This window comes from Centrocercus urophasianus, unplaced genomic scaffold (genome assembly GCF_019232065.1).
Source record: "Centrocercus urophasianus isolate 14NV4802_14NV808 unplaced genomic scaffold, USGS_Curo_1.0 seq_23, whole genome shotgun sequence".
NCBI classification, from domain to species: Eukaryota; Metazoa; Chordata; class Aves; order Galliformes; family Phasianidae; genus Centrocercus; species Centrocercus urophasianus.
In genome coordinates this window covers 15783947-16356578 of record NW_024884789.1, presented here as the reverse complement: position 1 = coordinate 16356578, position 572632 = coordinate 15783947, and the positions used below count along the sequence as shown (strand labels likewise).

The window sequence follows — 572632 nt, the reverse complement described above, 5'->3', positions numbered from 1 at the left end:
GCATTTAGGAAAGGTTCATAAATCCTACATACAGCAAGGCCTGCAGGAGGTGTAGCCTTTTTCACTAGAGCACGCGACAGAACCAGAAAGAAATTAAAAACAGCCTTACAGGCACATGGCTCTACACATTTTTTTATTTTTATTTTTATTTATTTTTATTTTTATTTTTTGCAAATCCAAGAACAGAGCATTACTTTATTCTCCTGCATAATTTTCCTTTATGAGCATTTTCTTATTGCAGTTTGCACCATAAGTCCAGCTCTTTGTTGCCATCTGCTGTTTCTTTGCTCGCATTTCACCATTTCGATTAGTGAGGCCAGAGACCTCAAGGAGTCTTGAAGAACTGTTAGGAACAGGCAGAAATGCGGCCTTCACTGACCACATGCCAACAAATACGGCAATAAAAAAAAATTCTGAGCAGTTTTCTTAATGAAATGCTGCCCACCTGTTCACACAGAGAATTTGTGGTGCCCTCACCCTCCCAAAACAACCCCAACCACCGTTTAAGTAACCTTGGAGGAAGTCACTCATTGAAGCTTTTAAGCTTATTGCACTCTCATATTCACAGAACCACGTGCCCTGTAGATCTTTACCAGCAGTATTCCTTCACATTTAGCATGTTTAATTTTTAAAGAGATGAGAGGTATCAAAAACATCCCTGCCATATGTTCAATACTTCCCAAGCAATAGCCTGCTTTGTCAGTGCTTCTAAGAAGGTCCAGCATTAAAATCACAGTAAGCATTCAGCTGTGATCCATCAAACAATTCTAGGCTAAAGGTGATGATGCCCAGAGAGGTGGTGGGTGCCCAGTCTTTGGAGACATTCAAAGTCAGGCTAGGCTGGGCTCTGAGCAACCCATGTAGCTGCAGATGTCCCTGCTCATTGCAGGACTGCAGGATGTCCCTGCTCATTGGACTAAGTGAGCTTTAAGGGTCCCTCCCAACTCAAACAATTCTATGAGTCCATGAAACAGGACAAAAGAGCTTCTTACTTAGAGTTTCTACGGTCCTGTAGACAACTATGCTGGGGTTATTTACCTCCCTCCTCCAAAATCTTTTCCACTGCCTGCACCTTCGATCTCACATCTCCCTGGAGGCAGAAACAACAGATGTTTTTATTCTCTTACACAAACTTTATTCTCCCTACTCTGTGCAATCCGAAGAGCACCACACAGGAGCTCTCATGGCAGAGCCACAAGACAAGCCCTTCTGCTAGTTTTCAGCTGACTTCAAACAAGGATCCAGCACTCATTGAAAGCAGCCATGGAAAGTTTCACTTGCAGCAAAACTTTGTTAAACTTTAAACTGGATTTTATTTTCAAGTATGTCCCTCTGAAGCAATTAAAATAAAAAAGAATCTCACTAATAACCTCCCATGCTGCACTGCAAGCCTGGGTGCTTTAAAACTGCAAAAGCCTGAGACGTTGAAGCTGGAAATCCAGCCAGTCTCCAGCTTTTTCATGAGCTTCTGCCAATGCTTTCATCTAATTTCAACAACCCTCATTTTGAGACAGTGAAGATGCAAGTTATTGCTTAAGATGTATTCATCACTGTAACTACATTCAGGTTTCAGTCTTTGAGAAAGAGAACGAAGAAAGAAAACGATTACAAAGCTAACAGAACTTGAATGACTGTTATCCCCCATTGAAGCAGTATTGCCAGGTTAGCTTCACAATGGACAAACCCAATATCAATTCTAGAACTTGAATTCCCTTCAAGATCTTCAAACCAACGTGGAAACAAACGCAGAAAGCTCTCTGTAGCTTACAATGGAGATGTATGATGAAAGACTTCTTGGTGCTCCCTACTTTAGCGCCCTTCGGTAAGGAGCAGGGAGCATCTAGCATGCTGCCACTCCAGAGCAAAGAGCAGCGATTTCACAGAGCCATGTGAGCTGCAGGAAGAACATCTGTGACAGTGCTTTGGAATGCTGACAACACACCTCTGACCTTCAGAGCTGCTGTGGGGTGAGTGGGAATCTATGAGAGTGAAGCAAGCTCCTGTGAAAGCTTGTCCTTCAGTCCTTCAAAAAGAAGCAAAATCCTCTGATATTAGAATTTAAGTGTAGAAGCCACAGTAATACTGAGCTTTCTTGTGTTTTCACGATTCCTTTTCATTCTTTGCTATCTAAGCCATTTACAAACATTACTTAATTCTCGGGAAGTCCTCATCTTTGCTTGACAACTGGGGAAACTCTACCACTAAACAGGACTGGTATTCATCTAGACGCAGTTCCTGAGATTCATGGTAAAGCTGAGAACAAAGTCCAAGTGTTTTGGCTCTCAGACTTCTGTACCAGAGCCCATTTTCTGCACTTTTCACCTTCACTCCTCTTGAAAAGCAGTAGTTCCAAATAAAGAGGTAAATCTCAAACAGTACAATTACCTTTCATTGTTATATTTCTCTGCTAGAATTTGCAGATAGGGAATGTTCCCATTCACTCCACCATGGATGTGAGACAGAAACCTTTGGACTCCACTACAAACAACTGTATTTTTTCTGGCAGACATCTTATGTGAATGACAGAGGAAAAACTCATACGTGTCAATGCCTTATCCTAAAAGCCTCAGTGCACAAACCAGCCATTACTATACTGGCACCAGATCAACAAGGTGAAAGCAAGGCAGGATGGAGCAACGTGCAGTTCTGCCTCAATGAAGAAGCATGACTTAAAGAAATGAAGGGAAATTCTTCACACGTCACAGCGATGCGCTCTGCAACACAGCACTGCTGAGTTTTCCAAATGGCCACGTATGCACTAGAAAGTTACCTACTGCTATTAGCATCCTGCAGAATATAGAGGCATCCTGAAAAGACAAACAATTTCACTGCCAAGTGAACAGTGATCTTTTTAATGCAATGCTGCCCTGTGCAAAATTCACCAACTTCGGAGAGAAGCCTCATGCTGCACTATCCTGAGCACCATCTGCAGGTCTGGCACTGCACCATTAAATTCCACAGACTGCTTGAAAATACTGTACGTGATTTATTCATAATATCTACTTCTACCATTCAGTAGAGCTTGTCTCAATAGCTTACCAATTAGTGCAGAGCACACAGTGGTAGTAAACCACCTTACAATTTCTATCTGCGTCACTGAATGTGTTTGCCTCTGCTCAGCCTGCTCACTCTTTACTGTCTGTACTCTTGGGACCCCTATGTTTTATTGCACTGCAACGTTGCACACTTTGTAATTTTTGGCAGTCATAGTAAACAGTTGTTTGTTGTAGGATTTCACTACAGGCTGCTGCAGATGTTTCAGTGGAAAGGTATAAATACTGAAAAAGCTGGTTTGATAAAGCAGAATAAATAAATTTGAATTAAAAGGGGCAGTTCTACTGTTCTAATTCTACTGTTCTAATTCTAGGAAGCACGTTATAAATTCAAAAAACTTTTTCACAGAAGCTCTGTCAAAGGATGTAACACTGCTTTTATAGGAACACTGGAAACCAGCAAGAATTAAAGCGACTTGGCAGGCAAGGAAGCATAGCTTCTTAGCCCAAATAATGTAGCAAGGTAGGCAAACATGAAGCTTCCTATTCCTGGAATTTACTTTTAAACTTTTTACTTCAAAAAGTGAGAGCTCACAAAAATGCTTGCATCGCACATAGGAACACCCTCATATCAGCTATGTCCTTAAACATGCACATACTTAGCTCTTTTTTTGTTAATTTCATACAAAATGCAGGCATTACAGGAATGACTTGGGCTTCATTTACAGTGTTTTAAAAGAACATGTAACTGCCATCAAGCTATACCAGGATACTCCTACCTAAGTTAGGAAGGAGCTTCTGAGATAATATGTGTCATTCTGAAGCAAGCATCAAATTCTTTTTGGATCACAGTCTAGGGACTGAAAGGAAGAGAGTTATTTCATCAGGGAGCAGAAAAGAACAACTGACCAAAGCTCTTGGATGAGATCCTGGTGAGAACTAAAATAAGCAGATTTCAAACTCAGGCAGGAGCTGTAGCGAATATCAACAAGAACTTGTGATTAGCAAGAGCAAAGGCTGTAAGTGATCTGTGGACTAAAATGAGCATAGATGTAGTCTTAGAAGAAAACAATGCAATTATCTTAGATATTTCTATAGCACTTGATGTTTTGGAAGTGAAGTTAAACACTGAGACCTACTTTATCTTCTCTATATGAATCAAAAACCTTGAAGAGAGGAAGCTGGAGGGAAGATAATGGCTGAGTTCACAGTGGGTGGGAATTAACTTCCCAAGATACTAAGACAAAGAAAAATGGTTACCTAACCTAAATCCATCACAAATCTTAGAGAACATGGTGAGCACCACGAAGTGGACTGAGAAATGTGCAGTAAATCACTGCAAAACATGGCGTTTTCCTGCATTCTGCCTTGCTGAGACTATCTTGCTTGAAATATTCCCCAGCATTGCATTTTCCACTGACAGATACTTTATCTACTGAAACTTTAAAAGCACTTTCCCCTAGTTAGAATTTTAGTTCCTCTCCCCCTTTTATATATGTACATCCTCAAAGACATCAGGAGGATCGCCAGTGCCTTACATGAGCTGGCTACATAAATCTATTTTATTATCTAAGGCCATGTTGTTCTGCAGTGGCCATTTCATAGGTCTATTTCCCATCTCCTCCTCATCATGTTATACAATCTCACTTGAAAAATGTTTGTATTTTTCATCCCAAGAGAATTCACCTCAGTAAACTTCAAGGAAGAAGCTAGAGATCTGGAGAACACCTTTTCTACCATAAGAGACATAAGAGTGCCATGCACTCTAGAAAAATCAATTGTATTCAGCCATTATTTTCTAAAATTTAGAAGAGAATTTGCACTCAGTTTTACAAATTCCTCATCCTGTTCTTATTTTCTTATCTGTTGGAATTTTGCATAAGACAAACTGAGCTAAAATTCAACCATATCTCTGAGTTTCTTTCGGATTTTATTTGTGATTTTTCACTAAGGAAAACCTCTCATTAACTCAGTGATAGAATTCAACTGCACTTCCCTTTTTTAGCCTCCATTAAATCATCAGCTCGATAATCAGGAAATGTTATTAGACTCAAATCCCCATAAGGTGTCTGTCTTTACTTTCTAACCACCAAAGTCTATACAGAGGATGGTTCCTATAGCTGTTTTTGCCTTTTAACATTTATCCAACACTCCTGAGCCATCACAGTCACACAACATGAAGTTCTACCTGAAAATACATCATAAATTTTGGGTCTTGTTCTTCAGTTCGTGATCTCAGCTTCAGAACAGAAATCATTTCAAACAGTGTCTTGGCATGAACTCAGTAACACTGTATAGGGGTTTGGTAGAGAGTGTTTCAATGAGGCTACCCCTTAATGCTGTAATTCATGAGCTGGCCTTAATCCTGCCATGGTACAGTTTACATGAGATTTATATGTGAGTTTATATGATTTAATGGAGGTGAATATTTACAGCATCACAAAGTTTAGATTAAAAGGCTTATAAACATTGATTAACCTAGGTTATAAGAGTGAATAACAAACACGGGCTTCTCATTTCTACCACATTCACAGAGATAGATCATCATAGTGAGAAAAAAATATAGCTCTGACTTTACCAAATAACTGATAGTAGACTCCACCATGTTGTCCCAAAACAGGAGAGCTGGCAGGCTAAATATTCAGGCTATCCTCAAACATTTCATCAAACCTTTTCCAGCTCCTGAACCTACTCAGCCGTGTCTTAGCTGATGTACTCAGGAGATTGTTCCTTTTCAATAAAACACTAGTTCTTTCCAGCCTCAAATCTCCTGAATACCAACAAAAGTACATCTCAGATGTATCTCAAGCAGCAATACTTGAAGAAATGTTTACGTGAATAATTAGGCTTTCAGTTAGACATCATTAAAATGGCTTATTACTGTACTGATGCTGCATCAGAACTGAAATGTTGGACTGTATGTGTGAGTAACAGGCTAGGCTGCAATGAATCTCAAAGCATATAAGAGGATGCAAAAAAGATTGATAAAAGTATCATCTCCAAAACAGCATAACACACCCTCAGCTGCTGCTTCTGCAGCACTTCTGCAGTGCTTTAGAAAACACTCTGGAACTGTTAACATTTGTGCAGTTTTTAAGGTCAATGATGCTGACAATATTATGTGTCAGATGCTTTACTGCCTCAAAGAAAGTACAAATAAAACTCACCTGCTAGTTCACAAAACATACAGAATCATAGCTAGAAAAAAATCAACCAGGAAAGGAAACTTTTTTTTCCATGAGTGTTTTTATCTACCATCAGACATATTACAAGGTCAAAAGGTGGCTTTTTCATTGATCCTTAATCCTTTTGACAATGAGAGCCAGAACCACTTCTATTTCTATGGAATCATTCATGTGCATCATTTGTGTTCTTATCATAGTCACAGCATTATTACTGGTAATTCTCTGGAATCACAGAATCAGAGAATTGCAGGAAGGGAACTCAAGAGGTCATTGAATCCAACCCCCCAGCTAAAGCAGCTCCCTACAGCAGGTCGCATGGGTTGGTGTCCAGCTGGGTCTTGAATATCTCCATACAAGGAGATTCCAGCACCTCTCTGGGCAGCCTGTTCCAGTGCTCTGTCATCCTTACCAAAAAGTTGTTCTTCTGCACGTTTGTATGGAACTTCCTATGTTCAAGATTTAGGCCATTGCTCCTTGTTCTATCACTGTGCACCACTGAGAAGAGCCTGGCCTCATCCATTTGCCTCTCACCTCCCTTTAGATATTAAAATTAATCAGATCCTCCATTATGCACCACTGAGGACAACTCTCTGGGCTCTGACAGTCAGCCAGCTCTCAATTCACCTCAACATCCACTCATCAATCCCACACTTTCTAAGTTTCACAAAAAGGATATTGAGGAACATCCAGGGGAACACTTCAATGACCCAGAGAGGGCTTGGGGCAGATAATAACATGATGACATATCAGGCATCTATATACAGTATCACCATTGTCCAAAACCTTACAGGAGTGCTATTTGATAATTTGATAGCTACCACAGCCCTGTCTTGTACCATCATTTGCAGAAGTGGGATGGAATTGCACTCTTTCTGAAGACAGCTTATTACAAATTCTCATCCATGTTGTTCAGATTCCATTTGGAAAGCAAATATTAACACACTGATGCAGTAGGAAGTGGACTTCATGAACTCATTTCACACATAGGCCACCAATGTATGGTTTATTTTATCTCTGGATGAAAACTCACTATCCCATCCAATGCATCTACCAACCCTTACAAAAACAAACAAACAAACAAACAAAAAAACCCTCAGTAAATTCCAAAAATAAACACAAAATAGATGACAACATACCAAACATGTTACATCCATCCATGCCCTTCCCCCTTCATCCTAACAGTAACTGTCTGATATGAGGACATGAGGACACAGCTAGGGTCATCCAACTGCAGTGCCAGTTTTGTTTTGCTTGGTAGACTTAGCAATGCTGCAGTATGACCTGATTTAATGAGGCTACAGCAGTACAACTTTTCCCCCCAAAATCAGCACTAGAATGGCTGAAGTACCGATTTGGTGTAATCTCATCTCTAACAGAACTGTATGTGTGCTAATAGGGAAAAAAAATATTTAAAAATGCAGAATGTTAGTCCTAGTACATCAGTTCTAGTGAAGTCATTTAGAAAGCACTGATTGGGCAAAAGCATGATTTCACCTGCAAGTGGAACACAGTGGATATTTACAGAACTTGCTTGTAAGAAGTTCAATCCTTCAGCTGATCAGAATGCCAAGTCTGCCTTGATGCTGATGAGATGAGCCAGGACCTTGGCAGATATCACTGAAGTTCATTCAGATGTAAGATGCTAGAAATACAGAATTTGCCATTAGTTGACATTTTCTGCAGTAACTTTCAAGCAGAAAGTGACAGCTATTCTGCAAGCACAAATCTGAGTCAATCTCATGTGTTCTGTAATGCCAGTGTTTTACAAGATGATCTGAAGTCCCTTTTTGATTCAGTTCAGGCATGAATTAAGCCTTGAAATTCATTTATACGTGATAACTGCTAGAAACTAATTGTGGCCTTTCACCTTGAAATTTTTTTGTGCTGTTGTTTTTCCCAGTCATATCCCTATATCTGGACCTGTCTCACTGCAGTGAAAAACTGCAGATCACGCTGCTTTTGCTTTGGAAGCTCCAGTATTTCCTCTCTGAATGAATATATCCTAGTCAGTTTTGTTCTATCTTGAGCTGCTATTCAATTCTTAAGCATCAAGCAGTGTAGATGGTGCAAGCTCAATGGCTTCAGGGTCCATACATCTGTTACTCCTGTGACTGCTGCTGAAGCATAGAGTCCGGGTTGGCAGATGGAAGATTTGCCTTTGAGGAGAAATAGGTCATGTATCAGAAAGTAAAAACAGAGAAACAGATGCAGTCTTTCTTCCCCAACAGACCGGTATTTACTCAACAATATTCTTAATAACTGAAGGAGCAGCTACTTGAGAGCAGTTCTCCATACATGATGGAAGATAGCATTGTCTAGCAAACACAAGAGTGCAAGAGGTCTGATGACACAGGTCTCAGCCAAGGTACAAGCCAAGGACGCAGTGGTGAGGAGCAATAAGCAATAAGGGGGTTCAGTGTAAATGTTTTGCTTGGGACATACTAAAGTTTTGACTGTTAAGAGAGTAATTTTCTTTGGGAAAGCTCAATTTCTACATGTGCTTTATTACTCCTCTGCTTTATTCCAGCTTGTATTTTTACCACAGATAGTCCATTTACATGCAGTTACTGGGATTCCACTGGCTTTTTTCACCCAAGCACTGTCCTCACAGTGACTGTGCTGTTTGTTCTCATCCCCAGTCAGTTCCTACACTACTCTGAAGGAAGAATTCTAACCTCACACGTCAGTCAACTCCAGCTAACACAAAGTGAATAAGAGAGAAAAGGCAGTAATAGAAGCACAAAGATACAACATGCAATAACATGCAGGAGCTAGCACAGGGCACCTCTGATACGAGGCTGAACCTAATCTTTAAGGTGAGCAGCAATGGCACATTTATGTTCTTATGGCTAGTGAAGAGGCAACAGCAAGCTGTAGTTAGAAGAAATCAAAGGCACTTAACAGTTAAAATGACATGTAAAGTTTGGGAAATTATAACTGAGTGTGCTACAGTAAAGGAGGGTGGCGAAGGTGAGAAGGAACAAGTCATACATCTCATGATAGAAGGTTGCAAGTTTTTTGAAGAACTACTGAGAAGCCTCAGTGGAGGACGTGGTATAGCTAAAATAGCTTGAGTTTTCAGAGTAAGGGAAGGCAACAGTTCAAGATGCTTCATCAAAACTGACTCAAACCACCTTGTTTTAAAGAAGTAGAAATGCATGCAGTGAGTGCTTTTCTATCCTTTGCACTGAACTCATCCTCCCCACCCACTTAAACGAGCCTAAAACAACTGATGAACTGCTCAGGGATGCAACATAGTTGTAGATAGCACAATTGCAGCAACAACAAAGAATTGGGTAAGGTTCATAGTAGCTCCTTTAAAGACAGCAAAAGAACATACTGGCCTATTTAGTGGAAAAAAGGTGGCTAAAGTGCCGAGGGGGAAGGTAAATAATTGCTCAAAGCAACACTGAGAGTTTGCCTTAAAACAGCAGCAGCTGACCTTCTCCAAAAAGCTGCAGTTCCGCAGCAACTGTGCTATATGCAGAAGTAAAGATTAAGTGCCTAGTGCATACAAAGGTTATGCTGGTAAAACAGGAATGTCTCCACTGGGAGTCTGACTGCTGGAAGGTGGGATGAGAGCGGAACTGCGATTACCTTAAGCAGAAAGGAATCTCAGTACGGACATAAAATAGTAATTACAGGATTAACATTTAACATATTTTCTATGAAGAAGCTTCAGTCTGTCCTACGGTGCTTGCAAAGGACAGGTAAGTTCTTTTTTCTCCTTCCTTCCACGTATATTTCCATGGCAAGTTTCAAAACACACAATACTGTACACTCTGCTGAACTCCTCAGATGCAAATGACAACTTCCACAGAATTCCCCTATCATTCCTTTGGAGAATCTTCATGGCTACAGCCATTTATCAGCAGGCTGCATTTATGTTCTTACGAAATCCAGCCAAATGCTGCTGACAACCAATTCCCCCTCTCTCTTCTGCTGCTCTCAAAAAGCCTTTTGGAGTTCTGGTTCATAGGACCGCTCGTGTGTGTCTCAGAGTGTTGTAGTCAGGCAATCAAGCTTTTCTCTTGACGTAGAAGATGACCTCTGCTAGGTCTATAATTTATTCACGTGACTTTTACTAACAAGTCCTACAGCACAAAGTTACATCCAGCTCTTCTCACGCTGCTGCTCCCAACTCCTGCATTTATTAACCAGAAAGCCTTCTAAATGTTATCTAGTAGCACAGATTAAGCAGTTTTGTTCTGCGGATCATGTTCCTTAGCTTGCTCTTTCATTTCCTCTCATTCAACATTATCACATTATGTTCCCTCTTCTTATGTGCTTTTCCTCTACACAAAGCTCTTTAAACAGCTGCAAAGGGGGAGGGACCACAATGCTTATGAAAACTCCACTTTGCAGAATGCTTCTGCCAGGTCCTACTGTCTGCCTCTTTCCAGGGATTTAATACCTCCAAGATTCAGGATTGCTTTTACATCTCTTGCTTGTGCAACCCTGACAACAGAGCCTACTGCCAGCTGTCTTAATTGAAGAGCAGTAACCACCTCTTCCTGTTATTGCCATGAGGAATACGTGCACTCTCTTTCTCTTTGTAGTGGGCTCCTTCTATTTCAACGGTAAGTGATCTTTTCTTTCACATACAGTTTGCAGAGCAGTGATAGCTTTTGTGGCTGGGAGGTAGGACAGTGATATAAGCTCTCAAGCCGTTTCTACCACTTCAGTAGCTTGCAGACTTCAAGAAGATGCATGAAATATATTGTTTAGTGTTGTTTCTGGCACATTAGATAGCAGCAAATCCACTGTTGTGGATATGTAGACAGTAAGTTGGAGATAAAATGACAGAGTAATAGGAGATTGCAGTGATAACCACTAAAGAATGCTCCTTTCAATTTTTCCACGATCATCTGTGACAGGAAAAGCAAGTAGTGACAGAGAAAAAATAAAAATGGAACTAGGACATAAGCCATGAGACAGATCTTCTCTACAATTATTCACCCAAGTTCATGTATTTTGCTAAGTTCTCACTTCCTAATTGTTTGATTTGTATGTAACTAGTGATTAAATCAAGTTGTAATATATAAATACATGTTAAAAAATATAAACGCCTATTAAGACCAGGTTTTTTTTAGCCCATCAGCATTTCTTGCATTTGTTTAAGCCAACACGCACAGCTCAGAAGCAGCACAGAACATTTACCATGGGAGCATCTTCCACAGGGCGACTCCACTGAAGGGTCTGGAGCGAAACCGAAACTGAATCAGGACAAAATCACATCTTTCTCATATTTACCAATTCGACCCATGTTTTTCCTTCTTCAGTTACTGAAAGGCAGCTTTTGTAAACATCTGCTATGGAACCAGAGCGAGGGCCTACCTTAGATTACATATTTTTAAACTCATTAGCATTTCCTTTTTATTCCCATTAATTGCAGTGGGAAAATTAAAATAGTCTTTACAATAAAATGAATTCACTGCTATTTCCATTGGAACAATAAGCATTCCAAATTAGTGCACATTACTGTAAGACACTATATTAACCTTTTTACTCGAGTCCACTGAAAAGTAACAACATCATTAAGTGATTTCGGAGAAGATAAATGTTATCTTGTTGCTGCATCCCACTTGCTATTTCCTAATTACAGATGGGAATTTGGTATGTCACCACTGTTGGTATAAATCATATGTGATAGAGGAAAGAACAAAAATGACAGTCTGTTGTACAAGGTATTATTTCTAAGGTATTATTTCTATCTTTCTAAGCAAATATTATTTCAACAGCTATTAAAATGTCTGGTCAGGGATATGGGGAAACATGGCTTATGTTAAATGTTACCATTTAGACAGTGATAACTGTGCACATGCCTGTATCTATCAATATTGCTCCATGTTCTGTTCTATTCACACCTAACTTATTTGTAATGCCACTATGAAAATAAGCAATGGAGCACAGCCTGAAGAGATATTTCATGTTTTATATAAATTAGACCATGTGAATGGTAAAAATTACACTGGGTAATGAATCAAATCTGTTTTTGTTTCTTCTATTGGGAAACTGGAAGCATCCTGGAGCAATTTTTTTAATGGTCATAACTCCCACACAGAATACAAACTTACTGCAGAATCTGCACTGCAAGCTATAGGCAATGGGCTCTCCTTGACACGGACCAGCTGTGCAGCATGTTCAGTGAGGCTACCATTTCTTTAGCTCAGGATCCACTCTGGTACTTTTTCCCAATTACTGTTTCCAGTACACAGATACAGTCTACCCCCAGATGAAGGCTGCTTCATCAGTCTTGCTAAGGTCATCTGTCCAAAAGCATCATTTGCTCCCTGTAACATTTCTGTTGATGACTGCTACTTTGGGAAGAAAAAAAAAAAAGAATTAATGAGCAGAAAAAAGTGCACTTGCATTTTTTTCAACTCTGAGGAAAAAAAACGTAAGTATTCCAGTGCAGTCATGAACATCATGAAATGCACAAAGGACAAACTTGAATGACCAGTAATTTTGTTTTCATTAGGTGACATCTGGTTACAACAATATTGGTAATGGAAAATAGATGATAAAAATGATTCTAGAACCATTCGTTTTTATACTTTATTTACAGGAGATTGGACCTAGCAGCCTTTAAAGCAGTGCATTGCTGACACCTAGTGGTATTGGATATAAGCACCGAATTGAAATATGAAAGTAGCCCTTCTGATATTTATTCTTGATGATTAAGTTATGGAAAGGCTGGGATGAGGTGGCAGTTTTGAATAGAATAATCCCTCGCTGTGGGAGCCCCTTCCCTAAGAACAGAGAGGAGAATCTCCAAGGGATTCATTATTTAACAAACCATTTTTATAATATGTCGTGGCAATTATTCATCTGCACGGTTTATTGACAGTGAAAACAATTCGAACAAGAATTCACTCTTTGCTAGCAGCACTCAGTGAGCACTGTATGAAACAAACCAAACGACAATCTACTTATATTTGAACTGCAGCAGTCTGCTTATATCAGTTACACACGCAGCAGCACGATTTTTGTTGAAAAGAGACCACAAACATCAAAAATAACTAAGATTCTCTCTGTAGCTACCACAAGGCTTTTCAGCTAGCCTTCTAAACACAAAATGATCCGTTCCTGGGGTGCAGTCCCACTTTCTACATAGTATCAAATTTAGCTCCATCTTAATTGCAAAACACAAGGAAAAAAAAAAACAAAAACCAACAGAATCTGAAGCTTAGCGAGGATCAGCATAGCTCTAGCTTGATAAGCCTTTGATTAGGGAGGCTTACACTGAGAATGAACATAATATTAAAATATTACATGGTACAAGGGCTTTTATAATGACTTGGAAACAAGTGCAAAGCAAGTGTGAATCAGAAAACAAACCAACACAACACTGGTATTCTCCAAGATGGCCTGGGATGTACTTGAGAAGCCTGCTCTGAAGGACGTCGTTATGGTTAAGCACATGTGGCACAAATGTTTGTGCCATAGCACATACTGGTTTCAACAGAATTAAAACGAGCCTGGTGATTATCTCTTCCTGTCCCCAGAGCACGAGTGAAAAAGCAGCTCATAGAAAAATAAAAGATCTGTTTAACAAAGCTCTCTTCCACGTCCCTCTGCTTGCTTACTGGATCATAAACAAGAAGTTCTTGTAGTATTTATTAATCTGAGTGGAATTCAGAAGTATCAAATCTCAAGAGGGATTTGTGTCTCTCCAGTAGCCTGGAGCCCAGTTCTCGTGGAAACTATACATTAAATTGCACATGGACCTTGGCTGCTTACATACACCTTTCTGGTCTTTCTACATCTGCCTTTCTCTGGATCTCATGGATATGCTACAGCATAAAAAGCACAGTAAATTTAAAACACTTGTATGTGGTGCTTTACTGAGTGGAACCACTCTGGAGAACAATTAAGCAAATATGCTGCAGTGACACTATTCTCATTTCTGCACTTTTGGGGTAGCTCGGTACCCTTTCCTACTGAAGAATCAATCCATTCACTGGGCTAGAATCTGTTCTCAAAAATGCCTATGTCCATCCCTGCCAAGTGTATCACACAACATAGAATTACTCTACATACACAGAACTGCTCCCCTGCAAGGGGTCAGTACAGTCAGCAGCACATCACCAGGACCATAGGCATCACTATTATTATGTGGCCAACAGAGGTTTGAAAAGTGTCATCAAAAAGCATGAGTAAGAACATGGAACAGATGCGTTTACCTCTGGAGTTGTGCCATAGGTCCTTCTGCTCCATGCAGAATGTTCAGGCTGGTTTGACAGCAGCTTGCTGGTCCTGTATTTTGCAGTTACCGAACTCCAGCCTCGACTGTCTAAGATTGAAATATCTCTGCTAGTCCAAATCAAATCAGGGTTTTTTTTCCCCACATGAAGTAAGGCTTAGATTAGCACTTCTAATTTCCATACAAAATCATTGTGAAACAGAAACATTGCAGCCTACCAAAGAGCATGCTATCACTGTGACTTCTGCAGCTCACCTTGATCGCTCTTTCAATTTCTAAGTGTGACTGCAATCATTTTTCTGCCTCTTATGACAATGAAGAGCGAAGTCACACCCAGACTCCCTTCACTGAGATCTTTGAAACTCTCTTTCTCTGCTGATAAGAGCGTGGATTTGCTTCTGCTCTGCAACTGAGTTCCCAAAAGTACTTGTCAATCTGAGCTTTACCTCATTCTGTGCAAAGAAACCCACAGCACCCTGAGTTACCTGCTTTAATCTGTGCTCTGTGACAGACAGCCCACTTCAGCAGGATGTTGGTGCAAGCACCATTCCTTCTGTTCATGCAAGCCTACAACAATCTTTAAGAAACCAAAGGCCCTCATTACTTCATGAAAATGATGTGATGCACAGGAATTCTGTGATTGCCACAGCTTGGCCCTTGGTGTCCCTTCTGTAACCCCATATCTGATGTCTTACAGGAAGCACTGCAGCAGATGCTGAGGAAAAGCTAATGAACCACCTACTGAGTCCTGACAGGTACAACAAGTTAATTCGCCCAGCTGTCAACTCATCCCAGTTGGTATCTATAGAACTGCAGGTTTCCCTGGCACAGCTCATCAGTGTGGTAAGCTCAAATTAAGCTGTTCCTTTTTAACTCATTACTGTCTGCACAGCATATAAGTAAAAGTCAGACTGTTGTTACCTGTCCCTATTATTTTATAATTTACATAATATTTGGTAGGCAGGGCCCATACATGCAATTTACTGGTTTTACTTCAGAATGCATCTACAACAGCAAGATCAGTCTATGCCTAAGCAATAAGGACAGAGCCAGATCTTCATCCAGTAAAATCCCACTGTTCAAAAATCAAAATCATTCTATTACCTCAGTGCAGCTGACAGAAGTTACACTAGGTCAGGATCTATTCTGTACTGTCTATGTAATACTAAGCCGTTTTTTTTGCAAAATGCAAAATGTGGTTTACTGGTATGAAAACAAGCCAGGAAGACAGCTTAAGATCCCACAGTATATCAGCAAAGCACAGTGAAATGTTACCAAAAGAAAGACATGCTAGTTCTGTCTGGAATAGCTTAAATCAATCACTAAATATCAATCATAAACCATTAAATCAATTCTCATGTAAGCAACTCCCCATCTTCAATAAAATTGACTGCAGAGGGTCTGAAAGACATTTTTACTCCAAGTTAACATGTGTTTAACAGTCCTTCCAAGGACTGTTGATGCCAAGTCAGGTTTAGCCATTAACAGCAGCGTGAATAAAATCTAGCACGTAAGTGGGAATGATTTCATGAACTGGGGCAGAAAGAGCTCTGCTGCTCTTTCCTGGGTGAAAAAGATGCAGACAGCTGGTTCTTTGCATGGGCAGGGATCAAGAATGATGCAGTTCAGTCCCTGTCTCCCTTTGCCTTCTCTCTTCAGGCAGAAGGCAAAAATAAATGGTCTTATGGGCTCTAAGAATACCAAGCATCTTCAGCAGCAAAGAAGTATTTTCTTTTTCTGTAGAAATCTTCCCAATTCTCTGATCTCCTATCTTGTTCATTCAGTAGAACCCCAGATGCACAGATCTGCAGCAGAGAAACTTCTGCCAGTTCCATGAAGCAGAGCCTGCCAGCCAAGAGCTTTCACGACAAACCTTACATAAACTTCAAACAAATTATTGGGCTCCTGGTGGCCAAAGTGTGCCTTCTGTTTCAAATCAAATCCTCAGGGGGAAAAAAATAAATAATTAAATCAGCTTGTGGGGAGAAATTGTTCCTAAGTAGCAACATTCACACCAGTCACAACTGTTTTTGTCAAAAGCCACTTGGAGCCATATACATGGAGAATTACTGACAGTACACTGCTGCAATAATATTGAACAACTTTTCTCTCTGTCTTCCCCTGCAGAACGAACGAGAGCAGATCATGACTACAAATGTCTGGTTAAACCAGGTAATAAAACCCACAGAAGCATGCTCTTGCAATCCACAAACACAACTGCTTTCACTCCATCATAGTGATTGTTTTGTTGTCTGGTCTGGATACCGCCATCACAACTGTACAATTCCTCTCTTAGGAGTGGATTGATTATCGTTTGGCTTGGAAGCCTTCTGACTACGAAGGAATAAATATGCTGAGAATACCTGCAAAACATATCTGGCTGCCAGACATTGTGCTTTACAATAAGTAAGTAGAACATCCATAGTTTATGCAGACAGCAAACAAAATCATAATCGTGTATCAAGAAAAAAAGCATCAGAACCAATGAAATAGGTCTTATCAAATTCCAAAGCTAAATTTGGTAACTTATAGCTAGAATCCAGTATATCTGACAGAGGTGTTTGCCTACAAGACTTCAGCAAAACAAAGTCTTAGAGATTCCAGCAGACCTGGGCCATGTCTGCAGCATGGGTTGTTACAACACCAGAACATCCATGAGGAGGCTTACAGCCGAGACACAAGTCTTTATCAGATTAGATTACATGGCAAGCATGAGCTATAGATACAAGCACAGCTGCACACTGACCACATTTCCAAAAAGGCATTTCTATCCCATACTTTAGGCACTCGGCTACATTTTTGCCTCCTACTTCTTTTTCTGTCCTTTCAACACAGACTCCAGGTCATAAGCCTGTTACAAAGTCACAGGCATCAGAATTCTGCCAGTTAACATTCATTTTCAAAACCAGATTATGTTCTGTTTTCATAAAGCATTCAAAAATCGATTCCAAAATCGATTATAAGAACATATCATGAATCTGTCAACATTTGACCCTGTTGCTTCACAGCACTAAGAAAAAGAAAAGCTTGGTAGAATAGTCCAATACTGCTTTTCCACAACAAATAACTGCCAATTTTTATGTCTGTTTGGTTTAAGTCTGCAGCAGATCCCTGAAGTAAATGATATCAAGTCTTTAAGAAAAACAAACAAGAAGCAAAACCACACAATAACTGAAATGTATAATGCAATGTCATGATACTATTGAAAACCAATGAATTCAAGAATACATAATGGTTTACTAACATGTACAGATGGGAAATGTAGGAAGTTTATATATATCTGAATTAAGTCCCTGGAATCCTACTGCTAGAGATGAGCTTAGAGAAATATTTAAATACCAAAAACTACTGCGTTAGTCACAAAATAATTCAGCCAGTGGATTAGGATGTATTCTGCCTGCTCAAATCTTGTTCTGCTGAATTGTGACACTGCCCTCTGGCTTCTTTCTTCCGTATTCCCCAGATGGTAATGCTTAATGGATTGTAGGGGCAAGGAACACTTTTTGAAAGCTTCCTAAATGCACAGAAACAAGCGAAAGCCTCCCCACATCAAAACTTTTACAGCAGTACAAAGATTCAAATTAAACCTTAGATAAAGGATCATCTCCTTCCTACAACTTTCTCCTGCAGAAGCAATGTTTCATAGGCATCAGACACAGAGCCAAGGGCAGCCAGCAAAAGTTCACACATACTGTCAGCCCAGAAGTCTACCCACTGTGTCATATGCCTGAACTATAAATCTAAGTCAGGGAGACAGAGTATGCCAGAAAGATATCGTTTATTTACTAAAAACAAACAAACAACACCAAAACAGACAAACAACAACCCACAGAATGGCAGAAAACTAACGACTCCTAGCACTGTTGCCATTTGCTTCTGCTTCTGGTTGTTCCACTGCCTACTGAACCAGCCACCATGGTGTCACCAGCAACAGGAAGCCTTTGCACAGCCAAACGTAACGGATCTGGAGAGCAGCAACACAGGTGCCAAGCCTTGGATGCTTGTAGCAATTCCTTGCTTAGAAAGGTCAGCCTTAGCACCAAAACAGCTATTTTAATGACACTGCTTTATTAACTTCTAAGGAGCAGATGTCCCACTGCAGTAAAGGGCCCTAGTTAATCACAGCCAGTTGATATTCACTGGTTTATGCTTTGATTTTTCTCTTTCATTTTTTACACTCAACACGTTGTCTCTACATTACATACATTTATTTACATACTATCTCTAGGTTACACACATTTCTTTACAACTGCATTTGTTTATCAAAAAGAGATGGGATGTATCTCGTCTAGACTCATTTTTGCAGTCTAACAGTGCTAACCCAGTGTCAATAAAAGCAACTGCATTTCCTCAAATGTCAAGAAGAGTCACTGACAGCTGCTCCTCCTTGCTGCAGTAATTTCCTTTGGTATTAAGATTGGCCGAGTGTGAAAGGTGTTGCACAGCACATCTGGAATAATACACTGAACGTGCTCAGGAACATCAGATTTCAAGAATATTCCTCAGCAACTGACCACTTTGAGTGACTGCCTGGGGACACTTGGTGGGTTAAAAACCCCCACGTTGCTTGCCCAGAAATAGTGGACAGGAAACCACTCTGAATGCTGAGTGACAACGATCCTCTCCCTGAACTAAAAGGCCCATCATAACACAGGAGACTCTCCTGGGGAAGTGCAGCATTCGGAGGAGATACAAAGCCAAGATCATTTGTGGGCATTAAGAACTCCGTGGCTTGTCTGTCCTGGTTTTGTAACACGCAAACATTAACTGGAATGATGTGATAAATTATAAACCACATAATTACATTTTCTCTGCCTGCACTCTCCCTGCATTTCCAGCTAACTGCTCATCCCTATTTCCTTGTCTAAGTCATTTGGGAGTGTTGCTGTGTGCTCCTGGCTGTGGCTGTGTTCCTAATCAAAGGTACCTCCATTTTCATGCTGAATGATCCCATTTTTACGCGGCTTTCAAAGATGCTACAAGCCTTAATCACTTTAAGAAATATTTCAACATGCTTCGAGTTCTTTGGATAAAATGTGCACTTTTTTTTATTTAATAATCATTTTATAAAAATTGTTTACTGTAACTACTGGACAAAATATCAGTTCTCTGTCTGGGAGAAATGCATACATTAATCTCCCTGCCAAATTATATAGCTGCCTACAACGTAGAATTCAATATTGAAACCTTACTAAGCTTTAACTCCAGCAGCTGAGGCCCACAAGGCAAAAACTGACAAAGTTTTTCTGTCTTTAACTTTTCCTCTTAATGTTTGCTGGTCTTCTCTCCTGTTTCTGTCCTGTTTCTTTCATCAGTGCGGATGGTACATATGAAGTTTCGCTATACACAAATGCAATTGTACAGAATAATGGGAGCATTCGCTGGTTGCCTCCAGCAATTTACAAGAGTGCCTGCAAGATTGAGGTTAAGCATTTCCCATTTGATCAACAAAACTGCACCTTAAAGTTCCGGTCTTGGACGTATGATCATACAGAAATTGATATGGTACTTAAAACTTCCATGGCAAGCATGGATGACTTTACACCAAGTGGAGAATGGGACATTGTAGCACTCCCAGGAAGAAGAACTGTAAATCCTTTGGATCCCAATTATGTTGATGTGACGTATGACTTCATTATTAAAAGGAAACCTCTTTTTTATACCATCAATCTTATAATTCCTTGTGTGCTAATTACATCCTTAGCCATCCTGGTGTTCTACTTGCCTTCAGACTGCGGCGAAAAAATGACCTTATGCATATCCGTGTTGCTTGCTTTGACCGTGTTCTTACTGCTGATCTCCAAAATTGTTCCTCCAACATCTCTAGATGTTCCACTGATCGGGAAGTACCTCATGTTTACAATGGTACTGGTGACCTTCTCCATAGTTACCAGTGTCTGCGTACTCAATGTCCACCACAGATCTCCAAGCACTCACACCATGCCTCCGTGGGTAAAGCTGGTTTTCCTTGAAAGACTCCCAGCCTACCTGTTCATGAAGCGGCCAGAAAATAATTCACCACGGCAAAAGCCGTGCAACTGCAAAAAGACGAGAGCAGAGAATCTCTGCATGGACACAGCTGACTTCTACAAGAACTCGACTTACTTTGTGAACACAGCCTCTGCCAAAAAGTACGACGTGAAAATCACTGACACTCTTGACAATGTCAGCAGCCATCGAGATTTTAGGTTAAGAACAGGCACAAAATTTTCTCCCGAAGTCCAAGAAGCAATTGATGGAGTCAGCTTTATAGCAGAGCACATGAAAAGTGATGACAATGACCAGAGTGTAAGTAAACCTCCAAACTTCTTTCCTCGTCCTCCTCTGTAGCATGCTTTCCTTCAGGAAGGAGATTTGCATTCTCTAGCTACCTTGAAGGTTTTCAAGATATTCTAGCTAAGGGTTAAAAAAAACTTAATGAATTTGGTAAATTACTACAACCACACAAAAAGAGAACGCTGATCAGTAAGTCAGGAAACACCCTTGAAAAAGCTGTCTTGTCACCTTCAGGTAGTGTTTGGCAGAGAAAACAGTAATGCTGACTGCCAGGTCAGAGAGAACTCTATTTGAAAATATTTTTCCCCATCATATTTAGACAGCCTGCAACACATCAGCTCACATTAACCAGTGTACCTACAGCTCAACCTTTGAGAACACCTGAAGATTTCTGTCTCTAATTCAGCAAGACAAGCTGCTATTAAGCTGCTCTGCTACAGCAAACATGATGGGTAGAATCAAAATCCTAATGCCAGCAGAACCGATACTTCTTCCATTTGAGTTAAATCACACTTGTTATTGGCTATGAGAAGGACAGCATTCAGGGCACACGTAAGCAGTGCTGCTGCTGTCCTGTTCACATGCCCTACCTGAGCTACGAGGCAGCACATGACAGCTGGTGCAAACACACCACAGATAATGCTCAGAAATACTCAGGTGGTGCAGAGTTTTGTTTAGATCACAGTTAAGGAAAATTGCCAAGCATCCCCTCTGTCATCCTGCTCAGTCCCAGATCCCAGTAGGACTGTAAGTTCTTCATTCCTGCCAAGCAGACTAAATGAAGCCTGGCTTCTGATACTGCAGAAGTCCCTTAGGAACATGCTGCTGAGTAGTTCATGTTTTCTATTAACTGAAATTACTGTCAATATAAATGAAGATCAGATGCTAACATTCAACACGACCTACACGCATTGAGACTGACTGAAAAGAAGCACACTTCACAGAACAGGCAAAAAGTTTTCTAATAGCTCAGAAATCCTTGCAAGAATATGTTGCATTTTAAAAGATCCATCTGAGACTAAGAGCAACTTTCAAGGGTATTTCATGCATTAAAAATGAATAGAATGCTTTTCACACAGGGTCCTCTGATACCACATTTTACTGTTTTATGGATTCATAACCTTAATTTCTGCTATCTTCACGATCACGGTCTGATAACTGTTAGTGTGCATTTACTACAGCCTCATTTCAGAAGTGCAAAATTGCCCTTAGCAGCAGAGGGAATTAGAAGTGTGTGCTGAAGGAAAAATGTGTCATGTTCTAATCTAGGAGACGAGATAATGACAAGCATGGTGAAGTCACTGGGGTGACAATGTCCCACGTTTAGTGAGGATCAATGACAGAGGAAAAATAATCATTCTTGAGATGCAAACAAAGATTGATATATTCATCCTTTGCAATGAAAGCCAGAAAGTCACTTCAGTTTGAGAACAGAATCCAAGACTAGCCTTATTTTATCTGTTCCACACACAACACATGTAAAGCCGAGGGGATTTTAATAAAAGCAACAGTATTAATATTCATTAAGTCTCTTGATAAGAAGACTGCCGGTAAGAAAAGTCAGAGGCTAACCTTGTTTAACAGCAATAATTACTCTTTCTCTTTGTCCAAAGAGATTAATAGCATCTGCAAATTAAAATTAAAGAAAAGAATCCTTAATTGGATTACACCGTAGGTCCTTCCGGAACACCAGGCAGCCATACCCTGCACCTCACACATCAAAGACAGCTCAGAAATATTTACAGTCTTTTTTCTCCACTGCTGGGAATGGCAGCAGGAGAAAAATTCCTTCCCAAGTCTAAAGTCATTTTGTTCCCTGGACCTTGAGGTTTGCTTCCTTTTATTTTCATAAACAAAGACTGCATCAGCAAGAGGAAGAGCAGAATAACATGACAAATTGCTAATATCTTTAACTGGCTTTTTTTTCCAGGTCATTGAAGACTGGAAGTATGTTGCCATGGTAGTGGACAGGCTGTTTCTCTGGATATTTGTCCTTGTTTGTGTTCTGGGGACTGTTGGATTATTTCTGCAGCCGCTCTTTCAAAACCACATCGCTGCCACGAACCCTTAGCTCTTATCTAAAACTGCCAATGCCTACATAGATGCTGGGTCTCATCGTGCTCTCAGTTTCCCTCTGCTAAATCCAGAGAGATGTCAGACGAGTTGCTCTCCCAGTGGATTTACAGAAGGGATGTGGAAAGCAGCAACATTATTTTCATAGGAAAAAATACATAAGAAAAAAAAAAAGAATCATTTTTCCCAATGAGTTCAGTATTTCTGGTGATCTCATGATCTCTGGCTCTTTTTTCAACTCTCTGAAGCCTGAATATTAGAGAAAGACATTTCCTGTATAATATGCCAGCTTGGCTCACAAGGATTATTTATTAAAAGGGTGTTTTATATACATTGCCTCAGGAAAGCCATTTTCTTTCCTTAGAACACTGCAGTTTCCATACTACAAAGAAGGCTTTTATTTCCTCAAATGCATCAGAATGATTTGTGTCTGATTTATACAGAGCTTGGTGGGTGGAATCATTGTTTAGCTGTGTTGACTGTGATATTTAAGACGGAACTGAGAAACAGAGCCATACTTCTGGTTTCTCATTGTGCTGTCCCTGCTAGTAGGTTAATCAACAGAGGCCAAATTAATATGTAATATTAACATTTATACGCTCTGTTTGGTGACAAAATGTGAATAAAATGCAAAAATTCTCCTTTATACATAGTCCTGAGATGTTCCTACAACTTTTAACAGCTTTAAGTGGCATTCACACACACCTTCATGAATCTAAGGCTAACAGAAGAAGAAAGCATCTCTGGGGACAAACCAGCTGTGAAAGGTGGCTAAGACACCTGAGAACAAACCTGCATGTTTTGCTGAGGAGATGTTAAAGCAGGTTTAAATACCATCCTAAACACACACGTGTGCTATAAAAGCACATAGCACAGGTAGTGTGTTGGCAAAGGATGGCTGAGCATCCCACCAAACACCATGATAGCCTACCTCTTCACTTCCACAAAGACAAGCACAGTCCTGATATTCTTCAAGCTAAACCAACCTCAGCTTCTCCTAGAGGTGTTATCAGGACACACACCAATGTTACAAGCACTGACAGCTACAAATGAATGGTGAACAAATGTAAAGTTCACTACTTGAGCAGTGGATCTGGCTCACCTGTCCTGGGGGAGGATTAGCAGACACTTAAAGCTGTCTTCTTCAGCAGGCTGCTTCTGGAGACACCTCTGGCCTGATTTGCTTTCAGTAGAACTTAGTGATGTCCCTATCTAGATCACTGCAGATAATGACACAGATATGCACATGTCACAGAAACCTTCCCAACTTTCAAAGAAATTCCAGGACCTTTGCTGACTTATGTGTTACCTCCCCACCTCTCCCTAGGGGTGGCAATGCTCTTGTCCTCTCCGAGACATTAACTGCTCTGGACATACCCCATGTGGCCTGGATGAAGGTGTGGAATTCAAAGGGGTTAAACCTGCTTCTCTCACCTCGAATGTCTAATCTTAAACCTAAATAGCACAGCTGTTTTGCTGCAGCAACAGAAACAGTGGCTGTGAGCTGAGAGGCAACCCAAGGGAATGGAGGAGCACTTTGCCTATCCCAGGAGACTCCTCTGTGTTACCTTATCTGCCAGCAGCTGCCATGGCATAGAATATCATAAGCACATGTGCACACAATGTCCCAGCTGCTAGGTAGTTCTTTCTGCTTACAGAGAAGCCAGAGGGAAGCCAGAGCAGCTGCCGGTGCTGCGCAGACAGTGTAAAGGTGGAGCTCCTTTAAATCCCACAACAACCCTCCACGTCCAACAGGGATGTGGAGCTCTTGCAGTGGGTCCAGAGGAGGGCCACTAAAATGATCAGAGGGCTGGAGCACCTCTCCTATGATGAAAGGTTGAAGGAACTGGGCTTGTTAAGCATGGAGAAGGCTCCAGGGAGACCTCATTGAGGCCTTCCAGTACTTGAAGGGGCATATAAACAGGAGGGGAAACAGCTGTTTATGAGGTAGATAGTGATAGGACAAGGGGGAATGGTTTTAAACTGAGACAGGGGAAGTTTAGGTTGGATATTAGGAGGAAGTTTTTCACACAGAGGGTGGTGAGGCAGTGGAACAGGTTGCCCAAGGAGGCTGTGGATGCCCCATCCCTGCAGGCATTCAAGGCCAGGCTGGATGTGGCTCTGGGCAGCTTGGGCTGCTGGTTGGCGACCTGCACACAGCAGGGGGTTGGAACTGAATGAATATTGTGATCTTTTTCAACCCAGGCCATTCCATGATTCTATGAACCCTGAACAGCAAACCTGAGCAAGGCAGCACAGACTTCAGTGCTGTCACAAACCACTGCACGTTCCCGAGGAGAGAGGGGCAACCAGAGACACAGTGAGTCAGCCTCAAACCCTGCAGTCCACCCAGCAAACTGCTGCTGGACATGCCTGAAGCACAGGCCCTTTTCTGTGCTCCTCTCCCCACAACAGCACTTCTCTCTCTGTTGCACCCTCAGCCATCAGCCTCCTACCAGTCATTACCCCCCTCCCCAGTCCCATCTTCTCCACTTCTCCAATTGATGCTGCCTGAATGGAATTGAATTGAGGCCCCCAGAACTTCTGCTTCACAGTCAGTCTTACTCTTCACAAGCAGCCACAACTGACAACATTTGGCTCCTTCAGACTAATTATCTCTTGCAAAGACAAAAGTTTCAGAAATGATTTGGCATCTCAGCAGGCAGCCACCACAGAGTTCAAGCAAATGGAAGCCTCTGACCTGACAAACACAGAAGGGGCTCTCAAAAGGCACACCCTTGTCCCCAGGAGCATCCCTTAGGAGTTAGGTCTCCTCATTCAGGATATGGTGAGCTCTGGTGCTTTCCATGTACCAGAGCCACCTGACACCTTTTTAATCATGAGTAAGGCAATATACTTTTCCCTAGTTGTGCTTCGGGAAAATGATTGTATTGCTGTAAATTTTTCAGAACTAGTTTGATCCACAGCAAACTTCAGAATGGAAAATTTCACCCAAGTCATAAAAGTTTTGAAGAACTTTGTCCTCATAGAATTGCAGTTTGGAACTCAGAAATGCTGTATTTACCTCTCAGCAGCTCCACGTATGTAAAAATAAAGCCATCCCAGCTTAACTTGTCAGACAATCACAGGGTTTTCCATTTTGTTTTCTTGACAAAATTTCAAAAATAGAAATTTTCCAGAGAAATGGAAGCACTAAAAATGTCAGAGTACAGATCAACACAACTACAAGGTTCGAGTTCATCAAACAAATCAAGGTTTTTACAGCAACGTTTTCCATTAAAAAAAAAAAAAAAGAACATGATCATTCCATTAAACTCTTTAAGTGAAAGCATACAACCAACCTTTGCTTTCCTTCTAGTGAGGAAAAGGCTCTGGTGATACCATCTCCATTCCCTACCATTACCAAATCCTTGAATACAACATCCTGCGTGCCCTCAGGGTGTGCAGCACTGCCAGCACCACCACACGTGTGCCATCTGCCTCCAGGTGAGTGTATCTGAGATTGTCTCTGCACTCCCACAGCGAAAGCAAATGAAGACCAGCACAGACAGCTTTTAATAGCAGAAGCACCACTACTGCAGAGTAGAGTGGGGGAACAATCTTCTCATCACATGAGTTGGTCATGATTTGATCTTAACAGATCTTAACAGAGAAACACACAAAGTAGGGGCACGACATGACATGGGGTTTTTAAAAAGCAAAGGCAACGTGGTTTGCTGTTGCAGATATTCTTAGGTGGATGAACTTCCCCTTGCCTGTACGAATCCTTCTTCTGAGTAGTTCTGCAATGCAGTCATGGTGACGTGTTCTTATTGTATCACTCTCCCTAGACATAGAAAATAATCCTCCTACAAACCTGAGCTGGTTTCACCAGGAGCACCACCATGTGATGTTAGAGACAAAATATCTGTGCATTCAAACACAGCTGGACATTTCAGCAATTTGGCAAATAAACAAAATACCTGTATTTCTGGATACAATGGCTCTTCACTGCCTCTAGAGATCAGCCGTTTCCAAACTCTTCTGGTTTAGACACTGAATTTTGGGGAACATGGGCTGTGATCTGGCCTTTGATGCTTTAGCTCATTTCCAGCTGGGGCTAAAAAGAAACAAACACGAATCCCAGTTAAAATGCTGCTCATTCATGGAAAGCACGAAGGCAAAATGAGAAGGAAGGACAAGGAAACGTATCCATAAAGGGTTAAGCTACAAGACCAAACGCCTGTGTTCTCTTGAAAAAAAGAAAAAGAAATAAAATCAAATGGACAGTAAAGCCTATTTCCTCAAAGCTAATAGAATTACAGAAATTATCCTAAGAGCATGTGTCTGGGGACGCAGTGAATGATGCTCTGAGAGATAGAGCAAACAAGATAAACAAGCTCTGTGCCAGCAGCAGCTGAATCCTGCCTGCTGCTCATTCTCCCAGCACAACCTCTTAACACAGCACCACACGGGGTTGTCGTTTATTCTTCCCTAGCAGCAGGGAGAGCAGCACCTGGTGGGTACAGTCCCATGTCCCACACAGCTTCCCTCTCACCACCACCAAAAAGAAGGGTGCAGTCCCACTGTGCTCTCTCCCTTCTTCCTCCCTCCGCACCAGCTGCTGGATGTGTGCAGCAGAGCCCTGCGCCACCTGGCTGTTCCAGGGGAGGCAAAAAGCAATACACAATTTAACACAGAAGTTGACGGGCACCCGGGGAATGAGCCACACTGCAAACCTCAATTTTGACTGAAAGGGAAACAAATCAAATGCTGGGGCTCTGAAAGGTTGATAGAGGATAACCCTTACCCAAAGGCCTTTGGTTGCTTTTTTGTTGGTTTCTTTGGGGGAATTGTTTCTTTTTTAATTTCAGAGTATTTCATGAGAGTAAGAAAAGATTAAAACTCTTATTTCTGCAGTGAGAACCCACAAGTCTTAAGAAGCTCTCTAAGGACAATGCATAAAGAGTAACCTTAGCAGAACTTCAAATAGAACGCCCCATTGTCCTTCATCTTCTTTCCCCAAAAGGTTTCAACAATAGGTACTTTTGGGATCAGGCTGGGATCTTACACCTTTCCTCAATTCCACCTTCCCAACTCATGAAAAAAAGAACTGTCCAAAGACAGTTACTCTGATACACTTTGGCCACGCTAGGCCTCCAACTCAAACCTCTGCTCTTATTGATCTCATCACTCTGCACTTAGATCCTGGCAAGTTATGTATGTCAAACTGAATCACAGAATCATGGAATGGCCTGGGTTGAAAAAGATCACAATATTCATCCAGCTCCAACCCCCTGCTGTGTGCAGGTCGCCAACCAGCAGCCCAGGCTGCCCAGAGCCACATCCAGCCTGGCCTTGAATGCCTGCAGGGATGGGGCATCCACAGCCTCCTTGGGCAACCTGTGCCAGTGCCTCACCACCCTCTGTGTGAAAAACTTCCTCCTAATATCCAACCTAAACTTCCCCTGTCTCAGTTTAAAACCATTCCCCCTTGTCCTATCACTATCTACCTCATAAACAGCTGTTTCCCCTCCTGTTTATATGCCCCTTCAAGTACTGGAAGGCCCCAATGAGGTCTCCCTGGAGCCTTCTCCATGCTTAACAAGCCCAGTTCCCTCAACCTTTCATCACAGCAGAGGTGCTCCAGGCCAGTATGTGCTGAATTACTCCTTGGAACAGCACCATCCCTTTCTCACAGTGAAGAAGCAGGCTACAGTTAGGCACCCAGCACTTGTGTTTGCACGGATGAGACGGAGCCAAGAAAAAACTTTCAACATTCACAGCATAATTGGAAATTTGGGTCTCATGATCTCAGATCACTGCTAAATCAGGCATCCCTAATACCAATATTCATTAGCACAATTCAATTGGAAGATTTTCATTAACTAGACTTCTCCTAGTAACATGGCACGAGCTTCTTACAAAGAAGGATTTTGCACAGCAGCTGATTGAAAAAATCTTCAGCGCTGCCGAATCACCTCGTTCATCCACACACCATTTCAAGGGCTTTAACCCACGCTGGGACGCCGCTCATTGCCCACAGTATTTGTCTGCACTTGATTCTGCCTGGGGAGCAGGGTCGGGGGCAGCCCAGCCCAGCTGCCAGCAGCGCACTGCGCAGCGCCGTGCCGAGGTGCTGCTGCTCGCAGGCATTGCACGCATCACAGGAGCGGAGCGGTGCTCCTCCAACCCTGGCAGCTCAGCTCATCTCCGGCAGCCTCTGTCGCCAGGCTGTCATTCACAGCACCATGCAGAGCACACACGCTCTCCTCTTAACTGCTGTTGTTTGCATCCTCTTTCAAGGTGAGTGATCCTTAATTTGTTTATCTGTAGTGTGTAGAGGAGGAACTGAGGAGGTGAGCAGGAGGTGGCTTGGGTGCCAATTTATTTTAAGAAGTGTGGAAGCTTACGCCAAACTAAGGGATGAAATGTGCAGAATCCTACCTAAACAGTTTGTTACACTGTTGGGCTTTTTTGTTTTGTTTTGCTTCTAACTCTTCCTTGTGAGGTAATTAAGTCATCCTGATTCAATATGCCAAACGAGACACACAAAGCCATGTTAATGTCGAGAAGAGAAAGCACCTTACGTGTAAAGGCTTGGTTTTATATATTGTGGAGCAATTAAGGACTAGAAGAGAGACAATATTAAAAAGTCCTAAATGAGTGCTGCGAACAGTGCCTTATCTCTGCAAATCAAGTGTTTAAATTTAAAAAAAAAAAAAAAAAACATTAATACGTTCATTCTGGAGATAAAGTGGGCAATAGATTTAATCCAACCGCTGGTGGCACACCAAAAGGCTGGCAATTTGGGACTGGCCATCATAAAAGAGTTGCTATAACTTAGCTTTAACATGACTTATCTAAGAGATTGAATATTTATTCCAGGAAGCCTTGATTTGGGAGATGAAATACCAAAACACCACCACCAGGGCAATGCTGGCAGTTCAGAAGTATCAAAGAAGTATGTTCATTTTTCAATTAGCAACTTGGCTTGAGTGATTTCGCTAATCTGAGAAGTGAAATCACCTTCCAAGTGTTATCTGAATACAGCTCCACGTGAGGGGAACTTCCTTGTCTCAGGAAGATAAGGGCTCTTACAAAGACCAGAAAGCAACACCTGCTGTTAAACACCTCAGCTCCATCACCTGCGGATACCTCTGCTTCATTTACAAAAGATACTAGCCAGGAGAGTGAAAAAATAATAAGTGTCCTCGCAAATATCTGTTGATTTATGGTCCAGAGGGTTCATTCAGCAGGTGTTAGCTCTGTGCCTTTGACAAGCATGCCGTAACACCCAGAAAGCAGCACAAAACAGGTCCTTCTGTTTGGAGCACGGCAGCCGCGCTGCCGGCAGGAGACTTTCAGGAAGAGCCTCCTAAAAGGAAAGCGGTGCCGCGCTGACGGCCGGGCTGTGCTCGGTGCACACAGCTGCTGGGCAGCTTCGCGCACGGCCTCCCCACCAGCAGCGCGTTGCTGTGCCGTACATCAGCACGGCTCGGGGTATCGCAGGGCAGATGCAGCACATCTTTGCGCCTCGCCCCGCAGGCTGCGGCGGCTCCGAGCCCGAGCACCGGCTGTACGCGGCTCTCTTCAAGAACTACAACCAGTTCGTCCGCCCGGTAAAGAACATCTCGGACCCCGTCATCATCCAGTTCGAGGTGTCCATGTCCCAGCTGGTCAAAGTGGTGAGTGTTCGGCCCCACCCGGCGCCCGCGGGAGGGCCGGCCCCGCACCCGACACGCCTTTGTTTTACAGGACGAAGTCAACCAGATCATGGAGACCAACCTGTGGCTGAAGCACGTGAGTAGCGTTCCCCGAACCCGGCGGGACGAACCCGGCACGAGGCGGCCGCCCAACGTTGCGGGGTTCACGCGCGGAGCCTCCAGGCCGTTCCCCTCAGCTCTGCTTTGCTGCCCGGCGCTCTGCTGCCCCCCAGCGGCACGCGGCAGCACCTCGGCACGCGGCGCGCTCTTTCCCGCCTCGGGCCCTGTGAGAGCGCCGCTAGGGCGAGCGTGCCTCAACCAATGCAACTGCCACTGGCCCCTCGCACCAACGCGGCGTGTAAATACGGGGCCAACGTCGGGGTGCAGCTGTTCAACTGAGGGCGATCAGCTGCAGCAGTAACCCTCCTGCGCTCAGCGTCGTCCCCGAGCGCCGCGTTTCGCTCTAGAATGTTGCCATGGTGGATAGGAAGGCACACAGGGGAGGCTCCGCATGGGGGGCTCTCGTCACACAACGCTCCAACACGACAGTGCTGCCTTGGCTTAAAAGGAACTTCATAGGTTAAAAAGGCGATTACTTACTGTGATGGTCAGCATAACCAACTTAATAGGCAGCTTCATCTTAATCATCAATTTGGCTAAGCTGGGTTTTAATGAGCACTAATGAACAGTCGCTTGACTGAATAATGCCACCTGGGTCTGTCCTTCAGTGCTTTCACACAGCAACACAGCCACCCCTCAATCCATTTCCACTGCGTGGCAGTGCTTTTTGAGGCCTAAGTTATTACTCCCATCCTTTCTCACCTTGTTTCACTGGTACAGGGACTGAGTCACCTCCCGACCCACACAGACACCTGACTTGGATTTGCAATTAAGAAACATCTGATCGTGGCCGTATCCAAAACAAAACAACCCTAAAAGCCACCCCACAGCACTTGTTTTGACTCTAGCCCACAGGATTTTGATCTCTTTGCAAACTTAATGCACTGACTCGTTTTTTCTGTAATTAGATCTGGAATGATTACAAGCTTCGGTGGAATCCAGTGGATTATGGAGGTGCTGAGTTCATCCGAGTGCCCTCTGGCCAGATCTGGAAGCCAGATATTGTATTATATAACAAGTAAGACTCCCACATACCTGTTTTCTTAGTTCAGTCATAACAGTTCTAAACTCAAAGAAGGAAGATCTGTGTGAGATGGAAGCAAGAATTCTTTGCTGTGGTGGTGATGAGATGCTGGAGGTTTCCCAGAGAAAGTGTGTGTGCCCCATCCTTGGAAGTGCTCCAGGCCAGGCTGAATGGGGCTGTGAGCAACCTGACCCAGTGAAAGCTATCTGAGACCCATGGCAAGGGCTTGGAATTAGATGGTCTTTAAGGTCCATTCTAACCCCAACCATTCTGTGGTTCTACAGGAGCAACTGCTGCTGATTTTTTAAAAACTAATAAATACCAACAAATTCAGTGAACTTGCTGAAAAAGCTTACTTTCCAATGTCCCATCTCTCTGCTACTTACACGCCATCTACATCAGCATTGCTGGCTGAGCCAGGTCCTAACCTGAAGGTGCAAGCACTGCGGGGGGGGGCAGGCCAAAGTGAGGTTTACTTTTTCCCTTCACAAGACCCCAGTTTTAATACTGTTTTTTACACTGCTGACAAGGGAAATGACAGTAAGTTCCCTTGTACTGCAGTTTTCTTATCTGAGTCAGACTGAAACATACAAACAAGCTAATTCTAACTTTCTATCTGCTAAACTCATAATTTGACACCTTTCCTATAGCAGCATACAAAAGCTAAACTTTAATAGCTAAAAAGCTAAAGCTAACAGCTAAAACATGACTGTGAAGAGCCAAACCATAATTAAATGGATTCCTCTGCTCTCAGTCTGATGTGTTTCACTACACAGATCCAAAGCCTAAATCTGTGGAGAGGAGAGACACTGCTGCTTTTCTAACTGCAGCCATAAGAAAGAAAATTACATTTTCAGTTTTACTTTTTGTATAAACAAATGTAATTGTCACATAGATCTTACTATGCTGGATGGGACCAGGAGAGCGATACAAAACTTTAAAAAAACATCAGTGAATTCACAATTCAGGCAAAGATGCACCTCAACACTACTTACTGCCTTCATGGTCCGCAGAAGAGGTGGAAACATCAGTGCTGCAGATATCCCTTGATACTGGCCCTTGGGTTCTGACATGCTTGGTCTCACATTTGCTGTTTTGTGTACTGACTGCACTATGTTATTACTGTAAGAGAGAATCTCTTTTTTTTTTTTTTCAAATCCTCAAAATTTATGAAGCTGTTCAACTGTGATAATTTATGACAAACACTGACAGTCCTGCATACTGACATGGAGCTGAATCGCATGTGGAACTGCTGGCTTCCACAAACCGTATTAAAGATTGAATGTGTATGAACTGACAATGTGAAACTACCTGGATCAGTTGCATCCTGATGTTATTTTCATTTGCTTTGCAGTGCAGTTGGAGATTTCCAGGTCGATGACAAGACAAAGGCCCTACTGAAGTACACGGGTGATGTGACCTGGATACCCCCAGCTATATTTAAAAGCTCATGTAAAATAGATGTAACCTACTTCCCATTCGACTATCAGAACTGCACCATGAAGTTTGGTTCCTGGTCTTATGATAAAGCCAAAATTGACTTGGTTTTAATCGGCTCTACGATGAACCTGAAAGATTACTGGGAGAGTGGAGAATGGGCCATTATTAAAGCTCCTGGGTATAAACATGACATTAAATATAACTGCTGTGAAGAGATCTACACAGACATCACATACTCTCTTTACATTAGACGCTTACCTTTATTCTACACCATCAACATGATTATTCCATGTCTGCTGATTTCTTTTCTGACTGTCTTAGTTTTCTATTTGCCCTCAGACTGCGGTGAAAAGGTGACACTCTGTATATCAGTCCTTCTGTCTTTAACGGTGTTTCTTCTTGTAATCACTGAAACCATACCTTCGACCTCCCTGGTGATCCCCCTTATTGGGGAGTACCTCCTTTTCACTATGATATTTGTAACGCTGTCTATTGTCATTACAGTATTCGTTCTAAACGTGCACTACAGAACACCCAAGACACACACCATGCCTGTGTGGGTGAGAACTATCTTCTTGAACTTACTTCCCAGGATCATGTTTATGACAAGGCCCACCAGCGATGAGGAGAATAATCAGAAGCCAAAGCCCCTTTACACTTCTGAGTTTTCAAACTTAAATTGCTTCAACAGCTCTGAAATCAAATGCTGCAAAGATGGCTTTGTATGTCAAGACGTGGCATGCAGCTGTTGCCAGTATCAACGGATGAAGTTTTCTGATTTCAGTGGCAATCTCACAAGGAGTTCCAGCTCTGAATCTGTAGATCCTCTGTTTTCATTTTCCGTTCTGTCACCAGAAATGAGAGATGCTATTGAAAGTGTTAAATACATTGCAGAAAATATGAAAATGCAGAATGAAGCAAAAGAGGTAAGAATATATTTTACTATTACTCGAACTGCATTTATGATCAATTTGCTTTGAAGAAAAAACAAAAAAACAAATGACAACACAGAGCACTGTTTGGTGTAAGTAAATTACATAAGCTGTGTTCCAAACACATGCAACTTTGAATGTAGATAATTTTGGGGAGCAGCTCTCTTGCACAACGTTCTCCTTCTTGACAACACGTCTTGCATGAGAATGTAATAAAATTTCAGCATTACCTACAAAATGTATACCAAACACACAGGTAACTGTGCACCAGTTCATCTGCAACATACTGTTTAAAGACCAGTAGTGTATTTCAGTAAGCTTTTCTGGCTAATTGTGATCACCTGAAAACACAAAGCTTTTTACTGTCAGTGTTGGCATACAGAAGTAGTATCCCATGAAGTCTGATGAATTGGTGAACAACTTTTTGTATCTGAAGCAGCTTCTGGTTTAGCACAAATAGCATACTCAAACAAAGCTGCTTCGAGATGATTTCATCAGTATAAACACAGGAAAGCTCAAAAAAATTCTTTGCACAGTATGTTAAAGATTCCTAATTGCTAATGCTTTAAAATCTAATAAACATGCCTACTTAATATTTGATTTATTTTTCAGATTCAGGATGACTGGAAATATGTTGCCATGGTAATTGATCGTATTTTTCTATGGGTTTTCATCCTGGTATGTATTCTGGGAACAGCAGGATTGTTTTTACAACCTTTGATGACTGGAGATGACATGTAAAAGCTTAAAACATCATGCTCTGAAATCAAATAAAACTTGTGCCAACCAAACTCTGCACTCTTACCCCAGCACCTGATAGCTCTTCTGTGTGTTTCAATAGTAGAATAAGGATCTCTCTTGGCTCAACTTTGCTTGACCTAGAAGGCTTCATTAAAAAATGTGATAACATGATAAAAATATATATTTTAAAACTTTCTCCAAGTAATATGTGCTGTGCTTGCCAGCTCCTTTTCACAATAGCTGGAAAAGATGTGGGTTGTATGTTAAACTTCATAGGAACTATTTAAGAAGCTGCTGATAAACTGCAAATTATACAGATGTTCAGAGAATCAAGACAGGTTGAGTACTGCAGGCTACCAGAGTTGAATGGAAGACACTTGGCACCAGACATGATGGGACCTTTGGAAATATTAATTCAACGTGTGCCCTGATGAGGACAGAATGGCTGAGGAAGCATACGTACCAAGTGCTACAGAACACTGCCACCCAGTGCACAAGCCCATTCAGTGTGGGAAGAAAGGTCTGTGGGCAGGTTTGTTACGAAAGGAATAGTAGGTGAGTAACAGATGATGGTTTTATTACAAGGGAAGGCAAGTGGATACAAAATACTCCTGTAAAGTATGCTAAAATTATGTCTTAGGTATGCCTTTTGTTTTAAATAATAACAAGATGATTTGAGAGCTTGGATAAACAGTACAACAAAAATACTCTAATGAGATGTTTTGTAAATATATAAATTGTTCTCTCTGTACCAAACTGGAAACTTTTTAGAGACAGCGCTGTCAAATGAGGTAACATTTATAAAAATAAAGAGAATCAAGCTGTTGAAAATTGGGATTTTCTTTCATTTATTTTGACCAAGAGACAAAACTACAGTAGTTACATCTCAGCACATTCAGAAAGGAGTTACATAAGTAAAGGCCCATGCTTCTGAGTCTATTGAAAATAATTTCGTTTCACACACACCTGAGGATGAGCTGAAAACCCCGAGGGTTCCAGCATATCTTTTTCATCCACAGACATCGTGATCTGATTAAAGAAACGACTGAAGGAACTTCATGCATTTACAGAAATTGTTAGTTACTAGTATAAAGGCTGGAACTCCGTTGGCCACACTGCCAATTACCCTATGATATAATTAAGAGTCTTCAGACATTATTGAACAAGGTGCAGGAGGGGAGCTAAAAAGATACATGGCTAATATCCTTGCTTTGTTTTCCTTTCCTTTGTTACCTTTGTAAGGGTAAACTGTAGTAAGTAATTCAAAGCTAAGGAGGACTACAAAAAGAAACTTTGCTCTTGGAAAGGAAACAAGATGCCCAAAGCTTTTCTGCAATTTTCACACACAGTTTCTGATGCATTAATATTAGCGATACTGAAAAAGTTGCTGTACTAATGGATTAAATCAGACTGCAAATTCACTTTTAAAATAAATTATGATGGGAAAGCAGAAAATACTGATATCTAATGCTAGATGGAATTGTGGAACTGAAGAGGAAGAGCAGTTTCTTTTTCAACCAGAATTATTTATAACTTGGTAAAAAATAACAGCAGGTTTTTACAGATTAGTTGGCATCACTTCCCTGTGCAGGGGACTTGAAAGGCTGCACATGAGCCCTGCTGGAATCAGCTGTGTTGTGAAGGAACAAAGAAACTGACAAAACCTAACGTGTAGGAAAAACATTCTCTTCTAGAGTCTCTGCCAGAAATAAAACTTTTAAGAATAGCAGCACTGGAATCAATTTGAAAATTAACACCCATTATTTAATTAATATAGTTTAGAGTAAATAATTTTATTATCATTAATTGTTAATTTTAAATATACATATATGAGATACAGCTGACACAGAGATGTCAATACTCACGTATCCTGTAAGCATTTTAAGGCTCAGTATATCACAGGGTCACATTAGTATGGTAGAATTAACAAGATTTTAAGTTCAGCAGCAAATGCCACTGAAAATTTATGGAGGCATAACGCAGTCAGAATGCTCTGTTTATTGGTCTGCTGAAAAGAAAGGAAGTTCAAGTGATGTTTCTATTATAATTTTTCATTTACATGTGTAGATACAAGTTCTCATTTGCATAATATAATAAGATGAAATACAACTCTATTGTGCAAGCATCTGCAAAAATTTAACAATAAATATAATATTTCCCATAGTAACTTAATAATGGGACTACAGTGATCTTCATTAAGAAATCTCAATCCTTCTCCTTCTCAGTAGGTGTCAGTATGTGCTGCTCCTAACACACACATGCAGATATTTGCAAAGGTCTTTGATTTTGACCTGATGTCCAAGTATCTTAATGGACTGGCACTAAGCAAATTGACTTCTGTGAGTCCCATGTGCCATGCTTTAACATCACAATTGTTAAGTTTAGGACTGTATTTTTTTTTCCTATCAGAAACGTGCCTACAAAGAACATGCATGGAAACTTAATACTACCAAACCTTTTTAGAATGATGTTAGCAGGAGATCCAAAAATATCTTATGTATTTGTACTGCCTATATGCACAGGTACTATTATACTTGCCCATTTATGAATAACAGGAATAAATAACACAAGTGATCCAATTATTGAAACCAGAAGAAAGGCCCATAAGAACATTCGATCAAGCACCTGAGCAATAAATTTCCAGTCTTCAACAACCTAAAAAACAAAGAACATAAGAGCTGTCCAGTATGTGCAAGAGCGGGTGAAAATACAGCATCAGACTCTGCAATAATTAATCACTTCATATTTTCCTCCCCCTCCTAGGCAGGTCAACTTGATTACCCCCTCCTTTTCAATATATACACATATTAATAAATCACACTGTGACCCACAGCAGGAAAACACTTCTCTCTATGTAGACCAGTAAAATATGCAGCTCAAATGCTAAATTTTAGTGGACCAGTTGACCCCAATGAGCATAGAACATCCTCAGTTGTATAGAGAGAAAATCAGTATGCAATTTAATAACATACTGGAGGATTTAGGATTCATGCCACAGCCTCACCACAGAGTAGGACTCCCAGGCAGAAGCTAGATGCTAAAGTTGCAAACAATTAGCATCAGACAGCAGCTCTACATTACACACAACATCTGAGAACTGTGACAACTAGTGCATGGAATTACACACCAGGTAGAACACTCACAGTGCTTTCAAGACCGTTTCCCTTTTTGATAGGATTATTTATGTCTACAGACAGTTTTGCAAGTAATGCAAGTACAGCTGATATAATCATGCAAGCAAATTAAAACTGCCAAAAAAGCAACTTTCGTTTCAATTGGAGCTACCTGCATTTCCCAGGCCTGCTGCATCCTGCAAGGCAAGGCTACAACACCAGCTGTGTAAATTTTTTTTCAACAACCAAGGCTAAAATCTTTCTGCAGTCAAAGCCTGCATTCCCCAGAGGCCAAATAACAAAATGTAAGTGAATCCCCAGTCTGCTGTATGTGCAATTCTGGCGTTTAGATTTGCACTGACTAAAAAACAAAATACCTATCATCTCTCTTGCCACATACAATCAAATAAAGTAATTTATTAAAGAGAATCGACTCACAATTTACTCAAAACTATACCTTTAAGCAAACTATTCTATTAGTGCTGTATATACATGGACATACTCTGCACTGTATATACAAGAATCCTATTTTGACAGTACAGTAGGTATTCAAAATCCAGTCAGGATCCCTTGTGATAATATCAGAGCACAGTCCTGAGAAGCTGCATTAGAAGAATTAATTTGCTCCAAGGCTAACATAGGAGTGCATACCTCTCAGCAACTTTTACAAGTGGTGCTAGTTTAAAGTAAGGAAGGAAAACTAATTTGTAACGATCTTACCTGCACAGCATAAACACCCACACTGAGGATAGCTCACTGTGAAAATGCACAGACTGAAAAATATCCTTTAAATTGTATCAAAAGTTGTCAAAGGGAAATGATAATAGGGCTAGAAGAGATCACTCAAGAGCTCATCCAGTCAAAGTCTGATCTCAGCACAAAATAATTAATCTGTGGTGACAGCCTGTATTTAACCTAATATAAACTATGGAATTTAAAATTGTCTATATTTGGAAATGAAAGATGCAAGAAAAAGGCTTAGCAGGAATTATTCTGGAATTGTAAATCAAATATATTTTTCAGGCAGCCTGCGGGTACAACACTAAAATGAAAAATACCTACTTCTTTCATTATGAAAACAGCATGCAGCAGCACTGCAGGTAGCAGTTACTGTACATGCTCTTGTAACAGCCGTGTGTCCCTGAGCATATTTGATTAACAACAACATGGGCTTCTATAGGAAAGCATAAATACGTCAGGAGTTCATGTATGGCATTATACCAACCTGGGAGCTCAGTGCTGGAGCATACCTGTACTTCTTTCCAGCAGAAACAAGTGTATGACTTCCAGTGAAGTATAAAAACTAGAAAACCTAGCACATACTGAATGTGCCCACACAGTGAACGTGCCCACAGTGAATGTGCCCACACAGTGAACCATTCCTCTTTCTTGTTGTGCTTCGTTTCAACAAGTTGCCTTGTTTTTTTTTTTTTAATTTCCACTTTTAACAAAATGAGTTTAATACGACTAGAACACCCACCTCACGAACTTCATTCTCCTTCATAACATGCCTTGTGATATACCGGATAGAGTCTAGAGCAGCTTCCAAGGTGTTTCTGGATGACTCTGATCCACTCGTATTTCCTTTTTCCTCCTTCTGAGCAAAGTATCTATCTACATGACTTCTCATGCAAAGCAGCTTGGGAAGTTTGTGAAGAAATATCTTGCGAACCCAAGGTGCCATGGCGTTGTGTGTAGACGAAGAGCGGTGATGAATATTGATAGCAAAGACAGTTATCACGATGGACAGTGTCACAAATATCATAGTAAACACCAAGTATTCTCCTATAAGTGGGATAACTTTAGAAGACGATGGAATAATCTCTTCAATGACAAGAAGGAAAACAGTCAGAGATACCAGGACTGAAGTGCAAAGGGAAATTTTTTCACCTTCATTTGAAGGAAGATAGAAGACGAGGACAGTTAGAAAAGAAAGTCCAATGCAAGGAATGATGAGAAACAACGTGTAAAAAAGAGGTAAACGTCTAATTATAAACGAATATGTAACAAAGGGATACCAGCAGCATCCATCAGTTCTATTTCCTTTGCTCCCTGTTGCAGTCACTATTTCCCATTCTCCATTATCAAAAAAGTCTCTTTTGTCAACATCATAATCTTCTAAAATTATATCAACTTGGGAGCCATCGTAAGTCCAGGAACCAAATTTCATAGAGCAGTTTTGGAGGTCAAAGGGAAAGAAGGTTACATCAATAGTACAAGAACTTTTGTAATTTGCTGGTGGAGTCCAAGCAATGGTGCCATCATATTTTACCACAGTTTTAGTAGACGTCCCCTCAAAACGTCCATCTGCACTGAAAGAAAAAGAGATATGTGGAGGAAGAGATGTTTTGTTATTGTTGTTTCAGCTGTTTGCTCCTTCTTTCTCCCCTTTCACTGCCACAGTTTTGTATCGTGCTGTGTTCACAGTTTACTTCTTGTGGTTGGTTGATTTCCTGGGGGGTTTGTTGGTTTATAGGTTTGGTTTTTTTGGGGGGGTGGTTTTTGTTGTTTGTTCTGGTTTTGTTTTTTAACCTGAATCTCACACAGTTAATTACCTTCACAAAAGTGAAGAACATTGTCAAGCCATTAAAAGATCTGTACAATTTACAGCAGCCCTGATGATTCAAGCAAGGGACTGTGGAAATCCTGACCTTTGGCAGCCTGACCAAACCCTGATGTTTCTATTGGTAATACAGCACAAATACTTCTAAATCTGGAGAAATCACAATAATTGGGGGAAAAAAACAACCACTCCACTTGTGCTCCACTTCCAAGCTTGAAATTATAATCAGTCTCTCTTGACTCACCAAGCCAGAAAATGTTAGAAGTGTTGCATGTGCACCTGAATTGATTAGAAAGGTTCATTCAAAACTTATTTCCTCTGGGGTTCATCAATTCTTGAAGGAACAAACTTACTGCTAATTCTTAATGTACTAAACGTACATCCACATACTACGTACAAGAAGCCTCCTACAAGCAGGTTGGAGAGTCACGTTAGCAAGAGGAAAAGGTGTTCTATATAAAAAGATTAAAATCTTACTTGTCATATAACACAATGTCTGGGATCCAAATAGAATCCGATGGGACACGAATAGATGTTATTCCAGCATACTCTTCAGGGTTCCATCTTAATTTTACATCTATCCATTCCTGTAGATGCAAGAGGTGTAGAAATCATAATAAAGGTGGAGTTTATTTAAGCAGGACGTGATCAGATAAACATAGACGTACAGGCAACTTAAAATTAGCAAACAAATGCATCACACTTCTGTAAGTTTTCTGAACTTCATATACAACACTGAATTTGCTGAACAGACAACTAAGGACATTGTCCAGCATTTGTTTTTTATGATAAGAGCCATTTGACACTATTTTGATACAGACCTCACAGTATTAAAATCTTTTTTCAGAGCATGTTTACACAAGTAAAAGTATTAGAGATAGTATTTTATATTTGAACTAAAAGCTCTAGAGGGGCAAATGCTCAGAAACCTGCATTTTTCATCAGAGAGAATTGTAAATACATTCAGGTCAGTTCTTATTTCATTTCTTCTTCAATTCTTCATTTCTTATTTCATTTGAGCTGACTTAACTGCAGTAAGTTCTGCTTGCTAAGTAGTAATACAGTTTTCTTGAAAATAAACGCCTGAACTTACAGTCATTGGAGAGAAGAGAATGGAAAGAACCAGAAAAAAAAAAATAGCCAAAATAAAAATAATTCAGTAAGGCAGCAAATACAATTAGAGCCTGCAACCACTTCTCTAAGTTAAATTAAGAATGATTTGTGAGAAGCATTTCACAGGCTAATAGTGGCCACTAAGTTTAGCATGGGATTTAGATTATTATCAAGCCTGTAGCTGCCTCTTGCCCATAAACAAATGCTGTGATGAGCAAAATCAGCTTTTTATAGCAAGTACATACAGGTCTGAAATTGAAAACTTCAGTGGTAGTTATTCACTGAACACCTGACAAGAGAAATATCTTAAAACAAATACATAACAATATACACAAACCCTTCATACTCCTCTTAACACAGCTCTCGAAAGAAAACCTGTTGTACAGAGGCAGTGATTTTCATCATGGTGATAACACACACCTTGGTCTACTCAGCAGCCATTCAATGCAGCCTCAAAATTATTTTTATATGGCACATTTTAAAAACATATTTCATTTTTTTAAACTGAATTTTGTAACAATTCATCCTTTCAATGTAAACAAACTACGTGAAGTAAGAAAGAACTACAGCGTCTGAGTGAACAGATATTTAGGAAAGTTGCATCCAATTTTCAATTTGCAGTTCTGAAACCTCAGAGTTCACTGCTCTTTTACACACACCTGTTTCAGCCAGACATTTGTGGTCATCAGCTGATTCTTCTCATCCTATAAAAATGAAATGTATTTTATTAAAACAAAAAAATTGCATTGCACATAGTAACTAAGTGCTACAGTTGATGCAAGTTTGCGATGTAAAAAACAGAAAGCACCCCTAAACCATTCCAGTCTTTGCTAATACACTTTTAGGAGAACTTTTAAACCACAACAGTTATGTCCTTATATTATTCAACTGCTTAAAAAGCAGTATTTTCCCCCTCCTGTGATTCTTTCCTCTCTTCCTTTTTTTCATGTGACTGTATTTCATGCACTCTTACTGTTCTGCTATGGAAACATGACGGAACAAGAAACCTGTGGAGGAAAAACTCCAAGTGGAAAAACCAACTGATTCGATTTGAGAAGAATTTGAAGAGAATAAGTTTTGGGAGAAAAAGTAAAATAAAAGAAACAAGCTTATTTACTGTACGTACCACATCTACCAGCTGAGAGATTGCAAGACCAAACTTGATTTTTATCGTATCATTCAAGTGTTCCACTGGACGAACCCATCTTTGATAGTCTTCAAATAAACGTTTAAACAAACGATCTTCACTCTTGGCAATAAAAGAAGGTTCAGATACACCTGCACAATAACAGCAACTTATTAACAGTGATTTAAACGAGTACATCTGTGTGCATACGCTCAGGTAGTAATAAGTTTCTCATCCCCCTCCATCTAGAAGCATGGCCACGGCTGTGTCAGAATGTTACAAAACGACCTGGCTGTATTGGCCCCTCAGTACTGCCAGCATGTTTACTGCTCAAGAAATGAAGATACTTTTACTACTACTAATAACAGAGGCAAAATGCACTCATGTCATTTGACTCATAGCACTTACCAGGCACTATGCAACCATGGAAATCTCTAAAACTCAAAACTTACCTATGAGGAGTTGAAGTTCTATTGTTCTAAACCAAAGTGGCACTTTTAAAAACCAGCACATAGGCCTTCAGTACACTGCAGAGCTTCTGCTCCTGTTTGAAATGTAGCTGTCTCCACCTTGCTTCTTCTAACATTTGTGCCCATGCCACACTAAGCTCTGCAGTACTTGTAAAGTACTTTTCCCCACATCTTTATTATTTTCTAGACATGTGCTAATGTGTCTATCACTAAATCCTCTGTTTTTCTATAGACAGGAAGGCACCTTTATTTTTAAGTAATAGCATGCAGTCAGTCACTTCATTTTCAGAGTGCTCAGGGATCCATTTCAGTGCCTGGAGACTGACTGATGACCTACACAGACAAAGACTTTGTACAGTTAACAAAGAACAGCAAATTAAAATGTCTCCTCCCACCTCCCTGGAGAATGGAATGTTTGGAAGAGCTTTGGAAAACAACAAACGATGACCCAGGAGATCACACAGACCAGCAGAACACAAGAAGGAGCTTGCTGCTCACTGATGGGATTTCAACTCACTGAAACTACTGCAAAAGAAAGACTTCATAATTATTATAGTCAGGCTAAGGGACAAAGTAACCCAAAGATGTTCACAAACATCTCTTTTTAATGCACTATAACAAAAAGCTATGGCACGACCTTTCTAGAAGTGATGTGCTCACTAACAGTATCCATCTAAAAAAAGATGCATCGAAAATAGGAAAGCACCACAGAATGGCATAAACAGATTAAAACCAGAGGCAGACATGCACGCGAGGAGAGATTTAAAAGATTAATATTATTTTGCTTGGCAAGGAGGTGAATTTAGTGCACGCCACAGAAGACATGAAGTAGTGAACGGTGCTTGCAGGAAAATGACTGTTTAACCTTTCTTGTGAAAGAAGACAAAGGAAACAAAAGGATCAATTAAAAGCAACATCAGAGATCTCTATTTAAAGTTTATTGCCTAAGATTGCGGGGCTGTGGTCAGCGCAGGTAGCACGATGTTTGCCTGTCACTCATTTCAACACCACCTGGGTCAACAATTTGAAGGGCTTGCATTTGTGGCAGACTTGGCTGGGCTGAAGACACCAACTGAAATGCACCAAAGCTCCCTGCCTGCGGCTGCACCCAGCCCAGACAAGCACAGCATCGCAGCTTTTGGTTTCCTCCCACCCATCGCAGCGCTCTGCTGTGCTTTGAGGGCCTGACCACGAGGGAATTTCTCCACCTCGGTCAGCACTGCTGGTCAGAACAGTGCAGCAGAACCACTGTTAGGAATTCTTACTGATATTTAAGCTCAATGCAACCTCGTTAGCCAAGGGCTTTTTCCCGTTCCTAACTGCACACGGATTTGCCAAGCCCTGCTGATTACAGACATCTGAGAGAACACTTCCCGAAGACACAACTCAATTTCTCTGTTTCTATATCCCTATTTCCTCAATGATGAATAGTTTTGTGTACATTCCAGCCTAATGTTTCATAAACACATGATTTTTGTATGAGCATTAATTGCATTTTCCTGTTAAAGTTCCAACGCTACCGAATTTTGTGAACAATTTGTGAGCATTAATTGACCTTGAAGCAATGCAGAGGCAGAGTTGCACTGTCACAGTCTCTGTGCTCCTGTAAGACGACCTCCTGTGCACCAACACAGCACCCTCCAGGTACACACCACTTGCAGATGCAGCTTCTCTTACGCTGAGCTAAAAGGGGATGTGTGCCCTTACCACTTTGCCACGCTTCAGAGCAAGGTTTTCAAACACCTCATGCTCAGACCTACACCATACTCACTGATTTAATGAGATTACCATATTTACTAACAGCATAATTCAACTAATTATCGCTATTTTCCTCTCTCTCATGGAAATATCCACACGTTTTCATGCTTCTTGCTCTCTTTTCTGCTTACTAAATAAGCTGTAAGAGGAGGTTATATCCAGAAGGAGGTTGGAGGCAGTAACAAGGTCTGAAGAGTGGGCAAAAATAAAACAAGCCCCTCATCTTTCTGCATGTTATTTAATAGGACACACAGCTCATCCACTGCATGGACTGCATGCATTCAATTACTCTTCTTTGTGTATTTGCATGCTTTAAAAATTACCGAGTGTGCAACCGTTGTTTATCAGTGTTAGCACTAATTAAAACAATCTGAAGATGGTGGTGGTTAGCAGAAAAAAAGGTACAGAAGAGAGCAAAAGAGGTGAAATACAGCTGGCAGCAAGGCAGCACGCACTTGGAGGAGGCTACACCACTGGAAAAGAGCAAGAAGAAGTTAAACCTACGGAAAGGATTAGCAAAGTGGAGAACAAGCCTCACACTGAAGTGGGTTTTCAGCTCCTCAAGGGCCACTCTAAGCATGCCTGCACCTGTGTGGCTTCAGCCAGGTGGAGCTCAATAACTTCTGCAGCCTGAACCGCAGGTAGCTGCGCTCTACAGTGATAAATCCTGGAGGCAACACTTACTTCAGTTTGCACCCAAAGCTCTCTCCACTCAGTCTTCCTCCGTGTGATTTTGTGTACAGGACAAAATTAAAAAATCAGATCAGGAAATGGCCAAAATTTGAATTCTGCAATCACAGACAATCATTTCTATGCCAAGAGCGCTCATTTTTTGTATCATTACCTTAAGAACATGGATGCAGTGGGAGCATACTTTTGACAGGGCTACAATGGGTTAAAAATTAAGTAGGAAATGCAATTAGTAACAGAAACAACTGGATCACTACTTGATGCTTTTCGAGAAGAGATCCATGGCGCAGGGGGCTTCTTAGAAGTCTAATATTATAATTCAGAATCTCTAGCAGAGGTTTCTTATTTAATATCACTACAATGAGAAAGAACACTATAAAGGATAATCATCATGGCCATATATCCGTATTTTATAATTAAAACTTGCTTCTTTAATGGTATTCTAGTGCAGTGTACAGCCTGCTATCCATAAATCTGCCTGCTACAAACTGCAGCACACCCAACAGCTTGCCTGCATACCAGGGAGTGGCATTAACACAGCACACCTGCTTGGGTACACTTGCACTTTTATTACGACAATACTCTTATTTTCAGTGTCTTTCACATAATTTATAATGAAGGAAGCACTTTGAAGGCTATACGTGCAGTGGAAACACTTTGTATCATATTCTACAACCGTCCCATGGTCATTTCAATGGAAATATATTTAAATTTTCCATCTTTCCTATAAACTCTGAATTTTCTACACCGAGCATTGGTAATTGTCTTCTGAATTCCCCGAGCAGATCTGGTCACATCAGACTACGCTGGGAGCTGGTGACAATTTTAAGAGCAAGCCACAGTATTATTGCACAGACAGGAAAAAGTAAAGGAAGAGTACTTTCAATATTAACTGTACAGATCTTAAAAATATAAATAAAAACATATAAAGAACGCTCAACACGGAGAGAGAACCCCCTGCCACTGCTTCATTAATCGGAAGATACATGTAACACAACGACAAATCCCTCTATTCCTTAAAGTGATCACAAGTTGCTGCACGGTCTTCAGTTTCGTCAGAGGATATCTAGATACCTCCAAGGTTAAGAGTACAACCAAGACAGACCTGTGTTGCAAGAACTTGTACATATTTCCATTTATTTCAGGCTGCTCAAGTCATTTGAAGCATTGCTATTTGCTCTCCCCCAGCACAGCAGTATCGTGCCAGCCAGCAGCAGAGCAGAGTGACGTATTGCAGACATGAAACTGTCAGAGATTTCCAACTGCAACGCTGCTTAGCCTTAACCAGTATGAACAACGGCTCGACATCTGCGTGTAGAAAGCAGGGAAAACAGTTCTTACGCTCACTTGAATTTAAAAGATCAAAGTTTTCAGCTTGATAATTGGAAAGTATAACTAGACAGTCCCCTAAGAGCTTAGCATCAAGGGATAATTACTGCTCATACTAATGAGTGCATGTACAAATTTTATAACGACAGCAGCATGCTATACTGTCACGCAGCCTGCAGTTCATCAGGAAATAGATACAATCACCTTCGGGCTGCCTGTTCGGAGCCCTGTTTTTGCTCCAAACATCCGCACTGTGGGTTGTACGATAAAAGCACGGGGGTGGCAGGCAGCCCTCTGCGCTCTGCAAGGAGTGCGAGGATGAGCAAGTGCACAGAACCTCCACAGGCAAACTGTTTGCTTGTACAGACCTAATCTAGAGGGTGTGCATTGCAGAAGCATTCTAAGAATCACCAAAGAAAACAGAAAGAGGAAAAGAGAGGCGGAAATAAATAAATGCCAAGATCCCCTTTGCGAGGGGAAGGCGCGTGGCTTTCTGCTGTCAGGAAGAAGCTCAGGTCGCAGCAGAGATCTTCACAGTCTTCTGCTGCGATGGAAAATGCTGCGTTTCCAAATTCTGTGTTACAGAATAACCTTTTCAGTCACATTTAGCAGTAACAGATTGCAATTGTGCATGCTGAATTAAAAGCAAGAGGGCGATGCAATCCAGTTCCCTTACACCCTACGTAGGGCTATTTCCTAAACTTTGAGCTTTCAGAAAAGCCAACTTTATCTTCCGTTAATTTCCCTCCCGCTCGTATACTGCGACTCCCAGATTATCATTCTTTCTGGCAGAAGCCTTAGCAACGCGCCCATAAAGCACTTAGAAATATTTCTCGATCAATAATTCCTTGAATGAACATCGATTTTGCTCCTCCAAGCTTCGTTTCCCGCCCTCGCGCGCTGCCTCGCACCCCTCAGCCCGTGCCGCGCCCGCAGCGGGCCGTCAGGCGGCCGCTCCTCAACTCCGAGAGACAACGCGCCGCCCCGCGCCCCTCCGCACCGCGGAGTGACCGCAGCGCTCCCCCCTCAGCCCAGAGCCGGGCTGCGGCCCCGGGGCCGAGCGGTACCCCCGCCGAGCGCCTTACCCGCCTGAGAGGCGCGGACGGCGGGGCCGGCTCCGGGCTTCCCGAGGACGGGAGCGAAGAGGCAGGCGAGGAGAAGAAGCAGGGGGCGGCAGCAGCGCAGCTCGGCTCTCGGCTCGGCCATGGCCCCGCCGCCTCCGAGCCCCGCGGCGGGCACGGGGCGCCGCTGCCGGCGGGAGGCGCTGACCACGCCCCGCGCGGAGCGGCCGAGGGGCGCGAGGGGCGGGAGCCGCCGTGGCTGCCCGCCCTCACTCCCTCACTCACCGCCTCCCTCAGGGCAGCGGCCCGGGCCGGTGCTCCGCAGCCCCGCTGGGGTTCGGGGGTGTCGGCTGTGCTCTCGGCTGTGCGGGAGGAGCGCTGCTGCTGAGGGGGAGCTCCGAGCCGGCGCTGTCTGACCGCTCTTCCACACGGAGTTACAGTTTCTGAGTCAGAATGGTTTGGAACTTTTAGTCTCAAAACAAATTAATTGATGCAAGCTGAAAAAAGACCTAAGATAATTCCACCTGCCGCGGGTAGCTAATGCATATAATAAAAGCCCCTTCCAGGACCTATTCTCAATACCTGGTAACCAGAAAGCTGTGTGAAGGGATAACTTTAAATGCACCAACTGTGAAATATCAGTGATTAGTGATATTTTTTCCTCAATGGCCGTAATGTTAATACACAGAGTGTGCACAGCATCGGCAGCACTGGAAGCAGCTGGCACGAAGCGAGCCGTGCTCACATGGAACACACCGTGAAGATTTGTACATTTAGAGAGGAAAGCTGTGGGAGATGGGCTGAGCAGCTCTGCACAGCACTGCACAACGAGGGACCTCCTCCACTCTGAAAAAATGACCAGCATTTGTAGGTCCTGGAATGAGCCTTACTGAAAGCGGCAACGTATAACCACAACAGAATTCTCTCCTTCAAGTATTCATGCTGTACAAAAATGACGAGGCTATTATGTTCAACGACCAACACGGGTACTTCAGCATCAGACCCACTCTGAGTTGCTGAACTCTTGTATTTCTTATTGTCTGCCTGTCCTGCATCTGTGCTTGGGCTGCGTGTGTCACTGGGCTGTGTGACAGACATACTGCAGTCAGGGTGGAAGGAGGGCTGCTTACACAGGAGTTCCTCCCAGCACACAGCATCGATCGCAATGCTCTGCAGTAAGCATTCCTCATATTGAGAATCTGGCTGCATGCTGCATGCCCTCCACCATCAAAACATCCAGCGTGTGGCTCTTATTGTGAAGTGCTCGGTGCACAGGCAATGGTCAGCACAAGATGGAGAATAAACGAAAGCCCAAAGCGTGGCATGGAAATCAAACAAGCAACCTTCCCAACAACCAAACCCACCAATGTTGTATTCTTTCCTGTTGCAGTGGAGTTTGGATGTTTTCCGTGTGCTCCAAAAATTACTGGGCATTGCTTCAACTGGAATTACAAATCTATTGTGATGAGCGCTCCCTTACTGCACTGCACCTGCTGCTCCTGACCTGAGGTTACCACATAAAGTCTGTATTTCTATTATCAGCATATGAGCATGGTGGTAAACGCATTTCAGAGCCACGTTCAGTTAACAGAGCTAAACATAGCTGCCACTCCAAAGTGCAGGACGTAGCTAACTGGATTTATTACATAACCGTGAATTTGTTTGCAGCTGTGTCCCAGCCTGACCAAACAGATGCTGGAAGATATAAAAGGATTGAATTGTCTGCACTGCATGCCCAAACTTTGTCTAAATATTTTATGTAGATCATCTGGCAATTTTGCTGTATTATTACTGGTATAGAAAAGACTACTAAACAATAAACCTTTTTTTTTTTCTTCTCGTTTGGGCTTGGAGCAAAATGTTAATACTGACAGTAGCATGCTAAGCTTAATATTTATTGCTAAGTGAGACTGAAACAGTTACAAGAGAACTGCCTGGGCCTCTCTCAGCAGGAGCTGACAGCTGAAGGTCTCCACTGAAGTATGTGAATCCCCAGCAAATTGGCTGATGGCAGCTTTCACTGGGCACTGCGGAGAGCTTGAACTGGAAAACCAAACGCCAAACTAATCACAGATAAAACCAGCAAACTGCTCTGTTCTCTTTGTAAAAAATCTTTTGAAAAACGTCTGAGAAGCTGAATTTTCTCCTGCTGAAAGCAGAGAGCTATAGAGCCACTGAAGGGTACTCAGTTCTCACAGATGAAATATTCTAGCAGTTTTTCTTATTGTAATAGAAATGACTACAGTTAAAACCTGAAAACAAGGACAACTTTTACTGCACAAAAGCTGTCTAGGAAGCCTTCCTTGAAGAACACAGAAGACATTTAAAAAGTCCCTCAGTATTCTGAAGGTACATTTCTCTTTTGTGTGACGTACCTGAGCGTGTTAACACCATGGACTTGGATGTCTTGTATGCACTTGGATGTGTTATCAGTGCATCACATACAGCTCTGTGCCTTCCAAAACCGTGACATTAACATACATGCAATCCTTATGAGTGAATATACTCCTACAACACAGTAGAGAACTATTATCCCCAGTTTTAAGAATCTGAACTGAAAGAATAAATAAGTGGTTTGAGAACAAAAAAGCAGCAGCAGCCAAATTTAACACATCCTTTATCACCTTGTGTGCTTTTTTAAGTATGTAAAACAAAATAACGGGATGAGCAGGGACTTGCATCTGAAGTAACCTTCTGTGTTTCAGAGCACAGTGTGGTAAATCACACAGGTAACAATCCTACAAGGTATCTGCTCTTCATTTGAAAAGAATTGTCATTAGAATTTATTTATTTTTTCTTTGTTTAACTTTCATTATCTCTGAAGCTACCTAGAATAACAAAACACACGACCATTTATTAGGACAACCTATTTGTGAGTACCTGTCCTGGCAAGTTCTATTGTGCATCCCAGTGAGACGTAAACTCTCCAGTCTTTAAGTTTACTAACATCATGTTGGGCAAACCATTGCAAGTAAATACTTTTACCTAATCTGAAAGATCTGTCACCTTCCTTGGGACCACATGAAGCTCTGGTGTCAAAATAACACCTAATCCATGGCAGTAACTAAATATCTGAAATACTAACGCAATACCTGGTAAACTCCATGCTAGCACCAAGCACACCCAAATAATACATAAATTAAAAAAAAAAAAAAAAGAGGAAAATCATTCTGATCAGCAAAGATAACTCAAATGCCTCACCAGAATTAATTCTCTGGTCTTATGAGTTATGTGTAGCTACACAGCTTAGCACAACACCTCCACACATAACGTTGTAGAGATCAGAAAATGTAAAACATCCCAGCTTTTAATTATTGCAGAATCTGAGAAGTTCCCCTTTCACCAGGGAATGAAGCAGTCAGGCAAAGAAATAGCATTGGTAATTCTTGAAACAAAGATCCATATGTGCTTTTTACCTCTCTTCCTTAGAAACAGCAACATTTAAGAAACAATATCTTCATAAATCTATAAACTACCTGGCAATACTTCTACTACTACACCAAGACTCCTTGTGTGAAGTGCACACATTGATGAACCCTGACTTAAATGCTGTAATGCATTTCTAGAAGACAGAAAGCACTGCTGGAGTCTGCTGTAATTTAAGTGATCTTTGACCAGTTGGAAAGAACCTCTGTGTCAGCACTGCTGCTTTTCAGGCATATTCCAAGCATTATGAAACAGCCATCATCATGGATATCAGTGATTCAGAAATCTGCAAGAGATGCTGGTATTCTCTAATATCTTAAATGAATTATAAGAGGACTGCATGCTAAATTCTCTACATAGAAATGGAGCTTGAGGTATTTATAGTCCTTTGTCATGGAGATTAAATCTTACTCCCTGCATGTTGGTGCAACTATTCAGGACTTTTTACACTATCATTCCTAGGTTATGACCTAAAAGAAAAGGTCTAGTATTGCACAAGGTGCAAAAAAACCCTCAGTCTAACCTTACTAGCTACAAAACTTAAATACTGACAAAGTATTAATTACAGAAGACTAAAGCAATTGAAACAATTGCTCTGCACTGAGACTTAGAGAATTCATAAGCAGGTCCTGTGGCTGCATACATAGAACCACATCACCCTTACCTCGCTACGCAAACAGCTGTGGCCAACGTGAATGCAGTACATCCACAGACAGCTGAATCCAGACTCCTTCCTCTGTTCTCAACACTGAATCTTAGAGCAATGAGATAAAAAAAAAAAAAAAAAAAAAAGGGTTTTGTTGAGACTGATAATGAAATTTTACCAGCCAAAAATGTCTGGGGTTGGTTAAAAATAAGATACACAGTATGGATTCACTCTGGTCTCTTAAAGTCTTATTAAATCTCTTATTAAATCCTGCAAACATCCAATATCTTTCACAGTGAAAAGCTTCTACACATTCCCACAAAATCCAGTCAGTAGCGAGGCTGAATCATCATCCCCACAGTTTGAATTTCAGCAGATAGGGCTTCTCAATTAAGAATGTTAATCAAGAGGGCTTCTCATCCTGCTTTTTTTATTTAATACAACTGAAAGAGCATAAAAGAATTATGAGTTACTTGTTTACATTTCCTCTGCAAACTTCGTGTTGCTTTTTTTGGAACTAGATCTTCATTTTTTTGCATTCAGCATAGGGACAAACCAAACAGAAATTATTCTGATTTCTAATTCATGTACATGCACTATGATTTCTCAAGTGGTTCACTACTTTGTTCTCTACTGTTGTTTGACAGACAAGGGAACTGAATTCTTTGGGGAAGTGTAAGCAACACTCAGCTACAGAACATAAAACACGCCTAGAGCCTTTCAGGATAAAATGTAGAATAATCAATGTAGCTTTAGAACTGCACACTATTCTCTTTAACTGTTTGCACTCAGACAAGATAGGGCATCATTTCAATGTGGCCTTTGTGAAGTGTCTTCCTAATTTGTGTGTATATAGCTAGCATTGTATGATTGATTTCTTCGAAAGCAGGCACTCATTCAAGGTTATGCTAAATGGAACACATTTGCTACAGGGCATGATCAACACACTACTGCTTGCATGACCAAGATACAGCCTGCTACAGAAGGAAGCTGGCCAAAATTGAAGCTTGGCATGCCAATATGTTCTATTTTGGTATTTGTGAAATGACCACGAATGCTATTCCACATTTGAAGCCCCTTCACTACCTGAAAAGGCACCCTCCTGCCTTGCAGTTCACACACAGAGCTACCAGCTGGCACACACCATGTCACGTTTCAAAGCAATCAGTTCCCTCAAGACAGCACATACACAGGCATTACCAAGGAAATAAAGACACTCATCACCATTCTTCTTAAATTTTATTCCATAATAAAAAATAGAAGATGAAAGAAAGGGTGTTCAAGAATTAAAGCAATTATTGGTCAATATAAGGAACAGAAAACTAATTATCTTGATGATGATTAAGGACCTGGTTCAGCAAAAGTAATTCCGTGTTCTCCCCTGGCGTATTTGTAGGCTTCCACAAAACAGAAAACCAGATTACCTTTAACTGAAGCAGGTCCTATGCTATTTTCAGAACACTTGACTTCAAATTTTATTTATCCTTCTCCTTTTGCTCTTTTTCCTTCTTTTCACGTTCAGCTTTTGCTTCTTCCTCCTCATGTTGTTTTATCAACTGCTCCACCTCCTTTTGCTTCAGAACCCTTATTACTGTTTTCCCATTCTCTCTCGTCAGCGTTGCAATTTCAACTGAAACACAGGGAACAGACAGAGGCATTACGTACCGTCCTTCTGAAAGAACATCATCAGAAAGGTCAAGTAGTTACAATTGACAATGAAGCAGAGGATTCTTGTCCTGCCTCCATCTAAAAGCTGCCTGAATGGCAAGCCAGGTGGCAGCAGTCCTCTTCTGCAGCAGCCCTGTTGTGCAGCAGCCTGCACCAGCTCATCCACAGCTCTCCAGTGCTTCTTCCACCAGGCACAGAACCACTTCTGCTGCTGCACTGAGGCCTAGCCAAACTGTGGTTGGGCACCTGGAGCCGGCCAAAGAAGATCATCCTCACCCAAGTCAACTGCACGTCACTTAGCAAAGTCAATGAGGATCATCAAAATTATTTTCTTACGTGAGCTATAAAATCCAACAAACCACAGCTAACCACAGTATAAAAAATTCTCAACATACTCTCTATTAATTAATTAATTAATTATAAGTCATCCAGCATTAGAGAACTGCTTACCTTTCTCTGCAGAAAGTTTGCTGACATCCATGGTCTTATTTAGAACCTTAATGGCTAATGCAAGTGCGGTCTTTAAGGTCATTTCTCCTTCTTTGTAGTCTTGCTTCAGCATTGACACAGCTGCCTATGAATTCCACAGAAATTTAAATGGTATCACTGGGCAATCAAACTAAGTTTTTTGCCAGATAATATCAGAACATGAGGAACAGTGTTTCTACAGTTATCCATTTCTGCTCTGCACTCATAATCAAGCACTCGGCTTAATTATTACAGTGTCATTTACATCTTTGAGAGAGAAAAGTAAAAAGAACTTACAGCGCTGTTATTGCCAATGCACGTAGCTTTCCATCCTCCATAATTGCCGCTGGGATCACTTTGATACAGCTGAAATCCATAATGCTTATCCCAACCAATATACAGCAATGAAACACCAAAAGGACGTTTTCCTGTTGGAAGGAAGGCCGTTAGGAACAAGATTGGCCATGAGTGACAATTACTTTCTTTGATTTCCTTTGTCAAATCCGTTCCTGTGAAGTAGGATTTAACAGACCGTTCTGCACTTCTGTTACTTGAGATAAGCATTACAGCATTTCTAAGTGCTGGGGGATGGGAGGCAGGGACAACTAGCAGAAATTGCTTTCATTTAACCCCAGCAGCAGCTTATCTCCGTCTCCAAAAATTGGAATTTATCATTCCAGGACTTCAAATCAAACCTCAGCATTTAAACTACGCAGTGGTTATTATTCAAGCATTTAACTCCTAAGAGTCAATCAAACACAAGTACATTAAAAGGTCATTCTTTCACAGTGCCCATATGCAAAATACCAGAATCACCCATTCATTTACTGAGGAACGCTCCTCACAACATCATTTTCTAATATGGTATTTGATCCACAAAAATACTATTTTTTCCAGTGTTACAGTACTGATACCCTGCTTCTTTCTGAAGGCATTCACCAAACCCAAGAGCACTCAAAGCATTATAGGCAACGGGCCTGAGCCTCAGCTATCAATCCCTCAGTGACTATTTCAGCAGCAAACCAAGAGTTCATAATTTTGATTGACTATTCCCTTAAATTTAGCTACTGCTGTTTCTCGGTGTAACTTGTTACAGAAGAATACCTTTAAACCCTTCAGAGACTTGGATGCTTCAAATTACCTTAGAGAATCTTTCTTTAGACACTTAAAAGCACTACGGTTCATCACACTTCCTTACCTCCAAACTGCGTGTAAGCCTGCTTGATGTCACACAGTGCAGTTACCAACTGCTCGCAAGGAATGGGCTCTTGATACTGTAACAAATACCTATAGCATGAAAGACAAGGGGTCTCAAAATCCTTTTTGACAGTATCCTGCTACCACATTGAACTGAAGAACAAGTTTCTAAATTAAAATAAAACAGATCAGAGAGACTTAAAAAAAAACTACTTGTACTAAGTGCATGTTCATAGTGATTTAACACACAGACTGAACCCAACCTTGGAATTAAGCAAAGCCCCCATAACAACAGGCCAACCTACCTCTGTGCAATCAGCCTCAGCTCATTTGTTAGAACGTTGGCATCTGAAGTTATTCCTGCAACACTGCAAGCCATATCCCTGCAAAATGAACATATGAATTGGATTCCTATCAGTCCCCAAGGAATAGTCACGTCTTCGTACAACACTTCAAACAGAATGCCTGCTGCTGGGCTTCTATGATCAAAACTACACTGCTGCCAGGCAGAACAGATTGATCCTGCATCTAGAGTACATCCTAAGTCTGACATAACCATATTGCAAGAGCAGAGGCAGACAGCGGGAAATGAGCAGGTCAGTGCATCACTGGCATGGTTCTGAGGACCACCAAAATGATTAACAGTGCTGACACCTTCACAAGAAGCACTGGCTACACAGCAGGACCCACACAGAGGCCACCCACCAGCCACATGAGAACCCGTATGGACCCTCAGTGCAATCTGCTGACTCACACTGCATTCGTATGAACGTAACTTAGTGATGCCAGCCATTAGAAAAGTAACTGCTTTAGCTGAAAATCATCTTTGTTTTAATTGTTTCATTAGCTCCTAATTCAGTAGATCTTTGCTAAATCTCATACTGCTACAGAACTTTCAGTACAGACAATAATTCACATTGTTTTATCTTAACAATTTCTCAGAGCAGCTGGCCTAGGCAGCCACTCCAGTGCACATTTTACATCACTGCCTTGAAAATCCACCACTTCCTACAGTTCCAGCTGCCTTCAGGATAACACAGAATGGGAGACTGACAGATGAAAACCTACTCGTGTTTCACAATGCATCTTACAGCAAGGCTTAAATGCTACCTTCCCTACAGGCAAGACAGTCTAACACTGAATCTCTGGAAAAGCTAAAAAGGTCGAAGCAGTGAGATAAGCATCTCTGCTACAACTGTGGCAAAGAAAGCTGAAACAGGTTTTATCCAGTTTGTTTCAGTCTCTTTGAAACACACAAGGAAAAAAAAAAAAGGCTTAAAAGGGAATGCTGAGCCAGCAGTGTGCTCCTGCAGCTCAGAAAGCAACTGGTATCCTGGGCTCCATCAGAAGATGGGTGGCCAGCGGGGACAGGGAGGTGACTGACCCCTCTACTCCGCTCTCGTGAGGCCCCATCTGCAGCACTGCATCCAGGTCTGGAGCCCCCAGTACAACAAAGACAGCTGTTGGAGAGGATCCAGAGGAAAGCCACAAAGACGATCAGGGGACTGGAGCACCTCCCCTATGAGGACTGGCTGAGGAGCTGGGCTTGTTCAGCCTGGAGGAGTGACCTCATTGCAGCCTTCAGTACCTAAAGGGAGCCTACAAACAGGAGGGGAGTCAACTCTTTGAAAGGGTTGATAACTGCAGGACAAGGGGAAACGGTTTTAAGTTGAGGGAGGGAAGATTTAGGTTGGATGTCAGAGGGAAGTTCTTTAAGGAGAAAAGGGTGAGGTGCTGGAACAGCTGCCTAGAGATGCTGTAGATGCAGATTTCTAATGCAGACCAGGATGCTGTTGGCCCTCTTGGCCACCTGGGCACACTGTGGGCTCACATTCAGCTAAGCATCAACCAACACCCCCAGATCTCTTTCCTCACAGTCATCCAGCCACTCATCCCCAAGCCTGCAGTGCTGCATGGGGTTGCTGTGACTGAAGTGCAGGACCCGGCAGTTGGCCTTGTTGAACCTCATCCCATTCACCTCAGCCCAGCGATCCAGCTGATCTAGATCCCTCTGCAGGGCCTCCCTACCCTCAGGCAGATCAACACCACCTCCCAGCTTGATGTCATCTGCAAACTTACTGAGGGTGCACTCAATCCCCTCATCTAGGCCATCAATAAAGATATTAAACAAGATGGGCCCCAGTACCGACCGCTGGGAGACACCGCTTGTAACGGTCACCAGCTGGACTTCACTCCATTCACCACTACCTGCTGGGCACGGCCCTCCAGCCAGTTCCTTCTCCAAAGAAGTGTATACCTGTTGTAGACCTGTCCAGGCAGCAGGCAGCCAGTTTCCCCAGAAGAATACTGTGAGAGACCGTGTCAAAGGCTTCGCTGAAGTCTAGGTAGACTACATCAACAGCCCTTCCCTCATCTACCAGGCTGGTCACCCAGTTGTAGAAGGAGATGAGGTTGGTCAAGCACGACCTGCCTTTCACAAACCCATGCTGGCTGGGCCTGATCCTCTGCCTGGACGCCACGCACATGCTGTGTGATCTCACCCAGCATGATGTGCTCCATAACTTTCCCAGGTATCGAAGTCAGGCTGACAGGCCTGTAGTTCCCCAGATCCTCTTTACAGCCCTTCTTGTAGAAGGGAATCACATTGACAAGCCTCCAGTATTGACCCTTGAGGTCCCTTCTCCAACCCGGCCATTTTGTGATTCTGTGATACTGTGCTCAGATTTGTGCATTCTGTATTTCCCTCCTCTTGTTATTTAACCAATTTAATAGTGATGCAATAACCTTACCTTGTATGGGTAAGTAACAACATGTTATTGCACCTAGGAAATTCTCTTCAGAAATAAAAACATGATGCTTCTTCAGAAGAATCATTGAAGCAAATAATATCAACACAGTCACACACATCCAGAATGCTGCATCACATCAATACAAACCCTCCAAACAAAATAAATCCAGGTCCAACGCTAAAATGCTTGAATAACAACAGTACTTCGTCACGGGTAACGTCAGCAGACATCCAACCAGCATTTCAACTTACTCGTTCAGTCTGTAGATTTTTTCTGAGAAGAAAACTTCATCGAGCAGCTTATGAATGTTGCGCCTCTCCGCAGCCAGCAGAACGCCGTCGTTGGCCAGGATGCCCAAGCAAGTACCTGCATGTCCAATTGCCTCCATGGCGTACTCAACCTGGTACAGACGGCCTAGGAAACGAGTTAAATTGCAGTAAGGCAGCACTGAATGAGAACACATACAAGGAAAGGTGAATTTGCAAGAATTACACACATGCCTGTTTCGCAGTTTAGGACTAGTTCCTCAGGCTGGGGCCAGCAAATGAGTTTTTTCAAACAGAGGATGGAATCAGAAGTGCACAAATTTGAGAAGGTAATCTTGGGCATAGTTAGCATGGGGGAAAAATAATCTGCAGAGTAGATCTACTTCAGAAGAGACAAAATGGGTTAAAAAAAAAAAACTGAGTCATTTATACCGGACATTTTGTCTCTTAAGAAAAAAATTACTTGCAAGTACTAGTGTAACAAGATCACAGCAGCAGCATCAGTAACAAAATAGTAAAAAACTGCATCCACACTCAGAGAAAAGGCAAAGAGTGATGAGTTATTAAGGTGCTTAAAAAAAAAAAAATAGCAGTGGAATTTGGTGTAAATATACAGATGTGAATATGGTCACACCGACACTTGAGTACAAGAACTGGAAAGCCTCCATCCAGGGACTCTGTTGTACACAGAGCTACTGTGACAGGTGAATGTGGTTTGTGCAACTCACACAGAAACACAGAATGGCCCGGGTTGGAAGGGACCTCAAGGACCACGAATCTCCAACCCCCTGCCACATGCAGGGCCACCAACCTCCCCATTTCATACCAGACCAGGCTGCCCAGGGCTCCATCCAACCTGGCCTTGAACACTTCCGGGGATGGACGGGGCATCACAGCCTCTCTGGGCAGCTGTTCCAGCACCTCACCACTCTCACAGTAAATAATAAAATAAACAAGAACTCATACAAGGACGGACACACAGTGCTCCCAACCAACCGGCCCTGTGCTGAACAGCGTTACGTTTGAGAAACGGAATGGAAGGTGTTCAATTAGAAACGTAGGGTCAAAAAGTACCTTCTGGAGAAAATATGGTGGTTCTGGAGTCATATCTTCGAGACTGCAAGAAAGAACAGCTCGTTAAGTATCGTCACCCTCCGCCGGAGCACAGCACCCCAAGAGGAGCAGAGCTCAGAACGGCCCCGTCCAGGTGGGCACTGCCGGTACCGCCCCGCCCGCAGCCCCGCATCGCGCCCACTCACCATGGTGCCGGAGAGGCGGGGCAGCGGGCCTGCAAAACATCACAGCGCGTTAAGGCGAAGCGGGCCATTCCCACACGGCCCCCAGCCCAGAGGAACCCGCCCGACCCCCGCCTGCAGCCTGGGGCGCTCCGGGCCCGGAGTGCGGAGTCATCCTCACAGCGACAGAGGGGGAACGAAAGCCTCGTCGCCCGCCCCGCTCCCTCTGCTCTCACTCCCTCCTCCCCTCGCTCACTCACAGGGTGCCGAGGAACGCGCGATGTGCCGAAGGGTCGCTGAGGTGCAGCCGGCGGGAAGCACTGACCGTTACAGCCTGTCCCACACCTGCACCACAGCGTCGGAAATGGCCGCCGCGCCTGCGCGGTGCGTCACCCGGCCGGAGCGGTGCGCGTCCTTACCACGTGACCGTATCACGTGACCGTAGCCGTGACCGCCTCGGCCCCTTGCGCGCCGCTCGGTGGAAGGACCGGGCCGTGCAGCGCTCCGCCAGCTTTATGGAAAGGGACCTGGGGGTGTTGGGTGATGCTCGACTGAACGTGAGCTAACAGTGCGCCCAGGTGGCCAACAGGGCCAACGGCATCCTGGCCTGCATTAGAAACAGCGTGGCCAGCAGGAGCAGGGAGTCATCATCTCCGTGTACTCAACACTGGTGAGGCCACACCTCGAGTATTATGTTCAGTTTTGGGCCCCTCAGTACAGGAAAGACATTGAGGCCCTGGAGCGTGTCCAGAGAAGGGCAACGAAACTGGTGAGGGGTCTGGAGCACAAACCTTATGAGGAGTGGCTGAGGGAGCTGGGATTGTTCAGTCTGGAGGAGGCTCAGGGGAGACCTCATGGCACTCTGCAACTTCCTGAAGGGAGGTTGTGGTGAGGAGGGGTTTGGCCTCTTCTCCCAGGCAACAAACAAGACCTGAGGAAATGGCCGCAAGTTGTACCAGAGGAGGTTTAGGTTGGACATAAGGAAGAACTTTTTCTGTCAGAGAGTGGTCAGGCACTGGAATGGCTGCCCAGGGAGGTGGTGGAGTCATCGTCCCTGGCAGTGTTCAAGAGGCATCTGAATGAGGAGCTGTGAGATACAGTTTAGTGATTGCGGTAGCAGTGATAATGAGAAGACAGTTGGACTAGATGATCTTGCAGGTCATTTCCAACCTTGCAATTCTATGATTCTATTGCAGCCCCACCTCACGGGGCTGCCTCACATACGCCGCGGCCGTCTCAAACCACGTCTTCTCCACCGCCTCCTGGCCCAGCGCATACATGTCCATCAGGTGCCTCCACCCCGTCCTGGCGGTGACCATGAGATACTCCATGTTCTCTGGGTGCAGCAGAGCTGTGTGCGCCGCCATGACGAGCGACTGCGCGAAGCGGCCGCTCACCAGCAGGAACAGCGCTGCCCGCTCTGCGCCCGTCAGCGGCAGCACGCTCTCGAAGCCTGCCAGGACGTGTCCACCCACACCAAGAGGCTCCGCACTCTCCACCATCATGTACATGATGGCGATGGCCGCCTCGAACACGTAGCAGCCGTAGCTCATGTCGCTGAAGTCCAGCACGCCTGACACGCAGTACTGCGGGGCCGCCCCGCGAGGGGAGCCAGGAACCACCAGGATGTTGTGGTCATTGAGGTCCCCGTGGTTGACACCTAAAAGCACAACGAGAAACGCTATTTAATAACTGCATTCTGTTGGCATTGACTGCAATGGTATTTAATAACTGCATTGTATTGGTATTGACTGCCATGGTATGTATTTAATAACTGTAAGCCAGCTGCGTTGGTGCGCCTGTTTCCTGGAACAAACTGCAGCATGATTGAGAATAAAACACTCACAAGCTCGAAAACTGCTTATCTTGGGTGTGACTTTCTCTTTGAACTGCTGGATGACCCACTGCACAACGTCTCGGTGCTCCTTCTGGCCCAAGGCATCCACATACTGATCCAGAAGAGGGACGTTCGCCAGGTTCCAGATGAACTGATCTCGATGCAGACTTCCTACTGATGGATGATGGAATTCCTGCAGAAAGAGAACAAAATAGGCCATAAATTAAAATTCATACTTCATCCCAACAAGCAGAAGTAGAATCTGAAGGATTATTTCATCATAAAATGGCCTGGGTTGAAAAGGACCACGATGCTCATCTGCTTCCAACCCCCTGCTGTGTGCAGGGTCACCAACCAGCAGACCAGGCTGCCCAGAGCCACATCCAGCCTGGTCTCGAATGCCTCCAGCGATGGGGCACCCACAACCTCCTTGGGCAACCTATTCCAGTGAACAGTAAGATAGGCAAGCCTATCAATATCTCCATAAAACCTGAATGTTTTTTCTCCATTCTTCCAGTATAGATTATCCTAAACCCTTTGTTGCTGAATCACTTAAAATCAATGGTGACTTCCTGCAGAGTGACAGGGATGCTGCTGCACAGAGGCCTTGCCAAGGCTGCAGTCACACAGCTGGATTCTGCAGCTGGTGCTACAGAAGCTGTTGGAGCAGAAGAGACAAAAACTGCCACAGATGCACTCTGTGCATTTAAAGAGTTGAGCCTGAGAATCATCTGACATGTGCAATGTCATTAAGACAGGAGTGCTTGGCAGAGCTGCTAGATGGAGCTTTGTTCTTGTAAAAATGTGTACAGGCTCTCAAACATCCATCCAGTACACAGAGACCCCAGCAAACAGCCCCATGTGTGCTTCTCACTTCCCGTGAGCAGTTGGCTCCTCTTAAAGAGAAACTCAGGTTTAGAATTAAGGCTATTAGTTAAAGGTAGCTAAATGATAGTTAAAACTGGAACTCATGTAGAAGTAAGGAACAACACCAAGCCCAAAGCAAAAATCACAACAGAGGATCCCTAATGCTGTACAGAAGACCATGTTGGTAGGTAGACTGCCATTTGGTGAGCAACCACTGCAATTTTCCCTGCACAAATTAACACAGAACTACAAAGAGATACCAGATGTGGGAAAGGCAGTAAAGCAGAGATCTCAGCAATTGCTTGAGCCTTTGTCGCTGTCAAGTCATCGATAGCTGCTTATTTCCACTAGAAGATGTGAGACACATTCAAGCAAAAAAAGACAGCAGAAAAAGGAAGTGGTGCAATGATATTTTGTGCACAAAAGAACACACGGCACATGGCCTTGCTGCCCAGCTGACAAAGCAAATTGACTGGACAGAAAAGACAGGCTGTACATTCCCATCTGCCATCAGAAAATGTAATGCCTTAGCTTTAGTTTTGGTGTCAATGACATTGAGAAGTTTTGATGGTAAGAACTGTAGTATTCTCTCCCTTAGATGACAAATCTTGGTACGTGATAATCCATATATTAATGGCTTAAGAGCCTTTTCCATCAAAATTTGCTTTCTTGTCTACTAAATCCTCCTCGCAGGAGAAGTCACAGGCATCTTTTGAGACTAGCTGGCCCATATACATTATTTTAATCACATTATCAGAGCACAGCCAGACTATTAAAAGGCAATAGTAAGTTATCTTTCCCAATGGAAAAACACCGTTGTAATTTCAGAATGTGGTGAGTGAAGCTAGCAATTCACACTTCATAACTGTCTGAAGGCAGTAGCCAGAACACAAAAAGAAAAGGTTAATGAAAGGCCATAAATAATGCAGGAATTCTTTTATGTATCTAACTTAATTACTGGATGATTTATCAGTTTTATTACCCCGTATAATTACAGAGTACAGAAATAATCTCCTATGCATTAAGATTATTTGACTGAAAGCAGGGGAACTCAGAGAAGTGTCACACATCTCTCTCCATTAACACAGCTGGCATTACAGAAAAGGAAATGACTGCTCCTGCTGCAGCAATGGTCACTGTCCTAATGGCCAGGAGGAACAGAGCAAGTCAAAGTGAGTTCAGAAGAGAAGAAGGGCCAGCAGTACCCAACAAAAGCATTTAATGCTTCGGAACCACGCTGTGCGTGCTCTGATTCAGGCAGCTAGGGTTCACTCTCCTTATTTACCAGGCTTCAAATGCCAAACAGGTGAGTTCTGTGTGAGCAAGAATAAATGCAGTCTCCCTTACTGTGGTACAAAAAAGCACTGCAAAAGGATCACTGAGACTCTGCTATAAGCAGTGAGCGGTCAGGTTCGTCAGGTTACTTGGGGCAAGGTTTTAACCAGTTTTACAGCATGCAGGGTGGCATCCAAAAGTTGAATTAAGCTCTGAAATCACCAACTTCTGTTTTAAAATCAGGAAAGCTGACAGAGAACAGTAAGAAACAGAGAGGAGAAATGAAATGTGAATGAAATCTGCGAAGTCGGAACAAGAACTCACTCACCTCTGTGAGAGCTTTATCCAAACTGGCAGCTAGCTTACCAATATCATACAGAAGCTGAGTTGGTGCAGCAATTTTAGCCACAGGTGTGCCCGGCAGATAAGTCAGCAGTCTGACCATGTACTTTTTGTTTCCAGATCCGCTACCTGACAAGCAGAGATAGTCAGTCACTTCAGCATACTCTACTGAGTGTTACTTAATGCAAGAGGCAAACGGTTTCTTCACTCTCGGATGCGACTGATAAAACTGATCTCACTCAAAGACTTGATTTACCAGAATGTGCAACAGTGATGTGCAAACCTTGCCACAGCTGCAGGCTGTGCTGGATGCCTGGTCCTCGTGCTTGGAATTAACCCTGCACACAGCAGCTTTCACTCAGTGCCTCCAGCCCCTCGCCTGCAGAGCTCTGTAGGTGCCCTCAGGAATCCCAGCTTGTGTATGGAAGCAGTGAAAACGAAAGCAATGTGTTACAAGTTTTCTTCCAGGCACTGTTTAAGCAGTTTATTCAGGCATCAGATCATAGATGGGCTGGAACTGTATTTTACACCATTCTGTGCACGGACAGGCAAATCATTTATATTGTGATTTAGTCAGTATGGTTTGTTATTTTTAAGTGCACAGATACGTCTGTTTTTTCAAATTATATGGAAACTGTTTTCAGAGTTAAGTGTTCCTTGGCTGCAGAAGTTTGGACTTTTTGTGAAGTTTGGACTTTCACAGGCAGTCACCTGACACCTGACCATATCCATCTCTGAGAGCTATACTGCAACCTGAGCTTCTACTTTTGATAGCCAAATTTACTTTAATTTTGGAGACTCCTTCTGTGCAATTTTGTCACGACTACAACCCGTACTACATCTAAACTGTCAACTTAAAACAACTTTGGATGAATAGACCCAGAGAACCTATCAGGGCAATTCAAGTGAAAAAGCAGCTGCAGGATAACCCACCCTTCCCTGTGCTTGTAGTTCTTACTAAAACAACCATCTTCCCACTAGCAATTCCAGCAGTGAGCCATCCTGCACCCACCTCAAACCACACCTGCAGGAGCTTGCTGCAGTGCTGCTGCTCTTACTCTGCTCAAGGTCCAGCATCTCTGCTGGCTTTCCTACACTACACAGGGCATTGGATGGAGCTCAGCTCTGGCATTCTGAGCACAGTATCTGTGCACCCCAAAGTTACTTCATCCGAGAAATCCTAGCTCAGAAGCTGAAAGGGAGGTGTGCAGCGGATTGGGATCTACAGGAAGTGCCAGAGCTGCAGGGCCTGGGAAATCACCAGCCTTCTGCATCTTGCCTGAGCTCGCTCACAGGTGCCCAGCGTTACTCCACGTTTGTGCCAGCACAAGAGGGCGGGATCCAGAAGCGAGGCAGACCTGCGCCGTGACGAGGCGCTCGCTCACCGCCAGGCGCGGTCGTGGAGCCGCTCACCTGCCCGCAGGGCCATGATGCTGCCGTCCTTCGTGAGCCGCGGCGTGGCCGCGGGGAAGCCGCGGGCGCTGAGGAACACCATGGCCTGGGTCTGCGCCTCGATGAGGGCGGGCTGCCGGCTGTCTTCCGAGTTGGTGATCTTGAGGACGTACTCCTCGGCCCCTTCGGCCTCGCCTCCGCTCGAGACTCTCACGTGGAAGTTCTGATCGTCATAGCTGGGCAGGGGCCTGACCCACGCCGCCTTTAATCCGAACACCTCGGCCACCAGCTCGGCCACCTCGTCCTCGCCGAAGGCTGGCTTGGCGGCTTCCCGCTGGCGGCGGTCTCCGGAAGCCATCGCGTCTGTGAAGAAAGAGACGAGAAGAGGCGAGCCGTGCCGTGCCGCCGGCGGCAATCGGTAACGGTCGCAGCAAACCAACCACCGAGCCAGCCCCGTTCTCCCCCAGCGCTCGGAGCCGCGCGGACCTTTGCCCTGCCCGGCGGAGCGCCCGCTGCCCGGCCCGGCCTCCCCCGCGAGCGGCCCCAGTGAGCAGGAGCCGCCGGACCTGCGCCGTCCGGCCGCGAGCGGCCAGCGCAGCGCAGCCGCCCCGAGGGGGGAACGGTGGTGGCCGGAGCTCGGCGGCAGCCCCGGGGAAGGGAACAGCGCGGCTTCCCGCCGGCAACAAAGCGCCTGGCGGCAAGCGCTCCCCTACCGGCCCACAGCGGGGCTGCGTGCAGTACGAGCGCGGAACAACGCGGGCCCCTCTGCCTCGGTCGTTTACCACAACCGAAGCCGTGCTCGGCCCGCAGCGAGCCGGGCTCGGGGCTGCCGCCACGGGCCGAACCCCGAACCCTCGGAGCGAAGGGCGGGCGGATCTGCGAGCAAGCAGCAGGGCTGAGCTGATGGAAAGAGCTCTGCGGTTACCGACACCGCCTCCAGCTCCTGGCATTCCGTCGGTCTGAAACAGAACAGCATTCTGGCCGTGCCTTAAAACGTGCCCCGGGCTACAGCCAGCACGGAACGGGACACAGCTGCGGCGTTACAGACCCACAACCCCTGCAGCATCGCCTTTGTCTCCCGGCCGCACCGCCACCGCTCGGGAGGTGGGCGCTTTCTGTGCCCGCCCCGCACGGCGCTGCGTCGGTCGGCTGAGGCAGGGAAGGTGCTATTGGTGCCTCTCCGATCGTTACGGTAACGAAGGCTTAAATAACTGAGCGGACGTGGACGCAAGTCTAGTGCCGGGTCTAAAAGGCACGTGTAGAAGATAGGCAGCTGTCAGACAAAACCCCCATCAATTTTTGCAGATCCTACCACTACCTGCCATCAAACATAACCCACACCTGATCTACATTCTAAATGAGAGCAGACATTTTCCTGAAGGAAAAATACACATATTATTGCAAGGCAAAATGACTGATAGAATATCCAGAGCTCAGCTAATTCAGAAAGTTTCCTTCTAAACCAATAAAGCACACTTTGGAAACCATCCGAGAGATGCTCCTACTGAGCAAATCCACTGAATGCACCCTTTTCCTTGCTCCCCCCCAACTTCATACATTCTTACCAGTGCCATGTTAGTATCAGTCCATGCCTCCTATTCACAACATATGGTGACATACAAGAACTGTGATACAATTTTCTTTATTAAAAATAATTTACAGTATCAGTAACATTTTATGCACAATTGTCATCAGCTGAACTTCTGGTAAGATATCTATACAATACACACTGAACTTAAAACTTCAACTCTTTTGTTGGCTTTGAACAGCAGACATTGATTTGCAGTTGCTTAAATACGATTAATATACAGAATTTCATGTCCTTAAACTTAGGTGTAAAATGTATAAACATCAACACTATCCCAAAGCTTGGTCATTTGGGAGGGCACAAAGAGTAAATGCTTAGAAAAACTGGAATATTCTTCTCCAAATCAAACTGGAGAGAGAATTCTAGGTTAAATACGTCTAACACAGTCACTTCTTCAAACAGGAGCATTTCCTCCTATGCTTTAAGATACTAGAAAGTCTAATTGAACAACGCTTTTTTTGTGTGATCACAGCAATCCTCTGCCTGCATTGTATCCTGCCACTGCCAGAAGCAGGCTTCCCTGCTGCCCATCCCAAGCTCACAGATCCTAGCAGTGAGCTCAAAGTTCAACGTCCTGCCTTCATTGCCAAGCTACTGACCCGACCTGACGGCACTCCCTGCTGCACAAGGGGAGGGGGGCAGGCACACGACCATGGATCATGGCAGCTCACTACTGGGCGAGAAGCACAAGATGGGTACATTAACAGTTCCCCCCAGCACCTACCACCTGCAGGCATACGTGTCCTAAGGGTGGGAGTCAGTCTGCACAAGTCACAAAGATGCTACGGGCATCGGTGTGGTTGGGACAGGACCCACAGCAGCCACAACAGCAGGAACCTCCAGGTTGACAGCATCTGCACTCAGAGCTGTCTTTCACTGACATTAAGGCATAGGAGTGCAGCAGATTTTAAGTAGTCACTACAGTAATGAAACCATCACACTTCTGAAGAGATGAGTATTGGTGGCAATAACTCTAAGACACAGCCCTTGAAATTGCACTTCACAATACTGGTTTACCTTGACATGGCTTGGATCACTGTCTCCTGAGGCAAGGAGCGTCACTGCACCGGGAGGGCAGGAGGCTGAGCCCCACTCAAGCACTAGCAGTTGCACAAGTATTCTAGATAGCCCTGCAGCTGTACTTCATTGATCTCCTGCACAAAGCACCACTGTGCATCAGCTCTAAAATCAGATCTGTTCCTTAGTAATGAACGTGCATTTTCTTCAGTTATGAATATACCTTTGAGCTGGAAAAGAAGTATTAGATGCTGTTAGACAAGTAGCGAGATCTCAATTCTTGATAAAATTACCAGAATGTACCACAGAACAGAAACCCATCCAGCATTCAGTTGAATACAGTATTAGAAAATGCATTGATGTATTACCCATATCAGTGGTATGAGTCACTGGAATAGTTTTTCTCATCTCAGCTAAAAGAAAAACACAGCAAGATTATTGGAACAGGTTATATAGAATTCCAAACCGTACAGAATTTTGTCTAGCAAAAAAAAGGTATCAGAACTATGCCAATGGAACTGAAGTTTGCAGCTGAACTGTCTCAAAATTATGTTGTATTGATCTAACTGTGTCAGGGTTTATTTTCCAGATTTTTAGGCATGTCATAAACATACTATTTAAGGATGCCAAGAGTGCACATGTTGGTTTGCACGTCAGCTGGCTTAGCTTCTAGTTATAGACTGAAAACATGCAGTAAAACTAATGGAGTCTTCTGGCAAGTCAGGACATTTAAGACAATGTTTATCAAGATCCAAAAATCTAAAAGCAAAATCTTGCCAATTCATAGCAGGTTTCTGCAGCTTTGTCCTCCAAAAGCAATCCATCACTCTACAAACAGAAGTGCTATCATGAAGCTGCTCAAGATACAGGAGCACAGAAATACCTGAAGCTATCAGAAAAGACAAACTGGCACAGATCAGAAGCTCTCAGTGACCAAGCTAAGTGGTAAAACAAAAGCATTTCTGCAGAAACTGTGCATCTTCCATTAATGTTAAATACAAAACAGTTTTTATAAGCAATAATAATTTGATTTAGTGGAGCTGCAGTCGCCAAGAGCCAAATCTGTTCAGTATTCTGTGATCTTCAGCAGGGGAATCTGATGCCTGTTTGGAAGGGCTGCAAACAAAAAAAACCATTCCAAAGCATTAAAAGGCAGCATGGCTACCTCAGCAATTTAACATGTGACAAGTGTAACTGATTAGACATAGGCTGCATATAAAGCAGAGTAATTAAGGAGTCGTAATACAAATTCTTAAAGGTTAAAATACTGAGGGAAATTCTCTGGCAAGTGATATCAGACAATACAGTAAAAAGCAATGCTACAAAGGACAAGCTTGAGGAAGAGATGACAAAGCTCTCAACTGAAGGACACTGCAGAATGCTGGGGGGCTGCACTTCAACACCAGCCACGTACTGTGGGCATTCTCTTACAAGCAGAGATATACTTCTATAGCCAACAGCACTTCATGGGTTGATCACTTTTCCATCTGGATCCAGAAGGGATATAATTCCATACAATAAATGGGACACAGGGGGCCTTATGTGCCCATCATTTTAAAAGCAAGACATTCGAAACTGAAGATCTATTTTGAGCTCTGGATGCCAAAAAAGCAAACCATCCGTCTGTTTGCCCTTTAACCTTCCATACCATCTGCTACGCTTAAACCAACAGCAGTACACAGATTTACAGGTGCAAAAACTAAGTGGAAACAACTGCAGAAAACCTTCTTACATAATAATCTTCAGCACAATCGGTTTGAGATTTCACACGGTTTATTTACAAAATGGTCTGAGAAAACATCCCCTCCATACTTACAGCTCTCTCTGCCATAACACACGTCGATTTTAGCAATGTTTAATAGCACCATTAGAATATTATTTAAAATCAGGAAGGATCTTGCTGCAGTTACAATGATTCACAATCTTTTACATCCATGGACGAAGTAACTTAGAGCACACTAGGGCTGCCTGCAGTTCCACAGTACAGATTCCTGGGTTCACACAAGGCATTTTCAGAGTTACCAGTTAGTGCGAGGTACCCACAGTCAGTAGCTACTATAAGAATCTTCGAGCCACAAAGTTTAGACTTCCACCATTTTTGTATAAAGTTACCTCCACGTCGTTGTCAAACAAGGCAAACACGCTGAACACTTTCCCAGTGCTTGTCTTCAAAACAAAAGCAAAGAGACACCCATTAGGAGCTTCCCTTTCACTTCCCTTTACTTACTTTCAGTTAGCACATTAGAAGCAAGTTCTGCCTAACACAAACTCATTCAATCTGATTATCTGCCACTGCACAACACAGACACTGCTAGGAGCAGAATGAAGACTTCACCCAACAACACGGTTTTGATCCGGTTGAAACTGTGCTACACACCTACTGTTAGCAAGAAAAACCTACTTCCCTACGAGGGCACAAAGTACTACCATACAGATACCTGACACAGGATACAAAACTGAAGCCTCCCTCAACTAATTGTGCCTTTGTCTTCAGAAGGACACAAATGAGACTCAATTCTGCTCTAACACAGCGCCCATAATTGCACTTCAGTACAAACTTCAGGCCAAACTATCAGTTTACTTTCAAAGAAGATGAAGTATTTTTTCCTGCTTCCAATCATCAGGACCGAAAGCACAAGTTAACCATAAGTGTGATCAATAAGAAATTCAAAGATACTGCAGATATACCTTAATATCCAAAGTCATTTTGGGCGACAGCTCTGGAGGGAATAATATAGAGAACTGCTCTCTGCCAGTGAGACCCAAAGTATTTGGATTTTCTCCAGGAAGAAACTGAAGTGGAGCTATGCCAATTCCAATCAATTGACTTTTATGGACTTTTTCATAGCTTTCAGCTAGGACAGCTTTAACACCCTGCAAAGATACAAGCAATTCTGTATTTCAGTACAAAGTTAAATGCAAAAGTGAGCTTCAAATATTTTTATGTAGAAAGTCCTGCAGTTCAGGCATATAAGCACTTTGTATGAAGCCTGCAAATAGGGAACATTCTAGCTGTAAAACTAGACAACAGCAAATAAACCTCAACAGACCCAGACAGTATGAAACAGTTTCAGAATGCACAGTGACTGTGCTGTAGCTGACAGGGAGCAAGCCCCAGCTGGAATACAGCTGCTTCCTTTATTCCAGAGCTGTACAGAAATAACTGGCTAACTCAGAACATATCCTAAGTATTACTGGAAATTAGTTTATTATTAAAAAAACTCTAAAAACCTCTAAATACTCTGCAGAATCCAATCAGAGTCCAGCTAAGTTACCTAAGATGTCTAAGTTACCTCAAGAAGTCTGGAGGCCTAAATGATCTCACATGGTCATCAAATTCAGAGCTACCCTTCTGACCAGTCATTCTCTTCCATGAAGTCTTTAGCATAAATTACTGTTAAGTAAAATGCAGGATTGCATTCAACCTTGAATACAGGCTCTAAATGTTTATGCTCCAAATTAAACATTATAAAGATATTTTTAGATAATAAAAGACCCCACAACACCAAAAACCACAGATATCAAAAACCAAACTAGCAGTACCAGTAGAAAAGGCCCTTTTGCTGCCCAGTCTCTTGAGCTGCCCAGTCCGTACTTCTTTCCTGCTAAAATAATTACAGGAATGCCTTCTTTCTGGTACAATTCCGCTGCTTCAAACACATCTAGCTGTGGAACAACAAAATTAAACAGCCTGAGTGAGTGAGATCTTAATCCGTATCACAATTTTGAAGCAGCTTCTTATGTTCTTACCGTTTGTCCTGATGGAAAGTGAATTGTTTTAGGAGCTGGTTTTCCTATGAACTTGTTCAGAAGCTTGATATTAGCAAATGTGCCCCTTGTCATCACAGCATCATTACCCCGCCGAGCCCCATACGAGTTGAATTCACGAGGTGTGAGTCTGAAATAAGAACATTTAAGAAGGAAACCACTTTTTCATTTGCTTTAAAACAGTGCTTTCATTTGCTTTCCAACAGTACTGTGATTACTCTAAGTACTGCAGCATCACTCAAAACCACTAGGTTATCAGCACAGGATGTAAAGAACTATTTATCAAATACAATCATTATAAATCATGAACACGTAAATAATTGCTAGATTATTCATAAGCAAAGCTCCAATTTTAAATGCATCATCTATTACTTCATTATGAAGCATTATGAACAGTACGGTGCTTACAGAAGAATCATGCAGCAATCATTCCAGCTCAGGAGTTGCCACAGTAAAGCAGTGTGTTTACTAATCCCCTAGCAGCATGTGTACCAATAAACACTGCCAACAAAAGTCACAGCCTTACTCAAATCAAATGACGAACTTAGGAGTAAAGGTTTATTAATTTTTCCCTTTCCTGTAACACTACTCATTCAAATGGAATGCAAGTTAGGATCAGTCTGTACTGCAGGCTATTGCTTTGTCACACTCCATTGACACTGATTATAATACTCCTTTACAACACGCCCAGCAGTGGTAAGGCCAAACCTCAAGCACTATGTTCAGATTTGGGCCCATCATTACAAGAAGAGCATTGAAGCCCTACAGCATGTCCAGAAGAGAATAACAGAGCTGGGAGGAGTCTGTGAGGAGCAGCTGAGGGCGCTGGGACGGGTCAGCCTGGAGAAGAGGAGGCTCAGGACAGAGCTTACCCTTTGTTAGTCAGGTACTTAGCAGCAGCACTGCTCCTTGCAATGCTTCCAGCAGGAGATATGTGATCTGTGGTTACAGAATCTCCCAAATAGAGCAAGACATGGGCATTTTCAATCGGCTGCGGGGAAACCGGGTCTTTGGCCTGGGGAGGAAGGAAAACAAAACGTTTTTTTTTTTTCCCACTAAGAGCCTTAGAAACAAAAATATTTCTGCAAATGTTAAGACACATGGATACACAGACTCAACTTATTCCAGATATACAAACAGTATTTAGAGGACTGAGAAATACTATTGATGATAAAATCTATTACTTATATGGTGAGGTGTGACTGGAATAGCTGCTCCTTTTCTAGTACATAGTGGTAGACCCAGCATACTCACAAGTTTATCAAAGAAGGAAGGACATCTGATATAAGTGGATTTCAAGTCCCAGGGAAATAAAGGTGACTCAGGCGCTTCCAGTGAATTCCATCGTTTGTTTCCTTTCTATACAGAAGTAACCAAAACCAGAGATATTGATTTATGGCCTACTTACATTCTGAAAATGAAGACTTACTGGTGACCTTCTTTTGAGCTTGTTGTATGTTACAAGTTATCTTTCTGGATAGCATTAATACATGGTATGCATATCAGTCAAATTCTGATTTAATGTAATGGAAACAAGAGGCAATCCAATTATATTCAAGTGGAAAACATTATAAAGCAACAATGCAGTGCACCATTTAGAATAAAAGACCATTCTCACCTCCATTTTTTCTTTCAATTCCTTAAACATAGATGATATCACACACTCTTCCTCCACCATGTGTAGTTCTTTCCGCGTGGGCCAAATATCCCTTAAGTAGATACTTCTGCCACCAAAGCCAGTGCCTGAGCAAGGTTTTAAGCAGAATGCTAATGAAGTCTTTAAGACTATTACTGTACATACATTCATATATGCAGACACACACACAGCTTTTCAGAGAACTGTATCTGAAGAGGATTTTTTTTTTTTTTTTTTAACTACAACAAAGCTTGCTGTGCTTTCTCTTTAAATGCAATGTTATGTACACTGAAATGCACAGGAAGAAACCCCTTCTAGGCATGCATTAGAAGCAGAAATGTGAGAGGTAAAGAACACTCACCCAAAGGCTCAGTCTCGAAGTCTATTCTAACAGTGCCTGCAATAGCATACGCAACTACCAGTGGGGGAGAAGCAAGGTAGTTGGCACGGACACAGTCGCACAGACGTCCTTCAAAGTTCTTTGTTCCAGACAGCACTCCACAGGCAATGATTTCACCCTGCAAGGCAGGACCATGTTATCCTCCAGCACCTCATGGTACCACAACAGCTTACGTGAGTTTTTGTTGACTGAGATGCACTTCTTGCATTCCACTTCAAATACGTAATCTAAACCTTCAACACAAAGGCGTTTTGTTCTCTGGTGCTGTCCTTCCTTCTCCCATGAAGAGCTTCTAAACTTTTAGCAGATGTGCTCCCTAGCCACTTCAGTGAACTCCTGCCTTAGTTCTTATATCCTTCTACTGTTTCATAGGAGAAAAATGCTGCAGCTGTTTACACACTGCTGATACAAAGCAGTCCAGGACATAAGTCTTGAAAATCCCTGCACATTACATCCTTTCTAAGATTAGGTTCCATGTATTCATGTTAGCGTTGATATCCATATGCCACACAGACTGTACTTGTTACACCTATTTCACACAGCTACTGTTGTCTCCCTCTGAAAAGCAGATGCCTAACATCACACCACAGTCCAAACCAGGAACAAAAAGCTTTTTTTACACAGAATACTGCATCTCTTGATCAGTTAGCAGGGCAAGATGTTCCTATACCCCATAAGCCTTAGAGCTCTACCTGCTTTATTGCACTCCTGATGGCTTCTGGAAGGGGAGCAGTGTTTCCAACACACGTTGAACATCCATAACCAACAACCTCAAACCTACATTGGAAAAAAAATAAAGTAGCACATTAAAAGATGAAGAGCAATTTGTCAGGTTTGTTTTTTTTTAAAGCAGTAATCACTAAGAGTTTTTCTTTTCCTCATTTGGTAATTCGACTTTCTAGGAATTGCATTCCAGACACTGCATCTGATGAATACAGGCAAGTTACAAGGTGATATTCCTGTAACCACCAACTTAAACCAAGTCAAATATTTCTGTTCAGCAAGTACTGGTAACACAAAGGCAGCAACATTCTTCACAGAGTAATCCTGTAACACTGCACAGCTGTATGGACAGTGTAATTGTTACAGCTACTGAGCAACCAAAAGCATGCCCAACAACAACACGGGCTGAACACTAACAGACCACCCTTAAGAATTCATATCCAGCTTCCATTTCTGAAATACAGGACTAAGTGCATTCTGTGAAAGCCACTTACACACACAGCTTGTTACTGAAAGCCAGAGTTCAGCTAAGGTAAAGATGAAAGATCATGAAGTTGTAAGGTAGGAATAAAATGGAGTGAAGCTTAACTTCAACCAAACACAAAATTAAAAAAGGATAAACTAGCAAACTTGTGAATTAGCCATCCCAAAAAGCAGAGCAAGTGTATTTACCAACCTGTACAAAACCCACATATACTATTTTCTAGAGATCCAAACAGGAATCAAAACTTACCCAAGCTTACTGAGGTATGGTAATACTCCACTGGAACTGAGGTAATGTGTAACCATTCCACTGCCTGGTGACAGACTAGTTCTTATGTAGGGCTTCACCTCTAGGCCAGCTTCAACTGCCTTTTTGGCCAGGAGTCCTACAAAAAAAGACAATTCATATTTTTATGTCCCTTAAAAGAACATTTACATTATGCTAGCTTATTCAGCTGGGACCTTCAGTTTATTAAGTTGAAGCAACGACTTGTGAATAAAGTTACTTAATTCATAGCAATATAATTCAGATTTCTGTTCTCACTCCTATTAAATATTTTGTTACATTTTCTGTAACAAATTTCACCACATTCTAGCTGGCAGTCAGCACTGCACTGTCTGCTCCTCTACTGACACAGGCCACACAGCTTCAGAGGAAAGCTTGCCTGAGCCACAGAAGGAAAACAGTAAGGTCTGAGCAGATTTGGGGAAAACCAGCCACAGCTTATGATGGGAGGGCACCAACTCCTCAGCTAGTGATAAAGGCAAAGGGCAATTTTTCAGCAATCTGGATTTTCTCTCCACACTGCTGCTACCCATAGCGTTCAAGCCATTAGCATCCAGATGAAGGCAAAGCTAAAGCCAAAGCCTACCTCCTGCCACAGCTGTGTCCATACGTGCATCCACTTGAAGACAGCCCTAAAACTTATCTGTAAAAATGCTACCAAATAATTTTGGAATTACTGTTATTAATGCTGCTTTATGACACAAACTTTGAGATTGTATTACTGGAGAGAAACTTGCAGTGCATAACCTCCAAAACACAAAGGTTTAAAACTACAAGTCTACTGTGTGACAACCTGAGGTCATTACAGAGAATCTACAACAGTGAAGGCAAATAATGGCAAAACAAGGCACAGTTAGCTTCTATCAGACACAACATACCTGCAGCAAGCATGACAGATGGATTGCAGTTATTTGTACAGCTGATTACTGCAGCAATGACAACACAGCCATGAGAGAGCTCGTATTGGTTTCCTTCATACTGAACAGGTACAACGTCATTCTGTTTTTCAGCTGCAATCTGAAACCCTTTAACACCAGCCTAGGTAACAAAAACACGCATTAGCAAATATTCACAGGCTCAAAGAATCACAGGATGGCTTGTGTTGGAAGGGACCTTAAGAATCATCAAGCTCCAACCCCCTGCCCACAGGCAGGGCTGCCAATCTCCATCCAAACATTGCACTACACACAGTATGACAGTGCAGGCAGATGAAGCAAATCTTACTTTAGAGGAATATTCAGCTGTCCCACAGGAAGCCTTCAAGAGAATTTTTAAAAAGCCCTCAGTTCTCCTCACTTATCACATACACAGTGTTCTTCCTTCTTCATAATTACGTTAACTGCAACAATGAATGTTGCCAATGAAAAATGCCAGTCAAAGCGTGGTTGGTATCACACACACTTCCTGCTACAAATGAAAGATTAAGCCCTTAAGAGTAGACATCTGATTTCATAGATTTTTTCTGAATTGGAGCCATTCCCAAGGCTTTATTTGGAAGAGGACTGCAACTAAAAGCAGAATGAACTCTCCAGCCCCTCAGCACTGTCGACCATCATCAGCTATGATCTGTCCCCACCACAACAGACCATTCTGTATCATACATCTCACCACAAGCCAGAAAGGCTAAAGCCAAGACAGAATTTTGAAATTAAGTGGAAACATTTCTGATCTAAAGCTATTGCTAGACTTCAATTTTAATGAGGAACACTAAAAAAAACCACACTAATTCTTACATCAGCTGTACTCTTAGATGCCTATGCATCTTACTTACAAAAAAAATGAGCTTAAGAGTGCTCTCTGAAGTGAAGTTGAGCTACAAGCAAAAATCCTTTATTAGTTACGGTAGATGAAAGTAGTTAAAAACCTCTAACAGTGGGTACTTCAAATCCTGGAAGTATTTCTGCATCTCTTAATACAAGATGATTTTTCTTCTTGTAATGTTTGTGAAAATAAGTGTTTAAAAAAACTAAGAAAAAATTTAAAAATATACTCTGAACTTCCACTAGTTAATTCTGATGTTTTCCCTCCCTGGCAACCTAAATTGGCCAAGTAAGGACTTTCCAGTGTCACATTTATGACAAGGTACACCTAGGATTTACCAGCTACTACCTTAGGGACTCTTGTCAAGCAATAGAAGACTTCAGGTTATCTGTTCACATAGTAATAACTAGAGCTCAGCAGGTGTGCAGGGAATAAATAACATTTATGTGGATTTTAAGGAGTACCTTTTGAAGAGTACAGCAGTTGTACAAACCTTTTCATTTAAGCAGGTTTGGAAGTCACTTTTCATGTTACTGACAGCCACTCTATCTTGGGATCTCTTGGGGCCACTGACATGAGGAATTATAGAACTTAAACTAATTTGCACTACCTAAAAAAAAGACAAGTAAAAGAGAAAAGCAGGCATTGTCAGTCCCAGTTTCACACTGTATTGAATGTAGAGATGCTCAGAATGTTTTGTTTAAAATGCCAGTGTTTTGAGACATTAAAACCAGCCTCCAGTTCCAAGCTGTTACACTGCACCAGGCTGCTGGTCACAGGAAAGCCCAGGTTAGGAGGCACCTCTGAGATGGAACCCAGCCTTCCATTGTAAAAGCAGCCCATTCAGCCAAACCCTCAAAAGGTTCTTATTATTACTCCTAACTTTTCCATCACCCCTAAGACTTGCATATGTACTTGGGAGTGACATGAATTCAAGATCTATTAGTTGAAATGAACATTATTCTACCTCTCCTCTTCCCCCCCTGCCTGTCCATGCTTTAAAGCATGCTCTGCTTAGAACTGTGAGTAAATGCTACTTAAAGTACCAAAAATCACAGCAGGAGACAAAACTTAAATCCACAGCTGTTACTTGTTAGGAAATCAAACAGAGCAGTAAGTCATTTCAAGCATACCTGGGAATATTCAGGTTCTCTGGAAGAATTCTCATCATTTCTAAATAGCTTCACAGCTTTAAGATATGCTTCCATAACCTCAAGCTTGGCCTCATCGAAACCTTAGTAAATTTAAACATGATAGAGTTACATAAAAACCCCACCAACTCTCAGAAATTAACACTTCTAATTGAAAACTGTTCTTGAACATTGAAAGTATTTCTTCTCCAAGGCATACCACTACATATTACGTTCCCAAAGGAACTATTCAGGAATGATACAGAAATTAAAATACTGGGGAAAGTGTCTGGTTTTTTTTTTTTTTTTTGTTTAACTTTCCCTCTTTGTATTAAGGAACAAAATAAGCTACTTAAACATCAGAAATTGTAGCTAATTAAACTTACAGATTTGCCCCTTAGGTTTATGAAGATCCTCCAAATTAAGACTTACTTGTTTAAGAGAGACCACGTGTTTAGCTGATAAAATCCAGCAATGCTGGCTACTGTTAAGAAATCTGATTTGTTTGCTCTGTGCTGACCAACCCATGCATGTTTGTCATTAAAAATTCTTAACTCAAACATATCAGATTTCAGCTTCAGAAAGGCTTAATAATTCAGGTACGCTTTCTCCTTATCTATTCGTTACTGTGATCTTCTCTATTAGTTCTATCTTGAAAAGAAATGGATATTCTTCTGCCTTAGTTGAAGCTGTCAGTGGAAGTCTTGAAATGGAAGAAATCACAGTGAAAATCAGAAACATGCTGTGTTTTGATTCACTGTTTCATGATCTTGATTTGGTTTTGTAGGGACATTTGATTTTGCACTGAAACTATTACAGTGAATGACCTTGTAGGATTTCATCTTTACCTGCATGCTTTAAGTGCTTCAACGTCACATTATCAACAGGGAAAAAGCTCAGAATAGCACCGTATTCAGGACACATATTTGCTATTGTGGTTCGATCTGCCACAGACAGTTGGGAAACTCCACTCCCAAAGAACTCCACAAATTTTCCAGCGACTTCAGCTTGCCTAAGATGCTGTTTAAAAGAACACAACAACTCTTGGTATGCAAAGAAACAGTGGAAGCAATGCCTCTTGCAAACAGCAAAAATACCCACAACCTATGAGATACTGAGTACTAAATTCAAGGCTGGATGTTGACATTGTAAGACAGACTTCTATTGGCAGTGGTGTTTTTCAGATGCCCAAGGCAAAAACAGATGGATGCTTCTCAGAACATCACACTAGAAAGAACGTTTTCAAAGCAATCGAAGCTCTTAAATGCTTAGACACTGGCTGTCAACCAACCAGAAAAGGAAGTTTTGTGCCATGCTGGCAAAGCCCTGGCTTCAGAAGGTACATTTTTTAGTTATACCAGTTCATAACTACAGATGGGCCTTTTGTCTTGCAACACTTCAGGAAAAAAGGGTACCCAGAAAAAGTTTAAGCTAGAAGAGAAGCCTACATGCTATCAAAAGAATAGAAAAAAATAGAAAACAAGGATTCTGTGTGTTCTTTCCCCTACAAATAGGCTTTGTCTTTTTAAGAGAGCTTATAAGCAATCCACTACGTAAGACAAACACTCCAGAGGACTATGAAGCAAAAACTCTTAGACATTGTGGGAATCTTTCTGCATCACTACAACTAAAGGCATGCTGTAAATCCTGCCAGGATTTCACTTCTCAAAACCCACGGGTAGCTCTGCCTCAGCAGGCACTGAACTTACCTTTGTAATGCCCAGAACAATGTCTATGGATGTAGCAAGTGGGCTGGCTGTGCCCATCAGCTCACACCCAACCACCTCAGGCAGAGTGAGAGTAACCGGCATCCCCAGCATCACAGCTTCTGTTTCGATTCCCCCAACACCTGCAGTGAGAATATTACCTTGTTTTTCATCAGTCTAAGTAAACAGACACTAAATATTTCCAAGTTCTAAAGTCTAATAAAACCCTTCCTGTAAGTCTAGAGGCCACAGCAAGAAATACAGGTGTTTTCTATTACATATTTGCACGTGAAAAAACAAGCAAGACTACTGCTGAAGTTGTTTGACTTCACATTTAACTAGAAAGATATTCTAAGTTTTATTTTCCGCGATGAAGAAAACCTTAATCCAAATTTTACAGTACATGCACAAAAAGCAATTAGGATATCAAAAGGTTTTTGGTTCTCTTTTTTGCTATTTTCTTTAAATTGCATCAAACAGTTTTTTTATGGAAAGAAATTTCAGTAGAGACAAAAAAAAAAACACATTCTGCAGATTTACAACTGAGCCTGAAACTCTAGGAAGAAGAAAATATTTCTCAATAATGCTTCAGTAAGGCTTTCAAACTGCTGACAAGTTACTGTTAGCATACTTACCCCAGCCCAAGATACCCAAGCCATTTACCATGGTTGTATGAGAATCTGTGCCAACCACGCTATCTGGATATAGGAAATCTTTCACGTCAAATACAACTCTTGACAGATACTCCAAATTAACCTGGTGTGCCATTCCAGTCTCTGGTGGTATGATGGAAGTGTTCTTGAAAACTTTTGAACTCCACTGTTTTCGTTTTTCCAAAATGAGGAAAAGAGAGAGATTTTTCTCAGGGACTTATTCCATTCTTCTCGGAACACAATTAGAACAACAAAGCTGATATGCAATGCAATAGTATTTGCTACTTATGTGCCTCGTGCTCATTATTCCAACAGTTACAAGAGTTCCTTGGATCCTATGCATTCTGAAATGGTTAACAAACCCACACACTCCATTCTGAATCCATAGCTCCTAGCTCCCAAATGCAGGGCTGTACAAGGCTCTTAATTTCTAGCTCACGCAGCTGATTTTCAAGCACAGCCAAGACTAATATTTAGACAACAGAATTAGCATTAACATTTACCACAGATTTCAGTTTAGGTTTTACACACCTGTGTGGGACTAAGGAAGCAATTTATACAAGTGCCTTACTACATGCAAGCTCAGGATGCCACACAGCTACAAAAGAAACTGCCATGGAGGCTCGTAACAAAACCCAGCTCAGTGGTTTCCCTCTTCATACATACAAGCTGACCTGCAGCTTTTCTGAAAGCCTCCTAGTCTACTTACATGAAAAGATTTTTAGATCATTTGATCAGATTCCTAAGCCACATTAAATTAGGGGATGAGGATCAAACACCAATGCTGCAGATCCCCGGCTAGAAGGAAGCTGACACTCACCACAAGATTTACATTCAAAACAACTCTGCTGGCACTGCTGCCTAGTTTGAGAGCAGCAATCCTTCAATATCAGCTTCCATTTAATATTTCTAGTTTCATAAGTTTGCAACACAAGCATGGACAAATAAACTTGTTATCTGAAAAGCCTATTGTGATCTACAGCACAGAGTTCATGAAATATCAGTCGACTGCAGTTTAGTAAGTGCTTACTTTGACCAGTACCTTCACACTGACAACACCAAACCAATCACTATCCACTTTTCCAAATCATTTAAATCTTCTCTCCCCTTTACACGACACCCAGATTTACAATTTCTGCTGTCTAGCAATTTTAAATTAAAATCCATAAACCTGTTACAAGCCCATTTTATACTCACACTGAACTCAGATTCACAGCCTGACAAGCTACATTATGTAATGTTGAACACCAGGAAGCAAACAAAGCAAGATGTCCCACCCACCAAAACATGCAATATACAAAATGCACAGGTGCACAGACATACCTTAAAAAACTGAAGCCTCTCTCTATTTCTGCCAAATTCCATCTCTTGATTTTTCAATACTGTCTCAGGCCTAGAAAGACAGCAAGTTGACAAGTACTATCATAAACCATTTCAAAAGTACAGAAGAACAAGTTGGTTTTGCTTGTTTGATGAAAGACAGTACAGCCTAATAACATGAATTTTGATATCCTAAGTGATATTCATTAAGATGCTGACATTCATTACAAAGGAGTAATCCACAATTTAAGAGTAACCTCTGCTTTGAGAAAAAGAACCAGGAAGGGAATACAACAGGGGAGTTGGAACTAGATGACCTTCAAGATCCCTTCCAACCCAAACCTAACTTGATGATTCTGTGATTCTATGAATATACCTGCCTTGCAGCAGGAAGAAAGAGAACCCTCAGTATTACAGAGGTGTATTTCATTGCACACCATGACCTGTGAGGTGTCACAAGGTTTGCAGTGCAGTGTTCTACAGAGCCCCGAAGGACAGCCATCATTAAACTGCAGCTTAACAAATGACACTGCTGGTTTCCTGCCAGGATAGCCAAAAACATCACTAATTCTGCATTCCCACACCTGTACTGACCAGAAATATTTGCATATCTGTAAAATTACAAACACAACCAGCATTTAAATTTTACCCCAGTCAGGCACAAAGAGATACTTGAAGAGCCTGAGAGAAAAGAAATGGCAGCTGAAAGAAGATCACAAGTAATTGTCACAGATTGAATGGACACAATGAACTGTTAAAATTGAAGATCTGGAAAAGAAACAGATGAGGATCCCCTGTGCCATTACACACAAGCAGAATGTACAGTGCATTTCAGCTGCGTGATTGAGTTCAACTCTTTGAAAGAGCAGATAACAGCAGGACAAGGGGAAATGGTTTTAAGTTGAGGAAGGGAAGATTTAGGTGGCTGTCAGTTCTTTACTACGAGAGTGGTGAGGTGCTGGAACAGCTGTCCAGAGAGGCTGTGATGCCCCATCCACCCTGGAGGTGTTCAAGGCCGGGTTGGATGGAGCTCTGGGCAGCCTGGGCTGGTATTAAACGTGGAGGTTGGTGGCCCTGCGTGTGGCAGGGGGTTGGAGATTCGTGACCCTTGAGGTCCCTTCCAACCCTGGCCATTCTGTGATTCTGATTCTGTGACAGATGGAATGTGAGACAGAAGTGATGTTTAGGCAAGTCCATAAGGGCTGGAAATTCCTCCAAGGATCCCACAAGTGAGGGAAAAAAAAAAAAAAAAGATTACTTTTAGCCATAAAAATCAATGTTTCATTGAGGCTTATCTGGTAATTAAGGGAAGTCTCACAATGCAATTAAAAGCAGCATTCGCACTGTTTACAGCACAATCTCTATAGACTGTCACAAGCAGAGTTTAACAACACAGAACAATGCAAATAATCAAAGGAGCAAGTTTTCATACTCAGGCACTGGCTGAAGGTGAAAAGGGCAGAGGATAGGTGTGTTCTCTATCTGTGCAGAGAACTGCCCCGAGGCACGGCTCAGCTCCCCAGCACTGCAGGGCCCCTTGCAGCTGCTCTGGCCCCGGCATGGCAGTTTCCTCGGCTGGCCCTTCAGCGGAGAAAGCTTTGCTGCTGTCGGCTTCTGCGCCTCACCGCCCCCAGGGTTCGGGGCGTTCTGTATTGCACTGCAGCAGTGAACAGAAGAAGAACATCAGTTTTGTTTGCCCTCCCCACCCCACAAACCATTTGGAGAAATAATTTAAAGAGGAGGAAATAGATGTCGTTTTATTCTAACCCTAACGCAAAGTGAACTCTCGCTGAATAAGCTCCCTTAAACGTAGCAAAGTAATAACCAGAAGTGAACTGCCCTGGATTGCCTGAAGCTCTGACACCATTTGACACCATTTACTCCTCCCATGTGGTCACAACAGGTCAGCAGCACTCACAAACCACACTGCAGAGGCTAAACTCAGGGTTTTAACATTCGAAGGGCTGGGCAGAGCCTCATCCAAGCAGTGGGATATGCTGCATTTTTCTTACTCCAGAGCAGTTCTACACATTCATTAATGTCAGAATGATTTACAAGACAAAGACTTCTCAAGGAAAGAAATGAAGCTGTCCTATTCAAGCTGGCTTTTGATATGAATTGTCAAAGATTCAGATACATTTGATGCTCACATCACTCAGTCAGAAAGCAGAAATTTGGTTTTATTTTTAAAATAAAGTCCATCTAATATGCTACCCATATTTGTGCAAGTTCTCCCATGAGAGCTAAGTAAGTAGTTGTGGTGAAAGGTGAATGATTTAACAAATACTCAAATGATTAAAACAAATCATTGATTTTAAGTAAATCCCCTGCTCTCTGCTGCTTTAGCACAAGAAGATACTTAGTTATCTAATGGTAGAATAGCACAGGGCCACAGAGGATACCTTGTCTTAGGCTCATGGAATTAAGACCAGCAGGAGATGGCAATTGTATAAAAGCAGCACAAACCACCCTGGGGAGAAGGGTTTCTTATCATAGGTCAGCAGCTGCTGAGATCCTGCAAGCTTTCCAGAAGCCAAAGGACAGTGAGACACTTTATCGTTACAAAGCAGCACACTGGGAGACCTCTTGCCAGCACTTGGTGCTGCTGATAATTTCAGGTTAGCCCCATTGCAATCGACTCAGCTGTCCCTGAATGGGCAGAACTGCTACAGCACACATGCCAACACCACTTCATACCTTCTTGCTCTTCCCTCTGAGCTACTTAACCCAGCTGAAATCCTGCATGTACCTGGACATCCTACAGAAGGATGCCTCGCACACCCATACCCAGCTGCTACAGGCTTTTTCCCTGAATTTTTAGGAATTCAGGAGGAGCTCAAGCAATTAACACAGTTCTGCATGACTCTGGGAAGGCTCTGTGATGAATGGGGATAGGGGTGGGGGGGGAACTACATTATGGGAAATGCTCAGCAAATGTGGAATAAAATTCACGTTCTATTCTGCAACGTTATCTTTCTAGTGCAAGGCAGCCCCAGGCTGTTCTCATCACATTACTGCCTGTCAGGAGAAGAAAACCAGGCTGTCAGTCTTCCAGATGTAATACTTAGCCAGACTCCTACAAGCATGCTGTCTCCACGGCCTTTTTTTCATCTGCAGTAAAAACCAAGGCCTATATAAAGTCACAGTCATAACTTAGCAGCTGAAATTACAACCTTTCAGTGCATCCAGTAGTACTGCCAAGCCATTTCTCCAGAGCTGTGAGAAGGCACTTGCATTCAATACTAATCAAGAAAATAACTTTTAACAGTAGGAACAGCGCAAAGCAAGAATTACAGCCACTCCACCTCATTCTCTTGAGACATACTATTTTTTGGAAGCCACGACAGATCCTGCAGTTTATTTCTGCAATTTCTTGCCCAGAATTTGGGTTACCAAGTCAGCTCCAAGCATAACACCTCACAATCATTCTCTCTCCTTCTGCAGTATTACTTTCTCCACTTTTACCAGCTCTCTTTCAGGTGCTATCAGGTCTACTTTCAAGGACAAAGATTTGAGAAGTGATTTACCAGGGTAAACAGTCAGTTTAGTACAGGGTAAAGGGCATGGTTCATGAAAAGAGAAGAAAAGAGATCTGTTACCATTTGCTGAAATCAATCTGCAGAGAATGGTCAACAGTGAGATCAGTCGGGCAGGCAGGATTGACTTTCACAGGATCTCCTCCAGCATTTCTTACTGCTTCCCTCATGGCAGCGAAATCCACCATTGCTGGAATTCCACTAACAGAAAGAAAGCAAAGTAGCACAATAACGTGGGATGCACATGTATTACACTCACAAACCTCTTCGAAAGCCCAAATCTACTTGAGTTCTATTTCAGAAGTTAAAACCCTACTGTTTTATTCTCCAAATTTTGGAAGTGAATGAACTGGCACTAATTCACAACAAGCAACAGCACGTTTTAAGGTAACAGACCTACAAAATACAGCAACGCCTTCAAGAAGACAATTATTTGCTCTTTTGCCTTGCCATGTTTCTGAAGCACAATGTTCTTCACTTTAAAACACCACTTTTAGATACTTATTACCTTATAAATACCTATATGAACACTGCTCACGCTATACTTTAATACCTTGGTATATATTACTACTCTTCTTACAAAGCCACTCATTTCTGAAGCTCACAGCATATTACAGAATCAATACTCTTGTTACTATTACACTGATAAGTATACTTGAAGCACACAACTGAAGAGAGAACACAGCATTATTTAAATCATTTTTATTTTGCCTGATATCCCATTACTTTATTACCATCACATTCTTTCTAAAACTCTCTTGTTCATAAATACATCATTAATTAGTCTCCAGGACATCTTAAATTTAACATTCCCAAGTTGCTGAAGGACAGTCCTTACCTTACAGCTATGCTATACTCAAACCACATCAAGCTATTATCTTCAGAGACTTTAATGTATGCATCATTCATTGTTTCAACTGGATTACACACACTGGTGGAGCATGCAACATTTAATCTCCAGTTGTGTGAAGCACAAACTGTGTTTCAATGAACTGTCAGCCATCTGGCTACAATCTAAACGCCTCCACTTCCATTTGTGTTTTGGCATTAATCCTGTGAAACACCCACTGTAGGCCAACAGCTTCAGCTTCACCAACCTGCAGTAAAACCAAGGCACCCTAAGGAACAATTCCTCTTCTCGTGCCACACGTAATCGTGACGTCTCTGCTGAACAGCAGAAGCACTGCATGCATTTCTACTGACAAAGAGAGAAACTTCAGTACCCAGCAGCTAGGTGCTGTTTATTGCCAAGCTGAAGTACACATGCCACTCGCTGAGCTCTCACAGGTTATTTGACATTTCTTCCACACACTCACGTGTGCAAACGCTCTACTTACGTAAAATCTTGAAGAACAACTCTGGCAGGACAGAAGGGCACTTCGACATCGTTCTGCTTTGTTTTCCAGTCTAAAATGTTCATAGCATCTGTTTCTTTCACCAGGAAGCCATCGCAGTTACGGATGCTGGATTCAAACAACACTCGTATGGAATAAGGCAGAGTATCTAGGGCAAAACAAAACAACTGGCTTAATTAGTGCAACACCCCCAACTCATCATGTCTTTATGAATTACTATTTCACATTTCTAAGGAGGTCCACTTCACTACAAATCAGAAGGGAGAGAGCTGTGGGAAACAAGCTGCCTAGCTGCTGTGGGGTTTGATCCTCACTATAGAAGGTGGAACAGTACAGCAGATGAGTTGCATTGAATTTGAACTGAAGATGCCAGGGTTTGCACTGTGTGACTGCACTGTGTTACGCCAGCAGCAGACAGGAAGGTATGCTGTGCTGGCAGGAGATGCACACGAGGCATACAGAGTTGGGGTTACCAATCAAACAGAATGGGAGAAAGGCAACACTTAGTGGAGTATACTAAGAACTTTTTGTTTGTTCATTTCACCATCTCACTACTTGAGATATCAAGCCAAGACAACCAGTGCCTGATATTTTCTTCAAAAAAAAACAAAAAACAAAAAAAAAAAAAAACACACCACTGTGATTTCAGGACCAGAAACTCTCCTGATACGTGCCATAAAATTCAACATTTCATAAAATACAAAGAACAACATTTCACTAAACATAACTTCCAGGGCTTTGTCTCTGATCTGGGCTAAGGTACTGAGAAGAAACAGCTTCCTGGCATGGTAGAACTGAAGGAACTGGAAATGAGAAGGAAAAAAACTGGGAGAAAAGGAGAAGCATCACTGCAAACAAACAAAGAATTCACATTTCCCTCCATGCATCATTCTTTGCATCATAATTCAAGCAGACAAATAATTTAATAACAGTGAAGTATGAACAAATTAGTTACAAGAAGGGAGTTAAACAACTCAGTACAAAAAACAGTACATTCATCCACAAGCTGCTAATAAAGATTCACTGTTGTCATCATGAACCTTGCTAAAGTATTTACTGTTGTCTAACCAGACAAGTCATTCAAAATAATACAGAATCATCATCAAAACCATATTTGAATCAACTGTAATAGCACCATTTTACTTTTCAGTCAAATTACCAGAACAGAACTGCTTGACTTACTCCTTACAAGCACAGTTAGCAAGGGGTGCTGCTCTGTACAGGTAGCAGTCATCAGCAGTGCAGGATGGATGACTTTGCTCTACCAGGGGCTACCAAACTGGCAGAGTATCCACAGCACTGTGCGTGGTTTTGGGCCTCCCAGAACATGGGACATCTCAACAAATCAAAGCACACCCAGTGAAGGGCCTCGGAGATGGTTACAGGCTGCAGAACGTGTCACAGAGCTGTGAGAGCTGCACCTGCTCAATCTGAGGAGAGAAAGCTAAGTGCACTAATTGTAGTCTTTCACAGTTGATTGGGAACTGCAGAGAAGGTGAAGCCTGCCTTCTAAGAAGTGCATGCTGAAAGCACAGAAACAGCCACAAGGTGCAGGAATAGAGACCACAGTCAGACACAAAGAAGATGATGTGATGGGGAGGATGGGTAAGTACAGGATTATGAGACACAGTGGAATCCCCATCCTTGGAGACTGAAGTGAGAAAGGCTGTTCAAGTCAGCCCCAGTCCCAGCAGTAATGCAGGCCCAGCTACCATTTTACCCACAACAGATTACTATCATCAACACTAGGAAAAAAAAAAAATAAAAAAAAAAAATCAGATTTCCCCCCCCAACAAATCACAAATAAATGATTAACAGTTGCATTAGAAATCTGATTAACTTAAACAGGCACTTATTGTCAGACCATGGTCAGAAGCCCCAGGGCAGAGCGCAAACAGGGCAAGAACCAAAATTAATGCTCTAGCAACAAATTCAATTAACAATTCCAGATAATGGATTTCTTATTACAATCATCCACACTGCACCTAAATTCAATATCTTTCTAATATTCAGTTAGTACAAGGCTTCCAACTTCTGCCCATCAATTTCTATTGGAAGAGAAAGACCACCCTAACTAACCTATTCTGCTTGGATTCATTCTGTGAACATTTTCAAATTCCACTGCTGCTCCAATCTTTATTTGGACATCTTAGATAGAAAGCAGTATCTTCTGTTTGAATTTTCACTACAGGCCCTTCAGAAAAACGAAAGAAACCTACAGAATGGGCTGGTTTTGCTGCTACCACTCCACTGTTTCTTCTCAGACAAAGCAACAAACTGAAACATTTTGCCCCTTCCCATTCGGAAGATGAACTCCAGTATTACATTAGAAATTTGCAAGAGCACACAGCTGTTGCACAAAACTTGGAACAGCCACTGTTGCACTAGCAAGAGCTCCTCCCTCTTTGCTTCAAAAACAAGGACATAATTATTGCTGCCAAACATGGGCTTGAAGTGAAATACTCTCTGTAATTTTTAGTTAGGAAATGTTCTTGAATATTCTTGAAATCTAATGTTTCTGAGCACGTTCAGTGCATTTTTCACCAAAGAGCACAACTGAAAGAAGATCCCAAGTACCTCTAATATGTACCTCAAGCATCTTAAAAGCTTAACACGAAAGCTAAGAGAATAACAAAAATATATTCTGATCACCTTCAAGAGCAAAACCCATTCCAGCTGACTGTGACCCATAGCTCTCTCTCCTTCTGCATTTCTGTCCCATCCCACATCACTGCACAAATACTTTTTATCTTTTAGTAGCCATCCGGACACAGAACCCAGTAAAAAAAAAAATATATATATCTTTTGGGCAGCTATTAGTGATATATTGCCTGCTAATGACATGCTGAGATTAAGGATTTGTTTGTACACCACCAAAACTCACCATTCCACAGCAACCACAAGAGCTATCAATCAACTTCATAAAACAATAATAGGGGAGAAGATTATAAGCTTTCAAATACATGCATTAAGAACTCACATACACAGTGCACCTCCTAACACTTCACAGCAGTAAGTGGTGCACATGTACTGCAGGTACTGCCCTCATTACAAACATAGAAGTTATCATTACCATACTTGGTGCCTCCAAGCTTTGAGACATTGTAGAACCTCTTTCGTGGATGGTTTCTTAGTTCTTCAATTATGGGCTGGTAAGGGCTTCCTGAAAAAGAAAACACAACAGAGTTATGGATATCATACAATCTTTTGAGTTGGAAGAGATCATTGAAAACCACCAGGTCCAACCCCCCTGTAATGGACAGGGACACCCACAGCTCCATGAGGAGCTCAGAGCCCCCCCAGCCTGCCTCTGAATGTCTCCAGGAATGGAACATCCATCACATAACAGGGCAACCAGAGAGCCAGAGCCTCAGTAACCGTAGTGCCAAAAACTTCTTCCTTACATCCAATCTAAAAGGCCCCTCTTTCAGTTTGAAACCATTTCCCTTTATGCTACCACAACAGACCTTGCTAAAGAGCCTGTCCCCTTCTTTCTTCCAGCCTCTTTAGATACTGACAGACCACTCTCAGGTCACCTCAGAGCTCCCGGGCTGCACAGCCCCAGCTCTCAGCCTGGAGGCCTTCCATCACTCAGGTCATTTTTGTGGCCCTCCTCTGGATGCACTCCTACAGGTCCGTGTCTCTCCCATGCTGATGACCCCATATCTGGATGCAGCACACCAGGTGAGGTCTCATAGCACAGAGCAGAGGGGCACATCCTCCCCTCACCCTGCTGGCCACACAGCTTTGGATGCACCCAGGATATGTTTGGCTTTCTGGGCTGCAAGGGCACACTGCCAGCATACCTGTGTTCTACCCTTACATCCCCCAGCTTGTACTGGCACCCAAGTGCACACCCTGCTCTTGGCTTTGCTGAACCTCATGAGGTTCTCCCAGCCACAGCTCAGCCTGCCCAGGTCTCTCTGGATGGCATCCCGGCCCTTGGGCGTGTCAACCACAGAAGGCCAGGTCAATGATAGAAGACTCTTAACACCAAGTTTTCATTTCTGATTTTACCAAAAATAAAACTCCTCTGGGGTTTTACATCAATTACATATGGAGATGTTTTAAATGGATTAAGAGACTTGATGAGATAGCTGTGTGATTAAGACAAACGTTAATATTACCAGGTATGCACAGGTCATGCAAATCACCAGTGTAGCCAGAAGCCTTAACACACGTTTGACCTTTATTGTCTTCGTTGACCATCTACAAACGGACTTAATGACTCAGATAAGGACAGACACGTTACAAAGCATAAATCACGATGTGCCAGGCTGACAACAAACAAGAGACGAGAACAGACCAACATATTCAGCAAAAATACCTCTTCAGGAAGACCGCCAGCTCACAAAACAAACGTTTTAATTCAATCGCTAGCAAACTAAACGGGCAGCGCCAACGACAGCTCATCAAACCTGAAGAATTTCATCGAAGCTTTACGGAATTCAAACCCGGATCACAAAGAGCCGGGAGAAAATGGACCCGGCTGCGCCATGGCGGGGCCGCATACGGCGAGAGCGGCACAGCGCAGCGCTCCGCAGCACCGCCTTTGTCTGCCGCCCGGCCGCCCCGCACCGCACCGCGGCCACAACAACAGCGGACAAAGGCTGCGCCGCGGGCAGCCAAACAACGCAGCACCCGAGAACGGGGAGAGACGCGACGGCGGCGGGCAAGGATAAATAACGGAGGGCGAGCGGGAGCCGGCACCGAGCAGCGGCGAACGAAGCGGTTCCTGCGGGCGGTACCGAGGGTCCCGCAGCGGCGCGGCACACAGCCGCCCCCCCCCCCCCTCCCAGCCAAGCGCCGCGCGCTCCTCCTCCCCTCAGCGGGGGCCGCGCTCCAGCCGGGCCGGGACCGCCGCACCGCCGGCCGGATGAAGGGCCGAAGCGAGGCGCGGGGGTCCCGCCGGGAGAGCGACACGGCCCTTTGGAGCGCGGGCGGCGGCCGGCCCGCTCGCACCGACCTGGCCTGATAGCGTCCATCGCCGGCGACCATATTAGCTCTGCGGGGAGGGGAGCGGGATGCCGGGGGGGGGGAGCGGGGCCCGGGCGGGGCGGCTCGGCTCTCGCGAGATTACGCCGCCCCCGCCCAGCTCCCACCTGCCTCCTCGCCGCTCGCGAGATTCGCCGTCGTGCGGCTGCGCGAAGAACGCGCGGTGTCGCGAGATCTCGAGCGATGGGCGGAAGTGGGCGAGTGAAGGCGCAGAGGCGGTCCGCTCTAGCCAGAGCTGCGAGTTTAACGACGTCGGCCGCGGGGCGGGGCTGCGCCGGGAGGCGGGCGGTGCAGTTCGGCGGCACGTGGAGGAGCCGCTGTGAATTAAGGCTCGTTTCTCTGGGATATTAATTATCTCAGACCGCTGTTTATTCAGCGATAGCGATTTCAGTTGTCTCTGTGAATGTTGCTCTAAAATGATGGCGCTCCGGAAATGAAGTTTGTTTTAACCCTTTGCAAGAGCTGCCTTTCGCAGCGCTAAAAGCCCTCCCGCAGCCCCTCCGTGACATCCGGCAGGCTCCCAGTAAATCAGATGGTAATGCTGCTTACAGATAGCTGCAGATGGGGTCTAAAGTTCAGGCCGACTATAAGGAGAGGCTCAAGTACTTCAAAACTTAATTCTGGGGCTCAGATTATTTTATAGACCAAATGGTCTATAAAATCACGCCTCACCGTGATCAGTTCATAGCACCAAGGGTGTTCAGCAGAGTCAACATGCTCACTTTGAAACAGACCATATAATGAGGAGATGGCAAACTTCTACTATTGCAAAATCACTCTGTTTTCAGGTTGCAAACGAGCACTTTTCCTAGTTGCTCAGCAGGGTCTACGCATTCACAAAGTCTGTTCTCAGAGATAACGGGAAGAAGAAGGGCTTTGTGCGCTGATTAACTGAGTCCTGAGTGTGAGGTCTTCACTTCAGGAAGTACAAGCAACTGGGGAACTTCAAGCTACACTGTCCAGTGCTCATGGCAGTCTGTGAAATATCAGGCTTAACAGCCGTAGAGATGACATCTGTTTTGATTCAGGCTATACTTGTTACTGACAAGCTTGTTTTAAATGGATGGCATCTGTTGCCTTCTTTACTGAACGCTGCAGGAAGATGTGGGGAGAAGCACAGTTCAGCTTTCCTACCTCAGGATTTCTGCAAGCCTGAACTGCTGGCATTGCTTTCCCCCCTAAACCTCAGGAACAAGTATTTTCCTTCTCATGAAGGGAGGGCTTACCTGCCATCTGCTCACACTTGTGTTGGAGAGCCACGCTGTGTGCCCTCCTCACTCACTGCTGGAGTTCTCTTAATTTGGCAAGTACCACTCTGCGTTTCTCACATCTGGAGGGAAAAAGCCAGGAGGGCTGGGTGCCACTGCTGGGCACATCCAGGCTGCAGTGCCACAGCTCCATGCCTCTGGGGAGGCAGCAGCAGGAAACATGTTGTACATCCACAACAGAGGAGCTTGGTCTATTTAGTGAAGAAGTGGGCAAGAATGATTGCGCAGTTGCGCAATTCTGCACCAGGCACTGTTATTCCCTAGTGCACCTGGGCATTACGGGCAGAATTAAAGATCTTTTTAGCTGCTGATTGCATCTAGTATGAAGGCAGCTTATGCCCACCTGACAGTTTTTAGTCATCCACCAAAACCTTCACAGGTTGGCAGGATGAGCCACTTCATGCATTTTGTTTCCTGATGAGTTGGGGCCTGGCACGCAGCAAGTTCTGTTTTTTGCTCAGTCTTAGTATTTGATTAACTGCACTGTAACCCAAAGGACAGAGAAGGATGCTTAAGGTGTGCTGAAGACTTTTTTCTTTTCTTTTTTTTTTGCACCAAATAAGGTTTTTAGCAAGATAAAATCCAACTCATGATCCTAATGAGACCAGTATCAGTCTGAGACAAGAACACCATATCACTGTTTTAGCAAATGCTCCTCAAGTTGGGACTAGGTAAGAATCCCCCAGACTTGAGAATTTAGGAGAACCCAAGAGGCATGTAGAGGTGGGAGTCCGATGGGGGATTCCAGTCTTCCCATCTAGATGCTGAAAAGCTCTACCAGGAGAGACCGTCAGTCTACACCCTAAAACTGGAGTGGTACCTGAGCCAACCAGTTTGCCTGTCTGGTCCCCCACCACTGCAGCCAGTGCAAACAACAAGGACTGTGCTTCCTTCTCAGGTGAGGCAGGAATGCGGGCTGTGTCCTCTTTGATGCCTGTTTGGCAGCTAGAATTAAATCTTCCCTCCACAGCTATTGTAGCCTCCGGGAGGCTGGTTTGAATGGCTCCTGCAGATGGCATCTGCCTCCTGGAGATGGAGCAAAATCCACGCTAGACTGCAGCAAGTCTCATTGGATGAAGTGTGTGAGAGAGCGATCAAAGATGCTTAGACAAACTCTGAGCGCTGCTTCTGCGCCTGCTGCTCAACTCCCCTGGTTGTGCAGTCCTCACCACCTCACCTCCACAAAGCAGCACTTGACCTGCTGCCCTGCAGGTAGGTGAGGCATCAGCTTGCTGCAAGCCCAGCGTCAAGGGGACAGGAGAGCAAGAAGAGCCCAACATGTCCAACGCTCACGGCATCATTTGGTGCAACTTTATGTTGTATCCTGATAACCCCACGCCCTGCTTTCTGCTTTCCAGTTCTGTGCTGAAGGCAGCTGCTGGGGAGTGCAGGGAGGATGTGGATGAAAGCTGCTCGGCCTGAACTGAGCACCCAGTTAAGAGGCAGATGGGGAGAAAAAGGAAGGGCAAGGCTCTGAACTGAGCAGAACAGGATGGTGCAGCTTCCAGAGGAGGGACGACGACAGCAGGAAGTGGCGATGGCTGGAAGCGTTTTTAAAACCAGTTGGGGAACAGCTGTGCTGATTTTAATCCAACTGGACTGAAGTGCCTCCAGAAGAGCCATAAAGCCCTTTGATACCTACCGCCCATGCAATAAAATGTTAATCTCAGCTGAAAGTCTTTGTTCTCTTAGTGGTATTTTTCTATTTAGAGGTAATACACTGCTGCCTCCAGTCAGAGGCCCCACTGTACCATGGATGTGTGACTGAAGCTGCTCCTGCTGCAATAGCTTTAGCATGTGAGAGACAATGCACAGCAGGAGAACCCAGAGTCCTAGTGACCACTGGGAGCAGAGGCACAGCCCTTCTGTTGCAGCAGCACTGCCTTATGTGCCAGAGAACCTGCAGCACAGCTAGGTGTTTTGAGGAGGAGAACAGTGTGGCTGTGGGGAGTTTTACGTATGTGTGGTAGAAAGTCTAAGAGAGCTGCCATGGCAAGTTCAAAAGGAGCAGGCTGAAGTCCCAAGAGCAGGTGTGAGAAAGATTCTCAGTAGCATCTGATATATCAATACAGGAGAGGCCATGAACGGCTTCGGGGCCATTTCTAAGCCATCCTAGGGAAGGCAGTAGTTTGTTTCCCACTGGGATGTCACATATTCCCCTGATATTCATATGTCATGTGGTTGACAGTTTAAACCTAATCACTGTAGGCTGCCAGCTATGCTTCCAGCCCTGACCTGTAAGTATGAATGGTACGTGTGCCTCACACCTTGCTCTCAACAGATCTTAGTGACCACTGGTTTTTGCTGTACACAGAATAGGCCTGTCCTGCAAAGCATGGGCTGAATGCTCAGGGCTCACAAGGACTCGAGCTATGCCCACATTAGCACTCAAGAAATTTGTGACAAGTTTGACAGAAGTGAACCAAGTTTCAATTTTTGCACCAGTTCCATCCTTCATTCATCTCTTTCCCCTCTCCAGAAGTTCTGGCTCAAAATGTATTCTTTCTATTCCTTTGCACGTTGTCTGTGTCCCCAGGTTTCTTCAAAATCAGAGGAAGTGGCACAATAGAAGTGTTTAGGCTTCCTTCCCTCAGATCTCTTCTTCATTTCCAGGAATTAGGAGAATCTCCAGGCCACCAAAAGCTCTTACCATAAGCAGACATCTTCCGTATCATCAGATATGGAAGCTCGTGGCATTATCTAGAATAGGAAGAGTAACTTCCTATTAGTTTAGCTGGACTAGTTTAGCACTGTTGAGTGCTGAAATTACTGGGCTGCTTTCTGTTAGAGGTTGCTTTTTCAGTCAGAACCCTATGCTAAATCTACTACGTTGTCCTGGCTACTATTCTATCACTGACAATAGAGTTTGAAGCCTATTTGGTGTTCTTTGGCAAAAAGAACTGTATTTCTGCCAAACATTCTGTTTTCCATCTAATACTGCTCACTGAGATATCTGATTTTGGAGAGGGCTCTAAGCTGCCACTCACAGTGTCTACAAGTGAAGGTAGGGATGCCACCAACTACTTCCATTATTTCGCATGTACTGTTCTTGCTTTCTCAATCTTAGCAGCAATTTGCCACCTCAGACTTTTGTACACACTACTTAGAGGTTTTAAATAACTCTTTATCCCTGTAGCTGTTGTATAGTTCTGCCTTCTGCTGCATTAATAAGCCCCGTTATGCTGTTATCTTGGTTGCTATCAGAACCAAAAAGCTAAAGTGAACTCTAGGCATAGCTTGCTTCCATTATTATCTTTATTGGCATTTTTATGCAACCATTTGTCTTCAATATCTGCAGCTGTATCCTGAAGGATTTTGTAAAGGTACGTACAATATTTTCCTCTCATGAGAGCTTGGTTTTAATTCAGCGCCTTCCCCCCTCCTCCTGCCTATTTAAAAGAAAAAAAAAAAGTTTCCACTCCAGTGCTGTCTTAAAAGCATAAAAAGCATCTCACAGATGGGCTGACTACTCAAAAAAGGCAAGAATCTTAAAATCCAGCAGATCCCAGTCTAAACTCCACTCCTACCCTGCTGCATTATAAATTAATGTGTCTTGATGTCATATTTTTCCCACCACTGCTTTCAGCAAACTCCATCCTTTTCATTTCCTCTGTAGCTCTACTTACAGCTGGCAAACTAATCACTGCCTGAGCACTGCACCTCAAAATATTTGTTTATGCTGAATGAGTCTAGCTGGATTTTCTGTTTCACATCATCTGCTGTTCATGTTAATCTGTATCAGTGTTTGGTTCACGGTACTGAGCTCAAAGAACAATTATGTTATTGAGGGGAAGGAAGTGAGGCTGTAGGAAAAAAACTTAGTATGAGCTAGCTGTGAAAATGGGTGTTTAGCATACTTTCAGCATGATCAGAAGCAGAGATTTGTTGCAGTGATACAGGTAAGACAATTTTGAGGTCATTGTGTGGACCTAAATTAACATGCAATTCAGTTTCTTCTCCCTACAGGGTCTGCAGGGGTACAGACCTCTGTTCCCACAGCATATTTATCACTGCAAACATCTGGCTGAGATTTAGACTGCTGTTGAACACAGGTAATTTCAGCTTCACTCCGTTGTTTTCAGTCAATCCTCCAGCAGCCTTCCTTGCTTTAATCTAGATTGTAAACAAGTGCTTTCTGATGGCATTTCAGAGGAAACTAATCTTGCACTCAGACTGAATTATGAACAGATTCATCTATGCCCCATTCTCTGTGCATGGAGCAGCAAATCCTTAATGACCCGTTCTTACACACAGACTCACTTGCAAAGGCTCAGCCTACAGAGAGAGAAGCGTTCCAGGACTTTTTTTCCTCTGAAAGCAAAACTGCTGCTGGCAAAAGGTGCCACAGATTTATACATATTTTTCAGAGGCCTCCAGACTTTTAACATGCAAAATAGATGCAGGAAAACAAAAGCTTTGATTAACAACTGCAAAACATGCCAGAAGACTGATAATGACACCCCAGCAATCACCACAGACCCCAATTGGATTGTGCTAAGCAAATTCCCTATCCAATTGTGCTGCCTGAGTGGAGTGACATGCAGTCAATAATACACCATGTGGACAGCAAGATACCAGTATTGGCTTTGGAGTGAGATGTCCTCACTGCCTCTTGAGCTCTGGGATCAATAATGAGAGAGGGGGGAAAGAAAAGTGCAGCAGGAAGGCCAGCTGCTCAAAGAACCCTGCTAGGTTGATGTATGTACCAGTGGATTTCTACATGAAAACAGCAACATTGAAATGGCCCTTTGAGAATGATGTATCAATACTAGCACTGTTAAATATACAGCTTACATACATCACATATGAAGCAATTTTTGCTTTGTCCATTCATTTCTGCAAATGATGCTGCCCTTTCTCTTCCTGTTAAAGGTGCTGATGCATCTGCTGTTGCAAACCACAAACGTGTCCTTACTGTTTTCCCACAGACATCACTGTTATCTCATTCACGCATTATTAAAGCTTATCCCTCTTACAAGGGGATGGTCTGATGTAAGCCTCGCTGGCACTGCGACATTCAGGCAAGCTCTCACTTCGTAAGAGGGACTGGTCCGAAGAAAGTGCTGAGCATATGGACTACAAACATGCACTGTCCTACTCCCAGGTGTGGAATGGTATAAGTTTCCTGCCTGTCACTGACTGAGAGCATCCTCCATATCACAGAAATGAATGACACAACTCTCCTTTCAGCCCTCTCCCAGGACACCCCTATACATAGACCTGCACACGTGTACTTGCCCAACCAAGTGGAGTGTCCATTGAAGCTAAGACACGGATGCAAAGAGGAATAAAATCAGCTGCAGCAATTCCTGGCACGGGGGACCAGAGCTGATGGGCTTTCTTCCAGGGACATCTGGTCATTAACCCTCACACTATACGGGCTTTTAGGTCCTTTCATTCAGGACAATGGGCTGCACTGTAAGAAGCGCTAACTTCAGGCAGCAGAGGCTTAATCACACCTTTTGGGACTTTAAAAGCTGGTAGCTATTGATTGAGGCAAGGGTGGTGAAACGAGGTCGCAGCTGCCTTCATCTTTCATATGGGGTCCATGGAGACCACACCGAGTAGCATGCAGAGCTCCCTATTGATTCAAGTGGCTTGGCAATTAAAAAGCCCCATTTTCATCCTTTCAGTAATGTCCCCTCACCAGATGAAGCCCAGTGGGCTCAATCAGCTCTCACGGCTGCCCAAACTGGGTTGGATGCACTCAGCTGTAACACCAGATGAATGCTGAGCATAACTTCATTTCACACCAAACGCCCTGAGATCCATCCTGCATACGGCACAGATGGGGCAGTATTTCCATGCCTCTTCCTTCAGGCTCAGATTAAACAGAAAACCCAGAGAATGGTGTGGCTCTGGAGAAAGACCTTGCTGTAAGGTGAGCCAAGAGAGGAGGCACATAAGCAAGACAGTGTGAACAATTTATTTTCTGATCTAATCCTCCTCCTGTGCTTCCATCTTGCCATTGAAACATGAGAGGTGATATCCTGCACATCATCTGAACCCTGTGGGTCTCTTCTCATGACATCCTGTGCCTAGGAGTGCCTCCCTGGGGCAACACCATACACTGAAGCTGGAGGGAACCTCAAACTGCCTTTGTACAGCACCTGCACTGTGCAGTCCAGGGCAACAGGAGGGCTCGGTCCTCCTGTGAGTAACAATGGCAAAGGTGCAATCTCAGCCCACAGCCAGCTGTGGAGCCTTAAGCTCCCACTAACCTCCCAGCAAGGAAATGGATGTGTCTTTTCATCACTCACTCTGTTGCACAAACAAAAGGCCATTCATTTCATTTGCATGGCTACAGTTCTATAAAACAGTATTCAAGAAGGCACAGGTTATCATGCACACAGATGATCAGGCAGCTAAATGATGAACTCAGACTACAGAGATATCCAGAAACAATAGTGGACCTCACCACCTTTTATGAGAACACAACATCTCCATGCAGGCTGAACACCTTCTGACAATTCTTGCAACATAAACAATTCAAAGACAGTCCTTACCATATTGATAAAAGACAAATGCTGCCCTTTATGTCCCTTAATATTGGTCGTAGACCACTATTTCTGTTTCTGTAGTGAGAAATGCAGTTGGCACTTTACAGATGAATCTTAAAAGAAATTCCTCATATCCACACCAGTGGTTTCCTGTGACAGCCTTGCACCGTAATTTCCCAGTGCAGAAATGTGTGCATGGCCAACACATGCTGAGCAGCCTCTAAGCATGTCGCTATATTGCTTTCAGGTGAGCAGTCCTGGACATCTTGATTGCAGGACTGAGGCATTAACTAGGGGAAATTATGGGCTATGTAAGACATCCTTAAATGTAAGGAGATTCCTGCATCTATTTTCAAAGGATAAAAGCATGTCCCATGCAAGCATTTTAGTAACTCATGGCCGCAGTCTCTGACCACCCACTTTCATGTCATTTCATGCACTGTGCTGCCTCATTCCTACATTCACCTGTGAAGACACGTTGTGATGCTTGCCAAGCAGGGACAGAGCAGAAACAAGAACTGCTTCCTTGCCCAAGGAAGTGGTTTTGGTCTGCTGATCTGCATGGGCTGCATGCGTAGCATTCCTAACCTGTGCTGCACATTTGTGTGATACTTATGTCATCTCACATGTCATTACTGTGGATATCTCTCCAAAGCCACCTGCTTCCTTCCATCTTCTGCAGAGACTCGGTGGGCTCCACTGGGAACATAAGGCACAACTCCAGAGTAAAGTGTGTATTTTGAAAAGCCCCTTTGTGTATATATGGGTAACAGTAGAATAACCTCCTTGCAAGGCACGGTGCAGATTTGCAGGAATCTGCTGCCCAGATCTCAGTACCTCTGAAAGAGTGTACCTTTCCCACTGCTGGGGGAACATCAGGGAGATTCACGCCATTCTCAGACAGCAATCATCAGGATGTTTGTACTTTCTATCATTTCTTTGAGGCTGATCTCATCTATCTATGTCCAGTTTATGTGAGCAGTTCTCTTTACAAGCTGTACTTCAGTGGGCTGCCATCAGATTCTTCTGCTCCATCCAAAGCAGAGCGCCTGCTCTCAGCTGTCCCCAGGGGCCACTGCCTGCTTCTGCCTCCCACCCCCAGCTGCAGTGCTGCTGTCTGAGCTCTGTAACTGTGTCACAGCTCAATCAGCTCTAAAACCTTACGTAACTCCAGTCTGCTTATGGAGACACAGCTTGGAAATTATTAACCTGGTATCTTCTTCTTCGAGATATAGCCTCATTCTTCTCACCCAGCAATTTTTCACCTATTTGCTTTGTGTTAGTAGATGATAGGATCTGGTGAATGGCCACCCTAATTATTGCAGCATCCAAATGATAGGCTTCAGGAAAAGTGATGATTACTTACTCAAAAATTTCATAAAATTAACAAATTCTGAATATGCTCAAGATTAATTTAACAGGCACTACACATACTACATGCATTTAGCATATGCATTCATTTAAACTTGGTAGAGAGGAACATCACTCTTTCACAAGACATCAGGGTCAGCAGCAGAGGAAACCACTGTTCGTCCAAACAAGAACACACATCAAGCAGTTCAGGGACCTGCAGCAGTTTGTTCAAATGTGTGCAACACCAAAACATACCAAGAAGCTCGTCCCAGGCTTTTCACTGTAACAGAGAATTCAAATTCCTCCTTAAATTCTGCTTCTCAGCCAAAATCAAAAAGAAAAAAAAATGGAAAAAAATAATAAACTCCTTCTCTCCTACCCCCTACCTTGGAACAGATTTAGGGCTTTATTTTGAGGTCCTTCTGTGCTTCCACCTATTACACCTTTGATTTTTTTCTGCTTCTATCTACTAATGAAGGTAGCAGAAAGGATAACGTGACTGGGGAAAGAGCTGTTTGAGTTTTGTACAGAAAACCTTGTGTGCTGCAGTGTCATCTCCACGGTCAACCCAAAAAGCTTTGGGAAGGTAGCGGAGCAATCCATTGCACAGCAGTGTTCACGCTGTGTCAGTGTGCATCTCTCCCCGTTCTGTCTCAGCCCCATTCCCCAGGGTTGCAGTGAGGTCTGTGCAGTCATGCCATGTCTGTCTCTCAGTCAGACAGCAATGAATGACTGCAATGAGTGTGGCCACTTTCTAGCGAGCTGAAAGAAAGGCAAGAGGCACCGTGTTCATCTTGAGAACAAGGTCCTCTGGTGTGATGGCCGCTTCGCACACACATACAGGTACACACTACATCCCTCTCGCCTCCTTTTTCCTTTCTTGAAAATGGATTATTGCATTCATTCCCAAATCCCAAAGTATCCTCCTAGATATTTTTCCAGCAGGACAAAATGCCAGCAGTAAATCAGTGGATTTATTCACTTTGCTGTAATTTCAGCAGTGGCAAAGAAGAGACCTCAGTCCTTGCAAATGACTTTTTTGCAGCACTGACCATTCCTACAGCTTCCCTGTGGCTTCACGACCTGCTCCAACAAAGCACTGACCATCACATTTCTGTTCAGACTGTACTAACAGAGCCCATTTCAGATTTTTTAATATTCTTCACGTCCATCACAAAATATTCCTATCGGTTCATTAAGGGAATGAGGAAATAAATCACACTTGAGAGAATATGATGCCAGTCAGATCCAGATGATTCCAATTTACTTCACTAAAATATTTTTGATTAAAACACATTACTGGTGACGTGTCTGAAAAGGAACTTGGACTTCAGCCTCTGTAATAACTGCAATATGTTCTCAGTCTCGAGCCCTGCCACAGACTGCATAAGCTCACTGTTAAAAACTGCTGTGAGAGTTATTAGGTGCTTGTTTCAGACACACAGACTTCTCACTGCAGTCATTACTGATGTCCTGGCACACCCTATGTGGGATCATCTGCAAATTAATATCGTTATTCAGTTGTTCCAGACTCACTATGCACCGTAGTTGCACAGTGTCAATTTTACATAAATTTCCAACATATGGAACATTTTAAAAATCTCCCAGCTGCAGCAAGAGAAATGGAAAGAAATAACTTCAGCCACTAGCAACCTCCTAATAGCACCAGAATCTCAGCATTGACATGGACAATAAATCAGTGCTCAGGTCTCTCTAACACTGATAACATTGCTTTCCATCACGATTGCTTTAAATCTTTCTTCAGAGATGCTAAGCTGAGCTCTCATGCTGTAGGTGTGTGTTGCAGGCTGTCACCAGGCAGGGTAGAAGCTAAACACAAAAGGAGATTAAAATGTTTTATTTTACTCACATTAAGTAGAATCTGCAAGTCCTTGCCCACTAAAACTACCATAGATTTTAGTGGTGCTGTTTGTCTCAGCCCATCTTCGGGTGCCAAAAATTCTCAGTGCATTTAGAGGGGTGATTTCAGTGGAAGGTCCCTTTCTCTTTTTGATGGGTGCTGCCATTCCCTGTGTAAGTGAGACACTCAAAGGTGAGGGCTGGGATTCAAGCATGTGGGGGTGTTTCCAAGACATGAGGCAGAGCAGCTGTATGTCTGCCAGCCTGCTGAAGGGCTGTGCAGCTCACTGGGGTCTCAGAGAAGAGCCTTAGGCAATGGATACGAGGGGAGACTCTTTTCTCTGATCCACTACAGCTATTCCTACCTGCAGTTTCCAGGCAATCACTTGATTTCCAGTTGTCCCCTTATCTCCCAGCAGAGGCAGCTACTTAGACATGAAAGCTTTAGCCCTTTGAAAACGGAGTGAACTCATCAGACCTATGGTGAAATCTTGTGAAGAACGACATGGAGATACATATCTACAGAGCTTTTAAGGATCTGTTGCTCAGTCAGACACCTGGAATCTCACCTCCTTCCTGCCTGAGCTACCGAGCTGCCTCTCCCAGTGAGGAGCAGCTGGTTTGGGCAGGAGACAGCAGTGTCTGGTAGAAGACTGTCGTATTCCCTGCCACAGAAACCATCTCAAGCCTCCCCACCTTCCTTTCCTTTGTCACAGTGTGTGACCATACAACACATTCTGACAGGAAATTATACGCGAGCCTGTAAACCCAAGTAGCTGCCAGATTCCTTTTTGTTTTGAGTAGATGGCAAGACAACAGAGTGCCTGCCATAGATCATGTTGGTGGACTGTCACTACAGGCCCTCAAATGGAAACAGCATGGGAGTTACAGGACGAGTTCCCAGCTTCAGAACTCTCAAAACTTTGATTTATCAGAGCGCAGCAAAAGTCAAGTGAGAGTGAACTGAAATTTCAAGAATCCAGGTGGTATTTTCTGCCTCAAAGCCAAACTGGCTTCGTGCTGTGGGAGGTAATGTGGGGACTGCTGAAATGAAGGAATGACCAATAAGTGGTATGGCGTCTGTTTCCACCTATTCCTTCATTATTACCAACAGCATTTTTTCTCCAAACTCCTCAGCCAGTCATCTGTAATATCAAAGAGAAAACTATACATTGTTCCACTTCTGACAGGGTGATATTCAGACAGCCCATATTTTAACAGGGCTCTGGATTCTGTAGCCCCATGGCATTTGGACTTCCTGTCAGCAGAAATAGATCTCTTTGCACTAAGAATGAACTACAGCAGCACTAGCTCTCCAGGGCATGCAGCATGCAGGGGGACAGCTCTGTTTCTGTGCAATAGTAGTTGGTGGTACAGATATGTGTGAACTGAATAATTCAAAGTAATGCCACATTTCTGGCTCGGGACTTTTTATTATTATTGAGTTTCCCACAGTAGATTTTTTTTTTTTGAATTGAGCTTGACTGCCTGATCTGTTTACTGGTTAGGATATTTATTTTTCCTGTAGAAAAGAAAAACAATACAAATTTTATGAGAGTGGCATAAGAACAAAGTATGGAAAATCAAAGGAGGATCCTAAAATGAACTCTTCTTGCCTAGGGCAGAAAATATGGCTGCTGTATTCCTAGTGTTCCACACGTGTAGAGAAGTTTTGTTGCTGTGAAATGTTACGCATACTGCAAGTAGGTGCAGGTATCTGTATAACCCCTGCTTTGTCTTACTGGAGCAGGCAGTTATCATCAGTCCTGCAGCGCGTAGCATGGCCCCAAGCCTGCAGACATGTTGGCTGGAAGTCAGCTGCCTAATCACAGCCACCTATGTTGTAATGCCCTCAGGTTTCGTCCCTGATCTGCCGCTGCCTCTCCAAAAAGGCACAGATCTCAAGCACAGCCTGTTTTATATGCTAGTATTGTGCCGAGGTCATGAATACTCAGGATATCTAAAATCACTGTAGACACCTACATTTAAGAAACCGAATATTCACTTGTGCTGTAACCTTAAACTAATGGAACTGCTGAGGCAGCTGCAAGACACGGCCTTTATGTCTTCTAGGGAGGAAGCCTTCCCACCTTCTCAGTTATCTGCACCCTGCTGGCTTTGTGTGGGGAAATATAACTCTATTTAACCATAAAGGAAGAGTTTCCAAATGCATTCATTTGTACGGTCATGACATTCACAGCAACAAAGACCGACGGCCATTTGGCTGGTGCCATTGGTCACTAGCAGACCTCAGAAGCCCAGATACTTGGGCAGAGAGAGTTGCAAGACAGCAGCCATGCAGTGAGCGGTCACCACAAAATGCTTGTAACAACCGAGCGCTTCCAGGCTGAGTGACAAAGTGCTATCTAGAACACAGAAGCGCAAGGGAAAGGAAATTCCTGCATCTCTGGAGAAGCACAGGGTGCTGACATGCATAGCTGTGAGCCTAGCTCTGTCCCTGGCCCCACTGTTTGCTCTGTCTCAGGCCTCTCAAAGAGTCTCTTTAAATTGGATCTAGAAAACAAGATCCATAAATGCACTGGAGCACTTCTCAGGCATCCAAATGCTATTAAGCAGTCAACAAACCCTGTGTGTAACCTTTAGGTGCTCCACTGTCCTGGTGTCTGCCTATAAAAACCCCTCACTCCCAAGCGCACAGAATGGCTACCGGCAGCTTTGAGGATCCTACTCTGCCAAATAACTGTGTAAGGTTCATACAGTGTGACATTAGGTTTCTGTAGATGCTGGCTACAGCAGCCCTACTCTGCTCCCACCACCTCATCTGGGGAGAGGTGCATTCATGGTTTTTTTAATGCAAAAAGTGAATAAAACTGTCTCTGTTGGTCTCCCTGGCATCGCTCTACTTCCATGGTCCCTGAGGGGCCCAATCTTAGCAAAGAAAAGAAGGGCAGGAGATGACTGCAAGGCCTCTGGCCAGTAAAATCATTCTAAGTCTTCTGTGCCTAGATTTGAAGACCTTTTAAATCCAGGAAGACTCACAAAATGCAATTTGGCCTTTGCAGTATTTCAAGAATGAGCCATAAAACTAACACCCTGGACCAGTTCTAGTCCCCATCACATGAATTTTCTCATGTGCCAGTAACTCTAATGTAAGGTAATCAAGTGAAGAGGGTTCCATACTGAAATTACTAAAGAAAGGAACTTCTTTCATGCCAGACTGTAAACAAAGCTTGGGGGAACAGTTTAAATCCTGGAAGGAGAAAATTCTCAGTTATGCTGAGTAGCTCATATCTCAAGAGTCTGTTTTCAATCATAACCTCTACAATCCAGATTCACAGCTCATGCTTTACTACTTGAACAGCAGTTGCCAACTGGATGGAAACCTAACTTGGTATTTTCCAGTTGATGGGAAAGTTTTCTGAAGGATATTTGCTGGAGCAGCATGACAGCTTTGCACAATTCTTCCTAGAAATGAAACATAAACATCACTGCCTCCATTAAGTGCACTCACTTGCTCTAGACAACCAATGAAGTTGATACCAATACCTTCCTAAATCCTCACAGACCATATGGCAGGGCAGAAAAGCTAACTGTCAAGAGCAGCAATTTTCTGGAATGTCTAGTATGAAATGGGGAGGCTGGTGGCCCTGCATGTGGCAGGGGGGTTGGAGATTCATGATCCTTGAGGTCCCTTCAAACCCTGGCTGTTCTGTGATTCTGTGATTCTGTGAATGGCAAAACAGTTGTGTTACCCACCAGCTTTGAGTCTGCTACTTGCCCCCTGTGCTTGAATTGGTCCCCACACCCACCAACCACCTTCTGACTCTCCCCAGAGTCAGGAGTTGGAAGTAAAACATCCAGCAGTGTTGGTGGGCTCCTGCTGCTGCTGCAAGGGTAAGGCATGAGCCAGCATGTTTTACAAGACAAAGCTCCTTTCTTCTGAGCCTTGATGTGGCAATAAACAGTTTTGTTCACATCACTGAGAAGGTTTGAGCTAGTTCTGCCTGGCACTTTTTATGGAGTCTCTTTGGCACAGCTGATTGCACAAACAGGTCCGGATACTCCTGACATTGATATTTTGGGAGGAGAGGGAGGGGATAATAATGTGACTCTTCAAAGATAGAAATTAAAGATATATCACTGCCATTCCCCTTAGGATTGCATTCTCATCAGTGGGTAGCAGCGCCTAATTCCAAAACAAAGTGAATCTAATTTCATTTTGTGCTTCAGTGCAAGCTGTCATGCAGTGCTTTTAATTGGCACCAAATGAGACAAGATCTTGGAAATAGGGTTTGACTGAACATTGAAGTGTGGAAGGAAGAGATCCTCCTTTTCAGCTGCAATATCATATACTGCATGCTCATCCTAGATAAAGGCGTGACCTGCTGGAGAGCAGAGGAGAGAGAAAACGTCCTCTGTTTCTCTCCTTGTTGTGCTGCTATAGCTCACAATGTGATACACAGAACAGGTAGCTGTTTTCTCCACAGCAACTGATGAATCCTATGAGGGGATTCCTCTGCAAAGTGAGTCATGAAGAGGCAAAGTCAGTTGTTTGCCATAAATGTCCCAAGACAATTGAGATTTGGATCTAGCAGTTCAGCAGATGGGACATACACTGTGCTACCTCTGAGCTATTTCACAGTTTGCTATGGTTGAATGACGTGAAGCAGAGAAATGATTTTTGCAAAGTTGAAAATTGGTCAGATAAGCTTGGAGAGTGCACTGCAATAAGTAGTGTGCCTACTGTCTAGTTGTAGATATTCAAACACTGAAGAACAGGAGAGTTCCTGGTCCATCTGAGTAACGTCTTCCTTGTCACGGGTGAGAAGACAGGAGAAAAGCAGCTTTCCCCAGCTTCATTTTTTTTTTACGACCAACATGAGTAAAGTCTACCAGATTCTCCTGGCTCTCTGATCAGGTCTGATGCGTTTGGGTGTGGTGACAGTAAGCAATAGTTTTGATCGCAGCATTATTTGTCCTGTAAATACAGCTGTGCTTTGTACTTGCTTAGCGAGAATTTCTACAAGGAAAGCAAACCTCTGCCAGTTCAAAGTAAAAACAGTTTCTCTCCTTGATCATCCTTCAGAGATGCAACTAGAAAGAGCAAAGAGCTCTCCTGGTCTTGTCTCATTCTGCCAAATCACAGCCCCAGTGATCACAGGACTTGTTCCTGGATGCCCCTTGCACAGTGACAGGTCAGAAGAAGGAAAGAAGCAGGCGTCTGGGTTTGAGAAAGCAACCTGCAGCTTGCAAAAGGCTGGCCAACAGCACTGAAATTCCACACTGACTTCCACAGAGGTGAAGAAGTGCTTCAATCCTAATCAAAGCACTGCTGAGTTTGCTATTAAAAACACCCCAAAGCAGCTGTGAGTTATGCCCAATAAGTTTAATAATTGGTAAAACCATTGCAAATGACAACTACAGAATACAAAGCAGACACAAAAAAATGACCGCATAAAAGTGAGAAAGGAGTAACATCTGTGATGAAAAATAAAGTAAAATACACTTAACAGGATACAGATTCAGATATAACACACACGGTCACATACAACACCGCATCAGTAACAGCACACACAAATACTCATTCTATTGGGGCTTTCCAGCTCTCCACTTCATCCCAGGTGACAAGTAAATGGATGTTTTTACTCTCTTACATAAATTCTTGTGCACACAACATCATCAGCACCAAAGGTCTGGAAAAGAAAAAGAAATCAATCAGAACAAATGGAACCAGTAAACACTTAACATCATTTTTAAAGTTACTTTTACTACAGTAGATCTACAGCAGAAATACAATTTCCTATGTCTTTTGACAGATGAAACTGAAGAAAGGAATCATTTTGGACAAGAAGTGCACTGCAGGTGACCTCTTTTCCCAGGCACCATGAATTCTGTCAGAATGATAAATGACTCAGAAATTCCCTCCTTCTATAGTTTCTTGGCATGCATTTATAAATAAACATGAGAAAAGAAAAAGAATTTGGAATGTACTGCTGTTATAGTTAGAAACAATTGCAACACTTTGAACTGGAAATGCTGGGGGTGCAGTCAGACTGGATGGCATGTTAGAAAGGTATTCTTTGATATCTGCAGGTGTAAATCAGAGTAGTTCAAATGAAGCCACTGAAGCAACAATGGTGAGTGTATAAGAACAACCAGTGAGCATAATGCTGCTGCAAGATGTTGGCACACCATGCTTGGCTACTGGAACCTTCTCTCCCAAGATGTAACGTGGGCTGCGTCAATCACAGCCTCCTTCCAGGATACACTGATCTAACCAGTGAATTAGTTAGCTAGGTAGGGGTCTGAGCAGGGGCTAATTTACTCTCTACAGTGACCAGCAGCAGAACCCAAGGGAACGGCATAAAGCTGCAACAGGGGAAGGTCAGGTTGGGGATCAGGAACAGGACAGTCAGGCACTGAGCAGGCTGCCCAGGGCAGCAGTCATGGCACCCAGCTTGCCAGAATTCAGGAAGTGTCCGTTTAATGCTGTCAGACACATGGACTGATTTTTGAGTGGTCCTGTGAGGAGCCAGGAGTTGGACCCAGTGATCCTTATGGGTCCCTTCCAACTTGGGACATTTGCTGATTCTATGATCATCCTGTTTCTCATGGCAGATTCAGTGCCTCAGCATACTTGGATTTTCCACTTACTAGAGTTGGTACTGTGCCATGCAGTATGAACAGAAACAGAGTTTTAGATATGCATCTGAAAGCCTGTGTTGTTTTTTTTTCATTCTGCAGTACTGCACTTAGAAGACAATTCTACAGCAGTCATATTGCAGTACGGATTATTAGGACATTTAGGCACGACAGAGATTGTGGCAGCTGCCTCAGAAAGCCACCTAAACACAAGATCATTTTGTGTAACTTTATGTCTTTAGGCTAAAATCAAAGCAACCAATTAAACATAAAGGAAATAAGCGTCCAAGAATGAGGAAATACTGCCTGCAAAAGAGCTACAAGCACACTGCATGCTCAGCTACACTGACATCGCCAGCTCCAAGCTCACTGCTAACAAGCTGCGAGATGGGATGCTTGGCTGTAAGAACTGCCAATGTCTCACTGAAAAATATAATTAAGACCTACCCCAGAGTGTTATGAAAATTCAGCTGGACATTATTTGTTTTTATGCTCCCTATGCTCGCTTTGGCCAATATTTCTTCACAAGGATTTGGCTTGGAAACTGCCTCTGGCACATATTTTATTCACTTTACTGAGGAAAAAAGCCTTGTAGTATTTTGGATGGAGAGAAATAACAAAGATGCAGGCTTTGTTTCCATGCGTAAAAAGAGCTGATCATATTAATTTTCATATACATTTTTAACTTCTACATGAAAATGTCTGAAAACGAACACTAAAGGATGCAGCAGTGCCCTCATGCCCACAGCAGCAGCTGCAAACACCCTCACTTTGGCTTCCTCTGGCATCTCCAAAATTATACACAAATGTGCAATTACTTTAGCAGGAGCTTTCCTGGAGACAGGCGGTCAGAATCAAGACCATGCAGAGCTTGAGATTTTGTGTAGACTAGAAAGTCACTGGCAGTCATTGCCTTCCTGTGCTACAATCAAGCACTGCTAAGCATAGTGAAGTTTGGGTCCTCACTGCTCTTATTTCCATGCTGGAGTGCACAAAGAAATGGTTGTGATTGTCATTGTTATGCACGTGGTTTAAATGTAAAAGGAGTTTCACTCTCTTAATGTAACTTGCAAGCATTGTTGATAAAACTCCATGTTGCTAAGCCATGCAAAGAGGAACACATTCAAACTTGCTGCATTCCTTTTCTTGTGGTTAATCACAGAAAAGTCTAATGAACAGCTGGGCCCAAGTGCAGGGGAAGATCTGAAACAAAAGGCTGTTATTCTTACATCCTTCACACTTACATCCTTCTATCAGGGGTAAGCTTAGTATTTATGCATCCAACTCTAGAGTGGAATGAAGCACTAGCTCCTGTCAGAACAAGCAGACTTTACGGACTTCCATGACTGAAAAGATCAGAACTTCATATGATAAGCAGAGAGGGTAATCCTGGCTAATTGGTGGTGAAATTTCATCAGATCAGCTCAAAGGAGTGCAGCACTACCAAGCAAAATTCCAAACTAATGAGAAGATGCAGGATTTTCAAACACCGCACTCCCATCAGATTGCAAAGAACCCACTAATCTTACAAAATGCTACAAGGCTTCTATCTAAATCTAAAACAGGATTTTAAATGTGCAATTTACAGAGGATTGTAAATTACAGAAGAGTTTTCTTCACTTAGCTTGTCATAATTTGTGGCTAAAAGAGTCCAAAAGGGCACTGCAAAGAAAGTGCTGCACAAGGGGATAATCCAACAGATTCATCTGTTCCAGTTCACTCGAGATTTCGTGAGTGCTGACATCATTAGAGACCAACTGAAAATTACAGGGCAGTATATATTATTGTACGAGTCAATCTGCTTTGTAAAGGCCTTCTTTTCAAACATTTCTTGTGGATTCTTTGTGATACATGGAGCAGACAGTACCACCAGGAAAACTGTCACTGAAGCAATCGCCTGGGAAAGATCACTTCTGCCTGGGTGTGTGCAAAAATCTCTTTCTCTGCTCATGACTGACCAATCTGCAGAGCCACCTCTTACAAACAGAGAGGGAATACATCAGCAAATAAATGGAGAAGATGCTACATGAATGAACAGCACTTTCCATTCCCAGAAAAGGCCTTGCACGTGCAGACTTCCGTGTGTACACTCACAGAGGCAACACTCCCTAACAAGATGAAGGTATCTATAAATCTCTAGATGATGACACTTCATCCACGACGACAAACTAACGTTATGCAGCATAAAAATATAAATCTTCACAAGAAAGCCATATCGTATATTTCCTTTCTCCTCTTGAGTGCCATAGTCTTTCAAGGAGATTGATTTTTTGGGAACAGTCACAGAAGATGCAGCCCTCATTTTCAAACTCGGACGCTACTAACAAGCTTACCCAACATACAACTTCACTTTCTGCAGGACAAGACTATGCAAAATCAGGTCATTCATCAAGGTATCTGTATTTGAGAACTGCTGTATTACACAGCTGCCTCGGAGTAGTGCAGCAAATGAATGGCAGAGATAAGAACATAGTCTTTTAACCCAGTTCCCAGCAACCACTGAAGCTGCAGCTGATATTATATGAGCTATTCACAGGGTCAGATGCATCCACCATATTGAAGGCTTTGGCTTCTTTCTCTGCTTCATGTTTGGGACATGCCTCAGATCAAGCTGTACTGGTGAGCAAGGGCTGCAGGTCTACAAGTTCCCCTTTTAAATCTCCTTGGGGTAAATACTAAAATGAAGCACTAAGTAAATGCAACACACATGTGTGCACGATCACAGCTCTCAGAACTTTCATCAAGGCTGCTTTTAGCGAGGTCAGCAGCAAAAACCCCCAGTGACCTCCATGAGGCGTCCCTCCTTTTGATAACTGATTGTGTTTAAGATAATTCTTCCAGAACTTTAAAAAACAGTTTAAACTACTTAGGGAGTTGAACACTGTTTGATACAAGGCTTAGGCACATCACAAATCTCACCATTCAGCTGAAAAATATATTTCCCAATCTGCACTTCTCACCTGCTATGTTTAACTTTAGAATCCAGCAACATCATTTAATAGTGTTCACTCACTCATCTAAACTCCATAGTTCACCACTTTTAATCAACCATGTCATGATTTTTCTGGGAAGGAAAAGGAGAACACAAACCATGCTTGAACTCCCCCTAATGTGCTGATCTTTGACCCTTGCTATAATTGATTCTGAGAACCCCTGTGTGATACATGAACTGTGTCAAATGTGGTCTAAGGCTGTTTTTAAAGATCCTCTTCAGTAACCATCCACTTAAAATGTTTGTGTTATAGGTTAAATTAAAATCTGCAGAGGCATGAGCAGCTATGAAAGCACTGAGGCAGATAGAGTAAAAATAGAAATGTTTCTCATTTGAGCAGCTAGCATTCAGAAGCAGCATCCTTTAAGCTTGTAAGAGCAGACCTTTTGTTCTGACTTACACAAGTGATTGATAGCTCATTAGTGTCCTTGATTAAAACACACAGCAAGAGCAAAAATATTAATGACTATAAAGGAAAAACGAGGGAAAAAGATGTTAGAATAGCCTAAATCCCAGTTCTTACTTTTCAGACAGGCAAATGAAATACATACTTTTGTGTTAGATTCCAGTCTTGATTGCCCAAGTGCTAATTCAAGTTGCTTCTGAGCTGAGTGGTAAACAAGGATACCTCTGCTTTATAGACCTGACGTCCAATAATATGACACAGTCACAACAAGCAAATCTGGACTTTGATCTTTATCACCCTCCTTTGCCTGAATATTCCTTTTTTAACCTGGATTATTTGCTACTTCTAAAAATGCAGCACTGCCATCCTGGCGTGTGCATCAGATGAGATTATCATTAACATCACTGATGAAAGCAGTTGGAATCTTCTTGTATATTTGCAGCACCTTTTTTATAAAGCAGGGCTTGGTCATAAATCCCTCACTCTGCTAAAAGGACTCTTCCAGTGGGACTTTAGCTCTACGCCTCCCATAATACAAGCCAAGTATTATTTATGCTACTAATAAGAGTCATCTCATTCCCCATTCTGCAAGCAGTTCAGGAGAAGTGAAGATGAACATAACTGGCGCCTGAAATTAAAGGAAACTTTTGCTAACTGAATAGTTTGTTCCCAGCATCATGCATCAGAGGGCATCATGTGCCATGAAAGACCACCGTACTGCTTCAGGGGAATATCTTTGAAGAACACAAGAAAAATCTTCTGACAAAATCCAGAAAAGACTGGTAATTACATAGTAATAAGGTTTCTGTTTTAGATCTATGATAGTCATAACAATTCAACAATGATTTGTTTGGTTTTTTTTAATGTGTGATAATAAATGCATTTTACTGAACATGCTGCGTTGAAAAGAAAAGCACATCCACTTGGAAAATGTCATAATCTAATGATCCCCCTAAGCCATGTAGCACATTAGATTAAAAATCATGCAGCAAAGCACCAAGATTTATGCAGCTACTATTAGCAGAGTGAAACCCATTCCTCACTCCTTACCTATTGCCTCAAGCCTATTTTCCATTAATGTCTGAGAAGTCTAACACAGTTTAGATTCCTTACTGCAACTTTTTGCACACAGAAGATGAGTTTTATTGATTTCTTCTGCAAATGCATTAATAGCTAGGAAGGAGAATGATGACTTGTTGAAAGAATTCTTTAGCTGGAGACGCAGGAGCAGAGGGTGTGAAAAGTATCAGCTTTACAGAGTTCTTAAACTGCTACATCACAGGGTCTCCCCAAAAAGGATGAGAAAATATTTCTTAGGTAAGTAAGAAGGTTTGAGAAGTGTGAAGATGGGAACTGTTAAATATTTGAATTGATGCAGGGAGCAAAACTACATGAGAGTGAATTTTGGGCCCTAAGGATCCCTAAAATAGCTGGGATGATCAAGGGAGAAGGGGGGGGGGGGAAGACAGTGACATCCCATTGTGATATCAGTTTGGAAGAAGCAAGACACACGAGTCTATAGACTCATACACAAGGAGGATTTTTAAGCATGAGATAAAATAATCTAAGTTAAAGCCTGGAGAGATGATGAATGCAAACACAGTTGAGAAGCAAAAGCTCGAAAGGGATCCCCAAATTTCCCACTAAGAGCTCCTATTCCTACTTTGCTCCCCATCAGAGTCAAGAGGTGCACCTCATGCAAACCCTTTGAGTAGTTTAGCCTTTAAAGAGAATGATCTAGATGGAACATTCCAGGCTTCTAAAATTAGGGGCTACAGGAAAGAGAACTCGAGCTTCCTTTACTCCCTTCTGCCTTCCTTCAAACACAAAGCCTCCCACATGGATTCACCTTGGCGAACTTAACTTCTCCAAACAAAGCAGAGACCTCACACTCACTACAATTACTCTTTGGAACACCTCAGTACTGAGCTTCAGGGTGTCAGAACATTTTGAACATCCTGACTCATATGCTTAAAAGATTTGGATGCTAAGGGACTTGAAATTTTATGTCTTGAGAACCAAGCATTGGCCTAATATTTAACAAAGCAAAATAGGCCATTATGCTTTAGAAAGGAGGCAGAAGACTGGAACTGCATACCATATTAAATAGTGAAAAACAGGGGGGATGATCTCAACCACTTGGAAGCAAATACTATGTTTTCACAATGGCCACAGTAAAATCCTACCAAAACATAATCCCAGTTTGCAGGCAAGGAGAAAGGGATCAGTCCAGGGAATCAAAAGCCAGGAAAATTACCTGGGATCACGATCAGCAGAACATGAGTTTCCAAAAGCTAATTAAGAAAGTCTTCAGGTAAGAGCAGGGAGATGAAGTTGTTACTGCATCAGGTGCTGGTATGACTGATAGCAGAACAGCATGTGTGATTCTGGCATCCACAGGTTAGAAAGGAAATAAATTAGAAGGGCTTATAGAAGCACTGAAAGAATGATTCAAAAATAACTTGTTTGATGTTGAAGGGCTCGAGGGATTTGCCTAGCAAAAGGAAGGTTCTTCTAGGAGGTGGCTTCATCAGTATTTGCAAAAATAACTGTTAGGAATGTTGTTTAGATTCTTCAATGTACATAATACACAATGGCAGAAAGTTGAATATAGACATACGCAGATTAGAAAGAATGCGTACATTTCAGTGGCAATGAAGAGAACCAGTAAAAATCACTTCTCAGAAGTTGTTAGTGGTCCTATAACTGAAAATACTAATAGGGAGGAGATTTTTTCTAATGCACATCCTAATCTGAAAAAGAATTAATTCAGAAAAGCTCAACAGACTGATTATGCAGGAGGAAAAAAAAAAAGCTAGATGGCTTTGGAATCTTTGTATTGCTCTGCTTTCTCAACCAGCCTCACCCTTCTACCCCAGCTGGGTACGTTCATGTTGCTGACTCCTGGAGGGAAATGTGTTCTGATTGCCTTTCCTGCTTTGCTTTGAACTGCTTTTTTTGCTTGAACTTTTCTTAACAGCTGCCCCACAGTTTATTGTTAAAGTAATAAACTACAAAAATGTATTAGAAAGCTGGAAAAATTGAAGTTGAGAATTCATTTTATTCGGTACGTTCTATATAAAGACGAAGCAGAAATCAAAGTACTTTGCCTCCTTAACTTTGGGATGATATAAAGGATGTCAGTGATTAATTCAAAATAAATGATCCAGAATTACAGTATTCTTTCAGCAAAAACCAGTTCCACTTCGTTACCAGCAGCATACTCTTTCTCATAAGGGGTGGATAAACAGTTCCAAGAAGTCGGGGCTAACAGTAATACTTTAAAAGCTTTCTATTTATACTTGGCTAGGTTTGGGTCCTGTTTTTGTTTCATATGCACTATTAAAAACAGAGCTCCAACTGCTTTAGAGAAGCGTTTGGGAGGCTGTTTGTTTTTTAAATTGCAGGAGTTTAATTAGTCTGATAGTCTGAAATAAAAACTCCCTGTTTGATGTTTTTTTACTTGTTGCTCCAGCAGCATCTCTTCCATGCCCAAACCAATGAGGCACAACAGCTCAGCCAACTGATTTATCCAGAATTCACTTGAAAGAACATGCAAAATAAAAGATTCTGAACTTGAGCTGAACTGTGTTACATATAACTCTGAAAAATGGTGTCTATATTCAGTTCTGGATGTCATTTAATTAATGCATGTGGATGGATTCCTAGGGAAATATACATTAGAGCGAACTCAACTCTAAAAGAAGTACAATATAAATAAAGAAATTGCTCATGATTCATGGCATGAATGGAGAGGCAGTTGCAGAGGTGCTACTGCAAATGCTTGAAGTAACCCTGCTGCCATATGGAAGGTCAGAAAGGAGTGGGGGGATGTTGGCTGACAGCAAATGTGCAAATGTGCATATCTGCAGCAAACTCACGGGGCAGCTCTGAACTGGATTGAGAGATGGTCAAGGAGTAGGGGGTTGTGGCAGAGATTGGGAAGGAATTGTGGTTCTTCATAAACGGAATGAGATTAGAGCATACCAACAACATGCCACATGTCTCCTATACACCATGTGCCTGTGTATGAGAAGCAGCACATTAAACACATGCTTATAAAAAGAAGGTTCTCCAGAAATGAGGTCAAATGCTTTGATCTCTCTCTCACCAGAGAAAATCTGCAATAAATCAAACAAATTCTTTGGTGTTACTGTGGATGTAGAGAGCAGGAGTGGCCCACTTATGATTATTCTACCAGTGAAAACATGGTGAAAGATACAGCAATAAAATGCAAGTGAGAACCTGCATAAATTTGCATTTTTTCTTAAAGAAAAAAAAATACGAAAAAGAAAGGAAAAGATTTGATGTGTGAATTGTACTGCAGAGAATTATGAAAATGGCAGTTTTTCCAGATAGATTTAAGAAAAGGAGTAAGCCATGCTACATAGCAACAAAAAGCTGTTAACACGGTGCACGCAATGGTTGGGTTAGAGGTTCTTACCAAAATCAGCTCATCATTAGCTAATTCTCGAGTCCAGTATGTTTTAGGACCATCTCCCTCAATAAGAGTTTGTTTGCAATAGATCTTGTTTTCATTCTCCCAAGTGGCCAAACTCTGCAGGCAAGAAAACCATTAGGAATAGCATTAATTATATTCTCCAGCAGCATGAAGCAGAGAGGCAACAATGAGCAGTAGTGAGAATAACTGCTGTAAAGGAGTAGAACACAGATAAAGGCAAAGGGAAACGGACCAGCGGAAAGTGATGAAATCAACATTAAGTTGTAAGGTTTTATTGTAATAAGTGTATAATAGCAAAGTAGTTGTAGATGTGTCTTTTCAGTGTAAATCAGCACTTGTTTCCAAACTCAAAAGCCGTTCTCCTGAATCGCTTGATGTTGAAAACCATTGTTTAGAAACATGATAATACAGAGCCCACATTGCCAAATACCTTGGCACACTGGTTTGATGTGACATATTACTTGTCCCTACGAAGTCCCCTTAGAGTAAAAACATCAAGAGGACTGTGTATCATTTTGTGGTGATAAATAATGCAGCCTTTGCCATTATAACCTTCCGTGCTGTGTGGCACCGAGCCAAGTTAACTGTATGTTAAGCAGATATTGCACTAACGACCCAGGATAAATCACAGCTACAGCTCCATTACAGGAACTTGGTTAGAATTCCAGTGTTTGTGGTATTTCTTTTTTAAGGCTCTAGGTCTGCTGATTGAAAATACCCTCGGGCGTTTTTCAAAGCATCTGAATAATGATTATGAAACCACAGAAAAACAAGTTAAGAAAATATAGGGTTTTGTTTAGCTTTCACAAATAGGCAAGCCCTGACTTTCTGTTGCTTTTCATTCTAGCACTGAACTATTATTCTGTGGGGCAATGGAACAGCTGTGCAGAAGGATGCCCTTAATGAATGTGTGAGTAATTGCTTTACAACTAGCACATGGGAGACGTTCATTAGTCCATGATTATATACAAACATGTGTGCACATATGTATGCATAAAATGGAGTTAACACTTCCCAGACGCTCTGAGGGGGAAAACATTAAAAAAACCCTTTCCTTTGATCTAAAATTAGCTGTTCACCTTATATATTTATTCCAAACCAGTAGGTTTTTAAGCCAACAAGCCTCCTCAAGTGGCAGTTATAGAAGCTATGCCATTCAGTGAACTGCACTGGACTCCTCTTTGTTTTATGAACAATGGATCAAGTTAGTTGGCAGAACAAAACCCTCCAGCCCATGAAGTGTATCACAGCCTATCACCAGTTAGCAATTTTTCCAGGTATTGCAAATTATATTCCTAAGTATCATTTTAGTATTTGTCAATTTCTGCTCCACGGCCACATCTTGGCCATATAAATCCAACAGTACAACTAATTCCTGAGTCTGGACTATAAATAATTTCACAACACATGGAAAAAATTTACTACTTCACAAAACACATTTCTTTCAGACTTTTCTAACCTGCAAAGCTTACAGCCATAATTATTGTTTTTCCATCTGCAGCAATAAATCCTCCTCTAGAAAGCAGGTCACATTTATTGTGTATGAATTATACATGAAAAAACTGCTTTTGCTGAGCAAGACAAATTAACAGCCAGCAACATTTCCTGAACAAACTGTTAAATATATGATAACTCACCCTGGAGATGAAGGGGGTTGATTTAAGAATTCACCATCTTCCAATATCTGCCTCTTTTCGTCAAAACTTTAAATTCACAACAATTGCACTGAAGATATTAAGTTTACTCTGATTTTTTAATTGTTCAAACAGTCTCAGAAGCTGGCCCAAGAATCAGCAGAGATGATAGCTTAGCTAATAGGCTGTTGCACCACCACAGGCTATCATAAAAACCATATTCTTTATTTGGGACATTTCTGCTCTTTACTCACATACCTTTCTGAGGCAATCTTATAAATGTCAGTGAGTCAAGTACTTGGGTAAAGGATTACATACTCATCATTGTTAACTTTTTTTGAAAGACAGCACTCATCAGAGCCCAGTTCTCCAGTACCCTCGATCCCACGTACCCACATCAGCAAGAAGCCAGGATCAGATCCTGCTGACTTAACAATATGACATCCCCTCCACAGCCATTGAAGAGGCTTACAAAGGGTAGAGGAGCAGGGGCTTACACAGAGAATCAAACCCCAAACACTCCCTCTGATGCACTTCTGTATAAGGAGACGCTGTAACTGTGGCTGGTGTGACTGTCTGGAAGTGTGTCCTACATTGCTACCCAACCAGCAATCTGAAAACATGAATTTGCAAAGGAATTACAGATAAATTTCAGCCCCAAATAACCAATGTGAACCGTCTGTGAAGTTGTCCAACTGATTTTTGGAAAATGGTTATGCCACGTTTGTGCACTAAATCCTGACTCTTGAGGTGTCTCTCACTCCAGTGCTCCCCATGTCCACACTGAGGAGGGGGACCAGGAAGAGCCTTCACTATGGGTGAGGTCTTTAAGAGAGGTGGAGGTAAAGAGAGCTGCACAAAGCCCTGGCAGGCAGGAAGCTGGCAAGCAGATACTCAGCTATGCCCTCAACACCTGTCATGCTCCGTTACCTTCAGATTTCAGCTTTGCTCTGTCCTGCATGCCAGAGAATGTTAGGTGAGGTGAGCTGCAATCACCAAGACGCCCCCTCAGCGTTTCTAGGAGGAAGAAGGTGGAGGACAGCAGATACATTAATCCTATCTAAGAGGAGTTTGGTACGGAAGCTGGGCAGACACAGTGGCTCTCGCGGCAGGGGCAGCAGGTCTGCACCTCTCAGCGTTCACACACACACGCACACACACACACACACACAGAGACACCGTACACACAGCTCTCTTCTTACCCTGCATTTTCGGCCATCCACCGTCTCCTCCTCGAAGCTCTCCCCGATTTTGAAGTTGATCTCCGTGGTGCGGACAGTGGTGGAAGTTTTGATGTAGAACTGGTCCCCGTCCTGGCGGATCTCCACGTGGGGTTTGGAGGCGGCCGCCACCGCCACCTTCCTGAGCATGGCGTTGACACCTGGGCGAAGCGGGGAGGAAGCAGAGCTTGAGTTCCCCAGCTCGCCCAGCACCGGTCTGGCTCGGGGCGGGGGGCCGAAAGGCAGCGCCGCAGCCCCGCGCGGAGAAGCCGCGGCTCCGGGCAGAGCGGTGCGGCAGATCCCCGGGCAGGGCCGCCGGCTCTCGCAGGTGAGACCGCCCCGCGATCCCCGGGCAGGGCTCGCAGCCTTCCCCGCGCCGCAGCCCCGAGCCTTCCCGGGCGGCACCGGGCACCGCACTGCTCCGGCCACCCGGTTCCCTTCCATCGCTTCGTCGCCCCAGCCCGCCCGCCAGCCCCGAGCTCACCCAGCGCTTTAAGGAGCTCGTCGAAATTCTCGCTGCTCCTCATCTTCCAGGTGCCGGCGAAGTTGGGCATGGCGGGGCGGGCGGCGAGGACGCGGCACTGCTGCTCGCTCTGCGGCTCGGGCACCGTGTGAGCGAGGCGGACCGCGGCTGCAGAGGGGAGCGCGGGTCACACCCACCGGCCCCCAGCCGGCCCCCAGCCCTTCCCCCGGGAGCGGCGCACGCCGCCAGGCTGCCGTCCCCCCTCCCAGCCTTCCGTCTGTCCGTCCTCGCAGCCCCCCATCCATCCATCCATCCATCCATCCATCCATCCATCCATCCATCCATCCATCCATCCATCCCTCTCTGCCCCGCAGACCTCCTGGGGCCGCCCGATTGCCACTGGACCAGCCGCTGGGCGCCAAGGACTCGATGACAGAGCACAGAGGCAGCCGAGGGAAAACGGAGAGCAACGCAAATGGGAGAGGAATCTGGGGGCTCAGGGTGCATCGCTCACAGCCTCGCTGGGCCGAGGCGCGGAAGCACGCCATCACACCCTGTGCCGAGCTGTCCAGGCACACCCGTGTCAGCTCTGGAACCCAGGGTGAGCGCGTCCCCAGAACCGCTAACGCGGACGGTTCCACCAAAGGGCTGCTGAGGGGGCACGGCCCTGCGCGGGGCAGGCGGCTGGAGCCGTGCCCGCACCGATCCGAGCCAGAGCAGGGCGAGGGACAGCGGCACGTGCAAAGCCCATATGCTTCTGTAGTCACAGGCACGCTCCTGCATCGCTCGGCTGCAGGTAGAGGATAGAGCCGAGGGGCTGCCAGGCGTTCCACCTGCATCCCGAGGAGCAGGGCCCGTCCTGGTCATAGCGGTTCATGGAGAAGCACACCAAGCCTCGTCCCGCTGTTGTAAATAAACATCAGCATCTGCAGCTGTGAGCACCCATCTGCACCTCGCTGCGTTTTCACGCTCGGTTCCACTGCTTGGAACCCCCCAGTTTCAGGCCAGAGGTGCTGGACTCATGTTCCTCACTGTAGCTGATTTAATCCATATGATCAAGAGGAACAGGATTTGATGAGTTGAGACACATGGACTAGTTCTGCTGCTATTGTGCATAAGGAAATACTCCAAGATTTGGAGGGCTGTGATGTCCCGCTCAGAGCAGAGGCAGATGTATTTTAATGATAGGAAGCCCTTTGCTGAGCTGGCCCCATGCTACTTGCGCAGCCATTCGTCACTTGTTTCACTCGCTCTGTGAAACGACGAGCTGGTTCCTTGAGGTATGTCTAAAACGTGTTCACCCCTGGAAAATGTGCAGATCCGGGACTTACTGCAGCCATCTGGCAGGAAGGGTTCTGCAGTTTCTATAGAGTGAAATTTGCTCTCATTTTCCACCCCAGGAAAAGCTTTTCTCCAGTACGGCGGAACTGTAGGGCAGAACCAAATATTTCTCTGTTGGCAGTTATTCTTTTTCTACTGAATTTTTTCCTCTGTCTTTTTAGGACACCCTGGAGACCTGGCACAGCTCTGTATCTGACATATTCTGATGGAAAATGTATTTTATTCCAAGAAATGAAAATTCCGATGGGAAATATCTGTTTTCAATATCAGTTTCCTCTAGAAAAAAAAAAAAAAAGAAAAAAAACCCAAACCAAATCCAGTCACAAAACATTTCTTGTTTTGTAGTAAATGAGATTCTCTATCTGAAATAATTTGTTTAAAGATTTCCAGTCACCTTAAAATTAAAACAAAATTAAACGCACCCACCCCAAAAAAAGAAATGCAAAAAGCAAAAACCAAAAACACACAAGACTCACAATTGCCAGTAATAGTAATACCAAAAATACCAGGAAAAAAAATATCAGAAAGTAGTCAGAGAAATGATATGTCCATGGCAGGTGGGCTCAAATCTTACGAACAAAAAGCTGCAGGCCCAATGAGCCGCCACCAAATCTGTGTATTGCCACAAAGCAGTGCTGAAGCCCCCTGCAGAGTGCCTCAGTTTCAGCTTGCCAGTTACACCACTGAAAGCATACTGCCATAATCCAGGCTTGCTTCCAGAACCCCACAAATAAGTACACATGGACCTCAGTGGAAGCAACACAGCACCCGCAGGGCAGAGATATAATAATAATAAGCAAGTGCAGCAAAACTGAGTGGGAACCATCTATGTCTACCTAAGAAAATAAATTGGCCCAGAAGATTTGTAGGGGAGCATTTTGGTCTTTAAAGGACCACTTAATTTCCACTACTGCTCTCCGTTTGCTGCACTGCTGGTCTGAACAAGGAGGATTCCAGGAGACGTTGGCTGTGAAGGTGTTTCTAAGAGGTAGGACCAGTTGTCGAGGTGTTGGGCTGTGGCCACTGACCTGCCTCATGCTGGCCAGGAGACAACCTTCAGAATACCCTTCATTTAGAAAGTGTAGCAAGCTAGAAGGAGCAAGAGCCTGCAGGGGCAAAGGCTGTCTTCTGCAAGGTCAGCACATTGAGCTCAAATACATCTAAGTCAAACTACATTTCTGTTTAGTTTATAATCTTGTCTAAAGACTGTGAGTTACCAACTCATCTATACAGTACATTCTTGGGTGTCTACCTGGTGTTGTCTGACAATATGCACATGTTCACACCTTATTACACATAGAGCAGCTTTCCTTCTAATGCTACAGACTGGGCTCAGCAGCTCTTTAGAATTAGGCCCCAAAATTCAAGCACGCACAGAATTGTGCCTCTGAGACTCAGGATCACTGCTGCAAGCACAGGCTGGAGGCAGGACCATGTATTTCCAGAGCAAATGTTTTCATTGTCACCAAAAGTTCTTCATATATATGAAGTAATTGAATTAATCACCTACATTCTTCCATGTTATCCTTCCTGCATGCACCTTCTCTTTCTTTTCATATAGTTTGTTTTCCCATTCTATTTCACAAATATTCCCTCATTTTTCTGCATTTACCAGTTCATTTAAAAAGTCAGCAGGAGTTGAACTGCAATCTCATAAAGAGCCTCACTTCACTCCAACAGAAGTTTAAGAGCAGAACAACTCTTACATTCCAGGTCCTTAAGACACTGAACTGTCAGTGAGTAAAACACATAGGATTTTTTTTCTTTTCAGTTTTCCACTGTATGAAAATATTGGGATTGTAATCCCACTGCATTGTGGTATACGAGTCCTCTCGTAGTCTGATATGGCAACAGAAAGAGATAATTTAAATTGCAATAAATTTCAAATGGCTTATGTACCAGTTACACCAACTAATTACACATATAATAAGAATATTCAGGTCAGTCAGATCATATCAGTTAGATCAATGCTGTTAGGTTATTATTATTTTCAAAGGAGAAGAAAGAGACAAGGAAAAAATATGAAAAGAAGCATAAAGGAAGTCAAGAGAAAGGAAAAAAATAGAGGGATTGGTGCAAGAGCCACAGCAAGTATAGTTAGAATAAGAAAAGAGGAGACAGAATAGGAATTCTGATTAGCTTACTTCACACCCTGGATCACACAAATGAAGAGCAGAGAACGTCACCATGTCAGAAATAACTCAAATCTGTACCATCATGAAGTGAGGGTAGCTCCACTAAGATCTGAAAGCTATTCTGATTTACACAGCTGGGAATACTGTCTGTGGACTTCAGCCCTCATCATGGATTCTTACCCTACAGGAGCAGATACGTATCAGGTCATCCTGAAGAAACCAAACTAAATGGTAGTTACACTTTTCTTTCAAGCCCCTTCTTTATGTAATTTCCTCACTATGGAAAACAGTTTGATTTCCAAAACACCCCTGTCAGCAGTTTTTTCCCCTTGGCGTTTATTTTATTCACCTGAATCCCCCAAGGCTGATCTTCCCCTGCAGATGGACCTAATTAATCTCTCCAACAGTGTCACTAAGACAAAAGAAAGTAATATATGTACAGATGGGACCAGGGCACTTCATCATCCATCCAAATAAGTGACCAGTAATGTGACCAAAACTATCCCCTTGAGGTTATTGACTGACCACTGTGAAGCCATACAAGGCTCAGGGTAAACAATAAATTTTATTTACTAAGGTGGTACCCCAAAAAAAGAATGGCTTAAAGAAGAGCATAATAAATTATTTCTGACATGAATAAATTATACAACTGGAAGGCAAATTGCCATCGTAAATTTATCTGCCAAATTAATTTACCATGGACCTCCAGCATGACAAAGGGTGAAATGTAATACGAATGTATTCAGTGGTGTCTTGTATTTTCTACTGCACTCTCATTAACAGTTGAAAGAATACCCACTAATTCCAAGCTGAAATGCTCATGAGATTTCAGACTGCTTCAAATGATGTTTTGGGGATGCTCCTGTCCAGACAAGAACATCCACTGCAAAAAAGATTATGAAAATCTCTTTAAGCAGTAAAGTCGTTATCACCTGCTCACAGGCAACCTAAGGAAGACTAGGCTAGTGGAGCAGAGGGTCAGAGGCTGCTGTGAATGGCAGCTTTTTGCACAGGCTGATGTACAGGAGTGCTCTGAAGCCCAAATCTGTCTCCTGGGCTCACCAGGTGGGGTCATACTGGTCTGATTACTCTCTAAGAAAGAAAATCAAGCCTTCTTCAAATCAAGTAAGGTTCTGCATGTGTGCACCACAGTCAGGAACAAGGTTGCTGTTCCCTTTTTAAATAAAAACTCATATGGTGTTTCAAATAGAAGCCACTGAATGTGCGCTTGAGTCAGGAAATAGGTAGAGATACTGACAAAGTCACTCTGAAAATCCAGCCTCCCTGTTGAGCTGTGTTGAGGTTCTTTCCATATGTGGCCACAGAAATAACTGAGCAAGGATAGGGAAGTGAGAGCAGTGCTCTGCACGTTACGTAGCCTTGATGTATTTCAGCTTGTGACACTGTTGAAGTTTGGTGGTAGACTGCAAATATCCCCATCATCACTAATGCTGAGAAGTTGTTTTCTCATAAAGAAGTCATCATGGCATTAGAAATCGGTGATGTTCACAGGGGCTTTCAGAAGCCCTGTAGTTCTCTTTTGCTTAACAAAAGGTATTAGTAAAGCTGTAGCTGTCAATATAAAAGCAATCAAACTGCGTCAATTCCTCTCTGAAGAAGACTCAGGTCTATTAAGACTTAGGCAGATGGACCAAACTGATGCATGGATTACGTTAGATATTGGAGTCTCTTAAAGGATCTTTGTCTCTGGGGATAGAGGACCATGTTATTCTTTATCTGACTGTCCAGAAGAAGAATGAGTGAATTCAAAGGAGCATATTTCCATTTAGGTCTGGACTGAACTCCCAACAGGGTCATGTCCTGAAGCTATAGAGGCCCTAACATTTGCACAATCCCAGATTTTACTCTGGTGCTCTGACCTTTGGGTGTATGTTAAATTCAAAAGCTTTTTACTACATCTGGCAGACAAAAATAAAGAAAAAAGAAATTAGCATTCCACGTAAATTAGAACCAGGAAACAGGAATCTCATCTGTTAATTCAATTTAGAATTCCAAATGTGTTATCAAAAGTTTTCCATCAGCCTACCTCAAAACAGTCATAAGTCTAAGGGTTTGGAGTAATCCTTACCAGCACAAGGAGCTGTTCCAGCAAAGATACATCAGTTTATGTCAGAAGACATGGCCCAGTAAGATGTAAGCTATAGGTGTTGTAACTTGTATCCATCTTCCCCTCATCTTTGTTTTGCACTGCTAAACTTTGCTTAGAAAACAACCTTGAGTACTACTGCTCCTTCCATTGTTAACCCTCTGACCTTCTAAACTAAGATCATTTGCTCTTTCTAATTCAGGAGGTTTCTGGGGCTTATTAACTAAACAGGCCAAGTGACTGTTCCCATCTGAAACCAGCATCACTGACAAGGAGGTCATTGTTTCCCAGGCTTCCTCTCTAGCAGTAGATCTGTGGATTTCAGACTGAAAAGGAATAATGCAGACATTCTTTGTCTACACATTATCTGGGGAGCATCAAGATAACTCGAGCCACTTCCTCATCATTAAAGACTTGAAGGGTCATCTCCAGGGACCCAGGTGGTTACAGCCAGTTTTAAAACCTGGATGCTGATATTTGTAGGAAACTGTACGAGGTACCTAAATTAAAGAAGCTGTCTTCACAATTAATAATCTTTTAAGCTTGTAGTGATTGCAGTGGAAGAGAAGAGTGCTTAGCACACAGCTGAATAGCAGTGTTTTATTTACAAGTCTCACTATGCACTTAAAAGACCAGCTGAATGCAATCACATTTGCACATATTCTTTAGGTAAGACATAGCAAGTCTGACGTTCTGAGTGGTTGTGGCCACATTTGCACATGATGAACAAAGTTCTTAAAAGGTGCTGTATTCAGACTTGAAAAATCTTGGCTTCTAACATGTAAACCTACAGTGGTGCTTGTGAAGAAATACCTGTTTTTGAAAATTCTTTCCATTTTCTTTAGGGAAGACACAGCAAGTCTGACGTTCTGCGTGGTTGTGAGGGTTGAGAGATCTTTTCACTGGAAAACCAGAAATTCTAGCTGAGATAAAGACCTTGCTGCAAGGGGTTTCAGACTTTTAGGAACAGCAGGCATATTTGTGCTAAAAGATTACATGAATGTCAAAATAAGTCACTTTCAATAGAATGTGCCTCATGTTTCTTGAGAATCCCTTCCTCAAAAGAGTCCACTCACAATCTAAGAAATCTCCATCCTGCATGTCTCAAAATATCTTTGTACCCCTCTTACTTTTAAGATAATGGGATTATATTTACTGGAGTATGAAAGAGACTGTAGTTTCCATGAGCACCACCTAGTGCAGAGCGTGGCTCGTGCAACATGCAGCCTCTTCCATCTGCATCACAGATGCATTCAATCTTCAGCAGTTTCCTATGGGCAACATCCATCAATAATGTTAAATGGAAAAAACATGGGAGGAGGACAGATATTTTGTCCTTCATTTGTAATCTCGAGGTACGAACCCCCAAAGTAGGAGTTATTGTAATTGCAGAGGTAGCACAACTAAATTCAGAGGGATGCTTTCATAAAAGCTGACACCCAACCAATACAGAGATTATTAACGATATTAAAGGGGCACAGCGTTAAAGGGAATTGCTGAACTTTGAACTCAGCTGTGCTGATGTAACCTCTCTTTTTCTGGGCAGAGAGGACAGAAAAAGAGGACACAAAGAAGTTGCAAGAATGCAAATTTAAGCTCCTAAGTCATTTAGTTTCTTTCAAATGTTTCAGCTTTTATTTTAGTATAATGCTGCCTCTCCTTGCAAAATAGACCAACATCTTTGCAGTTCATAAATCTAAACAACAAGCCTTAGCCACAGATCTCAGAACAAAAAGTTGAAATCTTCCCTTTTGCCATTAATTGTTGTGTCAGTGAACAAAGAGCATTCTCCTCATCTGAACTCAGTATCTGCCACCAGTGTCAGATAGCTACGGCTTTCCAACTCATGCAAAGTGATACTTTCTTAATATAAAAAAGGCATTATTCTATCACATAGACTGTGACCAGGCATATGAAGTTTATAAAATGAGAACTGGCATTTTATGAACACTTCAAAAATACCAAACTAAGTCTACATCAGAATATGTTCAATAATTCAGTGTAAACAGACTATGCCATAAAACAAAACACTTTTTTTTTCCAACTAGGTATTGTTTTTTAATATTGCATTCAAAAGGCACTCCAAGGATTAAGGGCCCCATTACGCCAGGTGCTATAGATCTAATTGCCTACTTTTCTTCACTCATAAATAATTGTGAATGATATTTTCTTGGCACAAATAAATCAATGCAAATATCTGGGCTACAAACCTAAGCAGAATTTCTAAAGAGAAATGTAGCCTACATGCCAGGAACATAACTCACCACAGCTGGAAACGAGCAAATAGAAGTATATTAATTCTGATTTTCCTTAATGAGCCATGACAGAAAGTCACTAAGCTGAACCTAACTTTCTTTAATGAGAGGAGTTCTGCCCATAGTACCACCGATTTTGAATGGACACCTCTCCTGTGTTTTTCTGGTTTCTGAAATTATGCGGTCTAAATTCATTGTGGCATGAGTAATGGTAACAAAAACAGGCTTGGACTGAGCAAAATACAGAGAGACTTCCTTCCGGAAGAAAGAAGTGCTCCAGAAGCAAGATAGCTAGGGAGGCTGGCTATGATCTAAAATAAGAGGAAATAGATAGTAAAGATCAGGGCAGCAGACCATGTTCAGGAGCTTGTTGTGCTTCAAAAGTCTGAACTCACTGTCTGTTAAGAAAAAAATAAGCGTGGCTGAGAAATCCAGCAACTCAGTGGCCAGATTACTGACGCTGAAGGTTTGACTGGAACCAATGATCTTTCAGCAGGAAAGGTTCTGGAGAAAAATATATCAAAGCACTTGACTCACCAAGGACTTCTGTGGACTGTGAGAGAGGTGTGGCAAAATATGGCACAGCACTATGGCAACTGATCTGTGAGATGACAAGTAACACTGGTGCCAGATGTACGAGCCGCATCTGCACATGAAAAACCAAGAGGAAAAAGCATTGATCAGTGGAAGGAACTAAGAACAGGACCAGATTCAGCATTTTGATTCAGCCACAGGAAATGGCAATCTCTTGGTGAGGGGCTCATGGCCGGATTGTGACGGCAGCAACAAATATTTTTACTACTGTTATTTGTGTGAGAGATTTGCTGATGATTTCAAGATATCATAGTTCCAGAAACAGCATTTGCCTTTGGGAAATAGACTAAGCACAGCTTAACAAGGAAACATTTACACTGAGCTATTATGGATGTAAAAAAACAAGATTAACCATGCTTTTTAAGGTAAACTGTGTATAAGCTCCTGACTTGCTGCTGTTGAAACAGACCTTCACTCTGCTGATTTATTTATTGCTTAAGAAAGACATTGCCTGCAGCTGTGATTAGACAGAATATACTTTCACGGTAATCTCTAATGCACTTCCCATGTTTTTAGTCTAATGACTGTGACAGACTGGTTTGCTGCTGGCTACAGATTTCAAATGTTGTTTTGTCTGACAGTTCCAAAGGGCTTAGTTGTACTAAACACACATGCAGCATGTAGCGTGACACTGACTTTATCCCACAGCTCTAATTGCTTGTGGTTGGTAGAAAGCCCATAAATATAGGCAATGTACTACTGGCATAAGCCATCATCTCACACAGTGAAAATGATTCAAATAGTCCTTTCAGCTAGCACACATTCAAATGGAGTCCCCAAGCTTGGAAAAGGCTAGGCAAAGAAAGAAGTGCAGTACGTAACCAGTTATCCTGTATCAAGGGAACAGCTCTGTACAGTCAGCTCTGAAGTGTCACTCCTTCCTGTGGACCCTGTGACATTAGTTATATCTGACAAGAAGAGTAGGTAGGCACCATGCTAAATATGACACAGTCTCAAAATATCAAGAAAAAAGAGATAGGAGCAGAAAGGAGAAGTGACACACTGAAAATACAAATAGACAACAGAATATGTATGTGGAACTCATTGAAGCAGGCATGTTTCCTGAAGCAGCAATCCAGAGTGCATACAGAACCTGGAACTTCATCCTCAGGACAGACCTTGGCTCTTACCAATAACCTCCATTAGTAAGCTGGGGGGGAAAGAAAAAAAAAGAATCCACACCATGCTCTCACCATTGTAAAGATGTACCAAAAGTGAAAGGTAAATAACAGTAGGTAAGGCAGCTGGAACTCATACAGCCCTAATAAAATGCATTGACACTCCTGAGCATTGTATCCAGAAGGCCATTTACTGCTGTTCATCAAATGCCCAATAGCAGCAGGCCAACACTGATTGCAGTACATTAAAATTGTTTGTTTACCAGCCTTGTGCACAAGTAGCAACAAAAGAGAGGTCGTTCACTTGTGATATCACTGCTCGTTTTGGAGCAGCTCTGCTCAATTGACTGTTCATTGTCTGTACGTAGCACGTGGTGTGGTAAGAGATGAGACTGTGAGGACAGCACTGTGTGCATGTGCAGAAAGATGATGGGAATGGTAGAACTTAATTTACAAGCTCTCAGGCACACAAGCCAACTATTGGAGTTGTAAGTTCTTGGCTTTTCTCCCAGGCTAAGTGGTTCACTCACAGGATAAAAGTTGATCTTGGAATTTTATCAGAAGAATATAAAGAAAATTCACTTCCCCTAATCTTAAACATAGAAAGAATGGTAGGAATTTATGCTTTAAAAATGAAATAAGCTGAATAATATGTTTACATGAGACCAATATATAATTTAAAGGAAGAGACAAATCATATCTGTCTGATTTTCTAACAAATTCCTGGAAGTGTGAAGACTTGCAGTAAATACATTCCTTTAACATACTTTTCAACTTCTTTATTCTGTGGGTTGTAGCATCCAGTATATTGACATTTTCTTCAAATTCTTTTTGGAACCAGCTCTGCTCTGCTGGCTGCAGTTTGGAGATGAAAGGGAAAACTTGTAGGTTTTAACCAGGACTGTACACTGCCCCTATGATCATCCATAAGCACGCAGTAACAGTGTCACAGCATTTAACTTAAACATTCCAATCTTATTTCCTTACTAAAGCTACAATGTAAAGAAGATAATTTTCAGAAGTAAGAAGTCACAGACCTGCAGGAAGAATCCATGCAGCACTTATTTCTGTATTCATCTTATTCCTTGAAATTGGTATGGTCTTTTGCCAGCTCCATCTCACCAGGAGGGAATATTTACAGCGATGGCATGACAGACAGCTCAGATGTTCAAGTGAGATGCCAGACTTGGAACTTTGTCATAGAGAAAAACAAGCAACCATCAGAAATGAAATTGTAAGAATCCTTGGGATATCCCCAGCTGGGCAGGAAAGCACACTGAGAGCAAGTCTGTGGGTCAGGAATAGAAAATAAAGGGGACTAATGCACCTGCCCAGTTCCAGAGGAACACCAGAGGTGTAGAGCACTGCAAGGGCAACATGGCAGAAATAGATTTCCACTGCAAATGCTAGTATGTTCTGCTGCTTTAGGAAATCTTTATTTGTTTTTAATCACTTCAGACAGTTCTAGAGATCTCCCATGAGAACAGATGCTGCTGTACTGATGGCTAAGGACTTACCCGTCAAAATGCACATTCCTTTCAATATACACTCTGTACACAGCACCTCCTCACCATTTTCCCCACAAGAAACAGAACTGTGCAGTCCTACACAACTAGAATAATCATACTTTATCTACAAGACTGATTCCACTGTTAAGCAAGCTTTAATAAAAGACAGAGTTTTACCTGGAGCATTATGAAAATTGTGCAATTTGACATATTAAAACTATGTGAAAGCTTTCTAAATTAGCTCGTGATGCAGTATTGTAGTTGTCACCGGCTATGAGTTATTTGATTATGCAAATTACCCACAGTTTATTACCCCAGTTATATTAAGGGAGGAGCTGAGGGATGTTACAGCAGTCAGGGTGTCCATGCGCTGGCATCTGCTTACTTGTAATGCATGTTAACACGTCAATGCATCTGTTCTTGTTATTCTTTCAGAAAGACACTGATTTTGAAGTCAAGCCAACATTTCATCTGGAGATTATTTATTATCCAGTAATAATTTGGGAAAGATTCTCCTACCCTTTCTCAGAATGGATTGTAGGCAAACTTTCAAGTCTGCCCACTGAAACCAACTAGAATACTCCAGCAGTAACACAGTGCTGTGTGTGACAAAAGAGAAGCCAACTTTGGCACTCGATTGTTGCTACTGTGATTATTGCAGAACCTGTTACACGAGTGACAGATGACAAAAGGGCCAGAGCTCTTAGCTATTAGCTTCCTATAGTGTGTTAGCTATAAAGGTCTTTGGAGTTAAGTATGAGTTAATTGTCTTCCCATGATGAAGATGTGAAACAGAAGAGTCTGGGCAAATGAGTCAGAAGAATGGTTATAAGCAAAAGCAAATCATCAAGGCAGAAAAATGAATATTGTAGTAGCTTAATTAGACTCCACAAGCTTTAGAGACAGGTGTATAATTATGATCCTGATGATGATTGCTCCCCTCTGTCACTGCAGGTCCCATAGAGCAAGGTGCAGCCATGTAATGGGTAGCAGAGAGCTCTGCTCCTGTGCATTTTTCCTCTCTGTCTTCCCCCCCATCTCTTCTCTCCAGCTGAACACACTCAAGTGTTGGTTCCCTGGGGCTCAGTGCTTGCACATTCTGTTCAGCTCGTCTCCTCTTATCTCAGACAAGTGACCTGCACCAGCTAGACCTCACCACAGAGAAGCAGGTAAAAGGAAGACAGCAGTAGCAGTCTCAGGAAGTTCAGATCTGCTTTACTAATCAAAGCAGTCAAACGAGGCTTACAGCAATTTGCTGGAAAGTCAGCCACCAAAACACTTGGAAGGACCTGAGACTGTTTTCCCAAGAGATTTAATTCCTCCAAGGGCAGAGCCTCTCTTCAGTGCCTCACACCTCCTGCTTGGAAACATCAGAACGCTGGGCAGCTGTCACATCAGATTTTGTCACTGTGCCCTAATGCAGGAAGACTGGAAAGTGACCCAATTCATGCTTAAAAAAAAAAAGGAAGCAACAATAAAAAGAATTTGTGCAGACACCAGTATGTAGATGGCAAAGCAGATTGTCTTCACCCAGCAAGTTGAGATCTTCTTAAAGGAGATCAGTTGTGAAATCCTTACAGACTCACTGTACAACAAATGGATTCTGTCCTGCTTTTGGAGGAAATCTAGCTCTCAAATTCAATATATTGCTTGCTAAACGCAATCAAAAAGCCTTCCACGTCAGTCTTAGGCAATATGTTCCACTGAAACCCGTAATTACAATCTGCTTCTCTTTAAATTAGCACCTTACCAGCAATGCCACAACATTTCCATTAACACCTGCAACAAGCCCAGGAACATCCCTTCTCCAGAACAGCAGCTGGTCTCGCTGTGATTTGCTCAGGGGAGACTTGTATGCACACACAGCATAACTGCCCAAGGCAGACGCTGTCACTTCCACAGTTAGGCTGAACATGACTACGTTCCAGCTTTCCAGGACTAAAGGTTTCAAAGCCAGTCTGCAGTTCACATGAAATGGCCTTTCCAGCTTTTGTGCACTACCCCCCATTTTATGCACGTTACTCCCTTCCCTGGAAGCCGAAACCTGGCACAGAAGGCAGCGTGCAGAAACAGCAGGTGATTGATGTTTGATTTTTTTGAAATATCTCAGCTGTATTTATGGTGGCTCTAGCACTTCAAATAATGATCTTTCAATCACTGCCAGTAACCAAAACGTGATCTAGGATTAGTAAATGAGAGCTAATGACTGCACTTGGCTAAATTTGTATCGCAAGGGCCTAAAAGATCACCTTCTTCATTCCTGACTGCAGAAGTTGGGGTCAGTTGGCAAACATTTTCCTGGCTGAGGTGTTGTTACAGAAATGCTGTACATCCCTCCATTAAGAAACACTGAGAGCTGTAGCTAGCTGGGTCACAAACCAAACACAGCTCAGCACAGCAGCACAGACTCGCAACTTTCAAATAAATGCAGAAGGTACAAACTCCTGAGAGGAGCAAAGCCCACCTGCCTAACACTTGCCAAACGTGCTGCAATGGCCACATCTAGGGATTCCTCACCCTTAGCACCTCTAAGCCTACTCCTGAGCTAGCAGGTTCAATGGGGCTAACAACATAAAGGGATACATCACGTGGGACCTACGCAGCGATCAATTCATATATAACATCTATGATTTCTCCATGCCATGCTTCTGCTTCTCTCACTAGCACATCACTAAACGCAGGCAGTCATCACACTGGAATTCTGGATTTTTTTTTCATTATATGAAGCACCTATGGGTGGTACAATGCCAGGTGTGAACAAAGCAGTCATGATGGGAGCTCACAACAGAGGAAAGCACAGAGCACACCATGAGGTATTTACAGATGGAGTGCATAGAGCACTTGAACTTGTGCTCAGGACCTGGTAAAATCTGTAAGCCAAGAAAACCTACTCTCACTGCACAGAAATAGTATGATGTAGCACCACTGCAAAATGGGCTTCCACAGCATACAGACAACAAAAAGATTTAGTGAATGTACATTATCTCATTGAAGCACCCGTCCAGCGGTAGCTGAATGTAATGTTTGATGGTGTGCCATGCTTAGTCCTCCTCCCATTGACTTCCACAGGAGCCAGGGCATGCAGAGCACTGGCATTTATCCTCCAGTGTAGCTCCTCTGAGTAAGATTAATACCATCAGTTTGACTCACAAGGGTCTGGGAGCCAGGCAAACAAACTGAGGAAGAATAAGGCATTCTCTCAAGGAGGTTGGGACACGAAAGAGGTTGCCCAGCAGAGTCATCAAAGCAAACAGCATGAATGGAACAGTGTTGATGAAGACAGAAGTGGCATTGAAGGCTGCAGTAACAAAGAGAGGCAGTGACATGAAGATAAGTGGTAAAGTAATTGGCTGGTTGAGCCAAGTGAGGGTCCGTGTGGCCTGCCTGCCAGTAAACCATGCCAATGGATACCAGGCATCGGAGATCCAAGTGTCCATTATGTAAATACATTCTAGACAGTGACACAAAAATATAGGAATGAACACTAAGTCCAACTTCTGGAAATATTCTGAACGTATCTAAGCTAATTACTTCAAACCTGCTTTCCATCAGCTGCCAATAGATGAAGGGGACTGATTTGAGTTTTCTTACTAATTATTCTCAACAGTCAGAGTTGCATTCTCCACATCTGACGCTGTAAAAGTTTTTTTTCATATTAAAAAGATTGTTAGAGTTACAGAGATGCTACAGTGCCAGGTTAGTTTTCAGCTCCTCTCTCCAATAAAAAGTAGGTTTCAAACCCATTCAAGCAGCTAACTGGACTGTTACCTTATAAAGAGAATCCATGAGGAGTATAAAATCAGTAACATTTTACAAGCAAATACCCTAAGATTGGAACCATCATGTCTTTATCTGTAATGAACTGTGAAAAACTTGGTCAGGCAGAGAACAAATTCATGGAATTGAGGATGTTCCACAGCAGGTGAGGAAAACTCCTCTTCTCCTCCCTGTCCCTCAGCTCAATCCCGATAAACGAACACCAGATGTTTCTTTTATCATACTTGATTTTTACATACTCATTCAACATTTCAGGCTCATGTGGATCTCAAAGAAACTCTCTCTGACCCACCTCTCCCCCCAACAAAAAACAACAGCAAAAAACAACAGAGAAGCTACAAGAGAGAACAAAATCAATAATAAAATATAGTAATTCTGATTAAGCACAGCGAATACTTGAAGGAAGAACTGAAGTTTCCCAACAAGGAGGAAGAGAAGACAAAGTGAGAGCAATGGCTGGAGTCAGTTATCATAAACACTATGACCTGGAGATTGAAAGGCCTGTAATTACATCTAAACATTCTGGCTGCTCTTCAGGCAATGGTGGGGATAAGGTTGCTTCTGAGGAGGAAGTCTAGTTTTTAGGATTTATTGGCTTAATTAGCTGTTTTACTTTCCTCTTTTCTTCCCAGAAGAAGCTGTTTAGTCACTCCAATCTCTCTGCTCACCTCATTCATTTTAAAGGAAAGTGCTTTCCAGGCCAAACTGTCCTCTTGCCATTACCCTACAAAGATAATTTGGGGTAGAACAGCAGAGTGCTGGTCAGAGAGATTTGTACCTGCAAGTGCTAAGCATTATTTTCATTCCTGTTTGGCTCAGTTCTGGCAGATTTGATTTTCTTTTCCTCTATTGGCTGTCTAAAGAACTCACTGCTTATTGAATGAGTGTATGGAAAGGCTTTCTTCCTTGCTAGAGAAGCAATTCAGTATTTAAGTGCAAGCCTAAAACAGTGTCAGCGTGTAGGTACACAACTGGACTCATTTCAAAACTGGAACTATAGATTGCAATTAAGATCTTACTGCCTGTGACTCTTGCTTTTCTCTCTAGTGTTGTAACAGTAACATGCTACAGTGCTGATGGGTGGATTATACATGCTCATACACAGCAATTAGACAGGTCAACACAGTGGGAAATGTGTTACAACAACAGTGTGATGACACAAGGACCAGCACAATAGAAAGGTGCTATAAAGGAAGGGAAGAAAATTGCTCACCTGTATCAGAAGATTCCAGGTTCACAGGGAAAAACTCCACCAAGGAGGGATCTCCAGGAAGAGATCCTTCCCCAGTGGCAGTCAGCCCTTCAATGGGGTCTAAGAGAGGTGCAGCCAGGCTCCACTCCTGCTCACACAGCTGCATTGCCTTCACCTGTGCTCCCAGGGCTGACCGGGTCCTTCCCACAGGTCTCCATCAGTGGGGCAGGCCAGGACTCAGCAGTTCCCATATAACTGTCTTTCAAGGAAAAAGTGTATGTTCTGTGTGTAACTGTCTTTGTGGAACTTGATGAAGGGGACAAGTACTTGAAATGCATGAGCAAACTGCAAATATAGTTCCAATTCACTCCCAGGAAAACAATCTCTCAGCAGCTTCCTAGGGCCACGTTGGGCAATGTAAGTAGAGGAATCTTGCCACAACTGTCCCTAACACAGTAATAGTCAGCTGATTAACGTGTCTCTGTAAATGCCAACCCTTTGCCACCACAAGGAGCGGAGATTATCTTGATGCTGCTGCCCCACAACGGGCAGACGGTGTAAACCCGCATGCTGACTCCGAGCTCTGCGTGAGGCAGCTCTTTGTTTCCGCAGTGCCTGCAGGCACTACAGTTTCTACACAGAACCCTATTGTGGAAAACCAAACCTGAAATCCATGGATCAGCCCCGAAAGGGACCTGTCATCCATTCCAACCCTATGATGGCAGTGGTGTTACAGTCATTTCCAAGGTGACCACGTTGTTCCATCCTCAAGTCATCTCTTATGCTTTCCCACTATCTGCCACATTTAACTTCAAATACCGCTATCACTTTTCTCATCCCCGCTACTCAATGGATTATTTACTATGGACGAGGCAGAGGAGCTGATGTGGCTGACAACAGTTGAGTGTTGTAGTGCTCATCTAAGTGCAGAGCAGAAACTCACAGTTAATTAACTGTATTACCTTTATGCTGTAGGGAGGTTTGGTTGACCTTGAGATCTTGATAAATTTGGCTTTTGAGAAAGGCTGGGCAAGTGTTGAATGGTGAATCCTGGTGTGAGTTATGAGCTGAGGACATATGTCAGAGCTGCTATGCGGTGAGCCAGCGGCCCGCGGCGAGGCGGGCTTGGGGCTGACGGAAACAGCCGGGATGGCACTGAAGGGCGCTACAGTTATGTCCACGCCGTCCAAAAAATGCTTTAGGACAGCTGCAAGGCCAGCGGGCGGTTTCTCGCGTAACGTTGGATGTCTCGGTGTGACCAGCTGAGGAACCTGCGAAGCGCACAGCACAACGCAACGGCTGAGCACAGACCCGCCCGCTCAGCCTCTCGGCTCCCACAGCTGCCCCGTGAGGGAGGCGCGCGCTCACCGTCAGGGCGCGAGGAGCCGCGCTCAGCGGCACCACACGGCGGCGCTCTATGGTCGAGGCGTGGAAGAAGGCCGCGGGATGGGGCGCTCTTGCCGCGCTCTCTGTGGTACGTGACCTCATCAGTGTGCGACGGCGGCGACAGCCGTGGCGACCGGAAGCTGTGTGTGTGTGGGCACGGCACGGTACTGTAACGGCGCGCCGTGACGGGGGTGAATGCGGCAGCGATCCGGGAGGGCCGCGCGGGGTGAGGCGGGCGGGGTGTGACAGGAGGCCCCCTCGGGCCTTTATCCGTGCGTGTCGCGCCTAATGGATGTTCTCCTTCCAGAGCGTTCCTGCTGAGGTCGCTTCCTCGCAGACATGACCACACAGGTAAATCGAAACATGGCGTTGCTCAAACTGATCGCTACTCGGATGGATTTTTAGGCTGTTTATGCGTAATACCAATTGTTTTTTCTTTCTAGTATGGTATTCTCTTCAAGCAAGAACAAGGTGAGAAGGCACTAACTTGTACTTCTTAATTCTGGCTTCCTCGGGTGACGTAGAACAGATTTGTCACTGAGATCATTAGGGGTGTCCATGTTATGTGTACATCAGAGCAGATTTTCAGCAGCAGACAAAATAGCTGTTGTGTTCAGAGCAATGAGAGCTGGGTGTTGCTGCTGCACAGCAGGCAGCTCTTCCTGACCAGCAACAGGGCAACTTGTTTTGCTGATTGGACTCTCATGCATTCTGAAGCTGTCTTGGGAAAGGTGCACAGGCACTGGCTGCAGTGGTGTGTTCCTGCAGCAGCAGGTGCAGTAGACTTAGGATCAGAGCCACCATGATTTCTGCCTGATAAAACTTCCTTCCGTAGAATTTTCTACTAGGATACAGATATTGGGACATGCAGTCTTAAAATGGTAAAACAACACACACAGGAAGAGTAATTTCCTGTTTTCATCTCCTTGCTGGCGGGGGAAGGATCTGTTTTGTTTTTAACAAAGTACTTCAAGATGCAATAGAGCTTCCAATCTGCTGGGAGTAACTGCTGTAAAAATTAACATGTTTAAAGTTGTTGGATGATTCTTGTGTCTTCATCAGATAGCTTGCAGGAGATGGACAGTATAACCTTAGCTCTTTTAGTACACCTAAGGGCTATTAAACAACTTACATGGTAATTAATGCTAATTAGGAGACAGCCCATGAAGTAGCAATATCACATAACTGAGAGAGAGAGACAGGGAACAAGATGACAAGGAGAGTAAGCAGTATGAGTAACAATGGCAGGGTTAGGGTATAAGGAAATAAAATAATCAAAAAACAAAACAGAAAAATGAGACGGGACCTCCTGGAGCTCCCAGTCAGAGCTAAAGTCTTGTTGTAAACTAGATAACAACAGAATTATTGCAATTGTATCATTGATTAAGATACAGATATCTATTTGAGAATGGTAATAAAGAAGGGGTCTGCATTGAGATGATGCTCCTCTTGCATTAGGCTTGTTTATTTGGAGCTTTCTGTGTGTAGAATATTGCTTCTGCATGTGCTTAGCAATTCTCCCTTTTGTAGGCACAGTCTGTATTTGTGTTTGCCTCAGGCATGTAACTGTGTCACATCAAGATGTTCATTGGCCTATCTGCTCTGCAGGAAGTAAAAACTGGTTGCTGTCTTACATCAAAAGAAAATACTTTAACTTCTAGTTTCAATACTTTCATTCTCTTTTAGCTCATGATGATGCCATCTGGTCAGTTGCCTGGGGAAAGAATAAAAAAGATGGTTCTGAAACTGTGATCTCTGGTTCTTTGGATGATCTCGTGAAGGTCTGGAAGTGGTAAGTGAAGTGCTTTGTATTGGATGCTATGAGCAGTTTTAACTCTGGGAAGTAGTTGGTATGGAGTTACAGCGGTCTTAAATTTGCAGAGGCTGCAAGGATGTTAGAAATTACATCAGGGAAGGGGTAGCATAGTATACAGCTCTTCTCTTGAGCAGACCTTATCTTTTTCTTTTATAGTGGTAGCATTCTGGGATGCTTTACATTTTTAAGAACACAAACTCTTTTGAAAACACACATCACATTTTCTATGTCTTTTATCACATAGTGGTAGGACTTGTTGCACTTTGAAGCCAAAGAATTAGAAATGCAACTTTTTGAGGTAATGCATGGGGAAGGAATGTGTCTACTGTGAAATGAATAATGGGAGCAAAATAAAAAAAGGAAATGTCATCTCCCTTTCTTATAAAAAGAATAAATCCTTAATCCTAATAAAGTAGCACTGATGTGTACTACGGCAAAGAATTTTTTCTCTCCCTAAGTCATAAGAAGACAGGTATGTGCTTCACTTTAATTACTTGAGTTGCTGTGTTGTGATATTATAAAAGTGTTTGTTGTTGTTTCATGTTACGGTGGCAGATGAAGTCTGTAATGTAAGTACTCATATATTGCTGTGGAATGGTGATTTCTGTGGGAATACTTAGAAATGCAAAATGAAGTACTTACTTTGCATAAGTATGGTAAATAATTTGTTGGTTCTTTCCTTTGAGTACCATAGACAATTTGTGCATTTCTGTCTTTGCTTTTCACTTAGATTGCCCCCCGGCTGACCGAAATGGAGAACTGTGGGTCGTCTTGTTTGATTGTTCTGTCTGAGGTTTGAGACTGATAAAGTACCCCTCAGCTATTCTTAACTTTTTTTTCCCCTGTGACAAAAGGAATGATGAAAAATTGGATCTACAATGGACGTTGGAGGGTCACCAGCTAGGTGTGGTGTCTGTGGATATCAGCCACACGGGTTCCATTGCAGCATCCAGCTCCCTAGACGCCCACATTCGCCTTTGGGATTTAGAAACTGGCAAACAGATCAAGTCAATAGATGCTGGCCCTGGTAAGATACCACTGTTATGCTGTGTTCTGTGTACTAACACCAGGTGGTAAATACTGGACAATGTATAACTAGAGTACATGAGATGACTGGAATTTTTTCCTAATCTTTCTTGCAAAATCTTAAATTCTTAATGATTTTTACCAACTCATCACAAAGTAGTATTGGACAGTTTCACATTTACACACTGTTAATGCTTACACTTGATACATTTTTTGGTAGATACTGTAACAATTGGACTCATCAATATGATGGGAAAAGCTGGTTTACCAGAGGGGTAATGACAAAAGGATTGGCACAATAGAAAGGTGCTATAAAGGAAGGGAAGAAAATTGCTCACCTCTATCAGAAGATTCCAGGTTCACAAGGGAAAGCTCCACCAAGGAGGATCTCCAGGAAGAGATCCTTCCCCAGTGGCAGTCAGCCCTTCAGTAGGGTCTAAGAGAGGTGCAGCCAGGCTCCACTCCTGCTCACACAGCTGCATTGCCTTCACCTGTGCTCCCAGGGCTGATGGGTCCTTCCCACAGGTCTCCACCAGTGGGGCAGGCCGGGACTCAGCAGTTCCCATAGATACATAAAGCAAAATGGAATCCACCTTGCTCTTACACATATATAAGGGTATGTAAAAAAAAAACACGCAATTCAGACTGGTTATAAAGTCTGAACTTGCTGTTGACATCTAGTTGTGCATTGCATTTGAGCTGTATATGTGGTGCTTATTTCTGCAGTACATCCAGGCCTAAAGGAGCAAGTCAGTTTACAGTAAAGCTGAAGCCTGTTGATCGATGTTGCATTCTCCAAGTTGAAACGCAGATTATTTTATTATTGTCTTATTTCAAATATGTCATTGATCCACCAGCAAATCTTTTATTTAAGAACAATTTTTGAGTGCTTCGGGTAATTAATAAATTATTAATAAATTAATAAGCAGGCCTGTAGAAGTGCCTGAATTACATTGTGCCAGGTAAACACGTCACCTAACTCTCAGAAGGTTTTTTAATTCACTCACAAGGCATGTTGATCCCTCTTACATTCTTTTATCTGCATCTTTCTCCTGTGTCGTCAGTGCTTTGCTAACTGCTAGCATTTCTTTCTTTTACTGGCTTAGTATCTTCTGTCATGAGGAGAAAAGAATTCAGACTTCACTCAGTCTTAATTCTAAACCTGTCGTTACAGGAGGAGCTTCTAAAACCAAGATCTTGGAAGAAAATAGCATTTTTTACTAAACTGAAATAAACGTTTTGTGCTGCACTGCGTTAATTATGTAGAAGGAAGTTAACATTAATGAGCTGGTCCACTGTTACTCAGTGGAGTTTGGAGTATTAATAGTACAAACGTACACATCCAGAACTGACATCATTGGATAAGGACCAGCAGAAGTACTCAGATAACTGAATGTTTTGCTGTTGTTTTTTTTTTTAATACAGTTGATGCTTGGTCCCTGGCTTTTTCACCTGATTCCCAGTTCCTTGCAACAGGAAGTCATGTGGGAAAAGTAAATATTTTTGGTGTTGAAACTGGAAAAAAAGAATATTCTCTGGACACTAGAGGAAAGTTCATCCTTAGCATTGCATATGTAAGAAACACAGTTAATTTCTTACGTGAAATATGTTGTAATATGTTGTCAATCAGATTTTGTTCTTCCTTCAGCTAATTTCTATGTAATGTTGTCAGCCATACTTTGTGACAAGGTGCCAAGAGCACTGGGGAGGTACATAGCAGGAATTCTTACAGCTGTTAAATGCACCCTTCTTGTCTTGTCTTACAGAGCCCAGATGGAAAATACTTAGCCAGTGGAGCAATAGATGGCATTATCAATATTTTTGATATTGCAACTGGAAAACTTTTGCACACGCTAGAAGGTAATGAGTTGTGTATTTGCATTATCTAAGTTATTGTTTCACTCAAGAAAATTGAGGGATTTAACAAGACATTATCAGATAGAACAGCCATGGCATAAATGATGTTTCTTTTCCGTTAGATCTTATTTATGTAATGTATTCTAACACGTAATATAAACTCAGGCTTGTAGTATAAATGCCTACCTTAAAATGTAAATATCAGTAATGCTTAACTCAGTTTTTAGACTGCAGTTGCTTCTTGTGTTGTGCAGTTATGTACTGCACAAATGAGGCAAATTGTGCTACTGTGCATGTGGTTTTTTTCTTCTCTTTAAGGTGTCAGAGAAAACAACTGAACATGTTGTAAAAGATGCACATTTTTAAGATAAATGTGCTTTTAATGTTCATGCAGTTGTGTCCAGTGTATAATAGAGCCCAGCAACTTCAAACATGACGAACTCATGTTTGAAGGTATGATGCTCGTCCTATTAGAAAGCAGTGTGAGATCAGAAAATTGTATGTTTTCCTACATTGCTTCTAATTAAGATCCACAGCTGTGAGAACAGGAGGGTGCTTTTGTGTTGGTGTAGACATGCCTCAGCATTCAAAGCTCTGAACTACTGCCAGTTTCCACTGTATGTTATATGAAGAAGCAAAAGCAGAGAGGTTGCTTTCTTTTAAAAGTGCTGTTCTGGCCTAAGTCGTTACTGTTGCTGTCATTAGTAGCTGAAGAGCTACATTGTAAGCCATGAATGCTTCAATTTCAGGTCATGCGATGCCTATTCGTTCACTGACATTTTCTCCAGACTCTCAGTTACTTGTAACGGCTTCAGATGACGGCTACATCAAAATCTACGATGTGTGAGTTGGCATTTTGCAACACATGATAACAGTAAAGTAACTACTTTAGAAGGCCAATGCTGTAATAAATATACCGAACTCTCCACTCTTGGTAATCCTGTCCAGCTCTTGGAGATCACTTTATCTAATAAATAACCTTAGCTTAAGTACTAAAATACAAATCCTCCAGTTTTTACAAAGCACTTAGGTGAATGGCAGCCTTAGCTTGCAAACAAATGACTTTTTTCATATTTGGCCCTGCAAGGAACAGGTTGCTTTGTGTATCTGTCCTGTGTATTATCTTAAACATCTGTACCCAAGAAATGATATTGTATATGACCTTTTTCTCTTGCACTATGCCAACCACCTCAGTGGTCTTTGCTCCCCTACACTTGCATTACTGTGCCTCCTTCATAGAAGTTTTTCAGGTCCAACTGTTTCTTCCACCTATGCATCTTTTTAGTGGCCTCTTTTTAACTCTTGAAATGGAAAAAAAAAAAAATTATTTCAACACCATTCTACTTGGATGAAAAAATGTCCAGAAGTCACCCTCTGTAATCTTTCTGTTGAACTGTTAGGAGTACAGTAACACCACAGTATGAGCTGACTGCTTTTTCCCTGGAGGGAAAGAAGGCAAATATTGATGTTATAATTCTGTTTTCTAAATTTGTTCTTTCTACAGACAGCATGCCAACTTGGCTGGCACACTGAGCGGTCATGGATCCTGGGTATTAAATGTAGCATTTTGTCCTGATGATACCCACTTTGTTTCCAGGTACTAACGAATTTAAAATCCTTTATGCTTATTTAAAAAAAAAAAGAATTATAAAGAGAGATGGATCATGAAGTAGCTGTGTTTGAACATTCCAATAACAGGCTGAGGAGACAATCTGCAACATAGTAGCAATTGAACACGGTAAGCCATCCCAGTGCAGCATAGTTCCCTCAAAGTGAAAAACATCTGAACCTCTAAATGAGCAATTTGATTCTAGAGATCTGAAAAGCTGTATTAAAAAAAAAAAAAGTACAATCCAATGCAGTATTGCATGTTGATGTAGTAGAGTAACAACTCTTCAGACAGCTCAGACAAGGTGACCCAGGTTTACATAACATGCATTTCTTTATCTTTGTATCAAGGATCTTGGAAGAATTTTCTGGCTAAAATGGGAACCCTCAATTTTATCTTGCATATACAGGACCAGAGAATGTATTTTATAGGTCACTGGAACCTGCTGGAAGACACATGTCTTTGTTACTGAACTGCAGTTAATCTATTAATTTAGGTGTTGATCAATATTACCTTTTCAGTTCATCTGATAAAAGTGTGAAAGTTTGGGATGCTGGAACAAGAACCTGCGTTCATACTTTCTTTGACCACCAAGACCAGGTATGTTAGCAACTGAAAACTGTTCTGTCTACTCTTGCTTTAAGTCTCCATCTTAACAGGAGAACTTAAGGTGTGCAGTTATCTGCACTCGTGTTTAAAATTAGAACTATAGCTTTGGGATTTGTCTTCATCTTGCTATAATGAAATCCTCAAATTGTTAGTAATTTTTAGATACTTAATATCAAACTAATATTTCAAGGATATAGATAGATGTCTTCCACAACTCTTTTTCAGAGGATCAGATGAGGACAATCCCAGATGTCTGAAGGAATTCTTATCAAGCCCTATTGTTTTATCTTTGTCTGTGGTCTTACAACTTCAGACAGCACACAGATGTGTAAGGGGGAATTATTATAAAAGCTTGATAAGCATCCTTGATACTTGAGACTTCATCCTTAAGTGCCTGTACTGTTATTGTAGACTCCTCAAGAGAGCAATCTAAGAGCACATAAATCAAGCCTAGCACTTTCAAACAGGGGCAGGTACACACTGGTAGTTTGTAGAGGATGCATCATCTGTGGTCAGGAGGAAAGTAAAGCCTTTTCAGACAACTAGAGGGCACACTGCTATTAAAAGCAAGAGGTATAACTGAACCAGCTCCAGTGTGGCCTTCCTAAACGATCCCCTTTTGCTTCTTCTAGTCCGTATAACTTGCTGCAAAGACAAATACATTTTTGCCTTACCGTCTTCCCTGATAATCTTCCTTATGTCCTGTTTGCAGGTTTGGGGTGTGAAATATAATGGAAGTGGGTCCAAAATTGTGTCTGTTGGAGACGACCAAGAAATCCATATTTATGACTGTCCTGTTTAAGTGTCTTAAGTGCTTTGGCATTTCTTAGAAATACTGCAGTCCTTGTATTATTACCTTTTTAATATTAAAAAAGCATTTTAGTAATGCTCAAGAAATGAAATATCATTTGTAAATTCAATACTGTTTAGCATGGGAGAAAGCTTTACTTTTTTAAAAATAAAAGCTACCACTGCAATTAATTTGTGATTTTTGGAGAAACATTTTTAGAAGGATACAGTCATGTAGAATAACTGCTCAGTTAATCTACCACTGGTATTTGTTCCCTGCCTTCACAGAAATAGATGACAGCTAGAAATTGTTGTTCAAGCTGGTCAAACTTATTTTAGGAGAAGGGAAAGTGACAGACATTAGGATATGCTTTACTCATCTTCACATTGCTCCTGAAAGCGAGAGAGGGTCATTTAAGTTGAACAGCTGTTCCAATAATTGTATGGTGACAGGTGCCTGATCATGGTTTAATCTCAGTAAGGGGCAGTACACCTCTTTTCAACTCTGACTTCAGTGATTCTGCTGCAGGAAAAACAGCTCAGAGGGATAAGTCATCATTTTACTATGCTATTTCATGGTATTAGAAATGGGAGGAGCATAGCCAAGGCAGGGAGTTTTGTAATAACATTCATCTTAATCAAAGCTAAAGTACCTACTGCCCAAAGGAAACAACACCTTCTAGAAAAGGCTGAGGTATGATCTCTCAAAAACCTAAGTTCTGGTTTTATTTGGAAGCATGATGGTGTATGTCATTCTGAAGCACATACAGGCCACTATACAGATTAAGGTTGGAGATCTGCAAGTTGTTACACTTACATAAAGCTGAGCATTGAAAGAATACTAGCCTATTGTAGAGTAGAGGGAAAAGATTATTATGGAGAAAGAACACTTGATATACAAGAGGAATACAGCTAACAGGGTTGCAACATGCAAAGGTAACCATACAAAGGAGAGCAGGGACTTGAATTTATTTAGAGATTCTAGATTGGTTGAAGAAGTACAAGAAAAAAAACCAAAAGGTGAAGTTCTATTTATTAGAAGTAACTTCTGCTATGTTTTATTCTATGAAATTAATTTTTCAGTATGAAAATATTTACATAAGACACTACTCAACTTCTACCAGTATTGTGAGAGTCTTATATAAATAGCATCAGTGAAATAAATTGAGAACCTTCAAAGCACAAGGAAACATACCAACTCAGTTGGTTCTCAGCTGTGTGACATTTGCTTTATATATAAAGACAAGAACACAATATAAATTAGTTACAAAAAAAAAAAAAAGTGATACTGACAGCGCAGCAACTCAATTTGCTGAACACAAAGACCACAAGCAGTGGCTATTACAGCCATGCAGTTTTCATTGTGAAAATTTACATTTTAGGCAATATCAACTCCACCTCAATTTAAGATGTCTGACACTGTACACCTGTTCTTGGGCCATCCTCATCTTCTTCATATACTTCTCCTCCACTGTTACGGTAGGTTTGCTCGCTTGGGTCAAAATCTTCAAGATCTACTTGATCCATCTCATCTGTAATCATGACATCTTCTCTTGGAGGAAGTAGAGCCTCCAGCATATTCAGTTTCTCCCTTGGAAGCCAGTGCTGCTCTGGAAACTGGACCTAGGATTTATTTAAAAAGAAGTTATTTCTGATGGTAATAATTCATTTGCTGCAGTAAATAAGCAGTTGCTTACCAGAAACTGTATAATTAAGCTGCCTCTGTCCATTGGAGATTTGTAGATAGGCATCCCTTCATTGTAGATACACTTCAGGTCACCGTGTTTTATCACTTCACCTACACAAAAGTTGGGAGTTGTTTAATGTGACAAATTCAACTATCAAAAGCAACGTTTAGTTTTCTAGAGACTAGGGAAAATTGTGGATTGAAGAGTACTAAAACCAACACTGAAATAAGCTCCTTAAGAGGATTTCATCTACTGTAAAAAATAAAGTCAACTAATTCAGTCTGGTGGCTGTGCTAAGAGAAGCAGATGATCTAATACAGTTTATAAACTTAAATCCCATAATTGAAGTAGAGATTTCGTAAGAAGCATCTGACATCTTTAGCTGTAATTCCACATGCAATATTTAGTTGTCACTCTTCAATCCTGAATTAAATTACTTCAAGCATAATTACAGTTTGTTGTAGCAGCTGATTAAGAACAGACAGCATAATCAAACGAGCATTTTGTATGTCATCAGAATTCTGAAGACCTACCTGGTCTAGATGATATGACAAGGACTCTGTTATCAAGAGTTTCAATAGTCTTTTTGAAACCACATAAAGCCTCTGAGAGTTGAATTCTCATTTTTGTAACTAAGTCATGGCCTCGTCTCTGAAAAACACCATGATCCTTTTGATCAAGCACAATTATGACATCACCAGGCTCCAGATCAGGCTCCTGATCACCTTCTCCATGGAACACTATCTTTTGACCATCTTTCATACCTACAGGAAAAGAAAGCACTTTATTCTCTGCAGACCTATCGGGCTGGGAATAGAGAATACAAAACAAATACTCAGTTCTCACCTTTGTCAACATGAACTTCTATGATCTTTTTCTCTCTTACAACCTTACATCCATTGCAGTTGTCACACCTGTCCTTTGGATTTATTCTTTCACCTTGGCCTTTGCATTCTGGACACACAGTTTGGATTTGTTGTACCATGCCAGGCCCTATCTGCTGAACAAGAACTTGCATTCCTCTTCCTTTACACACAGGGCACTTCTCTATTGCACCTCTCTTTCCACCATAACCTACGGCAAGAAGTAGTTAAAGATATTTCAAAGACCAGAATTAGTCTAAAGTAGTCAAGCTAAAACTCACTGACTTCAGGAGAACCTTTAGAGTAACTCAGAGTCCTTCTGTAACATATTTCCAGTGTAATTATATATAGTTTCTATAACAAACACACCTCACAAATTAAACATTTCTACATAAAGTAGTCAAGGTACCTATGCACTAATCTTTCCCCTCTATCCCCCAATACATTTTTGTTTTCTATTATCAACATACAGCATTCCAGAGCTGAATATTCCATAAACACCCTGGAAAGAACTCTCTTACAAAATATTTAATTAAGTACTACAACACAAGACCGCATTAAGTTTAACCTCAAGACCAGACGTCATGATACTTAAGAGCTGTAAAATGAGTTGCATAATTGAAGCTAGCCTTCTACCCACAATGATTCAAGGAAAAAAACCCAGCTAGCTATTAAAGCTTCTAATTAAGGTATTTAAAAACTCCCTGAAAGTTATAATCAAGTCCACCATTAGATCAATAGCTTAACACCACTGTGTTTAGGAAGACAGCCTTGCTCTTGACTAAGCACTGGCATAAAGCAGTGCAAAGAAGCAAGTACACTGATAAACATTCAAGAAAAAGAGAAGATCCACTTTGTTGTTAATCTTCCACTACATTCTTTGAAAGAATCATGAAATAAAAGGTGTTTGAAACCACTACTTATTTTACCTTCGCATTTCCCACAAATAACATTTTTTTGCAGTGCCAGTTTCCTTGTAGCACCATTATATAAGTCTTCAAGAGATACACCTAGCTGGTGCACAACATTCTTGCCTTAGAGAAAGAGAAAAAAAAAACAGATTAATTCTGGTTCAGCAACTCAGAAGACTAATGCTTATTTAAAGACTCTACACTTGTTCGTACATGCAGTCTCACTAAAGAAACAGAGTTAATTCCAGACTTGGAACAGAGCTCAGCCCCTTAAAAGCAGGTGCTATCAGCTTCCACTGAGCAGCACCCACTTAAGTCAGAACATAAAGTTTAGCTGTAGTTAAGCAAAGCATCATTAACACCACTCTATCCCTACTCTTGCCCCGATTTCATAAGCTTAACTGAAAGGAAAAAGATGCAAGGACACTACCAGCTTCAGATCTACTCAATTTAGAAATGCCTATTAGGCCTACCTACGTATTTCCATGCCACTTCATAGCATAGTTTCAAAATCTTTATAGCAAGTTACTACTCGCTCTTCCAGCAGACACTGGAAATGAAAAGAAGCGATTGTGCTTTGGCAGCATTATATGCTCAGCATCACAATTTCTCTCAAATCTTTTCCATTTAGATTTAGAACAACTTCAGCTTAAGTTGATGGTGTCCTTTGAAGCAAGTTGCCCAAAGCACATGAGCAAGTGAGGCACAGATTTGGAAAGAAGATAACTTAAAACCCATCTGCTAGCTGTCTCAACCACCATTTCCCCACCCCTCGACATTACCCTCACCCATTTTAACAAAAAAAAAAAAAAGCACAACTCATCAGAAAGATTGCTAATAGCTACATCATGTTATCTACTTAATTTCGCTACTAGAGTAACTAATATTATAGTTTACTTCATCTATTGTTTTAGCTAGTAAAACCCATACTATGTGCACTTAGCAGAACAGCAGTACTACAGCACGGGTGTTTTATGCTTAAGTGCATGGTTAGAGTTTCTAGAACTTGTTTAGAACTGTGTACCTCTTCTCTCTCTATTCATTCGGCCTCCACCACCAAAGAACATGTCAAAGATGTCCATGGGTGAAGAGAAGCTGCCGCCACTCAGGCCTCCTTCTTTAATAGCCTGCTCCCCACCCTGGTCATAGAGGTCCCTTTTCTTTGGGTCCGACAGAACTTCATATGCCTGGGATATGAGTTTAAACTAAAAAGAAAAAAGAAGCTCTGAACAACTATGACCAAGAGGAAAAATAAGCCTCTCATATACAACTGAATCTTCAGACTAAGCTGCTGTCACACTTACAATATTTATTCTTTTCCAAGAGGAAACTCCCTAAACAAGTCAGTCACAGACCCTACTAATACACTTTATTCTATGAAGAACAGCTCCTGTCTCCCTCCCACCCACCAAACGTTACAAGTGAACTTAATTCAGAGTCACATCCAGCTTACAAGCATATGCTAACTGCCCCTTTGGTGATCATTGGTTGCCATCATTATATACTCCTAACACATTTGTTACAAAAGGGGCACCACATTATCCCTGTCCCGAGTGGCTCCCCGATGGTCAGTGGCCAGTGCTAGTCATTCTAGAGCTAAATGGAGATCCTTCATAGGCACTGCACTCCTACAGCCAACTAGAATTAAGCAGGTACTTTTAACTTTGATTGACAAGACACTGGTGTTCTACTCATTACACATGGAAAGACTTAAAATAAAAACCAAAACATCATCCTCATAAAAAAGGGATTATTTTTGAGTAATTCCAAGGTTCCTATCACTAAAATAGTAGACAAATTAAGTCCAACTACTTTTGAACACAATTTGCTATTACTGAAATGACGAGCTCCAGAGTCAGCATCATTTACTTATGGACAGGTCAACTGGCGGGCCAAAATTAAAAGCAGATGTTAGCTGAGCCCACATTACTACTTCACTAGTTTTAGTACTCTGAGTTAGTGTACTAGATGCACAGAAACTGAAGCTTCCTTTCCAGCAGCGAGGTATCATCAAACCAATTCACAGACAGATGAAGCAGTCACCCAAGTTTGATTGGCTTTCCACAGTCTTCCAGCTGCGATGCTCGTTCCCACACAAGAAATTAAGTTCAGCGGGTCTCTATCAGTGCCTGGGGCAGCTCTGCCGGAGGGTGCTCGCGGTGTAAGCCACAGGACGGCGACCCCATCCGCCAGGATGTGCTGATCTCACGGCAAGCTGCCCGGCAGCATGGCACCGCGAGGGCACCAGGGGCTCTCCTGGCTCTGCCGGCTTTAAAGCATCGCTCCTAGAACGGGACTCAGGCCGACGAGCGCAAGCAGAAGAGTAAGACCCGCGATCAACGATTCACCCTCTGCAGCAGGACGGCTCCCAGCGCAGCCCTGCGCTCAGCACTGCCACGGCCGCGTTCTAACAAAGGCCGCCCCGGGAGCCGCCCAGCCGAGCGCGGAGCCCAGGCGGGCCGCCCTGCCAACACGGAGACCGCCGCCACCCCCCGCGGCCCGGCCCGCTGCCTACCCGCTCGCCCTCGCTGGGGTTCTTGTCGGGGTGGTACTTCAGCGCCAGCTTGCGGTAGGCGCGCTTGATCTCCTCGGAGGAGGCGGTGGGCTTCACCTGCAGGATATCGTAGTACTCCGTCTCCTTCACCATGGTGCTCCGCGGGGACGCGCCACGCTTGCAAAGCCTGGAACACCTACGGCGCGTCTAAAGGCCGCAGCCGCTCACCGCCGCCCGCACCTCAACACCGCACAGCACTCAGCAACCTCAATGATGGCCGGCGCTCCGCCTCTTCCGCGGCTTTTATAGCGGCGCCGGCCGAATCTTCTGGAATGACGCCGCGCTACGTCACGGCGCTGGAACGGTCTGGAACCCGTGCGCGTGACGTCACTGCGGGGAGCGGAGCGCCGGGCGGCGCCTCAGGGGGCGGGAAGGTGGCATGGGGCGGGAAGGTGGCATGGGGCGGGCCGGGCCGAGCCGAGCTGCGTGTGGGCGGGACCTTGGGGGGCGGGGCTGAAAAACTCAAGGTGATTAATTTAAGTTGTTGTGAGGTGGTGCTTCGGTTCCGTGAGGGGACGCTGTGGTGGGTGTGGGTGCTGTGGATGTAGCAGGGCTGTGAGCAGCCCGTTTGTTGCTAAAAGCAGTAGTTAGTGAGCGCTGTCCCAGAAGTGTGGCACGGATGAGCTGCCTTTATCTTTGCTTTCAAATGTTTGTATTCTCTCTGTTTCCGTTTGGTTTTTTTAACCTCGTTATTTATTGAGGGAATTAGCAGAGTTGGTGTTTTGAGGCAGAGTGCGTTACCTGTGCTGCTTTCATGGAATCATGGAATGGTCTGGGTTGAAAAGGATCACAATGATCATGTAGTTTCAACCCCCTGCTATGTGCAGGGTTGCCAACCACCAGAGCAGGCTGCCTAGAGCCACATCCAGCCTGGCCTTGAATGCTTATCTTGTTAATAGAGGACAGTGCTCTGTCTCTGAAGTAAAGTACACACATCCTCTTTTCCAGTACTGTGCAATGGAATGGACTGGGAATCCTTATCTCCATACTCTGTAAGAAAAGTAGTACAGCCTCTGAGCATGCAGGCACATTTCTCAGCAATTGGAGCAGCTGTTCCTTTCTCTACTCGGCTAGCCTGGTGTGGACCTCCTGGTGCAGTTGTCTCCTCAAATCTGTAGCTCCAAACTAGCAGTTGCTTCCCTGTTTTTCAGTTGAATATCTGGTCTCACTTACTCTTTCCCTTCCTTTTCTTCCCACTGCATGTAATACTACCAATTGCATTGTCAGTTTTTACTTACAAATTACTAGTTTGAATGCAGGTGTGCACAGCAATGAAAAAAAAGCACAGAAGCTCCCTTCTTTCCAAAAAAGCAGGACTGGGAGCTGGAAAGAGCAGGGGTAATGTGATGGCAGCTCCTGCTGCCTTCTTTGTTTAACCCTCAGAGGACTCTACCTTTGTTTTTTGAAATGGATCTTCACGCTGCTAGCACAAAACTAGTCAAAACAACACCTCCCATCTGGCCTTTGCAGTGTTCATTATCATTATAGGCCTCAACAAGTATGCATTTTATTTTTCAATCTCTACTGTATTAAATACTCATACAATCCCTTTGTTTTCTAGCCATGCTGTGTGTCATAAATCATGTCTTCTGTGTTGTGGAACTGTTACTGGAAAGAGCGTCCTGTCTCCTGGTGACACAGGTAAGAATACAGACTGTTAACTGAAACTCAGTTTCTTTGAGCACTGCTGATTTTTGTAAACAGGTTCCCAGAAGGACCTGTAAGAACTCAGGAGCCTGAGGCCTTGAATTTCTGTTTTCAGGTGCACTGAAGTTTGCTGCTGTACTCTCTCACAAAAGTGGAATCTGAATCATAACAAACTTTCTGTCCTGTAGAGCTGGATTTTTTTTCCCCAGGTGAAGCAGGTATCAGGATTTCTACAAATGCATCAGGGAAATAACCTTTAAATAACACTTCTAACCAATCATTCTTAGTTAAAATATACTTTAGAAAGACTATATAAAAAATAGCAGTCTAATGTAGTGGACCTTACATGGTGCTAGAGTTCTTTGCGCAGATATAGTTGTTGAAAAGGATATTCTGTGCAGAAGCCAGAAAGAAGAAAAATGCTTTTCCTCTTGGTGAAAGGTAAAAGGTTGAAATGATGGTGTTTGCTTTATGTTGTTAGGGTGTTACAGTGAATGACTAGCATCTTTAGAGGATTTTTCAGAGCTGAGTTTTAATTAAGTGTACTGTAACCTGCAGAAATTAATTTTATGTAACTGTAATACAGCAGAGTAAGGGCTGTTACCTTAGTACTGCTTTGATTGGCTAAAGGCAGCTTATCTTGAGGTGGTTTATGCCTATAGGAAATGTGACTCAGATACAACTGCACGAGTGAACACCTGTAAGGCAATATCAGATGGCAGGTGACCTGTGGTCCAATCTGCACTTATTCTCAGAAGGAGGCAATATAATTGTTTCTAGATATGCTTGTCCTCAGACCAAAACTTGTTTTGACCTTACAGGATGCTCTCTCCAGGTGCTCAGAATAGCTCTCTCTTCTTTGTGTGTATTGATGCCTACTTTTTTTTTCCTCTCACACTTATCTTCTTTAATCACTACAAGCTGTAGTTGAAAACAAATCTCAGATTTGTTATAGATGCTGTGACTCTAGAGGCTTTGCACAAATTGATCTGTTTCTTTTTTCTAACTGTGAAACAATTCCTTAGAATGCAGAGTGCATTGTTCAGAAAAGCAAAATGCAATTCTTATTGCTGTGGCGTGGCCAATTAGAGAAAATAATTTTACAGGTTTGGCTATTGGAAAATTTAGTAGTTTAAATATGAATACATGGCAGCTAGTTGCATTTATGAGTAGCTACAATTTGTACATATCTTTGGTATGTTTTGGGGCTCAGTTTAAGACTCAGTGGAAGAATAGGGAAAGTCATGTTTAGAAAGACGTTTAGGTTTAGAATTCTGAGACCTGCTAGCATTTAAAGGTAATTGCTGATTAAAGTGTTTTAGCTAAAAATTTTGAGGCCTTTTTAAATTTATGATACATGTATATGTGCATTTATTTATTTTTAATATGAAAATATTTTGTGTAAAGTCTGTGTCTAATGACAGTAAATGCAGTTATCAGCCATCAGCAAAGAACATCCAGAATTAGTGTACTCCTCCATTCATCTTAAGTTTGTGGTGAGGCAAGCACTCTTGCCTTTAAGGGAGAAAAATGAGAGTGCACAGCTCTGGACAAGTTCATGTTGCCGTAGCAGCACTGTGAATTAACCCTGAAATGTCCTGTTCCAGACATGAATGGGGTGCCATGCCCTGCACCCGCTCTGAGGCTGATCTCTGCACTGTGGCTGAGTTACTGGCTGCAGTAACAACACTGCTTTGTTCTGGTGTCTGCAGTATTTCTGTTTGGCATCTTGTGACAGTGTAGGGTTGCAGTGACAGTGCATATATCAGTCCCTGATTCCTGGCAGATTCCAGCCATGATTGTAGAGTAAAGGACATAAACAGTAGGTGAGCCTTATTCACCTCTTAATTTCCTTCATAGCTTTGTAAGCCTGCCTGCGTTCAGAAAGCTCACCTATAGCCTGGAAAAAGAGGCCCGTTCCACTGCAGCAGTTCAGGCTGTGAATTTGATGCAATCTTGTGCAAGTTGCAAGCCAGCAGTAAAGAAAAAGGTGACTGTGCTAACAGCATCATATAAATTGCAGCATGTAAAAATCATTGGAAGGTGAGGTCGTTCCTTACTGAACTCTTACAAGTTAGCATCATTTACTAGGATTTACAATTTGAAGCTTTAAGAGTACTTAGAAATGTACCAGGACTGCAAAGACAACTTCTGTAGAACTTTTTCTTGCAGCACAGCATTCATGGTTTTGTAGTTAAAATGACAGGATTGTTTGTAGCTGACAACTGCAGGAAACTTAGTTTGACAGTCATGAGAGCTTTCTGTTAAACAGTATGTAACACACATTAATATCAAATTGTGTTGTGTACAATTAAGCATTTGTGCATGATGCAAGATACTTTGTAATAAAATACTATTCTTTCTATAAAGCTTCTACAAAGTTTGCTGGTCTTACATTTTCCTGATCAATGTGGCTTTGTACCACTAAGCAACACTCTGGAGCGTGTTTTGTGGCTCGGAGAGCAAGTGGCATGGCACAGCTCGCATCCCTCTCTCCTCCTTTCAGAAGTGTAATCATTAACACAGCCTTCCAGGAGCAGCCCCTGGCTGAAGTTATCCCCTATATCTGTGGGTGTAGAGTAGGGAAGTACCAGTGGGCTCAGCCTGAAGCCATCGCAGGGAAGCTGCTCCCGGTGGGAGGGTTGAACTATTCCCTAGGTCTTATTTATTTACTGGCAGAGAAGTAGCCAAAGTAGCCAGACTGGGCTTACTGCATCCTGGGAGGAAACTGGAGCTGTGTAGAAACGCCTACAGTATTCAACAGGTCTGCGTTGGTGTTGGCAATGAAGTGCTGGTAGTTGTAATGCTGGGGGAGGTGCTTGGCTGTTGCTGTGCTGGGTTTCATAGGTATAACTGACTTCAGGGAATTACCTAATGTAATTAATCCGTGTTTTCCTCAAAAAAAAAACAAAACAATTTTGTTGAGTGCTCTTTTCTGGAAATCATGGTAATAAAAATAAGAATTGCTTCAACTTGTGTAAACTAATTTGTTAGAAGTCGTGTCAAAAGAGAAGATTTGCATTTTAAAGCATTGTAGACTCATTAAAATTCTTCTCATGGATAATTAAAGAGAACTGGCTTAAAAGGAAAGTTTAACAGTAAGCGGCTCACAGCACTGCGACATTTCAAGCATGTTAAAATCAGAAAGAAACAGCTTTTGTGGCTGTAGTCTCCTCCTCTTGCATTACGTGTTGTTTTTTCCAACAAATAACCAGTTACCATCAGTTTCTTCTATTGTCCATGTTGCTTATTTATGCCCGACCCGCACAGTTCTTCAGCATATTTGTGACCAGCCTCAGAGGGTGTGTCAACATGCCTAACACTGGGGAGACTCTTAAGAAAAACCTACAAGATGAAAATGGGTAAAGTAGCTCAATTATTTATGTTAACAAACTGATTTTTGGATATTTTGGAACCTCACTTTCTCTTCTATTACCCGGTGGATCCATGAGGGCCTTGCATGCCTCACAAGGGCTCAGTCTAATGCAAAATTAGAATTATCCTTGAATGAGATGAAATGGTAATGAAAATTCTAAATGGTTTTATTCTATGCTGACTCCTGGTTTGGCATTAGTCCTAATTCAGTATGAACTGTGTTGCTTATGTCCTACCTGCATATATTAAATTGTATGGTGTTCATTTTCTAGCACAGAGGCTCTTAGCCCCAGAAGTAGGCTCAGCAGAAGTTTGTGCATAGCAATTCTTACAAAAAGTGTATTTAATTCCTGTGGCTCTGCTACTCGGAGCTCAACAAAAGTGTGGAATACTAGTTAAAAATACTGGCCAGCTACTAGAGTACTGTGCTCCAGCAAATTAAATTATTAATGTGAGATTGCAGGCCTTCTCAAGTAACAGAAGATAGCAAAGTTCTGGAAGTCAAGCAAAGAACAGTCGTGCTGCTGAGCCATTCCCTCACGGGTCTCCAAAGGATAGAGCAGTATTGAAAACTGCAAGTTCAGAACTGTCTGCTCTGCACATGCTACCATTCATTTTGTGTGCTCTGAATTGACTGAAAAAACATCCTTGTTGCAGCTATGACTGTAAGTCTTCCCTGCAGAAATGGAAGGGATAAACTTTAGGTGATAATTTGCCTTTGTTATTGATCTTCCTATCAGTGGCAACAGAACTTAAACAGAAAACCCATCTCTTAGATCAGGAAGTGGGGAACTTAGTTTTAGAAGAGTTTATTTCGAAGTTGATAATACTTTCTTACATGAAACAAACCGTCTCAGCTGCTCTTTTCTTTTTGTCCATGGCAGCAGAGTTTTTGAAAATACTTATTTCAATTATAGAAGAATGAATGATGCAGGATATGTTTTAATTTCTGCTTATTTTGTCAGTATTGCTGAGTAGTAATTATTGATTCCTACAAACATATCAGGCACACATTTGGTTGTTAAGTCTAACTTCACTTTGATTCAGATAAGAGCTTGCACGTTACATCACTTGGAAGATTTGCTTGATGTAATTGGATTTCTTGCTTCTGGAGTGCTGAAGTATTTAATGCTAAAGTTGACAATTTTTAATGCACCTCAAACTTGTAAGACAGTTTGCTTTGTGATCAGTAGAGGTGAATGTACACATTGACGTGTGAAAGTTAGAATTGTCAGTAAATCGGTGGTAATGCCTCTGTTCTGGTCCATGCGTGGTCCTACCTGTGAGGTGCTTACTGCAAAGATGGTGTTCTGGCTTTTTGTTGTTAAAACAAACAAACAGTACAGAAAGAATGTTAAAACATACAGAGGTTTACAAAATACGAAGTTGAAGTTTCTTGAATATTCTTTAAATTTGATAAAAAAATGTGCTTGGTGTGTGGTTTGTTCCTGAAATTCTAAGGAGAGAAAATTAGAGGCTAGAGCTCTGACTGCTTTCCATCCATTCAAATTCCCTGCCTTAAATACATTGTTTCTTGAAGAAGTCAGTGCATAGTTATTGTTTTCTAAGTAGCGTTGTCCACCTGGTGTGGTTTGAAGTTGGGTGAAGTTTCTTTCTTGGCGCTGGAAGCAGGATTTCAGGTGAGGAGAACCAGGCAAACAATATCTATTCCAGCGAGACGGGCAGAGCTAGAAAGAGCTTTTGTAAGGCTGAAATTCAGTGCGTCCTCAAAAAGGAGTGAGAGAGGAGGTAATGAGTTCAGCGTGACCTAACTGCTGGAATCCCTTTCACCCACATACTTCTCAGCTGTCTGTAAAACAAAAGATCAAAACATACAAGTTGTGGGGTTTTGTTTGGTTTGGGCTTTTTTGCAAATAGAGATCTGCTTAAGGTGTGTGCCAGCTGTGGCTTACGGCAAAAGGCCTTTCTGCTGTTATCTTTCTCTTTAGTGCTTTGTTCTTCATTAAACTTTTGTGTTGCTTTTAAATATCCCTTTGTGTGAAAAGAAGCTGTATTAATAAGTTGAGAGACAGTTATCTGGTGCAATCTGAGAAGACTGATTGTCAAATCAGCCGAATGTTTTTGCAAGAGTAGGCGTGTTTGCACTCATTTGTGGCCCCCTTCTTAAGTCTCATAAGGACACTGAAACTAATTGGAACCCAAATCTAACCAGTTCTTTAAGGACAAAGGGAAGTTTAAAATAGAGCAATAGGGAAAGTATTACAATATTGCCCCAATTAAAAAAAAGGATTAATTGGTAAATAAAACCAGTTATAATAGACAGTGATGCCCCTGTAAAGGACCACAAGGACCTCGTAGATACTTAAGGTAGGAAAAATTTTACATGTAATACAAAGTAGGATTTGAGGAACTATAATGTTACGTGCTGCTACTCTCCTTCTTTTCCTTATGCAGCAAGAACACAAGGAAATATTTCTTAAATGTCTGGGGTAATAATTAATAGCATCTCAGTCAGGAGATACAGAATTTCCCACTTAGCTATTTATGTTGCTTACAGGTTTCTATTTATCTGATGAGCTATCAAAGCTTTGGCACTTTGTAATGTTGATTTAAATTAGAGTGATTTCACCATCTTTGTCTCAATCTCTGACAGATGTGTGAGTCTTAATTTATTTTCTTGCACTCCCTCCTACCTCCTCTCCCCAGAGTTCTGTTTTAAAATGTTGGACTCAGCACTTGCAAGACACGAGAGAAACTGGGAAAGGATTACTCATAAAACTGGATCTGGGTGATGTTTAGTGGCTGAAGTTTCTGAGCAAAGTGCCAGGATCATTCAGGTTTTCAGAAGTACCCGTAGGTAATGTGACTGCCTGCTTTTTTGCTGAGTAAAGAATTGTCAGGTGATTACTTAATGATTTCATCTTGAATTAAAATGGCCCAGTAATGCCTGACTCCCAGTAGAAAGTGCTTTGGAATAAGCAACTGCAGACCCAAACACACTGCCAGAAGCAGCCCTGGCATAGGCTAAAGCTGGTGGATTGCATACAGACAGGTTGTCCTGGAAATCGGGTAACAAAAGCTGGGGGAGAATAAATTCTCACTGACTTGGAAAGGCAGAAAGGTTCTGCCATGGCAAAAAGTGCATGTTTTCCAATTCAGCCTCACTGTGTATTTCAACTAAGGTTTATTTTCAGTTGGGAAAGACTAAGGCAACAAAAGTACTGATTGAGGCCATACATGGGATCTTCTTTTATAGAATGGTTCCTCCAAATTAAGTCCCATGTTATGTCAGGAAATACTGTTCAGAAAACATTCTTGCTAATGGACTTGTGCAAAAGTATGTTTTGATCTGTTCTAGCTGGTCAACACTGTGTAACATGAACTCATTTTGGTCTAACAGGCATGCCAAAGTGACCTATCAGCTCCTGTGTGTGCCCTGCAGAGATTTTTGTGTATTAGTTTTGGGATCATGCTTCTGTTTGTTTGCCTAAGCAAACAAAAGAGAAAATAATCTTTTAGATAGAATTTGGGAATGTGCTGTGCCTACACTAATAACCTTGCACGATGTATGTAGGGTGCCAGCCTTAACAAAGTCCAGATTTCAAAAGCACCTTGGTTGTGATAGGGCATCTTAGCACCTGTATGGGAACTGCTGAGTCCCAGCCTGCCCCACTGATGGAGACCTGTGGGAAGGACCCGTCAGCCCTGGGAGCACAGGTGAAGGCAATACAGCTGTGTGAGCAGGAGTGGAGCCTGGCTGCACCTCTCTTAGACCCCATTGAAGGGCTGACTGGCACTGGGGAAGGATCTCTTCCTGGAGATCCTCCTTGGTGGAGATTTTCCCTGTGAACCTGGAATCTTCTGATAGAGGTGAGCAATTTTCTTCCCTTCCTTTATAGCACCTTTCTATTGTGCCAATCCTTTTGTCATTACCCCTCTGGTAAACCAGCTTTTCCCATCATATTGATGTGTCCAATTGTTACAGCACCAAACACAGCTCTGCAGCACGTTTTCTCCTTGCAGCAATATACTTAACAAGCTTGTGATTCAAGTAGTCCCACAGTGTTGTTTCAGTTTTACTCCAAGAATGCCACGTAACAATCTTTATAGAGTCTCTAATTAATTTTTTAAAAAGGTTAGCACCGTAAAAGAGCTGAAGTATTAAATTATATTAAGAACTGTATTCTTTCAGTCTGGAGTGATGGTCCTGTATAATGTTTGAGCAATAAACTGTTGATAAAAGAGAATTTTGCACTCTGAGAGCAAAAAGTCTCTCCAACTGCTTAGTTGGCTGAGGCAGGTGACAACTGCTTTGCACACAGTGTTACAAGCTTGGGTGCTTCTGAAGATGTCTGATGCATAGAGCTCCTCAGATGACATTTGCATGTTAAAATGCTGCCAGGGTGAGTCTAGAAGTTCAAACTCGCTGGTTGATTTTTTCACATTACACTGCTAATGTTTAGGGAGCAATTTATAAACCAAACCAGTATCTTAGACCTTATCTGGGTGGGAATAAAACTAAGGGATTTTCCTTTGGGAGAAATGGTTACTTATGATTATTTCAAGTTCTGAGTAGTCTCACAGGAGGTTATTCTGTTAAACTATCAATCATATCCATTTTCTCCTGAGGGCTTTTTTGCCATTATAGGCAAAAGTAACATTCAGTTGTCTTTTAACTAAGGCTTCATTTGTCTTACTTTACTAAAAAAGTAAGGATTGAAAAGCTTTAGTATTCAAAAAATAGTTAAATTTGCACTAGGTTTCTGCTTGCAAAATGCCATTTTTCTTTCAAATGGGAACATTTTTGAGGGTTGAGTGCTTCAAGTTGACACACATACTTTTAAGTGCTTTTGGATGCTTTTATTTATTTTTACCATCAAATATACCTTCCAGGACTGTTGCTCTTTACATTTCTTTAAGCTACCATTCTCCCACACAGCAAACATTCACCTTTTCAAATACAGTCTAATCCCCCTCTATATTTAAATTACTTTGTTTCTCATCAACATCTGCCTCCACCCAGCCAGTGACTATTTCCAGAGCCTAAGTCTCTGTTTATTGAACAAGCTCTTTCATGTTCTGCCCCATTATGCCATTAACAAGAGGAGAAACATCCTCACAGGCAGGCTAGTGATGATGCCTTATTTTCCAACAGCTGTTTTTGCAACCTGTGCCTCTGCTCTGAGACAGCAATCTGCAGCAGGGAAGAGCTGAGCAGGGGCTGCCACTTCTGATGAGTGAAGAACTGCAAAAACAGCTGTGTTCTTCTGTAGGGGCCTGGCTTGGGTGAGGCTTTCTTAAAGTGTGATTTCGTTGTGAATAACAACTAGCAATAAATTCTGGGATTGTGCCACGTATCCATATTCTATAAAATGGAGTTGTTAATGCAAGATACAAAATAATGTGTGACAGTGCTTGGTCCCACTGCTTGCTATTTGACTGCTGTGTTTAAAAACTACTTTGGAAGTTGCTTGTTACTTTTTTGACAGCTGGGAAGGGCATTGTTTGGATTTTCTTTTTCTGCGTGAACTTACCTTGTTACAGAGGAGAAGAACTTGAGCTTCACTAAGGATTCTTCCATTATTCTGAGGGAATTCTGTTGTTCTCAGCCTCTGAAGGCTGCTGATTCCCACTCGTTGTTCTATTAAATGAAGTCAAATCAAAGTCTGCAAGCTGAAGCCTTCACTGAAGGACAAGTTCTTTCCATATATTCAGACTGCTTATATTCGTTATCAGCTATGGCTATTAACTCTTAAATATAGATGTTGAGAACATGTACATTTCACTGGGTCATATTATTTTAATGCATTAGATTATTCATCAATAACAGTATGGTTTTGTAATATTCTGTAGTTCATTACTTTATGCACTTATTCACTTTTACACATTCCTTTGTTATTTAGATTTTTTGCTTCTGTACTTTGGAGTATGTTATTTTACAAACTTTGAGTTGATATTATCTGTTTAAATTTGTATTTAAATTTAAACCAGGGAATGTTAGTTTAATCCATGCAATAATCAGTTGCTTTGCATTTTTTGAGAAATATGTTATTATTATTATGAACTAAATCTGATTCTTTTCCAAGTTTTAAAAAGAGAACAAGAAAAGACCACCAAACCCTGATCTCATGCCTTCACAGATATCAACAGTGGTAACTGATAAGAAATGTGATATAAATATGCTGGTAGCGTGGTCAGGGTTAGGATTGATCGTCCATTCTTTATACTCACACAGCTGATGGCTTCTGAGAGTCACATTTGTTGTCTTCATCTTGTGTGTTCCATGATGTGGAATCTAGCATCCTCTCAGTAAAATACAACTGTCATCCTTACTGACTGAAGGCTTTTCCCTGTCTAACGTGATTGTAGAGCATGTGAAAGAGAAACAAAATGTAAATGTTCTTTGTTCATCTGAGCTGTATATTGATTTTCCTGTTTGTATTTCTTACTATTTTCCTGATGATTTTTTCCCCCCTTGGCTATACTGTATGTGGATTGCAGTGGATCCTGTTAGTACTCCTGGAGCTACATTTTTAACAGTTCTCTCTTCTTTCAGAAGAACGGCTGATGGACAGCCTGTCTGCAGAGATTTGCTGGCTGATTTTGAAGACCAGGAACAAACAGGTAAGATATGAAAGGGGATCTTTGGAAACGGAATTCTTTTGTAAAATGTTTAGTTGGAATCTATGCTAGTGAACAGTCTGAAAGTTTTTCAGGGCTGGGATAAGAGGATACAGCCAGAGAATCAGGGCTGTATCCTGATTCAGGTGAATCAGGGCTAGTGGAAAAAGTGTCACAGAATCACAGAACTACCAAGGTTGGAAAAGACCTACAAGATCATCCAGTCCAACCATCCACCTGTCACCAATAGTGCTCACTAAACCATGTCCCTCAACACAAAATCCAAACGTTCCTTTGAACACCTCCAAGGTCAGTGACAGGGAGCTTTCTGTAAGTTTGCATGAACTCAGTTAGCTTCTCACAGTTTTTGTCTGTATTTGTGACAGTTATCAGACAAAAATAGAAAGCTTGATCTTCATCAAATTTGCACTCATTATGGTCTTAGCTTTGGTATGACAGCCTGCTTACCAACTCTTAGCTAGGAAGGATTTGGCATCTAGTGTAATAACTGGAGGCTGCAGAGGAATATCTATCCTCTGATCCGTCCTGCGCTGTGTTGTAACATATACATCCTCCTTTAACTTTAAACCAGGTGCAGTATCAAGTAAAAAGAGTTCTGTTTCTATGTGGCCTAAGGGACATAGCCAGCTTCTTTGGAAAGTTTGCAGCCTTGAAGGACTTGCTATGGACAAGTGGAGTAGCGGCTGCAACTGGATCCTGAAGAAATGATATTTATGTGGCAGGTCATATGCAGGTCTACATGTGTATTCATACACACTTGTGTTCATATGTGTGAACAGTCTTTGAAAAATAAATTCTGTGATTCATGATTGTTTTCTTTTGTTGAATTTTTAAAAAATTTTATTGTAGTTGGAGTGTTTGGGGTTTTTTTGTTGTTCTCTTTTTTAACAATTGAACAGTAGGCATCTGCACTTTGAAATTTGTATAGGTAAAGGTGGCAACTACCTTTTATTTTCAGATGTTTCAGTGTGTTTTATTGAGTTATTTGACACATATTGGATGTGTAGATTATTACTGAGGCTGTAATTCTACAGAGTACTTATTTGCATGCTCGTGAATATTCTGACCTATTTTTCTAATAGTATTTATCTGGGACGATGGTTACTGCCACCAGTATCATCTGAGAGAAGCTAGTCTAGCTTTTTACTCAAAGGTAGGCTCCTTGCCTTGTTCAGCTGAGTTTTGAAAATGTCTAAAGATGGAGATTCTGCATTCTCTCACTTCCTGATCTTGATCTTAGCCACCTCTATTGTGAAATTAATTTTCTTCCTCTAGTAAGGAATGCAACTTTTCCTTGTTGCATCTTGTGTCTGTTGTCTCTTGTCCTTCTGCTGTGTGCCTCTGAGAAGAGTATCTCTTCTATAACCCCCTGCCATCTGTGTTAGACCCAACTCCTTCAGAGGCTTCTCTTATGGATTGTGCTCAAGCACTCTGAGTACCTGAATCCTTCCACCGGGCTTCCGTCAGTTTGTTACAATCTCTTGCTCTGGGACTTCCAAAGCTATATGCTGCTCCACTTAGCTTACGAGTACTGAGTAGGGGGACATAATCACTTTCTGAGATCTGCTGCCTGTGATCTTGCTAATGCAGTCAGAAATTAGCCTTTCAAGAGTGTAATACTGACTCTCATACAGCTTGATTGCCACCAGGAACCACAGGGATTTTTCTGCTGAGCCAGATAGTGTTTATTCTGTGTGCTGACCTGCCATTTATCACTGTTGAGCTTTGAGGCTTGCATCAGCCCATTGCTCCAGTTTGCTTGAGTCCATCAGAAAGGCAGCCTCACCCTTTGGCATGTTGACCAATTCCCCATATTTGGTGTCATTTTTGAAGCTGGTGAGGGTGCATTCCATTGTCCAAGACAGCAATGCAGTCATTAAAACAGTATTGTTTCCAGGACTAACCCCTGAAGAATGTCACTTCTAATTGACTGCTGGCTAGACTTGGAAATGCTGACCACTGTTCTCTGAGACTAATCATCTTGCCAGTTTTTCATTCACCTGATACTCCAACCGAACGGGGTTTGGAGGGTCCAAGCCCTTGAAGTCTGACTGCTATGGGAGGCCTGGTTAAAGACCTTGTTAAAGCAAATGACATGCCACTTCTCTCTTCCTCCCATCTACACAGCCATTGTGAAAGTCAGTTAGGTTGGACAGACTCAAATTGGCTTTGGCATATCCATTCTGGCTGGTCTCAGTCACTGTTTTATGCCCTACAATGATTTCTAGGAGGGTTTGTTCTACAGTTTTCCCCGAGGCGAGCCAGATTGCCCTGTATTTACTTGAATGCTCTTTCTCTCTGGTTTGGAGGTGATTGTGACATTTGCCTTTTTTCTGTCACTAGGAATCTCAACCAGATTGCTATATTTTTTTCAAAGGTGATGGAGAATAGGCTTGGGATGACGTGGGACCAGATCTCTGATTGTGAAGAAATGCATCTGGGGCCACAGACATTTTTGTATATGTCCAGTTTGCATATGAGGTTCCTACTTTGATCTTTCTCTGCTACTGTAGGTAGAACTTTTCACCTGCCACTAGTCACAGAGACCTGGGAAGCCTTTCAGTAAAGACAAAGGCGAAGAAGGTGCTGAATACATCATCCCTTTCTGAGTCCTGTGTCAGTAAGCTGCTCATTATATCCTTGGGTCTTCCTTTGTTTTCTGATGTGCACTTTGAAGCCCTTTTCTCATCCCTCACTTAACTGATTTTGAACTTTCTATCTCTCTATGCCTGGGCAGTGTCTCAGTAGTGATACTTCTCCTGATTACACCCTCCACACAGCTCCATTTTGGTGCTTTGTAATCAGTTTTAAGAGCATTATTGTTGTTATGAAGCTTATTTTATAACCAGCTGTTTTTTCTGCTGCACTGCTCCTCCATGTCAGTTTGCAGAAGCATTTTTTCAAGGGTATTTTATATCTCGGATCCACTGTGGTAGCATCTGCAGTGCAATACATTTTCTTGTGACTGAAAAATACTCCCTTTTCATCCACTGGAAAAGGTGAAAGCATCTGTGAATTAGAACATTAATATGGCTTGTTGGTTTTTCTAAGTTGAAAATAGTCCAGCTATTTTATTCAATGTAAAAAAAAAAAAAAAAAAAATTAGAGAGTTTAAAGCTACAAGTTTATCATGAAAAATTGATAATATAGCAGAATCCTATCTTCCTACCCTAACTGTGGGTTAGGCAAGCAGCAGGAAAAGGTGTTGGTTTGCTTTTGGAAAAAAAGTCACTCTGTATGTATTCTGTCTCATAGGAAGCTCTGTACCTCTTAGTTCAATCTGTTCGTTGACATGAGAAAAGTTTGGTGCAGATGCCAAGTTTTCTGACCCCAACTTGTTTGTAAACACTCATCTCCAGTTTTCACTGAGAAGAAGTTTAGCTTTCAGGGCTGAAAGCATGCTGAAGGAAAAAAAAACCATAAAAAAACAAGAAAGGTAAGAGGAGGAATGGATGACGTGTTTGTATTGTCAGCAGAATGTAATGGCATCACAGCTGTGGAATCTGGGATGATGACTGTCTATTAAAAAAAATGCCTCCAGCAGAGAGCTGAATGCCTACACCAGTCATTAGAGCAGAGTGATATTTTGCAGGAAGTGGCGTGTAATCAAAACAATGTTGTGTGAGTTAAAAACGGAATGAGTTTCAAGCAGAAATTAAATCATAGTTTCTACTTTTCAGGGCATATTTATGGCCTATCAATTTGAGCTGAGGTCAGATTACTAAGGGTGGTAGGTTAGGTTGTGGTTGGACTTAATCTTTAAGGTCTTTTCCAACCGAGTAGTTCTATGATTCCGTGATTCTATGCTGCAGGGACCAGAGAGGATGGAACTTAGAAGAATGGAATATCCCAAATTGGAAGGGACTGTAAGGATCATTGATCCTGGCTCTGTGCAGCACCACTCAAAAGTCAGACCGTATTTCTGAGAAGGGGCTCAGGGATTCAAGATTGAGTACCTGATTAAAATCTGTGTTGCTTTTTAATTTTATTTTATCTAATAAAACGTGTTGGTTTTTTTTTTTTAAAGCAAATACTTTCTTACCATCTCAAAGTGTGTTGCTGAGGAAATAAACCAAGGTTGAATATTAGTGAACAAAGAATGATTTGAGGGTACAAAGTGTAGTGCAGGTAGAAGGAGTTACTGGAAGGAATAGGACATAAATAGTCTGCTCTGATTGCTTGCTTCTGTTGTGGGTTTTTTTTCATTATGCTCTCTAAATCTACAGGTGTATCATGTATCAGTGCTCATAGTTTATTTAAAAGATCCTTATTCTGATCTCCTCTTATGTTTCAGATGGTGAGTTCATTTCCATCTTGGACATTGCAGTTTAGCTTTCAGCTGCTAGTGTGGCAGGACACCTATTTTGCTTTTCCCAAAGTATATAATCAGTTCATTCAGTGTTTAGCCAGGCATTCCTTCCCAGGCTCTTTCTGAAAAGGCTGAGCCCTTCACTTAATGTCCCTTTGCATACTGACAACAGAGCATGTTGTTCATTTTCTGCTGTTTTTACAAAATCTGTGGGAGAGAATTCTTAAGACTTTTTTTTTTTCTTTTTATTGAGACTTAACAACTATCTTTAGATTAAAGTTTTACTCATAAATTCATGTGAGTACAGATACTGAATGAATGTAAAAATGGATTTTCCATAGCAGTATATAGTCTGTTATTAAGGTGACTTGCTGAGTCTGTGACACTAATTCTGTTTTTAGTCTGGATATGAATACATTGCCTACCAAATGCCTGCAGAGAAAACACTGTCATTAAACAACTTCTGTAATGTTATTTGAGGAACAATACTGATGTTTTCAGTTCACTTGGAGAGACACTGACAAGTGGTTTTTTAATAATTTTATTTAAATAATATGCAGACTAGAATGTTGTAATTTAGCTCTTTGTGGTGTGATTCTTGTTTTCAACAGAGCACTCGCCCACCTTGCACACCCACACCTGTGATCCCTCCCATCTTAGTTGATTTAGAAGCCAGAAAGAACATCAGAGTTTTTCATCCAGACTTTGTGACAGTGTGGGAAAATAAGCATTTATATTAGCAATAGCTTCCTTCCCTGACAGATTTGTTTCATCCTCTTCACACCAGGTCTGGGGTTATGTGCAGAAATACCTGTTTTCCCTCTCCACTTATAAAATGCTCAGTGGGTGCCACTGTTTACACTGTGGAAGTCTCTCTGTCCATTACTTAGCGTCTTCCATTACTGTTTGTTTTCTGAAATACCTGGATTTATGGAGCCTTTTATCCACTGACCTTAATACACATGACAGTATTGGGTAAAGCTCCACACCTCTCTTTTAAAATTGTTATATGCAATTCATACATGAGAAAATGAAGGCAAATTGAGATTAAGCCTTAAGATTTGTGTTTATGGCTGTCACTATTCATTTACTGACAATCAGAACAAACACAAGGCTATGTGTCAGGATCTGAATGCAACATAATATGAATCAGGAACAGTAATCTCAGATTGATACGGCCACAGCTTTGATAACTGCTTTCACTTTCTGCATCAGAGCTTGTATCCTCTTGTCTGGGGAGGGATTAGAAAAGTAAATCAACTGTTTTTTTTTCAAAATGATGTCCACATGCTGGGATATAGCATGAGGGCACTGAAATTTTTGGAGTAGTTTCACAGAATTGTGACAGCAAGGTAGGCTGGCTGTGCTATTTGCCTCCTTAGTAGGAACCTTGTTCAGAAACACTGTTTGGAGCACTGGAACAGGCTGCACGGGGGGTTGTGGAGTCTCCTTCTCTGGAGATGTTCAAGTCTTGCCTGGACACCTACCTGTGTGACCTGGTGTAAGGAACTGCTTTGGCAGGGGGGTTGGTCTCGGTGATCTCTAGAGGTCCCTTCCAACCCCTACAATTCTGTGATTCCATGATTCTATGAACTGAACCTTGTTCAGTTGATTGAGAATCTGATTTTCTATAGTCAAGTTACAAGGCTTTTTGCTGCAAAGAAATTTTCTAAGTGAATATTTATGAGCTTACAGTAGCTTCATATGCCTCTGATTATCTGTGCAGGTAGGCTTAACTTGAGGGAGGCTGCAGGTGTGTCCTAAGCAGATCCAGATATGATGGACATATATAATGTATATGCAATATCTGTTTTATATATAATATATATTTTACATATATATAATGTGTATAACAAGTGATGCACAGGCAGTTGCTCACCACCCCCTGACCGATGCCCAGCTGGCCCCCAAGCAGTGGAAGAAAGTGAGATGAACTCCCACCCCCTTCAAAACTCCTTCCTCATGATGTGACATGGTACAGAACATCCCTGTGGCCAGTTTGAGTCAGCTGTCCTAATTCTGTTCCCTCCCAGCTCCTTGGGCCCTTAGCTGTGGATAGGCATGGCTCTGTGCAGCACCACTTAGCAGCAGCTATCAACACCGCTGTGTTATCAGCATTGTGTTTCTTCTAGAACCAAAACATAGCATCATATCAGACTCTGGGGAAAACAATTCTGTGTCAACTGAAGCTAAGGCAATCAGAAATTTGAAGCAGTCGTATTTTGTTATGTTTATTTCTTACAAAGCTGAGCTATTTTGTCTGATTTTCTTTTTTATTCCACTTCTTTGTAGAATGTTTTTAATGTTCACGTTGAAAAATATTTCTTATTTGGAAAGTGAATCTAAGGGGAAGAATGTTCTTGCACTGTTTCTTTCTGAAGAATGGGAACTAGCAGCTATTTTTCAGGGGAATTGTGTGGGTTTTGTGGGCTTTTTGTTTGGTTTGTTTGGTTTTCTTTTTAAGAACTCACCTGAATTTCGGCAATTAACTAGCTCCTAAATTCTCTTAGAATTGTCTTTGTATTAAGTCTGCTTCCTGCTGGGTTTGCAGCAGCAAAGATGCAAGCCAAAATCTTTGAGGCAGTCATTAGCTGTGAATGCCAGATACTGCTACAGTCCTTGGAGCATCCATGAAAGCCAAGTGACATGAGGTGACTCCCTGCTTGAGTCCTGTCCTGCCAAGGAAGCAGGAGAAGGATTAAAAAAGAGCAAATGACTGGAAAGATAATTAGAATGAGGGAGTCGAGAGAAGGAGGCAAAATATGAAATAGGGCAAGATGGTGGTAAGTGGAGGTGAAGATCTACGTGTGGGTTGCTCCAAAAGTAACATTCCCATGGAAATAAATAGGAAGTTACAACAGAAACAAAGAGCACAATAACACTATTTGTGGGAGCAAATTCTCAGCTACAAAGCACTCCTTTTCAGCACAGTCACTTCCATTAGCTGTGCATTTTCACCAGTGATGAACAAGAGCCTGCATGCCGTGCTTGTAAAAGTCTGCGTGGGGGGGGGGCCGCTGTTGCTGCAGTGCTTTTCAGTAATATACCCTCACAATGCTTTCCTTTCCAGAGTCTTTGTGGACTTCCTTTGCTGATGGCAGAGTCAGACTGAGGATAGATAACTCATGTCCGCAGACTCCCATAACAGTTCATCAGATGTTCAAGGAGAGCCTCGAAAAATACGGATCTCTTAATGCTTTGGCCAGCAGAAAGAATGGAAAGTGGGAGAAGATAACTTTTTCAGAGTACTACTGCTTTTCAAGGAAAGCAGCCAAGAGCTTCTTGAAAGTAGGTACAGAGAGCAAAACCAATTCCCTTTTCTCTTTGTCTCCTTAAAAAACAAATTGCAGAGGTTTCTTTTTTCTTTTTTGTCCTCTATTAACTGAAGATTGGCAGACACGTTCTTTATTGAAATAATAAAGGTACAAATGGTTTTGGTCTAAGGATGATAACACTGCTGCCGTTGCAAGTGTGAAGCTGCTGTTTCACTCAAGTGTAGGTACAATGCTCAGCATAGGGCTTTAAGGTTAAGAGAAAGATAGGTGGAAGAAAAAAACCACTTTGTCAAGATGAAGAGCAATTCAAAACCACTCTGAGCAGAGGCTAAGGCTAGCTCTCGTGGTGCTTCTGTCCACATTGGAAAGGTCTGTTTTTCAGGCCTGTCTCAGCAGCAGAACTTGAGCAGGCAGGAGGGATGGTGAAAAGTTTAGATGATGTTTGTTACTGACAGCTTCCAGTTCTGCCACGGATATTGGCATAGAGCTGGGGGTGGACGTGCCTTGTCAATGCTGGAGTAATACAACTTTCCATCATTTGTATGTGTTGTCATTTTTTGTGCTATATATTTCTCTCCAACATGCCTGTATTGTATAACCTTATGCATATTATCTTTAAGCTTGGTCTTGAGAGATTCCACAGCGTAGCAATCCTTGGATTTAATTCTCCAGAGTGGTTCATCTCAGCCGTTGGAGCCGTGTTTGCTGGGTATGGTTGTTTACTTTGCTTTTGTGTAGGAATGTCAAGGTTTCTGTTTTGCTAGGTTAGAAATTTGGGAAATTAGCACTTGGTGCCACATCCTGGACGCTGTGCTGCAGCTGCTGAGCGTGTTCAGCAACCTGCTGGAGTCTCATAGCTCTCAATGTTATTGGGATTAGTCTAGACACTCATAAACGAAACCTGTGACATCTGCACAGTCTTTTGTCACTAGAATGTGGGAAACAGATAAGACTCCCCATTTTGTGATATGTCTGCAATGCAAATATTGCAATGTAAATTCAAGTGAGCAGAGCAACAGATGAAATACTCGCTTTTTTAATTCCTTCTGTCCTGACATATTTTAATGCAACTTAGATTTTACCTCTCAGTTTGTTCCTGTGACAGTGAAATTCAAACTGATAATTGCATGCAGCTTGAACAGAAAGAGGACATGTGTTTTTTAACCACTTTCTGAGCTAACCCCACTGCAGCCTTAATCAGGCAAAAATACTGAATCCTAGCCTACAGCATCCTCTACTGAATTAAATTCAGAGATTTATTTTGCATATATTGTTCATGTATATGTGAAAACTTGAAACAAGCATGATAGCTGTGATAATGTGTACTTCCACATCTTTATACCCCTCTTAGCTTTCATCTGATATCTTATTATTTGCTTTCTGCATATTATATACATCTGTGTGTGTGTGCATATCAATATAAATGTTTCAATATATGCATAAATATATATATATACAAATTTTGGACCCAGAGGAATTGTCACAGGAATATACACAACCAATTCTCCAGAGGCCTGCCACTACATTGCTTATGACAGCAAAACCAACATCATGGTTGTGGAAAATCGGAAACAACTGGACAAGATAATGCAGGTATGAGGAGGCAAAGCAGTTACTTATAAACTGTATTTTCCACCCTTCTTGATGCTGTATTGTTCCCAAATCCCATATTTGGTACCTGTATCATGGAACCTTTCTTGGCAGAATAAGTTCAGAAGTCTGGCATCTGGCATGGGTAACCACAGCAGCAATGGTCAGCTTTCAGCTTGACCTTGCCCATGCCTTGATATGTACAAGAGAGCGTGCTGAAGAGCCATTTTGGTGTAATTAATAGTTAAATCTTCTGGCTGAGAACAGTCTTTCTAGAGCAGACTGTGTATCTTAGCATCTTTTTTTTAAATGAGATGGTTATGAATTAGGGGGAAATACTTGGCAGAGGAGGGAAGTGGGAGGTTTCTTCTGTCAGCCCAATTACTGTTTTGGCAGTACTTCAGTGGGGAAAAACACAAGATATGAATAACAAATTATAATAATTATTTTAAAAAAATCTAACAGATCTGGAATCGTTTGCCACACTTGAAAGCTGTTGTGCTATACAAGGATTCAGTTTTGGAGAGACACCCAAATTTGTATACGGTATGTGAGCGCTGGGACAGTTATTATTCTTAAGGCATTAATTAGTTGAGGAATTTTAATTATCTTTGATCTGTGGAATGTCTGCCATTCAGAATGCATTGCTGTCTTCCAGCAAATGTATTCAGAAGCTTCATGAGTGTATTTAGCTGTTTAGCTTACATGTAACTTCATGTTTGATGCTTGACGTTTAAAGTGAGAGCTACCTTGCTTAGTTATCTTTTGTGTTAATGTTGGTTTGTTTGTTGTTGTTTGTTTTTCAGTTTTGAGTAACAGAACACCTGTAAGTTTCTCAGGTGAGAAAGTGAGCTCTTACCATTTAAAAAATGTGGTCTGCCAGCTCTAATCAAATCTGAATTGTGGGTAGTTGCACTGGATGCAAGAACATGATAATGCCTGTACTTTTACAGATGATATTTACATCTCATTTGCACCAAACTTCTGGTGTCAGGCAACATGTGAAGAGAATGGACTACAGGCTACATAAAGAAGGGTACATTTTCTTAGCATATGCAGAATCTTCAGTTCACATGGCAAGAATAAAGCAGTAAAGGGGACAAACTCAGGATCAGAAAATTGAGTAGAAGTTTAGCCTTTAACCTAAGCAGAAAATACCTTTATAAAAAAATATTTTTAGTGTATTTTGAAAATGTAATTGAAAACAATTATGTAAGAATACAAAAACCTCCTTTATAAGTGCACTACAGATTATCAGAATCCAGTCTGAAAAATGTCTAGCAGCATCAAACTGCTTACATTATCTCATAGCATGTTGTTTATAATCCACAATGTTACAGAACTGCACATACTGATATGGAATACTTCTACATTTAGTACAAGAAAAACGGAAGAAGATATTGCTGCTTATATTGCCTAGTGAAAGGAGTAAGGGCTGGCAGATAATTCTGGAACAGCACTTGCTGAAACCTCCACGCTTGAGATTTTTGAAGAGAGAATTAACGCATGGTTTATTCTGTTACTGAAAGATACATTTGAAATCAACCCTGTGCAGGTGTGTTGGACATATATTCTCCACAGAAAGGGGTAGCTGTGAAGAAGTCTGACAGTTGCCGTAGTTTATATTGTGCAAAGGAGAAACTGGAGATCCAATTTCCAAAGGCAGAAATGATTATTTATCATTGTTGATCTAAGGTACCTAAGCCACATGACGTGATAAAAGGGACTGCTGTTTGACAGCTGAGATGTAATGAGCAATTGCTGCAGTAAGGACAGAGGTGTAGTTCTCTTATTAGCATGTGTTTCCAGAAGGCAGACATGGTCAGTAGCGTTTGTGGCTGCTTGTACCTTTTGTAGTCTGAAACAGGAGCACTCACTGTTGCAGGTACTGTTCCATAAACAAAGCCTAGGCAACAGATATACAGTGATTAACACATCCTGGTATGACAAGACAGTAAGGTCAGGAAAGTAGGAGCAACTGTTAAGTCACGTAGAAACAGTTACACCCTTGACAACACCAAACTTTCCAGAAGCTAGTTAAATAAACAGAGTATTCTGTGGGAAGAGATAATGTGTGATGAGTCCTTCCCTTACTGTGGAGCTGTGCTTTGTACTTACTCTCTTCCCGGATAGCTGATTTGGTAGAAGAAAGTATAAAACTTGGGACTGGTGGTTAGCAGCATCGTAGGACAGCACTGACACCCCAGAAGAGGAAGTCTAGGTGCCACAGAAGGAAGTTACTGCAACCTTACTAGCACACTGCCAATGGCAAGGAGAGGTTTGAGAGAAAGAATGAACTTCCCTTCAGGCAAAGGGGGAGATCTTGCTCTCTGCTGTCCTTCACGTCACCCCCTGTACAACTTCATGATCCTAGATATGACCTCTAAGAAACTGTGAAGAATGGAGATGCTGCTCTGTCTTGCTCTTGGATAACATAGTTCTGTAGCACTGTTTGAATCACCTGATCTCGATGGGAAACTGACCTTTTGTAACTGGCTTCCTTAATTTTTAATATACGCTAGTTTTCAGTTAGCACGGAGATCAACAGTATAACTAGCAGGATATTAGGTACACGTGGTAGATGTGTCCTAGAACAACCAATGAAACAACTAATGAAGTGTACAGGATAAAGCTCATCATGCTTCTCAGACCACTTTGTGCTGCACAAAAGTCCAACATCATGAAAGGTTTAGTTCATTCCAGACTGAAGCAATTTTGAATGGAAGCTGTGATCAGCATCATATGTTCTGTTTGCTGTTAAACAGCAGGGAATTGGGGTAAGCATTCATACATCTAGATGATGCTTTTGCCCAGAAGCTTTCATTCTTTTACTACATTTACGTAATGGACAGGGAATTATGAGTGGAATGTTGCAAGTGTGCTTCTAAAAACGTAGACCCAGATTCCTTTGGATAAGTCATTATCATTCTAGGTGTGAGACAGTAACAATTGTATTCTCTATGACTTCTACCTAGTATGCATCTTGGATGAGGGAATAGTAATACAATTTCTTTTGGAGATGATGAAAAGACTCATAGCAGCATAATTTCAGATAGTCTGTGTGCAGATTGCACATAAAGTTATACAGTATTCTTATTGAGTTCTTAACACAGGCAGCTTCTGGGGAAACTTGCCTTGGAATTGTGTTCAGAGGAAGACATTGAACTTTTCTGTTTGTTTGTTTTTTAGACAGATTCAGTAACTTCATGTTTTTGACTTGCAAGGAGTCTTATGATATCCTGTATTTTCTGTTGCATGTTCTAGATGGAAGAGTTTCTGAAGCTGGGAGATGACATATCTGATGCTACTTTAGATGACATTATTAACTCCCAAAAGCCGAATCAATGCTGTGTGCTAATATATACATCAGGAACAACTGGGAAGCCAAAAGGAGCTATGCTGAGTCATGACAATGTATGTACTTCAGACTTTTCCTTGAGCACAAGAAATAGCAAAATAAGAGGATACATGTTCTTGTGTTTTGAAAAGACTGCTACATAGCAGACTTTCAGAGGTCTAGTTTTGCAACACAGATATGTGTATTACAAAGCAACACTGAAAATGCAGTCAGCTGGTTTTGATGATGTATAAGCATGGTGAAAAATGAAACTCCATTCTAAGTAACACTTCACAAGTTTGAGTGTAGTTTATTATGAATAACATTTTGTTACTCACTGTCACATCTCTTAAAAGAATGCAGAAGCAATTACAGGTACGAGCAATTCACTCCCATGTATGTAATCAGCACAGAAATATCTTGAAGGAGAACATGGTGGACTTGAGAGACAAAAAGTCCGACCTGGCGTTGCAAATTCTACGCTCTTCTGTCTCAAAAGAGTCTGGTGTCATTTCCATGTTAGCTGCCAAACTATTCCTGGCTGATGATCACAAACAGGCTATTTTTATGTTGACCAACAGTGGAAAACATGCCTTGCCTCTATCTGCTGCTGCCTTCTTTAGTCAAAAGAAGTGAGCCACTGTCCATCTGTAAAAACCAGTGCTGAGTCGGTCACAGGCACTCATGTGGATCTGCTATGAGCGTGCCTGTGTGCTGTGAGGCTTTGGAGGATAAAGAGGATGAGCAATCCGTACAGACACGTTTCAAGGACATTCCTCTCTGCCTACTTTAAGTCTCTGATAGCTGCTTGACCAATGCTGCCGCCTAAATTTGGAGTGGCCTGTCCTGACAGCATGCTGCTCACTAAAAGCTTTTCTTGAGAATCTCTATTTTTGTTTGTTTGTTTGTTTGTTTTTTAGGCAAAACATACTCTCAAGGTAACCTTCACATTTGTTTTGAAGAAAAGAATATACTGTGATAGCGAGTATTGCACGTGATTTGTATTTTTTTCCCTTTCAAGTTGAAATAATTTCCTTTCGAGCATCCTAACCTAGCTAGTTTAGATTAATTAGACTCCTGTAAGGAAGCTGTTTCCTTCTTTCTGTCATGGACATATGTTCTTTTCCTCACATCCACACATCTGTGTGGGTCTTGAATGCAGTACATTCTGATAACAAATATTGCATCCTTCAACTGCATCTTAGATAAAATAAGAATCAGAAAGAAGAGGGGGGAAAGACCATACAGTTTCACTAAGAAGTCAAGCAGAAAATCTTCAGCATTATTCACACATGTGCTTCTGCTTGTATGTAAGGGGGAGGCCCTCTATGAACCATTGCAGTGAACCTTCTGGAGGAGCAGGATACTGCTGCTACCATCCTCGTTTGTGCTTAGCCGTGCTATGACAAGTATGAGACAATTAGCTTGTTGCAGTTACTTCACTATCCTGCGAGCTCATTGATCACTGAGTAAAGATTGTTATTTATCAGGTGGGCATTTAGATGCATGCCAGTGAGAAGTGCCAGTGTGATAGGAAGTGTGCACAGGAGGGAAAGCTGCAGAAAGCTGATCACTTTTTCTCCTTATCCATCTAGGCTGTGGCTGCCTTCCTAACTGCAGTACTGGGGTGTGGGGAGTTGGTAGTGTTCATAAGCCAGTCAAGCACATTTACTTTGTTATGTGCAAACCTTTGTTGCTATTAGATGAGTTCATGTTGCTTTTTGAGTGGCACCAGAGGAATAACAACCTGGTGTGTTGTCAAAGATTGCAATGTCTTCAACAAGTTCTGTGAGCAGATTCTTCATAGTTTTATTAGCGTATCATGAAGATCCTTAGTTTGTGTTAAAAGGAAAAAATAATGTGTTGTATTTTTTCTTCAAATAGATAACGTGGACATCAGCACATTGCAGCAGAGCAGGAGATATGCAACCTGCAGAGGTCCAACAGGAGTCCATAGTCAGTTATCTTCCACTCAGCCACATAGCTGCACAAATATACGACCTGTGGACTGGAATCAAATGGGGAGAGCAAGTTTATTTTGCTGAGCCAGATGCTCTGAAGGTATCTGCCTTGCACTGCACCTGATTAAGATTGCACTTATCAATCTAGGAAAACATCTGAAGGAGGAAATGTGATCTTAGAAGAGGCACAGAAGATAAAGATCGAGAGTCTTGAGAGTCCAGAATTTTAGGAATTACAGAAAAATAAAATCCATTAGACTCATGATCCAGTGCTCTAAACTCCATTTACTTCTGTGGTGAAATTGCATAGAAGGAGTCTCTTTCTGCAGTTAGGAGTGTGTCTGGAACTGGTCCTTTGCCTGTCCCCACAGGAAACTCATAACTGATACAACAGAGCTTGAGAAGAAGTCAGTTCCAGTATTTTCCCTGATTAAACAGCTAACTTAATTTATGCTCACAATATTCTGAATGTGTGCATAAAATTTGTAGTCTAGATCAATAAGCTTCTATTTTAGGCAGACAAATGTGGCTCTACTGTGAAAGAAGTGTAAGCAATTTTCTGGGGGAAATGTAGAGAGAATGCAGGCTGCATTACCAAACCTCTGCAGCGATGTGGGCCTTCTGCAATGTTTTGAAATGATTTGATGATTTTGACAGGGCAGTTTAATCAACACACTAAAAGAAGTGCAACCAACATCTCACATGGGAGTTCCCAGAGTATGGGAGAAAATCATGGAGAAATTAAAGGATGCTTTTGCTCAGTCAGGATTTGTGAAGAAGAAAATGCTGTCATGGGCTATGTCAGTGAGCTTAGAGAGAAACCTGAACTGCTCAAGCAGGTATGTATTGTCATGAGAGAGGTCTCCAGCATCCTGGAGTACAAGAAAGTAGCTTGTCTGTCATAAGCTCTTAAGCATCAATGATACTCTTTACATATAAATAAGTAATATTTGACTTAGCAAGAGAGCAAATACAATGTAAGAGGGAAGGTGTAGCTGTCAATTACAGGAGGCTAATCATAAAACCAACCTCCATCTTCCCTGAGAATGCATTGCCTAACTTTCTGCCTTCTGGGAATTGGACTGGTTGGTTTTCAGCTGGGAGAAGTCCTGGCTGCTTACTGGTTTAGGTAAAGGGCAAGAATTTGAGTGAACTGTGTGAAAAAGGGGAAAATCTTAATTCACAATTCTTTCCTGTTCTGAAGTTCTTAAGATGGGACACAGTGAAGTATGAAATGACTTACAGAACATGTGATTCTCAAATATGCGGTGCATCGATGGCAATTTGCTTGTCTGATCTTTTAGCTTCTTGAAAGAGTCTTGCAGATTTCTGATTTTACTGGTATTGGTTCTCAGAGATTATTTTAACTGATGAAGAATCAGGAGGACAAAAGTATTGTCTTATGCAATATGGTTTTGTAGATGCATTCTGAATTAGCAGTATTCAGAAGCTGTAAGAGTTGGTGCTCACTTGCAATGAAAGACACTGAATAAGTGAAGAATGAATTATTACTGATGTGAGTCTGTCAGCTTCCACACATTAATGACAAATACATATCTAAAAAAGCCCTGTTTCTGATTTTGTCTTGCTAACTATATGACTTCATCCAACTTACTGTCTCCTCCTGTTTCTTGTTTTCTACTCAGCAGTGACTTGAAACAGTTTTGGACAAGGCTAGCAGACTACTTGGTGCTTGCTAAAATACGCAGTGCACTGGGTTTTTCTAGCTGTCAGAAGCACTTCTGTGGTGCTGCTCCTCTCAATACAGAAACGCTGTATTTTTTCTTGGGTCTGAACATCACCCTGTATGAAGCCTATGGCATGAGTGAGACCACAGGCCCACACTGCCTCTCAGGGCCATATAACTACAGGCAGCACAGGTAACTTTTCAGTTATTATATTTCATTATATTTATGAGAAGTGTACAACTGAGTTCAGCAAAGATGTTACCACTTTGAGGTCAGAAACTGAACGCATTGCCTCCATAGCATGCCAAGTCAGGAGCACTGAAAATGATCTACAGCATTTTCTGCAGCACAGTTACTAAGTGGGATGTGTAGTGTAACTCTGACCTATGGTAGGATAACTTTCAAAACAAAAACTTTAAGATACAGAGAGGAAAAGAGCAGGAAGGATGAGCAAGATACACAGCTATTGTGTTAGCCCCAGTAAGTTATTTCATTCCTTTCAAACAGTTACAGCAGGGTGTTACTATTGCTTACATTTTGATAGGACCAGGGAGTTGGCATTGTAGATGTCCTATCAATATTAAGTATTTCAGTGCTCCTTGTGTGTTTTCTTGCTTTTCCCCAAAAGCTGTGGTAAACCAGTACCTGGCTGCAGAGTGAAATTGGTGAATGAAGATACAGAAGGCAATGGAGAAATCTGTTTCTGGGGAAGGACTGTTTTCATGGGTTATTTAAACATGGAAGACAAAACAAAAGAAGCCTTTGATGAGGATGGGTGGCTGCATTCTGGAGATTTAGGAAAACTAGACAAGGATGGCTTTCTCTATGTCACTGGAAGAATTAAAGGTATTGAGGAAAATCTTGCATCACATTTATAGTAACTATCCAGCACTGTTCAGTTATATATTAGATGTGGCTTGTCTCATTTAGTGACTGTCTTTTAATCACAGCTGCATTAATCTAACAGAAAGGAAAATAAGCTTTCTGATGAGGAGACCATAGTGTTCCCCATTCAGGAAAGGTTTCCTTCTAGTTTTTAACAGGTGCAGATACCTCAGTTCCTACAGTGAGGCTGTCCATCTCCCAGACCTTGTTATTATTAATCACAAATAATATAAAATCATAATGCAGGTTTAGTGTGTCTTCTTTGATTCTAATGATCCTCTAAGCTGTCCAGTCTCCTGGATCTTGCTCAGTTGTCTTAATTGCACACTAGAATGTTTAGTTGTTAACAGCAGGCAACTCTATTATGTAACAGTTATTGCTGTAGGTCAGAGCTAGATTCCTCTGCTTTTTGTGATACATTTACAGAGAATAGTATTGAAATTTGAGAGCACAGGACAATAAACTTAGGTGCTCTTACAGTGCATAGCTTGAAGTCTCACATGAATAAAACTGCTCATTGGTTACTGAAGTACTTTCTCAAAATACGTGCTCATAGAGTCTGATTTGTCAGATGTGTAAACTTGAGATCTAAAAACTGAGTGACTATCATCATAGAATGTATGATGAATCATTAAGGGGATGACATGAGTGAATTAATTTGTCAGAGAGTAACATGGTGTTCTATTAGGCACCAGGACTTAAGTAGGTACTATTAATGGGCTGCACCAGATACAGTTACTTTGATTCTTAGTTTGCTTTCTTATCCGATTCAATTTTGCTTAGTTTAGTGGTTAGCACCTTCTAGTCTCCTTCTGCCCTAACATTTGTGTTGCACTCACATCTTCCTTCACTGCTGAACTAACAACTGTTGCTCTACTTTCAGGTTAGGAAGACTGAGATAAAAGAACCACCTGTGCAGTTCACTTTTAGTTTTAATGTCTAACTAAGGTAAATGCAATAGAAGATAGTAAAGGAGCTTCTCCTCTAGTAACTGGAACAGGACTTCCTCCTTTAATTCCTTTGGTCTTACAAGTTTTATGATTTGTTATATTGAGCATGAAACCATAGAAACTGCTTTTTGCTACCTGAGATCCAGAGAAGCTGCGAAGCACAAAGATACTGCTAGAGAAGCCCAGATAGGGAGTATCTGTAGGCATGTGCAAGAAGTTGTTACAGTGATTACAGTTCTGTTGTCAGCTGCGACAAAGCTGACATTTCAGACTGAAAAATAAAGTTTCCTGGAGCTTGTGAGAAGATTTAGGACAAAAAATTGGAGTAAGACAAAAGGAGAGGAAAATAAAGATCTCTGTAGTTTACACAATAACTTTGCTGTATTTCTGTGGTGTGACAGAAGTCTTTTACTCTAGAAACACTATGCATGCTTCCTCTGATGCATGCACTATGTTAACTAGGGAGAGAAATAACATTCATAACTGTGAAATGAATGGCTACTCCATACCAGAATGCTGAGTGTAGACTGGAAGTTATTTCTCGTAGTTGCTCTTTATGGAGCAGTAGAGGTGTTAAGGATTAAATGTGTGAGTGCTGAAAGGGTGCCATATTTCCTTGATTACATCTACATTCTTTTACACTGACAAGGGAACCAAGAGGACTAAACAGAACCAACCCATTCCTTAATGTATGCAGTAAGATGGATTATTCCACACAGGACTGGTCTGCCATTGCTCTGCATTAATTCTTGAAGCATGTTACTGAACTGCTGCCAAGACCGTTATTTGAGGGCAGTGAGAAGCCACCAGTGCAATGAAAACAGAACTGCAATTTGCTTAGATAATTCTCAATTTCACAATGGTTTCAATAATTACACATATTATACTTCAGAATTAATGCATTCAAAAAGAGCTGAATATTCCCTTATCAGTAAAGTTAGTGCCTCTATTGTTTACAGACCTTAAAAATATTAAGTTGTCAGTTGTCATTAAATGCAAGTCATGTCAAAAGTAGGGCAGGAATGACTGCTTCCATCCTGAACTGTCTCTAAAATCTCACCTATCCCTCATCATGCTCCTCTTTCTGCATTGCTTCTGTGCAGCTTTCCTACACTATTAACTTGTTTTTGTCTGACCCCTCTTGGTGGCTCAGAGAATTAGCTTTGATCACGATGTTAACCATGAACTGCTTTTGGTGAGTTAATGGTGAATTAGAGAGCGAATCCTATGTTAGTCTGGAAGAAATGATTGTTCAAAAAAAAAAAAAAAGTCCACATTATACAACATGTTGCACGTGTACATTGGATATTGCACTGCATATATATACATATATATATATATGCCTGTTGTTAACCTGTTACTGGATTACACGGAAAACATTATGCTGTTTAAAACTCACACTGTGTGTATGTGGGGGTAAATGTGTTATATAGAGGGAAAAATGAACATTTAAGCAGATCCTTGGAAAGAATCAATATCTACAACAGTTATTTTGAAGACAGTCAGACTAACAACTTGAAATAGGCTTGCTTCTCTTTGGAAAGTATTGTCTTCTGCATATAAAAGTAAGAAAGGTAGAGCCATCCTGGAATTAGCCTGCTCTTTGAAATTAGATTTCAAGTAATAGCCTTTCTTTTTCTTTTGGTCTAGATTTGATTATTACAGCTGGAGGTGAAAATGTGCCTCCCATTCCAATTGAAGATGCTGTTAAGAAAGAACTCCCAATTGTTAGTAACGCCATGGTGATTGGAGATAAAAAGAAATTTTTGTCCATGTTGCTGACCCTAAAGGTATACCAGTCTTCATACTGATTTCAGTGAAACTACACACCTGTACCCTAACAAAATAAGAAGGATTCCGAACTGTTAGAAGGAAGGCCAAGAATTAAATGGGAAGGCTTTATTTCAACAAAGCAATGTATGGCAACTACAGGTCAAACTGTGACGGTCTGATCTTGTTATAGTTAGGTGATTGGCTAAACGTTTTATATTTAAAAGTTCTAACTTCAAACAATGCTTCTGATTCAAGTTATTTACATTATATCACGGTAATTCAATGTCCCCCTACAACAATGGACTAATTTGGAAAAGTTGGTAGAAATTTAAGGTTGCTGGACGGACTTTAATTGATGTGGTTTGGGTCTGTTCACATGACCTGCATATAAGCCAGAAATTTTTGCGTTTGGTAGCTGTATAGGAAAAAAGCTGAGTACTGATATCTCTAGAGATTCCTGCTTTTTCAGGCTTATGGAATGTTTGGGTGTTAATGCTGGGCTGCTTTTATTCTTACCAGACAGGGAGAACCTTATCAAGTAATCATTTGATAATGCCTTGTAGGAGTAAGAATTTGATGATTATCTTCATCTGATATTTTAGTGCATCCTGGACCCAGATACATCGGATCCCACTGACATCCTCACTGAACAAGCCAGAGATTTCTGCCAAAAGATTGGCAGTAAAGCCACTACAGTATCAGAGATTGTAGCGACAAGGGATCAGGCGATCTACCAGGCCATTCAGGAGGGAATCAACAAAGTCAACATGAATGCCACTAATAGGGTTCATTGCATTCAAAAATGGATAGTGCTGCCAAGAGACTTCTCTATTTCTGGGGGAGAACTAGGTAAGACTTGCTGCTTTTTTTTTTTGAAGCAGTCTTGCAGTATCTAAGAGGGGGCTATAAGAAAGAAGGGGCTTTAGCAAGGGCTATTGTGACAGTTCAATGGAAATAGTTTCAATCTAAAGGAGGGGAGAGTTAGGTTGGGTGTAAGGAAGTTTTTTACAGTAAGGGTGGTGAGGCTCAGGCATAAGATGCCCACAAAGCTGGTGGATACTCTGTCCATTACCCAAGGTCAGGCTGTGGGGCTCTGAGCACCTGTTAGAGCTGTGAGTGTCCCTGTTCACTGCAGGGAAGTCAGATGAGATGGCCTTTAAGGGTCCCTTCTGACTCAAATGATTCTGTGATTTATACTAAAGGTGTACACACAGTAGAGGGGCTTCTGATTCCTAAGTATCCAAATACAGTCCTATTTGTCAAATTCTGTATGTGAACATTGGATTGAAGGAAGAAAAATTAAGCAGCATCTACAGAATACAAAATCTGGAGTTTTTGCTTTGCACACATGTAGAAATAGGTGGTCATTTAAGTGAGTACAGCACTGTAGCTAAGTTTGAGATTGCTTTGGGTAATTATGCAATTCTAATTATTTTTTATGCATTAAAGTCTCAATAACTTCCAGTAATAATTCTGAAAAGTGATCATTAATAGCAATAAAAAAATGAGGACTAAATGAAAGATTGACAGCAGAGCCCAAAGCCATGTTATCTGCCTCTGTGAGTAAATTGGGAATTTACCCAAATTGGGAACAAAGTTTCAAAACCACTAGTCTTTTAATAGGAAAAAAATAAAAACAGTAGTAGTTAATAATCACCTGCTTATTTAGCTGCTTTTGAAGTGCTAACGATTACACAAAGGCAGCCATGTGCCACAACTGCTGCTCACTTTTGGCAGAAGTCTAAACTAATGAAGTAGGTGTTCTTCCAAACAAAGGCTCTGTAGCAAAAAATCCAAAACCAAAGCTTAAACCAAAAAATCCAAAACCAAAGCTTCAGGGTAGGAATTCTTGTTTCTATTTCCGCTTTTGTGATGAACTCCTTCTCTCAAGGTCCCACCATGAAGTTAAAACGGCTCACTGTGCTTAAGAAATACAAAAATGAAGTGGACTCCTTCTATGAAGAGTAAGAAGCCTTTCATCGGAGCATTAAGAAAGATTTGTAAGCTACAGGAAGTATTTCCTAATCCAAATCATTAAGGAAAACTAATGCTTGTTTTTATTTTGCAGTCATGCACTAGAAAGCTGCTATGTTAATTTAGTTATTCCCAATGCTCACCTGATAGTTTGTCCTGTTCTGTACAGTGTGCCCATTCTATAATATGTATTTTACATTATGCCCTAAATGAGCAAGATTAATGATACCCTCATAGGTTGTGTGAAGTGAGTATATGTTCTCTAGACTGAAACAGAAAAAGCAGTGATCTGCCCTTATAATTTTTCTGTTCTGCAGGAGGTTGCCTGGAGCTTATGTGGTAAATGAATAGTTAGTTTAGTAAAATTGTTCCACCACTCTGGATATAAAGCTGATCAGTTTTTAAAATAACAATAATAAAAAATCCAAGGCCTGTTTTCTTTCATCCTAGGGAAAAGTGTATTTCTGTTCACTAGCTCAGCATTTTGTAACCTTCTTCCGCTTCTGTACAAGCTAGACTTTTCTAAAAGCAGCAGGTCAGCATTTCTTAAATCCATGTTGAAATAAGCATTATTATTTCTCCTAAAACCAAACACTCAAAGTTGGGAAAACAAAAAGATACAAAGTAGGTAATATGGAAGCTCTCACCTCAAAGCACAATTAACACGTTTTAAGTAAGAGTACTGCAACTCTACTTGCATGTTTCAATACTGATGTTGTTCTAATGCTGACAAATGGGAGCATTTCTTCTTTCCCTTAGAAAATATAAATTGCTATATGAAGGGTTAAAAGGGCTGCTGACAGTTCAGTCAGTGGTGGCAGAGAGTTGTAATGGATAACAGCTAGGGAGTCTGCAGCCATCTTTCTTGATTTAAAACCAACTAACCATGCAGAGCAGAATATTGTTTCAATGGAAGTTTCACGATCAGTCTTAAACATCCTATAAACTTCAGAGTTTGTTGTAAGTGTCAGCAATCAGTTTAATGCATCAGACAAAGTAGGAGCCTGGGATTATCAAGACAACAAGCAGCAGGACTTCAAAAAGTTTATTTTTTCCCCATTTTGTGCGTAATGGTACTGCAAAAGGTCTTAAGATTAATCTAGAAGAAACAAGGAAGCAGCAGCTTGTAAAACACAAGGAAATGATACCCTATTCACCAAAAGCAGAGAGCACAAGAAATAAAGCTTACTGTCCCCCCTCCAACACGTTGTTAGGCTGTACAAAAAAGCTGGGTTGCTTACTTCATAGAGTTCTGCTAGAAGACATTATTCAAAATAGCTTTGATTCTGAAATAACCAGCCTGAACAGCCTCACTAGGAAGTAACCAAGAGGTGTAATACCCATAAATACAATTGAGCTTTAAGACATCTGGCTCTGGCAGTAGGTATAAACTTGTGTTAGCCACAAGTTTTACAAACGTGCATTTTCTTGAAGGATATACTAAAAGGAGCTGCATACCCTTAAGAAATTCAGGTCAGAATGGCTCATGATTACCTGTATGTGATGAAGAAGGGAGGGGGAAAAAAAAGAGGTGCTTTGGTGCTTATTAAGCTTAGGAAGCAGGAGAAGAAAAGGTCTCTGATCCCTGAATAGGGATGAAATGTATTTCTGGAACGTAGGCACCCAGAGCCAGATCTTCAATCTGTCTTCATTCCATTAGGACTAGTCTTTTACATTCAGAGTTTATAGAATAGAATCACTAGTCAGGGCAGTGAGACACACTGAGCAGGCTTCATAAAAACAAAGTATAACACAAAAAGCAATCCAGCAGAAGCCATGAAATATTTTGTATAAACTGGTGAAGTTAATAACTTCCCTTCATAATACAGAGCAGGAGTGAGTTTTTCTAATTTACTCTCGTTACAACTCTCTTGTAAATTAAGCTGTGTTTCAGAAAGGAAAACTTGTAAGAACTATTTTGATACAGATTTGAAAAATATCTTTGTTAATATCAGTTCTCACATCTGGCTGGTTTGATGTCTTTTTCTGTTTACATAAACAGATTAAATCTCTAAGATCTTGCATTTCTTTTTTGCATGCCCTTTGAAGGCAAAGCTGTATTTCATCAATCAACAGACACCTAGAAGTGTTTTGCTTTTAACACAAAATTGCTGTTGGAAATTAGTTTATACCCGTTTCTTTTTATAACGTTTGTCTTGTGCTCTTGTTAGGCCAAAAGCCTGTCCTTTAAATTTCAGTAAGACCAGTAACATAGCTCTAAGCATTAAGGTGCTGCAGCAATTCACTAGTTCTGGTTATGTTATATTCACATAATTTTTCTTTGTGAAAAATAAAAGCCATCTAGTTGAAACAGCAAATGGTACAGTTACAGTGGCAAAAAAATACTTCTCTTACATAAAAATGCTTACCAGGTAGAAATAAATAAAACAGAGCACTTAAAGTCCACTGAAAGCAGGCACAAGCATCATCTGTAGCCATGGGGACTAAATTTATTAATGAAGAGGCCTTCCCTATAAAGTTTGCTTTATAGAGATGAGCAAAATATACGCACAGAGATACCAGGTTACATACTGTATGTTTGTGATGCATCTTTTCAGAGTTAATACGGATCAAACGAGAAGTTTATTCTGCGTCCCGTACTCTGCTGCAGATCTCCTCTGTGAACTCTGAACACTTGGCATTACCTCCCAAGTCTTTTGTCAAAGCCTGAAGGAAGAACAAATGCTATCACTGTAATGTTTAATGGAGCCAGTTATACCACTGCACAGTCCTATCATCTATGTTTTGTACTGGTATTGGGTATAGGTGAGAAGGAATACATCGAGTCTGAGTTTCTCTGCATTCTACATCGCCTTCATCAACAGCAACAATGCAAACTGAGGCAGGTAGGGAAAAATGAGTAGGAGCATTGAGCGTTGTTATCTGAGCATTCAGATCTCAGTGAGATTTATCTTTTAACAACCCACAGAAGTGAATTTGGACAAAGCTATCCAAAGTCCCTATGGCCATATCATAATGTACTTAAGAGATATGGACTTAAGTCTTCCCTAATAAGTCTGTCTTGTGGAAGTAAAATTCATACATGATGGCTCAGTACAACGTCAACTAATTAAGAGAATGTCATTCAGTAATGCCTTGGGTATGAGGAAAAGCACACACACAGCTCTTGAAATGCTGCATGTTAACGGGTGTCCAAGTTTTTGCTTGGTTGAGTTAAGGGATTGAAAAACAGGTAGTTAAACTTTCTTTACTAAGGACAACTCCTTTCTGGCAGCATGGAGACAGTAAAATGAAAATAAATTGAAGTAGTCAATGTTGTTTGCCCAAACTAGACAGATTAAAAAGTTTTGAAAGGTAATTTAAAAATTGTTAGTGTTCCCCTTTTATCACATCCATGCAGATCTTAATTGAATGGTTTGGGGCAGGGATGAAGGAAAGAAAGGGCAAGCATGAAAGGCAATAAAGGTTACAATTTTAGGAACTTGTCATTTTGCTTTATGCTTTGCATTATGCTTTTTTCAATTCAAAAAGATTCTCTCCCTTGTGAGCATGTAATCACAACACAGTAAGCAACTAGTAAACAAGTAGCCATGTCACACAACTTGTGCTGTTATCTTCTGTACAATTACTAACCTGCAGATGGAAGATTTCATTTCCAGAGCAGTAAATGGGAACTGTACAGAAGCATCTCTCTATTCATTTGTAATTTTAGTGGTTTGTTTGTTTGTTTTTTAAACTGGCTCCTACACGCAGCAAGATAGCTGTAAGCAGACCACTTATGAAATAATGACAGTTTTTTGTTTAAGCATGCTTGTTCTTTTTCATTGCAAAGCAGCTTTGTATGCCTGTGCCCCAGATAATCACAGCAGCTGAACGCTGATTTTCCTTAAGGGCAATCTTTGGAATCTTTCCAATTGTATTTTGGAAAGGTGCACCCAACTACTTTAACTTCCAGCAGCAGCATTACATGCAGAAATTCAGATCAGGTTTCAGAGCACAACTCCTTCCCCTGCACCAATACTATCTGAGTCTTGAATTTGCAGGCAGGTACACCTGCACAAAGAAGTAATCACTGGATATCATTTTGCCTCTAACTTATTTTGTAATTAAAAAGGAGCTGAGGTAAATAGGAGGAAAGAGTAAAAGAAGTGACTTCAAAAACAGGAACAGAAGTATTAAGAGTCAGAATTGAGATGAGTGATTAAGCCTACATAAGGCAAATGACTGTCCTTTGCTCTAAGGTCTAGATTTAACTGTTAGTGCACCATAAACTTCACAAGGGAAATACCACTATTTACTCAGATCTCTAATCCCTTTCGTGGAAAACAGATTAGCAGTTCTAGCTTTTAGAGCTGCAAAAACTGAGGCAGGAGGAGAGCTACAGAGCATCCCTGTTGCTGAAGAGGGCAAACTTAATACCACCAGAGGTAACATAACAACAATCACAGAACAGCAGCAGTACTGCTCATGTGATTCAGGCCGGCAAAGCAGGGCATCTTTTGTCTTAGCGTTAATGTTCTGAGTTAATTTTTGTTACAACAGGGTATCATTTGAATACATTCATACATCAGTTTTATGTATTTGCATGCTCTTATATTACCTTTCCATCTTTAATTGTATTAAAGCAAGCTGTCTCAATTTTTGTGGCATGCTTGTGTAATCCCATATGACGCAGCATCATTACAGCACTCAGGAGAAGAGCAGTTGGATTTGCCAAGTCTTTTCCTGCAATATCAGGTGCTGTTCCATGAACCTAGAAAGAAAAGTGAATCTGTCTGTTACAAAGTTAATATGGCGATTAACAGAGGACATTTGAAACATAATCCTCACACACAAGCATGCTGAAATGGAACTTACTTCACAGGGATATGTTTAATGGAAAGAAAGATAAGAGAGAAAGAAGATAGGAGAGAGTGGAACAATTCAGTCCAAAGGCATTAGAAAAGGGGAACTAGTTCAGCTAGTGCTTCTTAACTTCTATTTCATTAAGTGTTCAAGAAAGAGGGTGAAAGTGCCAATAAAAGCACGTGCTAAAACTTACATGTAACACATGCTTTATTCTTTTAGTAAAACTTCAGAATCTTAGCAGTAAAACATAGCTTTACAGAGAACTACTTTTTAATATACCTACATTGTGCATCTTGGACAAGCTTTTAGATTCTCGAGTGGAGACAAAAGTAGTTATTACTACTACTTGATCAGTTTGAATCTTGAGTAAGAAGACTTACCGATTCAAAAATTGCAACTCCGTTAGCACCAATGTTTCCACTTGGTGTTACTCCAAGACCACCAATCAATCCAGCACACAAGTCACTGGAAAAAAAAAATCCTTATGTTTTTCCATGTAGTTGCTTCTCAGAGCTGTATTAAATTATCTTTGTTTCTCATTTTACTGCAACAGTAACCTACTCTAACTACCAACAAGAATAACACTGAGAAAGAACAGATGCTGTTAGCCTCTTACACTGCTGGAACATCTGAGAATCTGCAGAACTACTAGCAAGAGCCATTTCAATAGAGAGAAATGACAAGGAGATTCCATACAGTATAGTAATTAAGAAACAGGCACAAGAGAAGTACAGAATACCTTTAGAAGTGTCAGGAACTAGCCAAAGTTCAGACTGTATTTATATACACACATATATATATAAAATATATATATTTATATTTATATATTTTTATATATATTAATATATATATGGAGTACCCTATATATATTTAAGTCTCATTTCCCTTGAAAAGGCCACACAACCCTTTTCGTATATAAAATCCTTCTAAAAATCATGGAAAAAATTTGCTCAGGTGAAAGAACTTCTGGTTAAGGTTAGTGTATGTAACTTAAAGGACATTCCAAGTGGCACAACACTGGCTTTACTCCTCTCTTTAGTGAACAGCCCATAAGTCATAATTCTGACATCAGTAGATGATCAGACATCAGGAATTTGCATTTGATTTCCTCAAAAGTAAACATGGAGAAAGATAAATGAACTGTGCCCAGTTTTCATACTGTCCTCTCAAAGCTGAAAGAACTGATAAAGCTCTCACATCTACATTTTTTAGCCTACCATTTCATTGTCTACAAGTCAGCTAACAGAGGACTAAAAAGCAGAAAGGAGGAGTTTGTGCGACAATCTTTTACATTAAATTGATCAGCTGTGGTTGTAATTGTTTGGGAAAGAAAATGGATACTCTTAAACTTTTCACTTAAGATGCTCAGTGCTTTGGAGTAGAAATTCCTTCTGCATCTACTGAGGCTGAGAGACCTCCCTGGCGTTATGCTCACGTTGAACAAAACACAGTGAGTGAGGTTCCCCAGTGACAAGACTGCCCTTCTTCAAAAGATGACTCAAATTTATTGGAGCTTCCTTGAAGTATTGAAAGCCTGCTGAAGGACTCTGCCTTTAGGCCTTCGGGTTGACTGTAGCATTTTTTCCAAATAGGAGATTTAATCCCAAGGTGAAAAAATGTAATACAAAACCCAAACAATGGTAGGACATTGAGATGTTATACATTTCAGTCTTCAGAATCATTTCACTATATGGCTAGTTCACTCTAAACGTGGTGGTTCCACAGTCATCTTACTCTATTTCAGTGCTGACAAGTGGCAAGTATTTTCCCCATTGTCAATCCAAGCAATCTGTATTACAATTGGAGCCATTAACTTCTTCACACTTCTGGAATAATTTATCCTCCACCCAGCCCTATTGGAATAACACTCATAGCCTCCATCAGCAAAAACTCCCTTTTACTACGAGGAATGTTCTCATCATAATTTCTCTCCCAACAACATATGGATAACTAGTATGATAATACGTTGTTTCTTATCATTCTGAGAGTCTGATTTGTGTTTTAAGCTCTGGAGGGAGAAAATGATCGTTCATCTGGCTAGCATGTAACCTGAATAACTGTCAGGAAACTAACAGTGTTGTACATGCTGGGCTAGTTAAAATTGAGATCTCCATACCTGAGGATGTCACCATACAAGTTAGGCATAACAAGCACATCAAATTGTGAAGGATCCTGAACCATCTAGAAAGAAGTATATTTTCATTAAGTTTAAGACTGTAAACTGAAAAAACCACCACAATTAAAACAAATAGATACTCACATTCAGACACACAGTATCCAGATACATTTCATTAAATTTAATATCTTTACAGTTTTCTGCTGCTTCCCTGCACTTTCTCAAGAAAAGCCCATCAGACATTCTCCTGCAATTAAGTGGAAGAATACTGCAGTTATTGTAAAGCAAGATATTCAGATAAAGAGAACTGCATGCAACAGGATTAAATAGCAAAAAAAATAGTAGACTACAAAAACCTAATTACAACCATTAATCCTTTATGTAAGTATTTTAATAGAAAGTTATGTCTTTTAAATTTACCTCTAAGATGCTCCAGGAATTAATGCATGATGGTTAAACTGCTGCTCCCTACTGACTCCCTCGTTTACTGAAGTAAATTTACTGAGTTTATGCAGGGATGATGCAAACTATCACACACAGTGTGAATTAGTTGCCAGTGAAGTGCTTTGGCAGCTGTAAAAGACATCAGCTATTTTTCCTGGGTTAAGATTATTTTTAAACTAAGAGTTTTTGGAAGAAAGTCACAGCACTAGCACAGAGTTAGTAAGAGAAGCGTTAGCACGCAGTGACTGCAGCCCTGCCAAGACAAGGTCAGCGTTGTCCATGTTACTCCCATTAGCATTCACACATCAGACATCTGAAGAAAATTTAAAAGCAATTTATAATCAGAAGTATAGTACCACTTGTTCTTCAAAAGAAATGTCAACATACATAATGTTTGCCTTGTGCACAGCAGTAACATGGCTTCTGTGATTATTTCTAGCATACTCAAAAGCAAATTCTGCAATGCGCTTGCTAGCTTCCTCTGTGATTAGCTTGATGCTTTGCACAACTCCTTCAACAATCTGAAAGACAACAGTAGCATTACTAGTAGAAGTGGAAGTCTACTTGTGCAAATCAACAGTTTTGAACAATGTTCTGAACAACAGAATCACAGAACTCTGAGTGAGGCAGTCTCCACAGCACACACTATAATATAGGACCTTTCCTGTGGGGAATGAACTTAAAATGCAACCAACAAAAAATCCCACTGCTCTGCCCCTCAATACCAAGCAACTGAGATGAGCTAACTTGTTGTTAACAAGACCCAGAAACTGCCAGAAACACTCCCAGCAACTTACCACGTGCTCAATTCCACTGTATTCACCCTCTGTGTTCTCTCGTATTGTGACAATATTTACGTCTGTGTAAGGGGTTTTGTAGCCCTCAATAGAGACACAGGGACGTACGTTTGCATAGAGGTCAAAGGTTTTACGCAGCAGCAGATTCATCGATGGATGTCCTGCAGCAATTGGGGTTTTTAAAGGACCTGAAGGGAAAAAAAAGAGATGATAAAACCCACGTCATAAATATCACAGTTGAAGCACCAGGTGGCGCTGTGAGAGAGGAACTGCAAATTCTTATGTAACCCCGACGGTAAATGCCACGGGAATTCTCCGTGCCCCCAGGAATACCACACAGTGATATTCATCAGCTGCTCCAGGGCCAAATCGTGGCCTTAATTTTACACGGAATGGGAGTTCATCAAAAACTGTTTTCAGTACAAACAACGTATGAGGATACCGTTCATTGGGAACTGAGCCATCACACACTTGTGTATCAACTGCCTTGGAAAAGCATACTGTATCAAATCCAAAGCTGATATTTAGTAGCATATTTCCTAAACATCAGTGACAGTTACAGCTTTGACACAAAGATTGCAGAAGATGACTTAATAGGCCGTCCTCCATAATTTGCCATCTTTTTGTGATACTGAGGAAGGACTTTGGATTCAAATCAAAGTCCCTGTAAAAAACGATATTTAATGTCAATATATTAACCCCCAATGTACCTTTTAATCCCATTTTGTTTTTATCCATGGATTCTTTGGCATCTGGAGGTATCATCCACTTTCCTCCTGGTCCTTGGATAGCTGTAACATTCCTTTCTTCCCACTGAATAGGAACCTAAACACATTTGCTCTGTGTTAACTTTAGTCTCATGACTTTTGCTCTCAGTTGTAACTCCTCTTTCACAAGAGATCAGGCTTGAGCCTTCTTAAACATCTTTTCTCTGATGAGTGACAGTAGTATGAGATGCTTGAAGTTGAACATATAGGTGACTTTTAAAATGTAAATAATTGAAAACAAAATGGTATGAGCAATATTATACCAGCACAAAGTTAAGCAGCACAAGACACTTCCCTAGCCATGACCTACAGACAGCATTAGGACTGTGTTTACACACTGCTTTCTTGCACCTGCTACAGCCGTCACATTCCTCCTGACAAGGGACACAAGACATTTAAAAACTGAACTCATTGAGAACTGATCTTCCAAACGGCAGTGCACAGCAGATCCACCTGTTATCTGAATGGAAATCTACACATGTCCTGCAGTGCTTTCTGGATTTGCATTCACCACCCCTTGTCCATCAGGAAGAGCCACAATGAAAAGATTTAAGGCTGTTCATAAGCAAATGGAATGAGTCCAAGTGCAACGTAGTAGCAAAACACCCTATAAAACAAATCAGAGTAAGTACTGCAAACATACACTTCTGTGCAAAGGTTTTACCTCACTGCACCTCCTGCCTGTCTCCCCAGGGTCAGACAGAGCTATTACAAGCTCTTTGATTACATGGGAACTGCACCTTTTACAAATCTAAGTTGGACAGTTGTAAGATAAAATGAATATGCTTTGATACTGTTACTGAGGGGGAACAATTTGACAACAATTCTTCCTGAAGAACTACATTTTCTTCCAAGCAAACTGGACACATTCTTGTGAACTTCCTTGGATATGCTGAAACACAGTCCTCTTTGGACAGGTGTAGTTTTCACATCACAGAGATGAACGTGGTACAACAGAATAATTGCATATAATTGCAATCATTGCGTGGTACAACAGAATAAAGGTTTCTAACAATAAGGGAGTCCCCTTCACAGTGCTTGATCAGCACTGAGAAGTCACTGTGGATGAAAGAATATTTTCCTTTTGGTCACTCAGGATAGCTGTGTCAACAAGATGGCTCAGATGATACACTGAGTTGACATTTCCAGCACTTAAATGCAACATCTGCTCTCAACTCATTACTCCTCTCCAGCTAACAGTTTCAGACACTGCTGTGATATTGCAATCCTGTCTTTTAATATTGGAAGCTTCTGACTTTGTATTGCCAGAAAGTTTCAGCAGCTTAAAAATGACTCATAACTAGTTAACATTTGTTGTTGCACTTAAAGCTACAATGCTCACAGCAAGACAAATGTGACTCACTTTGGCAGCATCAAAGATCTTCATGACAGCAGCAGAAATCTCAGGTCCTATGCCATCTCCTGGGATTAAAGTCACTGTTTGTACCTAAGTAAGGAAGCATCAGTAATAAAAGAAATGAAAGCTGTGTTCCACGTAGGAAACATTCTCATGTGTTGCAGGAACCAAGTAACTACTAGGAAAGAAAGTCTGAGTTACCAAAAATCACTATGAAGAGCAGCAGCAGTGGACAGAAGCAAGAGTGACTAGCTTGCTTTCAAAGGGAAGTGCAAACATTTTGAGACAACTGTCTAAAAATCTGCTTGCTATTTTTGTTTCAAAGCACATGTTTAACCTGAACAGCAGGTTCCTGCTCAGTGCTCCTTGAAATAAGCGATCTCAGAATGTTTTCTTCGTGAAAAATAGAGAGGAGACAATACTACCTACTTACAGCTCTGTTTCCATACATTTCCTATATTAGCTGCATGTTGTGTAATACTGACCCACACTAAAAAAGATTTAATTTGTGAAAAGCTTAAAAAAACAACAACAACAACAACAACAACAAAAAAACAAGTCTATCTTAACTTCTCAAAAGGTTCTCAAAGAAATCTCAGGCCAATTTTTCATAAAGTCTGATTCTTTTCTCTCTGTAACATTCTCAATCTTGTTTCTTTTATCATCCCCACATGAACTTAAACTGCACAGCCCAGGGTCACTGGACAGCAGGGGAAGGAAGCTGCCTGTTGTACAAAAACAGGCATACAGCACTATTTGCCAAACCCCAAGCGATGAGATGTGTGCCCAGCCTTCTCCCATGGGAATGCTCAGGATTTCAGTGCATCTTAACTCTTCTGTTTCCACTAATCAGAGTCAAAGAATTTTACTGTGCAAAGCTAAGGAAGCAGAGCTTCAGACAGAGATCACAGCTACAAAGCAAGCAGGCAGCCGATGGAATGCAGGATTGGTTCCTGCTCCACAGCACAGCAGGACTACACCTGCAGCAGAGAAGGTGTTCCACCTGATGCAGTAAAATGAGGTACAAGCAGATCAGGAGGAGCCTCGCCTACATCTTCTCGTGCTGTGTAAGACACAACCTTCACTTCAGTTTCTCTCCGCTAGTAGTTTTACATAACTTAGAATTAAAAACCACAACTCTTCCTTAAGTCCTGCCTAAGGGTGCATGCAGCAGTGCATGCTTCCACCACTGCAGTTTTCAAGGCCACCTTCACTGAAGAAAGGCCTGCAGGGACCTCAGGCACAAACAGTGCTAAAGCACCTACACCAGTGCTTGAAATACATTAAAGAGGGCCGTGAAAAGGCAGAACCATAGCTGTGAGATACTCTAAAAGCAGCAAGATTTAAAGTAAATATGCTAAAGTAAATATTGCTTAGCAGAATGCCTGCAAAAGAAAGAGGATGAGAAGCTTCTCAACAATCTCATTTGTCCATATTTGCCTATTTCAGAATGGGCAGAAGTTTCAGAAGCTTATGTCCGTGTTTTGTGACAAGTTGTCATTCCACGTCTGGTTTCCTTGTAAGCCTTTTTATTAGCAAAGTCATTAACCAGTGTAAATCCAGCTTGGCGTTAAAAGCATGAATGTTCACTTATTCAGGCCTTATCTTTTTCTTGAGAAACTTCTTAAAGGAAAAAAATATGACTAGCATACTCACAGCATTACTAAAACTTCTGGTCACCTGTTTTTGGTTTTTGAAAGCACCTAGCAGTCGAGAAACCTGCAGGAACATAAACCAAAAAGATGTTATCTTATTACACCAACGGATCTTCAAACAGTTCAACGCTGCAGCATTCACACTTTTAAAATGGTACCCCTTCAAATTTCCTGGTTTAAAACCAGGATTAATACAAATTAAAATGAAACAGAGTAACTATGGCTTTGCCAAGCGGCTGGGGAGCTGCTGTGTGCACCTCCGGGGTATTCTTAGCACAAGGTGAGCAGAGGACAGCTGCTCCCTGGCCGGACTGCACGGCAGCCCCAGCAGCAACTCTGGCTGAGGAGAAAAGCAAGGTGAGATGTTTGTTCCCCTACCAGCTCCCCGGGCGGCACATCTGCACCTTCCAGGTCACGTTTCCAAAGCTGAGTCCCACCAGTGGAAGTTCTTCCATTGGAACCGGGGTGCACTTTGTTCTCGCCTTTATTTGTGTCTGTACGTTGGGGCCGCAGCCCTCCGTGCACTCGGCAGGTTTTAAAAACCCAAGAGTGTACGAAAGGCAGAAGTCAGCACTGCAATGAGGAGCCCAGCCCGCACACAGCGCCGCACAGAATGACCTCCCCTGCGTTCGGGGCGTCCCGCCATGCCGGGGAGCCCTCCGCACCGCGGCTGCGATCTCCGCCTTTCAGCAGCGCACACCGTAAGCGGAGCTGTGGGCACCGACGGCTCCGGGCAGGAAGGACAGCTCGCCGCGTCCGCCCCGAGGAACGCCGCGATGGCAGAGCCGCGCACGGCTCCTCACCTCGCAAGGTCATCGGGCCGGAACCGCGGGCAGGGACCGCCAGCCGAGCGCGCTGCTGCGGCCCCGTGGGTGGCCGAGGCCTCCCCGAGCCGCTCGGGATCGGCGCGTCGCGAAGGCCCCGCGGCAGGCCCGGACCATCGGGTCTTCCCCTCGGAAGCTCCGCAACGACAGACAGACGGCGAATCCCGCGGCGAGAGGCATCGCCACGACGGGAGAGCCGCGGCCACCGCCGCGCCCCGCTCCGAGGCGGCCCCGAGCTCCGCACGCCGCACCGCGGCGCCAAGGTCACGCGCCCGGCGCGGCGCCAGAACCCTGTGAAGGAACGGCACCGCGCCGCACCGCGCCGCGCCGCGCCGCACCTACCGCGGGCATCCATGCGGCCGCGGCCATGGCGTGCCCGGCGCTTCTTCGACCCCGCAACGTCCGCAGTCACCGACGGAGCGGAACCGGCGCCGAGCGGCCGCGCGCTACCGCCCCGCCCCCGGGAGGCGGCCGCTGCCGCGCCTCGCGCTGCGCTGACGGCTCCGCCCCGCGCTGTGCTGCGGGGTCCGCGCTCCCGAGCTCCGTGCCCGCACTGTGGGGCGGGCTGCGTCAGCGCAGCGTTCCCGGCAGCGAGCAACGCCACGCCGCCGGTGTGTGTGTGACAGCCGCTGTCCGCGTGACTGACAGCCGCTGCCGCGCGGTGCCGTACGGCTGCGTGCAACCTCCCGGCACGGCTGCGCATGTGCCTTTTCCTCCGCGGGCTGAGCCGAGCCTTCAGGCGCGCATGCGCTGTGCTTTGCGCTGTGGGCGCGCGTTTCGCGCCGAGTCCCGTTAGTTGGTGAGGCGTTGAGCGGGGATGCGGCGTTCGGCTGGCGCTACTCGGGGCGGGCGGAGCGCGGTGTGAGCTCAGCCTGTAGCGCTCTGCCCGACACGTAATTGGGTGCGAAGTGATGAAAACCGGTGCCGATAACGTTACGGTTAGAGTCTGGCTGTGTACACAGAAAAGTATCGATCTATTGCCGTTACTTATGCCAGGAGTAAATATTGCTTAACGCTCTGCAGTTGAATTAAAACAAGAAATGCAAACGGGGCAGGTGAAGAAGCGCGAGCCGGAAAGCTGGGCTCAGCCAACAGCGGGGCGGCGTGCCGGAGTTCGCTCGTGCTGTGCGCGCGTCTCTTCGGCGCTCTTTTGCTCGCTCTGCGCGTGTGCGCAGTAGCGCTGCTGTGCCGGGCGCTGCAGGGGGCGCCAGGCAGCGCTGTGAGGCGGCGGCGCTGCGCGGGGCGCGCTGAGGCGCGGAGCGGAGCGGCTGCGAAGCCGTTCGTTACCATACAGCCCCGCGGGCTGGGAGTCGTGAGAGCTCTGTGTGGAGAAGCATCTGAAATACGGAGAGAATGGCATCGCTGCCTTCGGATGCCACCTGCCTGTGACTGCAGCGCCCGCCTCCTAGGTGCGCTCGAGTGAAAGGTTTTCCGGTCCCGCTTCCTTCCCGCAGCACGAAGCATTTCAATGCAGGCTTCGCGATTCTGCCGGCGCGTTCGCAGGGAATCCGTGCTCTAAATGCCCGCCTCACAGAGCAGCCCGGCTGCTTCCTATGGGATGCATCTGCATAAAGGAAGAATTCTTCGAAGATGGGTAATAAGCAGACAATATTCACTGACGAGCAGCTGGATGCCTACCAGGTAAGACAGCTCGGTGCCTTGTGTTAGAAGGGTGGGAGTCACATCCGCCGCGTCTGGGCTGGGAAACAGCCTAACATTCGTGACCGGCTTGGGAAGGGCGCTTGTCTACTGTAATCGTTTTACTGAGCGGTTCCTAAAGAAGGGAAAGTGTGTCCGTAACCTTTTTATAACCCGTGCTAACTTCCCTGTCGGTAGGGGCGAAAAATGTGTCTAAATGTGTCTAAATCTATGCCTGATGTGTCTAAATCTATGCCTAAGTTCAGTTCAGGCAGTAAATCATAGAAATGTGCTGGCTGTAAATCCCAAATAGGTATCCTTGTGCTTTTATCATCTCCTGAGTGGTAATTTCTTCTTCTTACCAGAAGACGTACTCATTTAGTGCCTGGGGGTACTTTATTTGTGGCAGTCACACCAGCTGCGTTTTTCACGCTCCGGGTGATGAATGATTTCGTCTTATCCGCATTTTATCATAACCCAGACCTTAGTGAGGTGGTTTGAGGGATGCTGTCTGCACTGTGTACACCTAGAACGAGTTTCTGAAAACATAGGTTGGGCAGCAGATGAAATAGAAGTCTGCTGGAGAAGGAGGCAGGTGAACGGCTGCTACAAGGTGCAGGCAGGGCTGTTTGCATTGCTGTGTTCTGTGAAGTGATGAATACAGGCAGAATGAACAGTTTGAGAAGTCAGCGTTTAATTTCTCCTGATAATCAAGGGACAGATTCAGGGCACACAAAAGTAGAACTCTTTATGTTTACCTTCATGAACTTTGACTTCTATCCCTGAATTAGAAACTGTGATTTTAAATACTAATTTTTCTTTATTTTTGCAGTTAGTGCTACCATGGGCTTTTTACAGATGTAGAGATTTACCCAGATGAAGTCAGTCTGGGGGCATGTACTGACCGTGCTATGAAATAAGCGTACATTAAGTTCTTATTAAATTCCTAATCCTGTTGGTAGCAGGGTTTCATATGTGTGCTGTTCTTGCTATCATTGTATGAAACATGAAAATGGAGCTGCTTTAATTTCCACTCCGTCGCATATCTCACCCTCACCAGCAGTCCATCACTGTAATATGTTAGTCCAATGCACTGGTCTGAGGCTTGGTTGTCAAAGATCCTCAAAGGCTACTTTTTACATCCTTGCTAGAAAGGCAAAAGGGGAATCACAGACCTGTGAAACACTACTGTCTGTCTTTCTTCTATCTTCAAAAGTGAACACAGAACAGAGCCCAACTGCAGCAAAACAAAACAAAATCTAAATGTAATTAATGTTATCTTCTTGACATAAACTGGCAAATGCAAGAGCCGAAATGTCATCCCTAATTCATTACTCTTCATCCAGAAATTGCCTTCTTCTAATGGCTTGTGCAGCCCCTGCCTTTCCTAATGCTGGGTAATTGATCTCAGAGCCTCGCAGTGGTTAGGCTGGTGCATTTCTTTGTTACAGGAGGACTTACAGCTCAGTAGGAGGAGTAAAACATGCTTTGCAACAATCCATTGTGCTTGTTGGTACCCCAGTGCACAGCCAAGTATATACAGATAAATGAACTTTTGCCATTACCATCTTTTGAACATGAGTTATTCTGGCTTTGTAGCACCTGAATGTTATTTTAGTAGAAAGGTCTTTTTTTTTTTACCTTGCAGGTTGTTTTAAGAGCTTGTTTCATAGGAACTGCTTCTGACAGGTGAAAGGAGGATGGAAAAATGAGAAGTTAATTTGCTCAATGTATGGCAAATTCACACGTAAGCAGATTTATATCAGGAGTTAAAGGTTAAGCAGCAGCAAAATCACCTGCATGAGGAGCTCGCATACGCTGATTTCAGGCCAGCAGCGTGTTATTGATGAAATAAAAGATCCTCATTTCATCTAAGATTTTCAAAAATGCCCATTTATGAACATCTTAGCATAACAGTAACCATACTGAAAGATCAGTTTTTAACACAACATTTAAATGAAATAATTGCCAATCTGTTCACCCACAAGATGACCTCAGAGTTTTCAAATAGATGGCTGCATCAATTAGTCTCCAGTAAGGCTGCTGGTGGGAGGGCCAGCTGGAGCTGTTTGTGGAGAAGGTGCTTGATATGACTCCGTGGCATTAAACTTCTTATCATTCTTTTATTATTATTATTTTTTAATACTCAGAATAGATAGAAGCCAATTAACTGAAGAGTGGCATGTTGCAGATCCCCTAACACCTTGTGTATCATCTGGAAACTCAGTAAACTGGTGTTGTTCTGGCTGACAGCTCTTTACATTTACATGAGCCTAGTGAAACATCAGAGTAATCTAAGGAGTCGGGCTTTTGCAAGCATTGGTTTTCTCTTAGAGATTCACCTCATCACCAAGTTAGACACTGGTTTCTGCTTCCTGTGCCCTTACAGTACTTGCTTGTTTTGGTGGTTTTGTTTTTAACATAAAATGCAAAATCTCCCCAAGGTCTGGGTAGAGAAAAGGTAAGTGTTAGCAAGGAAGGTGTATTTCATTGCAATCAAACAGCACTTCAAAATGAAACTTGTAAAAATTGTATATAGGACAACTTCTGGGTGCCAAGTTCCATAATGAGAAAAGCAGTGAACTGAGAATTTAACTGTGAGTGGTGCTGTGTGAGGATACTTGAAGCAGTGGGAAATAAGGGCATTAAATAAAGCAATATCAGGGCCATGTATTGGCCTCAGTGCACTGCATTATACTGAACAGGAAATGCCTCCAGGCTGTGCTTGGGTTTCGGCCTGACTGCTCTTGGAGCAATCTCACTGCTTTCACTGTGGTTGTTTCAGTAAGTGCTCTGAATTTGATATGATTTCAGTTCTAATTGTTCCCTTAATAGGCATAACTTGGGGAATATAGGACACAAATATTTTATTTCAGATCATTCTCTTTATTCTAAGTCAATCATTTTTGCATTTGTTAATTGCTAGATTGTTTCCTGTCCGCTTTTCTATGCAGCACCAAAACAGGATGGTGTTTGTTCCAGTTGTCTTCGAGGCAGTAGTGCAGTAAGCAGCAATCATGTGAAATAATCACTGTGCTGTCTTTTCCACAGGAATTTGCCTATTGCAGAGCTAGCCTTCTCCTTCTATTAAAACACGTCAGAGTGGAATTAAACTATACTTCATGAGGAATTCACAAAACCAGATGAAATCGGGTACAGAAGTGTCCTATATAAGTTGAAATTAAGCCACGAAGATATCTGCTGGTTTAAAAAGCTGTGCTTGGCTCAGACAGGATCTGTGATGAAAATGTGCTCCTTAGGAGGCAAGAGTGCCAAAAGCACACTCATCACAGGTCCTCCAGGATCAGAAGTGCAAAAAGCACTTCTCCCTTTGATAAAGTGCTGCCGTTAATGTGCAAACTTCCAGCAGCACAGCAATGAAGGAAGGCTTTTTTGAAATCATCCTGCAGCCCCATTCCGGTTTCAGGTTACTGTTTGCTGCATCTATGGATTGAGCAAAATTGCATTTGCTGACAGTCTGTTTCTTTGTTAGTACTGCTTATGCCCGGCTGCTTTCACTCCAGTGCCCCACTGCTTCTCACAGCTGCAGGTTTGGCCTGCTGAAACTCAGTGGGGGCTGCAGGGGTTTTCTGCTTGTGTTTTTCTGCACAGTGATGAAAATACATATAAACGTGTTGCTGATTCAGTCTCACACAACAGTTCTATGCTGGCCTTACTTGTATGGCAATTAGAATCCAAAACCAGAACGTCTGCACAGAATGGAGATAATAATGCATCTACTGCACGAAAACTCATTTCATTTTATCTGGCACCTTTTAACTTTTGATTTGTGATTATTTAACACAATGATGTTTTCATGGTGTTTCATTTGAAGTATTCTTAGACACACGGACTCCTTTTGCCACAGTGCTAAAGATCACTTGGGATTTTCCAGATGAAATACTGCTGTACGATGTTAATATTTGAAATACAGCATTGAGTCCTCTCATTTCTGAAAAGCTGCTCGGTGAGACAGCTAAAAGGGATTCATCTATCTTGGCCTGAGGATGCTATCCAAGTGCCTGTTCATCAGTGGTTTGCTTTATCTGTGGCCTGTTGGCATTTGTTTGAGGCTGTCAGATTGGGACTGGCTTTTGCATTGCAAGGACTGCTTGGCTGCACTTATTTGCTTATAAAGCTTTGTGATGTAGCTGTTGCAGGAGCAGAATAAGCCTGCTCTCCTGAAATTATGCATATAATTATACATGTATAGTTGTGAAGAAGATATATACATTTAATAGGTGCAAGAAGTGCCTCTGCATACTTGAGTATTGCTGTTTTCTCATTCGATTCTGTTCTTCAATTTTTCTTCCGTTCCTTGCTGATAAATGTTACCTTCTCTGTATGAAATCAGTTTTATTTGATTGGCAGTAGATGCCACAGAATAAATCATAATGTGTTCTGATCTTGGAAGCGTGCCTCACCTTATGCTCTGCATGTATATCATGTGAGATTAAAGTTGGTTAGTTAACCAGTGCTCTCAGTATCATTATCTCTACTCCTATTTTTTGCTCAAATCCTGTCGCCCTAAATATGAAGCACAACCAATCTAGGAGTTTGTGATGAGCTCCTGAAGGCTAATGGGGCCGCTGTTTCTGTGTTACCATCTGTCCTGAACTTGCATTCACCTGACACAGCAGGTCAAAGGATAAAACACTTATCAGTTCTGGTTCTGCAAAACCTTCCTGTTGCTGTGTTGGTTTTAAACGGAAATTTTAAGAGCAGGGATGGTTAATTCTGCTTCACAGCAATGCAGTGACTGGCAGAAGGTCGCAGTACCAGCCCCATTCCCTGGGGGTGCCCAAGGCCAGGCTGGATGGGGCTCTGGGCTGCCTGACCTGCTGGGTGGCAAGCAGCTCATGGCAGGGGTTGGAACTGGGTGGGCTGTAAGGTTCCTTCCAACCGAGGCCGTGCTATGACTCAGTGATTCTGTACAACCCAAGTGCACCAGCTGTCTGAGTCTCTTCTCTGCAGAATATTTTAAGTACCAGTTAAGCCACCTAAATGCCAAGTATGAGAATAGAGTCCCATTATACAAGCTAATGATCTCATTAAAATCAATAGGAAATCTTCTGTTTGCTTTATGATATTCACTGTCTTTATTAGCCATAAGGACGTTAAGCGGATAATTGCTGATTTGTTGAAGTAGTATCTTATCTCCAAACAGCCATTAGTAATCCTTCATATTGCACTTGCAATTAGCTCACTTCTAAGGGCACAAGGACAGAGCAAGTGGGACAGCAGATCTTAGAAGAGAAGCAGGTTTTTCTCCCAGGCCCTGGAGGAGGTAACGTTTCAAGGCGAGACTGTTCTATTCTGAACTGTTCTGTTCTGAGTAACCTGAAAGCCGTGAGGGCCTGCTGTAGTGTTTCAGGACATTGCATAGAATTAGAAAAAAAAAGCCTGTATTTTCGGGATAAATTCTTGCCAGAAATCTAGAATTGCTACAAATTATGAAAACTGTGTTCCCATTTCTTTAAGTAGTTTGCCTGTGCTGAAGTAGAACAGGCAGGTTGCTTTTCAAGTCCATGATTAACTAAAATACAGCCTATGTGACAACAGATGTGTTCAGTGACATTTGTTATTTCAACGTGTCAGTTTACTACTTATTGTCTATCATTGTGTATTTTTCTGTATGAATGAAGTAGGCAGAAGAAAATTGGATGAATCACCTCCGTGCTTCTCTGGCCGAAGGTTTTTAATTAAATCGGAATTAAATTGCTGTTGTTCCAGCAACTACAAAATGGAATTATGCTTAGACCTGTGTTCCATGGTGGCTCCAATCCAAAGTGGGGCTGTGCTTACAACAGAAAGGGCACTCCTGTACCTCTTTCCTGCCACCAATGGATACTTGCTTTAACTCTGTCCCTTATGTCGGTGCTAGTATAAGTTAAACTGTGTTGGAAGGTGCAAAAAGGAGACAGTTTAGCAAAAAAAGATTATGATGTTTTGAAAGTTTCTCAGTGGTGTTTTCACAAGATTCTGGAAGATGAAGGGTAACTTGTCTTTTTCATCTTTACCTCTATTTGCATATCAATTCCCTGTCAGCTTTCTAGTTAAATAACAGCGCCTGCTGTTTCGTCAAGCCTGTATAATTACGGGATGGTTGCTGCACAGAGCATCACAATCATCTGTGAGATTGTACCTGCCTTTCACCAGTAAATGATGCATCCTTAAGTGGCAGTTTGATTGTAAGTAGTGAACACGTTGGAATTAATGAAGACTTTCCCAGCTGGCTCCTATTTCACTTTGTGCAGTTCCAGACAATGTGACATCTTTGTTAGCAGCTTTCAAGGTGCCTTCCTGTGCTGCCTTGTAACACTATTCTGCTGTGCAACACACGGAGGGGAAAGCTCTTCTCCTGCTGCTTTATACGGAGGAGAACAAGCAAACTGAGTAATTGATACCAGGCAGGACTGATACCTTACCTGGACACCTGAGACAAGCTGGTTGATTGCTTCAGATAGCTGTGATCATTGGCTTTTCCCTTCCTTTGAAGCAGCAAGCATTTATAGCCAGATTAATTCTCACCTTAGGAATGAAATGAAATTTTCTCTCATTGCCTGAAGTGCAGAACGGGAGTGAGGCTATGATAGTTATATGTACTCTTCAGTAGGGCCAGTCAGGCCCGCTGCTCTTATCTTGTCACAAACTGCCTCTTATTACATATTTTAAATGTTTACATTAAAGGAGAAAGGTGGAATTCTTGAGCACGTGTCTGCCACATCCCCTGGGCCATTGCATGCCTTTGTCATTGGAGCGTTTGCTCCCACGCTCTTTCCCCAGCAGCTGGTAGCTCCATGACACAGAGCTTTATCTATCACATTATCCAAACCAATGGCCTGAACAGGAAGCTGAACTGGTCACCCAATATTTCATTGCCACCAGTGTTCCTAGTTTTGGAGGCAGGGCAGAATTTGCCCCTAGCATCTAGTAGATAATATAGTGAAATTAGGGACTATTTCCTTCCATTAATGGCATGTGTCTGACTGTTGTGCTTTTGCAACACCTGGTAATATAACCTGTTTTGTGACGTGTAGAAATACACAAAGTGCAAAAAATTTCAGTGCTCAAATCGCCGTTCACTTGTGAAGTGCCAGTTCTCCTAGCAAAACTCTGACGTTGGTAAGGAGTGATTTAAGTATGTGAATTGCAGAGTCCAAGTTACAAGATAGTTTTCTTAATCTGTTCATTATTTACTGTGTTCTAGATCTGTCTGTAGAATATTTTTCACCTATATTTTACTTATTTTAATTTTTCTTCTGATCATTTCACATTGGTGGAATGTTTCAGCAGACTGAATTGTAGAATCATAGAATGGCCTGGGTTGAAAAAGACCTCAAAGGTCCTCTTGTTGTCCAACTAATTGCAAACAAACTGCATGTTTTTTTCTCCAGGAGTTCCACTCTAGGTATATAATTTTTCCTGACAGCCCCATCCTTAGAATATTTTCCTTATTTTATAGCATCTGCTGCTTTCTGAGTCAAAGCTAGGTGGTAAACAAATGGCATCTTTAATGTTTTTTTTCTGCCAGGTCTGAGTTTCCTTCAAAAAATATTAAAAAGTAATGATTTGCACTTTCAGTATTCCTATCATACAGTAACACCTGTTGTGTTTTACAGGACTGCACGTTCTTCACTAGGAAAGAAATCCTTCGGTAAGTGAGTTCTATTAAATTTTTCTTCATAATCCATGTGGAAAAAACTAAACCTTTCTTTCTGACTAGTGAGGAAGCTGGTTATTTTGAATAAGTGAATGAGTGTAGCATTGGACTTGGGATACATGCATAATATGTAAATGTATGTAAGGAAAAAGATGTTAATGTCTGTACCATAGGTTTTTCTAGGGATAGGCAGAGAAGCTGTGACTGTATGAGAGGAATGTACTGCTCTTCTGCTCAGGTGTGAAGTGAGGGCTTGTTCTTCAGTCAGTGTGGGCTTTGGTATGGGCTCCAGCACGAGGAAAACTGGTGGAACATAAGCACTGAGATGTGTCCTCTGCTTTGTTTCTGTAGGAACTCTCTCTTTAGTCAGCTGCTAAGGCTGGGATTGCAGTTAAGCAGTTGTGGGTCTCAGTGCTTGAAGTACACAGCATTGCTTTGTTTCACTTGTGATGGACTGCGTCAAACCAAAATCATTCCTGTCTGTCTGTGCTGACTTCTTGCCTTGGAGCCTGCCGTAGATTCTTGATCTTCTAACCTTCAGACTAAGGATGTGTGCAAGTACATCATAGGCTTTTTCCTGTCAATCCACTCGCATTTTTGTTTTCCCTGAGGATTTTTGCCCTAATAAGGAGGGAGGATGAATCTGTGGCTTCAGACCTAGGAGCTCACAGTGTTCCAGGACTCAGATTTGAATCGTTTCTGAGATGTAAGAGGTATCAGGGAAACAGCTTTTGTTTTCATAAACACTGGGAACTTCTCTCAAGTCAAAAATGGTTGTGGTCTATGTGAGAAATGTTCTCTGCCTTCGCTCTGTTGGCATAAGCCTCTGTAAGACATTCAGTAATTCTGTCAAGGCAAAAAGTAATGGTATGATATTAGATGGGATGATTTATTTTTTCATGGGGGGGAAAAAAACAGGTGATATTTGAATTAGTTTCTGGCATATTTTGTTCTCATTGCTCACAAAGAAGCACTTGCTCCTGGTCCATGGACAGCATCTGTGCAGTAGGAACATAGCAATGCCAGGGCTGAGTTTGGTCTGTGTCCTTTCATCTAATTGTTATGGTTCAGAATTAAGTGCAGTGTTGTTTCAAGTCAGGTTATAATGTGACTGAACTAGTCAGAGCTTTGTGGTGGGCCTACATACGAGTTCAACGCAGGCTGGCCCCACCAGAGAGACTGGTCTCAAAGCAAGTCAAGGCTTCACAGGCGTGGGTAACTGTACCAGGGAGGTGACTTCTTTAACCAAGCTTTCCTTAGCTGCAAACCTCCAGGAACAGCACACAATTGCTAGCTATAAAGAGGTGTCACGCTGTGTTTTTGTACCCTACAAAAGGCCTGCAGCTCAAATAACCACGAGTGGCCGTTGTGTGTTCTGTCAGGGCTGTAACGTTAGTTCTGCTGAAAGAACGCTGACTTTGACAGCAGCAGAATTTGTCATCATAGTTGTCTGAAACAGCAGCTGTGTGTCAGGGATATTCCTGTAGTGTCATTAGTTGGATACTGAATAAAAGATGTCCACGTGTAGCCACCGAGTCTCAGATACACACGTTATACAGCCAGGAAAAAAACCCAACCAAACAGAAATGGTTTAGTCTTGCTTTCTGTGCACTTTCTAAGCACTGAAAGAAACCAGAAAATGCTCTTCTTCTGTTTCACGTGAGCAGCTCATTATACAGCTTGTGAAAGAAATTAACCAGGACTGAATAAAGGAAAATTGCTTTGCATTTTTCTAATTCCCTTTGAAGTCTAAACTGAAAAAAAACCAACAACCAACACAATGCAATAAGCAGTTATTAATACTTCTATTCATACCTTGTTCCAGTGAGGGAAATAATTACAAACTAAGGATGTTAGCTTGTCAGTTTAGCTTGGATTTGTCACTTGTGTTTGGCCTGTCAGGGCATTTGGACCCTTCCAAGGGAAGCAATTAGCAAAGTGGGACACTGTGCCATCTTTCGTTCAGGGATTGTTCTCTTTGTTCTTGTTTGGGAGAGAAATATTGAAATGGATACCCTGAAAGTGGAATTGATTTCTGCTGCAAGGAGGTAGATACGTTTTAGGTGTTTGTACAGCTAACACACATCTAGAGAAGAAAAATCTGCACGGATGGAGATCTGAAGTGTGTGTAGCACAGGCCTGACTTAAAGAATATGATTTAAAATACGGCTAATTTTCTAGCAAGAATGCAGTGTTGTCAGGGTGAGAATGGATGCAGAACTGTAAAATGATTATGATAGAGGGGAAGTAAGGAATCAAGCATCTCCCCAGCAGATGTAATTAGGAAACTGCTGAATCTGAACAGGCAGACTTTGTCACATCTGGAAAACTGCGTTTCCAAACTGTAAATTTGAGCCATTGTGAGCAGCTGAGAAAATACATAGAGTGTACTTTGAAGGAGACGCTGGATTTCAGGAGAAGTTGTTCCAAAATTAGGAAAAAAGGACAAGTCACTGTATGATGGCTAACAGGAGTTCATGGCATTGGCCAAAGCTGGCTTTGAACTGGGAAGTCAGAAAGAAATATTACTCTATTTGGTTCTGCTTTTTTTTTTTTTTTTTTTCTGGGTTGCAGTGGATAAAAAAATATTTGTTACCATTGCACAGCTCTGACAAGCAGGTAAAAGCTGGCAGAAATGAAGAGAGATTTCCTTATGGAAATGGCATAAGTGTTTTACATACATTCTGGAATTTGGTGCATGGTAACTTGTTGGCCTTTGATCTCAAGGCACTGAATGTCTCAGGACATTGTAGAAATAGCAGGTATAAATGAACTGAATTTGCAGATGTTGTGGTGTTCTGGACTGCATGTCCTTCAGAACTGTGTGATTTGAAACAGCATTCACAGATAAATAATTTGTGATTTGTGTTTTTTAAATCCTTGCCTTGCAAGTGTGTCAGAGTAGAGGACGTCGCTGATTCATAGGACTTGCAGATGAGGGAAGCAGCACAAAGCTGTGGAAAAGATTCTCCTGCTACTTAAGAACAAGATTTTTTTTATCTCAAAAAGCCTGTCTGGGTGAGGTAGGGACTAAGGAATTGAAAACTCTTTTTTACTTTCTTACTCTGTTACTCGTCTGTATGCAACCAAGCACCCTGACAAACTGCCCCTTTAATTTGTCTGTTATACCCAGACTTCATATTTTGGTGCCCTTTAAGTACGAGGAGAATACTCCCTTTGTTTAGGTTGCAAGCTCTGCCTGGTAAGGATAACTGAAGCTATTTCTTCCTACAGAATGCTAAAACTGATCTTAGTTGTAGGTTTTGCATCCTGTTGCAGTGCAAACACTGCTCTGCATACTTTGTGAGGCTCACAGTATCTGAGAAATGTCACTGTCACCTGATAGACCTGGTCATTTAAATAGACCAGCTAAAACACAGTCAAGTGTTGACTGTGGCAAGTGGTGTTTGAGTTAAAATAACACTGACAGGCTGTAATGAGCACTGGTTCTCTAAAAAGCAAAGAAATGTCAATAAATAGCCTTGTGTTGCTGTTTTTCTCTGCTCTCTAATGTCCAGAGTATATGAATGATACAAATTATAATGCCCTCTCCTAATTTGTTGTGAAATACACATGCAGCTTCTTCCAATAAGAACATATAACTCTCTTTGACTTGAGTACCATGAAAGCCTAATAGATTGTATGAGTGAAGCTGTAAGGGAAACATCTATTCCCTGGGAAGAGAACAAGGCATGCACTTAGAGTCCATTATGTGATTTTTGTTAGGCCAAAGGAAACCTCCTTCTTATGGACTGTGTATGGGAGATAAGGGAGCCTTTGGCTGCATGATTGTGCAGTATTGTGCAAAGAAAAAATGGGAAAAAATCTGCTTAAGAGAAACTGTGCAACCTCAGAATATTATCTGTGAAAAACAGATATTCTTGGGGTAAGAGATTAGGTTAATGGATGGTGGATAATAGATGCTCTGTTTCCAAAGTACTATATACCAGAGTGGATATTAATGTTTGATGTAGAGTGCTTAGAAGAATTAAGTCATGGGAGTAATTCTGAAAAAGCATGAAGCTGTGGGAGGAGGAACAGTCACTTGGAATCGTTACGTTTCCTCTTCTGCCTTATCCTCATAGTGTGATGTATCTGCTTATTGAGAAGCTCTATACGTGATCAGTTTATGATAGGGCAGATATAACTGCAGCTGACTGTATTATTGTGCTAAGTATGAGCTGTGGCTTGCTGTCTAAGGGGTGGAGTAGAATCGAGAGGTGTTTCAGCATGGGCTAAATTCTCTGGGTGGGAATAAAAGGGTTTATAACCCCTCAATAATTGGCACTTATTGATTTGTCATATGCTGCAATTTAGAAAGCAAGTAAGTACTGCTGTGCCTTTCATTATGCACTGCAGGATGCTTTCAGATGTGGCATGAAGGAAATGCAGATCCAAGGTTATTTAGTCTGAACTGAATTTCTAGTGCAGCTGCTGAGTTCAGTGAGTTGATCCAGCAAGGAGTAATCTTGCCAAAGAAAAGCTAATAGTTTTTTTGGCTGAAATGAGCCTCCCTGGCTGGCTGGCTCACCACCTATTCCTGTGAGTATTAGTGATGACCCAAAAGAAGGGGCACAGTTGTTTAGATGGGGGTGAAGGAATAAGTACTGCAGCTCCAATTTAGATGAATTTAATCTCATGTAAAACAGCATGACACTGCAATTAGGTGAAATAGGCTAAGTGGTTTTATCCTTCCCTCCCTGGGGAAAAATAGCCTCTGAGAAAACCCAAACAACAATAAATCTCTTTCTTTTTTTTTTTTTTTTTGGTTGGGTTGGTTTAATGAGCTGAAACTGCTTTCTGATAGGTGAGTGCTAGAGCAAGAAAATGCAGCTGAAAATGAGGAAAGAAGAGGAGAGCTGGACTCTGCATTTCTGTGCAAGAGAGATGTTAGATTGACTTAGGATAGGACTTTGGTGCTATGATCAACTTATGAGCATGTAAATGCAGGTTGCTGTCGGGGGGCTCTGGACATGTTCTCCTGATTGAAAAACCAGGTGTGGAAAGCAAAGCAGTATGTTTATAAACTATCAGCAAACAGAACAGCTCATGAATATAAGCTGAGAAAGAAATAAGCACCGCGGAACAGCAGTCTAGGAGGTGAAGAAAACCCAGTATGGGCTGCAGAAGTAGCAAACATGGCTGGTGGAAAAGCCATACGCTGTTATTGGTGTTTCAGGTGACTGTTTATCACCAGAAAATCTAAATACACTCCCTGGGAAGTGCTTCCCACAACCCATTGGATAGCACTTGTGACCCCAGGACAAAAGGATGCTAAAACTGGTGGGTAATGTAGAGATATTTGTATCATTACTGAGAGTGTATTATCTAAGATACTTGGGGGACAGCTGACAAATGTTTAGAACCTTACTAACTTTTTTGATAGGTACATGCTAGGGCTTTGAAAACATGCTTCTCTGTTGCTCAGAATGTGGAAATTAGGCCAGAACTTCAGGGCACAACTTCAACATACAGACAGACTCCAGAACAGCGGCTCAGCTCTGGGATGCCTAGAACGTAATGCGTGCTCAGAAGCAGCCACTGTGAATTTGCTGAAAGCAGATCTCCTTCATGAGTGGCTACTCTTGTGGATAAGAGAGAAGAAACAAATGCAACATATCTTTATTGTGGTGAAGGCTGATTGTATATTCCTGCACGTGTCAGTTCTTCCCTGCCTCTGTTGTGTAAGTGCACTAACTTCTTGGCTAAGGCACGTGTGAATGTATTTTTTCAAAAATCCTCAACAACATTGAGCAGAAGTGAACCAGGCACTGAAGATCAACCTTACAAAATCATATATATATGCAAAATTAGCAACAAGCTGAACTGATATTTAAGCAGTGAAGTGCTATCAGTAGATAGGAGAAAAAGTAGCAAATGTGGAATGCAGTGTAACTGCCAGTTGTACTTGTGGCAGGGGGATTAGTTGGTATAAGTAAATTTTAAAAATAAATATCCCCCTCATATTTAAAATAAATAAGGAGAAGGGAGAAATTCCATTCCAGCCAGCATTGTTGGGACCTCAGTAGTTGGCACTATTGTTCAAAAAAGACTTGTTGTACTGGAAAGGATCCACTGGAGGGGGGGAGGGAAAGAGGCTTAGGAAAAAAATCCAAAACAAGCAAACAAAAAAGCCCACCACACTATATTCATAGCAGCAATTCATCTGTTTGCTTAACATGCTTGTCTTGTGGTTGTACATGGAACAGGTAGTTAAGTTGTCTCCTACAAGGCAGTGTTTCTCTTCCTCGGTTTTGTGGACCAGATTTTCTAGCAGCCAACCTATAACTCCAGTATTAATGCTTGCCTGCTAGCCAGCCCATGTGGTTCTGTTTCTCCCTCTAGACTAATACGATTTGGCAAATACCAAAGCATTCAGACCCTGATTTCTTGGGCGTCTGTTCTAGCCCAAAAGCACAAATTCTGTCAACTAGAGTTGTTTTATAGTTTGAGGCTGACTTATCCTAGCTAGACAGCTGCTGGAGGAATACGGCACTAAATCACCAAGTTGGGCACCAGCTGCCCAGTTTTACAGAAGAGCATTTGTAATTCTGTTGCATTGTTCTCTCTGCCTGTTCCTTGGCATGTCTTTGAAGAGAAAAAGGTGAGGTTCAGAGAAGCCAGTCTGCCCATCCAGATATGCTGGATTTTAAATCTGAAACCTGCCTGACAGTTAAGTTGGGAAGATAAGCAGAGCTCTCCTCCAAATGTCTGCAAAACCCTCCTTATAAGGGAGTGGGATAAGGGATACAAAAAAGGGCTTGAGATGCATCTCCCCTTTGGAGCAGGCTGCTGTGCAGATGGAGGGAGAGGCTGGAACACAGCTTATGCAATCCTAACACATCCTGTCTTTCAAAAAGTTTGGGCTCTACATAAAGAAGGGGTTTGCTGAGAGGATGAAGTTTGGGGGAGCTTTACACCATTGGGAATCTTCTAAATGTGTTTAAGAGACTACATGCAGAAGAACGTACATCCTGAAGCTGCTGTTGATCTTGTTAATTATGTTTCTATAACAACAATTATGTTGTTAAGCTTGTTTAGCCCCCTGAATGAAACACATCTAGGCCATTCTTTATGACCTACACCTTTTGTGTCATAAAGTTTTCCTTTATAATACTTCAGTCACGTTGCACCTGGTTTGCTAGGCACAGGTGAGAATAACTGTCCTGTATGGAGCCTGTAGCACTGTGTTCAGTTCTGGGCTCTCCAGTACAGGAGGGGAGTGGAACAGACTGGGGACAGCTGGGCAAAGTGCCTCCTGCACAATGAAGGGACTGGAGAGCCTCTCTTATGAGGGAAGTCAGAGCAGGGATCATTTCAGCTAGCCAAGAGGAGGCTTGGGGGAATCTTGTCCATGTGTGCTAATACTTGAGGAGAGGATGGGAAGAAAGTAGAACCAGACTTTCCCCTGTGATGCTCGGTGGTGACAGGACGAGAAGCACTGAGCTTTATATAGTTGTGTGAATGCTTTTACTCTTACATGTATTGAAAGACAAAGTCTTCCTAATGACTGCATCTTTTAGAATAAATTTATTGGTATAAGCTATGCCCAAAGACATTTCTCATGCAGAATTTTTTATTTTACTGCAGGTGTTTTTGGAGGATATTTATTTAGTATTGGCTTGAGTGAATTTGTACTGCTTCATTTTGCATTGCAGAGATGAAAGAGCACCTGACATTAACTAAAAGCTGGCAGAAGGGGAGAAAATACAGTGGGAAAGGTCTCAAGGGTTGAGATAAGGACAGGGACATGGCTCACCAATAATCGTCATGGGCAAAACAGAGTGAGCATAAAGAGATTCATGTAATTCATTGGCAACTACTACTGAGATAATAAGAGGCCATGAGATAATAAAAGCAAACTGAAAACACCTTCACCCCCTCCCATCTTCCCCTACCTCCCACTGAGCAGTGAAGGGGAACAGGGGCAGCAGCCAGTTTATAACACTTCTCTGCTGCTCCTTCCCTCTCATTTTCCTCCCTGCTCCATCGGTCCTTCCCACGGGATGCTGCCTTTCCCCAACAGATTCTGTGTGGCCCACAGGCCACAGCTCTTCAAGCCCTGCTCTCTAACATGGCTCTGTACCATGGATCCCGATCTTCAGGAACAGTGTGGTCCAGCATGGATCCCCACAGGCAGCAGCTCCTCCAGACCTGGTGCTCCATCGTGGGCTCCTCTCCATGGCCTGCAGCTGCAGCCCAGGACCTGCTCTTGTGCAGAGGCTTTCTGTGGTCAGTTCTCCTTCAGAGCTCGTCCACTGCTGCATGTGGAGATCAGCTCTGTGTGGTGTCCATAGGCTTCAAGGCAACAGCCTGCTAGTGTGTGTATCCTGGCAATTTGCATCACCAGGGCACTATAGCATCAATTGTAAATAAGTTCCCATCTCTGTCTTTTCTTCAGCACGATGCATTCTTCCCTGCAGTCTGTGCAATGCTGTCTTAAATGCAGTTGGTTTTGCTCACAGCAGCTGTTTTCAGAGGGGCTGAGTGCAGGGCCATGGAGAGGCTCATCAGTGCTGCTCTGGTCTCTGAAACACTGAGTTCCCTGCATATTACCAGGAGTTGTTCTACAACTCTTCTGTGTAACCCTTCTATCTGAACAAGAGGCAGTAGCTTTGATTTTGGTGGAAATTCTTTTATTCCATTCTCTCCAGTTGATTTCTGGGCCAGGTCAACCCACAACTCCTCTGATCTGCTTGGACAGTCTGCTGGCACTCTTGGCTCTGTTTCGTTGTGCTAGTGAAGCTGCACTGCTATTTATTTTCTGTGAATATGCAAAAGCAATCTAGAAGTTAGTCTTTGGGTGGTATTATTAAAGTTGAGTATGCATTGAATACATTCATGTTGTTTTAGCATTAAATAGAATAGATACATTCCTGAATGAAATTCTTTCTTCTTCATAACATAAATCAAGTGGCCAGTACTGTGGAGGCAGCTCTACACTTGGTGAGATGTTACATTAAATACATTAGGAAGGCCGCTTTAAAGCCTCTGCTTACTTCCTCCTAATCAGTGAGCCATTACAAGCTTTTGTCTGTTGTTTTCAGCACAGAGTTCTCATTACACAAGTAGCTTCCCTGTACCTTAACACACCCAGTGGTGACCTTGGGGACAATTAGACTTTCTCTCCAAGATCAGTAGCAAATTAATTTGATATAAATGCACAGGCAGCATTAGTGTTGCAACTGTGTGAGCTCCCTCATGGAGCTGTGAAACTTCTCTGTTCTCATCAATTCCTTGAAACTTAGTTTCCTAAGAGTTAGTGCTTATGCTAGAGAGGTGGGTCAGTGGGAAGACCTGAAATGCCTGCAAGAGCAGATCAGTAGTTTGGGTTTGGGCTGAATTCATTTGTTAGCAGTTTGTTAGGGAATCATGGCTTTAACTCCAGAGTTTAGTACATTAAGTTTAAACATACACCAATATCTGAAGGAACAGGGCATCATCTGCCTGTTAAAACATTTTACAATGTTAGCAATCTCTTCTTATTCTCATCTGTGGAAAGGAAAACACTAGTAAATGCTACCAGGTTTTCCTCTGCATTCTCAGTGCAGAGTTACCTGTCTTGACAACAAAGGGAGCACATCCAGAAATGGGAAAGTAGTGGTGCAGGCATCCACAAGAATTCCTAGAAGCAGGTAGTGCAGAATTTGTAGTCATCGAAGGGCAGGGAGGCTGGTTGCAGACTCTGGGCTTATGAATATACACAATGGTTTGTTTATGGTAAATGGCAGCCTTTCCAACCTGTTTGTATTTAAATAGCACTGTAAAACCTTACCTCCTCTGATAAGATGTAACTGTTTCTGTGACTAGGGCAGAGAGCCAAAGCCACTTTGTTTTTATCAGATATGCTTCCTGTTCAGGGACACGCTGAGTGAAAGAACACAAAGCCTTTCCCTGCCAGGTCACTATTACTTATGAATTCAGATTGTCATCTGAAGTGCTGTCTGCTTCTCTAAGAACAGAAGAAATGTTAGAGCTGTTGGCACAGGGGTTTAATGGCAAACCATTTCCAGTTAGAAATTGATGTTACTGAGGGATCAGTATCAGTGTCAGAACGATAGTGCACACAGTGCTTATCAGTGCAGCTCCTGGGAGATGGCTCTTGGGGCTGGTTCCCATATTGGTCATGCTACTTGCTCTGTCCAAGTGTGAGAGCAATATCACCAATGGATTGCATGAAAGCTAAACTAACACTACATTTCACTACGTGATGTATGTCTTTTCTCAGAACTCCAAAGGAGGCTGTGGGATTCCTGTTGTTTTTCTATCAGTTACCCACATTGAGTTATGCTGGATACTGCATCAAAGCTTTTCAAAAAGATGGAAATTTGGCAGGTTTTTGGCAGGTACAATGCATTTTAGCATTGTACGCTTAAAAAGAAACAATTAGCTGGATTTGTGTCTGATTGCTGAGACTGAATGTTAGGAAATGGTTCTTCATGAAGAGAGTGTGTGGACATTGGAGCATGCTCCTTAGGGAAGTAGTCACTGCATCAAGCCTGATGGGGTTCAGGGAGTGTTCAGATGATGCTCTCAGAAAGATGGTTGGATTTTGGGTGGTTCTGTGTGAAGCCGGGAGTCAGTGATCCTTGTGGATCCCTTCCATCTCACATTACTCTATGATTCCATGGTTCTGTACCATGTGAATTGAATTGTTTATTTAAGTTGGCTTTTTTTTCTACTTGCTTACAGGTTGCATGGCCGGTACCATGAAATGGCACCAAACGTTGTGCCCATGGACTATACAAAGGATCCTGATGTTAAACTACCTATGCAGCTTATAATAAACATGCCTGAGCTAAAGGTAAGGCTTCTAATTGCTTACAAACTGCAGCTTGTTAGCTCTGTAAATTGACTGTCAGAGGTTTTGCGATTAAATTTGGTGCCTTGAAACAGTGTGGCAACCAAGGTCTTTCCTTTGCTGTTACTGTTCTAGGGCATAGCCAGGCACAGAAATGGGAAAATATTTAGGTGGATGTTTCTCTTGCATAGATAGTTGGAACAGAATGTAAAGGAAATGAGGAGGAAATGAAACTATGTTTTATACTCTTTCCACTTTGTATATAGTGTCCTTTAGAAGCCGGTGGGTTTGACTGGCTTGTTTTGCTAATGATTCCCTTACTGGCATTGCTTAGTTTAAGAATATAATGAGTATGTACTTCTTTGTTGTTTAAATACTTACAGAAATGGAACCTATGATGTGATACAGGCTTTTCCTAGAATTTATAAAATGTTTCTTTCATCAACTGGTTGAGAGCTGTGCAGCTGTTGAACTCCCAAAGCTATGTAGCTCCTAAGGCTGAACAGTCCAGCTCTGGGTTGGTTTCTTACCAGCTGTTTGCATCGTCTGTGTCCTTGACACACTCAGTGTCCTTGACTGCCAGGGGTATCAGTGTAATTCTGTCCTCTGCAGCTTACAGAGCTGACCTTCCTAGCTCATCTTAATGAAATGAATGACATTTAATAAATCATGTAGGTGCTGGAGTTTAAACAAAAATTATGCTCTGTCCATTATGTTGCTCTGTGTGAAGTAGAAACGGGATAGTTAGTAGCGTAATTCTAGGTTTGTTTATTAATGAGATGCTAATAGCAGCTACAGCATTCCATAAACCATTCGTTTCCAACGTTGTGTGTGCAAATGTGTTGAAATATCTATTAAAGACCCTAAGTTATGTGCCTGTGTAGTTAATGAAGAAGAAAGTGCATCCGGAAAAGTAATTATGGACTTTGAAAATAGATGGTATAAAGATCTTGCTGAAATGTTCTTTTCAGTTCATCAATGCGTAAAATATCTTATTGAACATTAACTGTTCAGATATCATATAAATATTTCAAAAATTTTATGTAACACAAATTTTTGCTTGCTTTTTTTTCTTATACAAATAAAGAAATTAGGCAAATCTGGAAAAGTCTGCAGTACTTTGCAAAGGTGCCCTGTATTTTACCTACCTCAAACTGAATCCCAAGTGGAGATTGCAACACCAGTTTCTAAGCTGATTATCCAGAATTAGATTGTTTAAAACGTAATTAGACATCTACATCAGGAGCCTGAGGGAAGTTCTAGCACAAGCAGACTTAATTGGGCCCACAGGCTCTATGATGATGCATATTGTTAAATAGGTAATGGAACTAAAAGTTGGGAATTACAAGGCTTTCTCTAAGCCTTCTTTTTCCTCATAGGATTCAGCTGAATAATAATAGCAGGTGAACAAAAAGAGAGCAATTATGTACTGCTTTTCAAAAGGACAAGGAGGTATTTCATGAAGCTGTCAGGTAGATGGCTGACACAGCACGTGAAAATATCGAGGAACTCATTACCACGAGACATTCTGGAGACAGCATGAATGTCATAAAAAATGATTTGAGTGCTTTTATAGAGCAGAATTCCACAGTTGCTGATAAGTTTTATGATTTGTATGTGATCTCTAACTCTGGAAGTCTCCCAGATATCCGTTGTACTCGCCTTTCTGAAAATGCTTTCCCTTATCTGCTATGGTTCCCAGTTAGAATTAGGCTGGTGATCTGGATGAACTGATAATTATGATAGTTGCTGTGTTCTACTTTTTTTTTCTTCCCCTTAGAGGCAATCCATAGACCAGATGAATTTATTTTTAAGGTCCCTATGAGATTTGTCTGAGATTATTTAATTAAAAGGACTCACTCGTAGCAATAAGCAAGAGCCAATTAGATGATGCTTACCAGCTAGGACAAAATGAAGATAATTTTTGTTGAAATAGGATTATTTACTGAAATGCTGACATGTTGAATGGGCAGACATATATGAAAGTGTAAATTAGTATACAGTATCACAAATAACTAATGGTCTTACCTGTGTGAATGTAAAGTAATTGGATTTTTCCAATTTATCCTGGCAGGATAAAATAGCCTGTGCTTCACAGCACTGTGGGAGTACCTTGATTGTATTAAGCCAGCTAGCCAGCTATTTTTGCTTATAGTTGAATATTGCATTTATATCTTTGTAATTAAAATCCATCTTCCTTAAGGGGTTTTGATTCACTCATCCACTGTTGCAAGTAGTTTTATCTCTCTTTAGCAGGTCACGTCTTATTCACTGCTTTAGTGTCTTAGGTGTTTGTACTGGTGCTTCTGGTGTGGAAGATCACTGTTTCTGAAGTTTTATTTCATTACTGAGCCTGAATCTCTAGGACATTGGTAATGCAATATGAACTGCTCTGCCTCGGTTATGTAGCTCTTATGAAGCCCTTAACTGCCAGATGGCCAGTATTTGCTTTGTGAGAAATCCAGACAGGTTGATTTCAGCCTTCAGTTCAGAAAAGACAGTGGATAGTGATGATCACACACGTGGTTTTTTTTGCTTTAATGATGCAGGATCAGACACTTAGGAAACCATTGATTCCATGAAAACATTAACTGCTATTTTTGCAGGACAGCAGAATGTTTAAACTGAGGTAGAAAATGTAAGTTTCATTTTGAACCATAATTCAATTTTCAGATACAAGAGCGTATCTTGCTGCCATAGCAAACATAGGTGGTAAAGGGAACAGATTAAAGAAGTGTATTTAAAGTGGATCAAAATTGATCTTCTTGCACCCCTTCAAGTCTGTGAAGCTTTCTGATCCAGCTTTAGAATACATCATGAGGGAAATTGAACTTGATTTTATGCCAGCAACAGGACAAAATTTGCTGTCAAATTTAATAATTCTCTCACAGATCTCAAGAGATGTGGAAGACTTCAGAAATATTGCTGATTAACCACTCATTTCAGGAACAGAGTTTGTAAGAGTTCATAGCGAGCTTGTTTCCAGTAAAATAACAGTCAGATGAAGATAATAGATCTTCCCTCCCCTGTCCCACCATGTCTTTCAAAATATTATCGGTACAGGATTTTAAAATGCCAGCAAGGTTATCAGCCATAAACCTGCACCAGCTGTGGTCACTATGGATTTTAGTACTTCCTATACAGATGAGGAGAAAGAAGTCTTTCATGCAGAGTTCATTTTCCAAGCAATGTGGTTATTTACTGTAGTTAATAAGGAAAAAAAAAAAGGTCCTTAACCTTTCCAAATTTTCCAGACTGCTAAACAAATTGTTAGTGTTGGTTCTTGAGTAAGTTCTCATCAAGACAAAGACTAAAATGATGTTTGAATCCCAAAATAGAAACAAACAAACTAAATGTCTATTGAATTTTAATAAAATTAGTGATAATTTGAATGCACCTGGCTTTTTTCATATGCACATTACACTTCTAGTTACTGGCAATGTTCAGCTCAATACCACTGCAGATTCTGACAAATGGATAGAATCAATAATGCACTTTTCTAAATTAGATTCTGCTAGTATAAAGAAGCATCTTTACTTCACGCATTAATGTTTTGAGCCAGGGTGAATTTAAATATGATACCTATGTTTCAAAGAAGAACTTACTTAAATTGGTAATGAATTTTTCACTAATTCATGGTTCTTAAGTTGAAAGTCAGGGCAAGCAATAAATAAGTAAAGAAGGGGCAGATACTTTAAGTTGATTAGGTCTACCATTACACTGAAGTTAGCAGATCTAGTTTACTCCAACTGTTTTGTTGTAGTTTCTGTTCTCTAATTTTGACCATTGTGGTTACACGGGCAAATATATCTACTAAATTAATGAGTATATAAGCATAGCTGAGATTACAGTAATTAATACTGCAAATATGTGGCAACAGTACAAGCTGCTCAGTGTGAAGCCATGTAACAAGGGAAGATTGTTTCAAAACAAAGCTGATTTCGCTTGCCTTATCTCTGTCATTTTTTCATAGCTGGATGTAGGAATGTAGGCTGATCATAGAGGTCACGTATGATCTGTAGAAGTGCACGTGTGGCCACCGTCACTGTGGTGTATACGTCCCTAACAGAATCTTCAAGCTGGTATCTGGTGATGCAGCAGTCTTTGTGTCAAGAGTAGAGTAGGTTATAAAAGGGCTTTCTGGAGGGGAACGATTTTTGCTACGCTCACTTTACAGTCTGCTGCTTTCCACTTTTGTCTCGTGCTCTGACTTCATTGATCCTCACAGGCCTTGTCATTCACTGCAGTGGTGAGTGAGGTAGTTCATAAATCCACACACGACTGAAACAGAATGAGCAGCAGGCACAGGAATCAGTCAGGAGGAAGAAAGGACACACAGGGAACAGTGAATTGGTCACCTTTCAGAATCAAAGTTTGCACCTTATTTTTTATGGGTTTGAGCATGAATGCATGCATGATGCTTCAAAATAAAATAAAACCATTTCCTGTGATTTTAAGCAGTGCTTTACAGACTGCTTTGTGTGCGTGGGCATCTCTGCTAGTGTCACTTGCATGAAAATCCCAAATGAAGGCCAGTTTATGCGGATGTAAAACTGAGAAGCATTTTGTAGTGACTGCTCAGCCTCTCTGGCTTAGTTATCTTAACCTAAGGAGAATTGTTTCAGATTTATTTGCAACATCTTACTTCTAAAACATAGTTTGTACTAAAAGGATACTGTGCTTGAAATTAATTGGTCAAGCTGCAAGATGATTGAGAAATGGGTGAGGCAAGAGGACACACAGTGTCATGTACATGGTATGTTTTTTTCACACCTCTGGTGGAAGTGAGAGCAAGGTGTGAGTAACAGATGACATGGTAAGATTTGACTACAACCCCTGGCACGAGGACAGCGATAGTATTCATAGTCATGGAATGGCCTGGGTTGAAAAGGACCACAGTGACCATCCAGTTCCAACCCTGTGCTATGTGCATGGTCACCAACCACCAGACCAGGCTGCCAGAGCCACATCCAGCCTGGCTTTTTTTTTGTTAGAAAACTATTCACCATGATTTATCATATTGTGTTCTAAGTCCTTACGCCAGAATAGATGTGATGGTGCGTTAAGAATATGTAGAAATACAGCTGTCTAACTAGAAAAGGCAACGGTTAAGAAGATAGATAGCTTTTACAAGAATTATCTCAAGTGGCTTCAACATCAGCAGTCTGCAAAACAGCTGAGTTTTAGCTGTAATAGTTCTTCATCGTTTCTGCCTCATTTTTATTGTAAGAGGATGGAAAAAGCTTCTTAACAAGACAAATGTAGGTTTTCTGTTGTAAAAGGGTTCTTTCTCAAACAATTAGTACTTGAAGGAAAACGATCTATGAAGGAACAGTATCATTTTCCCCATTGCTCCCTCCCCCCATGTCTTTTCCTTTAAATATGATGGAACCTTAATCTGTGCTCTTTGGAGCAGAGGTAATGAAATTACAGAAAGGATGTGAAAAGTATCTGTGAAGGTAAACTAATACTTTCCATTGTGTAAACTACAGATATACTGCCTGAAGACACACAATATGAGAAAGTTAAAGGAAAGGAATCAATGTGAGGAAAGATTTTATTTTTCATTTAGATTTTAGAGATGCATTTGGCAAAGAGTTACTTAAGAAATATACCCAGGTCCTTTTAATTCATTGCTGGTATTTTCAAGGCCTCTAACATGTCAAGTAGTTAATTCATCTTATGCAACCACAGTGTACTTAGTGAGATCATGGCTGGCACTTGGAACGAGGAAGTCCTGGGTCTGATATTCACTGCTGATAGGGATATTTGCATCTGTGTGGTCCTTGTTTGTTATTCAGGGCTGCCTCTAAGCTGTCAGTTTATAGCTGTTGCCATGACGCCTAGTTCTGATGGGGTCAGTTCTGCAGGGAGTGATGTAGCATTATAGAAATCAGAGCAATAGCATTTCTAACTTTTTGTTGTTGTTGTACTGAGCATTCTCTAATATTTACACGTTTAACAGATACATTCTTATGTATGTGCTTCGAGGAAGAGAGTGGGACGAATTGAATCCTGCTTTGTCTTGGTGATAAGCTGACCACTGAAAAACAATTGAAACAACAAAATCAACCATTTTTTCTGGAGCAACTCTCCATATCCGTGTTCACAGATTCAAGGACAGGGGTATTTCCAAGCTCTCAAGTCAGATACTCTTTTCAGTACCCACTGATGCATTTTATTTTTCACTGGCCTATTTTTCTCATCTGAGCAGTGAGTTCAGCCTCATGTATGAAGCTCAGAGCACAGTGAGGTTGTTAATCTTTACCCTTTGAAGACTGTAGGAATGTTTCTTATTGTGAAGTTGTTCACTCTGTAAGCCATGCAGCAGAATTTGAATGTATTATTGACTGACTTAATGGTCTGTCATTTGGGACCATGACTCTGTGGTTTCTACTTTAGCTATCTTTTAAAACAACTTTAATCTTCGCCATTATCTCAGCCAGCAAGGTTGGAGTTATCTTGACATTTAGGAGTGCTGAAATCTCTGGTCTTCATGATTGTTCTGAGAAATTACAATTCTGAATTTGATTTCTGAGAACTCACCTACCCACAAAAGATTGACAGACACAATTGTGCTGTTGGATGGCTGTTTGCCTTTTGGCAGACTCCCATTGCTACCATGGAAGGGAGTCCTGGAGTGCAAACTGGAGGCTCAGGGGCATCTCATTAGGTAGTTAATGTATGTTGAGACCTACACTGCCATTAAGTTGCAATCTCCTAATGGATCAGGTATGCTCTGAGGATGTGAATAATCCTTTTAGCTTTCTTATGCAAGAATCTCAAAGTTGCAGCCGGTAAGGCTCTTAAATTTCCAGGGTGGTTTGACTTGCCAAATGTACTTAGATGCAAGACAGGCTTTTTCAAACCAGGCCTTATACCCCAATGCCTCTCCACTTCTCTGTAATTGCATCTTGGAACAGGCTGCAAGGAGTCATCCAGTAGTGAGTCCACACATGAGCAATCACCTGAAGAAGAAAGGAATGCTGCTTTCCAGGAACTAGATGTTCTTTGAAATGTTATTTATGTGCACAGCCACAGCTCACTATCGTTTCTTACGCTGATCTTTTAACGAGAATCCTTAAAATTAAAATGGGCGGAAAATGGCGTGTTGCATGTAACGTGTAACTGACACATGAAGAAGGACACAGGGGAAAACTTCCATGGCCGTTACTGCAGCTAAGAAGTCTGTGATATGACCTCTCAGTATGAACAGGCAGATTTACAGTGTTCTCAAGGAATGGTGATTTTCCTGGAACTTAGCTAGAATTCTTCATTAGAATGTGTATCACAGAATCTAGACATTTGGGTTCTACCACGCTGTGTCCTCAAACACAATAGGCTTGTGCTATTGATTATGTAAATGTAAAACATCAAAATACCTTACAAGAACTGGGCTATGTACTACTAACACACAGCTGTCTCTGAAGTTAAATTCAACAACTTTTAATGATGTGCAGCAGCTTAAAAGAAGAGCTAAAGATAACAGTGTCCAATTGAAATCACAAAGGAAATTTGGAAACACAATGATCAGTGTTTTGATTGGCATCTTTGACTTCAGACAGGATCTGTAGCACAGCCTTGGCCAGATGCCCCTTGCAGTTCAGATCACGTTCATGGGTTCTATTCCCACTCAGTTGAATTGATTTGTAGCTATTTTATAGAAATAACTGCAAATTCATCTTAGTTTTTATACAGCTGTGGGAAATACGTTGTTTTGTTACTATGGAAAGATGTTGTTTTGTTGCTGTAAAACCTTTTTTTTTTTTTTTTTTTTTTTTTTTTTATACTTCAGAGCAGTAAAGCAACTTCTCTGTGCTTGCTGGCTCTTGTGTTTATGGTTTCAGGATACTGGCTTTTGAGAGTGGCATTGTTACCAACTGCATTGGTAAGGTGCTGGAATAGGATCTTAGAATCATCTCTGAAGAGATGAAATTTAGTTTAAAATTCTAGAATTCAGATTCATTTCAACCAGAGGTGGGATATTTTTTATAGCAGTGAAAATGAAAGACCTTTCTACAGGATGCTACTAGGGATGTGATTCTACATCCTTAATAAACAGGCTTGTTTGTTTGATGGTTCATTGGTGGTTCTGCATTAAGCAGATGGGTAGCTATGCTTACTTCTTACAATGCTTTCATCAACAGTAATCATTCCTCCAGCCTTGGGTCGGGTGCTGGCAGAGGTATAAAGTCTCCATTTGTTTTATTGACTTTCTCCTTAGTTTCTTTGGCTATCATCCAGTCTGTATCTACTAGCTTCATAATGCAGGACCAGTAATTCGCTTGACTTTATTAGTATGACAGCTTGTCAGGAAGCAATTTTATGCAAATGGTGTTCACACTCCTAGTACCTTTATTTCTAACATTTATAAAGCAGGTCTACTCTCAAGAGAATTGAGGTCAACACCAGTATAGAGAAAATGAGTAACAATGGAGCTGAGAAAATCTAGGCAAGAAGCAGTACTGTGCAGCAGCATGCTTTACTGACACTTTGTGCCCTAACATGCAAATGTAAGCTTTTGGATGCATTTTGGAGGAAAAAAGTTATCTGCAAGAAGAGATCTTCAAACAACTAACTACTATTTGTTTGGCAAGGAGTATGCACATTTCCTGATATTCCAAATAGGTGTTACTGGTTTTTTTATTTGTTTTAAGTAATACAAGGTTTGTATTTACAGGAGAATCCCTTTAAGGAAAGAATTGTGGAATCTTTCTCGGAAGATGGAGAGGGGAGCCTCAGCTTCAATGATTTTGTGGACATGTTCTCTGTGCTCAGTGAAATGGCTCCCAGAGAGCTCAAAGCTATCTATGCCTTTAAGATCTATGGTAATGTACTGAGATAGTTTTGTATGTCTTTGCTGAAAATAAATGTGAGAGTTGCCAGTGATGTTTTCTTTGCTTCTTTCACTCTTCAGATTTTAACACAGATAACTTCATTTGTAAAGCAGACCTGGAACAAACCCTCAATAAGCTGACCCGAGAAGAGCTAACAGCAGAAGAAATCACTCTGGTTTGTGAGAAAGTGATAGAAGAAGCTGACATGGATGGTGATGGCAAATTAGGATTTGCAGATTTTGAAAACATGATTTCCAAAGCACCGGACTTTCTCAGGTATGGAGACAAGGATTGTCACTTTGCCTATTTTCAGGTATTCTTTCTGGCTGTTGGCTGTGTAGCGTAGTGTAAGAAATATCAGGCATAAGAGAACTGAGTTTTGCTGAGGAGCCTGGAGGATGTCTTCTTACCCTAACTCAATTTAATTCTCCAGAGCCTATTCCAGTTCTGTCCTAAGACTAAGAGCTCAATGACTCAGTTATCTCCTCCTTTTTTTATGTCTGTATCTGTGTGACTTTTTCAGGAATATATTTTCATCTTCTGGAAGCTCAAACACATACAGTTTTCAAACAGGGGTCCCTGTTGCATAGGAACCCATCCAGTGTGCCAGGATTTTTATGTATTGATTTTTAAACAAAATTACAGATGTCATGGCTGCTTCTGGAGAGGATTGCCAAAGCTCACAGTCAAATGGACTTATTTCCATAGGAAATAAGACTGAATGTTAGCATTGAGTTGAAGTAGATTAAAATTTGGATTGATAATCTTAATGCTAATGGTGATTAAGAACTTTGACGTGTCCTGAAAAATACAGGAGAGTTTTTTTTCTACAATAAATTACATTTCTAAGGAAAAACATTGTAAGGCAATGATTCTGCTGTAAAGCATGAGGTCCCTGTGGATCCCAGGAAACATCAGCATCTGAGGATGATATTCTGGAAAGTCAATATGAATGTCTTCTATACATTAGAAATATATCAGGCACTCCTTGACTAATCAAACTTACCAACAGGCACTCTGTTGGAACAAGATATATATCATCATTATGGTGAGATTGGACTGAGTATATGTAATATTTTGTTAGCACGTATTTATAGCAAAAACCCCAAACATTTTCTGCAGATTGGTCTTCTGTATAGAAGCTGCTGGGATCAGGTAGAATTTCATTTATTCAATGAAAAGGCTGTGCTGCACCTGTAGAGCTGGTAGATAGCACAGATCAAATGTGAAGAATAGAAGGCAGATGTGAAGAGTCAGCAGAAGCTGTAGTTTCAGAGGTTTCCTGTGCCATGACTGATTTTACTGCTGTGTTGTAGAAGCAGTTTGCAAGCTATGATGTGAAAAGATATGAAAACCTTTTTTCATCTTGGTGAAACTGTCCCTTTTGAAAGTCTTTACCAGATGAATGGGAGAACTGCCAACCTATCCATGTCCAGAGACAGCTGTGATTTCATCTGTTTTTGCATATCTCCTTTTTTTGTGCCCAGCTGAATACATTCCAAACTTTAATTTCAAGGAAATGGGAGTACTTATTGATTAATACTTTCAGTTGCTCATCAGCTCTGAAAATTAGACACTTTGCATTAAAGCAATGGTCGCTTTTAAGAACTGGTTGCTAATGAGCTATGGGAGATGTTGGATAACTATAGTACTCAGAGACTTTGTTTTGAAGCTGTAGGCAATCAGCATTTCTGAATACTGTATCCTAGAATACCACATTGGTGCCTACTATGTGATTCTGCAGAAAATGTTAAGTAATCCTGCAGATCTCAGATTGTTTCTGTTGGCAGCAAAGAAATTCTTTATTGTCTATTCTTTACCTTTTTTCCATACAAAGAGCCACTTCTTCACATTGTAAGAGTATGAAGCTTAGGATGCAAGGTAGAAACTTGTGGCTTTGCCACTGCTTCAACATGTGTTCTCTGCAAAACCATTTGTCATACAACTTTACATCATCTTACATCTTCTTTATTTTGCTAAATGAGTCCCGTGCTTGCCTGACTTTTGGCAAACATGGGAAACTTTTATAATATGTTCTATTCAAATGTAAAATCCCATTACTGAGGAAGAATATCTTCTTTGCCTTATTGATAGGAATCTTCGAAGGTTTTCCTTTGCATACTCCATTTTTGGAGCACTTATTTCACAGAGCTCAATATACCAATTTATTTTTTCTAAGCTGCAGTACACTTATATGTACTTAATACATGCAGCAGGCATTAATTTTGACACCATGATCCAGGCTTGTACTTGATATGAGCTCAAGTTCACCCATTGTAGGTTGACTGATTTTTTTTCCTCATGTCACTGCTTCCTTTGTCTATGATGCTGTTTAGGTTTAATCCCTTACAGACAACCTTTGCAAGGTTTGTGCTGTTGTCAGGCAAATGAAAATGCTCTTGTTTATTGCTTGATTTGTGCTGCTGATGTTGATGACTTTTTGTAGAAGCTAGAAGAAGACACTGCTCATTGTTGACCAAGGTAGATATATATGCATTTTTGACTGTTATTCTGGAAGCTTGAGTAAGTTATAAATGAATGACAGTTGCTAGTTCAGAGAATTTGATTTCAGTAGGTTTCAAAATTGTTATCATTTAGAAGCTGCTTGTAGTGCAATGGAAGCATTTGGACTCTGAGCTGGCATTAGCGAAGTGTTCTGTTCTACAAGACTGGTTACATTTTCCCCAGGAAATTGGTTTATAAATCATCATGGAAGTTTAAGCTTATTCGAAGGCCTGAGGGTGAAACGTACTATAACAATCTGAAATGGAGCTTGAGAAGAATATGGCATTAGTAACACCTGGGAGCTGACAAACCTGAGCAGTGAGACAACATATGAAACAAAAAGATGTCATTGTAAATATGCTATTCTGAACTATGTGGGCCTTTACTCCTGTAACAGCTGATATCCTGATTCGTGTCCTATCCAAAGCTGAAGGGGTAGCAACTATGTCTTAGATTCTGTGCATTCTGTAAGACCTTTTCTAAAGTGCAGATGATCTAGTTCCTAAAGACTAAAATCAGAGCTAGTGACAAATTGGCAGGAGATTATTAGTGAGAAAACAGTAGCAAGAAATCACTTTTATCAGTGTTTTCTTATTCGTAAAATCCATAATTTTCAAAGTTCAGAATGATACCCAGAAATACAAAAATAGTTTTGGACTTAGCAAGGGAAGCATCACCTTTATCTGCCTAGTTTGATCTGCTTAGGAACCCAAATGCTGTGCAACAGCCTAAGTGCAATTGGGAAGCATTTTGCTTTGCTGTATATCCAATAAATAAGTCAATTGACACTTAATTTAATCCAGTGCTCTGCTTGGCTCTCTAATCAAATAATTTCAGAAGATGGAGGTTTCTCTTCACGTGTGTCAATCTTCCTGAGAGCCTGAGAGAAGGCTTGCTGTGCTGGCAAGTAGTTAACAGAAATGCCCTGTTTAACTGTGGATTTTAACTGTCCTGGAGGAGACAATGTGCAATGTAAATGATAAGTCTATATTCTGCAGTTGGCATATGAATCAGAAAATAAGCAGTCGTTCTTGTTTTATTCTTTATTCTATTACAGAAAGATCTGAGGTTTCCAGCCCTAGTTTCTAGCTTTAGCTCATTCTAAAAACTGAGCACATTTGCAGATCTGAGATCTGCACCACAAATTTTTGTCTACGTCTTTCCTGCACTAAATCTGATCTTCTCTGAGGATGTTATCAGTATGTCCTTGTACGTATATCTTGTTGTAGAATAAACTCTTTTATATAAAAGAAATATTATCAGTACCTCTGAATTTCCGTAGTTACTCTCTTACACACAGAGAGAGGGTTATTCTAGACAGCATTCATTCTGACAGGCTAATTGAACTTTACGTGATTCAAGGGAGCATTCTGACTTACCTAAGTTTGCCATCTCAGTCTGCAACCAGAATTCAAGTCCTTTTAATTACAGAATCTAATTCACAGAATACTTTGCAAATAAGGACAGCACGTTTGAGAAATGCTTGCAGCTCAACTGCAGTAAAACATAGACACAGTCTGTAAAATGACGTCGTGAAGAGCTGAATTACTGCTGTTTGGTGAAATTGTGGAGATGATACTGCTGGTATGGTAATGCTGAAAGACCAAAAAGTTCCCTTAGTTTTGTTTTTCGAGTGGTATCACCATCCTGTATCCTCATCACTACTGCAGATTTAGCAGCTGCTTGGTTCAACCTTCTGCTTACTGAATGTGAAGTCAACACTTTGCCCTGTCAGATTCTGATTTCCTGTGTTAGATACTAAGTGGCCTTTGTTAATGCTGTGATAGGTTGCACCAGAGGCTTGATCAGTAGCAGTTTTCTGGAAGTTTCCTCAAGTAAATATTGTACTATTGTATGTCAGAAGAAAAGTGAGAATGTTCCCATCACAACAAAATGGTAGTAATTTGGGGGACAAATATGAAGTCTCTTCACTGTTAAAGTCGAGTAGCTGAGATGGCAGGCCTGCGGATTGACTTTTGGGTCATTGTCAAGAGCTCAACCTCTGTATGAATATCAGCATTCCTTGCTTTTGGAGTAGCTTCCATAGGTAATTTCTTACATTAAGTAAAGAACTGTCCACAAAAATATTTTTGCAGATCAAATGGTAGAGCTGCATTTCAAAAGGAACGGTGTAGTTTTATTATCAGCCCATTAATATCTTTATCAACAACTTAGGACTGAAAATTAAAAAATATCTCCCTGTCCAAATGATGGTAAGACTTTGGATAAAGCAAGGGCTGGAAACTATTAGATCTGCTTTCAAAATGAGAAATCCTTTAAATGCTGTCACTCCTCATCTTATCATAATTCTAATACCAATTCATTTTTTATGCTTGATCTTCCTAATTGTTAGATATCCTGTAAAAAGGATGATGGTGCTTTTGGGAGTAAAATTTAGTCAGTTTAGGAATGCATTTTATCTTGAAATACTTCAGTGTCAATGGAAATGCACTTCAGGTTTTTTTGCTTTCTCAAATATCCTTACTAGGAGAGAGAACAAGAGGGCAGAGATCCCGAATCTTTACAGAACACCTTTCTGTATGTGTTCTAAGGAGAATGTTGCACTTAGTGATAAATATTTATATATCTCTCAATATTTTTGCTTCCTTTGCAGTACTTTCCACATAAGAATCTGAAGAACTGTGTGTGAGCCAGTGTTGTCAGAATGATTTCAGTCCAGCCTATCTGAATCTCAGGCGCTTTGGGGGCTTCTGTCCTCTCCTTGTGGCTTCTTAGAACTCAAAAAATACTGAAATGATTCTGGTCTGCATAGAGAGAGAAGCTTCATTTCATCCGCAGGATATTTGGAACAGTCACGTTTTTATCTTCACTGCTGGCGTTCTGGCAAAGATGGCTGATTGCTGGGTTGTGGTTACTCTTTTTCTTTTTTCTTTTTTTTTAACAGACAGAATCACAATGTTACTAAAGGTATTTCCACAATTTTTTTGTATTTACAGATATTTAATACTGCTCTTACAAGCAAAAAAAAAAAAAAAAAGAAAGAAAAACGCGATTAGCTTGGGTGACTTCTCCAAGAAAAAAAAGCATGGGCCTTAAATAATGAGATGCCTCTATCACTGTGTTGTACAGCTGGGGATCTTGCATGGAAATTATCTTATGTGAAAGGACAGCAGTCAAGATCCAATTCCCAGTGTTGAAGACAACCACATCCCGGGTTTGCCCTTCAGTCACTGAAATGGCAGTTGCTGGGTTTGGTGCTTACCTTCAACTAATATTTTATGGATTGTCACGTCCTTATGAAACTTGAAATGTTTGCATTTTGGATATGATTACTGCATATGTGATTCGTTTCTTCCCAAGAGAAACTTTGAGACTGTGTCCTTGTTCTCAGAGGGAGTCTTGCATTGTACTCATTCTGTGGTCTGATAACGTTGAATAGAAGAATACGATCATCTATAATCCATGAAGAAATTAAAGAAGCACAGCACTATTACTGAGGACATAAAAAGACATTTTCTATCTAAACCAGCTATGCAATCTTTCCCATAAAGTGCATGAAAGCAGCTCAGTATTTCTCTTTCCTCTCCAGCTGGAAATCAGCTATATTTGTTCTTTTTTTTTAAATTCCAGTACTGTTTAGGTACTGGGGCCTGAAGACAATCACACATGTATTACTGTTCTAACAGTCAATAGAAGGGCTCTGTCACTTACATGGCTTCTGTATCAAAGTCATAACTATTAAAACTTTTGACGCATTTTGTTGTGCTCTGAGAATTTGTGGGCTAAGCACATTCACTTCCGTTCTAGTCTTCATTCCAATAACTGTAAACTTTGGTCTTTCAAGGCTGAAATATGTTATGCTCACTGAAATAATTGATGAAGTATAGAAATCCATCATTTTGCCATTTCTGTAGGCAAGGCAGTGCTCTCCACCTTGGAACCTGTAATGGGTGGTAAGCTTGAAGCCTGATTTGCAAGTACGGATGCACAGTATGCATCAAGAAACATTTAGGGAGCAGTGGGGTTAGATGTTAAAAGCCTCAGTGGAAATTTTGAGTATTTGAGATATAAAAGACCAATTTAACCTAAACATAATGAAGATGAAGCTTCTATATCTGTAATAATATTTATTTTGGGCATTTCCTAGAGTGATCATGCTTTTAGTCAGTGCTGTTTATAGTATTTTACTACTTCCTCCTCCTGGTAACTGCTTAGATAAAGGTCGTGGAGCCTGAAGTTCCTTTGATTTACGTATGCAAGTTAAAAGGTAACGTAAATCAGTCCTGATACTCAGTTCTGATTGAGTAAGAAGGGATTCAAGCCTCAATCTTCTTTGTTTCAAGTAGATTAAATTAGGCAATTAGTTGATTCAAGCAGTTGGCAAGATACGGGCTTTGAGAAATTACGTTAAAATTGCCTGTTCATCAAAACATCAGCCTGATAACTTCCTACTTCTTTCAAGACAAGTTTAAATCTTTGCAAGATGTTGTTTTTCTGTCCCTACTAATCTATATTATAATATGACAGGTTGCAAGATTTGGGGTTGGGTTATTAAAAGGATCTTTATTGATTTCAAAGGTTGGTTTCCTTTGGCATCGGTGTTCTTTTTCTATATTTTAAAATTTACAGTAGCCAAAGTTCTTTCTTCCTTTCCTGACGCTGTGTGTCATTCCACAGTTAATTAATTCCCTGTCTCCACTTAAGGAACACCTCTGTTGCTTTGGAATGTACTCTGTGTATTTCTTAGGTCCTCCCTGACTTCAGTGTCACGTAATAACAGCTGAAGAAATGCTTGGTCTTGCAGTCAGATGCTTAACTTGAGCATCCATCCATGTGAACAGAGGCACCATGAGCAAAACAAACGTGAATACTGTGATGGAGCACACCTATCCACGGGTAAGGAGGAATGCTGCAGAACCTGGAAGGTACGAAGTCCTAAATGTCCTTTATCTCTAGTTTGTGAAGTTTGAGTTGGACTATAATAGTGAAAGAACACATTTCACGTGGCAAAAAAGCTCTTAGAAGTGACTGGGTATTTCCATTTGTGCTTTCAAAAATGGACAAAGAGCAATTATCCAAAGCCCCTGTGAAACCAGGTAGTGTGAGTGTTATCTCTAGCTGATGCACACACAAAGCGTTTTATGGGCAAAAGGGATCTGGTGAAAGTGAGTAAATCAACATCTAAAAGCAAGTCACTTAGTAACAGGCTTTCATGTAACTTTGTTTTAAAGGAATGCTGTCAGATGGGATTCACAATGACAGCCTGCAGGTCGCAGTCTGATCTCTGTTACTTCCACACTTACTTCCAACAACTTGATTGACTTCAGGGGAACTGATCGCACGTCTGTAAGTGGATCTGCGTTGAGGGAAGCAATAGCTCTTCTGCTGCAGTTCCTTGCCCTCTCTCATACCCTTCAATGTAACCTTACATGGTGGCGGTTACCGCGTGCCGGCCTTTGGCAATGGTAACAGCCGCGTCGGATCTCCCTGCCGCGTCCGCCCTGGCCGTGTGCGTTTGCTCGCACTGCGGCTGCACTTGTGCCGCACCACCGCCAGGCGGCGCCCTCGCAGCGCAGCCCGGTTTCACATCCGTCCGTCCCGTATTCTCCGGACTGACGGTGGGTACAGCATGTCTGAATATTGAAACGGCCTTTAAATATTGAGCAGGTATGCACTTAGCAGAAATGGAAAAAAAAATATGAAAAAAGATCATTTTCCTTTGAGAGCAGCCCCGCAGAGAAGGACCTGGGGGTCTTGATGGATGAAAAACTTAACATGAGCCAGCAGTGTGACCTTGCGACTCAGAAAGCAACTGGTATCCTGGGCTCTGTCAGAAGAGGGGTGGCCAGCAGGGGCAGGGAGGTGATTGTCCCCCTCTACTCTGCTCTTGTGAGGCCCCATCTGGGGTACTGCAACCAGGTCTTGAGCCCCCAGTACAAGAAAGACGGAGCTGTTGGAGAGGGTCCAGAGGAGAGCCACAGAGATGATCAGGGGACTGGAGCAGCTACCCTATGAAGACATGCTGAGGAGCTGGGCTTGTTCAGCCTGGAGAAAAGAAGGCTGCGGGTGACTTCATTGCAGCCTTTCAGTACCTAAAGGGAGCCTTCAAACAGGAGGGGAATCAACTCTTTGAAAGGGTTGATAACTGCAGGACGAGGGGAAATGGTTTTAAGTTGAAGGAGGGAAGATTTAGGTTGGATGTCAGGGGGAAGCTCTTGACTACGAGAGTGGTGAGGTGCTGGAACAGCTGCCCAGAGAGGCTGTGGATGCCCCGTTCATCCCTGGAGGTGTTCAGGGCCGGGTTGGATGGAGCCCTGGGCAGCCTGGGCTGGTATTAAATGGGGAGGTTGGTGGTCCTGCATGTGGCAGGGGGTTGGAGATTCGTGATCCTTGAGGTCCCTTCCAACCCTGGCCATTCTGTGATTCTGAAATAATGTAGAAAAAGCTAAACATAGGGGTTTTGGTACCGGTATATTTGTAGAGTGGGAAATACTGTACTTGTTAGCTGGGACAGACTGGAAATGAATCAGATGTAGGTGGTATTAATGGCAGTTGGGTGGCTGATGTCCTTAGAAAGACCTGCCTGAGGCAGAAGTGAAGGACATCACAAACATGTTTTGTTTCTTACTCTGTCTCATTTTACAGTTCTAGGTGTCTTTCAGAGATGTTGTGATGCAAAGTGACTACCAGATTCTCCTTGGTGAGGAATAAGAAGAGTGCTGGTGGAAATAAAAGGACATCAGCATTGCAGATGAGAGTGCCTTTGTTTAACTGGAAGTTCTGCCATTCTTGTCTGTAAAAAGACTGACAGTCTGAACTCTGAAATTCCTGCTGCCTTTTTACTTTGCTGCCTAATTTATAGGAGAAGGGAACCACATCAGGCTCCCGTGTTTCGCTAAGCTGCAAAGTAGATAACTCATTTGCTTTGTTCCTTTCTCAGTTAAGATTTCCTGAGATGGAAATATATTTCTATTTAAATCTGCGTCTTTATCTGTTTTGCATGTGGTGATTCTTGTAGCAATGCTGCTGAGTGTGTGCTCACAAGCCCTGCTGCACAAACTCTGATGTACTCCCTCTTTTCCAGTTCTGTGCACCTACGGGTTGAGGCTGTATGTGCCTAAAAACATAGGCCAGAATGTTTTCATTCTGCTGGAGAGCTCTGGGCTGCAGTCCAACCTCCTCCTCTCTTAGTGTAACTTCTCCCAGATGCATCAGTGGAGCTAGCAGCCTGCCAGCAGTGAGAGGTTCTGGCTGCTGCCGTGTGAAGGGGCTGGGCAGAACAGCAGCTGATGGAAGGTGTTAAGGAAAACTGAAGTCCTTTGGAAAGAGCACAGTGAAGACGCAGGTACAGAGTGTCTGTTTACATGGCAGGAAATGGTTCTCTGCTCAGTCTCAAAGCCCAGTTCCTGCTGGACCAGGTTTGGCTTCTCAAACAATTTCGATCCCCAGTGCTTATGAGCTGCTCCTCACACCACTCTGGAGACAGTGCTGGCAGAAGCTCATGCTGATCATTAATAATCTGGCTTTAGTAATTAGTATTCTGGGTTACTTCACTGACACTTAGAAATAAATTAATTTTCAGCAGACATCTTTCCCTTGAGAGAAAATTATTTCCTACTTTGGAACCTGTTCAGCTGTGTCACTGTGGCCTAGCAGACCCTGAGAAAAAAAGAATGCAGGGGTTTTAACCAAAGCATTCATTTTGTTTTTTGGGAAATGGTCCTGAAGCTTTTTTACACAGTAAGATTCCACGTAAGAAAATAAAATAATAGTAATTATGAAAATGTAGATTCAGAGGGAGTTCCCTCTGTAGGAAAAATTTGAAACTGAGAGACTGAATTAGACTGAATTAGCTCAGCCTAAACAAGAGGGTTAAGTAATGTGTGCACTCTCAGAAACAAACTCAATTCCAGGACATTCACTGAAGCTCTCCATGTTTTACAGTTTCCCTCTGTTCTGTGGTGATTTCAGTGACCATCTTTCTTCCAGTGATAAAACCAGACACGATAAGGAAATATAAATATCCCACCTTGCAATTTCACACATCCTAGGAATGTCAGCAGTGCCGGACTTTGCTGCTCCTCAGGTTGTTCCCTAAACTTTGGCTTTCTGCAGAATTTGATAGCAAACGTTTCTGATGAAATGACTCAGTCCCATGTGATTCACTTTCAGTACTTTTCCATTTCCAGCTGGAAAAAACAAGCAGAATACAAAGAAAGAAGAATTGGCATCTGAGAAAGTTGGTGTATCTTAAGGTCTTTTCCTTCAGCTGGGAAACCCACAGAATTACATACTGGGTTATTAGTGCAGCAAGTCCAGCTTGAATTGCTTTTTTTTTTTAACTTGCTGTGGTAATTCTGAACTTGAGGGCCTGATCTCAACCACAGGAGTGCTCCTTCTGATTCCAGTGTAGGCAGGCTTCAGATCACATCCGAGATAGACTGTGGTTAACAAATGATTATTTCTGAAGAAATACGAATAAGCAGGCACAATCAGAGGAGGTGGAAAGTACATTTACTGCAAGTATTATTATGGTCTTGTTTCTTATGAAGCAATATGTAAAATGAGAGAAAATATTTTAGATTCTTGGAAGAGGTGATTTAAGCAGTGTTTGATAACCGTGGCCAGGAGAGCTAAAGGAAATGCATGTAACTACTTCTGTAATGAGCAGTGTGCTCTAAGCTGGATTTTTTTTAAATTAATGAATTTAGGAATCTGTTAGCATGCACAAATCAGGCAAAAGCTGAATGTTCTGTGACTCAGATTTCACCTTTGCAGACAGGGATTTCCAGGTTTGCACAGAGTCAAAATGGTACTCAGCAGTTTCCATCAGATTCCTTTGACGAGCAACATATGTTGGTGTTGTGGAACAGGGCATAAAGGGGATTTAAAGCAAAATTTGTGAGCAGCAAGCCTTTGGCTGCCAAATTAAGAGTGAAAACGGAAGCATTTCTGAGCAGCTTATGAAAATTGACCTTTGGTCTTGCTATGTTCTGCAGGACCACTGTACCAGGTATTTCCAGTCTAAAGCAATGATGTAGTGGGCACTGATGCCCACTACAGCTTTAATTGGGTTCACTTCCCAACTAACAAGAGGAGTTCACCTCTTGTCTAACTGTGAATTCCAACATGTTATTATAATAGGTTGGGGATTTTTGAATGTCTTTCTCAAAACCTCTGAACAGTAGAACACAGTTCTTCCTTCCCATCTACTCAGCCAATAAACAGAAACCATAGAGTACAGGGCAAGGAATGCTTTTTCTCATGCAGGGAATTGACTCCACTAGCATGCCTCAGTGGCAAGTGAGCAGCATATAGAAAGGGCCCTTTGGAATAACAAAGGATGGTCATGTCAGTTCATCTTCCACGCACAGCCGTCACCCAGTCCCTTCATCAAAAATGAAGCAGAGTCATTACTCAATGAAGGAATAGTTTTTTGGGGTGGTTTTTTAATTTTTGCTAGTTTTCAGCAGAGAGCAGAGCACAGTATTTCTGCAATTGATTTACTATATTGTGAATACTAGTGCAGAAACAAAGGTAGAGTGTGCAGAGAAAATTAAACCTGTCGTGTTAAAACATCCTAGAAAAAATTCTTGACTTATCTTAGTAAAGCGAAGCTGAGAGGCTGATGAATCCTATGGTGAAACTCAGAAATTCTGACTCAGTATCCTACAAAACCTCCCTGCTGTCCCTCTCCTATTTACCTTAAATTAGATTACAGATGGCTTTTTTGAGTTGTAGCTGATCTACCCCTAGTGAACCTAGTTACTTACAAATAAATAATTGTGATTCTTCATGACATTGGTTCTTATTAATCTCCATTTTATGTCCCACTAACAAGGGGAAGATAATGAAGTGTAGGCAGAGGAAAAAGAGTCAAGGACACTTCCCCAGTTGTCTGCTGATAGATTTATCCTGCCCTGAGGATGGACTTCAATCACCTCTGTGACTGCTGAGGTAGCTATTTTCTGAACTCTTTTTCAGCTTAGAAATCCTTGATAAGGACAGGAGGAAAAGATGATTCTGGTGGTAATGTGTTCATCTAGATTTGTATGTGATTTGCTTTCCATCTAGTTCTATCCTTTTAATTTTTTTGCTAATTGTGATACTGTGGCGATGTTGCTGGATACATGTTTCTACTTGAGTTAATTAAATGATGTTGACTCCTTTTTAATTTCAGTTTAATGATTTTTCTTGGCTCACAGTGGAAGGCTAGATTTTTGCTGCTACCAGCTTTGACTTACGATGTCCAGAAGGAGTTTCTGGCTGGCCTGTGGATCCACATTAATTTACACTTTTTAGTGCTCCCAATGAAAGTATGACAAAGAGGGAAGGTTGTAGTCTACAAGAAACCCCATGAAATCAGGATACATCTGTTCATTTTCCAGTCACTGCTTAGAAGTTAGCTAGTTAGCCTAACAAATATTGACAGTTCTTTTGTTTGCAGATGCAGCTCCAGTCTGTAAGTCCAATGATGCATGATCAAAATGGTTGGCTTTTGGTTGTAGAGCACATATTTCTGACCCAAACTTTTACCTGGAAGCTTTACTACCTAATATTCCTATGAGCTTGCAGAAAATGCATGTAAAAGAGCGAATGTTTGCAGTGTTTATTCTTTTACTACATCAAGGCCAACTGCAGCACTGCATGTATCTTCTTACTGAAGGATTCAGTAACAAAACAGCTTTATATTTTTACTAAGAAGCCTGATGAAGAGCATTTTTCAGCTATAATTCTACTATCAGTGGTTAGTGGCTTGATGCTCAGCCTGAGATGACTGTGTCACAACCTAATTTCCAATGTATTTCCATTGTATTTAGTAAAATGCGTTCTGTAATGCATGACTGCAGAAAACTCCCTAGATGCATATTTATCAAGAAACTAGCCTGAACAGGATTTCTCCTCACCATTAGCCAGAGGAGGGGATTTAACTGTGTCTCTCTCTGTTCCAATCAGAGTTCTTGTGGTCTTGTAAAAGCTGATCTTTCTAGTCCTGCAGTCTTCTACCCTCCTGTTAGAGTAATAAGAGGTTTGCTTGCTGCATATAGCTTTAGAACAAATCTCTTACTTAAAGCTGAATAGAAATATTTACGTTTAACTACAGTTGGTTGTACTTTTCATAAGAGCATAAATGCTCCTGTTCTTTCATATGCAAATGGTTTTAAAATAAATAGGAATGGCGAATTTGTGATGGAGTCCATGAGGAAGTGCATTTTCCTCTGATAATTTCACCCATATAAATGAATCATTCTTCCTACAAATGAGAAACTAATGTGTTTGGCAAGCAAGGCCTGAACCCCTTGTTTTAAGTGTTGGACCTTGAGATTCATTTAAATGATAGTAATTGGATGCAATTCTCATCGTTGCCAAAATGTCTGCATGGCACACTGTAGCAAGGGTGCCATCAGTCCCAGAGGTGATGTATGCATACCAGTACAACTCTATATTTATATACACAGTTCTCCTGCCAAAACACTGCATCAACATAGCTGCTGCTGGTCTGGTGCTGTGTTGTACTGCAGTATTCAGTGTGTTCCTAAGGCTTATTCTTAACCAATGTTTCTTGTGCCAGGATCTGAATGCAGTTGATGCTCAATCTCTTCACAGTTACTGCCCCACGTCCTGCCCCTTTACTCTTTGCTCGAGTAGGTTTGTCACTTATTTCTTCAGGACTGTGCCTACTGTGGAACTGAAGAGTCTGAATCACCACTGAATGCACTGGCAGTAAATAAGCCATCTTAGTTGTCCTCCTCATCCATTTTCGGTTGCTGTATTTGCAGAATATGTTGCATTACATATCCATTTTCAGTGAGGTGTTCTGAAGACAGAAATTTTAAGAAAGAGAATCCGAGTTATTTGTTTTAATAAATATCGTGATGTCATGCACTTCCCCAAACTCTTTCACTTCTCAGAACAAATTAATTATTCATTAATCCATTCTTGATGAAACAGCATTTGGAAGAGCAGTTTATATGTCTGCATCTCACATTAAGCAAATAATTCATTTATGCCATTACGCAGCAGCATTGTGATGGAGCAGCTATCTGATAACTGCTTACAGTTAACTCATGTAAACCATCAAAAGATTCCAGATAAAAATTTGATTGCTAAAGCCATTCACTGCTTCAAGAAGTTGCATATCCCACAAACTTTGTGATGAGTTCATAAATATCATGAAGGGTAATAGGAATGCATTCTAAGAATGCGTTATTGCTAGCTGTAGGCCAGCTGCCCTGGGGCTGATGATGTATCAGTATGCAGTATGTTCTGTGAAGTATAGGCATTGTTTTACATCTGGCATGGTTGGTATTAGTACAAGGTGATGCTGCAAAAGGTAGTTAGGATTTGAGGTGGAGAGAGTGGAAAACATTTGTCTTTGATAAACCAAATTGTTCTTGGAGCAACTCTGAATGTAAACCCATAGTTAGTCTTTAAGGACTAGCGTTCCCCTATCTCAACCATCTACATTTTATATCTTCTTCTAAGATAAAGATCTCTTTCTATAGGCAAGCTGAATTTCTGTTGGTACTAATGTAACAGGGCCAGAAAAACTGTTTGCCATGGCCAGGTAAACCAAATACAGACAACGTTGTGATGTAAAGCCAACTTTGGCACATGCTGCTAGCAGAATTGGGTACTGGAGACCAGCTGTCTGCATACGGTGGGATAATTTTCCCCTGGCATTTTCTCAGATCATGTTGTGTTTTGTTAGTCTTAGATAGGACTTGAGTTTGTTTGGGTCCAGAGGTGAGTGATGTGACTTATTCTTCATTCTGTATTCCCTTGATTTTTCTCATGCTTCCTGTCTCTTTCCAAAGCCAAAGCCAAAAGTTCCAAAACAGAAACCTACGGGAAAAGCTTCCTTGGAAATGTTTGTCTTGAACAGAAACAAGCAGCAAAATACATTTCCTGCAAAATAATTTTCTTACGGGAAACGTAGCCTGTGTCCTAGACCAAACGGTCTGCCCAAATCTGCATATTTTTAGATAAGCTTTTCAATTACAGATCCTTATTAAAAGCACGTGTAAGTGCCTTTCAGTTTCTCATCCTTAATTTCTTTTGAGAAATGTGTTCTCCCTTTGCTAGATCACTTGATTTCTTTCTTGCAAAGGGGTGGTGGACCTGTGCTAAGTTAAGATTGAAAAAGATTTGAACAACACTGATTAGCAAAGAGCTCACGTGACCATTTATTGTAACTTCTAATATCTATAAGCATACCAAGCCTCACATAGTCCACATCAGAAGAAAAGGTCTTTTCTTAAGCATTTAGGATAGAATTCTTACAGCTAAAGTTTGAACGCTGGAAGATTTGCTCTACATCAACACCTGCTGTTCTGCCATTACGGCAAGAAGGAAGCTGGAGCGCAGACTTCTCAGCTGTGACATATAATCCATGTGTGGATTAAACTGAGCATGCAATGCAGCTGAGAATTCCAGAGAATCCTCCTTCCTCCACTCTGACAGTGCAAAGGTGGGCTTTTGACCCAAGGGAATATGTATGAATTATGAAGTATTCCAATAGGGATTGTACTAACCTTCTGTTTTCTCCCTCTGCTCCTGTTTTGCAGGATGACTCTTCAACATTTCCTTCCTTGTTCTAAGAAAATTTGATTGATTGTCAAGAGTGATTTTGGACTTCTTTCCAATGTATGTCTGGGCTCATCTTTAAACTCTTCACCCCAGCATGTCTTAAGCTGCCGGTGCAGAGAAGAAAAGTAACCTTAAGCAGGCCCTTACTGTGTTATTTTTTACTCTAGATAGTGCATGTAGAACTTCTTTGATCCATTCTACCTCACTGGATTTTTCCTAATTCTCGTAGCACGCAGTGCTTCCATGTCATACAAAAAAAAAATTGCAGAAGGATTACATAAAGTCTTCTGTTAAAGTCTGCCCTATGGGGTACTCTTATCTTTCTTTTCATTGAGCATTTCTTTGATCTTTTTTTTCCTAGGTTCTCCATTAGGAAGCAGAGATAAGTTACACATGGAAAGAAGTTCCACAGTAAGTAGCTGAAATAATGAAGCCTCATTGTTTCTGTGTCTCTTGCCCATTAATCTTTTTTTTTTTCTCCCCATCAGCAGTACTGTGAATTCATCTGCTTATCATCTTCAGCATTCCCATCAAACTTTGTCACCCTTCTCTAGACAGGATGGATCTGTATGAAGCCAACAATTATGTGTGTTTGAATTATCCTGCTCATTGCTACAGCAAGGTACTTCTGGCTTTCATATTCGTTAGGGGTCACTCTCTCTCCTCTACCTGCATACCGATTTCTGTGGGTTTCTTTACGAGTCAGGTTACAAGCGTGTGACTAGAAATCAAAACTGCCCTTCACTGAAATGCATGATTATTACTTTTTCATAGTGAAGAGTTCTTAATGAGATGCAGTGCAACAGAAAGTAAAAGTGTTTTGCATCCAGCGTTTTGTACGTTCAGTGTTTTTATGTGAGGCTGTTAAATTAAGGTAGATCTTTCCAGCTGAATCAGAAAATATAGATAGGCTTCGCTGCTTATTCAAGGTTTGCGTCTTTGTTTTCATAAAGAACCGCAGAGGTAGAATGTGACGGAGGAAAGGAGCACCGCCTACTGGTCGCACAATGATACTGGGGAACGGAATTCTACCTGTCCGTTAGAACGCACAGACGGCGCAATTCTTGGCTGATTTGTTTGTATATAAGGAAAGAATTTGTTCTGGAAATGCAGTAACAGGGTGTTCCTCATGGGCATTGCGGTGACTGGGAGGCAGGGGAATTTAGAATGATGTCTGATGCATCTGAAGGAGGATGGTTCTGGCTGTATCAGAAGCAGTAATTTGAGAATCTTTTTGCCTGTTTGTCTCCTGTGGTTTAAAAAAAAAATAAAGAGTTTAGGAAAGATTGTGGTTCCTGATCTCCAAGGAATTGAAATAATAATAGGCCAAAACCATTCAGTCTTTGAAATAGTGTACTATTGTATGCCAGTTCTTGTATGCACAGTCACTCTATAGCAGATTGAAAATGTTTGTCTTGGCATCAACAGTCACAGAGAATTGGCAAAATATTTTATTAGACTAGAATAAAAATAACAATTGGCCCTATATCTCAGCATGCATGTTTGGACTGACTGTGTGACTCAGGGCTTGCAGGGGCTCATCACCTGTGGCTCCTTTGTTCCAACAAAAAGGGTGGTTGGTCAGTGTAGGCTCTGAAAAATACTGCTGGGTTTTATCTTTAGCTAAATCCTCACACCTTGGATGTTATCAGACAAGAGAGAAAGCCATTCTCGCTTTCTTTTCTGTGAAAGGAAACAATTAATGTTCTTAGTCATCAGTATTTTTGACTTGTGATCTCACTTTAATCAAAGGCAAGGTACATGTGTGCTGCTTGTAATTTACTGAAGGTTCCTGTGCTTCTATAAATATGATAGCATGATACTAGGATACACACTAACTCTACCCTCTGTACGTCAGCATACGAGGATAGTCACCCCTTGCCCTCCAAAATCAAAATTTGTTTAGGAATTATGAGTGCTTATACTCGTTGTAGGATAAATATGTTGTAATTGTAGTGCATTAGGCCAGTCTCATCTTTTCAGAGTAGATACAGCTTCGTTTTACAAGTGCAGTACGACATGTTGAAGGCCATCGTTGCCAACAAAAAAGACCTACTAAAAAAACGGTGAAAATTTTGGGGGAAATACATTCCAGGAAAAAAAAAAAAAGTCAAATATTTTCATGTTCGACAAGCATCTTAGTCTTCTTGGGTCTGTAAGCACTATGTCACTACAAGCGAAATTCACTTGGCTATTGCAGTATGCTTAGGGATTAGTTCAAACCAAAAGGTTCACTGGACCCCCCCTCTCAACAAGAGAGAAATCCCATCTTTGAGATGCAGCTATATTTGTTTTCCAGACTTTTGCTAGTAGCAGAATGTCACCTATCCCACTTGTGCATTCTAACATGAAGACATGAAAGGAAGAAGAGGAAGTGTTGTTTTCATGTATGTTTCCTGCAGCAATTGAGAGATATGCTCCTATTATTTACCACTCCACATCTGATCTGTTTTGAAAAGGTTATACACGAAATAAGGAACTGATGTCCCCAGGAAGGGGAACTTGTTTACATGAATCAGCTGTAAAAATGGGGGATTGTCCTGCTTTGTGTGTTGTAAGGAAGCTGAGCAGCAAACTGAAAAAAGAGAAGTACTAACAGCAAAAGTTTTGTGGGCTTAGGAATTGATTCTGTGAGTAGCTGGGAGATACAAGTATTGATAGCCAGGGATTCAGTGTTTTCCACTCGTAATTTGTGTTCTGGCAAATGGCACGTGCTGAGAAGGAGTATGATGCTATGGCAAGACCAAGAATACTTTGTGTTTGGAGAAGAATACTCTGTGCAGTATGTAAGAGAGAAATCTGGCTCATCAGGGTCACTCCTAAGCTGGATCAACCCTTCCTATTTTCCATGTTTCCAAAAAAGCTCTCAACTGTTAACAGAACAGAGTCAGTCTTCTTAGTCTGAGAAAAAGAAAAAAAAAAGTGCCCAGCCCTAGTTTGTAACGTTTAATCGTTTGGTGTGTCACACTTATTGCCATGTGAATTGGCCGAGAAGAATTCCATGCCTCAAGTTCTGTAGCAGGTTCATCTGCTAGCAGAATAATGCCTGCTTTCTCACTTGACGCATTTCTTATCAGTAGGTGAAATCCAGAGAGGAAGACTTGAAGAACTGCAGTCCCTTACATCAACATCGAAGTGGAACCCAAGGACAACGCTGAATATTCAGGTTCTTTATATCCTTTATATCCTATAGTAGAGAATGAAAATGTTGTCTAGCATATGACATAGTTACTTTTTACTGAAAAAATTAATCAAGGGATTTAAAAACACAGAGTAGGAAATTTTTGAGAATTTAGGATTTCTGGATACTCCGAGGACTTCCGAATAGCAGAATTCATACATGGTATACTCTTTACAAAAACACAGCTGCAAACATCAGCTCCAGCCATTGCAATAACTATATAGACACCAAACCTTTTGTGGTATCTTCCTTTCTCAATCTAAACAAGCCCATCTCCCTCAACCTTTCTTCATAGGAGAGATGCTCCAACCCCCCAGGTGTCTCTGTGACCCCCTCTCAACCTGTTCCAAAAGCTCAACATCGATTTCTTTAATTATTTGTTCGATGTTGATATATTTATTCATGAATATTCAGGCTGTTGATTCCAACTTTAAGTATTATGTGGAATGTGTACTGTGATCTCTTCAGTGTGAGAGTTACAGAAGTTCTTTATTAACAATGGAAGTTCCCTGCAGTCCAAAATGGGCTGAGGAGTTCAGAGGAAAACATCCACAGTTCAGCCTGAAATCTTCCCATGTCTAAAACCTGCCAGCTGCAGCTTTTTCCCTATTGCTGCCTGTGTATTCTGTAGTTCTGTGGGGTTTTTTTGCCATAAATAATAGCAGCCGGGATGGAATTCAACAGGCCTGTCATTGGGCAGAGGGGTGATGGTTCACTGGCTGCGATGGAGTGTTGCACGCAGGTTTGGGCTGCTGGGCAGCAGCACTGCTTCCACGACAGCTGCAGCCCCAGATGAGCGGCTGGGGCAGAGATGAGCGCGGGAGCCGGAGAGCCCGATGTGTGAGAGCACTCCCCACGCAAAGCCAGAGAAGGGCTGGAGCTGACTGTGGGCGAGACCGCGCTGCGGCAAATACTTCTTAGTGCGGTCACACAACCACCGAGCCCGGTCGCGATACGTAAGAGGCAGACAGCGGCCGAAGCGGTGGCGGGGCGCGGCGCAGGGCGGCGGCAGGGTCAGCACTGATTTCCCGTTCCAGGGCCGAGCCCTGCGCCGCAGCCCCGGCCAGGCGGCAGCGCAGCGCAGCTCGGGCGGCCCCGGCCCTTCCGCTCCGCCCGCAGCCGCGGTCTGGGCGGGCACAGCGAACACTACGAGTCCCGTCAGGCGGCGCGGCCCGGCCGCTCCCAGCGCGGCGGAGCGGCAGGGAGAGGCGATGCCGGCGGCGGGCTCGGAGGGAGACGAGGGCCCGGCGGGGGAGCGGGCCGGGCCGGGAGCCCCCAAGCTGTGCGGCTACCTGCAGAAACTGTCGGGGAAGGGCCCGCTGCGCGGCTTCCGCAGCCGCTGGTTCGTCTTCGACCCGCGTCGTTGCTACCTCTACTACTTCAAGGGGCCGCAGGAGGCGCTGCCCCTCGGGCACATCGACATCGCCTCCGCCTGCTTCGGCTACCACCAGCCCGAGGCCGCCGCCGCCGCCGCGGGTGAAGAGGCGGCCGCCTTCGAGGTGCGCGGGCCCGGCGGCGCCGTGGCCGTGCTGAAGGTAGGCCGGGCCGGGCGGCCCCGAGCGGGCACCGCGGCGCTCGGAGGGGCCGGGGCTCCCGGCTCTTCTCGGAACGGCTTGGAGCCGCGCCTCCCGGCTCCGCACGGGGCTTCCCGCGCTGCTTTCGGCCGCTGGTTTCCGGGGTAAACAGATACTTGGCGATGCGCGGTGCCGGGCGGCCCCGAGCCTTTGTGTCATCTTTTCCTTACCGAGCCTTTTCCCAAGTGCTGTCCTGCACGGAAGGGCCCTGCCCTGCTGCCTGGGTTGGAGTGCAATCCCGGTGAGTGCAGGCTGGAGCCCACCGCTTGTTTTGAGCAGCTGGTGCGTGGCAATAGCCTTCATCTCTGCTTTGGGAGAAAGGAGGAGGAAGGAGGATCGTTTCCTGATAGCCTAGCCGTTATCGCGTGCATCCCGCGGGCTGCAGACTAAACAGCGGGCTGGCTGACGCCTCTCGTTGTTGCTCAGACACACACACACACACAGAGCAGAGAAACAGCAGAGATACGGACAGAGATCACAAATGCTGATGCTGCACAATGTGATTGCGTGCTTTTTCTTTTTTCTTTTTTTTCCAAAATGTAATCATTTATCAAAATTAGGAATCATTGACATACTTTGCTAAAGATTAAATAAGTTATCCAGCTGGAAAACGAATGTGGTAATCATCGTGAGTATATCTGGTTGAAGCAGAGCGATGCAGTCAGCAGTTCTGCTTGTGATCACTTGTAAAAACAACTTTTTTTTTTTTTCCTATAGCCTTAACCAAAGTTCTCATCACTTTCTGTGAACCTACCTTAGCACTCAGCATTCATCTTGCAGAAGTTAAAATGGCAGAGTTAACGTAGGGGTTGCTTTGTTCATTAGCTACTATTGAGTGATTTCTGTTATTTATTTTGCTGTAGAAACCTCCAAGAAAGCACATAGTGCCATGAGCAACTCGTGTGTCAAACAGTGCTGCAGCAGCAGCCCCAGGGACAGGGCTCACATTGGCCTCAGCTGCCATGCACAAGTGTAAGCAACAGGAGGTTTCCTTTTTTTTTGTTTCTCTTGGTACCTTTTAGGCCATGACGTTACTCTGCCCTTCCTTTCCTTAGTTGTTTCTTGCTGTACTCTTTGGGAAAGAACTGATATGAGTTGGAGCTCTCTGCGTTTCCCTTATGGAGACTGAGAAAAGCCAAGGTTGGTTCTGCAACATGCAGAAGTAATTTTGCACCTTCTACCCCTTATATTGTTTCAACACTTGCCTTAAAGTAGCCAAGTGGTTGCCTTTTAGAATGGTATCACATCATAAGCACTTACATAATAGATAGGGAGTAAGTGAAAAACATGAGAGATATTAGGAACCAACTGGTCTTTGGCAGTTGTGTGGTTCACCAGGGGTTAAGGCTTTTGGGGCTGGAATTAATTTTCTTCTACCCAGTGTGGTAGATCTTGAAGGCCTATAAAAATACATCGTAGCTAAATTAGGTAGAAATAGGAATGAATTCAGGATAGGGAAACCAAACCGCTGTCTGTTCCAGTCCCTGCTGAAAAGAAATGTGGTTTCATTTATGAAGAAAACATTGCACACAGAGCACGAGGAAGAAAATCAAATGAAATGTTGCCTTCACCCTCTAACTCACATGCCTTATTTTCCTCAATTTGCTGCTTGTTCAGAATTTCCAGATCTCATGATCTGGTCTTTCTCATTCAGTCTTCTCAGCTGAGAAGAGCAGTAAGAAATAAGCAACTGGAATTCCAGATTGCAGTGATGGTGCTGTTCAGGAATGCATTATTTCTTCATAATGCCTCATTTTTTTGTTAATGTAATGATTTCGTCATCTGGATTGCTCAGGCTTTGTAATTTAGTGGGAACTGAGGACAGTGTGATATGCTTGTGGTTTGTTCCTCAGTTTGATAGCATCTGACCAAGAAAAAAAAAATCTAGTACTGCAGCCTTCACAGCAATTGAAGTGAGCTGTTTCTAAGTTCATTTTTAAAGTAGTGTCTGTCGTGGCTTATGGCACTGCTCATTTGCTCCTGAGGCAATGAAACACTGACCTGTAGTGATGCTCTGTGTCTGCTGACATGGTTGACTTCTGTGTGGAGAAGGGTGAGTTGGAGGCAATGATAGACTAATTAAAGAGATAAAAGAGGTTTGTTTCCAGAGCTGGTCAGACTTGTGACTTTGCCCGTTAGTGGTTTCAGTGCTTTAGCTAAAATTGGGCTGCTTTCCAGAGAGCTTATCTGGCTCAACACCTGCTGTTTTCACACAGCAGGGTTAGTAAGTCCTAAAGAAATGCTCATTTTTGATGGTGATTATTCTTTCAACATTTCTACATTCAGAAAAGGATTGTGGCAAATGTTTTCTCAAAGTGGAACATCTGCTTATTGACATTTCTTCAGGCTCTTCCTCCAAGTCTGTCGTATTGGCATGTGTGGTCCAGGTAGGGGATGGTACTGTGCAGTAGATTCCTCCAGATAATTTTTGTTCATGTTACGTGTGCATTGGAAGAAGGCAGGTCCTATAGCATCCTTCACACAATGTGGGGGGGATGGTTTTAAGTAAATGATAACCATTTTCCATCATTTCTGTCTCTCTTGAGTTACCTTATCTTCTGCTGCTACCTGCGGGTTGGCAATGGCAGTTCCTTGTCAGGCCCCAGTTCAGATGACAATTCCAGTTCAAATGACAACTTTGTGAGTCTGAGGCTTTGTACATCTCTAAGACATGAATGCTCTTTACATTGTTTTGGGATCTGTTCTGTTGTGAGAATGTCTCTCTGTCAAAATAGGTGTCATCTTGCAGATACAGATCCTCCCTGATATTGCATTTATGGTGGTTTTCTTCCTGCAAAAGACGCCTCCCTTAAAATATCACTGGCCTGCTGCAGCTCTGTCTTGTTGAAGAGCCATGCAGTAGCTGAGTACGACTGAAGGTTCTTTGCCATGGCTGATCCGTGCAGCTCTTGGTTGCACATTCTGTCTCTGATGGTGACCAGCAGCCAAATACTCAGGGAAGCCGTGAAAATGGGGCAGGCGTGGGAGAGTTCCCGTCTCTGACAGGTGAAGTGGCTGCTTTTGAGTGTTTGCAGATTTCCCTGTTGTTTGTTTAGGAGTAGGGGAAGAGAGAAACTTGTGTTCTATGAGATGTTTGGGGAAAAAAAAATACAATTTCAAACAACGCAATCTTTAAAGGCAGTTTTGTAGAAACAAAAGGCCATCTTAACAGAAGGCTTCTGTATAATTCTTTAACTTGTAACGTAAATAATTAAGATACCTGCGTAAACTCAGCCAACAGTGTTCAAAGGAAGTGGAAATCTCCATAAAAAAGAAAAGGAAGGTCATGTAAAAATAAAAAAGAAAAGGAAGGAGGAGGAAAGGTCAGACAAGCGGGCTGCGGCAGCAGTGTGATGAGGAATCCTAGGGAAAATGACTTAAAACAGGGAGGGTGAGACTCAGGGTGCACTGCGGTCCTGTTTTACGCTGCAGGACTTTACCTGCTGACCCCTGTGTGTCAGTGCCATCACTTAGCAGCTGAGGGTATGTATTTGCTGCCAGCACTGGATGGGTGTAAATGGGAATTGGGTAACAACAGCAAGCAGCAGCTCCAATAAAACAAATTTGTTTTTACTAAACAGCATTAGCAAGAGGGTAATGGTGCAGGATGTTAGCGGGACTCATTACGTTGAACTAGTCGTGGGCAGAAGCTAATTGTAGGTGTGTGTTGTATTGCCTCATTAGCGATGTTGTGGTAGCAGAGAGAACCACCTACATATTACATCCTGTGTTAGTGGAAGCTCTTTGAAGAGGCAGTGGTTTTCTTGAGCTTGAGCACAGTAATACATAACTGGACAAGGCCTGTGTGCACTTCTAAAGGAAGCATAGGTTCTCAGATGTACTGCAGATGGACGCTTGCTGCTGGGCAGACCTCCAGGGGAGATCCTTTGGTGCTGGAGGTGGAAGGGAAGCACGTATGCCTTGCAGAGAGCGACTGGGTGTGTAGGCTGTGTAGGTCCTACTGTGCTGGTTGTTCCAGAGGTGCCTGTGATGGCTGTGTGGGCTGGCTTTGCAGTGTATGAATTCTTTGACACTTTCTGGTGAATCTCACAGACGCATTTAAACTAGTCTCTTCCCCTCTCTTCTTTAAGGCAAATACTTTTTCCCCAGGTGCCTATGAGCAGGCAAGACTAAATAGACAAGACTTGCATTTTGGAGCAGGTGTGTGTTGTTACACCTATGTCATACCAGCTGAGGAAGGGGAACCTACAGTGTCCTCGTGTGTCACTGCTTTATTTCACTGCTTGGTTTGCATTATTGATGCTTACTTGCTCAGATTCCCATGTTCTGTGTTGTGTTATGCATTTGATCTGCTGAGAGGGTCTGCAGCATCAGCTCCAGGAATGACAATCTTGGTTTTCTGACCGGCTTGCTTGAATGGTGCTTTGGAGCCATTTGCCATGGGATGTGTAGACCTTAAAGTTTGTATGGGTACAGAATGCCAAATTATAAAATAAAAACCTGTCTTTATGATTGCTAAAAGCAAATATTGCAGATTGCTGAAGCAGAGAGTGCCCTGGGGGAGCATCGCTTCTTGTTTGTTGTATTACTAATGCTCTGTCTTGAAATTAGCCGCTCTGAGTTGAGATATGATGGTAAATGGATCTTCCATTTGACGAGGCCAAAAGTGTTCTTAGAGCAGCAATGAAGATTAGTCTGTGCCATTTGTGTGCTTTGTGCAATGCTGAGTGTATTTCTGCGCAAAGGAAATGGCATCTTGATGCTTTTGCAGCTCTGCCATATGTAGGCATCCCCTTCAGTTGTGATGAACAAAACAGGAAGCTTCTGGAAATTCAGTTTGTCTGCAGAGCAAACAGTCATTTGTACAGGTAGCGGGTTTTTTTTATTAATAATGCCAACAGGCACTTGGGGAGCAGTTAGGAGAAAGACCAGCTGCAAGCTAAGCACTGTGTGTGCTTAGGGCCATGGGGTCACCAAGGTTGGAGGAGAGCCCCGAGGTCACCCACTCCAGCCATCCACCTACCACCAGTATTTGTTTCCCCACTATAGCATGTCCCTTATGGGCCTCAGGGCTCAGGCCAGTGTCTTTTCACAGCATTAACTTTGTACTCCTCAACATGCCCTGTTACCAGTGTCAAGTGTTTGTTCTAGATTGGCTGTTGAGTGTATATTTTGTAACAGAAATAACTCTTGAGGAGCAACTGCAATGCCTTCTGCCATCATTTAGTCTCTTACTGATACCCAAGGCCGGGATTTGACATATTATGAAATGAATCCTGCAGCTATGATTCAGACTGAAGCTTAAAGATGTTTGACTTATGTCATTATAATGAATGTAGGCTTGTAGATTAAATGTCTGTGTGTATTATTAATACACCCTCTGTATAGAAGATGGTTAACTCATGGTACCATCAACTAACACAATGAAGAGGTTTAGTTATGGAAGTAGATGGCATCACAGCACCTTCTTATGTTGTTGGTTTCTGCTGGTAGCAAAGAAAATGAAGTAAGGAAGGCAGGAATTTTTCTGTGCATGGGGCTCTTTCTGTGATGTGGAATTGTAGTTGTGTCTGAACAGTGCTTTGTGTGTGAAATATAGCATACTGCTGTGTTCTCTAATGTTTGAGTCTAAAACTGGAGGAAAAGGGAAGGTGGGTTTGGCATGGAAGTCAGGGTTACATGCACAGCGTGTGTTGAGTCCATTAGTGATTATTTCCTTTAGATCATCCTTGATTGGGGTAATCATAATTTGCAGACCAGCAAAGAGATCTGGGTCGTTGCTTTCTGTATTGTGCTTGGAATTAGCAAATTCAGATACCAGAGATGGACTGATCTCATTAGTGCTCTGCTTCTCTGTGCTGTAGGCTGCAACCCGTCAGGATATGACCTACTGGCTTCAGGAACTTCAGCAGAAGAGGTGGGAATATTGTAACAACCTTGATGCAGCCAAAAGGGACAGTCGGACTTCTCCTACACCGAGTGACTTTTCCAAAGGTCTTGTTGCCAAAGACAGTCCTGGTAGGTGGAAAATCTGAGTGAAAATGATGTGTGCTTCTGTTTGGTATCTCCTAATGGGCAATAAATGCAGTGTGGAGGAAAGATGGAGGGGTCATCTCTGGAAGTTCTTTGTTATGTCTTGTTCTTAAGTAACTAGTTGAACTTTGCATCTGCTGAAGTTACTTTGCATAAGTGCAATTTGATGTGTGATTTTATCTCTTCTGAAACCCCTTGGTTTCTTTAAAAACAGATTTCACAATAGTGTAAAACATAAAAAATGTAGTATGAATTATTCTGTGTTTTGTCTTCATTGCTAAGACATTTCTGAATTGTTTGATTCCTGTATTGTTACAAAAAAAGGCTTGCTTGTTTATCTCTGTTACCAATAAATAAGACCACATTAAGAAATCCTGTTCTTTGCCAAGTTAAGTAGATTAGTAAAGCTCCTTCGGGTTTGGATTCTGAGTTGAGGTCGGACATACTTCATCAACAAATGTTATATTTTATTGATTTCAGTTTGCTCATATTGTCAGAAGAATGTTAAGATGTCTTTGTCCCCTCCCTTCTGTGCTCTCCCATGTCAGATCCCTTGTGGCTGTGTTGTCCTCTAACCCAGTTTACTGCTTTCATTTGAGAGCAGTTGCTTGTGACTGCTTGCTCAAGCACAGCTGGCCTGAAGAGCTCAGCCTTTGGTTCAGCTGTGCTGATCTAATAGCTGCCCACTGCTTGAAGGATCACCTTTCTGGTGGCAGCCCCTTTGATTAGCAGCTTGTTGAACCATATGCTGCAAAAATATACATATTGCTGCTGCTGCCAGAAATGGTCACACAGTTTTGTTCTTTTAAGCCTGTCTGGTTCTACCAAAAGCCTCTCACTCTGCTGGGCACTTTCTTGCATTGTTTGTGGTGTTTGATGTTGTGCTGAGTTGACTCAAGTCGAAGCTTAGCCAAGAGAGAGGGCTGTGTTTTGTTCTGTTTCCAGCTGGATTACTGAATGGAATATGTTTACTATACAGTCAGGTGACTTGCAGAGCTGGTGGGGGGGAGGGAGCAAGGTTTAGCAGCTGAAGATGGAAGTCAGAGTAGTAGAGACAGGAGTGCCCTCTTCTGGGAGCAGACCATTGGATCAGAAACATTAGTACGGTTTGACACCAAATCCACTCCTTCTGCTACTTTCCTCAGCATTCAAGTGGTGTGAAACACATCTCATGTCTCCACAGCTTGTGTAGATACTGTGCCCTCCTTCGTGCTTTGCTTGGGGTCCAGCAAAACCAAGTGAAAAAGACCCATCACTTTGGATCACTGACCTAATGTCTTTCTTTCTTCCAAACTGTTGGTTGGGCTTTGTTGAATCAGCAAGCAAAGCAGTGTGTTGTAGGACTGTGATGGGTGGTGTGTGTTTGTTGGTTGTTTTTTGTGGTTTTTCCAGTGTATTAAATCCACTGCAAGAAATGTCTGGGGGTGCCTGGGCTGAGCAGACACATCCCTTTTAAGGACAGCTGGCAGTTAAGCTGCATTATATTTAGTTTGGGACTGCATCTGTAGCATCTCATTTTTGAGGACAGATCTCAATGATGACTTTAACATCAATGGAGCTCTTGAAGAGTCAGGATTCTTCTGGGGAGAGTGGGAAAACCCTGAATGATTGTTTTTGCTTTTTGAACAGGTACTGTAAAGGTTTCCTGTGAAGTTTGGGATCTCCTTAGGGGCCTGATTTCAAGCTGATGATGAATCTACATGTCTTGTTTAAAAAACAAAAAAACAAAAAAACCAGCAACAACAACAAAAACCTTTATTGTGCATTCAGTGACTTCAGTCATTGAATCCAGTACTTCATACTGGAGCATACAAGTTGGTTTCTTTTGCTTGTGCTTCAGTACAGGTGCTATTACTAACATTTTGAATGGGAAGAAGTCTGTCTTCAGTCCAAAAATAAAATTGCTTACTATCCTTTTGTCTATTTTTTGTTATCTAGTACTGGATTTATTATCTGTAATAGTCTTTCTTAGCAGAAGAGCCTGTAGCAATGTTATTAGTTAGTCCTTTTGTATCTCAAGTAAACATCCAAAGCACAGGTATCAAAGTGTTAAGTTGAGCTGCACTTGAGTTTTCATCTTCCAACTGTTATTCTTGAAATACTTGTTAAGACGTTCACAAATAGGTGTGTGATGTTCCCTTATTGCTCACTGTAGGAGGTATGGACATGGGTAATATCAGTCAGTGGTCTAAAAACAAAATCCAGTTGCTAAGTGATGTATGTGGGGCTTTTGGGTTGGTTTTTTTTTTCCCCTCTTGGCACTGCTCTGCATGTCCTCACAGGCAGGAGTTTTTTGGGAAGATGGTTCTTGCTGTATCCCTTCCTATAATATTAAATAATGGAACTAACTCCTTTTTTTTTTTTCATTTTACTGTTGCCTTGCTCTGTGTGTGTTTTTGACAGTATAGAAAGCACTTTCTCCAGCTTTCTTACCCACTTAAGCTGCTGAACTCCATCCTTAAATCCTGGATCACTTTTATTGATGTATTCCTTCAGCATCACTTTTCTCTACTCCTGTTTCAGCTGACTTTCTGTGCTGTGATTGGTGAGCTTAGTTGATATTTTTCAAATGTACTTTTGTTTTTCACCAGCTGAGATTATAGAGCAGAACCTGCTGTTTATGATAAACCAGTGGTAGGTGTCTGACTGATTAACTTTGTTAAAAGACAACTGAAGACTAGTCAAGTTCCAAGTTCTGTCACTGTTAGCTGTGTAACATAGCTTTCAAGAAGAGGAGCTGGACTTAGAGAATGAGTTGGGTTGGAAGTCACCTTGAAGGTCATTCAGTTTGAATCCCATGCTGTGGCTGGTTTGCACCCAATAGATCAGGAACTAGACCAAGTTGCCCAGGGTCTCATCTAACCTGGCCCTCAATGCCTCCAGCAGATAAGATGGCAAATAAGTTAGTTACCTGTTTGAGTGAGGTTACATTCATTTCATCTTATATGCCTTATAATGCTCCTCGTGATAGATTACATTGATTTTGATTGTTTCAGGAAAGAAACATTGCAGACGAGACGTGGTTTTGGGTTTCTTCTCCCCCCCCCAGTGATTCTATGCTCATAATTCAGTAATGTATTACTTCTGCTCTTCTACTACTTACTGAAAGTTTTCCTTTTTTTTTTCCTTCATTTTTTTCTTTGTCTTTTTTAATAGATTTGAGTATCCTCAGCCAAAATGCTTCAGCAGAGAGAGCTAGAAATATCCTAGCTGTGGAGACTTCTCCTACAGACCTAGTAGGGGAGCAAGCAGCTTCCCAGCCTGCGCCAGTCCAACCAAGTGCCATCAATTTCTCACTTAAACAATGGAGCACTGAACTCAAGTAAGTTGATAATGTGGGAGAATGATCGTTGCTGAAAGAGGAAGTTTTCTTTCTTAAATCCTATCAATTTTAAGTGAATGTAGTTTGAATTCCTGAGCGTAAGTGTGATAGGTTCCTTCTGAACAACAGCAAAACCACATTTTACCTTCTCACTCTTTTGGAGTTCAATCTTTAGTATTAATTGTTCTAAGGAAAGCAGTCCTAGTGGTTTCCAGCTCTCCTGCTTGTGACTTCCTTGATTGTTTTTACACTTTGCTTTGCCAACGTAGGTGAGCCTGCTGCATCTACTCAAAGGACACTACAGTAGCATCACAGAGCAATTCATAAAGCTGAGCTGTGGCTTTGGTAACTAGACCATGGTCCTCTTTAAGCTCCCAGGAATGTTGTTTGCTTTATCAGTGTTGTGAATTAAGCCCTTTTGAAGCTTGCCTGTTGAGCATGGAGATCTAAAAGGTCATAAAGTGGTGCACTTTTTAAATTTTTTTTTATTGTTAAGTGTGTGTATAGACCACCATTTAAGTTCTAGTAAAGATGACTTGTCACTGTCTGACCTGGTAGAACTTTAAATTTGGTCACAATACCAGGAAAATTCCATGAAGCAATTTCTGCTAGATAGGATAATTTTAAGAGCATGTCTGGTATTTTGAAACTTTCTTCTTGATTTTGTTTTCTCTGAATTGCAGATGTTCTTTGAGGAAGTCTAGCTAGAAGGGCAGTGTCAGGGTAAGCTTTTCAGTGTTGCCTGGTCGGTGTGTTGTGTTTCTTTTTAACACAACAGATAGGCTGTCAGCAGGAGTCGGGTTGGGAAGCCCTTTGTTTGGAGGGAGTTGCTCATCATGGCAGTGGCCCAGCAGATGTTCTAGCACAACATCAAAGCGTTGGCCTTTTTCTGTATGGCTGTGATCCTAACAGTTTGGAGTCCATGCAGATCTGTGGAAATAAGTATGTCAGAAAATGCCACTGAAGCTTTTTCATACTGTGTCGTTTGTTTCTTCTGTTTTTTTTTGTTGTTGTTTTTTTGTCCAATCCCCTTCAGAAGATGTGTGTATGCTACTGATAGGGGCTAGTTTTAACCCCAGTGTAAGAGAATGAATTGAGGCATCTCTGATACAGCCAGTTTCCTACATTGTTAGGAGGGTGTACTTAAGTACCTATTATGTGTCTTACTGACAGACTTACCTTTCTCCTGAGTGCATTTATGATGTGATTGCTTGAGAAGCTATTGCTATAGCATTTACATCCTAAGTAGCAGCAATAAACTAATAACTGGAAGAAGGTGAGCAATGTGTCTGAGTTAAGCTGTATGTATACTTACAGTACCTAAAGCTGAATGGTTGTTTTCTTCTTTTTAACAATCTGTTTTCAAGTACTAATTGGCATACACAAACATTCAACTCTGCATTTTTTTTCATCTTAAAGCTCTCACTTTCTTGCATCTCTTGTTGGTGTAAAATACAGAATTGAAAGTACACTGAACTGTAATAACCTCAAATTGTATAATCAGAAAATACGACTTATAACCAAATATTTAGAAATACAGAACCAGTAGATCATATGTTCAAGTTTTAAATAGATTATACTTGTCATACTGTGCACAGGAACATAAATGTGTGTTGTTTTTTTATTGTAAATTCAGTTAGCTTTAATCTAATAGAACACAATAAAGCTGTGCCAGTTTGGTGTTGTGCCAGAGCTATACTAAATTCTGCTTCAGCTGTGATTATTCCTGGGTGTAACAGCAGTTTCTGAAGGTTTCCTGGGAGTCATATGACTTGTTTCTTGTGATTCTTCCAGCTTCTTTCAAAGGTGGTGTTTGGACATGTTTTATATACAGAAGCTGACCAAGAGCAGAACAGGCAGCTGGGGGCTTGCACTGTAAGCACTCTTCAGAGAATAGCTGGAGAGATGCCAGCTGATTATAGTTGAAGGTGCCCTGGGTGATATGTTGATCGTCACCTAGTTTGAGCTATTGACTGTAAATAATAAAAAAGGAATCCTTGCCCCTAACAGAAATTGTGATCTTTTTTTGCTAAGAAGGCTGGAAGAAAATTAAAGGTGTTGTTTAACTCGGCCTCCAGCTTGCACAGTAGGAAGAGAGAATGGGGCTGGCAAAGTGAAAGCATCTTTGTGGGCTTCTGACTCTGACAGCTGTGTGTCAAACATGTGGATACCAAACATATCTCTTCTGGCTTTTTATCTAAAACACTGGGCTGGTTCATGTGGATTGCTGTGGAATCCTCTGTAGTTGAAGAAAGACATGATGCTGTGCAGTGCTTGTACTATGGATCATACATTTCTGACAGCATGATCGTTGTGGGGGAAGCTGGGTAGGGGAATCTCATCTTGTTTGTGAAAAAATTGTTCTTTTATAGAATTATCTGTTTGGAATTCAGAGGTTGAATCTGAAATGTTCTTGCAGATGAATTGGCAACGTTCCACCTCAGGAAGGAATAACTGCTAAGGAGTCTGTCATCAGCAGCTGCAGCAGCAGGTCCCTTGGATGATCCTGAGTTTGATGTTAATACAGAATATGATATGATAACATACATGCACTTTAATTGCATGCTAGTCTGTTTAATACTTGGCCATTTTCCTAAAAGTCTGAGCTGAAATAACCAATCAGTAAAAGAGATGCTGTTTCTTAATCTTTAATTCATCTTTTTTTTCTCTCTGCCATAACAAGGGTAGAACAGAGGACGATTCAAAAGACCTTTCCAAAATATTAACTTATAGTACAAAAAAATTCTTCTGTCTTGAAATGTACAGCAGTTGGTAGCAGGTGCTGTTTAATAGGACGTGCGTTGTTTTCCTTGAGCCTTTATTTGGTTTTGGTTATGTCTCTGGGCTTATTTATCATTTGCATTGTTTTGACGGCAATGATTGTCTTGAAAAACCACTTTCTAAAATGAGTACGCAGTAGAGAAATCTTTGCCACTTTTTCTGCTGTGTTTTTCACAGGAATTCCATGTCCTCTTTGAGAAAAGGAAATAATGAAAACCGCAGGAGCGTATTTTATACAAGTGAAGAGTGGGAGCTGCTGGATGCAACCCCGAAAGATCTGGAGGACTCCATGGCCCTGGAAGAAAAGAGGAAGCACTTGGCAGAAGGAAATAAAGGTAGACGTGTGAGGAAGGGAGAGGAGCTCATGCCTTTCCTCCTTTCATGTAGCTCACTGTGATATTTGTATCTCCAGAAAATACGTGAAAACTTGTCATTTGTTCACAAATCATATCCAGGGCTCTGTGAAGTATTTTAAAAGTAACTTTGGTATGATGTATTTGGGAGTCTCCAGCCATTTAGATAGAACAGAACACACAAGAACTCGTTTCCTGTTGTTTCAGGCTCTTTGAACGTTACCTTCTCTGCTTCTGTCACTTGGGGTGCAGAATTGCGGGATGAAGGGATAAGTTGGGGCTTCTGGTTACTAATTTCTGTCACACATTGAAGTAGATTGACTTTTAGACTCTAACACACGTTTATGATACTGACCTGCTGATGAAGTGGTGAAAAGGGGCATAGGTGCACTGGTAGTTTATGAATATTGCAACTGGTTCTTGCGTGTTGCCAATGTTTGGAGTCTTGTGAGGGTGTCTGTACAGCTCCCTAGGAGCACTTCAGCTCTTAAGGAAATCCAATTGGTTTCATCTGTTAGAAAGCATATTTCTCTCTAATAATTCTTGTGTGGTTTTGTAAACAGAGGCAGAACTACACTGAGTGCATCTTAAAAGAACGATGTGCTGTGATTACTTCTAAGCAGATAATTATTTAAGTTTGCTACAGTTGGGAGTGCCTTTTATTTTCTGTAATGAAGCAAAGTTTTGTTCATGTTTTATTTCACAAGTATATATTTGAGTGAAAATTGTTCTGAGAGAGTTGGGAGAGTGAGTTACATATTCTTCCTAGTGAAGGAAGCAACTGGGAAAACAATTTAACACTGTTGTATTGAGCTATTTCAATGTCATTAAGAGTCTAATTTCAATGAACATATTTTTAAAGGAAATTTGAATGCTTAGGAATGCCTTTTAATTAAGTGAACTGAGCTAGAAGGAATTCTTTTGTGCAGGACTGACTAGTTCAGCTTTCCCGTTTGATTTTGGCCGCATTCCACAAAAAACGAGACGCCCTTTGAAAGACATGATTGGATCAAGCAAAAACCGGAACAGCAGTGACTCTTCTCCAACCGAGTGGTATTCTGGTAATGGCAACAGACTAGTGTCTGAGCTGCAACTGAAGTATCAGAGCCAGCAAGAAGAGTTGGAAAAGCTGAAGAAAGATCTTCTGAGCCAGAAGGTAATTAAGCTTTCAGACAAAGTGCTCAGATGCAAATGAATCTGGATGGCAATTGTTAGTTTACCCTTGATGGCCGTCTAAATACATAAAGAGCTAGCTGGTTGTTAGAAAATAATGGTGCTAAATGAACCTTTGTTTACTGAAAGCCCTAAACAAGGAGTGAGTTTTACATCCGTTGAAGATTAGATCTCTGAACAAATCTGTCATTTGTACAGTGTTCACTAACTTGTTTTATTTGCTCTCTTACTCTCTGAAGGTAGTTTTCGCAGAGTCTAGAAAGATCCTGGCAGATAATCAGATCTTGTGTACAGAAAACTGTTTATTTGGGGTTTTTTGAAAGACTTAGCAGGATTTCATGCCAACAAGGATGCAAGCAGGGTTTTCAGCATAACTACTTTTATGTGTGTATACCTGTGCATCTGTGAGCATCTTTTGTGGAAGTGAATAAATGTTGTAATTGTCCTGGATCTGAGTGTTCCCCTGGACAGCAATGCTTGTACTTTTAATTTTAGTGATGGGATGGAAGGCAAAAATGGTAGAAATATTGGTACATTAAAAAAGAAAAAACCAAAGCAACAAAACATTAAAAAGTTGCAAGGTGTCAGTGCTGTCTTTTGTGAAGACGACAGAGGTTCCTTTTTTTCCCTTGTGGCAAATGAGTTAATTACTTGGTTTTGTTGAAGGTATTTCTGAACAAACCTGCCAAGACTGTCTATTTAGCCAAGTAGCACATGCTCTTTTCCTCCTTCATATCTTCTCTGAATCATCTGTGGTAGAGAAGTGAGCTTTTAGTTATCTTTCCCATATCTGTACTATAGTTAAACCTGCAAGAACATAAACATCTCAAAGATTTCTCTTGCTTAGTATTAAATTTCTGAGTTGTTATAAATTCTACACCTTTCTGTTTGTTTGTTTGTTTGTTTCCAATTCATTTTGTTTTGTTGCTGCTGTTTTTATTCTCAGGAACTCGTGCGCCTTCTGCAGCAAACAGTGCGATCTTCCCAGTATGATAAATACTTTGCAAGCCGTCTTTGTGAAGGGGTTCCCAAAGACAAATTAGAGCTGTTGCACCAAAAAGATGACCAGATTTTGGGTCTCAACAACCAGCTTGAAAAGTTGAATTTGGAAAAAGATAGTCTTCAACAGGAAGTAAGGAATCTGAAATGTAAAGTCGGAGAGCTCAATGAGCAGCTGGGGATGTTGATGGAAACGATTCAAGCTAAAGATGAAGTGATCATGAAACTGTCCCGCCAACTCAGCGAATGTGAGGACAGTTCATCCTCCCCAAGCGGATCAGTAAATTCTCCCGTGGCCACTTGTGTTAATAAGGAACTGCAGGAACTGGACAGGCTAAAAGTAAGAGCAATGTCTCTGTCTTGATGGATAGGGAAATCTCTGCTGCCTATACAAACTACTTGCTAGTCTGCTGTGTGGTTTGGGGAGTTCACTTCAGCATTTCTCCAAGATGCTCATCACCTGAGGCTTTCTCTGCTTGGAATCTACGCTTTGAACTGTTGTCTGGCAACTTCTATGCTTTGAGCTGATCTGTACAGCTGTAGTACAGTGTCTCATACTTTGGTAATTAATCATTGGTGTGGAGGAGGAGTGATGTGAGAACCAAAGGAGCAGGAAAAGAAGTAAGGGTAAGAGGAAAATACTAGCATGGAGGAAAACCATCAAGAAGAATCAAATGGGAGGAAATAAAGAGCATGTGGTATGTAAGAGGGCAAAAGAGAAGAGAAGAACATAAGAACCTGTACTGGTAATGGTGTTACCCGTGCACTTTATTCCTCCGACCAACCTCAGTGAATGTATCAGAGGTTCTTAATGGAGTTACTCAAGTTACTCATTTTGCTTTAATGTGCTTACTTGCCTTTGGGTAAATGTTCTGTTCCAAATAGATTAAAGTTCCAAGTCATTTGGAATATAAGGCAATAAAGTACATAAAAAGATATGAGTATGCCCTGTATATGAACCTGGGAAATTTTAAAAAACAAAATGGAAACTGTAGAAATCAGTGGTATCAGTAGGAAGCTGAGCTTTCAGATACTGCGCAGTGTTGAGATGCTCCCTCGTCCCATAGCCACAAGTTTCATAGGTAATATTTGTAGCCTGGAGCCACGTGGGTTAGCTGAGGAATTCTTGTTGTTAGCATTTTATATTTCTACGTCAAGGCAGACATCAAACTTGTTCCTTTACTGAGGGCTGGTGAGGGTAACCAAAACCCAAGGGATGTTTGCCCCTATTTCTTCTACTGCATGTGCTTCTGGCTGACCCGCAGCACCATGACCCCCCTGGCATGCTCAGTGTGCATGTTGCTGTTCTCCTGCCCAGTGGGGCAGCGTGGCAGGGCTGCTCCTGTCTCTTGACTGTGAGCAGTCATCAGCTGCCTGCTGTTGAGCAAGGCTCCATGCTCATATCTAGCCTTGTGTGTTTGACTTCTGTGAAAACTAAAGATAACACCTGATTTGATCCTAATGATTTTGGTAGCTATTAGTATACCTATTAGTAGCTGCTTGATCTTTGTTTCGAGGTATGCTTTCTCTGGCAGGCATTTGCTATCTGTAAGATACCTTTATTAAAAATCCAGTTTGCTTTCTTTTATCAACAGGACAGTCTCCAGGGTTATAAGACCCAGAATAAATTTTTAAATAAGGAGATTTTGGAACTTTCTGCTCTACGAAGAAATGCAGAAGCAAGAGAGAGAGAATGGCAGGCAAAGGTCAGACTCACAAAGCATGTTCTCATTTTGGTGATGTCTAAAGCAGTTTTCAAAAAGTCAGTTGTAAATCTTCTCCAGAAGCATAACTGTGTAACAGCAGTGAAACAGTTCAAATGTGTTAAAGTGACAGAATCAAGATTTACAGACAAAGCTTTCTGAGTGGATTCTTGAAAAATGTGGTGGTCTTGAAAACAGTGTTAAGAAGTGCATCATTTTAATAACTTATGCAAACAAGCACGTGCATTTCTAAAAACAGTAGCAGTATCTTCAATTTTGGCAGAAGCACAATACATATGAAAGAACATGATTGTGTTTGACGTGTTTCATTTTGGTGATACATCACCAAGTAGAGCTTTCTCCATCAGACCATGAAGGATCAATATGTTACAGTAAACATAACTTTGGAAGTCTGTTTCTGTAAAGCAGAATTTGAGTGCAGAGAAGCTGCATGTAAATGACAAAGTTTTCCATTGCCTAGAGCTAAGAGAGCATGCACGTGGCCATAGCTAAGGCAGGATACCTGTAGCTAAGGTTTGGTAGGATGTGCTTCTGTTTCTTGGGAAGCCATGACTGTTCTTGACTTAAAAGTTTCTAAGCAACATATAAACAAACAGAAGGAACTTATTTTAAAAGATATGTAGCACAAACTGAATTCCTGAAGACATGCCTTAAATACTACATGTTGTTTCCTGCAGTACACTAGCTTGGAAGCCAAACTCTGTCAGATAGAAAGTAAATACTTGATCTTGCTTCAAGAAGTGAAAACTCCTGTCTGCTCTGAGGAGCAGAGCCCTGCTCGTGAAGTTATCACCCAGTTACTGGAAGATGCCTTGAAAGCAGAAACCGGTGAACAGCCAGAACAAGCATTTTTCAAACCACACCTGGTCAGGTAATTTTACTAAAAGGAATGTTCATGAGGAGGAATGAAAATTATTTTGTGACCACGTTATTGTCATTTGTAGTAATAAAGGAAGTATTGTCATTGGCAGCTAGAGCATCTTGCACTTACATGGATCACATATTGTACCTCAGAAAATGGTTGCATCTTGACTAGTGGGCCTGATTCTAACGCTAAGGAACCGACGAGCAGGGGTGTATGTGCAGGATCTGGGACTTTGAACATATTTTCAGTCACAAATAAGAAGTTAATCTTTGAAATCCTTTTGGACACATAAATAAACTCTATTCTTAATTTGAGATGAGGTGTGAAATTTAGACTCGACCGTTGTATAGCTGCTGAAGGGATGGACTCATCTGGACTTGACCCTGTTCTTAAATCACTTAATCTGTGTAGTGCTACATATTGCAATATGGGAACAAAACTTTTTTAGTTTTGGATTTTAAAATACTAAATAAAAGATACACCTGAGAAAATATTCAAATAATAGCTGTTCATTAAAAGTTCTTAAAACTGGGGGGAGAGGTGTGAGAGGTATTATAAGCAAGTAACACTAGGGTAGGAATTTGGGAGTGTTGGGACTGCTGAACACATCTTTAGGAGCCGTTTTGTGTTTGTTTTTTGTTTTCTTTCCCTCCCTTTCAGTGAATATGATATATATGGTTTCCAGACGGTCCCAGAGGATGATGAGGAAGAGAAATTAGTAGCAAAATCTCGAGCTTTGGACCTGAGATCTCTTTCTCTCAGTGAAAATCGGGAGATTTCCACAGGGGTAAAATGGGAAAATTATCTTGCAAGTACAATGAATAGAGAGATGATGCGCTGTGCAGAACTGAAGAATCTTATTCGATCTGGAATTCCACACGAGCATCGCTCCAAGGTGTGGAAATGGTGTGTCAATCTCCACATTAAAAAATTCAAGGACAGCACTGTTCCCGAGTACTTCCAAACCTTGCTTCAAAGCGCCCTAGAAAAACAAAATCCTGCATCTAAACAGATCGAGTTGGATCTACTGAGAACTTTGCCAAACAACAAACATTATTCTTCTCCCACATCCGAAGGGATCCAGAAGCTGCGAAATGTGCTGCTGGCCTTTTCGTGGAGAAATCCTGATATCGGGTATTGCCAAGGGCTCAACAGGTAAGGATTTTGTGAACCTGAAGTTACCAGTGCGTGATGAAAGTACTCCTTAACTGTGCAGTTTCAAATCACATACATAGGAAGAGGCTTTTGGACAGCAGTTTCCTCTGTGATGTCTACGTTCATAATTTGCAATATTTTGAAAACTGATTACATTTTTTTTTAACAAAACAAAAAAAGAAGACTTTGATCCCAAAATTTGTAAAAATCAGAAAGAAAGAATCGAAAGAATTGGAACTGGGTATTAACTGATGGAAAATGTGCTACTTCAGTGTAGGATGTCTTCGGTTAAAGTTGCAGTAATCATTTTATGGACAATTCTGGTATTAGAAAGCTAAGAAATATTTGAAGCATAGTGTCATTGCAGTTGGCATTTGCTGAAATAGTTTCAGTACTTTGAAATCTGTAATGAGAGAAGGTGTTAACTGAAAAAGGTATGTTAGTCTAACACACTGCTGTTGTCCCCTTGGTATAACTCTACAGATGTTAGCTTGTGCACTGATTTGTTCCAGAATTAGGGTAGGAGACTTTTTATCTAGGGCAGCGTCGTTTGAGATTTGCACTGAGGAAGGGTTCAGACACACTACAGACCCAAAGGGAAGTATTTAAAAAGCTGCTCTCCCTACCCTAGGACTTGGTATTTCTTATTTATTTGCTTTATTTTGAAGGAAGTGTTTTCGAGTTGCAACATAGAGCTTTTAAGTCATTTCTCTGTTCGTCTGGTCTGCTTTGTTACTTCTTGTATAGCATTGCCCAAAAGTACTCGTGCATACTGTAGGACAGTGGATGCACTTGCTTTGTTTCTTCCCCTCTGCTTATTTAATTTATGGATGTTTCACGAAAGAGAAAGTAAGAAAAATAATTAAGCTCTTGGATATACTTAAAGAAGTTAAAAGCAAATTTCATAATAATTCCTTACTTGATTCTCTTAAGACTGGTAAGCGTGTGATGATGTTGTTAAGCTGTGTAACATCAGGAGCAATATGTATTGCAGTTCCTCTCACGTGCAGCAGTAACACAAGTTGACTTGGTAAAATACATTTGAGGTAATGTTTCATATTCAAACAACTATCAACTATCCATAACACAAGGCCTTACCATAGATTTCTTCTTTTCTGTCATAGTACTCACTGGAAACAGGAAACTAAGGATGCTGCTTTTCTTCAGTCCTTTTGTTCTCATTCTTCAGGAAATTCTTAGAAAAAGTTTAGGCTTGGAAAATTAAGTCTTAAGATGAAAATGTTATTTAAATTTAGCATGGTGGATATAAAGTAAACTTACTACAAATGATTGTTCTAAATTTTAAATCAGTTTTGTGTATGGAATGTAGGGACTACCTGTCTTTTCTTCTTCAGTAAGGAAATAAAGCCTAAGGACCAGAATAGAAGATTTAGGACTTCCAGACTTCTCATTACTTTGCTTTAGTTCTTGGAAAAAAGTTCTGTTCTGTTACTGAACTGAATAAAAGTGCTTGGCTTGGCTGAGAAGACATCTCCTTGCTTCATCTCACACTGCATTCATTTACGTCTGCTGAACAGAAGGAAAGGCTGTATTGTAGTTGTTGTTAATGGATTTTCTGGTGTTTATTATGATTTTCTCCAAATAAACTCTATTTTCAGATTGGTAGCAATTGCCCTTCTGTACCTGGAACAAGAGGATGCTTTTTGGTGTCTGGTAACAATAGTGGAAGTCTTTATGCCTCGCGATTATTATACTAAGACACTGCTGGGATCTCAGGTATGTCCTCTACCAAAATAACACCTGACTATAGACTGCTGCCAGTCAGAAGCTGCTCTAGAACTGTTTGGTGCCCCTTCTAGGGGAGATGTGATGAGTTGAAAAGTGAGTTCTAGGCACCAAGGGCAAGAGTTCCAAGTGTAGCATTGAAGTGACTGTACGGTAACTTGTTTGGAGCTCCTGTTTGTAGCCTGCTTTTTAGTTGTCAACTAAACTGATTGTTTCTTTCCTTAGAACTAGGGGGGAGTTGTGGGCTTTCTGAGAGATTTTGGGGGTGAGAGTACTGTGCAGTGTAGTACTGTGAGCAGCATGTACTGTAGTGCTCCTCTGCTTTCAGTTGGTGCTCTGAGTGTTGCTTCCTCCTTCCTCCATCTCTCCTCGCTTGTTCTCTGCTCTTGTGCTTATGTGCCAACACAGCAGTGGTGCTTTATGATAGGAACACAAGGTGTGTGAGGAATCCTCTGAGAGATGGGATGGATTAAGAAGCAAGAAGTTGCATCAGCAAGGGAAGTGTACATTGTGACAGCAGTGTATGGACTGGGTGGAAATAGCTTAGACAGTCCTGGTGCTCCTGTTGAGCTCTTGAAAAACTGACCCTGTGTTGAATCATGTGTATGTTGTTAAATATAGCATCAATAACATCATATCTGTCTACTCTTTTAGGTTGATCAGCGAGTGTTCAAGGATTTAATGAGTGAGAAACTTCCACGTCTGCATGCTCATTTTGAGCAGTACAAAGTTGACTATACTCTTATAACTTTCAACTGGTTTCTTGTGGTATTCGTGGACAGTGTGGTTAGTGACATCCTTTTCAAGATATGGGACTCATTCCTATATGAGGGACCAAAGGTGAGCTGAACCAGCTGGGTTTTTCAGTTGCTGTGTGGTGACAAGGTACTGTCCTGTTACCAAGAATAGGGTGTGAAAGATGGTGGTTTCATAGGAACCCTGTTGGTTACAATCACTGATAGGAAGAAGGGAGGAAATGTGCATACGTAGTCAAAATGCTTTTTTTCCTAAGTTTTGCAAGTTCAACTTGAGATACACAGAGGGATTCTAAATGCAGAGTTTTCCTTTGCCCACCTACTGCTTTTTACCACTGAGAAACAAAACCGTAGACAGTACTGGTTATCAGTTTATGGGGATTATGTGAAAATGGGAGTTTCTGTGAAAGCTGAAGGAGGAGTAAGTTGGAACTATTGAAAAGATGTAAAAATGAGTTGTAAGCAAGTGCTAATGATCAGGCTTTCTTTGCAGCAACTATTTGCTTTATTTCTGCAGACATCTAAATTACTGTTGACCAACAATGGCTGTCTGAGCTCCGAGCACAAGAGTGAGGTTGTAACAACTTTCACGTATTTTGTGCTTGTGGAATTGCATTGAAATAAAATCAGTGCAGGTAGATTGTGGGATTCAAACACAGTAATAGCACCAAGGCAGACGTTGGATACAGCAGCAGATATATCAAATAAGTAGACAAAAAATGCATGTTTCTTGCTTTTGACTTCATCTGAGTGTTCTAAGTTGCAGTTAGATACAGGGATTTGGGTTGAGTGTTTGTTCAAATAGGTTTGAAGCACCATGGCATTTTGTGAAGGCAGCCAAGCACAGGCTGATAGAGTCCCAAACTTAAGAAGTCTTTCTAGAATGAAGTAATGCTTTTTCACCTTAAGCTTAATTTGGTTGACAAACTGGTATCAACTTCTTCCGGCGTCAGTCCCCCTACACACTGTGAAAATGGCAGCTGTTAGATAATAGACAAGACTTAATTTTACCTGTGAAGTAACCTTATAGGTGTGTTTAGCAGTCTTTGGTCTACAAGTGAATTAGGAAATCAAAACTTCAGAGAGTTTGTATTACTGTGAACCCAGTGCTGTGTTTTGGTTGAACTCCAGAACAGCCTGTATTGGTTACAGCCTACTGACAGAAGTTCTTTGGCAGCTTTTGGAAATGAGGGATGGAATGGCAGGGAAGAGAGACTGGCAAGTATGGACAGTTAGTTCAAATGCAGGCTGTAGGAGAACACTTTTCTTTTGAGTTCATGATAGACAGCAATGAGAATGGGTTGTTTCAAATAACAGAATGCTCTCAATGTTCTCTTTGTTTTTATCAGGTAATATTCAGATTTGCCCTGGCATTTTTTAAGTACAAAGAAGAAGAAATCTTAAAATTGCAAGACTCAATGTCCATTTTCAAGTACCTTCGATATTTCACGCGTACCGTAGTTGATGCTAGGTGGGTAACTCACACCTGTGCAACCAAAAGGCTCGTGGTGGGGCATGGAGCAAGTTTGCTGTGTAATTTATTGATTTAATCTACCTCTTAATTTTGATACAGAGAACTGGAGAGGCAGCTAGTGACTAAGATTTCTCATGAGTAGTTGATCTTATTAAGGCAATGTGTGAATGACTGTTTCATGCTGCAAAAAAGGGAGGAGGCAAAATTAGAAGTGATGGAGGGTAGTCTTTTGGGGGAATGATTGTGATTACTTTGCCAGGTTAGGTATTGTTTAGCAGATGTGGCATGGTAGAAAAATTTAAGAAGCTCATATACAGGCAAAATGTCTCACCTTGCATAATGGACACAACTCAAGCCAGAAAATGTTGTTCAAAGGACGGGTTTTTATTTATTGTAAAAGTCTTCAAAAATATGAGCTGGGTTCTACCAGAACTAAATCAATTAAGAAGCACTAATGTGTAGGCTAATGCTATGTAACTTCAGCTAATTTTAAGCATGTAGTTTGAAGCAGAGATGAAATACAAGTTAAATACTCTGCTATATCTTGATCTTTTCATGGGATCTAAGGTGAATGTAAATGAGGGTTGAACATTTTTAGTTCCTGGTTTCAAGACTGCAGAGCAGCAGATTAAGATTGAAAAGTTATACTGGAACAGATTTGATGTCTGAAAGTATATTTGGCAATGGTATTGGTACAGACTGATTCTGAATTCCATCGGAAATTAGTATATTAGAATCTGACCTGTTTGTTTTTGCAGTAATAAATTCCATACATAATTAGGCTTATACTTGAACTCCTATTCCAAGAATTATTTACTGTTTGCTGGAGCTATTTTCTCAAGACAAATTGGAAAGGAGTAATTGTATTCTATCCTTAAGAATGGTTGCAGGGACTGATGCAGGGAAAATGTTCTCCACCTGGTTTAAATGGTGAAAGTCTGGATTAAGAACTGCTGCTTTCTCTGCTGGAACACCTGCAAGAAGTAGCACGGTGCTTTCTATGCTAGCATTCACCCTTTGGTGTGAAAAATGCTGAGCAATCACTGTACTCGGGCATTGGTGACTAGCAAAATGTTGACCATGATTCCAAATCTGGAAGTGACAAATATGTGCTTGGTTTTGGGAGGAGGGAGCATGTGCTCTTCTTTTTTTCTTAAGCAATAAATGAAACTGTTTGATTTTTTGTTTGTTGTTTTTTTTACCCTCTGGTATTTTAAGAATATGTGTATAATGTGTACTGTAGCAGCACCATGAGAAACGTAAGTTGGAAAAGGTGTGAGGAGGAGGAATCCGTGTTTAGATGCTTAATCAGAGCTTCAGATTTGGCTCTCCTTTCCTCGTACAACTATGTATAGCACTTAATGATATATCTCTCCTGTGTAAAATATGTGGTGTTAAAATATCTTATTGAAAGTATGTTTAATGTTGCTATGAGAGATCTCATTTTGGTATTACCAAGTTGAAGCAATCCTTCCCTGTTCTAATTTCTGGCAGATTCAGTGGCCATCAGAATTCAGTGCATCAGAAGTGTTTATGGTAGAAATACACTCCATGCCAGTCTGTAGATGTGTAACTTGGGATTTTAAGTTGTTTTTGAAAGTGTGGTTCTGTGGTGCCACCTAGGGGATACAAACCTGCTGAGCTGATTTGTATGACTTTATTGTAAAATAAGGCATGACTCAAACCACCTGGTTTCTTATTCTACCATTTCTTGTACAAGTTTTACAGCATCAGAATTCAAGCAGTACAGAAACATGTAGAATTGTGTGATACTGGGATGGACAAAAGAAGGTATGGTGGGCCTGAAATTCAGGAAGACTTCTATACGTAGAACTAATGGATGTTCTCAATGAGTTAGAACATCGTTTTGCATGGAGTTTCTAAGTTTAAGGTCTCTAAAGGAGAAAACTATGCACAAAAACTGTGACCATACTGAAGGTGACAGGGCATCACAGGCTGTGCATCTGCCGAGGTTTTCTACAACTGCATGTTGTTCCTTAGTGTGTTGAGAAGGCAGGCAAGCTGTTGAGTACGTTCTGTTCATAGATAGTGAGAAATAGTTCTTGCTTACTGAGAAATATATGCCTAGGGAGAGCTTACTCTTAAACTGTCCAAATTTTCTTAGTATTAAAGTTTTGCTGATGGTTAAATTAGAGCAAGTGAAATACCAGCTCCTCTTTTTTCCCTCAGTAAGTACTGAGACCTTGTTTATTTGCAGATCAACAGTAATAACCAAGTTAACTCTATTTGGACTGATGGGGCAGTTTGGTTAGTAGTTTTCTGGGACTGAATGATGGGGTGAGATGGCATGACACACAAAGAGGTGCACATTTTCATGTGGGGCTTGACTGACAGTAACTCAGAGATCTCTGCAGCAGCAAGAGTGACTCCTGAGATGTATCACAGTTTGGCTTAACCATGTTCTGTGCTATTATTGTTTTAATCTGTGCTGTCCCAGGCCTCATTAGATCTCCTTCGCTGTTTCTTTATCCTGGATAGCTTGAGAGCTGATTGTCCTGGGATTGAATGAGCTTTCCAGCCTATAATTGAGCGACAGGGTGTGCTATATATTCAGCCCAGACGATGAAGGTCTGATTAGCCAAGCTTACATTTGTTCAGTGTTATAATTGCTATAGAACTGCATAGAGTTTGCAGGTGGCTTTGAGAACTGATGAGCAGTTGAGAACACTTTACCACCTGAAGTAACTTTAAAACTGAATGCGTTCCCAAACTTTCTTTCAACACTGATAACATCTGAGATCTGTCAGGTATGTGAAGGAAACCAGAGATGGCAGTTATACGCTCAGTACAGACACAAGTGAAGTACAGAACTGATTTTAAAAGATTCTAAGTGTGAATGATTATCTTCTTACGTTGCGTGATCTTGCAGGAAGCTGACTGGCATCGCTTTTGGAGACCTGAATCCTTTTCCGTTACGTCAGATCAGGAACCGGAGGACCTATCACCTGGAGAAAGTGCGTCTGGAGCTCAATGAACTTGAAGCCATCCGTGAGGATTTCCTGCGTGAACGAGAGACCTGCGTAGAAAAAAGAGACCTTATTAGTGACGATGAGGAGGATAGTTGAAACTTCTCAACATAAACTTTTCTTTGGGATCCGTGACCCAAGTGAGTTAACGTCCAAAACTTGTTACTAATCCTATCAACCAGAATGTAAACTAATTGCTTTCGGAAATATGCAGGACAGATTTCCAAGCCCCAGCACTTTCAGAAACGTGTTGTTTTATGGAGGCCAAACACTTTTGTTTACGTTTATGTTCATGGAATTGTATGTAGGGCACTTACTGCATTTCTTCGTTTAGTCAAATAGCTGAATTCGCTGAAACTGTTGACAGTTGTTTTCCTGCAGCACACTTTTAGTTGTCTATATGTGAAACAATAGTAAGAAAAGTCTGCATGGTGTTTACTGTGTTCATTGCCAGGCTTCTGCATTTGTGTGATTGTAATCATGTTTTTTATAGCACAAGATCAATGTGTGAAGACATCTTATTTTTCAGCTTCAGGTTGGCTTAATAAATGGCTTTTATTTTTTTGTCCTTGGGCAAAAAAAAAGCCCATTTTTGGTCACAACTAGAAAAGAATGGCTTGAAGCATGAGAAGGACTTTTACGTTCCTTTATCTTTTACTGAAGTGACATGAAATGGATCATCCAACAGAAGACTTTAAGTACTTAAGTGTAAGATAAGTCCTTATTTGTCATTGAATGTTCGATGTATACTACTACAGATATCAAATATCGTGTATGCTTTTCTGAGCAGATGTGTTGCTGAAGATCAACGTTATTACAAAAGATTTAGTTGAACAAATTCTGTTCAGTTTGATTTCTATTCTCTTTTTTCTGGTTGTTATCTCTCAAAAAAACAAAGCCACGGCCAAAACCATATTGGGGAAGAAGAACAGAGCTTTCTGCAGGAGTATCTTTTAATACTGAATTAGCATTTTTTTTCCTTATTTTGAATTTAAATCATTCTATTTAGGTCTTAAAGTAGGACAGAGTCATGATCTTTAAAAAGAGACACAGCATTCTTTCTGCTGGAGCATATAACTAACCTGTAATAGATGGCATTCAAAAAACAAGTGTTAATCAAAGAACCCTCAAGGCCACAGCACGCATGTACAAATTTAAGACCTTTTTCCAGCAGAAAGATGCAATGTTTTCTTAATCTGCTCTGGTTTTCTGTGAGCGTTGTGTGCTCATGCTTTCAGACAGCTCTTAGGAAGGACTTGGAGCATCTGTGAAAATGTGACTAGAGAATTCTTTGTCATTTCATCGCTAGCTGTATTCTTAAACAGTTCTGACAGTGAGGTAGAGTTCCTGTTTAGGTGTGTGGATTTTTCTGGTGTGTTTTGTTGTTTGTTTTTTAATTGGCTTTTCTCTGTGCTCCTGCAGTGCTCTTTCTTGAGCTGTTGAATCTTAGTAATGTTAGATTGGCTCAGGATAGACTGTGATAAAACTAACGTTCAAACACTAGTCAGCAAATTGCTCAGCTCTGGGAAGGAGTGGTTAATTGGCAAAACAAACCAAAAACCAGTGGACAGGAGCAGTCCAGTGCATGAAGCTTCTGCTTCATCTCTTTCAGTTTCCTGAGAGCAGGTGGGATTTCTCTGGCAGGTGTCCTCTTGTAATGATTCTAAAAAGTTTAACGTGTTTGGGGAGAAATCTTGCATCTGTTTCACAGCACTTTTTTTTTTTTTTCCTTGTGAATGTATTTGTAGCCTTCTCTAAACATATTATTAGTCAGTTTATCTGGGAGGGAAATATTTAATCAACAAGGTGAACGTAACTTGCAGGTTTTACTCTGACAGTTAATGTATGCCTCTTCCTACATAACTTCACATTAGCCAGCAAGGTTAATTGCCAGTGAGGGCACGTGGTGGAATCATCTTGACTTGTATGTCATGTGTCTTCTAAAATGACCCCTACCTTGTCTTGTCTATTGTAAGGGGTAGGTTTTCTTTTTTCCTAGTTACTCTTGGTTGTTTACTTGAATTTGTTAGGCAGGGTTTTTTCATATTATTATTGCATGTACTGTATTCTTTTTACTTACAGTCAGTATTTGAATAGAAAAACGGGACCAGCTTTTCTAATTTTCTACTTATACTGTTTTTGGAAAGAGCTGGTCTCTAAATGAGTCTGTAATGTCCAGTATTTTTTTTCTCTTTTCATCTTATTTTTGTGTGTTAAATGAAACCTTTTCTAAGCTGAAGATCTTCCTTCTAGTGGCAACAGTTGAAATGCGGAGGTGAAGACTTTAGATGTGTGTCTGCACTAGGAACTGGTTCTATGGCTTAAGACATTTTCATGCAGAATTCATTGAAGTCTTTGGGCTGCAAAGCTAAAACTAACTGTAGGGAACTGTTCAGGAGGTTCTGCAGATGACAAAACGTGACCTGCAATATTGCAGGGCCTCTTCTTTTTTACATTTGTGCTGAACTGTAAATTGTATTATTGTGATTCTTTATACAAATTGTTAATGGGTTGTATGGTGGAACAAAGTAGCTCTGTTTCTTATTCCCTTATGTGAATCTCCTACCTGAATGATGCAAATGATGCAAATTATGTTGTCCCTGGGTATTTTGTTAGTTATTGAAATGAGTTGGTGTTCATTTACTGAAGTGCCAAGCAAGTTCATTTGGTTAAGAATACTTAGTTAAAATGTAAAAAAAAAATATTGAAAGAGGCATCTGAGCAATGAGTGCTAGAAGTCCACGTAGAACAGAAAAGCAATGCACATAGCAGGAAGCTTACCTTGCTGTTACAGATGACTTCAGGCAAATGCTAGTTTTCTAGCGGTGCTTAATCTGGCAGCTTTGAGCAGTAGCTACAGTTGGGGCTACACAAAATACACAACCAGTATTTGAACCAAATGAACAGAGCAGAAGCACAGTGAGACCTGTCAGCCTGCAGAAGCTGAGCTGTGTAGATATGAAGCGTTCACAACAGGGGAGAAATCTTCCAAAACAGTCTGAGGATTTAACATTCCTAGCAGCCACTTAGGAAGTGGACTTGTTAATGCAAATAAAGACTGTAGAGGATGTGTTTTTGTTGGTTTTTTTTTTGTTGTTTTTTTTTTAATTGAAGATCATGCACTTCTGTGCATTGAGTTTCTTATCCATGATTCCCAGTATGTTATGTAAACCAAACTGCTCATTTACATACTGTGGAATATTTCTCCATCTTTGTATGCTTATATGTGACTCTCCAGTGAAACTTCTGATTACTTGTTTAAAAATGTTCTGTTACCTTCTGTTAAATAGCCAGAATGTTGGTGCACAATACCTCTAGCTGTTAAGACTGCACAGTATTTCAGCTTTACCTGCATATGTGTCTATCATCAGCTGTTACCAGATTATTTTTTTACCAGGTATGTAATCAATAGAGTATTTGGTTGCCCTTTAGGTGTCTTTTGTGACAGATTCTTCTCTTGCCCTCAATCTTTGTAAACATGGTGAGATATTTCAGCAGAAAGGGAAATATTTTTGTTCGTTACAGCATCAAGAATGAATGAATTGTCCTAAATTTGATAAATTGAGTTGTATGTTCAGTCATACTAAGGGGAGAAATGAGTGTTGAATCACTCTGATGAAACTGCATAGCTGTTTTGGTGAACCTTTCCTGAAGTGCCATGTTGAAAATTACGCGGTACAAGAAATCTGAATCACAAAACATGAGTGATGTTATTTTCATAAAGATTGATGTAAAATAAATAAATAGTTTACTTTGCATTACAGCTTGTTCTAGTTCTTCTTTCTTTCCTCTGACAGATGAAAATAATTGCAGGTGCCATTCGGAACAAATCCCAAGCAAGGCTTTTTGTCTGATAACGTGATTTCAGAGAATCTCTGTAGAGAAACAAGAAGATACTGCATGCAGGTGATGCTGACTGGGTGCATTTGTGATTGGTGCCCTTGGTTTCTGTGGGAAAGTGTTGGGGGGAGAGGGGAGATGAAATTTTCATGAGCGCTTACAGGGAACAGACTTTCTAAGAAATCTGAGTATTTGTATGCTATCTCCTGACACAGCCTCTTTAGCAGAATGTCAGTTCCTATCTTACTAAAGCTTTCAGTTGCTGAGTGTGTAATTTCAGCTGTCTTGAAAAATGGGAAATAAGACTTGGGATATTATTTTTAACTGCATGCTGAAAGAGATCTTCCATATTAGAAGTGAATAGTCCATGTAGTTCTCTATCTCTTCTACAGGCAAGTTACAAGTAGATATTGGCACAGCTGGAAATCTAAGGATTTCAAAGCAGGATAGAGTGGCAGCTGAGGCAGAACATGACTGGCCTAAGGACCTCTTGTCCTCTGTACTGAAGGTTTGAGTCTGAGGAATAAAGAAAAAATTCTGCATGGGGAACAAGATCTCACTTGGACACTTAATGCAACATACTCGTGTTAAATATGTTGTACAGGCAGCTGTTAAAGAACAGCTGAGGCTCCTGTTTCCTCCTTGGAGCTGAGTTAACACATTTGTTCTCGACAGAATTGCAACAAAGATGTGAGTCCAGATGATGGATGTAGCTGCTAAATGTTGCTAAATATCTTATTGCTAACGAATTCATTTAGAAAGGATAAACACAGTTGATCTACTCTGTGAGTCCATATATGCAGAATCTCACCCTCTGTTCTGAGCCCCTCAGAGGTGCAGAGAACATGCTGAAGTCTGCTGGTGCTGTATTACAGTCTATCAGGTGTTCATGCTGGGGGAGTTCCAGGAGTGCTAAACATAGCTTCCTTATCTTCAGCTCCTTGACCTCACTGGAAGCAGAATCCAAGTAGCACTGATGCTTGAAGATTTCCCACACATGAAGGCCACGAAATATCTTCATTCAGATAATGAAAAGGAAGGGTGTGCTCTGCCTTGGAAGCTTTCCCCCTGCAAAAGAAGGCAAAAGGTTCAGTCGCAAAGAAGTTAATAGAGTGGTGTTTTCTGTTGTGATATAATGCTGTAGAAGCCATACTCCTTTCCAATTATGAATTTTTAACTGATGGCCAACTCTGCTCTGTCAACATGACTAGGTTTTCAAAGAAAGGATTAGACTAGAGAGCAAAACTCAGCACTAAATGATAACCATGAAATTTAAAAAAAAAAAAAAAGATAAAAAACAGCAACCACCAGCTATTTAATAAGAAGACTGGCTGTTCTTTACCCTACATGATTCTCGGGTTTTACAGAGAAGTGAATAGGTAATTTAAACGTTGAGTACTACAATACAGATGGGAAAATCCGGGGACTTTGGCCTTAATTCAGATGCCCAGTCTTGAACGACTGCATCCTGCCAGTGTGTTTCAAGCAGGGAGTACTTTATGTAAGTATAAAGCAGTTTCATGTTTTTTTCAGTGAGTTGCAACTAAGACTTCCTGTTTGAGCTGATAAACTGACTCAGTGATGTCTTCAGGTGCCATGATTTGTGTTTAAATTGTGAAGTAGGCTATTGAGCTGTGTTTATAAATGTAGGTGGTGGTTTTTGGTATTTACACGTGAAAATTCCCCTCGGAAACTTAAGGTATGAGCTTCCTTCTCTATCGCTTGTGGAAGAGGACTGGTGAGCAGACACTGCACCATTTGTCTGCAGTGTTCAGTGACTTACCGGGTTGCTTGCGTTGCCTGCTTTGAAAGCTACAGCTTTCAATTTTCCTTCTTACTCTTTTGCCTTGATTGCCAGAAACATTGCAAAGAAATCCGAGTTAAAATATTCTAAAGGTGTCTGAACAACTTCTAAGAGCAGTTTCTTATTTGTACAGAACCTGTGTTTTTGGCATGTAAACCCCACGGATGTAGTATTGTGAAGGAGATTCAGTATGCCTTTGTGTTTTTGGAGACTTCGTAGGGCTAATGAGTAGAAACTAAATTGAAATGAGGATTATTCAGGGTGTAGAGACTTGAAAAGTGCCTTTCACCTGTCAGAATGATTTGTGTCCTTTCTTGTGTGCCCCTTTCTCTGAGAATTTTGTAGAAGTATTGATGTAACTTTAATGTAATCATATCACATTGTGGAACTAAAGATGAGGAATTAAGGTTATTCTATTTCTGTTTATGAATTCTACTGGTGGCCTTTGAAATCTCTACCATTTCCTATCCTCCACCCTCTCAGTTATCAGATACAGCCACTAATTTTTTGAGTTGGGAGAGCTGGGTGGAACTGCTGGGCAGGAGCACAGTTGAGTCCGGTTTGCTTCAAGCAGATCTGAAGCAGAGTTTCTTTTTCTCTCTGATGATTAAAAGCATTGCCTTTAGGCTCTTGCCTAGTATAAAATTATTTTGAAATACGTTTTAGTAGTTTGTTATAATGGAAACAGCCTGCTTGCTTCTGCATAATTTCCTATTGCTTTATTTTATCTTTACTGCATGCAAAATTGAAAGTGAAGGCAGCATAGCATTTATATTCACTTAAGTTGTGAACAATGCCACATCAGTCTTCATTAACAAATGTTGGATATTAACCTGCCCAAGAGAAACTTAAGGAAACCGTACAGTATTTATCACAGTTACTGCCTGCCACATAGGGGAAAAAATCTAGTTTTACTGGTCTGGGGAACGTCTTTAGGAGTAAACAAATGAAGGATGTAATTCTTGTTAGTCCACATTTGGTCCAGGTCAACTTGGGAAAAGTACAGCACATTTTTTTGCAGTAGTGCTCACTCATCTGTTTTGAGATCCACAGTGAGGACTGAGACCCATGCTGTCCCTTGAAATAACAGGAGATTGCACTGGGCATTGTTGAGTTGCAGGCCACATGGTAAATAATGTAAGCTTCTATGTAGGCTGCTCTGAAAGTAATGCCTTCTATTTTTTTTCCATGGAAACTACAACAGATACCATGAGCACAACAGCACTGTTTGCTAGAACTAATTCTCACACGACGCTGTTTTTCAGCAGCATTGCCACCCTTAGCTGTGCATTTTTGCCAGCGATGAGCAAGACCCTGCATGCCATGCTTGTAAAAATAGATAAATGAATGAATTTCATGGTGTGACAGCTGTGTATGGCCTTCCTGAACACGGCTTGTTTGCACGTGGCTGCTGCAATGCACCACCCCCAGCTCCCTGCGCACACATCCACTCTGCTCTCCATAAGCAGTCGGGCAGTGGCAGTGAATATCAGTGGTGCCGCTTTTTTTCTGTGAGGAGGAATTCCATGACACGCCTTTTCTTCAGCCGCACTTCCGCATCGCACGCCTTCTGTCTGCGTGCCCTTCTGCCCCTGTCTGCCTCAGTGCAACAGCGCGGGGTGGAATGTCGGTGGGAAGGTGCAGCCTGTACTGCCGTACCGTCAATATTTGCCTCCGTACAAAACGGGAGGCATTATTTTCAGAGTAGCCCCTGTATTTGGGCTTGCACAGCCTATAGAACGAAGCTCGTATGAATGAACTGTGTCTCTAATGGATTCACCACCTCAGCCTTCTTTCCTTCAAATCGGTTTATTTTGCATTGCTTTCTCGTATCCCGAACCTACTAAAGCAGAAGAGCCCAAGCAGTCTGTATGAGATGGAACACGGCAGCCGGCCACCATCAGTTCTTCCCTCTCCCTGTGCCGGTGGAGGTGGGAGCGGCTCTCGCTGCCCACCAGGGGGCGCCACGACACCCTGCGGCAGCGCGCTGCCCGCGCCCCTCCCCTCCCGCCCCGTCCCGCACGCCCAGGGGCGAGGCCCCGCGGCTGCTCCCGGTGAGCGGCGCCGCCCCTCAGCCCCCGCCTCAGCCCCGCGGACCTGCGCGCGCGGTGGCGGCCGAGGATCCCCGGCGGTAAGTGGGCGCTGCGCTCCGGAGCCCCGCGGGTCTCCCCGTCCCTCCCCCTGCGATGTTCCCGCTCTGCTGTTCGGGGTGCCACGCTGGGGAGCTCGGCTTTAACCCTCCCTTAGGGAATGTGGGGTGGATCCGGTAGTTTGCCAACTTTTCTGTGCCCTTCATCTTTGCGTGCAGAAGAACGGCCCGTCCGGACCGCGCTTCGGGGCAGCGACGTAACTTGTGTGAAGCCGTTAATCCTTCGGGCGCCCGAGGGGCGGGCGCGGCGGGCTTCCCCCGTCCGGCTGTGGCACCGAGCTCAGCGCTCGGGCACGCGGGGATCGCTTGGACGCGGTGCTGCCCGCGCCTGCAGGTCTGACAGGAGAACAGCAGGCGCGAGGCAGGGGTTGTGGTATCGAGCGCTGTTCCTTTGCTGCTCTCTGAGTTCTTTCAGCTGAAGGATGAGAAAAATGAAGAAAACTCTGTGGGGATGAGAAGGGTGAAAGAGGAAAAGCCATCAGTGCTGATCAGTATCTGCTTAGTTTTAGCATAAAGCACCGCGTCAGTTCATTCTATTAATTCAGTCGCTGGTTTGGGCAGTTCTGAAGCGCTGCGGTCTCTTCATAGTACTGAGAGTGTAAGGGAAGTTGTCTCGCTGTGCTCAGCTCTGATGCCTGCTTTGGGTTTTGCTTCGCTGTAACTGTTTTGCAGCATAAACTGTGCCTCAGGGGATGCGTGGAGTCTGGCCAATGATCTGTGGTTCAACTCTTCCCTCGTGGAGAACTGCTCGGCCAGGGGGCTGGAGGAGGCTGCTTAGGAGAAAGGTGCAGAGCTGTTGATGCCAAATCCTCTCTTATTCTATGATGGGCGGACGTTTATCACACAGTCACTGTGTACAAACCAGTCATCCGTTGTCAAACTGTTGATGGCAGGCTTCATAATTTACCTACAGAAGGAAACCTTTATCCCGCTCCCCTTGAGGTGTATTTGCTGCTTTCTTCATTTCCTTTCCCCGCAGGGAACTGCAGTGGGGCAGGAACACCTACATATGGGACGTGTAGTGGTAGAAAAGAACGTATTTCAATCCATGCTTTGGTCCTTTGGTAAACCACGATTTCCTGGGGCAAATGAGCTCTGATATTATGGTATGAGGGAACTTAGGAGCATGAAGTGAACTGGCAGTAAATGTTCCTAGTGCAGAAACTGGAACGCTGGGAGCTCTGTGTTCTGTTTCTGGTTGCACGGCTGTAGGAAATTGTGTGGTATTATTAATGCTTTGCCACCTCTTCATGTTTGGGATGTGTACAAGGTGAAACTGTGCTCCAAAGAATCATTGTGGAAACGCAGCAAGTAATAGGAATGCCCAGTAGATGCTTTTGTATTGAAGTGCTCAGCACTAGAGCCACAAGAAAGGAGCCGTGCCCCAGCATGGGATGGCTGGGGAGACGTGGTGTATTCTGTGAAAGTGCAGACCTGTGTGTACATCCCCTGCTCTGGTCACAGGTCAAGCCTCCCGAGGAAACCACTGTGTAAGTAAAGAAGTTTGGGCCCTCCTTCCTCCTTTGCTCCATGTTTGCAATGGAGTCCAGCAAAAGCTTTGTAGTTTAAGCCTTGAAATGTGACACTGTCTTGGTTTCCTAAGGTCAGTGTGCAACACCTGGGAAGGATTGTGTTTATGACTGTGTAGGGAATTTTTATTTTGGTTGAAATTTAAGTGCATAAAGGTGATCTTTCATTATCTTACCCTCCTTGTGCAGTGTACAATTGTCTCAGGTCATCTAGCGTACAGTCTATTTTGGATGCCTGCTAACTGCAGCTGCTGGGTGACAGCCAGGGGGAGAAACCCACAGAAGAGAGGACGGTGGAAGGCAGTAAGTCTGTCTCCTAGGACAATGGCTGTGGTTGGTTTTTAGATTTTTTTTTAATAGGTGTGTTTGAATTAATGTCGTTTAGCCACGTACCTTGAATTCTAATGAAGGGAGTAGGCCATCTGAGTAAATCCCTTTGGGCGAGTCTTAGTACTATCTCTTAATATGTGAGTATTTTCCTCTGCTAGACTTTCTCGTGGGTTCAGAACTTGATCTTGCAAATCAGGATGAGCAAAAGGTTTAGGGTTTTTGGCACAGCTTGGCTTTGTCCTTTGTTTGCTTTTTTTGAAGTCTGAGTGTTAAGTTTGCTCCAACACTTCAAAAAATGCTGCTCTGAACAACTGCGAACAAGATTATATAAACTTCAGATGGAACCAGTAACTTACAGGTATCCCAATTATGATAAATGCCACTGTAGCATTGATTTACTGTGGTTTCAAGTCTTAAGCACAACTGGTCAACGGGCTTACTTTGAAATTATGAAGGATTGCTTCAGAAATACTGCAGTTTTAATTTACAAAGCAGAATTTGAATTATTTATTTAGACAAAGAGGAAAGAGGCATTTTTATCCCAGGCTTTGGGAAGAGGAAGGGAAATAATGAGCAAAGCAGCAGCATGTTTTATTTGTTTTCATCTTGCAACACTCTGAAAATAGAGCAAAAGTATGGATTGCCTAAAAGATGTCTCAGAAAATGTGGGGATCAAAAGTGGAAGTGAGAAACATCCCTGAAATGTGACTGGTCCAGGCTCACCAGTGGAAGTGTGGGTTTGCACAGAACTGTGCTGTGGTTATGCTGGCCTTTACTGTCACAGCTTGTGCAGTTTCTACCATTTGCCTTAGGTAACTGAATGAGAGAGAGCATAATTAGAGCAAAGTTAAAGGAAGATTTTGAAGCAGTGGTTTGGAGAGATTTGTTAAGGAGAAAGCAATAGGCCTCACGGTCTGCAGCTGAGCCATCACATGTGTGGTGGAGACTTCCAGCAAGGCTGCTGCTGAGGGCATGGAAGGTATTGCTAGGAGCACTCTGTGCCTCCCCTTTATGAGGTTACTGCATGTATCCTTCATGCAGTGAAAATGGTAACTTCTTCCAAAGCATGGCCAAAGTGGATGTGTGCTGGTCCAGTGTCAGATGAATGTCAGTCATGTCACATCACGTGCACTGTCCCACGATGTGTGCAGGCATGCACCCTTCACAAGGAGAGCTGAAGTACTTGCCGTTGTCTGATAAGAGTGATGCTGTGGTCCCTTTGGGGAAAGGAGTGGCTCTCGCTGGAATACTGCACGTGCCCTGGGTCTTCCTCCCTGCTGTGGGGAAAAAGCATTGATAAGGGCAGGCTACAGGCTGGGTATGGGCTGTCAGGAGCTCCCCATGAATATGGGGATGAATGGGTTGTGTACTAGAAAGGGGTGAATAGAAATGAACGCTCATCGAGCTCCCCCTGTGGAAATGTCAATCCAGAAGGACACACGGACATGCCCAGCGTATGGGAGCCAATAAGAAGCTGCACAAAATGGTGCTGGAGGATGGAGGCAGGTAACTGCTTTTTGGCTTGTGTGCTGTGATGGTGCTGTGTGCTGACAGAGGGAGTGTCGTTCTTCTTGGTACTCCTTATTGATTTGTAAAAGCTTGAATGTTGCTCCCAACATAGATAATGGTTGATGCAGTTGCCCTTTCAGTTGAGATGAAGAAATCAAAACATTTTTGTCCTACTGTGTAGGTTTTGCCAACACCAGCCAAAAAAAGTACGTGGAAGAGCAGGGAGAGACTATCTCTCTCTTTGAAGGAATGCTTTTGGAAATGAATTTGATTGATGCTCTACCACCCTCCTATTTCTTAGAAGCCAACAGCTTAAAAGGGAGAGAGAGAAAAAAAGTAGCAGATCTGTTTAGGGAGGTGAGTGCATGACAAAAGCTGGGTTTGTTTTGACAAGTCTGTTTGATTTTTACAACACATTTGCTGCTTGTAATGTACGCTTACAGAGATGGGGAAAAAATCTTTTTTTTTTAAAAGTGAATATGGCAGAAGCCCTGCAATTGCTGTTTGATACTTTGTCCTATTTTATAGGAAGGCCGTTGGTCTGTCCAAATTGCTGGAGCTTCTTGCAACGTTGGATGATGTCTGTTTCTAGATCAAAATAGAGTTCTGGAACCTGGAAGTCCCTGATGCATCTGCAGTGAGCAGCATCTGGGGTTCATAGGGAAATAAGCATCAACTGAGGGATATGAGTGTGGTGCTGAAGTCCAGAGTTACAACAGCTCTATTGCGAAGTGCAGTTGGATTTGTTATGATTTCAGAGGTCTGACCACTACCTTGCACATTCTGATTGAAATAGTGCTGTTTGTAACATCAGGGGTAATGTGAGTATTTAACTACACAGGACGCATCAACATGTTGTGAGGTGTTTGCTTGGTTACTGTGTTACAAAGTCATGTGAACCTGTATGGCTGCATGTGTATATGTGATGAGTAATGTCTCTGATCTCCTTTTCCAAAAGCAGCAGTTGTGGACCACCCAGAAAGGTGAGGGGACAAGCAAGGTTAAAGCAAAGAAATGACAAAAGGAGCACACATGGGAACAGGTGGAAAACTGAGCTGATCAGCATTGCTATGGGCTGGGGCACACCTAGGCAGCACTTTAGAAACCCAATGCTTTTTCTGTGATCCATTCTTATGTGTCAGGCCTGCTGATTTTTTTCTGCCATCGTGGCAGTTTGTGAATATCATTTGCTGGACTTTGCTCTGTGATCTTCATTGAATGCCTCTTCATTTCTGTTTAGTCTTCTATCAGCAGTCTAAACTTGGGGCAGACTTTGGTTAATCCTTAGAGTTCCTGATATCATTAGCCTAGTGGTATACAAGTATCTGAGTAGCATAGTAAAGTGAGGTTAAACATGTCACAGTGAATTCTTTCTCAGTCTTACTCTGTCCCCATAACTTTAGAGCATCATTTTGGGAGCCAGAACTGATCCTTGCTGTCAGAACACCTCCAGGATTTCAGTCCAGTGACTCTGGTAGAAGTAGCAAGTCTTTCCCCCTTTTCCCAGCAGCCTCATTCTCTGGTTAGCAAATTTTGTGTCATGTATTCCCAACAGAGGTCCTCAACTGCACCAGTGAGGCTTGGTCACAGAGAACAATTACGTTCAGGAAACTGAACATAAATTTGCACTGTTACACAGAGAAACACATGCAATAAATGGTGCAGCTCTTGTTCTTACTCAAAACATCTGGTGTGCGATGAGAGACACTGCACTGAACATTCTGTAGGCAGAACCATAGTGCCTTTTTGTAGCAGTTGTTCAGACTTCTGTTCGCTGCCCTGCCGGTGTGCTCCAGCACCACAGCCTCAGGTGAGAAGAAGGAAGCGCTGTTATGTGGTCATCTTGGTTTGTGGTCCGCCTGCTGACGCTTGCAATGAAGAAGCCTGCCATGCTGATATTCACACTAGCTCTCTCTTGCATAGTGTGAAGATGCACGATACTCACAAGTTTGACTGTTGGTTGGATGTGTCTGTGCTCGGTTATTTCAGTGAGGGGCGCTTTGCTTAGCGCTGCTCACCAGCTGATACAATTGGGCCTTCATTGTTCAGCTGAGGCTAATAAATAAAATCCTTCAACCTGTCCATGGTGAGTCCAGCCACGATAAGTTGCAGTGGGTCCCAAGTGTCTGTATCAGAAATGTGTTTTATCTGTTCTTTGCTTGTTGAAAGGTCATGATGAATGTAATACTTTCTTAACATTCTAGTTGCATCATCTCTGCATCAATGAAGAGTCCAAGTATGGCTTTGTTCAAGCAACAGAGGGTGGAGGACGTTTACGAGATTGGGGAAGAACTAGGAAGGTAAGTCTGTGCAGACATGGTTGTAAAAGCTGACACACAGGGATATTGGCAGCATTTTAAAATAGTGACTCAATCAATGCACTGCATGATAGTTTATATCAATTTACAACAGGAACACATTCCTCTGGAGGAATTTCACTTGGGCATTTATTGTTTTGTTTTGTTAAATGTGCTAACTTGCTAACTATTTTTCCTGTTTCCTTCCTTGCAACTAGGACAACAGAAGGTATGTTTGCATTTGTCTTTTGTGCATAGGTGTCATCTGTGTGTGTGCTTTAAACTGGGTTACCTGTCTGCTCTGTGAACGAGCCAGGAAACAGGAAGCCACACCACCATAGTCACAGATGCAGCTCTTTAGTTTGGCTTGTTGTGTTTTAACAGTGCTGTACAGTCTCTGGTGGGCTCAGAGCACTGACAGGTTGTCCTGCAAAACACTGTGTATGTATTCCTGAAAAGATTCACCAATGAACATCTCAGCAGGACTGGTTAAGGCCTTTATACAGCTTTTAATCTATAAAGAGTTATCTACAGATATTAATTATAGGTGCAGTTAATAGGCTGTTGCCATGCTTAACCATGATCACCTGCTTAAACACAGTAGTGGGTTTGCGGGCTGGATGACTTGGGGCTTCACAGTCACTTACAAGCACACAGGGCTCTGAGTGGCTCCCATTCAGTGTTGAACCCTCCAGTGACTTTCATATGCAAACTGCTAAATGAGGGCTCTGTTTGTTGGCTTCTTTCCCAACATCTGGCAGTTGGATTTGATAAATGACTGTATGTGCAACTACTCCTTTTCAAGGGCCGATAATTTAGTTACATTAAAACACTTCAGTTCAGGTTATTTCCCCACCAAATCTTTTTGTGGGGGATGTTTATTTTTTTCCATTCTATTCCATCCCAGGAAGACCTCAGCCTTTACATTTTCCATAGCTGCTTACTTTCACGTACTGACTAATTCTGAGAATATTAGCCTGAAAGTGAAAATTTGGCAGAAGTGAGCAATCACAAAATGCAGTTCATATATGCAGTGTGTATAGAGTGTGCTTTTTTAATCTAGGAGGTGCTATTATGTGCTGTAACAACCAAGTCAGTGAAGATAGAAAGTGGAAGCTAAAGAGTGTATTTTTATTTTGGTTTCTGAATTGGCTTTGGAAATCCAGTGCCTTTTGAGATGAGCCTTGCTCCCCTCTTTGAGGTGATGACTGTAATGCTTCTTGTAGATGAGAAATCCAAGTCGGCTTGTTACTGAGGTTGGAAGGAAAAAACATTCCCTAAAGGAAAAGGACAAACTGTGACACCTCTCCTTGTTATATAATGTCACGTAGGCTCTGCTGGCTTTATTTTCACTTTCAGATTTTGTGAACAGCTCTACAGACCTCTTGTTTCAGCTGTGTTACATGTGTAGTGTTACCAGGTTGTCGCCTGTCTCTGAGCACTAACTACTGATTAGGGCCAATGACAAGTGATACCTTGTTTCGTTGGAAGTGAAATAATAGACTAGACAAGTTGTGATGGCTGTTCCACAGGAGCTTTTTCCAGTGATGACTGATGCCTTGGAGCCTGTAGGTGCCTCTTTTTATTACTCCAGTACAATTGCAACAAGCTGTTGGTGCTGACAGGTGCGGGAGTGTAAAAGGATTTGGTTTTTGTGATTCTGGCTACAAAAGTCACTTGCAAAGCAAAGGATTTTAAACCAAGTCTGTGAAATGTCTGTCCTTTCGTGTCTTCCTAACTTAGTTTCTGATTTCCTGAGCACAGAACTTGTCATTAATACAGTTTCCAGGTTGGGTTCAATCAGAAGTTAAAAACCAGCACCTCATCAGCAGAGCCAGACACTGTACTGAAAGCCTTTGCACAGCAGTTAGGAAAGGGGGCTCCCGCTATGTAGCGTCAATGCTCTTTTGCAGGACTCAAGTGTGCTTGGTCTGGAGATGTAGTTGGACCTTTTCTGGCATGGTGTAGTATTCAAGGTACCTGCAGCAAAGGCTGTTTGGATCCAGCTGTGCAGCACCCTGCAAACAGCACATTTGCAGAGTCTTCAACCAGGACATTTTCAGGATGGTGCTGAGCTAGAGGCAGTTCAAAGGATGCTGAAAATGTTGTTTGTTGCGCCAGGGCACAGTGTGAGGGAAAAGTCAGCAGAAGCAGAGAGCAGGCTTTCCATAGCTGCAGCTGTGTGCTGTAACCAGCTGCCTAACTCCAGTGCTTTCGCAGTCTTTCAAATATTGATTTTAGGCTTATGGTTCTGTTGCCTAATTTCTCTGAAGTGAGGTACACAGGGAACCAGGAATCAGGCATGTGGCATTAGACAAGTTGCTAATGGGCTTTTGTAGCTCTAGCAGTGACGCTGGGGAAGTTTAGTGTGGCTTATACTGAAGGAGGACAATACCTTATTGTCATACAATAGTACATCAGAGGAGTGTTTAAAAAGTCCTCAGTTAGACCAGCTGGTCTGGAAGCTTAGGAGAGTTAGAATGCAGGTATAAAGCTCTCAGATTCTCCTCTTTTTTCCTTCTTCCAAAGGCAGCAGGCTTTGCAGTTTAGGGGTACATTATACAGAACTCTCCGGCATTTAATGCTGTCGCTCTTTGAAAGCATTAAACCATGATTTCTGGCAAATTCAGTTTCTTTCTGTGTCTGAGTTAATAAAAAATGGATAGGTTGAAAATTATTTTGCACAGAATGTTCTCAAAATTCATCCCTCCCCAGATGTGATTCTGTGTTGCTAAATGTCCCTTTTATTCAAGTAACGGGAAACGATGCCTTTCACCATTCATTTTAATAAACTTCTCTGTCAGAAACCTATTAATGCTGTTATGAATGTTGTGATGGGATCCTGGCATAAGCTGTTTGCAGGAATGTTGGTAACAGATGACTCTAACTGCATATCTAAATGATGGAAACGTTTCTTGAAAAATGTGCAAAAGTGAAGATGAGCTTAACTTCCTTGGTAGCATGCAGCAAGCCAAGTGATTCTTGGCTCTTCAGGCAAGGAAACAGGCAGGGAAAGGAGATCAAGAGTGGAAATTCTTCAATCGAAGCCAAAGTGGGTCAAGAGGAAGGAAGAACCGGGCTGCCCGTCTCATAGTCTGATTCCCAGGGGAGTGGCAGCAGCAGAGCTGAGCAGTGGCCCTTCTAACACAAAGTGTCTTAGCACCTGTTGTGATTTGGATAGGTTGCTCTGTCTAGCTGCGCAGCGTAATTCATAAAAGGCTGTACCATAGAGTCATCAATCTCAATGTGTCATCAGCTAGCCTGCAGAGGACTGCTGACATTTGTGCCTTGTGGGCAGCGTCATTGCTACACGTCTGGGCTGAAGCGTGATGGGGGTGTGCAGTGCCTTTCATGGCAGTGCCACTGGGAATTGTGTTCCTGCAGGGCGGTGCAGGGCTGGCACTGCTGTGCCCTGAGAGCGTCCTGCTCACCACAGCTCAGCTCTCTGTAGCCTACAAGTGTTAGATCACCTTTAACAGAGAAACTCAACTGATCACAGGGTGAGGAAATCTCCTTTTCTTTATTATTGGCCTTTGGGTGTAGGGAAGGGACTCTGCTTGTTTCTTGCTTGTCTCCGTCACTGGGAACTACATTCACCTGTTCTCTCTCCTCTCCTCAGCTTTTGTTTGGCTTTGCCATGTTTTATGTACAGATGGGAGACCTATGGATGGAAGATGCGTGGTCTGATGTGCCAATCTTTATAGCAAGTCAAAACCGAGTCTTTGGATAAGCATGAGAAAGGGGAAATGCATGTTGTTCACTTGGCGGTTTGGAATCCTCTCTGCTGGCAAATATACTTGGTTTGCTGCAATTGTAGTATGCTGGCCTAACAAAGAAGGTGGCTGAGCATCTCTTCAAGATTGTAAGAGGTTTTCTTCTGACAAGAGAAAGAAGCAGGGCTCTCTGGAGTTGTGGAAGCTGAAGTGCTAGGGTGGCAGTTTTTTGTGATGCTCTCTGCATGAAGAGGCTGTAGACTACCAAGTTAATGCCTGGTTGGTGCCAGAAGTGAGCTAACTAGGAGTGGATCTAGGCTTTACCTGTGGGAAATGATTTTACAGCAAATCGGTGATGTTCTTCTGCACGTTGGGGTGATTTGCATTTCACCTTGAGGAGTTTCCTGCTGTAGATTTTTAAATATCAATTCCTACTCGTTTCTTTTTTGTTTGCTTAAATCGTAAAAATTCTTCCTCATATTTCTGATTAGATATGTTATTGCAAACATAGTATTATTCCTTCTGTGTATCTCTAACTAATAAAGATTTTCTGTTCGCTGGGATGAGTGAAAAAGCCCATCTTGTCATTTGGAGAAAATGGCACACTTGTTTTTGGAGAGTGATGAATGGCAAATCAAAGAAGTGTAGGCAGAAGAGTACCTTTCAGTGTTGGCAGTACTTTGTTGATAACTTGAACTGTTTTTGTCCTGTCTCCTACTCTCTCAAATTCAATTGCTAACGAAACTTCATTGTCTGGTAGCTCTGTTTCAAAATTATAGGTAAGCTGAATATTTATTGTTTGATCTTCTGCATTTTATTCCCTGCAGAAGTGTTGAAGTAAAACTGCTTAGTGTCCATCTCTCCTATTGCTTTTTGTGCTGGATCTAAGCTCTCAGGGACATGGGTTGTCTCTGAATATGTGTCTTTTCAGCACTGTGGTTCCTGGGTCATTGGAATCAGAGGTTACTATAAGAAAAGCTATTCATAATATAGAAGAAAGCCAACATTTCTGTGGCTATTTCTGTAGTGTTGCTTGAATTTATAAGAGTCTGGTGAGCAGTAGGAAAGAAGCAATTGCACTTCCAATCACAGATGTGTTAAACGAAGGAGAAATCTGGGAGCTAGTAGTTACTCCACTCAATTTTCCCTCCTCCCCTCGAGTGATCCAGTTGGGTTTTACAGCCGCTTTGGATTTAGGGAGCAATAAGTCTTCATTGTAAGGGTTTGGCAGGGCCACAGAGTTGGAATTCGTGGATCAACTGTAGAAATAGATTTTTGTCACATGGATCAGTTTATCAATTTTAATGTGTAATTTAATTCACAATTAGTAATTGATATAATAATGTGTTATGTATAGTTGGATGCTTCAGTATTTCATGATAACATTCTTTCTGGCCACTTCTGAATAAGTACATTTTTTTTCTGCTTCAACATGCCATAGCCCAATTTTTTTGGGTCATTTAAGTATATGAAACTTTGATTCACTCAGGATTTCAAAGGGTTTGCTGGATGTTCTTTCCTTCTTGAATAGAGTACTTCATTTCTTCATGTAATCACAATTTCAGTGATGAAAGTCATCTTGCACATAGCTACTCTGCTAGAGAACAACAGAACAGGAGCATGCATCAGGACGGACTTCAGCTGAAGTCGTTTCTTTGTACATTTTAAGCAGGCTTGGAAGAAATCCCAGGTGATTTAATCTCTACTTTCATGCAAAAGGTATGATTTCTGTTGATTATTGTAGGCATAAGCCAGCTCCCAGTTTCTCAGCCTCTGCTGACCTGGGGTGTGGTTAAGCCAAGCCAAATCTTTAATCAGTGCACTGTCATCTCTTGTGGTCCTCCATCTCCAGCCACAAGTTCACCCCCTGCACCCACGTTCCTTGTGTGTGGAGGATCCTTGCAGCTTCCCTGAGGCAGGTGTAAACATTTTTTCTTTTAAGAGGGCAGCAGATGTAACCTTCAACCTGCGTTAATAGAGCCTGGCACATAATCACTGTTCCGACGGCGTAACTAACAAATATTTACTTAGCAAATGAAAACAAAAAGCAGAGATAACTCAGGTATTCTTTGTAGGGGAGGAACTTGGAAATCTGTGATTAAAAGCCATGTCATCCAGTTAGATGGACTCTCCCTGGCAAACAGCAGGTGTAATTACAGGTAGGAAATTCACCCTTCACACACATCACACAGTGTCTTTGTACCAGGAATTTTCTTTCCTGTCTATAGACATTATGCAGTATTGGGCTTTCTCACACATAAGATTTAACTCTTCTTGGAGTACTTTGAATGAGTTCTCTAATTTTTTAAAAATAAATTTGGATTATTTTTTTTCCTACAGTAAATGCAGAGCAAGAATTCACTTTCAGTGCAAAAGTAACTTGAATTATTGAGCATTAACCAGCAGCTATTAATATTTCTTTGTCATCTGCTTGTTTCAACAGAAGAATCAATATACGTTTTAGTATCTGATACTGAGGACTGTAACTATCATCAGCCATCCCGTAGTTAGTATTTTTAAATTCTTTATTCTATCCAGCAGAATGATCTTAGTTTTTTTTTCCTTTTTTAGCAGATTTCATTGCTAGTTTTCAGTGCTCTTTCAACCATTTCCAGAATCTTTTATTTCTTACAAAGCGCAGAGAGAAATTGCTTTGTTTTGTAATTAGAATAATAACTCTCAGTCTCTGAGTTTCGTGGGTACACAATCCTCACACAGAAAGAATTTCCATTGGTATATCTGTTTCCTACGTAGGGAGTGCTGACATATTAAATTACATAGCTTTTGTGCTGTCCTGCTGCTGGAGGAGGTTCTGTTTATTTCATGTAGTTGAGACTAAAAGAGATGAGGAATGATTTCCATCCCTTACATACACAGGGAAGGGGAAAAATTTCTTAACCATTAAGTCAAAATATTGATCCCCTCTGACAATTTGTTATTCCCAGGTATTTTATGTCCAGACCACATTTAGCTAGATGTGGACCTTTAAGTGCTGAAAGTACAATGTGCTAACCTTCTGCATGCCTGTTATGTATGCACTGGTGTTGCTCCACATAGCAGAAGGAACAGCTTATCAAATCTGCTATTCCTGCTGAGCATGAGTCAGCTTTGACCTTCCCTGGGTCTCTGGACTCTGTTCGTTACCACTCTGAGAATTGATATTCAATCTGAGACCTCCATGTGTTAAGTGGGAAGCTTTTGTATCATGCGCATTTTATTCTTCAGCTTCAGATTAATGAGATGCTTGCCAGGCTGGCAGGAACTTCCAATGCAGATTCTGGTTTTCCAACCTCAGGGCTGATAAGGGTCACATTGCTTGTGCTGCATGATGGGGAAATTTCCAAAAAATAGTCTACCAGCTTCAGAAGATGCTGGTGATGAGTCAGGAGATGGCACAGTCTCCTGTGATTTGGGGTTAATGACCCCAAATGGTGTCTAAGGCATTAATTGGCTGTAATTCAGGTAACATTATTTAACTGGTTGTTGATACTATATATGTTAATTGATAACATGGTACTTAATTAGTTGTTAAGCCAGTAGTAAGTCATTGTTCAGGAACATGAGATTTATTAAATAGTGTTTTGAATTCAAATGGGTGCTTTGCTCCATACTTACTCTAATAGAGTGGATCCTTCTGGCTGAGCTCAGATTCCTCTGCTGTTTCAACGCTTTTCTGTCAGTGGCCACGTTGTCTTTTGCCCAGAACACATCGGTTACAATAGTCTGAGCTGTAATGTGGTGGGGGTGAAAGGTGCTGGTGCTGTTATCAGACACAGCCCATGTTCAGAGGTGCTCAGCGCTTCCCTGCTGGGAGCATTGAAACCTGCCCTGTAAAGTCACTGTGTTCTGAGGTGTTACACACAAACTTCTGTGCTTGGAAGGCACCCTGGCACTAAATCAACTTGAAACGAAATGACGTTACTCATTTCTCATATCGTAACGTTTGTATTCCTACCTGGCTGACGGGGCTGTGATAAGAGCTAGTAATACTGTGGTCTTGTGCAAAAGGTCTAAAAGGGAGCTGTAGGGTTGTGTTGGATAGGATCCACTTGTAAGCCTTCCACACGTTGAACCATTCATCAAATTTTAGTAGTCAAAATTCCTATTAAATGTTCTTTTGAACGGTTTAGTGCATTCTGGCACCGTCTGGCATCTGCTGCAGTTCAGCTTCTGTGGAGTTCTAGGAGAGGTTGTTTGCATTTTAAAATAAGTAAATACAACACTTTATTTGCAGCTCAAACACAGGAAGCACGGTGACATCTGTGACAGCTGTGTCAGCGGGGCATGAAACAGATCCACATTTTGGGTTCTTCTAGAATTTTCTTCCATAAAGGCCTGGGGGAACAAGTCACCTTGCTCTGCTTAGATATCCACTGTGGTTTCTTCCAAAATACTGTCCTGTTAGACACAATACACATTCACTAAATAGACAGAATTTCTGCCATTCCAAATACTGGTTTAGATTAAATAATAATAATGTCTGTATAAAATAGAGCACACACTAAAAACTGATTTACAGAAGGCTCACACTTTTCTATGGCTGTAATCTCAGACTTCTTACTGAAAGCTTCCAGTGAAGTGCTTCTGTGCATATGCTTTGTGAACCTTGCCCAGCCTTTGGTTGGGCTGTTTCCTGAGAGCTCCAAATGTGGATGGCCTGTAGGAGTCACCAACAAATTCCTGTCCTCTTTGCTGAAAAGAGCATGGCAGTGCAGCAACAACTCACAGAATTTGCTTCTAAAGTGTAAGGAAAGAGGGAGGAGAAAATTGAGCATGATATTATGCAGTAGATTAGTTGCTCTAATCATTTAAATTTGGAGGGAGTCTGTTTTAAAGCCTTGTGGTTTTTAAGAAGCACTCGAGGGCTTTGATTTGGAAATTAACAAAAATATAGCTATGAAATTATAAAATTATTAGAACCTATTTTTCCAAGGGGAAAATAAAAATAAAAAAAAAAGAGAGAAGTGAGCATGAAAATAAATGGAGAATATTGAGGTGCAGAATTTCAAAGCATGGATTTGCCAGATGAGGTGCTTACGTAAGGTGAAACTGACTTGGCTCATGACGTACCTGCAAAGCAATGGATTCTTGTTGGCTGTTGCTGTCAGTAAACGTAAATACTTTTCAGGGTTAAAGATATCACACTGTCTCATAGCTCAGAGAATGTGCAGTGCTGGGTAAGGTGTCACTTTTTTTTTTTTCCTTGCTGTCAAGGGACCAAATGTAATTTATCATCCAATTAGAAATAGAGAGCCAGCAACTGGCAAACTTTACAAAGCGTAGTAAACCTAAAATTAGATCTCCAAGCTGTGTTTCGGCTTCCTGCATGCAATCACGTATCTCAATGATGTCATTTGACCTTGTTTGAGACAGGGTTTCTAATAGCAGATAAACCCTGCTAACCCTGCATTCCTTCAACTGAATGTCTTAAATATGAGGGCACAAATACAAATAGATGTTTAGTGTTCTTGTTCATACTCTGAACACCATATTGTCTTGTGAAAGTTCTTTTCTTGGTTGTTTGTTTTTTGTTTTTTGTTTTTTTTTTTTCATTTAGATTCGTTTTTATAGCTGGGTGTTTTTATGTTATGGCACCTTGTGGACACGAATCAGGGTGTTCCAGCCCTGCCTCTGGGTATGGCTGCTGTTCTGCTGGACGGCAGGGCAGGGCAGGTGGAGGAAGGGATGTGCCTGAGGCAGCTCCAGCATTCTGCCCAAGCTGTACTTGGCACCTCGTGTTCCTCTTGTCCTCAGAAGGTGGAGAGGAAGCAGTTTAAACAGGATCACTCACAAGTGTGAAGCTCTCTGATGTGTCTTTTACCACACTAACATTGTTCTGCATTGAGTCGGGCTTTCAGTTCTCCATGGCTTGGAAACTTGCATTGTAGGAAGTTTCCTTTGAGGCCCTTTGTCCGGAATGTAACAGTGTTAAAACCAGCTGGCTGGCATACCAATCACAGTTACTTTACCTGTGCTTAGATTCTGAGAGTAGTGCACAACTGAGCAGGAGCTAAAGTAGGTTAATGAGCTTGGTGTAACCTTGCTAAAACATGAACAACTGCAGCAAAAGAAACACGTGAGGAAGGAGAAAGAGACTGGAAAGCCATGTCAGTTTCCCTTAAAGGTATTTGTTTGTGTCCACTGCGTTTTAAGAGACTTTTCCATCAGGTACAGTGATACCAAAAGTGTCGGTATTGCCATGCTTACACTGCTGTAGCCTGTGTGCTTTAGTTGGAGATGTTCTGTTTTTCTCAAATGGAAACAGGAAGCTTTTCACCTTTCTGACCTGCTGTAGTTAAAAAACAACATCAAAACAGAGTAATAGATATTTGTGGCAGCAGGCAAGTTAAAAAAAATAATAATAACTCCTGTGTGGAAAAATATGGATATGTTTTTTCTCTATGCAATAGACTGTGGGTAGCATTCTTCCAACAGTGAGCACATACTGCTGATGTTGCTGAGCTGAGGGGCCATTCAATGAAAACACCTCAAGTGAATGCCTCTCAGACTGGAAACCAAACGAATTCTCACTAAAGACTCTGTTGCTTAGCTGAGTTTGCAGGTCCTCTATGAGAAGGAGGGTTGAACTGTCTCGTGGTTATTACAGAATCACAGAATGGCCAGGGCTGGAAGGGACCTCAAGGATCATGAATCTCCAACCCCCCTGCTACATGCAGGGCCACCAACCTCCATGTTTAATGCTAAATCAGGGTTATGGCAGTCTGCATGTAGGCTGGCAGGTAAGAGATTGAGGTGCTGTATTTTGCTTTCCCTCTGGTAGTGTATTTTTGCGCAGGAACACCTAGAAAAGAAATGTGATCATAATTGCAATTCTAATGATGTCTAGAGACATGAAATTAAATGTAGGGCTAGCTGAGCGCTTTCAGAAGGGGAACATATGTTTGGTGTTTGGGAAGAAGCAGTTTGCTCTTCTCAAGTGACTTAGTGCCGGCTTCCTGACTTCTTCCTGCACTGCCCTCCAGTGCTAGCCTGTAGTCAGGTAACCTGTACTGTCATCTCAGGGGTTTGTTTACATATTTTCAGCATTTCATGATAGCAGCTCAGCAGTGTGGTGCTTTTAGCATATCAGAGGTGGGCAGATAAACCCATACATATACATAGAGTTGCTTAAAGGCTCTTCTTATTTTAATGCACTGTGACAGTGTCAGTCTTTACATTGAGGTGATCAGAACTGGCAGGACGTGCTTCTGTCATTCACTCGAGTCAGATTCTGCCCCCGAGCATTACCTCCAGGACCACTATTAAAAATAAACCTTGAGGAAAAAAACAAGGAGTTATGTAGTTATTCTGGATTGTCCACTTTCTCTCCCCCACATCTCCTGGGCTGCACAATAACATGAGCTGAACTGGTGCTCGTGTAAATCATGCTTCTGAAAATAGAGTAAAGCCACCCAGTAATATCGTCTCTTTGTGTTCTAACTCAGTGACAAATCTCCTAAATGATATTAGCAATGCAAATAATAGCTTATCTTCAAATTCCTATATTAATGAAGGACAAATTTAATGTGGTACCTAATTAGGTATTGTATATTGTAACTGACAGGTTGCAGCAGCTATTGTTTATGCTCCTGATCTTCTGGCACAGCTGAGGATGGCCTGTGCTGAATTGTGACAATAAATACCTCTCTGCTCTTAGGGTGACTGTAGTCATCTTTGTTTTGGTGCTATACTAAAAACCAGGCATTTGGGCAAATTTTAGTTGGCATTTGGACATTTAAGCTGTGAAATTTGTTGTAGAGTCTAAGATCTGCCACCAACTCCCAGTATGAAATCAAATACATGACTTAATTTCTCAGTGCTGCCAACTCTTCTGTCAAAGAAGACACACTTTCCTTTCTCCCACCTTTGGCCTTAGCTGGATTGCAAATTTTGGGAAGTTCAACACTGTCTGATTCTCACCACTGGATGGAGATGCAGTAGATGGCACAGAAATGCTTGGTCCCTGACTCTAGGAGCTCTTCTCTTGAGCAATCTGGAGTGTGTCTGACTGATTGTTAAATACAGGTGAGACATTATAGCTGGCTGGGGCTCCTCATGAACTATTCATTTTAGTACATGTCTGACAGAGAAGTAGAGCAATGTGCTGCCCCTATAACATTTGTTTAAAACCTTTTTCTCCCTCTTTGTCCCTTCTCCAGCCTTCAGCTCTTCTCTTAGTATACCATAATGTATCAAAGCACTGGGCTACTTATGTGGAAGGATAAAGCAGCTGCTGCTTTGTGGTGGTCTGGAAATAGCATTCCCCTTGATGCTTTTAATAAAGACCCTGGGGAATTCAGATGTGAGCATGGACGGAGCAAATGGCTGTGCAATAAATAGAGAGTAGGGTCTGCTTGGTGCTTAATTGCATGGTAACAGCCTTAGATATCCTAGTCTCAGCAATTGTCCGTTTATCTTTCTTTTTCCTTGTGGTTTATAACATCTACTTGGTCACAAAATGGTGCAGTAAAAAGCCTGCTGTTCAGAAATAGAGGCAATGGCACAAAGACTGGGGCAGGAGGAGGCAGTGTGTGCTTGTGGCACCAAGGGGTAATTGCAGATTACAAAGGAAGCAGTGGTGTGATGAACAGCTGCTCCAGGTTATGTATGTTGAAGGTGAAAATGAGAATTCCTATCCTGTGTCACTATTACTTTCATAAGCTTTTAGGTAAACATAAATGTATGAAACCTACAGCATCGTTGGGCTTTTTAAAAGCAAAAGCAGCTCTATATACTCCCATAATCAGCAGTCATAAAGTAATATTGTTCCATGAGCTTGCTGGCAGAGTTGGTTGAGGAAGTCAGTTCAGCAGTACCTGTACTATGTCTCTTTAGAAAGCCTGGACCAGTTGGGGTGTGTGTCGTGTAAAACAAACAGCAACCAACATGAAACTCGTGATGTTTTACATAAATAGCTTTCAGATCTACAGATTGATCTCCTTTTAGGGTAATGTTTAAGACTGATTTATTTTGTAGCAGGAATTTCATTCTCATAAGCTCTCTAGAGTTTACATCTAATAGCAAAATCAGGAAGCATAAATATTAATTAATGAATTTGACAAATGCAGCAGTGTTGATTCCACTTGTGTTTGAATCCTAGGGGGATAAGTACACTTGTCCCATATGTTTCCACCTCTCTCCTGAGAAGTGTTTAGTATATGCCTGAAAATGAAAACCAGAAAGAAGTACTTCAGGCTGTCTGTCACTGTTTGAGCTCTCGGAAAGAGGAGGCTGCTTCTGCCATGGAGTGCTGGCTTTTGAGAATAAGTGAGGGCCAAGTGACAGCTTTAATTTTTAATTTTTTTTATTCTGTGGGTTGAAGACAGACTCCAACCAGCTGTCTGTGTTAATGAAGTACTAAGTGCATTGTGTAATTATAAGGTTTCTGAGTGTAATTGCTGTGTGTGCTGCATAATTTGAGTTCCAACTGTACTCGCATCTTTTGTTTGCCAAGGTAGTGAGGGATGTAATCATATTGAAACCAATAACAGCTCAGTACTTCTGCAGTGTAGCTGTGGGAGGTTGCACTTAGGGAGTGTATTTGACTGTTACCAAAAAATCTTGGCTGATAAAAATTGCTGTAGCAAAAAGTGAAGATTATCTGTAAGATAAAGCTGTCCTTGCAGGCCTGGATATAATGCCTTGACTAAAGAAATGGTGCTATGCTTATATTTGGGGACTGGAGGTGTACCAATTATTGCCTTATCAGAGATAGGTGCAGTGTATTGTGGCAGGAGAGAACGGAGCTGCAGGTGGATATGATGAGGAGCTCACTGCCTTTTTTTTCTGCTTGAAAAGTGGTTGGCCATCAGCAGAGACTTCTTGTAAATGTGAGTAGATGAGGGCTGAGCTCAGACGGCTCTTTTGGTGGAAGGACCTTGCATACCTATAATGCTTTATATGTTCCAGGCAAGGGTAGCTATTTGGCTTCCTCATTAAGAGACCATGGCTTCCTATAGCAACATAAGAAGTGTTCTATTTCCTCCTACAATTTGGAAATGCATTTCTGTGCCATAGTGGAAAAATGATGTATTTTGCATGTTTTTAGCAAAAGTCTGAATCTATCAAATATTAATTGATAAAGCACGAGCCTTTTCTGACTAAGGAATTTTTGGTAGGGTACGAGGTGTATGTGGCAGACTTGACATTTCCTTAGTTTTTACTCTAGTTATTGTGAGCATGGCAAAGGTTTTTAGTGGGGTTCCTTACCTTCAAATGATTTGATTCTGCAGGTACTGGCCAACTGGCTCTTCCTCCTGCCCCTTTCCTGTTGCCAAAATAAAATACAACTTACATGAAGCAGCAGTTTTATCAAAAGCTTATACAACTGAAGTCCTGTTCTGCCATCACTTGCTTGTTTTTCACCTCTGTTATCACGTTGTATTTTACAGTTAAGCAAAGCATATGCTCAGTCTGCAAGATATTTGGTGTGTTACCACCACAGTAAAGTTTCTAACATTACAGTCATGGCCTTGTGCAAAGTGGATACAGTGTTCTTTTCCTTTCCCAACATCAAAAGGAAGTTTCACTAATGGAAAAATAAATAAGAAGAACAAACCTTCAGCTTAGGTTTTCTGCAATCCTCAGGTCAGTTGTAAATTCTTCTGGCTGCTTGAAATCACAGATATATGCAGACGGGCTGTGAGGTTATTTAACTGGGATCCAAATGGAAGAGGTGGACAACTTCTCCTTCCATTCAGACTCTTGTAGGTTGTATTGCAGAGATACTGCTACAAGACTTGTCCTGTCAGCAGCAGCTTGCCATCAGACTTACCAAATGCAGTCAACAAGCACCGCTATTAGAGTAATTTTCCTTGACAGCTCACCATTATAACACTTCCCCACCGGCTCCTTGTTTTCCAGCTGCTCCAATTTAACCACCTGTTTTTTTTTATTTACTTTATACATCATTCTGTCCAGGTCTATGCTCCTGAGCAGGTGGTTGTGAAAAGGCAGAGTAATGAATAATCCTGAAGTACCTTAGAAGGTACCAAGAAGGCTCGATAGAAACTTGTCACAACTGTTTAAAAATGAGTGTAGTTCATTTAGTTAATTGAATCCACTGCGTCAATGAAAATGCTGGGCTTCCTGTTGAGCAGAGAGAGCAGTAAGTGAATGAAGCTCATCCCCAGTGGAGGAGCTGACTTCATTTGTTTCAACTGACTGAAGCTGATGTCGAGACCAGATATTCTTAATTCTTTTTGTTACTTGAGCTGGAAGCTTGGTTGTTGATTGTTTTGTTTTTTGTTTTTTTTCCTTAAAATATGTCAGTTTTTGAGTTTAGTTTTTTTAAGATCTAAGAAAAACTTAAGAATTGGAGAGTTTGTGTCTCCAGATGAGGCAATTTAGCATGAATATGGAAAATAATGGAAAATATTTATCTTGATTTTAATAAGGACTACTTGATATTTAAAGATTGTGATGAAACCTTAAGCTGTAGAAGTTTCACATAGTTTCAGACTGATGAGTATTTTAATATCTTCATTAAGCGGCCTAAGGAGCCAGTAGATATTTGAATCTGTACATGCACTGCTCTTTGCATAATTTCAGTCTCATAAATTTAAATGAAGCATAAAAAGATGTGTTTAATTTAAGTCTACAAATGAGCCATCACAAGAAGAAACACGTCACTGTTTTAAATGAGATTTTTGTCCACTTTCCAGAATCAGCTGGGACAAGAGCCTGTTACACTGCGTGGTCCAGTACTAGCAATCCTACTATGTCTGTTACTGTAACAGCAAAGTAAGACTGGCACCTTTATGCTTTAAGTGGTGTACAAGAACCCTTAGGCATGTAGTGTGTTAGAAAGGAAAGCCATTTCCTCTGTTGTTGATGGGATGGAAGTGGGTTGCTAAGGAATATATGCAGTGCATTCATGGCAGAAATCAGATCTGCAAAATTCCTCCATTACTTTAGCCACAGACCATCTTTTAAAGTAGAAGTGGCTCTCTTACATGTCCTGGTTCAACTAACTGCAAACTCAAGTTAATAGCTTATGATTTTTTTCATTGTTTGTATGGCTGTAAAGTTCTTAACATCTAAACATTCCTCAGACGCAGCACAATTGTCCTTGTCTAGAAGTTACTGACTCCAAATGGATGAGCAAGAAGGACCCTCTGAACAGTCACTGTTTCCTGCCAAACTCTTGTCTTGCACAGACCTGGTATCATTTTAATCTTTAGCTACAAAGCTCCTGTCTTTCTTAATTTTGAGATGACATGTCTTGGCTTGATTACAGTTACTTTCAGAAGGACAAACAAGAAGGAGGGAACATCAGCTTTGTGGAAGCTTTGCTTCTCTGAGTTCCATCAGTGCACTCAAGGGCACAATGAAGGGAGAGTAGTTCATGGAAATGAGAGCAAAGTGGATTCCCCTATTTACTATTGAAGAGTTGGTAACAATTGCCTCTCTTGAGAAGTTCACATCACTGACATAAGGCTGCAACCTGCAGGGTTACTATTACTATTGTTTGAGTTTGTCATTTGACCTCCAGGTGTTTCCCTTTCAGGACACAGAAGGGAAATATTACAGTTGAAGTGAAATATTGTACTTTAGGAGACAAAGTCAGGAAAATGTTATTAACAAATGGCAGCTGCGTGTTTGGGTTGTTTTTTTTTTAATCTTTAACACTACTGCTTTCTCTTTAATATGATGGGAAATTCTCTGTCCTTGAAGTGCAGTGAGATACCTGTACTTGTTCTAGTTAAATTTAAAGCCAAACTATCAAGTGAAGTATAGAAACATGAATAAACTATTCTTTTCTTTGAAAACTGATTACTTGGGCCCAATTCTGCTTTTTCAAAGGCTCATCAATCCCTTACATTCTTTTCAGAGAGATTATTGTAAAGGGAAGTACTTCAGTGCACTCATGTCTTTTCAGAACACCCAGTGCTGTGTTGCAGGCTAGAATGCCTTCAGTATTATCCAGCAAAGGATAATTTGAACATGAGCCATAACTTAATCACTGAAACATGAACAAGTTTGTGTGATTTCAACAGTGTATCTCAGAAGGGCCATAGGATCAAGCTTTGCATATTCAGGAAGCTGTTGCATATTACCAGAGGTTTGTATGAAAGCCTTAAGAGACTATTATCTTGTTGTTCTTGCAGTGGCCAATTTGCTATTGTGAAGAAATGTAGAGAAATAAGCACCGGTTTGGAGTATGCTGCTAAGTTCATTAAAAAGCGTCAGAGTCGGGCCAGCCGTCGAGGGGTGAGGCGTGAGGAAATAGAACGGGAGGTGGACATTCTGCAGCAGACCCTGCATGCCAACATCATCAAGCTTCATGACATCTACGAGAACAAGACGGATGTGGTTCTCATCCTTGAGCTGTGAGTAAGGGACTTGCTTTCCTCTGGGGTTGGATGAGGCTGCCAGAGCACAGGGGTACTGTTAAAATGGAGCTGTTGTCTTTTCGGGCCTCGCAGGTCTTGGTGGGGGAGCTGGATGAGGATGCTCACGAACAGCCCCATGGTCAATTCATGTGTCCTGGGGGCATAGGTGCACCTTAAGTCACCCGAGGCCATTGTCAATGAGCCAGGTTCTGTTGTCAGCTTCAAAAAAATAAAAGAAAAAAAAAAGAAAAGAAAAAGAGTTTGCCAACAGAGTGTGTGGTGCTGCCCTGACATGAGCCTTTAAGGAACCACAAATGGCCACTGAACTCCCCTTTCTTTTTTTTTTTTTTTTTTTTTTTCACTTCCTGCAGTCTTCCTTTTCAGTGCACAAAAATCTTGCAATATTTTCAGCTGTTCTACTAAATCCACATTTTCTTCACTTGGACACTTGGAAGCGACAAGGAGAAAAAAGGGAGGGAGTAGGGGAAGAATTTTGGGGATCCCCAAACTTTCCTTATTCAGAGTGAATAGCAGCAGGGTGGGAATGAAGAATTTCTCTTGCAATGTGATGGGGAAAAACTCTTGCCTTTTAGGACTTGCTGACAAGTGTACCTCCTGACCTGGACTTCTGTGGGCCATTATAGCCTCATTCTTGCTTTGTGGCCCACTGGATGGCCAGGCTGCTGGTTTGGGATGATTATTATGCATATTTGGCTGTGAAACATAGCTTTGTTCTGTTTAAGATGAGATTCAGAAGCAGCTAGCAGCAGCCTCTCTGTCTGGGCTGAGAGAACAGTGGCTTTTTCTGTAGGACCTGTGCACGTCCCTGCCTGTAAGAATAGATGCCCATCCCAGGGAAGCTGGAGATGTGGTCAGGCATCATTTTTACATGGACTTGGTGAAGGAGCCTTTGCTTGGCTGGGATGTGATGTGAGTTTGCATTTAAAGGAGTCACCTTTGGTCCTTTTGTCTATACATACTCTCACTGGCTGTAAGGAAGTGAGAAAACCTGGCTAGTACATGTTCACAATGCAGAGAAATGCCAGATGATTAGAATCTGAAGTAGTATCAGAATTGTTGGTCTCTCCAATAGCTGTGGAATTCCCTGTGTGAATTCTTTTTGCTGTTTGTTTCATCAGCCTAGAAATACTGCATCCCAAAGACAATATCTCTTTCTTACACTCTGCTGTCCTTCCCATGTGTTCAGAGATGGCAAACTGAGATGAAACATTTTAGACAGATGCAGAGCACAGCCTAATAATGTAAGGTTTTATAATCTAACTTGTTTTACATATGTCCTGCCTGTTTCTGCTGCCCGATTTGAGATTCAAAGTCCCTGGCTTGGACAGACAGGCCTGGCCATATTTTGAGAAGCAGTCACATAATTTTTAACAGTGCTTCAGAGACATTATGTGTTGGGGATTACATGCAGGGATGTTAATCTTAAGGGGCTGGGGTAGAGTTTACACGATCACTTTCTCTATGTCACCTCAACTTACAGTGGTGAAGCTGAAGTAGAGCTTTTCAGAAAAGGGACTAATTGCCAAAGAATGAAGAGTTTCTGTTGTAGAGATAGAACAGCCAACACACAAAGTTCTAAGGAGAAAGCTGGACACTGTCACACAAACCGGGGACCAGAACTGTATGCACATACTCATCATAGCCAGCAATGGAAGTGGCTATTTTATTAAACAGAGCTTTGCTGCTCAGGGAGTATGATTTTGGCCAGCAGGATGAATATTTGCCATGAAGTGAAAAAAGGAAAACAGCAGTTACAGCATTTTTGATCTATATTTTGTTCTTTAGTGGAGCTGATATCACCTAAAGTACAGATCCCTGAGTTTTAGAGGAGCTGTGCAGAAGGTGACATACCCTTTGTCTGTAAATCCATGGCACTGAACTAAAGCTGTAGTAAACAAGGAGGAACCCAGAGGTCTTCTACTTACAGCAGTTTTTAGGTACTTAGTAAATTATGCAGTTTGTGTATGAAGCAGGAATTATAGGAACGCCATAACTGACATTATGCAGATTGTTTGTTCCCCAGAGCACCTGCCCTGGCCTTGTGCATGGAATCCAGACAACGAGGCTGTATGAATAACCACTAGTCTTCCAAGAGTGTCAGCACTCAGGCCAGGGAGCGTGCCTGGAGATTGATGTGACTGCTGGCAGATGGCATGTGAGTGGTGGTGAGCATCTGTTAAGTATGTGTGCATGGCCAAATGTTAGTCTCTGTAACTACAAGTCTGCTTTAGAAGACAGGAAAGAAGCTTGCTCTCTTTGATTGTCAGCTACTAAGCCACCTCCCATTTCATTATCTTCTACTTCTTCCTGTCCTCACATGGCCTTGTATATTTTGTATGTATTCTTGTCAGGCAGTAGCTTATTTCATAGAATCACAGAATCGTGGAATGACCTGGGTTGAAAAGGACCACAATGATCAGCTAGTTTCAACCCCCCTGCTATATGCAGGGTTGCCAACCACCAGACCAGACTGCCCAGAGCCACATCCAAAGCCACATCCACATCATTTCATTTTTAGAGGGCTGAGTGTAACAGTACTTTGAACTTACTAAGGCCACTGCATTCTGCTACTGCACACAAATTGAGGATGATGATGATAATTGCTAATAAAGCTACATAGATTCTCTCTGTAAGCAGATGATTTCTACTCCTCACACACTGTTATCAGTCTCATACTCACTGCAGTTCATTCAGATAAGCATTTTCAGCACATGGCCAGTTAATCTTATGACAAGCTGCAGTGAACTTTAGCTTCAAAAGAATATTCCCAGTGTTCTTATTAATTGAAGAAGCTGCCTGGATGTTTAAAACAGGCTTTGGCTTAAATGTTGACACCCTCTCCGAATCAGATTGTGCTGGCACTGACAGTGGTATCTTCCCTTTATGTGGGGACAGATTCTACAGATGCTGCTTGTTTTGTTCAGGGGCAGAAAGAGCACTGCCTAGTTCACTGCTGTAATGTGCACCTAGGCAGGCCCAGAGTTTGCCCTTCCACGTGCATGCTGCCCAGGGTTACGCTCCCCACAGCTTTCGGTGACCTTGCTGCTGTTCTCTGTCGCCTGGTTTCTGCCTTGAGCTGCTTTGCCAAAACGAAAGTGGCTTAAAGGCAGCCCTGATTCATACACCAGACTCCTCTACTAGTAAGCGTTCCCAAGAAATAAGGCAGCTTTATCATTTATTGGACTTTGCAGGAAGAGCAAAGTGTCATCCGCTTGCTTCTTTCTTTTCCTTGGCAAGAAAGGTGACGTGATAAGAGATAAAGAGATGAGACTGGAAGAAGGGATTTTTTGTAAGATGAAGTCCCCTAAGAAGGGAGCACTCCCTCTTTCATTTGTGGTGTTGATTTGGAAAACACACTTGTCTGGATGTTCAAATGTGACCTGCAGTGGAGCTGTGAGTTTTTTACTGCTTTTGTTTTACTCTGTGCATTTCAGGAGCCAGAGAACATTGTCTGCATTCCAAGTGGTAGTAGGGTTAGGTAGCTAAAAAAATGATTGCAGCTGCGACAAGTTATTAAAGGAATCTGTAAGTGAGATCTGCTAGTCTCTGCTGAAATCTGTGTACAAAGAGCAGGCAAGTCTCATTTCCTTAATTATTTCTATTCAGAGTACACACCAGCGGTCACCTCCTGCAGCAGTCTGGCCCTGCCAGCAGGAAGCCAGCTGCACTGGGATACTTTCTGCTACCCTTCTGGAATGTAACCATGCAGGCACTCTACTCTCTCTCCCTTTGCGCTGCAGAAGCTTCTCGTGGCGGGCTTTTTAATGAGAATTAGTCATAAGTTCTGTCCGAAAGGGCCTGACAAGGTTTCAGCTCAGCCTTCTCTCCACCAGCGCTTGCAAAAGAAGATACTGCTTAAGGAGAGCACAGATCCCACGGCACTTTATGAAAGGCATTCCCTTCGCATTCCCTTGGCACAGAGGACAGTACTGAGGATGTCAGAGAATATATGTACAAAGGAATGCCAGAAAATTTAGCAGAGGGAACTTTCAAGGTACAAAAAGCTACAGGAAAACAAATAAGGAAAATTAAAAAGATTCAGAGTGTCTGAATTCCCATTGCTACTTTACCAGCAAAAGGCTATTCCTTAAAACAAACATGAGCATTTTGTTTTCTGAATATCTCCAGTGTCTTGTAGTAAAGTCTAAGACTTAGCCTGAGCTGCAGAGATCTTAAGAGACCAATCTAAAGGAAAACTCAGTAGAAGAGATGTGATGATTTCTCATTAATATGAGGTTTGAGTAAATTGTACAAAAAGTTAGTAGGAGTAAGTATGTAGATCACTCTGGAAGTAATCCTGGAATATTTGGGAGAAGGTCTAAATTCTACTGCCATGCTACCAACATCCACCTCTGATGTTATGGGTCAATATAATAAAACAGGAGGCATTACTTTTGGAGCAGCTATTGCACCATATTCCTGAGTCCTTCATTTTTGTTTGCCAGCCACTTAGCAGCAACGATTACAGACCAAGGGACTTCTGCAGGTGAAATGTCCTGCCTCATGTTGCATAGAAAGTTTCTTGCCAATGTGGAAACTGTGGAAAAATGTCCCATAACTGGCAGGCAGGTCATTAGGCACTGTGTGAATCAGTGCCTTCAGAACAGAATGGTGTCATATGCTGTCACCCACAGCATCAGTGAGAGCTAAGAAATGAGCCAAAAACTGGCATTTGACATGGGGTTCTTGTTTGCAATTGACTTCTTGCAATTTTTTGTGACCGTTCACAGTAGTTTGCTTGGAATGAGGCAGAGTAGGGAATCATTGTCTGTCACCACCAGTGTTAGAAAGGAGCCTGGGGTCAGAGGAATGATGGATTGCCTAAAAGACCTCTGCAGTGCACAGGCAGTGTGATCTGACTTGCCTGTGAGTCACAGCACTCAGTTAACTCAAAGCACTTGAACCTGCGAGTTCTTTTACTGCTATCTCATTAGACAACAGGGCCGAAAATCTATTTTCCTGATTTACTGTTGGATTGTTCAAGTCTTGCTCTTGAGCTTGGAGTGGTGAGCGCAGATAAGTGGTACATCTCAGTCCAAGAGGAAACAACCATTTTGAGAAATAACTGCCAGGAGAAAAATTGGATTATGATAGATTATCAGTGAGTGTGAACTGAAGGCAAGAAATGTAAGTGTAAATGTGAATAACAACTGCAAACAGTGCACAATTCATTACCAAGATAATCCTCTTTCGTGATGTATGGAAAAAGTAGCACTGAGGGCTCTCAATATGAGACAAAAGAAATAGTTGTGTGTACTAAATACATATGGAATTTCATTTTTGAGGACTCATATTAACTTGTAACATTCCCTTGGTTGGAAACAACAATTTTGGGTACCTTCCAGGCTGCTGCAATCTGCTTGCTTTTTAGCACAAAATGAATGCTTTCCTGTCAGTGTATGTCAGGCAAGAATTTGTATTGGTTCTACAGCCACTGTAATGGCTGTTCTGGAAAGAAGACAAAAGTTTGCTGCCCGATTTCATTGCTTCATGTTACTGGTGGCAGCTGGTAAGCAACTATTCAGCAGTTGCTGGCTATTGCAGTTTTCTCTGTTTCCCGTGTCTTGTCCAAAGTGAAAATGTTGGAAAACTGCAGTTGGAATAGTTAACGTCGAAGCCTTCCTGTTACAACATGTCTGTAGGTTTATCAGACAGCACACCTCTTTTTGGACCTTCATAACTCTTGATGAATCAAACCTTGCAGCATCAATGCATTAGGGAAAGATAATCCTTCCTTTGGAGGGGAGGGAGCTAAAAGCAGTTTTGGCACCTTAGGGCAGAGCACAGAGCTCCAGATTGTCGGTGAAGGTGGCCTTTACTAACTATATGGAAGTGTTCAGCTACTTCAATTTTCTTTGATTACGTTTATTTTATGTCCTAGAGCGCAGTTGATAACAGGAAGTTTCCTGGTGTGTTTTGCAGGGTGTCTGGAGGAGAACTTTTTGACTTCCTGGCACAGAAGGAATCTTTGAGTGAGGAGGAAGCAACCAGATTCATCAAGCAGATTTTGGATGGTGTGAATTACCTCCACTCTAAGAAAATTGCTCACTTTGATTTAAAGGTGAAGAGGCTGATTTAGTTACTGTTATTGTTAATTTTTGATGACTGTACCTTTTTTGGGATGTAATGTTAGTGACGTCAGGTGGTCAGTGGTGATGTTACAGAAAAAAAGCAGAATAGAAATGAGAAAAGGTAAGTGGGGAATCATTTCACTGATGGAGGATATCAAGTTATCTAAAACAAATTCACAGATTAAGTCTATTGGATTTAATAGGACGGTTTCCTGGGGTTTTACTAGTGTTAAATTAGGCATATATTTTTTTAAGCAGTGATCTGATCAGATGGAAGAAAATTGATATTTATCTCATCACTTATCAAGGCTGCATCAATTTCAGTGGAGCTGCAGTGTCCTACACATCTTAAGGAATAAAACAGTGCAGGGCTGTGGCTGTGACTTCTTGCTCCAAACAAACTTACATCATGTATCTGCAGGGAACACGTATGCCCTAGATCCATGGAAGAAAACCAGACTTGTTAGCCAGAGGCTAAAATAGGCTATGACAATAAATTATTCATATGCTTTCTTTCCCAGTACAGCTCTGAGTGAGTGTGTGTGTTAGCAGGAGACACTTCCACCTTAGGATCTGCTTTGAAAAGGCCAGGCAGCTGCCAGCAGTGAATCAGATTGTCTCTCCATTGCTCTTGAGCTTATGATTAAGTTATGAAAAATTAATGCAATGAAGCTCTTCATCAGAGATAATTGAATCTGCAGTTTATTCTGAAACCTGTGAAATAAGTACAAGGAGCAACTAATGCTGAGAAACATAATTGGAAAAAAAGAAAAAAAAAGAAAAGAAATATCCATTGCATTTGGCAAAGAGTAAGGAGTCTATGACTGAGGTAAAGATAGGTCTAATATCAAAGTTATTCTAGCTTTGGCTCAGGGCCTTGCCCTGTGAATCTGTAGGAAATGCTGCATGTTCTTCTAATAGCTTGTTGTCATACATGATATAGGACCACTAATCACTGCATTTTCCATTTTAAGGATTATTCAGGCAGCAAATCCTGTAGATCTTTCTGGGTCGTCTTGTTGCAGGTGTGAATTTAGTTCCATAAAAAAGATTATTTACCTTCCCTAAGTAGGTTCAGATGTGTTAAGAGCCGTATACTAAGACATTGTCCAGCAGGTTATGGTACATTAGTTACAGCTGGGCAGAAATAATGGGATTTTTCAGTGTACATTCCAAGAGCAGTTCAGCAAAATACTCAGTTGTGTAGCTCTCCTTCAGGATTGAGCAAGTGCATGCTGTCGTTGTACTAGGTAGTTGCACTGCTTCAGCTGCCCTCTAGCTGTTAAGTAGCCACTGATGTTAGAACAGTGGCAAATCCATGGCATCAGGGCCTGGCATCTTCCTAGGAGGCCTTTCAGGACGAGGAAGTGTTTTCTGATTTAACAGAGGACAAGATGCACCACAGAGCCACTTGATGTTACATCACAATGCTGCTGGGATAACGATATCGTTACATATCTTATCAGATTAGGGAACTAAATACAGTAGTGTGGAAACAAGGATATGTTGCTTCTATCCTGGCAACAGTCATCATTAAGATGGGCTTAATGTGAAGATAGAAAGATTTTGCTTGAGGTGAGAATAAAGACTGCAAGAGGAAGAATGTATTATTTTATTATTTTTATTTTTATTATATTATCAGTTTTGTTTCCCTGTTGCAAAATTCTGATCTGTTCATTGATGTCAAACGTTATGAGATCTCATCCCTTTACCAAAAGAATGAATTGTGTATGATTAAGAAAGGACACGTGTTTCTTGTTCTACAGTGTTGTATATGGGAAGGAAAAAATTTGAGAACTGGAGGTGTAGATCTGTTATTTTCTAAGATAATACAACAACAAATATCCATCTTTTGTTATTTTTAGCCTGAAAACATTATGCTTCTTGACAAGAATATCCCTATTCCACACATCAAACTCATTGATTTTGGCCTGGCTCACAAAATAGAAGATGGAGTTGAATTTAAAAACATTTTTGGAACTCCAGAATTCGTAGGTGAGTGACCAGTTTGTATCAAGGTGACCTAAATCTAGAAATCTGCTATATTTTTCTGCATTAGGCTTTCTGTATGCCTGATGGGCTACTCTTGTGGGAGTCAGTTGTTGCCAAATAAATGTTTAGAGACACAAATTCAAGGCTGAGGTTGTGAAACACTGCAATACAAGTTATAATTTTCTATAATTTTCTCCCTGTTGCCTGGGTCAAGTAATCTGTGTGCGTTGCTGCACAATTGCACAGGTTCCTCTTTTATTTCTTTCTAGTCAAACTGCCTCCCATTATTTCTCCCCTCCATTTTTCCACTTGATTTTATTGTTATTGCTTACTGATCATCATTCTAATTTGTCTCTCTACTTCCTATTTGTTTCATTTTGAGTTTTGGGGGTTGTGGTGAGGAAGAGAATTGTAATTCATGTTCCATTTAAGCACGTCTGTTCCATGACCTGAGATGATTTCAGTGCTGCTAGAGACACCTTTTTTTTGTCTCAGTATCTTACCTTGGTCTTTTCCCTTGCATGCTGTCTTACACGGGGATGCTTTGCAATAAGGAATTTTTTCTTATAATACGATTTCTCATGGATAGCACTTGTCTGTTTTTTGGTCTTTTTCTGTTCCCATCCACTTTCTTTTTTTTTTTTTTTTCCTATTATCTTCTATAGCTCCAGAAATAGTGAACTATGAACCACTGGGGCTGGCTGCAGATATGTGGTAAGCTTCTAACTTCTTTTCCAGGTTGCTCTCCTGACAATTTTTCCCACTGTTCTCTGAAGGGAATCTCAAAACAAACTTAAGTCTGATGATTGCATATTCTTTGTTCTGTCATTCCATTTTTTACTGATTACTTTTACTGGAAAGGTAAAAGAAGGGGTTAACTTCTTCAAAATTACAGTGAAAAACTTGAATAATGGCCATTACAGAGTTAATATTTTGCCACTGTCCACTGCGGAGGAGCAGTCTCAAAAGAAAACATGTTCCTGCAGTGCCTGTGACAGCTTTATTTATAAGAGCACTGCATGCAGAGGAGACCTGCGTACTAATCTGGTCTGCTGAGAATGCAGCCAAAAGAAGTCACCCCAAATAAAATGCCCTTCCTACTGTTTCTGGTAGGTACTGTGGTAAATATCTCCCAGCATAGAAATAAATGATTTCAAATATCCACAAAATAGGAGTATTGGTGTAAAAATCACATTTTCATTGAAACTAGCTTTAGATAACAACTGTTATCAGAAACAATGAGAGCTTTCCTGCCCGTATTGCAATACTGTAACCATTTCTGTATTGTATATGTTGAAAAGAATATAGATAGTGCAGAAGCTTTGCAATTAATCCCCTTTGTTTTTCAGGAGCATAGGAGTCATCACCTACATACTGTGAGTACAAACCATACATTCATTAGTATATGAGTGTTCCTAAAGCTCTAATGCACTGCTACAGAACAGCTTTTCCTCCAGTCAAGCAAGAAAGGAGCTGCACACACATCCTCTAAAGGAAAAACGTATTCCTCAGCTTTTTCAAATTTTAAAATAAGGCATTAAAAAAATTGAGAGGGCCATTATGACCAGATGAAGAACAAATGGCTCTGAAGATGTTGGGCATTTCAGCTTCCTATGAGATCTCATTAGTACAGTGTGATAGAGGATAGAAAAGCCCAAGCATGTTGGTTGGGCGTAGAATAGTTGAATTACCAGTGTGGAGAGAATAGATACATAGAGTATCTCACAGCAGCATTTACAAGCAGAGTTATTTCTGGTGAAAACAGAGGAGTTTGAAACTGCTTGTAAAGGTAGCAGTTTAGTTTATATAACTATGGTCACCCATATTAAAAAAGAAGAATTTAAGCTGAAACAGGAGCAGAGATGGTTGATCCAGGAAGCAGAGAACTCATCTTGCAGCATTAAAAAGAGCTTCTTAAAGGTAGAGAGGCAAAGGCTGGCTGGGAACATCACCACAGTCAGAAAGCACAAGAAAAAAATGCTCATGAGGAAAGCACATAAACTCTAATAAATGAGATTCTATTGACATACTGGAAACAAGCAGTTGAGATAGTTTTAAGATGGAGCTTGACAATTTGTGGAACTGCTTCTTTCACAAGATTCCTGTGGTTTATGAAAGCTGTCTTCTTGTCACCTTCTTTTTGACTAACCGAAACAGAGCAACCGCTTAAGAGGGAGGGTGGAGAACCTGTTAAGAAATGAGATTCATTGTGCCTATGGGGCAGACTTTACGGCATCAAAAACAGCTGGAGAACTTCATTTGTGTTGCCTTACTGTGTCAGCAACGTCAGTGTCATTATATGATTAAAGCAGAAGAGAAAACTTTCTGTGCTCAAATGCTTATTCTGTGAGTGAAGCTGTGGTAGCTGGGGACTGGGCTGAATGACACACGTGGTCATATGTCTTCTTCTGCTTACCTCTGAATCCTCAGTCAAATTGATAGTGAAAGTAAAGACAAAATAAAAGATCTGTATAGCAGTTTTCTATTCAAACACTCACTTTAGATCACAGGAGTTTGCTGCGATCCTATTTTGAGCCTGCTGCATCGCAAAGCTTTGCTATCAAAACTAGACACAGGAGATGAGCATAATAGTCCAGACAACTTTAAACAGGAATGAAATAAATTTCCTCATTATAAATAACGTTTCCTGTAAACCAGACTTGCATCCCTTCATGTTGAGGGGAGTGGAGGGCAGGGTAGGAAGAGTCTGCAATGAGCCTGCTCTGACATTTGAATTTTGTGGAGAAAAGGTAAATAGTCATTACAGATGAAAGTTGTCAAGTCATAGCTGAGAGAGGCGAAGTAGACAAATGAAAATGAAAGCTTTTTCTGTCTAAACAAAGCTTACTGAATGCTGTTTTATTATGATACATCTATTATGTCCATACGGTTGGAGGAAAGGGCCAAGAGAATGCAATCTTACATTGATCAGAAACGGTTGGATTCTATCTCAACCGAAGTTCCATAGTGAATTTCTTTTGATGAGCTGTGTGCCCATTCCTCCGTGCAGGGCTGACCTCTAGCAAGGCCACCCCTGATTTCTGGTCACACACTGTACTGTAATGCCATCTGAGAAACATCTCCTGGCTGCACTTACTGCACAGGGAACTTGTCAGTAACTTTGCAGACAGAAAATTGCAGGCAGGATTTTTTCTACCTGATGAAAATGAATGGAAATACAAATTTATCTGCTTGACCTGACAGAAGCTTTCTGGCTGGTAGTGTTTGTGGAGTCATAGCCACAGATGCTCTCCTCAGCTGAAGCTTTTCCTATTTTGACAAACTGTGACTTCAGTGAGATACTCAGAATGGGAGAATCTGTGCATGTCTATCTGAGCACTCAGTGCTGCCCTAGAGACTTTCAGAATGAGTCTGATTCAGAACCACAGATGCTGGACCTGTTATTTCCCAAGTGTTGTGGCTGCTACAATACAGAGATCCACAAATAGGGGACCTGCTTCCAGTTGATTCTTTTTTATGGCTTATCTAGGCTTAGTGGCGCATCACCTTTCCTTGGAGAAACTAAACAAGAAACGCTCGCTAACATCACAGCTGTGAATTATGAATTTGATGAAGAATTTTTCAGCAATACCAGCGACCTGGCGAAAGATTTTATTCGGAAACTGCTGGTGAAAGACACACGGTAAGTGAAAGCTCAGAATCGTTCATCGGTGTTTTAGATAAATCTGGTGAAACAGCCTGCAGAGCAATCTGCAAAGCCTTCCCTGCAGTGTGTGTTGCCATTCAAGAGCAAGATGGTAGGCAGAGTTCTGCTGCTGTGCCCACTGTGAATCACAGCATCCACAAACTCTAACAAAAGGAACTGAAATCTCCTTTGTTACATTTCAATTTCATGACTGCATTTTCTCCAAAGTCAAAGTGCTACAACAATGTGTTGGTGAAGGGCTGAAAATGGTATGCAAAATCTTTAGTTCTAGGTAACTACCACTGCAGTATTTCAATCTGCTGTGAACTGCCTGCAAGGACATGACACAATCCTGTAAAACGTTCCCTGTGGTCCAAGAACATTTTGTTTTTACATCTGCTCCTACTGGAATTGTTCTTTATGTCTCTATGCATCCACTGCAATCACTCAGGATTTGCATGACAGCTATTCAGAGTTTTATTCTCAGTCCTTGTTAAATGTGTTTCTTTCTTTTAATAAAGTGCACATAGAAGTAGCATCTCCTTCCCCTTAACTGTTCATCCCAGAGGGAAGTCAGGCTGTTGCAGTTCTTTCTAGTGGCTTCAATAGGAGAAAAGAAGGATATTAGAAAGAGGCAAACTGTTGGGTCAAGCCCCAAGGAATTGCAGCAGTCTTAGAATAGGTTAGAGTAGGTGGGGTTTGATGAGAGGCTAGTGCAGGTCTAGCAACCTCCTTATAAAAAAGACAAGTCAGGCACGTTGATATTTGTCACGTGTTATAGAGCAATGTGGTGGTTCTGCCTTTGATTCTGAATGGTGATAGGGTGCTGTTCACTGAGCTGCACACTGCAGGAAGAAGTTAGGATCAATTATGTTGGATAAGATTTGAAGTATTCCTCTCAAATTCTGTTTTCAGGACATGGCAGGAATGATTGCACTCTGTTGCACTCTAGAAGACACTTTTGATATAATTAACATTGTATACCATGATTCAGACACAGTCATGTTAAAGGTATATAGAAATAATTTATTCTCTAAGCCTGTAGGATGAATAATCTTTTATCACTTCTTATAAGAGGGTACACAAAAATAAAGATTTCAGACAGGAAGGCATTAAAATTGGGACGGGGACAACTTCCTACTGGCAAACACACAAACAGCATGCCTTGTGGAAAAGCATAATCCTGAATTTCAGTATTAGGCCTGAAGTTATCTTGATAAATGCTTTACTGCTTATACAAGGGCAAAGAGAAGGCTAATGGACTTGTATGCAAGGTATTTCTCTCTCAAATCTGTACTTTTTGTGTTTCTTTTTTTGTGTTTTTTTTTTTAGGAAACGTCTTACAATTCAAGAAGCTCTGTCTCATCCATGGATAACGGTAAGACCAAATAAAAAGGGAGATCTTGCTTTTTGCTGTGGGCCGAGCAGAGATAATGTTCTCACTCTTATTGATGTGTTAATTGGAAATCTGACCTCTGTGTAGTTAGAGACCATTGACATCTGAAAGAGGAGATGTACTGGGAGGAAATTGGTTGGGTACTGACTGAATCTTGGGATTTCTGCGAACCTTAATCATGACTTTTTATTGTCGTGGTTTTCAAAAAGAGGAGAACAAAGCTTTGATGTTTGTTGCATGTACAGTGTCCTACATTAGACTGTGCTTTGCATTTCTTCATCCTTCTCTGCTTGCACGATAAGCACTGTATCTCAGATATAGTGCTTTCTTGATTTGGGAGTTGATCACAGCCAGTGTGGAAATATAATTTACCTCAGAATGTAACTGTGTGTACCACATGTGTTGATTTGCTGACTTTTGTGTCTGAATGGATTTTTTCGTCATAAATGTTGCTTGTGTTTGTGGATGCATAAATATAGAAAATACCTCTGGATAATCTCAGCATGCACAGTGATCCAGTTTTTGCTCTGCACTGCAAAAAGCACTGAGTGGACTCTTTTCAGGACTGTTGTTTTTCCTCTTACAAATTTTTATATTTTTGAGAATGACTGATTAAAAAATTAACAACAAAAGAAACTGAGGCCCTGGTCTTCAACTTACCACACTGGAATGAATGCACATTGCTTACTACATTCATTTTTTCCTGTTGTTTTATTGTTGTTTTTTTTTTTTAATTGAATGTGTGAAGGAAAATCTGTGGGAGAAAAGAATCTCCCACAGATTGGAAATTCAGGCTGCATCCTTTGTGTAGAGTTTGAATTACTGCACTGTCTTGTAAATGTCCAGTAATGTTGGTTCCTCTATCTGAAGACTCACCAGCTGAAGGAAGAAACAAAAGTCGAAGAAAACAAGAAGGCTGAGAACACACAGCTCAAGACAAAACGACTGAGAGAGTACACCATAAAATGCCATTCAAGTATGCCTCCTAATAACACCTACATCAACTTTGAGCGCTTTGCCCAGGTAGTAGAAGACATTTCATTTATGGAACGAGAGGTCAGCGCTTTGGCTGCGTCCCATGACTCTTTGCAGGAGGACATTGATGCTCTGGTTTCCATTTATAATGAAAAAGAAGCTTGGTATAAAGAAGAAAATGAAAGCGTGAGGCATAAGCTGTCTCAGCTCAAGTATGAATTCCGCAAAACTGAATCCCTGAAAAGACATCTACAAGATGATATCAAGACTGTAGGTGCCAGTCTTACAGTCATAACTGGGAAATATGCTGCTCTGCAGAGTCAGTACGAATCTCTCAGTCAAGAGCTTTCTGAGGATCTTAAGTGGATACAGGATTTGATGAGTAATTTTCAACTGGAAAATGGAAATGAAGCCTGTGTGAATGGAAACTTTGACTCTGTTTTCAACAAAGATATCAGTGAATCCCTAACGGATCTATTAAACAGATCGTGCTGTGAAGAATTCCTTGCAGGGCTGAATCTCAATGTAGCAGAATCAAATCAGTAATGTTCTACATCAGGTTATATGCAGGCTTTGCTGCCTCTCTCAATGTACAACAGTTTTAAAAAAATAACATTTCAGTGCATAATCTCCACACACAAAAACATTACCTAGAACTGAAACAGGAATTCTGATGTGTTGCACAAGTTGCTGACCAAAACCCAAATATAAATTCCCAGTGCTGAAGTTTGTAGTGTTTAAGTTCTTTCCCATGCTTGGTGTCTGAACTTACAGGAACTGGGTTATCACTGTAGCATGGACCACAGCTAACCTGCATCCTTTTGCATTTCCTATGTCATACTTATCATACGCTACGGTTCCTGAAGTTCGCTAAGTAATGAATGCAGAGAAGAGAGTTCAGTCTGTATTTGCTGGGCTGGGTGCCTAGAAACCAGTAAAGAATTAATGATAGCATGTCCATTTGGATGAAAGAAATAGTCACCTAGAGCTGCTGTGGGCAGTTCTACAGAGCAGATGGGAGAAGTATTTGCAAGTATTTGCAAAAAAATTAAATCTGTGCTGTAACATGAAGTAAATGAAGTTAGCAGTTTAGTATGGGGAAATTCTCTATGAGAATGGCTGCTGCTGAAGAACAGTTAAAATCAGGCTTTTCAAGATGAAGTTTTTAGGCCTGTAGTTCAGATTGGGATCTTCTACCATCAGGTGTTAGCTAATGATTAATTCTTCAGTTTAAAATTCAGTGGAGTTTCTTGTCCCATAACAAAGAAACTTACTCCAAAGACAGAATTATGAGTTTGTAACGATCAAATTACTGTGTATATCATTTTGCAGTGCCAATATTAAAATGTGAGTGATGACAAGCAGTAACATACATGTCTGATTTGCTTTCTACAGTAAAGATGAGACCGAACTACAACTAATTTAATATGCCATGTGGGATTGAGGACTAATGTTCTTTGTGTGAAATTGTTGGGCTTTTTTTAAGTTTTAGAAAGTAAGAGAAAGGTTGTCCCAGACTTGAATCCTGACTTGTGTTTCAAAGATTTCAATTGATTATACTGTATATTCACATGTACTTTGAATCATTTTTAGACCCAGTAAATTGTTCTTTATGCAGATGGCAGTTCTTCCTTGATTATGTAGTCAGTGGCAAAAAAGGAACTGTGAAGCTTTTTTTGTACTGGGAAGAGTAGTTGGGCATCTGCTTTATGCCCTCTTTGCTCAGCTATTTGAATTTGCTTCAAGATAACTGTTACACAGATACAGGAATTACAGAGGTAGTAGCCAGGATTCCCTGTATCCGTGTTCAGGTCCATCCAGAGTTGATCTCGAAATGTAGTAGAAGGGGAGAATTTAATGATCTTCCTGAATTTGAACCACCGTTGTTCATAACATTGTTTCCTACTTTGAGATAAAAATGGTAAAAGCATACTTTGATCCAGTTTGTGTAGGGCACAGTGGATCTGTCACTGTCACTGTGAAGACATACAGAGGCTGGTGGAAATGAAGGGTCCTGGAAACAGTTGCTCAACAGGGGTGATGTTGACACTGTCATGATAGTTGGAGGATGGAGTGTGCTCTCTGGCATCTTGCTTTGCACAAGAGGTAAAATTTTAGATACCCAGGAGATGTCCCTCACATACTGATGCTGTTGGCAGGGACTTTTGGACTCCAGAGTGCCAAGCAGTATTGGAAATATTAACTGTCTCAGCTTTTGATTGGCTGTGAAGGCTTCAGTCATCATTTCTGCAGGCTCCTTGGAGCTACAAGATGCAGGAGATGCTGTCCAGACAAACTGGAACATCAGACTTTCTGTTGTTGTTAAAGAGAGAGTTTCAACTCTTAAGAAGTAACTTAAAGACTACTGAGAGTCAGTATCTGCATAAAAGACCCTCAGTGAAGAGAGTCTGTCTGCCTTCCCTCAGCTGTCATCTCACATCCTCTGATCTGTGTAGATTTTCTTGTGGAACAATGCACTGACATGACGAGAAGGAACATGAAATGAGGCCACTCTGTTCCCAAGTGTTTGGGTGAGGTCAATATTTCTGTGGCTCAGTCCTTGAGGTCAGTGCTCTCTGGGCTGAAAGGGGTAAATAACACTGTTTTTGAGAAGGTGTTCTGATGATTGAGAAGATGACAGGGTCATTGTTTGCAGGCTGCTTAGCATTTGGGAGATAGTTATTAACAGCTGGGAGCAGTGTGAAGCAAGCTATTTTGATTTGGCAATGGCTCTGCTACTAAAAGGGCACTGAGAAATTTTCATATATAGCTGACATTCAGACTGTGACATTTTTTCCTCTTCAAACTGATTCTACAAGGTTTTGTTGTACCATGTTAGCTATTTGCAGCACGGGGAAATGCACTCAGTGCTTATGTATCCCTGTGGTGGGGGGACACCCACGAGTGGTGTGTACATCTAAATGGGAAAGGAGCCTAGCTGATCACTTGGCTCTGACTTGCACAAATGTTATACCCATAGCGTCTGAGGAGAAAAGTGGATTTGTTGGCTCATGAACACTGCTTCGCTGGAAAATCCTGTGGTCCTTTTTCCACTCTCCTTTGGCACTCCTTCTCTTTCAGCTGTCTGCCTTGATTGCATTCTAGCCCAGTTCAGTGTAAGTATTTCTGGATTGTCTGCTCCCTATGTAAGCAAATCAGATCTGCTGAAATGGTGGTGACTATCTAGACTCCATAACAGCTGAAGAGCTGTCTTCCATCCTCTTTTCTTTTACCAAATCTAGTACTGAACTTTGTTTTTGTTATTCCCAAATACAATTGTCTGGTCTGTGCATACATTGATGTGGTTTTGGATTTCAAAGATACTTCATTTTTAGTATCTGCAGAACATCTGTTAACACTAGGGTGACATCCCAAAATATTGGACACGTCTGAATTCTTGTGTGTATAAATTTTTAATTGCTTTCCTCCTCTTCTCCTCCCCCTTGCCATGTAACCAGGTATTGCAGCTTTCTCCTCATGCATTTATTGCTGAGGTGCCAGGGACTTGTGCTCTCATATTCTGAGGATGGTAAAAGGACAAAGACTAGCATGTCTTCAGATATGCTGGAGTGTGTGTCCTAGTAACTGACACTAAATGACAGCTCAGCTTTTTATATTTTCAGCAAAACATCTTGGAATGAGATTGATGGAAGGGATTGGAGCTGACAGAGAGCTGGGATTGTTTGGTATCAGCAGGAGGCCTGGGGAGTGCTTATCAATCTGCATAAATACCTGGTGGGAGAGAGAAAAGAGACTGAGCCAGGCTTTCTCTGGCGCTATCCAGTGACAGGACAAAGGGCACAAACTGAAATAAGGAAATTCTGTGTAAATACTGAAAAATCAAACAAACTTGTTTACAGTAAGAGAAATTAGACACTGAAATATGTTGCCCAGATGTGGGCTGTGAGTCCCCATCTTTTGACACCAGAGTGAGACGTGGTTCAGAGCAAGCATCATCTGAGAAAGAGGCTCTAGAATAAAATGAAATATCCAACACTGGACGTTAGGAGAAGGCCTAATATATCTTTGGACAGTGTTCTTGTAAGGGGGCAAGTGTGAAAATTCTGAAAGTAGCATGGGACACAACACTGTGGTGGTGCTGGGTTTCGTCCCACCACCCCTGAGAAAGCGCTGGGCAGCAGTGCTGTCCTTGTGCTCATAGTAGCTCCACCTCCTTTCCACTAGCCACCTGTAGAGCCTTTTTGTTGCTCTCCCAGTGCCTTTCTGAATGATGCAAATAAAGGCTAGCAGAAGTGAGCTCCAGTCAGAAGAAATCAAGGTGTTGCAGTGAGATGTGCTTCAGTGGCTTTGCAAAGCGAAAGCATTGCCTTAGCATCCTCTAGTCATTGTAGTTATCTCCCTCTTCTGCTTCGCTGTCATGCATTCTGTCCTTGGGCTTCTAAGGCTGTTCCAGGTTTTTACTTGTTTTTCTGGGGATCGTAATGAAGCAGCAGGCAGAAGTGGAGGCTGAAGCAAAGCCTGTGCCCTGCACTGCACCCTTTGTGCCAGGCTGAGGGGTTAGAAGTGAGCACAGCACTCAGGGCAGCTGCAGATTGCTGACTGTGAAGTTTTAGGGTTTTGTTTGAAATCAAGGCTATAGATCTCTTGACTGGACAGGGGTGGACAGGGTGGGATCAGTGATTTAGTTTTTTCTTCTGCTTACACCTGTACGAATCCACAGCTTTCCCAACATTATTTTCAGCCAGCTTTAAGGAGTGAGGAGAATCTTAGCATTTCATGTATCAAAGGGAGCCACACAATAAAATTGCCATCTCTTATCTTCCAGCCACTGGACAAGCAGCAAGCTTTGGTACGGCGAGAATCTGTTGTTAACATGCAAAACTTCAAAAGGCAGTATGCCAGAAGGCGGTGGAAGGTATGGCAAGCAGCTTCTCATCCTGCTTGTGTTGGGCTGATGGGTATCTGCAGGCAAGGCAAAGGTTATACATGTAAAATTGTAAGATGCCTTAGACAAACAAAATGTATTTTGATGTGTCTGTATTGGTGTTTTCATATTCTCATTCTTCCTTCTATTTACTTACAGCTTTCTTACAGCATTGTCTCCTTGTGCAACCACTTATCTCGTTCGCTGGTGAAAAAGGCCCTAATTCAGGATGAATGTTTGGTAGGTACATTCTTAAAAGGGGAAGAAAATGCAATTTTACTGTGGATTGAAATTTGCAAGACATCAGTGGTTTGGGGTGGAAAACCAGGCATCCTTTGCATGCTGTTAATGCTACTGTAAGTTGTGTTATGCTGAGAAAGGAGAAACAGTGACTGCAAACCTTATAGGTGCTAGCCATGTTTATTTTACATAAAGGCAGCATAGGGGCTGCACGTTATTTGGATATGACAGCAGTGACTGTCCTGTCCAACTGAGAAATGAGCAGGTGTGGAGAAAGTCTGCACAGCCCTCATGACCAGCTGTGTGATGGGGGACCCTTCAGTGAGCATAACCTGCAATGAAACTCTGCTGGTTTTAGTACATCTGCTTTTCTCTATAAATGATACTGATTATATCAGACTACTTAGCAGCATGGTACCTCAATTATTGACTGGAATAACATGGCCTTTTTATTTCAGAGAAACGGTGAAAGTGAAAGTGACAGTGAGGATCTACTGCAAGGAGAAGCTGCTCATCAGAGGAAAAGCAGCATATCCTAGTGTAATGAGAATCCCACAGGCAAGAAACAGAGGGAACTTTCATCCGTGCTGAAAAAAGCAGCTCTGACAGCAGCCCTTGCCTTACTGTCTGGATCCTTGGAATGATGCTTCTTACTTCTGAAATGACAACAGCAGCTGGATAATGTTATTAATTCTTCTGAGCATTTTAGAAAATTGATGATCCAGATTTCCAGGGAAGTGGAAAGGCTCTACTGGAGTGCTTTTATATTTTGAGCTTTTTGTTGATATTTCAGTCTTTCTGATATCAACTTTACTCAGGATGCGGGCTTTCTACTTGATGTACTTTTACTGCAGAATCATTCACATTCCGCACAGTGATTGAACCTGTGTGTATTATTTCAGTCAGGGAAATTGTGATCGAGGCTTAAGGAATTTTCTTATGATTTTTGTATTTGTCAATAGCATCAATATTTGATAGCAGGTATGGCAGGTATTGATTGCTGTGGGCAGTACTCGCTCTGCTGTTGCTGTCGTTGAAGAGAGAACCATAGTGCCACTGCACTCCATAACTTTGCCTTCGCAACCTGGCAGCCAGCAGTTCTCCATTCCAATAAGAATTGTTCTGTAGCCACCACCTGGCTGATTGAAAGAGGACTAACACAGCTGCCATGGATAATGAGCACAGCCAAAAAAAACCCAGAAACTATTGGCTGGAGGTTGTTGTGCACCAAGAGTGATGGTGGGATGCTTTACCAAAACAGGGCTCTGAGAAAAGCCCTAAGGAATGTCCAAAATAGTCTTTATTAGACTTTTTTATTATTTTAATTTGTTAGCAAATTGGAGATTCATTAACACCTAGTTACATAGGTGTCGTTTACACATAACCCAAACTGTGTATGTTTGGGTTTTATTCAAAGGGTTTGTATTGAAAATTGTGAAGAAGCACTTTAATTTAGCTCCTTTCTGCTGGTAAGTTGCATCATTTTATCTACGTTAGTTTATATCGAATATGCTAGTATTATTCAGTTGGTACAAAAAAATGCACTGATGAGGCTATTTTTTTGTTGGAATATACTAGTTGTTAAAAATTATTTACTTTACCTTTAACGTGTAAACTAAAAATTGCAAAACAAGCTTTCTAGAAAAAGCCATAATTGATAGGGAAACCAATTTTGTTTTATTCTATGGTGGTCACATCCTGGTTCAAGTTTTAGAGCTGAAGGTGGAAGCCAGTGTTGAAAACATGCATTAGGTTAATTTTGCCTGTCTTCCAGTTTTTTAAGAAGAAGGAAAATTATGCTACTTGTATTTATATTTTTGTATACTTGCTTAGGTAGAGGCTGAAATGCAGTTGACAAGAAAGTGCTTCTGTGAAAGGATGGAAATGTGCAAGAAGAATTGCAGAAGAGAGGAGGAAGGTAGGATCTGAGGGAAGAATAGTAATGTAAATAGAAGGAAGTAGAGAAGGGGCAAAAGCAGTGGGAAGGAAATAGGTAAAGGAGGAAGTGTGCAGGGAGTTGGTGTGCAGGGAGGTGTGAACTGGGATTGAGAAGGTTTGAAGAAGGGAAAGAGAAAGTAGGTAGAGGAATTTTGGTATTTTTGTTTGATTGGTATTTGTTTGTTTTCCTCATCTCCAATGAAGATGAGGTCATTTTGGTGAAAAAAGGGAGTGTTAGGTGTGTGCAGCTCCAGAATCTTTGGCTGTCTTTTTTTCTTTTTTTCCCCAGTAGTTTTGGTTGTTCTAATGATCCGTACCTCACTGTAGGCAGCTGGATGCCAGAAGTTTCAGATGGATCATCAGCCAGCCTGACATTTTTATGAACTCTATTTTAAATTGAGTGCTGTGGCAATTTAACACCAGTTGAAGACCAGCTCTATTGCTGTTACCATGTTTTTTCTTCCCCTTCTCTTACCAAATCTGAGTGGCTCTTTGCACCTCAGCTGTTAGTGACTGTAACCTCCTGTTAGTGACTGTATTATCACTTTGTCAAACTGGGGTTATCTCAGTAGTCCTCTCCACCAACCCGTACCCCAGATTAAGCATTAAAAAAAGCATTAAACAAACAAGGAGTATCATAGGACATCAAGCTGTTGTATGTCTGTTGTTTTCTGTTTGTTTTCTTTTCCTTCCAAATTAATTCTCTTTGATCAACTTAGCTTTGAGACATTTTTCAGTGAAGTCAACACATTGCAGCATGACCTGGTTTGTTGGCAGCCACTCCTGTCCTGTTTCAGCATCAGCATGGCTGTGCAGAGTGCTGGGTTTGGATTATGCACCAACATTAACTGTGGGACAGTGTTCCTACCATTTTTTGTATGTTTTCTTGCTTTCAACACACTTCTACAATGCTAAATGATGTTTTAAGTGTGCTAATGATTTTTTTTTTTAAATTTAGGTCACTCGTTTGTTTCAGTGTTTTGGAAATCTGGTCTTGTGTTCATTTCTGTGAAGCACTTGGTGATCTGTTCTTGAAATTACTCTGAGCTGCCTGTATTATTTGCAGAGCTTTCAGAGTTCCAGAACTCTTTACGCCTTCTGAAATCCTGGCCTGAATCCCTTTTTCTGTTGAGGTAGCTGGACACGGGTTGCCAGACATAAAATTCTTTTGCTCTATGAACCAATATCACAGGGACTGGTTGAAGCATCTGTTAGGCTTCCATGTAGTATGTTGTATTTTAGCAGACTGAGAAGAACAATCTTCTACATCAGTGGAGCAGTTCCAACGTTTAATCCTTGGTTTTCATAAATTACATGTGGTCTAGTTAAATGTTTTACGTGCTCTCCCTGACATCGTGTGATTTTGGAATGAAACAAGCTCTATACTTGTCATATTTATACTTCACTTTTTTTGTGTTGTTTTTTGTAATTGTGACAATTGTACTTGTTGTAATTTGAGCTTAACTTGTTTATGTCATTCATTGTCCTGTAGGAATTGCAAACAAATTTTCATTATGTTATTCACTTAGCTTTTGGTATATGTATTTAAAAAATAGGAGCAGAAAAGAAAAAATGTTCTTCAATGCATGCAAAGCACTGCAGTAAGGTGTTGCGAGGGAGCAGCAATGGGAAAAGCTGTTCTGGTGTCGGGAGGGAATCTTTCCCAAACAAAATGATAATGTTCAGTGAGGGGCTGCCCAGTTCACCTGCTGGCTTCCCCTCGCTGCACCACTGCATTCCTTGGGTTATGGAAAACCAAATAAACTCAGAGCCAGAGGTCTTTTTCAGAATTCCCCGTGTTTCACAGCATTTTCAGGTTACAAATGGGAGACTGTGGGTTGCACGGCCCTGAGGGGATTGGCCTGGCCAGGCCATGCCCTCACACCTGTTCCCCTCAGATGGAAGGGGCTCTCACAGGGGGTCCTGCCTGATTCGCATCAACGGCTGTTTGCATGAACATACTGCTCCTGTCACGTCTGTATGTGGGCTGGGAATGCTGCTTAAACATGGGCACGTGGCAGCAAGTACATCTCTGACAGCATTCTGTGGAGAGCACTGCTAAATGCTTGAGAACGCAGAGGGTTTTTTGTTTTCTGTCTCTCAGCTTTCCATGTGATCGTTGTGACTTGGCTGATGTTCTCTGTGTTTTTCATTTCAACACTCCTCTTTGCATAAAGCTCAGAATCTGTGCAAGGCAGCAGCATACCCTGCAGCAAGGAGCTGAGCCTGACGGGGCTGAGGAGGTGAGTAGAGCCAGCTGGGGGTGGCGGTGGGGCTGGGAAAGTGAGTAGAGCCAGCTGGGGGTGGCTGTGGGGCTGATGAGGTGAGTAGAGCCAGCTGAGGATGGCCGAACCAGTGCTCATGGGATGGCTGCAGCTGTGCCCCAGGAGCCAGCTAGGCTAGGAGGCAGAGGCTGTGTCCATAAGTAGAGTTGTGAGGAGCTGGAGGGGCAAAGAGCTATGGAGGCTTCAGAAGGGTAAGGGTTTGTGGCTCTTGTGAGAATGAGCAGCTTTGGTGGGAAAAGGGGGGTTGGAGGAAGGGCCTGGGGGAGGCTGGATGGGATGGAGAGCGAGCTCTGGCTCTGAGATGAGATGGAGAAGTGGGAGAGCTGCCTGACTCTGGGTTTTTTCTTAGTGTGAGTTAGTACTGGTGATGAGGCTATCGCTGAGCGTTGGTTTTATATAGCAGTTTGTCACAGTGTGTGACTGTCAGTCTCAGAGGTGTAACATTTTCCTGTCATACACAGAACTGTGCTCAGTCACAGGGTGGGAAGCACCTAGTCAGGAAAATTAGATAATACTGTGTCATGTCAATAGTTCCAAAAATGCTTCCTCACTTCCCACCCAGCAATAAGCTGCATAAACTACATTGGATGTTTTGTTAAAAATGAGTGATTGAGGTATCCTCTAATGGTGTACATGTAAATTGTGATGATACGATAAATAATTGGGGGTGGGGGAAAGCTTGTAAGTAATTCTGGTGCTTTAAAAAATGTTCTTGCTCTCTATCTGCCAAAAATGTGCTGTAATGTATTGGTATGGAATCTGAATTTCATTAGATTGCTTCCAAACATGGGAAGGTCTTTCTAAGGTCTTTCTAAAGTCTAAGATATTTAGCTTAAAGCCTCTCATTCAGTTGACAAAGGATGGAAAATACTGGGTCTAAATTAAGTTTAGACCCAGTTACACAGTTCAAATGGCAGACAGCAACATAAGGATGCAGTTTGGGTCATAGCACTAAGCCTGAGTCTGTCCTCAGTTCCTGACAGACCTTGTCAAGCTGCAGCAGGGAAAAGTGAGTTCTCCAATGTTTGCAACAAGTCCAGTCTTATTTTGAAGTGGGATTGACTCTAAGCTCTTGAAAATGAAACACCTGGAAAGGTACGGTGCAGGCAGATGTGTGGTTGTAGTGGTCTTTATCTGACTGAACTAATGCAGCTTGTCTGTGTGTCATGTGATGCTGAAAGAGAGGTATCACACAAAAGGACATCTGATTTTTCTGGAGTTTAATTACATTTTAAACAGGACCGTGGTGAATGAAATGATTGATCAGTGAGCTGGGCAGGCTGTATGAACTGCCTTAGGTCTTTAGTTTATGCCCTATTACAATATTTGAAAAAACAATTTTTTTGTCTAAAGTATTCTGGCATTATTTACGTTGAGATAAGAATAATAATTCTTGTGGAGCTATGAGCACTTTGGCTTTTGCAGTAGTTGATAAATACAGCTTTATTCAGACCACGGTGTGAACAACCTGCCTGCTCCTCCAGGAGGGGATGGGAGCTCTGTGCCGCACAGACGTGTCACAGCCGCGTGCTGTGAGGTTGAGCCAGGCCTGCCCTCCAGCTGCTGCTCTCTGGAGCGCTGGGTGCTTCTCTCTCTGCAGTTTCTTTTCCTGCTCCAGCTGATACCTGCATCACAGAACTGGTTTCCTGAGTCTTGATGGTTTCAAGCAATTGTGATCTTTTGTTTCTTTAAAAGCAGAAGCTGTTTGGCCTGTCGTGACAGGCACTCTAAACACATAAGCATTTTAAGCTATAACACATAAACCATTCTTGTGTGGCAGCCAGAGTCCTCATCTTTTCCAGTGGAAAGCCCCAGTCGTGGGATAGGAGATCAACACATGCTCTCTTTGGTCCAGGGAACCTGTAAGTCCTGCTCACACAATACAAACACTACACAGCGGTATCTGGAGGTATCTGCCTCAGTTTCCACATCCTCAAGTACCTTCCTCTGGAGCCAGCCGTGGGGTTAGGGCTTTTTCTAATGAGTGCTTGTGCAAGTGTGGCCAAGTCCAGTGCCACGCTGCTAAAGGGTCTGTTCTCTTTAATCACACAGCTCTGTGCTGAGGAGGGTTTGTCTGTGCTGGAGCAGAGGAGAGAATGTCTGGAGATAAGGGAGTTTCTTTTCCTTCTTGCTTGCTGATTTTTGGGATGAAGAGTTAATGTAAAAGTAATCAGAGAGATTCAATGGCCAGCTGCTGCTGTGGTCACTGCACTTCAGTCTGAAGTCCCCTTAGGAAAGCATTGTCAGCTGTAATCTTTTAATCTGTACTTTTCCTCTCTGTCCGGTAGCTGTGACCTTCTGCAAGTCACAGAGAATTGAAAGGATGGGGGTGGTGGTCATTTGTCATCCTTCTAAGAGTCATCCAGGAGCAATGAGGAATTATGTAAACCCTTCTGTATTGTGATAAGAAGCATCTGAAACCCTGGACAAGGTGCTCAAAAGCAAGTGAGAAGTTTTTCCTTTTTTCTTTCTTCCTGCTTTCTTTGTGTATGCATTGTATGGAATCAAAAAGCACCTTCCAAAACAGGTGGCTGGTACTTGTTGGTGTCTCCTGGTTTAATCTAAAATGAGCTTAGTGAAGCTTTCCTGGAAAGCTGAGGGTACACAGGGCCCTAAATGACTGTGTATCAGTCTGATTCTGTCTCACTCCACTGCTCACGAGTAACACAGATGGTACCAGCTTGAGTAAATATACCTCATATGGCTACACTTGCCATGCTTGGTGTTATACCTGCACTAAGATGATGTGATGGTGGATTATAAGGGGTACACGGATGCTTTCCCTATTGGGCTTTAGCATCTTAATTTAATAATGATAAAGCAGAGCAGTAGGTAGCAACATTCATTTTGTTTTTCAGAAGTGGGGAGAGGCATAGTGTTGAAAAATTGAATAATAAATATCACAGAAAGGTAGCTTAAAATGCTTAAGGGTTGGGCTTTCTTTTGGCTTCATATATCACTGTTTATCTCTGTATACCTTTTAGGACTGTGGCGTCCCAAATGACAGCAGATCTGCTTTGGTCATTTTCTTTTTTTTTTCCTTATACCAAGCCCAGTAAAACTACATTGCCTACAGAGTACTTCACAGCTCTACTGATGGTGAGGTGCTAGTCGTAATGTGCTTGGTAACTTGTCCTGAAATTGGTGTCAGTGAATAAATGGACAGTTAAGGTGTACACCACAATCAGAAGTTGATTGCTGTCTTTGTGCAAAATGAGAATAAGTGCTCCCAGACTGGTATTCCCTCTTTGTCCTGATGGAGTTTTATAATCACACAGACTTCATGTTTTTAAAGGACTACATAAAAATCAAGGCAATGGGAAGCTGGTCTGTTACAGATCACCAAGCAGAATAAAGACAGTAGCCTCGTTTGGCTTTATTACAAGGTTTTGTTATTAGAGTCTTCATATTTGTCCAATGCCATGTGTGCATTTGCATACATTTGAATAATCTTCTCCTGAAAGAAGACAGAGCTTAATGCTCTTCTGGCTTGTTTGTGTGCTTGTGGGGATATGACCAACAAAGTGGTTTTAGTCTTTGTGTAATGTGCAGTATTAGGAAAAGCCCTTTCTATGAATTGCTTCTGAAGTTCAAAGCCAATATCGATAGGTGAGTTCCAGTTTTCTTGGCCTATCTGATCAAGAAGATTTTGTTTAGAATGTTTTTGAATTCTCCAAATAATTTTGTTTGCAATGGTCCCTAAGATAAGAAGCTTCTAATGTTCCAAGCTGCTCTTCTGCTTGGGAATCAGTGTGTGTATGTTGCTCACTCTGAAGGAAGAAAATCAGATTAGCAGCGATTAGTCTCATGCTGTGTACGCACAGATTTTTTCTTATGGTAAATGCTAAATTACCTATTTCTCAAGTGTGACATTGCACTGAAGCTCTGCATGGTCTGTGGGCACCACATCTTTTAAACGTGCTCTAATTCTTCAGGACATAGAGTAAAACTTCTCTGAAGAAATAGAAACTGTTTTGAAATGGAACAAGACAGATTTTCAGCATTCCCATGGGAAGCTTAGATTCAGATGAAGAGCCAGTTTCCCACTTTATATCAATGTCAGTGCTCGTTTAGTATCAACTTAAAACATTTTACTTGTTAACCAAGAGTAATTAAGAATATCTTGAAATGTTCTTTCCAACTTATTTCCCTGCCCTTCAGCGCACTTGGTGTTTGTAGGGATGTTGTTTCACAGACTCCTCAGGGAAGCAGAGAACAAGAAATTATGGTGAATTTGTCCACACACACACACACACACACAAAGCTTAAATTTGGAAGGAAAAAAAAATGAAATGGCAGAAGGTTAGCAAATGCTGTGTGCTCTCCAAATAAAAATGTTATTCAGCTGTTTTTTTTAATCAAGCTTGTATAATGTTTGGGTGCAATGGACTTACCCTGTACTTAATAGCACCGTACAGCTGCAGTCAGCCAAAGGAAAGCTTCTGTCACTGTCCTCATGTAAGTACATGAAGAAGTGGTGCTCACTCCTCAGCTCTGTTTCTTTCTGATAACTGGTGGAACTGCTATGTGCCAGGTTGAATTGGTTCATTATTTAAACTCTTATGAACGTCGTGTGACACAACATTTACTTTTGCGTTTTGGTCAATAAAAATGTAAACAGGACTGTGATCTTAAGGGCAGTTGTTTCAGAGCATGCAACAATGACAAAATGTTAATGGTGATCTGCCCAGGTGCTAAAGATCAGCCGAATGTGGGTAGAAGTTAACAAAAACTTGCCTGGTCTCCCGGTGCCTTAGCCAGCTGCAGTATGGAGGAGTGTGCAACTCTGTCACGGCGTGCTATTTACAGTCCCATACTGTGCCTGTAACCATGGCATCTGAGCACCTTGTAGGCATGGGCACGTTTTGTAACAGCATGAAATGTCCTCTAAGGATTAGCAAGAAACCTCAACTTTTAGCACCTAAGTTCTCGCTCATAAAGAGGAAAAGATTGCATTCATGCTTTTTTTCCAAGTACAGCCTTCTATTCTTACTATTGACCTGTAACTTCAGGAGGAGTTAACTAAATGAGGAGATCTGGAGCTGTGGACTTGGTGCTCTTTGGTTGTTCTGTTGGCTGGGCAGGCTGGCTGCCTTCCCATCTCAGTAATTGTTTCTGGCATGGCAGAGCTGTGCCCTGCTGCTGCAGTGGGGTGCAGTGTTTTTCTTTTGCTTCCTGCCTTATATTGTCATTCAGTTGTGCTCCCGTGTCACGTTTGTATGAGAAGCTATTGGGATTATTTATGCTGTGTAAAAAAAAAAAAAAAAAAAAAAAAAAAAAAAAAAGCAAACCTGTATGCAGACAGGTTCAGAATTGATTGAAAAGCCTGACCTTGAGATCTCTGAAGTATATGATCCTGCATCTATTTCAGATGTTATTCTGAAAGACCCCTGGCTTGTGCTGCTCTGTTTCTCCATTTGGAATCCCCAGACTTCGGTGCAAAGCCAGAAGATCCCTCCCTGGGTCCTGTTCCAAGGGCTGAGAGTCTGTGCTCTCCATCGCTGAAGGCTGAAGTCTGCCTCAGCTCGGGCAGCTGATCTGGGCTATGTGAGGGCGATAATACTTGTAGGTTGAAGCATGCATTACAGGGTGCTTCCTCTTTTCCCAGGTTGCTGTAACATCTGTAGCTTAACTTCTGCTTTCGAATGGGCTTGGTGTGGGTGGTCACTGCCTCCTCTCAGACTGGTCCATGTTACAGTTCCGAGTGCTACATGTCTCCTTTTAGCCTTGTTCTATGAAATCCTGGAGGCAGGGTCACTGACAGAAGTGCTTCTTCAGGCCACGATCTCATTCCAAACTGCAACCTCTGAAGTTGCAGGTAGGTATTTCTGTGAGGCAGTAATCCTGCAATTTGTTTCTGCAGTGCTCCTGACATTGAGCAGCAGTAGCAATGTGAGAAGCGTCTCTTGAGCAGAATTGTTGGTGAGAGCATTTTCAATCTCCCAGATTGTCTTCCTGCAAAACTGCTGCAACAAATGTGATTCTGAAGCACCTTCCTGTAGGGCTGGTTCCTAATTTTCACAGTAGCATGTCAGCTTCCTTGCGAGGAGGACACCCTGCAGTGAAGCATGCAGATTGCTTCAGCTTAGTTGTTTCATGACCACTGTGTCCTTTCAAAGCTGCAACCGAGATAAGTGCTTTTTTTTTTTCTTAAAGTCATGAGCATTTAAAGTTATCCTTCCAGTGTCACATGAGCAATGTTATTACATTTATATTGTTTTATTTAACTGCTATGTGAAGGGTGATGACTTGAATTCCTTCAGTTCTCAGGGTGTGTTCCTTAAGACAGCTGTTTTCTAGAAAATGGGTATCAGTGCATTTCATGCATTTCCTCCTCAGTGACAGCCTGCAGTGCCAGCAGTGAGATGCCTCCTGTCATTGCCATGTCACCCTGCTTATACTTAGAGCACTGGCACTTGTTGGTACGCTTTATTCCATTCTTTGGACTTTGACCCTATCACCTCTATTATATGCTGCGCAACCTCACTCTGAAATATGAATATTTTCCATCATTTGTGTTTCATTCCAGGCTGCATTATTATGTGCTGTAAGACAGACATCCCATCTTGTAGAAATGGTTTGCTTCTTCCTTGGAGTCCATGTTTAACTCTGTCAGTATTTTTCAGTAGTCACTAAGGTAGCATGTGTTTCGTCATGATCTTCCTTCTTTTCCTATACTGTGGCCTAACAGAACGGTTTCTCAGTGCTGCTAAGCTGTGCCTATTGAACCCTTCTCAAATTTTACAGTACGTTATGTCCTTTTTTTTTTTTTTTTTACTTACCTGTGTTGCATATTCATGAAAAAAAAAATTATCAATGCATTTTCCTAATGTTGACCATTGCATTCACATCTGGTGCTGCTGTATTTCCTCTTGCTGTATTTTTGTCTTACAGTGCTGGCACATCTATCCTGTTGTGTCCTTGGTGGTGTATTTGTTTTACTGGGCATCTGTTTATCTTTACTAGTGACCATGAAGGTTTGTATTTATTTTTGGAGCACGTCCACTATCCCCTAAATCCTAGTGTTCCTTCCCCCGGATCAAAGCTTATTGGGTCAACTTCTGTCTTTTTACTTTTCTTTTCCTACCTGCTTGGAATCCGTCCTTCTCTAGGCATTTGTGGTGGTGGGAAAAAGAAAGAACAAACAAGGTTGTACATTCAATTCCAGCTGAGCTACCTGTTTATCCACTGTTCTTATAGCAATGTGATATTTTATAGTTAGCTACAAGTACTGGTCTGGATATATTTTTCTACCTACACAAAGTGTTTGTCTAATCCTGCATTTTGAATAAATATGCATTTGAAAGCAAGCAGGTATATCTATGGGCCTCAGGTCAGTGGCTATAACTGTTTAACACTTGTTTTTGTGGCACTTCTGATTTCCAGCTGCTGAGCAGACAGTTGTCGCACATTGTGTATGAGAGCAATAGTTTTTGCTTCTGGTGGCTGTGAACAGCCAAATTGAAGTCAGTGGAATTGCAAATACAGAATAAACTAAATAAGATTTCCACAAGCTGACTAATATTCTTTCATATATGCTTTGATCTCAGCATCCCACCTCAGATCACAGAGCAGGACTAGAGAAGAAGGCTGGTATGCCGCATGTCTGGTTGTACAGCTCTGTGACAGCAGACTACGAACTTATGGGGTTCTTCAGCTGGAAGAGATAAATGACCTAGTGAACTTTGACTTTCACTCAAAAAAACGCTCCTTTTGAAACGTTTCTCTTGGTGCTTCTTTCACCCTTTCAGTATTTCCTTTTTTTGTCACTGGCTGGTTATTTAATGGTGGAGGACAAATACCATCAATCAGTACTCCACTGTTGTCTTTGATTTATCTGCTTTGCACTAGGCACTTCTCAGTAATAATTTCCGTGATGGCTTATTTGCAATATGAACAGGGCTGTACCTTAAAAATGAAGGTGTATCTTTAATAAAACGAAGCAATTTAATGTTGGAAGCTTTTGTAAGGAGCACAAGCAAAACTACTGACTTGCAACATATTCTGAACAAATTAAATTGCGCTGTCAGCTACTTCGTTTGGAAGGAATAAAGGAAAAGATAATTTTGAGTATTATCCGCGTTATTGAGCAGGTTGGCTGTAGCTGGAAGCCATAGATTCTCCCATGCTCTCTTCCTGAGTTATTTTTCTTTTTCTTCTCCTGTTGTCTGTAGTTGACAACACGAGTTATGAGAGGCATATGAGAAGCTAGGTCAAAATCAGCCTCTCCTGCTGCTAAACTGGGAGAGTTTTCATAATAATAAGTACTGTGCTGATTAGTTCTAAAAACAACAACAAAAAACCTGCCCTATCTAATTATAGCACCAAAAGTTCTAAATTTGGGGTAGCTCATTAGGACAGGAGACAACATGCTATGGTCACTGATTAACAGTGAAGGATGTTAGACAGCATTATTTATCTTTCTGAAGAGCTCATTTATATCTTGGGCAGTTGGTCAGCAATGGATCTTCTTTAAAAGTCCAGGAGTTAAGATGTCTCTGATAACATTCCCTTACTGAAGCTGGGAGAGTGCTACATAGTACAAAGTGGATTCTCAGGTATTTTGGGAAATCTGGTACTTCAATAAGGTTAAACTAATCCAGCCCATGGGAATTACAGACTGTTCTTTGTTTGGCATTGAATAATTGAGAATTCATGTGGTTTGCCTAATATTCGTTTAAGCTGTTTTAGGAAAAGGGATATGAAAAACGAGTTAAAAAAAGCAAGGTATCCAGAGAACTAAAAGAGGAGAAGCTTTTGATGACTGTCTTGTTGGACTGGGAGCAGTGTGGTGTTGTGTGTGTACCTCAAACTAATGGTATTCAGCGCTCTCCAGTAGGTGGCAGAGATCACAACTCTTGTTGAGTTTGGTGCCAACAATTGTCTTGCGGTACAATTTCAGATTTGTTCTCGTGTTTGGGATTTGGGGAATGTTTTTGTTATTTGTAATAACTTCTCTCAAGTCACTGATCAAAACTGCAGTTCCAGCCTGCTCCTAGTCTGAATATAAATGGTACAACGTCTGGTACTGATGTCATACCAATTTCCTTGAGGGAGAGGGCTTGAAAATACTGAACCATTCCTACAGGTTGTACAGCTAAAGGGGAACTTTAGAATACTATTTTGAACTGTTGGAACATTGTAGGAGCTGCTGCTTGAAGACTGGCATTTATTTCCTAGGGAAATGTCACCTTACAAAACAGTATACTGAAAGTTCCTTCAACCTGTCTTCCTAGAAGAGTTCTGTTTTTCACTGAGTTCCTTGTATTTTAATTGTATTTCAAATAATTTTACAGCACCTGTTTTGGTTTTTTTTCCATCTTTTTCCTTGTGGAATCTGTACATTCCTTCATTTTTATTATATTTTATAGCAACATTTAAAACCAAACATTGTACAAAATTAAGATCCTCTCCTACCTGTGTTCAGTTTACGTTGAATCAGACATTCCAGCACAGCTGCATTCTTCAGATGGAAGCTGTTGACCATCTGTACGCTGTTGCAGCTGTTGGTGAGATCTGGTGGAAGGGGACTGGCTCTGGAAATGAAACTGCCGTTGTGATTTTAAGATGCTGAATCCTATCGGTGCTGTCTCTGAGATGAAGCAGGGAAACTTGAGAGTGCATGAAGCCTCCAGAAATAAGCAGCTTGTTTCTGTGAATCGACAGAAATAGTGACACAAGAAATAGTTCCTGCTGGACTTTACATACTGTTCAGAAATGTGACTCTGAAACCTGCCTGGAAGCGAGTGAAGTGGGTAAGGTTGGAGGCAAGTGAGCCAGTGTGCACCTTGTCCATAAAATGGCACACAGGCATGTATGGCCACGCATTCATGTGGGCTGTGTGGGAAGGCTGGGCCCACTGGCTGCCCAGTACTGTACTGGCTGTACTGGTGCAGTGCCTGTGGGTGGGCACTGCGTTGTGCTGCGCCGTGCCCCATTCAGTGATGGGATGGCACCTTCAGGAGCTGTGTCCCAGCCAGCAGCATCCAGCAGCTATTTAAGACTTTTGAGGAGCTAAACAACTCCAACTGTTTGGCGAGGGAAAGAAATAGGCAGTTTGAGGGAATTAAAAATAACACCAAGAAAAACCTGTTTGGTAATCAGCTGAATGCTGGTGGCAGGGAGGTGAGGAGGAGGATCGTGTGGAACACAGCCAGCCGCGTGCCCCTTAGTGCATTTGGGCATGGGGATTAGTTATACCAAACCCTTTCTAGAAAAGCTGGGAGAAAACGTCTCAGCCATCAAATAGACTGCCTACAGGAATTTGGCACTGCATTTGTTGCCTTTTCTCCTCTTCCTCCTTGCTATTTTCTGCTCTCTTATGGACTGGCAGGCCATCTCTCCTTTCCAGTCATATGTTTCAGGAAGTGCTGTTCATCATTGCATGTACTGCAGTTCAGCAGCCCTAGCTAAGTGGACAGAATACATCTTTCAGTGCATGTATTCTTTTTTTTTCAAGGCATATCCACAGAAAATTGGCTTTTTCTGTCCCAAACTTATTGATATGTGCCATCCAAGTGTGCATTTGTTGTTCAACTGTAGCACACAGAAGACCAGAAATCCTTTATTAAAATAAATGGATAGGAGCTCTTCATCTCATTTTTGAGGAGCAATAGACAGGTTCCCAGCTCGGTTCCAAACCTTTCTCAGCTGGATGATTGTTCAGTTAATTCTTTAGTTCACATGATCAAGACAAATTAGAAAGTAGGTATGTAATTGATTTCAGAAGACCAAAGGGAGAGGTGTGTTGTTTTTTGTTGTGTGTGGTTTTTTGTTCTTTTTTTTTCCTTCCATGCTTAAATAAGAACTAAGTGAACTACTCAGGTGAGCTCAGATTGGACATTTGGAAAAATTTCTTCTCTGAAAGAGTGGTCAGGCACTGTAATGGGCTGCCTGGGGCAGTGCTGAAGTCACTGTCCCTGGAGGTGTTCAAGAAATATTTGGATGTGGTACTAAGGGACATGGTTTGGTGGGGAAATGCTGGTGGGAGGATGATTGGGGTTGGTCCGGAAAATCTTGGAGGTCTTTTTCAACCTTGGTGATTCTACGATGCTACGCTGTCCTCAGGTTGTACATGATAAGGTTTGTGTTGATTTCAGATTGTTGCTTCTCTGATTCTGGTGCTTGGGTTCTTGGTGTTTTTAATTTCTGAGGGGCAGGGGGTACAGGAGTGCTGTAAGGAAATGCGGTTATCAAGAGAGCAGTGTGCCTTTAGCCAGTAGCACCAGAACAGATGATGGAAAGAAGTGCCTCTCCATTAATGTAAATTGCATCAATCCTAGTCATTTAACAGCATACTTAGGTTATGATAGGCAAGGTTACCCGCACACCCACATTGGTCTCTTCCTGAGTTGTTAATTGGCTGAGCTATTTATTAGGATTTTACAGTAAAACTGTTTTGGCTCATCTGTTTTCTGGATGACAGCCATGGCAAGGAAGAAAATGTCTGCACGTTGCTCAGTGATTGAAGGTAAAGCCCAGGGCTTCACAGCACATACAAATTCAGGCACGTGGGAAGCACCTTTGAACTCTTGGGTTAAATCTGATACTGAGTTATGGAAACAGGAGTTAATGCAGGCTCAGGAGTAGCCTTGGAAAAGTTTTCATCTTTCTGGGTCTCACTTTTTCGTTCCCTGAACTGAAGATACTGGCAGTGTTCCATGTGAAAGATTTCTCCTTACTGCTCCTTTTGAAGGTGACCTTTAAGTTTCCGTATCAGTTTCTGTGAGCAGGAACTTTATTTGCCCAGCAGCAGTGTGATCTGGCAGTGGTAGCAGCCCAGGAAGTGCTGTGGAACAGAAACAAAAACTGTGCTTGTACTTCTTTACTACGAGAGTGGTGAGGTGCTGGAACAGCTGCCCAGAGAGGCTGTGATGCCCCGTCCATCCCTGGAGGTGTTCAAGGCCAGGTTGGATGGGGCCCTGGGCAGCCTGGGCTGGTATTAAATGGGGAGGTTGGCAGCCCTGCATGTGGCAGGGAGTTGGAGATTCGTGATCCTTGAGGTCCCTTCCAACCTTGGCCATTCTCTGATTCTGTGATTCTTCACCTATCCTTCTGGACTGACCAGTATAAGCAAGAATTTTCTTGTGAGAGTACAGGATTGAGTACCATGCTGCAACATGGCCTGTGCTAAATATACTGCGATAAGATGAATCTCTTTGCACCTTGCATTTTCCCCATCAGTGGGAAAGATGCTTCCTGCTGGAAAACATTTTGACATCTCAAAGTGAAGGTGGGGAGGGTATTGTTTGTGGTGCTTCCTGGGGAAAGAAAAAGGAAAGCAAGAACAATGGAATGGAAGGAAATACGAGAACAAAGGGAAGAGAAAAGCTGCTTTTAGCCTTACACAGCGGCCATTGATTCCTGAAAGCAGAAGGATAATAATTCCTTATTGTGCAGCTTCCAGACAACAGTTAGAACAGAATATTTACTTTCTCTTAGAGACTGGAAGAATACAAATGAATTGAGAAGACTGACAGAAGCCAAAGGAGGGTCAGGAAATAATTTATTCTTTTTTATTCTAATTCCATAGAGACTAGGGAAGTAGCTTAGGCAAAGTGGAAAACAAATGGAGCATAAGAGAAGAAGTGACTTGGCTGTTAGAGTTCTGAAAATTGATGTACACGGATATAAACGAATTGCTTTTGTAGTTTGAGTTCAAGAAGGGATTTCTGGGTTGAAAGATATAAAGAGAGTGATATTTTGGGGAAATGCTTTTTTGAGGAATGACCTCCCAGTGAAAAATGAGATGCCATAATTTTTAATGCTGCTACCCAGTGTATTGGAGTATGCTGTACAGATGTGTTACAGTAACTTCTGGGCCTTCATGTTCCATGTGGTGTGGTTACCTGGGTCTTGGCAAAATGGTGATGTTTGAACATTGCTACTTGTAGGGGCAGCTTTACTGCTCTTACTATGAGTTTTCAGCAATGAATAACAGCAATCACAAGTATAGGGAAATGCTTATTTTCCTGGCCTTAATGATAATATTTATTAAAAACAATGTTCTGATAAAATGTTCTTATAAAACTAAATGACCTCTTGCTGAAAGAAATAATCGCAGCACTTTGCATGAAAGAATTACGATGAAACCTAAAAATGTGCATTTGTTGTTGTTGTTTTCGATGTCGAGGCCAGTTTCATGTGATGCAATTCTCTGTAAATATTAGCTTTATGAAATGCTGTGGCTATTCCTTTTCTGAACAGCAGTGAGTTTACTGTGCATTAAGTTAATGTGTACAGGCACACATCTCTTGCGTACTACAGCTGGCAATCTTCCCGTTATCCCCCCCAGTGTCCTGCCAAGGCTAACGAGCCTGTTTGCTTCAGTTGCTCCAGGGCCATGGTAGCTGGATAACCTCTCTGGGCTTTGAATGCAAAGGGACAGCTAGGCTCAGTCTACATCCACGTGACACCAGACTTTGGTGGTGACTTAGAGCTCGGGTTTGCATCTTTCCTGATTTCTATCTGGAGATGTCCTTGCTTTGCTCACTGTGTAGGGGAGACTACAGGGGAAAAAAAAAAAGCAATTTTAAGAAGTACTGTTATCTTTTGTAACAGTATTGCTAAAGGGATATGAAGTTGAGGCACAGCTACGGTGTTGTGCAACAATGGCTCTTAACAGTGGAGAACCAAATCTCGCTCCTAAGGCCTCAAAGATGTGAACTGATAAGAGTGCAGCTGGGGAGAGACAATCCTACTAGTGGTACTTTGACTCCTTCTGGTGTCTTTATGCATAGGATTACAAGCACAAAGCATTTAAGGTACATTCTGGCTGTGCACTGAATGCTGTCATGTTGAGCTTATTATTAAAACTTCAAATTAGTAATTTAAATGCATACACACTCAAAGTGCTATGTATCCATGCATACATTAGGTTGGAATTAGTGCTGTGTGTGAATTTTAATATGGTTCAGTTGTTCAGATATAGTTGTTTTATTTTCCCTTTTACATCCTCATTCTTCATCTTCCAGTGCAAACTCCTGTTTCCTGTGTGTTTTTCCCATTTTTCTCTGACTTGATCATTTTGGCCCAAGGCACAGAACAGTGTCTTCACAGAAACTGACTTTTAACAATGTGAAAAAGTTACCAGCCAAATAAAAAAGGAAGAAATGGTGATGGACAGATCGTAAACGTGAGTTACTTCAGAGTGGCTCCTACTCTGAATTTCAGTGTGTTGAGATCCCTAGGGAACAAGGGAAGTGAGGCAGCCAGCTGCGTTCTCAAGCTCTGAGTAGTGCTGGCAGTGTGGCAGTGATGGGTTTGTAGTGCAGCAAGGGCCAGCTGGCCGTGTGGATGTGGCTGTAGATTACTTTCTGATAAATAGCAGTTAGCATGGCTCTGCTTGGTAGAACAGGAAGTGCCATGAGGAAGAACTGACACTCCAAAATGTGAGTCAGAAAATGAAATTACTGAGTGACACAGATGCATATATATCAGTGCCTCCGCTCCTGGCATGCCTGCACAGGCAAGATGTTCTCATAACAGCTTCCTTCATATACCTTGGATGCACAGTAAAAGAGCAAGTGTTGTGATGAGTAACGTACAGAAGACATGGGTGTCTGGTATTTTCAGTTTAGCAGTCAGATTTTCTGTACGTTTCAGAGAGGGTTGTAGGCTGGCTTCAGGTGTGTTTCTTAATGGTTCAACTGCTTCTTGCACACCTGAACAGTGGCTGACACCTTCCTTCCTTTGTCTTCCATCAGTAAACTTGACCCTCTAAAATATGTTTCTCTTTCTCTTGCCTCGTGTGAATTGTGAATTCATTGGACAAGACATGTCTTGTCTGTGAATGAGCCCTTACAGAGAAGTGATTGTGTCATGACCTTTCTTTATTGAGACAAGTATATAATAAGACTCTTTTCATGTATTTCTGAACAATAAGAACAGCATTTATTCCAACAAATCCGGGTCCTGGTTTGGTTATGTAATTGCATAAGCAAATCACTGTGATTTCAGTAATGCTTTCAGCTGACAAAATTCTACCCACACGGACCAAATTGCAAGATGGGGTCACAAGCAGCAGTTTGGTATCTTCTATCTAATCAAGGAGCATATGTTCAGCCTCTTACACAGTTCAGGCACTCTCCTTCCTTTCCCCTTTAAACCAGTTGCTTCAGTGCTACCGCTGAACAATCCAGTATCTGTTCTTCTAATTGTTGGCCCATTTCTATATAAAATGATTTCTGAGTCACATCCAAAAACATATAGACTCCTTTCATTGCCATGACAACAGCAAGACATGCCAGCGTTAGCAATGTCTGCTAGAAAAAAGTCAGTAAAAGCAAAACACAGTTAACGGAGAGATTTCAGATACAAATCTATTTTTATGCAACAATCCACAGTTAACCTTGTATTGTGAAGAAGTGGTTAAGAGCAAGCTCTGTATAAATAGTTTGCTGTAATGAGCCCTAGACATTGCATTACAAAAAACAAAAACAAAAACCAGATGACAGTGTTCATAGCCATGGTGTCATGTCTGCATTGGAAGAGAAAATAAGGAATTAAATGTGGCTGCTAAACAAAGGACAATTAGTTTTAGAAAAAATAATAGATGTGATAGTGTACATAGTTCTCTCACGATCATACTGTTCTCATTATTGTCTGGGAAGAAATTGCATTTGATGGGATTACGAAATGATGCATTTAAGATTTATTTTAAAATAAATAATGTAATAATAGGAAATCGTAGGTAGAAAAAACAGGTCTTGTGGGCCTGAAGACGACCAAACAAAGCTGGGAAGGAAGAAAGCCAGGAGACTTAGACTTGAGAGGCCTCCAGTTATCTGAAGAGAGCTTCCATTTTATCAACTGTGGTAGAACAGCTTGTAGGGGCAGTATGTACAGTTTCCTGTCCCTAGAAACATGCGTGATCTTAAGGGTTTTCTCACAGTCTCCTTCTATTCTTTGAAGCCAAGATCAAGCTTGTCTTGGAAATGGAAATTGAGCATGAATATCCTGTATTCAGGAGAACTAAATGTTGAATCCAAGAAATCCAAAGGTTTCAAAGACTTAATCTGCTTAATCTTGCTGAAAGGGAGAGGACAAATGTTGTTTCCCAGTGAGGAGCTGTGATTCCATTCTTCTTGGTCTCTATCTCAAGTTCTCCCATAATGGAATCTTACCAGCTTTTCCCTTATTTTTTCCGTTCACATCTGAAGCTGCAGATGACTGCAGGGCTAATCTTCCTTCTGACGTGTCCTAAAGAGTTTCAGGAACCTTTTCAATTTCCTAAGGATAGAAATGCTATATAATCTCAGTTGAGGTAGCAGATATCTAGTGGCAACCATAGGCAAAGCCAGGGAGAACATAGAGCTTGTTACCCTTATTTTATATCCTTATTTTTAGACTATGGATCCTGTTGGCTTCAGCTGGGTTCTCATGAATTTTGAAAATGCCTACCCGCTTATTGCAGGATGAGGAGGCCTAATCAACCTCCTTGTATCATTTGCCATCCTGGGATTTCTGTGGGTCAGAGAAGTCTGAGTGCCAGCTGGCTGGAAGTGCAGGCAGTATCTCAGGCGGTGTTTCAGTGGGTGGGTGCTAAAAGAGCCCTCCTGAATTCCCAGAGAAACTGTGTAAGTCACTTCTAGATGCTGTTTGAGGCTTTTAAAATATTTTAATCATTTCACAGTGTCACTGTGCTTACTGCTGTTGCTTTTAAATTGGGTATTAAAACTTTTTGGCAGGTGGGGAGTGGGCAGTGAGGAAGTTGCATGCAGCCCTCCTTAAAGGTGAGGCAATGCTTACAATCCTAAAGAACATAACTTAAATCCAAGGTGGTACTTGATCAGCCTGCCCATCTGTTTCTCTCTCTAGCCATAGATTATAACATATTTGTGATTTTGTATATTCACCAGCCTGAGTTGCACAGAAAAATAAAGCTTAGAAGTCTGCAGAGGTTTGTAGACTTTTCAGCACATAGTCTGCATCACAGAACACTTCAAATGATGGCAGGATTTACCTGAGTAGGGGAAATGCACCGAAATTTTAAGACATGCTCAACTTGTTGAATGAGTGAGTCATGTGGAAAAAGAGGGAGCGTTTTTACCAAAATAGACAGATTTTCCTAGATAATGCTTCTAGCAGAGGAACATCATGAATTGTTGTCAAGTGGTATTCTGAGCTTGAGCCAGCCTAGGAGGTCCCAGATGTGAAAACTCTTCACAGGCACGTCATGTCTACTGTAGGTATTTTCAAGCTCTATACTGATGTATTTGAACAGAGTTCTGCTAGCGCTCAGCTCTTGGGAAACACCTGGACAAGTGGGGAGAAAATGCCATTAAAAAGTCACGATGTCCTTGTCAGTGTGAAGTGAAATATCAAATACCATCACTGAAGAATTCGGAATAAGAAAATGTTGACTGGAAATAAACCACATCTTTTAAAGCAGTGAAACATGCTAGTTTATTTTAGTTTGAATGATGGCGTTGCTTTCAATGTTACTTTAATAGTTGCTATCTAGTAAAACTAGCTTTATATGAAATTGCAGTGGTCCTTGGGACATAGCACTCCAGAGGATGAAACCTTTATCAATGTTAAACTGGAAATCCTTCATTTTTGTTGCTCCTCTTACTCCTCCCCTCTTTATTTGGCAGTGTGCTTTCTAAACAACAATGATCACAAACAACACGGCAAATAGTTTTTCAAGGCATTTTAGAGAATTAGATACTTAGAATACTTTCAGAGTAATCCTACACACTTAAATACATTCCGAAATGATAGAAGATCAATTTGGAACACATTGCTGTTAATTTGCTCCCTTGGTTCTTTTGTGTTCTCAGCACTTCAGGTTCCAACCTGGAGACTGGCTGCATCATGCCTCCACTGTAACTTTGTAGATTCCAACAAGGCTGAGCCTGTAGAAAAAGAGACACATTTGCATATAGCCAAATTTCAAGACAACAGTCCTAGGCTCTCAATATTGTGAGATGGTTGAAGAGTTCTGTTAGAACTTAACAAATGAACCAAAAGCCAACAAAAAGCTCATGACATATGCACGATTTGAAAATATTTTACACGTCTGCAAACCTAAGAAGCAACCTGAGTTCTGTACAGCACTTGGCTGATGATAGAGCCTGCAAGCCATAAAAACCTGCAGTTAATGATAAGGTTTGTGTCCATGCTGTGGTTCATGTAAGCATGTGGGCGTGGGGCATGTTAGCATGTTGAAGAGTGCTGCTTAGTGTCTGCTTTCCTTCCACTTCTGTTGTGCAGAATGGCAGGTCTGCATAGAGGTAGCTAAAGGACATTGCTGAGTGTAATGTATTTTGATGTATCTGATGAACTTCTCACAAAGCATCTGTATTTTAAATGTTTAAAGCGTGTTTTAAAATGTTCTGAGTTTACCCTGCTTCTGGTGATGTTTGCTCGCAAAAGTGGGCTTATCAGTTAGAAAATGCTGATTCATAGCAGAGACTGGCTATGGTTTTAACAGAAGATTAGCCAGTGCGCTCACAGCTATAAAACTTAAGAAACTGCAGACTTCCTGAACAAAAATAGATTTTTCTCTACCAATTCTCAGTGGAGTGATACTGCACAGATAAGTTGCTAACAGAGGTGTTTTTTGTGAGTTGTTTTTTTTAGCTTGGGTGGTTCAGACTGTATTTCCAAAGCAAGACATTTGCTTGCAGCTTTCTGCTGCAAATAATTATGAATCCTTAAGAAGCTTTCAAGGGGGAACAAAATAGGGGAACAACAGTCCACGAGTGTAATGTGTCAGCACGTGCCTAGGGAAGAAAACTCAACAGCAAGCACGTAGCAGTGTTTCCTCTAATAATCTCTGGCGTTCGTGAGATGGCATTTCTGTGTTTCTGGTAGTCTGTGGTGGACTTCTTACTTTTCTTTGGATCTCACGTGAACTTCTGTGCAGCAGCGTCTTGTAGCAGTGTTTGAAAGCTTAGCTATGTGTGTGAAGAAATGATTGCTCTCGCTTGTTTGGAGTTTGACACCTACTGACTCCAGTTCCACTTGAGGACCTCTGACTCTCCGACTGGAAGAGCCGGCACACGATTGTCCCCTAACCCCTCTCTGAGCTCTTGCAAGCTCCCGCGCTCTGCCTGCCTTAGGCTCCTGTGCCCACACAGATGAACTGCTCCTCGTACGGAAGTTTCTCCATCGCTTCTCTTATCAGCTTTTCACCCCGCAGTGACACTCGCTCGGTACCGCGGCCGCCCCCCGGCGCTGCGCGCCGCGCCCTCAGCTTTTCCCGCTCGGGGTCGCGCCGTCAGCAGGTGCCGAGCGGGCGGCGGGGAGCGGCCCTGCGCGCGGGGGCGGGGAGCGGCCGGCGTCTCGCGAGAGCCGCGCGCGGGCCCCGCGAGATCTCGGCGCCGCCTTCCCCCTCCCCGCCCGCGTCATGTTTTCTCTTTGACAAGCCGCTGCCGCAGAAAGGACGCGGCTCCCCGCGGGGGCTCGTCGCACTCCCCCGCCCCGCGGAAGACCCGGACCGCGCTCTGCCGCCTCCCCGCCGCTGCCCGGTGAGCGTTCGGCCGCGGGGCGCCGGGGGCGGGCGGCCCCGAGGGAGCGCGGCGCGGGGGGAGGGGGCTTCTCTCTTCAGCGCCGCTCCGCGCCGGAACGCGCCGCCTCGCGGGGTGCGGCCGGGGGTGGCCGTCGCCTCACCGAGCCCCGGAGCCGTCGCGGGGAGCTCGGGGGGATGGAGAAGCTCGGGATATCGAGGAGGCCGCGGCTCCGAGGGCTGGGCGGGGATGGGCGGCAGGTGGGGCCGGGCGGGTGGCACCGCTCCGCGATGGGGAGCGATGGGGACCTCCGTACATCGTGGGAAGGGGCCGGCAGGGCTCTCGCGCCCCTTCGGACCGCTCCGGACGCACAAACCCGGCTTCTGCTTTCACCGAGCTCCGTCCCGCCCCGCCGGCGCGGTTACGGCGCGGGCTGCGCTCCTCCCCGCGGCGTTAAGGCCATCCGCGGCTGCGGAGCTGCCGAAATTCTGGAGCGGCCTTCGGAGAGCCGCGCGTGGCCGCAGCTGTGCCGCATCTCCTGAGCGCACCGCCGGTCCGTCCTCGCCCCGTGCCGTACGTGCTGGCTCCTATTGGCAGCGTTGAAAAATCGCTCGTGTCCGACGGCTGACATATTTTGCAGTCTAACGCGGCGTGCTGACGGTTTTGTTTTTAAAACTGGGTGCTTTGATTCGCTTGCAGTTGTTCAGCTGTTTTCTTTGCGGCGGCTCTCCGTGTTTGTCAGGGGCAAAACCCCTTTGTTCATCTCTCCTTTGCAGGGTATGTGCATTCGTTGCCTCGGTGAACGCATCTTTGTGTTGCTTCAGAGCTGTGTGTCACATCTCTGCTGCTTGGTTTTTCATAGGCTTCTTCCTTTGCAGTAGCTGGGATTATTTGATGTATGTACACACGGTGTACTGATGTTGATCAAGTTGGTAGCCTAGCTAAGTGTTCTGTTACTTTATAACAAAACCCAAAGCTCTAAGTTTATACGTCCTGAATTAACGCTGCTCTTTGGAGGTGCCATAGAAACCACGTCTTTTTCATTGCTTAGGAATGTGGGACTGCAGAGGATGTGGATCTCAGGATTGAGTCTCACATAATTATGGGAAAAATACAGTAGGCATTTACTCTGGAAAGGTAGGCTGTAAAGCTGGTCAGACTCTTAGTGCTTCCCAGTATCTGAAGAGGAATCTGTTGATTTAGTGTGGAAGATTAAAAGCTGTACAATGTTAAAATGCCATGGGACAGATGAAGGGCATGGCCAGTCTGTACTGTTACACATAGTAGTTGTCTTTCCTTTAGAATGAAGCATCAAGGCTCCTTCTCTCCAACTATAAACAAACCTGTGCCTGGTTGAGACTTCCTTCTCTGCTCATACGTGATACGTTTAAACAAGAACGTGTATCTTGTTCATTGCCTTAATATTAAGGGTTACCATGTTTCTTTGCAGTTACTGAGAGGCCTGTCTAGTTGTTAATGAAGAATAATGGGGATATAAAGTCTTTTGGCTTACTTTTGGTGGACAGTTGGTTTCTTTAAATTTCGTTTAGTCCTTGGCTGAACAATAGTTCAGTGGTGAAAGCTTTTCCTTCTCTTATTCCATAACTGAAATAAATGGATATAAGTTAATTAGGAAGGGCTTTTAAGTGGCCTTAAAAAGTCATTTCAGATGGGTAATTGGTTTTAAAAAAAAAATCAACAGTGCAGTCATGGCTTGCATGGTTTAAAGTGTCAGTGATAGCTGGAGTGGTGTTACAGATGGGATGAACTCTATGTGAAATTAGTTGTGATACATGGGGTGCTAAAATTAAAGGAATATACATTTGAATACTTTTTTTAGGGTTCACTTTCAGTATCCTTCTTTTTCTTGCAGTTTCTCATGTAGCTTTTATGAGATTGTGGGGTAGAAGAATGCTTTTATGCTCTTTAAATGCTCTTTACTTAAAAGGGGTGGAGGTGTAAGGATCGTATGGATTTCCAGAAGAACTTGGTAGAGCACATTTGAGTTGTGATCACAGGTTGTTATGAAGCCATTATCCGCTCAATAAAACAGAAACAGACCTCATTCAGATACTGTAGTGATGCTCAGTCTTGTGTTTATTTGACTCGATATCTTCACAAATATGTTTTGGTTGCATACAGGGTGTATTTGTATCTTGCTGGTTTAACTTCTTGTTGCTGGAGTAATTGTACAAACACAAGCAACACAGCGCTCACCATTTGCTTTCTGGTGATTATTTCTCAGAAGGGCTCAAACCCTGATATTGCTGGCAGGTTTTGTTCTCTTCTGTCTTCACAGTGGTGACATTCATCATAAAATATTCAAATGCAGGAGGTGTTTTCTCCTTCAAAACATCTAAACCTCATAAAATGAGACTCCTTTCCAAGGGCAGCTGAAGAAGCTGCAGATGCTTGTTTTGCGGCACAGTAACTTCACGGTCACACATGTAACTTCCAAGGATAAAAAAGAGCCTGGAACCCAGGCTGTGGAATTTGCCAGCTAACAGCAAGTGTAATTGTGGCCTGGGAACTGGCCAGGTATATTCTCTGGCCTTGACTGCCTGTTGAGATTGACCTGATGACATCAAGCTGATTGGGACTGCATTCGGGTGGCTAAAGCAATTGTGTTCTCTGCTGGGAGCTGGAATTAATTTGCTGCGTAGAGAACAGCCTGCAGTTAGAGTCTTCATTACTGGTGATAACTTAAAATATATATATATATTTTTTTTTCTCTTGCTTTCAGTGAGGTTTAATGTGGAGATGTTATCCTCAAACATTTCCCTACAAATGCACAAATTTATATAGCACAACTTTATTTTTGAGTACTAGTTGTACTCTGAGTCAAGAAATGGAAATACTAATGCAAAGAATAACTTACTTGTTTGCATTTAAGTTCCAGTCTCGTTTTTGAGTACATTTTCTTGCTCTTTAATATTGAAGTAAATGGGTTCCATTGTACTTAGGTTGCTCTGAAAGCTGTGCCTTTTATTTATTTTCATGGGAAATATGGGAACTACAACAAAGAGCTCAATAACACTATTAGATGATTTCAATTTAAAGTATTGCAGACAGTGTAGAACTGAAATAAATGTGTTTATGCTGTTTTGGTTTTTAATCTAAGTGATTAGATTGAGACTACTGATGGAAGGGCCGGAGCACCTCTCCTATGAAGAAGGCCAGCTCACTCAGCCTTCGTTTAGCTTGGAGAAGAGAAAGCTCTGGGGGAACCTCATTGTGGCTTCCAGTCCTTGAAGGAAGCTTACATGCAGAAGGGAACTGACTTTTTGCATGGTCTGGTATTGGTAGGACGAAGGCTTGGAACTAAAAGAGGGAGAGTTCAGGTTAGATGTTAGATTCCAATTCATTACTCAGAGGGTGGTGAGGCAGTGGCACAGGCTGCCCCATCCCTGGAGGCATTCAAGTCCAGGTTAGATGGGGCCCTGCTCTGGTGGGTGTCAGCCCTCTCTGTGACAAGGAGTTGGAGCTCAGGATCCAACCTGGATCTTTAAGGTCCCTTCCAAACTAAGCCATTTTATGATCGTACTTTGGCTGGGCGCTAGAACAGGCTCTGTGGGGCAGTGGTCATTGCTGGAGTATAAGGAGCTTTTGGATAACACTCTCAGACATAAGGTTTGAATTTTGGATGGGCCTGTGGGGAGCCAAGAGTTGGACTTCATCGTCTTTATGGGTTCCTTCCAACTCAGGGAATTCTGTGATCAGCCGTGCAGTTTTGTCAGTGATGAACAAGAGCCTGCATGTCACACTTAAAAATCTGCGTCAGCAGAGATGACCCACTGTCAGCAACCACTGCTGAAAGGCATCACCCACAGTGTCACTTGCTCACATCCACTGTTTGGTCTCTATAAGTACTCAGCACGTGTGGATGAATGTCAATGGATGCCATTTTTTCCCCATGGAGGAATTCAATTCCACCCCTTTGTTTCACCTGCTCTTCCATGTCAGACAGCATTTTGTCACAGTTCCCCTCTCACATGGCAACAAAATGGAGTAGAATGCTGGGCAGAAGAGTCAACCTTTACTGCCACACCACCAGTGTAACAAAATAGGAGGCATCACTTTTTGAGCAGTCCTCATATTACAAAATAGAATAACAAGATATAGTTCACTGTTTTCCACGGATAAAAATTGATCACAAACTTGATAAGGGGTTGATCAAATAATTCAGGTCGTAAGTAACCTGTGGGGATCATACAGTCTGCCTCTGTGCTTTAGATCAGGGGCAAGTTATAAGGGGTCTGTGGAGGGTTTTCTCTATTCCTTGAATGCTTCCAAGGGTGGAGCGTCCGCAGCTTCTGTGGGCAGCCTGTTACAGTGCCTCACCACCTTCTCAGAAAGGAATGTCTTCCTTGTGTCTAATCTAAACCTCTCTCTTTTACTTTACTCCTTGTTTTATTGCATACAGGCAATGGTGTTTTGCTCATACCAAAATTACTGTAATCCGGTGTATGAAAGAATACTCCTAAAATGGTCTTCTTGGCCAGTATATTTAGTCTGATTTCACTGTTAATGACAGGTAGGAGGTGAATGGGAATCTACACAGTCATGGGAACAAAAGGAGAAAATGGTAAGCTAGAAAATGCTGACACTGCAGACAAATTACTACATAGGAATAGAGAAGTGAATCTAAACACGCAATAAATGCCCTGAGGTAGGAAAAAAAAGAAAGGGAGAGATGGTCAGTAATAGGAGATGGACAGTAGAACAAGGCAAAAAAACCCAAACAAGTGTCTTACAAATCTGGAGCAGCAATACAGCAAGGACCTAAAGACCTAAATGAGAAAGAGCAAGTGTGGATAGTCATTGAAGCAAATTGTTCTTCGTTCATTTACACAGATCTGTCAGCATGACAATGAAGTACACACAGACATGAATAGAGGTGGTGGAAGTCTCTCTGCTGCTCACAGCATCCGCTGTCTTTCCTCCTTTCTTATGGTCACTTCATGCTCGAAAGTTGGAAACCAAATTACTGATATTGTAATTCAGGTTACTTCTGCAACAAACCTGTCCTGTCCAAACAGTGAAGCAGAGGTGGCTCCATGATGTGTAACAGCTAAGCTGTGCTGAGGTTTTGGTGGTATTTTTTCAGCTTTAGTCTTTCCTCCTAGGAGATTTTCAGTTGTTCTAAGGCAAATTATTCCTTTACCGTCAGACTGCTATTGAAACCAATATAATCCTGTGCTTTTAGCTGGTCAGTCCAAATAACGTCTGTGAGAAAAATGGAAAGAGGACAAACTTAAAGATAAGTGTATGAGAAATTAAAGCTATGTGCTTTTTTTCCCCCTCTTTATAAATAAAATCTAATCAACGGGGTCCTTGAATGCAAGTCTTACTAAATCCCTGGATGCTGTAAATGCACTAATGCAGAAGGGAGAGAAAAAAATGTTGTTAATATTTGGCAGAGATGCTTATAGAAATCAGTTTATTTCTTCAGAGACATAGCAGTATATTAAAACAAAAGCTGAGAAAGTAACAGAGAATCCATAGAATCATCAAAAGTGGTTAGTAAAAAAGAAGAGCTGAGAAGCAGACATCTCCATTCATGTCTAGAATACAGTGCAATGGTTGGAGGAAGAGAGGACTGAGAAAGTGCTGAAGACCATGGTGAGATGTTACAGCTGCCACTCTTCCAATCGTGGCTCTTCCAAGCAAAAGGAAGATTTCATGTGAGTCAGCCTGCCAGACAGCTCGCAAGAAACTTGAGGTGAATTATTTTTCCAGCTTCTGCCTACATCTCCTTCATAACGAAGAATTTTCTGGTAAAGTGTTCTTACAACCTCTTAACCTAAAGCAAAAAGCAAATAATAGTTATTTTATTTCTTTTGCAGACCCTGAAAAGAGGGACACTTGTTGCACTGACAGTTGTATCGCAGCATAACTGATACTCCTTGAGGAGAAATTTCCTAGGTAGTTCATTTTGCTGAAGTCTGACTGCACGTCTGTGTGCCTTGCATGCTCTCCCCAAAAAACCGACGACCCCAAAACAGTAATAATAACAACAACAGTAACAACAACAACATTTCAAAGCTACAAATGAAGATTTGTTTCACCGTAGGAACTATGGCTGGGCTGGATGGGGCTTTAGGCAGCTGGTCCGAACAGAGGTGTCCCTGCCTGCAGCAAACACTGGAACTAGATAATCTTCAAGGAGCCTTCCAACCCAAACCATTCTGTGGTTCTGAAATACTGAGCAAATAACTAGGCATCACTGTGTTCTGTTAGCGTTAGCTTTAAGTGTTGCAGTTTGCCCTGGCCTTGAGCAATGTGGAGGATATTCTAAATGTGGTGTTGTTTGTAGGTTTTACATTGTTGGCCTATGGGAAGACTTGGGTGAACTCTGTCCTTATGATGTTTGTGAGGGATCTGCAGGTTGTTCATGAAGTGTCTCTGGCTGTTGTCTGCTTAATGTTATATAAGAAAGTGCTGGTCCTCATCCTGGAGCTGTGTAATGCCACTGATTCATGCTTCTGACTGTTTCAATGGTTTGAGAGAATCCAGGTGTGGTGGTCCATCAAGTGAAAGAGCTCTGAAATGCTCCTAGGGGGTAACTCAGCATCCCTGGCAATAGTGATAGTTGTAGTTATGGCCTGATAAGCAGAAGTCTTCAGAAGTTCCTGCAGCTGTCTGCAGACACCACCAGATGAAATTGGCCTGTGTTAACGTCACTGCTGCCCCCTGAATTGATGGATTGGGAAATATCTAATAGCTGTATTGGTTTATAATTTCAAAAAGCACATTGCATTATTGATGGTTTTTTGTCTAGGTTGTTTCAGAACTGGAAAAACTGGGAGCTTGAAGGGAAGGTCAGCACTCGTTAGGATTTGTAAGAGTTGTGTTGATTTAGTTAAATTCATGCTGCTTTTTGAATGCAAGTGCACACACGTCTGGGAATGATTCCTGCTTGAAGTTGTACGTTCAGTTAATTTCCGAAGATAGGATTTTAATTAATTTTGTGTATATGTTTCTAAATAAACCTTGTAAGAAAAGGTATGTAAGTGTTGTTTGGAGCACTGCTGTCTGCTGCTAAGTCAGATGGGATTAAAGCAATAACATACAAATACTGTATGTAAATCACTCTGAAAGTACTGCCTCCTTTGTATTTCCATGGGACCGACAGCAGACATGAAGAATTGTTCGATACAGCAAATTCTCAGCTGCAGTACATCATTATGTCCATATGAACAGTCATATAGGAGTAGAGGAAGTAGGAGGAGGGAAGTTGGTGGCAGAGGTTAGAGGTATGCACTGCTTCTGCTGACACTACAGGGGAGAAATAACCACATTGTTTGATGTCTCATAGTCTTGATGGAATATTGAACTGATAATTAAAAACACTTAGATAACGACTTGGGTTTTGTGGTAAGAATGTTTATTTCAGTTAATGGAATGGTTTATAGGGATTCTAAGTGCTCGTGCTACAAACTAATCTGCTCCAAGTTTGAAGGGATTCCACTTCTGTAGTGGAGTTGTATTGTCATCACAGTGAGGCAGGAAATAGAAGCATGTTGTATATATTTTTTTTCAGTCATATTTAGAAGAATTCATATGTTCCAGACCTGTAATCAGGTGTGTACACAGAACTTCTGCCTTCTCAATGTTATTTCTACAATAACATTGGAGAAAAGGTGTTTTTTAACAGCACGTAAATCTCTTACCATTGGATAGTCCGTCTGCCAGGGAATGACCTGAGTTACTCTCCTGATGAGCTGGTAGAATTACCTGATTATTTTGATTGTGAAATCCTTCCTGAGCTTTGTGTAGAGCACACAGCAGCTTGATTTTTCCAGGCCATCCGCAGGAATTATTTCTCACTGTTACAAACACAGGTTGCACTTCTCTTACCAGCACGGAAAATGGTGGTACGCCCTGGCTTCCATCTGTTTAAGCACTGAATGTTCTAATCCTTCTCAGAAACCACCCAGGTGTCACAGTGCTCAAAGGACCTGTAGCACAGCTTCCTCTAGGAGCTCTCACATAGAAAACAGGGAATGAAATTGTGAACTGGAGAAAGATTGAGTCAGTGAACACGTGCTGCAGAGCGCCGTCCTTCAGATAGATACAGCTCTGCTTACCTGTTAAAGCTCTGCTTTTTTTTGTGCTCAGTTTAGAAATAACTTTCCCTGTCCACTGGGAAAGGCACTGTGTTGTTACAGCAAGGCAGTAAAGAGCTCAGGCGTGTGGGTGTCATGGCCACTTCTTTGCACGTCCTTTAGTTTTGATATTTGCTGCCTTTGATTCAACTGCGCAGACTTCCAGCTTCTTGTCTTACAAGCTTTTGTAATTAGGCTCCCATAAAATTAAGTTAAATGTTGTCAGCATCTTACAGAGGTTGCTGAAATTGCTAATTGCAGAAAGGGGAGCGAGCACTTCTGAAACTTGTGATCTTCAGGAGGTTTGAAACCTTCCAGGTACAGGTGGGCTTTCAAGAGCTTTTCGGACAATCAAGGCTCTCAGCTGCTTCTGAGTTGTTGTGAGAGTCCGAGCACTTTGTTTCTGCCAGAGTAACTGTGCTTTGTTCCTACTGCAGTCAGCCTGAGTTCACAACAGATAGTTGGTAATATTTGAGCGCATCGAATTCAGGCCGTGCTGGTATCTCCTGTGTGCCTGCTGCTGTCAGCGGCTTCAGAAGATGTCTTTTCTTTGTACTGAATGAAGATGCTGCATCTTAATTTATACATACTAATTCTCAGACTGTGGTTGGTCGGGTGGCACTTAGTCTTTCCAGAATGTAGAGGCTTGTGGTTTGTAGTTAAATTTTTTTTCATTACCCTTCTAATGCATCTTTTCACTTCTCCACTCTATTTGCTATGGGGTATTATGACTTGCTCCTTCATAAACACTAAAATAATTTCCTAGTTGAGCTTATCTTGCAGTTGCTGGGGGGTAGGCTGTTGAAACTGGTTTTGATTGCTTTATACGTAATGCATTATTTATGCAGAAAATGAATAATAATACATTTTGCTTAGTAGACACTGCAAAAAGAAGCCTAATTAGCTGAAGTAGAGTTTGGATAGAATGTTGAATTTCTTTCTCCTGTTCAAAAGGTGCTCAAGTCCTTTTATGAGTGCTAAAATCATTTTCTCTGCAGCAGCACTGCACTAAGTTACTGTTGAATCATTGCTTCCCAGAAGATAGGAGTCTTGTATTTCTCTGGCTAACATGCCATGATTTTCCTGAGCAGAAGAATATGGTATTTTGCACATCTTCAAGCAAGAAGCTTTTCTTTTTTGCATGCATTCATAATAGTAGGAGTTTGTGATGGCGACCAGATCTTTAAACCTGCCTTCAGTTGTATGTCTTACTGTGAGGTACTTGTGGAAATGAGGTTGACCTTACAAGCCTTAATGTTTCTGGTATTTTTGATTGGCCAAGAAAAATTTGCAGAAGCTCTTAAAATCTGATTGGAATTTTGAAGGATCTACAACAAAAATATTTGGGCTCTGATTTGTGTTTGAATGGAGGCTTGCAAAAGTGCAGTCAGGTGTGCTTACTGGGACGTCTTACTACTAGGAAATGATAAGAGAAAGGTAATGGAGGGATAGACTTTGAGCTGTAGAAACCATTGAAGCTTGTGCCTGTGTTAGCTGAAGAACCATTCTGCAGGTTTGGAAATCTCTATGGGCTGTGACAAGCGATATGTAAAGACAGTGTCCAACTGTATGCCTATGGCTCACCGTGTGCATTTGACTACGCTTCATGTTAGGGTAGTATTGCTCTTTATCCCTGTCTTATGGTGCCTGTTTGTTTGGTCCTTGCACACAGGGAGAGGAAAGCACTGAGCTGTGCGGTGATAATTGAGCGTGAAGCATACGCAGACATCAGTCACTGTGTTTGAAGATGTGGTTCCATTTCTGAGTTGGCTGTGTATAATTTCAGTTTTCCTTTTAGTGGTCTGGACGCCAGTTTATACCTTCTTTTGGATATCTGTAGGCTTCTGTTGTGATGAAAATTCATGATAGAGTACCAGTAGCTACTTGCATTTGGCAGTGAGGTTGAAGCACTGTGTTGGAGATCATAATTGAAGAAGAAAATCAAAACCCCTGTAATTAATTGCTCCATGCATGTGGGTGGTTCCTATCCATTAGTAAGCTGAACGTGCTTGCCACGGAGTGGAAAAGCTGATGGGCTCTTTGCTTCTTACACCAGTCAGATCTTGCCTGCCACTTATTTATGCTCGTTTGTAAAACTTTATTTGAAAACGAAAAACAAAACACAGCAAAAACCCACCACACTTCTTGCTTCAGCTCTCATCTCTTCTTGCAGGAAATTGATCGTATCCTTGGAGATGCCTAGAGCTCCTTACCTTCCTTTTCCTCCCTGAAAAAGGAGCTAAGTGTAATCACTTTGTGTTGCTTCTGTCCCATCTCCACCTTTCCTTAGTTTAACACATTGATCTTTCTCTTGGAAACACAACACTTTCTTAGTAATCTTTTTAGAATCTGAATGCTGTAAGGGAGCTTCCTGCTGACTTGTATTAGCTAGGATGAACTTGCTCAGCTGTGTGGAGGCAGTTCTTTGATGACAAATTCAAGTCTCCCCTATAATTTCCGAGTTGAAATGGAAAACTGAAACTGCAGAAATTCCTTTGGAGAAGTTGTGTATGTGCTCTGTCCGAGGGCCTTTCAGCTTTGCCCTTCAGCCCCATAGTGAATTAGTGTCATCCTCCCCACCCCATTTCTGTATTGAAATGAAGGGATATTTACTGAGTTGTTTTTGCAAATTCCCAAGTCCTTTGACTGTGTTGAAGTTGATGTTGTCTATTATTAAAGAGTTTTAGGTTTTCTTTGCCTTTAGTAAGTAGTTCTTTGTATTTGTGGTTGATCAAAGCTGTCCCACTTACCTCAGAGTGAGAAGACGTAAGACCTGCTTGGTTTCCCGAAGCTGTAATAAAAACCTGAAAAAGAGATTTTTAGAGATCTGACAGTCCTTACAGCCAGCCAAATACTTTTATGAAAGCTTTTAATTATTTGTGGTTTTTTTTTTCTCTCATTCTGGTAATTCAGGAGGTAGTGGTACTTTTGCTACAAAATTTACTCTTTTGTCTCATTTTAACTTTTTTTTTTGGTATGGCACTTTATGCAGACAAGTACTCAAAATCAGATTTGACATCCTATCCCCTGTAGTGTATTTCATTTGGTTGTTGACTTGGCATTTTGAAACAGTTACTCCACTTTGGAAAGAAGGAGGTGTTATACAGCGGTTCCTTATGCTTCAGAAGAATATACATGGGATGCTTATAGAGTGCACTATAAATTCTGGAAAACAATACCAACAAAACCAAACATGTTTTTATGTCTGTAGCGAAATGCCTGTTGTGTTTGATCTGCTGGTGAATGTTCCCTCTGGGTACTGTTCATACCTCGGGGCGGTCGGTGGCATGGGGGTGTGTATCTAAAATAAGCTGGGATTCATTACAAAGTTGAGTTTCACTTTCCGAGTGTTTGAATTGCCGCAGTGATGAGGAGAAGAAACAAACTGTATTTATAGCTTATCACTTTGCAGTGCATTTCCGTTCAGTTTATGCACATGTCCACATCTGGTGCCTTTTTTTCATTTCTTATTGCAGATGGAAGGATGGTCCTTTTTTCTTTAGGAAATGCGGTCTGTGCTCTTAGTGATAGGAAATGTGTTCTTTATAGAAAGCAAATTTGTTAAAACTTTTGTTGTTCTTAATGATTGCCTGCAACAAGCCTTTCGCATTTTAACCTATGTGAATTATTAGTTAATTAGGGATGCTTAGATCGCAAAAATGAACGCATCAGAGATGGCTGATTGCAGGCTGAATCAATTCCTGTGTAAGGAAAAGAGACCCTTCAGTGACACTGGTATTTCCAATTCAGCTCTCTAGGTGGCTAACATGTCATTTTCTTTTCTCCCCAGAAATGCGATGCCTTTCTTTTATATTTTAGCTCAGAAGGGAAGATCTTAAGTTTATTAATTATTATTAGCACTTATTCTGTCTTGCTGTCAAACATGTGCAGGCTTATGGCTTTGTGCTTGTTTTTTTTCCTAGGTGGAGCACTGTCTAAAAGAGAAACTCAATTACCATGTTAGTAAACAGATTAACAAAAATATGTGGGAAAAGGAGAAATTGCATTAATTATAAACTTTCATTCTCTGAGTTCTTGGTGGTGTGAAAAAGTATGCCAGCCATTTAATTATAATTTCATAATATTCAAAGTTCCTATTAACTTGATATAATTGAGTTTGAAATGCTGCCTTTTATCTTGCTTTTATGCTTACTAATTATTGCAAGTGGTCAAAGCTTCATCCCAAGTGTAAAATTTGAGTGGTAGTAGCATGTGGCAGTTCCTATATTTGGTTTTAGTTAATGCCTTGTTTATGTAGAATCAAAGAATGGCTTAAGTTTAAAGGGACCTTAGAGATCATCTTCCAATCCTTCTGGCAATCCAGTCCATTAGGTTGCCCAAAGCCCATCCACCTTGAACACCTCCAGGACTGGGGCATCCACAGCTTCCTTGGGAGCCTGTGCCAGTTCCTCATCACCCTCTGAGTTTTGCTTTCTGATGATGACTAATCTGATTTTCATTGCTGATGACTAATCTGAATCTACCCTCTTTTGGTTTGAAGCTGTTATCCCTTGTTCTATCACTACAACTTCCCAACTCTCCCGTAGGCCTCTGCAGGCACTAGCAGGCCACTCAGGTCCCCCAGAGCTTTCTCTTCTCCAGGCTGAACAGCCCCAGCTCCCTCAGCCTCTCATCTCAGGAGAAGTTCTCCAGCCCTCTCACATCCTCATGGCCCCTTGTGCACCGTCCAACAATTCCACGTCCTCCTTGTGCTGGGGGGCTCAGTGCTCCAGGTTGGGGGTCTTAAGAGATGGGGCAAGCTGTTCATGTGGAAGATGTGAACATCAGTATGTTGGTCAGTGATTTGAGAGGAGGTTAACTTTTTATTCAGCTTGCTGAAAGGGGTATTTTCTATTTGAAATCTCTCTCTCACACACACACACAAAAAGCAATGTACTGAAATGCAGATGGGATGTTTTTGAGAATTGCTTGTTGCAATTCCAGATGTATCTTTTGGTCTCACCTAGAAGAAACACCCAGGAAGTTTTGGCAACTGTGAATTAAGAGCATTTTATGTGTTCCAGTGTTTGAATACCCAAATGAAGCTCTGTGATGTAGAACTGTTTTTGTTTGTACTGCTGCTGATGAAAGACAAGTACTTCCTTTCTCCACTTCTTGCCTTGTATCTCTGACTTCTCCTTTTGTGGCCCGGCAGCCGCTTGTTTGAAAAGCTGTCATCATCTTATTTAGGAGGTTGGTAGTACTGCATGCTGCCCTGCACTGTGGCATTGATGCCTCCCACACCGTTAGCTGCTCTTGTAGCCATCAGTAGTAGAGCATTTGTGTGCCTGTTCACGTGGTCTTTCAAAGACAGAAGTTTTCCTTTTGCCTGCACTAAGAAGCAGATATAAACCTTACATGAGTAGTCCCCAGGTGTGGGCTGGAGAAAATAAACCCTACCAATAAGCTGTGGCAGCCCTTGTTACTAACTACAGTGATATGTAATTACTGCACTTCCACGTCAGCTGCGAGAGAGAGAGCTTACATTCATATTCAGAGAGCATTTTCAGAATGCATCAAGTCAGTTCTCTGCTGTCAGTACCTCTGGCTATCTGCCACCTGTTATTTGCAAGATGAACCAAATACTGTTTTCAAGATGGACCAGCGTCTTTTGAAAGTTGCAGTAGGTTTTGAAAGTTGCAGGTTACTACTACCAAGAGCTAGAATTCAAGCTTCAGCCTTCATTTTCAGAGAAAATTCAGTACTCAGGAAAAAGAGCAGTATTTGCACTTCAGAGTTATGTGAACACGTTTTGGAATTTCTGAATGAAGACTGGCTGCTGAACATGATGCAAAGCAAATGTCGGAGTTGATTCAGGGAACTCGTTGCATAGCTAAGCTCTGTAACGCGTTGCACTAGGAGCATTACAGCTGTAGTAGGCACATCCTCTCACTAGATGGCAGAGGGTTTTCCCCCATCCACCTAAAACCTAGTTATAAATAAGGTATCAAGTAGGGTTCAGGCTGCCAAAGAGCACAAATCTCTCCTTAATTCAGAATATTATGTCATTTTTTGTTGAAATTTCAACATGTTAGAGCTTAGGTGTAGTAAGTGCTGCTGTGATGCAAACCTTGTGTGTTTTCCATAGGGCAGCACTTGCACACTGTGCAAACACTGGTCTCTGCAGCAGCTTGTGCTTGTTACCAGTGGCATTTGGGTGTGGGTTTGGTTAACATCATACTTAGTTCATTTGTGATTGTTTCAAATCCATTTGCCTGTGGTCTCCCTTTGTAATATACTTAGCCATTCCCCTTCCTTTCTTCTCTATGCCATATTTATAGACCAGGTTTCTCCTTGTTTTTGTAGGTTTGATTTTTTCTTTTTAATTAGCTATGCTAAGAAGCCAGAATCCTGCTCTTCTCTTCAGTTAGGTTCTATGCAAAGGTGGGCTAGAGGAATAATCTTGGTGTGTTCCAGTGTCAGCCTTTATTGCATTCAAGATCTCAGTGAGAGAAATGATTTCCATGAATTTCAATTAATTAGCATTTTTAAAAGTTGTGTAACAATGTTTCCCTTACCCTAACCTTGTCTAATCACTCTAGAATTGCTCATTAATTCTGCTCAGATGTGTATTTGATCTCTATCATGACTCATAATCCCTTTGTGAGTCACTTCATTCTTCCAGTTTTTGGGTCTCCCAGTGGTAGGTTCTCTACTTGCATAAGAAATTTTTATTTTATAATTATATAAGCTTTCATGACTTGCTATTAAATTCCAAGCTTGCAATCTTATTTCTTCTCATTGGCATGCTTTTCTCTCTCAGGTGTGCAGTGATGGAAGAGCCTTTGCACTTCATATTGTCGTTATTTTAACAACTCATTGATTAAAATATTGAGCTGTAGGTTTCAAGATAATGATGTCTGCTGAACATGACTAGTTGCTAACTGGATGATTTTTTTCCACCAAATTTTGTCTTTTCCACATTATTTGTTCAACATCATACAGTTTCTCAATAAATTTACACAACCTTAATGTTTAGGAGTAGCTTATTACAGTGTTGTTTGTCTAATGAATACTGAATGCCTTTATGAGCAATGTGTTTTAAGGGCTTACACTTTCGCTTTGGATACCAGGGCTGTTTACTGTGGCTGAGCACTGGGAGGCTACAAGGTGATGTGCACACTGACCTGCCCTCCTGCCTGTGCCAACACCTATGGCATGCCTTCCCCAGAGAAGGGCTGTGTCCAGAATATAACCTGCTTTTCCAACACAGTGTGATCAAAGGGAGTTTTTGCCAAGTTTAGTTTGAAGGTTGATAAACTCAGATGAAATTTCAAGAAGGTCTGAGGTTCTGTAATTTGCTGAAGTGTATTTTCTCCATTTGATCATTTATTTTAGGATATGAATTTTGTAACAGTGAACAAAAAAATGCAGACCCTTCTAACTAATTGTTAAGCTTGTAAATGGGTTGATACCAAAGCATTTGAGTTTCACATATGGGTTTTGTAACAAAAGTTTGGCCATTAATGTAGAACTCAGTTCCTCCTGTGTCACTCAAGGGAATAAAAAGTAAAATAAGGACCTTTCTGTTCAGGTATATATGCTGATACGGGCTCATGAAAGACATGAGGCAACATGAAAGACAGCAGAGGTTTAAGGACTGCTGCTAGCCAAAAAAAGGCTTTGTGGTATGAGGCAAAGGATTGCATTTTAAACCACAGGGTTTCCAGAAATTTTGTAGAAATTTCATTAAAATTTTTAATTGAGTTTGGAGCCACATGAGTGTATTATTTGTTTTGCTTTCTTTCCCATAAAATTGCCAGTAAAAAAAAAAATCTCTCATATTCATTGATGTCTTTGATTTGAAAGAATGACAAAAGTTGTCAAGTTAGTTTGGCAACAAGCTTGAGCTGCCCTGGTGAGGCAGCGTGCACTTCTGAGTTTTCCTTTTATCTGCATGCTGTTAGTGATTCCTTTGTTAAAATCTGTAGTAAAAGTTTTGAATACTGTTGAAGTCATAGATGATGAAATGCTTTAATATAAGAGAATACGTAATATTCAATAGAGTAAATTTATTTGGAATAGTAATGTATATTTGGTTCTGAAGATCCCATTCATGGAATGAATAGGAGTTACTCAGTGGCCCACCCTGACGTAACTTACGTGCACCTGTCCTGGTTTCCATTCAATATTTTGACATTGATTTTAAGATACCTACCTTAAGAAAGGAGAGAGAATGACTTGTGGCTGCAGGAGTTAATAAGCTTTGTAAGGTCGAGTGTTTTGTTAATGGCCTAAATTAGTAGCCTTATTTATTGTCACATGAAGCTTTTCAGCGGTACTCTGTTCACTCGTGTACAGTTTTAAGTGATCTTGTGCACTTTTTTAAAGTCGTTGTCTTTAGTTTTGCCGTCTGAAAAGTGAAGATTAGTTTTCTTCAAGTAGTATTAAAGTGTACTTTCACTGAATGTAGCAGAATTAAATTTACTTTGTGTGAACTTTTATGCATATCAATTCAGATTATGTACATACACTCTGTAGTTCTTACAGCATGCTAAGGCAATTGCACGTCCATGTACTTGTTTAAAATGAAGGTCAGAATTAATCTGCAAAATGTCTTTTTATACTACCCTTATGCTACTGGGATTGGATCTGAATGCCAGATTCGTGCACACTTATATGGGTAAAATGGTGGAACTTTGATAAAATTGGGAATTAAAGTTTTGCTGCTTGCTTTGCTGAAGAATTGATAGAGTTTGGTGTACTGTGAATAGTAAATTCAGTAGATACTATTGCGCATCTGCTCACTTTTTTTTTCTTCATCTTTAGGACTAATGGCAAAAGAATAAACCAACATGGCAGCTATGGTCCCACCCGTGAAGCTGAAATGGCTTGAACATCTGAACAGCTCTTGGATCACAGAAGACAGTGAATCTATTGCAACGAGGGAGGGAGTTTCTATCTTATATGCTAAGTTAGTTAGCAATAAAGAAGTAGTGCCATTGCCTCAGCAGGTTCTGTGCCTCAAAGGACCTCAGCTACCAGATTTTGAGCGGGAATCTCTAAGTAGCGATGAACAGGACCACTATTTGGATGCCCTTCTTAGCAGCCAGCTGGCACTGGCTAAGATGGTATGCTCAGACTCTCCGTTTGCTGGAGCGCTTCGAAAACGTCTCCTTGTATTGCAGCGAGTCTTCTATGCACTTTCTAATAAGTATCATGATAAGGGTAAGGTGAAGCAACAGCAGCATTCGCCGGAAAGCAGTTCTGGATCAACTGATGTGCATTCTGTCAGTGAACGTCCCAGGTCGAGTACGGATGCGCTCATAGAAATGGGCGTTCGGACTGGGTTAAGCTTGTTGTTTGCACTGCTGAGACAAAGTTGGATGATGCCAGCATCGGGCCCTGGCCTCAGTCTTTGCAATGATGTTATCCACACTGCAATAGAAGTCGTGAGTTCTTTACCACCTTTATCTTTAGCAAACGAAAGCAAGATTCCACCAATGGGGCTGGACTGTTTATCGCAAGTGACGACATTTCTTAAGGGAGTGACGATTCCAAACTCTGGGGCAGACACTTTAGGTCGTAGATTAGCTTCTGAATTGCTTCTTGGCTTGGCTGCCCAGCGAGGTTCCCTGCGATACCTGCTTGAGTGGATAGAAATGGCATTAAATGCTTCAGCTGTAGTGAACACCATGGAGAAAACCAAGTTGCTACAAAGTCCGGAAGGAATGATCAGCTTTGATTGCTTTATGAGTATATTAATGCAGATGCGACGATCGTTGGTAGGTATACCAGCTTTGAGTTTTCTACGTAGCAAATGTAGATGCATTCTTAACTTTAAATACAGTTGCTCAGCACTGAATACTATGTATGGTAGTTGTTAGCTTTAATGTGTAAAAAAAAAAAAGTAATAATGCCCTAAGAAAATGGACTGAGTTGTTTGTAAGTAAGGCACACTGATAGCTTTATCTTTTGAGTGATTACATCTGATCCTGAGCGAACGTTCTTTTTAAAACTTTGACATTATTGCCTAACATGCAGTCAAAAGCTGTAGTATGCTTCTGCCTCGTATGCTCAGACTGTAACAAGGAAGGACTTTTTCTCCAAAATGGTGATTTCCCTCTTTCCCCTCAGATTTGTAGTACTTAGTAATGAACATAAATCTAAAACATTTAAGATTTTAAAGAAGTGGGAAATTCAACTTTTAGAGTGCTGATGATGGAGAATGTGTAAGTTGTTATAAAATCAGGTGCTTTGCACAGATTATTGAAATCCAATTGGAAAGCAATACAAAAACATTCTGGGCACACGGTAATGCCCAGAATTTTTTTTCACTTTATGTTCACTTTTTTTTGTTTCACTTTTTGTTTCACTTTATGTTTCACTTTATGTTCAGATTTGTGAGAAGGAGTGGAGCTATTTGTAGTTTTACTACTGCTGAATATTTTAATGAAAGACTTCTGTGAAATTCTAGATTGGACCAATTCCTTAAAGTACTTACTCCCATTAAAATTAAATATAATCTATTTTCTTCTCACGTTAGCCAGTAGCAGATTATCTCCTTTGTTTGCACAAGGTCTGTTATCACTAACGTTCTAAAGAAAGTAGATTTTCTGCTGTGTTAGGTAGGTTTCATTCTTTTGACTGAAGTGACATTCTTTTGACTGAAGAAAGACATCTAGCATCTGTACAGCAGCAGTGAAGGAGTCTTGTGTGCAGATCACAAACTCACTGCATGCTGTGTGCCTATGCCTATGCATGGCCTGTGTGCCTTCTGTGTGATGGAAAGAAGGGAGCGAGCTGCCAGATCAAATTATTTATTCAGTTCAGTATTTTCCCAGCCTAATGGGTGGTAGCAGGATCTACATTGGATTAAATGTCCCGATGAACAACTTCAGCTGTTGTTTTTGTGTGGTTCTTTTTTCACTGGATATGAAGTTATAGACCAAAATACAGAGTCTATGTAAAAAGAAGAGTAGTAATGATTAGTAATTTATGATTTAAGTAGACAAACACGAATGAAATGTGTTTTAGAACAAATTGGTATCAGGATAAATTAACTGTAAACCCAGATATTTTCGCAAAAACAGCAAAAATAAGAATGTTTAGCTAGTGTTGGCATATTTTTGTTTCCCTGGAATGCATGCAGATAACATAGGTACTCTAAGAACAAATCACTGCTGTATTTTGTACAGTTGCACCGTTGCTCTATGGAAATATTTTTCTCACAGTAATGTTTAAAAATTGCAGGGATCATCTGCTGATCGAAGTCAATGGAGAGAGCCAACTAGAACATCTGATGGCTTATGTTCTCTTTACGAGGCAGCTCTATGTTTATTTGAAGAGGTATGTCATGAAATGAAGCTCGAATTTAAGGAAATTATGCATTACATCTGGCTGTTGTGTGCATGTGTATGGCACAGAATCTGCTGAGTTATTCTGGAATGGAAAAGGTGGGCAAGGAAAGGGTGGAAAGCAAGAATGCAGAGAAACAAAGTTATTTGAACGCATTAACAACGTATGGTGATAACTTGTGTTTTAGGCAGTGTCATAGTGAGAGGGAATTTAACTTAGATCAGTCATTACTGCTATAGGAAAATAAATGAAAATACTGCTGTGTAATAGATCTCTTTTTAACAGGTTTGTCGCATGGCATCAGACTATTCAAGAACATGTGCCAGCCCTGACAGCATTCAAACGGGTGATGCTCCCATTGTTTCTGAAACCTGTGAAGTTTACGTTTGGGGTAGCAACAGCAGCCATCAACTGGTGGAAGGAACTCAGGAGAAAATACTGCAACCCAAGCTTGCTCCAAGTTTTTCCGATGCACAGACGGTGGGTGATATCTATAGCATTATATAATGTAAGGCTCAGCAGCTTCATAGTTGTAGTACAAAACTGGAAAACACTGCTTTATTGCTAAGTGTGCTGATGGTTGGAATGAGGGAATGATTCTCAGAACTAATTACACAACTCACTTTACTGAAGGTACTTCACTACTTTTATTGTTACCTGGAAAAAGGATATATATATTTTTTTTAATGTTACAAATGGAGTGATACCATGTAACAAGAGTGACTGAATTGTCTAGCTTGCAATGAAATGCATTTGTAGAGAGGAATTTGCTTGCCTGTAGGTTTTTTTTTTCCTTCTCATTGTTTAAAAGATACCTTAAATACTCAATTGTCTTTTCAACTGGTGTTTTTCACATCAAGTGTGTCTAGTTTAAAAGTCCAAACAGGGCTAGCTGCTGGCACAGAAGCCTTAATTAGCTTTCTGAAAATCAATATGCAGTATGCTCTTTCTGCTCTCAGTAACAGATTCTGCAGTTGCAGCTTAGCACTTCTAGTGATGCGTGACACAGGATAGTTTGCTTTTCTGTTGCTTTGTTGACTTAGCAGTGTTGACTTAAGTAAAAGCATTTTGGGGGATCTCTAGACAATTTAGGTATGTTTTCTGAAATTGTTTTCATGGACTTTACTTGCAGTTTTATGCCAGTTAAATGCAGGACCAGGCGTCATAAAGCAAACTTGTGCATTTAAAAAAGCTGCTTAAACAGAACACTGATACACAGAAGGGAAATGACTTACTTTTGTCTTTTTAATCTTAAGAAAATATACCTTCAAAACTGTCAAATACCATTCATGACTTTGAAAGATCTGAAAGCAGCCTGAGTTCTATAGTCTGTAAAAGAGATGCAGTTAAACAAGATGACTTAATGACCATTTTACATCCTTTACATAAAGAAAAGGATTTCCTTATAAAATATTTTCAGTTATTTTGATTTTATTGCTTGCTGAACTCCACAAATTCTTCTTGTTTTTTTACATTGCACTACAGGAAAGAGATATAGAAAGAAAAATGACATCCTGTTTGACAATACATACTTTTTTGACCTACAGATGAATGATTTATTTTATCTGAATACTGTTTTATCCTTTCTGTTTATAGATTGAAGCTGGACAGTATTGCACTTTTGTAATTTCTACGGATGGCTCTGTCAGAGCCTGTGGTAAAGGCAGCTATGGGAGACTAGGGCTGGGTGATTCCAATAACCAGTCCACTTTGAAAAAACTGACTTTTGAGCCTCATAGATCCATTAAAAAAGTGTCATCTTCAAAAGGATCTGATGGGCACACTCTAGCGTTCACAACGGAAGGGGAAGTCTTCAGCTGGGGTGATGGTGACTATGGAAAACTGGGACACGGAAACAGTTCAACTCAGAAATATCCCAAACTTATTCAGGGCCCACTGCAAGGAAAGGTATGACTTGGACAGAAGCACGCCTCGTTTTGGTCTGCTCGGTTAAGATATTGTGTAGTATTTGAAATTTGTAAGATCTTAAGATTCTGTGTTTTATTTAAGTTTTCTTTGAAGTGGGATCTGTTTCAGCAAAGCACTGAAATGTGTTGATTGCCTTTGGGCATGTGATTACCAACGTTGCCACTGTTGAAAACTTTCTCACATTCTTAAATCTTGTGTGCGTGTTTGTGCTGAACTGCAGCGAGATTCCAGAAGAACAGTTTTTGGTAGCTGTAACATCATGACAATCTCATATGCAAATTTTTAGTGGTTTCAGTTGTGTTGTCCTACAAGGCCTTCATTTGCCTTTCTGTCCATGTTTTGGCCAATGTTTTTAACATCTGGTTTTGCTTCTCTCTGCTGCTGTTGTGGTTATGTTAAATTTGCTTGAAAAATAAGTCATGACTACTTTATAGACAATCTTGTCTGTATTGTTTTCTGCTTATAAAGTGCTAAGTGATAAAGCTAGTGAAGATAAATTTAAATGTGTACTTGCTCTACGTAAGTGAAGAGATAGAGGTACGCATATTCCTTCCTAGAGTAGACTTGCATAAGCTTTCAAAATTCTTATACAAATTGTATGAAAACATTTTTTTTGTACGTAATGTAGGTTGTTGTATGTGTGTCAGCTGGATACAGACATAGTGCTGCTGTTACAGAAGATGGAGAGCTGTATACATGGGGAGAAGGAGACTTTGGGAGATTAGGTAATTCTAAAATACCATGAAGTGCTTCTGGGAGAATTCCTGCATCTACTAATGATACTATACGTGTGTTTCCCCTTTTTTCTTATTATCCCATCTAAATACACTTGTATATGTACATGTGAGCCTGTGTGTACATAGGCAAAAATCAATGCAGATAATTTCATAAGTCTTCTGTTATTCTTTTTCCAGGAAAAGTTGCCTTTCATTTATAAGACTGTACATCACAGTTGTTGCCCCTTAAGTGTGTAGAGTAGGCATGTAAAATAAACCAGAATTCTAGATGGACGTAGCCTAGTGATAGTAGAATGGTTCTTTGGACAATGTTGAATAACTGGTGGAAGATATCAAGTCTTCAATTATAATGTGATGCCAATAAGGAAAACTGACATTCTGTTTAATGAAATGACTTTGTCATTTTATCTTAATACACTTAACTTTATCATTTCAGTTAAATTTAACTTCTTAATATCTCTAATTTTTTTTTTTCAAGTTCACTTTTGTCTATTTCATTATCTTTGCTATGCAGCTTGCATGGCTGGTATGAAACCACCCTTCTCAAGCAGGTTCTTTTAAACCAGATGATTTTGCTCAGAAAATTGCTTTCAAGGGGAGTTTTAGTTCCTTTCTGTTCTCTTTGATTTGAATGTCATGATCTCCTATTGGAGAGGTAAAAGCAAGTAGCTGTGTTGGGGACAAAAGATGGAGGGGATGTTGTTTTACAGTGCAGTCTGTCACAGTTTTTCAGGGGAAACAGAAGAAGTTCTGAGCCTTTCCCTGCTTTTAGGAAAAGGACATTAGGTTAGAGGGGAAAAAGTCTCACTGAGTTTTAGCTTAATGTGTTTTTTACATTCTTAATGTACTTTGAATTATGCACTGATGGGTTCCAGTGCACAGCTAAGAAGTAGCATTCAGTTAAGTCATAGGAACCTGTTCACATTCTCTTAGGGATACCAGGCAGTATCTCTTAAAGTAGGTGGTGCTGTAGTATATTAGGCTTCTGCAGAAAAGATGATTTAAGGCTATCCACTGATTTCATTTGTGCAGTGTATATGCAGAAGTAAGAATCTGCCATTATTTTAGATTCCTTATTCTGTTCAGGCCACTTGCTGCCCAGTGTTAGGAAGTATAACTACCCAATCACTAATGTTACACTAGTTATTCTAGTATAGAATGTACTAGTATAGTCTAGTATAACTAGGCAGTTATACTAGTAATTCTTTTTATTTTTTCAAAGTAGGTAGAAAGTAGTTCTGTTATTTAGTGGTATTATAAAAGTGAAAAGGTGTTATAAAAACGGTATTATAAAAATGAAATTATGTTAACCTAACTGCAGATCTCTTTCCAAAAAGTGGGCAAAAATTGTCTTCTGTTTACGTGGCTTTTGCAAAACTTTGCTGGGATTACAGACCAGAATAGGAATTTTCACAAAAAGAAAGTGATTTTTTCTGCTTTCTTCAGGTCACGGTGACAGCAACAGCCGCAACATTCCGACTTTAGTGAAAGATATTAGCAATGTAGGAGAGGTTTCCTGTGGCAGTTCACACACGATAGCTCTGTCCAAAGATGGCAGAACAGTGTGGTCATTTGGAGGAGGAGATAATGGTAGGTATAAGTACACCATAATAAATACGTATTTCCTAAAGTCTGCCATTATTGTATTTGAAAGAGAACACATTTTATGAAAACTGTTATATGTGTTAATTTTAAAAATGTACCCTGATGTTTTGGAAATCTGAAAGTAATTTTTTTTTGGTACTTCCAGTTGTCGCCATTTATATATTGAAAATATTTTCCACTTGTAATTTTTCCTTTTTTTAGGCAAACTTGGTCATGGTGATACAAATAGAGTATATAAACCTAAAGTTATAGAAGCCTTGCAAGGAATGTTTATTCGAAAAGTTTGTGCTGGGAGCCAGTCTTCACTTGCCTTAACATCAACAGGACAGGTTGGTGCAAATAGATTTCACTCAAACAATGGCACTTGGTATTTAACAAGACAGATTGGGTTTATTTCAGCATTTATTATTTTGGCTGTTGAGAAAACATACAGCTAGTTCACGAATGCTGGTGTATGGCTGTACAGCTCCTGATGTGAGTCTGGCTAAAAGTACTGAGATTCTAAGAGGCTAGAGTTATTCAGAATGTTCTGCAGAGTCAAGCAAAAGTACACATTCCAAGAGTCTTCGTTAGCCACAGCAAATAATTATTTTAGATCAAGAAACGTAACTGGTACAAGACCAAATGAGATTCAGGAAACAAAAAGCAGTGAAATGATTTTAATTTTTAATGCATTAACCACCTGAGGTAATGAAATAATGTAATAGTATCTTAAAATGTGTATTTAAAAATGCACATTAACTGTTTCATTTCTAATTCATGAAATTACAGGAGAGTCTAGAAATAAATGTTAGGTAGTAAGTGGGGTCCTGCAGTGGTTTAATGTATATGCATGTAATACAGTAAACCTTTCTACACTTCTAATCTAGCTGAACTCCCACTTCACCATGATTCAAAGAGAATGTGTTTTTGAAGTATGGATCAAGAATGCTGAAGTTTATTGTGGTAGTTTCTCCTCTTGCGACAGCCTTCCCAGCTGATCTGCTCTGTAGCCAGAAATGTGATTGGAGACAATAAATGTAGATTGCATTAAATGTATGTAAGCGATGAAAGTACTCTGCATGGTTCTTTTGAAAACATGATTTCGGTCGTTGTGAAAGTGGTTATCCAGTACATTGCTGATGATCGCCAATAATGCAGATTTGACACTGATATTTTGTGGTTTGTTTGCTCTAGGTTTATGCATGGGGCTGTGGTGCATGCCTTGGCTGTGGCTCTTCTGAGGCGACTGCTCTCAGACCCAAACTTATTGAGGAACTGGCTGCTACAAGAATAGTTGATATTTCAATTGGTGACAGTCACTGTTTGGCACTTTCTCATGGTAAAATAAATTAAGCATGAAGATATGTAATCTTCCCTTTTGATCAGAAGCAGTTGTATCTCAGATTCTGTTTTCTGCTCTATTTGCAATTATAGATAATGAAGTTTATGCTTGGGGTAACAATTCAATGGGACAGTGTGGTCAGGGAAACTCTACTGGTCCCATTACCAAACCGAAGAAAGTCAGTGGTTTAGATGGAGTTTCAATTCAACAAATTTCAGCAGGAACCTCTCATAGTCTTGCCTGGACAGCTCTTCCAAGAGACAGGTAATGGTGATACTTGAGGACAGACATATATTTATTTAAAAATATAATACCCTTTGGATGCATTTAATATTTTCCTGAGGGCACTAATGCATTTAAAGTGTTCTGCTTGTAATATTTTGGACTGAAGAATCTCTTTAAATTCTATTCTTCTCTTTCCTTTTGTTCTTTCCAAACTGTTGTAGTACAAAAGTAATAGCTTAGCAGCACCAATAATATGGATATTAGTACATTTAGATTTTGTTATCTGCTATTAGACAAAAATAAGACCTTTTTACTGAAAATCATCAAGTTAGGCAGTGAGGATTCAATATTTCTTTGTTTTGTGCTTCTGACTGCATGTTCTGTGGTTTATGTAGTTTCTTTCAGCTAACAAGGCAACAAAGAGTAAGAGTTTGGGAAATACATAAATTCATATAAGTCATTAGACATAAATTTAACCTTCATAGTAACTTCCTAAGTGGTTACATGTCAAGATGAACTGAAAACAGGTGCCTAAATAAATGGTTTAGTAATTAATGTGCAGTGCCTGAAATAATACTTTACTGCAAAGGCCTGATCAAGTGATTACAGTGAACTGATAAACCTCAGACTTATATACGGACTAACAGAGAGGAATAGAAAAACTCTTTTAATATTTGGAAGATAACCCAGAGTTTCAAGATGTCCTGTTTTAATGAGAACTGTTGTTGAAAGGTCAGTTGAGGAAAATGGTGAGCCTCAAATAGAACCAAGTGGAACTACTAACTTGTTTGAATTCTCTCTGTATTTCATTAAAACCTCTTTATAATCTAGAGTTCGTACTAAAGCAGTTTTGTGAGAATGTATCAGCTTTTGCACTAATTTGATGGTTTTATGCTCATGATGCTGTAAATGTTTATGTTTACAAATGAAAAATGTTTGATTTTTGAAAATGTCTACAGAAAAAAAGAACATATGTTACCTGCTAGGATCAAGAAGTTGGTCAGATTGGTTTATTTTAAGAAAAAAACCGAAGTCAGTAAGATCAGGCACTCACTTCAATCTGCTTAAATTGGAATATTGGAAGATTTTTACTAATTATTTTGATGTTTGATTTCAGGCAAGTTGTGGCATGGCACAGACCCTACTGCGTAGACCTTGAAGAAAGTACCTTTTCACATCTTCGTTCTTTTCTTGAACACTATTGTGACAAAATTAACAGTGAAATTCCCCCTCTTCCTTTTCCTTCATCAAGGTATACATAACACTTGCACGTTATAAGCTTTTGTAGCTTTTTAATCAGAAGTATTAGAATATTTTTCTGCAAGCATTTGTAGTATGTGAGGTTGGGCTGTTTCTTCCTACTTGGAGCTCAAGGTACCTCAAGAGACGTAGGAGTCATGCAGAATGTTTAAAAGACCTTTCTAAAGGTCATGTGTGGCTTCTTGGTAGTGTTATTTAGAGAAATGTAATTGTTTTCCATCTGAATGAACAAAATGCTGAAGGTTGGTTCCATTTTTTTTCAGGAACAAATTTGTCTATGAAACTTAACAATAAATTATAGCAGCACAGTTTCAGCAGTTTGCTTCAGTTGTGCAGACAGTGGTTATTATTGGGCAGTTTGAGATGTTTCATCATCACCACAACATGGGTTTGATAGATATTCAGGTTTTGAAACTGGAAGCTGCTTGTCACAAACGTGATCTTAGTAGCGAGGCGGTGTCGCTTTGGAGGGTTTGAAACAAATATACAAGAAGTGCGTTCTTGCTTTTGAATTCCCACAAATTCCTCTCTTCTGGAAAGTGAGACAAACTAGGTGTAACAAACTAAGCCCATCTTGATAGTGCCATGTTGACTAAAACAATCTCTTTACAAATCATCAGTAGGCATTGTTACAGCTTGCCCGATTTGAAGCTTTTACACAAAAAGTGATGTTTTAGTTGCAGTACTCTAAAATACAAAACCATGAATGCTTCCTCACAGACACCTGCAAACAGCACTGCAAGTATCAAAGATGCATAAGGAATTTTTCTCCTTTCCACAAAATAAGAAAATTCAAAAGTTTTCAAGAAGGATGATCAGAAATTAATATCCTGACTTTCTGTTTTTAATCTGATTGTTTCATTTCTAAATATAAAAAGAGAAGATTACATTTATTAGTTCCTAAACAGTTTCTGTTCTTTCTTTATGTGAGAAATATATTTGTCTGTTGGTCTGTAAATGTATTTTGGAAAGATTTTGCCTTTCAGTTCTAGTGATTCCTTTCTAAGTGGAATGCCCTTGGAACCATTGTGAGCCAAGACACTGTTGTATTCTGTTGTTGCCTTTTGTTGTTTGTTTGTTTGTTTGGCAGATAAGCAGTGGGCTTTCAGATGAATTTATGTGAAGTTCTAGTTATAATTTATTTACCTTTCTGATCTGCAAAATACAATCAGTGAAAATCTTAGTGCACAAGTCAGTGAGGATGAATAAGGCTAACAACAGAAAACATGAATGCTGCTGTATTTCTTACAGGGAGCATCACAGTTTCCTTAAGTTGTGCCTGAAGCTGCTGTCAAATCACCTTGCACTTGCACTGGCTGGAGGTGTAGCTACCAGTATTCTTGGCCGGCAGGCGGGTCCTCTTCGGAATTTGTTGTTCAGACTGATGGATTCCTCTGTCCCTGATGAAATTCAGGAAGTAAGTATTACTTTGTTCACAGAAAAAAAAGTCTACCTTTTACTTTATATTTTTTTCTTTAAGTGTGTTATTAGAAATTTCTCTAACTGTGTAAACATGACACTCTGATGAATACAGTTCTATTCATTACAGTTGGGAAATGAATCACTATCACTGTATTATAATCTGAAAAGCAGTGGAGAATGTTTACTTAAGAATTTCTGCTCACTGTTTTTTTTTTCCTGCTAACGTTTTAGTTATTATTGCTTGTAATAATAAGCCTTAAACTTTCAGATTATGGGATAATTAACATGAGATAGTGGAAATTGATTGTAATTACAGATACTTGGTCTTTACAGAATCAGAGTCTAGTTTCTCTGTGAATTTTTGCCAGCTTTGAAGAAGTGATGCTGTGTAGTTTAGTAGTGTACAAAAGTAACTAACTGTTTTGGTGGCCCCAGTAAAGAAATAGCTTATATCCTCAGCTTGAATTTGTGGTTAAAAAATACTGTGTGAGACTGAATTGTTAGAACAGAGCACTTAACTTGTAGCAAGATGGAAAACCACTGAATAGAGCTGTGAAAATTGTTTTACATACATGAGAACTGTGAATTTCAGATATAGAGCCAACTGTTCAATTTTCATAGAATCATGGAATCACCAAGGTTGGAAAAGACCTCCAGGATCATCCATTCCAACTGTTCACCTATCACCAATATTTCTCCACTAAACCATGTCCAGTTAAACTGTGCACAACATCTAAATGTTTCTTGAGCACCTCCGGAGATGGTGACTCCACTGCCTCCCTGGGCAGCCTGTGCCAGCACCTGACCATTCTGTTGGAGAATAAATTTTTTCCTATTGTTTAAACTGAATCTCCCTGATGCAACTTAAAGCCATTCTGTCTAGTCCTGTCACTAGTTATTCAGGAGAAGAGGCCAACCCCCACCTACCACTACCTCCTTTCAGAGAGTTGTAGAGAGCAATAAGATCTCTGAGTCTCCTCTTCTCTTGACTAAATAATTTCAGTTCCCTCAGCTGCTCCTTGTAAGGCTTGTGCTCCAGACCCCTCACAGCTTTACTGCACCAAAACTGAACGCAGCACTCGAGGTTTCATTGATACTGAAACTATTATCAATGAGAAAGATTTGCCTATTCATACTGCTTTTAAAATGAGATGAACTTGTGTAGCAGTGGACTTTAATTTTATGTTCAGAGAAAGTTTACTATGGAGAACTGAAAATTGTTAATCTTTAGATTGATTAAACTAAATCATCTTCCCTTACAATGGCACTCTAAGAAAATGGCAATGCATGAAGATCTTCAAATTTGACAATGTGTTGGACTAATTTAATACCTTCAGTGTATTGCATACATCCTGGAATAAAAGATGAATTTGCTACTTTGTATTAGAAACCTCATGTCAAATAAAATTAAGTGTGCGTTCTGGATGTATTATGTGTGTCATGTACTGTGTGAATTTTTTTAAAGCTGCAGTCACATTGATTGTTTTTTCCCTATCCAAGAAGTATTTTCTGCTGCTTGACTTTTAGGTCGTAATTGAGACTCTCTCAGTAGGAGCAACAATGCTACTTCCTCCATTGCGTGAGAGAATGGAATTGCTACACTCTCTTCTACCCCAGGGTCCTGATAGATGGGAAAGCTTGTCAAAAGGACAGGTATGGTCAAGGGAATAATATGCTGCATTTTGAAAGCAGTACTGTATGTTCATTTGCTGAAACAGCAGGGGATTTTGAACAGTAAAGCTAGCACATTATTGGTGGAATGCATTGAAAAGCCCAACTTTAACTCTGTAGCCTGGCCAAGTGAGATTCTAGATCGTGGAAACAGAAAATTAACTGTTTTTTAGGAAGTATAATGGTTGTCCTACATGGATTTCATTCTACTTTGCAAAGATTAGTGGGTTGTAACTTCTTCCCTTTTTCTCTTTTGATGAATGTGAAGACAAGGAATTTTCACAGATTAGGAGACTTGCCAAGTACCCTCCAAGTGGAAGGAAAGAAGGAGCATCTGTTCTTGTTCTTTGTGGCAGTAGGAGCTGAAGCTTCTGCAGTAGTTTCAAGTTAAAAAATAAGAGTACCTGTTATTCAGTTCTGTAGATAACATCTATTTTATTGTGGAATAGACTGATTAACACTGATACTGAAACCGTGAAGAGGAATCTTCTGATTCTAATTTTCTGAAGATTTCTGATTTGTACTGGTGCAAACTAGAAGCCCCAAAGAAGTAGAACAGGTTAGTTTTTCAGGATGCTGTGAGGTTTTTTTCAGTGATAGTAGGGAACACTACTGAAATGAAAGGTCATTACTCTGTATCTGCCACCACTTTTGGTCTAATCTATACTTGTCATGCTTTTTGTCCTTAGAATTAGAATAATAGTTAAAAAAAGAAAAAAAAAAAAAAAGACCGTATGACATGCATAATTCTAACTAAGTAAAGAATGTGTTGGTCTGGTGTATTATTTCACTCTGTCAGTCTCAGGTTTTTACTGGGTGTAGTTATCTAATTCAAAGTTTTGATCTATTCTCTAGTACTGAAGACATGCAGGAAAAAAATGCGTTTGGATTTTGTTGGTAAAATCTTCCAGATTAACAATTTTACCATAAGACACAAAAATAGTGTTGTTAACTGTAATGCCTTTTTATTATTTCATCATTTTGACTTCATGAACAAAAAGTTTACTGTTTCTGAACTCTTCTTTCTTTCTTTTTCTTTTCCCCAGAGAATGCAATTGGATATTATTTTGACAAGCTTGCAAGATCACACCCATGTAGCTTCTTTACTTGGCTACAGCTCGCCATCTGATACCACAGAAACTTCCTCATTATGCATCAGCTATGGAAATCTCTCTGACCAAACATACAGTGTCCAGAGCAGTCATCCAGATACTCATTTAGCTGAAATCTTAATGAAGACTCTTCTAAGAAATTTGGGTTTTTATACAGTATGTATAGGCTTTGTAGTTACTTTTTGTTACAGTGGTAATGAATTTTGAATATTTTGAATGTTTAGAAATTCCAGAAAATGGTATTCCTTTGCTTTATCTAAAGCAGCAGTGCCATATATCTCTCTCTGGAGGTGGACTAAAATTAATTCGCTACTTCTAACATTATCAGTGTAATAATCTTGTATTGGTGTTTTTTGTTTAACTTGGCTTGCATAAGTGTATTTGATTTCCTATCAGAGTGAAGTACTGACTCCTATTCCTTTTGGCTGCAAATCTTTTTGGAAGATACGGTATAGCACATCAATATATAGGTAGATTGCTTTATGGAACCCTTTTATGTCTGTATAATACCAGCAGAGAAAGAAGCTAGGAATGTGAGTCTGTCTGATTAATTTGACACTGAGCAATCTGCCTTCCAGTAGTTCATCAAGTAGAGGTCAGCCATCTTATTGTAGTATGTCAGATACATTATTGTTCTTAGCTGTAGAGTAGTGTTGGCTGATGAACAGTTAAGGGGAGCATAAGTGCAATTGATGACTCTTGCACCTTTTTATTCAACTAGCCAGTTAAATATAAAGGAGAAAAGAAATCAGAGCTCTTTACTTCTCCAGCATACTATCCCTGTCTGCTGAGGGTTAGGGTTGGTAATTTTTAGTTCTGTTCTGTGGACATTCAACAGTCATCTATATCCAGCTACTTTCAAATTTCTCCTTGAAACTGACTCCATTTTTACTGTAGAATTTGCAAGGAGATCAAGCAGCTTTCTACCTTCTGCCATCCTAGATGATGCTAGGAAGGTTTCTGGACATTTCTAAATGGAAGGTTTCTAAAACATTTAGGTATCTTAAGAAATATTACTTATTTCAACATAGTGTGATTTGGGGGTCAGGGTGAGGAATGAGTTATTTTATCCAGTTTTCCTTGAGTTAAACTAATAATAGTGCTTGAGAATCGAAAGAAAAAAAAATCTGGAAGAGAGCGAGGCTTTTTGTGCTGTTTTTTTTTTTTTTTTCTTTCTCTTTTGTCTGAATAGGATCAAGCCTTTGGAGAACTGGAGAAAAACAGTGATAAATTTTTACTGGGTGCATCATCATCAGAAAACAGCCAACCTGCTCATCTTCATGAGCTTTTATGTTCACTGCAGAAACAGTTGCTGGCTTTTTGCCACATCAACAGTGTTAGTGAAGTATGTATCCTTATTTGTATTTTAAAGGGGGAAAAATTGCCTCAACATGCATGAGTAATATGCAATTTTTACTTTTTAATAAAAATTTTCTGAGTATTTGAAAAAAAACTGATAGAAATAATGAACTCTTTAAATATTTGTATATAATTATGATATTTTATGGTTATTTCCTTCTAGAATTCCAGCAGTGTGGCACTGCTTCATAAACACCTTCAGCTTCTGTTGCCTCATGCTACAGATATCTATTCCCGTTCTGCGACGCTGCTTAAGGAAAGTTCTTGGAATGGCAGTGTTGGGGAAAAACTGAGAGGTAAATATTCATGAAAAAAATGAGTAATGGCAGGATTGGCAGCTTAGGACAGTTCTTGTTATTTTAGAACAATAAAAATCCTTATTTTCCTCACACCTGCACAGTATAAACATCCCAAGTCTCTTCAAAGAAAGAGGTTAGTTGTCTTACCCAAGCATAGCATCAAGTTCATGTTTTTGTCAGGACATTTTGCACATAGGAAAACTGAAAGAAAAAAATATATAAAAATTGTCTCTCTATAGTATTATTTCAGTAATATTTGGTTTAGATTACTGTTTTTTAGCATTCAGTTTTTTAATTGCTGAAAAGTGCAGGAGAAAATACGGAATATATTTATGGTTATTAAATAAACCCTCCAATTCCAAATGTAGTTTTAAGACATACTGAGACAGCTGAGATGTTTCTGTGCCGTTCTTTGTGACTTGTTTTACTGTGCCTATAATACAATTCAATTCCAGATTCTAATTACTGGTTGTTTTTTTTTCCTCTGTAGATGTGATTTATGTCTCTGCAGCTGGTAGTATGCTGTCTCAGATTGTCAACTCTTTATTGTTACTGCCTGTGTCAGTGGCTCGCCCTTTGTTGAGTTATCTGCTAGATCTGTTGCCACCTCTGGATCGTCTTAATAGACTCTTACCTGCTGCAGCACTTCTAGAAGATCAAGAGTTACAGTGGCCACTTCATGGTAAGAGTAATAACATGCTTTTGATATGAAAGATAAAGACTAGAGTATCCTGGGTTGGTGGGAAGGCGTTTCTGTTCTTTATTGACCAGCTGGAGACCTGTAAGGCAGATGAATGCCTCCTTAGCTTGTCCTCAGGGCTGCATTTGGCAGAGGCTGCCCTGTTTCTTCTGGCTCTGAGCTGTGAGTGGCAGCAGATGGGAAGCAGCACGGCCTTGTCCTGCTGCCTGTTGTCCCCATGATTCATCCTGCAGCCCAAGCAGATGTCAGGCCTGCTGGGAGCTGAGCAGTGCCACAGGGTGCTGTGCTTCATCTTATCCAAGTAAAACTGTGGTGCAGAATTTATAATCCTGCCTCAAACCAGGTCACGTGCCTCTGGTAACCTGATGCCCACAGCCATACCAAGTGCTTTAAAATATCTTAGTGGTCTTTTCCAATTTTATTGATTCTATGAAATGTGGAAATACAACACCTAGAGATATGGCTAAGTGGGCATGGTGGGGATGGGTCTGTGGCTGGAGTCGGTGAACTTAGAGGTCTTTTCCAACCTTAATGATTCTATAGTAACTCTGTGATATCTCTTTTTATAGTGGAAGACTTAATTTCTATTAAAAACTGCTTTTTTAAGTGTAGTGTCTTATTGCATCTCATTTTTAAATTCTGAAGTGTATTAACATCCCTTGCTGTGAAATATTTTGAGCTGTGGGCAGACCTCTTTACTGTGCAGCCTGGAATGTATGCTGATGACTTTGGGAACGCAAGAACAATATAGGACACATATATATATGTCCTATATATATATATATATGTTATAACATATATATAAAATATATATATATATGTTATATATACATATATATATAACTGAAAATACTAACTTTGTAATAATGAAAGTACTTTACTTGTAAATGGAAAAATATTGTCATGATCTATTTCCTCTCTAGTCCAAATGTTACTTTGCGTTCCATTGTGCAGTGTAAGTTAACTTAAAATTATTGATTTTGGAGACTATCTTTTTATGCAGGTGTATAGTGGTGGGATAAGGGAGAACAGTTTTAAACTAAAAGAGGGGATGTTTAGAATAGGTATTGGGATTAATTTTTTTTTATTAAGCAGGTGGTAATACAGTGGTATAGGCTGCCCAGAGAAGCTGTGGGTGCCCCATCCCTGGAGGCGTTTGAGGCCAGGTTGGGTGGAGCCTTGGGCAGCCTGATCTGGCAGGGGCTTGGAACTGGATAAGCTCTAAAGCCCCTTCCAACCCAAGCCATCCTATGATTCTATGAGTATAAAGATTCTATAAGCTGCCAACTGCCTGAAGGTGTGCTGCCAGATCCTTCTGACACAGCTTCATTATAAATTAAACATATTAACAGTCTCTAAAAAGAGGTATTTACCTGTCCGTTTTTCACTGTATACTCTTCCTTCATCCACAATTTTTCTTTTACTAGGTTCTGTTATCTTTCGAGATTACATTAGGTTGAAATCTTACCAACAGTCACTGTGTTTTACTCGCCAAGTAGCACAAGTGCATGTATAATGTGTAATAGAAGTGGATTTCAGCTTACTGAGTTATGTGGTGGGCACAGGACATGGAGTTAGCACCTCTCTGTGCCCTTCCCTTGTCCTGGTTTCAGCTGAGACAGTGCTAGTAGCACACTGATGGTTTGGTTATTGCTGAGTCGTGCATGTGTGCCTGGGGCTGCTTGGCAGGGAAGAGCCACCACCATGATGTGTTGTGAGGGCAGGCTGTGTTATTAGCTGTCTCAGGCTGCATGTGGTCCATGTTGAACGTGCCTAATGAGCGTGGGCTGCTGTCACATGGATGGTTATGGCTTTTGCTGCTGATCAATTTGAAATGCGAAGTGATCGATTTGTCCTAGCTGCTTTTTCTTTAGTTTACAATTGTTGACAAAAAGGGGCAAATCAACTGTTATTAAGTGGGAAATGTTATGAGACCTGCAGTTAATTTTACTAATTTTGGAATTGGCTTTAACATCTGGGCAACAGTGACTGATTTGGTGATTCGTTGCTTTTAGGTGGACCTGAATTAATTGATCCTGCTGGAGTGTCCTTACCACAGCCTGCCCAGTCTTGGGTATGGCTTGTAGATCTAGAGAGAACTGTAGCTTTACTTATTGGGCGGTGTCTTGGTGGCATGCTTCAAGGACCTCCAGTGTCCCCTGAGGAGCAAGACACAGCCTATTGGTTGAAAACTCCACTTTTCAGCGATGGAGTTGAAATGGATATTCCTCATCTAGGTAAGCTATTAAATACAGAAAACTAACTGTCACTGTGAATATTTGTGTTCTGTTTTGAAATTTCTTGGTCACATTTGTACAAGTCTCTGTACATAGAGTTTCTATTTCAGCTCTTTTGTCTGTTGGACAGAAGTTGGAAAATAGCTATTTAAATATTTGCTACAGTTTACAAAGAGTATTGGAAATCCATAGAGAGAGAATTAGAATATTCAAACAGTTTCTCAGTGAAAGAAGTAACGCAAACTTCACTAAGTTAATTTAAATTTCTTTTATTTTTAGATGTTCGGCATTTAACAGAGAAATCAGGGGCTCCAATGTTTCATATACAATTCGTTCTTCACATTCTTCATTAAAAATATTATGTTAAATTGTATTCTACTTCGAAAGTGGAGTCTATATTAGTTGAAAACATGATTAAAAACAAATTCTTCTCGTTTACTAGAAGCATTGAAAGCATTCAGCACTATTGTTTCTAGTCATCCCTTCCAAGCATGCGTAGTCATCCCAACCAAGTGTGTTAGAGGTGGTTGTACATCAGAGAGAAGTAATGATGCAAGATTATGATATTGAAGCAGAGGATAATGCTTCTAAATTTTCATAAACTTGATATGAATTGTAACAAAATTGCTTTATTCCTAATCTAGAGAGAATTTGTAGCCAGACAGTGAGGTATGTTGGTTTATTTATTTATTGTGGAATAGAATGGAGAGTGAAATATGTTTGTCTGCCATTCAAGAGAGGTGCATGTAATCCTCAAAATTTATGGAGTTTAATCTTTAAGTGTTTCCCTTCTGTTAGACAAATGCATGAGCTCCTTGTTAGAAGTGGCCTTATCTGGAAATGAGGAACAGAAGCCTTTTGATTATAAGCTGAGACCTGAGATTACTGTCTATGTTGATTTGGCCTTGGGTTGTACAAAAGAGCCAGCAAGGAGCCTGTGGATCAGTATGCAAGACTATGCTGTTAGTAAAGGTAAGATGTGGAATGTGTATGTTAGTTAAATATATATTGCATGTTTCAGCTATGTTCCTACTGAAGTCTTGTGTTTTCTTTGGCAACAACTTTTAATTCAGCAACACGATTAATATATTTTATTGTTGTGTTCCATTGTTTTCCTTAATTTTGACACTGATTCCAGTATTTGCAAGCATGTAGTTCAGTGTTCTTCTCCCCTCCGAAGTATGAGAAAAGGAGACTCTTGTTTCCTTATTGAGATGTTTGTGTTTCTGTTTTCATAGTAGAGTGGGGTGAAATTTGCAGTTATTAAGAAAAACAATGATAATGGGGAGGAGAGAGGTGGAGAAAGGCAAAGTAACTTGGAAAATATGCTAAGAGTGGGATGAAAGAATAAGCCTTTGAAGTTATAATAAGTTTTTCAAGTCCTTGAGAGGCTGGCATTACAGTGTCAGTGGTTCTTCATCCTTATTGCCTATAGTCTTGGTTCCTGCTCAATCTTGCTAGGCCTCCTTTGAATAAAACCACAGAACACTGCTGTTGTACTGAAATTCTGAGAGACCCAGAGATTATTTGCTGTACCTCTGGACAAAGTAGGGCCAGGTCAAGAAGGCAGCAAGTCGTATTATTTGTCTGTTGAGAGCAGTAGAGATAATTCTGTTTTGAACTCCATGGAATTAGGAATTCCAGTTTTAAAAAAAAAGAATGCTGGTTGTCTAGTTGAAAAATCTGAGCTGAATGGGCTGACTGATGTTATTTTGGTTATGGAGTAGAGTGTTCTGGAAGTTGGTGTGGTCCTGCTTAGTTTACAATATAAGATGACTGAGAGTTGTGCGTTAGCAGCATAGCATCAAATGCAATGTCATGGAACTCAGGGATGTTAAAATTCATATTTTCACAGACAGATCTCTGTGATTTCTAAAGCAACCTTCAAGGATTCATAAATAATATTTAATAAGAAAAATACTATTATGAAAGTACATGTATGGAAGTGGAGGAAATAATTTCATTTCTGCCTCAAGTGTAGATGGAGCTTTGAGGATGTTATCTTGGAAGTTCATTTATTTTATAGTGGAACGGCATTATTTTCATAATGGTCCTTCTTTAAAGTGGAGGAAAATCATTTTGAAATGAAAATGTAAGTTTCTGGAATTATTCAGGGAACCTTAATTTTGAGACCTCAAAATATCTCTTGTTGATACTAGCAGTGAAGCATGTGCTTAAGCTCTGTTAAATTGCTGATTCTCATAATGGAGATACGGCTGTTTCATTGTAAGTGAGTCTGCAAAATAATTTTTGAATCTGGATTCAACAACATGAAAGAGTGCAGAAGGCCTCAAATATGACAAAAAAATTCCATGTAACTCAGTGGCTGGATAAAGGAAAGAGCTCCAGTTGTATATCCTTGCTGAAAGAGATTACAGCCTAACTCAGCTCTTTGAGTTTCTGTTTATCCTGTTTGTGTGCCCTCCTTGGCTCAGTATTAGACACAAATATCCTGAGCAGGCCAAAACATATTTGTCTCTGAAGCAGCAGTGAATTATTGACTTATTTCTTTAATGTTGAATGTGCTTATGAACTGGAAGATTTAAAAGGATGAAGATTTTTATATGATGTCATGAAAAATGATTTTTGTTGGAAACAGTAGCTGGTTTTGATGAGTCCTTTGTATTTTCAGATTGGGATACTGCAACTTTAACTAATGAATCACTCCTGGATACTGTGTCCAGATTTGTTCTTGCTGCTCTTCTGAAACATACAAGTCTACTCAGTCAAGCCTGCGGTGAGAGCAGGCAAGTAACTCAAAACTGTCTTTAAAAGCTCAATTCTAATTTCTAAAAGAAAATTTGTAAGATTTTTTTTTGGGGGGGGGGGAATCTCTTTTACAGATATCAGCCTGGCAAAGCCTTGGCAGAAGTATACCGTTGTGTTTATAAAGTTCGGAGTCGCTTGCTAGCCTGCAAGAACATGGAACTTATTCAGACTAGATCATCATCAAGAGACAGATGGGTAAGACTGGAAATACTTTTGAGTTCTTAAAGTTTAATGGCATGCTAAGGGAATACTGTGTAATACCTTAGTAACAGATGAATTCAGTATGTAGCAAGATATTCAAATGTTAGTTTCATTTGTTACGCATCTTTTTATTCTGCCTTGTTGAAAAAAGTTCAGGATTCAAATGCAAACGTGCAACACATAATTAGTATCCATTAATCTGCAGCAGATGTGCTGTTAAGTCACTAGAAGAAAATGATTTGCAGTATCTGAAGAGGGCACAGCCTGAAGCCTGGTTTTATCAGTGTATGTAGCAATAGTATGCTGTACCTCTGAGTTGTACAAGAGATGTAGATTTACAGAATTGTACTTGGATGTAGATTTAGATTGATTAGCTTTGTTAGCCACAATGGAGTTTGGTTGCCATTCCAGAACCAACGAATTCAACGACTTTTCAATCTCTGTCCCTTTCTTCCCCTTCCCTACTGAATTTTAGTAATTCAGTAACGTTCAGTTAATGAATGTGAATAGGTGCTATTTTTTCTGCATAGAGGAATCCAATTCAGCAGCTTTGCTTCATCTCTACTTCCATGTCAGATGTCATTTTGTCAGACTGCCCCTGTGCTGCCATTTGTTGCATGGGAGCAAAAATAATGGAATAATGGCAGGAAGGTTCAACCTCTGCTGCCTGTTATACCAGCACTATCTGCTCTGATGTTGGGGGCCAACATAAAAAGATAGGCTACTTTTGGAGTAGCCTTTGTATATAGAATGGTTGTCGGGGTTTTAAAACTTTATTAATGTACTTCATATTCTGAAGTATCAAAGTTTGACAGTTGTGTCCAAGTAAGCCTTCTGAGGAGACATTTCTCTGAAAATAATTTGAGTAAAACTTAAGGAAATTTGAATTTCCCAACTTAGTATTTAAAGCTTTGAATGCAAACAGCTGTCTGTGTTTTATTTCATATGGTATCACAAATATCTTTTAGATGGAAAAAAAATCTTAAATGCTTATGTCCTTTTACCTTCAGCTTTTATTTTGGAGAGAATTTTTTCATTGTAGATTTCTATTTTTTTATCAAGATGCTGGATAACCAAGAATCAGCTGATGTGGATACTCAAGAGCATTCTTTTACTCGTACAATTGATGAAGAAGCAGAAATGGAGGAGCAGGCAGAACGGGACAGAGAAGAAGGACACATAGAACAAGAAGATGAAGAAGAGGAAAGAGAACATGAAGTTATGACAGCTGGTAGTAAGTACTTGTGGGAGTCAGTAGTGTAAAGTGCTTTGGAAAGTTAGTTTGTTTTTCTCTCAAAAGTAGAGTGGGAGAAAGATTGAAAAGGTTGTGTTAGATTTCTCTGTATTAACATTGTTAAAAGTTTTTATAAGATGATACAGTGCTTTTATTGGGTCAGAAAATTCTTTTAATACAAGGGACTGTGAATGCTGAGCAAACAGATGGCCCTTATTCATCTGACATCCGTGTTAACACTTGTATAAACTGCATACAACAGTAATAGACTTCGTAATGTTTTCTCTAAATTTCTGTTCAACCAATCTCTGAGTTTGTATTAGTATGTATGGTATTTATTATATATAAAACTTGTATATGAAACTTAGAAAACAGAATTGACTTTGAATATTTTCCATAAATATGTACTTTATTTTCTTTTCCAACTACTGTTTCTCTCGTTACTGCTAGAAAGTTTTGGGGACATCTTCATTATACTAGAACAAAAAAGCTAATGAAAGGGTAGAACAGTTTTCAGTGTTGAATTGCAGATATGCTGTTCTCTGAAATACAGTTTTGCAGGTGCATTACTTTATATATGTGCTAAAAGGCTAGCATGAAACAGTCTCTCTGATGCTGTCCACTTAACAGTTGGGTTGCATAAGACAGTGAAATAGTGTTTAGTGTTCTGTCAAATTATGGTGTCCCTTCCTTTTAAACTTAGCGCTGTGTAAATACTTCATCTGTTTCTGTGATATCCTTTATGACTTTGTTTTACTGCATTATTTTACCACTGGAAAAAATATTTGTTGTTCTTTGTAAGGTAACATTTTTTTAGCTTGATCTGTTGGTAAATATTTTGTTCTATGTAACTTTGCATAGAAGTTAAGACCTTCTTTTTGTGTTGCATGTTACAGAAATATTTCAGTGTTTCCTATCAGCCCGTGAAGTAGCTCGCAGTCGGGATCGAGATAGGATGAACACTGGGACAGGGACTAGGCTTGATGATCAACCTCCTCAGTCCCAGCAGGAAAGAAGAATCAGCACTGATCTGACAGAAGGCCAAGATGTGTATACTGCTGCATGCAACTCTGTAATCCACAGATCTGCCTTGTTGATCCTGGGAGTGAGCCCTGTTATTGAGGATTTCCAGAAGCGAAGGGAGGATGGGCAGTTACAGCACCCTCCCTCTTCTGCTCCTGAGGGGATTGGACTAATGACAAGGTGAGATCTGATAACTGCTTACATAGTTAACTGTTCTGTCTTTACATGCAATGGGACAATACCAGTTTTCTTCTGTGGGTTCTTAGAAATTTTTTAAAAACATTTTTGTCCAGAGCAATGCTTACAGTGTCCAGAGCAATGCTTACAGTGCTGGCTTGGAATTTTTTTTGAGGTCAATGATATTTTCTCAGTTTCGTTAGTCCACACTGATGAATCTCTAATGAGAGCCTTTTCTGCATGGACCATATTTCTTTTCCAAGGTTGAGCTTACCAATGAATAGTAACAGAGTCGAGGTCATCCACTGTACAGATAACTTGATGTAGTTGGAAAAGTTCATTATTTTTCCTAAAAATAATTGGTGTTTATATTTTTTATTACCATACTTGTATTTTCATTATGTGTAAACAGTCACTTGTACTGTAGCATCCAAGATCATTGTAGAATATGTTTAAAAGCAAAAAAGAATCAGTGTATCATGAAAAGATTGACATTTGTGCTTAATTTCAGACGTTTTGTAGCATCTTGGCACATGCAAGACTGTGTAGTTATGCGTGGGAGTGTAACAAAGGCAGATAGCACATGAAATTGTAAAAATGTATGGTGCAATGAGCATAAACACTATGTGATTTTTGTAACCCAAGATAGTCTTGATAACACAAGTTTTTCTAAACATGCTCCGTATAAATTTTTATTTCAATCTGTGTGTGTGTGTTAGAATGTAGCCCAGGAATTGATAAATTTGCATACAGTCCTTGGTAGCTGATGCTGGTACTGAGCCTCTGAGCCTGCTTAAACTTCTGATGGGCAGAAACTCTGTTGCTGTGACATTTTCCTCACTTAAATTTAAAATGAAGATAATGATGGGAAACTTAGAGGGAGATTATGTCTATTCAGTACCCTTTTATTCTCTCTGCCTCTGGAATTCTAGTCCTTAAAGCAAGAGTGTGTGAGTCTATTGTTGTCAAAGTTAATCCTCTTTAAATGTGGTCTTCTGATATTCCGTGATAGTCTTCTCTGACATAGAACTGTGGTACTTGCTGAATTTGCTTATCAACTCTTATTACTGGCTAGTAAAAGTGTTTACTTTGTGTTGTGTTTGTACATCTGATGCAGGAGTGAAAGTCTTACTGCAGAGAGTCGCTCAATCCATGCAAACTCAAACTATAGACTGATGAAGTCACGAAGTGAATCAGATTTATCTCAGCCAGAATCAGATGAGGAAGGCTATTCACTGGTAAGTAAGCTAGTATTATGTGCCTTGGATATCATCAGTTTATTTTCTATGTAGGTGGTATATCTTGTGCATTTGTCACTTGTTCAGGCTTGTGTTTCAGTATAGGGATCTTTGCTAATAACCACCACTGTTAAGAGAAAATAGTGGTGGTAAAACAGGAATTGAAATTGTTACAGTTCTGTTAATTTTTTAAATTTTTGTGAGGGAATGTTGTATTTTAAACACTTGAATATTATGCACCACTTATTTCCACTTAAAGAAATGAGCTTTTTATTAATTTTCTACTCTAGAGTGGAAGACGAAACGTTGATTTGGATTTAGCATCATCACACAGAAAAAGGGGTAAGTTTTATCAATGCTCATTTATATAAGGAATATTGATCAGAATAAATATGTTAATGTGTCTTAAGTGAAAATGTGTAGTCGGAGTCCATTAATGACAATCAGGAAGTTTAAAATTTTAAATGGCATTGTAATCATCTTGTATTTGTTGTGCTAACATTGATTAATCATGCATTACAAGAATAGTGGACACGAGATACTTCTCAAATTACAGTTAATGTAAAGTAAAGCATACAGTCTTTTTCTCACCTGTTTCTACAAAACAAATGTAAGCGTTGTTACTTTAAGCAGCTTAAAGTTGAAGTTTTCACCACCAAGTTATTATGGGTTCCTACTGCATCCTGTTCCTAAGGGGAGTATCCCAAGTCCAAGTATATTGTGTTGGGTAGCAGGAAGAAGATCATAGAATTTCCAAGGACAAACCTCTTTCATTCTCAAGATTCATAATATATTCTGAGGTCCTTTATGTCTGAGAACTGGCTACCGATCACTTCTAAGCCTGCAAACACTGCCAGGAGCTGTGGATACCCATGTTGTTAACAGCTTTTAAAGTCTAGTTCCGAAAGCGCTGTCCTGCCCTCTTGATGTTATTGACACCCATTTAATATCAACCAACATACTATTTTCAGGAAAATTTCCTCTTCCTGTCTGTTGAAGTAGGTAAGCCATAAAAAGTAGTTGGAGGATGAAACAACTATTAGTTGAAATGCTGGAGAATTGTTCAAATTGATGGGAATCACTGATTACTTTTGCGGATTCAGTTGTATCATGTCTCAAATGGTCAGTCCCTCCAGGTCAGTTTTCCTCCAGAAGCAAATCAATTGCGTGCTCAACAGAGAATGCATAATTGCTATCAACCAACTCTGATACCCTCGTGTTATTAGAATACGTGGTGATTTTAGCCAGTTACTAATGATGGATTACATTTTCACCTCTCAGAAAAGCAATGTGTGAATGCAGATCTTTTTCTGTCCTACCCCTTGTACTTTTCCCCAATTTAATCAGCAATACTCTGGGAGTATTCAGTCCTTGCAAAGCCTGCAAAAAATGCACCATGTGTAGAGTTTTGGTAAGTAGTTCTTGTTTTGCAATGGGCAAGAAAGTAACTTCCTCTGAAGTGGGTTGACTTATTTTAGGATTTCTCTTTATTGAAATCAGCAAATAACCATCCAAACTTCAGATCACATCTCCTTAAATTTGGATCTCACTATTGGTGATAGTTTTATTTTTATGGTATAAAAGCTGTTCCTAATCATAAATTGAAATACAGAATGCCAGTAGTAGGAAAAATTGCTCTTAAGTTGTTCCTGTGGTCTTGCAGCTCAACCTTGGAGGAGAGCATTGTCTTTTAATTCGACATCTTTGCCACTTTGTACACTCTTTAATCTAGTTGCTTTCTCCATTTATTGTATCTGCTCAGAAGTAAGACAGTGGTATTCCTACTTTTTGGGTATCCTGCTCCTTGCTATTATTACTTGATTCTGAATTACTAAACTTTCCATTCTTGTAGAACCAAAAACTGTTGTTTTCAAAACTCTTTCCACATGGGATGATGAAATAATGAAGATTTTCCCCTGATATGTGTGCCCATTAGGTTTTATTTTTGTCCTTGCTTTTTTCCTTGAACTTTTTCAGTTCTGCAGATCCAGAGAGTATGCCACAAAATATTGTATTTTGTATTTGTATTTAATGCACTAAATAAAGATAGTTACTGCATTAAATACTTAGAAATAAAGAATGCATATTTATCAGTGCGGTCACAGACATTTTTCATGTCCTCTGGTCTTCATGTAAATCTTAATTCAGTGAATGCCATTGTGCCTGATTGTACTTCATTATTTTATTAACACAATTAGGTAACTCTGGAAAAAAAACAGCAACTTAAATTACACTCAAATTAACTTGAAATAAAATAGTGCTTGTACTGATTTTTGAAATTCAGGGGTCTGTTTGAGTAGGAGTAAATACTCTCATATATGTATGTAACTGTACTAAAGGGAGTGGTGTTTTTCCCTGGAAAGGGAAAGATGGTTGAAAATTTAGAAAGTCTAGTACTTAGATAATGCTAATTCAGAAGAAAAATAGATATGTACTTTTTATTTCCTTAAACTTTGCTGTGTGATGTATTGAGGTATTGGTTGAGATGAGCGGGGTCATTTAAGTCTAAAGTCAGTGTAATATGAGGAAGAGATATTATGAATATGTTGTCTTCTGTTTCAAATGTCTGCTTTTGTCTTCTGATTCTTGTGTGGTGTGTAGTGTATTTACTCCTTTTTGGCCAGTTGAGCCCCAGAAAAAAGAAGAGCTTCAAGCAAGTACCTGATGGCATGTTTATTTTTTTCCTCTATGGCTTCCCTACATGTTTTATGTTTTATGGAGTGTGTATTGCAGCTGTGCCACATTCATGTAGAAAACTCATTTTTATAAGCTGGCTTTCAAGGACAAGTAAACTTGTTTTCTTTTTACTGTAACCTTAAAGATTACTCTTACATGCAATTCTGTTCCCGTGATTGTAGAGGCTTATACAAGTCCTAAGCTGCAATCAGTTCTGTGTGATGGATGTTGCACAGAATCTAGCTGAGATACTATACAAACATACTTCAAATCTTCTGTTGATACTTAACATCTTCAAAAAAAAACCCACAGTGTAAATTTTAGATTTCTTCTAATTCTTAAATATTTTGAGGTATAAGCATATACTTTGACTTCTGAATTGTAACTGAAATTATAAAGATTTAGACAGTTTCAGTTGTTTTGCTTTTAGTCTCTGACTCTTAATCCTTGGATATCTCTCCAATTTGAAACAGTTTAGAATTGTTTTACATTTAAACGTTGTTACCTTTGATACTAAAATGATTTACTAAGACCTTTAATTTTTCAAATATGAGATAGTTTGTCTATTAATATATAAGTGGTGATCTTATTTTAGAAATTCTTTTAATATCAAAACTAAATTTTCTTCTGATGTTCAGCTGATATGTGAGACCATATCTCCCAAAGTTTGATTTAAGGCATTGGAATTGCTTTTTGTTTTGTTACAAATCCTTTGATTCTCTTCTGTGCTTCAAAGTGGCATGACACAGTGCAGGACAGGTAGAGGACAGAGGAGCTAATGTTATTCTGGAATGCTTTAACCTCTACTGCTGTGGAAAGACTGCAGAGCTTAAGGAGTCTTTTGAAGTAGTTGTTGATACATGTGCAACATTTATATATGTGGTAGTAATTAGGCTTGTGCTTACTGTAGGAAATCTCAGGTTTCAGTTTGCCTCTTCCTGGGCCTTGTTCACATGTCATATGCTAGGAAACTCTTAGATGAAAACTGTATTTCAGTGCCCATTTATGCTGTCCTTTATATCTCTTTAGCATGCAAATTAGTATTTAATGGACAGCTTTGAAACGAGTACAGGAGTGAGTATTAAAATTAGGGTAAGATGATATTTGTCTTTACTTGTGTTTTTTAATGTAGTGACCAGGTATAAAATTGAGTAAGAGGGTTTTCTTAAAATTCTCTGATATTAAACATGACAAAACAGGTAGTTCTTTGGAGGCCAGGTAATATTACTGTGTTGCATAAACCAGCAGAAACTAGGAGGTTGAATTTCACTTTGAAAAGTAATGTTTAAAACAAACGTTTTATTATCTATGTATTATTGTTTGTTTTATGTATTATCCATGTATTATTGTATGTTTAGCACATATTTTTGCAAAATACTCTATTAGGTCAAATTTTCTAAGTACTGTGTTGGTTCTTTCTGAGGCCATTGCAGTTTGCTTAATAGCAGGTATATGGAATGCTGTATAAATGCACATGGATGCTATTTCCAGAAAAGGTAATGGGATGTAGAAGGGTTTTTATAATTTCTAGACCTGGCAGTTAATTTTTTTTTGCCAACTAATAGAAGATTAGCTCCCTGATTTATAAAGGGAAAGCAGACTTCCACAGTATTTTGTATTTGTAATTTACTGTGGGAAGGTGATGTTCAGGTGCAGAAAAATGGCCTTTTGCCTTGCCTCGTGAAAAATGATGGAGAGTGGTTGGTAACAGCATTATCCTAAGTTCAAAAAGCTGTGTGTCTGTATTCATAGTTCCTGTGAGCAGCTGCTCTTAGAGCTACTGCAAGTAAAAATTGTTTAGTAGGAGGTCCTGACACGAGTATCCAGCTGTTAACATTGGAACTCATCCTAACTGAGGAAAGTGGGCTTTCAAAAGCTGAGTTTCATGAATTTGTGTGACTTTTTCCTGACAATGGAGGTTTAAGAATGTTCAAACCTTGTACCTCGCAGACAGATTTTTAAAAGTTAAGTGTCTAATGTAGGCTTGTGTGAGTACTGTGAATGAATTGTCTTTCTCCAAGCGATATCTGAAATACACAGGAGTCATTAATATTGCAAAACCGTGTGTAGATCATTTAAAGTAAATTTCAAACTGAATGTTCAAAGTCAGTTTAGATTTACTTTGGTTTACATATCAGTCTCAAGACATTCCTATCTATGCAGAGGGAAAGTTTTTTTCATCAGAGACTGATCTCTTGTAATACACAGCTCCAACTCAGCTAACAGTGTTTACAGAAGTAATAAAATACCAATATATATGTTGATATAAGTAAGGATCATATATATATTATTTTTAAACTGATATGTACAGTTAATTGCCAGTGAAAGTATTGGCATTGCATTCATTTGTGGCAGAGAAGCAGTCTAGCAAAATGCTTTTGGAGGTGAGATCATATATATAATGATAAGTAAGTTCCAGTGCTGCAGGTAACCGATGGTCATTTAGAGGAGTGTATTAATTAGTGAAGGTAAAGTTTTCGATAGTGTAATGACTTGCTGGTGTAATTCAAAAGCTTAAAACATTAATTTGTGAAATTGTCAGATGAATAAGATGGAGTTTTAATACATGCTGTAGATGGTAATTTGATGTACACACTTATCGAAGAATCAGAAAAAAAAATTAAATGTTCTCCATGAATTTTCCTTGGTTTACTTGCCCTTCTGCACTCGGGAATTCTGCAGATATTTCATTCAGTAAATAACATTGTGCTTTTTCAGAACTATAGAACATATGACTTGATTAAAACAAAGAATAAAGATGTTTTTCTTTTACAGTTAGACCTTAAATATGCAGACTGCACTATTTCTTTTGTAGCAGATCTTTTCTTTACTATTTTCTCATTTAGCTGCAAAGCATTTTTTTTTCCAGTGTTCGAGCTTTAACTTGAGCAGTTCAAGTGGCTTCTGTCTTTTTGTTCTCTCACTTGGCAATTTGTTGCAATAGTGCTTGCCATAATTAAAAGAAATACAGCCTTTCCTCTTGGGCAGTTGCTGTAAATTTAAATCAAATGTTTTGCTCTAAGTTGCTTAATGCATGGTATGATTAATCATGGATATTCATTTTCCACCTGTATGAATAGCAGCAGTTCAGTCTTTAGCTACTGCCATAACGTGTTGGCTAGTAAATTGGAATTTATGAGGTTTTATTATGTGTATGTTTAGGAGCAATACACAGTCAAATGGAACCTTTAACTGACTCATGGGCTCGACTGAAGCACAGCAGAGATTGGTTGTACACATCCTCCTACTCATTCGTTGAGTCCGATTTTGACCTCTCAAGATCTCTTGGAGTTCATACTTTGATTGAAAATGTTGTCAGCTTTGTAAGTGGAGATGTAGGAAACTCTCCAGGATTTAAGGAACCAGAGGAAAGTATGTCCACCAGTCCGCAGGCGTCAATAATTGCAATGGAGCAGCAGCAGTTGAGGGCTGAGGTAAGTTTCAATTTAAAATCTTCTCTCGTTCATCATGTATTTGAATTTTATGGATTTTTAAAAACATTTTCCAAATTCTGTCTTAGAGTTTTTTTCCTGTTTTTCTTCTAAAATGTCTTAACTGGATTTGGGAACTTTGTTTTAAGCTCTAAAATGGGAAGTAAAGCATCCACTTAAACATTTCTTTGCATATTGTTCTTTAAATTTCAGACTTGAATTTCAGAGGAGCAGGGAGGTTATCCTGTATGTGCTGCATGCAGCATTGATATGGTTAGAACTTATAGTGTAGCTTTGAAATTAAACTATGTAACTGCATGTAAACTGCTTCCCTTATATGAAGCTTTCTATGTAGCTTATTTGTGCTGACTAGATTAGGCCAATTGCTTGATTACTCAGAAATTAAAAGGGATGCTGACAAGGAGAATTTTTCTTGAAAATGTAAAAATGTACTTCTTTGTTGTGATTTGTCAGAAACATGGGTACTATCAGAAAGTGTCCATTGGAAAACAGCTACATCATTCACTCTTGCTCATGGCTGATGATGATCTGATTTCTAAGGATGCTTACTGTTTAATTTCATCTTTTGATTGTGTTTACTTCTAGCTTCGTCTGGAAGCTCTTCATCAAATCTTAGTGCTTCTGTCAGGGATGGAGGAAAAAGGCAGTGTGGCATTAATGGGAAGTCATCAGGGGCCAGGATTTCAGTCATCTTCGTTGCTGACTTCTGTTAGATTACAGTTTCTTGCTGGATGCTTTGGTTTGGGCACTGTAGGACATGCAGGTGCCAAAGGAGAGAGTGTAAGACTGCATCACTACCAGGTATGTATTTTAATTGTTGTGGTTTTTTTTGTTTCAGTAACTGGATGATAAAAGTGTTATCAGTACTTAAAGCATTTTTTGTTTGAGCCAGGATGGTATCAGAGCAGCTAAGAGAAGTATTCAGATTGAAATTCAGGTGGCTGTGCACAAAATTTACCAGCAATTGTCTGCTACCTTGGAAAGAGCTCTGCAAGCTAATAAGCATCACATAGGTGAGTGAAAGCAAGATTTGTAAAATGTGTCCTCTGATACGTGGTACAACGTATTCTAAGTGTAACAAAGCATACTTTGATATCAGCAGCCAGAATTCACAGATAAAGAATCAGGCTAATAACTTCTCTGAAGAGAGAGAGTATGAGTATTTTTAACCTTTTTCTGTCTTAACTTTCTTCAAGTGTCAGCCCTTCTTGTTTTAAGGCTTTTAAGTACTGTAAGCCTTCCAATTCCTGTGAGCTACACATTAATGTTTCCATTTCTTTGTCATTTCAAGTGATTTTTTAGGTTTTCCAGACATCAGTTTTCAGAAGATATTAAGAATCTCCATCTTTATTCTTCATTCAGTTGTGATTTTTTTTTTAAACTTACACTCAAAGAACAGGGCATACGGCATGTTTTTGAAATCCCCCTCTCCTGTCCTTTACCAAGATATTCCTGTGTGCTTCTGTCCTCAAGGGATAACTGGAATTCTGCAACTCTTTGTGCCTTTGTACTTGTATTGAATGAGATCTTCAGTACAGAAAAGAGTTGTGTAGTTTGCTTTGTTGATAAAGCCTAATGGGCGTAGGTACGTGAATTATTTCATTGGCATCACTTACAGTTAAATGCAACTGAAATAAATTCCTTGAGAATCAGCTTGAAGTACAAGCAGCAAATTATTTCACACGCTTATCCTTACCTTGGAGAGAAGAGGCTGATCTCTTTTGAGATTTTGTGTCAGAAACTTTACATCACAAGCTAGATCTGTAGGATGTTTTTCTTTGGACACCCTTGACGTAGAGTGCACTGAGTGAAAGAGGCTGTGCTGGTACACAGTGAAGTCTACCTCAAAGCATGCGTTAACACCAGCTCTTCACTCAGTAATTTAATTTGTTACATTTTCTTAAAACTAATCTACTATTGTTTGTCTTAGTATTCTTTCTGTAAACAGATTGCTAATTAAAAACTACATTTTAATCTTAGAAGCACAGCAGCGTCTTCTGTTGGTAACAGTCTTTGCTCTAAGCGTGCACTATCAGCCCGTTGATGTCTCCTTGGCTATTTCTACTGGTTTGCTAAACGTGCTATCACAGCTGTGTGGCACAGACACCATGTTAGGACAACCATTACAGTTGCTGCCCAAGACTGGTATTTCTCAGCTCAGCACAGCTTTGAAAGTAGCCAGCACAAGACTACTTCAGATCCTTGCTATCACCACGGGGTAAGTATTGGTTGCTCCTTTACTCTCAGAAAATGTAATTTTCTGGCTTTTCAGCACTCTTTAGGAGTAACTGTTTTTTGGTGTTTTTTTTTCTTTAGAGCATTAAGTATTGTTCAAAAGCATGTAAGTGAAGGAAAAAAAGTATAGTTACGTTATTCATATGAAAGATGCACATAAGACTGATAAATATTTTTGAATTGTGGGTGAGACGTTTGAATCAAAATGCTTGGAACTTTATGGTCTCTAAGTATTGCCTTGCAGTATTCCCCGTTTTTGAAGTTTGATTTTATGTCTAGGGCTGTTAAGTTAATATGAAGAGGCTTTATGTAATATTCATTTGTGTAAAAGCAATGCCAATAATAATGTGGTAGGAGTTCTTCAGAGCTGTACATAATGCTTCTACTCAGAGCACAAGGCAGTTTTCTGGCGAGTACTGGTCTCTGCTAGACAAGAGAACAACATCCAAAATTCTGCCAACACTTAAATATTTGCAGTTTAACTCTGTAAAGGAAAAAAAACAAACACCCAGGTGACAAAGTATTGCCTGTTTAGAGTGGGAGTATTACTTAGTATAGGATATATGCACCTTCAGTGTTCATACAAAGCAGCACACTTTTCTGCTAATTCTGTTATGTAAGAAAAGAGACAAAATGCCTTCATGTTTGGAAATTTCAGGGGGCTACACTTAATCAACTGTTGCTTTTTTTCCCCTGGAAATACTGGAAAAATACTCTTTGACTATAAAGAATGGACAATTTTTAAGTGCCTTAAAAGTGAGGCTCATGTGAGAGCAATCTGCCGAACTTGTGGAGGATGAAGCAAAGTAACCTGCTGCAATGAAATGGATTAGAATTAGCTCTGTGTTAGTCCCTGTGTTCACTTGTACTGAGTTTATAGTTGTCTTTGTTATAGTTCTTTTCATCAGCTCTCAAATATTCTTTGTTTCTACTTTACTGTGTGTTTATAGAACCTATGCTGACAAACTGAGCCCAAAGGTGGTCCAGTCATTGCTGGATTTATTATGCAGTCAGCTAAAAAACTTGTTATCACAAGCTGGGGTGATGCTTATGGCTTCATTTGGAGAAGAGGAAGTTGAGGAGCATGAAGCAGATTCAAAAAAGGCAGATTCAAATGGGGAGAATGAAAAGAGAGACTTCAGAGGTAATTATCTTGCATGATTTCTGTTACAGTTTCAAAGCACTAAGTGCTGAAGCCCTCACTCTGCTGTACTGTACTGTACTATTGTTGGGCCATTCTTAACTCTGTAGATTAGGTTAAAATATAATCAAGTAATTTTATGCTCACATTAGATTTATCAATCCATTTAAAGGTAGGATTAAGTAGAGAATAAGAATTACTCCATTCAGTCTGTAATTAGAAGAGGAGCGTTTTTTCTCTGAAAATGAGTTGATTGCTGGTATTATTTTTCAAAGTGTGGTCAAAGAAATTCCCTTCTCTGAGTTTTGAACTGCAAATAAACGTAGTGTAATTCTCAAAGTTGTTGCATCTGCTCTGTACTGTGCAGAGCGTTGTATTCAAAGGTCTGCTAGAAGAGATGTTCTGAAACCTAAAAGTCCTTACAGGGTTTACAATCCCTTAAAAAACATTTTTCATTTCTGTGGAAATACTATGATATACTCAAAGAAATTTTTAGGTGTATCTTTGCTGCTGGTTGTGGTTACAGCCTTCTTTCCTTCTCAGTAATTGGATGGCTGATGAATTCCTAAGATAATTAATTGTCATAATTAGTTCATTAACAAGTTAGCTTATAAGGCCTTCTGTTTTGAAGACATTGCCTTGTAAAGATAGCAGCTCCTTTAAAATGAATTGAGGCATGAGGGAGTGTAGTGTTTTGCATCAAAATCTCAGAAAATGAAAAACATTTCATTATTGCATTTTGTTAGCAGTAGCTGCTTTATATACTGCTATGCTCATAAATAAAAATGCAGTAACTGATCATTATATTTTTACTTCTGGATCTGTTTGTTGCCGGTAACAAGCACTGCTAATATTTTAGCAGCTCAAGTTTCTGATAGATGTCAGATGATTACTTTTATGTTTAAGTTGCTTGGCTTTATATTAAATATATAGAGCTTGCAAATACTGAGGTGTTGTTCTATAACCCCACACTTTTGGTAAGATATATATAACAATTTATTGTACAGTTGTTTATAAATCTTAGTTTTCCAAAGCACTCATTTTCCATTGCTACACAAATATTACATGGTGCACTGTTTTTTTTCCCAAATGCCTGTTATTCCATATAGCGTAGCCTAGCAATATTAGTTGTCCAACCTGTCCAATCCTTTCTGGATGCCTTACTCTCAAAAACTGATAACATCACAAAACTCCGCTACAAATGTCTGTTTTAATATTTTTTTCAACTGTGGTTTTAGTAGTATGTTATTTGCAGATACTGTTTAGGAATGGGTGTAAATGAAAGTTTTTATTTAACTTTATAGCTGCCCTCCGAAAGCAGCACGCAGCAGAGCTGCACTTGGGAGACTTCCTTGTTTTCTTGCGTAGAGTCGTCTCTTCAAAAGCAATTCAGTCAAAAATGGCATCTCCAAAGTGGACTGAAGTACTTCTTAACATTGCTTCTCAGAAGTGTTGCTCAGGTAAGAGTTATTCAAAATGTGATTAATGGTTATACTTGCAGTTCCTGAAATCAAGTCCTATTTGATCATATATTACACACTGATTTTAGCTCTTCAACCTCAGTAGTTGTACACATGTCATACTTAGGAAAATTGTGTATTTAATCATGTTGTAGAATGATAGAATGGCCTGGATTGAAAAGGACCATAATGATCATCTAATTTCAACCCCCCTGCTATGTGCAGGGTTGCCATTGGAGGCATGCAAGTCAAATCGTAGGTGCGTGTCTGATGCAGAAGTCACTTGTAGATTATTAACATACTCTTCCATCTTCAGGAGTTCCCTTGGTTGGAAATTTGAGGACTAGACTTCTTGCACTTCATGTACTAGAAGCTGTATTACCTGCTTGTGAATCTGGCGTTGAAGATGATCAGATGGCTCAGGTCTTTATATTTTGCTATAAGTTTTTTCACTTGTTTCTTCAGAAAGTCTCATTAGAGTTGTAAATGCTTCATAGATTTGCTCAGAATCCAAATCAGATGAGGCTCATTTTAGATACTTGCTTATCTATGAGCTCTACATATTTTTTACATTTATACTTAGGAAGCAAAATAAAATGCTACTTGTTGACCTCATCTTGGATTTAGGATGATCTGAATTATTTTCTGATATGCCAGGTTGTTGAACGATTATTCTCGCTTCTGTCTGACTGTATGTGGGAGGCTCCTATAGCTCAAGCTAAGCATGCAATTCAAATAAAGGAGAAAGAACAAGAAATGAAGCTGCAGGTAATTATGGTTTGCTTCCTCTTCTGTTTGAGTGCAGCTAAGTTGCATTTATTACAGATGTTTTGTCCTGTTTCTGATAGAAGCAAGGAGAGTCTGAAGATGAAGATGAAAATCTTCCCATACAGGAAGTGTCCTTCGACCCTGAGAAAGCGCAGTGCTGCATAGTGGAGAACGGGCAGATTCTAACTCATGGAAGTGGGGGTAAAGGATATGGATTGGCATCAACTGGAGTCACTTCAGGATGTTACCAGTGGAAGGTAGGTTGAATGAAAGTGTATTTCTTTTCTTACCTTGTTATAGAAATATACTGTAATTTAGAAATAGTAGCTAACTATGACTTTTAGGTTATGACAGCATCTTTGCATAAATTACATTTTCGATCCAAAGGGAAGAATTTGTGGCTGGTCTAGAGCACTCTACTGTTCAAAGTAAATTTTCAGCTGATGTTTCAGTACACAGGTTGGAGGCATTGATTACATGCTGAGTGTTTGTAGAAGTGCTGGTACATGTTCCTGAGATCCATAGTTAAAAATGGATGTGGTAGTCTTGAAATAGTTACTTTCTGAACTATATAGATTTTGATTTTTTTCCTTTGGAGAAATATTTGAGAAAATGTTTTTTCTATTTCAGAAAGCCTATGTGATGAGATTAGTCTTTAATTACATCATCTGAATAGTTTATTCAGAAATACAAATAAATATGCAGTTGTAGTCAGTATTGTCTTTAAACATAAGGCTTCTAATTCTTTCTTACTTGAATCTACATAAATCTCTTGCTGCGAAGGTGAAGAGTAAAGCTTGTTTATTTCAGTAATATGTTTATTGCTTACATGCCAGCTTCTGTGTTTCTTGAGTCAGAAAAAAAATCTATTTCTTTTTCAGATAGTTCTTTCCATTACTATCAGGTCAAATTTAAATGACTTATTAATGACTACTCCTATACACCAAGACATCCTTTTAGAAATAGAATATGATTTTAGCTGATTAATTTTATTTATTTTTTATTAAATGCTTGTCAGTAACATAGTTATAAGTACTAAAGAATATGTATAAGGCAAGTTCTCATTGCTTTGTTCTGTTACAGTGTGTATTCTGACTTTTTTTTATCTGCCTTTTAGTTCTACATTGTGAAGGAGAATCGAGGCAATGAAGGCACATGTGTTGGTGTTTCTCGCTGGCCAGTACACGATTTTAACCATCGCACTACCTCAGATATGTGGCTGTATAGAGCCTACAGTGGTAACCTTTATCACAATGGAGAGCAAACTTTGACTCTGTCCAGCTTTACCCAAGGAGATTTCATCACATGCGTGTTAGATATGGAAGCAAGAACTATTTCCTTTGGTAAAAATGGAGAGGTATTTGTTTCTTTCTGATTGTATTTGGTTTGGTTTTTGACTGTTGCTTTTTTTAATAGTAATTTGGCATAAATGTATAGAGCTATTTTAGATAAAGATAAGTATAATGGTTAAGATAAGAATATAACTTTGTTATGTTTTCACTGGTTAAGGTGTTCTAAGTTTCTGGTTTTTATTTTGTTAATTTGTTTTACCTAGGAGCCAAAACTAGCTTTTGAAGATGTGGATGCAGCAGAGTTATATCCTTGTGTTATGTTCTATAGCAGTAATCCAGGAGAAAAGGTAACATAAATGTTCTTCTGCATTGGTCCCAAGTCTGTGCTTTTCCTAGTCTGTGTCAATGAACGTAGAAGGGATTTTTTGGGGAGTGGGGATTGATGGCAGTGGACAAGTACTGAGAATGTCAGTGTTGATTCATTGTGTTTTAAGACATGAACAACATTACATTATTTCCACACTATCTAGACTTTTCCTACATGTGCAATCTACCAAAAAATAGATCTACACATAAAATCACAATCCATAGAAACTACAGATAATACAGTGTTAGGAATTCCAGATATTCTGAGATGTGTGTTCTGTATGGGAAAGCTCTAACTGTTGGAATTTTGGTATCTTTGAATTTATAGGAATGCAGTGATAAGATTGGAATTCCTAGAATACCTCACCAAAAAAAAAAAAGATAATGCTATTCGTTTTTTCTATTCATCAGGAGTCTCTTGTTTTAAAATAAGCTCCTGTGTAGATTAAGAAGATAACTTCTCTCTTTAAACACTTAGGTGAAAATCTGTGATATGCAGATGCGTGGTACGCCGAGAGACTTGCTACCTGGTGACCCCATCTGTAGTCCTGTTGCTGCAGTGCTGGCAGAAGCCACCATCCAACTCATTCGTATCCTTCATCGCACCGACCGTTGGACGCATTGCATCAATAAAAAAATGATGGAAAGGCTGAATAAAATCAAAACATGTCTTAAAGAAGCAGGTCAAAAGCTGAAGAAAAGTCGCTCAATTCAAAGTCGAGAAGAGAATGAGGTGAGAGAGGAGAAAGAAAATAAGGAGGAGGAGAAGGGCAAGCATAACAGACATGGTCTGGCAGACCTTTCAGAATTGCAGCTGAAGATGCTGTGTGTGGAAGTGTGGCCTGTTTTAGCAGTAATTGGTGGAGTTGATGCTGGACTTAGAGTTGGAGGTCGATGTGTACACAAGCAAACTGGACGTCATGCCACTTTACTTGGAGTAGTGAAGGAAGGCAGTACATCTGCTAAGGTCCAATGGGATGAAGCAGAGATTACTATCAGGTACAGTATGCTCATTTCTTACACTTTTCAAAATCTAATGGTGTTTTGTGTTTAATAATCTTCAAAAGTAACGTACATCTTACATTGGAATCATGTTGACCAGTTGTTTTAAGCTTAAACTTTAAAATAATGCAGCCAAAATTGCATTTTCAGAACGAACAAATATGGGTTACATTTCAACATTATCTAGTAATAAAATGCTTGTTATGTCAAATGTATTTTAATAGCTTACAATTGATTGGCATCACTAGAATTCTTAGTTTTGGGCTCAAGTTTTCGGAGTTGGAATGGGACCAGCCTGCCAGTTTTCCCAAATTCGTAATTAACATTGCTTCTTTTTAAATGTGTATTGCTCTCTTAATTTCCTGTAGCCTCTTTCATAAGGTTTTTTACTTGGGGAAATTGCTCACTTTGTTGTAAATGGTGAATCTGATTCTGAATAGAATCGTGGTTTATCAGAGTTAAGAACAGATCTCTTCATTGTGTTGGTGTTTTGTCCTTAGGGGAGCACAAGTTGCTCTGTGGGGCTTATGGATGAGGCAAAGTCATGAAGTGGGAAGGTTCTCTTCTTTTAATGGTGGGTGGATGGGGGTACTCAAATCGATGCTGCCTAGAAGCAGCGTTTATTCATTTTTGACCTGCCTTAGAAAGCTAAAGGAATGCCCTGTATTTGATGTTGACTCACTGGAGCTGTTGTGCAGAGGATCTTCAGATCTTGGAGAGAAAGCTGGAAGGAGATGATTCTTTTTCCACCTTTCTTGCAGGTTCACTTTCAAAGGGAGGGCACTTGGAAGGAAGCTGTGAAATGAAGCTAGAGCCTTCTGTAGGCTCAGTGGTGTTCTCGTAGGAATTGTTTGTGGCTTTCGAGTAGAAAGATTTGCTTCACTAAAATCCTAGTATTCTTCAGGCTACAGTTGAACTTTTATCTTGTGGAGAAATTGAGTAGTAATAATTTCTTTTGCCATCAGTTAAAATTACATTTTGAAGCTAAGGTCAGATCACCTCTTGAAACTTTTGTGACATTATGCCTATTTTGTCGTTATGCAAAAGCTGTTGTTGTTTTAATTAAATATGCCAAAGTGCAGTTAATTACTGAATTAAATTCCTGATATGAATTCTTTTAAGTATGCCCTTGGCGTATGACCTTAGAGTAGTGTGATCTTAAAGTGATTTCAAATCCTATTTAAGTGAAGTGGTGCAGTTCTTGACGGTAGACAACGGTAATTCGTAGAATTAGTTCAAAATGTACTTCCGTAATTAGAATCCAAATAAAACTTGTTTTCAATCTTAAAGTAGAATTTTACCTTATGAAAGGGGGAGACATTTTGGAGGGGTAGTGAAAGGAAGATTTAAAAATCCTCTGTCTGCTGGATGCATAGGAAAATGTAATGGAAAATAGAAGATGTAGGGAAAATACAGGCTAATGAATTTTTATCCTGCTTATGGTGAAAAGTAGTCAAGTGTAATTCCTAAATGTAACAAAGGTATCACTGAATATGGCTTATTTAAGTAGTCATCCATTATCTGTCTGTTGGGCTTCCTGACCCTATGTTTAGAAAGTCCCTGTTCTCTCTAGGGGGTCTGTCTTGACATAAACAGCGACAGAATTGTCACAAGCTATCAGCTGTGTGCTCCTTCCAATAATTTGTACAGCAACGTGCAATCAGTGTGCAGTCAGTCAAAACTTCTACTTAATGCTTAAGAAAAAATCAGTTTTTTATATCCAACCTTTTATTCCTGTTCACAAGTTCAGCTTATATGTAAGAATAAAACTTGACGTAGGGTAAATTATCTTAGAAGTCTGTTTTATATTTTGAAATAATACGGAAGGATGCTCTGTCAGCACTAATTGATAGCTTCTGTGATGCTTCTGGATTTTAATGGTTGTTGTTGAAAACCTGTGCATTTTGTTGCCTTTGCTCTGATATCATATCTCCCCATTTTCTGATCATAACCTCATTTTCCCCCGTTTACATTTAATTTTTAGAATTGGTTCATTTATTTCATTAAACGTATTTTACATCTTACTTTGCCGACATTATTTCCTGTACTTTCCTCCTGTCTCTCCCTCACTTGCTTTTTCCTGTGTCATTCTGATCTTTATTAAAGCTTCCCAACTTTTTGGTCGCCTAGTGATACTCCACTGTATAATCTGGAGCCCTGTGAGCCACTGCCTTTTGATGTTGCAAGATTTCGTGGGCTGACAGCTACTGTGTTGCTGGACCTTACCTATCTGACTGGCATCCATGAAGACATGGGAAAACAAAGCACCAAGAGACATGAGAAAAAACACAGACATGAATCTGAAGACAAAGGTGAAATGGAGCAGAAAATGGAGGGTGATGCTGGAGCAGATACACGATCAGCACTGAGTGCCGATGATAACAAAGGACATAGCACTGCAAGCTCTAAATCAGAAAATGAAATCGCTTCCTTTTCCCTAGAACCATCAACATTAGGGATGGAATCCCAACACCAGCCTGCTGAAGGAAGAAAAAAGAATCATGAACATTCACCAAGAAATCATGATATAGTTCAGTCAGAAATCAGAGCCGTACAGCTATCTTATCTTTATCTTGGTGCTATGAAGTCACTTAGTGTTCTTCTTAGTTGTAGTAAATATGCTGAACTACTGTTAATACCAAAAGTCCTGGCAGAAAATGGTCACAACTCAGACTGTGCCAGTTCTCCAGTTGTTCATGAAGATGTGGAGATGCGTGCTGCCCTGCAGTTCCTGATGCGACACATGGTGAAGCGAGCAGTCATGCGCTCACCTATTAAAAGAGCCTTAGGACTGGCGGATTTGGAGCGAGCACAAGCCATGATCTACAAGTTAGTGGTTCATGGATTGCTGGAGGATCAGTTTGGTGGCAGACTTAAACCAGGTACCTTTTCAAAATTATTCAAGTATAGTGCTAACCTATTGTGTACTTGTATTTCGGTGGTTAGAAACAATAATGATACAAATGACACAATCGTGTAATTTTATAGGGGCTATACTTTGGAGAAATTTTACAGAGTCTTTTTAATTGCTTTTTAGATGCAGCACTGATTGAGGTTTTTTTGCCTTTCTCCAGTCCCTTATTTTAATAAAAAGTAAATACAAATCAGTAAATCAGAAATGTAGCCTCTTCCTAATTTTTCTTTATGCTTTTGAAAAATGAGCAGCTCTGTATGTATTGGAAGAATTCATTTATCACACAAGGACTGCAAAGGTCACTGTTGGAAAAGAATGATTGTATACAGTCACGTTAACAGATGATGTTGAGAGTTCTTTCACTTTGTTTCTCTTCATGAGAATTTGTGAATCAGTTTTGGGTTTTGGTTGTTTATTTTCCTGAGATATTTGGCACTGAACTAGCAGAACTTGAAGAGAGAACACGTATCATTCCTGTTTGTCTTAAAAAAAGATCTATATTACAGGTTGAGTCTTTGGGGAAATGATTTAAATCAGTTTAAAAAGAAAATATCTGCAGTACTTTTTAATACCTAATTATCTAAAGTATTTTTTTTTTAATTCTCTAAGATATTAAAGATAATCCCTGTGCTGTTTGCTTCTTTACTATCTTGGGTATTTCTTAAACATCAACTAAAAAACCCTTCAAAAATCTAGTACTTAAGCCAGTAAGTTAAAAACAGCTTTGTAATTGATCAGCCCTTTTGCCTAACATAATAATCCTCAATGTTACAACAGTAAGTATCATAAGGTCTAACCAAGTAAATGGTTTCTCTGAAGATTATAAAGTTTTACTTACTCTTCACCTTGTTATCAGTATGACAACCAGAGACCAGTCTGTTAACTTAAGTCCATGAGTAATTGGCAGAGGTATCTGTGTTGTTAGAGTTTCTGCACACCTCTTTATTAGGGGAGAGATTCTTTCTTTATTTTTTTTTTAAGTTTAGCCACAAGTACTGTTTTACTGTGTTAAGTTTCATTAATGTTCCTGCACTGCCTGTTTTCTGCTGCAGAAGTAGACCAGCAAGTGGAAGAAGGTGATCAGTCTCAGCAAGCCCAAACACCAGTTACAACCAGCCCTTCTGCTTCCAGCACAACCTCCTTCATGAGCAGCTCTCTGGAGGATACTACTACTGCTACTACTCCAGTAACAGATACTGAAACTGTTCCTGCTTCTGAATCTCCTGGTGTTATGCCTCTCAGTCTTCTTAGGTAAAACATTTTCTTACTTACATATCATGTACGTCTTTGGCTCTGTGAGGTTTTGGAAACATTAACAGCTGTTAGGAGCTGCCTCCACAAAATACAAAGTTAAGTTTGTTACTTTGAGGACATGCATTTCTAAAACTAGAAAGCTGCTAAGCTTTTTATATAAACTATATATATGTATGTATAGCATCTAAGTTCTTTTGAGCAGGAGGAAATACGTTTCTTCAGTTGTCATTTTTATTTGATACAGTTTAAAATACAAGTCAGTGACATTTCTGCATTTTAATTAATAGTTAAATAGTTGATGTTCAGACTAGAATAGATCTTAGTTTGCAAGCAACTCTACAGTCCTGTTTGTTTCATCCTACCCTCGCATACTGAAGTGAAGCTAAATTAATTTGCGGAGGTTATTTGAGATGTGGAGGAAAATCTGCTTAATGCTGAATATAGTCCTCCGTTTATTACTTTTGTTGACATGTCTGACCTCTGTTCTGAGAGGTTTTGCAGATGCAGTTTGACGAAAGCCAGAACAAAGTCTTATCACCAGGACAGCAAAAGTAAAATACCTTACAAGGAATGATTAGTCAGGCTGTGTTCAGTATGTGATGTAGAAATAGGGAAGTGAGTTTACTTCTCCTCAGACTGCCCTTGGTCTGTGAGGTATTTTTAGGTGCATGTCTGGGAATTTAACTGTCCAGGCAAAAAAATTGGAATGAGTTATTCCTACGGAGTTCCTCTCCTACTCCCCTAAATATATGTAGTATTACTCCTTACCCTTGCAAAATTCAGGTACTGTAAGGTGCACTTGGCAAGTTGTGGTCTAATTTGATGTATTTCTTACGTCAGATCTTTTTCAGGGTTGCTCTTTTTCATATAAGTATTTACTTTTTTTTTTTAAAGGCAAATGTTCTCCAGTTATCCTACTACAACTGTGCTTCCAGCACGACGTGCTCAGACTCCTCCGATATCTTCGTTACCAACTTCTCCTTCAGATGAAGTTGGGAGGAGACAAAGCTTGACTTCTCCTGATTCCCAGTCTGCAAGGCCTACGAATCGTACAGGTATACTTGTCAATACACACAGAAATATGGACAGCTGTAAACTCACACAAGTTCTGTATAGCTTTTTAAGACCTTTTTGAGACTCCCTGGAATTGTAAAGGTAATGGGAGGCATCTCTTCACAGGTAGGACTGTGCTACTGCTTGCACTTTGCTTCTTAAAACAGCAATCTGTTCCATTCCAGTGTGCATACAGAATGGGGTAACAAGGGAATTGAGCAAATTGTTGAGTGAGAATCCCAGACTGCTGAAGATCTGTCATGTGATCCAAAGCATATGTGTATGTTTTATGAGGGCTGCTCTGAAAGTAATGCCTTCTATTTTATTATGTTTGTCCATGGCATCAGAGGTGGAAGTTGGTGCTATGGCAGTAGAGGTTAAACCTTTCCACCAGTATTCCACTTCATTTTGTTGTGATGCAGTCTGACACACTAGAGACTGACTTGGAAGTGGGTATGAAGCAAAGGTGTGGAATTGAATTTCTCCAAGCGGAAAAAAATTGTCCCCTGATGACAGTTCATCAACACTTGCTAAACCTTTATGGAGACTGAACAGTGGGTGTGAGCACAGTGAGGCAGTGCGTGGTGCATTTCAGCAGTGGTGACAGTGGCATGAAAGAAAACCGTGTTCCAGATAGCCATGCAAATTTTATTGTGCTCTTTGTCTTAAGTTTCCGTGGAAATAAATAGGAATAATTACTTTCAGAGTAACCTACATATATTTAAATGAATACAGTAGACTAAGTTAAAGTATATTCTTCAAATTTCTTACTTGGTGCTGAGAAACAGTCTATCCTCTTATTCTTGCTCTTACATCCATGCTTTAGTTTGTCTCTTTCTGCTGTTTCACTTGTAGCAACTTGTCTGCTCCATCTTCCTCTCTCATTTTTTGATGAGGTGACTTGCTTCTGGATCATTATGCAACAGAGTTTGTCAGTATATTTAGTGTCTTTGTTGATCAGAGGAAATTATTATATCAAAAAATTCAGTGAAACTTTTTGAGTAGTAATTAATATTTTTAGAGACTCTCGAGTCACTTTGGGCAGAAGTAATACCCATAGCCTGCAGAGAGATTTTTTGATATAATAGCTGTATATATATAATCTGCAGAGATTTTTGGATATATGCCAGCATCTTAGACCCAGAGAGAGATCTTTACTTAAGAGGAATGGGTATTAATGTGATCGCAAAGTATTTTGGAATCTTGATGGCAAGGGTAACTTTCATCTTGACTGCCTACATATAAATCAAATAGATAATTTGATAGAATTTGAAACAGAAACAAACTCCTTAGAAATACTTCAAAAGAAATTGTTGCTTAAATATTATGAGTGTCCTATTTGATTGAACAGAGGCTGACATAATATAAATGGGACTAAATAGAATAAACGCTGTCTGAGTTCATTGTGTCTTGCCTTCTGTTGAAAAGTAACAGCAAGGGAAGTTGTTAGGGCAGTTGCTCCCTTATGTGAAGCTAACAAATCTTTGCCAAATCAGAATGAGATTTGCTGAAGTGGAAAAACTAAAGAAAGATCTTTTTTTTTCTGTCTTCTAAGCTTTGTCTGATCCAAGCAGCCGACTTTCAACATCTCCTCCTCCTCCTGCCATTGCTGTTCCATTGTTAGAAATGGGATTCTCCCTCAGGCAGATTGCAAAAGCCATGGAAGCCACAGGTAATCAATAACAATATCAATTTAAACTGAAAAAATAGATCAGTATTACATTGGAACAAATTGTGTTTCATACTTTAGTTTTGCAGTGCTGTAAGTATTTGGAAGAAAAAATGCATTTTTTTTACCATCACTGGTGTAATATAATTAATATATATATGCTGTATATATGTGCAGTATAATACAGTTTTAAATAGTGACTTCAATGCTTTCAGGTGCCAGAGGAGAAGCAGATGCGCAGAACATCACAGTGCTTGCTATGTGGATGATAGAGCACCCTGGAAATGAAGATGATGAAGAACCCCAGCCAGATGTGACTGCAGATGCACGACATGGGGCGATAGTCTCTGGCAGTGGTGGAAAATCTGGTGATCATTGTTATTTGCAGTCACCAGGTGATATCCCTTCAGCTGATGCCGCTGAAATGGAAGAAGGCTTTAGTGAAAGGTAAAAATGCGGTTTTCCTCTAATACCTTATAATCTCTTGCTGGAATGGAAAGTCATTGTTACTGATGGGAAACACTGTAATGCCATTTCTGCATTTTGTTACATTGGTAAAAGCAAAGATACAATTAAATTACTCTGCACTCTGCGTTTACTTTCCTGTACTGTATATGAACACAACTGGAGAAGAATGTAATTGAGTGTCCTTCCTTCAAAAAAAGAGTGAACAAAAAAAATGAAAACAGAGAGACTGCATTTTTACCAGTGAGATAAGTAGTAATAAAGCAGAAATTCATTGGAGAGTGTTTTTTTGTTTGATAGTTTGTGTTTTTTATTTCAGTATATTCATGAACACTTACCTTCCTACATTTTTTCTGTTAAAGAAATTTTTGTCTTGTCCAGAGAATCGAACTGAGATTTACACTCTCAGCCATATTCATAACTTTAGATCTAAACAACATATTAATCTAGCAAGAAAGATTTTACTTTATATTTTAATCCTAAAAGTAGTTACGTTAAGTGACACTTGCTGCAGATCATACCAGCTTTTTGCTGACCAGGGGGGTGAGAACTGCAGTGTGTATTTTGAGAATGCTTCTGTTCAGCTTCCTTGATCCTAATGAGGAATTCATTTATAGGTTTTCTTAATTAATTGTCTTGGGTAAAATGCAATTTCACAGGGAACTCACAGATTTCGAGTGGCAAAAATAGATGATTAAGTGTTACTTGTTGAGGGAATTACTGATGCAGGGACAAAAGTGTTGATTTTATTTCTTTAACAAAGAAATTTTAAATCTGTTTTTTATTTACCTGTTGATTACAAATTCTTGTAGCCCTGATAATATGGATCATGTGGATAATGCTGCTTCTGCAAGTGGACCTCCTTCTAGAAGTCGGTCATCTGTAACAAGAAGACACAAATTTGATTTAGCTGCCCGAACACTGCTAGCACGTGCTGGTAGGTGTTCTGAAAGACTTCCAGATTTTTGTTTGTCCAGTAGATGAAGAGGATGGGTGTTGGTACCTAGCATGAAAGTTACACAAGTCTCCTTTGCAGATGTATATCATTGTGTCTTTAGATTAAGTGTTTTACGTGGTGAGAGAAAACAGTGATTATCTGAATTTAAAAACAAGGAAAAATGTAGCTGAAAGTGGATTTATGCCTATTACATGCAAAATAAAAGCACTGTTTTCTTTTGCACTCGAGCGGGATTATACCGCTCTGTACAGGCCCACAGAAATCAGAGTCGAAGAGAAGGGATATCTTTGCAGCAAGATCCAGGGGCTCTTTATGACTTCAACTTGGATGAGGAGTTGGAAATTGACCTTGACGATGAAGCAATGGAAGCTATGTTTGGTCAAGACCTGGCTAGTGATAATGATATTCTGGGAATGTGGATCCCGGAGGTATTGGATTGGCCTACCTGGGTGTGTGTGACTGCAGCGGGGGCTGCTTTAACTTACTGCTCTTTGCATGTTTGCATTTCTTAATTTAAAGTAACATGCGTAAGTTTACATCTCAATTTGAAATAACTTACTAAAAGCCAGCAATGCTAAAATCTTGTGTTCTGTAGCTTCACTTTTAGCTTAAGAATAATGCTTTCTTGTGTTTCTTACTCTATGCTTCCTGTACATAGTTTTCCTGCCCTCTTCCCTGAAAGGTGACAACAGAACTAGTGTGTTTGTTTTGATGATAGTACTTAAAAAGCAAATTAGGCCACATTGTCTGGCAGTGAAATTGCTTTACTTAATAATAATAAAATTAGCAATAATAAATCTCATTTGTAGCAACATAATTTGCACTTAAATCAGTTTTGTCCTCTTGATTTCATCATGTCATGTATATGTCAGCATCTGAAAAGGATTTATAGGCTGTCCTCATTCAGTTGTTGTATAGCTTAGTCAAAGTACTTTTGGGATGGAAGAGAAATATGTTAACAATAGGTTGTTAATCTTTGGATTATCTATCTCAAGATGATGACCAGCCTACAAGACTAAACTTTCATCTCCTAATTGTAACAGTGCTTGATTCTGATATGGAAGCAAGATGCAGTATGCATGTGTAATCTTCAGAGACTTTGCTTCACTGGAGCATCTTGATAAAAGCACTTAGGACACAGGAGTAGTTCTAGAAGAACGAACTATGAATTCAGATAGAATCGTGGAATGTATTGACACAGCTTATTGTTTTGCACAGTAAATGTAAGGGCTTACTGTCTGCAAACAATGGATTCTTTTTTCCTTAATAATCTAGTCTCATGCATGTTCTGAGAAGAACAGGATAATTTAAACACAGTATTAATGTAAACCAGCAACGTTGTGTGTGAGAAATGCTGGTCAGGATTTTTTTTTCAGTCAAATCTGAAATGAAATAGGAAAATTTTAAATTTATGTCCCAATGTTTTTCCTCTTCTGAGATGATCTGGTTGTCTGTTTCTGCTTTGTCCTTGTGCAAGGTTACCACACACATTCTACTTGGTGTAGTAGAAATGGGCAGAAACATCCATTTAACAATATTGGCATATTTTTAATATCGAGTATGAAGATGTTTTTCCCTGTAAGTAACGTGAGAATCTTATTACGCAGCATGTTTGTGAATCTGAAGACAGAGAAGAAGTAGTGGTTTGTGAACTGTGTGAATCAAGTGTTGTCAGCTTCAATCAACACATGAAAAGAAACCATCCAGGCTGCGGGCGCAGTGCCAACCGTCAGGGCTATCGTAGCAATGGCTCCTATGTGGATGGATGGTTTGGTGGTGAATGTGGAAGTGGAAATCCTTACTATTTATTGTGTGGTGTCTGCAGAGAGAAGTACTTAGCCCTGAAGAGTAAATCCAAAACATCAACTTCAGAAAGGTACAGAAATAAAAGAGTGGAACACTGTGTGTGAAGGAAAAAAAGAACTTGGAAGTATCAACTAGTCTATGAATTTTAAGAAATTGAATGAAGAAATACAAATTTGTGGTAGAACTAATGTCTTTATTTAACTGAGGCTTGAAATCTTTGTTTGTCTTCATTAATATTTTTAATGGAAAAGGAATTATTTCTCGGAATCTTGCTTCCTGTTGCAGATCTTGAAAAACTTTTTTTCTGAATATGCCATTACTTTTATGTACCTTTTCCACATTCATACTGCAAAATGCATTATTAATTTCTCTTGCTATTTCCAGAACTCATATATGTATTTACATAGCAGTAAAGTAACCTTAGAGTAATCCAGGTTTAAAATTGGTAGGCGTGTATATAAATGATAGAAGCCACTTAATTGGTTTTTTTTTCATTTTTTTTTTTCTTATAGGTACAAAGGCCAGGCTCCTGATTTAATAGGTAAACAAGACAGTGTCTATGAAGGTAGGTTTTCAAGTTTTTGAAGATACTGAATACTTCTGAAGTGCTTTTCTTTCTCCATAAATGCAAATAAACGTGTAATGAAACTCTACTTGAAGATACCTTCAGACTAGATTTAGTGCTTTCATTGTTGCTTTTAAGTTCAGATGGAAATAAATCAGTGACGTTTTTTCCCTTGTATTTCATTTGCTGTCTTCTAATTAATTTTGGTGAATGAGCTGTTGTAGTTTAAACTACATTCAGTCTACATGAAGTCTAATATTCAATTACATTTCTTCAGCAGCCTTTTTAGGAGAGGTTGATTAGCATAAGTTACCCTCTGGAAATTTTGGCCTTAGGCTTACACTTCTATCTTCTTATTAGTTGAGAGTGTCTCAATAATGTCCTTCACACCTGAACAAATTATTTCTAATGACTGTAGAAAATTTTTCTCAGGTGATCCTTTGAATCTGGGCCTTTTTGTAGCTTATACAATCACAGTCATATGAGTTGCCACACGTGTAGATTTAAATGTGAGTGTTCCCAAGTTTAAGGGCAAGTTTTTGTTTTTTTTTCCAGCAGATAAAAGCTGTTGAGATTGTACTCTATGGAGAGAGTTAGAGAGGGAAAAAGAAGTAAATCTAAATTGATGTCTGTGTAAATGTCTGGGAAGTGAATGGAGTAATGGAGTACATAATTTAATTACAATTATGGGACGGAGGGTGCAAACTGAGGTATGGGAAGGAAAAACAAAGGCCTGGATGGTACAATAATGACCTAAGAACTTGCACGTACTTTTTGATAAATGTGAACATGAGAAGTCTCCAGTATCTATCTTTACTGTTCAGTCCTTTAGAATATGTATCTGCTGTCATAATTTAAAGCATTACTGTATGTTCACACTTCTTAATGTATTTCAGGTTGTAGAGTTGTCTTTTTGTTAGATACAGGGACCTCTTGTTGCTGTGTTTTAAAAAACAGCTAAATTGATGCCTCAGAGAATCTTCTATAAAATTTGTGTGATTGAAAAAAAAGACCAGATTTAATGAAGAGGGGCAAAAGGGGGGTTTTGTTTTTCTAGTTAATGTTGCTATTGGCACAACATGAAGATGGGAGTCAAGGCTGCTAAGCTGCAGACTGCAATTCATATTTTATTCCTCATATTGATATTTTTAAAAATTAATTAACATTATTTACTACTTTCAGATTTTAAAGTTACATTTAATTGTATTTTTCCAATTCTAGAAGACTGGGATATGTTAGATGTAGATGAGGATGAAAAGCTGACAGGAGAAGAGGAGTTTGAATTACTGGCTGGACCTCTTGGGTTAAATGATCGACGTATTGTACCTGAACCTGTGCAGTTTCCTGACAGTGACCCTCTAGGTGCATCAGTTGCAATGGTGACAGCCACCAACAGTATGGAAGAAACACTGATGCAAATAGGTAAATTTGATACGAATTTAATTCACAGAACACATACATCCCCTCTGGTGTGATTTTATAGGATTGTTGCAGAAATATTTTGATGATCTTTCCTGCTTTCCTGTCTCATAAGGAAACTAATACAGATTCTTAATTTTCCTTTTATTTTAAAAGTCAGTGAGGTATGCATGGCATTTTTGTTAGCAGACGTGAAGCTTTGGTTTACTAACAAAACTGTGACCAAAGTTTTACAGTGAATGGTAGTAGCATGTTTTTTTCACAACTCAGAGATTCATTGATTTAATTGGTGATTTACTGATCATCATACTGAAATGCAGGATATGTATTTAACTTTGTAGATCCCTTTAAAGGGAAGGGAAGCAGAGGAATTAGCATTAACATCAGTACTGTCAAACTACTACCTATCAAGTTTTGAAAAAAAGAAATAATTAAATTATGTAGAGTTTTAGAAGTGTATTTTCTGCTCAGTCATCACCTCTTTCTATATTTCTGACATGCTGAAAACTGAAGCCTTTTTAAAAAACCTATGCCAGATTTGCTTCTGTGCTTATTACCGTATGATGTTTTTTTGCTCTTTAAACACTAACACAAATTGTTATTTCCAAGGTTGTCATGGCTCTATAGAAAAAAGCTCTTCTGGCAGGATAACATTAGGAGAACAAGCAGCTGCCCTAGTAAATCCACACGACCGTGTTATGGCCTTAAGAAGAGTGACAGCTGCTGCACAAGTCCTTCTTGCAAGAACTATGGTTATGAGAGCACTCTCACTTTTGTCTGTCAGGTTTGTGGCATTCTTAGCAAAACTATTTTTCATTTGAATCTAGTTATGTAGTAATGTTTGGTGTAGATGCACTTTTGTGATTAATTTGGGAAAGTGATGCTCCTTTTATGTACTTAATTCATGTTATTAAGAGAGAAACTTTTGTTGATTTTGTTCCTTCAAACCCTATCTTCAAACTTTATGAAAGATACTTCTATGTCTCACATTGAGAGCAGACTCCAGTAACATCGGCCACTCAAAACATGATTCTGTATCTGCCAATTGGCTTTTGTTCAAGTCAAGTACTAGAAATAAAAGGTAAACATTGTAGGAAAGAAGACATAGTGCAGGATTTGATGCTATATGAGGATGTGAAGAAGTCACAGAAATCTGATGTCTGTTACCATAGTGTAATTCTAAACATGAATTATCCATATAACATTGTTCATGAGCTAAACTTAAGTTTTTTTCTTAGGACAAGACTATAAAATATGTATATATATTTTAATCTTCACCCTTAACTTAAAAGGAGTGAAAGGACACTACAGCTTTGTTTCTGCCTCTTCCCTTTTCCCCTGAATGATAATACTGTCCAGCTAACCAAGCAGGCAGTGTTCACTAGTGGTTTGGGAATAGTTTTGTCCAAATACAATTTTACTTATAATTACGCTAAAAAAACCAAGAGCATTTCTGTTCATTTTTGACAGTGGTTCCAGTTGTAGCCTGGCAGCTGGTCTTGAATCCTTGGGATTAACAGACATAAGAACTTTGGTTCGTTTAATGTGTCTCGCTGCAGCAGGGAGAGCAGGGCTCTCCACGAGTCCATGCACTGTGTCAAGTTCAACAGAGCGGTCTAGAGGAATCCACAGCAAAACAAGCAAGCCTATATCATGTCTTGCCTACCTGAGCACAGCAGTGGGCTGTTTGGCATCAAACACTCCTAGTGCTGCTAAACTTCTGGTGCAATTGTGTACACAGGTATGGTATGTATATTGAACTACTTCTACATGAGATTAAGCATTCCCTTTTGTTCCTATTTATAAGTTGTGCTTTTTTGTTCTAAACTGTGAGATTGCCCTCTCCGACTCTTTAACTGAGTCAGTTGTAGAATAGAGATTCTTTGTGATGATACACAGCTGTGGAAATGCTGTGGTGTTTCATGCACGTGAAGACACTTACATGTAATCAGAATAATTACTTATTTTGTTATTTGGAGTTTGAAATATAATCATGCATTAATACAAGTTTTTGGATGGAATAATGAACTTGATTACACATTACTGTATCCTACACTCAGGCGCAAAAAACTCATAAAAAGTTCTCCTAGAAGCTCCTTAGTTTTTGCTGGTATTTGTGGTTACTTGAGACTGTCTGTTGATTGATTGATCCCTGGATCTGAATGGGTGGTTCCACTAAGACCAGGTATTCAATCCCCAGGTCAGAAGAATTAAATTCCATGTTGCACATGGAACTGGGGGCTGAGAATTTCTACCAAAATATTTTCAAACTTTAAACTATGATTTCTTTCCAAATATAATCATTTTTAAAGATTTTCTTTTTTTTTAGTTATTTATTTTATTTTATTGTTTATTTTCAGAATTTGATTTCTGCAGCAACCGGTGTAAACTTGACAACAGTTGATGATCCAATTCAACGGAAATTTTTGCCAAGCTTTTTAAGAGGAATCGCTGAAGAAAACAAACTTGTAACTTCTCCAAACTTTGTGGTTACTCAGGCGCTTGTAGCTCTGCTGGCAGACAAAGGGGCCAAACTGAGGCCAAATTATGATAAGGCAGAATTTGAAAAGAAAGGTATGATAAGGCTTTTATTTATACTAATCACTTAATTGTTAAATCTTCGATCTCTCATTTCTGTTTAAGGAAAGATGCTAGAATAATCTATACATAGATTTGCTCACAAAAATAGTTTATGTTGTGTTATAGTTTAGGGCACAAATGACTTAGAAAGATTGATTTATTACGTAACTAAATTCTCTATCACTTTAAAAGAAATCTAAACATTTGTGTGTATTGAAAGCTGTACAGGTGTGGTGTTCAGCCCCAGTTGTGCCACATACTGACATTAAGGGGAATAATTAATAATTAAGGGGAATAGTTGATTCCTGATACCCGAGTACTTTTCTGTCTCTGGTGCACAAAATGTTGTTACCTCTGCTGTTGAGAGGTCAGGGAACCGAAAAGCAAGTTCTGAAAAGCCTGAAACAGCAGGCTGTTTCTTTGTTCAGGGGAGGGAAGGACATCCTTAGAGCAGCTTACCTCAGAGGATCCATTTTGCAGTTTAGACAGTGCTTGCTCTTAGAATGACCATTTTCCATGTGGTGAGAATAAGAATATTCATAATTCTCTTGTTATGGTGTTCTGGGTGTTTTTGTGAAATTTTGAAGGGGGCTGTATTTTCTTGGTATCAGAACAGGTTTTCTTCCTAATAGTTAATGTAATTGCAACATTCTTATAAAATGCTTGTTAATCTTCTTTTTTTTCTGGAAATTATGGCTAATGCTGTGTTCATTTATGTACTTCTGTTTGGTACTCATCTAGGCATCATCTCATTGTTTTGTTTAAGCAGGTTTAATTGCCCATTTGTATGCCCATCCTTCCTATGATCCTTCTGCTGTAGGCCCTCTGGAGCTGGCTAATGCACTAGCAGCCTGCTGCCTTTCTTCAAGGTTATCTTCACAACATAGGCAGTGGGCTGCTCAGCAGTTGGTGCGAACTCTTGCAGCTCATGATCGTGATAATCAAACTATTCCTCAGACCCTCGCTGATATGGGGGGAGACTTACGAAAATGTTCCTTCATAAAACTGGAAGCTCATCAGAAACAGGTGATTTCCCCCAAAATTATGTGAATTTTAATGCTCTTCTTTCTTTTGTTTTGAATTGAGAAGAAAAAAAAATTAAAATGATTGTTTTATAAATATACTGACTGAGATATTTCCCACAAAATGTAATGTTTTTGTGATGGAGTACATTATTGCTTGAAGGTATCTCCAATATGGAATAGTGCATACTTTCTTTGAAGCTTCTATTACAAGAGGCAAGAAACTGTCCTCACAGTGCACTACATCAGTAGAATCAGCTTTTCTTGGGCTAGGTAGTAGAATCATAGAATCATAGAATTGCTCAGGTTGGAAAAGACCTCAAAGATCATAAAGTCCAACCACAACTGAACCATGCTGCCCTAACTCTAACAACCCTCCACTCGATCGTGTCCCTGAGCACCACTCCAGATGGTTTTTAAACACATCCAGAGATGGTGACTCAACCACCTCCCCTGCCTGGGGAAGCCTATTCCAATACTTAACAATCTTTTCTGTAAAGAAGTTTTCCTGATATCCAATCTAAACCTCCCCTGGCTCAACTTGGGTCCATCTTAATTTAGATCTTAATTTGCAGTAGTTTTTCTGCTATAGTAGTTAACATCTTATTCTGGTACTCTGTGCAATAGCAGCCCCATGGAGCATGGGTCAGGTGCAACGTCCTCATAAAATATGCTTACACTGTACAGTATTGTAAATGTGGAAGAGTGTATTGTGTTTTTCATCAATGCAGGATGCTGTGTTCTGGTGGTTTAAGTTTGCATTGTTATTAGTGAACAAAGTTACCAAAGCTTTAGGTTTAAACTCCATTTTTGCCATGATCTCTTTAACATTTGTAGGTCATGACATGTGTTTGGTGCAATAAAAAGGGACTTTTGGCAACTAGTGGAAATGATGGCACCATAAGGGTGTGGAACGTTACCAAGAAGCAGTACTCACTGCAACAGACATGTGTGCTCAACAAATTGTAAGTCAATTCTTTATAACTGTGAGATATTTAATTTACGTTGTAGTTGTGCAAGGTAATGAGAAGAGCCAATCCTGCAGTATCTTCTGCACAGGAATCATTTCATCTTTCTTTTTTCCTAGGATTGTTTCTGTGTTTATGGCAGGCAATGTAAGATAAAACTGAAAGCAGAACTCAAATATCATGCTGATCAGAGTCATCTCAGAGATAAGGAGATCATGTTAAAACTGTTAAAAATATTCTTAATCATTCATTATGAGGGGAAATTATTAAAATATTACTCCAAGGGACTATGATATACGAGAGGAATAAAAAGATAAAATATTCCTTCGGAGGGTTCCTGTGAACAGTTTAAATCTATAACATGGTAATTGTGAATGTAGTGGTTGCAATGAAGTGTGGGGAGAAAAAAAAAAGAATTTGTGACTTCTGGGCTTCAGGAGCTTGGAGTTCCTGCTGCTCTTTCATGGAACTGTCTGAGAAGGACTTTTCTATCATTTGGATGTGTCCAAAAAAGAAGGAAGAAAAAGATTAAAATCTGATTCCTCAGTACAGATTATGTGAGTTAAGTCAGAAGAGTAAAGAAACAATAATGAACCAGAAGGTTGATAGATGGTGATTTCTTAGCAGTTCTTAAATTTTGTTTGATGCTACTCATTTTGTAATTTGTAGTTGTTTTAAATAGAATGTAGGATTGTGAGCAGGGAAGAATACATTTATTGTGTAAATCTAAAATGATGGCAGAAAGACTTTGGATTTTAGTTTAAATATTTCATGAATTCTCTCTTTTCCTGTCTGCCTAAAGAAAGTGCCCTTTTTAATTGTATTACTCTGTACTGTTGCAGAGAGGGCGATTCTGAAGAAAGTCTGGGGTCACCCAGTGACCTTAGTTTGTCTCTTATCTGTTGGAGCATCAGTGGCAAATATCTGGCTGGAGCTACAGAAAAGATGGTGAACATATGGCAAGTCAATGGTATGCACTGACTACCTGTGAACATTTTACAGTAAAATGTATTTGTAAATAAAACTGCTAAGTTACTGAATATTTGTTAACCTAAGTATTTGTGTGTGCTCTCCAAGTTTAGTATCTGCCATTTTCCGTAATATCTTGTCAATCTATTTAATTAATTAAGGCATTAACCACAAATCAATGCGTGTCTTAAAACTAAATGGATAAACTGAGTACCATGTACAAATTCTTGATGTCACTGATGTGTTTAGGTTTGAGACTTGATCACTTCTGGTGATTTTTGTTTGCAAATATGGTATTCTCCCATAGTCCACAAGACTTACCTTCTTCAAAAGGCATGGAGAGTGCCAAAACGACTGAAACAATGCAGGGATGGCTGATGACAGTGTTCAATGAGAAGGAAGACCTTTTGAGAGTAGAATGTGTGAGGTTGGTTTGTTTAGTTGAACAAAAGATCTGGGAGGAGTAAGATTGGAAATTGAAGATTATAAATTGTTACATTAGGAAAGTAAACACTAGGAGAAACCTGTGGAGCAAAAGCAGCTATGCGAGCAAATGGATATTATTGATACAGGAAGAAATGGAAATAAATAGGCCATAAATAACTGCAAGAAAGATTCTGGTATTAAAATGCTTGTGATATCAAATGATTTCTAAGGAAGAATGACAACTGGTAAGGAAATACTTTTAAGATGTGTTAGAGAAACTGCATTGTGATGAGGAGGACTGATCTTGATCCAGAAGGGCCTTTCTGAATTCACTGATTCAGTTTGCAAGAGTCTGTAAATGTATTCTCTAACATCCTTCCTGTCATTTGTGCTGTTTTTAACTAATCCACCATAATTTTAAAACTCTGGGAAAATTGTTAGTCACTTGGTCACTCGTAATCTGTGAAACATCTTTCTGTTGTTTTGTACTTACGAAAATCAGTGGTTAAACTGTCCGTGTTAACAGACAGTTCACAAGAAAAATGTAAGTGATCTGAAGAATTTAGCTTTCTCCTTTAATAAAACTATTTGTCTTGGATGAACATTGAGATTTATTGTCTATGTTTTGTGTAGGTTAGTGGTCCATTGCTTCACTGTCTCATCACTTAAGTGAATTTGTCATATATTCTAGCTCTAGACTATAGACTCTTCTCATGTTTTCTCGTGGAAGGTATTTCTGCTGTATTATTTTATTTATGAAGATGAAAAAAATTTAAATAATTAAATTCAATGCTTTAAATAATTAAAAATAATTTTGAAATATTTTTGGGCTTTCCCAGGAGGAAAAGGATTATTAGATCTTCAGCCTCACTGGGTATCTGCACTTGCTTGGCCAGAAGAAGGGCCAGCTGCAGCATGGAAAGGAGAATTATTGTTAATTGGTCGTATGGATGGGTCTCTTGGACTTATTGAAGTTGTGGATATTTCAACCATGCACCGGATAGAACTGGAACACTGCTACAGAAAGGATGGTAGGTGACTGTATCAGTATTTAAGTAGAGATTAAAATTAGTAGTGCCTTAGTTAAATTTTGAGATTCCTCCATAAAAAAGAAAAAGCGATATACATAGGTTACTCTGAAAGTAATGCCTTCTATTTATTTCCATGGAAACTGCAATAGATATAGAAAATACTGTAACACTATTTAAAGGAGCAAATTTTCAGCATCAAAACATTCTTTTTCAACATATTTTTAACCTGGTCACCACCATTAGCTGTGCATTTTCACCAGCAGTGAAAAAGAGGTTATAATATTTGCATTAATTTTGCTTTAAATTGCCACGTTGGCTGTATGACTTAAAAGAATTGAAGACACAGATTTTTTGCAGCGCCTCCTTTGTCTATAGATGGTTTGTAGACAATATCATCTGAATTCAATGATTACACCCATTTTTATTTATAGTTCTGGTCACAGAGGACATGGAATAGCACATCTTGGGTAGCATTTTTGGTTTTCCACAAAGAATGTGGCTTCTTCTAGAAATGTGCCATTTTTTGGGGCAGAATCAATGGAGGCAATATGTACTAACAAAGGCTGACGTTGCTTTCAGTGGTTTTCTTGGAAGCAGCCCAGCGCAGTTCTATTCCCCGTGTCAAGAATGTATACATCCAAGTATTTTAATGAAGGAGAGTGATTAAAAAAAATTACAAAATGATCTCAACTTCTGTGATCTCATTCTCTTTTGTCTTTATATACAAATTGAAGAAAATATTCAGACAAAAAAAAGTCAAGTAACTTGAGGGGGAAGTTATGCATTTAATGTTTTATGCAGTCGCACTATCAAAAAATTCTGTCAGGACTGATGCTCAGTTTGGGTTAATGAAGCTTTGTGTTGTCTGTCACAGTTTCTGTCACATGCCTGGCCTGGTTCAGCGAAGATAAACCATTTGCAGTTGGCTATTCAGATGGGAAATTGCTAATAGGAACAAAGGAACCACTTGAAAAAGGAGAAATCATTCTAGTTGATGCACACAAGGTAGAGTTAGTCGTTTAAAAATGTATCTGTAATTTCAGCAGGAAAGGATCTGCTTAAGCTTTTTTGTGTATTCGAAAGCTATTTATAAAGTCAAGAGCAGATTATTTATTTCTGGTACATTGAACACAGTTGAGTTCAGAGGAACAGTCTACCGAATTTAAATTAAAAAAAGGAGTAAGAATTATAATCCTTTTGCTATTAGAGATTGCAAAGTGTGTTTGGTTTTAAAAAGGCTTGATTTGTAACAGCACTCATAACACTTCAGTTTTGTCTTTCACGTGTTTTTGTAGAGCTTAAAGTATCATGCAAAGCAAAAACCTTTTTCTGATAATGCAGCCACAAAGGTTTTGATCCTTTGCTTCAGTGTCCATAATGAAAAGTCACTACTGATTGGACTAATAAGTTGTTAGGCTAAGAAGAGAATTCCCAAAGTAGAAGTTTAATAAAAGCATCTTGAGTGCTTCCATGAATTGGTCTTGGTATTTGAAGCGTGGCAGTCACAGAAGTGGGTCTGCTGTGGTAATAAAACTATACTTCAGTATTCCTCTATGGCCTGTTCTTTCTGATGTCAGTTAGCCTCATCTGGCCCTTTACCTAATATGCCTGTGAAGCCAGTACCATTAAGTTAATTCTGCAATTACTTAATATAAAAAAAAAAAAGAGGATGTACTGAATTCGTATTTGCAAGTCATTCTCTCTAGTTGTTAAAATTTATTTGAGAATAAAATGCTCTGTGTTACAATAATTAAACATTGCATTAGCTCTGGTTTTCTCTGTTCCTACTGTGTTACTTCATACCAACTCTTATCTTTTTTTTAATTAATAGGATACAATCGTTAGTATGAAGTGGGATCCAACTGGTAAAATTCTCCTGACATGTGCCAAAGAAGAAATTGTGAAACTCTGGGCATACATGGGAGGGTCTTGGAGACGTCTGCATTCACTGCCCCATCCAGCTTTTGTGAATGGCATTGCTTGGTGTGGTCTTCCAGGGAAAGGTCCCAAGTTACAGCTATTGCTAGCTACGTATGTCATGTTTTTGTTTGTTTTGGCTTTATTGTATTTTTTTTTCTTGGTCATTAATGTCAAGAGTGAAGTTTCTTGTTTTTTCAAATAACATTTGCTCAGTAAACCAGTTTTCATGAGAACTCTAAGGCACCAGAGTGAAAATGAACAGCATGGCTCTTGTCATGTTGCCAGCTGTTCTCTCTGTGCTGTAAGACTTGTGCATGATAGACCTGTGCTTGAACTTTTTCTGCATATATTTTTTGTAGTATGAGACTGTGATGTTAGGGGAAGTTGAAAAGGTGTGGGGTGAGGAGTGGGAGGATAGAGAGTGGAACAGAAGGAATGCTTTTAACCATTGATTACATGCCTTTGCACTTTAGATGTAGAGATAGATATAGTTTCATAGGAAGGTAGTGATATCTGATGTTTTTAGGACATTCTGTTTATATTTTGTATTTAGCTTTACTTTGTTTTTCTGATTTACCCTGACTTCTTCTAGAGGGTGCCACAATGGTTTGGTGTGTGTCTGGGCTGTTCCTCAGGACATAGCAGCCACACTGCAGACCAGCTCAGCATACTCAGAAGGATGGTGGGACCAAGAAACAAGTGCCCAGGTAGGAGTAGATGGAGTGTTTAAGAAATTCTCTTTGCTTGTTCTGAAGTTAGGGAGGAGGTAATGTAAAAGAGTTACTCAAATCTCAGATTTCCTGACAGAAGATATTTGCTAAAAAGAAGTGTTTATGTTGCATTTGTATGTGTGTAGATATTTTCAGAACAGAAGCTGAAAAGTCATTGGTTGAAGTGAATTTTACTTCACTAAATATTATATACTGAACTGCTTCTATTTTTCCTAAGTTGATAAATTTATAATAAAATTCAGTAAGAGTTTAAAATTGTTTCTATATAAAATTAAATCAACATTAGTTTTCCATGTGTTACATCAGCTTGCAATACAGTTTTTAGTGTTGGTGGCATTTTGTACAAGGAGAAACAGTGATAATGTGACAAGAATAATTTTGGAGTTTTTAAATTATCGTATTGAAATTACTGTATCTCTACAAATATTCAGTATTTCTTACAGAATATAGGAGCTAATTTTTTTCTGTATCAAGTTCAGTGTTCCATAACTACAACATAATTTTCAGGATGGATACAGAAAAACAGTTGAAGCCAAGTGTGTATTTCAACTGCGAGGACATATTACCCCTGTTCGGACTGTTGCCTTCAGTCCTGATGGGCTGGCATTAGTGTCTGGTGGACTTGGTGGTCTCATGAATATTTGGTCTTTACGGGTAAGGTCATCATAGAGGTAACGTACTTTTTTGTATAACTGTCTCCAGTGGTTGAGGCATCAGACTTTTCGTTTTTTTTTCTGGGGTGTTACAAATATGAAAGGAAATGTTATGTAAAATAATGATGAAATCTGATACACAATAAACATAAATTTAAATTAAACTTAACTGTTAAGTATTTTGTAGGTATGGTTCTATTATTTATTCACTTTTTAGTCTTATTATTAGTTAGCCTTTGCAGAAGTAGCCATTCTTGCTTTAGAGATGGGAACAACATTGCTTTACTACAAGAACTTTCTCCAGGAATCATACATTACCTCTTATTTAATAATTCTGAATCATTTCTTATATTATCTCTTTAGTATGGTGGAAGTGCTAGATAGATTTTAGCTTCTAGCATTGGCATTTCAGTTTTTAAGACATTATTGAACAGCTTGGAGAATATCATCCCTCAGGAATGTGCTTTGTATGTATTTAAATAGAAAAGTAGCTGTATTTGCACAGTGACACAGAGCACTTCTTTCCTTAGGATGGTTCAGTGCTGCAGAGTGTTGTGATAGGTTCTGGAGCTATTCAGACCGCCGTGTGGATACCCGAAGTCGGTGTGGCTGCGTGCTGTAACAGATCAAAGGTGACACTGTGTGTTAAAGTAATTCTACAATTGTTTGTGTAATTAAGAATTATCTTATTAAAAGAAAGTTCCCTTTGTCTTTTTTTGGGGGGAATGGGAAGAACTATGCAGACAGGGCCTCTCTATTTATTGACTTTGTTATGGAAGCGTACTTGTTTACAAAGCAGCTTGAATAACTGAGCCTACTCAACTGTTATATTTTCAAGATATGTTATTTTGACTTTCAACTACTGCTTGAGCCTAAACAGATTTTTTTTTATTATTATTATTATTATTTTTTTTAATGTTTCATGTTGAATTTTGGGTGGTCGAGGGGAGAATCCTGAATTTGTGGTTGCAAAGGACTCTACACACTGGTTACATCAGCATTTCTGTTTACTGGCAGCAACTGTAAATGGCCACAAAAACAGGATAAAGACTTTTTATTTACGCAGCATGAGGAATTTCTTTTCTCCCAACAAATAAGATACCACAGTAACGTAATTTAATCTAGACCAGCCTCAACATCAGAATTTTTTTAAGGAGTAGCAAAATTTATTTCAGTGTTTACTTTAAGTACTGCTCATATCTGAACAGAAGTTTCAAAGGTGGCAGTATAGCTGTATATGCAAGCCTGCATGAGTCCCTGACTTCCTCAAGTGATTAAGAAACAACAGCTGGTTGTTCCAGAAGACAACTTCTTTTGTGAATGATGATGAACTTGGCACAAGTTATGGCTCCTGTTAGTAGAGCTGTTCTAGATTTGGTTCTAAGTATTTGAAAGTCTTTGAAAGTCTTCCCTGAATTCCACCCTGGTGTTGGAGATGATTTAACTATGTTTATGCTGTTCACAAAAATTAACTCTGCTTGTTAATATCTGTTTTCATTCTTCCTTGGAATGATAATCATTATGCTGCCTTGCGAAGGTGAAAGTAACGTATGAAGAAGTAACAATGTGGAGTGAGCTACTCCATAGTGATCTTCAGCAGACTGTTAATCAACAGAGACAATACAAATATTTTCTATCCACTTTGGAAACTAAGATAATTGATAGTAAATCAGTGGAGCTGAATGACCTTATTTTATGAATTTTTGATTTTTAACATGTCTTGTGTCTGCTGTTAAACAGGATGTGTTGGTAGTGAACTGTACATCAGAATGGATATCTTCCAATCACATCCTTGCAACATGTAGAACTGCACTGAAACAGCAAGGAGTTCTAGGATTAAATATGGCTCCTTGCATGCGAGCTTTCTTGGAACGTTTGCCAATAATGCTTCAGGAGCAGTATGCATATGAAAAGGTAAGAGCTTGTGAGCAGCTTCTTTCAGAACTGAGATTCCCCCCCAAAATTTCCTACATCTTGTCTGCATATATCTTTCAATATTTTCCAAACTAGCAATCTCTTAGTTTGAAAGTATTTAAAATTTTAGAAAAGCTTTAAGTATGGAAGAAAGTATTTGTCTGTAGGAATAGCTTTATAGAAATCCTACTTCCAGATTGCTGAATTCATGTTCCTAACTGTGCATGTATGATTTCTCTTTCCCCTTCCCCTCACCTTTAGCCCCATGTTGTTTGTGGAGACCAGCTTGTTCACAGTCCTTACATGCAATGCTTGGCATCGCTTGCTGTGGGCCTCCACCTAGATCAGCTGTTGTGCAATCCCCCAGTACCACCTCATCACCAGAACTGCCTCCCTGATCCTTCAACCTGGAGTCCCACGGAATGGGCCTGGCTGGAATGTTTCTCAACCACCATAAAAGCCGCTGAAGCCTTGGCAAAGGGAGCACAGTTCCCAGAATCCTTTACTGTTCCAGACCTGGAGCCTGTTCCAGAGGATGAACTTACTCTCCTAATGGTGAAATATGCTATATTCATAATGTTATAGAGTGGCTTGGGTTGGGAGGGTCCATAAAGATCATCCGGTTCCAACCCCCTGCCATGGGCTGGGTTGCCAGAAACTAAATCAAGCTGTCAGGCTGTTTGGCATGTTCCTACAACTTTTTGGCATGTTCCTACATCAAATTATTTAGTAATGTTAATGGTCTTTATGACTTTTTATTTTGGCTGACGTATCATAATATTGGATCGGTAAATTATTATCAGCAATCTTACAACATCTTCAGAGAACATGTGCTTCAAAAAACTTTAAAAAAGATTATTTCATCATGAATTTTATTTAATTTTATTTACATTTTGACTGTGAACCATGAGTAACAGTGTCATTTGTAGGCATAGTAAAGAACTAGGCTTTGTCTGTTCACTCTTATCTTTGTATTTTTGTAGAGTGCTTTGAATGTCCATGTTGGTCATAGTTAATAAGGGAACGAGTATGACATAGCAGCAAAATGATGTGCATCTCTTGAACTGAATGTGGTAACTGTGCTTTTTGTTACATAGGATAACAGTAAATGGATCAATGGTATGGATGAGCAGATAATGTCCTGGGCAACGTCAAGGCCAGAGGTTAGTAAAACGCAAATTTATTTATTTTATTTATTTTGCTTTTGCAAGTACTCTTTCTCTAAAGCATTCTTTTCCTGCTGCACCATAGGATTGGCACTTAGGAGGTAAATGTGATGTGTATCTGTGGGGAGCAGGAAGACATGGACAATTAGCAGAAGCTGGTAGAAATGTCATGGTACCAGTGGCAGCACCTTCGTTCTCTCAGGCTCAACAGGTGATCACCTAAAGAGAGTTGCATGTTTTTATTGTTATTGATTTATCCCATGCATTGTTTGTCAGAATCTCTCTCTGAAAATGTCTTCTGTTTATTGTTTGAATTTACTATTAAGTATGCTCAAAACATGCATTTTCTACCATAATTAATAATTCATTTGTTTTCTGAGATAAAATTGACGTTCAGGATAGAAACATCAAGACTGAGTAAATCTCAGGTAGGAGTGTATTATATTTTTTCTCACTAGAAGAACGTTTGCTGAAACCAGTAGCAAGTTTCAGTGAAGAAATGTGTGTTATGATATAATTAGGTAATAAAAGTCCATTAAACATATTGTAAGTGATGTTTTATGTTAATAGGGCTGTCATGAAGGTATTTGCAGTGACTAAAGATGTAGAATCGAGGTAGAATCACAAAAGGAAAGCAATGGTTGAAAAAATAAGATGATACATTGTAATTGTAATACAGATTGCTGCATCTAAAACAACAAACAAACAAACCAAAAACCATAAAAACTCCTCTGCATTTTTCTTGACCAGGTTGTTTGTGGTCAGAATTGTACTTTTGTCATTCAAGCTAATGGCACAGTTTTGGCTTGTGGAGAAGGAAGCTATGGACGGCTGGGACAAGGAAATTCAGATGATCTTCATGTGTTAACAGTCATTTCAGCACTGCAAGGTGAATCTGTTTTGAAAAGATTAAATTGATTGATAGTGAACATCATTGACATTAAAATATTGTAATTGTTAATTGAAAATTGAACAAACAAACTAGATGTTTATGTCTCCTTATTATGTAATTAGTAACATCTTAATGTTCCATAATTTCAAGAGTGCTGTGGGGAAAAACGTTTGCTTAAGATAGGGATATTGCATTTCAAAACTAATGGTGGGTCAGAAGCATAGGTTGTGTGTGAGAAGGTGCAGAGTTTCTTCAAAGTAATAATACAAGGGAATTGCTACAATAAGATAAGTATATTCCTGGTTGATGCCTTTCCCCAGACTTAATTTGCTACCCCTTGGGGCACTTGGATATATAAGCATGTTAAGAGTTCTTTTTTATTTACTGTAAACATTGCTTTCTCTATTCTTTTTCACAGGCTTTGTTGTAACTCAGCTGGTGACCTCTTGTGGATCTGATGGACATTCCATGGCTTTGACTGAAAGTGGGGAAGTCTTCAGTTGGGGAGATGGAGATTATGGCAAACTTGGACATGGGAACAGCGACAGACAGCGCAGGCCTAGACAGATAGAGGCTCTGCAAGGAGAAGAAGTGGTGCAGGTTCCATAGCATATTTTTTCCTTTTACAAACTGTAAATACAGTAACTTAGTACTTAGGAATACTGGCTTTAGGTAAATGGTACAGTTAGTGATAGAGATGTTCCAGAACTACTGTCAGTCTTGCCAATTTGAATTCGTGTACTGAATGAAAATGGAAAACTTTTGACTTCTTGCTGAGCATTATGAAGCAAGTTGATAATTCCCAGTTGAAAATAGTTAATATCACAAGGTTCATTGCTGCTGTGATGTTACTCAACACATATTACTTGAGAAGTCTGAAAATTTGAAAGAGCCTGTGAAAAAAGACTGTCAAAATGTAGACACAATTCAGAATTTTATACCTTGATCTTTGTCAGATAACAGTGTTCTTTAAAATGAGTTGCCCTGTTTTCCTTCTCTTTACTAAGTGTGCTTAGCAGCACAAAAAAAGAGATACCAGGCTTTGGCTAAATGTTTCAGCATTCTTTCATGCCATTTATTAGAATTTGTGCTTAGCAAGCAACCTGCTTCCAGAAGACAGTATTTGGTTTTAACAGAAAAGAAAAAATAAACAAAAATGCCTGAAGGCCTGTATCCACACAAGTATGCACCTGTCCTTCTCTTAACATTACTGTGAGGATAAAGCAGAAGTAGATTGTTAAAATAATTCGTGCTGTAGTACCTGTGCTTTATGACTTTATAATGTGAATGAGTTTTGTAAGATGAAGAAGTTACTGCATAGTTCAGTGTGTAATAGTTTACTCCTCAAAAAACAAGATGCCTGTAAAAATTATACTTGTTTTACTTCCAGATGTCATGTGGCTTCAAGCACTCAGCTGTGGTGACAGCAGATGGCAAACTTTTTACATTTGGAAATGGTGATTATGGTCGATTAGGGCTTGGAAATACTTCCAATAAGAAACTTCCGGAAAGAGTGACAGCGCTGGAGGGTTACCAGATTGGACAGGCATGGTTTATCTAAAACTGTCAATGTATCTTCATTTAAAGCTAATATTGTCAATGTATTTCAGTGTTCTGTTTTTATGTTTGGGATTGAGTTTTGATTGTGATAGCAGAATTTGAAAAAATGTTGGGTTTTTTAATATCTTTCCAGACTTTTGAGCCTCTTTCTGCAAAACTGCTTTTTTTCTTTAACATTGTAACATGTTTATATTTAATTATGAAGTATGAATTCATGACACATTTTGTTTTCCTAGGCAGTGAGCATGCTTAGCATGAAGCTATTCTTTGGTTCTAGGAGAGGGAATGGAAGCAAATTTCTAGAAACAACAAGCAAGCAAAAAAACCAGCCTGTTGTCTTCCAAATGCTGTAATAGAATTTTGAATGTCCTTAAAGGGATCTTTTTTTTTTTTTTTTTTTTTTTTTTTTAAATGCTGTTTTTCTTTTCCTAAAGGTATTTGGTTTGTTCAAGTCAGTACTGGCAAAAACTGTGATAATAACATATTTCTTTGAACCAGGTGGCCTGTGGACTCAATCATACTGTAGCTGTGTCAATGGATGGTTCAATGGTTTGGGCTTTTGGAGATGGAGATTATGGTAAACTTGGTTTGGGAAATTCCACTGCAAAATCCTCACCACAGGTTAGAATTCAAAGGGAAAAATATTCTCTGCATAAATTTTCACTGTTGCTAAACATATTACACGGCATTCAGCGTGCAGTTTTCAGAATTAACATTATTAATTCTATATGCTATACTGTTGTAATAAAATCTACCATAAAGAATTCTGATAGTATGTTATACTAAGCATGACATTTTAAAGAATTTCGAGTACATAATACTTAACCCTACGTCAGAGATAATACAAATAGAGAAAACTGTAGGGTTAACTCAAAGGAGAGAGGTTCTTAATTTTGCTATTTGTGGGTAAGCTTGTTTACATACTTGTCCACTTCCTCTCGTGCCACCTCTCACCAACCCCAATAAATAAAAGGTATTTTGAATCATTGTGCATAGAATAAGAAAACAGTGTCTCAGGTTGTTTTTATTCATTCACAGGCCTTAATTAGAGTAATGCTACAAAATATGTATTACGTTGAGGGAATTATAAAAATTCTTTTTGGAAACAGAAGTTACAGATGAAATCCATGTTTATTTTCTGCTTATATCTTATATCTGCCATAGCTCTTTGTCCTCTCATTTACCCTTCTAGAAAGTGGATATTCTCTGTGGAATTGGCATAAAAAAAGTTGCCTGTGGAACACAATTTTCTGTTGCACTGACAAAAGATGGTCATGTATATACTTTTGGACAAGGTAGGACAATCTAACATTTGGACCTTATATGTTTTTGTACACTGAAAATGAAAAATGAAAGTGAAGGACATTAACACATTTATAAGAGTAATCTTGGAATTTCAACAGTGCTGTGTTAATGTAGACACAGATCTGGATTTCAGGCCTGTATGTAGTTTGATCTCACTATAGCCTCACAATTTAGTTTTTGAAGGGTGTTTCATTTAATTTTTGACAGGTGTTTCCATAAAATTTCATTGAATTTCATATGTCTAGAACCACTGGGTTCTTTGAACGCTTGCTTTACCTAATAGAGTCTATATCTGCCCAATTTGTTAAGAGTCTGGGCAGGCAAATTGCCAGCATCACTGAGTTAAACACATTTTTTCTTTTCGAGTCAATTAATTCAAATGTGTTATAAAATCATGTGATGACTCGTTTTAATAGATTTTGATTTTGTTTCACTTTTAAAGTGCAAATAACTTCAGCAGTATCCATAAGCACAGCAATGCTTTGTAGGAAATGTACACTAGATTTCTGCATAATAAATTACACTGATGTCCCAGTTCTAAGAGTATTCAGAATTGCTTTTTGCCCCTGCCCAACTTCTGCCTGCAAGTAAAATTAACTTGTGATGATCTTTACATATATAGGCATTTCCTTGCAATTTCAGATCGCCTTATTGGTTTGCCAGAAGGTCGAGCTCGAAATCACAACAGACCCCAGCAAGTCCCAGTACTGTCAGGAGTCTTCATAGAAGACATAGCTGTAGGAGCAGAGCATACACTAGCTTTATCATCCACAGGCGATGTATACGCTTGGGGTAGCAACTCTGAAGGGCAGGTATGTCCCTGTTTATTTCTAACCATAACCACTGTATAGATGTGGTTGGAATATGTATCTGGTGGAAAGTCAAGCTTTGATTTTTGTTCTTTTCCTTCTCCTCAGCTACAATAACATTTCAGGTTTTCTCCACAATTTTCTTCTTCATTTCCCATGCACCTGCATGGCAGCAGGTGGGGAAAGCACTGACATCATTCTATCGGAATGCTTGCTTGTCGAAATGGTTTTTGAAAGAAACTTCACTGATTCATGACCTACCATAACTGTGTTTGAATACTAAAAAAAATTATGATGGTTGGCAATCAGATTCTTTTCATAAAGATTAATTTTATACGAAATCATTTTTACAAGTCAAAAGCAAATAGTGAATATTAAATACTCTCTTTGCTTTGGGACACTGATTTTTATCACTGCCCTTAAGCATCCATTCTCTTCCCACACCCAGTGTATAACTCACATTTTTTGGAAGGATTTCAGATGTTGAGTTTTGTATGCTGCAAGTATAAGACCAAGCCTCTTGATGCTTTGACTCTCGGTGTTTCAAGAGTGTTGGGCAAAGTTAGTGCTGTGGCATTTCAGGGGTGAGTTTTTGAGTGGTTTTTGAGCAAGTTATTTAGAGTAATTTCTAAAAGGAACGGTTGTCTGTTTTTACAATCATGCTTTTGTTCTGTGTTGGAAGAGAAAAACTTAGTGTAAAAAAGAAGAGTAGAGGAACTTGATTCTGAAAGCCTATTTTGTATACTTTCCATTGCAGTGTAAAAAATTTGGTGGTGTTGTAGAAACAATTTTGTATGCTCTTGAAGTACAAAGTTACCACTTTTACAGTACAAAATTCAAAACTACTGGGAAAAAATCAGAAGAGTTTCAGTAAAATTTCATGCTGATCGTTTTTTCAAACACTTGCAGGAATGTACTTGCTAGAGCAAAAGTGGTATTCAGATTGCACGGGAGAGGTATGAGCTGTGTTGACTGCATGAGAAGGATTGTGCAATATAGATGACTTAGCAGCATAGCTTTATTTCTCAGTGTACAAAAGATTGTGTAAAAAATCTCTAGCTATTCTCAGGCCTCTTTGCCACCTAGGTTTGCTACTGCCATTAAGTGTGGATGTAATATTCTATCCAAAATGAAAGGTAAATGCAAGCATAACTAAAGATCTATGAGGCGAATGTTTTTAAGCCAGTATATGGTGTAGACATTTTTACCATTTGTTCTGAATCTTTCCTTGAGAGTTTTCTAGAAGCTTTATCACACTTGTTGATTCTTATTTGTGTCTTACAACTGTTACAATTTGTCAGCTTGGACTTGGCCATACTAACCATGTCAGAGAACCAACCCTAATAACAGTCCTGCAAGGAAAGAATATTCGGCAAATTTCAGCAGGACGTTGCCACAGTGCTGCCTGGACAGCACCCCCGGTTCCACCCAGAGCTCCAGGTAAATAGCTGAGATGGTTTGTATGGTCATTTGAGTTAGTCTTTGTGTTTCATGAGGGATGAGTGTAACAGGAGCTGTGGAATGTTGGGCACAAATTGGTTTTAGTTCATATCCACCCACCCAGGTTTTCAAACTACCTTAGTCTCTCAGTTTTGCAGTCCTTTATGAAATGATGTTTTCTCTCTCGTGTGGCAGGTGTATCAGTGCCTTTACAGCTTGGCTTGCCTGATGCCATTCCACCACAGTATGGGGCACTGAAAGAAGTGAGCATTCATACAGTAAGAGCAAGGCTCAGACTGCTGTACCATTTCTCTGACCTCATGTACTCTTCATGGAGATTACTTAACCTCAGTCCCAATAATCAGGTAAAACTCCATTTAAAATATATATTTTAGTCCTGTTGTGTTGTACCATATCACTAGCAAGCTTTTCACCAGGCCTCAGTAGTAGAGTCTGTAAGTTTTTTGGTTTTTTTTTTCTAAAAAATAAATTAAATATACAAATTTGGATTAAGCCAGGCTTTGTCAAAGTGCCATTATATATTTTCAGTTATGTTAATATTAACATGCCAGTAGTTTTCAAAAAGTTGCTGTCCTCAAAACTGTAAAAAAGAAGTGCCTACCTTCTTTGTGAAATATTGAAGTGCTAGTGAGTAATTACGAAGGTTTTATTCTACGTAAATGAACTAATGACCTTTATTAATATGCTTATTTTCATACTGCTTTATTGCAGAACAGTACATCTCATTATAATGCTGGAACATGGGGAATAGTTCAAGGACAGCTAAGACCCTTGCTAGCACCACGAGTGTACACGCTCCCTATGGTACGCTCTATAGGGAAGACCATGGTTCAGGGAAAAAACTATGGTCCTCAGATTACTGTAAAAAGAATATCAACCAGGTCAGTATTGTTTTCACAGGCAATGTTTTTGATACCAAGCGAATACTGATCTTCATACGTTTTCCATAACCTGTTGCATATCAAACTCTGTACGTCTTCATTATGAACAAATGACTTCAGTAACGTATTCACTTTTATGAGTTACATTGTATGGCTGTGTCTTCTTTTCTTCAAAAGGGGTCGGAAATGCAAACCCATTTTTGTACAGATTGCAAGGCAAGTGGTAAAGCTGAACGCATCAGACCTTCGCCTGCCTTCTCGTGCCTGGAAAGTGAAACTGGTTGGAGAAGGAGCTGATGATGCAGGGGGAGTGTTTGATGACACTATTACAGAAATGTGTCAGGTAGGCAAAATCTATCAGTTTGAAATGCCTGGTAGAGTTGTTTGTTTTGTCTGATTTTGTTTGTCAGTTTTCCTTTATGCAACATAGCAATTTCTTCTTGTTCTTCAGTCCTGAGCCACAGTACTAGAACTGGCTTCGAGGGGAATGCCTCTGAGGGGGGAAAAAAAAACACCTTTAGATTGTAGCAAGGAGATGGAAAAAAAACACAGTGCACCTTAGTGTTAAGTAAATCCCCTTGAAGTTCTGCAATAGCCCCTACATGTTACAGGAGCATTTTGCAGGCACCCTTTTTTCCCCGGCCAATATTTTCACTAAGATTCCATCCATTCAGTTCTGTCCTCTGACAGATGTTTCATAAGATCGTGTATGTTTTCACATACGTGAAAATAAATGTCACTTCTCAGGTTCAGTGCTGGAAAGGAGTTTCACCAGCAGAATTTATGCACTTTTACCTTAACTTGAGCCCAGATATTTCTGCTGCTGACAGCTTGCTGTTGTCTTTTCGAATTCATGATTTATGTTTCTTTCCTAAGCAGTTTGCATTAAATATGAGAAAGGGCTAATGAAAGTTCAGAACAAAACTAATGAAAACATTTGTTTCATCTCTAGTTCTTGCAAAAAAGTACCAATAGGGTGTAGAGTTTAGGGCTTCTGATCATTTCCAGAACAAGTATCAGCAATGCATCGCAGCGCAGTCACAGTAAAACAACCATTATAGTCTGATGTAAAGGCAGGTCTTTAAATAAACATGATTTTATGAATAAAAATCACCCCATTTTGTTTCTTTCCCTTAAGCATTACGCAGGAATATTTAAGTAGTTATCATCACTGTAGTACAATATTCTGTCTTGTAATGTATTATATAATGTCACAATATTCCAGTTGTTCCCATGTAAGAATGTTTTTTTGCTGTTGTTATTGTTTTTTAAGGAACTTGAAACTGGAGTAGTAGACCTGCTTATTCCTTCCCCAAATGCCACAGCTGAAGTAGGCTACAATAGGGATAGGTAAGTTATCTAGAACTTCTTTTTACTTCATGTGTCAGTAGGTGAAAATTAACTTCTGTTTACTATTTTATTTATTTTTTTTTACCAAATGATGAGACTTCATGATTGCCCCTAGTATTTTCTTTCCTCCAAGTTGCGATGCTGCTTCGACGTGAAGGGGAGGGCATGTTTGTAACACAAACTTTCTGGCTTGCAGAATTGAGCATAGCATCAGGAATGTTGCAGTGTGTCGTAGCGATCACCCGTTGCTGATAATTGTGTTGGCAGTTACTGTGCAGTGCTTAGAAATACTTGATCTTTTGCTTCTAATGAAGCAGCATAGAAATTATACTGTAGCCTTCGATGTCTTTTCTTTCAGGTTTCTCTTTAACCCCTCAGCATGTTTAGATGAGCATCTGATGCAGTTTAAATTTTTGGGCATTCTCATGGGTGTAGCTATTCGTACAAAAAAGCCATTAGATCTTCATTTGGCTCCAATGGTCTGGAAGCAACTTTGTTGTATCCCACTCATCTTGGAGGATTTGGAGGAGGTAGATCTGCTCTATGTGCAGACCCTCAACAGCATTCTTCACATTGAAGACAGTGGGATTACTGAAGAAAATTTCCATGAGGTAAGTTATGAAAGTGATTGCTTTTAGCAGATTGACCTTAACACTTCTGTTTGTTTTATTGGGATAACAGGGACTTAATATGCATTTGGAATTGTTTGTGATCTGAGTATAATCTGCATGACTGATAGTAAAATACTAAACATACATCACTCGAGTGACTTAAGCTGAACAAAGCTTTTCTGTTTTGTGTAACAGATGATTCCTTTAGATTCTTTTGTTGGCCAGAGCGCTGATGGCAAAATGGTTCCCATAATCCCTGGAGGGAACAGCATCCCACTTACCTTTTCAAACAGGAAAGAATATGTGGAGAGGGCAATTGAGTACAGACTTCATGAAATGGACCGTCAGGTAAGAACCATATCGTGACCCTCTCCACTGTTAACGTGAACAGCATTTTTTATTTATGTAAGTTTCCATTTCGTATTCCAGAGAACAAGAAAAGCTTGGTTTTCTGCATCTCGGATGGGTCCCCAAGGATTGTTTTTCCCCTGCACACTTTTCTATTTTGTTTGCTTGTTTTAGGCCTACTTTTCTTAGCAAATGCATGTTTGACAAAAGAAATAAGTGCTATTCTTTCACTAGGTTAGTGCCATTGCATCTGTCATCCCCTCTTGGGAAACTCCACACAACTATACTTACTGTGCAGTATTATTAGATATCACAGCAACATAGTCCAGCTGAAGTAAACAGTATGAACAAACATTGGTTTTTAAAACTGTTTCTCTTTTACTTTAGCACTGAAACTAAAAATACAACGTTAAATGTTCTGAGAAGTATTCATTATCTATTTTCATAGTTCTGTGTATTTTGTCAGTTGTGTAGTGAAGCCCATAAAAGCATGAAATATGCTGATTACTTGTGAGGAAAATTATTTTCCTTTTACTCCATGTATAGATATATGCAGGGTATTGCTACCTGCATTAGGAAGATAACTCTCTAAACAAGGTTAACCAAATCATGTCTTCTAGAAAAAAAAAACCAACTTTGTTCCAGCTCAGATGTATGATATCTGCACCACTTTTTGGTTCACTATTATTTGTGCTGAAAACTTGCACTTGTAAGTTCTTCTATATTGTGTCATTTGCAGTTACTATTAAAAATAATTTCAGTTTTGTACCTTTAATATTCTCCAGAATTTTGAGAGAGGATGTAGTAGACCTTACAGGGGATGCAAATGTATTTGGCAGATGTTCTCTCCTTTTACCCTGTTCCTCAGCAGATAAGTTGCCACTGCATTTATTTGGAAGTTACAGTATGTGACAGAGGTAAGACAATTGCATTCCCAGTGTTTCTTCTGTTTTGGGCAATAGGTGGCTGCTGTAAGAGAAGGCATGTCTTGGATTGTTCCCGTTCCCTTGTTGTCTCTTCTGACTGCTAAGCAGTTGGAGCAAATGGTCTGTGGAATGCCAGAAATATCAGTTGAAGTTCTGAAGAAAGTTGTGCGATACAGAGAAGTTGATGAGCAGCATCAGCTCGTGCAGTGGTTCTGGCATACCCTGGAAGAATTTTCCAATGAGGAGAGAGTCCTTTTCATGAGGTTTGTGTCAGGAAGATCTCGATTACCAGCCAACACAGCTGATATCTCTCAGCGATTCCAAATAATGAAGGTTGATAGGGTAAGATGCTGTTCTTTTTATTCTTTTTTTTTTAACATTATCTGTATTTATTATTCCTATTTAGCTTAATCTGTGCATTGGCAGTAGGAGCCAGGTTTCCATAATTGTACATTTACAGAGAAAACGTGGAGTAGGATATTCTCTGAGGTATTAAAACCAAGGATCTTAATAGTGGAGGAGCTGGATCATTGCATGAATTGGATATGAATTCATTTGGTGCATTTACTGTAATTCTGTGATTGGAGGTCAAGACAAGCTCTTGCATGAGGAAACCAAACCTCTTCTGTTGTAACTCGTACACAGTCATTTTCTGTTGCATTTCCTTTTTTCATTTGATAATTTTTACTCCCATAAGTTTGTCATATGACCGTTAACAAACTCTGAAGCCTGAGTTTTACAGTATGTATCCTTGAAGTGCATCGTGTACATGATGCCTACATTTTGCATTGTGTCATTGTTTTGGGCAGTGAAAGCACGTTCTCTAACTGTAAGAATCAAATATTTGGGCAAAGGTAACAGTGGTTGGACTGTCATCTTTGGTTAGGTGTCTTTCACGTCACCTCACGTTAAGGCATGGTACGGTACATAAATTTGAATGTTGTTTGTTATCTTCCAGTGGGTTGCTAAATATTGCGATCAAGAGTTCCAATAGTTGTGTTTCCTTACCGAGCTGAGTAAGTCAGAGCAGTTGATACAACAGTAGTTTGTCACAGCGTTCAGGAGGAGACAGGAGATGTAAACATGAGATGCTAGTCTGCTTCTTAAGAGAAATATTGAGGTAAACTGAGAAAATGCTGGATGATAGAGGCAGGGAAGATGGAAGCAATGAAATATGGATATGCTGCATTTTCTACTTCTTATTCTCAAACTTACCGGTGTCCCACCTTTTATCCATTTCCACAGCCTTACGACAGCTTGCCTACCTCACAGACTTGTTTCTTTCAACTGAGGCTCCCACCTTACTCCAGTCAACTAATCATGGCAGAGCGTTTGCGCTATGCAATCAATAATTGCAGGTCTATAGATATGGACAATTATATGCTCTCACGGAATGTGGACAATGCAGAGGGCTCAGACACAGATTATTAACATTCTGTGAACAAAATCATCTTCCTTTTACTGAAAATAGTGCCCTAAGTCCAATTTGTTGTTGACATAATTTTATGGTAACCATAGATGTTTTAGGAGCATAAAAGCAGATGTTAATAAACAGTGGCCACATTTTAGTTACTCTAAATGTAACAAAAAATTAGATGTTTTTATTTTTTTGTGATTGTAAAAAAGAAAAAAAAGAAAAAAAAAGTATGATCAATAATTTTTTTTTCTCCTTTTTTTGGTCACTTTTGATAAGTTTGCATGGAGACATTTGGGTGCATTTTTGTTGGGAATAGTACATTTGTAAGCCCTCCCAGTGGACATGAAGGGTTGTACATTGTGTATAATTGTTCATTAGCAAGGGCAGTTTTACATGAATATTCACATATTTATTTTGTTCTAATTTGAATTGCCTGTGCAGGGTTCCTTATGCAGAGAAAAATAAAGCAAATTCGAGAATTGGTTGCTTGGATGCATTTGTGAATTGTGTATTGGTTTATTTAGACTTCGTACTTCGTTTTGTCTCAGGAAATGATAGTATTACCATGTTTAGTCAGGCTGTGATGTTTGGAACACCCTGAAATGTTTTATCTTCTACTGTCTGATGGGTAGGACTGTGCCCTGCGTTCATGTCTTTGAGGTTCAGGTGTACCACTGTTTATGCCATGTACTTCAATACAAGTTAAAGTTGTACGTGATTCCTTCTTGACTTTCATTTGGACACTTTTCCAAGTATTCCTTGTTGACAGTAATAATACACAGCCGCTGTGACTCAGAAACAGAGTGCCAATAAATGAAGGTGGCAGGACAGTGGTTGAAGCTGTGGATTTTATATACATTCCAAGTATCTGCCTTTGATTTTAGTAAACCACATGTGTTTGGTATCTCCTGCAGCTGTAATTGTGTTATAATCAGCAGTATTCAGTAACATTCGTACTTGGCTGGGGAAGTAATGTACTATTACAAAGAAACTTTTATTTGCGTCTTAGGGAAGTGCTGTGGAAGATGATCCTCTTTGGTCTCCGTACCACAACCATAAATTGTGCCCAGCTGCAAATGCTGTCTGTGCTCAGGAACACGACGTCACCGGGCTGAAGAGAAGGGTGTGCTTCTCTGCTGCCCTGGCCTGATTTCCCCTCCTTCTCACTGGAATCCCTTGATAAGGGTGTTGTGGGGCCTCATGGCGGGGGAGAAAATTCATTAACCTCAACTCCCCTGGTACATGACTGGTTTGAGTCTGGAGAAGAAGACAGACATTCCTATTGCTTGTGATTGCTGTAGGTTAGCAGGGATTATCAGGGAAACTTCCCAGTTGTCCAAGACTAACTGGTGTGTTGGTGCCAGCTGATGGTGCTCAAAGGGCTGAGTAAACAATTGTAAAGAATTTCAGCTCCAGGTTGTATCTGGTGAAGTTGTTTCTTGCTGTTGGCTCATGAAGAAGGCAAAAGGTTCTTCAGCAACAAGCAAGAACCAGGCTGTAGCGTGAAACAGCCAGACAGGCCCTTTAACAGTGCTGGGAGACGGAGGACCAGGGCTCTGAGGTCAGGCAGGTGTAGTTTCCTGCTGCTTCATGTTTCAAATCAGACAGATTTCTGCATCTCATCACTGTGTTGTGGAGGAATATATTCATATCTTGGATTAAATTCCAGGTGTTGTACATATATATTTACATATATATGCACTACAGAAAGGACTGTATTACTGTGTACTGAACCTCCTTTATGTCATTAATCCTTCATCATTTTGCCCGCGTGTTCAGTCAGATACAGAAGGTAATAGAACTGTACCTGAGAATTCAGTTTTGCACAGACTGTGTGTTTTGGCTCTTGGATAATGAGGGTATTTTTGGAGACGATTTGCAATTAAGTAAAAGGGGATGCTGATGTTTGTAAATACAGATGTTCATTAAACAGTTAGGCAATTCCTTTTTAAATTACCCTTGTCCTTTGCATATTCTATCTTAGCATGATTCAAACTAACTGCTTATTTTTATTTTATCCAACTGTTTGTTTTCACTGTCGTGGCATTGTGCACGCATTCCTTTCAATCTGCTGTTTGGCTTTTTTTCAGTTGCTCAGACATCAAAGTCAGAGTGGAATTGTGTTCACTCTTATTGCATAGTGCTTCTCAGACCTAATTGCATTTGAAGGTAAAGAATGCTCTGGCTCAGTTCTGCTGTCTATTGGAGACAGTCTGAAAAAATCATAAGTTTATGCCAGTTTAAGAGTATTTTACATATGCAAACACGTTTGTATAGAAAAAGAAAAGTAAATATTACCAGTGTGTATCTGCATTCTGTAGTATAAGTCATCTATAACTATATATAGGCATACACACATACACATACAATAAAAAATGCATGCAGCTCAGTCTCGTAACTTGCTAATGACAGAATTGCTGCAGCAGGGTAGGCTGTGAGCTGTTTCAAAGCATCATCATTTCCCTTCTGCTTTTTTGCACTGGATGAAATGCGTTTGACTGTAGCAGTGATAAGAAACGCGTATCGGAGGTGGGAACAGGTGTGTGACAGTGTTTTTGTTCAGTTCCTTTGCAGATCAACGCAGTATGGAACACAAAATGCTTAAAGCATTAAATGCTAAATGTAAATAGAGGTGGCTCAGCCACCTGCCCTGCAGTGCAGCAGTACAGGTGTCTGTCATGCTTAGAGGGGACTGATAAGAGCAGAATGTGATACTGAGCAGTAGCGTTCTCCAGAGAAAAGGTGAACAAATGATTGGTTCAGGTCTGGAAATGTGATTTGTATCTGTGATATAACCCTTTTTTTTGACTTGGTGAAGTTCATGATTGCTGGTAAGTGAAGTTTTACTGTGTTTGACGACTTAGTTAAATTCCTTTTTGTACCTTACTGCCAAAATGATCTGTGTTGTCATAATGAAAATTTGAAGGGTCTTCTGGTTGTTGCTTTTCTCCAATTCACATTTTTAGACTTGACTAATTAAGTGCTGCATTATGTGACACAAACACATGATTTTTCCAGTTTCAAGGAACAGCAAAAGCAGAGGTGTTCTTCCTTTAAAAGGTGTGAAAACTCATGCCTTTTTCCAGTGAAGCTTTTACAAAGCATTCAGCCATTTATTTGGACTTAAACCAGAGCGCAGATTACCTACGGGTAGTTGAAGTAGCGCCACACTAGAGGTAAGTGGAAATCAACCATCCTTATGACTTAAAGCAGAGCCGTTTTTCTGGCCAATTTTTCAACCACCAACTTTTTTTCCGGCTTACTGTCTGGAATCATGTTAGCACTTCTCTCTGCTCTCAGTGTTACTGAGGGGCGTTTTTCCTGAACTCTCTGCAGCCCGCTCTGTGTTATGTTCCGGCAGAAATCCACGTGCAGTGTTTGCAGTGATCCCCCATAGAGGATTGCTGCTTCCAGAGTCTGGTCAGTGATCCGCGCGCAGTTTTCCAGTTTGAGTGTCCTGAGGCTTGGGCAGTTCTTGAGGAGAAGCAAAAGGCAATCATCTGTAACGTGGCCGCATCCTGAGAGGGTCAGAGATAGCAGGTTGGGACATCTGAAACGTAATTGTGAAGGTGAGATGAGGGGAGAATAAATGACATACAGAACTTGGAGAAGCCACTGTCTTGAAAAATAAATATTGAAGTTGAAAAAATATTTCCTCTTCCACCAGGGAGGGTAAGAAAGCATGATTAGGGAGGGACACAAATAGGCCTGAAAGCTCAGCTTTTCTTATCATGGCACTCTTATTTACCTTCCTTTGCTTTTTCTGTTGCTGTCAGCATCTGTAGCTCAGTTGGCAGAATGGAGAAGGGGAAGTGGATGTGTACATAAGCTGATGAAGACCCCGTAGAGATCATGGGTTCGGGTCAGAATTGATTTGTGGGCAAGTCAGTGAAGCTTTGTAGACATTCTGAGCATAGGCAAGTAAGACACTTCCACTCTCATGATTTTATGGGGCTTTGCGTGTGCACTGCAACTCTTTGGTTTACTGAGTGGGTGCCAGCATCTCCCTTAGTGGGGTTTGTTGATGTTTGGTACCCACACAATTCATTCAAATAATTGAAACTGGTAATAACTCTACTGTTAAATGTCACAGAAAATTGAAAAAAGCTTTAAAAAAAAAAAAACACCTGTGTATGCTGTTTGTGTAGACCTGAGAAAGTGCAGGGAAGTCCTATTTCAAGTCAGTATGTTTATGATGTACACTGCCTGTGCAGGCGGGTTCCTTGCTGCTACACTAACCAGGCATGTTTGCAAGAGCCTTATGCACCAATCCCCCAGTCTTTCTGTACATTGTTTGCTTTCTTGCTTACAGCTTTCTCTGAGCAGCACCAGGACTTCTTTAGGCTCTGCTGTTGAGGGAGAAAGTGATTACAGTAACATTAATGTTGATCTTGAGAGACATCAGTGCAAGACTGCCAGCCTACCTGTGCCTGCAGCAACAGGGAGCACTTCTGTCTGAAAATTTGTGCTCAAAGGTTGTACTGGGTTTAAGGTGTGGTGTACAGCAGTGGGGACAAACAAGGGACTCTCTGTTCTTTACCACAGCTGGACAGCCATAACTGCAGCATATTCTTTTTTACCTTAAAAAAACAGTACATCCTTTTCCACCCAGATGCTGCTTTTACCCCCCAGATGCTGCTTGATTTCTCCTTTAGAGCAGAGGTAATAGTGAGATCATGCCAGCCACATTCTCTTCTTTTTGTGTATGCTTGTGAACAGTTAGAAAAATATGTGCAAAAGTTAAGGAAGGATCTGACAAACCCATCTTGCACAGTTTCATCAACAGAACTGAAGTACTCATACTTCAGAGAGCAAAGTTAAATATTAATTTAATATTTCTTGGTGCAGAGTGCTAGGAATTCTGTTGCAATGCTTTAGGAGGGTTGCTTCACAGACCTGGGGAGGCTAACATGGCTGAGGTGCATCACTGTTAATGTAACTGTCATTTTTAGGAGTGGAGATTTAACTTAAGGACATTAATGTGTTTAGAGGTGGCTGCTGAACTTGGATGGAATCCTTGCTACCCCACCTTTGCATTTTGTACAGCAAATAATCTTTACGTATTCTGTAGAGAGGAAGACACTTCAGTGTTAAACTGTCTGCAGAGCAGTGGTGTGCTGCCCTTCCTGAATTCTTATTTGTGATGGCAAAATGGAAGAAAGGGTTAAGCGTGGCATCTTGGTGGACATGCCAGTGCCCAGAATGAGGGAATGGTTATTGCCATGCCCCTCCTTCCTAGGGACAGATGTCTTTCCTAATGGTCTGTGGCCCATTGATCAGAAGTGTTTATCAGCTGTTGTCAGTTACTCAGGAATTTTTCTACTGAAAATTTGCATTCTATTCTGATCCAGTATTTTAGTCTTTTTTGCCCTGTTGCTGGTTCTCACTGGCACCCTGCATTCTGTCACTGTCCCAGTTTGTTGGTGGATTTAAAGTGTTACTTCCAAACAGAGCTTTCTGTTTGGCACGTTTCGGCACTGAGCTGGGGGCTGGCTGCAGCACAGAGGTGTGCTGTTCCAGCTCTGAGCTGGCCAGTGCCACCCTTGCTGTTACTGAAATGCACTGGGATTGGTTCTGACTTACATTTGCTCCTCCTAATGCAGGTTAGCACTTTTTTTCTTAGAGCTGCTCTGTGGCACTGAAGCTGTTAGAAGAAGCAATGTGGTCTGAGAGCTATTTTTCCATAGTGGCACTTTTCTTCTACTGCAGCTTATAAAACCCACAGACATGGTTAAACTCCAGTAGTAAAGAAATACTGTTTAGTAATGCCCTTGTTTTTATACTTTCACAATGTGAAACCATGCCTTTCCCTCAGGAGTTCCCCCTGGTCAATCCTCTACATTGACCAAATGGTTGAGTTAAGCAGCTGTTTACTAAACAGTATTGCACTTTCCTGTATTAATTAAGCATTCTTCCAATAAAAGGGAAAAAATATAAGCTTAAGGAAAGTTGATGAGAAAATGCACTATTCCCAGTATAAAATCAACAGTAAAACTGCACAATCCAAGCACTCACTCTCTGCCCCATTTCAGTCAGGTAGGTGGTATGGAGTTGAGTCAACCCTTCTAAATGTTGTAGTTTCAAAGCAGCTAACTTTTACAGTAATGCAGAATAAATTCCACACCCAAAGCACATACCTGTTGCCAACTTCTAGTAAAAAATCAGTGACAGTGTTCTCATGCCTGCTACAGAAGTCTTTCTGGAAATTGTTTTTCATCCAGTCCTCAATGTTACACACCTTGACTCTCTCTGAATACCAGCAGATGGACAAGTATTTTAAAGCAGGTCCCAGGAGGAAGTTACGCTTCTGTAGTTCCACTGGAGAATTAAAGTTCAGTAAAGACCAAAGCACAGGATCTTGAAACACTTCTAGCAATTTATGACATGTTTTTGCTAAACTTTTCCTGCTGTTTTTGTCCAAAAAGGAAAAGAGATGCAGGAGGCATTCCCGATTCAGCTGGGTTATGTGCATAGCCCTTGCAGCGTGCTCAGGAGCTGACAGTCTGCTGGCACTGGAATGATGGCAGTGCTGGAAGGCGTTGGGAACACCAGAATGCTGTTGCTCATATATGGTTGTGGAATGGTGTTTATTTTTGGCCAACAACTGGTGCAGAAGTTAAGAATGGAGAAGGGATAAGGGCAATGCGTGTTGAAACTGTTGTTCCTTCAAGGGAATGGAATGGGCATGTAGAAAACAGCAGGGGTTGACTTTCACAGAATGCTTCCTTATAAGGGATCTTTTTATTTTATTTATTTTTAGGCAAGCCTGTTACTTAGCAAAGAGCTGGCGCTGTGTTAATGAATGGGAAGGGGCAGAGGGTGGTCCTGATGTGAGGAGATGCTCTGCCAGCCTCTCGTGTCCCAAACTTAGCTTTTACAGCATATGGTAACTTTATTCCTTTTCATTCATTACTCTAAGGCTGCACTTTTGCCTCCTGTTCAATGATTAGCACACCGGAATTCAAGAGGCTCATTCAAAAAATTCCAGTAACAGCTGGGGGGGTGGTTGGGGGGTTGGAATTAAAAGCAGTAATGACCAGCCCTGTGCCTTTCTGTGTTTGTGAAGAAAAAAAAGTGTGTGATGGATTATATCCATCTGTCCAGTGATATTATTAACTCCTTTGTAAGTGTGCAGAGCGAAACAGCTCCTGAGGGATTTTTTTTTTCATGCATCTTTTTTGTACCTGGCAAATTTTATGTACATATATATTTTAATTGCATTTGTCTCAGTATGAGAGGGTTAAATGGAACCGAAGTTCAACTTCTATTTTTTGATCCAAAATGTCAGTTTGTAACTAAACTCTGACAAACAAGAGAAAAATCTATTTGCAGTCTGCAGCAGTTTTGTTACTTCTGATCATGGCATGAGTAATGCATACTCCTTGGCCACAGGGGCTCAAAGAAAACAACTAGTGGGCTCAGTGCAGTTCTTTCAAGTTAGTAATTTTCTTCTGTAAATGCTAAGTTGTGCTTATTGACTGCCTTTTTGGTTTCATATCCTTTGTCAGTAAGCATTTTCCTTCAAGTTAGAAGGGTAATCCTGCTTCCTTCCCCTGCCCAGAAACTGGCTATGGCCAGTAGCATCAGGACTTTATCAAGCTATAGACAAGAGTAGATGATGTCACGTACCAGGTAAGCCAGTCACTGGAGAATTGCAGCTTACATGACATGATGCTGGGAATTGGTCTGTGTTCTCAGACTAGCTTTTCAAACTCAGTCTCTTCCTACCTTGTTTTTAGAACTTACTTTCACTTTTGAAAAGGATAAAACAGTTGAGGCTACTCCAGAGTTGTAATAAACACAAGAATATTATTTTAAGGAAAAACACAAGCAAACAAGCAAACTCTAATTATGAAGTTACAATTGCTGGGGGTGGTCTTCTGAAGCACACAGAGGACACACTGTGGTCTGACCAATTATAACAGCTGTTGTATGACAAGACCTGGTACAGCTGGGTCCTCTTTGGGTTTAAAGGTTCTGGTTCTGATAGAGGTATTAAACAGTGAGAGCACTGAAATGTTCTTAACTGTTTTTCTCTGAGCAAGGGTGGCAAACTGATGAACACTAATGAGACTCTGAAAGCCTGCAGAAGGACAAGAGAAGTTTCACTGCCTAAGGAAAAAGAGACACTTTAATGGCACGTTTTCCATAAACACTGTGTGAGTAAGATGTAATTCACATTCATCCTGGAAATGCTCCAATAACACACAAGATGAGCACAGTCAGTGATCCCCACTGAAAATTACACACAATTTTAATGGTAAACAATTACAACTATGGCACTACAGTACTTGAGGATATCCTAAAGCACATTGGAATCAGTTTTCAAGGTGCCGATTACCTCATCAGTAAGACACAGACACATCAGCAATGAAACACGGGGGAGGCTGTTGAACACCAACTGTTATGCTTTCCACTGCTTTAGCAAAATCCTTGTAAATGGTCTTCAGCTTCTGAAACACATCCATTGATCCCCACAAGCTTTAAACTCTCGTCTCACACAGCTGTTCACACCTGGAAAAATCCCTTCTGCCTACGCAACAAGAAAGAGCTCCGTCAATGCTGTAGCATTTTGCATAATGCCACACTCACTGAAATGCTCAATATGCAACACACCGGAGCACAAGTGTTCTGAGAGCTGGGCATTCTGCAGTTCTCTTTGACATGAATCACGTCTCCAGTTGTGTACATGGCTAAACAGTGACTAACAAAAAAGGGTAACCCTCGATCAGACAAATTTTGATGAAAAATATGGAAGTCTGTGCAGAGCAGTCACAAGCAAGACAAATTCTTGCCTGTTAGCATGTACTACGATCAGCAGTTAAGTAGAAACATTTGGCTTGAATGAAATGAGATATCCCTCCCCTCCCACAAGCTAGTAGATAAATATAGGCTATACAAGTAAGGTTAAAAATGTAATACTAGGCCAGGTGCAGTATAGGTTACTGGTTCAGTGCTTACTTTTTTTTTTTTTCTTCTGACACCACACTGAATAGAATACAGTGGATAAGCAAAGTTCTCCACCAGGAAGAGAAATACTTGTGTTGCCACAACAAACTGTTCATGCTGTCCATCTGGTTTTGCAGTGGGAGAAAGTTAAATTAGGAAAGGGTTTATATGTATTTGTTCCAGGAAAGCATATGGCTAAGTCCGTACACCACGTGCTGCAAGAAACAAGGCTGATGTGATTGCACTGCGTTCCCATGGCCACATCTGACACGGACCATGCTGGATACCGTCGCCCAAGACCTTAACGTTACAGAGAAAGTGTTACTGAAAGTAAATGCTTAAGTGAGAAATTGGTCTGACCCCAAAAATCAACAGAAATAAGAAGCTGCTTAAAACAAGTACGTGAATGGCGATGAAGATTACAAATTAAGTTCTTACAATTACAGAAAGGCACATTTACATCACTAGTTTGCATACACCTGACTCCTGCCCGTTAAACTGTTTCTGGCCCACAGCTAGTTGTGCAGTTTAAGGTTTGTATTCCCTGCACTAAAACTCCAGAAAGCAATGCAAGCCAAGCAGCAAGCAGACATGGATGGAACTGACTTAATGCCCCAGCTGGGAGCAGCAGGGCTGCCCTCTGGGGTTTAAATGCTGTAAAAAATATTTCACATCCCACACAACAGTGAAGTCTGTCAAATGTCTTCTGTGTGAAACTGAGAAAGGCGAGCTAACAAACTATCTGCAGTTTAAACAATTAAGAGTTCTATTTACTGCTCAACCTGAGGATATATAGAATCTATTGTGAATATCTGGATGTATATATAGACTCCCATAATGTAAAATATATAGATATGGGAGTCTATATATATAGACTATCAATGGCAGTCTATATATACCATATATACATGCATATATATATATATATACATATATATATATATATATATATATATATATAATACACACACACTTCCATTAATGTACCAGATAATCACAATAGATTTTAAATAATGTTCAGTTCACATATTCATACACCATGAGCAAAATGCAACATTTTCCACAGCTTTTATATTAAGTCAGTCAATCTCTCCTGGTTTAAGGAGAAAAAACCATAAGACTGACATTTTAAAAGGAACTCACCTGACCATAATTTCTGTTCATATTTCTACCAGGTAACCCACAGCAAGGAAGCAGGAGCTTACCCATCTGCACTAGGTTGAGCTACATGTACAATTTGCAGGGAAATTTCTGCTGCATATTTGGTCTTTTTGGAAGCATTAAATGAAAAGAGTACTCACATGTTAAACTTCAGTTCTTGGGTGTTTTCAGGCTAGTATAGTCTACTGATAGCATGCTCTACGTGAAGTAAAAAGCTATTCTTACCACCAAGCTTTTCAGATTGCAGGAACGTCCAGTTAGTGGCTGGGCAGTAGGTAGATAGCTGGAAAGCGTGGGGCGCAAGGAAGCACTGAAATGAAGCATTTGTCAGATTTTGGGTGTTTTCAGAATTCCTGGGTTTTGCAACATTTTCTCCTGACCACCTTTTTAGAATCTCACTAACAGCGATTATCTGACTTCCACTATGTGGAGGAGGAGTAGAGCTGAAAACTCTGAATAGCTGTCTTTCTCCACTGCATAGTCAGGTCTCACAAATTGCATCAATCCCACCATCTGTGTAAACCTTGAGACTGAAAATGGAAAGATCCCACACCGGGCTAACAGATAAATACTGCAGCTTACCGGAATCTGCTCCAGTCAACAAGCACTTCTGCATTACCCTTCAGGCTGTTTTCCCTTTAGTTCGTATTTGAAGTGATAAATTTCACATCAAGCATCTCAAACTCTATCCGCTTCCTTTCCAAGTGAACTACAGGCACTGAAGCAGACAGAATATACTCAGGCCTAAGGGTGTTCTCACAACCCCACACTTAGGGGCTGTGCTCCCAGTTCCCAGATGGAAAGAGAGCTGGGGTCCCACTGCCAGGAATTCTCTGAGTTTTAAAGCAAAGAAGTGTTCATGATCAAACTTTAGGATTACAGTCTAGCAAAGAGGCAACTTTTAACAATTCAAGTCTGATTAGAAAAAAATAATAAAATTAACCAAGACAATTTAGATGCATATATTTTAAGGTAATTTTTAAAGACGTTTTGGGGGTGGGAAAAGCATATGTGAAGAATACTTGAATTATTCTGCAGTATAGATACAATTAAACCAACTGTTTATTTACAACAATTCATGAAATTCAGCAGCCTGAATACACACCAATATAGCAGCTATAGCAGCAATTACCTGGTCTATAATGATGCTGCATTCATCTCTTCTGCAGACAAAGAATGACTGGTCAGAGGTCACAGCTTACTTTCTTGCACGAGGTAAAACATTACGTGCAAGAAATTCCTTGATCTATATAACAGCTGTGAGAGCAACATAGTTATACTGCTCTGTGTGATGAGCACATTTGTCTTGCTTGTGAGGAGAACAGAAAGCTTCTCTGATGTAAATGTGCCTTTAGAAAGTGAGAACTGGAAACATTAATATAAAAAAAGTCAAATAACTAGGTATTTCATGAAACTATATATATATAAAAATTGAGTTATCACAACTAAAGCAGCAAATCAAAATCTGCTGAGGTTTTCTGGTATAACTAAAAAAAAGTTAGTTTGTGTCCAAGTTCAGTAAGTCAAATGCTACCACTGACATGACAAAACTAAAACCCACAAGAGGAAATTGAAAAGTGCACAATGAAATTAATAGTCTTGGATCAAGTATTTATGGAAAAATGGAAATGTTTTGTCCCGTGGACTTGATAAGTGAGAATTAAAAGGAGGTATTAAAGTTTATCTGATCCAGATTTGGCTTGCCGTTCCACATAGAAGAGGATGTAGGCCTTGGCCTTTACCACAGTCTCCTCGTCGGTCAGAGTTACAGTACTGTCGTTGAAATGGAACCAACGACCTTCGTGAGCTGCGTACGCAGTGTAATGTCCAGATCCAACGCTGTCAGCACGGCAGGGAGAAGAGAGAAAGGACAATCAGAAAGAGACTGACCATGTGCTGCTAGGCAGTAATGGACTAGGAGACTTCCAGGAACTGACAGCTCTCTACAGCAGACGGTATGACTCTTCCCTTCTTCATTGTGGAGCTCTAAGTTCTCTGATCAAGGTTTCACGCTGAGTTAAATTTGGGTTTTTAAATATCAACTTCCTAGCATGCCACTGTTTTTGTGCAAGCAAGGCTTCTTGCAACACAGAACTTCCACATTTGCCTACAGGGAAGTCAAGCATTAGCTATGAAGATTGTACTGTGCTTTGTTTTTACAGAACATTTGCCCACTGAGGTCTAAAGAAACCCCTAAATTTAATCAAGAGCACCCGCAGCAAAACAAATACTAGGCTACTAAAAAAAGTCCTTCAAGAGCAGTTTAAACAGACCCAAGCTTTGGAGCCACATCTTGAATCTAAGAGCTATACCCTCTCAATTTTCATCCCCTGCCACTCAAGACAAGGCTTGCTCTCATTTCTGTGTGCTGCTGCAACACATTAATGGTTCCAGCCACCTCATTCTGTCCTAGCCATGGCTGGCTCTCCCTTAATGCCTGTAGTTTTCCCTTGACCTCAAAGCACCAGTCAGATGCACTGTGGTGCTACGAAGGCTGCCTTTAGGAGTCTTGTCTTTTAGATTGTCCACCCTCTGTTTCAAGCAGAAAGAGTGGTTCTGCAGACAAAATTTTGTTTAGTATCTTTGAATTAAATTTGGTTATCAACAAGGATTTGATTAATATGACAGTTTCCTTAGAAAGGACTTTAGAAGGGGTTTTTTTAAACCCCTTCACAGCCTGAAGTGACTTCTTACAACTACAGCTTCTTCCCTGGACAGACAGCTGTTTTGTCACTACTGCAGTTATTCTCAACAGTTCCACCCAGGGTTGGGAAACAAAAAACAAAAAAACAAACAAAAAAAAACAAACAAAAAAAACCCCCACCAAACTTAAACAACCCATACCCAGCAATTTCAATTCAAAATACAAATAGTACTCAGCTTTGTGACACGTCTATTAGCATTCACTTTGAGGTTTCACTCCTGTAGGAGAAACGACTGTACCACTACTACATGTGTTTCAAACTCACACACTCTGGCATAAACACATACGTGCATTGCAAACTGAAGAGAAAAACATCTTTGCCTTATACTAAGAATGTTAAAATGAAGCACAAACGGCTGGAAGGACCCTTTATTCAGCGTTAGTTTTCATGCTTTTCATTCTCTCACTTTAGTGATTACCCCTAGAGACTGCCAAGGGGAATTCATGGGAATAACTACATCATAAATGTATCCGTCTGATGTTATTTCAGCCCAGTTCCACAGAAGCTTGTAAATTACTGCATGTTTCCACCAGTGACATATACAGACATTCACCAGGAGAAGAAAAGCCTTAAATAAGCTGGCATGTAATTCAGTGAGGAGATCTCTGCCCTGAAGCAGGCTTACTCCATGTACTCACCCTGAGCCATGATGCACAACAACAGCTGCAAGGTCATAGAGACAGCTTTCTGGGCCACTGTTTTCAGGCTGCAGTTAAAAAGACAAAACTCTTCAGATCTCAGCGATACCTGCTGTAATTTGTAACAAAGACATATGTGATGTAAAGAATTTCTCTAGGAGGTTGCCATGGGAGTCTCCATACCTCTAACAGGTAACATTTCATGTCTAGGCCTCGTAAGGGAAACTCAACGTATGTATCAACTTTGTTTCTTAGATATGCTGTCCAGTGAAATCGTTTCAAGTGTAAGCATAGCACCTAAGGGATTAATAAAATAAAACAAGCATTAGAGGAACTGGCTGAATTTGCTTCTACCTATCTGGAAGGCTCAGGTGTTGGTCCAGGAACAGCTGAGCAGCCGTTTCTTTGACAAACTGCCATGCTTTTACTTTTCATGTTTATACAAACCTTTGGTAGTTTCTGAATCCAGAATTTTTTGGTGGACTTCTGTTTCTTTTTGCATTTATGACACATATACAGCTCTGTCTCATCAAGTTCTTCCAGGTCTGTAAAACTGCGAAGACAATCTGGAAACAAAAACAACACACACAAATCTAAATCAAGATTATAGCAAATGATCTTTGTAACATAAAACGCAGCAAACTCAGCAGCATAAAGGTGCTCCTGCACTGCAGTCTTGTTAATCTACAGGTTGTGCTCCAAAAATCTGCAGCTGGCACAAACCAGCAGGTTCTGACATGCAGTGTTCCTTGCTCCTTTCAACAAAGACAGCTATAAGCAGTTCCAGAGGGAAAAAAAAAGACTCCTTCAAACAAGATTCCTTCCCACCGCTCAGCACAATGGTTTATTTCATTGTAATTCCATTACGTTCCAGTAACAAATGTTCAACTTACAGAAATAATCTGGTTTTAAGTACAGGATGAGCAGAGGAAAAAAAAAAAAAAATGTTTTTTCACGTAGTGTTTTGCAATTTCCATCAGGTAGATTTATGAATGCATCAAAATTAACATCCTTTAAAACAAGATCAATCACAGCAACTCTGCCAAGCTTTACAGGACTGTGTTCACGCTGTTTAAAAAGCAGAGACTCACAAGAGTCAATCTCACTCTGCACGAGGGGCACGCTCACAAAACGTGCTGTAAGCACAGTGCCTCAGCAGTACAGCTGTTACAGACTGACATACACAAATGTGGGCTGGAAAAACTGGACAAGATGGAAAGCACTGACCATGAAGAAAACAGCGCCGGTATTTTCCTGGGCATTCAGCTGAGCTGCACATCTCAAACCAAAGCACATCTCCGCCCCAGTTTATTAAAGCAGCACTTCAATACGTAGTGATGGGTGAGGCATACGTGGAAAATTGTTTTTGCACCTTTTTCTACTGCAGCATCTGATAAAATCAGACGGCACATGCCATCAAGTCATAACCTGGCTCCTGAAACAGGTGAGTGTACACTCCAGTTCTCGTTAACGAGCTCGTTATCCAGGCACCCTTACCTCGTAGTGTGCACATTGGTCCATTTTCTTGATTTTTAGTACGTTTATTTCTGAACTGACTTGGAATATCTAGCGAAAGATCTAGGAAAACAAGCATAAAGAAAAAGCTTTAGGGTGGAATAAAACAATGCTTGATCATTCCACACTAAACCTGTGGTCCAGGCATACGACATCTAAATGAATCAAATTTCAGATTTGCTTTCCTGCCTTGTATCACCCACTCTCTTTATTTATTTATTTTTAAGACAAGAGGCATCTTACCTAGGAATGGGTCAAATTTTCTAGATTCTGTTCCACATATTAAGCAGTTGACTTCATTTTGAAGAATGCCTCCAAAAATGGCTGTGACAACAGTGGAGGCTCCATTTCTAGGCAAATCAGAACATAGAAGAAAAGTTAGAAATCTGGTCTGGTCTTCATTTGTAATACCTCATACAACTAGTTTATCACTCGTTGCTGCTACACAGAGAAGTTTAGTCCACAAAGAGGGACTGTTCATTCACAGGGCTTTCACCCATCCCAGAAGTGCCTACTGCAGGTATTTAGCTGTTGCAGTCCTTCACCACGCGCCAACAGAAAATACAAACTGAACTGCATATTCTTTACATAGATGCTGGGTATTTTAGTGCTGAAGTACTGGCTGAGTCCCTTTTTATCACACAGAGGTGCAGAGTTGGCAGTGCAGAGTCTGGTTGGAGGCCTGTAACCAGTGGTGTCCCCCAGGGGTCTGTGCTGGGTCCGGTCTTGTTCAACATCTTCATCAATGACCTTGATGAGGGGATAGCGGCCACCCTCAGCAAGTTTGCTGATGATACGAAGTTGGGAAGATTGGCTGACACGCCTGAGGCCGTGCTGCCATTCAGCAAGACCTGGACAGGCTGGAGAGCTGGGCAGAAAAAAACGGATGAGGTTTAACAAAACCAAGTGTAGAGTCTTGCATCTGGGGAGGAATAATTCCATGCACCAGTACAGGATGGGGGATGAGCTGCTGGAGAGGAGCTCTGTGGAGAGGGACCTGGGTGTCCTGGTGGACGACAGGTTGGCCATGAGCCAGCAGTGTGCCCTTGTGGCCAAAAAGGCCAATGGCTTACTAGGGTGCATTAAAAAGAGCGTGTCCAGCAGGTCGAAGGAGGTGATCCTCCCCCTCTACTCTGCCCTGGTAAGACCTCATCTGGAGTACTGTGTCCAGTTCTGGGCTCCCCAGTACAAAAAAGACAAGGATCTCTTGGAAAGAGTCCAGCGGAGGGCCACGAAGATGGTGAAGGGCCTGGAGCATCTCTGCTATGAGGAAAGGCTGAGTGAACTGGGTCTGTTCAGCCTTGAGAAAAGGAGACTGAGAGGGGACCTGATCCAGGTCTATAAATATCTAAGGTGTGGGGGGCAGAATGGCGAGGCCAGACTCTTTTCAGTGGTGAGTGGAGACAGGACAAGGGGAAACGGCCGGAAACTGCAGCATAGGAAGTTCTGCACCAATGTGCGAAGGAACTTCTGTACAGTGAGATGACGGAGCACTGGAACAGGCTGCCCAGGGAGGTGGTGGAGTCTCCTTCTCTGGAGATGTTCAAGACCTGCCTGGATGCCAACCTGTGCTGTAGGGAACCTACTTTGGCAGGGGGGTTGGACTCGATGATCTCTGGAGGTCTCTTCCAACCCCTACAATTCTGTGATTCTCACAAGGTGCCCTGTGACTAAGGCTGTTTCCAAACAAAAATTCTTCCTTCACAGGTAGGTCAACCATTTTGTTTTGAAACTTCACCCTTCTTTGCTGCAAGTAATTTGGACTCCTTTAAATCAAGTTCTACATTTCTCCCATTTTGCTACCAAAGACAGCTTACATTGCGTTAAGATATGCTAAGCAGTATCTACCAGCATCATCATCCTCTACACTTCCATTAGGCTAAGTCTCTTACTGAATCTTTTCTGCAGATTAGGTAATGACTTCATAGCCCAATGAGAACAAACCATTTTATTATACAACTTTGCAATAACTTGCTAGTTTGTGCTTGTAGTTCTGACGCTGCAAGCTTGCAAAAACCCATGTTCTGTATCAGTGCTCCACCTATAACTTAACAAGCAGAGCTGATATTAACTGTAAAGCAGAAGGAAATGGCTGCCCAAATAAAGGGACACTCAAAAAGAGAGTATTCACAGCATCCTCACACTGAAACCATTTGAGCACATATGACCTCAGTGTGCCTTTGAAAAAAGGCAATTCACTGCTACTGTATTCCACCTCTCCATGCTCACAGCAGAATTACTGTACACATCTCAAAGTTAAGTTCTCTCCCAAGGTCAGATAGATTTATGCACATTGAAAACAAAACTGGTTTATTTTCCAAGCATTCTTTAATTCTAAGAGCAATTTTAGACACTTGTTTTTTGGGGAAACAGTAGAGCTGTCTGCTATGTACTATATACTACCCAGTGTAGTCATCACTACAGAAAGGGAAAATTCACTCAACTTCTGCTCAGAGAATCCAAGGACCAAACTGACCTGACCGTACTTTCTGAAGCAAATTAAAATGCTTTCTCCCTGTGAAAGCTTTAATCTGAGAAAAAGCACACCCAGCAAAATTCAGGAAGAACAGTATTTTAAGAGAGGTGTGTGGCCCTGCACAAAGCAAGAGGGTTGAAGCTAGATGATCACTGTGCTCCTTTTCAACCCAGGCCATTCTGTGATTCTATGAATAAGCAGATGAGTGCCTGTTTCAGGATGCACAACAACATGAAAACAGTGGCAGGAAAACAACAAAAAAACCCAGCAGCTTTAAGTGTGCATCAGGTGAATAAACAAAATACAGAGACCATCTGCAGGGAAACTACCTCAAGTCCAATAGAAGCTGCTCTACTTTCTCCCTAATCTACAAGATCCACTGACAATTTAAGCATTCAGCTACTTGGCAGCCTTTTTGCCTGTGTATTTTTCAAGCCATCTATCACTCCGAAAGAAGATAATTCCATATGCATACAGAATAGGAAGTACACAGATTTTTTTCTTCTGAAGTGTGTTCACAACTTACTCTGTATGCTCACAGCCAGGAAAAGAGTGCTCATCTGAGGGCCATACTTCCTTTTGAAAGGAAGAAGATCCTGTAGGACCACAGTCCACGTCCCTGCAGCTTTGTAACTGCGACGTTACACATTTGCTAAGGACAGCTCGAACAAGGAAACGTGCACTTAAACTTTCAGATCCGCCACCCAGACCTACACAAAGGCACTAAGGTATTGAAGAAATAATTAGAAAACATTTCTTACATGCAACATTTGCTGCTCGCAGTCAGGCTAGAATTTTCTTGCAAAATTACTGAACGTGAAACACCATTAAAGCCACCCTGGAGTTCCAGGTGTAGATGGTCCAAAAGGTAACGCATGAACTCGTGGGCATCCTGTTGCTGGTAGCCCCTTGAGCAAAAACAAAAACAACATCATCACCAAAGGTTTGGGCTGTATTACTTTGAGACAGAGCACATCACTCAGAACATACATTTGTTTAGCAATATGAGCAGGATTTAAAGAGCCGTGTGTATTTTGAACCGAAGCCCTCAGAAAGATACACTGATGTGCAAACAAACCACAACTTCTGTTCCCTCACAGCCCCATCACTGTGCAGCCATCTCCGTGAGGAACTTCTATGGCAAGTTTTATAATGGAAGAGCTGCTGCAGAACTGTTACAACTCAGATAACTGGATTCAGCCAGCACTCTGCTCATCTCAACTCTGGACCCAGTTATGGTCAGCATTCTGAAGTCTCAAAACCGGTGCTGTTCAAGGACATCACCAAACGTATGGGTGCCGTGCCATGTCAGAATGACCACATGCTCTTCATTTGGTACACAGCCATGTGATGCTTTGGCAGATCTAGTTGTTTGCTTGCCTGCTTGCTCCCCTCCCCACTGATAAAAGGAATTTATTCTCAGCATTTGGTTTCCCACATGCATCTCTCACTGACAATGCAAACTTTGAAATTGTTAAGAAAAAAGCATATTTAATACAGGTATCTCCTGCTTACTGAACAGCTGTTTATGATGATTTTTCATCTGAAGATTACATGTATGGGATCTACTTTGCTTCAGATACCTTCCCAACAGCAACTTCCTCCTCAAAGAACTCCTAACACAGTGCATCTGATCTCCAACAGGTATGACTAAATAACCTTTGGAATCATTCCACACTGTTGGCTGTGATCCTGATGCACAGGTTTTACGCTGGCACACAAATAAGTTATTTATAGATGAAAGATTCTCTGTATTTGATAAAAAGCTTAAGTCTAAATGCAGATCTTGAAAAGACTGCGAGGATATGGATGAACGCTCTTCAGCTGAAATGCAGAGTTTCTCTGACAGCTTGTGTAACATCCCTGATCTGACTGTAACATCAGAAGCCCACTGCTGACATCCCGTTTCCTACTGATAGCAAGATATGAAGAGAGACATTTACTAGGAGAACAGAGCACTCTATTTATACAGCACTAAGACTACAAAACACACATCTTGCAACCCAGCATGAAGCTGCAGGCTATTTTGGCACGCAGCAGAATCAAAGCAGCACAACGTCAAGGAGCAGGACTTTGGCAGCAGAGTTTGAGCTTACAGACACTCTGGCTGTACTTGTCATATACAAGTCTTAAAAACCATAAGCAATATTCTCTGCACAGATTACATGTGAGATGAGACAGAGAACCATCACGAGCCCAAGCAACCCTTTTTTTGTTCAACTTCCTGTAACAAAGTCAGTAACCTTCTGAAAGAAAAGCAGCACCTGCAGTCCTGAAGCAGGCACACACCTTCAACAACTGACATATCTTTAAGCTTAAAAAAAGTTAAACCAAGTTTCCAAGTATGTTCTCTCTCCCTGCCCCCATCACTTCATAAGCACAGCCAAAGCAGCCATTTTGCTGTTGGTAAGCAATCGGTTCCAGCCACCTTTCCTGAGCATCTGTCCAGCTCCTCCACTCTGTCTGGTGAGCAGCACACAATGCACACCAGGAACGCCATCACCTTTTACAAGGTACAGTCAAGCACTGAACAAGCTTTCTCACTGGACCACATGGGAGCAGGGATTTACTGACCAGCTGACACTGCTCTCCAAGTGATTCCTCACCAGTTAATCATGCACATGTTCCCAGTTAAGCGGGAATAAGGGGAAAATAATTTTAAAACCCTAAAACAACATAAAAACACTTTTAAAAACTCTGATAGAATCCACAGTGCTGAAAATTTGCTTGAGGAACTCCAATTGTTTCTTGCTTAGCCTATCGGGAATTACAGTGAAGACTGTAGTTGGAAAAAATGATCAAAGACATCACGGACGGAGTTTTTGGTCACTGCATGAAACCACTGGTATTAAACTTCCTTGATTCTCTTAAGCCAACTGAAACAGACTCGGCAGTGTGAAGAACAGAATAAGACCACTTTCGTTGTTTGGGTTACTCGTGTATGTTCACAGCATCTTTTCAGCACTGCTAGAGGCGTAACAGATAACAGCATCTTTACTACCTGAGAACATGGAGCAACTTACCTTCATCACAATATATCCTAACAGGTTTCAGTGCTCCTTTGAAAGAGGTTCAGGGGCCAGGACAGGGAGACCTTGGAGAGGAATGATACTTCAATTTACTGGAGTAACCATTGTCTTTCTTTTTTTGTCAGTATGGGCACAAAATGGCTGGTTTTATTACAGTCCTCATTTCACGTCCAACTAATGATGGTAACTGTGCTTTCAGAGAATCAAGGAAGTTTTACCCAGTACATTTGCATGTAGACCTGCACATTTTTAATCCGACTTCATCAGTTTCTTATTGGAGCAAGCTTGGAATATGACTGATCTAAAGGCACTTTTGCTTCTTTGCCACGAGGCACAAAGTATCTTTACAAGCACTTTACAAAGTGTTTCAGCATTTGAGATCTCTGCCATCTCCATCAGTGTCACATGCAGCACATGATCAAAGCGTGGGGAAAAAAGATCTACTGACAAACACAAAAGCAAACCTAAGTAAAGATTTTTTTCCAGGAGTATTTATGGGCACACAGGTAGTCTGCATTCTCCATCTCCCACATTCAGCAGCTTTGAGATCAGGGCACCAGCAATACAAGATTACAATAAAAAATAATAAGTTACAAAACTTACCTAAAATTTGGCATAATTTTCCAAACAACATAAAATAAGGACTCTGGACTAAATGCAGTTTGGCTTCCTTGCCATAGAGCACAAAGTGTCTTTCTGAATTCTTCCACCAACGAACTGGAAAGAAAGTAAAAGCTGGTGATGAATATGGGCTTGCACTGTAACTCCTGAGGGTTTACTAGCTCAATGGTACAAGTATCAGATGTTACCTTGGTTAAAACTGTAATGACTGAGTACATTCCAGTACTTCAAAGAGTTTGCCCAAAATCCTACCCATAACATCAGAGGTGGACAGGTTAGGAAAATTATATTTCAGATACTGGAAATCTACGTACCCTTCACCATTGTGTTGTAAAGTCCACTAACATGGTCACTTCAACGCTTGCTGAAACAAGTTACAGGCTCTGAATGGCACAACCAAGTGGCAGTATTTAACTAGCACTTCCTCACCTTACCTCAGCACTTCCTGATGTATTCGACTGCCTCTCCCTGCAGGACAAGGCTGACATGTGCCCACTGCAAGCAGCAGTTCCTATTTCTTGTGCAGCCAACTATCTTTCTACGACACTGATCCTCTAGGGATCATTTTCTGTGACTCTCTAACACTGAAAGTGTATAGCAGCTCTACAAGTTCAGCATTTGCCATTTTCATTAAAGTTCAGTGACAACAAAGAAGACTCTGCTTACACATTGTTATCTCCCTGGCTCCTGGTATGGTAAGTTCTCCTGCCTGCTGTCTTCCCATTCCTCAGCTCCACAGCAGGCAATTCTTTGAAGTAACAGCAAAACTGCTGAATATTACTGGGGAAGAAAAAAAAAGGAAAAATGAATGAAATCCTTAAAGGACAGAGAATAAAGGGAAGATGTAATCCTGGAGTCTGTTATTTGAAATCCATGAACGGAACTTCACCTAGTGATGATAAATGATGGCAACAGGAACAGGTTGTTTTTTTAAATATTTTCTTCCACAATACTAGAAATACTGTAACAAATACTTATCTTCTGTAAATGAGTGACTGAATCCGTAAATACCACCATCATCTCAAATACCTGAAACAACTACATTTTGGCTCTGCTTTGACAAACAGGTACTGTGATAGAGTTATCGAAAGCATTCCCTAACGAAAACAAGCTGCAGCTGCTAAGGAAGTTAACAGTGTCATCTTCTACCTACTGATTCCATGCTCTGCTACAGAAGTCCCAGTAATGGACCTGTGCTTTGTCCCTGGCAAGCTCAGCCCTGACTGACAGCGAGGAAGTACCTGAGCGACTGCAGGATGGCATTCATGAAACACGTGTTCCCCAGGTTCCGAAGGCCTGTGGCACAGAGGGCAGTGGTGCTTCCCTGGAAGTGAGGATCTTAGGTTAAAGATGCATACATCCCTGCTCACCCACTTTCTCCCAACAGAGCTGTTACTGTGATACCAACACAAATTTTAACAATCATTAACCTACTCGATTTGAAAACTGCAGTTTCAAAGCCAAAGCAACCCTGGCAGTACATTTTCAATGTCACTAAACCCAAAGACTCTGCAAAGCAGCAACTGACTGCTTTGCTTCTGCCATCCCTCTCCTCTTATTTCCATTCATAATCAGAGCTTCTTCGCTTCCCACTCAGACAATTACTTCTCGTAGCTGAAGACAGCCATTACTTCAGCTGCACTGGAATTCACTGCTGTGCTGCAGGCCCAAGGGCTCAGGAGGCAGCACTCTGCTCTACGCTCCCTCTGGTGAAAACAAGGCAGTCACATAGAGCCGAGTCACTCTCTCTTCTTTCCCCCTCCCTGAAATCTGTGAGAAATTATGTGGATTAGAAGATCCCTCAACTCTAACCACCACAAACAGGCATTTGGTTTGGAGCGTTCTTTGACTGGAAAATACTGTGCAGCTTTTCAGACAGAGCTGGACTGTGTTCTCCTGGGTACTGCTCAACAGACGTGAAGTCAAACCATCAGGAAGGTGGAACGTGAGAGGGAGCACAGTCTTCAGCATATTTCACAGCTGCTTTGGAAAGCAAATTTCATCAGCTGTTTCTTAGAAGTTTTAAAAGCTCTCTACTTTTTCTTAAAAACTACTCTCTCATCCCCCTTTAGACAAAGACCTGCCTCTCTGTCTTCTTTCTGCGCTCTAAAATGAACAAAATAAATGCCCCGTCTGCTCAAAATAAAGTGAAATGAAAATAAAACCTTCCTTGTAGCTGTTTTAATCTCTTGAGTACTACCTGTTTTCCACCTCACTGATCTTAAGGAACAAAGAGAAGCTCAAAGTGTAGGCCAGCAGAAGTACAGCAGAGTATCAAATGTTATTTAATGAGAAGAGGCTCTTTCCTCAGTGTGGTCAGGAGATGAGGAAGACAAAATAAACCAGGGAGGAGTTGGTAGCTGGCTAAGTACTTTACATCTAGCCCAACTATAAACCTCAAAAGGTTTAGCAAAACTGTGTATTAGCTCTGTTATACTTACATTTACTTTTAGTAACTTGCTGTTCAGAGATGAGTTTTCCAATAGTTTTCTTTTCCTGTGTCTGTCTGATGTAAAGGCTGAACTGTTGGGAAACAAATAATACATGTTAGTATAAAACAAAATCTTGCAGGAAATGGACAACAGATAATCATCCCAATGTCATAACAGTTATCACATCTGCCATCAGTTGTCATTAAGACAGCAAAGAGCTTCTTGATCACATGTGCATTTCATAGTCTGAAAACAGAATGCATAGAGTACAGATGCACGTCCTATTTTCAACACCCAGGTCCAAGTTAACTGTGTTAGGCTATGCATAGTGCAGTGTGTGCCCTGAGACATCCCTTGTTACGTGCCACCTCTGATCTGAAATAGCCTTCATCTTCTCTCATGACCAACGGAGTGCTTAATAGAGAGTTTTCCATAAAATACTTCTGCTGGAAGAGTCATCCTGAACTCTGAGAAAGCCAGGACAAAGTGAAGTACTGAAGACCAGAAGCATCTGAAGTGCAGTCAGTGATGTATTGCACTTCTCTGACGTATAAATACACCAGGGTGCAACACCTGGGTAAGACTCACACAATGCCACAAGAACAACAGGTTTCTCTTTTCCACAGCACCAGAAATCAGGGCCCCTGGATTCTTCCACTCAGGACTAACAGAACTGTAGCACGTTCCAGCTTTTAGGCTTTGCTCTAATTCCGTTTTGTTTTTGAATTGAAAAGCCCTCCAAACATCCAAAAGCTGTCATCAGACACGATGGAATCCTCCACCATGACATCTGCCCAGGTGTGCTCTCACTGTGCCCACACAGCCCTACATCTCACCACATTAACGCTACTTATGAAGTCCCCAACACGCTGAGGAAGGACACAGACACTCTCTGGATCGCAGCGACTTCTCAGAGGAGTGCTGTTGGAACTCTGGGGCATTTCAGTACATCGGGAAGCACTGTATGCACATGCGCTTCCACTTAGGATTAGGGAAGATTTGCAAGCAAACTAGGAAAAAAAATATTTGCTATCTAGCATAGGCCACAGCATCTGCATCACAGAGATTACAGTATTTACTTTTCTATGGCAGAGAGCCAGAAAAAGTCACAGGAAACACATGTTTCTTCTGTACAGTTTAAGTTCATAAACTTTTCTTTGTCTTTCTGCTTGGAAACCAAACTATGCAAATAACACGAAAACTACTTTCCACCAACATTTCAGTTTCAGTTTCCTTGCTTCAGAAACTTTTTTTTTCTGCTTCTGATGAAACTGTGATTCTGTTCTGGAAATCCTGTCCTATTTCTAAGGAACAATATAGGGATTATTGACATGGGAGAAAGAAAACTAATGAATTTCTAAATTCCTGCACATGCAGCCTCTAAAGGCACAGCATATAAGAAACAAGATGTACATGATCAGCCAAACCTCTTCCATTCTGCTCCCCAGTGATGAAAAGGCATTTTTAGATACACACAGTATCACTCATATCGTGACCAAAACACATGTACTAAATATGCATAGAGAACAGAAATCCCTTTTAAATTCTGTCAGCCTACCCAAACCATAGGTAGTAAACACACCACTTACTTTTCCAAGTTCTGTAGGTGCTCTCTGACCTTCTGCACCAGCCCCAGCTTGGTATCATTCACTACAAAGTCATCACAGCGATAACTGCAAGAAGATTTATCAGAAGAAGGAACATATTTATACATACAAGCTTTAAGTAAAAATATCAAATCAATGTTAATCCAATTTCAGTGAAGTACTCCAGAGCAGTCATGCTGGAAGCACTGCAGCAATTCAGTGAAAATCACGAGGAGAGGGGAACACAACAACAACAAACTGAGCCTGGTTCCCTCTGACCAGTGCCTTACAGCAAGAGATGGTCCAGGCAACATTTCATTACTTGTTATTTATTTCTAGCTACTTCTTTATCAGAAAGCAGAAGCATTACCTATCACTCAACTTAGTACACTGTTCCAGTTAAGCAAAAACTCAAACTTGCCATGTCACTGAAAGCAGCAGCAGGCAACCCATGGAAGATTTATCGAAAGAGGAACTGATGTCAGTAAATAGAATATGAAGCTTCTAAATCAATGTGTAGCAGAAATCCATTTATTTGAAGACTGTAAAACTACCATTAAAGCCTCATGGGTTTGCCATCAAGAGCTGCTGAACCGATGTGCAGTGCTGGAGCTTCTGCCATGGAAAAAAGAGCAGGGAGGATGAATGAAGAGACATCGTGGTCCGTCCAGCTCACACCAGAGGGCCGTGGCAACTCACACCTTGTGTACAGCCACAAACACCACTCCTTCTCTCACTGTTTTTGTGCGTGCAAAAGCACAAACACAAAGAGAGCTGTGAGACACTTCCAAGGCAGGAGTGCAAAAATAACTGAGCTACAACAACAAACAAGCAAAAGCTGATCCCCACTGCCTCCAGGTGAGCGCAACGAGGAAAAGCAAAACAGTCTCTCAGCAGAAACAAGGTTGAAAAGAACCAAGCCACAGATATTTACAACAAATGCCTTTCTGTCGCTTACTGAGGATCCCAAATGATGCATAAAGAAATAAAACTTAAAAAAAAAAAAAAAAAAAAAAAGAAAAAAAAACACAACAAACCACCAAAACAAAAAGCCAACTGCTTCCCTCTGGTGGAGATGCTCCTAGTAATATGGGCTGTTGATGCTGCTTACTTGAGAGCTCACAGCCCAGCATTACAACACCTCGCTTTGCAACAACAGGGTGTCAGCAGCTCCAGACCTGCAGTCTGTACCACACACCACCATCACAAAAATTAAACACAAAAGCTTTAAGTAAAAATACCATAGCAGTGCTAAAGGTAGTAACAGTTCCTATGTAAACTATGGTTCAGTAAAGGATGACAGCAATCAGCAAGTTCTGTGATCTTCTACAAAGATTTCAGATTTCCATGGAATGCCATGGACTCTCTTATCCATAGCTAGCTCTTCTAACCATTTTTTGAAGGCAAGATGAATGTATACAGGGGCTGTACAAAAAGGCTGTACAAAAAAGGGGGGGGAAGGGAAGACAAGACCCCTTAAAACTAAGGAACAAATGCTGAAGCAGCATGGAACAGCCCAGGAAGTGGAGACAGCATTTCAGAGCATCTCACAGGGCCAGCCAACAAGCAGCTCACCAACAAGACAACCCATACTGAGGCATGAGAAACAGGAAGGCAAGACAAGACTTCACACCACATGCACCGGCTCACATGAGAGCAACGTGCATAAAATAAAGAGCAGAGAGACGCAGTGTGCTCCTCAGCCTTGCACAAAGGCTGCTCAGCTCTGGGGCCCTGGTAGCCCTGTGGCATCCAATGCAGCTCTGAGGGTCCGGCCTTTCTGTGAGGACAACCAGCTTACACTGGGCATCTTTAATAGCACAGCTCTCACTGCTCCCCTCCTTGTTTGGCACCGACTCCGCTATGAAACACATTCCCATCATCAGCTGGAGCAGATCCACGCTTCGTAAACTAATGAAGCTATCTCGACTATCAGGCACAACTGGAATTTACAACATTCTTTGCTGTGCAAACCTGTGATGTAGTACAAAGGCAACAGTACTGCCAATGTTAATTGAAACACTGAACTCATCAAGGGATTGCAGAGTTGGGAAAGTAATGCCCTTCCCATGGCAAGGAGCCTGCAAAGCAGCACCCAGGATGTCTGGTTTCTTCAAGGGCTCTTTCATCCACAAACAGAAACTTCATACAACTCTCAGAATTTCCAAACAGCGAACAGAGCAGCCGTAACTCTTAGATGTTAAGTAAGGAATCCACAGAAGAGCTATTGCTAGAGATGGATTTTTGAAAGCTCGACACAGTTTCGGAGGGAAAGAAGTTTGTGAATGTGTTCATTTCCCAGGCACATTTTAATTAGTCCTGTTCACTTCTGTCAACCATTTATGTTCATGCACAGGGACTGAAAGCAGAAAAGTTCACTGCAAGTCTAAGCTACCTTATTGCTGCAACTAGAAGAGCTGGTTTCACATCTGCACACCTGGACTTCCACTCTGAAATGCAATTACAGGGGACTGTTCTGGTTTTGGTGAGAATCAGATACAAAATTCAATAAACCACATTAGCTCCAGCAGTCACAGTGTTTCATCTCCTTGGACTGAAAGGGATGGCTGCAACAAACCCTGCACTGCGCTCTCGTGACTGCTAAAGAGAAGGATGGGATGCAATTAAATGCCTTCTCATTCTAACAGCCTCCACAGACATACTGCCACCACCCAGCTAAGGAACACAGCTACTGAGAATCCACAGGATGAAAGCAGAACAAGAGTTTTCTCCACACAGCTCAACAAAACTCCACAACTGAGAAGCAGAAGCACTGCAGAAAAGCCTCTCTGTCATCTTTATAGAAGGAAAATTTAATTAAGTCTTAGGATTGCATTTTCCTGACTTTCAAATTACTGAGGTTGCCCACACTGCTTTGCATAGAATATTGATTTTAAATAAAAGTTCCCTTGGAAGCAACATAATTGCATAAACATCCCAATATCTCACAGCTTCACATCTACACTGAAGAAGCTGGAAACAACACTTTAAAATTCCACCTCCAGCAGCTGGTTATGGCTGGAGCTCACCCAACCATTTCCTTCAGTGGCAAGCACTGGTTGACAGCAAGTCTTACAGAACTGCCCAAAGCACAGGGGCAGGCGTTGGTCCAAACGTTTTGTGCTGCATCTTCTTACATCTAAGCTCATTTCCATGGGGGTGGGGGGTGGAATACACACACACACACACACACACACACACACACACACACACGTGTTCATGTATGTATAAGCATACACAGGTATACACACACACATATATACAAGAGTATAACAAGAGTATACAAATCCAGGTATTTGTTTTCTGACAACCAAAAACCCCAAAATATTCTAACGAAAACAAAGATATGCTGCTTCTGAAACTCGCTCAGCTTCACATTGGCACAGCAGACTTGTAATCTGTCAGGGAATTATATGCAAGAGGAAGTCCCCACGGCAAAGCTCTCTGCAATTAGTTCCAGTTCAGCCACTGATGACTCAGCCTTCTGCTTTGATTACAGCAGAAGACAAATCACATGCTGAACTGCTCCTTCTGCCTTCTATTACAAATATGCTGCGAAACACCAGTGAGCTTCCAAACAGAGTGCCCACCCCCTCCTCACAAACGCATTCTGTTTCAATAACACGTCACTGTCCTCAGTTTGAGCACCATTCTTTGCAGTGCAAAATACCTAGGTTTGAGATGAGGTCAGCAGGGAGCTGTGCTGTGTACACACACAAAGCCTCTGCGAGTTCTGGCAGAGCAGGCATACACTGTTTGTCAGTGGAGATATGATCAAGATCTCCAATATCCCACTAGAATTCCTGCATACATTATTACTTTCGACGTGACTTAAAAAAAAAAAAAAAATCACAGCTCAGAATTCAGTTGTTAACAGCATTAATTGGGAAACTGGGATTAGCTTCCCACAGCTGTTCCAATGCTGGTAATATATGTGCATGTTACTACCTGGAAAAATACATGTTTTCACACAGGAATGGGCAAAACTGGTGGTCACTGATGTAAAATGCAGGAAAAAGCAAAGTCCCCATACATCATAAAGCCACTCCCATTTTACTTCCCTCTGAGTTTAACAACTCTACAGCTCCTGCCACTGCTACACACACTGCCCAAGTCATTTCTGAATTGCTCCAAGCAGAATTTCCTCAGGCAGAACACTTTAACTGTGGTTTTACTTGCAAGCAATAAAAACATTTGTTACAGAATTGTTCTTCATAAAATGGACACGCAAACTTCAGCTGATAGATTTTTTCCCCCATAAAGTACACAAAGATTTTCTGAACAAAGCAGTACCCACCCATGGAGCTCTGCATGTAAGCAATTTTACAGCACTGATCTCCCTAAGATCTGCACTATTTATGTCCTGCACATAGCAGCCTAGGCCATGCTTCTGTCAACAGAACCACTTCCATGATTCTGCTATTTAATCTTGTCAGAGAACTTGATGCTGCCTCCAAGCAGGATCCATCCCTCTCCCAAACTCACACAGAGCTCATACCAACTCACCATCCGACAGAGGCCTTTTTTTTCCCCAAAGTGAAGGAAAAAAAGCATATTGGAAACAAACAAACGTGCATTTACACATCTCACATTCACATCTCTTAGGCAGAATGTATGGCATGTTACTGAACTTACTGGTATTACAAATAAAGGATCCACGAACAGCTCATCCATTAGGTGAAAGGAGTAAAGTTACTGAACAGCAGCAATAAAAAGGCAGGTTCTAAACAAACCCAAACCACACATGTATGTGTATGTAACACACACATAACCCGCATAGTTATATTTACATCCAAAAGTTTGAACTAAGCCACTGAAGCACAGGAGTGCAGCCACAACCAATGCTACACAAGACATGCAAAAGCAGACGGTTATCTCATAACTGCTTTAAAGCAGTCAGGTCTGGAAATCAAGAGATGAAGTACATAATGATGTATATAACACTCCACAAGAGTTTAAAGCTTACAGCTTCCAGTATGTAAAAGGTTGTCAAATTACTGCATTGAAACTCTTACCAGTATGTACTGTAGCTACTGCAATCCATACACACAGTATGCTGAACTTTTTCTTGTTTTTCTGTTTTCTTATGATTGGTCATAGGAATCTGTGCATCTTCATAATGCTTTTTGGCGTGGCCATTCACATATCTAAAATACAGGGAGAAAAAAAAAGCGAGGCTTTGTAAACAATTATTTCACCAACATTTGGTGAACAAAGCAGAACAAAAATAACAAAATCCACCAGAACACATCACAACCTAACACACACGCAGTATCATAAAGCATTAAAACAGGCAATTCACCTACACAAAAACATCAGTCAACTTGATTTTTTTTAACCTGTTTACTCTCCCACTTTGTCCAGATCAGTTTTTCCACCGTCTTCATAGCAGCCACACACAGGCATCTCTGTACCTCTGCACCCAGGGCCAGCACATGGGCCCTCACCAGGCCCATGCACCTCCACAACCAAGGAGAGCACTGTTCCTGTTTTCCACACTCAGAATGTGGTTAGCTCTACATATTATTTTCCCATCTATTTTTCTTGGAGGTCTCCTTTGTTTTCCCACCCAGCACTCATTTCTTGTGTGATTACTTTAGCAGCATGGGTCACACAGGTGAGAAAAGAATCTGAAGTCCTACAGCTCTTTTGTTGGCACAGCGAGCATTCTCAAATCCAACTTGTGAGGTGTCTCCCCAGAAAGTCAAGCATCTTCAATTAATAAAAGTCATCACAAATGCAAGAGTCCCAAACATCAGCTGACAAGTAATTAACTCTTAGAAGTGCATAGCCAGACCAGAGGTGACTTCCACACCCCACACACTTCTTGCTTAATGCCAACTGCCAGGAGTTCTGCCCATCCCCACATGAAGGTTTTTCTGCTCTGGATTTGTACTCTCATGCAGGTACAAACAGTTCTGCTAATGCACTGTACTAGTGGAGCCATGTGGCCAGGGACACTGCTGTGCTGGCAGAAACCAGAGCAGACAGCCGTGCTTTTTGAGGTGGCTTTTTGGCTGACAGTGCAAATGACAGGTCTATGAAGCCACACTTCCACCAGAAATGTTCTGGTGTTGTAATTGGTTGGTAACATTCCCAGTGGGACCTGGAGGATGTATTTCAACCTCACCAAGTTTATTGACAGCGTCCCAGAACAAAAGCTCACACATCAGACACTAAATGGTAACACTGCCTACAGACTCAATATTTTATTCATCAGGAACATTTTTAGAGAAGCAGTTTTTCGACAGTTACCCTGACATATAAACAATAGCACTGACTGTCTCGTTCCCACAGAAATTCTTTCTGTGCTCCAGCGGATGCAAAATCAGTAGGTATGCCCTGAAGGAACCTGCAGAAGCCCGGACATGCCAGGATAACTGCTCTGTTCCAGAATTATACTGCTATATTTATGGTACTTTCTGCCTAAGCTGTGCCCAACTTGGATTTGAGGGTTTCCATCTTGAATGGGACCTGACGACTGCCCACAGCATTAGCTGCTCTTCAGAGACCTTCGTGGAATAATGGCTTGAGATTTTTCAGTACAAGAAAGACATTGAGATTTTGGAAAGGGTCCAGAGGAGGGCGACTAAGATGATCAGGGGGCTGGAGCACCTCCCCTATGAGGACAGGCTGAGGGAGTTGGGCTTGTTCAGCCTGGAGAAGAGAAGGCTGCGGGGTGACCTCATTGCAGCCTATCAATACCTGAAGGGAACCTACACCCACGAGGGGAGTAAACTCTTCAAAAGGGCTGACAACAGCAGGACTAGGGGAAATGGATCGAAGTTGAAGGAGGGAAGATTTAGGTTGGATGTTAGGGGGAAGTTCTATACAAGGAGAGTGGTTAGGCCCTGGAACGGGCTGCCCAGGGAGGTTGTGGATGCCCCGTCCTTGGATGTGTTTAAGGCCAGGTTGGACGGGGTCCTGGGCAACCTGATCTGAATGTGGATGTTTGGTGGCCCTGCTAGGCAGGGGGGTTGGAACTACATGATCCTTGAGGTCCCTTCCAACCCGGGTGATTCTGTGATTCTGTGAGATGGCAGGACCTCCAAGAGCACAAAGTCCCAGTGCCCAGCTGCAGGCAGGTTGCTAACCACGCACCCAGGGACTGAGCTGACCGATCACATCCAGCACTCAGGTCCGTTCTGGGCAGTAATTGTGCTGGGTACATTCTCCAGACTCTTAGAAGGCAGCAAAGAAGCATGTTTGGTGTAAGCACACAGCATCCAACAAAAACATGCAAGGCTTCCTTCAGGGAACAAAGGCATTTGGGAACCTCTTGAATGAACTGCCTCGGCCAAGCAAGCAAGCAGAGGTCTGGCTGAATAACTTCCACACCGATACTTGATACCCACCTTCCACAATGGACACTGGAGCACGTCAGACAGACCCACGGGCTTTTATTTGACCGGCACACTACAAAAGACAGAAAAAGAAAAGTGTCAAGGTTCTGCTATTACACTTACATAATCCACCTGGAGAGCAGTTACACAGAGCAGCAATCTGCTCATCAGCCCACACCGCAACAGCAGCACTGCTGCTAAGGCCCTCAGCCTTCTCTTTGGCCTGTTACAGCCCAATGAAGTTTTACATTTGTTGTTTGCATTCCATCTGTGTGAGGTCTACTTCATTTCTGTGTTGCATTTCAAAATATCAGAAGCCCAAGTTGTAAAAACAATGGGAATACTTAAAGCATTTATTTTCATTTGCAATAAGGCAGCTCACTCAGCACAGAAAAAGCATAAAAGCAGAGTTCTTCACTTCTGTTTCACAAAGCCTGTTACACAAGAAGCCGTTTCCACACATGAGAAAGCCTGGCCATGTGCTCAGCAGCACACAGATGAAGTACCGTGTCACACATGAAGATACATGCTGTTCCTGCAATAATTATGCCCGTGCTGCGTGCTGGTAAAGGCCTCATCCAGAAGGATTTTGGCCTCTCAGTCATGCACACATTGCTGAATGCTTCAAAAGCAGCACAGGGCTGTGCTCTGCAAATAAGACATGAGAAAACCACCTTACTGATAACCTGAGTTTTTAGCTATGTCTTCTAAGTCTAGAAAAGTGAAATTAACTTTGAAATGTTTAAGCAAAAGGTCTGGGTAAGAAGCAGGAGATACTAAAAACTGATGGAACACCATCCCAGGGTGGAAACACACAAACTGCACACCCCAACTCACCCCAACCCAGAACAGATGTCTCTAGTGTTCATGTTAACAGCAAAACAACCACACAAAGTCATCTGTGCAGGCAGAACGCAGAGAAACAACAAGGGAGATCAGCAGCCCACCAGACAGGTACAAACATCTGTGTAGGCCATTAACACAGTATTTACAGACATATCACTGCACTTTTAAATATTCAGGTAATGTGATGGAGAAGGAAAAATAAGAGGTGCACTTGTATAAGGACAAAAAGCAGCAATAGCTTCGATTTTCCCAAAAATACAAGAGCATAAAATACCACCTAATTTTTCTACACGTGATAAGTAACTGCCAGTCAAAGGCAATGGAGGGAGAGAAGAACAGGGCCAGTTCTGAATCAGAAGAGCAGTTAGTCACTACGTTAGGTATTTAAATGAGCTGGTATACTTTTCCATCATTAGATTTTGCCTTTTTTAGTTAAAATCAGATATAAAAAAAAAAACAAAAAAAACACGCTAACACTGCTTCCTGGAGAATTACTTTCTAGTCTGTACTTCTTATGACAAATAGTTGTATTTTAATTCGTGGGCCCAATCCATTGAATAAAGATTGTATTATGAGGAAAAAAGCACAATCATTTCTGCATGCTGTGAAACAGCTGTGCTTCCCCATCAGTGCCCCTTGGGCAGTGCTTTCAGCCCTTCAGTGAAGGCTGGAAGTTCCTTCAATTGCTGCAATTACTGCACTTGGGAAATCCATTTGCTCACACTGTCTCTGCTGTTGCTGGATTTTCAGCAGTGAAATCTCCCATTTCTCAAGCTGATGGCTCCCACCCTGTGATGGCAGTCTTGCTGTGGATGGCACAGCGCCAGGCAGAGCAGTTCTGCCCTATTCTTCAGGTGTAAGAGGAAGTTTGTCAAAATAGAAAAAGTTGATTAGGAAAATCCAAATTTTACTCTGACAAACAAGAGCAAACAAAGGGGAAATCGTGGCCATTGTTAGAACAAAACATGCAAAATGGACCACTGGTCTGACTTGATACTACTTCATTTCCCCGAATTACAGAAACTGAAAGGTAAAACATTAACCAGAAGGAAACAAAGACAAAAGCATTTGCATACTTAAACAGAGATATGGTATCAAATAGTTGCTTAAGTGCTGCATGAAAAAACAACCAATTACAAATCCACTTCCATCACCCTACATTTGCCTTGCCAGAAGCATGAAGCAGTCCTCCCAGGATGAAAATTCTGGCAGAGATCTCCCACCTGTTAACTAGCATCCCTGCTGTCCCTATGTCGTCACCTGTAGTTGGGATGGGTTCTCAATCTGGAAGCCCAGGAACCAGGATGCAAACTATTCTTCATTTCCTCTACATACCAGACTACTGCTGTGTCACATTCAGGTGCTGTAAGCACTGTGTGCCAAGGGAGTGCTGAGCTACACTGAGAGGGCTCCTCTTGCAGCACTCACACAGAGTGCATGCTCCACACCAGGCCTGCAACCATCCCACAAGCTGCATGCTGCCAAATAATATTGTTTTCTACTCTTTACATCAGAAAGCAGGGGAAAAAATGGCTCACTTGTTTGCTTCAGCTTTCAGGAGGAACTTTGCTCCAATTGCATCACATTAGAAGTGCGTAGTTTATCTTCTGCGCAAACATCTCCTCCCACAAAGAGCTCAAATAACATGGAAGTGACTCCCACGAAGATGAAACACAGCAGTATTGCATTTCTGACCTACAGCTGCTCTGTTCCATGGGGATTTTTGTTCCAAGTTGTGTAACTCCTTTTTGAAGGTTTCTGAGACCGCATTCTGCATTTCTGATGCTGGCTCAGACACCTGCCCTCCCAGCCTGACTTTCTAGGTACTCTTCAGACTCTGAAGCAGTTACTGTCCATTACTTGCTGTTAAGAAAGTAAGTTAGGCAGAAATTAGCCTTAATCATTAGCTAGGGCTCCAAAAAAACAGGTACAACAGAACACACAGCAAGAGGACAGGAGCTGCTCTGAGCTGCTCATAACCTAAATTAGGCTTTATCTGTAAAGAAAGCAGGGGCTGTTCCTTTCAAACATAGTGCTAACATGAAGGCACGTGGCTTCAGTGTGCAAACTCCTTCTCCATTCAGAGCACACTGCACCGCCCTGGAACATCACCCTTCAAACAGACCTCTAGTGTTAATTAAAACAACGAGGAGGGATGCACTTCACTAGCAGCCTCCAATTTGGAAGAGTTTTGTCCAACACACACCTTAACAACACAAAAACTCATCTGTGCTTGTTACCCTTTATTTAGTACCATACGAGCTGCGGCACACCAGTGGCTTTCTAAAGTGGAACCACCATGACCACGTGCAATGGTTCTCAGCTGCCCTGCTGAGCTGTACTTTAACAACAGCCCGAGCTGTAAGGCAAAGAAGGCTCTGACACACCAAGAGAGAAAGGAGAACAAACCTGCAGTGCCACAGGATTGTTCAAAACAGGGCACTGTTTGCCACTGCACTTTAATACTGGGTCATTCAGAAGGGCAAAAACTCTTTTTCCTCATGTAACAAGAAATGCAAATATCTTTTACAGAACGATCCAAACAAAACATGAATGCCTCTCTACCATACAGCCTACAGAGCCCTGTGCAAATGAAGAGCATCGATCCATCCCGAGAGAGGGCACAATCAATCACCACTACATACAGACGTCTCACACAGCTGCTCCTCCCTGTCCCTTCAGCTTTCACTTCCCATGAAGCACCCTGACAAACAACGTTCACCAAGTTGCGTCAAGCAGAACGGCTGTGACACAGCCAACGCGGCTGGCACTCACACAGGCCCCCACCCATCTTACCCTCACCATGACCCAAACGTTACTCCCGAGCCCTGGCCGCTTTTCTTCCTTGCAGAAAACAGACTCCGAGCACAGCCCTATGATGCAAGAAGGCTCCTGGCAAACCCTCTGCTCCTGCAGAACAGAGCTGCAGTTTTCTGATGTGGGAAAGCTGCAAGTACGCAGAAATGTACAAACAACCTAGGAAGAGCTAACAGTGCTGTTTAATAGCATGCGGCACCATTTAGAAGCTGGCAAAAGGAGGAACAGGATGAGCAGGAGGCAGGCATGAAGCAGTTTCTGCAGGGCAATATCCCTGTGGCACAGCTGATCTGCCATAGCCAGAGCAAAACTGACCCAATGCAACTGCTGAAGCACACCCATACCCCAGCTTTAATACAGCCCTTATTATATCGCTATGGAAAAGGTCACTTTTAAAATATCAGCGCCATCAAAGCAGTATTCTGGTCCTCAAGAGCACAAATGGAAATGAGAGTAGAGTCATTAAGCTATTTCCAACACTGCATCCTTTACAAAAATGGCCTGGACTTTGCACTCCAAAGGAGTGGTACCGACACGAACATCTTCCTGCTATAACCAGGCGGTTAAATTACACTGGCATAATGGCCTGCACAGAGACAGCTTCAGCCTCAATGGCCTTCCTCCAGTTCTGCATTTGTTGACATAATAGCTCAGCTATACTGATAAAAGCTGGACTGGAAAAGGGCACTGTTCCCGCAGCCGGTATCTGCACTAGCAGCAATATTTACATAGCTGTGGTTGCCCTGGCATACTGGTATCACGCTATGCAAACTGTCCCAGAAACAAGCACTTGGTCACACACACACACACGCCTGCTATACATACGCAGAGTATTGCTGTGTGTCTGTGCAGACATACGTGTGCATCAGCTCCCAAAGATTTATGTGACAGTGCTTTTCAGCATTCTGGAGAATTCAGACTTGCTCTTCCTTTCCCATACTTATAAACCGTTCTTCCTAACAACCCCTCCCTGCCCCAATTACCATTTTGCACCAAGGCATCATTATTCAGTCTTGCTCCAAAAAGATGCTGACCGATACTGCAAAAAGAGCTGGGCGGTTCCTATGAACACACCTAGCAGCCCAGGCACGCGTGTCACCTCACCTGCAGACAAGGGTAAGATATCCTAAAACTCAGCCCTCCACACACAGCTTTCAGGGAGACTTGCCAGAGCAGCTCTGAATTAACTGCCTAGAATTTCCCCAATGCAATATATAATATAGAGTATCAGGTATCTGAGAGAGGGAACTGTGAGAACCGGTATTCTAAGAACAACTGCTCCAGTCATCAGCCCATGAGAAACACCAAGGAGACAGCATGCCAGTTGATGCTCTCACTTGGGCTGGCACCGCAAAAAAGCTCTGCCCACCCCTTGGTCTGCAGCTCTGCAATGCCCTCTGGATGCAGACAGAGTGGGTAAAACATATGAGGAGCGTGATTTGCTGCGCACAATCTCCCTTCGTGCACAAGATGTGAATGCTTCAGGTTTAACAAGCTCACCTCCTACCAGTAAGCACTGCAGCAACCCTGCCACTTCCTCCTGCTGCACACAGTGCTCCGTATGATTGAGCAGTTAGCAGTTACTTCACAGCTCTAACCCTGCTGCAGCCTCTGTGGCAAGGAGCACACGTGTTCTACGCTCCAGATGGAACATCCAAACACTATGATTGAGACTGGAATTGAGGGTGTTCCACTTAAAATCACATTAGAGCCATGTGCACTCTTGCTCTGCGACCCATGAGCTCTGTAACCCACGGCTCATGCCACAGAACAGCTTCTAGGGGCACAAAGCAGAAGCCCTGCTCATCACACCACATCAGTCAAGACCGCAGCTGACCTGGGTATGAGCACCACCAGGCTCTTTGGCACTGACACAAGCCATGTATCAGCTGAAGCAAAGAAGCCTTCAAAACTACCCAAACACCAAGTTAAGCGACCATGGTGGCTGTTTTTGTGGGGGGCTGGGGAGGGCCAAACTGTACAGATCTGAAGGTACCTGTCCCACATGCAAGGAACTGTAAGCTAGCCACTTCCAGATGAGCAACTGAGTAATGAAATCCAAGTGACTGAAACAGGAAAATGCTACAGGAGTATTTTTCAACCTCTGAGTAGATTAATGTTGCCTTCTAGACAGAAAAAGCAGGAAAAAAAAGAACATGCCAGGCTTTGAATACAAGTGATGTGTACTACTCCTCAGTTACAGGCCAGACATTTTACTGCCTAGGTTTTAAAGAGTATTCCTACTTGTTTTCAAACCTAACTTCACATGAAGCTCTTCTTTCTATCCTACCTCTAGCACCATTACGAAAAGTTCAGAAATAGACTGAATTCATTCAAAACTACTGATATTAGAAAAATACATTTCCTGCCTAAAAATCTTTCAGGTGAAGTTCACTTGGCGTGACACTATTGGCTGTTTTAAGAAAAACCGCATTCTATTGAAAATGAAATCAAACAGAAGGGAGATCATTTTTAATTAGATTATTTAAATGCTGCTTCTAAGTCAGCCAGCACCCAGAAGCCACAGGAAAATTTAAGAAAATATTAAATGTAATTACATTAAATCAAACTAAGAGAATTTAGAAGGAAGCAAGGCTCCTGGCAGGCACTGCTGACAATCCAGGAATGCTAACCATTCTTTCAGCATTGCATACCCTTGTAAAGGGACATGCAAGGAAGTCCTGATCGTGTCAAGTCTTAGCCTACCTGAAATCACACCCAAAAGTACCAGAATTCAAGAGACTCTAAAGATGATAAAAAGATGCTGCCCTTACCTTAAAGCTATGGAAAAATAAGCAAACGTTTCTTCTGTTGCAATCTTTCGGCCAAAACCAGAAAGACTGAGTATTTATGAGAAAACAAATAAGTCATCTTGTGATAGCCTGAACTCATGGAACCAACTGCTATTTGTGCTCATGCATAACAATAAATGCAGCATTTCTTGCCCTCCTCAGTGAACAAAAGCGTTGCTCAGTCCCAAGTAAGGCATTTCACAGATGGTTACAGTGGACCACTCTGCTACAGTGGTAAAACACTTCTCATTGGAACATACTAAACAAGCAGTGGATTAGAACATAACAACGTGGGTAGGTAAAGCATTTTTCATAGAACCAGCAGGACAAGCAGGTCACTGAAGAGTTCACCACGCTTCTAACACCGAGCAATGTCTGTCAGAGTGCAACATGATTAGCTCCAGCTGCACTTCATTCACCTCCCACATCCATTACCCTCAACCATGAGGGCTACAGTTCAGCATTTTCACTGCGCTATTAGAATTCCACACTGAAAATCTTGCACTTCGGTAACCGCGCGCTTTTCGTTTGCCTGTAAAGTCAGTGCTGGAGAAGCAGATGGGTGGGAAAGGCAAACTTTCTGCATTCAATCCGTGCAAACAGACACACCAGCTCCGAGGAAGTGGTTAAACAAGCTCAAGGAGAAAGGCTTCAGATCACAAACAGAATCGAGACACAGAGCATGCTGTGCTTCCTCTGCTAGGGCGAAGGAAAGGTCACTTAACACTACTGATCAGACCCAATTATTCAGTCTGTAAAGCAAAAGTACACGTCTAGCAGTTTTTAATGCACAGACTACTTTGTTAATTAGTATTCACATTGAAATACACACACACATATATACACTTACATGTATGAAAATTGAACACTAGCCTTCACAGGAAAACAGATATTGTTCTGTATTACAGCAGTAACACGCAAAAAAAAAAAAAGTGATTCAATCTTTATGTTAGAGCAAGACAGAAATGAATTACACTAACAGTCACCCTCAGACAGCTGCCAGTAAAAGCACAGCAAAGCCAGAAGTATAATGTAATTTTCAAACCCTTAAGGAAAAGAATCTTCTTGAATCAGTCAGCAATCAATCTCGGGCCAAACGAGTCAAGCTGGGAGCAGGAGGGAACAAGGGGAAACAGCAAGAAGGCCTCTTGCTTTCCTTAGCTAATCTAGTTATGAATTTACTCATTTGTAGCACTTGCATTCAATTCCTATTTTCCTCATACTATGCAAAAGACTCATTTCTAACTCATATCTTAGGGGGCAAAATGCTCAGTGGGCAGAATATTATAGAAACTTTACAAACCAAACACAGGCAAACAAGTCCAAAAGGGCCATGGCAGTTGTGAGAGTACGCACTCGTATTCTGACATGGACTCACTGCACTCAGACTGCATTCTAAGAGGTACATACAACTCGCCTTAAAAAACAACTAAATCAATACCTGCCCATTTGGTTCTGATGAGGACCCACCCCCAAGCCCAGCACCTTTCTGCTCCCAAGCGAAACAGCCGTCTGGTGCAACACTGCGAGGGGGAAATAGCCCAACGTTGGGAAGAATTATCTTATTTGGGCAGGCTGCCTGCGGTTAGCGGGACTGGATTCAAGTGGGTAATCAGATCTGTCAAAGGAATTTCAGAGCTACATTTTCAAGATCCAAAACCAAATATTCCAAAGGAGGAAAAAAAAAAAAAAAAGCATTGCGTTGGCATACCAGTAGAGGTTGCTGAATGTGAAGCACATTTACCATGTCAGCTACGCTTCAAGAAGCCCTCTTATTATCAAGGAAATGGAGGGCAGAATTTTACACGGTCCCAGTAACAAGGATACCATAAAGCAGTATTTGACCTGATACTATTCAGATTCACTCCACAAAAACAACTGTTTCCTCTGATAATCCCAAAACACCTATCAGAAAAGCCTCAACTAGTTTTCTGAATTTCTGTAGCAGCTGTGCTTTCTAACCTCCATGGACTGCCATCATTTTGCGTGGCCTTTAACCACTCTTAGCTACCCGAAAGACATTTATAACCAACAAAACAGAAAGTGATGCAGGAACAGGTTACTAAGAGCAGCACAGACCAAGTGAGAAATGGCTCAAAGCTTTATTTCCCTCCAAACATTGTCTGAAACTTTCACTACAAACCTCAGGCACAGATGTAACAAAAAATTCACTATTCTATTGGCCTCAGCACCCTGCAGCCCTATGCCTGACTATCAGAAAAATGGAGCAACAATAAAGCTCTGGGTCAGTTCTTGTTTTGTTTTCTATTTGCTTTTTGCATTTCTAATTTTTTTTTTTTTTTAAACCATTTGCACATCTTGAAGGGATTAGGAGAAGCAGGTGAACATTATTGTCCTGATTACACTTAAACCAGCTGTGGTGAGATCTGAACTAATGTGTAGCTAAGGCAAGAGCATGCCAGGCTCAATGCAGTCTGTCCTGCCTCTCTATCACACTTCCAGAGCATCCTGTCTCCTTACCATGATGGTGCACTTGGAAGAGTTAATTTGGAATCCTCAGGAGTAAAATCTGCCCCTCAAAATTTAGCATCAAGATCCTCATGAAGATTAGAATTAGTTTCTAAACAAAGGCAATGGATTAGATGTTTGCATACTGCCTTCCTCTGGAGCAGTTTCTTTCATCAGCTAACATTCAAGTTTTGATTGGGATTTTGTTGAGTAGAATAAAAGAAACTTTACAAAAGAAAGCCTAGAAAACATGAAGCATCATCAATTCACATTGTTGGGTTGTTTTTTTGTTTTTTTTTACTCAAATGTTCTTTTAAAAATGCCAAGTATCTGAAATCAAACACTCCTCTTTTCATACTGCAGAGGAAAACAAGGTCCAGCCTATGAGACTGAAACCAAGACTCTGACCTCACCTCAACAAAGAGAAATCTTCCTAAAAAACATGTCCCAAAGCACTGCATTCTATCATACAGATTATGATAGCAATTGTCCCATACATAAGCAACAGATTCAAATGGAAAAAAAAATGTTCACAGTTTTAATGAAAACAAGACTGAGTCTAAAACAATACAAGCCAAAGCTAATAAGCTTTACTTGAAAACAGCCAGGGAATGAGCTTAAGGAGATACAACAGCCTATGAAGTCTGAAAAATAACTAAGAAGCATTCCTGCATTGCATTAACCCAAAGAAATGGATGAACAACTATTCAACCTCAGAACATGACTGAATAAAAGAGGTTAAAAAAAAAAATAATAATCAAATGTCTTTATCAGGTCAAACTCATTGTCCAGACATAGGAAAGACGAGAGATCACCTTCGTACACAGACCATTACGTCCACAAGCTTACCCTGAGTCTGCATGCTGCTGACTGGTCATAGGAACAAAGCTCTCCCTACCTCTTCCACTTTCAGCAAGTTCTCTTTCTTCCCATCTTCTGCTAAAAATGGAAGAAGAAACAAGGATCTCTAGTAACAAAAGGAAAAAGACAAAAAACTCACAGAGATGGTGAAGAAGCACAAGAACTGGGATGGAAAGAGAACCAGTGATGGCTAAAGTCTGCACACCTGGGCTTTTGTGGTGCTTTTCTTATGGCCCTGATAACAACAGCCCCACAGCCTGGCAGAACACTCCAGCAAACCCCAACACAGTGTAACTCATGTAGCTGGAGACATCCTCCAAAGACCACAACAGTGGTGGGCTCTCCTACTCAGTCCAAAACATTTGCATTCACACAAATCAAGTGTTCAGTGACATCTGGGGTAATTCTGATCTTTAAAAAAAAAACAAAAAAGCAAAAACCCACATTTTGAAAATTACCTTAAAAAAGAAAAATGTTACAATTCAGCATGCAGATCTCTACGGTAATCAATCTGCTCCCTTGTATGTGCTCTTTTCCATAGTTTTTCTAGTCCCAGCGTCATTTGAAATGCCACAACATGTGTTTCTGACCTACTGCAAAATTACAGCTCTCATTCAACAGAAATTAGAATGCAAGAAACAGATGTCAGGCAAGGACCTATTGCTGTAGCAGGAAATACCACTCTGCAGCCAGAACTGCTCTTCGATTGCTAACAAAATTACACTACTGAAAAGAAAAAAAAAAAAAGATATTCTGAAACACAAGTCTTAAATGTGCTCCAGAAGTGCAATTCTCCTGTAAATCTAATTCACTGGATCTCAGTCTCAGCAGACACAATTCTGTCCGTCTATCACAGTTCTTCTATAGAAATAACTTCAACTCCACATCAACCAACCGATGCGTTCAACTCAGCCATGCAGAAAGAAGTTGACAAAATCCTTCAGACTTGCACAAGTGCGATAAAAGACTGCAGTCTCGCTGAGGTGAGGCACAGCTCCCCGCGGTTTCACGAGCCTATCAGAAGTTGTTGGGCAACGCCACATCCGAGCTGTTCCACAGTGCTTCTCATAGCTGCATGATCTGCACAGCAGCGCCGAAGGTGCGGCACATCACACCAACGGTGATGCTCCACAGCGCTCTTGCCAATGCCTCCAGCTACTCTGCTTCCAACTTCAGCGTTAGTCTCAGAAATGGAGGCCCGTGGAATCAGCAGGCATCTGCACGCAGTATGTCACTGCTCTAATTTAAAGCAATTTTTAGTTTCTGTACCATCTTTAGTCCACATATGAATTTTGTCTCCTCTTAAATGCCCCATTACAGCAGCTGCAACAGCAGCCTTACCTCTGGATCTTCAAAAATGTGTCCTGTGCTCTTTTGACAGCCCTAAAGCTCCCAGAGCAAATGCACACTGCTTTCTGTATTGCTATGCAGAGCACCCATGACAGGACTGAATACTGAGGAAAACAGGCTTTCCTTCACAGAAGTGCTTAAAACTCTAACTACACACTGGTAACAGCAGCTCTTCAAAAGAGCACAGACCATTGCTCTTTAACCTGGAGCAGAAAGATTCATACTTGACCAGCACACCTGCCATCAGCGCCTGCCCTTGCTGCTTCCTCAGAACCTCGTTAACAATGCTGCAGGTAGCTTCTGGGGGAACTGACTTAGGCCAAACGAGTAATTCAGGCTGGTGTACATGCTTCTCAATTCCCTAACCTTGGTAAAGCTGGCTTCCAAATACCAGCTTCCAATGCAGCACCATTCCACAGTACAGTCATAAGCCTCCACAAGATTCAGAAGTGCATTCCTATTACCCTGTGCAGTACTGCTGCCATCGAGAGCATTTACAGAATAGAGGAAGAGGTGAATCACAAACGTCTGTCACTAACTCTGTGTGACAATTCCAGGCCCTCAAATCGCAGTCAAGATAGTGACAAAAATAGCCACTGTTGGTCTGAAGTGTGAACACACTCTCCCACCCATGGGCACTGCATTGCTATCAGTGACCAGCCAGCCATGCTTCCTGCATCGCTATCTTCACCCGCGCTCCTTTTCTGGAAAGGTCAGCAGTACTCAGCAGAGGACGGGCCGCGAGGTCTGAGTCATTCTGAGACAATGCGCAAGGTGTCAGATGCTGTATAATTACACTTTGCACAAAATTACCTTTAAACGTTTTTCTGCAGCTGAAGCAACAACATCAACAAAGAGAATCGAGTCCACAGGACCTTGGAAAACAGCATCAAAGGCAATGGGAAATGCATTACATTTTTACAAGATGTTTATGTCACTTTATTTAATTGTACGTTACCAAGCTGCAGTGAGTAAGAAGTTGCATTTACTGTGGACAGACAGAAACCACTATCACGTATCTCTCAAAACTAATCTCCCTGAAACAAGCACAGACAAGAAACAGAGAGCACTCTATACTTTTAGGAAGCAAACCTAACAACATACACCAGCAGCTGTAGCTCAGAAGGAATGCACTGCATTTTACCAGATGAGTAAGAACACAAAAGTCATTTCTGAAAATAATTATTTTTGATTAAGCTGACACAAGCCTGCTGTTTGCCCATTACAGTGTTGGAGATTCAGCATACCGACATTCTTTCTTACCTAGTAGTTCTCTATGCAAGCTCTGTGCGACTCCTTAATGTGATGGACTTTATTACAAGCACAGTGACGGGAGGCACTCCTTGAGGCACAGCATCATTACAGATCTGCTTGTTCCCCATGAGCCCAGCTCCCTCCTCCTGCCCCCAGACACTGGCAAACCGCCGCATGCTCAGCAACCCCCTTCTGGGCAAACACCTCTGACTGACAGAGAAAACGCTGTTCTGACTGCTGACCTTTTTCCACTTGGGAACATGCCCAGCAGGACCCTGTACCTGCAAACTGGCCTATTTTTAAAGCTGAGAAGCTCTATGAATAGCCGAGGATATGTTTTTAGTTAATCTACTTGAAGCTCTCCGCAGGGTGGTTCCCTACTGCCACGTGCTTCTGGATGACACCTCTGCTCACCCAACAGCCTGCAGATAACAGAGTTACTGAGTCAGGTGTCTCGTGAAGAACTTTTTAATAAAGAAACACAACAACAAAAAAAAAAAAAAAGCAAGTTTTCCTGCACTCCTTCTTTTCTTCAAACCACTCACGGGGATTATTCCCCTACAAAGCGTCCTCCCCCTGTAACCACAGCACTGCAGTGACGGCGCTGGTTCTGCCACAGGAAGCAGCAGCACCACACCTCGGCTCCAGGAAGCTGCCACCGCGGGAGAGAACTCGGGCAGCACACTTCCCACACTACAGCACAGATTCTGCTAGACAAAGGACAGCCACCTTTCCTTAAAAACGGGAACAACCTTAAAACACAGCCAACACGTCCCTCCATCTGTCATTTCCACCCGCAAGGCTCTGCGTGCTGCCACGCACACAGCAGTGCAGTGCTGCTGCTGGGAGCAGACCCAGCCGCGACCACGCATGCCGGGCTGCTCGCGCTTTAGCGCCGAGAAGAACTGCCCCCGCTGCGGCTGGGACGGACAGAAACGCACCAAAATCAGAGCCACCACCGCAGGCTGTCAGTGCAGCCGTCCTTCCAAAGGCTGCATTTTTAACACCGGGACGCGGAAACTTCGTAGGCAAAGCCCTCCAACAACAGCACCGCGCGACCGGTGCGAGGGCGGTTTTGCGCGTTATGGAAGCGGCGAACAAAGAGCCCCGCGGGGAGCTCCGCACGGCCCGCAGCGAGCCCCGCTTCGGCCGCTCCTCGGCTGTCGGGGAGACCCGCGCCCCAGCACCTCGGCACGCCGCTTTCAGCTGCGCTCCGTAAAGCGCTTCCAAACGCATCTACTTAAGGAAAAAAAAAAAAAAAAAAAAAGAAGTAATCTGGGGTAGCCGAAAGCCGCACCGGCAGCACGCACCGCGCCGAGGCACGCAGCTCCCGGGGCGAACAAAAGCTCCACGATCCCGCATTCCTCCGCGCCCGCGGGAGCGGGGGGGCGCGGGCCGAAGGGGCCGCGGGCACGGCGCGCACACAAAGTCCGCCGAGGGCCGAGGCTGCGCTCCGCCCCGCACAAAGCCGGGCCCGGCCCGGGAGCGCAGCCGCCGAGCCCTCGCCCTCCGCCCGCCGGGACACGCGGCAGCCGCTCGGCCGCGTGGACGGGATCTCCCCCGGCCCGCCGCCTCCTTCCCACCTCTCGCGGGGAGGGCCCTGAGCCGCACCTCCCGCCGAGGGTCCCGCGCTTCGGGGGGGTCGGGGTGTGCGCGGGGCGGCGGCCGCGGGGAACAAAGGAGCGGCAGTGCCCGGGAGAGGCTCTCGGCCGCCGCCCCCCGCCGCGCTCGGGCCGGGCCGCCTCGGGCCGGGAGCGGTGTTAGGCCGCGCGGAGCACTCACCGCTGCAGCACCAGGAGGAGGGCGAGCCCTGCGGGAACTTGGCCGAGTCGGGCGCAATGCAGACGCTGGAGCCGAGGTGCGGGCACTCCATGACGGCGGGGCGCGGCGGGCGGCTCCTCGCGGCTCTACGACGGCGGCGGCGCCCCGCGCACAACAGCCATCTTAAGGCCGGGCCCGCGATCCGCGCGCCGGGCTTTGCGGGTAGCCGCCTCCCGTCCGCTCCCTCGGACCGGACCGCCCCCCGCCGGGCTTTGCGAGCAGCCGCCCCCCGTGCCGGCTGGGCGGTGCTGACGCGCGGCACTGGGGCTGGCCGGGCCGCTCCGCCCCGCGCCTGTGCTGCATTGGGCTGTGCGGGAGCGGTGCGTGGGGAGCACCGGCACTCGGCGCCCCGTGTCAGATGCAGCACAGATCCACCACCGCAACGCCCCAGGAACAGGGGAGCTTTTTAATCCCTTAATCTGCTTCATTACCGTGACTCCTGCGCGGTGATATCGCACCTTTTCTCTGCCCCAACCAATGTGAAATAAATAGGATCGGTCTCACAACCCCGCTGCAGTACGACTGTTGCTGCACGTACTGATTTGTTGGCTACGATATTTTACGTGTTCTATACCGTACGTGCAAATGTGGACTTCATGGGAGCTCGTTCTCAGGGGGCTTCGCCACCAGCAGGAAGCACCTCCGGCTGTAACAGTCTGCCAGCGAACATCGCCCTGTTAGCACAGAACACGAGCCTCGTAGGACCTTTCAGACAAAGGTGAAAATGCACGATTCGTGGCAGCAAAGCTAATGAGCACAGGGGACCATGAAGAAAAATACCCTGTAAAATGCCAAGAGTTACATGGGCAATGTACCGCTTTCTACGAGACTTCCTCTTTTCATTCCGGAAGGCAGCAAACTTCTCACAGAAAAAAAACAAACGTGGCTTTGCTTTAAGAGGTTCTGACTATTAGCTGTACAGCGTGACTGTTCATCCTGCAGTACTATGCAGGAAGAAAAGCGTCTCTTCTCCCCTGCTGTGGAATTATTAAGATCACCATAACAAAGGAACAAAAGGAGCCCGGACTTGCAGGAAGGTCAGTAAAGGCCACTTAAGGGCCTTGAGCAGCGCTTCCTGCAGCGGCAGACACTTACGCTTTGACTTCCCTAAGTACAGAGGTGTCAACTCACCAACACAGCCCCTCCTCTTCCACTCTTAGGAGCCATAGCCATAGGGACTGTGGCACTTTGCTCCTCTGCGTGGTAATGGCAGAATTTATTCTTCCTTTCATTTGCTGTCTGACAGTGCGATCTTGCCCAAATATTTGCCCATTTCTTGGTTTTAATTGCCATGTTTATTCCAAATGTGGTAGCTCACATTCATCCCATGTAGGGGGAAAACTGGAATAGAAGCCCCAGGTATTATTTTCCTTTTCAGTTTGTTCATTCAGCAAGGTTCACTGAGGAAAAAGAAAACACATTTAATTTGGAACTGGAGCCCCATCTCTTTCTCCCATCCTTCCTCAGCTCAGTCCAGTTTAGATGATAGCTAAGATAACTCCTGAAGTGCCTTCAGTTACTGCACTCATAACGGGTGCAAATCACTGCATAACAGGGACCTGTGAGTCAGCATTTTAAGTTAGAAATTTCCATTTAATATAGTATGTCATCAGCTCTACTGCGAGAGATTCCATACGGTGTCCTCTTGTCAGATATATGTAATCATCCATCTGTGCTATAGGCTCCATCTAAGTTTAGAATTTGGCCCTAAAATGGTATCCTGCATACACACCTACAATTTACTGTGGGTAGTTTTGCCTGGGGGGTTCTTTAGTTCTGTTGTATTTCTCAGGGATAAAACTTTGGTCTAAAATATTTGAAAATATTAACCTGTGTGTGTACTATGATTTGAACTGAATATGCAAAAGCAGAAGTTAACGTGATCTTGGCTTCCTTCAAAATCACTGGGTGGACATCGTTCAGGGGACCAAGTGAAGCAGTTGTTGCCTCGAATGACTTCCTTGTTTGCTGTAGGAATTGGAGTGAGTGGATGGAATGGAGAAGGAAGACACTGGAGGAGTGGAATGGATGCTATCCTGAGGAACTAGAATCTGTCTTCACCAGAAAATTCTTGAGTGATGCAGGGGAAGGTATTTAAACCAAAATTTTAATTGTCTGCTTAAGTTAAAGGTCAAATCTCCTTCCTGACTGCAGCTGAAGAAAAGAGGCCAGCTCTGTCCAGAGCACAAATGTTGGAGTCCTCCTATCTCTCCCAGCTAAAATTTCTGAATTAAATACATAGAGATAATATCCTCTCCCACAGCATGCTTCTTCTTTTCTAAGTGGTGAACTCAGCACATGTAGAGAGAGATTGGCACACGTACCAAGTTTAAAAGGTTGTTAGCAGACCTTCTGTTCTGAGCACAAAAAGCAATAAACACTCTGAGAACACCAAATGCCTCTCCAGACCTAGCAAAGGCATGTGAGATTGCACTTCCACCTCTGTGTATCGCACCCAAAGAGCAGACAGTTCTCTGCGTTCCCAGAAGTGTACAGGTGCAACGCTCAGTTACAGTGGTGATAGCAATGTGGACAGTACAGAAACCTGCAAGGAAGTGAATTATTTACTCTGTGGATGCAACTCCGAGGCAGACAGCTGGCCTGAAAAAATCAATAGAAACCATCAGGATGTGGCTAAGTAATAACACCGGGTCTTGGCTTAATAAAACCCTTACCAGAGGCTGGTCTGGCACTCAGAGAGATACATACCATCTGTGCAATGAGCAGCAGCTCAGCTGCGTCATCTGTAAGCTGCAGCACATTGAACACCACGAACACCTTTCTGGCTGCAGGCTGTGTCATTAGCAAATCTATTTCCATTTCCTGCACGTGTTCTGAAAACAAAGGTCACACACTTTTCCAGCACACCACAAGTTTCTCCCTCTGCACAGTCAGTAAGGATGTCTCCCCGAAAGGCGAGGCGCCCCAGGTAAGGCAGACCGCCAAGGCCACGCAAAGCCCCGAGCGAGCGCGGAGCGGGAACGAGAACTCGAGGCGGGATGGGGCCCGTCCGCCGCCAGGGGGCGCCGTAGCACAGAGCACTGCGGCGCGCTGCGGAGGGAGCGCCCCCTCCTGCACTGCGCCCCGCCTCAGTGCTGAGTGAGCTCGCTCTTGCGCGGGGCCACGTCCGCTATAGTGCTGCTCCAAAATTGTCTCCAGTGTACAACGCAGCGTTAAAAATGCTGAGTGTCAATGCAGAAAGTGAGAAGACTGTGGCAACTTCATCCCCCACATGAGAAGGGAATCCTAATGGCTCTAGTTCGTTTATTCTGAGCGCTGTAGATGTAGAAAAGAGTGGTAGTGGAAGGCAAAGAGAGCAGTGCAATAAACGTGCAAGGAGCTGTAGTACCTTTACCAGAATTCCTTTTTCTTTTTTTTTCCCTTGCTAACTTTACATTTTTCCACATAACTCTGGGGGCATCCTATTAGCAAAGGAATGCTTTAACTGTGAGGCAATCTTTGCCCATACTGTCATGGCTTGGTCACACTGCAAGGTATGAATAAAGGTGAATGTGATTATCCTCTGTGGTATGGTTATTCTCCACGAAAGACGTAAAAAATAAAGGATATAAATGAACTAAACGGCTTGAAAATTCTCCACATTGTTCTTTAACATGTTATTTGTACAGAAGGGGGCTTATTTTTACTCATGCTTTAAACAAATTGCTGAAAGGTCTCTTCTGTCTGGCAGCTTTCAATGCTGGCTTCATCAATTGCCTTCCAGAGTCTGTTCAATAATGCAAGTGCACTCAGCAGTATTTCATGTCACTGGCCTTTAGGCTCCCCAGCTTTAACTGTAATCATTAGGTAAATTTTATATTGTTTCCAAATGCATTCTTGAGAATATTGCCCCAACTCTGTACTCATCTTAAGCTGCTTTTAAGATCATCAGGCTTTATTTCATTGTATCTTAAACAACAGTGAACACTTTCTTGTGAGTTACCTTTTAGATTTTAAAAAATACGACTCAGTTTACAACGTGCATCAGAGCACAGCTAAGTCAGAGTTCTCCCACGTGCCTTTTGGAAAGACAGCCCAGCCTTACCTACCTGACAGGGAAATGAGACAGCTTGGACCAGCCCATCCATCTGATTAAAGAGGGAATACTGTTTAAAAGCACTCAAATAATTCCAGAACCTCCACGTCATTGGTACTGTTTATCATGTCACATGAGGCAAAGCCATAGAAGTTCCTATGCAACAAGCACCAAGTATGTAGATGAGGTGCACGTTTTGTATTTCACCACTAAAATTAGCTTGTTAACAAATACAAAGAGAATAGATGATAATCCAGCCACAGAAATTTGAAGAATTTATCTGATGATCATGGCAGGATTGGAGAGGGAATTCGGAGATGGTATAAAATTATACTACTTTAGATAAGTGTTGGGAAGTGTAAAGTCCCATTGTCCATGAAAACAACTTTTATAGAAAGTATTGTAATGGTAGTGTTTGCCTTAATATCTGAAGTCCCATTCCAAACACTTAAAAAAGCTCTGATGAGAGTCTCAGGATGAACTAGTTGAACTGATGACTTTTTTTTCACCACTCTCATTGGCTATTTCCATGTAGAGTATTCCTACAGTGAAAATATTGTGTCTGTGAACTGTAACTGAGCACACACCGTATTACCTATCCTTTTACATTAAACAAGCTTGCTGACAGTCAAAATATTCCACAGGCTCTTTTTGCTTCTTTGCTTGTTGTAAGCTACAGGAGCATTGCATCTCTTCTCTGTTGCACTTCATTCTAGTTTTGTTTGAAGACTTTTGCTGCCCACTATTCCTTGTGCTTTACTGCTCATTTACTGGATTTTAGTTCTACTCTATTGGCCACAAAGCAATGTAAATATTAACAAAAAAGGTTATGCTCCAATAACTTGGAGCACTTAGATTCTAAAGCATTTTGCCTGCAAAGCCAAGTGTTTGTGGGAAAAACTTGCCATCGTACACAGAGAGTACACACACATCACCAACAGCTGGGCTGAATGAGACTTGTGTTACTCCAAATGACAGCATTTTATTCTCTTTGGGATGAAGTTAGATCAGAGAAGTGGGAATTTAATTCCATGTCACTAGGAATGTGTTATTTTGTCATCATGCTATTCTTCGGGCTCGATTGTTCACAATGTTGAGCAGCAACCTGAATTGAAAAAGGAGGTCATTGTTTAGATTTCCTTTCCTCACTACCTTCATTTGATGCCTCTTAATTCAAGGACCGAACAAGGCGTTCTGACACTTTTCTGTTCCAGCTGGAGTTTGAAACTAGGATGGTAATATATGGTGGGAGGGAGATATCCAGCTTGTTCTGAAATAAGAAACACAGAGATCTCCTGTCATCAGTATTAGATCACAGAATCACAGAATCAGCCTGATTTACTCACTGTAGCAAAATGTGAATGTGCCAATGGCTCTTCAGTTCTGCAGCCAGAGAGCATCCATGAACTGCTGACACAGGTAGCTCTGAACTTTGAAGAAGCTGAGTTATAGAGCAGATCTGGAGACAAAACTATCACAGATCTTTTTGCCATATTAGACTTCCTTTTTTGGGATCTTGACTTGCTTCGTACTGAACAAGCTCAAGACCCAAATATATTTTGAATTATTTGAATTCATGGCATTTTGTAGGAGGACTGGGAACTTAGTTTGGGGTTTGACACAAATCACATTCAAGAAAACTGTCAGAAGAACTTTCATATAATTTTAAATTTGCAGTGTCTATCATTTCTTTCACTCACAGCCCTGTATAATTAGATTCAGTATAGTTAAGGCAGTTATTTAAGAATAGCTCCTATGCTATGTTACTTAACCTCTACCTGCCAGAACCTAGAATATACCAAGACTGATTTCTGCAATGCCTATTTGGTCAAGAATTTACAATGCACCATGAAAAAAAGGCTTCCTGGCACTTCCTCAGGAAGTTCTTAGTAACTCACTCATGCTCACGTAATGCAGACGTCCTCAATTCACTATGACTGTACCGTGTTCATGTGCATCTGTGTCTGAAAGAAACTAAGGTGACACATAACTGCAGTAAAACCTTTCATTACTATGATTTCCTTTTGTTTAAAGTCTGCTTTCATAGCAGTGACCAGAATAGATGTTCCATGCAATAGAGTAAGCCTGGGACGACCTGCTGCTTCTCGTAGTCCCTTGTTTCCCCACCTCTAGTCACAAGAAGATAGTTAAGCAGTAGCTGCGTAACTACATTTTGATGTATTGACAGGCATGTCTATCCCTAACAACATCAATCCATATTCTTTTAAACAAATTCCCATGTTTCAAATACACAAGCAATATAATCAGTACAAAAGTAGGTGTCCGTCTATCACTACTGCATGTTAGCACAGTTCTGTAAAGCAGCAAAGAGCTGGAAAAAGTAAGGCAGGGATCTCATCATAGTGATCCTTGTAGTAAATTGTTACTTTTTCAGTAGAAAATCATTTTTAATTTTTCATCATTTCCTAAAAATTATGAAGTCTCAGCAGTTCAAGACTTCACTGCTGTACTGTCCCTATCCTTAGCATGGTACTTGAGGTAGGTAAAGGCCTGCATTTGGAGCAGAATGCCAGGCCTGCTTTTAGACCATGATGAGACTTTACTTTCGTAAACATGACTGAGTATCCATGTTCAAGAAATGCTTAAACGTGTGTGGTATGTAGTGTAGTTTTTAAAATAAGTCCTTAGTTCAGGACAACCAGTTCTCCTCTGTCATACTTCATGCCACTTCAAGCCATCCCAAGGGAGAATGGCTGGTTCCACATCTTCAGGTACTTAAAATCAGAGCTCTGAAGTACAGTATAACTAAGACACGCTTGCCAAATGGCTAAATGTAGCAGCTGTAGTAAATCAAAAGGCTGATGTAAATAACCACAGCATTTCGGTTCTCTTAAGCATGGCAGGTAATCATCAATTTTGCGCACAGATTCAGTGCTTAAACTTACATCACTGCTAATCAGTACTTCACAGTAGGTACTGCACAAAGGTAAAGCTTCTCATTACATTGTTCCCTAAGGTAACACAGGTCAACAAGCCCAGCTTCTCATTATAGCTTCTCATCTGCACAGGCTGCACTCCTAGGATATCTATTATCCTAGGATAAAAGGCTGGGATGGAGCCACTCCAGCCATGAAGACAGAAAGGGAAGAAAAAAGACCCAAACCAGCAGCTTCAGTTGCTGCACTGCTGATCAGACTCCAAACTGACTCCAAATCCATCTGATGTACCATCATCTAGAAAGATTTGAGCAGATGATGTGCTCCTCATGCATTGCCTGTCAGTCATTTTCATTCCCAGCAGTACTTCTGCAAGTAAATAGCATGCAGCAGTCTGTATATAACAAGTGTAATAACAGTGGCTATGCAGGAACGCTCACGGCTTGCAGCACTGGGTTATGCTAATCCTCCCACAGCATGTAAGGTACTATTTGCTATGATAATGTGTTTGCTGCTATGTATGAAATAGTGCATTGCAGCTTTGGACACAAGACTGCTGCAGCAAACAAGCCAGTGGGAGAACCCCAACAGCTCCACATGTGAGGGGGTGCATGAAAAATCTGCTTGAGGAGAGGCTTCAAATCTGCAGCTGCACCACTGGTGCATGGGATTCGATGACCCTCCGCAAGGGACTAAGGACCCAAAGATGTGGATTCCTCACGTTGCTGGAGGGCAGTTTATATGGTTAACAATTTTGGAACACATTATTAAAATATAAGCAGAGTAAGCTTCATTTAAATACAGCCACACCCTCATGCTAAGAACTGGCCCTCACTCCATTCTCCCACCACCTGGCATGCCCTGGCCTCTGCAGCCATTATTAAGGGATTTGCATTTCTGGGAAACTGCAACACTGACTTCTTTCACATCACTCTGTCTTTTAAAGTCCACATATGACTGGCAAAGTGTTTACCAGCAAGAAAACCAAGAAAGCTTTTCAAGTCTCCAAAGTTAATAAAGTACAGCTTGGAGCTTTGAGTTTCTGCACCAGTACAGATGATTCCACAAGCCCAATGGGAGGAGATGGCTATTTTAATCATCCTGTAGTTGCTTAAGGATAGGTTCCCTTTTTGATTTAGAATGCTCTCAACTCAAAACACTAAGCCATAAATACATTTGGAGCTGAGGCTGAAGAAGAGTTAATATTCATCTTGTTTTATTTTAAAATACACCTTCAGACCTCTTGATGTGTAGCAGGCATCAGTGAGTCACTCGAGACAGTTTAAAGATATTTTGGAAAAAGCTGCAAAGTAATTTTTGGGGTTTGTTTTTCTTTTTTTCTTTTTTTCTTTTTTTCTTTTTTTCTTTTTTTTTTTTTTTTTTCCAGTCACAAGCAGACTTGGCACAGTCACTTGTTTTTGTTTGTAACAGGACAGCTAGAGAGCTGCATAGACCTTAATGAGCATATCACACCCCTCAGCCACGCAGACACCCCAGGAGAAATTAAAGGACCTGTAGTCTGACTCCACCAGCCATCTTGTGATGGTCAATCTAGAGAAGTGGTGACAAAGGGCCATAGCACTCATCCTCTGTGCAGCAGTACATCAGCTACATGTTTAGAACAAAGAGCACAACTGTACCGCTGGAAGAAGGAAACAGCAGCAAGGCCATTTTTCCAACTCCCTTCCAGTTCATCCTGCCTTATGAATCTGACTGGTGTAAGATGCAAAGCATCTACAGATGATTATTGAGATATTGAGGCAGAAATAAAGCAAAGAGAAGTCAGTCATTCAGTCAGAAACTGAAATCCAGCATGCAGACTCCTGTCCCCTGGTCCAGCTCCCTCCCTTCTTCCTCTCTGCTGGCAGAGTAACCAGGCAAGGCCAGAGCTGATTCTGTACATCCAAATGCCTCTGTCTTCCCTACAGCAGGACATTTGTCTGGCTACTCCTTCAGTGTCTCACATTTAATTTGATCTTGAGCCAACACCACAACCGTGTCTGGTGAATGGAGTAAACAGAGCACAAGCACTGCTGGTGAGGCCAACAACAAAATGATTCTGCTGTTATGAGGGGTATTTCTGGCAGAATCCCGGAGCGAGGAGAATGCTGTGTTCCATCTTTAGCAGAATGCCTCACTTTTCTGTGCTCTGCTTCTTGCCTTGTTTGTGTGAGTCTTTTTTTAACCAGAACCTTGGGCTTCCAATGTGTGCAGACTGGACAAATATAGTGACTCTCAAGTACATACCTGTTATTTAGCTGTTATATAAAGCCCACCTGAGAGTGCCATAAATTCACATTCTAGGTCTGCTGGAAACTACCGCTGGAAATTTGTTCTGATCTGTTGCCACCTTGTGGGGATCATTTCTTATTCCCCCCACACAAGCAAATCCTCAGCGTGTTTTTAAATGAGTACAGAGAACCCCTGTTAGTCACAACAGTGACCACAACTTTACTAGGTAACCTTTCATAATGTAGGATACCATTTGTGCTTTTCATGTGGTGGCAGAGGTCCTTCTCCTGACAGGTGACAAGGAACTTTGTCAGAGCCTATTTTAGACACCAATTTGTGTTGCATGTCATTCACGAAGTCACACTTCTCCTCTGTTCCCCCATTCAGTGACTTAGGTCCTCACAGCTCCACTTGAGTGATGGGGAAAAATCTGAGTCCTTGTAAATGGAACCTGGGGCAGCCTGACAAATCAAAGACTGTCATGAAAAACCAGGAGGGATTTTTCTCCAGGGAATCGATGTCATTACTTGGATAAATTGAACAGATGAAGACAGTTAACGTTTAATGCATTGCCTCTATCAACTTTACAAACCCATTTTTTAAGCTTCAGAACAAAAATCACAAAGAAATATTCTCAATGTTATATCTAATCATTACTGCTTAGTCAGCACCACAGTACAGCATCTCAGATGCAGTGTTTTGCCCCTAACCCCAAAACACTGGCATTGCAGATGCCTCTGCTTTACAGGGGGCTCTGCAAATTCATGCATCTTCACTCATCAGGCTGGAAAAGGAGAAGAAAGGTACAGTGGGGTGAGCTCCACTCCCTTCTGCCCCTAGCCACAAGGTAAAGATGAGCTTTTTTTTTCCAAAAGGCAAACTAAATGGTAATGCCCAGCCTCTCACTCCCCTCAGAATTTTCATCGTATGTTCTGGAAATTCTGCAATTTGGTATTCCATTACAGCATTCTGCAGAGGGAGAAAGTGAGAGCATGGAGAATGCATGGCTGCAGGAAATGGGAAGAAGGAAGGTGGGCACATGGCACCCCAGTCCTTCAGTTTCTGTGATTCAGTAAGTGGCACTGTAACAACTAGCACAAGCTCATTAAAGGAGTTTCTCCCAGGATTACTGGCTGAGAAGCAGGGAAGGCTGCTGTGCATCTCACTGATTCTATGGCCATGTCTTGAAATCCCAGGATGTTCACCAGGGTGGCTGCCCTGTCAGGGCTGGCTGCAGTTGGTTTAAGCTCACTAAAGAAAAGGACCACAGAAAGAGATCTGCTGGTTCTGGTTGACAGTGTGCCCTGGCAGCCAGAAGGGCCAGCTGTACCCTGGGGTGCATCAGGCACAGCACTGCTGGCCACCACCAGAATTATGGTTTGAAATTTTTTGGGTAGTCCTGCATGGAGCCAGCGGTCAGACTCAGTGATCCTTGCAGGTCCCTTCCAGCTCAGGATATTCTGTGATTCTATGATTAATTATAAGACATCTCTTGTAGATACTTAATAGGTCTTTTTCTCAGAAACTGAATTTAAGGCCTTGAAATTAACTGACAGTATATTTGGACTTTTGACTCACATACATGCCAAGATTAGTACAAAAAAGACAAGGATCTCTTGGAAAGAGTCCAGCGGAGGGCCACGAAGATGGTGAAGGGCCTGGAGCATCTCTCCTACGAGGAAAGGCTGAGTGAACTGGGTCTGTTCAGCCTTGAGAAAAGGAGACTGAGAGGGGACCTGATCCAGGTCTATAAATATCTAAGGTGTGGGGGGCAGAATGGCGAGGCCAGACTGTTTTCAGTGGTGAGTGGAGACAGGACAAGGGGAAACGGCTGGAAACTGCAGCATAGGAAGTTCCGCACAAATGTGCACAAGAACTTCTTTACAGTGAGGGTGACGGAGCACTGGAACAGGCTGCCCAGGGAGGTGGTGGAGTCTCCTTCTCTGGAGATGTTCAAGACCTGCCTGGATGCCTACCTGTGCGACCTGGTGTAGGGAACCTGCTTTGGCAGGGGGTTGGACTCGATGATCTCTGGAGGTCCCTTCCAACCCCTACAATTCTGTGATTCTGTGATTCTGTGATTCTGTGATTCTGTGATTAGACAGATTTCTAGCTGGTTATAGCTATGGCACTGTAAATACAACATTCAGTCTATTTCTTTTAAGGGTGCTGCTTTAACTATTCTAAGCATCACAGTTTAGTCTACTGTTTAAATACAAACTGAGTGTTCCCAACAGCTTGGACCTGAGACCAAGCTACTTAACAGTGACGTTTTGCTGTAATAATTCAACTGAATTCAACCCAGCAATTCATGAGAAATGAAAATGTTCTCTGAACAAACCAATATATGCACTCAGAGAGAGTTTTAGTACAGGGGCTGACATGATCTGAACTGAAACCTGACTTAATGGAAGACAGGCTCTAAATCTGAACCCCTAAAAGGGCATTCCTGAGTGATGGCATTCCTGTTCTGTTTCATGATGATCAGCAAGTTTGGAAGATCCCATTTTCTTCAAGAGACAGCTAGCATGCCAGTGTCTTTCCAGGTGAGGAAATGAAAAGTCTTAGAATGTGGATGAAGATTTCAAGTTATGAGGAAACAATCTTTAATAAAATGTAGCCAGGCAATAAAAAAGGGCAAGAAAAAAAAAAAAAAAGGCCAACATATAGTGAAACTTTGGCACTTGAGAGAGAGCAGTTTACTAAAGCTGTGACATGAATCTGGACAGTAAAGAACTCTGCTGTGACTCACCAGAAGGTTAAATTTCTATGGTCTTTCCTCTGTACTGAACTGCTCTTTTTTGCCAGTTAGGAGCTTTCAGACTGGTCGACTGTCTGAACTTCAAATTGCTGCCAACTCAAGAGCCCTATTCTGTCTTGCTAGATCCGTTTCAACCAATTGCTATATAAAGAATGTGTTTCCAGAGTGGATACCACAAGGAATAGCAGCATTTGCTGTGCTGAAGTGGAAGACTAACGAAGACTGAAAAATAGGTAGACAGGACAAGTGGTAAATTGCTCCTATGACAGCTGTGACTGCATCTGAGGAGAAATGGACATAACACAGCGTAAAGAATCACATGCAAAGCAGTAAAATGTGGCCTGCTGTTAAACCTGGTAACCTAAACCTTATTCTCTCAGTTGTGCAAACTCCAGAACGCCACTATACATGCAAGAAAAAGCTTGGGATAGAGAGTTAAAATATATTTTCTGTGACATCTTTTCTCTCAACATGAGCCAGCAGTGTGCCCAGATGGCCAAGAAGGCCAATGGCATCCTGGCTTGTATCAGGAATGGTGCAACCAACAGGATGGGGCTGTCCCTCTGTACGTTGGTGAGGCTGCCCTTCACCAGTGTCCAGTGTTCGTCCCTGCTGTGTTCAGTTTTGGGTCCCTCACTATAAGAAAGACATTGAGGCCTTGAAGAGTGTTGAGAGAAGGGCAACAAAGTAGGTGAAGGGTATGGAACACATGAGGTGCAGCTGAGGGACCTGGGATTGTTTAGCCTGTAGAAGAGGAAGCTCAGGGGGGACCTTACAGCTCTCTACAACTCCCTGAAAGGAGGTTGTGATGACATGGGGGATGGCCTCTTCTCCTGGGTAACAGTGATAGGATCAGAGAGAACAGCCTTAAGTTGTGCCAGGGCAGGTTCAGATTGGATATTAGGAAGGATTTGTTCTCAGAAAGAGCGGTGAAGTATTGGAATACGGTGTCCAGGGAGGTGGTGGAGTCATCATTCCTGGAGGTGCTCGAGTACAGGGTAGATGTGGTACTTAGGGACGCGGTTTAGTGGGGATGGTTGAACTAGATGATCTTAGAGGCCTTTTCCAACCCTAATGATTCTATGATCTGGCTTCTGCTGCAATGCAAGTCAGTAGTAATAGTCTTGTTCTGAGCACTGAAAACAGCTTGTGAGAATGGAAATCACCATTTGTGACAAATACAGCATGATATAAACCACCAGTAGGTGCTACTCCAGGTCATAAGCTGAAGAAGTGACTGGCCTACATTTTTATGTACTACACCAACACAGCTATATAGGGCTTGATCCAGTAATACCCTCTTCTCAGCCTTTATTCCTGGTTTGCAACTTTTTTTACACCTGAACAATCCCTCTTTGGCCAGTTTCACCAGCCCTCAGTACAGCCCTAAGATACTGTAGCCCAGTGAGTCATCCCAAATCCCCACTTTGGGTCTGTGTATCTATTCCATCTGGTCTCTGAGCAGAGGAATGTAAAAGGGAGCACTCTAACCCTGTAGTTAGCCAGTAATTCATTCTCTTCATGCAGCATAACGAAAGAATAATCAGATGAGACAATGGATGGTACAAATGAACCACTGAAAAGCACAACTTTTCATTCCCTGTGCAGTGAATTCAAGAAGTAAATTGAACTAAGATTTAGTACTTTCCAGCAGGGTTCACTTTATGAAATATGTCCTTTGAAACACAAAGTCATCAATTGCTACTGACACAGACAGTCTCAATAGTTCATCTTTATTCCTCCACAAGTTCGTGTTTGCATGCCTCATCAAAATCATTATGTTTAGTTAACATAATGAAAACTAAGTGAGTGGCTAACACCCAGGAAAAATGTCAGACTGCCCTGGAAACTGGAATAAAGAGTGCAACCTAGTAGGCAGTGCTGGTGATTGTGCTGTCTGAACACCTCTGGAGTGGGAAAGATCATTCTGAGAGGAGTCTGAGAGAGAAACTGATAACAAAAGGGAGATGAACCTTGCTTGCAGCAATTTTAGGAGTTCATCAGAGCAATGTATTGCATATACTTGTGATATTTTCCTTTATTTGGCTTTTGGTTCATCCTACTATCCTGCTCCCACCACTCCCTGTTTCTTTTCTGCTTTGTCCTTTTAACTATGTTGTCGGCTTTTCTATAGCAGGTCCTGGACCTTTACTGTAAGCTGCACTCGAGGAGGAAAACTAAGGCAATCATGAACATTCTGGTTTGCAGGATTATCCCCTGAGACTGTTCAAGTGTTTGCACAAGTCAGTTCTACAGTGTATCAGAGCCCCAGGAAGGAACACAGTGCCTGCTTAGCTTTTTTCCTTCTGAATGAGGTGACTAAAGATACCGTTTAATGTTGGTTGCTGCTTTGCTGATATAAACTCTTGTCCACTCCAGACTTGTAGAAGCCACCCTGCAGAGGAAGGCTGGTCATCAGGGCAGTAACAGGTTGATTGCTCATGTCCACATTCACATTAAATCTAGCAGCTTAGTGGGGAAAGATTTCATTGATAACTGTGTCAGTCTATGCCCTAATGCAATCTAGGAGGTCAAGTTTAGCGAAGGGAATAAATCAGAGTATCAGAACAGAAAAAAGGTTGGGAAAAATCGATTTGAATCTCTGCAAGCAGCCATGCAGTAGCTCTTGATGTTCTCATACATTAAATCATGAAGTGCTGCTCTGCCCAGTTCAACAGTTCCCAGCATATTTAGCAAATACATGCAAAACCCCTTGAATTCGACTTCACAGGGCTAGTCTGCCATAGCAGATATTTATCCCATGAGTATATTCTGGGGAGAGCAGATGGAAAACAAATAATACATAGGGAATTTCAGAGAGGTAGAATATAGAGGGTTTTGTAGGCAAGTGGTTTGTCACCGGAGGACAAATGCAGGACTCAAAATGAATTCCTGGGCCTTCCACTGAAATTCCTTTTTGCTCCCACTGGAATGCTTCTGGGCTTCATTTTTAAGTATGAGTGATGCTGAACTGCACGTATATCCAAGTATACGCCTTCTCATGAGCCCCACCAATCCATGACAGCCCTGTCCAGTCACCACCTCGGATCGATGCTGAGATGAAAGCCAACTGCCAGAGACCTAACATTTCATTAAGATAGAATCAAACGGCAAACCCTGTTTGGCTGCTGGAGAAAACAGTGTCAGCTGTTTCGGAGAAGTGTTGGAGTTTGTTTGTCGGCGGAGTTCTGGGGGGAGGGTTGTATTTTGCAAGCAAAGCACTTTCTATCCACCAGCCCAGAATTCCTCCAGAGGATGTAAAGCCAAATGACAGCAGCACCTGGGCCAGGAGAGGTGTGAAATGGGAAGATGTAAAAAAGTACTTCAGCACAGTAAATTTTTTAAGAATACGAGCAGAAAAGAGAAAGGAGGAGATAGTTTGGAGGCATATTTTGGCAGATAGCTCAGTTCAAACCCTCCTACACAAAAGGTCATTTTGTAGACGAGGTCATCTTCAACTGTTACTGATAACAGCCTTAGTGGCTCATCCATTATGTGAAGGATTGTGACAAAATAGTTTCTTGTACAGCAACCTCAGCAGACTCATTGTGTTCCTCTATACAAACATGGTAGGCGGAATGCATTCCTCTCTTTTGGGCAACAGCAATTAATTAAAGAGACATGTTAAAAACATTTTTACTCACCCCCTCTCTCTCTAAACTGTATCTAACTGAACTAAATCAAACAGAATAAGATATTACAATTAAGTTTTACAAAATATTATGAAATATGAGCGAGGAACTGTATTCAAAGGCAGATACTTTCTAAAAGCCATTCATTACTTGCTGCTGCTCTCTGCAGCCTGGATAGGATCGGATGATAGATAAATAGCACCAATATGCCAGAACTGTGCTTTATAGCACATCCCTACCTAGGATCTAGATAGAAGTGAGCTATGCTGCAGTCAACTTTCCTTTGCCTTTATCAGCCTCATGCATTATGTTAGGAAAAAATAAATATTAGTAAGACTAATAACATGAAAAATTTAACAGCATTTGATAAATAAAGATGCTCAAAAGTAATACGTGCTACATGGTTGTTACTAAGACATAGTAAGTAGTTAATAACAGTTATCAATAATAATGTACATAACTGGAACAACTGATAGTCTTTCCAATCCCACCTCCCTCTCCTCAGCTATCTGTGAAGTATTCGATTTAAGAGTTTACTCCTCAATCACCTTCAGAAGAGGACATCATCTACACTCTGTGCTCCCCTCTACCCCTTCCCACACGTCCTGAACATAGCCTCTGCATCTGGGGTAGTTGCTTCATGAATGTTCATTCCTCTCTGCTTCTTGTATTCTCTCAGTTCCAAGAGCATTCAGCTTAAAGAAAAATTCTTCCAGACAAGATGGGCTTTTTTTTCCTGGAAGTGTCCATGGTCCCTCAGAAGTATGAACAGTGCCCCACACAGCCTCACTTCTCTTCCCTCCCCTGGCTTCCCCTCCCTCCAGTTCTCACAGTGGCCCTTTATGCTAAAATCACACTAATCCAAAAATGGGAGTTTAGAGAGCCGCTCTGAAATAGGCTGGAAAAACTCTGCTGTGGTCTGGTTCACAAAAGCAAAGGACACATTCTATAAGCTCTCTCTGCTACATAATTTCTTAAGTTCCACACCTTAATTTGCTATATAAGTACTGCAGTCGATCCCCTCAGAAGTTCTGTAAAATTGTGGTAATCAAGGAAAGGATCAGCTTTCTGAGGGTGCTGTGACCTAGAGGCAGGTCTGATTACATCACTTGTTTTGGGATGAGTCCGAGGAGCTTTATAAAAAGCAGACCTGAAAGGAGGGAGAGACAAGGAAACAGAAGAGCAATAATTCATTAGCAGGAGGTCTGCACGCGTGCCATTTGCAGTTTGCCAGACACCTACAAGGGAGTTTCTTCAGAGTACAGAGAAACGTGTGAACTGCTGGTATATTACAAGTCTTTCCTTGAGATGTCAGTCAAGAGCTGCAATAGAGCCACGGTCACTACTGTGCTCATTTTCTTCCTAAAGATACAACTCTCGGTACCAGCGTCACTGAATGGTAAAGTCTTTTGGCTATTTTATTGTTGCTCTTATTGCTGGGTAACTCATGTATAGAGAAAACTAACTCTGCTCTTAGTTGTTTTGTCTGTTTGTTTGTTTTAACTAATATTTCAGTAGCATGCTCAACACTGTGTATTGTTGCAATCTGCGATTGTTTGGAATCAGTGTCCTTATTTCAAGTTCTCAAAATAGACATTCTGATTTAGAAAGAAAACAGAAATCTGTGCTCTGATGTAGTTCACGTTACACAGCACTTGTGTGCTCAGCATGCCTTGCTTTGTGAGACTGGCCTTCTTCGGTGTTAGTAACACCTTTCTTTGGAACCATAACATCTTTCCCTCTGCTCTTCTTATTTTTAAACCAAACAAAAAGAATGTAAGCCCTGTGAAGCGCCCCATTTCCCATGTAATAAACCTCACTGCCTTATATTTACATGGGACCTGTTTCAGGAGATCAGCACTCCTCACTTTCTTTTTAGGAGTTAATTTTCATCCATTCAAGCTTATTATAATCCACATAGCATGATTATAGGATAGGGGGGAGAATCATAGTATAGAGTAATGTGAGAGCATGAATATTCATGGAAGGAAAAACCTGAAGGTTTGCACGTAATCCAGAGCAGTCTGCTTCTTGTGCAGCCCCACCAGGATGAGTATTTTGCCAGGTTTTCAGCATGAGCTCCACAGGGTGGAATTCCAAACTTTTCAGCTCAGCCTGTTATTTCAGGCATATTTCCTCTGAAAAAAATTGCTAAATGGCAGAATGTCCCACCTGAAAAGCATAGGCTTTTAGAGCTCAGTGCTCTGCAGAACGACAACATTGAAGGCCTGGAAGTGAAAAGATGTATTGAAAAGGTATGTCTGACAATGCATCCTGCAGGGAAATCTGGAGAACTCCTAGGTTGGAAAGAGACAGCTGGTGCCAACAAATGGTATGAGCTACAGCACCTGCCTGTTTTTGACATCTTCCCAAGTCAGAGACCCAAATAAGATGCAGATTGTCACAACTTTCCCCTCCCAGTTTACCAGTTCAGAAGTGTTACTGGAAACATGCTTATTCTCTGGATATTGACGAAAAACCGAGATACACTTTAGGCTCTAGGAAACTCCTCTGGCATGTGCAGGCATGAAGCTGTGTTATTCATCAGCACTCACTGCAGGACAAGCACAGAGGCAGGAAAGCCCTCACTGGGGCTGCTGGTAGTACCCTTCTAGGTGTGAATCAGACTTCTGTCCAAATTCAGGAGGCTGTGTAACAGTCTGCTTCATTCTAATTTCATTATCAAGCAGAGTAAACATAACACCAATCTTGCTCACAATATCAGGATGACAGTAAATCAATTCTGTAGCTCTGACATGTTCTTTCAGACAAAATCAAGAAGATTCTGCCATCTGTTGTCTGCTCATCTCCCTCATAGCCCTAGCTGTAATTGTGCTTATCAGTAAAGGCACAAGGGTAGTGAAGCACAGAGCATCAAAGATGTTCACAGGCTAAGGAAAATTTCACTTGGTAAAAGACTTAAAGTTTTTATTTATTTTTATTTGAAATAAAAGCCCAAATTGCTGAAAATCTTTGAAATTTCTTGTCTTAAGGTTGTTCTATATTATAAATATACATGCATATATTTACGGTTTTGATACCTCATGCATATATTAACATGAAGTAGGAGCAGGTGTGGAGATCAGCTATTTCAGTTAAGCCAATGCTTCTTCAAACGCTGCTCAAATGAGGATATGGGGATTTCTAAAGCACGTTGACAGTTGGTAACTATCTGTATGCAAGCAGTACCTACAGAGCGTGCTGACCACAGGACACAAGCAGCCCCAAAAACCTCAGTGAGGGACAATCCCAGCAAACAGGAGGGGAAGAGCAGATCAGGTTTCGCATGTAGCAATTGAAGACAGTGCACGTACTCTCCTGCAGAAGGAACCTGGGGAATCCAGCCAGGGTGATTACACACATCTCGTTTTGAAAACTCCACTATAACAGAGCAAGGCTCACTGGTCCTGATGTGCTGGAACCACAGAGCTTAGTGTTTCCAGCACGTATCAATATGTAAGAGCAAAGAGCAGCTGTTTTGCACATCCCCACAAATTAATCCCAAACATTTCACACAACAGTTTTTGGCTAAGAGCTGTGAGTACACTGCAGAGTACAAAAAACAAAGACATGAATCAGGTTCTGAGCAAATACGTGCACCTAAGGATAAATACCTGCTGCACACATGCATGCACAAGCACATGGAGTGTTTGCAGGACTCGTCACCCAGAACTGCCTCCTAAGCCTGATAACCACAATTGCTCAGGTCTGCCAGGACAAGTGCCAGTATTTACACAGCAAGTTGAATTACTCTAAGTAGACTGGGGGAAAAAAAAGAAAAAAAAAGAGTATTTAAATAAAGGCATTTCAAAAGGCACGCAAAGGCACTGTTCCACATTCTGTTCCTTAAGCAACAGATGAACATTGATTATTTTAGCACCCGCTCAACCCCCTGGGATTTTCTGAGTTATGTTGGTTCCTTTATCACATCCTCTTTTTCCAAAGCCCGTGTATTTTCTGTATGGTTCAGCTGGCAAATCCCAGAGAGCCTGTGCAGAAAGGACTGCCTCTCATTTCTCAGGGCAGCAACAGGCAGTCCCCTGATGCGTTTCAAACAGCTCAATTAGGCATGGGGATTTTGATGACAAATTCATCCTGCCTACACTCCTTATTTGTCTCACCAGAAGAAATCGGGGATGCCTATATACAGTCTGTGGCTATTAAAAAAAAAAAAGGGAGAGAGAGAGAAGAAAAAAGTTTGGCCCCAGAATTTAAGCAACCACAAGAAAGTCCTAGGCAAAATCTCTGAATAACCCTAGTCATAATGTGGTTGGGAAGGGCTCATAGCCTTTGAAAACTTCTTTGTTTTGCTCAACATCTGGACCTAGAAAGTCAGATGAAAGTGAGTTTCAGTACATGGATTCAAGGGGCGATTTCTTTCTTTAATTCACAGTGTAAGCTCAATTTCAAAGACTCACACTAAGATTTTGTTTGTTTTTAAACAGGGTCAAAATGGTCCTATATTGGTAAGTACTAACTAATTTGTGCATTAATTAACTAGAGACTAGAATTAACTAGAAATCTTATTTTAAGTGAACAAATCCTCTGGCCAGAATTTCCCCATTCAGAGCTGTGTTTCACACACCACATGCTCACAGAGAAGCAGCCTGTACTGAGAATTTCAGCAAAAAATGCTTCTTCATAAACCCTTGGAGCAGCCAACAACTCCAGGAATCTCTGTGATTTAACTTGCTGCTGACAACTGCTTGCTTTGCCTGTGCTCCAGATCACCATAATGAGTGAGAGAAAATTGCCAGCTGACATGTCTTTAGGTATTACCGTAACCATCAGCATATGTATACAGATTTCATATTCTCCTTTAGCAAAAATTGTTCAACATACTTTGAATAAAAGAAGCTTGGGTTTTTCACCTTGCCAGCAGGAAGCAGATGAGCCTAACTGTGCTGGTTAGTAAGGAAAACAACGCTTCTTTTACTACCAGCAAAGGAGAAGTTCTGCCCTTCTTCCCAGGGCCACGCATGTTCAATTTAGTTACTTCTGCAGGAATTTGGGGGAATTTTGGTACCAGTGTATTATTCAGACTGTGTTCCCAACACAGTACACAGCCTCACGCCTTCCAGCTAAGTGCTTTGACACTGCAATCCTGTTTCTAATGTAGCTATTTTTTCCTTCAACTGCTGGGGTTTTTTTTAATCTATTTAGAAAACGTGTACCGGCAACTTCAAAAAAATCAAAATAGCAATTGAAATGCACAGAAAGTTTCTTTTCCAGAAAAAAGGAATGTTGATCTGCACAGAGAAGAATGGCAATTGGAAAGACTGCAGTCAAAGCCAGAACTTATCCACCATAATCTCCTACTGACACTGAGTCGTTATGGCAGCCTCCACCTTCCATCGTTTTTAACTTTACCCCTGTAAAAGCTTGCAATGCTCCCCAGTAAAATCAAGTCAACAGTAAAACAAAGGAAGTCAGGCCACTGTAGTCAGTGCAGGCTGATCTCAAGATTGAGGGTCAAGGTACAAGGTTGAGGGTGCAGGAGAAATTCAGGTGCCAATGGATAGAATTGGAGATCTGTGCTTCACTTTGGGTTCTGCAATTCCTCTAGCTTCCCACTGCACACACACGCAAAAGATCTACACGTACAGGCTGTGTGAAGGTAGACTGAGCTCAGACTGCGCTCTGAGCAAAATGGAAACCATGTGGTCACGTTGCTGTGGCACGTAGCCTGGACTCTCAGCCTTCACTATTGACTCAGCCCTGGGCTAACTGCAGCTGTACAGCTTCCAGCTGGCTGAAAACAGGGGCAGAGTGCTCTGCGTGACTGCAAAATACCACAGACATTCCCTGTGCTACTGACCCAGTGCATTTTACTACTTAATTGACTACAGATTAAGAGAACTTGGATCTTCTGTGAGAACCTCGAGCAACATGAATATACACTGATCATCAGAGCAAAAGACTGTTGGTAACACAGGCGCCTCGTAGACCCACTTTCTTCTTCTGTTGGTCAGCCAATGTGCAAGTCCCACAAGCACTGTCATCCTTTAAGGGCCATCTGCTGTAGCATCCTACTGAGATGACAAAAAAAGTCACAAGTGCTATTTTGGGCTTGGAAAAGAAAAAAAATCAAGGAACGAAATCTATTTACTTTAAGAGAAGCAAGAAACAGCATCCTCTGTAAGTACCTTCAGATGAACACAAGCATGCTCACAGCAGGCTCTTCAGTTTCCAAGCAAAAGACTTAAAGCAGCTGCTATCTAAATGAAGTCAAATCTAGACAAATTCATTGTGACAAGCAAGCTTCCACGGAGAGCAACTATTCATTGGGCAAGAATGAAGTATCTCTTATCTGCAACAGTTAAAGAAATACTTTTTTCTTTTTTCTTCCCCTCAAAATATAGCCTCTTTAAAGTTATAATTGATCCAAGGAGGTCCAATGGCCTGGGTTACCAGATCAGTCCTGTGTGACCCCAAAAGATCTTCCTGTTTTAGCAAGAATCAATGAATCTTCAAGTATTAGAGAGAAACGAAAGTTACAAGCACTTCTTCTGGTATTTAAACCCGAAAAGTCCCAGCTTAGAGCTTGTGAACAGCTGCTTGCTATTTAATACGTAATTAAATAGACCAACAATGTCTTGATGTTATCTATTCTTACTAGAGACTGCCTATGGCAAAAGGCTGTGAGGAAAAAATTCTGCAAGAGTCTGATCAAGTTATTACAGGTCAAATTACCATAACACCTCTGCAAATTAGCTTTTTACTGTGATGTAGGTAACATTGCGAGATGGAGCGCAATGCTTTGTATGATAAGGAGAGGTTTACAGGGATCTGGCTTTCTGTTTGCTGGAAAATATGGAAGCTTTCCTCTGTCAACATGAAGTCACTTCCGTCAGAAATTCTCTTCAGAATGCAGGAATAGCCACATTAACATGCACACGCCTGTAAGTTTTATAGGGAAAAGTAATTCACATCAGTAAATATTGCTGGCATAGATACCGTTTCACTTGTGCGTGAGGACTTCAAGGAGACACAACACCACCATTAGAGGATCAGAAGCACTGCGTTTGGCTGTGGTGCTGTTACCATAGGCCCAATCCACTGAGCTGCCCCCAGCAGGGTGAGATAAAACGGCCGCCAAGGCTGTCCAAAATCAAGGGACGGTGAACAGTCTCTAGGTGAGATTTCTGCTGGCACTGCCTCCACCAGCAAATGCATCTTACTATGATAATAAGGCCCTTTTCAATTAAGTGGCATCCTGGAAACAAGAATTGAGAAAAGCTGAATTTAAAAAAAAAAAAAGTCTTCAAAATTCAGCAAAGGGTGAAACTTCTGAACTTTCCAACTTCTGAATGATATTTGAATCAGTCTGGGGGAGGGAAAGGCATGTGCTACCTGGACAGAGATAAGGCTGACAAATGTCAATTTTGTCACTTTATGTAGGTCCTGATGGAGAGAACACCTGGCCGAAGAAATATCCATTTTGTGGAGGAGTATTTCAATCACCAATAGATTTTCACAAAGATATTCTCCAGTATGATTCTAATCTCTCACCTTTAGAATTCATAGGCTATAATGTGTCTTCCACTGACCAGTTCACACTGACTAATAATGGGCACTCAGGTAAGGGAGCTCAATGACAGCAAACAATTATGTAGGAAAGTTGCTGGAGTTTGTAATCTTGTATTTTACGGGCAAATTACTTTGATTATCATTTGAAGTTAAGCTATGATGCCTCTTCATCAGCATATGCATATCTAGAGAACACAGTAGGGAAACTTGGGATTGTACAAAGCACAGATGGATTTGCTGCAAGCAGAACTGAAAAACTGTGGTTTTCTTCAATAAATAATAGGCATGTCAAAAACAATTCCTTGCCTTTGAAAGCTTTTCTTCCTACTTTGGCTGAAGTGCTCTGAAATAGACTTGGTGATTGTATTAGAAAGAGAGAAATCGATAAAATTTGAGTGCAGTTATCTCTGATATTCTAATCAAAGCAGCTCAGTTGAGTTACACGGAGGAAAAAGAACAAAGGAGCACTATTCTGTTCCTTTGACTTGAGGTAGAAACCTCCTATAGTGCAGGATAAGACAAATAAATAAAAGAACAGAAAAATAATTAGAAACAGCTTACAATCATGCTTTGCCTGGCTGTATTAAAAGCATCAGCACACAAAGTAAAAAGCAGACAGGATGCAGTCACATAAAGATCTGCAGTATCTACCGTATCAACACTACATACAGTGACAGTTAAGTTTGTCCCATCATTTTTTCCCTTCATGAGACACTTGAGGACATGTAAATAAGGACACATATAAGGCACTTCTTGTATCCTACAAGCATCAAAAGAACCTCTGCAGTCTTTGCCTCTGCTCTTCTCTGGCATGCTCTGTTAAAATGTGCTCACAATGCACTTCTCATTTTTTCCTCATGCTTTCAGTGAGGTAAAGCTGCTGTGTACAGCATCACAAACACATTCTTCAGGTAAAGACCAATCTCTCAGTTGGTTCAATGGAAAATCAACTCTTTGTTAGAGTGATCATTACAGCATCTGCTGTTATCTTCTCTCATGGCTAGAGAAGAAATCAGTAGGGTACTTAGGAGTGACTGATGTGACAGTCCTACACACAGCTAAGGCACTTCACTGCCAGTTAAGCCAGATGCAATTACCTACTTCAGCTAAACAGAACAGCAGACCTCAAGAAATGCTTTTTAGCTAACAGAAAATGTTTGCAGCTGCTCCTTCATGAGTTTTGAGCCTTGCTTTCCCAGCAAATCTGGGACACGTCAGAAACAAATTATATTCTCACTAGAAGCCAGTAAAGTTAAATTGCAAAGCAGATGATATTTTCTTTATACAAATCATTGTTCAATGAAGTACCCAATTTCTCAGTAATCAGTGACAATAGAGAACATCTCAATTCCCTTTCTACTGTAATTTATACACAAAATATAAGCTAGCCTGTTCTCCATGCTGAGCAGCATTAGCAAGTATACAAAAAAACTCATTCCATCATGCTGAAAGAGGAAATACTAACACTTTAGGTCAACAGGTGTCTTGCTGCTTGACAGCAGCACTCTGGGTTTGACTGAGGAAGGGGGAGGGAGGGAGAGATCAGTAGTTTACTTGGTGTTGACACAGGCTGCTTATAGAGGATTAACAGACAGAGGAGTTCAATACAACAAGATTTCAAAAATACTATGAAATACTAATTTATTAAGACATTTTAAGCATTATAAGGGGAATTAGAGAAGGCACGTGAGCCTAAGTTTTCCTTCAATACTTTGATAACTTTCTCTTTAATAAAGCTGAGATAATTTTGCATTCTTCAAGGAGGACAGAGCAATAATTAGCAATAATTCCCACATTCAGTTCATTTAGTTAAAGAAAGCAGAAAAAGGAATATTCTAAATTCTTCTGAATCGCTTAGGAAGAGTTAATGACAAATAAGTGTTTAGCTCCTATCGACAGACTGGGATGGATTCCAAGTTAAAAATGTAGCTATTCTGCCTTGTTCTTTCCCTACGTATTATGTTTAGCTGTCGTAGTTTTATTTGCCCCCTCCTTAAAAGCTGTGGTATCATTTGCCCCCACCTGCCTTCGGTCTGCTTACAGTGAAAATGCATCTGTCACCTACCATGCACATCAGAAACCTCCCTTTTGAATACACTGCATCTCAACTTCACCTGCACTGGGGAAACAGAAACAAGTCGGAAGGCTCAGAGCACACAGTCAGCGGGAAGCACTTTGCAGCAGAGGTAAGACATGCTCAAATCGATGAGCGAGATAAAGGAGGCCGGACACTATCTCAAATGGGATCTTTACTTTGGTGTATGACTGAAAAGGCTGCAAGGTTCTAATCCAAGTATTCATGATCTGAGTGTATAATTAAAATATGCTTTTGAACCACAAACAAGGTGGGCTCCAAAGTACTGCAAGTCAGGGAGTTATATTCTAAACTCAGGGCTGGCACTGGGTCTCTTAAGTAACTCCAAGCAGATTGCTTGGTTTCTCTGTAATCTTTTAGCTGCACAAGACTGCTTGGCTGGGTTTGAACAATGTCTTCAAATGCGCTTCTATCTTTATTCGCACTTTTTGCTCCTTTGAAGAACTACTTATTATCTTTCCCAATCCTGAATTATGGATTTGGGAATAGATTTTGGAAAGCAGTACCAATTGGATATTTGCTGCAAAACGATCAAATGAAATACTGTTTTTTTCAGAAACATTTACCAATGCTAGTATTACAAACAAGATGGCTTGAAGATGAAACAATCATTCTTCTTGCTCCCCAGTCACGTAGACAGGAGGGATACCAGCCAGAGAGAAGCTGGGAAGGGGTATATTTTGCTTTTATCCAGAAAGGATCTCATCATTATGCCCAGAAAGCACTGAAGAATGCTGTTCTACTGCTGTTAGCCTGAGATGGTTGCACTCATCTTTTTCAGTTGCTAAATAAAAACATTACCATGCCCACAGCATTATCATGAAAACATGTCTCCTTCTCTGCAGATGCATATTGTACATTATAACTCTGAGAAATATCCAGATATAACAGCAGCAATGGACAAAGCAAACGGACTGGCAGTTTTGGCTATTCTTCTTGAGGTAGGACACAAGACTGGGGGTGCTGTTTGTTTTCTTGCTCTTGTTTTTAACATTCTTTCAATAATTAAGTCACTAGTGAGCTTTAAAGTAACATTTAGGCCAATCCCATCAGCACTACCTAAACAGGTACCCATGTTAGGAAAAGAGGAGCTCTGAGTACTTCCTCGTGTTTTCCAGTAAAATCACTTCAATTGTTAAATCAATTTTTGTATTCATTTACAAGCTAAGTACTGGTCTAGCTCATCAAACAACAGGCATCTGTGGATTTCAAACCTGCTCACTCAAAACTGCCTACTGTAGGATGAAGCAGTGTCAGCCCAGCAGAAACATACTGACACAACTTGTCCTTTGGCGACTTAAGATAATCAAGATGTGATCATCGTTTTCAGGATGCAAGACTGATTCTGAGAACATCTGAATCACAGACTACAGCAGCAGTACAAAATTATAAACAAGTAAATTCAGTGCTTTTTTTAGATGACAAGTTTCCTTATTCCCCTCTGAGGCCACACATATAGGCAATTAAAGGTAATCATGATGCTACGAAACAATTCTGACAAGCTTGTATATATATATGTAAATCTATATTTTCTTGAGAATTGAAAGTCTTAATTAGTAGAATAAGCTTAACTATCAAGACAATTTTTAATTTTCTGCAGCATAAAGAGTCCTTCACTCAAAGTCTAATTCTACACTTCACTGAAAAAGTGACGATGTCCACAGACCAAGCTCTAGTTCAAGTGGCTATCATCCCACCTCCCTTCCTAGCTCTAAGAATTTGTCAATAACTGTGTTACATTTCAGTTCATTTGGAAGTTGCAGCTGTGAAAAACTTCAGAGTACTGTATATTATGCAGAGGATTATGATTTTTTTTTCCCCAAATAATGGTGTTTAAAATCAAATAAGGGAATGTTGTTAAGTCTGGTGATTAGTCTTTGAAAACCTTTCAGGAAGCCGGTGGCTTTTACAGTTCAGCTAAGGACAAGAGTTTAACATGTCTGCTGTCAGAGGAGTTGCTAAGCACCCAAGAATTCATAAGAAAGACACTGATTATTAAACCAAAAAGCTGTTGGTAGCAGTTAAAACACATGGTCTTGCTTGCTAGTTGAGTTACTGCTCCTGCCAGTGGCCCTGCATTACCCAACAGTTCATTCTTCATCTTCGTGGTCTATGAGGAGCAGTAGACTGAGGAACATCTGTGGGTGGAAAGATGTGGCTTGGACCAGAAAGCAGCAGATGAGCTGGGCAGCATGTCAGTTGAGAACTTCTGTCTATTGATGTTCTCAGAGGAAATGGCTGCTCCTCCTTTGTGCTGCAGGCCGAACAGGCAGAGCAACTCAGTCTTTCAAGTGTGTGCAAAAGGACTAAGCTGCAGTTAAGACCTGAGTGTAACAAAGCACCTTTAACAGCCACAGACAGACTAAGAGTTTTATTGGGACTAGTACGTAATATTTCAGTTGCAAAGAGTAATTCTATTTAAATCTGGACAGCATACTCAGTTTCCTTAGGGCAGAGTTCATCAAATACTGCTTGCTGCTGTGTGCAAAAGCACAAGGACCTACACAGTTGTTAACAGTCTGTTCATTACAGATTGGACCCTTCAACCCATCATATGAAAAGATCTTCAGGCACTTCCGGAATGTGAAATACAAGGGTGAGTGACTGCTCTGAAGTATCAGACAGGTACCAGATAGGTACTCTGTGACAGGCTGAACCAGCTGCAGAAACAGTCCTGCAATCCCAGGCAAAGCAGTCATAAAATGAGACACTTTGAATATTCAATGCATTACTCTGGAGAGTGTATAGCAAGACACACACAGCCATGGGAGCCTTATTTCCTGCACCAGCTGTTGTTTGGTTAATATGGCTACAGGTTATTGTACAAAATTCTGATTTGGTATCTATGACAAGATCTGTATATAGGAAACGCAGACTTTGGGGTTTCCTATGTCCAACTGGGATCATCTCCACTTAAAAATATTTTTCTTTTCCTAGAGATCAGACGAAGCACCCTGCTTACTGCAGAGCAGAATCATAGCACTAGTATGCCATGCACACGGTAATGATGCAGCATTTAACACTGTTAAATCCTCTCTTTTAGATCAGATGGTCCATGTCCCTGGTTTCAACGTTCAGGAATTGCTTCCTGACAGACCAGCTGAGTATTATCGCTATGAAGGATCCCTGACAACTCCTCCTTGCTACCCCAGCGTTCTCTGGACAGTCTTCCGGCACCCCGTTAAAATTTCACAAGAGCAGGCAAGTTTACAACATGAGTTGTCCTGATTGATGTTTGTTAAGGAGCAGTACATGGATTCTGGATTTGTTTTCCTGGATTTATCTTACTTACTTATTGAACTGGAAAGTGACTGTTGCTAAACTCTTTCAGTTGGGGTGCACGTCACAGAACTGACTTCAATCTATTCACTATAGATTCTTCCCTATTCACGGTAGAGTCAACCCATCTGCAGTTGACCAAAATGATGGGCAGCCAATTGAATAGCAATTGGTATAACAACAGCTTGAAGAATCACATTGAAGTGAGATTCATTTCTTTTTACCATGTGCTTGTTCCCTGCTGAGAGTCTTTCCACAGGTCACTGCCAGATCGTTTTTGCCAAGGCTTCATGTCTGAACTCCAAACTCTAAGTTCCCCTGTGCTCTGGTCATGACTATCTTAGACATGATAGATTGAGTAGATGTCACTGTTTCTAAAAAGCTTGTGATGTATAATTCGTCAAGCCTGAATCCCCAGACTTTTCTCTAACTTAAGGCTTTTGTTCTCATCTAAGCTTTGTTCTCACCTAGCTTTTGTTTTCAAACAAATGTTTGGACACTCAACAAATTACACTGTGTAATGTGGACACTGACAAATTACATAAGCTTGTAATCACTATCTACCAATTCACCTAATTATAAACACAAGGAAAAAATGTTACTAAAAACGTTATTACCACCTTTAATATGAGATTTAATTCCCATGTGCTCCCCGTGATGAGAGTCAATTATTAATTTCATCCACTGTACCAGATTGTTTTACCAAAGCACGAGTTCTTTGGTGAGCTCCTTCATGAAATAGCACTGCTCAGGAGTTAGTCTGTGCTGCAAAGGACCACCACATTTCCTCCCATCCAATTTTCCTGTCAGCTAATTACTAACCAGCCTTTATTTTTTCAGTATATAAAACACACATACAGGTAGGGGTTCCAGAGATGTCACCACTGTTTACACATTACTCTCTATTTGGGCTCACGGGCCACGTAAGACTTCCAAGTATTATTTCATGTGCCCCTTTCTGTTTGACTATGCCTGTACGTTCCAACAGACCCTGTCAGCGATACACCAGCATCGTCTTTTCGGCTTCTGGAAGCTGAACAGTGTGCTTTCCTTTATAGCTGCTGGCACTGGAAACAGCCATGTACTGCACAGAGAGTGATGACCCAGAACCCCTGGAAATGGTCAATAACTTCCGAAACGTTCAGGAGTTTCGTGAAAGACTTGTTTTTATCTCCTTCCGTGAAGGTAAGCTGTACAAACACTTCTATGCAAAGAAACTGCACACAGTCATTTGGGTAAGCTGGAAGCATGGATGTGGCAGTCCTGTTGCACTGTACCAGCACAGAAGTATTGGAGGCCCACTCTCCTGCAGATAGCTTTCTTTTTGTTGTTGTTTTTTTTTCCCCTTCTGCATGGGTAACTATGTAAGAGTGATGGCATTCAAAGAGTGCATACAAAGTTCTGTCTCACAGCAGCTATCAGACAAGCCACACCAAGCAACCCTTCTGACCCCAATCAAAGGGAAGGAGATGAAGAGAGGCGGACTGTTCGGCCTCCTCATGTTTAGCAGAGCTATCTGCTGTCACTCCAGACACTAAATAGCTCCCTACAGCTGAATGCTTTCAGCCAGCTTAACTGAGCTGGCCTTCTCTCCTCAGTTACATCTCTGGTTCCCAGTAATATCAGGCCTACTTTTGTGCAGACAACAAGTTGAGAAGGAATCACAGCTTTGCATTTCAGGGAGACTGTTCTGGGGTAATTAAAGAGAATTGGAAAAGGTCCTCAAGAGAAACTCAAATTTGATAAGTAAAAATAACTTGTAACACTGTATATTGTATGATCCAGTAACATAACAGAAGCCCATGACATCTTTCTGCTGTCACATGCAGGGTATGAAGCATGCCCTGCAACTAACTGGCTCTGGACAGGCCTACTCATAGCATGATTACCTCTGATACACAAAGCAGAGCAAATTGCAGTACGTGATGCAAACAAACACGACAGAAATCTCAAAAATAACTGACTTCTACTTTTTTGCACTTCTCTAGGACTGAATGTCCCAAAACTGCTAGAGCTTTAATTCCCAAAGTTTGGGGAGAGAGGGAAACCAAGTAAGCTTGGACAATAAGGAACTTAAATCCATGCACACTTTACTGAAGACATGTTTAAGCAGAAATACTTTAATAACAGGAGTTCTGGAACGAGCAGCTACCATGTGCTAAAACTCAGAATAGTATGGTAATCCAACTGCCACTTTTTTTCTCCTCTCAATTCATGAAAGTAAGCAAGCATATGTTGCTGGTTTGCTAACATGATTCACAACAGTCAGGGATGAGAAATGCTGTTTTCCATCTAGGACTTAAGCTGAATTTTCTGCACCTGTCTACTCTCTCTCTGCAAATCACGCTCAATTCTTAAAGTAATGAGTTACAATCTGTGATCTCAGTAACTCAATACAAAATCAGACAGCATGGTTTTAATCTGGGGATCTAAACACTTCACAGAAATGGGATAAGCATTATTATGTCCATCTAGAGGATCAAATTTGACATTTTTGAAATTGCTGCTGTGACCCAGTGCCAAAGCCAAAAACAATATTTGGCTCTTCCTCTACTAAGCTCCACTGTTTGCTTCCCATGCAGAGGTGACGCCTGCTATAAAAGCATTTCCAGTTGTTCCTTAACGTTGGCATAACTTGCTAGGGCTGAGTTGTATGGGTTATTGCCCACCCCACTGTTCTCACCCAAGAACTGGTCTCTATGGCTACAGAAGGCATTTCTCAGTGCTAATTTAATAGAAACCCCATTCAGTTTAAGTACACTTAATTACAGAGGCTCATTGGCCACCAGTGAACCACAGCAAAAGTGTTCTACCCACTGCAAGAAAGGCATTCATCGTCCCCTGTAATCTCACATTCCACCTACTCCAGCCATAAAAGCTCCCTCACAGGTGCAGTCCCTTAACTCAAAAAGGAAAAAAAAACCTTTCCCCCAAAGCACAGCTGAGGTGCACCTGGATGCTGGTTGCCAGAGGTACCACAGGCAGGAACAGAGCACTCTTGTTGAAAAGGGAAGGAGAGGCCATTCACTGAAACATGGCTTGGGACAACTACAGAAATCTGTGAAAGAAGTTCTGTTGTGCACACTCCAGGCCTCAACCTAAAAGCATTCCTTCGGAGCAACGTTTCTGCCTTCGCAGTGTCAAGTCTGAGGGCTGCTTATCTTCATCAGAGTGCCCATGCCACACAATGGAGCCACTGAACTGTGCTTTGTGTCCCAAATTCAAATTACTGAAGTATTAGATCATCCAAGTTTGGATGCCAATGACTAAAATCTAAACTCATGCTCACCATGAATAAGCACTGAAGTTCAAAACGCCTCAAATCCTAGAGGATCACTCACCAAAACTCAAACATGCTTAAAATGTATTTTGCCTGTTAGGAACCTGTTCCAATAAAATCAGTTCCACACACACAGCTGAGATTTATTACAGCAATCACAGAATTGCAGGGGTTGGAAGGAACCTCTAGAGACTCAAACCTTGCAGTGCTCACAAATTAAACAGGAACAGGTGTGTAGTGTTGTTAAAAAGCTTTCTATCTGAATTCCCTAAGATGTCCTCATCAAACAAATCTAAAATACGAAGTTTGAGTTTTCCCTCCCTCTCCACTTTAAACTACAAGCTTTTGTTCTGTAATCTTCTATATGGTGTTACATTTTGCTGCCCATGTGATGTACTTTCACTGTAGCAAAACTTGCCTTTACTTAGAGACAATTTCATAAAACATAAAAAAATAGTATGTGAATGAAATATGAAAATGTGAATAATACATGGTCTTCGGGTCAGGCAAAACAGCAAAAATACTTTTACTGTAAAAATTATATCTTTATCAAAAGCGAGATTATAGCAATAGTGCTTAACATCTCAATACAAACATGAGATCATTCAGTTGTTCACACTGCAATCTGGATTTCATTCTTACCTTTTTAGGTGCCTTTAATCAATGTTATCAAAGACAAAGCACATCACTCTTCAGCTGCTCACATTCAATAGTGTCCTGCCATGAAAAAACAACAGGCATCAAATCTAACATCCTTTGTTCCCCGAGTTTAGCTCTTCATTTTTGCTTATGCCGATACGTTACAGCATCAAATCACAGAATCACATCATGATTTGGAATGGAAGGGACCTTAAAGATTACCGAGTTCCAACCCCCTTCTGTGGGCCTGTTGCCACCCACAGATCAGGCCTGCCCACGGCTCCTTTCAGCCCAGCCTTGAATGCCTCTGCAATGGGACACACACAGCTTCCCTGGGCAGCCTGTGCCCAGGAAGGCAAAGACATCTGCTGTGCCTTTGGCTGCATGTTGGCATTGTGACTGCAGCAGGCATCTGATTTGACATCCTGACTATGGACTCAGCTGTGGGATTGGGACTTTCTGATACACACCTGTGACAACTTATCCCTTCCATGACTGCAAAAGTGATACAAGTGGCAGTGGGGACAATATGGCAGGAAAGTTGCAGATGTGGGAAGAAAGCGTTATGACAGATGAGAGATAAGCAATTTTCCTCCCAAGTAAATGAATTCAACTGCTTTGTATGATTCCCCTTTTCTTCTAGGTGTTCTTGTTTCTGTTGTGATAGCCTGCATTATGGGAGTTCTCATCTTCCTTCTAGTAGCTTGTTGCCTATGCAGGAGGAAAAGGTAAGATGTTCTGCTATCATAGCACAGGAAAACCAGTCAAACCAACTTTTTTTTCTCTAATACAGAGAAATGCTTCTGTGTCTGAAAACCAGGATGATTTTTAAAGTGGTAACATTTGATCTTTACGATATATTAATTCCTCCCTTGAGACTTTTAACCACAGTAGATGTTATTTCTTCAGTATCATACACTTCAAAGTAGTTCTGTTTTATTGCCAGCAAAAAATGCTTACGTGGCTAAGAAAGATCTACCTAAGGGATTTGCTTCCACTGGAGGAATGGTTGATTTTTGTGATAAATAGCACCACAGTTCATTGTACTGACAGTGCCATAGTTAACTACTGTAGCAACGCTTGTCAGAGATACAAAGACAAAAAATAGGAAAAAATATGTGAGAAGGCAAAAACACGTCAGTTTAGCTATTCCCACAAACAGTTATGAAATGAGAGTCCCTTTCCAAACTAAACAGCACACATACAAGGGTTAGACAACAAACTTGCAGCTTTTCCGCCTCTCCAATTGCCTTTTTTCATGCAAGAACAAGAAGTGAAACAAGAGGGAATAATTTTAGAGACAGTCTCTCCCAAAGGTCACACTATCTAAGGGGAAAAAAATCTGCGCTGACAAGAGGCCATTCAGGGAAAAAAGGCCAAATTCTGGGAAGAAAGACTGACGTGACAAACTTTTCTACAGCCTGCTTGTATCACAGAACCACAGAATGGCCAGGGCTGGAAGGGACCTCAAGGATCACGAAGCTCCAACCCCCTGCCACATGCAGGGCCACCAACCTCCCCGTTTAATACCAGACCAGGCTGCCCAGGGCTCCATCCAACCTGGCCTTGAACACCTCCAGGGTGGACGGGGCATCACAGCCTCTCTGGGCAGCTGTTCCAGCACCTCACCCTTCTCTCTGTAAAGAACTTCCCCCTGACATCCAATCTAAATCTCCCCTCCCTCAACTTAAAACTATTTCCCCTCGTCCTGCAATAATTTTGTGATTGGCATTGACTTTAGCACACAGGATGTATTCTCCTCAAACCTATGTAACAATGAGTTACTCTGGCATTTGCACCAGTTCAGAGGAAAATAACTTCATGCTTGAGTAATGGCACTTTTAAAATAACTAATAGTGCTTTTCCTTTGTTGCAATTACAAATATTTAATGTAGTTGTCCTGTTTCAGCTGCAAAAAAGAAGAGAACCGAGAGGTCACCTACACACAAGGCAGGCACCAGAAGGAAGAAGCCATTTCCAAACTATGATGCTGTGCTCCGTCTCGGATGCCCCGCTTCGTTCATAGCACTGACTGATTCTGCACTAGTGGAACATGACGTGCTCTCTTGGAGTGGATTCCCTTGCTCTTGGCTAACGATAAGCTCAGAGTGTTCTACAAATGTACCAGCCCAAACTTCTACTGGAGCCTTTGTTCTCCTTTTCCAGGGAGATCTGATCAGTGAACATGGCTGAGGGCTAAATTCCTTCCCACACTTACTTCATGCTGGCTGCTTACTGAGTCTGGGTCTTTTAACTGATTCTATAGTTAATTCTAAACTCCAGTTTTATGGTTTGTTTAGCAAAGACTTTCCCACAAGTATTCAAACTTGAAGACACTGAGCAAGGTATGTGACTCTTTACTGCTAGATCAGTGTTTTGGTCTTTGGGCAATTTAGGAAAAGCACATGAACACAAACAAGATATTTAAAAGGGCATTTATATCCTTTATATCCTTTATATCCTTGATATCCTGCTCTTATTTGTAGCATGTATAAGAATGATGTGAGAGATCCTGCCATTGCTGCTGCTTTTTAGCATGCTACTTCCTATTTAATCATGAAATCTTGACTGATTTTAGAGTACATACAACAAATCCAATTATACTGTAGATCGTTTTGCTGATTTGGTTTTCTGAATTTAGTAATTTAATTATTAGAAGGTAATTAAAATTATCTCCTCAAATTTCATAAGATAAGGACTCCCGAGTCTCACTGTGCGTTTTTGAAAGTGAGAAATATGCTTCTGCTGAAGGTGATGGCAAACTGCATTGAGTGCAGAAGAACAAGGTTTATCCAGCCTAGCAGCAGGTGCTTACAGAACACCTCCTGAATTTGACATGTGAAGAACCTCAGCCCACACAACCAAGAAATATATGCTTACTGTAAGGAAAAGTTGCACGTGAGCAGCTACTATCAGCCTAATGTCAGCTTCTAACTGCTTGGTTCCAGCTGGCAGGCAAAGCCCAGGACTTTTCTACTAAAAGCTGCCAACACGAGGATCATAACATCTTACTGTTACATTTCATCCACTATGAACAGTGTAGTGCTATGGCACACCTTGCACAGCTAAGCTCATTCCAGAAGTTGCTCCGGCTGCACTAGGTTACAAGAAGTTCTATATGGATCACATCTCACGTGTGTAAATCAGATCTGAAGGATTTACTTCAGGCAAGCAACTTTGCATTGCTAAAAAAGCTCATTAAATATAAGAGCTTAAAAAACAACAACAACAACAAAGCTTCTTAACTGCAGCTAAGGCACTGGTAGAAAATAGTGCTCTTTTACTATTACGAAGCTTTCTGGGTTCAAATAAAATAGCATTTTTATTAATTTTATAGCAAGATCAATGAGTTAAATCTCATTTAACAACTAGCCTTCAACTTTAAATCCATTGTTCATTGCTAAACATGTAAGCTTCGCATTTAAGCATTTATCACTGCAGAAAGCTGCAACACAGATGTGTGGTATCCATGAGGTATCAGCTGTGTACTTCTAACAACCACTTTGCAAAAGTGAAGTTATAAACAAAGACTGATTCTTTTCCCCCTAAATTCAATAAGGCACAAGTTGTTCTCTCTGTGTAGACAGACAACATTATATTGGACATTATCTGGGATGCTGGTGGGCTAAAAGGAAGTCACTCTGCACCAGGAGCAGCAAGTCCCCATGAGGACCAGGATAACAGCACATGGCACCGTGCCACCTTCATTGTGAGGATGCAAGAAAACCTGCCAAGAAATTATAAAAATAATTACACTCAGCAGCAGGAAGGTAAGCAACCAGACTTCTTCACACGAGATGGCTGGCATTGAACTGCTGGGGACAGTGAAGTGAAAGGCACATCGTTCCAATGGAAACAGCTTTTCCAATGTCCCAGAGTCCCATAGCACGCAGCCCCTCAGAGTGCATCAATCAGACAACGCAGCGCTCCTCCCTCGCTGGGCAATACTGACAGGAGCTCTTCTGCCCCAGCTGCTCAGGAATCTTGTGCAGCCTCAACCATTCACCCGATTCTGTGGAAACTGACCAGTGGATTTCAAAGACACCAAGGCAAGCTGAGAGTAATACGTTCAGTAATGCATAATCTGCAAACGTCAAGGCAACAGACAAGATAATGCTTTTCTCCTGTGCTTTGCAAAAGTATCACACGCAGTGAGAGAGCCTTGGCGACACAAACCCTCCTGTGCTTTTGCAAGAAGCAAAGGGGAAATGCCATTTCTTCCACAAGCTCCATGACAGCACAAGCCCTCCTCCCAGCAGGGCTGAGTGATGGATGTGGTAATGTCTGGTACGTGCAGCAGGAACCTGGGAACAGCAGGGGTTTCACCAGGATTATTCCAGGGACACAGGCTTTCAAAAAGCCACTGTGAGATTCCATTATTAACCTGCAAGGACAATATTAACGTCACTTTCTCTTCATTTTTCCTTGGCTTGTCTTCTGCTTTAAAACAGGACCATGTTCATTACTAGAAAATGTAAACCGGAGAGCACTCTATTCTGAAGACTTCTTTAAATGGGGCCATATTTATACGATCCAAATTTCAAAAGATGTCACATAAATAGACTCATTAAACAATGTGAATTGCCCACCCTTTGATGGAGCCCAGCAGAAGCCAAGAGAAGGCTCTGCAGCACAGCCCATCCCTCCACGCTCAGCTCTAGGGCTTGGTGAAGAACCACAGCCTGCCATGCACGGCCTCATGGGGCCCATCAGCCTACAGGCATCAAGCACCAGGCTCTGCTTTCCACTTCTTGAACGTGAGTGGTCATTACAGGGCTGGCTCCTAACAAGTAAGCACAAATTAACCAGCAGCTGGTGGCATGAAAGCCTCGGGGCACTAAGCAGCTCCCAGAGCAGCTACCTGCATGGTGGCTGCAGAGCACTGAATGTAAAGCCTTTCTCACCTTCCCAGAGGCTCACGGTCTGCACGTGTTCCAACCCAGAGCCATAGCTGATTTACTGTGCAGCTTTATTCATGATTTTTTCTGAAGCCTATGAAATTGTTCTATTCTTAACCTGTCTCTCCTTGGCTGCCCCTTGAGAAGTAAGCAAACGCTTTCCACCACGCTAAGGCAGCTACACCTGTGCAACACAGTTCATAACTACAGAACTTGGGAAGCCTGCACACTTTCTCTGAAGCACTAGCTTTCTTTGAGCAAAGTACGTATATATACTGCACAGTCTCAGAAAAACAGTCTCAAAAAGGAGCCCACAAGTCCAACCCTTTTGCTTCTCAAAACATCCTTAAGAACTGCTACAAGGAGCGATTTGCAAAGCGAGAGGAGAAACAGCACCACCCAGTGACCGCAGAGCGCAACAGGAAAGCTGCTGCCGCCTCTACTTCCTCACGACGCCGTGCCCTGGAGCTTGGAAACAATAGCAAAAGGAAATGCAAAAATAAACACGAATGCCGGGATGCTTACTGCGGAACAAGGAATTGAAAGCCAAGCGCTATTACTCGGGCATCGTTTTTCTACCAAACTATGCACAGTCTTTGTCACACGAACACATTTTTGGAGGCACGTACAGCATCATTATCAGAAAGTGATTTCTGAAATCTTTATTTGTAAATACATGGAGATACGATTCATTAAACACTGCCAGCTGTTTCAACCATCACAGAGACACACCAGAAATCCACAGGCTCCCACGTGGGGCAAACAAGCATCTTTTACATTCCCACTTCATAAGACATTAAAAAATACAGTTATATAGGGCTATAAGGTATATCCAACTCCATAAAGCCTGCCATTACATGTCTAATGTTTAAGCAAATTAAAAAAAAACCTTTTTTGATTAACTTGAACATTTGTTAAATGGCTCCATATAACTTAACATAGTACAGCCGTGCAGCAGAAACAAGCATGGTTTTTCCCTGGCTTACACTCATCAAGTCTCTACTGGCTTTTCTGTAATAATTAAAATTAATTCAGTAAGACAGATTAGACCCAAATCACACTAGTCTTAGGATTTTAATTATTTCGTATGCAACAAGGAAGCCTCTCAACAGTGCAGGATACATTTTCTGTGACTTTGTGGCAAACAGTTGATTTTAGAGATGTCCTACAGTTCTCAGTGAGCGTCACAGCAGCAAAAACAGCCAGACACAGCCCAGGGATGAGCAGGAAGGACATGCTGACTCTGCTACACAGTGATGACCAGAGTTTTCAAGCAATGGGTGTTTTTCAGTAATTAAATTCCAATTCCAACATCAGGGATGAAGTTTCTCTTCAAAACAAGCGACATTGGTGACAACACCCTTGCACTTCAATTCGGGACAGCTGGGCTGCCCTCAGGGCTGCACAAAGCAGAAAGCAGCAGAGACAGCAGCCAAAATACACCAAAGGGAGGAAAAACGGGGACAGAGAACCCCAGCACAACCATCAACTCCTCCTGCATCACCCACAGGTGTTTAACATTGCTACCAGGGATCTAATTAAGGATCACTGGGATGCAAATATGCCGGTTAGGGAGTGAATACCACAAAAGAAGTGTATTCTAAATAAAAGTATGTTTCCCATGACAATTAAAAAAAAAGATCGGGGCTTTTCCCCTCCCCCCCCCCCCACACTTACACATTAATAATAATTCTTGATTCCACCTCTGATGTGTGAGGGCGGTTCACACCAGAGCAACGACGCAACTGATGGCCGCACAGCGATCGCTGCAGCTCTGTGAGAACACACAACAAACAGACCGGCTCCCAAACGCCCCTTCCAACGGCTTCCTACCGTCGCCGCGATGCTCGGGAACGCCTTCCAGGCACCGAAAGCGACAGAGCCGCCCCGTACGATGTGCGGGAGCCCGGCGGGGCCGCCCGGGGCGGAGCAGCGGGACGTGACTGGACGGCCTCGCGCCTGAGGGGCTCCGCGCCGGGGCGCGCGGCTGCGGAGCGCCCTGCGCTGAGGCCGCCTCGAGCTCGCGCCACCGCTTCACCGCACAGCGCCGAGCGAGGCAGTGCGGAACGAGCTGCCGCCATCGCGTATGGAGCGCGCCGCCTGCTGGCGCCACGGCCCGCTGTGAGCAGAGAGCGGGGCGGCGCGCGGGCCGCGCTGGAGCGGTCAGTCATAAAATGGTGGGGGGCGGAGGCGACCGTAACGCTCCCAGCCCCGCCACGGGCTGCCTGCCCCCAGCACAACGCCTTGGGCATCCCAGGGGTGCGGCACGCCGTGCCTTCGGGCAGCAGAGCCATTTTGCACTTTGCAAAAAACACACCTAACCACGCGACTGTGGGGAAACTACTTACAAACGGTTTAAGACACGTGCTTGCCTCTTCCTTGTATTTTATTTGTGCAAAGTATAAATGCGGGTTTTACAATCGTCACGCAGCAGGTGAAGCGGCCCAAAAGCATTCGGTTGCATTGGTGCATTTTTGATGTGAAAAGCACGGACAGAGCTTGCTCAGGCTTCTTCGGATAACACCATCCTCCATCTAGAACACACCAGAACTAGTTAGCTGCTGTGGTGCCTGGATGGAAAAAGAGAAAAAAAAGGAAAGAATAACCCCAAGGATTTGAAAACAATACTGAAGATAAACGTTCAACTTTTCCTTTAAAAAGGAAATGTATTAACATAAGCACAAGTACAGCATAGATGATTCACTGGCTAAACACTCTTAAGAGATGAGCACAGTGCCAGCAGTCCAACCGAAGTCTGCACACAAAGAAGTGCTGGGCACTGCCACCAATGAGGAAGGCAGCAGTGCAGCAGTGCTCAGCCCATCTCCGTCACAACACTGGGCGTCCCCAGCAGCACAACCTGCTCCGTGCTGCTCCACAAAGGCATCCCACCGCACTGGGGGATCAGGGACCCCATGGCAGCTTTCCCAGGGAATCAAAACCCATTCTGGAACAAGTTCAACTGTCACTAACACCACTCAGGGCTTCGCCTGAGACCACCGCCTCACTGAGGCCCTGCGGCTGCAGCTGTGCCACAGGCACTCTTGTGCAGTACTGCCAGAAGTCACTGCTGCAGCAAGGCACTCCTGTCGCCTCCTCACAGAAGATGGTTAACAAGTAAGAGTGAAGAGTTCAACAATCACTGAATACTGACAGAATTTGCATTCACTTTGAAGACAACACAATAATCATAGAATGACCAAGGTTTGGAAAGACCTCCAGGATCATTCAGTCCAACCATCTACCGACCACCCATATTCCCCCACTCAACCATGTCCATTTCAATGTTCCTTGAACACCCCCAGGGTTGATGACTCCAGCACCTCCCTGAGCAGCCCATTCCAGTGCCTAAGCACTCTTTCAGACAATAAATTTTTCCTAACGTCCAACCCGAACCTCCCCTTTCTAAGGAACCGCAAAAGGAATTTTAAGATCTGACATTACATTGATGACCGAGATACAGCCCAAGAAGTCTGAAAGAGCCACCAGTCAACTAAGTTGGAAAGCATTATTCAGAAAAAAGGCAGTTTACCAGACCATAAAACCAGGTTCTACACAAGTACCAATAACTTGCGCCGGATCTGTAAGCGTGCGAGAGCTACTTTTGTAGTAACTCCTGGTTCACAGTCAAAAGACAGATCCAGAACTGTAATAAACCACCAGTTTCACGCAGCGTTAAGCATACCTGCTATTTCCTTTTAATAAATGGAGAATGCTAATTTAAAATGCTGTTGGGGTGTGCAGATGTATGCCACTCGTTTCTGTTTAAACGAAAAGGTTCTCAGAAGTAATTTTGTACTGCTAATTATCTGTACCCAATTCAGATGAAGACAACTGAAAGATAAGGTTAAACAGTTGGTCCTAAAGCAGCAAACTTGTCTGCCAGAAGCAGCCTGAGTACAGAAAGCAAATGCCAAAGTAACAACAGGCGTTAACAAGAAGCTAACTGCAGCTTGCTCTTGTGGGACGTAAAAAGACACAAAACACTATTTCAGCTAAATGCAGTTTACCATAGGAACGTGTAAAAAGCATAAATTTTAGAAGCTACTTGTCATCCATGGTGAAGTAAATTTACTTCCTGTAAATTCACTGGGTTGCCCAACCGGGTGTCTCAACCATTCATCTGCTTTGGTCTTGAACAGACACAGCTGCTCTTTCCTTCTCTAATATCAAACCAATCATGACTTACAAACCACAGGACTTTAAAGTCAAAAGCTATGGATAATACAACAGCAATCAAATACTTCTGTCAAATCCCTTCACACGCAGCGGTGAATAAGGCTCAGCAAGCAATACCTAACATATTGATGATATTTATGTCTCAGGTTATGTAGGAGTACTAAGACCATACCCTTCACACACACAAATAATAATAATAAAAAAGAAAATAGTCAGTTATCCCCGACTTAACAAGTGACTAAATAACTCTTACTCAAACTGGAGACTGTCTCTTACATTATCTTTACTTCCCAAGTACCTTCTGAGCAGCACCTGTACCTTTCCATCATGCACTGACAGAACACTTCCTTATAAAACCTACAGTCACTGGAATAATATACTTAATTTCTACAAAAAGCAATCTCTCCAGGAATAAAGGACATTTCAGACATGTCTGAAGACCAAACAAGTTTAGGTGCAAACAAAACCATACAAGAATACCCGTGGTTTATCACTGAAGTTACAGCTTTACATGGGCAAGTCAGCTGAATTACTACCCACAACAGACATCGAAAACACAGAGGAAATGCCAACCTTCTAACAACTATGTGGAATATTTCATACAAAATACTCCAAATTCTTTTCATTACGTAACTTTTATTTGAGACATATTATTGTAAAAAAAGTTCACATGGAATAATAAAACCATTAGAATTTAAAGTGGGTTTTTTTGGGAGGGGATTTTTTTTGTCTATACACATCAATACACAATGATTAGGCTTACAGGTTAATCACATGACAAGATCACTTTATCTGCAGGAGCTTTTCACATTACACCTTTGATCAGAGATAAAAATGTGCTTAAACACACACAGTAGAACACTTCTATTTCAAAATTAAGCAATTCCTCAAGGACTATACTCTCTAGTCTGAATTTAGTAGCTACATTGCATTAAAATAACTGTAATTGAAGTTTTATTTGCAAAAACATTTGTAAGGCCATAGGAATGCACTAGAATACTTAAATTCATCAGAAACAAGAAAAATCAGTGGAAATCCTGCTTTTGCGAAAGAGAGAAATACAAGTTTTATTTATAAGAATTTATAAGCAGTTCAGTGAATGGAGAAGAAAAAGACCTATTTATCATCACCTACAGACCAATCCTTAACAAGTTTAACGTTGCAAAATCTCAGTTACATTAACAGATAGCAAAATAACAGGGCATTTCCACAAATAACACTTATGCACTTTTACATATCATTCATGTACTTCAAATCAGTGTCCATTCACAATATTTTAATGCAATATGTATATTCAAGAATCCTTTTTTCACTTGTGAAAATGACTATGCCTTTTAAATGACTTCAGCGGACTAGAAAGGGGAATGTACTTACAGTGGAAATAGTTTATGTAAAAAAGGGCACAAAAGAAAACAAAAAAGAAAAACCACAACTACAGGTCTGAAAATTCAACCAGTATCTTTAAGTCTGTCCTCCAAATAGAAAAGTTAGCTATGTTTCGAGTGGTTTAAGCTTTAATAATACTACAACTTCCAGTAAGACAGTAAGTAAATCAAATATTCTAGATACACTCAACAAAAACAACTTGTGCATGTTTTGCTGAGCACGGACTGGAAGCTAAAACTGCAACGCACTGAGACCACATTTCTTTTTAAACCACTTAGAAAAATATTGGTCAAGATGCAGTACACAGACACAGGGCAGAGAAATATTTCAAAAAACCTCAACAGCACAAACAGTGGTTTTATTCCATTAAAATCCACCAGAAACATCTGCTTCTCCTAAAAGCTTAATGGCAACCTCTGGAGCAAAACAGAAATACATTTGCTGCTTAATGAATAATTCTATGACTTTCATACTAATGAACATGAGAATACTAACTAGTTGGCTGAGGTATAGTTGAGTCCTTCAAAATTCAGGTTATATAGATTTGAGCAAAGTAGCAACAGAGGCTGCACAGAACAATCATACTGGTATTAGAAAAGCCTGTAGTACCCAGCATCTGATGCCTAGGCAGAACACGTCATTTATCGTCACCCACTTGTCTAAAGCAAAACATAGCTAAGAAGTTCCCAGTAAAACATACAGCTGATTTGCACACAAAGATACAGCACGGCTTCCTATGTCTGACAAGGCAGACTGTAGACAGAAAGGTCTATACTGACCAGAAGTTAGCACACTGACAAAGTGCAGCCACTCAGCCATTTAATACTGCTGGAGAACAGGGGTGGGGGCAAAACAGAGAGAAATCTGCATTTTACCTTATCCATAAGACCACATGAAATTAGAATTCTTCAGTTTCAGCAGGGGACAACAAAATTGCACTAAATTCTTCTACAAATAGAAAAAGATGAACTTTACATGAACATTAAGCAAAGTGAAATATTTACTGCATCATTTTATCATGCATAAAGTGAATTTCCTATGGTCTTACCTCACATTTATGTACAGTTTAGCACAGCTAAATGTAAGAAAATAGCAAGTTTCCCCCCGCCCCCCCCCCAAATACAGAGCAGATACCCCAATTCACTGCTGCTTCAAGAAGCACTTCATAGACTCTCCTACTTACAGGCTCTTTCAAAGGGAAGTTCATGGAGACTACTATTGAATGTACACTTAACCACACAGCGAAGACAGGAAAAACAACACAAAGCATTCTGTAAACGGTGCCAAACACAGAACATGTCAGTTTTGGTTTGCAGACAACCCCTGAGATAAAAATCAAAGTATTACGACACCAAGTAAGTCGGAGGTAAATTACTGAAAATCAACAACATTCATAATTGGTGTCACAACACTTTCTGTACAGAAGCACTTTTTTTTTTTTTTAATTTCCAAAAGAAGAAAAAGAAAAAACATACAGAAAACATAACTGCTTCAGCCTGTCCAAGAACAACATCAAGGGTAGACAACCGAGCAGTTAGGGATGCTTTGACTTTCCACTAAACCTTTGTTGCCATTACGATTTTTAAGTGCAGCAACAGAAGATTATGAGATTCACCACCTAATTACAGTAACTATTTCTATTAAGCTACAAGTGGGGACAGGTTGATAACACTTCAGTCTTTATAGAACCAGCTACTACTGTTAGATCTTTCCAAATCAAAGGTCCTTTTGTATCTAATGCTATTGGTCTGTTCACTTTCAAAGTATTTACAACAGATCCAAGATGACAAATTCAGTACCGGACACCACGAATGAAGCAGTTATCTGCAGTAACAACCAATTCACTGTTTGCAACTTGACAACATTGTGAAGCAAAAGCAAGCAAGTCAGAGACATTACTTTGACAATGACAGAATGCACCTATCCCCTAGTAACAAACATGCTGGACACAAACTTGTAGTTAAAGCTTACAATGGTCCAAGTTTGGCACATTAACAGAACTAGAGCACCTATTTTACTTGCTCATCCAGGAAAAATTTTAGTAGACAATAAAAAAAGTAGTAGGAACACAGACTATGTTCTACAATGCTCAGTTGAGTAAAAAAGGCAACTAAGTTTCAACTCTGCTTCTAACAGTCTAGGTCACTGTACCAGTTTTTAATGAAAAAAAAAGTCGTACTGCTTGAGCAGACCAACGAGGCTTTCATACATTCATCATTAACTGCATAACCAATATTACGTTCCAGCCCGAGTGTGACCCTTTATGCAGTGCCAGAGCTTGATGAACTTCAGCAACCAGACAGGAAGCTAACTTTTGGACACCTTTTTGACACGGGCTGATGCTTACAGACATTAACAGACCATCTTTATCATTAAAATAGAAATCAAAGTCACCGTTAGAGCAGTCATTCTGAGCAAGTGAATCCACAGAGTGGTTACTCAAAACTCATGCGTTCAGATTCCACAAGCCACTTAAGTGAGAGCAACGAGGCCAATTTGTGATGATCTCAACTCCAGAGTGTATTTCCTCATAAAAACAAAGAAAAGGTGCAGACAGTTTGAGCTAACAAATGGGAGTTAAGTGAGGAAAGACACAGCGTTTATTAAAATTACCAAAAGGTGCATCTGTGAAATCAGACAGTGACTGGCAATTCAGAACACAACTTTTCTATATCTGGTAAAGAAAGAAAAGCAACATACTACATTCAGAATAAAAGCCATTGCTTCTGCATGAACAGATTTGTGCATCTATGAGACAGAACTCACACAAATTGTTAAATGTCAATTGTTAGAGTAATTCTCATCACTATGGTGTCAACACCCACAATGCAGTCACGGCCATAAGTACACAGCAAAGAAAATAATAGAAGTGACTTCATCTGTCGTCCGGCTGTTCTGCTTTAAAATAAATTTGTTTAAAAAAAGAAAGGAAAAATCTGCACAAATCTGTTAAGAATCTTACTTACAAGTGAAACTGTGCAAATACGAATGTAAGATTGTGCTGTAACAGGCAGTAAGAGGCTAATATGGATGTGCAAAGTTAAAAGAAACATAGCAGCTTTGCAACAGGCAATAAAACAGAAAGTAAAAAAGGAAAACAAGTTAACTCTTGCATTTGTGTCTCCACTTCATAGCTTCCATATTTGAGAAAGAGGAGCCTGACAGAACAATAGGCTTAGTGAGCAAAATCCACTTGATATTTTGTGTATCGCAGTCTACGTTCAATGGAGCTCTCAGCAGCAGCTTGGTGGTATTATTTCTGAGGCTTTGTGACCCTGTGCTTTCAAAGAAGCAGAAAAGGTTCTAAGTGTGCTGCAGTCTATTGTTAAAAGTTCATCAAAGTAGCGTGCATCGAAAGAAGCTGCTCTTCTTAGATCGATTTTCTGTTATTTTTACCGGCCCACCTGCCCCCGATGAACTGCTGTCATTCTGAAAAAGAAAAGATTATCAACGTCATGAAATGCAACATCAACTAAAAACCACTGTAGCTTTACTGATTTCCCCACTACATCTCCCTCTTGCAAAATGGTAACTGGAGGAATGGTCTGTTACAGCCTGAGCTTCTCAGTTATCCAAGCTCTGTTCATCACTTCGTAGAGCTGCTTATCTTTAAAAGAAACATTTGTCCAATGGTCCAAATCTCAAGTATTAGCTCAGGGAGCGACTACAAAATTTGACATTCAATGAAGTAAGGATCACAGAGCCACAAGGACAAAGAACACACCAGTTTCAGGCTGCTCAGTGGTAACGTTCACAGAAAATAAAGAACAATTTCATGCCAATGCGCATTTGTGTTCAAGTGACTGCTTTTAAACAGAGAAGATGCATACACTTAAGATCAGCTTGAGTTCTAGCATCTGTGCTAGTTTACAGCATAGCTGTGAAATCCACTGCTCCTTTAACAGAAAATAAACTGCTTTTGCTTAACGGAATTTGCATCACTGAATCCTTGTTCACTGGTAATGGCAGTGATAGCATTAGTGAATTTGTATATCTAAGTGACTGCAAATCAGCCTAAGAAATTAGCAATCAAATATGGCACCTACTGAATCTTGCTCTCTTCTGTGACAGGTAAATTAGGTAAATATAGTCTGCTATTACCCTTCAGAGTAAACGAACAACTAACTGTAAGAGCAACAATGCTTTCCAGATACAGAGCAATGAGCAACTAAGAACTGCCTCACTATATCAAAGCTGCATGTTATCTTATGACTTAAGAAAGAATTAAAGATTATGATTATGTCACAGAAACACTGGTTGAAAAGGTCACTGATTAGATCATCTGCTCCTGCCCCTCACTCGAGGCAGCACTATGACTAACATTTGATCAGGCCAGCTACAGATTTGCCTACATGAATTTTGGAAACTTTCAAAAACAGACCCGTAGCCCTATTCAGAACCTATTCCAGAGCTACAAAACCCTCATGATGATTTCCACCTCCCCCAGTGCCCAAGATAAAGCTCCCAAGCACCAGTTTGTGGTCACTGTTATATCAGGTGGCACCAGCAAGGAAAGTCACGACAACCTTTGTAAAATGCTCCTCAGATAGCTGCAGACAGCCTTCCCTTCAACATGCTAAGAAAGCCCAGGTCATTAAACCTTTCCTATGGATCTTGTGCTCTTAAGCTCCCTACTGGATGAACTGTCCTAGCAGCTCTATGCTGGATGCTCACTTGATTCCCTAGGATGTTAGCTGGAGAACAACATGCTAAGAACTAGAGTGTGTGTTTCAGCAGCAGCTCTGCAGCACAGTTTCTCCTAGCATCGCTGAGCTCAATGCTCTTCCCCACTCCCCGTTTTCCCCCTACCTGTTCACTCAAACTTGATATAGAACCCACTGCAATCACTAGAAACTTCTGGACAGGGCTACTACTAGCAAGCCAGTTATTTTGACAGTAATTTCAGTGTATCTACTTTGTATGCCACTGGAAATACAAACCATTTTTCTGTTGAGCTTTGTCATAATGTCCCGTGCAAGTGTGAAAAAAGCCTGGTGAAAAATAAGATAAGAGAAATCAGTCAACAGAGACATTAAAAGATGTATTAGGAGTAGTCAGACATGCAAACATTCTGTAGGCTACACAGCACTTTGAGCTGCAAGGCACAGTGCACAAAAGCTGCTTATTTAACACTGCAATGAGCATTCTTTCAAAGAAAAAAAATAGTTTTAGTTTCTATCTTTCTCAATTTTGAAGCACGCAAACAGCTTTCCCAACTGCCTACTTCTTGGACAAAAAACATCTGTTGAATAGAAGGCTACACACATTAACTGGCTTTTTTTTTTTTTTTTTTTTTTTGGCCAAACTGTACTGCACATTGCAACTGGAAATGTACATAAAGTTTTGAGGCTGGTACACCTGGCAATTCACATCAACATTGACTTTCTTTCTGTCTTTCAAATCTCTCGCTCCTGGGATGCCTATAGCCCTTCTTCCTGCTTACAGCATTCCTTAACAAAAAATAAAAGAAATCACTCTGGCAAATCTCAGCATCTCAGACTTGAGCATACAAAGGAGCAGAGAAAGTTCTGCAGCACAAACATGCTGCAATTCTCCCAAATTGATAAAAAGTAAGATTTCAGAGTACCTGGACATATCAACACTCTAAATACATTCCAGATTGAAGAAACTGTAAACCTTTACTCTCTCACTGTGCTCTGAATACATCCAAGGACAAAAGCACTTAATGCAAACAAGTCATTGCCAATAAAATTAACTAACTTGTGATCACAACAGTATTACAAGTGTGCAATTCCCCACCAGCTTCACCTTCTGGTGGAAATGAAACTAAGTGGTTAACTGCTGAATATCTACACTGATTGCATCTATTTATTCTTTCTTCGCAATTCACGTAACAATTTTTAGAAGTACTCATAGTCAAGTAGTTTGGCTATTAAATTAAACTAATTTAATAGCCTAGAAGAGCTAAAATGAAGTTGCAGGGCATGCCATGAAACATAAGTGTACCTTCCAAATGGAAATGGAAAGGTATGTACCTTGTATTAGGAGACTGCTGCTATCCACCATCAGTATTAGTTGCTAATACTCACACTTCTACTGACTGCCAGAAGAATCATTATGATTCTGAAAATCAGGTCCAGCACTCTTCCCGATGCAGCACAACGCCTCCAATCTGAATGAATAAATCTCAACGTATCTGCCTTCTGATATCATACTATTTTCTTGCTCACGTTTTTCATGAAGTTAACATCCTCACACAACACTCCCTGAGATGATAATAGTGATTCATGGTAAAATCGATTTGACTTGAGCTACTCTACCTTCCCAGTTTATTTCCTAATGCTCTCGCAAATATGGAGCTGGTGTTTTTAGCACGACATTTGTTTGCAAGAAAACAGACTGCAGATCTATAGATTGAGTAGTCTTAGCTTTCTTCCTCCTCTAACATCAGTTTATGACAGTCTATGCTGATGTTCCGTGTTTACAACAGAAACTTCAGTCTCATCTTCACAGCATGCTTACTAGTAACCTGAAGACTCTTTGGCACAGCAGCACGTTGCTCTGAAAATAAAGAATCTCAAAGGCAATTTCCTCCACAGAGCTTGGTTTTAAATTCTACCTATTTTCGGTCCAAGAGCACTTGCAATTGAAATTTAAAGCAACTGTTACAATAATAGCACTCTGTTAACAATCCACTTAAAAATAATGCCAGACATTACCAGAAAACAAGAAGCTCTAGGTTTTACAACAGCTTTCTAAATAGAACAAGGTTGGTAAGCCAGGAACCAGGTGTGACTTCATGTCCCATATCAGTCAGTCAGCCCATTAGTTACCAATCATGCAACATGCCTCCACAGGAATATTCACAACACACACCTAAGCATAAACACTGATCTCTTACCTCTTCCACATTTATGCTGGATTTTGCACTTGTCTCCAAAAATTTGATTCCATAATCAATTGCTAACTGAAAGAGAGATCAACATTTTTCAGCTGTTCCGAAGTTCCTTTGCAAATGAGTATTTCACATAAGTTCTCAATACAACAGATGGTACAGACGGCAGCAGGTTTTGCAAACAAATGAAGCTTTATTTCTACTTTTCTTTTAATAAAGCATTAAAGTTACTGGGCAAACAGAAAAATGTTAAACCAGGCCGCATCTCCATGTAAATTCAAACCCCTCAAAAAGATTAACTGCTCACAAAGGACTGAAGTTTTAAGACCCAAAACCACTAAATTAAAATCTTCACTGCTATGTGCATGTTGAACAGATAACTACCTAAAACCATCCTCTAAGTTGTGTTACTAACCATTGTACTATTTCAGCTGGATACATGGTGGTGTTTATTGCATAGTACTCTTACATTCTAGTATAGAATAGCATTCTATTCCATAGCATTCTGTTCTTACTGAACTAGTTAGTCTCATCCTATACCTAGGAGAAGGGCCAGTAACCACCACACTGAGCTGACTAAATTACATACATAGCTTTTTATTGAGACTTACAAGACTTCATGCTATAGCAAAGCTGAGCATTCTTTAGATTCTTCCCCTCACATCGAGGATAACTTTAAATTTATTCAAACTCAAACGCAGACTTTTAAAAACAAGCCAAACTTATAACATCTTACATCAAAAACTTCTAAAACAAGAGGTGTGAGATGTGCTCTCTACATGTGCCTAAAAGCAAGTATCTTACAGCCAGAATACTAAGAAAAGCTGGCTTCTGAATAAAGTCAGCATAAGCTTACCTTCTCCCCCTTTTCTTTGGAGACTTGTCTCTTTTCATTCATGTCGCATTTGTTACCCAGGATCATTCGCTCCACATCTGAAGAGGCATGCTGAAGGGAGCAAAAGATGTCACCTCTTAGAAACAAAGAGCACCGTGATTTCAAAGAACTCCTCGTTTCAAACCCAGCCACAAATGGGCATCATCTTTTCTAAAAGATAACTAATGGCAAGGCATTACTGAGAAAGGTAATGACTTTTGAAACGGGCCATCTAATATTGAAATAATGAAACAGCTTTGAATAAAGATTCCTACATTCAATCTACTTATAATAACAAATTATGTGTAACATTACATTAGGATTGAGGTATCATTACATACTACATTTCCATTTTTAAAATAGATTATTAATAAATGATTAAGTAATTATAAAAAGAGAAGTTCAGTGAGAACACATTTCTAGCCCAGTCAATATTGGATCAAATTGATCACTAATACAATAAACCTGCTTATTTAAAGAATAATACTACAGAAAAGCCTATGGATTTATTTTTTAGGGGGAGGGGCAGTGGCACACAACATATATACAAAAAAAAAACACCAAAAAACAAAGAACAAGAAAACAGATTCTGTTACCTAACTACAGCTTCAATAAAGATAGGGCTTCTCCTCTAACTTCATAATTATCTCACTCTAATTGACAGCATGTCCTGTTAAATAATTCACAGTGGTTAAGCTTTCTTTCTGCTAGACCGAATGAAAAGGATAAAAATCTTTAATTCTACAAACACAAAAGCAACTGGAATTAGACAGATCTGTCATCATCTCAGTGCAAAGAAGGAGCGAGATCTCAAGGTGCATAGCGTTTCCACACACAAACCCAAAAGCAAGAGAGCAGCACAAGTCATAGCAAGATCAGTTTTGAAACATTTCACTATTACTTATTAAACCTTGGTTTTCAACCATCCACACCTACAGGAAGGAGACAACATTCTTCACACTGGTAATCAGTTCTGTTCAGTGCATAGTCTAACTTGGTCATAAACACGTTGGCTGCTGTTGTGAAGGTAAGTTATTATCTTACCATTATTCTTCCCTGTGAAATCTTAAGGTAAAATGATTAAGTAGTATTTTCCAAAGCCTCCTTTTACAAAGCACCTACCTCTTCAATGTTTCTTATCCAGTTTTTTATGTTGTCAAAAGACTTTTCATTTGTTATGTCATACACCAGCATAATTCCCTAAACAAAATTAAGAAAATCTAGTTAGATGAGCTAATAATATTGGTTGACTCCTGATGTTTGCCATTCGATTGTACTCACAAGAAATTTAACATAGGACTTACAAACAATAATAATTTTCAAAGCACAATACATTTGCTTACCCAAAATATTACTATTTAACATCTCATGGCACTATTAGATTTAGAAACACACTACATAGAAGCACACTACTAATAGGAAGCTTTGAATTACTAACTTGTAGTCAGGAATAATTCACAATCCCTACTACAACAGCAACCAGGATTGCTGATGTCAAGTTTAGAAGCAGCCTCTCTAGGAGAATGACAAACCTGTGTGACCTGTGAGTCTGCAGATTCTTTCAAGAAAGATCACCTCAGGTGTTCCCACAAAAGCTTCAGCTCTTTCAGGCAGTTATGCATGTGAACTAACACAGGCTCTCAACAAGCTGCACAGCCCGTGAAACCACACAACAGCTGCATTGAGGACAGCCTGCCAGGCTTACCTCCATTTCTCATTGTGTACCCAATCACTCTACATAAGACAAAACAGCCCTGGACTGGGAAGTGGAAGAAGACCACATCACTGCCAAACTATTTTTAAGTGCAAAAATGCTCAACCAGAGCCACAAGCAACATCTTTGCCATTTGTGTTCCTTGACAGTGGAGTTACCTGAACCCACAGCCAGCCTACGGTCAGATCCATTCATGGAAGGTGCTAGGAACACATTGTAGCAGCACAGCTAGCCAGCAGCAAGTTTAAATTAAGAATGACTGGACCTACAGTACCTTAAATCATGGATCTAGGGTACCTCAAATCATGGCATTAAGAGCCGTTATACATAGTTGTAACAAGAACCATGAAGACAGCTATTTGACTTCAAGTCATTCTTAATGGAAGCAAAAAACCCATTCATGTTACAGGTGATTGTATTTCTAGAGCAGATTCTGTGTTCTCATCTGACGGTAATGAAAAACAGAAGAGAATAATCAACTCAGTAATAGAGATTATTGGAATTGAAGTCATTTACTACTCATTCTTCAAATATTTCAAATGTATAAAAGGGTTCACTGCATTATTAAGCCATCTAATTCAAGCTTGGCAACTTAGCTTCTTTCTGCAATCCACACAAATGGTAACTATATTAAAAAAAAGACTCTGAGTTTTACCACAAAAAAACAACAACTATGACTAGACAATATATGAGCAAGTAACAAAAAACTAAACAGAACAAGAAGAACACTTCATTCCCCAGGGCACAAGTGACAACTACCCAGTTCTCCAGCAGGAGACTTACAGGATGCAATTTAAGAACAGCACAACAGTTACACTAGCTGCACATAAACTTCATGAAGGGCACTCACCATGGCTCCTCTGTAGTAAGCTGTTGTGATTGTGCGGAACCTCTCCTGGCCTGCTGTATCCCTAAAATCCAAAGAAAACCAATATTTCATTGAGATATGCTTTTTTCCTCATGCTTTTCTGTACTTAGAGCTCTTTTTAAAACTGAATAACAATGTTTTGATATTCATTAATTATGAAAAATACCACCTAGAAGCAACATGCCTGTATTTCTTCAGCCCTCAACATCATCTTCACTTCCAAGCTGTCATACTTACAATCAGTGATTACAGCAGCACCTTAATGTGGCATAAAAGCATTTCCATGCAAGCACTGTGACCTCAGCATTACACAGCCTTTCCTAGTATTAACAAAGGTAGCTTGATGCATACAATTCCTGAATTAAATACATTAAAACACGCAGCAGTACAATCACAGAACCATAGAATCTTTTGAGTTGGAAGTGACCTTTAAAGGTCATCTAGCCCAACTCCCTGCCATGAACAGGGACATCCAGAGCAAGATCAGGTTGCTCAGAGCCTGACCCAGCCTGACCTTGCATATCTTCAGAGATGGGGAATCCACCCAACCTGTGCCAGCTCCTCACCGCCCTCAGCGTAAAAAGCTTCTTCCTTATGTCCCATTCAGATCTCCCCTCTTTTAGTTTGCAACAGTTTTCCCTTGTTCTGTCACAATCCTGCTCAATGATAATTCAGAACTCACTGAAAAGTTACTTCGGAGTACTTACCATATCTGCAGTTTGATTTTCTTCCCATCTAATTCTATGGTTCTGATCTTAAAGTCAATTCCTGCCAGAGAAACATTAATTTTGTGGTAAATGAAAAGGAAGCGCTCCATTTCCTTTGTACAACTTGTTAAATACAAACTTAAAAAGAATAATTATTATTCTAAACAACATCTCCAAACAAACCAGTGCTTTCACCAGACTATTTTAGCTTTAGTGTATCTAAACCTTCACTATAACATAGCTTAAACCACAACTGCTCAGGTCCCACAGGAGGCCGCCTGATCCTTCAATCCCACACACCTTCCTTCCCTCCCCTGGTTCATCCAGTGTGAAGTTGACAACCTGTTTGTCCTTCACTAGATCTCACACAATTACTTATAGTTAGTCACAGGCTGTAAAAGATGCTTTTTTGGTCCCCTCTTCTTTTTTCTCATTTTCTCATTTCTCACCTGAAATTTAAATGACAATTATCAAGAGTGTCTTCAGCAGGGAAGTGCTGTCTCTAGCTTTATTAATTTAACCATAGCTTAAACAGGAAGCACTGGAAATAAGCCACGAGATTATTATGTTCATACACTACAAAGTGACACAATGAAATACAGACATTCATTAAGTTCTTGACTTTCTTTCCTCTCACGTGCAATATTAATACTTTAACATACTGAAAACACTGAGTTTCAGCTGCTTAATATTGGTGTGCTACATGCTTAGAACACATCAGCAGAAACACACATCATACCAGCACTTCTACCACTGCACAAAATTAACTGCATTGATTTAAAATGCTGAGATTATTGCTACAATCCTAATTTCCCAAGACTCACAAATGGATTTACAAATGGATCTTTTTATTAACCTACATTCCACCAAAGCTAAGAATGTGCCTACTTAAAAAACAAACCAAACCAACCCCACAAACCCTTCTTGTAGGCGAGGGAAGTTTGGAAGGTGTTACCATTGTTTCTATCATCTGTCAATAGAACTTTGTATCTACCTTGCCATAAAGATTTTCCCTCTAACCAGGTACAACATGCGCTGACATCACACTTCACTGTTTGTATCTGAGAATGAATCATCTTCGCTCTTTATTTTCTCCCCAAAAGTTACAGAAGCACAGTTTACCTTTTCAGTAGAGGGGATTGTATTGTGGACAACACTAAGTCAAAGCAATTTTAAAAGCTTTTTGTGTGCCTAGGCCTGAAATCTAACTGTCAGGATTACAGTTTGGAGGCTACCATGGCTAAAGATAATTCTGTGCTCACCGTAAACTACCAGAGTTAAAACACAGCAGGAGGAGACTCCAGCAGAGACGGCATCCTGAGCGCGAGCCTGCACTGCAGGTAGGAGCCCTGTGCTGTCTGCTTTCCTGCAGTTACTCATTTCCCTTACAGTACCAGGATTTCCAAAACAAGACGTGCACAAAAAACAGCTTCTCAGAAATCAAACTTTCTAGTAGGAACTTCCCCAAAATTCACCTTGAATAAAGACGAAGCTAAAAGAAAAGCAAAAGGGGAAATCCATAAACATCTGCCACAAGACAACCAAGTTTAACAAACGCGACTGCGACTTTCGAGAAGCTGCAAACTGCAAACTGGAGCTGCTTTTGTTCTTTTGCTTCAGCAACAGGAAGCGGCGAGCTGCAAACGTTCGGAGCAGGAGCCCGGTGAGATGTGCTACCACTTCCCCTGAGCACAGCCTGTGGCTGCCTGAGCACTGCTCTGCTTAGCGAGCTGCGTTCGTGGCACTTCAACACCTGAACCACCACGGCATTTCAAAAGTCATTACTGGCAGAATTTCCTACCTTGGTGAATTCTTTGTTTGCACATAATTAGGCAGTGGGATATAAAAACTTGAAGAGATTAAAAGAGCCATTCACGAATCCAGAAGTTTGATTGCAAAAGATCAAAAACTTGCAGCTCTGAAATGCAATGTGCAACGCTCTCCTGTCCAGAAGGGAGGAAGAGCCCTGCAGCACTGGGATGCCCATCTGAAATTACGTTCTAGATGTTTTTAAGAAGATATAGACCTAGATTTATTTTTATAATGCAAGGGCAAACAGGATAATTACTTGTAATGGTACTTGTAAAGTACAATGGTACTTTACTACTTTGTAAAGTAGAGCCGGCACATGGCAAAGTCTGGGAGCAGGACTTCTATCTAGTGAATCTGCAGGTACTAGACAGGAGTAGAAAACTGTCTATTAAAGGAATTGAAGACTTGCAGTTTGCATGGATGAAGTCTGTGCTGAGAACTGTTTGTTAGGACTATAACTGTTTATACTTCCACTGTAGGATGGGGGTAAGCGGAGCAGAGGGTTTACTGCTTTCAGATCCTTGCCAACTATAGGTCAGGGGTGCATCCTCTCATCTCATTTTACTAAGGATGACGATACTTTCTTACACAGCTTCCACGAAAACTGACAACAACTCATTCACACTGATTGAAATGTGTGCACTCAAAAAGTCCGTGTGCCTCACAGGTTTGGATGCACACACACACCAGCCTCACCTAAGCCCCCTGTGACTGAGGCCAGAAGTCACGTCCATCCCACACACCGGGCTCTCTGCCACCATGACTCCACTCTTTCCTATGCCCCCACGTACACTCTCCTTATTTCAGCCACCAGGGCAGATTTTACCCATCGTTAAGCTACAGTGCAGCTGTGTGACAACAGGACTGAACAACATCACAGATTCAGAGGTTCCTTCTCCATGTTCAGTATCAGTATTTTTCTGCTATCAACATGTATGATGCAATTCTTGCAAGAACTGAACAACCACTTGAGCAGCAAGGCTGAAATGGTTCCTTTTGCTCCTGTGGGTTCTGGAGCAGCAGCTCAGCCTCAAGGCACTCCAGTTCTCTCCTCAGCTGAGACCCTCACCAGTCAGAGCTGGGATGTCTGTTTTTCAGTGCTAGGCCTGCACCACAACACTTCCCTGCAACACACCACTGCTTGGACATACAGGTTTTGTCTTGTGCTCCAACACAAGCGAACCTAAATAGAGGATTCTGGCTGGAGCCAGTACATCAGTACAGCAGCTCCAGCTGCAGGGAAAGGCTTCTCCACTCTTTACTGTGCTCACAACCAAAGGCCGTGGAAGGGTCATGTTCTTCAATCATACAAATGGTTAAAAAACTCCAAATCCTTAGTATTTCTCTGTATGACAGTTATCCAGTACATTAATTTCACTCTTCATGTAGCTCAACAGCAGTTTGCAGCAGCTGGACCTCACCAGTGAGAAAGCTGTGGATTAGTTGGCAGTTCTGGTTGACCTCAACACAAGTTAACTTAATAGGCTTCCTATTTCACTAAGTCCATAGAGTGCGTGCAAGTACAACAACAAGCTTATCTTGGGTGTATTTGTAGTAAGACATCAACCATGAAATTTAAACCTCTCAGGATGCAAATTAAGTGTCAGTCTCTGATTGCATACAGTAGCTGTGTATCTACAGCTGGACAGTATTTCTCCAACTCTAGCCAAGCAATATGCAATTTATGTTAAAAAAAAAAAAAAAAGGATTAGTCCTCAATGTCCTAGTATTTTAAATGGTTTAGGTTTTGTATTTAATACATAAGACAAAGGAATTTTTAGAAAAAAGGCAATTAAACATCCTGAATTAGCAAAGCAGCAGTGAAAAACATGAATACCTGGCTTGCTTGCTCAAGTCTCTTTTTTACACCCGTCTGTCAAAGAACACAGAAGACGCATCACACCATCAGATCTCATTTATCACACTGAAGACTATTCTGCTTGAACTGCACATAACTAAAACCCCAAGCTCTTAAGCAAGAACCCCCCACTCATCTAAATCTTATCTTATTCTCCTGAAGCAAGAGTGGAAGAAGCAAAATTTTTAAAGGGAAAGAAGGTTTTTTCCAATGGCTGTGGCACTTATCACCAACGGACACCGATCACAATCAAAGTGAGTTCATCACAAGGCAGGAAAGGAGGCAAGGTACAAACCCTCCTTATCCTTCTTGAGCAACACAGCAACAGAATGACTGGAATCTACACAGCAACTTTCAAGCTGAGCTTGCTCCAACTACACTGCACTGCTCCCTCCTATCACACTGTACTGATTTGTGGAGTTGTGGGAGTCAGTTCTTCTTGCTTCCAATGCATACAAAGACAATTTTGCAATTTAATGGCAAGACGCAACATGCAGCTCTTCCAGACAGACAAAAGGAAAGGAAACTTTTTCCTGCAGTTGCTCAGAGTAAGGCTGAACTAAAAACCACTTCAAAATGAGCATGATGACTTGAAACCTACCAATAGAAAGAGGAAATGAGAAGAGGCAGATGGCTGAAAATCAACACACTTTACGTTCAGCTTGCTGAATACTGCAGGCTTCTGGTTCTTGTGAACAAACAGGCAATTAAGTCACAAATATCCAAAGTAGGAAGCTGTAGGAAATAGCTACCAGCAGGATGGCTGTTCCCAGCAGTAGGATTCATAGGTTTGGAATCAAATGAGTTATTTTCTTTAGGTTTTTTGTTTGTTGTTCATTCCTCCCAAGCCCCTGAGACTCTTTATGGTGCTCCATCATTTATCTACTGCTGTAGATTCAACCAGTACACTGATGCCTCAGAAAGCTGGTTTCACATTCCATCTTTCTTGAGGCATTTCCAGCAAACCTAGGAAACGACCGAGGAAGAAACAAGATCAGACTATGAAAAGCAGGGCGGGGAACACTTGCAACATAGCAGCGTCATAGAGCTTAATGCTGAAGAACGAAGTCTAGTCACTTTGAACTTGAACTTCTGGCTTTAGTCCCTAACAACATCTGCACTGCATTTTCAGATGATCTCAGCAATTTCTATCACTTTGTTAATTCAAGATGCAGTTGTTTTTTATTGCCATCACTGAAAATACAGATTAACATCAGGCACTGCACCAGGGTGAAGGTCAGTATGTTTTTGAAAAGTTGTAAGATTAATTTATTTTAAAATTACACAGAAACATAACCAGTTTTATTCATTCTTTTACAACTTAGAGAGAACAAAACTGTACTCAGTCCCTTCTGGGCAGCCTGTGAGAACACAGAAAGTGCATCCAAACTATGGGCAGTGCAGGCTGTGTTGGGTTAGCTGGCCTTTCATCAGCTTATCCCTCACCCCTGCAAACAACATCACACAGTTTTCCTATGCAAAGATAACAGAGTAGTGTCTTGCACCTTTAAAAATATTAATAGACTAAAGATCATAAAGGAAACTTTAACCACTACACTGATAAGCAAATACAAGTGGCACAAGGAGGCAAGGCAATGAAGAACGTAGGTGCCACACACATATAGCACACAGTGGTTTCCTGCTCTCCAGCACTTAAAACTTACTACCAAGATGCAATCAATCTCTGTAAAATTCAGCAAACTGCAGCTTCCTCCAGCACAGACCTCCTCGGCTGCACCACAGCTCCCAACCAGCTTCCTTTAAGACAAATTACTTGCTATTAAAAAAAAGCAACAGGACATTCAGAATAAAACTGGCAATTAATAGAATCAGACCTGGTACACGCTGGGACAGCTCAGCAGCCCATGGCGTGCACTGACTGTCACAGAGAGAAGGAAGCCCGGTGGCCCGCAGCTCCTATGGGCTCAGCTGCCACTGTGGCTTTGGTGTGAATGCTGAAAGGTCTGCAGGTCAACTTCTCACAATTCTGAATTTTCAGAGTGCTTTGAATCGCATGATTTTAAACACCAAAAAAACCCTCGGTCCAGCTTTACGGAACATTCAGTAACAGCAGTAATGAATTTCCTTCTACTGCTCCGAGTATAATTACAAACCTCCACAACTTCCCAGGGCTGGGTCTGTGGAGGTGTATCAAACCTAGCCCCCATCTGTTACTCATGCAATGGAAAATAAACTGCACTTGGTCGTAACTTGGTTTTATCTAAAATGACACAGATTGAAGCTGCCTTATGATACAGACAGCAAATTTTGTTTATTTTAAGGATTATTTATAGACTGGCTAAGGGGAATTCACTAACTGAGCTGCTTTGAGAACATATTTCTTTCCAGTCAACACGCAACTGGGAGCAGCAAATATTTAAACCCTCCCCACAAGACGTGATCTGCGACCACAGCCTTACAGGCAGCCGAAGCTACGGCAGGTGCTGCCATCCAGCAGTGGTGACTGAGCACTTCCCTGTGTGGGTCAGGTCAGTTTTCATTTGAGTGAATTCCATAATTCAGCCTATCACCATCTGATGGCATACCTTAGAGAAAAGGTTGGCACAGCCACAGCTCATCTATGAGCAGGAGCCCACAGATTCCATGGGGCCAACCAGGAAATGAAAGCCCTGAGCTCACAGGACCAAAAGGCAGCTGGCAGGTAGCTCCCAGGTATGCCTGCACGGACCTCACCAATGCTATCACCCGAGCAGTGGGTGCACAGGTAGATGCAGAAAACACAAGTCCTCTTGAACCAAGGCTACTCTGAACTAATTATCTATCAGCAAGAAGTGCTTGTTTCATCCAAAAATTGGTATCTTAAGCATCAAAGAGACTGGAATAAAAACTTTTTGAAGAAAATCTTACATGATCAATGCTAGCCTTGCCATTGTAATTTAGAGGTCACTGCTCATTACTGATGTGCTGTTTCAGTTGCGATGGTGAGAACAGCCAGGAAAGATGAGGTGTGCTTTGGTTCACTAACTTCAGGTCCAGGTGGAACTACATGACTGTGCAGTCGGGAACTGAGATGTTATTCCTTTTTCAAAAAAGCCTCCTGAAGTTGAAGGGCTCCCAATCAGTCTGAACATCTGTTCTGACCTCGTTACTCAGAAGGAAGAAATAACGACTGCTGGGACCATACTGCTGCATACTTACAATTAAAGGAGCTGCCAGGAGAAAAACTACCATGCAGTGTTGCAGAATTCAGGATGTAAAGAAGCAAGTCATTATCACTTAAGAAACCCTTACAGTGCACAAACAGTGCCCTGTGCACCTCCCATCCCTGCAGCGCACACCACAGTGCTCACACAGACCCTGCCAGCTGCAGGCCTGAGACATAAGAGCTGATGAGAACAGTCAATCTGTACAGCTTCATACTGCTGTAACCAATACCCATCCTGCCCAGCACCCCCTTGAGAGAATGAGGGTTATCGAGATGCAATCAGAGACCAGAAGAGAGATGAACTGGATAATGGTAGGCAGTCAGTATAAATTACAAATCAGTGCTATACAGTAAAAAGCAATTTGGGAAGGTGAGCAATACCCCAGGAATAGCCCGCTCGTGAATTAAATGGATAATATTTACTTCACAGAACAGAAACTTGCCCCACTCTCCAGGTCTCTAAGGTCTCCAGGACAAAAAATACATCTCACGTGGGAATTATCAGCAACACAAAGAGAAAAACAGAGGGAGAAGTGGGGGAAGCATTCAGTTCACAGCTTTGTTACCGATGCTCTGGCCAAAAAGACCTTGGTTATGTGCAAAGATGAAAGTTTCTCATTCAGTAAGAAATACATTCCTTAAGACTGACTATCCAGTAAAGGACTTTTACTCAAAGTCTGAAATACGGCCATGTTTTAGAAGAGAGCACATGAAGTTCCTAACAAAGCAACGCACAGCAAGGCAAAAGGCTAAGCAGAAAGTTTAAAGTTACAGAACTTATTTTTGAAGATGGCTCTCTTAACAGATTTTGAAACATCTTTCTTAAAAGAGGCTTTTTTAAACCCATGTTTTCATGTGGGAGTAAGTGCACGGGGATTTTTCTGCTAGGGAAGTGAAGGACATGGGGGAAGAAGGGCTGCTTTATTTAACTGCCTATATGAATAAGAAAATAAGCCTTATTTCAAAGACTCTTACTACCTAAACCACCAAGCAAAACCATGTAACTTACTAATCAGGGCCATGCTCATTTTTTTGATGTTTGCTTTTCATTTATTCAAGGTTCTGTTAATGGCCACTTCACCTTCTTTTCCTATATTGGATGTTCACAGTACTTCTGCTAAGCCAGAAAAGTTTTCCAGCCAGTGGTTACTGTGACTTTCTGCTTTCTTCCACCCTTGCCTGGACACAGATGCCTTCGTCTTTCATCCCATCAGACGTCTCAGCATACAGACAACAAACTGTGTCAGTAAAGAAGAGCTCTTTCTCTCTGGCAGATGAAAGAAAGGAAGATTTTGCACAGTGAGCACAGCAGCTGGTGGCAGTGTATGTACTCCCAGGCTGGCAGTCAGCTTGATTTCACCCATTTTCTGAGTTCAAGCTGCATTTCCCAAGAAGCAAGACTTGGTGCCCAGCTCCAGTGCTCTACCTGCTCTGCACGTTCTTACACACTGCCATCCATACACGAGAACACAACCAACGTTCTCCATCGGTTTTATTCTGTGGTGCCCAAAGCAGGTTTGTAGAATAGAACAAAACTAGGATAAATCACCTTAAACTTGCTCAACTGCTTGCTCTCCCTGAGCAGAAGTCCTCTACGACACACACGACTTCGGCTGCCTTTAATGAGGTGTCACAGCCTCATTTCGGAGGAAAGCTCGCTGTAAACCACAAGATTAAACTGACACCAGTTACAACTGTTGGTGAAAAGCTTTAGAGGTACTAAGCAAACACGCAGCTGGAACAGGAAATTGCTAGCTTGAGTTCCGACTCGCATGCAACTCAACGCCTCTGGAGCAACCCTGCTTGTACAAAAGCTTTAAGCAGTGCGAGCATATGCAAGTTATTCAGTTTGTTCACATTAGGAAAGGAACAGATTCACTGTACTGATCTATGGTCACTTTGATGGGGTATTCAAGCTACCACAATGTAGTAAGATCAACAATGGTTTCAGTGGAAATCAGGTATCTGTTAGCAATTAAATCCTAGCACATGAAATAAAGCTTCATGATAAATACTGCATGTACTCTTCATCACCTATTATGAATTCCAGTTAAATTTGGGAAGAGGTCAGGACAAGACATCCTTCTAAAAGGATGCCCTAATGCAGATGCACTAAAAAAAAATCCCAAAGAAAAGCTCTGAGCCCTCAGCACTTCTCTCAAAGCCTGCACCAACCAAAAGACACAAGTTCCCTACACTTGTTCAATGCTGGTCTGTATTCTTAACTCCACGTTCAAACCACGCCACAAAGCAGCTCTGAGCTGCCCTGCTGCCACTCAAATAACCAGATAACACATAACCAAGAGACAGCTCCATCTGCCAATTAAGTAGAGGCATAAAACAGTTCAGACATCTGTCACACTGCTTCACAGTAACACGAAGCAAGAAAGCTGAAGAAGTGTTTTTAATAAAAACCGAGCAATTCCTCTCGTACTGGTGCATATTCTGCAATATGAAAGAGTGGCACAATCTCATCAGCAGATGAAAGCCAAAGTCTAAGCTGACTTGTTAGCAGCTATCAGATGTACAGTCAGAAGAGACGCTAACTGGAATGTTTTCAACCTAAGCTGTCTCCAACTGCAGTGCTTCTGATTATCAGGGAAACATCTCACAGATCACCATCACTGTACTCTGCAGAGCAAGCCATGCTTCCAGATTCAGATTTGCCTCCAAACTGCTGCCTGCCTGCGCTCCACTGCAGGCTCTGACCTCCACAGTCCCAAGCACTGCAAGACTTGCACACGCAGTTCCATCTACGCTGCAGCACCACCCGAGTCACTGACACTAGTCTCACTCCACAATCTCCATTACAATTCCCTAATTATAATTACCATTAATGAAGTGCCACCTACAGCTCCTCCCTGACTTCTCTTTGATGATCTATCATCATGTTTTCTTCTGCACTCCCACCATCTGAAGAAGCCCAGGAAAATGAATGAGAACCAAATGAATGAGAACAGCGGGTACCAAAGAGGGGGAGGAAGGCAATCATCACCACAAGAATAATGATAATAATCCAGCACTGCCCTCTTTGTCTATCATACACTATCTGCAGGGGAGAGCAGAAATATTCAAAGAGGCACAGTTTGACTTGAGCATGCTACAACAATTTCCACTGCATGTTACAGAGATTTCATTGCAAAAGGGAAGTTGATAATTCTGCTTGTTCAGAGGATTTCCATCAAAGTGTTATAAGGTCAGCACACACGTGCTCAGCTGCTGGAGCCCTGTCCTATTTTGCAAGATGAAGGCCATGGAAAAGTCACTTCTGTAAAACCAACAAGTCAGTGCGCTGAGAGTTGAAACATCTCCTGCGGGCAACTTCCTGCCAAATGCTGATATCATCTTGGATTAAAGAGTAAGCACAGCGTCTTGTTTCAGTCAGCAACCCCTTGTACAAAGTCAGAAAAGCTATCAGCTAAGAGATACTTCACTCCCAGAGAAAACAGCTTAAACAACAAGTTGAAAGAGACGCAAAGAATAGACCTTATTATTTGGAATGATAAACCCAATCCAGTTTTACCAGCCAGCACTCCTTAAACAGCAAGTTGGGATACGCAGAGACTTCTAAATTAACGCTCCTTCTTTGCATGCACCACACTGAAAATACTAACAAAATTCATGCCAGATACTCCAAGATAAAGTTTTGCTTTAGGTGGTGTTCAAGTACAAAAAATAGCTGACAACTGCTCTTTATTTTCCATGCAGAACTGTGCGAAAGCAGAAGTTTCCACTCAGGAAGCAAACTAAATAACACAGCCTTACATAACATATTTCCAGGGGAGAAGGTTTCATCCCATGTTAACGACGAGATGCTGATCCTCACAGGGAGCACAGCACCCTTACGACTTGTCAATTCTTTTAGAGGGTTTCCAAACAGAGCTACAAAGCCCTGTGCAAAAATATGCAAAGCTGCTGACCACAGGCAAAGCCCCAGCAGTGTGGAATAACACAAAGCATCACCTGAGAAAGAGACCAGTGGCTCACTTCTCATACTGACGGCACAATTTGCTAACCAGTTAAATAACCCCAAGACAAGGAGACAATCTCGAGCCATGAGGCACTTCAAAAATAAAAAGGACCAATATATTACAGTAAATATACATGTGCTGCACTCATATCCTATTTCTCATGCAACGATTGGCCACAGGGCACAGGCTGGAAGCCCCTACTGTCTGAAACCACACAGCCTTCATTACACCACTAACAATCCTGAGTAGCAAAGTCAAGGGGACCACCTGCAAATCTCCAAGCAATGTACCAGCATTTAGCCTGAAAGGCTTGCTTTGCATGACTGCAGAAGAGAAGAGAATCGGCAAAACATGCTGTTCAGAACAACAACACAAGCATGCCAAGCAAAAACAGAGTAACTACAGTTCATCTCTGTAACAAACACTGAGCTTAAGTTATTCAAATATTCCAAGTAAAACAGCATTTCCATTTTTCTCAGTGAAAGAAGTTTCCATTGCTCTTGTAACTGAAGCTAGTAAACAACAATAAGAACAAATACATTTCAAAGACATTTGGTGCTTAGATGTTTCGCAGGCCCTTCCATCATAGCACTGCTTTGGCACAATACAAGACAGAAGACAACCACTAGTTGAACACCACACAGTTAAGAGAAGCCTCTGACTGCCCCACCTCTCACAGACAGTGCTGAGGTGGAAGGCAGATCCAAAACACTTCACGCATGTGCTGCCTTCTCAGACCTCCAAAGTTAAAGGAACTCCAGCCCTGCCAGGAGCAACACGGGTCAGGAAAGGAAGGAGGGCACCTCTGAGAGCACACAGCACAGTGCGTACTCATCAAAATCATTGTGAGCTGAACGTGTATCTCACAGGAAGCCCCATCCACTTTTTGGAGAAGCTACAAACCCCACAGCCTGGTGGCCTTCCATCACAGTGAGAAGCAGTGTACTTAGTTCTGAACGCTGATCTGGGGACCTCAGAGTTTCAACCAGCAGGAGCATCACCTCTCCGCAGCTCCCTCCACACCACAGCAGCCTGTGCTCTATCCACCAAGGAATAAACTCAGAACCGTTACAGATTTCCCTGAAGCACATCAGATGTTATCAGCCGTGACGCTAAAACCGAGTGGCTCTGACCAGCCAGCACAAACTCACTGCCCCCCTTCTGGATAAAGAAAAAGCACCTGTGAGAACACACAGATTAGATCTACGTGACTGAACCAAAAGTGATACAGGCTACCCATGAGGAATACAGAAGGAAAAAAAAAAAAAAGAAAAAGAAAAAAAAAAAAGAATACTTCTATTTAAGCATGAAAGGACTTTGTATGAACAGTTTCTCTATTTTCTGCATTGCCAACTCTCCTCCTGGTAAGTGCTTTGCTAAAAAACAACAGGACAGCAAACAGTACAAACAGGAAAATGCAACTGAAATGAAATGACATTTACCACCTGTGGAATCAGAAGTACATCTCAATTTCCAACTTTCGTAAATTATTGCTAATAACAAGACCCTCGTAAAAGCAAACACTCAGGAAGAAGAGAACAGACCCTACATAACTAAGTTAGGAAACAAAGAATCATACCTGCAGTCCTTGAGACATTGAGGTGAATCAGGGAGACAGAAAAAGAACCACGCCAAAAAGCAAAGCAGCTGAAGAGCCACCAAGATGCATGGAGGACACCATTTATGTCAGCCATCTCTTCCCATGTATGAGAAGTATGACACTGCTGTAGGCTTTTTTGGAATCCTGCACAGTACTTAATAAGGTTTGAGACTTCACATCTACAACACAGAGCCAAGTGCCTTTCCAGGTAAGCTGCTGCTCAATTTCTGCTAGCTGCTGCTATGGAACAGGGCTGAACAGGGCTGCAAAGAACAGGCAGGGAGAAACAAGAAGCCACGTGTTGCTTCAGCTCCGTGCCTCCATTTCCTTACCGCAAGAAGAGTTCACTCCTTATCTCAGTGTTACTCTTCAATTGCAGCAGCATCGCAGTGCTGAACACTCACACACTCTGCTGCAATTCACCTCTTCCTTCCCAGAAGAGGAAGCTCGGTTTTATTCCCCAAAGCAATCCCAGCTACGAGCAGGTCAGCACAACTCTTGAGCTCCATCTGAGATCGCAATGCAGCATTATCTCCGAGAGAAACTTTAAAATTCCTCTTACGATCGTTTGAGCAAGAAGTCCTTTAAAAGTGGCAGCGCCTGACACCTCACCAAAGCAGATCGGCCGAGCTTCAGTTTTTGGCAGGGAGCTGCCTCTGCACGCTCCGGCATTCGGGGCCTTCTTCCACGTTCTGGAAACTCGCACACAAGCCCCAAACGCTCCGCAGCGACACAACGGCTCATAGCCCGCTCGCTCCGCGATCCGTTACCCCGGCGCCACGTTCTGTCCCCGGGCCGCGCTTCCCAAGGGCCGCAACCTCCCCCTCCCCCTCCGCCCCAGCCGGGGCCGGAACGATGCGCCCGAGCCCCGGGCCAACTGTTGATGCGGCCGCGGCCCGCGCACAGAGCACCGGGGCGGAGAGCGGCGGGGCGCGGCCGCCCCTCACGGCCGGGGAGCCGCGCGGCGCCGGGCACGGAGCGGCGGGTAGAGCGGGGCGGGGCAGGGCAGGGCCGGGCCGGGCCCCAGGGCGGCGGTTCCGTAGCGCGGAGCCCCTCCGGCCCTAACGGCCCCAAGGCTGCCGCTCAGGCCCTGCCCCGGCGGCCCCTCGCGCCCCTCCCTCCTCGCCTCCCGCCCGCGGGGCCCCGAGGAGCCGCTCGGCCCCTTACCGATGGTGGAGATGAAGGTGGTGTTGAAGGCGTCCTCGCTGAAGCGGAAGAGCAGGCAGGTCTTGCCCACGCCCGAGTCCCCGATCAGCAGCAGCTTAAACAGATAGTCGTACGTCTTCGCCATCTTCGCTCTGGCGCCGCAGCCGGAGGGGGCGGCCGAGGCGGCGCGAGGAGACGGAACGCGGCCCCGCCTCTCCGCCGCGCCCAGCCCGGCGGGCACTGCGCGCGCATCGCGGGGCGGCGCCGCGGGGGCCGATGGGAGCTGCAGTCCGCGGTGCCGTGCCGCGCGCTACCGCGGCGCCGGTGCGCGTGAACGAGCTCTGCTCTGCTCTGCTCTGCTCCGCTCCGCGGCGTTTCCCGCTGGCAGCTCCCTCGCCGTGCGAGGCAGCCTCGTGACGTGCTGACTGTGAGGTTTCTCGCAGAGGTGTCACAAGGCGCTATAAAAACGAGTAACGCTACTGCAAACACTTCGAAACGACACGAGGAGCTATTGGTTTAATTTGATTTAACAATTACTGTCTCTAGGCAAGCTACAAACAGAAAAACCTAATGCTACAAATCGTAGTGCCAGTGCTGAAACACGCAGCTAATGGCGGCAACTGCATCGAAAAATAGCATGTTGTAGCTGACGGTTGGCTCTATCCAACAGAGTTACTGTGCTCTCCGTAGCTGTTGTCGCTTCCAGGGCAATAAATAGGAAGCATTACTTTCAGAGTGACCCACGCCCATGCTGAGAACTAGTTTTGAACACCAACAGTGCCACCCGTGGTTAGCAACCCTAGCCTTGACATCGCCCAGCTGGCTGAACCAAGGCAGCAGAACAAGACTGGGGGTAAGAAACCATTAGTTAGTTTCTTCCCGTAGAGCTCAGCCCAGTTCAAGATGGAATTTGCCAATCCGGCTGCTTGGCTCCGTCATGTAGAGCCTGAATTGGGACTGGGCCATTTACACGTTGAGATGGGCCGTGACAATGCCTAATACAAGATTTAAGTGATAATGGCAGCCTGGAACTGAGGCAATCAAACCCGACCATCAGTTAATTCAGACTAACGTGAATCATCAGATTATAGAAAACTGCAAATGAAGCACCAACCTCTGAAACATTTCCATAGATCTCTATTTTCAGAGACAGGAGTTGCTCATGAGCACAGTAATAAGGGCTATACTGAGGATTACTACGTCATATTTCGGCAATGAAGAGAGTGATTTTGGGGTTAATATTCACTCCTGAGTTTGGTGGAACAAACAGGTTTCCATATGTCTCTGGAGCAGTATGTTTGTGATTGCCATCTGTTACCCAAGAGTAGTTTTATAGGAAAATAATGCAAATTACTCCTCTCTTTAATTACACTGGTGCCTTGCAAAATCGTGTTCTGTTGTGATGTGGAAAACTGCCAGTATGCCACATTCAAAGGGTGGAAGTTTATTTAACCATGAACTTTAACATTACATTAAATATACATATAAAAATACATATAAAATGAAAGCTATTTTTAAAATTTTCTAAGGCACTCAAAAAAACATACAGTGTTACAGTATGTTGGTAGAACTCTGGGAGGTCCTACCAAACCAACCCACTGTCCATGAAGATGTTTTGAAACCAGTCTTGGTTTGATCACTGAACTGCAAAGGACAACATTTGTTTTTTATGATGCATTGTAGTTGTATAACCAAGATGTTATAATGTATAACCAAGATGTTATAATTTGTATAACCAAGATGTTATAATTGCAATATAATCAAGAGAGTAAAGCAAAGCAGACAACGATCACAAAAGAGAATAAATGGAAGAGCTTACCCTTGGGTTGAGCTCACCAGAAGATACCAAAGAGGGGATCTCCAGAAGAGATCCTTCCCCTCTGGTAGCCAGCTCTTAAATAGGTCCAGGAGGGGTGGAGCCTGGCTCCACCCCTTCCGGCAGCACAGGTGAATTGCCTTCACCTGTGCTCCTCTGGCTGACTCAAGGCTCACCTCAGGTGATCAATCAGAGGTTCAGGCCGTGACTCAGCAGTTCCCATACAGTAGTCAAATAGATCAACTGTAAGTGATTTTTTTTTCTATTTTATCCTGGCATAGGAGAACCACTATGAGCAACACTGAACAGCCACAACATGGCTGACGTTATAGTTTACCTTTTGTCACTGTGTAAAAGCACACAGCACCAAACAGCGTTGGCAAAATGTTGGCCATGACACCAATGCTGTTATGTGCAGATTCCAAACAAAACAAAGCTTTGAAACCTTTCAAAAAGCCCACATAACAGCTGTGATTTGGTGAATACCTCTGCTGAAACTCAGCAGTTTCAGCTCATCCAAGTAAGGCAGAATTCGTTAGTCGCTGAGGTGTGTGTACAGTGCATCTGGTAAAGCATTCAGTTTAAGAAATGCACCGGTATGAATAACAAAATGCAATTAATCCCTCTATTCATATGAAAGAAATACAACAATCTTTCCACAATTAAAAAAAAAAAAGGAAAATACTTGACTAGTTTACCACCAGGATCATTGTTAGGACAGTAATGGATGACAGCCTTGCTTCTTCGTTCCCACTCTTATTTTACTTTCTCACAATAGATAACTTTCAAAAATCTTTTTTCCCCTCTATTTGAAGATAAGACCAGCTAAATGCAAATAGAACTGTGTGAAAATCTTCTGATCAAGCTCTTCTGTTCAGTGTGTACCAAACCAGGAAATTCCAAGTCTTAATTGTTTTGAGAGATAGTTTCTAAAAACAATAGAGTGAAACACTGGTAGAACCAAGATCCTGGTATTTTTGGCACTACTTGGAATCTACAGGTCCAAGCCCTACAGAAGATAAGAGGCAGTCTTTCCCAGAATGCCATGCAACCGAAAATTATTAACGTGAACTTTGTTCCTCAGCTTTGGGACACCTGATAGCAAATAAGTCCATATTCTTGAGATATGTCTTTAACAGCTGTGGTTTTGGCAGATGCTTCTGCCATTTGCAACTATTTGACGACCAACATGTGACACTCCTTTAAACAAAGTCACTCATTCCCCAGTTACAGTAAATAGATCTCTCCTTGCAGACAGACACTTCTATGCTCATCTGATATGCTGATATGCTCTGCTTTTAAGAGGTAGTTTTAATGAGATCAGTGCATAGATTTGTTTTGGTCTTCATGAAGAACACTGCTCTGCTTTATGCTAGCAATCTAATAGTTCAAATTTTCCACGTGTATATGTTGCAGAACTTCCTATAACAGGCTAAATTAAGTCATTACTTAAGGTAGGTTATAACGGGCCAAATTAAGTCATTACTTAAGGCAGGTATAGGTCTGTTCCAGAAAGGGAAAGCATTGCATGATTCTAATCTGTAAACTCTGCCAGTTTTAAGGTTTGACATTCTCAAAAATGAAATGCAAGTCGTTGTTCACTGAAGGCTGTGAAGGGCAGGTCACCCTCCTGGGCCTGAGTCTGTGTCTCTGCAGGCTGTAACCCTGCAGTACAAACCCACCCAAAACAGACTGCATTTCTCTCCTGCAACCCAAACGCAGTGCTGCATTTCTGTTTTCCAAACCTTACACTTCCAAAAAGAACCCACCCTTTTTGTCACAAGATCAAAGGTGATGCATGGTCACTGAGTCATTCAGCAGGTTGCTAAGCCACATGCAGCTGTGAAAAGGAAATGAATCTCCAAGCACAATCAAAATAGAGAACCAGACGGATGTGCCCTGAACACATCCTGTTTTCAGATCACCATCCTGTGTGTCCCTCCTGCTACAGAAACTAATGTTTCATGTAACCCGTGAATGTGAAGCCTTCTCCCAGCAGCACAGCTTCTTGTAGGACAGAGCCTGAAAAGGGAGAGGTGAGAGAGGGAGGAGGTGAGAGAGGACAGCACTTTTATATTGTGCTGGTGGTGTTCAATATACAAAGTTATTTTCTTAACCAAAGAAAACCGTAAATCTCTCTCAGACTCTGAAGCGATCAGCCCAGTTCCTCTCTTCTGGCTGATAAACCACGTTCATTTCAAGAAGGCTGGGAGGCAGGAGAAGCCTCATGGCCATCAGCTGGCTGTGCCGTGCTGGTAATGGCGTGAGTCACAGCGCTGCAGATCGAAGTCCCCGTGATACAGCAAGAAACTTTTGCCAAATACACGTGTCGTCAGCACATCGGAGCGTAACGAGGTGCACTAACGAAGTATCTGCCTCACAGGGCGATGGCTGCGATGGGGAAGAGGAAAGCTAACAGAACGGCCCAAAGCCTGGTTCTGCAACATGGAGTAAGAGCAGGCTGGGGCGGGGAAGGAGGCGTTTGGGAACCGGTGTGCAGCCGCATCTCCGGAGAGACCGTGGCAGCTTGGATGTACACCTCTGAAAGCTGCAGAAAACGCTCAGAATAACTTCTACTAAGCGCGTCCCCTGCCCAGGGACGTAGCGGCAGACTGTCGGGAAGGCCTTTCGTAGCAGCCATTTCCGCCGCTCAGCGCCCCGCCCCGCCCCGCCCCCCGCACCATCGAGCCGAGTCCTCCGAGCGCCCCGAGCAGCGATCCGCGGGAGGCCCTGCAGCCATGCCCGTGAGTTGCGTGGGGCTGGGGGGGGGGGGGGGGGGGGGGGCGCGGAGGGGTCGGGGGGCGCTTGTGTAACTGACGGTTCCGTCCTACCCAGCTGGCCAGGGACCTGCTGCACCCCTCCCTGGAGGAGGAGAGGAGGAAGCACAAGAAGAAGCGCTTGGTGCAGAGCCCCAACTCCTACTTCATGGACGTCAAGTGCCCAGGTAACGGCCCGCGGGTCGCTCGCCGGGCGCGGGATGAGCTGCCTCGCGTGCTGCTGGGGCGGGGCGCCGGCCGTGCGGACACCGCAGCGACGGACGGACGCGGTCCTGCGCCGCCCGTGCGGGTCGGGCTGCTGTCCCAGGTGCTGCCTATGCCTGCTTGTCACACCTCGCTTTTGGCTCACGAGCATCACCTAACTGCCTTCACTCTTATCGGCTCCAGCAGCGCGTGTTCTGGCAGGAGGATGCCACAGAAATCAGCAAATGCTGCCACGTGTCTCCCAAACACTACTGCAGCATAAGGAAGCTGTAACACTGGGAAAACAGTAGAAAATGTGTCGACTCACAGTAGCAATATCCTGACCAGAAGTAAGGAATTGGTGCTGCACTCAGTTTTCTTGTTATCTTGATAGTTTAAATCTCTAAGAAGCTCTCAGACACCATTTTCCATCTAAAAAGTGAGGTAAAATCATTAAAACTATTGGAAAATGCAGCGTTGGCTTCAAAAAACAAAAACAAAAAACACTAAAGCACACAAATGGAAGTTCTCTCGGGAGAGGGAGGTGGTTGCCCCCCTCAGCTCTTGTGAGGCCCTGTCTGCAATACTGCACCCAGGCTTCCAGCACAAGAAAAATGTGGAACTCTTGGAACAAGTCCAGAGGAGGGCCACTCAGATGATCAGAGGGCTGGAGCATCTCCCCTATGAGGAGAGGTTGAGGGAACTGGGCTTGTTTAGTCTGGGGAAGGCTCCAGGGAGACCTCATGGTGGCCTTCCGATACTTGAAGGGAGTGTATAAACAGGAGGAGGAAAGACTTTACGAGGGTGGATAGTGATAGGACAAGGGGAAATGGTTTTAAATTGAGACAGGGGAGGTTTAGGTTGGATATAAGGAGGAAGTTTTTCACCCAGAGGGTGGTGAGGCACTGGAACAGGTTGCCCAAGGAGGCTGTGGGTGCCCCATCCCTGCAGGCATTCAAGGCCAGGCTGGATGTGGCTCTGGGCAGCCTGGGCTGCTGGTTGGCGACCTGCACACAGCAGGGGGTTGGAGCTGGATGAGCACTGTGGTCCTTTGCAACCTGGGCCATTCTATGATTCTGTGATTGTGAGGGAGCTTCCTGAGCACCTTTCTCAAAATTCATTCTATTTTATCCTCTCCAGGCCACATGCTCTGAAAATGGTGGCTGTGCTCATCATTCTGTTTGTCTGTATTCTGTATCCACCTCAAGATTAAATATGTTCCAAATTATCCCTCTCGTTCCTCCTAAACAGTTAAAAGTACTTTACAAGGAGAGTACCATAGGGTGCGAAAATCCTCTTGTCTAAGACTTGTATGAAGTTGATTTTATATTTTCTTCGAGCTGTAGAATTTAGAAGTTTTGAAGTGTTCCTGATGCCTCTTCCTGAATCTGGACTGCAGTGAAGCTGTTCTGTGCCAGCCTCGTGGTGTCAGTGTGGTGCTAGCACTGGACAATACAGCTATGCCGTATGTGTACTAATGATTAACAGAAAGCAAACAGCCTTGAACAGCAGTGCTTATGTTCACAGCTGCCAGGCTTCATCATCAGCAATGTTCTCCCCCAACAAATAACCAGTTCTCTATCTAAGGCTGGTCTAGAACAAAGGTAAAGTGCCCAGCTCCTGCTTCTTGCAGGATCCATACTGCAGGTACATAAGGGCTTGTCAGCCAACAGAATCTGTTAATGATTTTCATGGGAGAGGCATACAAGTTTCAGTTAGCTAATGTGCTTGCTGTGCATGCTAGTAAAAGCATGTGAGGACTTCATGCTCAGTTTTATTTGGTATACTTTGTAATGTAATACTCATCTAGTCTTGAACAAGTGTACTCAGGGTATCTAGTTCAATTACACATACAATTAAAAACACACTAGAAATACTCAGTAGAAAATTGAACATTGCTGTTTTGCAGGATGCTACAAGATCACCACCGTGTTCAGCCATGCTCAGACAGTGGTTCTGTGTGTAGGCTGCTCAACTATTCTGTGTCAGCCTACTGGGGGAAAAGCGAGGCTCACAGAAGGTAAGGAGAAACGTTTAAGCAATCTGAATATCACACTTAAAACTGCACATCTGTGGACTTACAGCCTGCAGCTCTCTTAGCTTTGATTTTTGAAAACTACTACTGGAAAGCTTATTCTTCATATTGCTGAGCGTTAGCTGATTAAAAAAAAAAAAAAAAAACAAAACTTTGAAAGCTGGGGCCTATTTAAAATGTTTTATGCAATGTTTTGTTTGTTTTATAATGGCTAAGTAGATAGGCCAGGGAGTTCAGAGCTAGATTTTGATCAGAAACAATTTTAGATTCAGTGACTTGTAACTTCCTTTAGCCTAACTGATATGGGATATTCAATTCTGAACTAACTTTAGAGGGTTTGGCAAGCCTAGAGTAATGCCACGCCACTGCTAGTCAGTGCTGGCTTGGTTGTTTATTTTTAAACAGTGCTGTAAGGCAATTCCTGATTCACATTACATAGTCAAAATGCTTGTATAAAGTGTAAAAGAACAAATAACCTGCTAATACACACACATATATATAGGTAACTGCTATAGCACGGTATCTTGCAATGTAACCCAGTGTCCAAGATCTATGAAAAACACTGGAAACAGATGAAGGTTTAAAGTACTTTAAAAAATGAATCCAGATTTCATTCACCTTACAATTAAAGGATGAAATGTAATTATATATGCAAATTGTACATAGTAGTACTTGTACCACATACTGCTATATAGTTGATAGGAAGACAGAATACCTGAAATAAGGCTGTTGAGCAGTTGGAAATGTGTAAGAACTCCTAGCAGCTGTTTCACTTTAGGGTTTGTACCACTAGAGAATAGAACAAGACTGAAATTTTAAAGGCATCTGGAAAACCAAATACAAAAAAAAAAAAACCAACAGTACACCCGAGGCTTACAGTGAGATGAATTCTGACTGGGTTAGAGTAGACTCAAAGTTAGTTAGCTCTTGTGGTACAAAAAGTTCAATATATTTACTATGCAAGCTTCCAACTTGAGTTGGATGAGCAGTTTTTCAAGATAATCTAGCAATGTAATGCTGCTTGTATTTGTGATTTCTTTACAGGCTGTTCATTTAGAAGAAAGCAACACTGAACAGTCTCTTCAACATACAGCAGTGGATTTGTGTTCCTGAAAGCCTTACCTGTTAAAAAAAATGCTTGATGTAACAATGTAATTATGACTGACTTTGTGAAAATGACACACTACTGGTGACTGATCAGCTGGAATCTTTTTCAATAAATGATTTGAAGTGCATTTTTTTTTTCCTGTAAGTCGCAGACAGTTGAGCTCTATTTTTACAGCTTTAAACAGTGTTTTGTAATTGGGTGGTGTCATTTAATATAAAAATCTGAACCTTGGACTCGCTGCATCCTTCTTTCTGTTAATCATCAGCAGGGTAAACCATATGGTGACAGTCGGCACTAAGAATATATTTTTTATAACTGAATGCTGTGGCTGCTTCAATGGCCAGGGTTACAAAAGGTAGACAGGTTTAAAAAGGACATGCAGCTCAGCTGTTTCAACATGGCTTTGGTCCCCTTACTCTGTGGTAATAGTTATTTCTCAGATGCAGAATTACTCACATGTGTTCAGATGTTATTCTGGAATGCCTGGTTTTCCCTCTCTCTAATCTGGTCTACAACCTGCACTCCACATTCTATACTGAGATTCCTATGCAAAAAAAAAAAAAAGTATTTAAATCATTTTGCAAAATACTGAAAGCACTGAGCATAGTGTAAGTATGTGGCATACAAGCAACAGTGCATATTTTCAGTATTAAGTATTGAAATTTAATCATTACCCTTTTGCAACGAGGAAATCGGTTTTTAATTAGCTGATAAAAGCCATCCCCTCCTAAAGGGTTGCTAAAAAACTGAGATTTATTTTTAATACCATGATACACCCTTCAAACATGCCATCTTACACCTTGTTTTAATACGACTTAAAATTTTAAGTTACATGTCAGCATCATCTGTTTTAAAATACCACCTGTCTTGGTGAGCTCGTTATCGTTAGGAATTTGTTTCATTTTCATGATTAAAAAAAACTCTATATGTTTCTAGTTAATTAGGAAAAAAACTGATATAGTAATTCAGTGCATTTGCAAGCTGTTTTATTTCACTTAATAGAGAACACTGATAATTACCAGATGTAAGAAGCAGGTGTTTGATACAGAAACAGGTGCACCAATTTAGCATGCATACCTTCAAGAACAGAACAGGTTCATGTTTGTGCCATACTGTTTGCACAGGACAAGTTAAGAACGTGTCAGTCACCTAAGCTGCAATTAGTTGACCAGTTTTCTATACTTAATGCCAATGCATCAAGTAAGTGGCTTCATGCTAAAGATGACAGCAATACTGTGACTTGGCCATTTGTGCTGAGTCAGACTGATGCTTAGTCTCCCCCATTTCTAATCTCCTCCTACCTCTACCCAACACAGAAAAAGGTAAGATTTGTGATTAAATGTTGTATCAGAGAAACTCAGTGACACGTTTTGCTACATGTGATGGAAGACTTCCTAACATTTTCACATTTTACATAGCTGTACACATTACAGTAGACCTTTGAAGTCTTAAGTTACAGGATGTAAAAACTATGTAGTCTTTGCATACAAAAGGCTGGTGGCTAATCAATCCACGAGGGGAGTGGGACACCATCATGAATATCTTAGTGTTAAAAGTATCTTAAGACACTTCATTATTCACTTTCTTACATACTTCAAATACCTGTACGTCCAAAGGAATTCATTCCAGTGTGTTGGTGGTAACCAGTGGTAGAACCCAACAGAATGGCAAGTAGCTGCAACAAGGGAGGGTCAGCCTTACTGCTGAGGTTCTTCACCTAGAGGACAGTCAGGCACTGAACAGGCTGCCAAGGCCAGTGGTCATGGCATCCACCTTGCCAGAGTTCAGGAAGTGACTGGATAACACTCTTATGGTCTCTTATGGACTGATTTTTGGGTGGTCCTGTGTGGAGCCAGGAGTTGGACTCAGTGATCCTTACGGTCCCTTCCAACTCAGGATATTCTATGATTACTGTTTGGTCACACGTAGACAAGCACAATACAAGACCTACCCCCTCTGCATGCTCACTTTGTATCTAAACTCTCTTGCAATGGTCAGCTAGTGAAACTTGTCTCTGAAATACACAAAATGGTTTTCAAGAATGTTAAATGCCATTCACAAAATAAATGCATCATAATCCTGAAGTAGCAGTGTCACTTTTTAGGGTTTCCATATGTAAAACGTTTTGTCAACTTCTGTTCACATATTCTCCAACATGAAAGCAATGCAGAACTACTTACCTACTCTTGCTCCCTATGGAAAATTGCCAATGACTTCTGCTGCTGCACGCTTAGCCAGCTAGCAGGTGCTCAAGACTGCAAAAAGCAATGTTGGCATTGTAGATGTTCATCTCCAGTATCTCTGTCCTGAATTGTCAAACAACATTAAAGACCTCAGTGAGTGCAGGTGAATATACTGCCTCACCAATGAGCTTGTTCCATTACTCATGAATATGGAAGTAAATTTTTCATGGGCCAGAAAAGCTAAGCAAACAGTTTGTAAGCTTTTACTGTTTTCACACAGTGACATTTCATTGTGCTGTTTTAGCACAAGAACAATTACTTATAATTATGAAGAGTCCCAAAGCAGCCCCCTACTGCCAGTGCAGGTAAAGCACTGACACCTCAAAGTAATAAATTTCTTCATTTGTCAGTCTTAGACAAAAAATATTCACAGGCATAATGGTAACACAGCTGACAACATGGCACTGCATCACGTGGCAGATAGCAGTATGAAGTTAATACTAAAAACTCCAGCTTGGGAAAGATGAAGGTAAGGCTACTTTCTTTCAACTGTTACTCAAAATATTTTGCTCCTTAAATTCAGAGGCAGAACTGCTAAACAGTGCAGGGACTCAAGCATTAGAACTCCTGTGGGATGGTTTGTTCCATCTCAACCTGGAAATACTGTCTGATGTAACCACAGGGAAGTGGAGTCTTGGAGATTGCAGAGATCGTGCACAGCATGATGGAATACATCAAATAAACATAATCAGCTGGTACTGTATTTCTGTTGAAAGCATGAAGATTAGATACTGCTTATTTGGAAGTCTGACAGAATTTCTTGTTCAGTCTTGTGCAAAAGTAATGCCTTGAGGTAGATGTCCAAAATAGAACAAAACAAAGAACAAACAGAAAAACCCTCAAAGTGCATCAGATTTCTACTACTGGCTTTGAGAATGGGCTTGAAATTTTACTGAGTTATTTTAGTTCCTAATTCATGAACAAAAGAAAAATCTACATTCCAGAATACAGTGCCATTTCCAGCTGTTGGCTACAACTGCTGCTACCAGCTACACGTATCATCCAGCAGTAAGGCTGCCTGACAGCTCACCGTACTGTGCCACTCAGGTACATGTGAAATAACACCTTTATTTCCACACTGCAGAAATGCCACATTTTATGTCTAACAAAGAATGGCGTTGAATATCTAAATAAAATTATTTTACACACATGACTCTATGGCCTTTCTTTTCCAATTCTTGGCAATACACAACTCTGACAAAAATGCACTTGATGGAAATCTTCCCAGAGGTAGCTTTGGTTTTTTTTTGCTTTTTAATCAAATTAAAAAACAAGTTGTATGTAAAAACACACATTTTGTCAACAGTAAAGCCATTCTGATTTTACTGTTTTCAAAGATCGGAACTGAGAATAAAGAATCAGATCTTTTAAAAGCTTAGCACTGAAGGCAGATAATCTGCTGCTGTACTCAGTAGGAGAAAGCAACGCTCTGTTTGTTCGGCCGCTGTTGTTTTGTTTTTATTTTTTGAATGTTGGTCAAATACTGGATGAGGAAAAAAGCCTCACTGCTGAAATGATAACTTACACAGTTAACACGGGGAGTCAAATTTGCTTGTTACATTCTTCTTTCCTGTAAGGAGCTTCCCTGAGAGATGAATTCCAGTATACTTAAATGTGGCACCACTAGCAGAATTTCAGTGAAGTGTTGATGCTTTTTCCTCACCTGTCCTTTGGGATCTCAGGGCCCAATTTGATCTCCGTTTCCATTTGTTTTTCATGTTCACTTACTCAACTTATTTCAACTTCACTTATTCATCTCTCTTTTTTTAATCTACATTTTGTGCCCGTTTTTCTTTATCAAATTCCCTTGCAATCTTTAAGGCAGTGCTGTTGAGGGAAACAGATTGCATATTACAGATAATGCTAACAATTACTCCCCTAGGTGGTGCCACTTCTGCAGTATCTTCAGCATGAGAGTCCAACTCTTCAGGAAGAATCAGGAGAACGCTGCTTGCACCCACTGCGCCACCCGTATGAGATGCGTAGTGTCTCTGCCGCCTGCAAAAGCCACACTGTTGTTTTTTCTCTACTACAGCCCAAGCCATTGCATATTTACCATCCCTGTCCCACGATACTTCAGTTTTTGGCACTGGGGTCCACATCATTGCAACCGTGTCTGGTTTCAGGTACCCAGGCAGAAGCTTGCCATTGTTGTTTCTAAATTGTCCAGCTTGGTAACTGTACAACAAGGCATTTCCAAATTTCAGAAGGTCTCCTACTGATGACAGGAAGCCTCCACCAGCCCACTTGTAAGAGTTGTCCACATACGGTGCGTTTACCAGACGTCCCTTTTTGTTGTAAACGTAACACCTAGAATTCAAGAACATTCAACTTGTCATCTCAGATATTCTGAGCAACTACCTTAACGGGGCAATCTGAGCATGTGTGAAATTGTTCTCAAGAAAACGTTGTCTTGTTCAAAATATTTTTTCCTTAAATGTTTGTTTGTTTGTTTGTTTGTTTTTGAGAAAAATCAACACAGAAATTCATCCAGCACAGGACTTCTCTCAAATCCCTGTACCACATTTCAAAAGTGTTTCAAGAAAGAGGAATCCTGCTGCTACCCTGCGGTTATCTGAGACCCAGCTGAAATTTCACCAAAGCCTTACAGACTATTCTGAGCCAGTAGTTTCCATCTGTGATTAACTTCTCCCCCTGCTCCATCACGGTTACTACATACAACTCAATATTCTGAAACTAACAAAGCAAGCAGGAAAGAGAGTCTTGCAAAACCTGCCATTAAAATACAAAATTAAAACTACCAAGTGGAATTGCAGAATAAAGAGCACAACAGCAGCACAGACAGAGTTACACTTTTGCAATGGTACACTCCTGAATGGGTGCATTTCATACAGCAGATGAAAAGCACTGTTGCATACCTATACATTCTGATGAATTTCAAGCATAGTAAATCCACAGACTGCTTAAAGACCTGTGGAAATGAATCACATAAAAAAGAAGGGAAGAGGAGGGGAGAGGGAGAGGGAAAAGGAGAGAAAAAGCAGCAAGCCTACTCTAGGCAGTACATGCTTTTATCCTCTATCTGGTCAACATGTACTCTGGAAAACATTCAGGGAACTTCTGAAAAAGCTAGTACTGAAAATTGAGGCTGAAGCCAAGAAAGATAAATGGTCCAAGACTACTATCAGCTCTGCTGGTAACTTGCATATCTCAGTGTCCCTACACTCATTTTTTGTCACAATATAACTTGTTACAAAGATGCTGAATACTTTACTCGCAGTTCTAAAAAAAATTTTGGAAATGTAAGGTTTTAAGCCTTTTTTTTTCTTAGTGAAATACAGCAAAAGCAAACCATTAAAAAAACCACGACTTCTCAGTATTTTTCAGTCTGAGATATCAAGCTGGCTGCATGAGGAGGCAAAAACCATCACATGATGATCCTAGTGTTCCTTAAATAAGCCATAAAAAGACCATGAAACAGCACCTGTCCTAATTCTTTTACCCCTGCCATATTTCGGTTTATAGACTTGTTTATACACTTACATCTCAAAAGGAACTTGACTACAGCAGCCTGATAATTTACAAGACCACTAGAATCCAGATCTACAAATAGCTGGAGAACCTCTGAATATTTGCAAGTGAAATAACTACACAAAGCATCTTAGAATGCAGCAGTAAAGCTACCCTTGAAAGATCTCCAATGCTACTGTTGTTAGCAACAACACTATGTAACAACAACATGTTTAATACACACTCACACAAGTACTACAAAACCTGGATCCAGCACATTCATGGCCATTTCCACTCTTTTACAGCACTTTGAAACCCACGCTTTTAAGAAAGTTGAAACTCATTGTTCTGAGGCTTGCCATCATCTGCTGTTGTGATTCAGTTGAATTTTTCTCCTGCACAGCAACTTAAAATGTGAATCAACAAATCAACCTTAGAGCTCATCCAGGTGACCCAGTAAAATAAGGGCAGAGATAAGAAACTCAGTCCTTATTGCTCTGTTTTTCCCGATTTACATGTACCTGCTTAGCTGTAACCAACCTAAATGCAAACTCCTCAGTCACCCCCACCACGTCCACCCCCACGAGCACTATTATAATTGCTAATCTTATTTCTAGCTCTGTAATTTCACATTTATAGAACAAATAGTTTAGTGTTGACACAAATTCGTAAGATAACATGGCCCACTTCATTTAAAAGCATGACCAAAAAAGAAAAGTGCACACTCTAAATTCAGTTGGCTCAAAGACGAAAAGAGCAGCAAACACCACAGAAGCAGCAGAGTAAAAATCTCATTCTTTCTTACCTTGCTCTGTTATATATCATTGCTTCGTTGTCATCCAGCACAGTTGACAGCATATCCAAGTCACGGAACATTTTTAGCATGTACTCTGTAAATTTCTGCCCCGAAACTCTCTCCACAACAGCGCTTAGGAGAGTAAAGCCATATGTTGAATACAAGAACTGGCTACCTTAAAGAAACAAAGAGCACACGGGGTTGAAGTCAGCTGCATGACGCTTAAATGGGAAGCTTTTGGGCAACATTTAAGTAATCACATGTGGAAACCAAAATGCATGCAGCAATGCAATGTTCTCACTCCAATTTTAATACCACATCACAGGATTATGGCAATGGGTCCTAGGAATTGATGTGAGGCAGCAGACAGGCACTTGCAGGTAGCTCTGAGAATGGCTGTAACACATTTCTGGGACTCTGTGTAACCTGATTGGTTTGAGCACTACAAATACTGGCACTTGAAGACAACTGTATGACTGGACAGTTTGTGCAGTTCAGCCCAAATATTTCTCCATCAAGCTTTCAGTGGAGTACAGGAAGAAAGTAACACAACAGAACAAAAACAGAATGCACAAATATTATTTATGGGATGCTAATGAATATAAAGCTGTGCTGAATACAAAGCAATTTGAAACAACAACAAAAATCACCGGAAAAGTCTGCCTTGGTCAAAAGTAGCAGTAACTCACCTGGCTTGAAGAATAAAGGATCATTTTTGAATATCTTCAGCGATTCAATCACGCTCTCAAATTTTTCCTTCAAATAATACTCCTCATGTTCAAACTCCTTTTCTCTCCCGCCAGGTTTTGAATTTCGGCTTTTTACTTCACCTTCGTGTTCCTTTTTTGGCTTGTCAGAGTCAGTCTTTTCAATGCCTTTGCCATCTTTCTCTTTCTGTTCTTTATCTTGGCCGGATTTTGTCAGTTTAAGTGCTCTGTTTGCCTTTTCCTTTTCTTCCTTTACTTTTGCAATATCTTTTTCATAGTGACGAATCCCACTCAAGTGTGAGACTAACAACCTTGTGGTAATAGTGACCTAGGTAGAAAAGGACAACAGGAGCTCTCTTTGTTAAAAATAAAATGCATATTAATTCACCAGAAAGTAAAACCCAACATGAGGACAGAGATGGAAGACCTTTTAAACTCCATGTACCGAAAGGAGTTAAACTACATCAATAAATGCACATTACACACTCTAAAATTGAAGATCCACACTTCCAATGCCGCTTTTTGAAGCATCAAACATCAGCACTTGTCTGAACGGCTTCTGGCACGTTACAGGACAAGGGCACAAAACAGCTGTACATACACACCTGTGCAATGGCAGGAACAAAACAACCACGTACCTTTTCACCTTCGTAGACTTTTTCTGGAAATTCAGGGACGTATTTCTGCACTGGAGCATCTAAGTCCAGCTTCCCCTCTTCCCACAGTTTGGCAACAGCCATCATGGTGAGACACTTGCTAATACTGGCAATTCTCATGATGGTCTCTGGCTTACACATCACACGATTCTCTACGTCGGCGTAACCCAAACCTGTAAAGAAGTAAAAACACAGTGGGAGATATTTCACACAGAGACATGCTGAACTTTTTGCAAATTGCTGGATTTATTGGTTCCCCAAAACGTTTTCCTTCTAGCTGAATTGAGACATGAAGCAGTGGATTGTGTTTCTGTTTCACTTAAGCGAATAACGCTTTAATTTAGTAGGACAGGTTAATTAAGCCCCCTGGTATTATCCAACATCAACCCAAATTAATGATTAAGAACACAAGAAAACCCTTTAATTAAGATTGAAGATTAAACCTACACTTATGCTCCTACGGTCAAATATTCACTGTAAAAAACAAAATTGAATCTAGATCGTAAAATAACTGTCCAATGGTCCTCAATGCTCTATTATTACTCTAAATTAATGTTTAAAATACTGAAGGGTCATATTTTACCAGTACAGAAGTTAAGAAAGGACATTACTCAACTCATAACAATCACCTACATTGTAAAGCTTCACCAGACAGTTCTGTTACAGTTTCATGATCTCCTGGCATGACTTTAATTAAAGGAAAGTGTAAGAATCTCAGCACCAGTGTTTTGCTATGTAAAAACACATCAGTCTGGAAACACTAACTGGAATTAAGGCAGTATTACCAGACACTCCAACCAGCCTTCAATTTGAGATGGGTTTGAAGAAGCTGAAGATGATGCTTCAGCATTAATGCTATAAAGTGCAGCAGTTTTCAGTACGAGCACTTCTGTGACACCTGAAAGCAGTCAGGCTATGCAACACTGTACTCTAATAGTAAATGACTCAGAAACAAAACTCAGCAAAGAACAAGAAGTAAATGACAACAGTTGCCCAAGACCATTTCTTTTTTAATTGTACACAGAGTTATACTCTGGTGTTTTCATCGCACATCTGAACACCGATGCTGTACTCCTAAGGAAAACACCTGTCAAATCTCAAACTGCTCTCATCATTTCAGCAAGAAAGCAGAAGGAGGGAGGAGGAAACACTTCTCACATCCCTGCTGCCTTACTCAAGGCAGTGCTGACCTCGGTATCCATGCATGGCACCGCACGGAAAGCTCTAGCAGGGCTGATGCTCCCACTTGTGACCATCCTGCTATGGGGTCTGGCAGCCAAGGTGACAAACCACCACCCAACAAAGGTTCCCACATGCACCTCCCTGCAGGTCAAGGGACTCTGCACAAATCTTATACAGACCTCTGCTTTCCTCGTAAGATATGCTGAGACCAGGTAAAACTGTCAGATTTTGACACTGAGTCAAAAGATTCTGCTACTCAGTTCTGCCAAGATGGAAGAGAAACAGCTTCGTGCACACGTAACGATTAATGCATTCCAACACCGCCACAATAAACCGCACGAGAGCTGCCTCTCCGGATTCCCGGGAGGCAAAGGGGGTTCGCCTGGAAGCACCGCGCTGCTCCCCAGCGCTGCCTGCAGCCGCGTCCCGAGGCACAAACCGGCACGACGCCCGCACCGACCTTCGGACCACACCTCCCTTCCATCCACAGAAACTCCGACCAGGATACCCGGGATGCCCGCTTCGTCCTGAAAAATAAATTAGACAACACAAAGGAGAATCTTTACAGTCCGGCAACAGCTTTTCCCGAGCTCCGACGTGCAGAGCAGCGCTCCGAGGACACACAGCCCGGCAGCCCTGAGAAACACCGGGACTACGCGGTGAAAGTACGCGCTTTTAATTCAACGCAGTCAGCGATCGGGAGCACAAGGAAAAACAAAAAGCAGGCAGCTCGGCACCTTGATCCGCCGCAGCAGGTCCCGGCTCCTCTCGATGGCCGCTCCGAATCCCCGACGTGCCGCCGCCGCCGCCTCCTCCTTCTCCGGCCCGCCTCCCGCCTCGCTGCCCGCCGCCGCCTTCATGCCCAGCGCCAGTCCCAGCGCCAGCCCCCAGCCCCAGCGCCGCCCACCGCCGCCGCTCTCCCATCGCCGGGCCGCCGCCAGCCCGACCGCCGCCACTCGCCGCACGGCCCGCGCCAGCCCGGACATGGCCGCCCCGCCGCCCCGCCCGCCAGGCGGCTCCAAGCCGCTGCCGAGCGCTCGAACCGAGCCCCGAACGCGTCGAGCGGGAATGGCGGCCCGGGGCTGGGACACGCGGCGCAGTTCCTTACGAGCGTTTCATTCCCCGGTGACAGTTTTAGAGTCTCGTTTCACAGAGTCACAGAATGGCCAGGGTTGGAAGGGACCTCAAGGATCACGAATCTCCAACCCCCTGCCACATGCAGGGCCACCAACCTCCACGTTTAATACCAGACCAGGCTGCCCAGGGCCCCATCCAACCTGGCCTTGAACACCTCCAGGGTGGACGGGGCATCCACAGCCTCTCTGGGTAGCTGTTCCAGCACCTCACCCTTCTCTCTGTAAAGAACTTCCCCCTGACATCCAACCTAAATCTTACCTCCCTCGACTTCAAACCATTTCCCCTTGTCCTGCAGTTATCTACCCTTTCAAAGAGTTGATTCCCCTCCTGTTTGTAGGCTCCCTTTAGGTACTGAAAGGCTGCAATGAAGTCACCCCACGGCCTTCTTTTCTCCAGGCTGAACAAGCCCAGCTCCCTCAGCGAGTCTTCATAGGGGAGGTGCTCCAGTCCCCTGATCATCTTTGTGGCTCTTCTCTGGACCCTCTCCAACAGCTCCCTGTCTTTCTTGTACTGGGCACTCCAGACCTGGACACAAGAGCAGAGTAGAGGGGGACGGGGACAATCACCTCCCTGTCCCAGTTTCAATTCCAGCCCTTTGTTCATCTGCACTTCCACGTTGGAGTGCTCCTCGGCTGCCATCTGTCTCACAGCAGCAACACGTAACAGAACATTGGTGGGAAGGCTCAGCCTCTGCTGCTGTACCACCGACATCCACCTCTGATGTTGTGGGCCAACAGAATAAAATAGGAGGCATTACTTTTGGAGCATAATTCTGTATCTTATCGTATCTGTATCCTGCTGTCAGTGGCCCCAGTGCTGTGAGGCAGGGATGTGAGAACAAGGTGGGCAGTAGCTTTCACACTGTTGTGCAGTGCTGCAGCTCAGCACTAATGCTACACGCTCATTCTGCTGTTGGTGGCCAGCAGAATCTGCAGGGTGCTTGTAAATCACAAGGATTCATTAATATTTCCTAA

General features: G+C 41.4%; 21 protein-coding genes and 2 long non-coding RNA genes across 54 annotated transcripts; 11 read left to right on the top strand and 12 right to left on the bottom strand.

Moving 5' to 3' along the window:
- Window positions 1-10460: 10460 nt before the first annotated feature.
- Window positions 10461-23379, top strand: CHRNB4 (cholinergic receptor nicotinic beta 4 subunit). The gene is made up of 6 exons (XM_042824118.1): window positions 10461-10758; window positions 15082-15227; window positions 16512-16556; window positions 16681-16790; window positions 19700-20672; window positions 22591-23379. The coding sequence occupies exons 1-6, from the start codon at window positions 10704-10706 to the stop codon at window positions 22729-22731; spliced, it is 1470 nt and encodes a 489-aa protein (XP_042680052.1). The 5' UTR covers window positions 10461-10703; the 3' UTR covers window positions 22732-23379.
- A 5503-nt stretch (window positions 23380-28882) lies between these two features.
- Window positions 28883-35452, top strand: CHRNA3 (cholinergic receptor nicotinic alpha 3 subunit). 2 transcript variants are annotated; one of them, XM_042824117.1, is made up of 6 exons: window positions 28883-28979; window positions 30222-30361; window positions 30447-30476; window positions 31408-31517; window positions 32878-33889; window positions 34508-35452. In XM_042824117.1, exons 1-6 carry the CDS (start codon window positions 28925-28927, stop codon window positions 34634-34636), a joined length of 1476 nt encoding a protein of 491 aa, XP_042680051.1. In that variant the 5' UTR covers window positions 28883-28924; the 3' UTR covers window positions 34637-35452. The 2 variants fall into 2 exon arrangements, with proteins under 2 accessions (XP_042680051.1, XP_042680050.1); XM_042824116.1 differs by having other exon boundaries at window positions 30432-30476.
- Window positions 34437-52036, bottom strand: CHRNA5 (cholinergic receptor nicotinic alpha 5 subunit). 4 transcript variants are annotated; one of them, XM_042824121.1, is made up of 7 exons: window positions 51950-52036; window positions 50235-50385; window positions 42552-42703; window positions 42085-42129; window positions 40790-40899; window positions 39230-40061; window positions 34437-37291 (listed from the first exon to the last, which is right to left on the bottom strand). In XM_042824121.1, the coding sequence occupies exons 2-7, from the start codon at window positions 50251-50253 to the stop codon at window positions 37130-37132; spliced, it is 1320 nt and encodes a 439-aa protein (XP_042680055.1). In that variant the 5' UTR covers window positions 50254-50385; window positions 51950-52036; the 3' UTR covers window positions 34437-37129. The 4 variants fall into 4 exon arrangements, with proteins under 4 accessions (XP_042680055.1, XP_042680054.1, XP_042680056.1 ...); XM_042824120.1 differs by having other exon boundaries at window positions 50235-50367; XM_042824122.1 differs by lacking the exons at window positions 50235-50385; window positions 51950-52036 and adding an exon at window positions 48145-48288.
- Window positions 52037-53153: 1117 nt separating this feature from the next.
- Window positions 53154-59882, bottom strand: PSMA4 (proteasome 20S subunit alpha 4). Its single transcript, XM_042824724.1, has 9 exons — window positions 59776-59882; window positions 59540-59568; window positions 59355-59397; window positions 58266-58428; window positions 55570-55647; window positions 55266-55354; window positions 54365-54495; window positions 54050-54173; window positions 53154-53561 (listed from the first exon to the last, which is right to left on the bottom strand). The coding sequence occupies exons 2-9, from the start codon at window positions 59540-59542 to the stop codon at window positions 53407-53409; spliced, it is 786 nt and encodes a 261-aa protein (XP_042680658.1). The 5' UTR covers window positions 59543-59568; window positions 59776-59882; the 3' UTR covers window positions 53154-53406.
- A 776-nt stretch (window positions 59883-60658) lies between these two features.
- HYKK (hydroxylysine kinase) lies at window positions 60659-66326 on the bottom strand. Of its 2 annotated transcripts, none has more exons than XM_042824203.1 (5): window positions 66154-66326; window positions 65250-65591; window positions 63823-63965; window positions 61362-61545; window positions 60659-61175 (listed from the first exon to the last, which is right to left on the bottom strand). In XM_042824203.1, exons 1-5 carry the CDS (start codon window positions 66176-66178, stop codon window positions 60703-60705), a joined length of 1167 nt encoding a protein of 388 aa, XP_042680137.1. In that variant the 5' UTR covers window positions 66179-66326; the 3' UTR covers window positions 60659-60702. The 2 variants fall into 2 exon arrangements, with proteins under 2 accessions (XP_042680137.1, XP_042680138.1); XM_042824204.1 differs by lacking the exon at window positions 66154-66326 and adding an exon at window positions 65942-65948.
- Window positions 66327-66854: 528 nt separating this feature from the next.
- IREB2 (iron responsive element binding protein 2) lies at window positions 66855-91630 on the bottom strand. 2 transcript variants are annotated; one of them, XM_042824201.1, is made up of 22 exons: window positions 91557-91630; window positions 89664-89753; window positions 86573-86738; window positions 85299-85436; window positions 83132-83356; window positions 81703-81772; window positions 80362-80545; window positions 79730-79869; window positions 78869-79040; window positions 78024-78124; window positions 77384-77500; window positions 76008-76167; window positions 75094-75229; window positions 74330-74414; window positions 73599-73755; window positions 73220-73344; window positions 72856-72960; window positions 72474-72616; window positions 71584-71731; window positions 71377-71499; window positions 70522-70707; window positions 66855-69999 (listed from the first exon to the last, which is right to left on the bottom strand). In XM_042824201.1, the coding sequence occupies exons 1-22, from the start codon at window positions 91573-91575 to the stop codon at window positions 69889-69891; spliced, it is 2901 nt and encodes a 966-aa protein (XP_042680135.1). In that variant the 5' UTR covers window positions 91576-91630; the 3' UTR covers window positions 66855-69888. The 2 variants fall into 2 exon arrangements, with proteins under 2 accessions (XP_042680135.1, XP_042680136.1); XM_042824202.1 differs by lacking the exons at window positions 89664-89753; window positions 91557-91630 and adding an exon at window positions 86333-86430 and having other exon boundaries at window positions 86573-86657.
- A 16316-nt stretch (window positions 91631-107946) lies between these two features.
- On the bottom strand, window positions 107947-120647 carry CRABP1 (cellular retinoic acid binding protein 1). The gene is given in 6 exon segments (XM_042824555.1): window positions 107947-108220; window positions 117012-117125; window positions 119866-120044; window positions 120368-120476; window positions 120478-120564; window positions 120567-120647. Coding segments are annotated over 6 exon segments (621 nt in total). The 3' UTR covers window positions 107947-108169.
- Window positions 120648-137870: 17223 nt separating this feature from the next.
- Window positions 137871-145657, top strand: WDR61 (WD repeat domain 61). Of its 3 annotated transcripts, none has more exons than XM_042824295.1 (11): window positions 137871-137923; window positions 138067-138110; window positions 138203-138230; window positions 139446-139551; window positions 140430-140602; window positions 142027-142175; window positions 142368-142461; window positions 143208-143301; window positions 143963-144055; window positions 144589-144667; window positions 145389-145657. In XM_042824295.1, the coding sequence occupies exons 2-11, from the start codon at window positions 138099-138101 to the stop codon at window positions 145476-145478; spliced, it is 918 nt and encodes a 305-aa protein (XP_042680229.1). In that variant the 5' UTR covers window positions 137871-137923; window positions 138067-138098; the 3' UTR covers window positions 145479-145657. The 3 variants fall into 3 exon arrangements, with proteins under 3 accessions (XP_042680229.1, XP_042680230.1, XP_042680231.1); XM_042824296.1 differs by having other exon boundaries at window positions 137904-137985; XM_042824297.1 differs by lacking the exon at window positions 137871-137923 and adding an exon at window positions 137932-137950.
- Window positions 145658-146419: 762 nt separating this feature from the next.
- DNAJA4 (DnaJ heat shock protein family (Hsp40) member A4) lies at window positions 146420-151696 on the bottom strand. Of its 2 annotated transcripts, XM_042824293.1 has the most exons (7): window positions 151443-151696; window positions 149952-150132; window positions 148946-149050; window positions 148000-148227; window positions 147687-147917; window positions 147163-147263; window positions 146420-147088 (listed from the first exon to the last, which is right to left on the bottom strand). In XM_042824293.1, the coding sequence occupies exons 1-7, from the start codon at window positions 151572-151574 to the stop codon at window positions 146870-146872; spliced, it is 1197 nt and encodes a 398-aa protein (XP_042680227.1). In that variant the 5' UTR covers window positions 151575-151696; the 3' UTR covers window positions 146420-146869. The 2 variants fall into 2 exon arrangements, with proteins under 2 accessions (XP_042680227.1, XP_042680228.1); XM_042824294.1 differs by lacking the exon at window positions 149952-150132 and having other exon boundaries at window positions 146482-147088; window positions 151443-151524.
- Window positions 151697-160301: 8605 nt separating this feature from the next.
- On the top strand, window positions 160302-185273 carry ACSBG1 (acyl-CoA synthetase bubblegum family member 1). Of its 2 annotated transcripts, none has more exons than XM_042824317.1 (15): window positions 160302-160334; window positions 161620-161750; window positions 163021-163088; window positions 170486-170703; window positions 171311-171399; window positions 172163-172283; window positions 172746-172826; window positions 175545-175694; window positions 177502-177678; window positions 178236-178417; window positions 179228-179458; window positions 179895-180112; window positions 182752-182891; window positions 183477-183723; window positions 184766-185273. In XM_042824317.1, exons 2-15 carry the CDS (start codon window positions 161698-161700, stop codon window positions 184840-184842), a joined length of 2052 nt encoding a protein of 683 aa, XP_042680251.1. In that variant the 5' UTR covers window positions 160302-160334; window positions 161620-161697; the 3' UTR covers window positions 184843-185273. The 2 variants fall into 2 exon arrangements, with proteins under 2 accessions (XP_042680251.1, XP_042680250.1); XM_042824316.1 differs by having other exon boundaries at window positions 179225-179458.
- Window positions 185274-185878: 605 nt separating this feature from the next.
- IDH3A (isocitrate dehydrogenase (NAD(+)) 3 catalytic subunit alpha) lies at window positions 185879-198047 on the bottom strand. Its single transcript, XM_042824318.1, has 11 exons — window positions 197960-198047; window positions 196795-196857; window positions 195145-195228; window positions 193725-193839; window positions 193015-193202; window positions 192605-192738; window positions 191918-192020; window positions 191774-191838; window positions 190038-190122; window positions 189410-189562; window positions 185879-187515 (listed from the first exon to the last, which is right to left on the bottom strand). The coding sequence occupies exons 1-11, from the start codon at window positions 197984-197986 to the stop codon at window positions 187432-187434; spliced, it is 1101 nt and encodes a 366-aa protein (XP_042680252.1). The 5' UTR covers window positions 197987-198047; the 3' UTR covers window positions 185879-187431.
- Window positions 198048-199103: 1056 nt separating this feature from the next.
- On the top strand, window positions 199104-231810 carry CIB2 (calcium and integrin binding family member 2). Its single transcript, XM_042824596.1, has 6 exons — window positions 199104-199258; window positions 206878-206912; window positions 217611-217722; window positions 226400-226547; window positions 226637-226832; window positions 231676-231810. Exons 1-6 carry the CDS (start codon window positions 199208-199210, stop codon window positions 231695-231697), a joined length of 564 nt encoding a protein of 187 aa, XP_042680530.1. The 5' UTR covers window positions 199104-199207; the 3' UTR covers window positions 231698-231810.
- Window positions 231811-247004: 15194 nt separating this feature from the next.
- Window positions 247005-277972, top strand: TBC1D2B (TBC1 domain family member 2B). Of its 2 annotated transcripts, XR_006169876.1 has the most exons (15): window positions 247005-247328; window positions 253193-253346; window positions 256518-256683; window positions 259642-259799; window positions 260747-260973; window positions 261937-262329; window positions 263585-263695; window positions 264391-264584; window positions 265239-265733; window positions 267353-267470; window positions 268134-268319; window positions 269584-269705; window positions 272599-272835; window positions 276493-276601; window positions 276928-277972. XR_006169876.1 is itself a non-coding variant. In XM_042824480.1 (13 exons), the coding sequence occupies exons 1-13, from the start codon at window positions 247005-247007 to the stop codon at window positions 272792-272794; spliced, it is 2844 nt and encodes a 947-aa protein (XP_042680414.1). In that variant the 3' UTR covers window positions 272795-276456. The 2 variants fall into 2 exon arrangements, 1 of the variants encoding a protein (XP_042680414.1); XM_042824480.1 differs by lacking the exons at window positions 276493-276601; window positions 276928-277972 and having other exon boundaries at window positions 272599-276456.
- Window positions 277973-280403: 2431 nt separating this feature from the next.
- Window positions 280404-326154, top strand: DAPK2 (death associated protein kinase 2). 8 transcript variants are annotated; one of them, XM_042824619.1, is made up of 13 exons: window positions 280811-282705; window positions 283779-283853; window positions 286061-286156; window positions 302976-303197; window positions 309144-309282; window positions 311158-311287; window positions 311950-311998; window positions 312634-312660; window positions 314775-314927; window positions 316263-316308; window positions 322088-322177; window positions 322346-322426; window positions 322885-326154. In XM_042824619.1, exons 1-13 carry the CDS (start codon window positions 282686-282688, stop codon window positions 322963-322965), a joined length of 1209 nt encoding a protein of 402 aa, XP_042680553.1. In that variant the 5' UTR covers window positions 280811-282685; the 3' UTR covers window positions 322966-326154. The 8 variants fall into 8 exon arrangements, with proteins under 8 accessions (XP_042680550.1, XP_042680554.1, XP_042680548.1 ...); XM_042824620.1 differs by lacking the exons at window positions 322088-322177; window positions 322346-322426; window positions 322885-326154 and adding exons at window positions 284038-284213; window positions 285963-285967; window positions 317197-318673 and having other exon boundaries at window positions 280749-283853; XM_042824614.1 differs by lacking the exons at window positions 322088-322177; window positions 322346-322426; window positions 322885-326154 and adding an exon at window positions 317197-318673 and having other exon boundaries at window positions 280760-281273; window positions 282207-282705.
- A 1700-nt stretch (window positions 326155-327854) lies between these two features.
- On the bottom strand, window positions 327855-331918 carry LOC122163412. Its single transcript, XR_006169899.1, has 2 exons — window positions 330503-331918; window positions 327855-330419 (listed from the first exon to the last, which is right to left on the bottom strand). It is a non-coding gene; the product is annotated as an uncharacterized LOC122163412 (long non-coding RNA).
- A 14151-nt stretch (window positions 331919-346069) lies between these two features.
- On the top strand, window positions 346070-439958 carry HERC1 (HECT and RLD domain containing E3 ubiquitin protein ligase family member 1). 8 transcript variants are annotated; one of them, XM_042823938.1, is made up of 78 exons: window positions 346070-346124; window positions 362981-363936; window positions 365405-365500; window positions 365795-365989; window positions 367106-367417; window positions 368067-368163; window positions 369622-369765; window positions 369982-370109; window positions 370957-371101; window positions 371197-371368; window positions 372447-372581; window positions 373841-374006; window positions 375539-375664; window positions 376729-376950; window positions 377987-378139; window positions 378317-378449; window positions 378943-379134; window positions 381168-381389; window positions 382188-382361; window positions 384022-384136; window positions 384233-384353; window positions 385422-385593; window positions 386490-386796; window positions 387911-388031; window positions 388322-388373; window positions 393870-394141; window positions 394745-394960; window positions 395052-395172; window positions 396140-396377; window positions 397345-397538; window positions 398840-398995; window positions 399312-399418; window positions 399653-399763; window positions 399847-400020; window positions 400881-401120; window positions 401319-401402; window positions 401900-402420; window positions 404530-405305; window positions 406390-406588; window positions 407486-407646; window positions 409200-409316; window positions 409529-409760; window positions 410591-410715; window positions 410965-411185; window positions 412344-412612; window positions 413055-413107; window positions 414329-414529; window positions 415136-415310; window positions 415997-416267; window positions 416887-417100; window positions 417873-418132; window positions 418966-419093; window positions 419939-420066; window positions 421331-421522; window positions 422397-422527; window positions 423354-423553; window positions 424035-424152; window positions 424681-424827; window positions 425357-425458; window positions 426567-426740; window positions 427002-427295; window positions 427838-427903; window positions 427992-428117; window positions 428657-428795; window positions 429217-429398; window positions 430189-430344; window positions 430857-430979; window positions 431551-431653; window positions 432306-432475; window positions 433774-433912; window positions 434108-434277; window positions 434645-434814; window positions 434992-435157; window positions 436088-436164; window positions 436523-436775; window positions 436971-437123; window positions 438086-438391; window positions 439295-439958. In XM_042823938.1, exons 2-78 carry the CDS (start codon window positions 363007-363009, stop codon window positions 439478-439480), a joined length of 14637 nt encoding a protein of 4878 aa, XP_042679872.1. In that variant the 5' UTR covers window positions 346070-346124; window positions 362981-363006; the 3' UTR covers window positions 439481-439958. The 8 variants fall into 8 exon arrangements, with proteins under 8 accessions (XP_042679872.1, XP_042679874.1, XP_042679873.1 ...); XM_042823940.1 differs by having other exon boundaries at window positions 399844-400020; window positions 404554-405305; XM_042823939.1 differs by having other exon boundaries at window positions 399844-400020; window positions 410965-411164.
- On the bottom strand, window positions 435751-449309 carry FBXL22 (F-box and leucine rich repeat protein 22). Its single transcript, XM_042823948.1, has 2 exons — window positions 445604-449309; window positions 435751-443016 (listed from the first exon to the last, which is right to left on the bottom strand). The coding sequence occupies exons 1-2, from the start codon at window positions 445936-445938 to the stop codon at window positions 442671-442673; spliced, it is 681 nt and encodes a 226-aa protein (XP_042679882.1). The 5' UTR covers window positions 445939-449309; the 3' UTR covers window positions 435751-442670.
- Window positions 449310-450522: 1213 nt separating this feature from the next.
- USP3 (ubiquitin specific peptidase 3) lies at window positions 450523-486200 on the bottom strand. Of its 4 annotated transcripts, none has more exons than XM_042823944.1 (15): window positions 486093-486200; window positions 471934-471994; window positions 469594-469725; window positions 464582-464665; window positions 463002-463083; window positions 461802-461884; window positions 461227-461340; window positions 460543-460656; window positions 457672-457818; window positions 454678-454784; window positions 454417-454497; window positions 453367-453485; window positions 453103-453216; window positions 452920-452987; window positions 450523-451415 (listed from the first exon to the last, which is right to left on the bottom strand). In XM_042823944.1, the coding sequence occupies exons 1-15, from the start codon at window positions 486181-486183 to the stop codon at window positions 451250-451252; spliced, it is 1563 nt and encodes a 520-aa protein (XP_042679878.1). In that variant the 5' UTR covers window positions 486184-486200; the 3' UTR covers window positions 450523-451249. The 4 variants fall into 4 exon arrangements, with proteins under 4 accessions (XP_042679878.1, XP_042679879.1, XP_042679880.1 ...); XM_042823945.1 differs by lacking the exon at window positions 486093-486200 and adding an exon at window positions 485621-485698; XM_042823946.1 differs by lacking the exon at window positions 486093-486200 and adding an exon at window positions 481695-481722.
- A 209-nt stretch (window positions 486201-486409) lies between these two features.
- Window positions 486410-488379, top strand: LOC122163279. Its single transcript, XR_006169872.1, has 2 exons — window positions 486410-487168; window positions 488106-488379. It is a non-coding gene; the product is annotated as an uncharacterized LOC122163279 (long non-coding RNA).
- A 14615-nt stretch (window positions 488380-502994) lies between these two features.
- Window positions 502995-521091, top strand: CA12 (carbonic anhydrase 12). The gene is made up of 10 exons (XM_042824529.1): window positions 502995-503088; window positions 506135-506155; window positions 509091-509270; window positions 511263-511405; window positions 512160-512255; window positions 513847-513910; window positions 514358-514515; window positions 515652-515778; window positions 519156-519240; window positions 520422-521091. Exons 1-10 carry the CDS (start codon window positions 502998-503000, stop codon window positions 520498-520500), a joined length of 1044 nt encoding a protein of 347 aa, XP_042680463.1. The 5' UTR covers window positions 502995-502997; the 3' UTR covers window positions 520501-521091.
- A 4687-nt stretch (window positions 521092-525778) lies between these two features.
- Window positions 525779-553747, bottom strand: RAB8B (RAB8B, member RAS oncogene family). Of its 4 annotated transcripts, XM_042824364.1 has the most exons (10): window positions 553569-553747; window positions 539995-540055; window positions 539270-539330; window positions 537828-537905; window positions 536688-536777; window positions 535838-535903; window positions 533916-533966; window positions 532380-532404; window positions 529851-529923; window positions 525779-525980 (listed from the first exon to the last, which is right to left on the bottom strand). In XM_042824364.1, the coding sequence occupies exons 1-9, from the start codon at window positions 553690-553692 to the stop codon at window positions 529874-529876; spliced, it is 606 nt and encodes a 201-aa protein (XP_042680298.1). In that variant the 5' UTR covers window positions 553693-553747; the 3' UTR covers window positions 525779-525980; window positions 529851-529873. The 4 variants fall into 4 exon arrangements, with proteins under 4 accessions (XP_042680298.1, XP_042680299.1, XP_042680297.1 ...); XM_042824365.1 differs by lacking the exon at window positions 529851-529923; XM_042824363.1 differs by lacking the exon at window positions 525779-525980 and having other exon boundaries at window positions 528206-529923.
- A 4257-nt stretch (window positions 553748-558004) lies between these two features.
- Window positions 558005-561593, top strand: RPS27L (ribosomal protein S27 like). Its single transcript, XM_042824244.1, has 4 exons — window positions 558005-558107; window positions 558199-558307; window positions 560233-560343; window positions 561403-561593. Exons 1-4 carry the CDS (start codon window positions 558102-558104, stop codon window positions 561429-561431), a joined length of 255 nt encoding a protein of 84 aa, XP_042680178.1. The 5' UTR covers window positions 558005-558101; the 3' UTR covers window positions 561432-561593.
- An 842-nt stretch (window positions 561594-562435) lies between these two features.
- LACTB (lactamase beta) lies at window positions 562436-571507 on the bottom strand. The gene is made up of 6 exons (XM_042824243.1): window positions 571259-571507; window positions 570982-571048; window positions 569322-569512; window positions 568666-569011; window positions 567986-568151; window positions 562436-566019 (listed from the first exon to the last, which is right to left on the bottom strand). Exons 1-6 carry the CDS (start codon window positions 571505-571507, stop codon window positions 565476-565478), a joined length of 1563 nt encoding a protein of 520 aa, XP_042680177.1. The 3' UTR covers window positions 562436-565475.
- Between the last annotated feature and the right edge of the window lie 1125 nt (window positions 571508-572632).

What these genes read in the sequence shown, in the direction of transcription:
- TBC1D2B (XM_042824480.1), top strand. Translation starts at nt 247,005, where the DNA reads ATGCCGGCGGCGGGCTCGGAGGGAGACGAGGGCCCGGCGGGGGAGCGG. An exon ending in GCGCCGTGGCCGTGCTGAAG is followed by an intron (nt 247,329 to 253,192) that starts GTAGGCCGGGCC and finishes TCTGTGCTGTAG; the next exon opens with GCTGCAACCCGTCAGGATAT. An exon ending in CGTACCGTAGTTGATGCTAG is followed by an intron (nt 269,706 to 272,598) that starts GTGGGTAACTCA and finishes GTGATCTTGCAG; the next exon opens with GAAGCTGACTGGCATCGCTT.
- HERC1 (XM_042823935.1), top strand. Translation starts at nt 363,007, where the DNA reads ATGGCAGCTATGGTCCCACCCGTGAAGCTGAAATGGCTTGAACATCTG. An exon ending in TGAAAAGAGAGACTTCAGAG is followed by an intron (nt 397,539 to 398,839) that starts GTAATTATCTTG and finishes TTAACTTTATAG; the next exon opens with CTGCCCTCCGAAAGCAGCAC. An exon ending in AAGAAACAAGTGCCCAGGTA is followed by an intron (nt 424,153 to 424,680) that starts GGAGTAGATGGA and finishes CATAATTTTCAG; the next exon opens with GATGGATACAGAAAAACAGT.
- IDH3A (XM_042824318.1), bottom strand. Translation starts at nt 197,986, where the DNA reads ATGGCCGCGGCCGCATGGATGCCCGCG. An exon ending in TGGATACTGTGTGTCTGAAT is followed by an intron (nt 191,839 to 191,917) that starts GTGAGTATCTAT and finishes ACTTCTTTCTAG; the next exon opens with ATGGTTCAGGATCCTTCACA. An exon ending in TTGTATGGTGACATCCTCAG is followed by an intron (nt 190,123 to 191,773) that starts GTATGGAGATCT and finishes TTTTTTTTCCAG; the next exon opens with TGACTTGTGTGCTGGATTGA.
- RAB8B (XM_042824362.1), bottom strand. Translation starts at nt 553,692, where the DNA reads ATGGCGAAGACGTACGACTATCTGTTTAAGCTGCTGCTGATCGGGGAC. An exon ending in CACCTTCATCTCCACCATCG is followed by an intron (nt 540,056 to 553,568) that starts GTAAGGGGCCGA and finishes TTTCTCTGGCAG; the next exon opens with GAATTGACTTTAAGATCAGA. An exon ending in AAAATCAAACTGCAGATATG is followed by an intron (nt 539,331 to 539,994) that starts GTAAGTACTCCG and finishes TTTGGATTTTAG; the next exon opens with GGATACAGCAGGCCAGGAGA.
- ACSBG1 (XM_042824316.1), top strand. Translation starts at nt 161,698, where the DNA reads ATGAGTGAAGAACTGCAAAAACAGCTGTGTTCTTCTGTAGGGGCCTGG. An exon ending in CAGCCAAGAGCTTCTTGAAA is followed by an intron (nt 170,704 to 171,310) that starts GTAGGTACAGAG and finishes ATTATCTTTAAG; the next exon opens with CTTGGTCTTGAGAGATTCCA. An exon ending in CTATGCTGAGTCATGACAAT is followed by an intron (nt 175,695 to 177,501) that starts GTATGTACTTCA and finishes TTCTTCAAATAG; the next exon opens with ATAACGTGGACATCAGCACA.
- CA12 (XM_042824529.1), top strand. Translation starts at nt 502,998, where the DNA reads ATGTCAGTCAAGAGCTGCAATAGAGCCACGGTCACTACTGTGCTCATT. An exon ending in GTCAAAATGGTCCTATATTG is followed by an intron (nt 506,156 to 509,090) that starts GTAAGTACTAAC and finishes CACTTTATGTAG; the next exon opens with GTCCTGATGGAGAGAACACC. An exon ending in TTTTGGCTATTCTTCTTGAG is followed by an intron (nt 512,256 to 513,846) that starts GTAGGACACAAG and finishes TGTTCATTACAG; the next exon opens with ATTGGACCCTTCAACCCATC.
- CHRNA3 (XM_042824116.1), top strand. Translation starts at nt 28,925, where the DNA reads ATGCAGAGCACACACGCTCTCCTCTTAACTGCTGTTGTTTGCATCCTC. An exon ending in TGTTTGCATCCTCTTTCAAG is followed by an intron (nt 28,980 to 30,221) that starts GTGAGTGATCCT and finishes CTCGCCCCGCAG; the next exon opens with GCTGCGGCGGCTCCGAGCCC. An exon ending in CCAACCTGTGGCTGAAGCAC is followed by an intron (nt 30,477 to 31,407) that starts GTGAGTAGCGTT and finishes TTCTGTAATTAG; the next exon opens with ATCTGGAATGATTACAAGCT.
- CIB2 (XM_042824596.1), top strand. Translation starts at nt 199,208, where the DNA reads ATGGGTAATAAGCAGACAATATTCACTGACGAGCAGCTGGATGCCTAC. An exon ending in AGCAGCTGGATGCCTACCAG is followed by an intron (nt 199,259 to 206,877) that starts GTAAGACAGCTC and finishes TGTGTTTTACAG; the next exon opens with GACTGCACGTTCTTCACTAG. An exon ending in TAAACATGCCTGAGCTAAAG is followed by an intron (nt 217,723 to 226,399) that starts GTAAGGCTTCTA and finishes TTGTATTTACAG; the next exon opens with GAGAATCCCTTTAAGGAAAG.
- CHRNA5 (XM_042824119.1), bottom strand. Translation starts at nt 48,004, where the DNA reads ATGGCCGAGCCGAGAGCCGAGCTGCGCTGCTGCCGCCCCCTGCTTCTT. An exon ending in CGTCCGCGCCTCTCAGGCGG is followed by an intron (nt 42,704 to 47,883) that starts GTAAGGCGCTCG and finishes GTTATTGTGCAG; the next exon opens with GTGTATCTGAACCTTCTTTT. An exon ending in TCTCTCAGCTGGTAGATGTG is followed by an intron (nt 42,130 to 42,551) that starts GTACGTACAGTA and finishes TCATTTTTATAG; the next exon opens with GATGAGAAGAATCAGCTGAT.
- DAPK2 (XM_042824620.1), top strand. Translation starts at nt 283,793, where the DNA reads ATGCCCAGCGTATGGGAGCCAATAAGAAGCTGCACAAAATGGTGCTGG. An exon ending in GGAGTCATCACCTACATACT is followed by an intron (nt 312,661 to 314,774) that starts GTGAGTACAAAC and finishes TGGCTTATCTAG; the next exon opens with GCTTAGTGGCGCATCACCTT. An exon ending in CTGCTGGTGAAAGACACACG is followed by an intron (nt 314,928 to 316,262) that starts GTAAGTGAAAGC and finishes TTTTTTTTTTAG; the next exon opens with GAAACGTCTTACAATTCAAG.
- PSMA4 (XM_042824724.1), bottom strand. An exon ending in CTGAGGCTGATTGCACAGAG is followed by an intron (nt 55,355 to 55,569) that starts GTAGGTTGGCCT and finishes TTCATGCTATAG; the next exon opens with GTATTTGTTACAGTATCAAG. An exon ending in CAAACTTTCTGCAGAGAAAG is followed by an intron (nt 53,562 to 54,049) that starts GTAAGCAGTTCT and finishes CCTGTGTTTCAG; the next exon opens with TTGAAATTGCAACGCTGACG.
- FBXL22 (XM_042823948.1), bottom strand. Translation starts at nt 445,938, where the DNA reads ATGCACATAACCCAGCTGAATCGGGAATGCCTCCTGCATCTCTTTTCC. An exon ending in TTACTAGAAGTTGGCAACAG is followed by an intron (nt 443,017 to 445,603) that starts GTATGTGCTTTG and finishes ATTACGTTTCAG; the next exon opens with ATGTCCCAACCTGCTATCTC.
- USP3 (XM_042823944.1), bottom strand. Translation starts at nt 486,183, where the DNA reads ATGGAGTGCCCGCACCTCGGCTCCAGCGTCTGCATTGCGCCCGACTCG. An exon ending in CACCTACAGAACTTGGAAAA is followed by an intron (nt 463,084 to 464,581) that starts GTAAGTGGTGTG and finishes GTTTCCCAACAG; the next exon opens with TTCAGCCTTTACATCAGACA. An exon ending in GCGAGCAGCAAATGTTGCAT is followed by an intron (nt 454,785 to 457,671) that starts GTAAGAAATGTT and finishes TGATTTGCCTAG; the next exon opens with AAATGGAGCCTCCACTGTTG.
- WDR61 (XM_042824295.1), top strand. An exon ending in GATACCCACTTTGTTTCCAG is followed by an intron (nt 144,056 to 144,588) that starts GTACTAACGAAT and finishes TTACCTTTTCAG; the next exon opens with TTCATCTGATAAAAGTGTGA. An exon ending in TCTTTGACCACCAAGACCAG is followed by an intron (nt 144,668 to 145,388) that starts GTATGTTAGCAA and finishes TCCTGTTTGCAG; the next exon opens with GTTTGGGGTGTGAAATATAA.
- RPS27L (XM_042824244.1), top strand. An exon ending in CATGGACGTCAAGTGCCCAG is followed by an intron (nt 558,308 to 560,232) that starts GTAACGGCCCGC and finishes GCTGTTTTGCAG; the next exon opens with GATGCTACAAGATCACCACC. An exon ending in AAAAGCGAGGCTCACAGAAG is followed by an intron (nt 560,344 to 561,402) that starts GTAAGGAGAAAC and finishes ATTTCTTTACAG; the next exon opens with GCTGTTCATTTAGAAGAAAG.
- CHRNB4 (XM_042824118.1), top strand. Translation starts at nt 10,704, where the DNA reads ATGAGGAATACGTGCACTCTCTTTCTCTTTGTAGTGGGCTCCTTCTAT. An exon ending in TGGCACAGCTCATCAGTGTG is followed by an intron (nt 15,228 to 16,511) that starts GTAAGCTCAAAT and finishes CTTCCCCTGCAG; the next exon opens with AACGAACGAGAGCAGATCAT. An exon ending in CAAATGTCTGGTTAAACCAG is followed by an intron (nt 16,557 to 16,680) that starts GTAATAAAACCC and finishes TTCCTCTCTTAG; the next exon opens with GAGTGGATTGATTATCGTTT.
- DNAJA4 (XM_042824293.1), bottom strand. Translation starts at nt 151,574, where the DNA reads ATGGTGAAGGAGACGGAGTACTACGATATCCTGCAGGTGAAGCCCACC. An exon ending in AATGAATAGAGAGAGAAGAG is followed by an intron (nt 149,051 to 149,951) that starts GTACACAGTTCT and finishes TCTTTCTCTAAG; the next exon opens with GCAAGAATGTTGTGCACCAG. An exon ending in AGAAGTTCATGTTGACAAAG is followed by an intron (nt 147,918 to 147,999) that starts GTGAGAACTGAG and finishes CTTTTCCTGTAG; the next exon opens with GTATGAAAGATGGTCAAAAG.
- IREB2 (XM_042824201.1), bottom strand. An exon ending in TCAGGAGTGCAATAAAGCAG is followed by an intron (nt 73,756 to 74,329) that starts GTAGAGCTCTAA and finishes CCTGCCTTGCAG; the next exon opens with GGTGAAATCATTGCCTGTGG. An exon ending in CTTCCTTCTTTGATAAACTT is followed by an intron (nt 72,617 to 72,855) that starts GTGAGTATGCTG and finishes CTTCCTCCCCAG; the next exon opens with GCCAAAGACCCGGTTTCCCC.
- HYKK (XM_042824203.1), bottom strand. Translation starts at nt 66,178, where the DNA reads ATGCCAGGAGCTGGAGGCGGTGTCG. An exon ending in AGGAGCTGGAGGCGGTGTCG is followed by an intron (nt 65,592 to 66,153) that starts GTAACCGCAGAG and finishes CTTTCTTCACAG; the next exon opens with ACGCGATGGCTTCCGGAGAC. An exon ending in GATAAGCAGTTTTCGAGCTT is followed by an intron (nt 61,176 to 61,361) that starts GTGAGTGTTTTA and finishes TTGTGCTTTTAG; the next exon opens with GTGTCAACCACGGGGACCTC.
- LACTB (XM_042824243.1), bottom strand. Translation starts at nt 571,507, where the DNA reads ATGTCCGGGCTGGCGCGGGCCGTGCGGCGAGTGGCGGCGGTCGGGCTG. An exon ending in ACCTGCTGCGGCGGATCAAG is followed by an intron (nt 571,049 to 571,258) that starts GTGCCGAGCTGC and finishes TTTATTTTTCAG; the next exon opens with GACGAAGCGGGCATCCCGGG. An exon ending in AAGTCTACGAAGGTGAAAAG is followed by an intron (nt 569,012 to 569,321) that starts GTACGTGGTTGT and finishes TTTTCTACCTAG; the next exon opens with GTCACTATTACCACAAGGTT.